General features: G+C 39.0%; 5 protein-coding genes, 1 long non-coding RNA gene, 2 other non-coding genes and 2 pseudogenes across 17 annotated transcripts in view; 6 read left to right on the plus strand and 4 right to left on the minus strand.

Annotated features, from left to right (window-relative positions):
- Positions 1 to 36,213: 36,213 nt before the first annotated feature.
- Positions 36,214 to 59,475, minus strand: Tmem167a (transmembrane protein 167A). 3 transcript variants are annotated; one of them, XM_028854145.2, is made up of 4 exons: positions 59,236 to 59,343; positions 47,731 to 47,840; positions 45,025 to 45,059; positions 36,214 to 39,696 (listed from the first exon to the last, which is right to left on the minus strand). In XM_028854145.2, the coding sequence occupies exons 1-4, from the start codon at positions 59,236 to 59,238 to the stop codon at positions 39,626 to 39,628; spliced, it is 219 nt and encodes a 72-aa protein (XP_028709978.1). In that variant the 5' UTR covers positions 59,239 to 59,343; the 3' UTR covers positions 36,214 to 39,625. The 3 variants fall into 3 exon arrangements, with proteins under 3 accessions (XP_028709978.1, XP_037065426.1, XP_037065424.1); XM_037209531.1 differs by lacking the exon at positions 59,236 to 59,343 and adding an exon at positions 58,596 to 58,676; XM_037209529.1 differs by lacking the exon at positions 47,731 to 47,840 and having other exon boundaries at positions 59,236 to 59,475.
- LOC114680973 lies at positions 47,094 to 47,228 on the minus strand. Its single transcript, XR_003732853.1, has one exon. It is a non-coding gene; the product is annotated as a small nucleolar RNA U109 (small nucleolar RNA).
- Xrcc4 (X-ray repair cross complementing 4) lies at positions 59,449 to 299,015 on the plus strand. Of its 4 annotated transcripts, none has more exons than XM_028854139.2 (8): positions 59,449 to 59,531; positions 71,844 to 71,992; positions 116,355 to 116,530; positions 165,450 to 165,616; positions 172,115 to 172,267; positions 173,927 to 174,018; positions 220,073 to 220,220; positions 298,448 to 299,015. In XM_028854139.2, exons 2-8 carry the CDS (start codon positions 71,854 to 71,856, stop codon positions 298,551 to 298,553), a joined length of 981 nt encoding a protein of 326 aa, XP_028709972.1. In that variant the 5' UTR covers positions 59,449 to 59,531; positions 71,844 to 71,853; the 3' UTR covers positions 298,554 to 299,015. The 4 variants fall into 4 exon arrangements, with proteins under 4 accessions (XP_028709972.1, XP_028709974.1, XP_028709975.1 ...); XM_028854141.2 differs by lacking the exon at positions 59,449 to 59,531 and adding an exon at positions 59,780 to 60,041; XM_028854142.2 differs by lacking the exon at positions 59,449 to 59,531 and adding an exon at positions 69,694 to 69,954.
- On the plus strand, positions 61,844 to 63,177 carry LOC119088739 (annotated as a pseudogene).
- LOC114680963 (sentrin-specific protease 2-like) lies at positions 104,253 to 107,387 on the minus strand. Its single transcript, XM_037209528.1, has one exon. It carries the CDS (start codon positions 106,890 to 106,892, stop codon positions 105,390 to 105,392), a length of 1,503 nt encoding a protein of 500 aa, XP_037065423.1. The 5' UTR covers positions 106,893 to 107,387; the 3' UTR covers positions 104,253 to 105,389.
- Positions 235,575 to 235,682, plus strand: LOC114680972. Its single transcript, XR_003732852.1, has one exon. It is a non-coding gene; the product is annotated as a U6 spliceosomal RNA (small nuclear RNA).
- On the plus strand, positions 248,300 to 251,583 carry LOC114680965 (annotated as a pseudogene).
- Positions 299,016 to 309,162: 10,147 nt separating the features above from the next.
- On the plus strand, positions 309,163 to 312,872 carry LOC119088760. The gene is made up of 2 exons (XR_005092480.1): positions 309,163 to 309,399; positions 312,597 to 312,872. It is a non-coding gene; the product is annotated as an uncharacterized LOC119088760 (long non-coding RNA).
- Positions 312,873 to 378,161: 65,289 nt separating this feature from the next.
- Vcan (versican) lies at positions 378,162 to 481,410 on the plus strand. 3 transcript variants are annotated; one of them, XM_028854149.2, is made up of 15 exons: positions 378,168 to 378,450; positions 389,060 to 389,135; positions 395,326 to 395,700; positions 398,954 to 399,128; positions 399,208 to 399,335; positions 413,438 to 413,731; positions 419,910 to 422,819; positions 437,005 to 442,242; positions 444,994 to 445,107; positions 445,673 to 445,786; positions 451,511 to 451,669; positions 452,888 to 452,970; positions 473,073 to 473,217; positions 478,246 to 478,428; positions 478,570 to 481,410. In XM_028854149.2, exons 2-15 carry the CDS (start codon positions 389,066 to 389,068, stop codon positions 478,695 to 478,697), a joined length of 10,116 nt encoding a protein of 3,371 aa, XP_028709982.1. In that variant the 5' UTR covers positions 378,168 to 378,450; positions 389,060 to 389,065; the 3' UTR covers positions 478,698 to 481,410. The 3 variants fall into 3 exon arrangements, with proteins under 3 accessions (XP_028709985.1, XP_028709982.1, XP_028709984.1); XM_028854152.2 differs by lacking the exon at positions 437,005 to 442,242 and having other exon boundaries at positions 378,162 to 378,450; XM_028854151.2 differs by lacking the exon at positions 419,910 to 422,819 and having other exon boundaries at positions 378,185 to 378,450.
- A 41,130-nt stretch (positions 481,411 to 522,540) lies between these two features.
- The window catches only part of Hapln1 (hyaluronan and proteoglycan link protein 1), a 69,950-nt gene continuing 62,490 nt past the window's right edge, over positions 522,541 to 530,000 (minus strand). For all 3 annotated transcript variants that reach the window (XM_028854148.2, XM_028854147.2, XM_028854146.2), the window contains exons 4-5: positions 528,932 to 529,234; positions 522,541 to 526,453 (exon numbers count right to left, since the gene is read on the minus strand). In XM_028854148.2, coding sequence (XP_028709981.1) covers positions 526,164 to 526,453; positions 528,932 to 529,234 — 593 coding nt within the window. In that variant the 3' untranslated portion in view covers positions 522,541 to 526,163. The remainder of the gene's footprint in view (positions 526,454 to 528,931; positions 529,235 to 530,000) is intronic.

Here is a 530,000-nt window from a genome sequence, read left to right on the forward strand (position 1 = left end):
TATTAATGTGTGGGGTTTTATATGTGGTTTAAGCTTTAGTAATGTTTCTTTTACATATGTGGGTGCCCTTGTGTTTGGGGCATAAATGTTCAGAATTGAAACTTCATCTCGGTGGATCTTTCCTGTGATGAATATGTAATGTCCTTCTTTATCTCTTTTGATTGATTTTAGTTTGAAGTCTATATTTTGTTGGATATCAGTATGGCTACCCCTGCTTGTTTCTTAAGACCATTTTGATTGGAAAGTCTTTTCCCAGCCTTTTATTCTTATAGGTAGTGTCTGTCTTTGAATTTGAAGATGTTTTCTTGTATGCAGCAGAAAGTTGGGTTCTGCTTTCGTATCCATTCTGTAAGTCCTATGTCTTTTTATAGGTGAATTAAGTCCGTTGATATTAAGGGATATTAACGACCAGTGATTGTTCATATCCCTGTCATTTTTGGTGGTAGTGTGTGTGTACTTCCCTTCTTTGGGTTTACTGTTGTGCTTTATCTATTGCCTGTGTTTTCGAGTGTGTATCTGACTTCCTTCGGTTGGAATTTTCCTTCTAGTGCTTTCTGTAGGGCTGGGTTTGTGGATAGGTATTGTTTAAATCTGGCTTTGTCTTCGAATGTCTTGTTCTTTCCGTCTATGATGATGAAAAGTTTTGCTGGGTATATTAGTCTGGGCTGACATCCATGGTTTCTTAGTGTCTGCATTACATCTGTCCAGGTCCTTCTGGCTTTCAAAGTCTCCATTGAGAAATCGGGTGTTATTCTGATGGGTTACCTTTATAGGTCACTTGGCCTTTTTCCTTGGCTGCTCTTAATATTCTTTCTTTATTCTGTACATTTAGTTGTTTAATTATTATGTGTCGAGGGGACTTTTTTTGGGGGTCTAGTCTGTTTGGTGTTCTATAGGCTTCTTGTATCTTCATAGGCATTTTCTTCTTTAAGTGGGAAAGTTTTCTTCTATAATTTTGTTGAATATATTTTCTGTGCCTTTGAGTTGGTATTCTTCACCTTCTTCTATCCCTATAATTCGTAGGTTTGGTCTTTTTCATGGTGTCCCAGATTTCTTGGACATTTTGGTTCATGACTTTGTTGGCTTTAGTGTTTCTTCGACTGATGAAACTATTTCTTCTACTGTATCTTCAATGCCAGAAATCCTCTCTTCCACCTCTTGCATTCTGTTGGTTATACTTGCATCCGAAGTTCCTGATCTTTTACTCAGGCTTTCTATTTCCAGCATTCCTCTGTTTGTGTCTTCTTTATTTTTTCAATTTCTTTTTCAGTTCTTGGACTGTTTCCTTTGTTTGTTTCATTGCTTTTTCATGATTTTCTTTCAGTGCTTTATTGTTTTCTTCCAGGACTTTAATGTTTTCTTTCAGGACTTTATTATTTTCTTGAGGCTTTATTGTTTTCTTCTAATTTGTTTGCTCTTTCCTCTAGTTGTTTATAGCGTTCTTTCCAATTTCCTTGTCTTTTCCTCTACACAAGCCTCTACCTTCTTCATGAAGTTACTCATAAGGCTACTTTCTTCTGCTTCTTCCAATTTTTGGTGTTCAGGTCTAGATGTTGGAGGCGGGCTAGGTTCTGGTGATGCTGTATTGCTCTCATTTTGCTGTATGTACTTCTGCCTTGACATCTGCCCATCTCCTTGTGGTTCCTTCTTCGTCTTATCAGTGTACTTGTTTCAGAAAGAGCTGACAGATTCAGGAAGACTCTCTCTTTTGTCCAAAAGGAGTTCTCTTGTCCAACTCTCTGGTCCAGAAGGGAAGTCCGGGTGGGCTCTGGTCCAGAATGGCAATCGGGGGCAGGCTGGGAGCTGGGGGCCGGTCTCTAAGTCTCAGGAAGTGGCTGGAGTCGCGGGCAGATGGGCGTGGGGGCAGGGCGCGGAGATTGCAGGGGCTGCCGGGGGGCTTGGAAAAGGGGATCCCTCCCGATGGGGCTAGAAGGGGAGCTGTCCGGTGGCCAGAACCTGGTGCCAAGTTGGGCAGGTCTTCCCGGAGTGGCTGGTGTCCAGGGATGGGGTCCGGGTTGGATCCGGGTACTCACCTCTGGACCAGAAGGGAAGTCTGGGCTTCTGCAACTTTTTTAAAGTCAACTTCTGAGATTGAATTTGGGCATCATGGGGGTCGGCTTCTTCTGTACCTTCTCCAGGACAAAAATGTATTCTTGACATTTCCATAATGAGATTGAGTGGGTGTTGGATAAATGCATCACTGTGGATCCCATTTGCCAATGCCTAGACGATGGATCACCTCTTTTCAAGGAAAACAATTGGGGTACTCCTCAGCCTCCAACAGTTCCCTTATTGGTGACATGTCCTGTGTGTGTGTGTGTGTGTGTGTGTGTGTGTGTGTGTGTGTGTGCATGTGTGTTTATGTGTTTTATAACTCTATCTTATAGCCCAAGTGGTCTGGGAATTGTTTGCTGACACGGAACTACAGAACCACTTTATTAAAGCATTTCAAGTCAGCCAGGTCTGGTTGTGCACACCTTTGATCCCAGCACTCAGGAGGCAGAGACAAGTGGATCTCTGAGTCTGAGTCCAGCCTGGAACTTACAGAGCAAGTTCCAGGACAGCCAGGGCTACACAGAGAGACCTGTCTCCAAACCCAAAAATGGGTTGGGGGTGGCATTTCAAAAAACAACTTTAAAGACATAACAGAAAAAAAGATGACTTCTATCTTAAAAAATCTGCTCCTGATACCAGGAATACATTACAGGTGACAGAAAATGCATGAAAGATGTTCTCCGCCTAGAACCACCACAGCTTCCTGCTTCAACAGTGTTTGAATGCGGCTGTCAGCTGACGACGGCTCCAAGCCAGAGCCCTCTACCACCTTGTCATGGCCTTGACCACCAAGTCACTCCTGAAGGTGAGCCAGAACTCCGCCATGGCACAGAGGCTGCCATGGACCTCCAGATCAACCTGGAGCTGTATGCCTCCAATGTCTATCTGTCCAGGATGGTGTGGCTTTGAAGAACTTTGCCAAATCATTCTGATCTCACGAGGAGAGGGAAACTGGGGAACTGATGAGGCTACAGTACTGAGGAGGTGGCCACTTTTGCTGCAGGACATCAAGACCTGATGACTAGAAGTATGGACTAAACACAATGGAGTATGCAACTGCATGTGGAAAAGACTGTGAATCAGTCGTGACTGGAACTTCACACACCCCCTCACCCCACTTACATAACTTTGTGGATACTCATTACCTGAATAGGTGGAATCCATCAGAGAACTGGGTGACCACATAACCAACCTGGGCAAGATAGGAGCTTCTGAAAAGCACACCCTGAGACACAGTGAAAATAAAAACTAAGAACCATAAACCCCAGAACCACGGGTGGCTTCCCTGGTCATGGAAGCAACTCATGCATGCCTGGCTACTTTTACCTTTTCTAGAAGTCACATCCAACTTCCACTTAAGTTCTTTAGTTTGTGCCATTCCTTCAAATAAGGAAATTTGGTTAAAAAAAAAAAAGGATGGAAGGATGGAAGGATGGATGGATGGATGGATGGATGGATGGATGGGCCAACTCCACATATCATTCAGACTGCAGCACAATTCTTACAGGTTTTAAAGGCAATAGAATTTCACTTTTAAATTGAGCATGTGCAAAACTAGGATTATATTTCTGAAGTTTAAAGCTACGAACTGAAATCCCCAGGCCCTCAAAAAAAAAAAAAAAAAAAAGAAAAGAAAAGAAAAAAGCCACACCTATGTTAAATATCACCCAAGGATGATTGACAAATGAGAACTTCTATGATGAGACTAGAGAAGTAGTTTAGGAAGGGTTACGGCTCTGCAGAGAACCCATCACCCATGTCAGGTGGCTTACAACTTCCAGTTCTAGGAGGTCAGGCACCATGTTCTGAACTCCACAATCACCTGCACTCACATCTGCATACCCGCCCCCGGCCTGCGCGCGTGCACGCACGCACACACACACACACACACACACACACACACACACACACAATTAAAAATGAAAGAGTGGACTGGAGAAATTATTCAGTGGTGGTTTTTGCTGGGAGCTGGGTTTGTAAACCTTTGAGACCCAATGGCGCTCACAACTGTGTGCAACTCCAGTTCCAGAGGATAATGATGGATGCTTTGCAGTAGTATCCTCTGCTCACCTGACTGGAATTTCTAGCCACTCCCCCATGACCACACATGCACTGGGGAGACACGTCGTCATTCCCGGGGGCCTTACGTCCTACGTAATCTGTGCACTGCAGTCACATAATCTATGCACACGTGTGGCGTAGCTATGTAAACCCTATGCGAATGTGCAGGGGAATCCATAAGAAGCAGGTCACACAACCCTCCCTTCTCCCTCCCTGCACAGTCTAAGCACATCCCCTCAGTTCTCCTTCCCCTAATCAACTCTTACAGTGGGTTTTGTTGTGCCTCTTGGCTTTTCTTGCATGGTAAACAGCGCTGCTTAATGAATAACACAGTGCTACATAATAACTAAACCCACCAAGGCATTTTTCTTTGTTTGTTTTATTAATGAATTAATTTATTTTAAACAGTAAAATATTTTTCTATAGAAAATAGTATAAATGATAACATTTTCCAATAAGCCCTTTTAAGCCAAATGATAGCTGAATTATACATATAAATATTGATTAGATTCTGTGATACAGAAGAGACCTATCTTAATCTGTTCAGAGAGGTATGTTTTATTTAAGTTGTGTATGTGAGATTCCTATTCATCTTTTCCCTCACTGTTTGATTTATGGCAGACGTTTTTCTATAGGTGAATCCACAATCTAAAAAGATTTTAGCCTCCCCTCCTGAATGTACGGCCAGCATTTTTTTTCATCAGCTTGATACAGTACAAATTCTTATCCTAATAGTGAAATGTTTCAGTAAAGCTTTCCCACTGATTGGGTAAAGCCAAAACTTATTCTAAGCCACAGTCATTCTAGGGTCCCCCCACCCCTGCTATATAGTCCCCCTGGTTCTGTGGGTTGCAGTCTGATTGTCCTTTGCTTTATATCTAGTATCTACTTATGAGTGAGTACATACCATGTTTGTCCTTCTGGGTTTGGGTTACCTCACTCAGGATGATATTTTCTAGTTCCATCAATTTGCCTGCAAATTCATGATGTCATTGTTTTTCTCTGCTGAGTAGTACTCCATTGTGTATTTTCTTTATCCATTCTTCAGTTGACAGGCATCTAGGTTGTTTCCAGGTTCTGGCTCTTACGAATAATGCTGCTATGAACATAGTTGAGCATGTATCTTTGTGGTATGATTGAGCACAGAGATACATGCTCAACTACGTTCATAGCAGCATTAATTTTTATTTTTTAACTAGTCATGTGGTGTGTGTGTGTGTGTGTGTGTGTGTGTGTGTGTGTGTGCTGTCTATCTGTGTGAGGAGGGTATGTGCACATGAGTACTGGTACCCAAGGATTCTCCTGAAGCTGGAGTTACAGACCGATATGAGTCACCTGATGTGAGCCTTTGGAAGTGTGTATGGTTCACCAGAGAGCAACATCTCCAGTTTGTCCACCGATGTATTTTAAAGTGCCTTGAGTTATGATTTTTTTGTTGCCCTGTTGAAATAAACACTTCGTGAAACTGGTACCAGTTAGAATATACTATTTGGAATAACAGGAATCTGTGTTCCTGGACCGTGGTCACTCACATTTAGCTTCTTCGAGGTGAGAGCTATGTGTTTCCATCAACAAAGCTCATCTACTTACTTCAAATGTACTGTTAAAAAAATCAAGACACTAGAAATGAGATTTTTTTCCCCTTGTCCAGAGAGAGAGAGATAAAACCAAGAAAAAGAGGGGAACTCTGCATAGTGCTTACTTGGATTTGCAATAGACAAACACGTCACAACATCCAGCCCCCGGCTCCTCTCACCTGCTTCGAATGCTCGCAGTTTTTCTCTGTGCCATTTTGTGGTTGTGACTTGGTTTGGTTCCAGCTTGTGAGACAGTGTCTAATGTGGACCAGGCTACCTTCAAACTCCCCAGATAGCTGGGATAACCTTGAGCTTCTCATCCTAATTCCATCCTAATTCTCAAAGTGCTGAACCACAGGCATGAGCAACCAAGTCCAGTTTGTGCAGAGCTTTCAGCTTGCTGGGCAAGAACTCCAAGCTCCAGCCCAGCCACTCTGTGGCTTTTTGTAATGTAAATTTTCATTCAGTCTTATCAGAAGAACTCTCTGTCTCTCTCTCTCTCTCTCCTCTCTCATACCTATCTACCTACCTATCTATCTATCTATCTATCTATCTATCTATCTATCTATCTATCTCACACACACACACACACACACACACACACACACACACACACACACACGCCACTCATGTTCAGACACAGTAGTGGGGAAGAAGGAACTACATTTTGTTCATGGGCCAACTACTATGAAAACACCTTCACTCAAAATTTAGTTCACAGTCTAAAAGATCTCTCTCTCTGTCTCTCTGTCTCTGTCTCTGTCTCTGTCTCTGTCTCTCTCTCTCTCTCTCTCTCTCTCTCTCGTGTGTGTGTGTGTGTGTGTGTGTGTGTGTGTGTGTGTGTGTGTGATGAGTGTGTGAGAGTGTGAAGTTTTTCATTGTAGTTAGTTGTCAACCTATAGCCTGATAGTTCACACCTGTAATCACACCACTCGGGGAAGCTGAGGAAGGAGCGGGTAAGTCTCTGGTCTGGTGGAGCTATATTGCAAGATCCTGCCTCAAAACCCAAACAGGGCTGGGCATGGTGGCTCGCACCTTTAACCCCAGCACTCAAGAGGAAGAGATTGGTGGATCTCTCTGAGATCAAGGTCAGACTGGTCTACTTAGAAAGTTCCAGACCCACCTAGGCTACATAAAGAGACCCTGTCTTAAAACAAAACAAACAATAACCATTGCTGAAGATAACACCCACACATCTCATTGAACATGGAGAGGTCGAGCTGTTGCCTACCCAGAACCTCACCCCATGTTACAGTGTCTTTGACATGGGAAGGTCCTCTTCAGGATACCAAAAGAGAAGTCAACACCAACCCATCAGTGACATCTTTGACCTACAATCTGTCCTGTCTGCAAAATATCTAGGGCAATGGGGGCACAAGCCTTGTGGGAGTAACCAACCGGTGTCTGGTTTGACATAAGGCACACTCCATGAGAGGGAACCCATATGGAACACTGCTTGTGTGACCAAGAATCAGAGACTAGATAGCCCGCAGGGTAAAACTGCATACTACTGGTCTTTAAAAAAAGTAACAATAAAATGACTCCTAATGATGTTCTTCTATACCCAGAGATGGGTGCATTATTCAACCACCATCAGAGAGGCTTCCTCCTGCAGCAGATGGGAACAAATACAGAGACCCATAGCCAGACCTTACACAGAAAGAGAGACCTTGGAACCACATCTGTGAATGGGATAGCTCCATCAAATCTCTCCCCTCAGCTCTCAGGGAAAGATTTTCAGAAGAGGAGGCAGGAGCGGTAGAGACAGAAGGCTGGAGGACACCAGGAGAACCAGGTCCTCTAACACAAACGAGCAAAGTTCCTATGAACTCAGAGACTGAAGCGCATGCACAGGGCTGCACCAGCCCTCTGCATATTATACACCACAGCTTTCCGTTCCGGACTTTCATGGGATTCCTGAATGTGTCAACGTGTGGGTCTCTGATTCTTGGGCCTTCTCTTGGGGTTCGTTACTTTTCTGTTGGGTTGCCTTGTCCAACTGCAATATGATAGTTTTTTTTTATCTTATTATATTCAATTTTGTTTTTATCTCTTAGTAGCCTGTTCTTTTCTAATGAGAGACAAAAAGGAGGTGGATCCAGATGGGAGAGGAGGTGAGGAGGAACTGGGAGGAATACAGGGAGGGGAAATGGTATTCAGCTTATATTGTATGAGAAAAGCATCTATGTTTAATAAAGGGAGGGCTCTTCTTGCTGGTGAGGTGGCAACACCTTTAATCCTGCACTCAGAGGCACAGGTAGATGATCTCTGTATATACATAGAGAGTTCCAGGCCAGCCAGAGCTGCCTAGTGAGACTCTGTTTCAAAAATAAATAAATAAATAAATAAATAAATAAATAAATAAATAAATAAATAAATAACTTTTAAAATACATTTATTTATTTGTTTGTTTATTACATATACAGTGTTCCACCTGCATGTATGTCTGCAGGCCAGAAGAGGGCGCCAGATCTCATTACAGATGGTTGTGAGCCACCATGTGGTTGCTGGGAATTGAACTCAGGACCTCTGCAAGAGCAGCTGTGGAGTCCACAATAACTCGAAAGCCTTAGCCACCTACACCTGCTTCTTCTGCTGCATGACCCTTGTTCCATATTCTCTGCACTTATGAAAAGAACAGTGTTAAACATAAGACCCCAGCTGTGTCAAGATAACCACAGACTTGTGTAAACGTGCTTTTACAAACCCCCTGTTAAGCCTGTGCAAACACCTTGCTATCGTAAATCGTACTACTAGTTGTAAAATGTTATCACAAGTCATATATTCCCATAATGTACCGTCACCCAAGACTTAACCTCAAATTGTAAAAATCCTTTCTTATATCCCCTGACCTCCCCCCCTCCACTTGTGGCTTTTGCTTTAAAAAGGGGCTACTCCCTCTGTTCAGGGTCCCAGCATCAGAACTGTGGCCAGTGGCCCTAACTAGTTAGAAATTCTGGTGCACCATGGTGATGGAATAAAGTTGCTTCTGCTCATCTAACTTTGGTGGCCCTGTCCTCAATGTCTGTGTGACTCCCAGACCAACACAGTCAGGGCTCTTAACCACTAAGACATCTCTCCAGCCCCAATAAATACATAATTTTAAATTAAATAAGTTAAAAATACCTTCTTTCTTCTGGACTTAAACAAACAAAAACCTCAGAAGTCACCTCCTAAAGGAAAAGTGGGTGCCTGCTTTCCACTGTGCTGTATGTACTTGAGTCTCAAGTTGGTCATTTCTGGTGTAGCTCACTAATCACGCTTTTCTACCAATGTCCTGCGCTATTTACACTGTATTCTCATTGGTTCTAGAATCCCAGTAAGCTTCTCCATCAGGCTCTACTGCCGGCCTTTGTAAATAAAGTTTTATTGGAGCGGAGCCATTTTCGCTTATTTATACATTGTCTGTGGCTGTTTTCACAGCCACAAAACCTAAAATAAAACCTAAATATCCTCCATAGTAAAGATTTGTCACTACTTGTCTTCGGTGGTTCCTTAAAAGGATTTTGAGATCTTAGCTCAGTGTTTGACACCCAATCGACACTCAGTAAAGCTTCCTTCAATTATCTGGAAAGACACAGATATGCAGGTTCAAGAATAAGAGAGAAAAGAGCCGAGAGATGGCTCAGTCGGTAAAGCGTCTTCTGGGTAAGTGTGAGGACCTGGGTTTGGATCTGCAGCACCCATGCAGAAGGCTGGGCCCACGCGGAAGGCTGGGCATGGAACATCGCTGTGCACTGGGAGCACCCAGACAGCGGCTCCATGAAGCCGTCAGCCTTGTCAGCCTCGCCAAGTTGGTGAGTTCCAGGTCCAGTGAGAAAGTGTCTCAAAAGTGAAAAGTGGAAAGTGATCAAGGAAACACACCCAATATCTGTTTTCCACGTGCGTGTTCACACGCACACAAAACCCATATCAACAAGTACATACACCACACACAAACATAAAGAATCAAAAGAGGGGGAGGAAGAGGAGAAGGAAAGGCCATGAACAAAAGGCATGTCTAAGGGCAGATGAGAAGGTTGGGTGGGTAGAGGGACCCACGCCACCAAGCCTGGGGACAGGACTTCTGAAGAGAGAACAGACTCCTGCAAGTTGTCCTCTGACCTCCATAGAAGTGCTACGGCTCACACAGACACACACATACACACACACACACACACAGAGACACATAGATACACACATACACACAGACAGACACATACACACACAGAGAGAGAGACACACACATACACACACACACAGAGACACACACATACACACACACACACACACAGACACCACACAGACACATAGATACACCCATACACAGAGACAGACACAAGCACACACATACACACACAGAGACACACACATACACAGACACACACACACACACATAGACACATAGATACACACATACACACAGACAGACACATACACACACAGAGAGACACAGACACAGAGAGAGACACATACACACAAATAAAGTAATAAAAAATCAAAAGGATAAAGCCAAACATATGGATATTAACATAATTCATTTCCTAGTACCATCAAAAGAAAAAACCATTAACCCCAAAGCACGGGGAAAACAAGGAGGAGGGGACTCCATGTGTGTAAAGGGTTATTGTCAGAGAAACAGTCATGTGTGTTTTGAAACGAGTGAACACAAAGATTTTTTTTCCTTCCACACTGGGATCCACCTTGGTCCTGAGCATCTCTGCCACCGAGCCCCCTTTCCAGCTCTGAAATGACTCTCTAAGTCTACATATGGAAGATTGCATTCAAAGTGTCTGTGTGTGTGTGTGTGTGCGTGTGTGTGTGTGTGTGCTCGTGTGTGTGTGTGTGTGTGTGTGTGTGTGTGTGTTTTAGAGAGAGGCGTCACTTTATTAGCGTTGAGTATCTAGAGCTCTGCAGATGTGAGTAGACATATACGCCGGGTGTCACTTCAGTTGCGTGAGGTTTATGAATGAACTAAAATGGACCCTCAGAGCCCTTGAGCTCCCCGACTCAGGTCTCTCCGTAGCACAGCCTGAGTCCCCAGCGTGTGTAAGGAGAGGGCAGGTGGAGCTGGCAACGGTGACGTTATTTTTCTATTGAATGTTTAAAAACCTTGAAAATTACATTAACGAAATATTTTATGTGAACCTAATAATTCAGCCGAGCACACTCAAAGTCTTTGCAGTTGCTTTACACACTAAAGTGAATTGTGTCTGCATGTAGAGTGGACTGGAAAGAGATTTCTGCTGTTTAATAAACAGGACAAAATGTGAGTTGACTTTACATAGTGCCAATGAGTAGAGCATATGACCTTATTAAAACTTAGAAACTATAACTTATTCCCGTTAATAAACCTTTTTTACTATGACTTTTTAAACGGGAGTGTTTTATTTCAGTGTGTGTGTGTGTGTGTGTGTGTGTGTGTGTGTGTGTGTGTGTGTGTGCGTGTGTACGTCGCCTGCTCATGAAGGTCAGAGGACAACTCGTGGGAGTCTGCTCTCTTTTCCACTGTGTGGTCTCAGGGATTGAATGCAGGCCTCAGGCTTGCTGGCAGGTCCCTGTACCCAATGAGCTGCCTCACCAGCCCTTTGACCCTTCCCCTCCTCCCCCTCTTCTCATAAAGGTTTATTTTTTACATGTATGAATACGTATGTGCACCATGTCCATGCCTGTGGAAGTTGGAAGAGGGCGTCCAATCCCTGGAACTAGAGTTAGGATGTGGGTGCTGGTAACTGAATCCAGTTCTTCTGCCAGAGCATCAAATGCTCTAAACCACTGACCTATCTCTCTAGGCCCCTGACATTTTTTTATTGGAGGTCTCTCCAATAAAAGCAGAGGAAGAGGAGGGTTGGTGCCAGAAAGGGTCATTTCACAACATTGCATTTGCCACAGAACTAAACAGAGTCACTACTGTGGATAGAGGTTGCAGTATGGAACTAAGTAGGAACAAGTAGGGGTGTCTATAGTTGACTCAGTGACCCCCCCAAACTGGATATCTGGCACAGGTGGGTGGGGTGTGGGGGTTAGCCTGTTTTAACTCAAGAATCACAAGATCAAAAGTGGTTTGTGGGGCTGGAGAGGCATTCTGAGAAGTTGGATCACCTAGGCTACTTGAATTCATTGTTGATTGGTCCTTTTTTTCTTTCTGAAAACATACAAACTTTTAAAGGTACAATTATACACACAACACACACACACACACACACACACACACACACACATATATATATATATATGCATTAACACAAGTATAGAATGAGCAGTATGCACAATCCAGTTAAAATGACTTTTGTTCTATGTTTGAGCAGGTAAAAACATTTGTCAATATTAAAAGTCCATCTGGCCGGGCGGTGGTGGTGCACGCCTTTAATCCCAGCACTCGGGAGGCAGAGCCAGGCAGATCTCTGTGAGTTCGAGGCCAGCCTGGGCTACCAAGTGAGTTCCAGGAAAGGTGCAAAGCTACACAGAGAAACCCTGTCTGGAAAAACCAAAAAAAAAAAAAAAAAAGTCCATCTGGACTGTATAACCAAACTTCCCTCCATGCCATATGAAAGGATGGCATGTAATAATAATGATAATAATAATAATAATAATAATAATAATGTCACGAGGACGGTAGGCAATAAGATTTACATGGCTCATCCAGTCTCAGAGCTGTGCCCAGGAGAGGGGTCAGCACACATGGCCCCTGTCCTGTAGTCTTCCTTGGCTCCTTTCTTCAGGTCCGTAGCCAAGATTTTCAGGAGGTCTCCTCCAATCAAAGCTGATCTTTATTAATTTTGAAGAGAATCATAACTTTGTGTTTTTGGTGGAAACAAAGTCATAACCTCTCCCAGAACACAACATATTTTCTGAATTCCATTTTGAAGTTAAGACATTTTTAAAAAATATGTAGGTTGGTTTAATTTAGCAGTTTCCATAATCCAATGCCTATTGATTTTTGTACATTAGTATTTAAAAAATTCAAATTCAACCAAGCACCATACAGGATCCAGACACCCTGTGTATTTCCCATCTTTATGTGGCTTATTGTTTTTATATTACTTTATTCTCTCCTTAAAGACTTTATTATTTTTAAATGCTTTTTTTTCATGACTGCCTATACCCATTTTCTTTTCTTTCTTCTGCATCTAAGCATATTTTAAAATATACTGTACCTTTAGAGGTCTTCTGTGTCTGGACCTGGATTTACTAGGTGTCTGCAGCGTTCTCTGACTGTGTGAGACAAATCTTAAACTGCCATGTCAGCCCCTGTGCAGCTCAGATTGGTGCATGGCATGGCGCTGGCAGCTGGCTCCAGCCCGCAGGAAGCACTGGGTGTTCAGGAATGGCACCGCACCCTGGGTCCTGTGACCTGTGTGGCTCACAGTCGATTTCGTCTGTGTCAGCACAGCGGCCCTGTTCCTTCTGGTCACAGTGTGCACAGAGCACCTGGTCCTCACACATGCATGCTCCATCTTTGGACCTTTGCTCACCAAAGTGAGAGAGAGAGAGAGAGAGAGAGAGAGAGAGGAGACAGACAGAAAGAGACAGAGACACAGAGAGACAGAGTGCGAGCGAGCATGCACTCATCACCGAGGAGGCATTTGCTGTGACCTCCATTAACCTTACAGCCTTTGTCTCTCATTTCCTGATTATCGTCTTTTGATTTTTTAGTGAAGAAATGCTTGAGTTTCTCTCTCTTCTCTGCATAATTCTAGTTTTTTCTGTGTCATCATGGAGATTGCGCTGAAAATACTAGAAACCCCAGCACTCCTCTGTGAACTCAGGCCTCTTACTAACAGGCAGAACGCTGCTCTCAACCCTGCCCGACTGCGCCAGGGACTGGTGTCACAAGAGACGTCTCTGTGCACTTGAGTCTCATCACTGCTGTTTGGGGGCTTGTGACATGACGTCTCTCACAGTTCGGAGGAAACAGAGTTCATCCTTTCTGACCCTGGGTGGAGTCGCCTGTACGGAAGTTCTTTATTTCTTCTTGAGGTTCTGAATTCCTGGGTCATCTCATTGAAATCCCTTCACTCAGTGTTCATCTCTGGGAGCTTCTTACTGTCCTCCTCATTTCTGAAGGAATGTTTTGCCAGAGAATCGTTCATAAAGTGTGCTTGCTTTCATTTCATACTGCATATGCTGACCCATTTTCTTCTGACCTCTCAGTGTGTGTGTGTGTGTGTGTGTGTGTGTGTGTGTGTGTGTGTGTGTGTAACATGCATTTGTCCTACCATGTGTGTGGAGATTAGAGGACATTTTTGCCGGTCCTTACCTTCCCCTTGTTTGAAGCAAGGGCTGTGACTTGATAGCACAGGGATTTCAGATGAGATGACCCAGGTTACCCGGCCCACAAGCCCCCAGGCATTTTCCTATCTCCACTATTTCCTTTCCCACTTCTAGGGGGTTCTGACTTTTCAGGTGTGTGCTGCTGTGTCCAGCCTTCACATGGGCTCTGGGAATTCACACTGAGGTCCTCACACTCTGTGGGGCAAATGTTCTAACCACTGACCTATCTCCAAGATCCACCCAAGATCTTATTGTATTTTTGCTTTGTTTGGGGTTTTAGATTTTGCTTATTTTTTTTTTTTTCCGAGACAGGGTTTCTCTGTGTAGCTTTGAGCCTTTCCTGGAACTCACTTGGTAGCCCAGGCTGGCCTCGAACTCACAGAGATCCGCCTGCCTCTGCCTCCCGAGTGCTGGGATTAAAGGCATGGGCCACCACTGCCCAGCCGGCACTTAATTTTTTTTTTCTCTCTCTCAAGTAAATAGAAGTATATTTCTTTGACTATAGAAATGACCTATGGAGTTAATAAAATGCACACACACACACACACACACACACACACACACACACACACACAGTAATAATAAAAAAAATCCTCAGAATAAGCAGTGTTATGGCCTCAAGGTAATGGATTTCAGTGGCTCTCCAACAAAGCCCCTTAGTCCTTCAGAGTTCACTGGTAAGTTATTGGATAGGTTGTGATCCTTGTGATCCTAACTGATGACTAATTCTCTTGATTTAAAAACTGGAATCATATCTTAGGGATTTTGAATCAGAAGAAACTCTGAAAACCCACATATTATCTGGAGGATATCAGGTTCTATAGGGTACTTTAAGAGATTTATGACTCAAGAAAATGTGAAGTTCTTAACTGAGTATAGAAGTTTTTCTTTTTAAAAAATAATATGTAATTTATTATCAAGTAACGATGTGTCCACTTTTTCTCTAAGGCAGCAGGCTAATCTACCAGTTGATGCTTTTTGTATACAGTCAGCCGGTGCTGTGGGACAATTTCCACAGTTGGTCATTTCAGTGCATTTCATGAATGGAATTAGAAACCTGGTAAACACAGGGCAGAATTTTGTCTAACTTGCCCCTGAATTCCCAGGTCAATTACTTTATTATAGTGAAAGAATAAAGTGAAAATCTTTATTGCCGCTTTTCATTATTATCTTGCTGTTAATTGAATGGGGAAAAGTTGCATAAAATCCTGTGTTTTAGAAGTAAAAATGGCATTTCTGGTCCATAACATTTCAAATATCAAAGTATATAGTAATCATACAAATAAGAATTCAATGTACCTCCTATGTACATTATATTATTTGAAATCATAAAATAAGCTTGTAAAGTACACCTAACCAGTGAGTCAAAAGATACCTGTGTATGACTCACCAACACTCTCCCCAGAAGAACTAAATAGTAACATACGAATCAATTAAATAATGCAATCCAAAAATACCTCTGAAAAATCTTTATTCTTTATAAGTCAACATTAATTCTTAATAAATTTCTCTTGTATATGTAAAATATACTAAAGGCCATTTATCACTTTTTAGGCTTTTTCTGATACATCATTAAGGTATGCAGGGTAATAATTTCTAATGTTCATGAACTGAGGTTGGAAATGTGCATTGCATTGTGTGGTGAGCTAGTAATCTGGAAAGCCTATGGTGACATATGCACCATATGGAAAACATTGTTCAAGATCCAAATTGTACCTTTCAAGTGTCTTACACATCTCAACCCGGCTTTGTTTTTCTAACACAAACAGGTCAGATCACTGGTGTTTGGTGGCTTTTGCTTCAGTTTGACGTCCTGCTGTATCAAGTCTGCTTTTGTTTTCTTTCATGCTTTTCCCAGCATTAGCCTACTCTTGTCTCTACCACCTCCCTAACCTAAAGTGTTCTCTGTACACCCTTTCTGACCAGAATTCCAAAAAAAAGAAACAAGAAAGTGGAGGCCTGCACTGTTGTGGAAAATGCAAACTAGCCTGGAAATTATGAAGAAAACAACACTCTACTGCTTCTATAAGCAATCACATGGAACCATAAGGTGAGTGTCCCTCATCCAAAAGGCTTGTAGTCAGAAATCTTTCAGAATTCTGGTATTTTCATTTTGGGATAGTTGTGTACACATGCTTCCAAGTCTACACATGGGATGTACTTCTGTCTTGTATATACCTTCTACACACAGCCTGAAGTTAATTGTATGCAATGGTTTTATGGGTATGCGTTGGATTGTGATCCATCACATGAGGTCAGGTGAACATTTTTCAACTTGTAGCTTCAAATAGCACTTTTTAAAAGTATCAAGTTTGGAGTGTTTAAAATCATGGATGTTCAGATCAGTGATGTTCAAAGGAGAGTAACAAGAAATCCCCAAATTTTTCCTATAATTTGAAAATAAAAGGAGAATTGAACATTTCAAATTTATGGAAAGTATTCAAAAATAATGAAACTGTCTGCTGAGCTGCTGACCACAACTGACCACAAGTGATGACACCCCCACCCCCACCCCTGCTTTTTGCAACTCTTCTTGTGGAAAAGGCTACAAGTTGTTAACATTAAAACTGAAGAAGGAAAGAAAGGAGTTGTCAAGGCCTCTTTATAGAGCTGTGTCTCCCTGATTTCAACATTAACAGAATTCAGGTGTGGTTTTCTTTTGTTAGTAGCATTTCATGTGTCTGGCCTATAAACTTGAATAGGACACGTAAAGTTTTGATGTGAGTGTCAAGATATTCTGTTCCCAACCTGGAGCTAGCACTGCCTACCACCCTGACTAATGAGTCAAGTTTGTGATGCTTTGGTTTATTTAGTTGTGAAATTATGATGAGAATGTTATCTACCTCATAAACTATTGTAATGTTTTAATAACAACATAAACAAAAAGTTGGCAATACTGTGGTGGTTTGAATGTAACTTCCCCCTCCCTGTAAGTTCATAGGGAATAGCACTATTAGGAGGTATGACTTTGTTGGAATGGGTATGGCCCTGTTGGAGAAAATGTGTCAATATGCAGGTGGGCTTTGAGGTCTTATATAGGCTCCAGCTACTCCCAGTATTAAGACCACTTTCTATTGCCTGTTCGTCAAGTTGTAGGACTCTCACCTACATCTCTAGCATATTTTGGTGGAAAATGTAGCTGCTTTTTCCCTTGCCCAAAAAGTCTGCCTGAGGCAAAAGTGAAGAGTTTGGGATTAATTCCATTGGCAGAGGAAATACCAAAACAGCCTAGTGTAGACTCTGTCGTGTAGTTACTAGTGTTATATCTGATGAAGATTTATAATGAGAAGGAGCAAGCTGAGCAAGAAAAAATAGAAAAGGTACAACTTTCAGATCTTGAACTATTTTATTCATTTTCTTTCACTGTTTATTTTCATAGTTTTCTTGAAGAGATTTATTCATTTCCTTTTTAAAGACCTCTATCATATTCATGAAGGCTATTTTAAGGTCCTTGCCTTGTGTTTCATCTATGTTTGCATTTCTTAGGACCTACTGTAGTTAGGTTACTGGGTTCTAATGGAGATATATTATCCTGGCCATTATTGATTGTGTTTTTACTCTGGTATCTAGGCATCTGGGTTTGGGATGATTGTTATTCTAAATATGGATATTTGGTCTGGTCTTTATTGTGCGGTTGTCTTGTTCCTTGGTTTCTGTTGCCCCCTCTGGATCTTAGGACGGTGTGGTAGCTGTGTGTTACTTGGCAGGAAATTCTTCTGGGCTCTTATCGGGTTTGGCCACTGAGGTTCTGGTTAGAATGTATTTCTAGGTATTGGGAGCTGTGCTGTGGGATGTTCTGTATGTCAAATGTGTTGCTCTGATTGGTTAAAATAAAACACTGATTGGCCAGTAGCCAGGCAGGAAGTATAGATGGGACTAACAGAGAGGAGAATTGAGAGAACAGGAAGGCAGAGAGGGAGACACTGCCAGCCGCCACCATGACAAGGAAGATATAAGGTACCAGTAAGCCATAAGCCACATGGCAAAGTGTAGATTAATAGAAATGGGTTAATTTAAGATATAAGAACAGTTAACAAGAAGCCTGAGCCATTAGGCCAAACAGTTTAAATAATATAAGCATCTGTGTGTTTATTTTATAAGTGGGCTGTCGGACTGTGGGGCTTGGCGGAACCCGGGAAGAAAACTCTTTAACTACAGAGCTGACACTTGCAAATGAAGATGGGCTGGGGGAGATGCTGAAGAGGTCCACAGAAGGAGTAAATTGGGGTGTTCCACCATGATCTTCTTGGTCCCCAGGAAATGGAGTTAGTTAGTTAGTTGGTAGAGGCCATAACAGGCAGTCTGCCACAGAGCTTGGGATGAGACTAGGGATTGGATTTGGAAGAGAAGAGGCATAGTGAATATCTGAAGTGACCTACCTGCTTGGCTGGCCTATTTGCTTCTGTGGCAGGCTTGGCTGGTAGATTCCCATGGAATGCTTGCTGGAGTTGGGGGCAGGGATGAGTAGGGAGGAAGTTTGGAGATCTGTGTGATAAGCTGAAGATGGAGACAAAGGAGGGGGTAGAGCAGGTGGCCTGCTACAGAGCTGGAGATCAGACTGGGGGACTGAATTTGGAGGAGAGGAGAGAGATGTAAAGATATACAGTTAGTTCATAGCACTAAGTATCCAATTCTAAAAATTAGAGAAATCTAATACCGGTAATATCACTGCACATCTGAAAGTTCTAGAACAAAAAGAAGAAATCACACCCAAAAGGAGTAGAGGGGAAAAATAGTCAAAGTCAGGCTAAAGAAAAAATCAATAAAATAGAAACAAAAAGTGACAAAGATTAATGAAGCAAAGAGCTGGTTCTTTGAGAAAATAAAATCAACAAACCCTTAGCCAAATAACCTAAAAGGTGGAGAGAGAAGATCCAAATAAACAAAATTAGAGATGAAAGGAGGATGTAACAACAGGCATGAGAAAATCAAGAGAATCATAAGGAGATACTTAAAAAAAAACATACTATATTACATTGGAAAATCTAAAAGAAATGGATAATTTTTGACAGACTCCCACCAGTGCCAATTGGACTAAGAAGTGAGTCTTTTTTTCTCATGGCCAAACACCCCAGCCTCTAGCCTTGGGCCCAGGGGCATAAACCTGAGCTCCCACACCACCACCCACTGCAGTTCCAGTTTCAGGCCAACAGGCAGGTATTCTGCAGGCAGGTTGGACTACCACCATCTACCACCAGACCCTGTAACCCACAAGCCCTACCTCTCCTAAATCTATCACTCTCCAAAACTGTAACTGCTCCCTGAGACAGAGCCCATCAGTTCTGATTAGACTAAGAGTTGCTCCCTGAGACACAAAATGCATCAGCACCAATTAGGCCAAGACCCCCAATTAGACCAAGAGCTCCCATTGGAATAAGAATATAAATCCAACCAAGAGAGGCTCCCTCAGACATAGACACAGCTTGTGCTGAGTGGAGGAAGAGAAGGGTAGATGCTAGTGCAAAAATACAGTCAATAACAAAAAGACCAATATGGCACCATCAGAACCTAGTGGTTCTACATCAGCAAGACCTGAACATCTCCAGGTAGAAGAAGCAGAAGAAATAAAACTTAAAAATGACTTTAAGAAAAATGATAGAGGCCTTTAAAGAGGAAATGAAAATTTTCTTTAAAGAAATTGAGGAAAAAACAAATAAAAAAAATGGAAGAAATCAATAAATCCCTTAAAGAAAGGCAAGAAGAAGCAATTAAACAGGTGAAGGAAACAGTACAACATTTGAAAACTAAAATGAGGCAATGAAGAAGACACAAACTGAGGGAATTCTGGAAATGGAAAATCTGAGTAAATGAACAGGAACTACAGATGCAAGCATAACCAAGAGTCTGCAAGAGAGGGAAGAGAGAATCTCTGGTGTGGAGTATACAATAGAGGAAATAGATTCGTCAGTTAAAGAAAACACTCAAGCCAACAAAGTTATAAGACAAAACATTCAGGAAATTTGGGACACCATGAAAAGACCAAACCTAAAAATAACAGGGATAGAAGAACACCAGCTGAAAGGCACAGAAAATATATTCAACAACATCATAGAAGAAAACTTTTCCAACCTAAAGAAGGAAATGCCTATGAAGCTGCAACTTACAGAACACCAAATAGACTGGATCCAAAAGTCCGCTCGCCACATAATAATCAAACAACTAAACATACAGAATAAAGAAAAAATATTAAGAACTGCAAAGGAAAGAGGCCAAGTAATATATAAAGGCAGACCCATCAGAATAACACCTGACTTCTCAATGGAGACTCTGAAAGCCAGAAGGTCCTGGATAGACCATGGATGCCAAACCAGATTATTATATCCAGCAAAACTCCCAATCACCGTAGACAGAGTAAACAAAATATTCCATGATAAAACCAGATTTAAACAATACCTATCCACAAATCTAGCCCTACAGAAAGCACTAGAAGGAAAACTCCAACCTAAGGAAGTTAGATATGCCCATGAAAACACAGGCAACAGATAATCCCATACCAACAAATACCAAAGAAGGGTAACACACAACACTACCACCAAAAAAGAACAGGAATTAACAATCACTGGTGATTAATATCCATTAATAGCAATAGTCTCAATTTGGCTATAAAAAGACACATGCTAACAGAATGGATACAAAAACAGGATCCATCCTTCTGCTGCATACAAGAAACTATGCCTCAACTTCAAAGACTGATACTACCTCAGAATTAAAGGCTGGGAAAAGACTTTCCAATCAAATAGTCTTAAGAAGCACACTGGTGTAGCTATTCTAATACCTAATAAAATAGACTACAAACTGAAATCAATCAAAAGAGATTGGGAAGGACATTAAATATTTTCAGGGAAAATCCATCAAGATGAAGTCTAAATTCTGAACATTTATGCCCCAAATACAAGGCCACCCACATTTGTAAAATAAACATTACTAAAGCTTAAATCGCACATCTAAACCCTCACACTAATAGTGGGAGACTTCAACACCCCACTCCCATCAATGGACAGATCTGCCAGACAGAAACTTAACAGAAAAATAAGGGAACTAACAGATATTATGACTCAAATGGACTTACTAGATATCTACAGAACATTCCACCCTAACACAAAAGAATATACCGTCTTCTCAGTGCCCATGGAACCTTCTCTAAAAATGACCATATGCTGAGTCACAAAGCAAATCTCAACAGATATAAAAAAATTGGAATAACCTCCTGTATTTTATCAGCCCACCATGGCTTAAAGTTAATTTTCAACAAAACAACAAAAACAAAAATTACAGAAAGCCTACAGTCTCATGGAAACTGAATCGTGCCCAACTGAATCACCAATGGGTCAAGGAAGAAACAAATAAAGAAATTAAAGATTTCCTAGAATTCAATGAATATGAATGTACAACATACCCAGACTTGTGGGACACTATGAAAGCAGTGCTAACAGGAAAATTCATAGCACTAAATGCCCACATAAAGAAGTTCTAGAAATATCACACTAGTGACTTAACAGCACAACTGAAAGCTCTAGAACAAAAAGAAGCAAACTCACCCAGGAGAAATGGACACCAGGAAAAAATCAAATTGAGGGCTGAAATCAATTAAATACAAACAAAGAGAACAATACAAAGAATGAATGAAACAAAGAGTTGGTTCTTTGAGAAAATCAACAAGACAGATAAGCCCTTATCCAAATTACCCAAAAGGCAGTGAGAGAGCATCCAAATAAACAAAATCAGAAATGAAAAAGGAGACATAACAACAAACAATGAGGAAATCCAGAGAATCATCAGGTTATACTTCAAAAACCTGTACTCCACAAAATCGGAAAATCTGGAAGAAATGGACAGTTTTCTGGATAGGTAACACATACCAACGTTAAATCAAGACCAGATAAATTGTTTAAATAGATCAATAACCCCTAAGGAAATGGAAACAATCATTAAAAGTCTCTCTGCCAAATAAAGCAAGGACCAGATGGTTTCAGCACAGAATTCTACCAGATTTTCAAAGAAGAGACAATACTCTTCAAATTGTTCCACACAACAGAAACAGAAGGAACATTACCAAACTCTTTTTATGAGGCTACAATTATCCTGATATCCAAACTGCACAAAGATGCAACAAAGAAAGAAAATTACACACCAATCTCCCTCATGAACATTGATGCAAAAATACTCAATAAAATATTGGCAAACTGAATCCAAGAACACATCAAAAAAATCTAACACGACCAAGTGGGTTTCATCCGAGGGATGCAAGGTTGGTTCAACATATAAAAACCTGCTAATGTAATATACCATATAAACAAATTGAAAGAAAAAAAAGCCATATGGTCATCTCATTAAATGCTGAAAAAGCCTTTGACAAAATCCAACACCTCTTCATGAAAAAGGTCCTAGAAAAATCAGGAATACAAGGAACATACCTAAACATAATAAAGGCAATTAACAGCAAGCCAACAGCCAACATCAAATTAAATGGAGAGAAACTCAAAGTGATTTCACTAAAATCAGGAACAAGACTAGGTTGTCCACTCTCCCCATGTTTATTCAATATAGTACTTGAAGTTCTAGCTAGAGCAACAAGACAACAAAAGCAGATCAAGGGGATACAAATTGGACAGAAAGAAGTCAAACTTTCACTTTTTTTTGCAGACAATATGATAGTATACATAAGTGACCCCAAAACTTCTATCAGGGAACTCCTCCAGTTGCTAAACTCCTTCAGTAATGTAGCAGGATACAAGATTAACTACAAAAAATCAACCCACAGCTCCAGGGAGGACCCTAGGAAGGACGCATGGATTGCCCAGTGATGGAGAAATGGAGATCTACATGAGCAAACTGGTGGATGAGAGGAATAATGGAGGGCAAGGGATGGGGGATGAGTGCTTAGGGGAGGAGGAGGTTCGAACTGGAAAGAGAACAGAGTGGGAGAGCAAGGAAAGAGATACCATGATAAATGAAGCTACTATGGGAATAGGGAGAAACAGAGTACTGGAGGTGGTGGGGGTTCCCAGGAATCCACAGGGATGACTCCACCATAGACTGCTGGCAGTGGTCAAAAGGGTGCCTGAGCAGGCGTACTCTAGTGATTGGATGGCTGAATACCCTGACTGTCATCATGGAGCCCTCATCCAGTAACTGTTGGAGACAGATGCAGAGATCCACAGCCAGGTCCCAGGTGGAACTCCAGGAGTCCAGTTGATGAGAGAGAGGAGTGATGCTGTGAGGAAGGGATATTGAGACCATGACTGGAAAGGGTGCAGAGACCACTGGCCAAAGTGGTGAAAATGCATGAACTGTGGACCAAAAGCAGAGGAGCCCCCATGGTACTGGACTGGGCCCTCTGGAAAGGCAAGACAGTTGTTTGGCTTGAACTGTATAGGGCGCCACCCAGGCAGTGGAACTGGGGAACTGTCCCTAGTGCATGAGCTGGTTTTTTGGAACCTAGTACCTATGGTGGGACACTTTGCACAGCCTTGGTGCAGGAAGGAGGGGCTTGGACCTGCCTCAACTGAATGTATCAGGCTCTGCTGACTCCCCATGGGAGACCTTGCCTTGGAGGAGGTGGGAATGGGGGTGGGTTGGGGGAGGAGGCTGGGGAGCAGGAGGAGGGAGGACAGGGGAATCTGTGTTTGGTATGTAAAATGAGTAGAAAATCTCTTAATAAAAAATAATTTAAAATAAAGTTGTGTACCTAATTTACTTTCTATCCTAACTTGTATTACCAACCCAAAATGATCTTTTTAGACCTCAAAACATTTTCTTAGATGAATAATTTAAGCTTTTATGTTTCTCAACCTTATATTTATATGTAAGTTTCCTTTCTAAACTTGGTAACAAGGCAAATTATAACCATCCTTTCTTAAACTCTATTAGAGACCCAAGAAGGATAGAATATTTCCTGAGTAAACAGGAAGTAAAGAGCAAGCACCTTACAAAACTATAGAAATGACAAAGAAATCTGGTTTTCTGGCAGTCATCCAAGGTTCCTCTGCAACATTGGGGAAGTCATACATCCTACAGGCCTAGAATATCTGACAGACTTTTCTACGAAGCAGGAATTTTGAAGGATTATCCCACCTCATCTTGGCAAAGTTTGGCATTTTTTCCTTTGTGTCTTACCTGTCTGTCCAGTTTGTACAATGCACTGTCAGCAATCAAAGCAAGGGCAGTTTCTTGCTTAATTGACTAGCTTTTCCACAGTGAAAGCAAACTTCATATGTAAGTTCTTTGATGCCCATTATTCTTTTATGAAGTAGATTGGTGCTGACAGGAGCAGACGTGTGTCACTGTCATGAAAAACCTTAGGTTATTAAACATTTTTAAAGCCATATTCTGTAGGTCTCCAAAGCATTTGAATATCTATCTAAAATATATCTGTTTAACTTTGAAAACATACCTAACATGACTTCAAGGTTGATTATTATAGGTAACTAACTACTAACCTGCATTTTTTAATTATCCTAAACAGTCAGTAATAATAGCTTTCATGGATTAGAACTTTACATTATATTTTAAAGTAAGCATCATATGTACAATACCTTAAACAAGAGTAGAAACATATAAATTATAACAAAAATAACCTTAAATTTGTATCCATATACAAAAATCCATACCAATATAAAATATTTGAGATGAATAGTTTTCTTTTAATTCCATATTTCTATAGCCACACTAAATGATGACAAACACCCATAACCTACTGAATGACAAAAACCACCCACCCCACTTCTTGTTTATGTGGGTGTTATGTACTCTAGACTGTTTCCTGTTGTCTGGGCGTGACAGCATCCCCAGGAGGCCCTGAGAAATTTGTGATAATGGTCAAGTCCTAGGAAAACCAGCTCTAACATTTGTTGTCCAGTCACAGTGTAATGGGAAAGCACAAGGGTTATCTGAAATTCTGCCTAGAATAGTCTGTGAGGCTGGACCATCTCAGCTGGCAGAGCTGAAGTTGTTCTGAATGCAGAACACCGAGGAAAATTGCAACAGAGGCACTCTGAAAGGCTGGATCACCTGGGTCACCCCATTTTCTTTCATTGGTGTCTGGCCCCATTGCTCTTAAAACACACAAATTTACAAAGGTAGCATATACATACACACACATATATATAATACATATACATATACATACATACATATATATATATATATATATATATATATACACACACACACACAAATATAGACTGTGTGTTGTACACAAGTCAGCCAAAGGTTTTTTTATTTTTTTAGTTTTATGTTTGTGCAGATAAAAGACATCTGTCAATTTTATATGTTTGTTTGGACTGTATAACCAAACCTCTAGCCACGGCATATGAAAGGATGGCATGTAATAAATAGTTATGAGGCCTCTGTAACCAACAAGATTTACCATGTCTCATCCAGTCTCAGAGTGGTTCCTGTGTCAAGGAATCAGCATATACATCACCTTCTCGTGTTTTTTTTTTTATGTTTATTTCTTTATATCTATAGACAATGTTTTCAGGGAGTCTCCCCCAATTAAATCTGTCTCTATTAATTTTAAAGGAATCTACAGCCTTTCATTTTCCATGGAAACAAAAGCATAATCTGTCCCCCAACACAACACATTTTCTGAATTCCATTTTAAAGTTAAGATATCCCTAATGTATCGAGGTTGATTTAATTCAACAATCCCTTTTACAATCCCCTGTCTCTCAGTAGCTGCTGTTCACTCATCAACATTCAAAAAATTCAAGTCAATATAGTGCCATATAGGGTCCAGACTCCCTGTGTACATTCCCTCTTTACATGGCTGATTCTTTTTTTAATTATTATTATTTTACTCTTTCATTAAAGACTTTATTTAATTATGTTAAAATTATGCTGAGAGAATTAGTTGTTTCTTTTTTTTTTTTTTTTTTTTTTTTTTTTTTTTTTTTTCGAGACAGGGTTTCTCTGTGTAGCTTTGTGCCTTTCCTGGGACTCACTTGGTAGCCCAGGCTGGCCTTGAACTCACAGAGATCCGCCTGGCTCTGCCTCCCGAGTGCTGGGATTAAAGGCGCGCGCCACCACCACCCGGCTAATTATTTAATTTTTGCTATGCCCGTCTATACCCGTTTTCTTTTCTTTAAGTACCCACACACACCATAACCTGTTTAAAGTGTTTCTAGTCTGGACCTGTTTTACTGTGAACCTGTAGTGTCTCTGTCCATGTGAGCCAAACCTTAAACGGCCAAGTGGCAACTAGGTCCTCCACCTTGTAGCTCTTGAAGTTGGCTCTACCCTTACCTCAGGTCCATTACATCTGAGCCTTAAGCCCATAGGCCTGGCTGAGAGCTGTGTTAAACTGGGAGCTGCATTTATGTGCCTCAGCTACAGAAAGTTGGTGCCCACACTGTGGCAGGCATTTTTACTCAGCTTGTTGATTCTAAGTGTGCTGTCTGCTCAAGTGCTCTGCTGTACAACAGTGGCTCTTAAGGAGCCATATCTTGTTTTTGTTGTTGTTTTTCTGTTTTATTTTCTCCTTTTAAAATTTTTTTGAGCTTTCTTATGCTCTATGTGGAAATTCAGGCCCACACTGGGTGCCATTTGTAGTTGGCATTTGATGGAGTTTTCTTGCTGTTTCTTGTACACATGCAAAGAACTGTATAGATTCTATTCAGTTTATATACTTTTTTTTTTTTTTAGTAAATCTGGGGTAGTAGAACATGACAGTAGCATATTGATTCAAGGTTCTTTGTAGAGCTAGGGAAAGTATCTTAAATATTTTACAGGTATGAACATCTCATAATTTCTTACAGAAAAAAATGTTATTTTGCTTCCCTTTCTCTATTCTATAGGCAAAGTTTTCAAATGTTTTTAATTTGGATTTTAAGTATATAACTTACTTTCCACCCAAACTCACTAAAGGGAACTAGAAGCATAATGACTAGGCCCTTTGATACAAACTTGTGGGTTGCTGTTCAGTACTTGGCTCCCTTTCTTGGTTGAAGACAGAGTTGTTTATCTCCTGTTTCTATAGGAGATAAAGTGAACCACTCCTCTCCCCTCAGTGGTAGGCAGGCAGAGCACTATTATAAGATATGAACTTCACTATTGCCCTGGAATAAATAAGAATAATAGCCCCCATCCTGTGTCTAGGACTTCAGCTATATGACTTTCCAGCTTCATTAATCAGGAATGACATCTTTTATGTACTATTCTATGTTGTCCTATTACTTTTTTTTGGCAATGGAATGTTAAAAGTTATGATGTTGTAGAGGTTGGAAATGCATTCAACACAGGTTGGCCTGTCATCTTGAATTATTGTCACCATAACGAAAATGACAGGTAATTCACTGATTCAATAAAATGAGACAAAGTTAGAGAGAACCCACTCTGAGTTTGGAAGTAAGCACATATATGCACAGGTCAGAATCACTAGTCCCCAGTTAGTAAAACAGAGATGAGTAAATTATTAAAATTCACCAACTCTGGAGTTATTTTGGCATGTAACATGATTATGGTGACAACTGTCAGATACTCTTGATTCTGGGACTTTTATTCTGCAGTCTTGATGCAGAAGAACAGAGACGAAGTAGAATTCTTCCATCCATAGAGATTTCATGTTCAGGGACACGCGATGGAGTGCTAGTGACAGAGTCCAGAGTCAGTCCAGTGGCTCAGTGTAATGGCTTGGATGAGATTTCTACTGTTCAGTTTTTATAGGATTTTCCAGCTAACACTGTTCCAAATGAATTTATTTTCTGCTTAATTGGGCCGGAGTCAGTGTGTGTTATTTTCAAATCAGAGACATCCCAATCAGCTTTTCTGATTCATTGGAATTACTGGACAGGGAAAAGCTAAGAATGGAACTGGCTGAAAATAAAGAAATCAGGGACATGGTTCCACAATCCCATGACAGTGTGTCAAGGGCAATTTCTCTATGCTGCAGGCAGGATTCTCATTTTATGTCTTTGAGAACTATCAGTTCTTCAACTATCACACAGAACATCTGAGCAACAGAGTAGTTGAGATTAATGTGATTCAAGAGGAATAAATATAAAAAATATTTTAAAATATTAAGTGGTGTCATCATAATGCAAGAATGAATGAATTATGACACATTGACATTTCTGCCCATTTTCTAACTGTGGATACTTAGACATTCTTCTGAAGTGCCAAGAACTCCAACTAAGTAAAGATGAAGAAATCAAGGCTAAAAGAGTATTTCCTCTGATAGGCACACATTCTATATAACACAGTTCTTAAACATGACATCTAGTTACAGTTTTAGTAACTGACATGATTATAAAAAATGATATGCAAAAGCAAACTTAATTACTATAAAATTATTCATTCATTCTTTTTCCTCTTTTTTCTTCCTTCCTTCCTTCCTTCCTTCCTTCCTTCCTTCCTTCCTTCCTTCCTTCCTTCCTTCCTTCCTCCCCCCCTCCCTCCCTCCCTCCCTCCCTCCCTCCCTTCCTTCCTATCTTTTTTTCCTTTTTGTACTGGTTTATTTTTTTGCCTGGTTCTTGGAAATGTTCCCGTTTTCGAAAGTCTCAGAGGGTACATAATTGAATGGCATAATAAATACCAGATTGGCCAGTATTTTATAAGGTATGTAAAAAGCATGGAGACAGTTTCCCATTATTGCTATAAACCAGAAAAATCAGAGAAATTTATAAAGTTGCAAGTTTTGTGCCATGCAATCACAGATAGATGACTTTCATTTCATTCAAGATAGAATCATTCAAAAAATAATATCATTTATTTGGCATTAATTTTCTATTTAGTACAAGGCATTTAGTTCTAGAAACTGGATGACACTCTGTTATATGCATATAACCTTCCTTGACTAGTATATACATTTTAAGTTTATTATCATTTGTCTTTATACAAAGCCCTTGGCAGACTACTCTTAATGCATATATTTTAGAGACAACTGAGTCTGTTTCTTGTCAGTCCTAAATGTAAATGATTTTCTTTTCCTGATGGTTGAAAATGTTTGAAGTCAAGGCATTAGAGGATAAATTCAGTCCATCTGCCTTTCTCCAAAGAATTAAGAATTTACATGACAGATAGAAGTTTACTTAATAGTGTTCATTCTGTATTTCCAAGAGCAAATGAGTTGGCCACCCTAAAAAGACTTTCAATTCAGATGAAACATTGAGTTGTAGGAGTAAGTGTGGGAGAACAGAGGCAAAAGAATAGAAGGGAGAGAGAGAGAGAGAGAGAGAGAGAGAGAGAGAGGGAGGGAGGGAGGGAGGGAGGGAGGGAGGGAGGGAGGGAGGGAGGGAGGGAGGGAGAGAGAGAGAGAGAGAGAGAGAGAGAGAGAGAGAGAGAGAGAGAGAGAGAGAGAGAGAGAACAAAGATTTAGAGAGGAAGTAACAAGACTTTCCACCTCTTCCTGAGAACAAACAAAGGAAAGGGACTGGAGAGATGCTCAGAGGCTAAGAGTGCTCACTGCTGCTTCAGAGGGCTGGCTACTCTTCCAAGGATAGGAATTCAGTTCCCAGCACCCCTGTCTTTAGGCAGCTCACAACTGCTTGTTACTCTAGCTGCTGCGGGTCCAGTGCCCCTTTCTGTCTTCTGTGGACACCCACACACATGACATTCACGCACAGACACAGAATCATACAAACAAAAAAGAGTAATAATCAAAAGAACAAAACCCACAAGGAAAGAATCGGATGGTCAGTCAGAAAATAGCAAACGTATAAAATTACAACATGAAATTCAAATGTATCTACTTGACATTAATCTTACCATGTTTTTCCTGCAAAAGCATGTCTCACAAAAGTTAAAGAAATATACTCATTGATACTGTCCCCTCCTAGGTAAAATCATTAACATGCTGGCATATGTTTTTGCAGTTATTTTGACTGTGTGTGGTAGGCTGCATATTCTCGTATACATTAAGTTTTTCTCTGAGGACCATATTCCAAAGTCAATCAATCAATCAATCAAACAATCAAGATTATCAACCAATATTCTTTTATGTCAAAACTTTCATATTTAATGGTCATACAAATACTGCACCCTATAGATTTAAAAGGGTGACTTCAATCCAAATTTTCAGTAAATACACCCCCCCACACACATTATTTAAATGGAGATTCAGCCCCTTTGCACCATGAATGTGTAAGGCTGTTAAGACATGAGCGTCAACTGCCATTCAGGCTGTTGCTCACACAGAATATTCCATCACAGTCCAACTCTGCTTACCGATGAAGCTCTGATGTCTGCTATTCTGTCTCCATCTGTTTCCAAATTTCTAGTGGCTTTTGTTCATCCCGGGGCTCGTCCATTTCCTGCTAAGAGCTTCATAGACTGAGGAACTTCTACCCTGTCCAATGTCCTGCAATGTTCAAAAGTGGGTTCTAATATGCTACTGTACTACTGAGTCCCTCTCCTAACACATGTAGTACATCACACAGAGACTCATAATGACGTGAGGGAATTATTTAAAATGTACTGTCCCCTATTCTATTGAAAGTTTATGAAATATAAATATTAAGCATGTTTCTAAAATGTGTGGTTACAAGTTACAGGTAGGGTGAAGTGTAGTTTTCCAACTAACTCTGAGATATGGGAGGAAATCAGTCAACACTCTTGCTGACATGTGGAAACAGGGTCCCATTTTTTTTTAACTTAAGTACATGCATGAAATAAATTAACCTTGAAGATATTGGTGTGATTTGAGCCATGCTATCTTTTACATATGTCATTTACAGAGTGGAAACAATTTGTATGTAATGAAATTGTTGTGTAAATAAATTGCAAGCTATAGTGGAATGCTCTGTAATTATTTGTATATGGTATATAACTTAAGTAGCAAATTTCTTTAAGTTGTGTAAATGTTTTTGAAATTGTTAAATGGAAGTCAGAATGCTCCATTTCATTTCATTTGGTGAAAATAAAATTTAAAAATATTTGCACATATCTTTCCATAATTATTAGTATACTATACTGCTACTAGAAATCTTTTTCTTTGTGTATATATTTTATACATCTCTGTAATTCATAGGCTTTGATTTTTTAATGATAAGAAAATCATGCTACAGAGGTTTTGTCATGCGATCCTAAAGGGGGCTATTTATCCATTTCTTGAGCACAGGGTTGGAGATTCTGAGGAAAGCAGGAACCAGCTTTTACTTAGTGATTCATGCTATTCTAGGGCAATCATGGGGGCAGCAATGTGAGTATGTATGTGGCCTTGGCTCACAGCTAATAAAAATACAGAAGGCTGAAAGAAAATATAATCCAATAAAGACCTAGCTACTGTTGTCCTCACTTTTCTTCTTCTAGTTTGTTGTCGATATCCATGAACGGTATAGCCAACAGGTAAGTTCATTCTTACTGATACTCCTAAAGAAGAAGACTACACCCACCCATTTCCCTGCTGAAGTAACTGCTGCTGTAATCATGTCTTCCATGACTTCTAAGAGATCAAAATGAGCCCTCATGGAATGTTGGGAAAGATGAACTACTGGGTGCATTTTACAAACAGAAATTCCAGCTACAATGGGATTTCCAAGAATTTACCTTTGAGAAACAAATGAACAAAACCAAAATCTGTTCTTTCCTCGAGAGCTCTTTGCCCATAATTAAGAAACTGCTAGGAAATAGAGTTGAGGACCAGTGAAGAGGACACTAATCTAGAGCTTTCTGAGTTCAAGGCTGGGAAGGCTTTTGTGACCTTCTCACCCAAACCTGCTATGAGACTTGGTCCCAAATTCTACCCACCACTTGAATGGTGGCTCCCTGCTGCCGCTTTGTCTGCTCCTACATGGAAAAGCTGCATTAACCTTTCAAGGCCAAACATCTGCTCCTCACTCTCATGGCACCCACTGCCTTTGTTTTTAAGAGTTACTCACGTGCTTTATTGAAAGGTCGACTATAGGAGGAAGAAGCGGGACATCAGCTTTGGCTGGGTTATGTGGGTAAGAATATGAAATAATCTGCAAGGGATATTTGCTCTTTAAAATTATACATGGCTTAAGCTTGACTTTAAGGTTAATATTTATTCTTGGAGATTCACCTTTTTCTAGATTTCTATGACTAAAAGATTACAAATCTGGATGGAAGAGAAAAGGCCCCTATGGGATAGATTAAGGAGTGTCAGTACACTTAGAAAGAAAAGTACTGTAGAATGGGTGACACATGACCCAGGTAACTGAGATTCTGCAGCTGCTGATGGCACATGCCAGAACCAGCTCACCAGTATCTTCCAGTGACCAGTTACTTCCTTGTAACTCCACTGGGTGTGATGAGCAGCATGGCCAAGACCATCTATCACTCTGTAGGCTTTTTCATAGCCCCTCTGTTTCCTGGATGGATTATTTATGTAACATTATTCAGCATGGGAAAGGCCAGCTGTTAAAGTTTTAGAATCAGCAATAAGAACACATTTTTATTAGCTCTTTCATCTTGTCTACAGTGTTTTTCTTGGTTTAAATAATGATAGCAGCATGCGAGCTCCTTCACTGTAACTCTGTGTGCTCTTGGAGGGCAGAATGTTCTTTTCATAGTTCTGGAGTTCCAGAAGGAGACATAGCACAATAGATATCAATTCAGCATGTGGGACTGCCTAATCACCAGGGAGGTTGTATTCACACACCTGTGTGGGGAATGTAGTGCTAAAACAACAGATCTAGTTTCAGGTTGGTGATAGCACAAGGGAGACAAGAGGTTAGTATTAGATTTGAGTTAAAAGTGGTACTCTCAGTATTTTGTCATATGTCAACTTGGTTAAGCAATGTTTCTACAATTGCCTTCCCTATAAAGCTCAGGCTAGCATAGACCACAGCAAAGAGTGTGAAATGTGTTCAGCAAGATGAAGCAGTACATATATAATACCAGAGATCTGCCAACTAAACTAATTTGAGAGAGGAACCACATGAGTCTAAGAAGATTCTACCTTCCCTTTGGTAGGTAGAGTTTAGCCTGACTCATGGGAGAGATGGGGCCAGTGCTAAGATAAAGGGTGCTGGCTTCTTCTAAGAACAGCCATGGTAATAAGTTCACAATAAGAATGTAAACAGATTGTAGACAGATGAATCTCCCCCACCTGCCTGTTCCCGAATAATCAGTCAGAGGCTTAATATTAATTACAAATGTTTGGCCTATGGCTCAGGCTTATTACTAGCTAGCTCTTACATCTTAATTTAACCCATTTCTATTAATCTATGTACCTCCACATGACCAGTGGCTTACCAGTCCTTTCACAACTTGTTTCTTGGGCGGCTTGCTGGTATCTCTGGACCCTGCCCTTCATTTCCATCTTCAGTCTGAATTTACCACCTAACCTTATCCTGCCTTGCCATTGGCCAAAACAGCTTTATTTATCCACCAATGAGAGTAACATATTCACAGCATGCCGAAAGACCATTACTATGTTAAAGTTAAAACCTTCCTTTTTGATTAGACAGAAAAGGGGAAGTGCTCTGGGATATCATTCTGTACACCATGAGGATGTGTTGCTCTCATTGGTTAATAAAGATGCTTTGCCAATGGCAAGGCAGAATAAGGTTAGGTAGTACATTCAAACTAAAGAGGAAGAAGGGTAGAGTCAGAAGATATGCCAGCCAGCCACCCAAGGAGCAACAAGATACCAGCAGACCTGTAAGGCCATGGCCACATGGCAACTTATAGATTAATAGGAATGGGTTCATTTAAGATGAAAGAGCTGGCTAGCAAGAAGCCTGAGCCGTAGGCCATATAGTTTGCAATTAATATAAGCCTCTGTGTGCTCACTTGGAGGAATACCTCCAACTACACAACAGGTTCAGTTCATCCTTAGATATTTATAGCTCCAATATTCGACACAGAAACCGTACTATAGAAGCCCCTACAATTATGAAAGTTCAAATCCTTTGCATGTGTGAGCCAGCCTTTTCTAGGGTTCAAAGCCCTCTGATTCAGTCTTTTTTTCTTTTAATCTGACACACTGTTGATTGCATCACTCACTATGTTTAATTCTTTTTACTCGTTTTCTATTTCTCCATTACCTTAATTGTTAAGGTCTTTCCTAGCTCTTTTGATTATACCATTCCTTTGGTCATGATCTTTGACTGTGAGAGGTCTTAGTATACCCATCAAATCCTTCTGTGAGTAAGTAAATCATCTTTCAGGTCTCTCTGGTCTTCACTAGAGGTTGTGTATGCTTTGTGCCCTGCCTCCCTTTTTTGGTCTCAACTAAAACCTAGGTTCTTTTTAGGATTTGCTTTTTTCTACATTGACTATTTTGACCTTAGAAGTATCTGACATATTCAAGTCATCAAACACCAAGAGTTCACCTATGAATGGAATAGGAAATATAGACGGTCCTAGCTGGTGGGTTAGCAATGAGGCATCAGTTTTCCTTCTCTGGAGGAGCTGAAGATTATCCTGAACTCCACTGTTATGTTTGTTCTCTGTGACAGACCAACACAACTGCTTAGGGATTGAGGGATCATGTCAGTAATATTCGGTCACACTTCTTTCTGTTACCTGCTGACATTAACTGGACTACTAAGAAAATACCTGCAATTGAAATACTGAAAAGAAAGAGTTCTCCTACCGCGTTTGTTTAGAACCATCACCACACTTCAGGTGTTGATTTATGTAGAGGCAAGAACAATAGCCTTTTAAATAACCTGAATGTTTCCTCAACAAACCAACTTTTCAGAAAATTCACCCAGCTTTATTATTCTCTCTTTGCCTGTATACAAGTTTAATTTCACATTATAAACTTCTTAACAACCTATTTTACAAGTCATCATTATTTTATCTTCCAAAACTGAAAAAATGATTTCTATCTAGTAATCAAAAGGAGAAATACTTTCTGACTATCCTTTAAGAATGCTAACATATTTTCAGGATTTTCCTACCTTTATAATTTCCAAGATCCAATCCTTCTATGCCAATGTGGGCCCGCAGATCAGTTTTAATATTTGGATATTGCAAAGGAATCTTTTTATAGTGCTGACCATCTTGAAATCCTGTATGCCTTAAACATGTATTTCTTTTAAACAGTTTAATCTTTGCACACTACTTTCTCAGTATTTAGCCTAGGATGAGTAGTTTATCAAGTATGTTGGAAGAGGCTGACAAAGTCCAGGTTTGAGCACTTAACAATCTCTACACGTTTGTTTTAGTTCACTTACCTTGTCAAATAAAACCTGAAGAGTAGTATCTGGCTGTCACACTGCCCCATGGGTTCTCACCCCCCATATTATACGTGTATGTATAAGTATGTGTAAATAACTCAACCGAACTTCCAATACTTTACGTTTTAAAATCCTATCCCCAATTTTGTTTTGGTGAAGGACATCTATGTAAACCCTCTGAATTAAAAAAGATTTTCCTTTCCCATATATGTTAGGTTTAATGGTCTATTACAATGCCATTTTGAGTTAAGAGAAATGAGGAACTTAGTAATTGTTTTTAAACCAACTGGAAGTCATGATGCACAGTAAGGTCACACAACATACTAAGCGACTACAATACTGCTGTCACACTTGCTGTATATTTAGAATTTAAAGCCCAATTAAAGCCAACATTGCTACTCTCTGGTTAGAAAAAACATCTTTTCAGGAACAGGTGGAAAAAAGCTTGCACATGTTGATTCAACCTGGGAAGGTTACAGTAGGAAGAGCATGCTTTCTAAAGCAAAGAACATTCCTTTAGTTCTCAAAACACTGTGATTAGAGGTTTTAGACACAAACTGATAGCTACTTGCCACAATATGCTATCTGTAGGCCCTCAGTTGAGATTAATTTGAAATTGTTAGTAATCAACAACAGCTGTTTTCACAGAGAATTGGAATTCAACCACCTCTGTGACAATTCAAGACCAGATCCAAACAGTCAATCACTGTTTTGGCTTTTGAGGATGCTTATTTCCTCACTGGTGGTAATACAGAAACTTTTGGAGTTGGGGTCTGTTCTGAAGTAGGTCTCTAGAGTGCCACTGAAGGATAGAGCTTGGCCTGGTGTGTAGCTTCTGGCCTCATTCTCAGCTCCCTGCTCCACTGTGACTTTTTGAGCCTGTCATACATCCTTCCAGAAACTCCACTATGTCTAGAAGGGAAACAAGTACCTCACAAACTTTCCCTTTGCTCCTGTCTCCTGTCACGGTCACAGCACTGCAGAAGTCATTTCTTCTGATACTCAGGGTTTGTAAAGATACAGTGACGAGACTACGTGGGTAGTCCTAAACAAATCAATAAAATATCACCTCCAAACTTATCTTGCCATGTCCACACATTAATGTAGATAAGTACTCTAGTTATAATGGCCACCCTGTACGTTTTATACCCTGCTTTAAGAAAACAAAACTAGAAAGATTTTGACAATTCACTTTTTATTACATAGCAGACATATGAACTAACCAGAGTAGGGTGATTACCTCCACTTTTAAATACGATAGTTCTCTTTTCTCCAAAAGGTACTGGAATGGCATGTCAGTTTATTTCAGAATTAGTTTAGAGCAAAGGAGAAACAATATGAAGTTTTTTCTCAGAAGCTAGTCAGTTTCTAGTGAGGGTCACAGGGTCATTGCCAGCACCACTTTGAGAACATGAATTATTACTAGATGATACGAAAGTAAGAGAAGAGTGCCCCTAAGCATTTTCAGATTGCAAAGATGGAGAAACATCCCAAGGGTGTTTGTGAAGCTTAAGTTCTTGATAAGCGGGAATATTTTCTGTGCATCCAGGAAATGTAAACAGTGCACTTTGGTGTGGGTATTTGCTTTAACATCAGGGAACTACTTTTAGCAGATGGTATACAGGATTTTAAAAGTTTCTGAAAAAACTGTCTTGACTGCTTAGGTGCCTTTACAATGTTTAGAGAAATATCAAGAGAATATACTACTGAACTCCACTGTCAAACTTTTTGTTCATAGGCCAAGGGAGATTTTATTATCCCCCTGAAGGATTTGTGAGGCAGGAGGGACAAGACACAACTTCAGTTTTGAGGTAGGTAAAATACATGACTCTCCATATCACATCTGCCCACCTTATGGTTCACACCGTATTTCATCAGTGCCACAACACACTAAGGGACATATAATCCCTAACATCCAACTGTGGTTCTGCAAACCACTGCCAAGTTCAACTGATTCCATGCTCTTCTAGAAGCTCTACCTTCAATGAACCATTGATCATTTTCTTCTAGAATCTTGGGATTATCTCAATAACAAGTGCTAGCATATTATACTTCATATACATTAGTCTCATCTTTAATGTACATTATGAATAAAGAGAAAGTACTCAGATTTTCTATTTTCAACGGTCACATACCATATCAAGTGTGTAAATGTTTCCTAAAACATATTATTTACAATTATTAAATATTTTTCACAAATAGTGGCAAAGATGTGTTGGACTCTGTAACTTGGAAAGGTTAATTCATGGAAATATGTGTCATCCTATAGTATGAGACTAATTTTATTATGAAGATGGAGAAATGTATAAATTTCATATTCTTACTAACCTCAGCAGGAAACAACTTGAATGGAATCATATATGATAGTTTCTGGTAAAGGTAGAAAAGATAGTAGCAAGACACTGGACTGGAGTTTAAAAGACAAATTGGACATATATGTGGCCTTTGACTATCTTGCAAGACTACTTGGAAGTAAGACATGTCCTTGCCCTGTCAATGACACAGATGAAACTCCTCAGGAACCAAACGCTAACACAGAACATATTGTGAGACATGGATTGAAGACTCAAGCCAGCTAGGTAAGCAGGGAGAACATGTGAGGCTTGCTGGCTCTGGGTCTCAACGGCCCCCTCCCGCTCCTGCAAACTGTCTTTAGCAGAGGCCAGCTGCCTGGTGTGCTTTACTACTTCTCCACATCCCACCACAGCACAGAGCTGAATATTCTGTGGGCTTCACAACCCCTACATCACCCTGTGGCTTGGAAAATAGGAGTCAGTGTTTACACATCGACAATGCTAATTGCTCTCTTTTATAAAATCTTGTAGCTTGTATCTTTCCTACACTCCCAAGAGCTCATACTTTAAGAGCAGGATGGTAGGGTAGAAATAAGCTGCTATACACAGTTAATTGTTTTATATGTTACAAGAGACAGTGTAAGCTACCTATGTCTCTTCTCATTTCCACATACACTGTCTGAAATGTCAAATTCAACAGAGCATCTTGGACTAGATCCTTTATTCTCTCCTTTTTATGAGATGTGTTCTAACTTAGGAAAAAAGTTGACAACACTTCTGGAAAATTCAGTTGGTAGCAGAGATGCACAACAGGTGGCCACCCGGAAACCAGACCTTGAAAGGTTACTGTGCACAAATATGTTGATGAGGGAGTCCTACTTTTGGGATGTCCTGAAAATCCTTGACCTAATATGAAGCCCAAGATGCAGTTCAGAGTAGACTAATTACCATAATATGATTTCCTGTCCAAAGTAGAATACACGTTTTAACTCACTACTGACATTCTAAAGATCTTTTTGAAAACAGATAAGCCCAAGAAAACACAAAGTAAGCTTCCTCGATGTTACCCTAGACTGCAATCCATATAGCTTCAAGCAGTCTGTAAAAGCTGGTGGTCTAGTGAGCTTTGTGCCTGTTTGGGCTACAGAGTGATAAATACAAGCTGCTTTAAAGAAGGCTTCAAGTTCAGCACTTTTTGTTTCTGTAGGAATTTCATTTCTAAGAAAAAGTTTCTCTTTTACTTTTAAAGGAGCAGCCAAAACCAGTATTTAAATGATAAATGTTGTGTGTAGTAAGCATTTTCAGGTAGATTTAATTCCTCCTAGCTTTGAAACAGCACTGGATTCCCAGCTGACCCTGATGAACTGATGAACACCATCGTCTACGTGCCCTTTGATATGCACGCTTCATTGCCAGTCCTCTCACACCCATATTACAAACTGTCAAAGCTGAGCGATACTTAGACCACAGTATCCAGACTGAGCAGTATGAGATGTGTTTATCATCTACGAATGTCAGAAGTGATTCCAGTTTAAGATGACAGAAAAGAAACCAGATTTAAAGTGATGCACTAAAAACACAACAAAACCATCTTTGTGATAACTACAATGGTTGCTCTATTTGGAAGGCTTGACACTAAGAGAATGAAAACCACATGAATTATTAGTCTATCATTGTTCCACTGCTTTTTCCATTCTTAGAATGATCTTTTTCATAGGATGGCATCAATGTCTTTGACCACACTTGACCAGAAGCCTCACTCTTATGTTAAAGAAAATATTTTTACACCTGTAATAATTTGCCAAGAACAGAGGTACTCTGGTTAGCAATCAAAATGGTTTAAATATGAATGCAATCCATAGAACAGTAACAACAAAAATAGAACAATTTTTCTCAATAAAAATAGGCCAGTTGTTAGAAGGTCTCATTCTGTGAAGACATTTTCAGCCCTAGTGAAAGGAGCCTGTGGAATCCGCCAGCTCTGGGTTCTACTTCATGCCCTCAAGAACCTTATGAAAAGCAGTCCCGACAACAGAATGACGTTTGCCAGAGTGTAATACTGGATGACAGAACTGAGGTTGATCACTATAATCACATTTCTGTGTATTAAACTGTTACATCTTAATTATTTATATAGCTCATTGGTCCAAAAGCATAAAAATAGAGAACAGCATCTCAAAATTTATCTCATTTCATGTTCAGAGATAAAAGGGTTAACTATTCTTCCCGTTATTTTCTGGAGGCAAGTCCTTGTTTATAGAGTCTGATGACAATCACACACTGGTAGTTTCCAAAGCTACTGTATGAAGAGGATGCTGAAGGCCATCACTATACAGCATACGGCAACATAAGGACTCTTGCGCTCACCTGTTGAAAAAAGGAAGACGTTCACCTTAGTTGAACGAATGACTAATATGGATATGATAAGGTTACTACTGAGAGATGAGAGAACAAGGAGCCAGAGGCAACATAAAACAAGCTCAATACAAACTGTTTAACAAGGTGTTAGAACTGCAGCCCAACACAAGGCAACAAAAACCAAAACCATTCTTCTTATGTGCTGTGTCCATGTGCCTTCATGCCACACTGCATGGTGGACGTTAGAGGACAACTTTGGAGTGGGCTCTTAACTTTCTTTCCAACTGTCTATGAATTCTGGATATTGAACTCGGGTTATCAGGCACGTGCTTCTTCATGTTGAGCCATCCTGCGGGCCCATCCCAAGATTTTATTTTGTTATTATTGTTTTTGTAACTCTGTGTAGTTTGCAGGTGTGAACTATGTAGATGACAACATCACATCTCAATGTAAAAAGGCTGGACATGGCTAGCTGCTGAGCTATTTCCGAGACTTGTTCCTGAAAGTACCAAGGCTGTGCCCCTATAGAATGTAGTAGAGAGCCAAAGAAATGCTCTCCAGCAACTCAGAGCCAATGGATAGTTAGCTCTCTTTCTGGGAACAAAACAAAACAAAACAACCAAACCAAAACCCAAAAAACATAAAAAGGAATTTCTATCTTAGGAATCTAATGCACAGCATTCAGCAATATCTTCTTTATATCATGGTACCAGTTCATGACATTTGTAGAGTTTAGAAGCCACTCATATGTGAAGACCAGCAAGATTGCCAACATTATCCCATTAAAAAAAAATAGGCATAAGCTCCCCCAAAGTGATGACTACTTCTGATAGATATGGTACCGAGTCTTTTACAGTCAAACATTCTTTATTCAAAATGTTTGGGATGAGAAGGTTTTTCCATTTGGGAGATTTTTGGAATAACTGACTATATTTCATTGATTGAGTATCCCTAAAAAGCTGGAAATTCTCTCACGTCTGAGTATTTTGGGTGTCATTTCCACTCACAAAGTTTCCGAAATCTCAATATTTCAATAATTTAAAAGTAGATGTTAAACACAGTAACTTCTTGAATGAGTCAATTCCACATTCATTTAAGAGTGTCTGTATTTGAGACTTTCCTTCACCTGATCTACAGATCTGATCTGGCTTGTGAAAATGTCTTGGTAGCACACAGACCCTGTAAGGGGAAGTCACCTCACTTTAATTGTTGCTGCTCTTTTAGTAACTGTAAGCTGTGCTGATTCAGAGGACAGCAGGCATAAGAAAGAAAGCAGCAGTCACATGGAAGCATCTGGGCTCTGACTAGCCTTACGGTCTTCCATGATGTGTAGACTTCAATGCCTTATGACTAGACACCTTAGTTCACCTTAGATCCTCAATACCTGGCTCCCATGAATGCCAACCTTGACACCCTCATTTAACTAAAATTCTCAAGGTCACTGTAATGTTCAGAGCCTCTTCATTGAGCCCACACTGATTTGTTAATTTGTTTATATCTATTCAAAGCCAAAGTCACAAAAATATCACATATAGTTTAAAAAGCAGACATTTAGCCAGGGTTTTTGCCTACAATCCCCTCTTACAGGAAGATCACCCAATCAATGTGGTCCACAAATGTGTCCTCAAATCTAAACCAAACCAAACCAAAAAAATAAAACCCCAAATTAAACCATACTAAAGCAAAACAAAACCCAGATTTGGTGTTCTCAAAGTTTTTGTTTTTGCTTTTTTTAAAATTACCTTTGCCCCCTCCCCCCTCAACAGACATTTAATAAACTTCCTTCTATTACAGGAGGATCTATACTGAAAATGGGGTTTTTAGAGTAACATTAACTAAAAAAAAAATTAAAACAACACACTGGTTTACAATGCTAATTCATTAGGGCTAAAGTCCCACAAAGCACCTCACTGATCCATAAACTTTAGGTAGATGTTATAAAAGCCTGTTATTCTTTTCAGGGCTGGTATGTTCATTGCTTAGCACAGTCATAGTAAACACCCAAAGGGAGCAATTATCCCTGTAGTGAATTTTCCATCTGCTCAGTATTAATTCTTGAGGAAATTCTTTTCTTTCTCATCTCATGACTTAGAATGCTATAATTTACAGATGGGTTCCATTTTCATGTTTTTCATTTTCTTAAAAGAGATTGCCATGTGGTAGAGCTAAACATCTTTAGTTGAACTTGAGTAAGAACGTTGCTTGTCAGGTTGTTGCTTTGTGCAATGAATGGGAAACAGTTGCTGTCATGTGATATCTAGTAGTATAAGATGATCTGACTGTTCTGTTAAAATCGCATCCTTTTTGTGTAGATATAGTGTCAAGAATAGAGAGGAGCAGGTGCTTGAAAACGGTGTCTCAGCACCAGAGTTTTCAAGGCTAGTTTGCTAAAATAAAGCAAATGCTTTCATTCTTGTTAAGAAGAAACACTTTTAAGTGAGCCATTCAGAATGGGGGAGGGGCATATAAATAAATAAGCAAGCACAAAGAAAAGGAATTTATACCAAGGCAGAAAAACAGCATATTTGAGGAAAACATTAAGACAGATATATACTACATGTCTGAAGCTTTAAGCTACACCTCCTTCTAGTCATAATTATGAACAGAAAGGACACTTGGGTTGGCTATTAAACAGAACTGTCTATATGTTTAATTCCTACATAAAATGGACCTAAAATGCATCTTTATGTTTTCTTTTGGAGTTGGCAACTTTCTATGATGGAGATGAAAACTCAGCTCCTCAGTGCCATATCTCTGGTGTCTCTCTTGCAGTTAGACTTAGGTTCTTAACTACCTTGTTCTTGGTAATACTTTTGGTTATATATACTTTCTTTACCAGGGTGACTTGACTCCTAGGCAGTTTGGTTTACTTATACTTAGCGATGAGCATTAGGCACTGAGGGTGGTGATCTGCTTCTCTTCTTGGTTCTTTTTGAAGTTTTCAAGATTCCTTCTGTTATTTTTGGGTTTGTAGCCATTATTTGTGACTCAGTGGCAGACAAGTCTCTATATAAATCTCTGTAAATCTAGGTCAGGCCTTTCAAATGCTAGCATCACTATCATGTTGGACTGGATACTTTTATTGGGAATGGCCATATACACACTGAATGATGTTTAGGGAACTCAGTAACCTAAACATATTCACTCTATGTCCCAGACTCTAGTTTTGACAATAAATTGTTCACGGTATGTCTAACTTCATGCCATGGAAATACAAAACTGTTATCTACAAAACTCATGCATAAAGAGTACAATAAAGAAACGCGGAAATCTCAAAAGTTTTTTTTGGGGGTGGGCGTGGGTTGAGACAGAGTTTCTCTGTGTAGTTTTGGTGCCTGTTCTGGATCTCACTCTGTAGACCAGGCTGGTCTTGAATTCACAGAGATCTGCCTGGCTCTGCCTTTCAAGTGCTGGGGTGAAAGGTGTGCACCTGGCTAGAATCTCAAAAAGTTTCAAGTGACAGGGTTGGGCTGTAAGCTGAACACATATGCTAGAGTCCCAAATATTCCCTGAATAATAATCTCTAGTCTAGGCTACACATATTCTTTTGCAAATTTAAAGCCAATTATATTCCCCATGATAGAAAGATTCTCGTGCTTATTTCCACAGGAAAGAAGAAAACATCACAAAGAACACAGAGGAATCAAAACTTCATGTTAAAAGCACACTTATTTGTCAGGGGGATAATACTTATTTCAAAATGGCTTTGAATAAGGTATTTTTCTGTGAAATCCCTTGTTCTTATCAATTATCCAGAAGACATAGAAACTTAGGGATAATTTAGTATAAGACTGCTAATTTCTCTTAGGAACTTGCCTATCATCTAAAAGTCCAGTGGAAGAAAACCTTTTCTAAAAATTAGTTCAATGATTAACAAACAATGTCTGAACACTGAAGACCAATTTATACCTCAACTGTGCTTAGGTATGTTACACTGGTTCCCAGGTCTTTAGAAAAACGTCTAAGTATTGTTCAGCTTGGTTTGTACTGTGAAACTCAACAACTTTGTTTCCTGTTACACACCATCTTCTAAGCTTTTTATGTCTCCAAGAAGCTGGAAACAGAAAACAAACAAACAAACAAACAAAAAAAAAAACAGGAGACCCTAGGAACAAGGGACAGTTTCCCTCAGGAATGGGACTTGTATATCCTTAATCCTAATTCAAGGGTTAAGTTTGGGGAATGTGGTCTGTTGATAAACTAGCTAAAAAGACAGATGTATTTTTTACATTATGAAATTAACTGTGTTTTGACAGAAGAAAGTAGTTTCACAGAAATTAAAGGCTAATAAAATACACACTTATATGTATTATGCATATATATATGTATATATATATATATATATATATATATGTATATATATATCTCATGCAAATAATTCCAAGGAGGACAACAAATTTCATTTTCAGTCTAAGTACAAATGCTACAAAGTGTTTTTTAATTAGACATGTTAAAAATGATATAACTGATTATTAAAAACTACTAGTACTTTTGAATTGCATTTCATTTATTTACTGATCATTGAATTTATGTGAACAGTGTCAAGTGTGAGGATAAAATAAGACATTAACCCAATGTATCACAGGCATACTTAAAGTGTAAATAATCTTACTATTTCTATTAGATGTGAAGCTCACCCTTAGTTATCCAAACAGTGTCATAAGGGTAAAGGAACCTGCTACCAAGCCTGCCTCTGCAGGAACCACGTGTGGGAAGGAGTAAAGTAGCCACTACAAGCTGTGCTCTGAACTTCACATGTACAGTGCGACATGTGCACCCTCACCCTTATATATATAAAAAAACACCCCAAAACCTTAAAAAAATGTAACAAAAGCTTTAAAATTCTGATTTATAAATTATCAAAATAGCATACATGATCCAAAAGAGCATGGTATAAACATGAAACATGTACTAACAATACTGTCTAAATTTGCTGCACGTCCAGAGACACATGGGATCTGATACTTGATTTCAATATGTTAATTCATTAAACTTCAAGTTCCTTATCACTTTCAGAAGCAGAAAAGTTATATTAATTAAGTAGTAATTTTGAGAAAATGGAACATAGATAGTACTAGAAGATTTATTTCTTACAGAATATAGCTCTGTGTTTTATTATTTTTCCAACCTCCTGTTAATAAAACATTGCAAAGTCCCCAATTACATCTACTTTTAAATAGCAGAAAGAAAACTGATTGGGAGAATTCTGTAAATTCTTGCAAAAAGTGTACAGAGGACTGAGAAGCCTAAAACTGACATCTGATTGCCATGCGTATAATATAACTAAAGTGGCCAATAATTTACAGCTGAAGAAATGAATGGAGATTAGACACTTACCAATTCGGGCACACTTCCAAAATATTCCCAATAGTCTACACAGGATAAAAAAGAACAAAACATTTCCTGATTACTGGGAAAGCCAGTTCATTCCTGACAACATCACAAAGAACAATAATTCTACATACTGGATTTTAACATCTGCTTGTTGGACATGGAGCCATCATTTATATATGAAAATAGGACCGGATACACCACAAACCACCATTGGACAGAAGTCACTATTAACTGGACTTTATGTGTGTCACAGGTGAGAACTAGGGTAAGTTAATGTAAAAGTGGTGAAATTTATACAAGAACTCACTGAACTAATTCAATTAACTTCAAGTTCCTCATCACTTTCAAAAGTAGAAAAATTACTTGTTAATTTAAGTAGTAATTCTGAGAAAATGACACATGAAGATAGTTTTTAGATGAGTTTTTTGTAATATACTAGATTTATTTCATTAATCTATAATTGTATACTCTTAATGCAGTCCCTACCTGTGCTTGTCAACAAGGAAATTAACATAAATGTGTGGTTACATTTTTTTTTTTTTTTTTTGGTTTTTCGAGACAGGGTTTCTCTGTGTAGCATGTGGTTACATTTTTAATATAATGAAAATTATTAGTTTAGGTGGAAGTAAGCATGATTTTATTAAGTGTGACATTTAAAATATATATTCTAGGAATAACAAAACAAAGATGTTCTTTTTAATTCCATGAATAAAACAATTATGAATTAAATATACACACATAAAGGACATCACTTATTTGGAATACATAAAAAACAACAGCTTTGGCAAAAGCAAATGAGCCATCAACAGAGAAATTTAAAAAAACAGTACAGCTACCATTTTGCTGGTTTGAGAATAATATTATACATACCTGTAATTATATTTATCTATTTTTATAATTATGTTTATAAATGGTGTACTAATTAAGACAAATCAACCTTACTTATTCCTTATATGAAGACTGGATCAATAAAATCATAGAACTTATATTTCAGGGATATTTCTATATTTTTTCCTTCAAAGAAAGATGGTCAATGAATCATCCCATGTAAACCGCAAGCTAACAGGCAAATATAAGTCTGAAAATAATCTAAGCTACTGCCAAGGCCAGACTGTGTTTTAACTCAGCCCTACTTATTGCTGTGGGGCTGTGAGGATGCTCTTCATCTCTTTACTAACAATCTCCACGCCCGCAGCAATTTATGAGGAGTAAATGATTATATAGAGTCCGTGTTCAGGAATGTCAGGACTAAAGGATCATGGGACAGAACTCTAGGTACTACTCAGAATTGGCTTATTCTTTACCGAAGAGTAGAAAACTGAGGTCACCCATGCAAAGCCATGTGTGTTGATTCTAGGCACCTATGGGTCACAATAAACACTAAGGATCTGAAGCTACTCTGGTTGAATGAGTTGAAGGACACAGCGAGATATCTGAAGCACCTTCATGGGAAACTCAGGACCCTGAACAGTTTGAAATTACTAGACCACAAAAAGCAGGTCTTTCCAGGTCTGATATTCTAGAAACAAGGAGCATTTTTGAATCCTAACCTGGACTTAGTTCAGACCTATAAAGCATAAGTGAGTTGCTTCAGTGAGTTTCCTAAGATATGCATCTATAACATCTAGCATGCTGTTTGTTTATTTATTTTTTGAAAGGATTTTTTTGTTGCTAAAAAGCACTCCAATCAGTTACTTAATTTCTATGGCTTGAATGTATCTGCATCTGCTGATAATGCTGTTAGGGTTAGGAGAGTGGGAGGAAACTAGCTAAGAAGCAGTCTTTCAGTGCAGCCCTGTTCTAGACCATTTGAATCAGCTTTTAGAAAATGGAGTTAAATTTAAATAGTGAAGTCACCAAAAACGCATCACATCAGATATCTAGGTAACTCCACCTAACCATGGCAAATACAATGACAAATTTATTGTGAGTCTCAGAGAAAACAAGTAAAGGAAAGAGAATCTAATAATTACCTTTACAGTAAAGTAGTTCTGATCTATAAGTAAAATTGTTTCTAATCACTTTAGCTTATACTTTAAAATGTATCAACAGGAAAGCCTTTTGGGGGCCTTTAATGTAGGAGAAATATACTACTACTCAACCTGTACTGTAAGGTTGGTAGCCCTGATAACTCCTTGATCAATGTAGCATGTTATGGATACATTCCTACTCCCAAAGAAAAGAGGGGCAGATATGTCCACATGCAACTTCCCTTTGAATGAAAAATTTCATGACAGCACTAGAAAAGATAAATACTTGATTAGAATTTGAATAGTGACTACTTCATAAGAACTCCTATTTTCCTAGATCTTACTAATTATATTAGAATTCCAAATAACTGATTAACAGAATAAAACGCTAGGAGCTCAGAGAAGAGGGTGGAATGGGGAAAATCATGTTTACCAAGTTAATGGGGCATTGTGATAACAACTGATAGATACTTAACATGTTTCATCTTCAGTTAGATAAATCTTTGGTCTGCTTTTATTCAGTAGGTGAAATATCAAGTCACACTGGATCATTTTTGAAATTTACTTATTAATTTAGTAAGGTACCGCAAATATATTTCAGAGCTTTAAAACATGAAGAAAATGTAAAAAGTTACTCAAAACTAAGTTATAAACAGAATTAAACTGTCTAATGACTTTCATGGTAATTTATATCTGATGTTGGTGAGAACTGACTTGACTGATATCATTAGAAACATACCCAGTTTTATTTCTGTCCAGGAGGCTGGGTGCCAAGGATCGGATATAAGCACACGTACATATAAGCAGCAAGATTACAGTCAACAGACTCTGAAAATTGAAAATGGCAGACTATAAAGAGAGAGAGAGAGAAAAAAAACCAAATTAATATCACAAGAGAAAACTTTGTATCCAAAAAATGCCAGACAATTCCACATTACAGGCAAACAAGATGTTGTACAACATGAAAACCAGCACCATGAAGTCTTTCAAGATATTCTTTTCTTGCATTCTTTACAGTAAAGAATGCAAGAGATGCAGTAGAAAATGTCAATTCATGAACGTGAATGTCATGGATTCAAAACGTCTGAGCACAGTAGACTCAGTATATAATTAACACAGATGTTCGAGGCATGCAGTGTACTAGACAGCAAACAGTGTGGTGTCCACATGCTGCCAGTGGCTGGCTCTGTGACTCCAGGGGATCATTGTGCTCTTAGTCTTCATTTGGAATTTACAAACCTGGGCAGAGCCAGGGAGAAAGATTAAATACTGACTAAAGTTTCTTTCAGCTCAACTTTTTGCCTGGGATAAGCATAAATTATGAAATCATGTTCCAAGCCTTGACAAATATTAAGATTATTAGACATTGGTGAAAGAAAAGCACCTGCCTTTCCTTTTCAGCTATTTGTTATGTAATAGTTCCTTCCTCTATTGTAAAGTTTTAATAGGTATCTTATTATATATTTAAACAGGCAAACAGGAAACCATACATTTCAAGTGTAAATAAACTGGAGTTTGGCTCATTCTATCAATATTCAGGCTCTGTTCAGGAGCAACAAGTGCCTTAACTGCTGAGTCCTCTCTAGACTCTCAGCTCAGCTCTGTCAGGAAGTCTCCAGGAATCCAGTTGTCCTCTGTATTTCACACACAGTTCTTTTCATGGCCTAGGCCATTTTTGAACTAGAGATCCTCCTGCCTTTGCCTCTCAAGTGCTGGGATTACAGGTGAACACCCATGCTCTTCCTTAGCAATCTCTTCTCTATCCCTCACAAAGCAATTGGCTCTTCCATTATACAAGTCACACCCAAAGTGCAAACACTGTACTATCAGTCTGTCAATCTCTAACACCTGGCCACATGTCTGAAGCATAGTGCAAAGCCAAAGAAAGATGTTTCACTCCTAACACTTCTGAGAAGTTGTAATAGCATCACAGTATATGATAAAAACTCTTCCATTGCCGGGCGGTGGTGGCGCACGCCTTTAATCCCAGCACTCGGGAGGCAGAGGCAGGCGGATCTCTGTGAGTTCGAGGCCAGCCTGGTCTACCAAGTGAATTCCAGGAAAGGCGCAAAGCTACACAGAGAAACCCTGTCTCAAAAAAACCAAAAAAAAAAAAAAAAAAAAAAAAAAAAAAAAAAAAAAAAAAAAAAAAAAACCTCTTCCATTATTAGGCTCTTCCATTAGTAGGCACATAAAATACAAGAATTCCACTCAGCAGTTAACAGGATGCCTATTTAGTAAATTTAGAAGTAAAAACAGATTTCTTTTTTCTTTTTTTTGTTTCTGAAGACAGGGTTTCTTTGTGTAAAAGCTCTAGCTATCCTGGAACTTGCTTTGTAGACCAGGCTGGCCTCAAGCTCCCAGAGAACCACTGGCCTTGCCTCCGAGTGCTGAGGGTTAAAGGCGTGTGCCACCATGGCCTGGCTAGATTTCTTAAAAACCAGGAGGAATACGTCATAATTATTTTTCAAAGGTAAAATTGCTACTTGTAAATGAGCTTTACTTGAAAATCTCAGGAGCTAGTAAAAAATGCTATAAACATCAAGGGAATTAAGCAAGGTAAGAGGAGTACAGGACCAAATCGCACACATCAATAACCTTCGTAATTGTAATATTAACCAAATGAAAGATGAAACAGAAAAAAAAAAGACTATAAAGATAGGAACTAGAACAAAAGAAACATCTTAGAAGGGGGAGGAGGAAAGGACCCCCAAACCCCAACAATCACCTTAAAACACATAGAAGGCCACTGTGTAGAATTAGGATAGACCGAACGGAACGCTGTGAAGCTAACCTATAAAATGAACTTAATAACAACACATGACTTCTGAAACAGCAGCAGATTCTCAAGGTTAAATGTGAAAAAATAAGCAACGGACAGGAGAATTTTAAGAAGCCCTGTCAGGAATTACTAAAATTATTTTTACATATTTTTATAATTAAAACATTACTGAAAAAATGTAAGGATCGCACATTACCAATAGTGTTTTGTGTGTGCAATTTCATGGATTTGTACTTGCATGTGGAGACCAGAGATTGAAGCTCAGTATCTTCCTGCCACCTTCTACCTTCGTTTTTAAGGCAGGATCTCTCATGAAACTTGAACTTTGTTAATTCAGCTAACCTGGCTGGACAGCAAGTTTCTCAGTCTCCTGTCTCTGTCTTCCCAGCCATGGGATTATTGGCCCACTTTTGAAAATGTAGGCACCGGGGGTTGAATTCAGGTTCTCATGCTTGCCCATTAAGCAACCCACCTACTCAGCCATTTCCCTCGCCCCACTTACTAATATAATCAGTGACAAAAATGCTTGTATACAAATTGTAGGTATTGGCAGACATGATACAAGATCTCAATGCTAGTATAGTTTTAGCCCTGTAAACATTGAGGCAAAGTGGGAGAATGAGGATGGCTGTGGATGGATTTTATTAGTGAGTGTTAGTTTTATGGTCTGAAAAGGATGAACAAAAACATTTGTAATCGCCATTTTAATGTTTGCTTTCCTATGTAAAATATTTGTTCACGTACACAGCAAAGGTGATATTTAATATGTATTGGCTTTTAATTAAATTTGGTTTTAAGTTGGCATCTGTGAAAACAAGTGGTAACTGATAAAAAAGTAATAAATAGAAGACACTGCCAAAACGGTTGTCTTTCAAACATCATGTGACACATACACAAATACATTGATAGTCTTTTCCCCTAGGCAAACAACGATATGCATATTTAGGATACACTCTGGGAAATGAAGTTGACACTGAGGATTTAAAGTTAGAGTGCATGAATCTTTCCGTATTTTGGGCATATTAACTAACAACTATTACTGACATTCATCTGGTATTCTTCTTTTTCAAAAAATAATTCATTTTATGTGCATTGGCATGAAGGTGTCAGATCCCTTGAACTGGAGTTACAGACAGGTGAGATGCCACGTGGGTGCTGGGAATTGAGCCCAGGTCCTCTAGAAGAGCAGCCAGTACTCTTAACCACTGAGCCATCTCTCCAGTGCCCATCTGGTATTCTTTTACACTGTCATCTTCATAGCCAACACAGTTATTATTATCTTTATGTTATAGATGACACACACACAGAAATTATCCAGTTAGAAAAGGTGGATACTTTCTAAACTAAACAGTAATATATTATAGCAACTGTAAGAGATTGCTTGGAACCCTGGGGATTAAGACAGGTTTTCAAAAGGAAAAGCTTTAATAAGAAAGCAAATACATGACAATCCACAAATGATTTCATTTGGAAAGACCAAGAATATGGTAGGCTCCAGAAGAGACAACATGGCAGGCAGCATGTCTCTGTGTGGGGGTGTGGGGGGTGGGGAGGTCTGGCTAAGAAATTGTAGAAAAAATTAACAGACTTACATTTAAACAAAGGATTCCAGTGGTAAATGGCTAGTTTTACAATGTAGGTTTACTATGTTCCTAACAGGGTATCTAAATTGAGGATTTTATCATGTATCCCCCTCCCACCAATGTCTTTAAAAATATGGTTAATGGTAAGACACCCAAGCTGGTCTCTCACTGACTGTGTGTGCAGGGGAAAGTGGAGTTGCCCATGAAATGCTGAGTATGCAAAAGCTCATCTTAGCCTTCTTTTTTACCTTCCTGTGTTTGAAGGTTTTCATAATAAAAGATAAAACAACACTCACCATCATGCCTATTATTAAGTGGAATGTGTATATATACATTTGTGTGTGTACAATCATTTACAAATGAAAGCTGTTTACATGTACAAAATATATGATATATACAACTTTGCTCTGGGGTTTAAGAACTCTGTATTTTAAACAAATAATATTAAATGGTAAAGTCTTTCAGATGTACTTAGACTTAGGTCAAAAGACTGTTTTCTATGTTATGGACATCAGCCTGTCACCTGCAACATTTCTCCTAATGCTTAGCATCTGCTGTCTACTGATACAAACTTAGTCTCTGGGTTAAGAGAAACAGATGTCCTTATTTAGTAGAAAAATAAATGAGACTTTCCATATGAAAACATTAATAAGGGAAGAATAGAAGCTAAACAAAGAAAATACATGATAACAAAATAGAAAGAGGCAAATTTCATTAATGATAGGCATTACTGAGAAAAACTAATGTAGATTAGACCACTGAGGACACTATTTTGCTAATTATCCAGAAGTCCACAAACTGTTGTGAATTTATATTTACTTGTCAAAGACAGTTTGGAGAAATAAGCAAAGACAAAATATCCTGATTATGTCAAAGGCCTAGGGTGTGATGGATCAATGTAATTTTAATTTCTACCTAGTATTCACATCTATCACTACCTGCAACTCCAATGTTCTATCAGGAGCCTGACTTTGAGGGTGCTCATACCTTGAAGAGGTCGTATTGTTCTAACTCATTCTAAGACATACAATACATACATTTTCAAGAGGTTTGTATAGCTGAGTAAGTAAACTTGCTAACTGAAATCTCCAGATACTTAATTACTCTACAACTTAAAATATTAATTATAAGACATGTTAATTATCAAAAAGTTACAAATATATATGCTCTTGTGTGCTAATTTGCTAATTACTGTTTTTTTTTTTTTTTTTTACCTTTTAAAATCCATGGGTAGTACATGTAAATTTAGATAGTTACAGGTATCAAAGTAAAATACAAAACCCTTCACAGGGTTCCGACCTCTTTTCTTTCCTAGAGCAATGGTTCTCACCTTTCCTAAGGCTGCGATACTTTAATACCGTTCCTCATGTTGTGTTGACCCCCCAACCATAAAATTATTTTCATTGCAACTTCATAACTATAATTTTGCTACTGTTATGAATCGTAATGTAAATATCTGATATGCAGGATATCTGATGTAATCCACAAAGGAGTTGTGACCCACAGGTTGAGAATCACTGCCCTAGAGTAACTAGAAGATGATCATTGCTATCTTTACATATAAAGAGACTCTTAGCCGGGCGGTGGTGGCGCACACCTTTAATCCCAGCACTCGGGAGGCAGAGGCAGGCGAATCTCTGTGAGTTCGAGGCCAGCCTGGGCTACCAATTGAGTTCCAGGAAAAGGCGCAAAGCTACACAGAGAAACCCTGTCTCGAAAAACCAAAAAAAAAAAAAAAAAAAGAGACTCTAGCTCCTTTCCACACATAAACATGTATTTATGCAGATTTTGTTTTTAAGGGGATGCTGCCACAAAAGACAACTTAGAATAAACATTTCCCATGTAAGCTGTTCATTCTTTTTAGCAGTTTAGGGTAGTGCCACCTTTCCTGATCTACTTTAATTTCTTACATGCAAAAAATTAATTTAATATATAACCTTCTCTGATAGGCACACTGCCTCCAAAACTTCACTCTTCTAGTGATGTGCAACAGCCACACAAAACCACCTCTTCTAGTGATGTGCAATGGTTACACTAAACCATCTAAATGATGTGCAATGACCACCCTTAAACCATCTCTTGTAGTGATGTGCAATGGTTACACTAAAACATCTAAATGATGTGCAATGACCACACTAAACCATCTCTTCTAGTGATGTGCAATGGTTACACTAAAACATCTAAATGATGTGCAATGACCACACTAAACCATCTCTTCTAGTGATGTGCAATGGTTACACTAAAACATCTAAATGATGTGCAATGACCACACTAAAGCATCTCTTCTAGTGATATGCAATGGCCACACTAAGCCATCTCTTCTAAGTGATGTGCAATGGTTACACTAAACTATTCTTGCACAGGTGCAGGTGTTCCTTAATGGGTTGTTGGTGAGAGATGGAGAGTACTGGAAATGCTGAGTTAAAAGTAACTTATGCATCATATTCTAAGTTCTACTCACCTGCATTCTATAAAAGTTGAACAAATTTGTATTTTCTAAAATATTCATAAAAATTTAAACAGCTCACATCTCTTAGACAAATTGTCAAATATGATGAATATAAAACTTATGCCCCCAATGAAATATTAGGCTCTTACTCTGCTAAAACTACTACAAATCTGGGGTCTTAAACCAATACAAATTTATTAGTACCTTGTATTTCTAAAGTGCTTTCCAGTCCTCTGATATTTTGACACATACATCACTATTTCTGTAGCTATGACTCTACTCTTCTCATCTGTTAAATGTCCTTGTGACTATATTGTCCTCTCCACCACCCCAGAATCAACTTCCAAATGAAAATTTGGATGCAGTCTTGTCACATATGATTAGAAACATATTCGTGTGTGTGTGTGTGTGTGTGTGTGTGTGTGTGTGTGTGTGCGCGCGCAAGTATTGTTTTTTCATAGGGTACATTCTGTCTACCATATCTATAAATGTTTCTTTTTCATAAAGAAGTATCAAATGACAGTCCCTTGAATCAGGGGCATTCACTGGAAAACAATATTAAACACAACTAATAGTAACCTTAGGTTGGGACACAGAAACCCTTCCTTGACCTTAGATCACTCAGAACTGTGTTCTTAATTTTAGAACACTGTATTAGCGGCTCCTAAATTATTTTCCTCTTAAGTTCAATTATAACTCTCCACTGCAGACTTACCACCAACCATAACTAACCAGAGCTTCCAATAGCTTGGAATAACCATGTTAGTGCCCTGAGTTAAGAGAGCCAGATGAGAAGCTACTTGATAATCTTTCTGAAGAAAAGCATTGTAGCCAGAAGGTTTAATGCTGGGGGATGTCTTTCTGTATGCTGAGAATTTATGTTGTTCCCACTGGTTAATAAATACGGTGCTTTGGCCTTAGAGGCAGGCAGGAAAGGAGAGTGATAGGAAGAAAAAGGCAGAGTATGGGGAGATGCGAGCCAGCTGCCGAAGGAGCAACATGTGATGGGACATAGGTAAAGCCACAGAACACATGGCAAAACATAGATTAATAGAAATGGGTTAATTTAACATATAAGAATTAGCTAGCAAGAAGCTGGCCATAGTCCATACAGTTTGTAAATAATATTAAGCCTCTGTTCGTCTGAGCTGTGGGATCAGAGAGACCTTCCGACTACAAAGCACAATTTCTTAAATAGTGAAATAACAAAAGGGTCCACAGGCATTCTTATTTCTAGAGCCATTCCTGAATGCTAATGCTATAGCCACCAAGTTTGGATATGGGACCTTGCTCTAGAATTATAAATAACAGCTTAGACACTGTTAATAGAACTTTTAAATTAAAAAATCTTAAGAAACCATCTCTAAACATTGGAAATGTAGGGGAGGGGGTTTAGGGCCAAACAATAAATAAGTACAAAAATAAATCTTAAAAAAAAAAACCCACACAGAGAAATACATACATTAATATGGTACGCACTCTTTACCTATAATGAATGGTTATTGACAAGACTTAATTGACAGAAAGCTGTTTTAATTTACAGTATTTTCATAAGTATTAGATCACTTTGGCTCCTTGCAGATTTATTTTTATCATCAGCAAAACAAAATATTCACCTTATTTGCTGAGTAAGAGGCTTCTTTGTGTATTAGTCTTAGAGCTTCAAATATTTATTGCTCATGTTTAAAATAATTTTTTACTGGTTAATTTCCCCAGCTTAACTCAAGTATACTTTAAAATTAAGAGTTAAACTACAAGGATGATCCCAGCTAAGACTACATACCTCTGTAGTACAGAGGTATGTAGTTTGAACTGGCCATCTCCTGTGACAGGCAACACTTCCAGTAGAGGGATTGGGACACCAACCTAGCCACATAACCTTTGACCTGCAGTCTGTCCTGCCTACAGGATATGCTGAGTGGCACAGAGATTGTGGGAGTGGCCAATCAATGACTGTTCCAGCCTCTCACACATGCCACAAGAGTTAGCTCACACTGACACTGCCCGGAGTACCAGGACCCAGAGGCTGGGTGACCCAGAGAGTTACGATAGAACTAAACACAACTGGAGAGAAAAAGATATCAGTGTAATGCTGTCTAATGATATTGTGCTATACTCAAGAGATTGATGCCTAGCCCAACTGTCATCAGAGAGCCTTCATCCATCAACTGATGGAAACAGATGCAGACAGCCACAGCCACAGATTTGTCCAAGCTCAGGGAATCCTGCTGAAAAGAGAGAGGAAGAACTGTCGGAGCCAGAGGGTCAAGGACATCACAAGTAAACCCACAGAATCAACTAACCTGGGCTCACAGAGTCTGAACTGACCACCAGAGACCTTACATAGTCTCTGAGTCTTTTGGGACCCTATTCCTCATATTGGGTTGCCTTGCCCAGGCTTAAAACCAGGCAACATGCTTAGTCTTAGTGCAACTTGATATGCATGTTTTGTAAAAATGGGTCAGCATTTTATAATTTGCTAATCTAGGTCAGGTCAGCATTTTCCAACTAGATTTTATTTAGAACTTCATATGTAATGTTGTCTTTTAAAAATGGGAACCACAAAAACGGAGATAAAAATCAGCCTGCAAATACAAACACATCCTATCTACAACAGTGACACAAACTGCTGGAACACATAACCTGTCCTTCAGAATCCAGAGGCTACTGCACATCTGGATTACTTAACACATACATTGATCATTGAGTAAATCAACATTTCTGTTTCAGAAGTGCATAAAGACTCACTTCCCACTACAGAACTTTGGTGGTGAGCCAAGCTACAGTTCAGAGTTCACACATCTCTGGCCGTGTCAGTCGCTAGCTAGTCTGAAGGTGAAACTAACACTTGACTAGTTGTTTTTAAAAAAATGAATTCTCCATAGGATACCTCGATAAAATGACTGAAAAGATATTCTGAAGGGCAAAGAGCAAATCCTACTATGAAAAAATGTATTTAGAAATCAAGAAAAGACAAAATAGAGGCCGGTAAAACAGAAAAGCTGAGTACTGAGAGGCAGCCATGTATCCCTGGCTGCGCACTAGAACCAATCAAGCTTTAAAACACAACCCCCCAAATTTAGATTTAAACTATAAAGAAACTACAATCTCAGGAAACTCAGAAGTATTTCATTGGCGGTTAAGCACTCTGAGAAATCACTCCATCTACATCACATTCCTATTAACCTTGTGCAATGGCTTTCAGAGTGAAGCTCATCAACCATTCTCCTAAGGTTAAATTTATTTATATAATACTAAAGACACATGCTTTTCCACTGTCCTTTTCATTGCGAAGACAACCAAAATTATCACCTAAGCTTTTCTCCCACAAACCTGTCTTTACTCTTGGATTTCCTGTGTGATTAATGGCATCTCTGACCAGTAGAAAGGACCAGGATATATAGTGACAAATGGAGCTGCTAATAAGTTTAAGACTTACCCTCTATGCCATTTAAAATCAATATGGTCTTGGGCAATATCCTTAATGTTTTTTATGTGTTAAAATATTTATGGCCAGTAACATCTCTAATAAACATTGTATACAATTATATTTTCTTACATCCCTTAAAAAAGTAAAACTTAGAGATTAACAAAAAGTCCCATAGTTCAATAACACTATCCCACATCCTTGCATAGCCATTCTACATGTACAATATACGTACAAATACATACAGTTCACCCTCCAATGTGGGTCATGCATCCACGACTCAAGTCATGGATTAAAAAAAAAAATGGAAAAGAAAGTTGCACATGTGCACTAAACACACCAGACATTTTTCTTGTTACTATTCTGTAGGGAGACATGAAGATAAAATTTGAGGCCTGGCTTTGCTCATTAGGTATGTGAGTCTAGGCAACTCAGTCACCCTACTTTTCAGTTCCTTTACCTGTAAATATCTTAGATGTCAGGAGTTGAAAGGAAGATAATGCTTAGGAACTCCTTCTTTAAAACAGAACCTGATACACATCAAGTACTAGTAAATAGAAGCTTATGTTTTGTTATTTTTTTTTGAAAAAGTTAAATACCATCAATCTTAAACTAACTTGACTTTACATAGTATGAAGGACAGGATGAGGAACGCACCTTCTACTTGTTCTGTGAGCAAAGTAATTCTACTTCAGTTTCTTGGTAATAGGCAAGAAAGCTTTCTTCTAAATTTAGTAACAGCTTATTAAAAACAACATCCTTATGGGCAAGTGTATATTATTGTGCGGTAGGTAGCAAAAGAGGCTTCAATGGCCAATGAAATATTAACCCAGAAAACAAAAATGGTCCAATAAATGCTATCTCCTTTACCAGGTGCTAATCTTCTTTAGGAAAGAACTCCAACTTATGCATAAACATAAGTAGTTGTCAAGAAAGTAGGAAGGACTAATGGAGCTTCTGACTATGGTTCTAAAGGCTGTATACTGTAAATGATGCTGGAGCAACTTCCAGGAACTCAAATTCACTATCTCTTTACCATAGAAACCCGGGTTGGGGGTGAGGGGGCGAGGGAGGTCATGGCTGCTTTGAGATGATAACACACATATGCTTTCCCTAGCACTATGTTTATAAATGGCTTCTAAATTCACCTAAGTGGTGGTGCAGGGGAATTTGACATTTACCCTAACACTGGCAATATGCCTTCATACATAGCTTTCAGTATCCATCAGTAATTTCTACTTTATCTATGCCCTGGCCACATGGGGCTTCCCGTTCCTTGCCTTGAACTTTGTTGCTGCTCTTTTGTGATTTGCAGTGCAAACTTTTCTGAGGTCTAAACTATTAAAAAATCCACGACACATACATGAAATCCCAGTGAGGGTGGTGGTCTGCGAGGAAGGCTGTGGCCAGACAATACTATGAGGAAGCACATTAAGCTCCCACACGACAGATTCACCTTTGCAGGGAACTCAAATCACTAAAATCATCCGTTTGCAAAGGAGCACCATCAGAACTGAAAGAATGGTGTGGGAGGGGGCCTATCTCGCCTTGGATTCAACAGGTAAAACGGTGCAGGACCTAGAGTTAAGGAAGACAGCAATCCATTAATTACTACTGAAAGAAGAGGGTTGGGCGAAACACGGAACACATAAAATAAGGGGGGGAAAGAAACTGAAACTCCAGCGTTTGAGAGTCGATGTCCACAGAGATAGGTAACCGACTGGTCGAACATGCCACCGCCATTGGACTAAACAACGCAGCAAGGCGACCTCTTCTCGAGAGGCCTAACCCACCACCCGGGCTCTCGGCCTGATGCTCCAGGATGAGCATCGGGGGCCGCAGGACGCCTCGGCCCGTGCAGCCTCGGGTCCCGGAGGATCGGGCTCCCGCCGGGGCTCCCGCGCCCCACAGCGCCCGCACCATCCCCGCCGCCGCCGCCGCCGCGCGCGAGCCCGCAGCCCCTCCACGAAGCTGCACCGCGGCCCTGCAGCCTAGGTTCTTACCATAGTGAGGCCGGTGCTGGTCCAGCCACATCACCCTTCCGGGCCGGGGCGGAAGAGGATGCACGCCCGCTGCGCTTCCCGCTCTCTCCAGCCGCCCGGTTGGGCCTATCGCGGCGCCTCCGCCCAGCCTGTGCCATTCGCACTCCGTGATAGGCTCCCATGACCGGAAGAGGCGGGCCGTGGGCGGTGCCTCGCCAACCCCGGAAGGAGCGGACTGTCTCATTGGCCGCGCAGGTTTCTCGCTGGGTGCCCACGTTGTTTTTTTTTTAGGAAACCGGAAGTGGAGTCCCTGAGAGGTAGGGTCCGGAAGTGGCTGTGGCCCTTTTCCCTAAGCAATGCTTTTTACTTGCGCTTTCCTTTTATTTCTTCCCGTTTCAGCCTCCCGTGGTTCCCTGCCATTTACCGCCAGAGCTACTGAGTGCGCGGCGTCTGCCCCGCTGGTGACCTCTGAGCCTTTCGTTTGTGGACCCTAAGGGATGTCAGGGTTTCCTGAGGGGTGCACCTGTTGGGGTCCCTCCTAGTTTTTCTCTTTTTGTAGTCATTTGAATTTTCAAGAGTGAGAGGCTCGTTGGAAATGTGCTGTGTTACTGTCCGATGGACACGTGTATTCAGAAAGCAGTGTTCAGTATCCACCACCCTTCACGCCCCCAATAACTCGCCTTTCCAGGCCCCCTCCTTTTTGCATAGTCTGCATCTGGGCCTTAGACCTTCTAGGCCCTGAAGAGAGGGAAAGAACTCTATGGTAGCTACTGGAAAGTACCGGCCCCTTGCCTGGGGGAGTAATTGGCTTAGTATAATACCATTAGGTAAGACACTCTTTTACCTCAAATTTTCCTTATGAGTTTTGTAGATGTGGGGAAGGTGTGTTCAATTATATATAGTTCTTGCAATGATTTTGAAGTCAGACATTTTTTCACTCTTTCAAGTGTATCGAAATTATGGAAACCCTGTGTATCCAAATACTGACTTTTTTCCCTTAGGCAGTGTGGTTTTCATTTTTATTCAGAATGTTACCCGTTCTTTAATTAATTGGCCTAGATGATGTGTAGAAAGCATGAGTGAAGGAAACTGACGTGATACATTGATTTATGAGCGCTATTCAGCTGAATCATGAGAATGCAATACTTAGGGCAACGCATTATTTTTACTTAGTGCTATATGTGATTGTTTGTTATTGTATGGTATCTGAGATTTTGTTTGGAATTATAACTAGATTTTTAAAATAAACTATTCTCAGTTGCTGAAAGTTTGTCAAATACTCAAATTAAGGATCTTTATTATTAGTGGTATCGAGACTGCAGCAAAGGAGGAATGTTTCCTTGAGTATTTTAATGGGGGGGTAGGGAGGAGGGCAATAGGAAATGATACAGCACCTTCCACATGCTATTTAATAATTTCAAAATTGCTTGTGTTATACCTTACTATTCAAGTTGAATAAACAGGAACGTTTCAAATGTAGTTGTAGAAAATATGTTCTGCAGCTCAGTAAGTTTAGCTTCTGTAGTAGTGAAAAGTGTGGGGAGATGTTATAGATGACTTTGTTCATGTAAAGATTGCTGCGTGCTACCCTTTGACACTCCCGATTGATATTTCTGTATGAGGCTATGTTTCAGGCTCTGGTAGAGAGCATAGGAAGCTGAAGTTGTTAGAGATAGTAATTTGTTCGTTGTATTTATGGACAATTTAGGCCATAGTTTCTTACGTATCTTGAGAGTAGTAGCAAATGCAGTTTGTCAGCTGTTAAGTTATCCATAGAAGTACATACTGTGGGGAGATAAAACTGAATACATGTGTATGGTGTTTATTGTTTTCATGTAAAATAGCAAAATTAACCTAACGTACTAAGATCTGTGGGGAAGCTGCAAGGTGGTTGGGCACACGGAGACCCTGATCTTGATTTTGATTGCCAGTGATGGATTTCTTCCTCCTTTCCTTTCCTTTTCCTTTTCCTTCCCCTTCTTCCTTCCTTCCCTTCCTTCCCCTTCTCCTTTTTCCCCTTCCCTCTTCTTTCTCCTTTCCTTTCCTTTCGCTCTTTTTTTCTCTTGTCCTTCTGGTAGCTCTGCTGTAAATTTCTCATTTAGAGTCATCTTGGGTTATTTTCCTCCTAACAGCAAAACCTGACTGTGTCATTCCATTTACAGACATTATTGTCTTCTCTGCGTCTGGAAGAGTATTTTCAGTTTTCATGTCATGATGTCCACAGAGTTGTATATAAAATGATGTATCTATGGTTTTCTGCATTTAGCTTTCCTCACTGTTGTAAGGATTAAATGAGTAAATACAAGTAAGTAATTTACCTGAGTGTTTGGTACACAGTAATTGTTAAGGTGTACCCTGCATTCTCCTTCTTGGGTGGAGGGTTAATGATGGAAAAATGGTTCGTTTTCATATATTATGTTTAAAAATTAATTTGGTTTCTTATACTGCCAGACCCCTTTCTCTACATTTTCTCTTTTTTCTTGATTTCTGATATTGATAGTATTTGTGGTTTCTTTTTACTTTAGTTACTTATTTATTACTACTCATATATTACTGGGTTTTATTTTTATCTATCTATCTATCCATCCATCCATCCATCCATCTATCTATCTATTATTTATTTATTTGTTTAGTTTTGTGCTTTCTCTGATTCTCAAACAAATACATAAACTGAAGCTAAATTTCTTTGGCTTTGATTGCTGCCTTCCTGGTCTCTATGTTTCATTCTCTTCCCCCATGACTCCTAGATTATGGAAAGTTTTGTTTTAATGACTTGATATTACTCTCATCTTAAGAAATGATTCTAATTGTCTTCTGTACCATGTGAGCAGCTTTCCTGTGTTGGCCCCTCACCCCTGAAAATGTATGTCTGCTTCAAGTTCTTCTCTACCTGCTCCTGGGAGCATCTCTCAGCTGCTGACTAGGGAGCACCTCTAAGCTGCTGACTAGTCTGCTGTCTGCAGTAGAATTGAACTGACCACAGACATTGACAAATGGGGTCCTCAGCGGTTTGGCAGTCCCACATCCTCCAACCCCACTCATCCCTTGTTGCAGTTTCCAAACCAGCATCATTTCACAGAATTTTGACACAGCCGCCAAGTTCATTGGGGCTGGGGCTGCTACAGTTGGGGTGGCTGGCTCTGGGGCTGGGATTGGGACTGTCTTTGGAAGCCTCATCACTGGTTATGACAGGAACCCTTTTCTGAAGCAACAGATCTTCAGTGCGAATCTGGGTTTTGCCCCCTCAGAGGCCATGCAGCTCTTTTGCCTAATGGCAGCCTTTCTCGTCCTCTTCTGCTTTCTGAAGTCTCCACTTCTACCTCCCATAGGTCGTTCATGGCCATGCTGCCCTCTATGTTCCTTTTCCTGTATGTCCTCAGGAAGTCTGGGCAATGTGCTTAGCTCAGGATTTGATAGAACACAAATAAATACTGTATTAATAAGAAAAACTTATTCTGTTAATCTTCTTACATTTCAACCTCATTTGTTTATTTTTCCCAGAAACTACACATTTCTGTGTAGTTCTCCTTTGTCCTAGTTACTAGTGTTTGATGGTTTTATGTGTTTTCTTCAAAACAACTCCTGCTCCCATACTGTACCAAGATTCTCTTCTTAATGTCACCAGTGATCTCCAGATGTTGATGGTCTCCAGTCATGGTCATATTTGGCCTATCAGTTGTTCACTTCCTTCCCCAAGTTTTTAACTTGGTCTGTGGCCATAGTCACATGCTTTTCTTCTCCTTGGTTTTTCCTTTTAGGCTTGCTCTGCTGATCCTTCTGTTCTTTGCAAACATTTGTTGCTGAAGTGCTCTATTGCTCATTATTTTGGGCTCCTTTCTTTTCTTTGTCTCCTTTAGATGATATCAAGACTTTTAACTTAAATTATTCATATATCAATGATTTACATATTCATATTTCTTATCCCTTCTCTCTCCAATGCTATTCATCCATCTAGTTGTCTACCTGAACGCTGACATTTGTAAATTTAAAAATTTATTTAAAAATACTGTGTGTGTGTGTGTGTGTGTGTGTGTGGTGTGTGCACATATGCCTGCTCCTCTATATGTGCATTATATATATTCAGGTTCCCATGGAGGCCAGAAGAGGTTGTTAGTTTCCTTGGATCTGGAGTGAGGCAGTTGTGAGCTGCACTGTGTGAGTGCTGCCAGCCAAACCAAGGTCCCCTGCGATAGCATGTACTGTCAACCACTAGTCTTTTCTGAAGCCCCTCTTTTTGCATTTTTAAAGAATGGTGCAAACATTTCCTATTAGAGTTAGGATTTCTATTGCTGTGAAGAGATACCATGATGATGTCTCCTCTTATAAAGGAAAGCATTTAACTGGGGCTACCTTTAAGGTTCAGGGTTTAGTCCATTATCATCATGGTGGGAAGCATGGTGGAGAAGGAGTGGAGAGTTCTATATCTGGATTGGCAGGCAGCAGGAATAGAGAGAGACACTGGGCCTGGCTTGAGCATTGGAACCCAAAACCCAACCCAGTGACATACTTCCTCCAACAAGGCTGCACCTCTTAATATTACCACTTCCTGGTGATGAAACATTCAAATCTATGAGCCTATGGGGGCCATTCCTATTCAAGCCCCCACAATCTCAATGTGAGCATTTTTCCTCCCACAACTATTCTGTATATTTTCATCTTGGTTAATGGCAACAGTACGCAGCAAGTTTCTGTAAGTTAACTCTTTGAAATTTAGCTGGGTGGTGGGGGTGCACAACTTTAATCCCTGCACTTGGGAGGCAGAAGCAGGTGGATCTCTATGAGTTCCAGGCCAGCTTGTTCTACAGAGTGAGTTCCAGCACAGCCAGGACTGATACATGGAGAAACACTGACTCCTGCCTTTCTTTTATATTCTGCTAAGTCCATCACCAAATCATCTTCACTCTGTCTATGAAACATGTCTGGAACTTTCCAGTCTCCATTGCCTTTTCTGTTAGTACACTGATTGTGTCTTGCTAGGATTTCTCTTATGTTAGTCACTCTAGGATTCTAGGTTTTTTTTTTTTTTTTTTTTTTTTTTTTTGGCATAGATTACAGAATTCATGTTTTTACTGGTTCCTTTTTCTTTTTTCAGTCCTTGCCTCCTGGTATTGGTCAGACTATTGCTTTTTAAAATGTATGTCAAAATTATATTAGGTTGTAGGATTCTAAATGTACCACCACCTTATCCTGAAGATTATATCTTAAAAGACAGTAAGGCTGTCAGTGGAAAAACTGAATTCCTAGTAGAATCTGAGGTTTATTGTAATGTATCAGTGTTAGTAACATGGGATTTACTAAGCTCAAACTGTTTATACTTTTCTTCTATTAAATTTCAGCAGAGTCAGTGTCCTCTCCCATAAGGTATCATCAGTCCAACTCATATACAGTCTTTCCTATGTTAAAAATGTGACGCTCAGAACTGAAATCTAATTAGAAGCACATGTGTGGGAAGGGACTAAGACTTGCACTGCCTCCTCCAAACCTGCCCCTCACAACTGCACCCATTTGGCTGCCTGTTTGCTAATGGGAAACAAGAGAATGAGTGACATTGGGGTAAAAGAGAAATGAAAGTCAATCTTGGGGAGAAAACCCTATTCAGTATTCCAAGTTAAGTTACTTCCTACAATTGAACCAAACACACAGAAATGTAAGAATCATAGGAAACTACCAATACCTAACATTTTCGTCAACCAACAGCAATTTTTTGTGGTTTAAATAATCAGAAACTCTAATTGCTCACAAGTACATACATTCCTAATTAAATGAGTAATTATATACTTCCCTTCCAGGCAGCGATTTCAACCATATCCCTAAAGACATTCTGGATAACTCTAGGGAGAAGAAGTCCTACAACCTAAGAAAAGATTTTATTTTGTGTTCTGTTGATGATAAATGCTCAAGCTGAACAGAAGCATTGTACCTAAAACGTAATAAATCCCTGCTCTTTTTTTGCAAAAGTGTAAGTTCTAAGATCTTCTGAGTTATGCAGGCCATAGACCAACCAACCAATTAACCAACCAACCAACCAACCAACCAACCAACCAAACAAACAAACAAAAAGACATCCTCCCCCAACCCCTCCCCACAAGCAAAAGTAAATACAGGGTTTGGGAAGATGGCTCAGTTAGTAAGAGCACTGGGACTGACGCATGAAGACCCGAGTTCAAATCCACCACCATTACTAGCAAGATGTAGCCGGGTGTCCCTGTAACCCAAGCATTGTGGGTAGAGACAGGCAAACCCTAAGTATTCTTTGGCAGCAAGTCAAGCATTAGACACAGCTTCTGCTTTAGTGAGAGGCCTTTTGTGAGGCAGTAAAGCAGAGGGCAGTAGAGGAAGACACCAAAAGACCTGCTCTGGCCCCTTGGGAATGGACACACAAGTAAATGCAGCAGTGTGGTTGTGATATAAGTCTGCCTTTTTGTCTAAAAATTCTGTCTGTCCTTGCTTTTGAAATATTAAAAATATTATGAGTCTTTAAAATAAATCTGTTGTCATGTTCACAATTATATTTTCTTTTCCTTTTTTAAAAAGTAAAGTCTAACAAAATAATAGGAGCAAAAATCCAATTATAGACTATCACCAGCTGGTTCAATGTAATTTTTATTCTGAATTCCCTTTAGGTATCAGCCTACTTTTCTTGACAAGGGGCCACTTAAGTAATTGCTTCATTAGAAACATGCATTTATCCCCTCCCAGTCTGTAAGTAGAACTCCTTGGCAGAGCTTCAGGATTTGAACACCTGCAGTCCAAGCAGTGTGAAGAGGAGCCATAACTGACTATTAAGAGCCAGAAAAGAAGTCCAAGTTCAAAATGGTGTTCTCAATGATAGTGTTGTAACTAACTTGAGCTGACCTAAGCGCTGGCGTCTGCACTGCTCCTTATCAGCATCCAAAAGGGCATACAAAATGCTTTGTAAACTAATTTAAAAAGTGTCTTGTTTATTCAGAAGCAACTGTGAATGGTATTTGTTCAGACCAAGATCACATCAATTGCACACCAGCCAACAACGTATTAGTCTTCTAAGAGAGAGGCCATGTATCAAAGGCACACAGTACTGAAGATAAGCTTCTCAATTCTCAACTGTTCTGAGCTCTCAATAAAGCTACTGATGGACAAATTGGGGTGGGACCCAAGTGGCTCCACCTGCAGGCTCCTCTTAGATCCCTGGCTTTGGCTGAGAGAGGTGTTGATACGGATGTGTCCTTTAGTACTCTCAGGAAACAAAACATGGGCTCTCTTACAGCGCTAATCAGGCAGCCTCTCTGAAGAGGATTCCACCCATTTTCTCCAAAATGGGGGCAAAACACTGGCGATTTCTGTGTACAGGGCTAGTAGGAGCAAAAGTAGACTTGATTTGCTCTAGCTGACTTAAAAGAATTTCAACTCTCATCTGTTCTTGTGGTTGATTCTTGGATATTTTGTATTTGATATTTAATGAGAGGGTAGTCTCAGGAAAGGAATAAAGTATTTAAGAAACTTGTTCAAATGTATATTATCAAGACCCTAAGACTTAATTTAAACAATATATTTCTGAGGCTTCTGAGGCACAGATTACTTATAGTATACAGTGTTGTCACATGTGAGTGAGCTTATTAATATGTGTGCCACTTGACTATGGTTCACATAGCCTTGCTTCACCAGCAGGTACACTAATGTGGGAATGGAATGTTTCACAGATTCCATCCCAGTTTCAAACCAGTATTCTAAAGCAGTATTTCTTTAAAATAAAATTAGCTAATTTTATGAAGTATTGAATTGATGAGAAAATTGGAAAATAGTTAAAATGTTAACAATTCAAATATATTTCTAGAAAGGATCTGATTCTTAGCTGTCTTTTCAGTGCTAGGGAGCTTAAAGCCCTTCATTTTACTGTCAGTTGAGTGACTGACAGGCAGCTGGAATACTGACTTTCAAATAATTTGTCTCTATAGTTAGGAATTTGTTAGGGATTCTAAATATGGAATTAAAAAAGCGACAAAACAGTCTGTTTTATAATGATGTAAACTGCTGGGTTTTGTTTTCACCAAGTTAATGCAAACAATAGTCATGGCTCTGCAGGCATCTGTGAAAAGAAATAATTGTGTGTGTGTGTGTGTGTGTGTGTGTGTGTGTGTGTGTGCTGGAGCACATATCTCTGTGTCCCCTTGTGTTTATGTAAGTCTATAGAAGCAAACTATGGCATTTTAAAGTAGTTTTTGTACCGTACCCCCATCTTCCTAATTAAAGTGTTTTTGTTGATGTGAGTGTGTTGCTGTGTGTGCATATACATCTATGTGTGCATGTATGTGAAGGTGTGCAGCCAACCTTGGGTGTTTTTCTTCTGTAGCTGTCTACATCTTCGTTTTTGAGTCAAGATCTCATTGGAAACACAGACTTGCCCATTAGGCAAGTTTGGCTGGCCAGTGAGCCCCTAAAATCTGCCAGGTTTTGCCATGTTTGTGTGATAAAAACTTTATCAACTAAACTTTCTCCCTATCCCCAAATTCAGGTTTGAATCCATATGAGTTATGTGCTTCTGAGTTACAGATGTAGCTCATTCAGCAGAGTGCTTGCTAAGTACTCAAGTGCCATTGGCTTCCTTCCCTACCACCACAAAATACTGAAAATACTGGGTGTAGTGTAATCTGCTTGTGATCTCAGGACTTGGGAGGTAGAGGCAGGGAGCTCTGATCACTTCAAGGACATCCTCAGGCACATAGCAAATTCCACTTTGAGGGCAGCTAGAACTTTATGACACTCCATCTCAAAAAAAAAAAAAAGGTGCTCTTAGGAAAATTATAAACACTGAAGAAAGAAATTGAAAGAGACACTAGAAGATGGAAAGATTTTCATATTCATAAAGAAGCAGAAATGTGACCCACAGATTCAGTTCAGTCCTCAGAAAAATTACAATAACATTCTTTCACAGAAGCATAAAACATTAAATTCATATGAAAGTTCAATTGAATAAAATAAAGGATCCAGAAATTTTCCCACACAGCTACAGTCACCTGGTTTTCCACACAGATGCAAGAAATATTCACTGGAGAAAAAACCAGATCTTTAACAATGGTAATGGAAAACTGAATCAATCAATCAATCTCTCTCTCTCTCTCTCTCTCTCTCTCTCTCTCTCTCTCTCTCTCTCCCTCTCTCCCTCCCTCCCTCCCTCCCTCCCCCCCCGGAACTTACTTTGTACTAAATAGATCAAAGATTTTTAATGTAAGGCCAGAAACCCTGAAAATGTTAGGGGAAAAAATAGGGAAATATTTGAAGATGCAGCTATAGTAAGGACTTCTGAAAGTGACTCCAGTAACTCAGGACATAATCCCGAGAGCGGACAAGTGAGGCTGCAGTGAACAGAATGCCTCCGTAGAGCAAAGGAGAACATAGAGCAGTGCTTCTCAACCTTCCTGATGCTGCGACCCTTGAATGCAGCTCCTCATGTGTGCTGAGCCCAACCATCAAATCATCGTCATTGCTGCTTCATAACTGTAACTCTGCTACCGTTAGGAATCCTAATGTAAATACCTGATATGCAGGATAGCTGATAATGACTCCTATGAAAGGGCCAGTCGACCTCCAAAGGGGCTGCAACACACAGGTTGAAAAGCACTGATACAGAGTGAAGAGACAGCTCCAGATCAGGGGAAAATCTTTGAGAGCTGTACATTTGATAGATGATTAGTAGATAGACTATATAAAGAACCTAACTAAATACCCCTGAGCAAAACATCCCAAACACTGGGTTAATAATGAGATGATGAGATCTCAGAAGAGGTGTGTTGACTAGTTGATGTAAAGGTAAATATTTGTAAATCGATAAGGCATTTTGGAATTAATTACATTTATGCAAAAAAAGCACTGTATTATAGGAAATAGTTCGAACAACAGAAGTATGTTTTAGATTTAGTGATTATAATGCCAGGGGTTCAAGTTTAAATGTTTCAATTTTTACATATTTGAAGTGGGAACAATTATTATTTCATTTGATATCTTTAGGAAGAATATTACTTTTCCTACTAAACTTCAGATAGAAATTACCTTGATAATTTATCATTCTGGAGGAGTCATACATTAAATTTTAGACATTTTTAATTTTAGATATTCTCTGGGCTCTTTGTACAATTTTCTGTAGGAGAGTAAAGCTGTGACACTTTATAATTACACACTTTCTTGAACACAGAAGACAGAGGCTTATAATAATTTAGCCTTGTTTGTGAAGTGGAAGCAACATTCAAAGTTATATTGAAAATTAATAAAATTATTACTTATTTAAGATAGTATACTAGTATTAACTTGAAACTGATGATTTTATAAATTTGCAGTTGGCAAAACTTTTACTCAATGTCAGTTTACTTTTGATTTTTATAATATTTGCCTTTTTGAATATATTGCAATTTTATATCACCTTTTCTTACACAAGAGAAATGATAATATTCTTTTAGACTTTCAAGAAATGTGGGGGAATGATTTATTTTGTTTTATGAATATGGGTATTTTGTCTGTGTCTCTGTAGGTACACCGTGGGCATGCAGCACCAGAAGAGGCCAGAATAGGGCATGGCTTCCCATGGGACTAGTGTTCCCGACAGTTGCTAGCAGCCTTGTAGATGCTGGGAATCAAAACTCTGCACAAGCAGCCAGTGCGCTTAACTACTGATTTAACTCCTTCTTTTAGATTTTAAAGGATTAGCTGGAAGAGATTCATGTTATGTGATTATAGAAGAATTCTTTATAATAGTTTTTTATTGTTAAGGTTTGTACTCTATTGATTTTTACTTTTTATGATATTTTTCCTTATGTATTTTAAATTTTCATTGATTTCTTTTTGTTAGCATCTTTTGCTATTAAGCATATTTTATTCTTACTCAATTAGTACATGTGTGAGTATGGCTAATGTGTAACACGAATTTTCATAGGTCTTATAATAAAAACCTGGTGCCAGATATTGGGGTAAATGCTGAAAGATCAGAGAGAAAAAAGAACAAGGCATAGTTATCACCTCTTACCTCTAGGACTCCTCAACCTGCAAAAGCCTCTAGCTGAAAAGGACATTCTGCTGAAAACCCTTTAGTTCCTGTCTCCTCACACCTCATATCCCTATCTCCGCCCAGCCATCATTTCCTGGGATTAAAGCGAGTATGCTTCCCAAGCAAAGGCATGAGATCTCAAGTGCTGGTGTGTGCCATCACTGCCTGGCCTCTATATTTAATCTAGTGGCGTGTTCTATTCTCTGATCTTCAGGTATTTATTAGGGTACACAATGTATCACCACACTAATGTGTGTGGGTGTGCTTGTGCAATGGTGTGTGTGAAAGTTAGAGGACAGTTTGCAGGAGTCCTTTTTTGCTTTTCTCCTTTTGTCACATAGATTCCCAGGATCCAATCCAGATCATCACGATTGATGACAGGCACTCTTACCTGCTGCTGAGACATCTCATTGGCCTATTAAGCATATTTTAATGAAGCACATACAACTCAGGGATAAGCGGGTTATAGGTTAAAATATTGCTTTATTCAAACTAAATAATATGTATTTAACCTCATCCAGTATAATTCAAGAATATCCAGCCCCAGAGTGACTTACAGACCTATCACTATGAATTCATAGCCAAAGAACCTCTAAGCCTAAAAATTAAGAATACAATCACTAAGTCTCAGTTTCACTTTTAACCACCCCCACCCTGCCCCCAGAACACACACATATTGTTAGATGGAGAGTTAAGCATGTGTGACCAAGAACACTCCTGGTTGATCCTGGTAACTCCTGGATGGAGATGAGAACGGGATAGTGGAGTAGTACTGATGATTGATGTCTTGTTGGTCCTTTTACCCAGTGGCAGCTTTCAAAGGTCTATGCCTGAGCCTTTGCTGATCAACATTTTACATAAATCATTGGAACCCTTAGATAGGAGCTTTTCAAAAATTTTAGTGACAGAGTCAAATAGAGATTATAATGTATTGGATCAAGAGAACAAACCACCTAGTCAATATAATCTCAGCAACTGAAATACAAAATAAGAAATTTCACTCCTGTAAAAACACCAAGAACCAATATCAAAAACTATATATACATTGCTATATATGCTATATATACATATAGATATATAGGCTGTAGTATGGTGTTACTCAGGAAATAAAATTTGTTGAAAAATTTAGGCCAACAACAAGTTCAAATGGGAGACAGATGAGTTAGAGATCTAGATGTAAGAGGTATGATTGTAAAGCTTTTACATAACACGGGAGGACATCTATTGACCCACACTCAATGATGCCAGACTCACAATACTGACCAAAAGATACACATTTTGTTGAATTATTCAAAGAACCTGTTTCTTTTGTTAGAGGGAGGCTATTTACTCTTGAAAAAAGGGAAATATAAAATTTACTCATGTTGCTATAGTAATTTTATTTAGCCCATCAGTTTGGCCAATTATTTGCCCTAAAGGGCTTCTGTTTTTCTCATCTGTAAAATCTGCAAGTCATTATTGAACAAAACTATGACTTACTGAGTTCAACAGTTGACTCTCTTATACAGCATTTTACTTTTTTTTTGGAGTTTATATAGTTGAAAGACAAGTTTAAAAATTATCATTTGATAGTTGTAGTCTCCTTTTACATATTGATTTTGTTTTTTCATTACAGGTAGCCAGAAATGGAAAGGAAAGTGAGCAGAATTTGTCTTGCTTCTGAGCCCAACGTAACTTATTTTCTGCAAGTGTGTTGGGAGGGAACGGTAGGATCTGGTTTTGTTATTACACTGACGGATGGCCATTCAGCATGGACTGCGACAGGTAATCTTGATAGCAAACATGTTTCAAGTAAAAGTTAAATGTCCTACTCTTTAGGGACTCTTCAAGTTAACATGTTTCTTCGTGGACACAGGTAACATCAATGCTCAATTTTCCCTCTTACGCATTTCTGATTTGTACACAGGTCTGTAATATTTGATGTTATTTTCTAGACTCAACACTACTTACAGTAGCTAATTCTGCTGGCTATGTCAGCCTTACTGCTTGGACTTAGTGATAGCTTTATAACAACCTCTTTACAGAAAAGCTAAACAGCACTTTAAAATAGCTACCTCTTCTCGGGATGTGAGGAGGGTTGAGGGCAAAGGATATAGATTGGTTGGGGCCAAGAGATTCTGCTGAATTGTAGGTGTGGCATTCTCAGGCTTTGCTCTGACTTCATCTAGTTGTATAGCTTGTGTTACTTTTGAATGGATATGTACTGTGCTTCTAAGAAAACAAAACAGACCCACAGCCTAACACTGTAATGCAAGGGTTACGTTTTTATGTGGACAGACTTGCTTTTGTGACAAGTTTTTACTGATGTCTTAAGCTGTGAATGGTTCTCAAGTCTTCCATAGCATATGTCAGGGGAGCCTCGTTAGTACAGTGACAACATGTCAGTCTCAGATTATGGCAGGTATAAAGTTAAAAATTAGAATTACATTGCTTTCAAATAACAAGATTTTAATGTTTTCTTAAGTATTTTAACAAAAAACTAGTTTTGTAGTTACATAACACAATTATTTCTGGAGTTGTAAATGGTATATTAGATGAAAATTTAAGAATTCATTAATATACTATTTATATATTCTAACAAAGTTTCCCTAAGATTTATCATTATGATTACTATCTCTAAAATTAAAATCTATCATGAAATTCTGTTTAGCTCCTGAATGATACAAATCCAGAACAATCAAAATGAATTCAGACTTACAGTTTTTTCATTTGTTGTTCACAGCAAATGAGAAATGTTTACATTTCTGTTTTAGGAAAACAAAGGGATTTCAGGGATAATGTGTGTAGTACTCCGTATGTTTGTTATTTGAGATGTGAATTTCTTGGTGAGAAATATCAGCTGCTGACTGCTTCTGGTGGGGTAGCAGGGAGTTAGGTATGTTATGCTCGCACTATGGAGTGAGTATACCTATGTGACAACTCTTGTTTGAAAGAGTAGAGAGGCCGGGCGGTGGTGGCGCACGCCTTTAATCCCAGTACTCGGGAGGCAGAGCCAGGCGGATCTCTGTGAGTTCGAGGCTAGCCTGGGCTACCAAGTGAGTTCCAGGAAAGGCGCAAAGCTACACAGAGAAACCCTGTCTCAGAAAAAAAAAAAAAAAAAAAAAAAAAAAAAAGAAAGAGTAGAGAATGTGGATGGCTAAAACCATGGTAGTGGCTCTGTGTGGATCTCTGTTGCCCGAGTGGACTCAGCAGACTATTTATATATATATATATATATATATATATATATATATATATATATATATATATGCAATAATTCGAGAAGAGGGGTTTCAAGTATATCATAGTAGTTGGAAAAAAGAAAACAAACTGATCACTTCACAGTTAGTGTGTTTGTAAATGACACCTCCAGTTTCCTATTTATTTACATCGCACATTGATCACAAATTCAGTGCAGTCTTCATTTTCTTCTCTAATAAATGTAATTTAGTATCACAGAAGTGTGACAGGAGACTTCCTTCTGTCTTCCTGGTGGCATGTTGACATGTTGGCTTCCTTGAGTGACCGTATTTCAAGCATGGAATTTTGTAGTGCAGTCTGTAATGATGTATTTTCTGAACTATCCAATGAAGTTTTAGATTTTGCATATATTTTATACCGTGTATTATCCATTTATATCATCTTGTTTAAATATTAGGGCAAATGTGCAAGCAAATATTAAAATGTATCTTTGTTATTTAAGGTTTATTACATACATGTCATATGGTACTTCACAGACATTACACAATTAAGAGTATTGAAACAATTACTAAATGAAACATGAAAATGGGTTTCCTTCCTATACCTCTTCCTGTGTTTTAGTGTTCAACTGTTTGATGGCTACAACCTTCAATTAGGGATAATTTTTTCTCTTTTCATTTAAATGGAAAGGATGTGAGGTTTGTTTCATTCTCCCACACACTAAGCTTGCCCATTTCTTCCCCATTAGCAATGCTTTATCTAATGAATGTTTGGGGACCTAATTATTATGTGGCCTGTCATCAATCCCTTCTGTATTACCGAATGTTGTGTTGCAGGGTATTTCACAAAGTGGGTTAATGATTGATGATCACTATGTGCCTTGGAAAATAATTGCTTTGGCAGCAAAAAACTTCTGTCACCTATTTGTTGGTGGGTGTCTTTAAGTTTGTTGGAGATTAATTGAAGACTTACTGATGTTTTACTATCAAATATTTAGATTTGAGTATAATTTTTCTAAAACAAGTGTTTTGTGAATTATATGGAAATAACATTACAGAACTCATAGGAAGGCTTTTGTGTAAATAAGTCTCTGATATGAGGCCACCCATATTCTCAATGGCATAGGTTGATGTCTTCTGCTTTCCGACATGGCTTAGGATGAATGCATGCAATCTTCACTTACACATGGAAACAGTCTATGAATAATATCAAAACAGTGTTTTTGGAATTTCTGCTAGTCTGAGAATAGTTCCACATTTTTATGTTCTTGTTTGTCCTTTCACCTTTTGATGAAAGTCACTGAGCTTTAGTCTGGATGGATTTTATTACCATGTTTTTATTTCAGCCATTTCAAGTTTAGAGCAAGGAATGCATACAACTGTGCTGTCTTTCTTAATGTAAAAATAAGCTGGCAAACAAGTAATTTTTCCAAGATTGAGGTTTGCAGCAGACAAAGAAAATTTCATGTTCCTTTAAATAGGAAATATTTGGTCAAACTTTGAAAAAAACAGGTTCCTTTTTCACATAATTTTTTTTGTATGTTGAATTTTTAAAAATTTAATTTATATTTGTAAATCTCCTTCTAACTCCAGCTCCTCCTGTGTCTTTTCCATGCCCTCTCAAATTCATGTCCTTTGCTTTACATGTGTATTTCTCTATGTACATATAGATACAGTCTGTTGAGTCTGTTTAGTGTTGCTCATATATATGTGTTTTTAGGGCTGACCATTTCTGATTGGATAACCCATCAAGGGGCTCGTCCCTGGAGAAGACAGATTCTCCCTTTCTCAGCAGCCATAAGTTGCATCTAGGAGTAGGGACTTCGAAATTTCTTCCATCCAGACTAGATGTCACCTGGCATTGCTGTTATATAGGTTTGTCTTTAAGCAACCATAATATTGAGATTTTGTGGATGTAACTTTTCTGTGATATATAGAAGACGCTGTCTCCCAGCCAACACCAGGTTTTCTTGTTCTTAAAATCTTTCCACTCCCTCTTCCCCAATATTCCCCGAGCCTTAATAAAGGGATTGTTGTAGGTGTATCAGTTGGCATTGGTCATTCTGCAGTCAGGTGTTTTCTGATTTCTGTAATGAACTCTATCTTCTACAGAAAGAAGTTTTTTTTTTTTTTTTTTGATTAAGGGTGAGTATTGCACTTACCTGTGGGATCAGGGGGATCAGGGTAAATATTTAGTATTCAGAATGAAGTTAGAAGTTACACTGGCTTAGGAAAGTGTCAAAAGTAGATTCTCCTTTATTGTTCATGACATTACCAGATAGAAGTTCTTGACTAGGTTTACAATACTAGGTATAAATTCCTTCCTATTGAATGGGCTTTAAGGTCAATTAGACAATTGTTGGTTTCCCTCAAGATTTAAGTGTCACTATTGTACCCTTGGGAATATCTGGCCTGACTGCTCATTATTGTGGTTCATACCCATAACAGCTGGTAGGACTGCTGATTCCCTTTCTACCTTGGAAGCTTGCCTGGCACCTTCAGATTCTATAAGAGATAGTTCTCAGAGAAGATTTCCAGTTCAGTTTCTGGAAGGTTGACTTCTCCCAACCTGTATCTGAAGTGTATAGAGTCTTCAATAATGGAGTTGGTCTTACTTTCAAGTTCTGGAAGGCATTCAAGGGCAATGATAATAGCCTGTATTATTGGCAGGGGGGCGGGGGGAGAGTCTATTCAACTCCTCAGACCAACAACTTGAAAGGAGATTTCTCATGCCTGGCCCTGGAGATTTTGTTAATTGTCTACAGCTCTTGGAGGGCATTACCACCCTAAGTGATATCAGCTCATTTTGTGTGTGTGTGTGTGTGTGTGTGTGTGTGTGTGTGTGTGTGTGTGTATAAACTGGGGAGACAAAAAGACGACACACAAATATAAGTATAGATGCATGCATATATGTCTTCCTTTTGTCTCCCCAGTCAACTCCCCTTCCCATATTTTTTCTCTTTCATTCTTCATAGCACTGTGTCCTACTATCCCCATCTTTCTTGCCCCTGTGGTTCTTTATTACACACCTGGTATCTGTCCTTATTCCAGGCTATATGCTCACATTTAAAGATACAAAACGAGGCTCTAGCTCTATAAGGAAGTGTGAACTCACAACATTTGTCCTTCTGGATCCGAGTTACCTAATACAGTAAAATATTTTCTATTTCCATCTATTTACCTACAAATTTCACTGTTTATTTTCTTCACAACTGAATAGAATTATGTTGTAAATATGTACATTTTCATTTATCATTAATCAGCTCAAAGAAGTTATTTTGTTTCCATTTCCTAGCTGTTTTGAATTGAGCAACAATTGAACATGGCTGAGCAAGTATCTATAGAGTAGGATGTGAAGTCCTTTGGACATATGCCAAGGAGTGGTATAACTGGGCATGTCATAGGCATACTTTTAGATTCTTTGAGAATTCTCTGTTATGTTGGTACCAGTATATATTCCCACCCAATAGAGTGAGGCTTCTCCTTTCCCCATATCGTTTTCAACATTTGTTGTCAGTTGTTTTCTTGATCTCAGCCGTTCTGACATGTATGGGAAAGGGAAATCTTTTCAATTCAGAGGCTTTACATAGATGTCCTTCACCAAAACAAAATTGGGGGTAGGGTTAAAAAAAAGTAAAGTATTGGAAAAAAAAGTTGAGTTACTTACACCTACTATAATATGCGGCATGGGATCACGTGGGGCAGTGTAATAGCCAGGTACTACAGTTATGGTTTACTTGACAAGGGAAGTGGCCTAAAACAAACGTGTAGAGATTGTTAAATGCTCAAACCTGGGCTTTGTCAGCCTCTTCCAAAATACTGGATAAGCTACTTGTCCTAGGCTAAATACTGAGAAAGTAGTGTGCAAAGATTAAACTGTTTAAAAGAAATATATGTTTAATGTGTAAAGGATTTTGAGAAGGCCGGCACTATAAGAAGATTTCTGTGCAGTATCCAAATATTAAAACTGATCTGCAGGCCTGTGATGACATAGAAAGATTGGATCTTGGAAATTATAAAGGTATAAAAATCCTAAAAATATGTCAGCATTCTCAAAGGATAGAAAGTATTTTTTTCTCCTTTTGATTACTCGATAGAAATCATTTTTTCAGTTTTAAATAAATGTTACAAGTAAGACCTATAATAAACCTTGGAAGTTAAATAATGATGACTTGTAAAATAGGTTGTTAAGAAGTTTATAATGTGAAATTAAAGTTGTATACCACACAAATAGAGAAAAACAAAGCTGGGTGAATTTTCTGAAAAGTTTTTTGAGGAGGAAGAATTCAGGTCTTTTAAAGAGCTATTATTGCTTCTACATAAATGAACACAAGTGTGGTGATGGTTCTAAACAAATGCTGTAGGAGAACTCTTTTTCTTTTCAGTATTTCAATTGCAGGTATCTTCTTAGTAGTCCAGTTTATGTCAGCAGGTAACAGAAAGAAGTGTGACCGAATATTACTGACATGATCCCTCAATCCCTAAGCAGTTGTGTTGGCCTGTCACAGAGAACAAACATAACAGTGGAGTCCAGGATAGTCTTCAGCTCCTCCAGAGAAGGAAAACTGATGCCTCATTGTTAACCAACCAGCTAGGACCGTCTATATTTCCTATTCCATTCATAGGTGAACTCTTGGTGATTGATGACTTGAATATGCCAGATACTGCTAAGGTCAAAATACTCAATATAGAAAAAAGCAAATTCTCCTAAAAAGAACCTAGGTTTTAGTTGAGACCAAAAAGTGAGAAAGAGGAAACACAAAGCGTACACAACCTCTATGAAGAGAAAGGTATCCCATAGCACATCCCCTTTTCTGTCTAATCAAAAAGGAAGGTTTTAACTTTAACATATAATGGTCTTTCTGTATGCTGTGAATATGTGTTGCTCTCACTGGTTGGTAAATAAAGCTGTTTTGGCCAATGGCAAGGCAGGATAAGGTTAGGCGGTACATTTAAACCGAAGATGGAGATGAAGGATGGAGTAGAGATGTGCCAGCAAGCGACCAAAGAAGCAAGATGTGAAAGTACGGTAAGTCAACAGCCATGTGGAGATACATAGATTAATATAAACAGATTAATTTAAGATGTAAGAACTAGCTAGTAATAAGCCTGAGCCATAGGCCAAACATTTGTAATTAATATTAAGCCTCTGACTGATTATTCGGGAACAGGCAGGTGGGGGAGATTCATCTCGACAACCTGCTTACATTCTTGTTGTACCTTATTACCATGGCTGTTCTTAGAAGAAGCCAGCACCCTTTATCTTAGCACTGGCCCCATCTCTCCCATGAGTCAGGCTAAACTCTACCTACCAAAGGAAGGTAGAATCTTCTTAGGCTCATGTGTTTCCTCTCTCAATTTAGTTTGTTGGGAGATCTCTGGTATTATATATGTACTGCTTCATCTTGCTGAACACATTTCACACTCTTTGCTGTGGTCTATGCTAGCCTGAGCTTTATAGGGAAGGCAATTGTAGAAACATTGCTTAACCAAGTTGACATATGACAAAATACTGAGAGTACCACTTTTAACTCAAATCTAATACTAACCTCTTGTCTCCCTTGTGCTATCACCAACCTGAAACTAGATCTGTTGTTTTAGCACTACATCTCCCACGCAGGTGTGTGAATACAACCTCCCTGGTGATTAGGCAGTCCCCCATGCTGAATTGATATCTATTGTGCTATGTCTCCTTCTGGAACTCCAGAACGATGTAAAGAACATTCTGCCCTCCAAAAGCACACAGAGTTACAGTGGAGGAGCTCGCATGCTGCTATCATTATTTAAACCAAGAAAAACACTGTAGACAAAATGAAAGAGCTAATAAAAATGTGTTCTTATTGCTGATTCTAAAACTTTCACAGCTGGCCTTTCCCATGCTGAATAATGTTACATAAATAATCCATCCAGGAAACAGAGGGGCTATGAAAAAGCCTACAGAGTGATAGATGGTCTTGGCCATGCTGCTCATCACACCCAGTGGAATTACAAGGAAGTGACTGGTCACTGGAAGATACTGGTGAGCTGGTTCTGGCATGTGCCATCAGCAGCTGCAGAATCTCAGTTACCTGGGTCATGTGTCACCCATTCTACAGTACTTTTCTTTCTAAGTGTACTGACACTCCTTAATCTATCCCATAGGGGCCTTTTCTCTTCCATCCAGATTTGTAATCTTTTAGTCATAGAAATCTAGAAAAAGGTGAATCTACAAGAATAAATATTAACCTTAAAGTCAAGCTTAAGCCATGTATAATTTTAAAACAGCAAATATCCCTTGCAGATTATTTCATATTCTTACCCACATAACCCAGCCAAAGCTGATGTCCTGCTTCTTCCTCCTATAGTCTCCTTTCAATAAAGCATGTGCAGTAACTCTTAAAAACAAAGGCAGTGGGTGCCATGAGAGTGAGGAGCAGAAGTTTGGCTTTGAAAGGTAAATACAGCTCCATGTAGGAGCAGACAAAGCGGCAGCAGGGAGCCACCATTCAAGTGGTGGGTAGAATTTGGAAATAGGTCTCATAGCAGGTTTGACTGAGAAGGTCACAAAAGCCTTCCCAGACTTGAACTCAGAAAGCTCTAGATTAGTGTTCTCTTCACTGGTCCTCAACTCTATTTTCTAGCAGTTTCTTAATTATGGGCAAAGAGCTCTCGAGGAAAGAACATATTTTGGTTTTGTTCATTTGTTTCTCAAAGGTAAATTCTTGGAAATCCCATTGTAGCTGGAATTTCTATGTTTGTAAAATGCACCCAGTAGTTCATCTTTCCCAACATTCCATGAGGGCTCATTTTGATCTTTTAGAAGTCATGGAAGACGTGATTACAGCAGCGGTTACTTCAGCAGAGAAAATGGATTGTTGTAGTCTTCTTTAGGAGTATCAGTAAGAATGAACTTACCTGTTGGCTACACCATTCATGGATATCCACAACAAACTAGAAGAAAAGTGAGGACAACAGAAAAGTAGCCAGGTCTTTAATGAATTATATTTTCTATATTTTTCTCTCAGCCTTCTGTATTTTTATTAGCTGTGATCCAAGGCTACATACACACAGTGCTGCCCCCATGATTGCCCTAGAATAGCATGAATCACTAAATAAAAGCTGGCTCCTGATTTCCTCAGAATCTCCAACCCTGTGCTCAAGAAATGTTTAAAGAGCCCCCTTTAGGATCGCATGATAAAACCTCTGTAGCATGATTTTCTTATTATTAAAAAATCAAAGCCCATGGATTACAGAGATGTACAAAATATAAACACAAAGAAAAAATTTCCAGTAACAGTATAATATACTCTTAATAATTATGGAAAGATATGTGTAAATATTTTTAAATTTTACTTTCACCAAATGAAATGAAATGGAGCATTCTGACTTTAACTTTAGCCTCCTTCCATTTAACAATATCAAAAACATTTACACAACTTAAAGAAATTTGCTATTTAAGTTATATACCATATACAAATTATTACAGAGCATTCCTCTATAGCTTGCAATTTATTTACACAACAATTTGGTTACACACAAATTGTTTCCAATCTGGAAATGACATACATAAAAGATAGAATGGCTCAAATCACACCAGTGTCTTCAAGGTTAATTTATTTCATGCATGTACTTAAGTTTAAAAAAAATGGGACCCTGTTTCCACTTAGATTTGCCTGGAGATGATCCAGGATAAGCTGCACATGTCAGCAAGCATGTTGACTGATTTCTTCCTATATATCAGAGTTAGTTGGAAAACTACACTTCACCCTACCTGTAACTTGTAACCACACATTTTAGAAACATGTTTAATATCTATATTTCATAAGCTTTTAATAGAAAATGGGACAGTTCATTTTAAATAATCTCCTCACCTCATTATGAGTCTCTGTGTGATGTACTACATGTGTTAGGAGAGTGACTCAATAGTACAGTAGCATATTAGAACCCACTTCTGAACATTGCAGGACATTGGACAGGGTAGAAGTTCCTCAGTCTATGAAGCTCTTAGCAGGAAATGAACCAGCCCCAGGCTGAACAAAAGACACTAGAAATTTGGAAACAGATGGAGACAGAATAGCAGACATCAGAGCTTCATCGGTAAGCAGAGGTGGACTGTGATGGAATATTCTGTGTGAGCAACAGCCTGAATGCCAGTTGACGCTCATGTCTTAACAGCCTTACACATTCATGGTGCAAAGGGGCTGAATCTCCATTTAAATAATGTGTGTGGGGGGGATGTATTTACTGAAAATTTGGATTGAAGTCACTTCTTTAAATCTGTAGGGTGCAGTATTTGTGTGACCATTAAATATGAAGTAAATTTTGACATAGGATATTGATTGATAGTATTGATTGATTGATTGATTGACTGGAAAATGATCCTGAGAGAAAAACTTAATGTGTACGAGATTATGCAGCCCACCACACCCAGTTAAAATAACTGCAAAAACATATGCCAGCATGTTAATGATTTTCTCTAGGAGGGGGCAGTATATTTCTTTAAATTTTGTGAAACATGCTTTTGCAGGAAAAACATGGTAAGATTAATGTCAAGTAGATACATTTGAATTTCATGTTCTAATTTCTATACATTTGCTATTTTCTGACTGACCATCTGATTCTTTCCTTGTGGGTTTTGTTCTTTTGATTATTACTCTTTTTTATTTGCGTGATTCTGTGTCTGTGAGTGAATGTCATATGTGTGGGTGTCCACAGAAGACAGAAAGGGGCACTGGACCCGCCGCAGCTAGAGTAACAAGCAGTTGTGAGCTGCCTAAAGACAGGGGTGCTGGGAACTGAATTCCTATCCTTGGAAGAGTAGCCGGCCCTCTGAAGCAGCAGTGAGCACTCTTAGCCTCTGAGCATCTCTCCGGTCCCTTTCCTTTGTTTGTTCTCAGGAAGAGGTGGAAAGTCTTGTTACTTTCTCTCTAAATCTTTGCCTTGTCTCCTTTTTTTTTTTTTTTTTTTTTTTTTTTTTTTTTTTTTGCCTCTATTCTCCCACACTTACTCCTACAACTCAATGTTTCATCTGAATTGAAAGTCTTTTTAGGGTGGCCAACTCATTTGTTCTTGGAAATACAGAATGAACACTATTAAGTAAACTTCTATCTGTCGTGTAAATTCTTAATTCTTTGGAGAAAGGCAGATGGACTGAATTTATCCTCTAATGCCTTGACTTCAAGCATTTTCAAACATCAGGAAAAGAAAATCATTTACATTTAGGACTGACAAGAAACAGACTCAGTTGTCTCTAAAATATATGCATTAAGAGTAGTCTGGCAAGGACCTTGTATAAAGGCAAAAGATAATAAACTTAAAATGTATATACTAGTCAAGGAAGGTTATATGCATATAACAGAGTGTCATCCAGTTTCTAGAACTAAATGCCTTGTACTAAATAGAAAATTAATGCCAAATAAATGGTATTATTTTTTGAATGATTCTGTCTTGAATGAAATGAAAGTCATCTGTCTGTGATTGCATGGCACAAAACTTGCAACTTTATAAATTTCTCTGATTTTTCTGGTTTATAGCAATAATGGCAAACTGTCTCCATGCTTTTTACATACCTTATAAAATACTGGTCAATCTGGTATTTATTATGCCATTCGATTATGTACCCTCTGAGACTTTTGAAAACGGGAACATTTCCAAGAACCAGGCAAAAAAAGAACTAGTACAAAAAGGAAAGAAAGGAAGGAAGGAAGGAAGGAAGGAAAGGAGGAAGGAAGAAAGGAAGGAAGGAAGGAAGGAAGAAGAAAAAAGGCTGAATGAATAATTTTGTAGTATTTAAGTTTCCTTTTGTGTGGGGCATTTACCCACCAACCCCACAGCTCCCCAGACTTTTCTTGAGTGTGAGCAGCAGAAAATATTAGATAGAAGGATTTATTGTGGAGAATATTGCGGAGGTAAACAGATAGAAAATAAAGATATCCTCGAGAGAGCCTGGACCCTTTTCCAATGGGCCCCAACTGTCTCTGCCCCAGAGTTTTTATAGAGACGCCAAGGCGTGGAGCAAAAGAACTCCTCCCTCAGGACAGCCAAGTGCAGACCTTCTCAGACACCTGCATTCAGGCCCATGGTCCTAATCATCCTCAATGTGGACCTGCTGGGTAAAGCCATGAAGAACCAGAGAACGGGCTCCCACACTTTTGCCCATCATATTTTTCTATAACTATGTTAGTTACTGAAAGTGTTACTAGATGTCCTGTTGAAGAATTGTGCTATATAGAATGTGTTCCTATCAGATGAATAGAACCATTATTATTCCATGGTTTCACACTCCCATGTCAGTGTGTCAAGGGTAATTTCTCTATGCTGCAGGCAGGATTTTCATTTTATGTCTTTGAGAACTATCAATTCTTCAAGTACCACACAGAACATCTGAGCAACAGGTTAATTGATTAGTTGAGATTAATGTGATTCAAGAGGAATAAATATAAAAAATATTTTAAAGTATTAATTGTGTTTATTATAATCCAAGAATGAATGAATCTTGCCACATTGACATTTCTGCTCATTTTCTAACTGTTGATACTTAGACGTTCTTTTGAAGTGAAAAGAACTCCAATTAAGCAATGCTGAATAAATCATTAAGGCTAAAAAAGTCCCAGAATCAAGAGTATCTGACAGTTGTCACCATAATCATGTTACATGCCAAAATAACTCCAGAGTTGATGAATTATAATAATTTACTCATGTCTGTTTTACTAACTGGGGATTATGTATTCTGACATTTGCACATATGTCCTTACTTCCAAACTCAGGATGGGTTCTGTCTAACTTTGTCTCTTTTTATTGAATTACCTATCAGTTTTTCTTTTGGTGACAATAGTTCAAGATGACAAACCAACCTGTGTTGAATGCATTTCCAGCCTCTACAATATCATACCTTTTATCATTCCATTGCCAAAAATAGTCATAGGACAACACAGAATAGTACATAATAGTTGTCATTCCTAATTAATAGAGCTGGAAAGCCATCTAGCTAAAGTTCTAGACTTGGGATGGGGGACTCTTATTTTAATTTATTCCAATGACAGTAGTGAAGTTTAGATCTTATAATAGTGCTCTGCCTGCCTACCACTGAGGGGATAGGAATGGTTCATTTTCTATCTCTCTTTTTTTTTTTTTTTTTTGGTTTTTCGAGACAGGGTTTCTCTGTGTAGCTTTGCGCCTTTCCTGGGACTCACTTGGTAGCCCAGGCTGGCCTCGAACTCACAGAGATCCGCCTGGCTCTGCCTCCCGAGTGCTGGGATTAAAGGTGTGCGCCACCACCGCCCGGCCATTTTCTATCTCTTATAAAAATAGATAAACAACCCTTTCTTCAACCAAGAAAAGGAGCTGAATACTGAACAGCAATCCACAAGTTTATATCAAAGTGGCTTAGTCATTATGCTTCTAGTTCCCTTTAATGAGTTTGGGTTGAAATTAAATAAGTTACATACTTAAAATGTAAATTAAATTAGAAAAGATATTTGAAAACTTGGGCCATAGAGTAGAAAAAGGGACGTAAAATGCCACCTTTTTCTAGAAGAAATTATGAGATGTTCATACTTTAAGACACTTTCCCTAGCTCTATAAAGAACCTTGAATAAGTATGCTGTTGTCATGATCTACTTCCATATACTTACTAAAAACAAATGTATATAAACTGAATAAAAAGCATTCTTATTATGAATCTATACAATTCTTTGCATGTGTACAAGAATCAGCAAGAAAAATCCATCGAAACACATGGAAATTTACTGCCAGTTTACACTTTTGTTCTTGTAAGAATTCTGACAGTCATATTGATTTCTCCTCTGTAAGAACAAAAGCTGAAATATTTTGGAATATTTGTTTAACCATAAAAATGTGTTGCATTTGTTTAACTTTGTAAGATGTATTGCATTTGTTTATGTTGTGTTATATTTATTTAACTAATTACAGATGGGTTTCATTTGTTTATTTTGCATAACAATTGTTTAACTATGTAAAGATGTGTTGGATCTGTTTAAATATGTAAAGATGTGTTGCTGTTTTATCTTGACTGCCAAAGGCACCAGATTGGTCTAATAAAAAAGCTGAGCAGCCAATAGCGAGGAAGGAGGTGTAGTTTAAATAGGTAAAGATGTGTGCTGTTTTACCTTGCCTGCCTAAAGCTCCTGATTGGTCTAATAAAAAGCTGAACAGCGAATAGCAAGGAAGGAGGTGTAGGTAAGACTTCTGGACAGGGAGAATAAGAAAGGAGGTATTTAGGCTTGGGGAAGAAAGAAAAAGGCACCAGGGAGACACCAGGGCCAGCCCAGACAGACAGACACGAAAGAAAGCCGGAAAGTAATGCATGCAGAATGAAAGAAGGTAAAAAGCTGAGGGAAAATGGGGATGAATAGAAACATTTTAAATTAAGTTAAAAGAGCTCGTAGGACAAGCCTGAGCTTCCATAATTAATAATAAGTCTCTTTGTCTTAATTTGGGAGCTGGTTGGAGGCTCAAAGAAAATGCCAAATATAGTTGGCACCCAATGTGGGGCCTGAATCTGCACATTGAGTATGAGAAAGCTAAAAAAAAAAATAAATAAAAAATAAAAATAAAGAAGAAGAAGAAACCAAAGCAAAACAGAACATAACAAAAAACAGATATGGCTCCTTTAAGAGGCACTGTTGTATGGCAGAGCACTTGAGTAGACAGCACACTTAGTAGAATCAACAGGCTGAGTAAAAATTCTTGCCATAGTTTGGACACCATGTTTCTATAACTGAGGCAGCTAAATGCAGCTTCTAGTTAAATACAGTTTCCAGTTAAAAATACCTCTCAGCCAGGCCTATGGGCTGAAGGCTCAGCTGTATTGGACCTGAGGAAGGGGTGAAGCCAACTGCCAGAGCTACAAGGTAGTGGGCTTGGATGCTACTTGGCAGTTTAAGGTTTAGCTCACATGGACAGAGACACTACAGGAGCACAGTAAAACAGGTCCAGACTAGAAAAACCTTTCAACAGGTTACAGTGTGTGTAGGTGCTTAAGAAAGAAAAGAAAATGTGTATAGACAGTCATTGCAAAAAATAAATAATTTTAAATAATAAGTAAAGTCTTTAAAGAAAGAGTAAAGTAATAAAAAGAATAAGCCATGTAAAGAGGAGGTGTGCACAGGGAGTCTGGATCCTGTATGGTGCTATATTGACTTGAATATTTTGAATGTTGATGAGTGAACAGCAGCTACTGAAACACATGGATTGTAAAAGGAATTGGTGAATTAAACCAGCCTACATATATTAGGAATATCTTAACTTTCAAATGGAATTCAAAAAATGTATTGCATTGCAGGAGAGGTTATGCTTTTGTTTTCATGGGAAATGAAATGCTGTGGATTCCTTCAAAATTAACAGGAGACCCCTGAAAACATGGTCTACAGACATAAAGAAATAAACTTATAAAAACCATGAGGCAGGTGGTTTCCTTAACAAGGGAACCACTCTGAGACTCGATGAGACATGGTAAATCTTGTTGGTTACAGAGTCCTCATGACTTATTACATGCCATTCTTTCATATGGCATGGATAGAGGTTCGGTTATACCCCAGTGTTGCAGAGGCACTTTGGGTGACTGCCAGGCAAGCAGATTTCTTTGTCATTTCCCTAGTTTTGGAAGGTGCTTGCTCCACTTTCCTGTTTACTCAGGATATATAATTTTTTTTCTTGGGTCTGTAATGGAGTTGAAGACAGGATAGTTATAATTTTCCTTGTTACCAAATTCAGAAAGGAAACTTACATATAAATATAAGGTTGAGAAGCATAAAGGCTTAAATTGTTTATTTAAAAAAATGTTTTGAGGTCCAAAAAGTAGATTTGGGGTTAGTAATACAAGTTAGGATAGAAAGTAAGTTAGGTGCACAACTTTTGACTCACCAAAATAGGATAATGGAGTATTTTCTCTAAATTTCCCAAATACAAATGGACTGGATATTGTATTCCTACTTGATAATTCTTTTTTTTCTTTTTTTTAATTTTTATTTTTATTTTACATAATAGCCACAGATTCCCTTGTTCTCTTGCTTCCTGCCCCCCTCCCCTTCCCCACAGCCCACCCCCCATTCCCACCTCCTCCAGATCAAGGTCTCCCCTAAGGACTGGGATTGACCTGATAGACTCATTCCAGGCAGGTTCAGTTCCCGCCTCCCAGATTGAGCCAAGCATCCCTGCATAAGTCCCAGGTTTCAAACAGCTAACTCATGCAACAAGCCCAGGACCTGGTACCACTGCCTAGATGCCTCCCAAACAGATCAAGCCAATCGACTGTCTCACCTATTCAGAGGGCCTGATCCAGTTGGGGGCCCCTCAGCCTTTGGTTCATAGTTCATGTGTTTCTATTCATTTGGTTATTTTTCCCTGTGCTTTATCCAACCTTGGTTTCAACAATTCTCGCTCATATAGACCCTCCTCTTTCTCACTAATTAGACTCCCAGCGCTACACCAGGGGCCTAGCCGTGGATGTCTGCATCCAGATTCCTCAGTCCTTAGATGGGGTTTATGGCACAACTATTAGGGTGTTTGGACATCCCATCACCAGAGTAGGTCAGTCCTGGCTGTCTCTCGTCCATTGCCAGCAGTCTTTTGCGGGGGTATCTTTGTGGATCTCCGTGGGCCTCTTTAGCTCTTTGTTTCTTCCTTTTCTCATGTGGTCTTCATTTACCATGGTCTTCTATTCCTTGTTCTCCCTCTCTTTTCTTGATCCAGCTAGGATCTCCCGCTCTCTTTCCCTCGACCCTCGCCCTTCATTGCTCCCACTCATGTCCAGGACAGCTATACCACTCTTGGGCATATACCCAAGGAATGCTCAATCATACCACAAGAGCACTTGCTCTGCTATGTTCATATCTGCATTGTTTGTAATAGCCAAAACCTGGAAACAACCTAGATGCCCTTCAACTGAAGAATGGATAAATAAATTGTGGCACAGATACACAATGGAATACTACTCAGCAGAGAAAAACAATGACATGAGGTTTGCAGGCAAATGGATGGATCTAGAAAAAATCATCCTGAGTGAGGTAACCCAGACTCAGAAAGACAAATATGGTATGTACTCACTCATAGGAAGATACTAGATGTGGAACAAGGCTGACTGGACTGCTCCTCACATCACCAGTGAGGCTTCCTGGAAAACGGGACCTCAAGAAAGACACGGAGAAATGGATGAGACCTACTTGATAGTTCTTATTGTATATAGTTTTACTATGTTAAAACTAAAACCTTTCTTTTAATTTAGACAAAAAGCAGGAAATGTTGCAAAATATTTGTTTAAGTATGAAAAGATGGGTTACATTTGTTCAAATATACAAAGATGTGTTACATTTTTTATGTTGCATAACAATTGTTTAGCTATGTAAACATATGTTGCATTTGTTTAATTTGTAAAGATATGTTGCTGTTTTACCTTGCCAGCTTCGGGCACCTGATTGGCCTAATAGCCTGAACAGCCAATAGTGAGTGGGGAGGTGTAGGCAGGACTTTGGTCAAGGAGAGTAAGTTGTAAGAGGAATTTAGGCTCCAAGGAAGAAAAAACCACATGCCTTGGAGACACCAGGGATCAGCCATCCAGATGGCATGGAGAAAGGAGGAGAGTAGGACATGCAGAATGAAAGAAAGTAAAAAGCCCCGAGGAAAAATATAGATGTTTAAGGAAAAAAAAAAAGTTAAAATGGCTAATGAGACAAGCCTAAGCTAAGGCTGGCCAAACATAATTAGTACTAAGACTCTGTTCCTTTGCGTGGGAGCTGGTTAGTGGCCCAAAGAAATTGCCAGCTACACTGAAGTGTCCATGAGATGTAGCAGCAATCTTCAAAGTTCTTATTAATAAAATCAAACCCGAGGCGAGTTATTGGGGTCCATGCTGGTAGATCAGAGAGACAGAACAAACCACAGCTATCTCACTTCGCCGGATCCTCATCTGGTCTTGTCTCCTCAGACTGGAGGCCTCTGAGTCCTCATCCGGAATGGGTCTCAGCTGAACTGTGTTGCTCCATAGCCTGAAAGCTTAACCAGCCAAAATCTTCTAGCCAAATGCCTCTAGTTTCTCGTCCTCACGCCTTATATATCTTCCTGCTTTCTATCACCACTCCCTGGGATTAAAGGCTGGCTTTCTGGGATTAAAGGTGTGTGTCACCATGCTTGGCTATTTCCAATGTGGCCTTGAACTCACAGAGATCCAGAGGGATTTCTATCTCTGGAATGCTAGGATTAAAGGTGTGAGTGCCACCATTTTCTAGCCTTTGTATCTAGTGGCTGTCTGTTCTCTGACCCCAGATAAATTTATTAGAATACACAATACCACCACATTTCCTCTCTTTTTGTCTAAAATTAAAGAAAGCTTATAACTAATACAAGAAAAACTATCTTCAATAAGTATATGCAATATACAGTCAAGATTACATTAACAATGTCTAGTCCATTAACATTTGACAGATCCAGACAAAAAAAAAAAACTCCATTATATATATTAACAATGTCCAGTCCAGTAACATCTGATAAACTCAGACCAAAAAATTTTCATTACTTATCTTATTTAAAACAAGTAGTTCCTTTTTAAAAGTAGATTCCATAATCTCCCTTTTTATCTTATCATATCCATATTCTTTCTCTTTTCATAATAGATTCATTAGTCTACCTTTTGTCATTTTTATATCTTCCCCTTTTTCTTCAGTGTAGATTCAGTGATCTACCTATTTATCCTATTATTTCTTTATCTTTTTTCTCAGAGCAGATTCGATGATCTATCTCATATCTATATTCTCTTTTTCTTTTTGCTTTCTAGGGGTGAAGATATCTTTAGGGAATCTTGAAAAGAAAATTTTTGGGTTAATCGTCAAGTCCTGTATCATTTGTCCATTCTCTGCATAAAAGGAAAGTTCAGGGCTTGTTTCAAGTCCTTGTTCGAGTAGTCTGTCAGGCTGTATCATCTCAGCTAGTCCTCTCGAAATTGTTCTGACCAGTTTGTAGTCCAAAGTCAATTTTTCCATGGTGTTAATCAGCTTAATGGCTTTATCATAGTCCATGTGGAATCATCGTTGTAGGATCCTGTCATATTTTTGAAGATTTCAAAGTCACTGTTAGGCGTGGTCATAGTTTCCTGCAGACTTTTTTTTTTTTTTTTTTTTTTTGCCTCCTCTGTGGTTTGGAGCAATCATAGTCTGATAAATGTCTGTCTCTTGGAACCATGAACATTCTTCCCTAGAACAGAAAATCTTCACAACAATTTCTCCCCACCATTTGTCTTGCCAAACTTTTCCAAACTGACCTTTGCTGATGCTTTCTTGTAACACGATGGTCCTGGCAATTCTTCTCTGAACCAGCAGCAGTAAACCCTTTGTCCCAGGTAGCAGCATCACCGCAGTCACCAACATGATGAGAAGGAGCTGGCAACGTGGAGCAGTAGCCACTGCTTCCATGGTCCCACCACTGTTTGTGGTTCAGTCCTGGCCAAAGCTTCTCCCAAGCCTCCTAGGCTGGCTCAAACTCGGGATCCTCCTGCCTCTGCCTTCTCTTGACTTCTGTAACCTTTTTAGTGAGACCTCAGACACTTCCATGTTCAGACTTACTGTGAATGGTATTCAGTGAAGAAGGGAAGAGAGAGACAAGAAAGGTGGCCTGGTTACTGAGTAACACATTACTATACATCCTTAGGAGGAGCATGATTGGACCAGTGCACAGCTGTGGTTCAACAGAAGAACTGAAGGGACACTAGCCCACTCAAGCACATGGCTCTGGCAGGCATTGCCCTTCTCCCCAAGTCCCTCTGCCTTGCTAAAAACAGACTATATTCCTGGAGCTAGCCCCCAAGATCTGTTCCCTTATTTGGCCACTTCCTCCTCCTGAAGGTGACTACCCAAGTCCAGCTATCAAAATATTGAAGTCCAGCAATCAGAAGCCTTCTTTGGCTGACCTAATTAACATGCCCAATTAAAATTAAACACCTCATCCTACCAGGGGTTTTCTCCTTTACCTTTATAAACTGCCATTTTCCTATGTCCCTGTCTGTCTCCCCTCTACCCAGAGGCAGTCCTTTGTCCTTTGGTGACAGATACCCCTGCCCACTTTCCATGGTTCCCTTCTCCTTCTTCCCCTTCTTTTATCTCCTGTTTGTAGTCTTTATCCCTACCCTCTATCCATCTAAGGCAGATAAATTTGCTTTATACTGAGAACTTTTTCTTCATGTTGGTCAAATATGAGAGTTATCTATCTAATGGCAAGAGATACTTTAAATTCGGCTGGGAAACAAATGTGTTACTAGTCTATAGCAGTCACAGGAGATAGTACCTTTTCTGCACCAGGCATTGGGGGATCCAAGTTCCTATAGGAAAGTGAATCCAGACACACTACACCATCCCGCAAGACCCACCTAACCTGCAGGAGTGAATTTCTGTATTATTCTTTGAAAAATGCTTGCTAGGCTTAAAGACGGGCCATTTTCTATACTGCCACTCTAGAAAGGGGACTCATCAGAGATCTGAACTTCATAAAAAGTTGCAGTTGCTCTTGCTAATGGTGACCATATCTTCTGCTGCAGATAATAGTCTCCAAAGTGACTGTTGAAAGACACAAAGCTTTTATTATTAATTTTATGCAGTCTCTAAGTCTTAAACAGCTTCTACCTTCCTGTTAAGTCCATGCATGAGGTACCATCTTAGAAGCAAGGAAACATCCGGTTTGGCCTTGTCAAAATGCAGATGTAATTCTCCATTTTGACAAATAAATACTGCTTTGTCATAAAGAACATTTTGGTTTAATTAAATTCACCAACAAAAAAAAAATGGGATTCTACTTCTGTACTCATCTCTGGCTCTTTCATGGGCATCATATGAGTTTGAGTGTCTTAAATTTGAGTGACATAATTTTTCTGTATTACACCCTTTTAGAATACTAACATGAGTTTTTCTCTAAGAAAAACCTCACATGGTGGTCTTCATTTACCATGGTCTCCTATTCCTTGTTCTTCCTCTCTTTTCTTGATCCAGCTAGGATCTCCCACTCTCTTTCCCTAGACCGTCGCCCTTCATTGTTCCCACTCATGACCAGACTGTTCATGTAGATCTCATCCATTTCTCCGTGTCTTTTTTGGGGTACCGTTTTCCAGGTAGCCTCACTGGTGATGTGAGTAGCAGTCCAGTCATCCTTGTGGGGAGGAAGCAGAGAGCTAGGGAGGCCCACGGAGATCCACAAAGATACCCCCGCAAAAGACTGCTGGCAATGGTCGAGAGACGGCAGGAACTGACCTACTCTGGTGATGGGATGGCCAGACACCTTGATAGTTGTGCCATAAACCCCATCCAACGACTGAGGAATCTGGATGCAGACATCCACGGCTGGGCCCCTGGTGGAGCACTGGGAGTCTAATTAGTGAGAAAGAAGAGGGTTTATATGAGCGAGAATTGTTGAAGCCAAGGTTGGATAAAGCACAGGGACAAGTAACCAAATGAATGGAAGCACAGGATCTATGAACCAAAGGCTGAGGGGCCCCTAACTGGATTAGGCCCCCTGAATGGGTGAGACAGTCATTTGGCTTGATCTGTTTGGGAGGCAGCTGTGCGTTGGTGCCGGGTCCTGGGCTTGTTGCATGAGTTGGCTGTTTGAATCCTGGGACTTATGCAGGGATGCTTGGCTCGGTCTGGGAGGGGGGGACTGGACCTGCCTGGACTGAGTCTACCAGGTCGATCCCGGTCCTCGGGGAGACCTTGATCTGGAGGAGGTGGGAATGGGGGGTGGGCTGGGGGGAGGGGGAGGGGGGCGAGAGGGGGAGAACAGGGGAATCTGTGGCTATTATGTTGAACTGAATGGTGTTGTAAAATAAAAAAAAAGTCACTTTACAATTAAAAAAAAAAAAAAAAACCTCACATGGGTCTGAACCTAAAGGAATGGATGACTGTTAAGCAACAAAGGTAATAAGATTTTTCCTACAGGTATTTAAAATTCTATTTGTAGATATACTGTATGTTAGGATTAGATGCATCGATGATGAATTCTGGTAAGAGAATCATAAAAACCCTCAAAAACATTTTGCTGCAGATTTCTTACTCATTTCCTTCTTTTAATTCCCTTTCTTTCTCTTTGAATTAACTGAAATATATTCCTGTTGTCTGAAACTGTAATTGTTAAATATGCTACCTTTGCGGGAACACGAGTTGAAGATATTTAACTTTTGTAGGACCATTTACATTATACAGAATTCTTTTCTATTAACCAGAGAATCAAAGAAAGAGCTCAAGCATGCTCCACTAACCTCTTCCTAAACAAGAGCCTATGCTGAGAGTTTCCTGTCTTCTTACTAGGACAGGAAGATTAGCTCAAGTCAAACCATAGCCTAGTAATGCTTTTAAATACTAGAAAACTCCTTAATATTTGTCTACTGCTATATCTAACTTTCTTTTTTATTTTAATTTTGTATTTTACAATATAATTTAATTCTACATATCAGCCACGGATTCCCTTGTTCTCCCCTTCCCCCCCAGCGTACCCCCATTCCCTTCTCCCCCATGGCAAAGACTCCCCCGAGAATTGAAATCAACCTGGTAGACTCAGTCCAGGCAGGTCCAGTCCCCTCCTCCTAGGCTGAGCCAAGCATCCCTGCATAAGCCCAAGGTTTCAAACAGCCAGCTCATGCACTGAGCACAGGATCCGGTCCCACTGCCTGGATGCCTCCCAAACAGATCAAGCCAATCAACTGTCTCACCTATTCACTTAATCCAATTGGGGCCCCTCAGCCATTGGTTCATAGTTCATGTGTTTTCATTCATTTGTCCCTGTGCTTTATTGAACCTTGGTTTCAACAATTCTCACTCATATAAACCCTCCTCTTTCTTGCTAATTAGACTCCCGGAGCTCCACCCGGGTCCTAGCCTTGGATCCCTGCATCTAGATCCCTCAGTCGTTGGATGTGGTTTCTAGCACAACAATTAGAGTGTTTGTCCATGCTATCACCAGAGTAGGTCAGTTCGGGCTGTCTCTCGACCATTGCCAGCAGTCTATTGTGGGGGCATCTTTGTGGATTTCTGTGGGCCTCTCTAGCACTTTGCTTCTTCCTATTTTCATGTGGTCTTCCTTTACCATGGTCTCCTATTCCTTGTTCTCCCTCTCTGTTCTTGATCCAGCTGGGATCTCCAGCTCCCTTAAGCTCTCTTTCCCTTGATCTTTGCCCTTCATTACCCCCACTCATGTCCAGTTTGCTCATGTAGATCTCATCCATTTCTTTATCACTGGGTAATCCCCGTGTCTTTCATGGGGTCCTGTTTTCCAGGTAGCCTCCCTGGTGTTGTGAGTAGCAGTCCAGTCAGCCTTGTTCCACATCTAGTATCCTCCTTTGAGTGAGTGCATACCATGTTTGTCTTTCTGAGCCTGGGTTACCTCACTGAGGATGATTTTTTCTAGATCCATCCATTTGCCTGCAAACCTCATGATACCATTGTTTTTCTCTGCTGAGTAGTATTCCATTGTGTATATGTACCACATTTTATTTATCCATTCTTCAGTTGAAGGGCATCTAGGTTGTTTACAGGTTTTGGCTATTACAAACAATGCTGATATGAACATAGCTGAACAAGTGCCCTTGTGGTATGATTGAGCATTCCTTGGGTATATGCCCAAGAGTGGTATAGCTGGATCTTGGGGGAAATTGATTCCCAATTTTCTAAGAAAGCACCATATTGATTTCCAAAGTGGTTGTACAAGCTTGCATTCCCACTAGCAGTGAAGGAGAGTTCCCCTAGCTCTACATCCTCTCCAGCTTAAGGTGTCTTCAGTGTTTTTGATCTTAGCCATTCTGACAGGCATAAGGTGGTATCTCAGAGTTGTTTTGATTTGCATTTCCCTGATAAAATTAGGGATGTTGAGCAATTCCTTAAATGTCTTTCAGTCATTTGAGTTTCCTCTGTTGAGAATTCTCTGTTTAATTCTATAGTTCATTTCTTAATTGGACTGTTGGGCATTTTAATGTCTAATTTCTTGAGTTCCTTATATATTCTGGATATCAGTCCTCTGTCAGATGTGTGGTTGGCGAAGACCTTTTCCCATTCTGTAGGCTGCTTGGCCTTGTTGACCATATCCTTTGCTCTACAAAAGCTTCTCAGTTTCAAGAGGTCCCATTGATTGATTGTTTCTCTCAGTGTCTGTGCTACTGGTGTTATATTTAGGAAGTGATCTCCTATGCCAATGCGTTCAAGACTACTTCCTACTTTCTCTTCTAGCAGGTTCAGAGTAGCTGGATTTATGTTGAGGTCTTTGATCCTCTCGGACTTAGGTTTTATGCACGGTGATAGATATGGATCTATTTGCAGCCTTCTACACGTTGATATCCAGTTATGCCAGCATGATTTGTTGAAGATACTTTCTTTTTTACATTGTACACTTTTGGCTACTTTGTCAAAAATTATATGTTCATAGGTGTACGGATTAATGTCAGGGTCTTCAATTCAATTCCATTGGCCCACATGTCGGTTTTCATGCCAGTACCAAGCTGTTTTTATTACTGTAGCTCTATAGTAGAGCTTGAAGTCAGGGATAGTGATGCCTCCAGAGGTTGTTTTATTGTACAGGATTCTTTTGGCCATCCTGGGTTTTTTATTTTTCCATATGAGGTTGAGTATTATTCTTTCCAGGTCTGTGAAGAATTCTGTTGGTATTTTGATGGGGATTGCATTGAATCTGTAGATTGCTTTTGGTAAAATTTTTACTATGTTAGTCTTGCCTATCCATGAGCATGGGAGATCTTTCCATTTTCTGACATCTTCAATTTCTTTTTTCAGGGATTTAAAGTTCTTGTCATATAGGTCCTTCACTTGCCTGGTTAGTGTTATCCCAAGGTATTTTATATCATTTGTGGCTATTGTAAAGGGTGATGTATCTCTGATTTCCTTCTCAGCCTGTTTGTCAATTGTATGTAGTAGGGCTACCGATTTTTTTGAGTTGATCTTGTATCCTGCTATGTGGCCGAAGGTGTTTATAAGCTGTATCAGTTCCTTGGTTGAATCTTTGGGGTCAGTCAAGTATACTATCATGTCATCTGCAAATAGGGAAAGCTTTACTTCTTCCTTTCCAATTTGTATCCCCTTAATCTCCATATGTTGTCTTATTGCTCTGGCTAGAACTTCAAGTACTATATTGAATAAGTATGGGGAGAGCCGGCATCCTTGCCTTGTTCCTGATTTTAGTGGAATCGCTTTGAGTTTCTCTCTGTTTAATTTGATGTTGGCTGTTGGCTTGCTGTAATTGCCTTCATTATGTTTAGCTATGTTCCCTGTATTCCTGATTGCTCCAAGACCTTTATCATGAAGGGGTGTTGGATTTTGTCAAATGCCTTTTCTGCATCTAGTGAGATGATCATGTGGTTTTTTTTCTTTGAGTTTGTTTATATGGTGTATTACATTGATGGACTTTCGTATGTTGAACCACCCTTGCATCCCTGGGATAAAGACTACTTGATCATGGTGGATAATTGTTTTGATGTGTTCTTGGATTCTGTTTGCCAGTATTTTATTGAGTGTTTTTGCATCAATGTTTATGAGGGAGATCAGTCGATAGTTCTCTTTCTTTGTTGTATCCTTGTTTGGTTTAGGAATCAGGGTAATTGTAACCTCATAGAAGGAGTTTGGTAATGTTCCATCTGTTTCTGTTGTGTGGAATAATTTAAGGAGTATTGGCATTAACTTTTTTTGAAGATCTGGTAAAATTCTGTGATGAAACCATCTGGTCCTGTGCTTTTTTTGGTTGGGAGATTTTGATGACTTTTTCTCTTTCCTTAGGGTTTATTGGACTATTTAAATAGTTTATCTGGTCTTGATTTAACTTAGGTATGTGGCACCTATACAGAAAATTATCTATTTCTTTTAGATTTTTCAGTTTTGTGGAGTAGAGGTTTTTGAAGTATGACCTGATGATTCTCTGGATTTCCTCAGTGTTAGTTGTTATGTCCCCCTTTTCATTTCTGATTTTGTTAATTTGGATGCTCTCTCTCTGTCTTTTGGTTAGTTTGGATAAGGGCTTGTCTATCTTGTTGATTTTCTCAAAGAACCAACTCTTTGTTTCTTTAATTTTTTTTTATTGTTCTCTTTGTTTCTATTTTATTGATTTCAGCTCTCACTTTGATAATTTCCTGGCATCTATTCTTCCTGGGAGGCTTTGCTTCTTCTTGTTCTAGAGCTTTCAGGTGTGTTGTTAAGTCACTAGTGTGAGATTTCTCCAACTTCTTTATGTGGGCATTTAGTACTATGAATTTCCCTCTTAGCCCTGCTTTCATAGTGTCCCATAAATTTGTGTATGTGGTGTCTTCATTTTCGTTGATCTCTAGGAAGTCTTTAATTTCTTTATTTCTTCCTTAACCCATTGGTGGTTCAGTTGAGCATTATTCAGTTTCCATGAGATTGTAGGTTTTCTGTAGTTTTTGTTGTTGTTGAAGTCTAACTTTAAACCATGGTAGTCTCATAAGACACAGGAGGTTATTCCTATTGTTTTGTATCTGTTGAGATTTGCTTTATGGCCAAGTATGTGGTGGATTTTAGAGAAGGTTCTATGGGGTGCTGAGAAGAAGGTATATTCTTTTTGTTAGGATGGAATGTTCTGTAGATATCAATTAAGTCCATTTGAGTCATGACATCAGTTAAGTCCTTTGTTTCTCTGTTAAGTTTCAATTTGGGAGATCTGTCCAGTGGTGAAAGTGGGGTGTTGAAGTCTCCCTCTATTAATTTGTGGGGTTTATATGTGGTTTAAGCTTTATTAATGTTTCATTTACATACGTGGGTGCCCTTGTGTTTGGGGCATAAATGTTCAGAATTGAAACTTCATCTTGGTGGATCTTTCCCGTGATGAGTATGTAATGCACTTCTTGATCTCTTTTGATTGATTTTAGTTTGAACTCTATTTTGCTGGATATCAGGATGACTACACCTGCTTGTTTCTTTTTTTTTTTTTTTTTTTTTTTTTCTGAGACAGGGTTTCTCTGTGTAGCTTTGTGCCTTTCCTGGGACTCACTTGGTAGCCCAGGCTGGCCTCGAACTCACAGAGATCCGCCTGGCTCTGCCTCCCGAGTGCTGGGATTAAAGGCGTGCGCCACCACCGCCCGGCCACCTGCTTGTTTCTTAAGACCGTTTGATTGGAAAGTCTTTTCCCAGCCTTTTTTTCTTAGGTAGTGTCTATCTTTGAATTTGAGGTGTGTTTCTTGTATGAAGCAGAAAGATGGGTCCTGCTTTCATATCCATTCTGTAAGCCTGTGTCTTTTTATAGGTGAATTAAGTCCATTGATATTAAGGGATATTAATGACCAGTGATTGTTCATTCCTGTTATTCTTTGGTGGTAGTGTGTGTGTACTTCTCTTATTTGGGGTTTACTGCTGTGGCTTTATCTATTGCCTGTGTTTTTGAGGGTATATCTGACTTCCTTCGTTGGAATTTTTTTTCTAGTGCTTTCTGTGGGGCTGGGTTTGTGGATAAGTATTGTTTAAATCTGGCTTTGTCCTGGAATGTCTTGTTCACTCCGTCTATGATGACTGAAAGTTTTGCTGGGTACATTAGTCTAGGCTGGCATCCATGGTCCCTTAGTGTCTGTGTTACATCTGTCCAGGTCCTTCTGGCTTTCAAAGTCTCCATTGAGAAATCAGGTGTTATTCTAATGGGTTTTCCTTTATGTCACTTGGCCTTTTTTCTTTGCTGTTCTTAATATTCTTTCTTTATTCTGTACGTTTAGTTGTATAATTATTATGTGGCAAGGAGACTTTGGGGGGGGGGCTAGTCTGTTTGGTGTTCTATAGGCTTCTTGTATCTTCATAGGCATTTCCTTCTTTAAGTTGGGAAAGTTTTCTTCTATAATCTTGTTGAATATATTTTCTGTACCTTTGAGTTGGTATTCGTCTTCTTCCTTTATCCCTATTATTTGTAGGTTTGGTCTTTTCATGGTGTCCCAAATTTCTTGTACATTTTGGGTCATGACTTTGTTGTCTTTAGTGTTTTCTTTGACTGATGAATCTATTTCTTCTACTGTATCTTCAACACCAGAGATCCTCTCTTCCATCTCTTGCATTCTGTTGGTTATACTTGCATCTGAAGTTCCCGTTTATTTACTCAGATTTTCTATTTCCAGCATTCCCTTTGTTTGTGTCTTCTTCATTTTTTCTATATCCCTTTTCAGGTCTTGGACTGTTTTCTTCATCTGTTTCATTGCTTTTTCATATTTTTCTTTCAGGGATTCATTGTTTTCTTCCAGGTCTTTATTGTTTTCTTCTGCTTTATTTGTCCTTTCCTCTAGTTTTTTTATAGCATTCTTCCCCATTTTTGGCTTTTCCTCTATATAAGCCTCTACTTCTTCATGATATTATCATAAGGCTGTTTTCTTCTACTTCCAACTTTTGATGTTGGAGGAGGGCTAGGTTCTGGTGATGCTGTATTGATTTTCATTTTATTGTATGTACTTCTGCCTTAACGTCTGCCCATTTCCTTGTGGTTTGTTCTTGGTCCAATCAGCGCATTTGGTCCAGACAGAGCTGACAGATTCAGGAAGTCTCTCTCTCTTGTCCAGATGGGAGCTCTCATGTCCAGATGGGAAGTCCGGGGCAGGATGGGAGCTGGGGGCCTGTCTCTAAGTCTCAGGAAGTGGCTGGGGTCTCAGGAGATGATGGGCATGGGGGCAGGGTGTTGCTGGAGAGCTTCTCTCCAGGTTCCACCAAGCCCCACAGTCCCACAATCCACATATAAAATAATTACTCAGACACTTATTATACTTATAAACTGTATGGCCATGGCAGGCTTCTTGCTAACTGTTCTTATATCTTAAATTAACCCATTTTTATAAATCTATACCTTGCCACGTGGCTGGTGGCTTACCGGCGTCTTTACATGCTGTTTGTCCTGGCGCTGGCTGCAGTGTCTCCCATTCTTCTTCCTGTTTCCCCAATTCTCCTCTCTCTTTGTCCCGCCTATACTTCCTGCCTGGTCACTGGCCATCAGTGTTTTATTTATATAGAATGATATCCACAGCAGCAGGGCATGGAGATTGCAGGGTCTGCCGTGGGTCTTGGAGAAGGGGAGCTTTCCCCGTGGGGGTGGGGGTAGAAGGGATCATGCCCGATGGCCAGAACCTGGGGCCAAGTTGGTCAGGTCCTCCCTGGAGTGGCTGGTGCCCAGATGTGGGATCTAGGCTGAGCCCAGGCACTCACCTCTTGTCCAGATGGGAAGTCCAGGGCAGGATAGGACCTGGGGGTGGTTTCTAAGTCCCTGGAAGTGGCTGGGATCTCGGGCAATGATGTGCGTGGGGGCAGGGCTTGGAGATTGCAGGGTCTGCCGGGGGTCTCTTGTCCAGAAGGGATGTCCGGGGTAGGATGGGAGCTGGGGGCCAGTCTCCAAGTCTTAGGAAGTGGCTGGGGTCTTGGGCGGATGGGCGTGTGGGCAGGGTGTGGAGATTGCAGGGTCTGCAGGGGGTGTTGGTGAAGGGGAGCCTTCCCCGTGGGGGTGGGGGTAGAAGGGATCATGCCCAATGGCCAGAGCCTGGGGTCAAGTTGGCAGGTCTTCCCCAGAGTGGCTGGTGCCCAGGGATGGGATCTAGGCTTATATCTATCTTTCTTTGAGGCGTTATAATGTTTTTATTTGTCAGACACTTTGGTATATATTGAGGTTTCTAGGAGGACAGTTACTAGAAGATCCTTAAAGTAATCTAATGTTTTCTAGATAAGTCAGATGTCATCTTACTATCATGAGAAATAATATGTGAAGACCAAAAATCAAAGGATGCTTAGAATTTTTGCCAGCTTGCCCTGAGAATCAGTCTCCTCCTCAAATATTCTTTTGATAAAAAAAGACTGGCAGAAAACGTTTTGTTCTGCCACAACAAGTTTCATGAACTTAGTGGCCATTAAGATCACAGAAACGGTTGGCGTACCTTCTCTTTATCCATGATTCCCCAGTGCAGTACCTAGTTAGTGGATCACATAAGAGAAAAGAGGAGCGGGAAAGATTTATGTAATTTTTTGTTCGTTGCTTAACTCCAAGAATTTTAGAAAGAAATATAATTACAGTTAACATTTGAGTGTTGAGCGTTCATGCTTCTGGAAACTGTAGTAAAGATTTCCTGCTTGCTGCCATCTACTGCTCCTAGAAATGAGTAAACAAGATTGATGCTGTTATTCTTCTGTTTGCAGGAGAGTAAAGTGATACTAAATAAGTGTAGGGAGTTGCACGAGTTCCCACCATCGGAAATTGAGTGCATCAGCGTTCGTGCTGAAACCATGTGTGTTCTGAACTGTGTTCTTGACTCCAGCTCCAGTCTCCAGATATCCATGTCTGCTTATTTGCCAAATAATCATCTTCACAGCAAAAGAAAATACCTTGAGGTCACAGAAGACAGAAGGAGGCAAAGTACGGCGCTCTTCATTGAGTAAAAAGTCTTTGAAGTCGGTGTAGTACGCCAGTCTTTTTCCATTCTGTGCTGCTGTAACAGAATACCTGAGATTGCTCTTTGTTTTGCCTTGCTTTTATTTTATGGAAGCTAGATATTTTCATATAATATATGATAAAGATTTTCCCTCACTCTACTCAGTTCTTCTCTACTTTCCCTGCAATGCAGACCTAACTCCTTTCTCTCCCTCATTAGAAAAAAAAATAAAGCAGTCACAATTATCCTATACTGACAGCTAATAGCCACTTATATGTGAGTACATGCCATATTTTTCTTCTACATGTGGGTTACCTCACTCAGGATGATTTTCTTTTTGCAGTTTGATCTATTTGCCTACAAATTTCTTCATGTTATTTTTACAACTGAATAGTACTCCATTGTGTAAATGTACCATATTTTCTTTATCTATTCTTCAATTGAGGGACATCTTGGTTGTTTCCAGTTTCTGGCTATTACAAATAAAGCTGATATGAACATAGTTTTGCAAGAGTCCTTGTGATAGAATCCTTTGAGTATATGCCCAAAAGTGGTATAGCTGGATCTTGAGGTAGATCAATTCCAAATCTTCTGAGGCATCACCATGTTGATTTCTGTAGTGGCTGTACAATTTTGGACTCCCACCAGCAGTGGAGTAGTGTTCCCCTTGCTCCACATCCTTGTCTGCATGAGCTATCACTTGTGTTTTTTGATCTCAGCCACTCTGACAGGCGTAAGATGGAATCTCAGAACCATAGTGATTTGCATTTCCTCATGGCAAAGGATGTTGAACGTTTCTTTAAGTGCTTCCTAGCCATTTGAGTTTCTGCTGTTGAGAGTTGTTGTTTGGAGCTATACTCATTTTTAAAATGGGACTATTTGGTTTGTGGCATGGTATAATCCACAGATCCAAAAGCTAAGTAACAAAGAGGGGAAGGAAAAATAGGATAGACATGGCATGTTGATGGGTACAGTGGGGGATGATAACAGATGGGATCAGGTAAGGTGGAGAGCATGGAGGGAGAAAGTACTGGAAGAGAAAACTGGGTTGTTACGTACAGCTCAGGGACAAGCTGGAAACCTAGTGCAATGGATCTTCCAGGATTGCTTTATATAACCTGGGATTTTTGCATTTCTATATGAAGTTGAAAATTGCCCTTTCAAGATATGTGATGAATTGTGCCGAAATTTTGACAAGGACTGGATTGAATCTGTAGGATGCTTTTGCAGAATGACCAGTTTCACTATATTAATCCTACCAATCCATGAGCATGGGAGATCTTTCCATCTTCTGATATCTTATTCAATTTCTTTCTTCAAAGACTTGACTTGAAGGTTTTATCATAAAGGTGTTTCCTTGCTTGGTTAGAGTTGCCCCAAGATATTTTGTAATTTTTGAGGCTCTTATGAAAGGAGTTGTTTCTCTGATTTCTTTCTCAGTTCATTTGTCTTTTGAATATAAGAAGGCTACTGATTTTCCTGAGTTAAATTTATCTTCCTACTTTTCTGAAAGTATTTTTCAGCTATTGGAGTTTCCAGAGGGAATATTTAGAGTCACGTATGCATACTATCATATCATCTACAAATAAAGATACTTTCACTTCTTCCTTTCCAGTTGGGATCCCCTTGATCTCCTTCAGTCCTCTTGGTGCTCTAGCTAAGACTTCACGTACCATATTGAACAGGTATGGAGAGAGTGAACAACCTTGCCCTGTTCCTAACTTTAACGGAATTGCTTTGAGTCTCCCCCCCCCCCATTTAAGTTGATGGTGGCTATGGAATTGATTATCATAGTTTTGCCTTTATTATGTTGAGGTATGTCCCTTGTATCCCTAATCACTCCAGGATTTTAATCATGAAGAGGTGTTGGATTTTGTCAAATGCCTTTTCTGCATCTAATGAGATGATTATCTGGTTGTTGTTTTTCAGTTTCTTTGTATGGTGGATTGCATTTAACAATTTACATAGGTTAAAACATCCCTGCGCTCTGGGATGAACCCTACTTGTTCATGGTGGATGAATTTTTGGATGTGTTATTGGATTCAGTTTGCAAGTATTTTATTGAGAATTTTTGCATCAATGTTCATGAGGTAAATTTGCCTGTGATTCTCATTGTTTGTAGAGTGTTTATGTGGTTTAGGTATCAGGATAACTGTGGCCTCTTTAAAGAAATTGGGCAATGCTCTTTATGTTTCTGTTTTGTGTGATAATTTGAGAAGTATTGTCATCAACTCTTCTTGAAAAGTCTTGTAGAAGTTTATGCTAAAACCATCTGGTCCTGGTTATTTCTGTTTTGTTTTGTTTTCTTTTGTTTTGTTGGTAGACATTTAATTACTGCTTCTATTTTACTTGGGATTATAGGTCTACTTAAATTGTTTATCTAATATTGATTTAACTTTAGTAGGTGGAATATATCAAAAAATACTCATTTCTTTTTTATTGCAATATATGTTTTGAACAACTTTAAACTTTATTATATAAAAATTTATAAACACAACTGTAAGATAATGAAAAGAAAAGTTAAATACAGTTCATCACATGTATAATGGATTATTGTATAATTACCAATATCAACCCTAAATCCCCACTTCCACAGTGGAAATGGGACACAGCAATATTAATCTAATGAATTAAGTAAAAACATAACTTTAAATTGAATCAAATTTTTCAGATAATTCAATATAGCAAAGCTGAGGTTTGGATTCAACGAGACCTGGGATAATAGTGGATATTTACCATTATAGTTACTTCTAATCAACTTCCGCAAACTAAGGCAAGTCTCCTTAATTCTGGGATAGAATGTGTCTTTAAATAACTGTGATCGTTTTCTCAACTGTTCTGCGTCATATAGAAGTCCAGTAGAGTATAATTGGTTAGAAAAGTATCAGTTTGTGCAATTCATTGTCCTTTCTTTTACTCTTTTCCATCTTTAAACTATACATAAAAGAAAAAAAAAACCTCCATCTTCAATTTAACAGATACAACTCCATCATTAGAGACGCTGGTCAACACTTCTGTCTCTTCTTGCTGATGTCCCTCCTGACCATAAGCAGGGAATGACAGTGTGATGGGCATTCCTTTCAGCAATAAACAGTTCAAACAAGGAATAGAGTTGGTAACTAGAGAATATTGTAAAATGACAGCTACCAAGGTTTGTAAATGAGTTAGCGAAAACATAAACAATCATTGGTGGGGGAAGAATACAAAAAAAATTCATAAACTAAATCCAACATTAAAACAATTCAGAAACTAAATCCAACATTAAAACAATTCATAAACTAAATCCAACCTCAAAACAATTCATAAGACCAACACTAAAACAATTCATAAACTAAATCCAACATTAAAATAATTCATAAACTAAATCCAACACTAAAACAATACTTTTTGAACATGTGTTCTCGTGTGGATTGAACAGCAATTTCTAAGCTCACAGTAGTTACATGCAGCCTATAGATGGCATTAGGCAGGACTCCCTAGGTTAGGACTACATTGAAGAGAATGGGCTTCATCCATATCAGACAGCTCAGTATCTGTTTTGAATCTTTTCAACCCATCTTGCTTGAGGTATATAGAAACATCAATGGAAAAGTGCAGGGGTGCCATAGCAACCAGGTGGATGTTGTTACAGTAGGTGACTATGCAGGATTTCCCACACCATCCTCTTCCTAAAGATGGGCATGTGTTTTTGAGAAAAGGTAAGTGGTTGGTCTCTAGAAATGTAATCTGCATATTTACAAGTAAAAATTCCACAGTCACTCCCATTGAGTTGTTGAGGAATCTCCTTTGATGTCATACTGTATCTTTTCCACTCCAAAGGGTCCAGCTCAATGTTCCTTCGAGTTTTGCTCTCATTTTGTAAATATTCAAAGATGGTCTCACAAATACTTTGCCCTGTCTGTCCCATTGAATCGAGGTATATGATACTCTGTTTTCTTAGGTCGATTACTATCAGGCTCCAATGTACCTTCTGGTGAATAGGTATGAGAATAATTTCTTTTTCAAACAGTTTTATTCCTCGAGTCCATCGTTTAACAGAACAGTAGCCACCATTCTTTAGTTTAGGGTAAAAGAAAGTGCTGAACACATGAAGAGCTGGGTACCCTTTTTTGTTATTTCTCTCAACCAGAAGATTCATATAAAAATTGATGACCTCATCATTGAGCCACTCACCATTCTTTAGTGTGTGGATATCTCCTCGAGTAATATGTAATTTGAATGCACTAGTTAAGATTTCTTCCTGGGGTCCTGGACCTAGTGCATTTCTTATTTCCTTTTCCATGTCCTCTGTAACATTAAGGACTTCATCCATTCTTCTGACCTTTTCTTGGTCTACAGCAGGCTTTTTCTCTGCCATATCTACTGCCATCTTGTTGGGGAGTGACCTACTGCTGCCACTATGCAGGAAGACTTGAGCCTCTGCTCTTAGCAAGTCAGGCTCCACGTCGTGTCCCCTTCTTCCTTCAAGGTTTATGGCATCTTTCTTCCGTGTATCAGAAGAGTTCTCTGTACACATCTTCACTTTTTTGTCTGGTGAGACACATTCCTTTGTGGTAACAACAGTAGATTGTTTAGGATCACACTGAGTTGTTCTGGATCCATGACTGTGCCCTTCCACACAACCTTTGATCTTCAAGGTGTCCACCAGGGTTGTGTGAGCGCTCTGTGGGTCAGATTTCATATGATTGCTGGGTGGAAGGTGCTGTAGTAACCTTTGGTACTTTTGCCTTAGGTGGTTTTCGGCATATTCCTCCATGAGGCAAGAGGGCCTCTTGCGACCCTTGTTACCATCCCCAGACTTTCTCCCAGTTACCGCCTGCTCATGTGGACCTTTAGCCCACTCTAGGGTCTTCAGTTGACTTAGAGTTTCTCGATGGGCCTCATCCTTGTGTGGCTGTTGACTTTGAAGCCCTAGGTCTTGTTGTTCCTGATGTAGCCTCTTTGGAGTTTTGCTGGGCCCTTCAAACTCCAAATCCATTTCACCCTCATCCTGGTATTTCAGTTTTTTACCTTGTCCCAAAGCTTCAGACTCAATCTCTTTCCCATCTTTATTTTGGTATTTTCGTTTTCGACCTTGCCCAGAAGCTTCAGGTTTCATCTCCATCCCACACTGTTTAGGTTGCCACATGGACTCACTTCTGGATTGTTCTTTGCTGAGTGCTGGGTCCTCAGTATGGTATAACCTTCCTATTTCCAAGTGAATGCCACTGTCTGCCTGGCTCCGGCTGGGTATTCTTGGGCTGGTCACCCTGATATCTGATGTATTACTTATTCCAGTAATGGTATAATCTACAAGTTGGTTCAAGGTCAGAAGCTTATTAGTTCACAGGATGAAGAGCTCAGAATAACTTTTCTTTATAAACAAGAGTTGACTTTGGACATCAGGATCAATCAAGAGTATGAATCCCCTTGAGCTCTCAACGAGAACTGCTTGTTGAATTCTCAAATGTTGGCAGTTCACCTTGGTCCACTGTGAGAAACCCTGTGTAGTTCTAGGATTACTTCCTCAGGATGGTCCAGCAAGGGCTCAGTAACCAGCTAATGACCCAGAACTTTGAAAACAGAAGGATTGTCCTAGCCACTGTAAGACAACAGTCCTTAACCATGCAGCTAACACATTGGAGGCAAGCCTCACAAGTGATGCCTGATTCCGAGGTTGCCCTACCCACAGCCTTCAAGGTTCCATGGCTGATTGTGATGTTACCTAAAAGAATGTAAATACAAGTTCTTTGGAAGTTGGCTGCCTTACTCAACCCCCAAGTGGGTCCAGGAGTTCAAAGACAGGGTTACAGTGTTGCAAACTAATCATACACATTTCAGTTCCCTTCCAGAGAGCACAGGGTCACCTAGATCCTCTCAGCATAATCTTGTTTGTCCTGACTAGTGCATTTGTCTTTTAGAAAATTGTCCGTCATAGTCAATAATAGAAAACCAAATATAATTGCCATTCAAAGTGGCTTCTCACGATAATCATAGTGATTACAAAGAAAAAACAGAATTTTACAGTTATAAAACCCAGTAGCTACTGTTTTGTGACAGAACTTTAATGGGGAAATGAAACACACATGTACTCTCCCCAGATAGAGAACGCAGGACAGTTCAAAGTACAGATACCACCAAAATCTAACTTGGTCAACTAGTAAGTTTTATTGGGGTTACTTAGAGTACTATAGGTGAGAGGTTATTTACAAGAGCAGAAATGACTCAAAGACAGGTGCATCATCATAGCCTACCCTTAGCATTAGTGACAGCTCACAAAAGTTGGGAACCTGGAAACATTGTGCACCCTGCAGGCAACTCAACAGGCTGGAAAGTTTTCTTTCTAGGTGACTCAGTTTATTTAAACCTCTTTCAAACAGCTGGCTGGTTTCTGCTTCTTTAGAGGTTGGCTCTTCTGAGAGTCTTCTTGATCCTCAGCTTCCTTCCATCTGAGAGGGACTCTCAGATTTCTATTGCTTTCTGTGAAAAAGTGGTCTAGTGAATCTTGTCAGTTTCAGGAACTTTCTGAGCAATCTGTGGATTGCTTCCAGGCTAATATGGTTTGATCAGCCAAAACTCCCTGAAATGTCTCTAACGACACCATGGCCCAGATCATCCAACATCCAAAATCAGCTTCAAAGCAACTGGCTGAGACAGTCTATCCTCAAAGATGCTACAATCAAGATTTAACTATAATTCTTAATTTTCTCAGGACCTACATAAGATTACCAGTGCCCCCTGTCAGCAGGAAGTAATAGGAGAAGCTACACCCAAATTCCCAAAATATTGTTTGTAAAATATTTATTTTTATTTAAAGGGGGTTGGTTATAAATGCAATCTCTTTCTAAAGAAATGTGCATATTATATATGATAGATAATGAGTAACAACTTGTTTAAAATATTTTACATTGTTATGGATTTTAGTTTATTGATACAAATTTAAAGTTAATTTTGTCATACTGTGTATATTTCTACTCTTGTTTAAGGTATGTTTGTGCAGCTCATTTGAAATTGAAATGTATAATTAGGAAATACAGATGAATATTTAGTCATCTATGATAATCGCACTTGTCGTCATGTTGGTTAAATTTTCTACGTATACATAGATATAATTGAATTAGGTAGGTGATCTTCAAACACTTCAAAGACCTATACAATATGGCATTTAAAATGTTTTAAAATCTTAGACATTTCTGGACAGTGAGACACATGTGCTCCTGGTAGCACTCATTTACTTAAAAGAGTAAGATGGGCATTGAAGACACTCTATATGGAGTTTTTCTTCTTCTTGGCACAAAATTGCCATTTGGGCAAGAAATTTTTCTTGCCTGGACTGCTTGACAAGATGTTATATAACCTGGGCATGCAGGACCCATAGGAAGGTGACCTCTGAACTTTGCAAGGCAAGATGGTCTTTCAGTTTCCTGCTTTGCAAAAGAAACTGCCAGTCATTCTACAAGACCCAGAGAAGCACCTGAGAGACTCTAGGCCTATAGGCTGAAGGTGATGCCCCAGTGTTATAGAGGAACTTTGGGGTGACTGTCCAGGCAGCCAGCTGTCTCTGTCATTCTAGATTTTTGGAAACTGCATACAATGCTTTTCCTGTTTACTTAGGTAATATTATATCCTTCTGGGGTCTTTGATGGGTTTGAAGAAAGAGTTATGATTATAGTTTTCCTTAGTCATGATAAAAGATAAATTAGATATGAAACTTTAGACTCACAAATATAGGATACATGGAATATATTCCTTAATTTTGCCAAATGGAAATAGACTAGATATTGTAACTGTAATTCTTGCTTGATAATTGTTCTATTATATGTAATTTTACTATGTTAAAGTTAAAATCTTCCTTTTTGATCAGACAGAAAAGGGAAAATGTTGTGGGATGTTTTTATGTATGCTGTGAATATGTGTTGTCTGACTGGTTAATAAATAAGCTGATTTGGCCTATGGCAAGGCAGGTTAGAGGCAGATGGTAAATCTAAGGGGACAGACTAGAAGCAGAAAGGAGAGGCAGAGAAGGGAAGTAATTTGCCAGCCAGACACAGAGGAAGTAAGATGACAAGGAAGAACTGTGAAAAATCACCAAGCCACATGGCTAAACATTATAAGAATTATGGGTTAATTTAAGTGTAAGAGCTAGTCAGTAATAAGCCTAAGCTAATGGCCAAGCAGTTATAAATAATATTAAGCTTCTGAATGATTTTTTTTATAAGCAACGGTGGGACCATGGGACCAAGGTAGACACAAAGAAACTACTGACTACAGTTATGGGTTTATTTAAGTTGTTTTCCTCTTGTTGGTTTAACTTTGGTAATTTTCATGAATATAAAATTGCTGAGTTCCTTTAGATTTTTCTAACTTAATAGAGTATGTTTTGTAAAATATTCCCCTATGCTATTCTGAATTTCTTTGTCATGTTTCTTTGTTCATTTCTGATTCTGTTAATTTGTGTCATCTCTTTCTTTGTTTGTTTACTTGGACCAAGGGTCTGATTGTGTTTTTTTAAAAGAACAAGTTCTTAAGTTGTTTGCATTTTTATATTGTATTCTTTGTGTCTATTTCATTAATTAAGGGTTTGATTTTTCTTTCTATCTATTGGACTTGGTTTGTTTGGTTCTTGTTTTTCTAAATTCTTTAGTTGTATCAAGTCATTTATATGTATTTTTCTGATTTTAAATATGGGGACTCAGAGCTGTATTTTCCCTCTTATGGCTTATTTCAATGTGTCACAGAGGCCTTGCTGTTTTGGACTTTCATTGTCTTGTAATTCCTGGCACTTTTAACATTTCTATCTTGATTTCATATATCACCGCTTTATCATTCAGTAATGAATTGTTTAACTTTGTAATTACTAGGATTTATTTTCTGTTGATTTTAAACTTTATTTCATTATGGTCAGATAGGAACCATGAAGTTAAGTTTTCCTTAATTTTTAAGATTTGTTTACTTATTTATTAGTTTTAGATAATATTTTTATTAATTTGTTGAGAATTTTACACAATACTTTTTGGTAATTTTTATGCCTTTCCCCCAACTTCTGTGAAAGTTGATCTAACTTGATCTCCTTACCCATCCAACACTGTTATTTTTCTTTTTATCCTTCTTTTTTATAAACTATATAGTCCCTTTTATGTTGGCCAACTGCTCTTGGGAATGGGTCCTATTTTCCATCCATCTATCTATCTATCTATCTGTCTGTCTGTCTGTCTGTCTGTCTATCTATCTATCTATCATCTATCTATCTATCTGGTGTTTTCAACACATCCCAATTGCATTTTCCCCTCCTTCCACTCCTCTTCCCTTCCCCCTTACCGGACCACTCCTCCTTTGTTTTCCTTCACAAAACATGGCTTACCAAGATGCAATGAAACTAGGCACAAACCCTCACATCAAGTATGGGAGACACAACCCAGTAATAGGAAGTAAAGGGTTCCAAGAGCAGACTAAAGAGTCAGAGATAATTTCCACTTCCACTGTTAGGAGTCCCATAAAACACCAAGCTAATAACTATAACTTGTATACAGAAAACCTGCTACAGTCTGGTGTAGACTCTGTGATTGCTGTTGAGTCTCTGTGAGCTCCTATGAGCCCTGCTTAGTTAAAGTCTGTGGGCTGTGTTATCCTTGTGTCCTTGACCTCTCTGGCTCCTACAGACATTCCTCCCTTCTTCCATGAAATTCCCTAAGCTCCACGGAGAGGGACCAAATAGAGAGTTTCAGTTTGGGCTCTCTTTCCATCCAATATTAGGCTGTGGGTCTCTGCATGTCTTCCCATTAGCTGTTGGCTTTAGTGGCACCAATCTGAGTATAGCAGAATATTGATGGAATCATTTCATTGACTTATTTTTTTAATTATAGATCGCGACCTAGATGAAACACCCATGGTCACATGATTAAAGAAAACCTACTCCTTTTGAGCAGCCATCATAAGCCAAGGGTGGGATTACATGGTCACCTCCCAAGTGTTTATATAAGTTTTAAAGAAGTGTAAAGAGAAGGATTCTGTCTTTCTTTTTTCTCTCAAAAGTTAAGTTTTTCCTGTTATGTACAGAATTCACAGGACACTGTACGTAGGAAATTATTAGATGAGATTGAGAGCATTATCTCATATGTGAACACTTGAAGGTGAATTCCATATGGTCAGCAATTTTTTTTGTATGTTTGTTTAATCTTTGTGTTCATGTATAGAATAATCTGTTACATGGTATTTGTTCCTTAAGCAATTTTTAATACATGAATTAATAAAATATATCAAATATTTTAAGATAGATATACTTTTTAATGAAATTTACCATACTTTTAAATTTTTCAATTTTTTTATTGGCATATTACTTGTACCAAAATCTTTATCATGGCATTTTCATACATGTGTACAATGAACTTTGATTCTATATGCCTTCATTTTCTTATTTTTTTCCCTTTCTGATGTTTCTGTTTTCCCTCTTCCTCCCAAAACATTTTAAAAAAAGATTTTACATATGAATGAATGCATGCAGTTCTGAGTTTAGCCTATTTCTCTTTATTGTTTGCTCTCCTGTTTTATTAATTTTACTCTGTTATGTATATTTACCATATTCCATTTACCTACTGATTCATTGATAGGCAGTTAGGCTGATTCTTGTGGCTATTGTGAATAGTAACTACAGGATATGAAGGTATTCCTATTTTATACAGACTGTGTTTGTGTATTTATCTAAGAGTGCTATAAAATGATCTGTTCTATTTGGAGTTTTGGGGGAAGTTTTTTACTGAATTCCAGAGGGGACTCATTAATTTACAGTCCTTCCAACACATTTAAAGATTTCTTTCTTTCTTTTTTTATTTTAATCAATGTTTTTGAAAATTTTATAACTTATAAGTGTGTTTTGATAATTCATTTTCCCAACTACCTCTGTCCAAATTTGAATGGTAATCTATAGCCCAATACCCTCTCCTCTTATGGCCTTTTTTATTATCATTATCAAGAATTTCCTGAGTCTAGTTCCATTTGCTGCATCTCCACCAACTTTTGTTTTTGTTTTCTTGATGCTAGCCATTCTGACTATGGGGTAGAAATTAATGGTAGTTTTGATTTTAATTATCTTTATGAATAAGGATTGAGCATTTTCTCTCACTAGTTTACATGAGTACTGTCTAGCTCATTTGCACATTGATTAGGTTATTATTTCAGTGTTGATTTTTCTTAGTTCATTATCTTTTCTGGATACTATTTCTCTGTGAGATGAATTGCTTGCAAAACTTTCTCTCAGTCTCCCAAATTTTCTCACCATTTCTTTTCTATGTAGCTTTGTAATTTTGTGTACTTCCTCCCAATTCTTGCAGTTGTGTCTCGAGCCATTGGAGCCCTATTTTTCAAGCCTCTATTTTGAAGTGTTTTCTCTATGCATTCCTCTAGCAGTTTCATTGTTTTAATTCCATTTTGAATATATCTTTGTTGTTGGGGGAGAGAGAGAGGAATCTAGTTTCACATTTATACCTCTGAATGTCAGGTTTCCTAAGCACTATTTGATGAGATGACAATCCTTGGAATATCTTTAACTTGATATGTTTTGCTGCATGGTTTTTATTTTTCTCCCTTACGTTTTCATGTAATCGTATTAAACATAGCAAGTTCCACTGGCTCTCAATCCTAGACGAAGAACTACAGGCAACTAAGGAATGATGAGAGCAGGAGAAATCCGCTCCTCAAGGTATATCACTGCATTTGGCTACCTAATATTGAGTAGCCAGCCCTAAAATCATTTACATGCAAATAACACTATACAGACTGAAGAGCTTGTATTTATATATTTAAAAGTGCTCGCATGTGCGTTCGTGTGTGTGTGTGTGTGTGTGTGTGTGTGTGTGTGTGTGTGACAGCAATTAAAGAAAACAAGGCTATGAATGTGAGAGAAGGGGGTATGTGGGAGGTGTTGGAGAGAGGAAAGGGAAGGAGGTGCATAATGTAATTGTATTTTAACTTCAAAATATATTAATTAAAACATTACAACAGATTGAAGGTATATTGGCACACAGATTTATTTCTTGCATTTATAAGGCTAAGGAAGTTTCCAAATGGATACTTGCTTATACACATGCACACACACAAATAAAAATAAATCTTGAAAAAGAATATCAGAACTAGGCATAAATGTGACTGTAATTATGATTCCTGAGTGGGCAGAAGTTGAGTCTCCAGGACTCTTAAGTCACTAGAATTATACCAGGCATTATGAGAAACAACTGAAAGTATTTTTCTGTTAATGAAACTTGTTGCATAAATTCTAATTGGTCTTATAATAAAAACCCAGAGCCAGATATTGTGGTAAATGCTGAAAGATCAGCGGAAACAAGCCACAGCCACTTCTCACCTCACTTACTCCTCAGCTGAAAGGGGAAGATCCTGTTTCCATGAATCCTCAGACTGAATGCCCCTGAGTCCTCAGCCAAAAAGACTGAGTTTCTGTCTCCTTCCGCCTTAATATGCCTTTCTCTGTCCAACCATATCATTTCCTGTCTCAGTTTTCCTAGTGATGGGATTAATGGTATGTGTGCTTCAAATACTGGAAGCAAAGGCATGAGATCACAAATGCTGGGATTAAGGGTGTGTACCACCACTGCCTGGCTCTGTTTCTCTTTTAAACTGGATTAATCTCATGTAGTCCAGCGTGGCTTTGAAATCACAGAGATCTAGACAGATCTCTGCCTTCTGAGTGCTAGAATTAAAGGTATGTGCCACCACTGCCTGACCTCTATGTTTAATTTAGTGGCTGGCTCTGTCCTCTGATCTTCAGGCAAATTTTATTTGTTAGAGTACACAAAAAAAGATATCATCAAGGAAACCGTTTAAAACACACTTTCCTCAGCCCTGGGACCTGCATCAACAGGTAATGTGCCTGTAAGTGCCTGTTGCTTACTCATGAGGATTTGAGGCATGGGCCTTATCACCCATGTGGAAAATCCATGTGTAGCCTCACACATCTGTAACCCCAATACTCGGGGATAGACAGGAGGATTTTTTGTGAGTCAGGCCTAAATGATGAGCTATAGGTTCCATGATAGAGCCTGTCTGAGAGATTAGCTGGAGAATGATGAGGAGGACAGCGGGTGTGCCCGGTGGCCTCACACGTGCATAGGGCACCTGTACCTGCACAGAATGAATGGGTTGTTGAAGTTTACATCTCTAACCTTGTTTTCTTTATAGACGATGGCTGAAAATTTAGCTCTTAATTATATATAAAAAAAGCATATAAAGAAACAATGTAAAAGTAACTCCAGAACTGGTAAATCCTACAGGGACTCCAAAAAGGCAAGCGTCAGTCTTAAGCCTGATTCTGCCCAGAGTACAGTTAGTGTGGTCATTGTTTAGATTTTATTTAGGCCGCCATATTTTTGTCTGGAAGGTCTTCTCATAGCAGATGTCCCAGTATCCGTTCTCTCAGTCTCTTCTCCTTTCATTCTTGGCGTTTCCTTCTGTAGATGAACCACTTGGGGCTGAGGACCCTGAAGACACTCATGCTTTGCAGCGTTGCTAGTTGTGGATCTTTGTAGTAGCCTCTGTTCACTGCAAAACCAAGCTTCTTTGGTGGGGGCTGAGAACTGTACTCATCTTTGGGAATAAGAAAAGGCATTTCATGGACAGTTAGAAGCTATGTTGATTTAGGAAAACAGTAGTGGTTGGTCCTACCCTAGGGCTTGTGTCTTTGCCAGGCATTAATAGTTGGCAATTTTACAGTACCAGGCATCAGTTCCTTCCTACTGAGTACAGCTTAAATCTAATTAGATGGCTGTTGGTTATCCCCAAGATAAAAATGGCACTGTTGCACCTTTGGGGATATCTTGGCAGGTCAATTATTGTTTTGCTTTGCAGGCTTTTTAGTTGTGTAGAACTATTGATGACATTTGTCTGTTGTCATTGTGCATGGCACTTTCTGATACCATGAGTGCTAATCACAGAGGGGAAGCTTCAAGGTCAGTACTGGGCCAATTCCTCCAGGTCTGTGTTGGAAGTGTATGCTATCTTAGAAATAACATCTTCCTCTGAAGTTGTAGAGGTGTAGCCAAGGCCAATGGAAGGATCTCATATTGTTTGGTGGCTCTCTAGGACCATTGTCCAACAGCTTGTATGTTTCTCTTGCCTGGTACATTGGTTAAGTAATCTATGGTTCCTTCAGGGAGCATTATCACCCACATAGCATGCATCCATTAAACACACACACACACACACACACACACACACACACACACACACACAGTTCCTAGTGCTGGATACTTGGATTTGAGTATCTAGTCTGGCATAACTACAGAAGTTGGGAAACTATAGGGTGTAATGATGGGAGAGGAAGACAAAGAGCTTAGGAGATGAGATTGAAGGACATGAGTGCTTCCCCAGGGCCAAGGGGAAATGCAGAGCTGGTTCACTAGGGAAGTGAGAGAATGAGGGACAGGAGAGAGAGGAAAGGGGTGAATAGCACTAGAGGGACTTAAAAAAGCTACAGGGGAACATTTTGACTTTATTATTATTTTTTTCAAATTTCTGTTATATTTGATAAAGTAGTAGTAACAGCTAAACACATATTTTCTAATACAAACTTTCTTTTCATCACTTTTATTAATCTTTCACATAGTTTCTGAATCGGACATTTCCCAAGAAGCTGATGACATGGCTATGGAGAAAGAAAAATATGTTGGGGAACTGAGAAAAGCATTGATGTCAGGATCAGGAACAGCAGACACATACAGGTTCATCTTTTCTAAGGAGTCCTGCCATTTCTCCCTTGAGAAAGAACTGAAAGATGTCTCAGTAAGTAAACCCTTCCACAAATTTGTTTTTATTGATGTTTTTATTGAATTTTGTTTTACATTTAAGTAGCAGGGCTATGATTCTTGGAGCACTTCTCAAATAAATACCAAGAAATTATTTAGTATCCTCGTTAGTATACTTCAATTAAAAAAAAAAGAAATCATATATGTAAAATGTGTTTCTGTGTGTGTGATTTCTATATGTGTGCATGCATCTGTGTGTGCATGAGTGCATATGTGTACAGAGTGTGTGTGTATGTGTGTTTGTGTGCATGTGAGTACATGAGTGTCCGTGTGTGTCCGTGTGTGTGTCCGTGTGTCCGTGTGTGTGTCCGTGTGTGTGTGTGTGTGTGTGTGTGCATATGTGTGCATGAGTGTGTGTTTCTCGGTGTGTGTATGTACTGCATTACACATGTGAGGGTCAGAGGACAGCTTTCAGGAGTCAGTTCTCTCCTCTCACAAGGCTCTGGGGATGAACTCAGGCCTCGGCTTTGTTAGCAAGGACTTTTACCCACTGCGCCATCTCAGCAGCTCCCAAGCTTCAGACTTCAAGTTTATGACATTGTTCTTCTACTACACAGGAAAGGAAATATCAGGGAACGCATTTACTCTTCAATGTTTAAATCATTTTAAATGAACAGTTTTGAAATACTGAGATAAAGAGTTTTAGACCATTGCAACCTTGTTTGCTCAAAATAAATATGGGAAATATAGAATTTTAGAAAGAAAGCAATGAATTTACCTTTGGCTATTTAATAACTGATTTGTTTTCTTAGAGTATAATTGAAAATTTATTTTATTATTATTGTTTTAATGCTTTTTAATTTTTTATTTTATGTGTCTTGGTGCTTTGCCTGCATGCGTGTCTGTGTGAGGGTTTCAGATGCCTTGGAACTGGAATTATAGACAATTGCGAGCTGCCACGTGGGTGCTGGGAATTGAACCTGAGTCCTCTGGAAGAGCAGCCAGTACTTTTAATCACTGAGTCATCTCTTCAGACCCTTATATTTGAAATTTTAAAACAACATAGTTAGGTGTTATAATACACATATATATATATGTGTGTGTGTGTGTGTGTGTGTGTGTATACACACATATATAATTAATAACTAAGGAAACATTATCTATATTGTCATACTTAAAAATAATGAAGTAGAGGTAACTATGTGTCCATAATTTCCAGAGATCACATGCTCTCTAGACACATGCATCTGCTAGTTGGCTCATTTTCTGCACTAGTTCTGACTAAGGTTCTGGCTACTTTGTTAAAGGCTGTGCTTACTATCTTTACATTTTACCCAAATTAATTAGACATTGAATTTGCTGTCACCGTTGGTTTATTAATCATATGAGATCTTAAGAAAGGGGAAACTTACTTCATTAGGTTCATTGATAGTACTGAAGAATTTTTTTTTTTTTTTAAGCTAAATCTAATTTTTTTTTCACTTTGAGGGTGGTAAAAATTTATTCACGGCAGCATCTAAGAACAAACTCATTAATTAAATCTAATTTTTAAATACTTGTAAAGCAACGTTTTAAACTCAGAAGAGTAAAGGAGATTTTTATCAATCTGAGAACTATCTGAAGAAATAAATAAAATTATTATTTTCAATATGTGTTATTGTGGGGAATAATGTAGAATGACTGGCTTCAGTTTAGAAGATACACATTCACATTAGCTGTCAATTCATATTTTTCATTATGTTACAGTTATTAAAATAATAACAAAAATAGGTGAAGGAGATCTGAACTGACAGCAACAGTTTTATTAATTGTGTTTTTTTTCCTGTGGTTCAAGCTCAGTCAGATGATTCTAAACATATTAAAACTGCTGCCTGTTTCTTCTTGTGTTATGAAGTGGAATAGAGCAAATTAAGAGGAATAATGCTTTCTCTTCAGCAGGCATTTGTTTTAAACACATAGTGCTATTCTGTGGTGATGTATGCCGAGCTTGTGAGAAGCTTTTGGTACCTGTGCTGAGGTGAAAGGCTGGGGTTCAGCAAATGCCGAGCTGGAGGACTTGCCCTGGCTGCTTGGTAGTGAATCAGGTTTTGCTGATTCTCTCAAGTAAAGCCTTTCATTCCTCATGACTTTTGTCATTTACTGTTTGCTTGCTGTGTATAAGGATTGTAGACAGCAGTAATCTGAAAAATGCCTTGTTTTCCATCCTGAAATTAATCACTCTTTATCAAAACCAAGGCCTTGAGCACTATCTTTTCAACTGATGTTTTGTTTGCTTTGTTTTTGTTTTTGTTTTTGTTTTTGTTTTTTCAAAACAGGGTTTCTCTGTGTAACATCCCTGGCTGTCCTGGAACTCACTCTGTAGTCCAGGCTGGCCTTAAACTCATCGAGAACCACCTGCTTCTGCCTCCTGAGTGCTGGGATTAAAGGTGAGCACCACCATGCCTGGCTTCAGCTGATTTTTACTAGTGATTAAACAGCATAAAAATGCCCAGGAATTCAGAAGATTGTTGAGTTCCTCGACAAACTGCCTTCAACTTCAAAAATTACAGTTTAAATGGCTGCCCTGTTATTTATTCATTGTTTATTTGTCCATACATTTATTCATGCCTGGCTTGCTTGAGAGAGATTTTTGGATATTGAAATGAGGTAAAAACTTTCTGTGTTAAGGTCAGCTAAGGATGCAGCTTGAAACACTGACAAGCTTATTCAGGCAAACCTCCTTGGGAATCTTCTAGTATGCCATGTGTTTCTGCAAACTGATTTCAGAGTGATACTGTCTTATAAATTCATCTGCTGGCCAAACTGTGCTGACAGTTGCCCACATGGTGGAACACTCTAAGGCTCATTGCACTGGGATGACCTACACACTGTAAAGGAGTTTGTAATGGTTTCCTCAATGACACAGAGAACTGACAATTGCCAAAAAAAAAAAAAAAAAAAAAAAAAAACCTCCTTGACTTAGAAGAATGGGAAAGAATGTACAGATTCAATTCAGAAAGCTGTACTCAATTCTGTTGTGTTTTCACATAATCCTGTTCCCATGGCAAAGGGACCTTCGTGAGTCCCAAGTGCATTGGCTTCCAGACTGCCCCTCTGGCAGTCACAGTTTGAGGCATTTCTTGCCATCATTCAAAAGTTTCATGTGCCAAATGGTGTTTTTTAGAATCTTTGTACAACTGGATAATTTGGAATATATGAATTATGTAAAGGATGTATGAAATTTATATTTCTACTTCCCCCTTTAAAAATAGGAAAATACTATTAATATTTCCATCTAAAAGGACCCTTTTAAAGAAAGATTTACTCATATTTTTTCCTGAGTATTAGAATTTTCAATTCCCAGTGTAGTAAGGAGATACTTAGATACATAATTTGTTTGGTGATGTTTGGGTTTTAGGAAAGAATGGGTTCACAGTTTTTATGAGATTAGCTTTGAATTTATAAGTAATTCCTTAAATATGGGTATATTCAGATTATGTTTTCTTAAAAAGTAAGTATTTTCATTTAACTTTAATACTCTCTGGAATAAATATTACTTGATCAGCTAGACACTAATAGCATTTCTCCATAGTATGAACCTTACCACTAAGAACTCTATAACAGCAAGCTGATGTGCACTCTGGTGTCAGCATTGGGAGTTGATCATGCTGTTATCTTTACAAAACCTGCCTCTTCCAGATTATTCCTTCAACTTTTCACACTTCATGCTGATTTTGTGGTAGACACTGGGTCATTTTGACATTGTATTTTTATACTGTAACTCTTACTTTGCTTTGAGTAGATTTTGCGGGGGGGGGGGAGAAATAAATCACAACTAAATGTATTTTTAAATAATTCCTCTCTCATACAGTACATCCCAATAGCAGTTTCCTCTCCATTACTCTCGAATCCTAGTCCCCACCCCCATCTCCCCTTATTCCCAGATCCACTCCTCCTCTGTTCCCCTTCAGAAAAGCGCAGACCTCGGGTTATCAACTGTTACAGTAAGACTTGGCACAAACCTTCATGTCAAGACCAGATGAGGCAACCCAGTAGGAGGTCAAGGATCCCAAGAGCAGGCAAAAGAGTGAGAGACACCCCACTTCCTACTGTTAGGAGGCCCACAAGAACACCAGGCTAACAACCATGACATAAATGCTGAAGACGTAGTACAGACTCATGCGGGCTCTCTGATTGCTGCTTTAGTCCTGTGAGCCCCTGTGGACCTTGCTTAGTTGATTCTGTGGGCCTTGTTCTTATGGTGTTCTTAACCCCTCTTGTTCCCACTGTTCTTCCTCCCCCTCTTCTGTGGGGTTCCTGTGCTCCACCTAATGTTTGGCCATCAGATTCTGCATCTGCTCTCATCCATTGCTGGATGAATCCTCTCTGATGACAATTGGGCAAGGCACCAGTCTATGAGTCTAGCACATTACGAATCATTTCCTTGATTTTTTTTTTTTTTTTTTTTTTTTTTTTGCCAGTCTTGTTTGGTTCTAGTCTAGGTCTGTGGGCCACCCAGCCTTTAGCACCTGGCCATCATTGGTTGGCCACTCTCATAGTTGTGCACAACCATTGCCTCAGCATAGCTTGCAGGCAGGACAAATTGTAGGTCAAAAGTTTTGTGGCTGGGTTGATGTGTCCCAGACCCACTACTAGAAGTCTTGCCTGGTTACAGGAGATGGCTGCTTCAGATTCTGTAGTCTCCATTATTAGGAGTCCTTTCTAGGATCACCCTCATAATTTCCTGGTAGTTTCTACTGTACTAGGTTTACACATCGACTCTCAAATGCTCTCCAACCTCAGTCATTTCTCACCTTATTTTTTCTCTCCACCTATACCCTCACCTGATTGCATTCCCTGTTCCCATTTCTACCAACCCCAAAGTCCACCAGCAAAATCTATTCTACTTCTCCTTCCTAGGGATCCATGTGTCCTGCCTTGAGCCCTTCTTGTTACTTAGCCTCTCTGGGTCCGTGGATCGTAGACTGATTATTCTTTACTTAACAGCTAATATCTACCTCTAAGTGAGTACATACCATGTTTGTCTTTCTGGGTCTGGGCTAACTCACTCAGTATTTTTTTTCTAATTCTATTCATTTTCCTGCTAATTTTATGATGTCATTTTTTTTTAACAATTGAATAATACTCTGTTGTATAAATGTACCACACTTTCTTTATTAATTTTTCAGTTGAGAGCCATCTAGGTTGTTTCCAGTTTCTGGAATAAATGAATTCCAGCCATTATGAACATAATTGAGCAATTGTCCTTGTGGTAGGATGGAACATCCTATGGGCATATGCCTAAGAGTGGTATAGTTGTATTTTGAGGTAGATCAATTTCTAGTTTTCTGAGGAACCACGATAATGATTTCTATAGTGACTCTACAAGTTTGCATTCCCACCACCAATGGAGGAATGTTCCTCTTGCTCCACATCCTTGCCAGCATGAGCTGGCACTTATGTTTTTGATCTTAGCCATTCTGACAGTTGTAAGATGGAATCTCAAAATAGTTTTCCTTTCCATTTCCTTGATTGCTAAGGATGTTGAACATTTCTTTAAGTGTTTCTCAGCCATTTGAGATTCCTCTTTAAATCTGTTGAGAAGTCTCTGTTTAGATCTGTACCCCATTTTTTAAATTGGATTACCTGGTTTGTTAATGTATAATTTCTTGAGTTTTTTTAAAATATAGTTTGGATATTAGCTCTCTGTCAGACATGAAGTTGATGAGGATCTTTTCCCATTCTGTAGGCTGCTATTTGTCCTATTGACAGTGTCCTTTGACTTACAGAAGCTTTTCAATTTCATGAGGTCCCATTTGTTAATTGTTGATCTTGGTGCCTTTGCTATTAGTATTCTGTTCAGGAAGTTGTCTCCTGTGCCAATGTGTCAGGCTATTCCACATTTTCTCTTCTTTTATCTTCAGTGTATCTGATTTTATGTTGAGATCTTTGATCCACTTGGATTTAAGTTTTTTGCAGGGTGATAGATATGGATCTCTTTGCAATATTCTACATGCTGACATCCAGTTAAACTAGCACCATTTGTTGAAGATGCTTTCTCTTTTTCATTGCGTGTTTCTGCCTTCATTATCAAAAATCAGGTATCCATAGGTGTATAGATTTATATTTGGGTCTTCAATTCAATTCCATTGATCAACATATCTGTTCTTATGCCAAAACAATGTTGTTTTTATTTCTATAGCTCTGTAGTACAGCTTGAAATAGGGATGGTAATACCCTCTGCAGTTAGAACAGGATTATTTTAGCTACCCTTATTCATTCATTCCTTCCTTCCTTCCTTCCTTCCTTCCTTCCTTCCTTCCTTCCTTCCTTCCTTCCTTCCTTCTTTCCTTCCTTCCTTCCTTCCCCCTCCCTCCCTCCGTCTCTCTCTCCGTTTTGTTTTTTCATATGAAGTTGAGTATTGTTCTTTGAACATCTGTAAAGAATGGTATTGGAATTTTGATGGGGATTGTATGGTATCTGTAAATTACTTTTGGTGAGATGGCCATTATTACTAAGTTAATCCTACTGATCTATGAGCAGGTGAGATCTTTCCATCTTCTGATGTCACCTTCAATTTTTTTGCTTCAAAGATTTGAAGTTTTTGTCACACAAGCCTTTTACTTTCTTGGTTAGGGTTACTCCAAGCCATTTTATATTGTTTGTGTCAATTGTGAAGGGTATTATTTTTCCTTCTCAATCTGTTTGTCCTTTGTGTATAGGAGGGCTACTGAATGTCTTTTCAGTTAATCTTGTATCTAGCTACTCCACTGAATGTGTTTATCAGCTGTAGGAGTTCCATGGTATAGTTTTTGGGATTGCTATATATACTATAATATCCTCTACAAATAATGGTACTTTGATGTCACCTTGGTGGATTTTTCCTTTAATGAGTATGAAGTGTCCTTCCTGTCTTTTTTGATTAATTTTGATTTTAAGTCTATATTGTTAGATATGAAAATGGCTTGCTTCTTAGTTCGATTTGCTTAGGAAACCTTTTTCTAACCCTTTATTCTGAGGTAATATCTATCATTGATATTGAGGTGTGTTTCTTGTGTGCAGCAGAAGGATGGATCCTGTTTTCATATCCATTTTGTTAGTCTGTGTGTTTTTATTAGGAATTGAGTCCATTGACATTGAGAGATATCAATGACCAATGATAGTGAATTCCTATTATTTTGCTGTTGTTGTTTGCTGCTGCTGCTGGTGGTGGTAGTGGTGGTAGCCTGTGTGTGTGTGTGTGTGTGTGTGTGTGTGTGTGTGTGTGTGTGTGTGTACTCCCTTTCTTTTGGTTTTGCTGGTGTGGGATTATTTGTTTTCTGTGTTTTCCTGGATGTGGTTAATCTCCCTGGGTTGGGGTTTTTCTTCTAGTATTTTGTATAGGGCTGAATTTGTAGATAGTTATTGTTTAAATTTAAATTTATCATGGTATATTTTGTTTTCTCTGCCTATGGTGATTGGATGTTTTGCTGGGCATAGTAGTCTGGGCTGACACCTCTGCTCCCTTAGAGTGTGCAAGACATCTGTCTAAGCCCATCTGACTTGTAGATTCTCCATCTGTCTCAGCCTGTCTGACTTGTAGATTCTCCATTGAGAAGTCAGATGTAATTCTAATAAGTCTGTTTTTATATTTAACTTGTTCTTTTTCCCCTGCAACTTTTAATATTCTTTCATTGTTCTGTATGTTCAGTGTTTTGATTATTATGTGGCAAGGGGACTTTCTTTTCTGGTCCAATCTATTTGTTGTTCTATATCCTTCTTATACCTTTATAGGCAGCTCCTTTTTTTAGGTTAGGGAAGTTTTTTGGTATGACTTTGTTGAAAATATTTTCTGGGCCTTTGAGCTGAGTTTCTTCTCCTTTTCCCATTCCTGTTATTCTTAGGTTTGGCCTTTTCATAGTTTCCCAGATTTCCTGGATGTATTGTATCAGGAATTTTTTAGATTTAACATTCTCTTTTTTGTATCTTTCAGCTCTTGAATTCCATTGATGAAGTTTTCCTCTATAGTTCTTGTTCACATTCCTAGGTTTTTCAATCCCAGAATTCCCTCTCTTTGTGCTTCCTTTAATGCTTTTATTTACATTTTAGGTTGTGAACAGTTTTATTCACTTCCTTCAACTGTTTGTTTTTCTTTTCTTTTGTGGCTTTCTTTAAGTAATTTTTTCATTAATTCCATTTTTTTTGTTTGCCTTTTTCTCACTTTCTTTAAGGGGTTTATTTACTTACTCTTTAAGGACCTCTACAATCTTCATAAGTTTGGTTTTAAGGTCTATTTCTCATGCTTCAGCTGCATTGGAATATTCAGGGTTATTTGTAGTAGGATAGCTGGGCTCTGGTGGTGACATATTACCCTGACTATTGTTGATTTTGTTCTTATGCTGGAATTTAGGCATCAGGGTTGTGTGATTATAGGTCTAGGTGCTGATTTCTGAGTTTGTCTTTGTTGCATGGGTGTTTTGTTGCTTGGGTTCTGTTTCCTCTCTGATCTTCTGATATGTGTGGCCTGTAGTTGAGCAGGGGTTCTCTGCCTGGGTTTGGAGCTGGACTTCTTCCAGGCAGCATGGCCTCTTGTGAAGTAGGGAGCAGGGAGTCTCCATTAAGTTGGGGACTGGGACATGTTGATAGGGAGGGGTACTGGGGATAGGGACATGGAGACACCAAGAGAGTGTGTGTTGGGGGTCTGTGTAACGTGGACCTATCTGGAGTTCTGGTGACTAGTTTGGCCTCTGGTCCAGCAGTGAGTCTCCACCTGAGTTCGTCTACCTGCTCTTGTGGCTTGTGTGACGTGTACTTGCACAGGGGATGTCCTCCGTAGTTGGGGGCTGCGGTCAAGGAGATCGAGTATGGATGGTGGAGGAGGGATGGCATAGGATTGGGTCTGTGGTAATCAAGGGAGTAGGGAAGTCCCGTGGGCAGGTGGCTTTCCTGTTCTTATGGCTGTCTTGACCTGCACTTGAGCAGGAGATCACCACTGGAGTTGTGGGCTTGGACACAGCAATGGGGGTGAGTAGGTGGAGGTGGGGGGGAAGGAGTGGTGGTTTGGGTCTGTGGGGACAGAACTGAGTAAATAGGCGATGTCTGAGGGTAAGTGGGCTGGTGTGGCCTGCCTTTAGTTGATTTTTTTTTTTTAAAGCTCTATTGCGTTTATGATATTCTACCCATAAAATGAGAAGGGCCTTAGGTAAATGAGTGACAGTCCATGGAAACCATAGTGGAAGAGAACTTGAGCTTATATATGTACTCAACATGCCATTGGGGGCCAGTCTCTGTCTTTGAAGTATTCTTAGAGTCAACCTCTTTTCTTTTAAGGAAAGTATCATTTTGTTCTTATCAATAAAATGAACTTATTCTGTAGACTGCAAATGTATGGATGACATCTCAATTTCTATTGTGAATTGTTTGAAAACACTGATTTTTAAATTGCTGTTCAGATTCCATATGTGATCTTATTTTTATTTTCTAAGTTGTAGCAGTCTCTGCAACCTTCACAGGCAAAAACAACCTTAGAAGATCTTTAGGATAATGATTATTAATCCCGAGTAACATGCCATTGTTACCTGCCAATTATTATCAGTGTGGAAGAAATAATAAACCTGCGTTTTTAATGGCACAGTGATTTCTGTAAGCTCTGGGACAGTAAGTTATTTAAGATGTGTCCTTATCAAGTCTATAATTTACTTTAGATAAAGAGTTACAGATCATTACAGAGAATTCTGACATTATACCATTATTTTGTTGAGATGTAATTCCAATAGATGATGATGAGGAAGGAAGGATAAGTAACTGATAAGGAAGTACAGGATTAATTTAAGGAGCTACTGCCTTAGCAGCAGCATTATTTAATAAACTAGTAACTTACTCCTTTTTGGCTGTTATATTTCTTACAAAGTTTCACTGATAGTCTCCAGAAAGTAAATTAAAGAGCAGAGCTAAATCTTTAGTAGTAATAGATATGTAGGACATAGCCACCTGACATGGCCCTATTTTTTTGTTTTGTTTTTTTGTTTGTTTGTTTTGTTTTGTTTTGTTTTTAAGGAAGTGAAAGTACATTGTTTGGGAAGTTTTGCACAGAGTGGATGATGGTAAATTTGTTGTTGAGTAATAATATATTCTATCTAATTATATGGTGATTACTTTTGTATTTTATCCAGAACTATACTTAGATTTTGCCCCTTTAGTTAAATACTCATTTAAGTATTCGTTAGATGGGTAGGAGAAGAAAATGTCATCCATATAATGAAAGACCAAAAATTTGGTAAATTTAGTCAGAACTGGATTAAGTGCTTTGTGTATATAATATTGACATATAATGATAGAACTTTCCGTTGATATCGAGTCATTTGCTGTTGATTGTTTAAAGAAGGAACAGAGAATGTAAAATGTTCCTTATCATCAATATTTAAAGGGATAGAGAAAAAGCCATCTTTTAAGTCAAGTATAATAATGAAATGTGCTTGAGGAATCATAGTAGGAGCAGAGGGAGGCCTGGCTGATGGGCTTGTTTTCACAGTAGCATTTATGCTCCTGACATCATGCAACTGTTGAAATTTATTCTTTTTTTTTTTTTTTTTCATTTTGTGTTGGTCATCTACTGCTGGGAATGTTGCCTATTCTTTTTTTTAATTTAATTTATTTTATTTTACAATACCATTCAGTTCTACATATCAGCCACGGGTTCCCCTATTCTCCCCCCTCCCATCCCCTCCCCTTACCCCCAGCCCACCCCACATTCCCACCTCCTCCAGGGCAAATCCTCCCCCCGAGGACTGTGATCAACCTGATAGACTCAGTCCAGGCAGGTCCAGTTCCTTCCTCCCAGACTGAGCCAAGTGTCCCTGCATAAGCTCCAGAAATTTATTCTTTGCCTTCTGTCAATTACAAAAATATAGGAATTCCAAGGACTGGCTTCTAACTAGGACATATAGTCTTGTATGAGGATTTGGACCTGTTTTAATTCTTCCCCATTCAGGCGTTGTCAGATTTCCCTTGCAGTTGTAAATTCTGTTTAAAATGCCCTTAATGACCCACATTAGGGGCTGGTCATGCTCTCTTGCATTATAATTATCAGGCGATTTGTCAGGAGCAGGAGTAAGTACTTCTTCCATTTGTTGTAATACATCTCTTCCTCACAGATTATGGTGAGTCCTGAGATAATATAAGGCTGCACAGTGCCACAAGAAGTATCTCAATCAGTTCAATTTAAGACATTAGCATTTTTAAAGCATCCTGTTGGCCTCCAACACCTTGTAAGGGAGTTGGGGGGAGGGAGGCTCCTCTAGACATTGCCCAGTGTGGGTGCTGTTGTTCTTGACTAGTAACTGACTGCTCTGCCTCAGTTTCTAGAATGCCTCTAAAGGAGTAGTTTTCAGTATATAGGGTCACATTGGGCAGAAAACAATTTTTGCATTCCTTCCCTTGAAGGAACAACCCTGTGTGCTTAATATTCCAAGATCCTCTCTAGTGCATGTCTGTGAGAACAAAGACCTCTACGCCCCGCCCCCTCACCCCACACTAAGTGCTAGATGAAAAGGTTGACATTATGAAATTTCCCTTAGAGAAATTGTTGGCTTAATTATTTTAACAAATCCTTGGTTAGTGTAAATATTTCTCCATGAGTTTGCCTGCCAAATTGGACTTTCTATGCTCAATTGTAGTAGTATTGTGTTCCCCAAAAAATTGTGCATGCTAATGAACTTATCTGGGGTCAGAGAAGAGAAAAGCCACTATATTAAACATAGAGGATAGGCAGTGGTAGCACATGCCTTTAATCCCAACATTCCATAGGCAGAAATCCCTCTGGATCTTTGTGAGTTCAAGGCTACATTTAAAACAGCCAGGCATGGTGACACAGGCCTTTAATCCCAAGAAGTGAGCCTTTAATCCCAGGGAGTGATGGCAGAAAGCAAAAAGATATATAAGGCGTGAAGACCAGAAACTAGTAGCATTTGGCTGGTTAAGCTTTTAGGCTTTTGAGTAACAGTTCAGCTGAGACCCATTCTGGATGAGGACTCAGAGGCTTCCATTCTGAGGAAACTGGATCAGCTGAGGAACTAGTGAGGTGAGGTAGCTGTGGCTTGGTCTGGTTCTCTGATCTTCCAGCATTCACCCCAATACCTGGCTCCAGGTTTGTTCTTATGAATAAGATCATTTAAGATTCCTGCTACACAGAATGTCACTTGAAGTATAGATTCAGATAGTTTCCAGTGACAGAATACTTTTTTAATTGTGTGTGATTTCTTTCACTTTGTTCTAGAGCATTCATGCATGCTGTTAAGTTAATATGAAATATCTTATTTTTTTAGGGTAGACACTTTGTGCTATGAACTTGCTACTTAGAACTGCCTTTATTGTGTTCCATGAGTTTGAGTGTGTTGTGTATTCATTTTTATTCAATTCTAGAAATTCTTTTATTTATTTCTTAGTTCCTATGATGACCCATATTTTACTTAGTAGAGACTTGTTCATTTTCCATGAGTTTGTGAGCTTTCTGTTGTTTTTGTTATTGATATCCAGCTTTAATCCATGATGGTCAGATAGGTTACTCAGTGTTATTTCAATCTTCTTGTATCTGTTGAGGCTTTTTTTTGTCTGCGTATGTGTTCAGTTTTTGTGGTATGTTCCATGTCCTGCTGAGAAGAAGGTATATTCTTTTGTGTTTGGGTGAAATGTTCTGTAAATATTTGTTATGAGTTTTTTTTCTTTGATGTAAGTATGTACTGTCCTTTCCTATCTCTTCTGATTAGTTTTGGTTTGAAGTCTATTTTGACAGACATTAAAATGGCTACACAAGCTTGCTTCTTGGGACCATTACTTGAAACATCTAGGCATCTGGGTTTGAGATGTTTGTACTTCTACCTCATATGTGGTCCCCTTGGTTTCTGCTGTCCTCTCTGTTTCTTAGAAGAGTCTCTTGGTTGTATATTTCCTGGTAGAGAATGCTTCTGAGATCCTGCCAGGTGTGGCTGGCTACTTGGGGGTCCTGGGTATAAAGTGTTAGTAGGTATTGGAGCTGATACTAAGGAATGGGTTTGGCTTGAGGGGTGCTGGTGGGTGGTGGTTGAGAGTCTCTGCAGTATGGAGGAATGCTGTGTGTGTCACCATGATCTGCATAGACGCTTGGGAATGGAAGCAGAAAGGAAGGAAAGGCCCCAGCAAGTGGTCTGTTACAAAGATGGGGGTAAGGTTAAGGGACTGGAATTAGAAGACAGAAGGGAGAGAGATGATCCCTACCAGACTCCCTGGCTGGCTTGGTGGGCTGGTTCCCCGGGAGTTCCTGTGGAAGTTGGCAGTTGAACCAGAGGGAAGGGGTAGTTCATGAAGGCTGATTCTCTAGCCAGTATGGCAGATGGACTTCCCAAGAGTGCCTGATTCCTTGCTAGCTGGAAGGATGGATTCCCAGTGAATGCCATATTATCATTTCTTAACAGTTCTATCAGCTATGGGCATGTTTGGATCAATCCATTGATAGTTCTTTGTGATAGATCTTGAAATAAGAAAAGTTTCTTCTTTATATCGCATTTTCATAGATAACCAAGTTTAGAATGCTTTTTTTCAAATGACTGAAGTATAATGAAGTGTGCCATTTTAATTTCTGGCATGCTGTGGATAATTGCTTTGTATAAATAAAATGCTGATTGGCCAGTAGCCAGGCAAGAGGTATAGGCAGGACAAGCAGAGAAGAGAATTCTGGGAAGTGGAAGGCTGAGTCGGAGAGACACTGCCAGCCACCGCCTTGACAAGGAAGATGTAAGGTACCAGTAAGCCACGAGCCATGTGGGAAAGTATAGATTAATAGAAATGGGTTAATTTAAGGTATAAGAAGTAGATAACAAGAAGCCTGCCACGGCCATACAGTTTGTAAATAATTAAGTTAATGTGTTTATTTTATAATTGGGCTGTTGGACTGCCGGGGCTTTACAGGACCCAGAGAGAAAACTCTCTAGCTACACTGGCATATAATAATTTTTTTAAATTTAGGAAATATATGTAAAGATATGTCATTACATGCTATTTTTATTCCTTGTTATAATTTAATATTAACATAATAACTGTAGTTATCATTAAAGCAAATATATAATTCAACCCAATAAAGATCCAAATATTACTAACATTTTATTGTAGTTATTGGTCTCCTCTCCATCTTTTGAAGCAGTGATCAAAGAAGATTCTATGTTTTGAAACATTTATTTCCAATTTAAAATCATATTTGCTACACAGATGCTGTTGTGAGAATAAAGATATGGCTTTGTAAATGTATGGTTTCACTGACTCTCCACACTGCTCTCTAGCTCTAGCACCTTGTAGGTTTCCATGTGACAGCCCTTTCTTTAAGGGTTTGGCCTAGTGAGAAGGGGCACATTGTTTTTTTTTACTATTTCAGTAACAATTTGTTTGGTATACTGTGCTTCAAGCCAGCTGTGACATCAGAATGGACCACCCACAGAGAGGGGTGAGGGATTAGTGAGGTCTGGATAAATGGCTGCCACCTAAACAAATATTGCCCACTCTGTGATTTAATGCCTGGCCTAAGTGGCTACTTAGGAGTGAATCTTTTTAAGTGCTTGAGCTACTGAGAAAGAACAAGTAATAAACACTGAAAGTAACTCGATGCAAATTTGAAGTCTGATCATTAAATTTTTGAATAATGGTCACATAATATTTACTTTGATTTTTGTATCATATGTTCTTGTAATTATTTTGAACAACATTTAAATATATTTTCATACAATTTACTCATTCGTAAGACATTTTATTTTTATTATTTGTCTTTATAGTTTGGGTTTAGTAGAATTTGACAATATAAAAAAAGCAGTTACAATCTTCTTGGATATTCTTAAATTGTAAATATTCCTGACACTCAAAATAAAGTTTCTTGGTGTTTAAACCTTCCTAAACATGACTTGGAAGGTCAGGATTTGAATGATAATGTATTTGTGAGGTCTGGTGATAGATTGTTATAATAGCAGAGGTCTCTGAGTGCAGTGTGTTTCCTCCGTAATAAGATGAAATGTTCAGTTAAGGGAAAATTCCTGTTCACAGGTGAAATAATGATTCAATTGTTATAGAAAATTCGGTGAAGTAAGACTGCATTGCATGGATATTAACTTCCTATGGCATTGACTGTTTGCTCATATACACACATATGAACACACAAATACACACACATACACATGCACACATATAAACACAGACACATACATACCCACTTACATACACTAGCACCTACACTTATATACAGAAACACATGCACACTCACATATATATACTTACACACATACACAAGCACAAACATATACATAAAGAAACACAAGCATACACACACATGCATATAAAAACATACATTCACATACACATAAACACTCACATGTACACATACATATATATTCATATGTACATATGAACATAAATATACACAAATACAAATTTATGCATACACATGTACATATGCAAACATACACATATCTGTCTGTCCATTCATATACATGCATATACACATTCATAAACATTCACATGTATATCAATATACACACATGTGCATATACACATTCTTGCATTAGTGGAATATAGTTAACAAAAAATGTTATTTGTATTCACTTCAAGATGTATTTTAACAAAAAATATATCCTAAAGTTTGGAGAACTTTTTGTTCTTTCTTACAGCTATGAGTGAGTGCAAAGGATTTCTTTAGTTTACTAAGTCTGGAATTGCTCTCAACATAATAAAGATTACTAACTATTCAGAAGGGTCCATGTTTGTATAGTTTATAGTCTTCTGGCCAAGAGGAATTTGTAGTGTTGTGCTATTTATCTTATTAGATATAGATCTTTAAGATAACAAATTTCAGCACAAGATTTATTTAAAATTCAAATTAGTCTTAATTAACATTCTTATAAAATATAAGCACACTGCATCTTTCAAATGGTTTCCTTGTCTGTGGTCCTCAAATTGGTGAGCTAAGTGTTATGTTACAATTTTATTAAAGTTACTATCAGAAATAGTCTCCCAATATTTTGTTTGTTTATATTTAATTCCAGAATGAAGATTTTTTTTTTTTAAAGACAGGGTTTCTCTGTGTAGTTTTGCACCTTTCCTGGAACTCACTCTATAGCCCAGGTTGGCCTAGAACTCACAGAGATCCACCTGCCTCCACCTCCCAAGTGTTGGGATTAAAGGCGTACGCCACCACCGCCTAGCAAGATTCATTGTTGAGTGGCCTATACCAGAGTGATTTAAAATCGAAACCAGGGGCAATTCCCCAAGTGATCTTAGTTTGTTTTGTTTTTTTCTAACATGTCAAAACATACACATAGAACACTGTAAAAACTATAAGAATAGACATGATTGAAATATAACTACCAGTTATTTCAACATGTAGACTATTTAGAAACATTTATACAGTTTTCATCTGATATTCATTTCAGTAACAGAAATTATGTTGTTTTAAAAAGATCATAAATTTAAAAATCACTTTAATAAGATATTTTCTAGGATACTTTATTTTAACTCATTTTTTTACCTGTTTTTCTATAGATTTACACACATAATAAGAACCAGATCTTAGTGAATTAAAAATACAAGTGTATAAAATGTAGTAAATGATAAGGTAGTTGTGAAATGAATATATATGTATATGTGTATATATATACATATATATACATATATATATATATACACACACACATAACTTTCATTTTGAGGTTTGTAGATGGTCACTTCAAAAGGAAATATAACATTTTGTTGGAAATGAGGTCTTGATAAATCATCCATTTACAGATACAGATTCATAGAATCTAATGGGAATATACCATACATTTTTACCTTTTGAATAGCAAACATCATTGACAATACCCGACATTAATCAAAGTGATTTCTCTGCCAACACAAGTCTGATCCCTGTGGGATTTCCCTCTGTGCTTTGTCTGGACCAGTTTTCTGATGTAGGGATGCGGCTGCTGTCTGTGCATCCTAGGGACACTGCTTCATCCCTTCGTAGGCTTCGCTTCAGAAAGTGTTTCTTTGTGTTGAGACCTACGTCTTAACTGTGGCTGTGTGCCTTCAGATTTCTCTTAGTCATTCTCTTTGCTTCTATAATTGTTCTTGTCTTAATGCCAAATTGATCATTTAATAGTGTATGAAGAAAACGTTCTCAGAAGAACTGTTTATATACTGTGTGTCCAACTAAGGAGGTGTTTTATCCATGCTTTCAGAAGAGCTATAGGTTAGTAACAGCAGATATCATGTTATTTTTAAGTTTTTCATCTTTTGTGATCACAAAGTAAGAGTTATTTTTTAATTATTTGAAAACAATACTCATTCTTTTCTTGTTTTGAAGCATATGATCATGCAGGAGAAAGTGATTATAGAAGAATAAATAAGTTTCCTGGTGAAAGTAATGTGCAGTGCTGCTTAATTTCATATGTAATGAGAAACAATATTATTACTGTATTATATATAATTTTGCAGTGATGTTATACATTTGTGAAGTTGCCATATAAAGTAAGAAATATGTTTTATGAGAATAACAAATTAAAACATCTCGCTGGGCGGTGGTGGCGCACGCCTTAATCCCAGCACTCGGGAGGCAGAGCCAGGTGGATCTCTGTGAGTTCGAGGTCAGCCTGGGCTACCAAGTGAGTCCCAGGAAAAGCGCAAAGCTACACAGAAAAACCCTGTCTCGAAAAAACCAAAAAAAAAAAAAAAAAAATCTCATAATTGAATGGATAATTATGTACAAAATATCTCAGCCTAGTTGCTGCATATTTTGGATAGAGCTATGTTAATTTATTCCCAATGTCATTAAATTACATTTATAATATAAATTCAAAAATATAAATGTGTGGCATATACTGAATCATTTCTCTGAAGACACAAATTGAAACTCTATATTCCACAAGGGATCTTCTGAATGGTTGTCATTTACCAAGTGAAAGATCAAAGTAGAAAATTTTGTATTCTCAAGACAGCTTTTTATAACTCATTGTGTTCGTACACAAACTATCATAGAATGATGAAATCATTTTGAAGTTAGCTATCTAAAGGAAAGCAAAAATGTTTGTGTTAGAGATGAGCCAGCATTTAGAAACAGCATAAAAATGTAAAGGCTTTTGAAATTAGTTGGACCAAACACCAACCATCATTTTTACTATTGTGCAGTACCTCAAAAATTACATCATGTGTTTATTTCAAATGTATAGTATTGCTGTAGAGTGTAAGCTGGCTATTACTTCGGTCATAATCAGAACTTTAAAGTCTGCATTCAGTGAGTATTTTTTCTGCATTTGACAGTGACAGTGATAACCTGTCCTATGGATCACAATGCTTAAGTACTGAGGTTACTGCAAATTCATTTTATGATATGAATATGCACTTGATAACTATAGCTTTTCTTATAATTAAATAAATATTGCATATATTTACATGTCACAATCAATAGTTAAGCCAATTTTTCAAAACCATAAGTAAAATGCCATATTTCTTCTTTGATTGTGTATATCATCTTTGAATTCAAGAAGAGAGGGTGGAAGGAAGGAGAGAGGAGATATGGTGGGGAGAGGGGGAGAATGAGAACTCACTATAAAGAAAATTGGTGTAACACATGTTGGCACAGATGATAAGAATTTTAAAATCTACAATTAAAAGGGAAAGAATATTATTTTATTTTTAAATTTCAGAAAATTAAGTTAATGTCAGTTCTTTATTTTTTTTCCATTCAATTCTCCTTTTGACTGAAGTCCTTACAAACTGGGTATATTTAATATGAACCATCACAAATGCCTGGTTTTTAAAAGATTGCTTCTGGTGCTTTAATAGTTTTTTGGAGTTTTCTGTTGACATGACAGAAAGTCACTATAAATACAGAAAGGTAAGAATAGTAGAGGATGCTTATAACTCAGTACATCCTCTAGAAAACTGGTTCCGGTGCTCTTAGGAAGGATAGTAGAGGATGCTTATAACTCAGTAAGTCCTGTGGAAAACTGGTCCTGGTGCTCTTAGGTGCAAATTGATCTCCAAGCAGGAAGCCTCAGGAGTTGATGGAACAGTTAACCTCTAAAAGTGAGAAGTACAAACTGGAACCGAAACTATAAAGGTTTGTTAAGGTCTCATGAGGAACTCTTAGAGCAACTAGGCATCCATAATATTTTTTCCTCTGCTCTCCTTGTCAAAAATCTAAAATGTCAATAGCTTACACTAAACAAAACAGTTGAAGATTGAGGACCTGTAAAAAACCATGAGGATCAAATGACAGACCTCATAATTAACAATGGAAACCAGTCCCTTCCTTTGTTCAGTTGTAAGGCAATTTTTATAAATCTCAATTGCAAGAAAGCTATTCAAAAAAGAAAAGAAAGAAAGAAAGAAAGAAAGAAAGAAAGAAAGAAAGAAAGAAAGAGAAAGAAAAAGACTTTGATATTGTTGCATGGTGGAGTATTTCTCTGAATGCAGTGATTCTGAATGGTCATAGTATACCAAGCCTTGTGTATATATTTGACATTCAGATTTATTCTTCAATATAAGTACATAACCACATATTACCAGACATCAAGGAAGTCCTGTCATATAAATACAATGATCTATCTAGATTTTGCAAAAGTGTATAGTAGGTTTGTGTAAAAAGAAATCCCAAGAGACAAAATAACTTATTGATAACCTCTAATTAACACATTCAGTTGAATTAGATAAATTTTCACCAGTGAAACAAAAAAATAGGATACACACTATTAAAAATAGCTATCAAAGAAAGGATATCTCTCTTACAACTGCAATAAATTAAAAGTATTAGAGTGGTAAAAGATTAAGGGAAGTAAAGTTTTAGGAAGTAAAATTAAGGGAAAATAAGAGATGAGCAGCATGAGTGGACATAATAAGAAAATCTGATCAGTCCAGGAACTTCGTATCCAATAGGTATTTAAGAAAAAATAAAGAAGCAAATAATAAAGATTTTAATTTTTTACACACAAACACACACACAAACATTAGCAGCAAAAACTATTGTGTGAGAAAATAAACATTAAAAAATTTGGGTTATTCAATTATTTAAAATATTTACTCTTTATTTGCAATTAGTTATATATTCTATATAGTTATTTACCAGAATCTACCTATAGGTAGATAGCACATTATCCAGCTAATGCTTATTCAAATGTAATTTGAAAGTGGTTATACACACGGATAACCTGTTCCATGATGGTTTCATTTTCATACCTCACACTTGAAGTGTTGTTTGAGGTTTTCTTTGTTCATTTCTAGTTCATCTTTTTTACTATTATGTCTTATATTTTGAGATTAATCACTTCTCTGTTCCCTCTCTCCACTCCAGTATTAACTGTTGCTGATACAGACTTTGGAGATTAGTAAACAGAGGGCTTCTGGGAAAATAGAAAAGTGATGAACATACAGTAAAGTAAGAAAACATTCCATAACTTTAAAAAGTACTGAAACTTTCTACAATTTCCTAATTCAAGTAATGGATTGCTATTTTACTTTCAAACTTATTTGTAAGACCTAGTTTCCTTCCTTTAATGTTTGATTGAAGTGGGACTGTCAGTCTGTCTGGTTTGATAGAGATCATGAATGAAGTTTGAGGGTGATGGGAATGATTGACAGAATCCTTACAAAGAACTAAGAAAGCACTAACTGTTTAGTTCTACTGTCTCCACTGAAACATTGTACATAATGGAAAACAAAAAGAAAGATTTGGACTTAGGAAATTTGATGAAATTATAATGGTATAGTTATGTGTTGCCAACACACATGTAAAATGTAGAGAAGACATGTTCTCATGGTGAGTGAGGCAACATTTTACTTGCATGGGTTGAATGCTTTCTTTTTTGTACTAATGTCTTCCTCCAGGGAAAATATGGAAGTTATTTTTAGTCATGAATACAGGGGGTGGGTAGGATGTATATAGAGTAGAAACTCATTAAAATTGATAAATGAGCCTGTTGGCACAGGGTTGTGATCCCAGGAGGTTGAGGTAGGAGGATTGCAAGGTCAAGCCCCACGTGGACTACAGAGTGCTATTAAGGCAGCGTGTGAGCAACTTTGTGGGAGTCTGTCTCAAAACACAAGGAAGGCTGAGGTATAGCTCAGTAGAAAGACTTGCCCAACATGGAGAAGGTTCTATGTTCAAATAAGAACTTAGGACTAAAAATATATGATGACAATCCCAAATCTTAATGTGCTGAAACTGTAATGGTAACCAAATTCACATTTGTAAAATATCTAAGGTACTGTGATATCAGCTCCTGTAAGATTCTGCTTACATTTCTAGGAGAACCTCTGACAGGCAGAGAGGATGTATTTTCATCGTACTACTTACAAAATTTGAGTCTTATCACTAGATTAGATCTCCTACATAAGCTCTGAATATTTTCAGATCTTTTGTCATTTTATTATTAATGTAAATTCATAGAATTTTATAATAAAGTTAAAATTTTATACTAGAATAATTTGCTAAATATAAAGTAGTAAATATACTAATTTTCATATCCTTTAAATATTTCTTCATTTAAAAATACATCATGTGCTAAAAATTAAAAATATAAACACTACTGTTTAAAACTAAAATTACAAATTAAATTTATCAAATTGCTTTTCTGAGATACTGCAGATTGATAGCATTTAATGGTAGGCTGTATTGTTAAATTGTGTTAGCCAGGGAACATTAAATTATTTGAGGGCACACAAATAGAAAAAAAATCTTGGGAATCCTATGTACTACTCTAAAATAATTAGATTTCAAATTTACAATCAAACATTGATCATGTTGGGTAATGCTTTATGCATCCATAATTAAATACACTTGATTATGTATGTGTAGTCCAAATGAAATTTTCTATATGCGTATTCCAAGGATGCCTTTGTACAGGGTGCCATGACCACTCTTTATATTATAACTTAAAATTCTTTATTCTTACCCCAGAAAGTGGCTTTTCAGAATTGTCATCAGGTGGCGTTTTCATGTAGGAAGTTAGTTCTAATTGTCTTTGAGTGAAGTTCCTGAGTTTCTTCCAAATGGTTTTTCATGTGATAGCTTTTGGTAGTCTGGATTGAGCACTGCAGTGTCAGAGGAGGTGTCTTTAAGGAGAGCATGTGTGGGCTGGGGGTGATTCTGTGGGGGGTCAGGTGAGCGTAGCTAGGGTGGGGTGATCCTGAGGGGTTCTTTCTTACTTCTCTCACTTAAGAAAAAGGTTAAAGTAAAATTTGGTTGCTTGAAAATCATTATTTTTTAAATTTATCATGATACTCTAAATCTGTCACTTTTAGGCACATCAAAAGCCGGTTCTAACTGCTTTGCGAGTAGACGCTTATTTGATGTGTCAATTGTGTGAAAGTGGATCCTCTTATCATCCCCACCTTACAGGCAGGTAGTGAATGCAGAGGGTAGTATATACATATAGCTATACATGGTGACTGTGTATTTAGCGTGGCTTTATTGAGTCTGATAGGATAGATATCTGCATTTGCTTTTACTTTAAAGAGAGACCTTTGTGATTGCAAATATTACATTGAAATAGAGAAGAGGATAAAATCATGCCTGATTGATAAAGTCTAGAGGACTAGTAATTACTAACATAGACAATATCTACTTTTTAAAGTTCAGATCAGTTGGATATAGCTAGTCTAGAGCCTCAGTAGACTTAATGTAAACAGATGACACGTTTGCCACAGTTTCCTCATGAAATAGTTTTCTTTCCTTCATTTTGTTCATGTCTTGTTTATTAGAAGTATAATTATTGTCAATAAATAAACCACATTTTATTCCTGTCCTTGAATCTACATACATTTGGTGCAGTGAACTGTTGTTTTGCTGACTGCAGCAATTTGAATGCACTATTATCTTAAATTGTGGTTTGGCCTATACCTTTTATATAGCTATTGAATTCTAGTGGTTACATGAAGTTTAAGTTCACTTATTTTTTCGTAACATATTTATAGTTAGGCTGAGATGCCCAACTGTCTTTTGTCATCTTTTTACTAAACCACTATGATTTCCTTGAATGCCACTGAACTATTCATTAGTGAGTCATGGCAGGGAAATAAAGTTAAAGAAATTGTATTTTCTTATTTCATTTTTAGAGTCTTGTTTTAATAATTGTCAAAATGTAATAGAAACATGTGAAATTTACCAGCCTCAGTTAACTCCTGACCATTTTTCAGCTATTTCGGTTTTTTGTTGAAGTAATAAATGTATTTAGACGGCATTTTATTAATGCTTATTGTGTATCTACTAAAATGTGTTACAGCGCTGGGTCAGTACCCCACTTTCTCCATTGTGTTTACCATACTTTTTTCTCTATACATTTTGAAGTTATTTTGTTTCTAGAAACATAAATAAAGAACAGATGGCTGTTCACACCTCAGTAGGAATACCAGGGGACAGAGGACTTTCATCATGTCCCTGTGGTCCCGTGCTGGCTCTCATGTGGTGGACATCTGTGTCTGTTTGGAATAGTTCCTGCTGCTGTTTGGAGCCTCCTGGGGCTGCTGTCAGCCCTCCTTCCCTGATTTGAAGGCAGCTAGGTTTTCTCAGTCATTTATTACTTGGAAGACAAGCCCAAAATATATCAGAACAAGAGTCTTAAACACACCAAGTATGCCACTCTTGTTTTAGAATGTCCTGAATTTCTATACAAACTTTCCTCACTCATAGTTAATATGTTTTAGTAGGCATCTTTTCTATAATACTAAGCCTCCTGACAGACCATACAAAACAATATAGAGCAAATGTGACTTGGGTAAGTTCAGGAAAGAACCAAATGTAACCGTTGGAATCATGGGATAAATGAACACAATTCTAGTATTTGGCTTTAATATCCAAATGGTGTGCAACTGCAGAAGAGTTTAGACTAGGGAATGGTCTCAATTTTATATAGTAGTGAATTTCAACTTCACACCACAAGTGTGAGAGCTTAAGTGTGGGAGAGCTACCTGTTCTGTTGTCACACGTGAGACTGAGTTCTCTTCTTGTCATAGCATTCATATTTCAAATGGTGAAATCATGTGTCCTTTTGGAGAAAGATTCAGGCAAGAAAGAACATTTTAGGGAGTATTAAACAGTCCTGTTATGATCAGTTGGATATAGCTAGTCTAGAGCCTCAGTAGACTTAATGCAAACAGATGGAGAGAACTGACTCCCACAGGTTGTCCTTTGACCTCTACATGCGTGAAAGACACACATGTGCCCTGTCCTACCAAGATAAGTAGGCAAAAACCTAAAAAAAAAGTAATTGAAAGGCAATAAAATAATATTCATATAAGGAAAATGGGAAACAATTCTGTTAAGTAGTTTTTTTTCAGGATGCATTGTGTTGCACACCTGTGTTCCTAGAACTCTAGAGTTGGAGAGGTGGGTTTCCAGTCTAGGCTGGGACCTACTAGACATCACGTCTTTTTTTTTTTTTTTTTGGTTTTTCGAGACAGGGTTTCTCTGCATAGTTTTGCGCCTTTCCTGGAGCTCACTTGGTAGCCCAGGCTGGCCTCGAACTCACAAAGATCCGCCTGGCTCTGCCTCCCGAGTGCTGGGATTAAAGGCGTGCGCCACCACCGCCCGGCCTAGACATCACGTCTTAAGAACAAGAACAAAACCAACTACAGCAAAATAAGCAGCAAAAAACTCATTTTAGTTTAAAGATCTCACAGCGTTGTGACCCTTGTTAGTAATTTCATAGTATATACTTAAAGTCTACTCTCAGGGTGAGCTCTAAGTCCCTCACCCCTTACAATGTGGTGGCTATGTGTGATGATAAATACACTAATAGTGTCACTGTAGAAGTCTTTTCACAGTGAGTATGTGTGTCAAAACATGTATCACACCTGAAATGGTTAAAATGTTGGTTGACTATTATAACTCAATAAAATGGGAAAAAGAAAAATAATTAAATTTCTTTGGATAAAATTTTTGAAGTGTTAATAGATTTATTTTAGTCTTATAATTACCAGATAAAATAAAATATGCTTAGTTAATCACATTTGATTTCATTCTGCAAAACACCTAAGTATAAATTATAATTAATAATTATAAATGAGAGCATATAAAATACTTAGAAAAGTTCATTAACTTTATGGATACTACAATAATTCTGAAAGTTTTGATAGATATGCTTATTTTCTTTAATGTTAAATTAAAATTTTGTCCTTACGCTCTTGAAGAAATGATCATTGGATTAGGTAAGCAATTAAGCTAATTTCATTGTAAAATAGCATACCGTGAGTTATGCTGGAGTTATGTCTCAGCAGTTGAACAGCATTGATGCTCTTCCAGAGGACTCAGGTTCAGTTCCAAGCACTGACATGGCTGCTCCCAATGGCCTGTCACTACAGCTCCTGAGGAGCGTGTGTCCCCTTCTGGCTCCATGAGCAATGTATACGAAAGGTACACAGACATACATGCAGACAAAATACCCATACACATATAAGAAAAGTAAATAAATCTTTTTAAAAAAATAAATAAAATCAGTATCTGGGACCTCCACCATTTTGATCAGATATGGTTTAATAATTATTTTTTTGATTGTAAAGGAAAAATTACAAATTTTATAGTTCAAGACATTATGAAACAACCCTTTTATTTACATCTACTTCATCTCTCTTAATAAAAATGCTAATTCTAGGGCTAAAGAGATGGTTCACTGGATAAGAGTATTCTCTGCTCTCTCAGAGGTCCCAGGTTTAGTTCAACACCCACAGGTGGCTCATAACTATCTGTAACTCCAGGTGTAGAGGATCTATTACCCTCTTCTGGAATCTGCAGGCACCATGTATGTGCACAATACACATTTATATGTACACATATATATGCAGGCAAAAACATTCATATATATAAAATGAATAAGTCTAAAAAAATGCTAATTATAATTTTATGCTATTCACAACAAATATATAAAAGTATAGGAATCAGAAATTCTGGAAATAGATACAAATAATATAGCAGAAAATATTTATTTAAATATAACTAATGAGGTATCATAACTTCATACAAATTATACAGTTAAATGCAATAAGTGTTGACAATAATAGAGAAGACCAAATAACAATAAAAATAAAAATAATGTGGAGAGTCTGTATTTACCTTGTATACAACCTCAAAATATATATTTAAAAAAACAATGGAATTGATTACAAGCTCAAATTTGAAATTCCAAAATCATCTTCAAAGATCTTCAAGCACTTCATTCAAAAACAATTTATCATGCAAATGAGAAAGTAGATTTTCACAGTTCAACTTAACAAGGTTATTCTGATGGAGGATAGCGAAGATCCTTTTCTTAAGATTAGAGAGTGAACAGTTCCTTTTAAGCGTACTAAAACACGAGAAAACTTAACCATGTAATAGATCACAGAGCAATTGTCTGAGAACAGTAGAGTACAATTTCCTGTAATAACTTAATTTCAAAAAGAATTTCTCCACTAATTATAACACATATACAAAAGTTTGTATGCCAGAAATAAAGAAGAATTCTGAAATTTGTAGAGCTGAACAGCTGCCAATATTCTTCATATTAGAACTTTCATCTAAGGACTTGGTGGGGCTGTAGAGGCTCGCTTTTGCAAAACCTGAAGCACGTACAGTTTCTCTAAGAAAGTACACAGAAGACAGAGGGACATCTAGCACTAGTAAACGTATTGTCTTTGGGACCCCAGTTGCTCCTGGAGTGGGTGCTGAGGGCTGTTTGGAGGACTGCGAGGACTACGTGCAGGGGCTCTGGTACGGTCTGTATGATGTCTCAATGTTTTGAGTTGGAGTTTATATGTTTGAGACATTTTCCTCAGTCTTATTTATCTTCTGCTTAATTTCTTAAAGGAACATATTTTAGATTTATTTTCTCTCACTTTATTTATTGTGCTAAAAGGCAATTCAATTTTATGATTTCATAGAGTCCATCATTCTCCCAATTTATCTCTTCCCTTGTAAAGTATAGGTTACCTCACTTCTCACCACACATTTAATGAGGCATTTTTCTTCAATTAAATTGTGTGCCGATTGTACAACTCTGACCCGTACATTCTATTGCATCAGCAAATGATTACTCTGGAACTTTATTTAGGGTAGACTCCCACCTTTAATCAGGAGAGAGAATTTTTTTTTTTCTCTAGATGGGGTTTCTCTGTGCGGCCCTGGCTGCCCTGAAAGTCACTCTAGACCAGGCTGGCCTTGAACTCATGGAGATCAACCAGCCTCTGCCTTCCAAGTACAGAAATTAAAGGCATGTGCCACCCCTGCCAGGGGGAGCGAAGGTTTTTAAATTCTTTATTTAAGGGTTTTTTTTTTTGGGGGGGGGTGTTGGATTGGGAACTGAAGCACAAAGAGAGCTCTGTGCTACTAACAGAAAATACAAAATGGGTGTTAGGATCCTGGCCACTGTACTCAAGAGAAGAGGGCTCTGGGAATCGCCGCTCCTTCTCTGAAGCTGGAACAGCTGGGTTTGACAGCTTCCCTTTTCACATCTAAAGACTGGATAATGTTCATATTGGATCTTGCTTGTCCCAAACATTTGGTCCCCTGGGTTCTTTTTGGCTTAGAAACTTGGTTAGAGTGCAGTATGAGTTTTAGGAAGAAAAAAACCTGTCATTTCAGGGAGCAGTGTTTAACATACACAAGCTGTGTATTTATCGCCGTGGATGCCAGACAGTGAGATGACCATAAGCAGAACGATGTCAGTAGGCAGGGTGAGGAAGTGCATCAGGACTGCGCCATTTGTAAGTTTAGTTCTTCTGTAATTATTGAAGTGCTTTAGGAACTAATTTTGTGATTGGTATGTTAATCTTTTGCCATGCATCTATCATTTTCATTTTAGATTTTTAGTAGAAACTTACTCATTTTTACTGTACGCCAGTTCATTGCTACAGCTTTGTAAAGCTGTGAAATCTGCAGGGATGCTCTGCAATGCTGTCTGTGTAGCTCTCAGGTAGTGCTGAAATGCTTAGTGACCTGTCTTGGGAGCCTGCAGCATCTGTTTCTTCTGTAGTCTTTGCACATATGTAGCCTCTGGACACCTATGAGTAGCTTTTGAGCCTAGTGGTTCTCAACTGTGGATCTCAAACCCCCTTGACAGGCATCACCTATGAGCATTGGAAAACACAGATATTTATATTAAGATTTATAACAGTAGCAAAGTTAAAGTTATGAAGTATCAACAAAAATAATTTATGATTGGGTGTCACCACAACATGAGGAACTGTATTAAAGGGTCACAGCATTAGGAAGTTTGAGAACCAGTGTTCTAACCCATTTGGTTTTGTGTAACTCAAGTAGTTATTTCTCTCTGTAGTGAATTACTTTGTATTCACTATAAGATTTGATTAAAACTTGATGCCACTAAAGTTTATACAAAATAAGTTGAACTTGACTCTCATTCATGGCAGTTTAATCCAACAGCTAATTTTGAATTAGGGTATATTCATTTTTCACAATCAATTTCATGAAAATGCTTTCATTCATGTTTATCACCTATTTTGACATATTCACATTCATTCCCCACTTCCTGCTCTTCTCCCCCTCTACTCTCTTTCCCTTCCCCAGAGAGTCTCTTTTCTTTTCATGCAAAATTGTACATATTTATGGAAAATCTAGGATCCATATATAAGAAGAAAGATGAGATCATTCTGAGCCTGTCCTTGTTCGTGTAAGATGGAGGTCTTCAGTTGCATCTCTATTCTGCAAACAGTATAATTCCATTCTTCTTCATGACTGAGTAAAGGTCCATTGTATATCTATGCTACATTTTCTTAATTCATTCACCTGCTGGTGGCCATTTAGTCTGGTTGTGTATCTTAACAACTGTGAATAGTGCTGTAATAAGCATAGATGCACAAATATTTCTCTGATACACTCCTTTGGGTGTTCTCAAAGGTATAATTGGATCATATATCAATTCTATTTTCAGCTTTTAGAGAAACCTCCACATTGATTTCTGTGGTGGCTAGATTAATTTATATTGACATTAGCCTGGTGTAAAGTTACCTGAATCCTAGCAATCTCACCAGCATTTGTTATTTTTTTTAAATGATGGCCATTCTTAAATACAAACTAGCATTGATTTGTATTCTCCTGATGGCTTTATATGCTTATTGGCCATTTTGATTTTATCCTTTGAAGAAACACCTGTCTTTTGTGTCCATTTTCTAAAGGTCAGAAGTCTAGGCAGAGCAAAGCTGATTATTTATATATTTATTTGTTTATTTATTTACTCTGGATCTCATACAGTGAAAATCAGAGTACCAACTTGAAGAGAATCTTTTTCTGTCTCACCAGTGAGCTCCAGAATAATGACATAGAGATTAATTATGAAAGCTTGGCTTCAGCTTAGGTTTTCTTTTAAACTAGGTCTTACAACTTAAATTAATCAATTTCTATTAATCTACATTCTGTCCCATACCACCATCCAGCTTCCTCTGTGCCTGTTCTTCCTTTTTCTCTCTGGAAATCCCACCTATACCTCCTGCCTAGCTATTGGCTGTTGAGCTTTTTATTACACACATAGTACACAACTCTCCCATAATTCCAGCAAAGCTGGAATTAAGCTTCACAGATTCTTGTGGTGGGCATCATTCTTGTCAGTTTTTGCTTACTGTTAGCTCATGGAAGCTCTCAGGTTCTAGACACTATCTTCTGGGCATCCTTTGCCATCAAGGCCAGCCACAGAAATATTTGCTCAATTCTTATTTCTCCTTTCTCTGAAGGCCTACTTTATTTGATCTGTCTTAATTGCAGTATCTTCCTTTCTATAGTCAGTATTGCTCTAATGTTGCCTAGTTATAAACTCTTACATACAAATAAATGGAGAAAATATAGAGAGAGCATGCATATCAGAGAGTCGGAATCCAGAGAGCCATCTTTGAATTCTCTCCATCACTTAGCTAATAGGAATTAGCGTTATGTATTTCTGCACTTTGCTTTGGCCATCTTCAAATATATCTGTATCTTTTACACCTCCATGGGAGAGAGGGAAAGAGGGAGGGAGGGAGAGAGGGACAGAGGGAGGGAGAGGGAGAGAGGTACATTTGTGGGGGGGGGGGCGGCAGCGACTCAGTTTTTTTTGGGTCTTCAGTTTTCACTCTCCTGCTGCTCCCCTCAAGTAGCTAAGTGTCTGCTCCTCAGTTCTTTTCCTGCAGGTGAGTCTGGTTGTACATTGAGATTGCTCAGGTTTAAATACAAAATTGTTTTCCTTTTTGCTAACACTTTTTTTGTATCTAGTGGTTCCTCTCTCACCTGACTGTCACCAGAGGGCATGCGTAAAATACAAAAATAATCATGTGTATATCCAATTTGAAATAATTGGAAAATCCATTTTATTTTAAGAAAGGAGCCAATGTGGCTTTTAGGCATGTTACATGTTGTCCTTATGTGTAGAAGAAAATTAAACAAGTTCTTAAATTATAAGTTTATACTGAAAATCATCTAGATTTTCTGACTTGAAAAACTAGGCATTTGTGTATACAGCCCCGCAGCTCTGCATGTTAGCACTTCCCACCACTACTTTATGGCTGCCTCTGTGGATGGGGAATGTTCTCTCTCTGGTTTGCCCTTCCATCAACTTTACTCATTCATGTTATTGACCTGACTCACAGGTATTTGATGTTAAAATCCATGGCTCAGTGCCATTCACTCTTTCAAAGCTGGTTGCTTTGCTCTATTTCAGTGTCTTTCTGCCAGATCATGATTCCTGTAATGACAAAGTATGCTTTCTTTATACCTCACTTTTAGGCTGCTAGCACAATTCTTAATATGCACCAGAAACGAAGTGAGAATGGTTTGAATATTCCTGATTGTACTTTTGCATTGACATACATTAGTTTATATACTGTGGGCCTCAGATATATACAAGTTTTTCCTTCACAGGTTCAACCAATTGCAGATTGAGTATATCTTTTAAAAGTTATATCTTTTCAGAATACATGCAGATATATTTCCTTTATCATTGTTCCATAAATATACAGTACTGCATACGATACAGCAAATAAAACTTTCATTATATTAAGTACTATTAGTGATTGAAAGATAGTTTGAAGTATATAGGAAGATGTACCTGTATCAGGATACAGATTCTACACAATTTGACCCAAGGAACTGAGCATCTGTCTGTTGGCATCTTACATGAGGTGCTGGACCAATCCCTGGTTGATACTAAGAGTTTGTTGTGATATTTCAAAAGCCAACAGAGAACCGAGTGTATATTAACTCTATAGCTTTTTAAAAAATCTGGAAATAAAATTTTATTTTCTCATGAAAATTCTGTAGCAAGTCAATTTTGAGTTGCAAAGGATCATCTTTAGAAGTGCTATGATGAATGGTGGTTTAATAAGTTAATAAGTTAATAAATAACTCTTTAATGTTAGAGTTCTCAGAGCCTCAGTGCTTTTATGGAAGGGTAGGAATTGTGACTTTCTTACAGTGTTACACGTTTTGTCTGCTTGAGTATGCTGAGATAAAATAGAACTTCCATTAGTGGTAGATTGACTGTAAAATACCAACAGGCATTTTATTTGTTCTTGTGTTTTAATCAATACATATTCATTTCTTTCCTGAATGGGCCTTCTGACAATTGCTAATCAGTAAAAAGCATTCTAAACTAATTTTTTAAAGTATTTGAGAATGATGGAATTAGTTATTGGTATATTTAATATACATGATTAATAGAATTTCTCCTTTAGTCTTTATTTCTTATGGTTTAATTAACATGAAATGTAAATGCAATTATTAAACTATAAATCTATAAGGAAAACCACATTGCACTTGTTTACTTACATTTTCCTAATAGTGTTTGAGCATGGCATTTTCTCTATAGACCTGAGTTTTGTTTTTTGGAAATGCCATGTTGAATTGTTAATTATATATATATATATTTTTGTCAGTATCCAAGGAAAACAGTTTGTGAATGAAAGTAGAGTAGCTAGTAATGTTAAAAAAGTATCATAGAATGCTTTGGCAGTGAGCAGAAGAGGATGTTTAATCCAAGGCTGGGTGGGTCCTCTGGTTACTCACTGATGAAAAACAATGGGAAAATCTGCATCATCACTCTTCATTCTCTACTAAATTACGAGCCAGTTCATTTATGATCTTGTTTCTCTGAGGTATCGCATAGGATGAGACATTCTGGCTGGTCCTGTGCCAGTGGTGGTTCGGTGCTGTGACACAGGTGTCTACAAGACCATGGTTTCTGCTTTGCTTTGCTTTGCTTTTTTTCTTTCCGAGACGGGATTTCTCTGTGTAGCTTTGGTGCCTGTCCTGGATCTCACTCTGTAGACCAGGCTGGCCTTGAACTCACAGAGATTCGCCTGGCTCTGCTTTCCGAGTGCTGGGATTAAAGGTGTGCACCACCACCACCCGGCTGGTTTCTACTTTTCATCCACAAGCCACCTGTTTTGATGTTCTCTGTCGTTAGATGTTATTAAAGCATACGTGCATTTTGTTATAAGGAATGTGCAATCAACATTCATGAAAAACAAATGATAAATTGCATAGAAGTTACTTCACTTTCTCCTGTTGAAAATGACCAGTAATAGATGTCTTTTTTGTATGTATCTGTAAACTCTATAAGGCTGAAATACAGTCTTGATATTGGGAATCTGACTATTGTCTATATCTTGACACCTATTGTTTTCTTTATTAAGAATTTTTTTATTCATTTTACATACTAATCACACATCTCCCTCTCATCCCATGCTTCCCGCTCCTCCACAGCTTTCCGCCCCCCCATCCCCTTCTCTGAAAACGCAAGACCTCCCATGGGGAGTCACCAAACCTGATACATTCAGTTGCGGCAGGGCCAAGCCCCACAAAAATGTGTGTATCTCTTTTGAGATTAGTTTACTTGTTAAGAATAGTTGATACTGCATCAATTAGCACTCTTTTATATTATATAATTCTCATAAAATGTTACTTCTTCATACATCATTTTGCATGTTGAGTGTTACTACATAGGAGTAGGGGTATCGTTTTTGGTATTTGCTTTTGAGGTAGCTAGTGCAGGGGTTCAATCTCAAAATATTTGTCATTTTTTAATTAATTAGATATTTTTTGAGATGGGGTCTCATGTGGCTAACACAGGCATCAAACTAGCTGTGGCGCCTGCATTGCCTTTTGCTGTTCTTCCTATGTTCTCCTCTCAGTGTTGGGTCATAGGAGTGATGACTGTACTTGGTCACAGTGTGCTCCTAGGGTGTAGTGTCATTTTGACCAGTTCTGTTTATAGAGTTACAAAGATATCTACAGACCTTGAAAGATGAAAGTGTGTTAGAAATATCTGCAAGTGGGAGTATGTTATTCAAGGGAAGTTAGAGGCAGAAAGGAACATAGACTCTTTGGGCCCAGTCATGCCTGCCTTATGGCTTCTGTTAGGAAGATATATGATGAATTAGAATATAAGGTCTTTCCAGGGGAAGATGACAACCTGATCTCATAGGAACTGCCTTAAGTTTTCTGAAGTCTTGATAATTCCAAGTGATGCTGAAATAACAATACCACGTACTTAGTTTTTAGAATCGCTTTGAAAGAATTCTATCTAGTCACCTCAGAGGCAGTCAGCCATCACTGCCCTCAGTCCTTTTTATGATTTCCTTCAGCTAATGCTTTGATCCAGTTATCAGTACTTGGGTGTCCAGTTTGAATTTCAAAGCATGAACTTGTAAAAATCTGCCTTGATTTTATAGATATTTAAAATGAGTCAACAATGCAAGCTATATTTTTTTTTCTAAATTGGGACATACATGTGACAGGCATACCATGTACTATGAATGCTTTTGTTCATTTATGACCAAATGTTAATTTATATCTTTATGATAATATATATTCATGGTTGTATGAATTCCTTTAGTAGAGGATGAACTTTTCTTCCTGACTATATTACACATGGGACTTTGTTACAAAAACATATCTCTAAACCTTTGACCCTACCTTTGAGTGATTCCAAACAGTCAAACTTACCAGACATTATGCTGTATCTAACATTGTTAGTTTTTCTGTTGATCTGACCTTCCCTATAAACAAAAGTAGTCTTATTGTAATTGTGTTTGCAGATGCCATCCTGCTTTTATGCCTTCCTTCAGTTAAGTCTTGGAATTCATTTCTAGCCGCTCCTTGAATGAATGGTGATCACTACGTTGTGAAAATATAATGGCTGCTATACTATTTGAACAGTTTTTTTGGTAATGAGGAGTGTTCTCATTTGACATTGCTTCATAAAAACACAGTCCACAGAAGTGGAATGATAGTATGCCAAAACAGTTGATTTCTTTTGGATGTCACTGAAACTGAGTTTCTGGTTTTAATATTGGCTAACAGTGAGAAGCTGTTCTATGTAAAATGACTTATTTACATAGTTACCATGCAACACTTGGTATTTCATACAGTAGGGACATTATTTCATTGCAAACACTGACTTTAGTGTTGCAATATTTTAATATTTTGTCTGGCTACATTTATACTTGAGCTTTTGAAATTTGAAAATTCAGGATAGATGTATAATAGTCATGGTTTGTAATAGTTTTCTGAAATGAATTTACTAACATTATAGGCCATGAAAAATATTGCTGCTCTCAATTCACTTATATGAAGCAGATATTCTGTCTGACTCATCCTTCCATTCTATTGGTTGCCATGTTCATATATACAGAAAGAACTAAAGAAAGTGTGTGTAATTAAATTTCAAGTTTCCAAGCAGGATTCTATAGAAACTTACCAACTACATAGCATGCATTCTCTGTACTGATTTAGTGTTAGAATGAGAATTCCAAAATGGAATTAATTACTGTAACCTCTTGCAGATATCTCTCTGTAAAGACACCTCTTCAGAAATATTCCATGAATAGTGATACTAGTACAAAGTTTTGTAGATTTCTTTTTCCTATTTCTTCCCTCATTCTCCTTCTTAGATTCATACTTAATGAGACTGAAATGATAGACTTTACTCTCCTTCTGTAATAAAAATATTTTTAAAAGTGTATATCCATATATACATGTATGTTTTATAAATGAAGTATTAATGAATTTCACAAATATATAAATATTGCTAATTCATAAATATTACTAATTGAAATTAAACTAATGGTATCACCACAGCTCCTTGTTAGTTGATTAGTCTTAATTATAGTCTGTGTTAATCATTTTAAATGTCTGACCATGACTAAGTATAATTCATTGAACTTTTACTCAACCAATAAATGCATTCTGGTATTAAAAGTACATTGATGCCGGGCGGTGGTGGCACACGCCTTTAATCCCAGCACTCGGGAGGCAGAGGCAGGCGGATCTCTGTGAGTTTGAGGCCAGCCTGAGCTACCAAGTGAGTTCCAGGAAAGGCGCAAAGCTACACAGAGAAACCCTGTCTCGAAAAACCAAAAAAAAAGTACATTGATATAGAACTTAGACATCTGTCATGGGACTTTCTATTTGTAAAACAAAAGAAAAGGGAAAACAAAAGAGAAAACCAACAGACAAACCAAAGAAGACTTTGCTGTGGTGGGGTCTGGCACCTGGCCAGGGAAAGCAAAGAAGGAAGAAGAAGTCATTAGCCTTTGACATCAGGCAGGTGACAGAAGGAATGTACGTGATCTCTACCACATCTTTGCATCCTACAGTGATGCCTTTGTCCTTGTCGCTGATCTTTCTGGAGTAACGGTGGAGTGACGGTAAAGGCTGACTGAGCATGCTGTCCCCATCTTTTCTGATGGCACATACAAGAGGGGTCGTCCTGGTTGCTGTGTGTGAACAGGATTATTATTGTAATCTTAGATTATTTTCCCATAGTAAATTACTTCATGTAAGAAAAGGAAAAAGAAAGCAAGATAATTGATATAGTGCAGCATGGGGGTTATTGAAGGTTTCTCTGAAGTTTCCCAAGTGGAACCCACTGTTAATAGATGTTTTAGGGTTTTTTTGTTTTTGTTTTTTATTGTTTTTTTTTTGTTTGTTTGTTTGTTTTTCGAGACAGGATTTCTCTGTGTAGCTTTGTGCCTTTCCTGGAACTCACTTGGTAGCCCAGGCTGGCCTCGAACTCACAGAGATCCACCTGGCTCTGCCTCCTGTGTGCTGGGATTAAAGGCGTGCACCACCACCGCCCGGCTGATGTTTTAGTTTTATGTGGTGCCTTCATTACTTGGTCTAATTTGTAAAGATGCATATGTTTATAAGTGATTTTTTAAGAGACAGTACGCACTTAAAATATTCCAAAGTGTTCCTTGGTATCAAAATTAATATAATGGCAATGTAGCCTAGTTCTAAGCAAATCTCATTCAAACTCTGATTTGTTTAATATTACTAATTTCAGTGTGGTATAGTAGATATGATAAGCTTATAATAAGAACAGTTTTACTCCAGAAAATTATTCCAGCCTTGTTTCTAATGCTGTTTCCAAAAAAACAGGGGTTGGGATTATATGGTAAATCTGCAAGTATTTCTGCTTTAATGTGAGTCGATCGTTGTCCTCTTCCTGTAAAGAGTGTTTGAGGAAGTTTTAGCGAATGCGCAGAGAGCCTGGACAAACACAGTGATGCACAAAAGCCAAAAGCCGTGCCTGCAGAAGAAGTGGGTACAGAAGTAAAGAAGAGAAACAGTTCTGCCTCCTCAGAAATGCTTTGTCTAGCAAAGCGTGAACCTTAATTTCTATATATTTGCTTCTTTGAGGAAGGATAATTTATTACACAGCTCTCAAGTCTATTAGATAGTAAAGCAGTAAGTTATCAGCATTTGTTACAATCCTTTATTCATTGATTTTTGGTTCATAGAAGTTATTGATCATGTCTCACTGTATGAAGGACACTGGACAACATAATGAACAATATTTTGTACAGCGTTAGTGGAGCAGTCCCTACAGATGGTTTTTCTTTATATTGAGACTCATCAAAATTCCAAAACAAAAATAATTGCAGAAGGGTCAGAGAACTGTCCTATAATTAAGTGTTCAATAGGCAAATCTCTCCTATACAGAGGAGTGAGAGAAATTCTGAATACATGGAGGCATGCAGATGAGGACTGCAGATATTTTAGAAAAGTTATTGTAAGAGATCAAGCAAGATAAGCAACAGCCATGAAAGCTTCACCTTTTAGGCAGGAAATGGGCATTAGACTCTCCTGCTTGGATTACCAATCAGATTAGAAGTTTTAGAGACCACACGGTAAAAGTGGACATGGACACACAGGGCTGGCAGTGGCATGAGGTGTAGTTGGAAGGCTGTCACACTCATCCAAATGGCATGCAATAGAACTAGCCCTGAGAGAGGCCGCTGGGATAGAGGGAAGCAGACAGACTGCAAGTAGTTAGGATGTAGAACTGACAACAATTTGTAATTGAAAGGATGGGGTAAATGAGAGCAGAAGCAGGGAGTAGTCAATAGACTAATTTGGGTTCCTAGTTGGGAAGAGAATTTGGTTAGTTGAAGTGAAGCAGATTTGTCAGGTAATGGGCAGTTTAATTTTAGCTGTCAGTTTGTGTATGTTGTGGGTCATAAATGAAGACACTCAATAGAAAACTGGGAATTGGAACCTCATGAAACAGACTTGACTGATAACAGCATGCTGCCAGTAGGACAAACCTCAAGAGTGCTTAAGATCACTCAGAGGGAGAAGAGGACAAGGAAGAGGGGTTGAGAACAAGAATGCAAGCAGCCAGGAAAGAACTGGTCCAAAACTAGGAATCTGCCAAGGGCACTGGTGAGACGCCATGCAGGATAACAGTAGGCCAATCAGGTGTCCCTGAAACCAAGACCGTGCACAGAAAATCAAAATTGTGGCACGTCCTCTGCCTTTACACATTAAAGGTTCCCGATGTGCTTTCCTGAGAGTATTTCAGTGGAGAATGTAGAGGGTGGGAAGGAATGGAGTGATAGTAGAGTTGAAGGTTTCTTTTTTAATGCAGACATTTACACAAACGTAAAACAAAACAAAAATGAAGTTTGCCAATGCTGGAGAAAGGATGGTTGGCTGCCGAGTTTGGATGGGCTTTCCTGTCCTAGCCTTTGATTGCTTCCTGAGGTGTGTCTCATTCTTCTTCCTCTGTCAGTCTTTATTTCACATCCACATTGTGATGAGAGGTTCCGATGTGCCATGACTTGGTCACCCTGGGTCTTTGTATCTGCTCTTTCTGCTTAGTGTATTCCGGTGCTTTACTGCCTTCCATAACTAGCTATTCCGTAGTCTGCAGTGTCTGCTGGATGCCAGTTTCTGCCAAAAGGATAAGCCTCCCTCCGAGCAGTACACCACGTTATTACTTAGTCTTTCCCTCTCATGGCAATCATCATGCTTCCATGTAATTGCTGATTTAATTATCCCCCGCTCCTTCTACATGATATGTTATGACCATAGAAAGCACGTTTACCTGTTTCAAATTGCCCCAAATTCCTGGTTTAAAATGTCTAGCACACACCATCTCCTCAGAGTGTGTATTGAGGGAGCATGTGAGAGATGTGCTGTGAAGTAACTGAGTCCTCGAGGAGACAGAACTCAGATGGAAGGGTTATTCTTATAATGCAGTATGCACCCCTCTTTCCCTGAAATATGCAGCAAGGATGTGAAGAAAAATAGAAACCTTAACTTATCTTGAAAATATTAGGGGTGGGGTATGCTAAGACAGAATCTTTTAGAGGCACAGGTTAGCAGAGAACCCTGTGGGGTTAAGGATGGAATTTACATTGGTTACATGTTTACTATATTTCTTTTTTAAGCATAAATTGAAGTTATTGCTTCTGTTAATAGCCAGACTTTGTTTCATGAGTGAGAGGGAAAAAGCCTTCTGTCAATCCAACTCTATAGGAACTCACCCGAACCCTGCATTGACTGTCTTCCAGTTAACATTGTTCATAGAGAGCACCAGAGACTGAAGCCATCAGTAATTGGCCCTGTAAGAACCAGAGTGGTCTAATACTATCCACTGAGTTCTGGTAAGGGGATTTGTGAGATGTAAATAGAGAGCTTAGACTGGTGATGGGTTATCTAAGAAAAGAAGTTGGAAAGGGAAAGCATAATGACAGTCTTCCGTGAGTAGATTGCAGGTAGGAGTCTGCATATCAGAAATTTGAGGGGATTATTGTATGCTCTGGAAACTGGAAGGCAAGGTCTTTTTGTTAATGTTAAAAGGATGAGGAGGGTGGAGAAGGCTTGGGATTTTTGAAGTAAAACAGGCTTTTCAGTACCACAAGATTTGTCCCAGAGAAGCTGATGATGGTGATGGCACATTTTTACCATTTCCCCAGCAGCCTGTTCACTCATTTAGAGAAATCTGAAGTCTACCATTTATATTGATTAAGAATGGAAAGAATTGTTGGTAAAGTCATTGTGAAGAGTGTGGTTGTAATTTGCCCAGTTGCCAGACTAAAGACAAGTGACATTGGGTTCAGGAAAATAGACTGTGCCAGCCAGTTCCACACTTGTGAAGTAAATGTGGAGGATCGATAATGAACTAAGCAAGAACCAGCACAGTCCACAGTGACTGAACACACAGTATCCTCCTGTGCATACCAGAACCCATAGGAAATGGCACATACAACTTCATCCTCCAACAGGAAACAAGAGGCAACTGTTTTTTCCTCAGTGAAAATGAACTCATGTTCACTTCCACATGAAACAGCACAGTATTCAACTCTTCATTCATTTTTTTTATGTTTTTTAAAGGAATATGCAAAAACAATTAATGTGACACCCACTTATCATATAATCCTCGCCCTAAATTATAAAACTGCCACTAACAGTTATTATCATAAAACAGTACAAGGAACTGAAGTTGGTTAATAAAAGAAGTCAGTTGATGCATGCAAACTAACCATCATTTTGAAGATTCATTATTTTTTATTTTATACTGAATTTCATGTTGCTTTGACTTTGCATTTCTGTGATGTAAATGCAATTCTTTTGTCTTATTTTACATGTTAATTTTTGATCACTAATATAGTAAACCAGATCTAAATTATTATGTCTTCATGAATGGGATTAATACCTTTCACAAAGGAGCGTGAGGGTCCTAAGTAGTTAACTGCCTTGTCCCCATTTGAGGATGCAGCTCAAAGGTATCATCTGTGAGGAAAAGCCCTTTACTAGACACTGACTGGTTCCTAGAATTATGAGCAGTACATTTCTGTTGCTTATAACTTATCTAGTTTGAAGCATCTTGTTACTGTAGCCTAAATAAACTAAGACAAGTGTCTTGCCTTGTCACAATTCAAAATATTCTCAAATAGCTTCTTGTCAGAATATGTCTTGTTCATTTTGGAAAAATCAATTTACTGCTTTCTAGTTTCCATCCTTGCAACAGAAATCAAGTGTCATAATCCTGATCCTTCATGTGTAACCTTTTCATTTCTTTGGGAGTTCTTAGAAGCCTCCTTTTATCCCAGCTGTTCTGAAATTTAGTGATTATATTTACATGAATGTTCTTCTAATACCATCACTTTGGCTTTACAGTATTCTTTTAAGATTAAAATTTGAAATATTCAGCCCATTCATATTTTTACAACTACTTTTAAAATTCCATGTCTTCTCTTTTGTTTTGGTTTTTTTGCTTTGGCTGACCGCATCATGTGAATTTAAAACCCTCTATAGGAACTCTCAATTTGTATTGAGGTCCCTCAAGTTTTCTTTATGATGATCCATGAAGACATAGCGATTTAAGCCTTATCACCTCCTCACAGCCCTGCCTCTCAATAGAATCATCCCTCTTTTGCATTTCTTGCTATCATTTGTGTATTTGTGTGTCTCTCTCTGTTTCTATGGCAATGTGTGTTGCTGTATGTCTGTACACTCTATTCTCTGGCTCTTGCAGCCAAGAAGTAATATTTCAACTTGAGATCTAGCATTCTCTTTGTGCACTGTCCTGCGCCCTGTGGGGAAAAGCTGCGTAAACATGGATGTCACCCTGTTTGAATGACTTTCAGTTGCTATTTTTATTCCTTACTCAGCACTGCAAACAGGCATTTGGATGTTGGTTTTGTTTTGCTTTTCCTTAGTCCCAGAGTTTCTAGTTCCAGCAGGAGAGCTAGTTAAGTTCAGTTTAGCATTGCCTGCACTGGAGTACTGAGGTGCTAACCATTAACAAGATATTTTTGGCAGAAAATTCAGATAAATGCATGGTCACCTTTTGTTATTCTCCCCATTTTTCCTCAACCTCGTCCAAAGGAAGGTGTTTGTTGAAATGTCTGTGTCTTCCAGGCTGCTCATTTGTTTTCATTTGTCACTGGGTAAAGTAGGATGTCAGAGTAAACAGTTCTAGTCTTTAGACTGCCCTGAGAATCGGTCTAATCAGTGATGAGTGACTTTTTGTGTTTATGATATAGTAGCATCATTGGTTAGTGATGCCGGGATAATTCCAAGGTGGCAGGAAGTCAGAGAACTTTGTTTCCTATAGATCTCTGATCAGATTATAATGAATGAAGTCCTTTCTTGAGCATGGTATTAAGTATTTTAATGCAAAGTATTGGTAGCTTTTACAATCAGTAGTTTGAAAATAGTTAATCTTTGTTCTTTCTTAGCAATAAATTAAAAAATTAAGCACACAAGTAGCTTTTAAAAATCAATCCTATATTTTACTATTTTGTTTAGAGACTTAGGGATACTTTCCATTTTTACAACTTTTAAGGATCTCAGCTTTGAGTTTAGTAGTTTCTGATAACTTATAATGGAGTTGTAGTAATTATAATGTAAATACTTTGTTTCTCAAATGTTTGCAATATCTGTGCAATGGCTTCTAATAATTATGTGCTTTCATCAATTAAAAGTAGTTCAAAGCCTGTTTGGAGCATGGAAGGGTTGATGGAAGTGCACTGTAATTTCCGATAGGGAGGAGCCAAATTTTTATAGTAAATGTGTGGTTGTGTGTGTGTGTGTGTGTGTGTGTGTGTCTGTCTGTCTGTCTGTGTCTGTGTGTCTGTGTCTGTGTGTGTCTGTGTACTTTACTATTCAAATCTTTCTAGAGAATGTTATGAATACGCTGATAAGTTGTTCTTTAACAAAGTAAACTAATTTCAGAGAAAAATGATCATTGGCATTTTATGCTCTGAACTGTCAAGTTAGTCTTGAAGTATCTCTTAGTTTGGTGTTTAAGCCACTATGTAACTTTTGCTGTCTCACCATTTCTGTGAGCAACACATACTGTATACCAGAAGTCTTTATTTTATCCCCTTCCATTCCTAGTAGATTTTTCTCTGGCATTGTCACTCTGGAAAATGCTGCTGTGTAAAGTAATTAACCGTATTCAAAAGGTGTATCAAATTCTGACTAAGGAGAGTGAGTACAGGTGGTGTGTGTGTGTGTGTGTGTGTGTGTGTGTGTGTGTGTGTTGTGTGTTATTATTGTTGTTGTTATTGTTAAGTTCTTGTTCCTTTGTAACCTATTTACAAAATAATTAGCAATCTTTGACAGTGTTCATGAATCTCCAGTGTTACACACCTGTTCCATGTTTAGAGCACAGAGATTGCAATTGATTACTCAGGACTCCACCCCAAATAGTTGTCAGCATTGACTTTCTAAAGTAGAGAATTTTACATTTGCCATACAATATATAATCATTTTTGTATGACCATCATACTAAGAATGAATAGATACTTTTGCTGTGGATGTCTTTCTGTATGCTGTGAATATGTGTTGCTCTGATTGGCTGATAAATAAAATGCTGATTGGCCAGTAGCCAGGCAGGAGCTATAGGTGGGACAAGCAGAGAGAAGAATTGTGGGAAGAGGAAGGCTGAATCAGGAAATGTGAGCCCGCCATCCAGGGCACAGCATGTAATGGCACACAGGTAAAGCCACGGAATATGTGGTAACATATAGATTAACAGAAATGGGCTGAGTTTATGTATAAGAACTAGTCAGTAGTTAGCCTGAGCTAATGGCCAAGGAGTTTTAGTTAATATAAGCCTCTGTGTGTTTATTTGGGTCTGAGCAGCTGTGGGACCTGGGTGGGACCGGAGAAAACTCCAGCTATATGCTTTCATTCATGTTTCTTATAAATCTTCTGATAGTGTTGTACCATTTGTAGGACAGAATTATTCAGAAATAGGCAATGGCAAATTTAATTAAAGGAAATAAAAATAACTGTTGGAATAAGGGTCTTACTTTGCTAGTCCAAGCTGGCCTGAATTTACTCTGTAGATAAAGATGGCCTTGAACTCATTAAAAATTCAACAGTTTTCTCTCCTCAGCCTCCCATGTGCTGGCTTTATAGTTATGAGCCTAAATTGATGATATTATAGTTTGAATTTGAAATACAGGCCACACAGGATGGCTTGATTGTTAGTTAATAGGCTTTTGGAAAATGATGCATTCATTCTGAGGACTCTGGTCTACTCAGTGATCAGTGACTTTATGGGTTTATGATATAGCGTCATTATTGGTCAATTGTAGGAAGTAGGAGGTAGGGCCTGGTAGGAGGAAGTAGGTCACTGACGTGTGCCCTGGAAGATGGATCTTTCTCTGTGTCTCCTCTCTGCCTCCCGTCCATTCTGAGCTGAGCTATTGTTCTGTCCATGCTTGGCACCATGATGAGCTCTTTCACCATTGACCAAGAAGCAGTGGAGTGGAATGACCATAGGCTCAAACCTCTGACTGTGAGCCAAAGTAAATCGTTGCTCCTTTACAATGTTTGTCATGGGAACTTGTGATTTTCATAAGAAAGTGAATAACATATAAAAAATAATGGCTCAGAATGGAGGAAATCAATTTTATAGCCCTCTATATCCATGAAGAAAATAAAGCCTTCCTAAATGAGGTGGCTTCTTTTCAGATATTTGGTCACTGTGGCAAGAAAAGTAACTATTACACCCGTGTGTGTACTTTCTTTGCTGTCTTTTTAATATCTCATTTTGCTTACTCCTTGAAACTCATGGGAGACTGCTTATTGTTGCCATCTGGCCACACGTTTGACTGGCTCAGGTATCGAAGGAGCTGATTGCTGTATCTTACTTCTCTCTCTCCATTCTCCTCTGTTATTAACTTGGGGCCTCCCGCCCAGCCAGTGGGTTACCTACTTCAGGGTGAGTCCTCTTTCCTTAGCTAATCATCTCTGGGAGCATCTTCATGTATGTGCCCATACATGGGCCTCACTAATGACCAGACATTCTTTTAATCCAATCAAAATGATACTGGACTTTAACCATCACAGTGGTTGGGGTAGATGGATTTCTGCTTGTATGGATTCCCGCAATTAAGAACTAAAAAAAAATTGGGAAAAAAAATTCCATCTGAACTGAAACTTAACTGACTTTATCTTCTCTACATAATATAGTATACTATCTCCTTCCATTCCTTTTATATTTTATATTTTGATAAGTATTATAACAATTGCAATTTTAAGTATGCAGAAGGATATATGCATATACAAACACAAACACACCCTTCATATAGGTCATGTGATCATATGCTGCTTGGTATCTCAGAGTAGTCCTGGAACCATGGAAACTGAGGAGGTGACTTTAGTTTGTAATTCACGTTGTAAATTACTCTTCATTATAGTATGATTTCAAAATTAATGAATCTCAAAATAAACCATATTCTTAGCACTTTAAACTACTCACTTTATTAACCATGATGGCATAAAAAAGCAGTACATGTTGCAGGCATAGAACCTAGTGGGTAGGGAGATGAGCAGCTTCATGTGGAGCCAACTTGGTGTATTTTATTTTATTTTTTGGTAGTTACTGTAGTTGATTTTTATTTTGTGTTTTTCTAACAAGTAAAAAATGTCTTGGTGACATGCTTATCAAAACTCAGTAGTAAAACAACAACAACAACAAAAATTGTTTTCTTTTTAAAAATTTATTATTTGAATTTTTTCATGCAATATATTTTGATCCTGTTTTTTTCTCTTAGCCTTACTTTCTCCAGATTTTCCCCATCTCCCTGTTTCTGTACTTCATGTTATTTCTCTGTCTAAATAAAAAAAAAAAACAAAGCAAAAAGCACACAAAAGACATGGAATCTATTATGGTTGGCCAGCTACTCCTGGGCATGGGTTATGTCTCAGCATGTGGTAGGTATGGCCAGTTTCACTCCATTGGAGAAAACTGATTTTCCTTTTCTTAGCTGGCATCAATTGTAAGTGACTTCTTAGTAAGGGATATTTGTTGTCGTTACAGGTATGTGCTTTAGTGCCTAATTGATGTTTTATATTTTTTTTTCCTTTGGCATTTCATACTTGTAAGCAGTATATTTTGTTGTTGCTATGTTTTGTTTTGTTTTTCTGAGAGAAGGACTCAGTAGGAAGACCAAACTATTCTGGAGCTCACTATGTAGACCAGGCCTACCTTGAACTTACAGAGATCCTTCTGCCCTGGCTTCTAGGATTAAAGGCATGCACCATGCCTGGCCCTAAACAGTGATTTGATCTTATCCACATCCTCATCCCCCATTCCATCTTCTCTCATGTCATCCTCCCAACTTCATGCCTTTTAGTGTTTGTAACACACTGAGTCTGTACCACCCTGTGGCAGCATGTTCCTATATGATGTGATGAAGAGGTGGCAACAGGAAGATCATAAGTTTGAGGCCAGCTTGGGCTATACCAGCTAAAGAATTTTAAATTGGTGCAACAATATAATATAGCTTTTGTGTGGACTTCTTATTTTTAAATGGTACTAGGTCCCCAGTTTTCCTGTGCTCGCGGGGCAATGTGAGCTTCATGTAGAGCTAGACCATGGGAATGTTTTCCTCTCAGGCTCCAGAGGAGGAGACTCTTAAGAAATCTCATCCCTGCACCTTTGGCTGGAGAAGAGCTCTTCTTGCCCTGGCTCTGAGCTCAGTGTATAGGGAGACCAAACTTTCCCATTGAGAAGTCAAACAGTGATTAAAATGGATACTCCAAGGAAATCTGATCTATGGGTTTCATGCCCAGATACTTGTCTTTTATTACATTTTATTCCTGGGGATAACTGATGTTCATACCTTTCAAAGAACCAGAAACGATGAAGGCAATCCATGGCCAGAAATTGTTTTCTCCGAAGGAGAAGTGATACTTTCAGTTTATTTTCAACATTATAATTAAAGAATAAATTAAGATTTTTTTTTTTGTTATTTGAAAAAGAGAACATGAAGTTGAGGCAGGCTTTATGGGTTTATCTGGGAGAAGTTAGGAATGAGGGGTGAATATAAAAAACACTATATTCATATATGATAACATTTTAAAAATATTTTTAGTATTTGAGAAATGTTTTGACAAATGTTGATTTAGAATTTTTTTCTCTTAAGACATAATGTATCATTATGTTTTTGTCTCTACATTAATACTTTATAGATTGCTTTATTCACATCAAAGTGTGGGCACATTCTCTGTACACTTGCCATTTTGAAAGTCTCCCAATGATGAAAACCTTTCTTCTCTAAAATGCACACGTTTCTCAACACAGTGACAACTGTACTATGAAGAAGATGCCAAGTCCCTTGTGGATGTGTGTTCTGTTGACAGTGTCCTGTGTTGTTGAAAATGAAAGTAAACTTAGCTTTTCTCTTGCCTTATATAATCTCATAGGGTCATATTGCAGAGATGACCTTTAACTTTCAGTGTGTTTACACTCAGAGAAGCTTCAAAAGGAACGTGTTCAAATTTACTTCCAATTCATATGTTCTTCATGTCATTAAAGTTGTCTTTTTTAAACTTTTACCCTTGTTACATGGACTCATCTTTCATTACATGAAAAATTTCAAATGCTTTTGACCATTTGATTAAAAGTTTAAAATAAATAATTAGATCAGATACAGCAGTCTCAAATAATTTAGATCTCTACTCTTTCCAAATGTGTTTTTGTTAAATGTTTCTTAAATTGTTTAACTTAATCCAAGCAAATGAGTTCCTTTCAAATGGGGACACTCATTGAAATAAAGGAAATTCTTTTGTTCATCTGATACCATTTTAACTTTTTAAAGAGCCAGTAAAAGATGAGATAAAACAGAGGAGTAAGTGAATATTATGAACAGGTCAGGCTTAAAAATCGTAATTAAGCCGGGTGGTGGTGGCGCACGCCTTTAATCCCAGCACTTGGGAGGCAGAGGCAGGCGGATCTCTGTGAGTTCGAGGCCAGGCTGGGTTACCAAGTGAGCTCCAGGAAAGGCGCAAAGCTACGCAGAGAAACCCTGTCTCGAAAAACCAAAAAAAAAAAAGTAATTAATATATATTATCTTATATATAATAAATATATATATAACCATATTTTGTGGTTAGTAATATAATACTTAATCCTCTAACTTGTGTTTATAATCTCAGAGTCTATAAATATTTCTTTTAGTTTTATTTTCTGTTGCTGTTACAAAATGCCCTGACAAAGAAACTTAGAGGAGAAAGTTTATTTCAGTTCACAATTCTGGGTGACAGTCTGTTGTAGTGGAAAACCACCACAGTGCCAGTCACTTGAGAGAGCTGGCTGATCTCTGTCCACAGTCACTAGGAGGAAGAGTAGTGCACACATACTGTGCTCTCTTTATCAGTTGTTTTACTAGCCATGAATCCCTCCCTGCTCAGGCACCACTGCAGTGCATGACCCCATAGACATATCTGCCAGCCAGCCTGATCTAACCGGCCATGAGACGCTCTTCTCAAGTGCTTCTGGACTGTGTCATGTTGACAGTTAAAAGCAAACATCACAATAGTGATGTTTCTTTATTTATTAAATGAGTATAAGTGTTTCTCAACATCTAAGATTCATGTTTTAAACTTTTTGTCATAGTTTCCATGATGTTAAACTGTCTTCTAACCGTATGTTCTGTCTGAACACTTAAATTAGAAAACATTTATCTAGAAAAGTTCACCTTTTGGAGTTATATATCCAAGTGATAGTACATTAAAGGAAGTTACTGAAGTTATTGGTTGCCATATAGATTATAGGCTTTGGATTTCTGTATTAATGACTTCTAACTGGGTTATTTTTGTTTTATAAATTGTATGATATGCTTTTGTCTCAATTCTCAACTTGAAAAGATGTATTTTCAATGTATTTTCATTAAATACATAAAATACTAGAAAGTAGTGATCTAGGAGCAACAAAATCGAACAGGAAACATATAGATAACTAGCCTGTGTGTTCATTTATAACTAACACTTGCATTATAATAATTATTCTGAAGTTCCCTCCTAATGCGAGTTTAAGATTCTCACCTTTTACATAAGTATTCAAGTTGTCATTTGAAGTGTGAATATAATTAGTCTTATCAATAAAAACTAGGAGTCAGATATTGGGGTAGTTACCTGAACGATCAGAGAAGCAGAGCAGCAGCCACCAGTGACTTCTTACCTCTCAGATCCTCCAACCAAAAGGGGCCAATAGCCTGTCTCTGCCCCCCCCCCAGTGCTGGGATTAAAGGCCTGAGCCACCCCCCCCTGGCCTCTATGGTTAACTAGTGGCTAGCTCCACCCTCTTGATCTCCAGCAAGCATTTGTCAGAACACAAACAAAATGTCACACAACTGTCATTTAGTATTACTATTGTAAGCAAATCATAGTCTTTAAATAAAAAGGTAATTCCTTTGTAGTTTTCCCAGGTTATCTGTTTCTTGAAATTCTATTTTTCTTTTTACTATTACCAATTGGATATTTAACCATTTAATTTTTAACTATTACCAATACTAGATATTTCTTCAGTAGTACCTTATATATGAATCATTTCAATAGTTGTAGTACAAATATGTCCATTTATTTTAATAATATGTGGGTTAAAAATTGTTATGTGTAACATGTTCCCTGATGCTGAGCAGAGTAAGATAAACTTGTGCTTTGTAAACAGATGGTGAGGCATGTCTAAGAGCAGATATATTGCTTTTTTTCTGATAGGAAGTAAGAGACATTATTTTTAGGCTACTTGTTGATGCGTATGATCAATGCAATAGGAAGCTAGCGGTTGACCCGGTTTCATGTGGACTGTGTTGTATGTGGTAAATAAGTACAGTTTCCAGCTCATGCATTTTTCACCTTACAAGAGAGAATGTCAAAAACTGGACTGTTCATTTCTTCAATCTCAACAGTACTCTCAAACTGACTGTGTTTTCCTTTTCTTTCTTTCTTTCTTTTTTTAAAGTTTAGACTTGGTTCCTTCAACCTAGACAAAGTTCCAAACTCAACTGAAGTCATTAGAGAACTCATTTGTTACTGCCTGGACACCATTGCAGAAAAACAAGCCAGAAACGAGCACCTGCAGAAAGAAAATGAAAGGCTCCTGAGAGATTGGAACGATGTTCAAGGCCGGTATGTACACAGTGTGCTTGCACCAGGAAAACACTGAGCTCTTTCATTCCTGTAGACGTACACTAATGATAGATAAATTTACAACATATGTAGAACAGGCATTTTATAAAATCCCTCCGTAATTATTCCTTTACTCCATTTTATTCAACCACGTTATTAGTGGCTGTTTTGTACAGCAGGAGAGTATTAACCATTTCAGCTCTCTTGTTGCTTGGTAGAATCAACAAACAAGAAAGTAAGAAGTAACCGCAGATCAAGTGTCACAGCCCATTACTATATCATTAATAAAAACGTTAGTCCCAGTATGGTGCCTGCTGAAAGAATATATGCTTAGTGTACACGTGGCCTGATAGAGTCACCAGCACTTGAAAAGACTAGCGGTATTTATAAGGGAAAAATTACTGTAGCTTAATTTATAGGATTAATAATTAACAAAAGGAGAGGTGAAATATAAATAAATACAGTTGACTTTTGGTTTGGAATTAGTGAATAATAACTATTTCAAATGATGTGTGTTTTGGCTCTACTAGAGACATTTCCCTGACTGAAAATTCATGCTGCAGTCATTTTTAAAAGATGAAGTAATTGTGGCTACTGAATAAGACATTAAAAAGTCTTTCATTTTCCTGGATTTGCCTCTTTTTTTAAATGATGAATAAGAATGATATATTTGTTTTCAATTATTACATTTTTATGTAAATCATAATATATTCTCACCCAGTAAATTAATTTGTGTCACTCTGTTACACAAAAGGTGTTTGAACTATGTTATGAACACTTATATGTTCACAGAAACAAATGTGATATGTATATGTTTGTGTGTATAGCAGTGCTTGGAGTAATTACATGGTGTATATACATAATGATGTTACAAATTGTGCTATATAGTAGGTTGTAAAAATCTCTCATTCAAGGTAAAGTGCATCCCATTTAAAAGTACTTGTGAACTTTTAGGGCAACTATTGTGATTGCTATATGTGGACATTAATAAGACCTTGGAGAAGTACATATTAAAGAGTTTGATAGTTATCCACATATGTATATGAGAATGAGAGTAACTAGAAGAAGTTCTTAACAGTTAATCAAATCAATTATGGTAGCCTATATAAAATTAAATAACTGGTACCCAGTTATCTTTGACTTTCACATTTTATATTAAAGGAATACTTGTATTCTCTTTTAGAACAAAATTATTTTTATATCCAGATATAGAAACTAAATATATTGATTATATATTATAATATATATTATATTTTTAGAATTATTTAGTTTATATGTTAGAAACTATATAGAAAATTAATTCTTCTCTTAAACTTTTGTTTTTTTTTCATTTAATATGAATCTGTATCAAGTATCTGCTACAAAGCATTATTTGGAATAATATCCATAGTCTGATTATATTTTTATATTTTGTATATGAAATAAATCCAATTAGAGGAAATGAACTGTGCTTTGATAAGCTACTGTATCTTTATATTTAAAATTCTAAATATCCTCAGTGACAGGAAATTTGATCTATAAGTTGCCCACAAAAATGCAGACTGGGTGCTCTGCTCTTCTACCAATTGCTTCACAATGTCTGCTAATAACTGAAGAAGGCTGTCTCATTGGTATTCAGTTCCCCTTGCTTGAGCTGCAAGCGCAGGGAATGAAGCTGAGCCTGGAGACAGCAGCCTGTGCAGTGCAAGCAGTGTGAGCAGGGCCTAGTCCTGGGCAAGTGCTTGATTTGTTGTCTGGGCTCTTGCATGCCAGCAACAAGGCATTTCCTCTAATCTGTCTTTTAGGATTGCTCCAGCTCTCTTTTCTGCTTTCATTCCTGGGTCTGGTGTCTTCTGTGTGGCCTAACAATGTGTTGCCAGTGGATTAACCTACCAATTGAGAGAAAGGAATCCTCTTCAGAGAATTCTAGGCTCTTGTCTGTATACCTTCTTTGAGATTAGTGAATTTACATATTTCCCAAATTTGCTTTTCTTCCTTTTGAGAAGCCAATGTGATGACTCTGATGCTCTCTCCGTATGGTGGTCTTGCCACAGCAGTAGTTCCTCAGGGTTCTCTTCCTACCAGTTCAGAATCCTGGAAAGTGAGCAGAACACTGAGCACACTGGCTGCCCTATGGCATGAGTATCTACTAAGACATGGCTTTCAAGAGATTAGAAACAGGACATAAATGTACTGAGTCCAGAAACTGGGGACATACAGGATAGAGACTCATCAGAAACTAGGCCCGGTTAGGAGTCCCTGTCACAGTTCACTCATCCACATAGTTTCTGATTGTGATGTGTCCATTGATGACCTGATCATTTCTTCCCACCCCACCCTATCTGTAATGCGGATAAAGGAAAGAAAGGTAGAGAGAAGGGCACACCAGGCAGCAGAAATTGCTTCAGAAAGTATGGGAGATGCATCGGAAATGTATTGAAATTGAGTAGGAAATAATATGAGCAAACTCAATAATGTCATTGTATGCTTAAAAATCCCAAACTGTTTATGCTCTATTCCAGGAGATTTGTATACTACCAATTTGTTTACAAAATTTGTTTATATTTCCATTTTAAAGGGAAATTAATAGAATATTGTAGATATATTTTTAATTAAAATATATATCAATGTTGTGATCAAAAGCAAATATGAATTTCTTTTGCTTTAGCATGGTAGGAATAAACAAGACTTGAAAGAAGAGTAAGGAATTACAGGATGGATAGAAAGTATGAACTTTAATGCACAGGCCTTAGCATCTTCTTGCTATTACTGTTTAATTATCATTCAATAATTGTGCTCTTTGCTCCCCTTTGAGCAAGTTTCATTACAGGGTTGGTTTTGGACATTTCAAATAAAAGGAAAATATTAGAAATTTGTATGTGAATCCAGAGGTTATTAACTGTATTTATATACTGGATTTCTTACTTAATTTCAAACAATAAGTCTCAAGTTCCAGAACATGTTACTGAATAGGTCTTTTGTTTGCAGGCAGACCTCAGTTTAGAAACTCTCTGGATTTCTTGTGAGTTATAGTTATTAAACCCATAATGAGTGGCAGTCTTTGTGAACTGAGTGGACTGAATTAGCAAGCCCTGAAAGCGCTTTCTCTTTGTCCTTGTGCCTTCAAGGTAGAATCACATTATCTACAGATGAATCCAGTCTGATTTTTAAAGACCTCAGGGGATATCTTTATGTCTCCATAGCAGCCTATTAGCTTGTTTAAGAACAGTTACAGGAAACCTTTTCCTTCAGAAAGCCCAAGAGACAGTGTGGCCATCCTCTTCCTGGCTTGAGGTCTGTTCAGTCTGTGGTGTCGCTCTCTTCTCCACTTCTCAGCCTTCCTGAGCCATTCTGTGCTGCTCAGATTCTCTTTGATTTTACAGCCGTGAGCTGCAGTGATCTGGGCCAGAACTCACTGTTAGTGCAATGATCCCTATACTGTTTCTGTACTATACATGCGTGTGCCTCTTATTTGTTCTGGACTGTCAGGCTCTTATTTTATTTGGAATGTCTTTGTGTGAAGTTTCCTTGTTTTGCTCTCTGTCTTTTTGTTTGCATACTGTTCTTACATTGTTTTGCTACTCAGAAATATTTTCTTTTGAAGCATCAATACTTCGTGCATTTAATATTTATTTATTTATTTGTCACTTTTTAAAATTACTGTATTCTGGTCTAACTTCCCAAGTCCCTGATTACTGAGGTTAATGATGAAGCTTAGCATTATTGATCTATGTCACGGTCAGTTTTGAAAGGACAAATGTCATTAAGCCTTTTCTTCTTGATGCTACTTATGGTGTCATTCGTTTGAGCCTGGCCTCAGAAAAGATCCTTGGAGTAGTTGTAACTTGCTTCAGTGGTCTGTGGGTTTGTTTTATTGTCCGTAGGTTAGCAATGAGTCTCGTGTGTCTCCTAGATCAATGGTCTCACCTAGTAATTCTTGCCCAATTATTCACCAAGTAATATGTAAGGCATAGCAGATTATAACGTTACAGATGATTGATTTTAAAAATAATGTAGGCCATAAGCTATGCTTGTCTTAATTCCTAAATACTGAAAAAAAAGGTAATATTCTCTGAGTCTGTTGAGAACGTAATAACTGAGTGTAAATTTGTGTTCTATGATTGTTGATAATCATATGCTATATTATACAACTCAGCCTTTTCTAGGAGGTGTTGTCCAGTTTGATGACCAGTTGATTGCAATAAAGATGTTAAAACAGGGAAGGTTAACCTACATGATGCACAACTTTTTTCCCTGTAACAGAAAAGATGTGACCTTTGCCAGTATAGTTGTGGTATGGTTATTCAAGTTAGTACTACTTTTATGAAAATTATATAAGTTTCATTTTGATACCTTTTCAGATTTTTATGTGTTAGGGAAATGATAGTTTTCATAAAGTTGTAGGAATTACCTTGATAGTTTTGATAGTTAATGTATGTGCATAATCTTTCAGTCAAGAACTTCAGGAAGGTTTATGTGAAAATTAAATGTGGAATTAAATCTAATAGATTCTGAATTTGTTGCTATTTTTAAATTTCTCTATAAAAATTGTGATATGCATGAAATTTATTGTATTGTACATATTTATTTTTATGTGTCTAAAGTGCTTTTTTTTATATATACTGAGATTGTTTAGATATGTATGTATGTACATATATATATTCTATTCATTTGTATTTCTTATGGCATTACATTAGAAAATATAATATGAAAATAAGAGAATGCTCACATAACAGTTTGCATCTGAAATTGTAGATATAATAACATAACCCTGCATAATATGAACAATGAATGTTAGCTATATCTTTGGAAATTTGAAAGACTAAAGGGAAGGAGACATTCCTAAGAGGAGCCACAGGCCATTGGTGTCTCTCACATCCAGTGAGGCAAAACAAGTCCATCAAGCCACCTTTTGCCAGTGTGAAGGGCCTAAAGGGATACATGTTCTATCTCATGCTCTTTAGAAAGTCCTCAGCCCCTTGCAGGGACACAGTGCTGCTAAAGATTTCAGATTAGTCTCTTGACTGGTAGACCAGTAGTACACAAATGGAAGGCTAGGCTGAGAAAGGGACATCTTTAAGGAAGAGAACTTCAAAGTGTTATGTTGCTTCTTAAAACAATGTAATTAATGCCTGACTGGTTGGCATCTTGGAAGACGGGCTCAGAGAGGGTATAGAAGGGTGTGTTGAAAAGCACAAGTTCACTCTTGGGGACATGTAAAACTCATCAATCGAGCTGGGAAAAAAACCTGTCCCATTGAACTCACTTTATCTCGTTAATGTGTACTGAACATCTCTGCTAGGCACTGAGAGTAAAGCACTGGGTATAATACACATGTTCTGTGTTCTAATGGAATGACAACCTCAACAATTCATGCTAAAAGAATCTGCACTGAATAGTTCCAGAATAGCATTGTTAGATGATCCTTTTCATCTCAGAATACATTCTCTGTATTGTTAAATAGGTGGATTGTGGGACATTAAGGGCCTATCTGAAAAGTATCCCATTTTGACAATTTCATTTCTAAGAATTTTATTGTAAGATATGCTTTATATAAATGTACATATTTAATTATTGGGAAACATGGAATGCATATAAAATACTTTTAGAAACATAGAATAAACAGTGTTATAAAGATAAAAGCAGGCAGAACTTGACTATATTTAAAAGAATACTTTCAGTGAACTAATTTGTGTATAAATTTGTAAAATAGGAATTTATTCAAGACATGTTTACGTACACACCAGGTATATACAACTTTTACTAGTTTGCCTTCTCTCTATATCTTGGGGTATTAAGACAAATGAAATCCCTTGGTAATTAAAGCATTCCAGGAAGAATTTGAAATACAGAGACTTTTATCCTTTTTTCTTACATATCTGAAACTGAAGATATATTCTTCTTGACAAATTTATCATTTCTGTATTGTCTTCTTGCAAATATCAAGTGGTATAATTGAGTTCATAACATATGTGTTTCTATTTTTGTTTGGGTGTGTGCATGCATATGTGGTGGGTTATAAAGACACAAATTGATAAATTATGTTCTTGTGGAACAAGTCATAGTCTGAAGACAACAAATTGGCTGTATTGCTTTAATATAAAATATGCTAGTGGCTTCTATTACGGTAATATTAATGTACTAAGGAAACCGTACATTTGCTTGTTTGAAGTTCTCATGAAAATATTATTTTTTAAATAAACTACATATGATTAAATTATTATGTTTGAACATTTAGTTTAAAAAGCTTTATTTCTATTTTCATTCTTTGTTTTAGAACATAAATTAAAAATATTAATAATTATATCTTCTAATTTGTTCATTTCTCTCCTTAAAACATTTAAGTTTTTGAAAGCATGTATAAAATGACCTTAGTTATTTTTGCTTTCAAGTTTTCTTGAAATCATGAGAATGAGATTGAGATTGAATATTAATGATATAAAATTAATATTGAATATTAATGATATAAAATCTACTTGACTTACAGTTTGTTCACTTGTTTGATTTTTTTTTCTTTAGATTTGAGAAATGTGTGAGTGCCAAAGAAGCCTTGGAGGCTGATCTGTATCAGAGATTTATCTTGGTGCTGAATGAGAAGAAAACAAAGATCCGAAGCTTGCATAAGTTGTTAAATGAAATCCAGCAGCTGGAACAGAATATGAAACCTGAAAGGTACATCCTTTTTGCTCCCCAACATCAGGTGTAAACCTAGGGAGAATGTCTTTACAAGCTGTTGGCAAGGTAGATACCAACTTTTAGAATATGGGTTTTGTTTGTTTGTTTTGTTTGGGGGGTTTTTTGGTCTTTGGTTTTTTTTTTTTGTTTTTTGTGTTGTTTTTGTTTTTGTAGTCTGGGTTTAGACATTCTAGCACAGGCGAGTGCATTCTCCACAAAATTTCTCCATGATTTCCATGGTATTATTTAAAGTACAACATACAATCATAGCCTATAAAGCTGGCATGGGGTTTGTGGTGGTTTGAAAGAAAACGGCCCTCGAAGGGAGTGGCATTATTAGGAAATGTGGCTTTGTTGGAGGAAGTGTGTCACTGTGGAGATGGGCTTTTAGGGTTCATATATGTTCAAGCCATGTCCAGTGAGACAGTCTACATCCTATTGCTTCTGATCAAGATGTAGCCAGCATTATGTCTGCCTGCAGACCTCTATGTTCCCCACCATGATGGTAATGGACTAAACCTGTGAAACTGTAAGTAAGCCACCCCAATTAAATGTTTTCCTTATAAGAGTGGCTGTGGTCATGGTGTCTCTTCACAGCAATAAAAACCCTAACTAAGACAGGATTTAATTTATTTAATTCTTTTTTTTTTTTTTTTTTTTTTTTTTTTTTTTTTTTTTGGTTTTTCGAGACAGGGTTTCTCTTGTGTAGCTTTGCGCCTTTCCTGGAACTCACTTGGTAGCCCAGGCTGGCCTCGAATTCACAGAGATCCGCCTGGCTCTGCCTCCCGAGTGCTGGGATTAAAGGCGTGCGCCACCACCGCCCGGCTAATTTATTTAATTCTTAGACATTATGAACTAAGAAATATATCAGTTAAGAAAACCTTGCACCTCCTCCAAGGCTGCAAGTTGGTTACATATCTGTAATCTTTACATCTAAGCAGTGCTAACTTTAGATCCAGCTAATGAATGCTAAATACCATGGGGCATTCATGTTGTCTGATCAAAGTATGTTATTTTATTCTATTATTATCAAGTTTTTTTTTTTTTTTTTGTTTCTGTAACTATCTGTATACTTGATTCTTAAGGGAAACATCATAGATTACAAGTGGCTAGTATAGGTTTGGACAATTTTAAGTGTTTTTAGTTATTAATTCACTTAGATTAGATTCAGCTGCCTTGAACCTGAAATGAAGCATAGGGTTTCAAATGCCATAGTATAAAGAAGGTAGCAGTTAATTTTAGCCTTTCCTAAGTCAGATCCTGTTCTGGCATTGAGGGCTATTTACATATGGTACCGAACAATCATATAAGCCCTCTGTTCTTCATTTTGGGGACAATTTAGTGAAATGTAGAACTGCTTTCAGATTTTTTACAATGCTAATGACTGGCCCACAGAGATTAGAAGAATAAAATGTGGTAAGATAATTAAGTAATTAATAATAGTAAACATTAAACAGCCATTTATAATTAAAATAAAACCTCTTTTATGGGACTTATCTCTAAGTAATTTTATCTAAATCACATAATTCTCTCAATATTTCTATCTGAGAAGAACCTTTTTTCCAGGAACATTTGTTTGTATTTGCTTACTGGTAATGTAAACAGTTAGCCACAGGTGAACTGATGATTTCCAGTTCTGCCTTTCTCTGTTTCCAGGGAAACTACATGTTCTGAAAAACCAACTGACCAAGATGCAATTTATGATGAAAGTACTGATGAAGAAAGCGGAGCTTCTGAGCCGCCTGCAGGTGAGAGGGTCATCCTTACCTTGTTTAAGTTGTCACTTGGGCTTACTACTATAAATAGAAACCAAAGTAAAAAAATATGATAAAAGGTTTTCTGTAAAATTGATCAAATATTTTTAGCCTAGAACTTTCAGAACATAACATTAATGTTCACCCTAGACTGTAGCAGTTAGCCACAGCCAGGCAAAGCAAGCAAGCATACATCCATACACTAGGGCTGTCTATTCACTGTTAAGGGAAGATGCATAATGAGAAGGCAGGACATCATCATGTTCAGTATCACCAGTGCGGAACTGGTTCCTTTCATCTCTGAGATCTTATGGAGCTGGGACTCTGGGTAGAGTTGGGTGAAGTTGAAGTCTTTCTTTCTGCTATTTCGTGGAAAGGATTAAAATGGACGGAAATAAAAGATATCTAGTTGGGCATTTTTCCAGCATTTTTTATCTTCATGGTCTTTCGCTTGTATATTATGGTTTCAGGTTTTGTGATTTTTCTGGGTTTCCTTTCTGTTTGTATGCGTGTCTGTGTAGGTGTGTTTTTGTGCTTCTTTGTTTTCTTTTGTTGTTGTTCTGGTTTATTTGCCTGTTTTTTTACCAAAGGGATAATAAAGGATGCAGTTGAATGAGTGGACAGATAGGGAGGATATGAGAGGAGATCGAGAAGGAAAAACCTGCTCAGAATATATTGCATAAAAATTATTTTCAATTTAAACAAGTCCAAAAAGAACACATACAAGGAGGAAGGCATCTTGGTTTTCAATTTATAAGATTTATAAGCCTTATTCAGTCCTGTGACTCACAGTCCCAGCAGGTATTTAATCCTATCAGTTATTTTGTAGTTACATAGATTTCGCGGGCAGTAGACGTAGGGAACTCCTGTAACACTAACAAAGTTTTGACCTAAACCCAATATAAATCCATCTTTAGAAAAGATGTATATTTTAAAATATAATCTTTTTATTCTTTGAGAATTTCATGTATCCTTACAATGTGTTTTGATAGTATTGAGCCTCTGCTCCTTGTCCTAACTGTTCCAGATCCACTCACTGCTCCTCCCCCAACTTAATGTCTTGTGGTTGGTTGGTTTTTATCAACCCACCAAGTCCAATTTGGGTATGTATGTATGTATGTATGTGTATATATATGTGTGTGTGTGTGTGTGTGTGTGTGTGTGTGTGTGTGTGTGTGTTTCATGGATGTGGGGCTACCCACTGGTTCCTGGTCAACTTACTCACGGCCCTATACTTGAGGAAAACTGACTCCTTCTACAAGCCATTGTCAGCAGTTCCTTATCTAGGAGTAGGGTTCCTCCACACTGGAGTATTGGCTGGCCTCCTCTTATATAGGCAGTTCCAGCTGCTGTGAGTTTGTGAGCACAGTGCTCCTGTGTGGGGCGTTTACCCACCAACCCCACAGCTCCCCAGAGTTTTCTTGAGTGTGAGCAGCAGGAAATATTAGATAGAAGGATTTATTGTGGAGAATCTTGAGGAGATAAACAGATAGAAAATAAAGGATAGCCTCGAGAGGGCCTGGAACCTATTCCAACGGGCCCCGACTCTCTCTGCCCCAGGGTTTTTATAGAGACGCCAAGGGGTGGAGCAAAAGAAAGACCTCCTCCCCCAGCACAGCCAAGTGCAGACCATGTCAGACACCTGTACTCAGGCCCGTGGTCCTGATCATCCTCCATGTGGACCTGCTGGGTAAAGCCACAAGGAACCCGAGAACGGGCTCCCACACTCCCGTAATCTAGGAGACACTGTACTGCTCCATTCCTTCCCAACCTCTGGCTCTTAAAATCCTTCAGTTTCCTTTTTCTTTAGTGATCCCTGAGCCTTTAAGGAGGGGTTCTGATAGATAGGTTCCACATGTGACTAGGTAACACACAGACACTTTATTCTCTGCACTTTGACCAGTTGTGGGAACCTCGATGTAACATGTCAGTGAAATGGATGGAATAATGTGGGATAGGAGTTAAGGGAATCACAGATGAGACCACAGACATGAAGAAGCCTAAATTTCAAAGGAAAAGGAGATAGACTAGCAACTGGAGGGAGAAGTAAAGAAAGGGAGAAGAAAAATATGTTTGTGTACTGATAGGCGACAAAGAGTTTGTGAATTGGGTTGTCTAGGACACGGAAGGTTTGCACAGTGATGGTGAGTGGGGGAAGTGAGTGAACGAATCTCTAGAAAAGTGGAGATTACAGGAAGGTTATTAAACTAGCTAATTGATAAGTCAAATTTTATTTAGTTCGCATTATAACACAAATGCACTTTCAAACATGAGAGTTTTTATCATTTAAAGGAAATAGTTCCTTTACATTTTCCCTACTTCAACAATTTTATATAGTTTAATCAAAATGTAATTATTTAATTTTCCTCCTTCCCTTTCCTCTCTCTGTGCCTTCCCATGTCCTCCTCTAACTTTTTCATGCTGCTCTCACACTCAGATTCATAGCCTCTTTTTCCCCAGTTAGTTTTGCATCTGCCTATCCATTATATGTTTATATGTATGCACAAATATATAAATACAACCTTCTGAGTTTGTTTTTGTTTTATATATATATATATATATATATATATATATATATAGTTTTAAAACTATTTCAGTAGTAATTAAAATTCAAAAAAGAAAATCTATGTTCTTTCCACCTTTAACTTTTCAGAATTTTTAATAATTTCAGTGGACTTTGATTTTATTCTTAAATCTAAATAGCATATCTCACCCACACATATAGAGGATAAAAATTATTGATGAGGCCGGGCGGTGGTGGCGCATGCCTTTAATCCCAGCACTCGGGAGGCAGAGCCAGGAGGATCTCTGTGAGTTCAAGGCCAGCCTGGGCTACCAAGTGAGTTCCAGGAAAGGCACAAAAGCTACACAAAGAAACCCTGTCTCGAAAAACAAAAAAAAAAAAAAAATTATTGATGAGAAATATATCATTTAATTTGTATACATGAGATTAGGAACTTTTATGTGTTAAACCTATTCTTAGCAAAGCTTGAGTATAATTGTACTATTTAAAATTTGGTAAGATTTCTCTTTTATCTTAGTTTATTTCGTATTTTTCTTTCATTTTATGTGTCATTTATATAGATCCCACTTAACTATATATTTAACATGTAAGTCTGTGGTTTTTTGTTTGTTTGTTTGTTTGTTTTTGAGGCAGAATTTCTATGTGTAGCTTTGGAGCCTTTCCTAGAACTCACTCTGTAGCCCAGGCTAGCCTCAAACTCACAGAGATCCGCCTGCCTCTGCCTCCTGAATGCTGGGATTAAAGGTCTGCGCCACCACTGCCCAGCTATTTTTTAATTATTTAGTCTTAATAAAAATGAATCACAGATCTGAAACTGTTGATGTTGAACCACAAGCTTGATTCCACAGATCCGAGAGGAAGCCTTCTATGTTAGCTAACAGATGGGCTTCTGTAGGTTACCAGCTTCTACAATGGGGTGTTCTGCAGCCTGTAATACAGCGTATCCCATGGGGTATGCCACAGTCGTTTCACTGCAGGTCTCATGTTCCCTGTATTATGACTGTGAGCTCAGTCTGAATTGACTCTTCTTGAACTTCTTCAAGCACTTTAGTGGCGAACCAAGCTTCCCTGCAATCTAAGTAAACACATGGCTCTGTTGTCAATACTAGTGTTTCAGGTTTGCCTGTCTTCCCTCCAGTAAAACAAGTGGGAGACGAGTCAGGGAGGAGTGCTAGATTTACTCTGTCTTTCAGAAAGCCATTTCTAAAAGTGTGTGAATGTATAGTTTGGTAGTAATTTTATTGTGTGACTTTTGTTATTAGTTACTAAAATTCCTACAGTCCTCATGAGTTGTTTACAGGATTGCCCTGGTCCTTTGCGATGACTAAAGTTCACTGAGGTGCTGATCTTTCACTGATTCAACCATATTTATTTCAAGAGAAAGATATATTTAATTCTTTTTTTTTTAAGGTGGAGTATCTCTATAAAAATTTATCTTTCCTAGAACTCACTATGTAGACCAGGCTGACTTCAAATTCACAGAAATCCTTCTCCCTCTGCTTCCTTAGTGCTGAGATTAAAGGTGTTTGTTAACACACCCTGCAAGACCAGTTTACTTTTATGAATTTATCCAGAAGTAGGATCTGGATATTGTAGTTTGAAAGAAACGTGTGTGCAATCGTTTTATGGATAAAAAAATAATTTTCTTGCCTAGAGTTTAAAATTTTCTTTGTCAATAGGGCTGATTTCATTATCCATTAAAGACTAACTCCTGAGAAGTAGTGTAGTCTCATAAACTGTATTGTGCTTATATAGCATGAAATTATATAGCATAAAAATTTCTTAAAATGCTAGAGATAGAACTCAGTGGTAGGGCCGGGCGGTGGTGGCGCATGCCTTTAATCCCAGCACCCGGGAGGCAAAGGCAGGTGGATCTCTGTGAGTTCGAGGCCAGCCTGGTCTACCAAGTGAGTTCCAGGAAAGGTGCAAAGCTACACAGAGAAACCCTGTCTTGAAAAACCAAACAAACAAACAAAAAAAGAACTCAGTGGTAGAGTGTGTCCCAGCATGTATATGGCCTGGAGTTCAATTCCCAACATCACATAAAATAAATGGATCTTAATGTTCTTGGGAATAGCTTATTACCTAAGAGATTTCCAAGTGTCTCAGTTAGAGTTTCTATTGCTGTGAAGAGACCCCATGAATGAGCACAGCAACTTTTATAAAGGAAAATATTTAACTGGTATGCTTACAGTTTCAGAAGTTAAGTCCATTGTCATCATGGCAGGACATGGCAGCATGCAGGCAAACATGGTGCTGGCTACCTTTTGATCAAAAAAGAAACAGGAAGTGGTCTGAGACACTGGGTGTGGCTTGGACATATATGAGACCTCAAAGACCACCCCTACAGTGACACACTTCCTCCAAAAAGGCCACACATACCCCAGCAAACCCCATCTTAATAGTGCCACTCCTTATAAGCTTTGGAAGCCAATTACGTTGAAACTACCACACCAAGTATCCATAAATATAATAGGCAATACAATTCATATTTTTCTATAGCAAAGTTGACTTCCCAAGATGTTGATGTCCAGAATTTTGAGACAGCTTGAAATAGCATTCATGACTTCATTGCTAAAATTATTACTGCATGCTGTAGCCCTAAGGTTGGTAGAGTTTTTGTTTTGTTTTAGATTAAGGTCATAATAGCTAAAATAGGTGAAATCACTACAGTGAAGCCTTGGATTACAGAGAGAACTGGACCACATTCATTCCTATATAACTGATTCTAATGTCTCATTGACTTTAAGAATTTTCTAGGTATTCTTCGTTTCCCCTGCCCCAAATTGTTTTTTTGTTTTGTTTTTCAATTAGAACCTGAAGCATTATTATAAATACTGTGAACCATCCTTATGTATAGGAAAGTGTGTTTTTGTATCCAAATTGAGAACACTTCTTAGTTTATTTTAATGAATAATAGAATCTCACAAAGCAATAGTAAGTTATAAGTGCCCAAGTATCAGATATATTGTAATGACCAGTGTTTTTTTTCATTCTGAACTCTTTTAATTCAGAACTGTATTGGCACTGAAACAGTAGAGCTATATATCATAATAAATTTAATTATATATGAACACTCTAAGAATTTTAATCAGTTCAAACCATTTCAGGTCTTAGTATGGTATAAAAAACAAACAAATTTGCTAGAAAGCTAGATTAATTTCATAGAGATTGGCTTTTTCTTTTGAAACATTTTGATCATATGTTTAATCACTGTTAACTAGCCATCACATAAAGAAGAATATGTAAGATTATTTAGTTTTAATAAACAATTAGTGTATTTGAATAATCATCACTTTACTCATGGAAATGGGCATTATTTCTTACCATTGCATACTAATTGACTTAGCCTTACTAAAAGATCAAATACAAAAATACTTTTCTACTATGTTTTGCCTTTCTTTCAGTGCAGATTAAAACACACAAATATTAAAAACAAATAAAGAAGCTTTCTGTCTCTGCATAATTATTCTCTGCATAATTATTTGCTCAAGATTTAGCACATTAGTTTAATTAATCCTGCTTCTTAGCCAACAGGAAGGTCCCTGTATAATTTCTGTCAGTCATTTGGGTTTCTACTTAGTTGCTAGGCTTCCTGGAAGGAAGTGTGGTTATAAAATAGCCTTTTTGAAAATAAATGAATGGCCATGCCAAACAGTGGATGAATACTGATACAGTTGCTTTTAAAAATAGAGCAGAATCTAAAATTTCTAAGTATCAAAGGGCTTGTTGGTTTGAACAGTGAATCTCCACTCACACAGGGTAGAGCAATGTGTACTGCCAAGGAGATTATCCAGAATCCTAACCCTGGAACCATAAATATGCTCTTAATCTTATCCAGCATCCTTATCATAGATATATTTATTTAAGAATTCTAAATGGAAAGCTCAGTTTATCAAAACCTATCTCTGTGCTGAGAAGACAATTTGGGTTGTTTCATAGCAGGAGTGGGGTTTTATATGTAAGTATCACTGCCAGGAACTGCCTCATACATATTATTTCAGAGGGACTGGAGTCCTAGGAAGGTCAGTACATTACCCTTGGCCACATAGAAGAATTTTTATAATTGCCTTCTAAAACAATAAATTAGCTACATTTGTAACATATGGTTGAAATATAAAACACTTGGAATTTCCTAACAGTGAAAACTGAGCCATTGACAGGATGGTATTGAGGACACTCAGTTCCTGGAGAGATCCTGTGTGTAGGTATTTGCTTGAGAGACCGTCTTCATCATAAGTGGAACAAGTCAGACTTCATGCAGCTTGTAGAGAAAACTTAGATGGACATGTTTCTAATGACATCCTTGCTCTGCTGGGTAATTTCTTCATATTACTTTTTAAATATCTTTCAATATATGTACACTTGTATTTACATCACTTCTGCACTTCTTTCAGCCAAATTCATGGCCTTCTTTTTTTACAATTACTGTTGTCATACATATATGTCTGTTTGTTCATATTATGGTATATAAAATATATATAAATGAATGAATATATAAATATAATCTGGTGAGCCTATTTATTGTTGTTTATCTTTATTTTTAGAGATGACCACTTGGTATTGTCAATTAAGAGTCTGTCCCCCCTTTTGGGGAGGAGAATGGCTGGCCCTCTCTAGCATTCATTAATTGTCTGTAGCTCTTCATCTAGAAGCCAAGAGAGAGACAATCATGACCACTCACCACCGGTGAGATTTCCCTGTCGACATTGGCATGGCAACTGGTGTTATAATTTATGTCTTGTTAAGCAGACAAACTGTTTTGACACCCAGGGTGCAGCTTCTCTGTCGTATGTAGACTACACAATCTGCTAACAAACGTGTTTGTCCCTTGGCCCTCACAGTGTTTCTGCCCTGCTTCCATGATGTTCTCTGAGCCTTAGATACAAGATTGTGTTATAGGTATATGACTTCCTGGACAAGTATTTTCACTTTTTTGTGTGTCCTGAAGAAACACAGAAATTATGTTTGAATTGTCTCTGAGTATAGATAGTAAGAACTGCTGGCATCTTTCTTTTCAAAGCAAGAGGCCATCAGAAATTGATGAAACAAACCAACAGAACCATGTCAGAACACCCATGAAGGGCAGGCAGGAACATGAGACCTCCTTAGACTTCAAGGCTAAAACAGTTTGAATAGTAACTGGCAGTGGGTTGCATTTTTATCCAGGACTGCCATTCTTGCTCTGTGCCCCTTTTGTGAACTTGGTGTGGGCATTCTCTTGGGACCTGGCAGACCAGAAGAATTGGCACTAATTTGCATGGGACCAAAAAGGCTTAATTGATCTTCCCAGAGGTTGAGGTCCACATGTGGTGGCATTTCTTGCTGGAAGTAATGATCTTGGCAGTGGTGAATAAATGAGTTTCAGCAAAAGCAGACATGCAGAGAGACAGGAAACCAGGATCCATACCCAGTTGGGGAGAGTGAGCAAAGAGGGAATAGAAGCTTCAGATTTTCCCCAGATGTGGAATATAGTAGAAAAAGACTTCAAAGCACAATTCAAATATTTGAAGAAAACATGCTTAAAGAATTAAAAGCGAGTATGATAATATGTTAACATGGAAAGATTCTTAACAAGGAGTTCGAAGTTATTATTTAACAGGTACAGAATGGGAATTTTCCATGAGAGTGGTTCAACAGGTGCCTCAGGACGGCAGAAGGAGAATCAGTGGACTTGAGGTTGATGAATAGAGTGTGTAATCTACGAGAACGATGAATTAAAAAAAAACCAAAGAAAAGATTCTCAGAGGCCTGGAGGATATGCTCCAGTGTGCTGATAAAAGTCCATATAAATGCATGAAGAGAAAAATGTGAAAGCTAGGAAAATGCTTGAAGAAATAATAGCCAGATCTTATCAAAAATAGTAAGTATTCAAAATATCTAAGCCCTAAGTAGCATAAGTCCAGAGATTCATACTGAGACATATAATCATAGCCTGAAAGTCAGGGCCAGAGAGAAGGAGATTATCCTGATAGCCACTGTCCTTCCAGTGCCTGTGACCTGCACAGGCCTCAGGTGTTGTTAGCTCGTCATCCGGAGCCTGGTACAGATAGAGGCCAGAATAAAAGTGAATGACATTAATGCAGTTAGTCTGAAAGTATAGAGAAAACTGAATCCATAATTTTATATTCAGTAAAGTGTCTTTCCAAATGAAGAGAAAGTAAAACCATACTTATTTTCAGTTTCTTAGGCTTAACCCACACTTACTCCCACTTACACAGATGCATATGTATACCACACACTAGGATCCACATGAGCACAAACACATGGTTCTTATCGTTCTGGGTCAAGCTTATTGTAATCCTTTCCAGCTCCACCCACTTTGTGTACATTATAAAATTTCATTTTTATAGTTGAGTAAAATTCCAGTGTGTGTATGTAACATTATAATAAAGATGAGAACAAAACAGGGATGTTCAGATATTGTGGAACAGTACAAAAGAAACTCCAGACAGGAAAGCAGAAAAGAGACCAAGAAATATGCAAGCATGGGCAGGAAAGGAGTGAGGGAAGGAAGGCTGAGGAGAAGGAGAATCCACTAGAAAACATTATGTGAACATGCTGTCACTATATATGTGTATATGACATTGTATATGCCAATTTTCAATTAAATAATATGAAATGAGACAGTCAGTGGCAAACTATCTTATCAGGAACACTAAGAGAAATCCTTCAGGCTGAGATAAAATAATCACAAATTTTAGTAGGAATTACAGAAAGAAATTAAATCACCAAAGCATGAAATATATGAAATAGTAAATACAATATATATCTAGAGAATATAATACTTAATCTCTTGATGTCCTTGACTTAAGATTGGACAATAAAGTTAATGTAATACTATGAGTGAGCTTAAAACAGAGATACAACAAACAGCAATAACAGAGTAAACCTGCAGTAGAACAATAGAACAGTGATTCCATATTTTACTAGCAGTCTAGAGTACATCAATAGATAAAATTATGCAGTTTGTAATTTAAAATATTTCCACAAAAATTTCTGGGCTCTGGTGGCATCCTAGTAGTTTCAAAGTTTAACTATTTAAATAAGTTGTAACAATCTCTGAAAAATTGTTTCAGAAAATAGAGAGGTTAATACTTCCAAATCATTCTGTGAGGCTGATATTAGCATAATGTAAAAGTCACAAGTAATAGAAGAAATTATAGAGTAATATCTTTCATAACCAATGATACAGAAACTCTAATCAAAATATTAGCAAAGTGAAAACAGAAACAGTAATTATATATCATGCACAACTGATTTTTATCTTTCTGATGACAAAAGAGTTTGCGTCTTAAAATTCATCAATTTACCTTACATTGATAATACACTAATGCACACACAAAAATGAGATTTCAATGTACAAACCGCCCCTCCAAAAAAAAAAAAAAAGCACCTGGACTTTTCCACACATGTTACTGGAACATTCGACAAAATGGGAATATAAAGGAGCTTCCCCAGCCTGATGAAAGCATTTGTCAGAAGCTCACAACTTAATCATAGTTAATGGTGAGCTCCTGGCTAATACCACCCCAATATCTGGAAAAAGAGAATGTCTGCTTTCATCACCTCATCACTTTTGTCAACTTTGTATTGCAAATTCCAGCCCAAACAGTTACTTGAGAGAATAAATAAAAGACACCTCGACAGGCTAATAGTGAGAACTATCACTTTATTGCCATGATGCTATCAGCCAAGAAACTGAATTAAAGTAGAGCAAGTCAATGAGTATACCTGGCGTCAATGTGTGATAACAATGCATAAAACTCAACTGTAGTTCAATAAATTTTCAATGAGCAAATCAAAAGAAATCAAGAAAACAGAGAGTAACCTCAAGAAGGATAGAGTTGAGAATACATCCCTACTGATGAGCATTTTTTTTTAGCATGAGGGAGGTCCTTGATCCAATCCCAGCTCTGTAAAGATAGTGATAATAATAAGTTCTGAAGACTAAGTTAAGCAACAAGCAAACAAAAAAATCAAGAACGTGTATACTGAAAACCACAAAACATGAAAAAAAGGAAATGAATAAGTGGGAAAGCATCTGAATTTATTGACTGGAAATTTTTATTTTGCTTAGTTAAAGTCAGCCCATTATATCAGATTTTAGTTTCCACACATCCATAACAAAAATCACAGCTGGTATTTTGGCAAAAATTGGCATGCCCATCTTAAAATTTAAACTGAAATGGAATAATTAAAATATTCCCAAAAGCAAGAACCAGAACTTTAAGAGTTACTACAGAGATGGAGAAATTAAGACATTGTAATTTTACTATACGGATGGCCATTACATAAATTGAACAGAATTGTCAGAGGACAGAATGTCATGGTTCTGTCCAACTGATCCTTAGCAAAGTTACCAAGACAACAGAGGAAGGGTAGTTTGATGTTTTGTTTTGTTTTTTTCTATTTTGGTTGGACATCTATTATCTATTTGAAAAACAAATTAACTTAAATATTTGCTCAACATGTTTCCAGAACTAGCTCAAGTAGATCATAGGCATAAATAAAGAAAAATCTTAGTTCGTATCTATAATATCAAAGGTAAAATACACCGGGTTGTGGTGGCATACGCCTTCAATCCCAGCACATGGGAGGCAGAGCAGGCAGATCTCTGTGAGTTCAAGACCAGCCTGGTCTATAGAGTGAGATCCAGGACAGGGACGAAAACTACACAGAGAAACCCTGTCTTTGAAAAAAAAAATTAAAACATGTACTAGACAGAAATGGACTGTATTTTATCATAAAAACTTTTGTAGCTCATAAGGACACCATTAAGTAAATGCTATAATTTAGGAGAAAGCATTTGCAAGTCCTGTGTCTGACAAGGGACTTGTTTCCTAAATAAAGAACCCTGTAACTAAATAAAAAGAAAAGAAGCAACCTAATTAATGTTAACAAAAGACTTGAATTGGCAGTTCATTGAAGATGATATAATACTCACTAATCGCTAATAACCAAATGGAAATCTGTCAAACAATATTAGTCATTAGGGAAATATAAATTTCCCAAAATAAAATCCAATACTACTTCACAGAGATACAGATTAAATCAAGTACTGGGAAAGATGTAGAGGAAATTGACCTGTTACACATTGCTGATGAAAAGGAAAAATGTTCCAAACACTTGAGAAAAGCATCTTGCAGTATCTGTTTTTCTTTTAAAAAATTATTTCATGTGTATGAATGTCTGCCTGTGTGTATGAGTGTATATGTACTGCATGCATGAAGAGCCCATTGAGGACAAAGTGAGTGAGTATGAGTACAACCCCTAGGACTATAACTAAGGGTGCTTGTGAGTGGCAGAGTGGGTGCCGGGAAACCAAACTTTGGTTCTCTGCCTAAGCAGTAAGTGCTCTTAACCATTCAGTCATCTCCAGCCCCAGGTTTAGCATGTTTTTTTTTTTTTTTTTTTTTTTGTATTGGCTTCTCCTGTTTTTTTTTAATAGAGAAAAATTTATGCTCTAGTATTTTCATGAATCAGAAACGTAGGCATGGGCTGCCTGCATCTTAGTCATGAGGCACAGAGCAAAACTCAAAGAGCTAAGTGAGCTCTACTTGAATCTGGACCGTGGAATCTTCAGTGATTGTTGGCAGAGTCTGATCTGTGATTGTCTGGAGCCAAGGGCAGTTATCAGATGATAAAGATCTTGTCATTAGGCACACTATAGGACCTTCTGATCTCTATAAATTCAGGAGGATTTGTAGATTGACTTTGTTGTTTGACAGTTCATTCATATAAACAATGTTTTTATTACTCTTTTTACACATCCTCTTACCTCCCCACATCCAGATCAGTGTTCCCATCCCATCCCAACAAGTCCCAGAACCATAACTTGGGGGTTTGTTTCATTTTGTAACTCATTCAATTTAACCTGGCCCTTTGCGTAACTATTAGACTGACAATGTCCTTCTGATTTGGGTGTGGTCACCAGTGGGTGTATAACTGAAGCAAAGATTCCTCCCCCCCCCTCCGCCCCCTCTGAAATCTGTCTGGAGCTAGTAGTTCAGCAGTGAGTAGCAAGGCCTCAGGAGCCTTGCCTTTATCCATGTCTGACTGTTGAGATGGCTCATTTTCACACAGATCCAGTGCATGGAGCCACAAGTGCTGAGTGTTCTGACTCAGAGGCTGTGTCTGCATTGGAAGATGACCTTTTTTCAGCCTCTCTCCCTGTTTACTAGCTCTTACATTGTGTACCATTTCAAACTCAAAAGATCTGTCAACACTTTTCCGTGAACGTTAGTTTTAGAAGAAACCTATGTGAGAAACACTGTCCCTGATGGCTTCAAATCCTGAGTACTAGCGTGAAAATGAGGAAGTCTCTAAATGGGATGAATATTTCCCAAGGGCAGAGTTGCTGTATTCCTATGAGAAGAAGATGTGTACTGAATATGAGAGGGGGATCTTGAGATAATATATTTTCAAAGTATAGAATGAACCCATTAGAATATTAAACTTGAGAATACACAGAGACCTTTAGGAATTTGGAAGGCAGTTAAATATGTTGTTTTGCCATTATAATAAGAGGAATGCACTGGAATTGGCTTAAGGAAAATGTTAGTTGATAGAATGAATAGACATGAATTGTAGAAACACTACACAAATTCTCTTTTATTAATATCAGATTGATTACCAATTTGTAATTCCGAAGTTTTTAGAGGATAAGTCTTTATTTGGGGTTATGTGTAAAATAATGCATGTATTTGCATGTATTATTTAGCTACAACTGCTCACTGTAACAAGCTGGGTGTTGAAAAATAGAAATATATTTGCTCATGGTTATGGGGGCCATAGATCTAAACACAAGATATTTGCAGAGTAGTTCTTCCTGAGGGCTCTGAAAATAGGATCTGCTCCAGGCCTTCCTGATGGCCTGACCTATAGGCTACTATCTTGCCGGTGTTTAAGCAATCATGTCATCTTCTTACCTCTGTCTCTATCAAAGACACCTTTAAAACAATACCAGCCATATTGAAGTATGACCCACAATATTATTATCTATATAAATACCATATCTTAAGGTTACATTCTTATGTACAGACTTTAGAACTCTTAAATGCTTTTGCTTTCTTTTAGGTTTAATTGTGTATGTGTGTACACAAACCCCTCATCCTTGGTCTCTTCATATGGAGGTTAGAGGAAGATAACTTCTCTTTTTGCAAATGTGGGTGTCTGGCATTGTACTCGGGTGTACAGGCTAGACAGCAAGTGTTTTTTCTCACTGAGCCGTCTTTCTGAATTGTGAATTGTTTGTTTTTGTTTTGCATGTGTGTTTTTTTATAGAGGAAAAGTAAGAGTTAAAGTTCAACCAATAGCAATAAAAACGACCATTTTTTTGGAGCAAGGATCCAAATTTTGTTCAGTTTTTTAAAAAGGACTCAGGATTATATTAACCTACAAATTAGTGTTTAATCTAGAAAGACTGGATTAGGATACTGCATGAAAACTAAAGCTTGGAGTGGATGTTTTGTTGAGATAAGAAGTGGAGTAGAGCCCAGGACCTGGTACCACTGCCTAGATGCCTCCCAAACAGATCAAGCCAATTGACTATCTCACCTATTCAGAGGGCCTGATCCAGTTGGGGGCCCCTCAGTCTTTGGTTCTTAGTTCATGTGTTTCCATTCGTTTGGTTATTTGTCCCTGTGCTTTATCCAACCTTGGTTTCAACAATTCTCATATAAACCCTCCTCTTTCTCACTAATTAGACTTCCAGCACTCCACCCGGGGCCTACCCGTGGATGTCTGCATCCAGATTCCTCTGTCCTTGGATGGGGTTTCTGGCACAACTATTACGGTGTTTGGGGCTCATTGCATGAGTTAGCTGTTTGAAACCTGGGACTTATGCAGGGACGCTTGGCTCAATCTGCAAGGAGGGGACTGGACCTGCCTGGACTGAGTCTATCAGGTCGATCCCAGTCCTCGGGGGAGACCTTGATCTGGAGAAGGTGGGAATGGGGGGTGGGCTGGGGGGAACGGGAGGGGGGCAGAAAGAGAGAGAACAAGGGAATCTGTGGCTGTTATGTAGAAGTGAATAGTATTGTAAAATAAAATAAAATTTAAAAAAAGATTACCTTTCAAGATAAGTAAAAAAAAAAAAAAGAAGTGGAGTAGAAACGTTCAAGCAGAAAGCTGAATTTCTTCCTTTCTATTCATTTACCTAGAGATCTGGCTAGAATTTTATTATTCAGTAAGGTAGCACCTAGCCATGTGGGACTATTGAGGATGAAATTGCGGGTTTGTACAAATTGCGATATACTGTAACTATACTACATTATTTCAAAATCTCTTAGTGTAACTTATTATTAAAAAATAGTAGAATATGCTTCCTTAGTGCATTTTTATATTATATGTTAGAATACTATTTTGAATCTATTTAGGTATATTAAATATTATCTTCTTTGTAATGCAGGTCTTTTTTCCACCCAGAAAATGTTTTAGCACTAAACTACAAATTCAGTTTTCTTTTTATTTTAAAAGTGTGCCTATTACAAAGTTAATATTTTCATCCTTTGTATTTAGCCACATTGTAAAAATCAAAGACTCATATTTTTTCCTTTCAACATACTTATCATGATGTCTGTGCTAAATGTCCCATTTTATGCTTATTCTGTTGTTATAGAATAGATTTGTGTTATCATGATAAAGAAAACAAATTGAACTACCAAGTTTTGTGAAGCTTTTAACTTAAGTGAATATTTAGTCCCTTAGTTCTAAGGACTCGTGTTTAAACCTGACTGTAGACATCACTGCATATACTTAAATATATAAACCAATTAGTTGTAGTAAAAACAACTTAAGGATGCCCACATCCAGAGCTGCAGTTCAGTGGTTGACTCCCCCTGGATGAGGCCTGGGTTCAGATCACAATACTAAGGGAAGAAAACAAAGTCTGAATCACTTATGAGTTATCCTAGGAAATGGAAGCTTCACATCTACACTGATCCTTTAAATCAGACCATAACTGAGTTGAAACAAAAGCTGGTGTGAACATAGCAGCAATCTCGAAATCAGCTGAAGCGCAATAATGCCATATATAGACTTCTCACCTTCTGTTACTGTGACAGGGAGCTCTACCACAAGCAGCACATCTGGTCCCTTAAGCCAATTCATCACTGTCACTTCTAAGCCATATTTGAGATCAAAAGGATAGAAAAGGTTACCATGCTGAAGTGTTGGAGTGCTGCCAGCCCACCAGCATTGATGCAATGCTGACTGCAGCTTCACTCTGAGAGCCTGGGATGTGGGAAGGATGGATATCAGCAGGCTCGCCAGACAGAGCCGAACGTGTGGTGTGTGGATGAGAAGGGTCCCAAGTAGGGTGGCCAGATGAAAGTCACAATGTGAGACCCAAGCGCCAAAGTTAAGCTTGTGGTAAAACTGAGGGATGGGGGAGCAGAGTAACGCTACTGAGAGCTGGGACTTTATAAGGAGATAGATACAAGATGTTTTGTAGAGTGTCAAAACAGGAAAGAGCTTAGGGTACTGTTATTCTGTGATTTAAATGAATGAACCAGATAAAATTAAATGTTATAAATGGATGATTCCTTTTATGAAGTAAGCTGTATATTCTGGTTTTCCTTTGGTGTTAAGTTTTTCTAGTAATGTTGTATATAAATGCCTTGAAAGAAGGCACTGACACTGTAATAGGACCTCAACAATTCCTTATGTCTTATGCATGGTTCACATTCTCCATCGCTGTCATTTGTGTGGCTTCTTCTTTTCCCCCCAGTGCTGAGAACCAAACCCCGGGCCTTGTGCCTGCTAGACAAGCACTCTACCACTGATTTAAATCCCCACCACCTGTGTTGCTTTTTAAAGTGCATCTCTGTGACTCTTGGAAGAAGATGATGTCTATGATGGGTGACAGTGTGTCTCTGTCCCTTTGTATCTACAGGGGATTATATCCAGTGTCTCCTGTAGAGGCCAAACTCTGTGATGTTCAAGTCCCTTATATAACATGTATTGTATACACACATCACCTGCTCATAGCCTCCTGTATGTTCAGTTGCTGTTTGCTGGCCAGTTTCCTTACCTACACACTCAACCAACTTCACATCAACAGTATTGTTTTAAAATTGTCTAGCAAAACAACAACTATTTATACAAGATTTATACTACATTAGGTATTTTACGTAGTCCAGAGGTGATTTATATCATAAAGCTGAATGTATTTGATTATATTAAAATATTACACTATCTTGTATAAAGGAATTGATCATTGGATGATTTTTTTTTTTTTGAGATAGGATTTATTTGTGTATCCCTGGTTGCCCTGGAACATGCTGTATAGTTACTACAGGTCAAACCATTCACATCCTTAGAATTTTTGCAACTGAGAATCTGTGTATCACTAGAGATCAAACTTTAATAGTATCATGTCTGCCAGTCTAATTTTTATATTCCCTATGGTACACAGAAACAGAGACCAGCTCATTTGGACATTTAATTGACATATTATCAACACAACTTAAGTGCACCAAGAGGCAATTTGAGGAAACAGAAAGATCCTCTGGAACACAGAAACTATATGTAGTGTGCTCTTTTTGTCAGTCATGATGTAAAATTCTGTTACCTATCGCTGGAGGTTTTTAAAAGGATTAGAAGGGAAATGGAAATTTGGTCCTCGCATGAATAGAAACAAAGAATTTCCCTGTATGAGCTAGACTGGCATTACGAGGCCCTGGCACATGTGGTGATCTCTCAGACACTGTTTGGATTGATAGTGTAATGGCTACAATATGCATTAAGAAAGGGTATTAAGTGAGCCTGGATGTTTTCTTCAGTATGGCATCTTGGTGACGTTACTGTTGCTGGACCCAGTGGACATGACAACGATGACAGAAGATCCAGTGTGCTTCAGGGTCATTCACTGAAAAGACCACTGATGGCTTGTGAATAAAGAGTTACCTGTCCTTCTTATGAATGCTATTCTAGTGGTTTTGTTTGAGTGGGAAAAGTTAAAATTAAATAGCAGCAGGAAGATAATTTTGGATGAGAGGAATATAAAAAATTTCTTCATTCCACTATAATTACTTAAGTACTTTTTTGTTAAAGATAGGTTTTATAACCAAAGAAATTTCAAAAACAATGAGTTAATAAAAATTGAAGTTTCTTTTACTTATAAATCACTAACTTTAATGTGGTTATTAAAAGCAGTTTCATTAAATCAGGAATGCAGATAGCATGCATCATTTTCTTTATTTCAATATTTGCATTGTTAAAAAGTTAATTACTTTCCAACTGATCATAAGAATGAAAATTTAAAGAGAGTAACTAGTTATTTTTTACTTTGAAATCTGTCCTTTTACCATACAATTGCCTTTTTTAATATTACGTCTGTAATGAATAATGTATGCTCGAGTAAAGGCTTCTTTACTTTTAACTACTCATTTGTCTTTTTATGAGTTTTCATATCCTAACTGGTTCCATTGTGATACTTCTAGCATTTATAGTCAGGAGTTGTAAAATTATGAAATGTCTCTTATAGTTTTTAATACTTTTTGTGATATTTCTTTCTAGCATTATTTGGAAGGTATCAACATTATATTTTTAAAAACAAATATTTAATAGTGTTAACTTTGGGAAGCTTACAGACATTAGTTTACTTTTTCCTGAGAAGCTGTTGTCACTCATTTAGAAAATAATATATAAGGTTTATTAATGTGACTTTACCTTTTGAATTTTTTCAAAGTTTTTAAAATTATATTTTCTTATTTTTTTTTAATACATCCCAACTTCAGTTTCCTCTCCTTCCACTCCTGCCAGTCTCTCCCTTACCCCCACCGCTCCCCCCCCCTCCAGATCTACTGCTCCTCTGTTTCCCATCAGAAAAGAGCAGGCCTTCAGGGATATCAGCCAAACAGTCTTAACAGTATACACTAAAACTAGGCACAAACCCTTAAGGCTGGACAAGATAACCCAGTAGGAGGAAAAGGGTCCCAAGAACAGGCAAAAGAGTCAGAAGCACCCCCACTCCCACTGTTAGGAGTCCCACAGAAACACCTCACTAACAACTGTAACATATTGCAGAGGACCTAGCACAGACCCATACAGGCTCAGTGATTGGCACTCATTCTCTTTGAGCCTCAATGAGCCCTGCTTTGTTGATTCTTAAGGATTCTTTTTGGGACTTTTCAAAGGAATAGCAAGCCTACTCTTGAACTCTTACTTTGCAGTAGTATCATATAGCTTCCCAATGTGAAGTAAAATTGGACTTTTTTTAACCATTGGAAAAAGCATTCTTAAGGGCAGTTGTTTTGATGATTTTACACCTCTCCCTCTCCCTCTCTCAGTGCATTGTTAATATATACACACACGCCCCCGCTGACCCTTGAGTATCTTCTTTCCTTCCCCTCTGAACCCTTCTTTCTACCAGAGTCGCTACACCATTAAAGAAAAAATGGTTTCCACTTCCTCTACCATACATGCACCAGAAAGGGATGGGGCCTTGCGGGTACCTCCCGTATTTATGAAGCAAGTCAGTCTTGGGCAGGTATCCATTACTGCTATGTGTTGACAGTTGCAGTGACAGTACAGTCTAGACAGGCTTTCCTGACACTTCCTCTGCTCCAGCTCTTGATTTCTTTCAACCATCTCTTCTGCAAAGATAACTGTACCTTAGGGAGGAAGACAGTGATGCAGATATTCCATTTAAGGATGAGCACTCTCAAGTGTTTAATGAAAATGTATTTAATCACAATGTGTATTAACTGCCATTTCTTTATTTCATATCTATTACAAAGGAAATCAGGATTAATTAAAACATTCTTTTTAAATTTCTTTTTTTAAGTGACATTCTCTCTTTTATACTTCTTAGCCCTGAAAGAAACCAAACACTTCCATATTTTTTGTTGGCTTACCAAATATTAGTTGGCCATATGATTTCTTCATTCACCCTTCATTATCCATGTATCCATTGGTGAACAATAGGCTTATTCCAGTGATAACCTTCATGGCTAAATAATGCTACATGTAATAGCCATCACTTATTAAACAAAAATCACAGGGCCCGGTGTGGAATATCCCCTCATGACTTGTTTGTAGGGGAGGTCCCAAAGGCTTCCCAAACAATACAAGACTGTTCATTACTCTTGGTTGCCCATTAGAATGAGTTGATAAGAACCTGTTGCTAAAGAAACCACACACTGTGGTGTATGATGCGGAGAAATTCAGCTTGAAAGGAGCTGGGAGTTTTCTCTCTGCTGTCTAGCTTCCCTAGACCCAGAAGCTTCAATACGGATGGCCAAGGGAGAACAGGCATCGGTGGTCTTACCCCGCTGAGGACCTGTGAACTGCAGCATGAAGCTGCCAGGAAAGGGGTGCCTACTGGTAAAATAGCAGTGCAAATGTCATAAGGAGAACCCAACATTCTCTGCTTTGCATGGGCACCCATTTCACAAGAGGAAATTCATTACTGGTACTGTAAATTCAGCCAAAAACCCATGAGCGAAGTTGTGTTATGCCTGAGGGGGTGATCTTAGTATTGGTGTTTAACTAAATTGGCATAGCACCAAAATATCTTCTGAATATTCCTTTTGATACCTATATACAGATGGTCAGTTTTAATCAGGAAACTTGCCTTCACAGGGAATAGTGCTGAATGCAGAGACACAGGGCTGTTTATGGTGCTAGGAATAAGTAACAATCAACCCTAAACAGGACATTCATTGCACCCTCCCTTAGGCTCAGGGGAAAATGCAGAACAAAGTTACAGGAACGGGAAATGTAGGAGCTCTAGGATTCAGAGGGCTATGAAATGTCATCTTATGAGTGTGTGATCATGATCCTGTATTATTAGTGGGTGCCAGAAATGGACCTGCACAACACGGGGCCTGTAAATAGTCTGTCATAGATCAGGGAGGATCAAGGTGGCCTTCTCACTGATGCACTATTGGCTACTGATGGATTCTGGAGGAAGAGCAGACATTCTCCTCTGATAAACCCACCACACTCTGGTGGATAGTTCCAAATCATAGTCATACATAGCCCTCATTAAACTAAGTGCATCACAAAACAGCAACAAAAGACAAAAATGTGGGAAATGGGCTCATGCAGAGGAAGTGGGCCATGATGAGGTGGGATTGGAGTGAGAGTAAGAGAGGGTGTCTTACTTAGGGTTTTTATTGCTGGGAAGAGACACCAGGACCACGGCAACTCAAAGAAAGAAGACATTTAATTGGCGTGGCTCAATTACAGTTTCAGAGATTCAGTCCATTATCATCATCATGGGAGCATGGCTATGTGCAGGCAGAGGTGGTACAGAAGTAATAGCTGAGAATCCTATGTCTTTCAGACAAGAGGAAGTTGACTGAGACACTGGGTGGTATCCTGAGCATAGGAAATCTCAAAGCCCACCCCCACAGGGACACACTTCCTTCAACATAGCCAAACCCACTCTAACAATGCCACACCTTCTAATAGTGCCAATCCCATGAGATTATGGGGGCCAATCACATTCAAACTACCAGAGAGGGTGAGAGTGCAGTAATCTCAGTGTACTGTATACATATATGTATGGCATTAAAGAACTTATTTAATGAAAGATTTAAGAATTTAAGAAGAAAAATGGAATAGCATCTACTAGTTACTCAAACAGCGTTCTATAAACACATGGTCAGAAAATCTTTTACTCAAAGCCAAGTTTTTATAACTTATATCACAAAGTGTGATTGGCAGTTTTATGCTAGAATATGAAAAGCATTGATTTGAGAACCAAGGATGCAGGGGCCACTATTTTATTAGTGGTTTTCTATTGCTTATCTTCATGTTCAGAGACCAAAGAGTTAAAATTAAATCATGAGCTGTAAGAGTCTAAGAACTTACTAATGTATTCAGTTATCTTTTGGAGGGAAAAGTAAGATATTTCTTGAACCAGCAGTTCCTAGTGAGTCTAAAGACTTCTTGCTATTCTGCTGTAAGAACACATTTTGCTTTGGTGAGGTTCCTTGCCTGAAGTTGTTCCACCTTCCTGCTTAAATAGCACATACATTACAGTAACCCATGTACTTTAGATGGCACTGCATTTTCATATAAATGATTATCCTGTTTTCTTTGTGTATATGCGTATGTATGCATGTATCTGCATCTGGTACCTTGGAGCTGAGTGACAAGCACTTATGAGTCAACTGACATGGGTGCTGGGATGTGAATTCTGGTCCCCATGATAATCAGCACATGCGTGCTCTTAGCCAGGAGCCATCTCTCCAAAGCCCTAATTCTGTTCTCTTGCTGCACTGACAGCAGTGATGAAAATGGAAAAGGCATGTGTGTGAGGAGATGCAGGATAGCTCACTTTAATGGAAATCATCTGAACTCTGAGCTGAGACCTCATGTCTGTTCTTCTCTTTGAAACTGTCAGTAGTTAAGAAGACCTCTCTGACACACATATACCAGGCACAGATTCTGAAAGTCATACATATGTACAGGAACTTGTAGTTTGTAGAACACAGACTACTGTTATTCTTAGGAGTTTTATTCTTGTAAGCAAGAGTTTGTAAGTTGGAAAATAAATTTGACTCCCTTTTCTTTGTTCTTCTACTCTCTGCTTCTTTACTATTTCCAAAAGACGCATGAGCTAATATGTGTTTTCCCACACCACCCTTCTTTTTCTTGCTGACAGTAGCATTTTTAACATTTTATAAGTTGTGACCAAGTTCTTTGTAGCGTGATTGAATATATTTGAGACAAACACAATAAATGAACTTTAATCCAATTATTTTTTAAATAGCCTACCTGCTGAGTTGTTTTAATGCCCTTTGTAAATTGTTGACATATTTGGACTCTTATTGTTATCTAGCATACTATGAAGACAGACTAATAGTTTATTTGAACACAATTACATAGCTAAACAAAACCAGCATTCAGTTCTTTAATTTGGCACAATTAAATCCTCCTAAGTGTTTCAGGAGGATAAAGTACGGTTTTTACCAGTTGTTTTTCTCCAAGCCTTATGACATTTCCTTAACATTGTGTTATACCCAAATTAGCCTGAAAGACACCATTCTTCCTCTGCTCTTTGGCTAGTGTGCCACTTACTCACACATGCACAAGGATAAATTATAAACTGCCTGGGAGAACCACTTCCCTGCATTTGTCATTTATTGTAGCTCAAGTGAGTCACAATTCCTTTGGCTGTTGGGCTTTGCAGCATTCAGTGAGGTGCCTTTAGTGACTTACCACACTGTGTGCTTCTTTTAATAGCAGTTCACCCGAGTTTAATCTAGCTGTTGGATACCACTCCTAGGAACAGTCACATCCCTTATTATCCCTTTCTTTCCATGAAACTATCCTGGGATATTGTTTAAAGGCCTATGTGCAGACTGTGTCTCCATAAAATATTTCCATAATAATAGATAGCTACAATGTCCTGCCAGCCTTACATCAGTCAGCTTTTACAAATGTCTTTCTGCAGTCATGATGTTTAGCAGTGCTGTTTTAGTTAATCGTATGCTTGCCTGAGTTTGAACTCTTAAGAAAATAGTGAACCATGGTTTACCATCCCAGCCTTGGTGTAGGAGTTTACATTTACCAAGGACTGCGCAGATTTTATCAAATTGAAGCATCCAGTACTTCCATAGGACTTCTGTAAGAAAATTTTGGTATGAGTGTTCCATAGAGATTTAAACAGCACTATTACCTAACGCTAAAATATCTAGGATGGTAACAGAACTCTCACACCATTCCCAGGCATGTGTATGATATGACTCATTACAGCACTGGGATTTCTGCTTAAAGATGACTTTTAATTTTGCTGTAAAAATTGAATGTTGTAGGGTTTTGTCCCAATCTGTCTATGCAATTCTTTGCTCCCTTTCCAAACAAAATCTCAATTAGGCTGACTAGAATTACTTCAATTATCTCTGGTTCAAAAGGTCATTTAGACTTGGAAGTTGTTGGTCAAATAGAATGATGGGCAACTGAGTCAAGATTAATTTGATGTGTTCTTTGTAGACTATGGTGCAGCTAGGTGCTTTCTATAATTTATCTTTTTTCATCTTGACTACAATCAATATCAGGCCTTATAGCTCTCATTTAAGGAAGGTTACATAATCTATCCAAGGACATACAGTGACTAAGTGGAAAGGACAGATTCTTAACACACAGATGCCCATTTGCCTCTCCCTACACTATGCTGGAATAGAGGCATATGCCATCATGTCCAGCTGAACTCTTATTTAAATACCATGAAAGCACAGGCTCTTTCATAGCTCAGTGTTTGAAGGTCTTTCCATTATAGTTAATAACTATATTTTATTGTTAAAATAAATGGTGACTATTTTACATGAACTTATAATATTTAAAGTAGAGTAAACATAAGAGCCAAGTTTTTGGTTTTTTATTTGTTTCCTTTATTTTTTGTTTTAATCAGGATGACTGGGACATGACTTAAAAGTCAGTTGAATACAAAGACTTGATTATTTGTGAAGAACTTTTAAAACTTTTAATAAATTTGATGTCATTATAATTCCTACTGAATTAGATCACCTCATATATCTGCTAGAGTTCGGAGAATGGTGCATTTTAGATAGATAATAGTGAACTTTTACCTCCCTGGACATTTAAAAAATGTAGACAAAGGTGCTGTCCTGTAATAATTCTGAGGGATTATCGCAGTCAGTACATGTTATTAAGTTCTTAGGATGATCTTTCTGAATAAAGGCTCTAATCTACAACCAAATATGAAACAAAACAAAGAAGAAAAAGTGAGATAGAAAGCATACAGTATACACTAATAAGTAATTTCTGTACAAACTTTGACTTTGTGTATATATGAGGAAAAATCAATTGGTTTTACATAGGGATGGATGTTGCTGATATCAAAATAAGTTTGATATATCTTAATTAGAGTTTCTATTGCTACAAAGAGACCCCATGATCACAGCGACACTTGTAAAGGAAAACATTTATCTGGGACTGACTAGCAATTTCAGAGGTTTAGTTCATTATCATTATGGCAGGAAGTGAGGCAGTGTGCAGGCAGACATGGTGCTGGAAAGGTAGCTGAGAGATATACATCTTGACCCTGAGGCAACAGGAAGTGAAATGGGTCCTACATTGGTTATAGTTTGAGCATATGAGACCTCAAAGCCTATCCCTAAAGTGACACACTTCCTTTAACAAGACCGCACCTATTCCAACAGTTAGTCCATGCCTTGACTCTAAAGCTAGAATCATGTGGCTGAGTTCTGTTGCCAAGTTCTATTGCTTGCTGGGGCTAGAACATCACCCTTTGTTCATTTACTTCTTCATTAGCTTCCTGTTTTCAATGCTTTCCTTGGTTGTTCTGGAACTCATTCTGTAGACCAAAGTAGCCGTGAACTTAGAGATGCACCAGTCTCTGCCTCTGGAGTGCTTGAAATAAAGGCATGTACCACCACACCTGGCTCTGAGCTTTTCTTTAACCCCTTTTCACAAGTTGGATGATTAGCTGACTGGGATCTTGCCTTGAGATCACTACTCCCTTTATTACATTTCTTAATCTGCTTATCTCCTTGAATACAAGACTTAGCTCCATTTTACTTCCTAATACCCCTTTTTCTCCTCAAATTGTACATTTTATACCTTTCCTTGCTAAGCTTGTTCCTTTTCACTATGAATCTTCATTAGAGTTGACAGTAGTAACCACACAATAGAGTCTATACTAGACTGTTTTGAGATTTCCTCTGCCAGTGGAATTAATCAAAAACTCTTCACTTTAGCCTCAGGCAGATTCTGCAGACAAGGGCAAAAAGCATCCACATTCTTCACTAAAATACCACAAGGACAATCTCTAGGCAACATAGTAAAATTCTCCTCTGAAACCTCTTGACCCAGTCTCCCACAGTTCAAATCACATTCAACACCACTGTCTTCCATGCTCCTAATACTATGGCCCATTAAGTAATGCTTCAAGCATCCCACTGCTTTTCTAACTCAAAGTATCAAAGTCCAAATTCCTCCAAATAGAAGCATGATCAGGCCTATCACAGCAATACCCTAGTCCCTGGTATCCACTTCTGCCTTAGTTAGTTTTCTGTTGCTATGAAGGGACAACATGATCACAACAACACTTGTAAAGGAAAACATTCATTGGGACTGGCTAACAGTTTCAGAGGTTTACTTGATTATCATCATGGCAGGAAGCAAGGCAGCAGACAACGCAGCAGGCAGGCAGACATGGTACTAGACAGGTACCTGAGAATTTTATATCTTGATCCCGCAGGCAACAGGAAGTGAAATGGTTCCCACTGGGCATAGCTTGAGCATATGAGACCTCAAAGCCCTTCCCCATAGTGACAGACTCCCTTCAACAAAGCCATACCTACTTCAACAAGGCCACACTGCTTAATAGCAACACTCCTTATGGGCCAATCATTCAAACACATGAACATATGGGGACCATGCCTATTCAAACCACCACAATCCCTGTTCATAAGGCCTTTTATTTTTTATAAAAATCTAAAAGCAAGCTTGGGTTCTAATGCAATTAACTACAGGGACTTTTGATTCATGAGGAACAAAACAAGAAAAGAACACACAGTACCAGAAAGTATAAAGGTGGCTGAGATACAGAAGTTTTGGAGTATAAAGAAATCAGCAAAATATTTCTTTTATTTAAAATTAAAAATGAAATATTTTGATAACTGCTAGGGAATTGTAATCCATTGCTATGCGTTTCAAGTTTTAGGCAATTCTAATTGATCTCTCTCATTTTACTTTCTCTATATAAACATATATATATATAATATTTCTAAATTAAATGCTATATATGTGTGTGTATGTATATATCTCCCTTTTCCTCTCTGCTCCACCTCTTAAAATAAAACCTCATCTTTTCTCATGGTATGCTGTTTATATTCATGTTTTACATACATAGAACATATATATGTGTATATATATATATATACACACACACACACACACACACACATACACAGTTTTTGTATATGTGAGAAAGCACGAGGCATTTGTTTTTCTGATGAGGATTATTTCTCTTAACACTATGATTATAATTACATCGCTTTTCAACAAGTATTAAGATTTCATTTTCTTAATGGCTGAATAAAATTTCATCACGTGTATTTATCAAAGTTCCTTATATAAACTTATTAATAAAAGTTGGTTTGGTTTCTTAGCTCTTGTATATGGTCAGCAATGAGTTGTATGTATAAATATATCTATGGCATTCTGTCTTAGAATCCTTTGGGTATATATTCAGGAGTGATATAGTTGGGTCATATGATACTTCTATTTTTAGTTATATGAGAAGTCTGCTCTTTGATTTGCATAGTGGCTATATCTGTTCACATCCCCAGGGATGATTAGAAATGGTATTTATTCCTGTTCACATTAAACTATGTCATTAATGCCTAATGATTCTATACTCACAGAATTTTAATTAATTGTTAGAGAAGGTAGAAATAATTGGAAGATAGAAGAAAAGTGTGTTAGCATTAAACTAATTCATTTACTCCAATATTTGTTAAGTGGGTAATAGGTATTAGACCTGAAGTCTAGCTCAGGGGTGCCATGTTAAATAAAACATTCCTTCTCCTTTTAGCCTCACCTTCTAGGGGAAGAGGAAAACAAACAATTGCAATATGAAATAGCAAGTACAAGCAGAATACTTTGACAATAGACAGTGCTCTGCATATATTAAATTAATCAGTGATACAGTAGGACACACTTGTTTGAAATGCTATATATCAGATTCTAGAAAGATAAAAGAAAATTGTCCTCAACCTGTGGTTTACAATGAACAAAATCTTTGAATTGTATATGGAAAAAAAGTAAGAGAGCTGAAGAAGTGTGAGCAGGCTGAGGAGAAAGCACAGAACACTCAGAGAAAATAACTTCATACACAAAGCCATGAAAGTGTTGAATGAGCCAATAGGAGATAGTCAAGAAAGGGAAAGAAGATATGGACTGCATGCCTTGAGTGTGTCTAGCATAGTGGTGAGAAAAGGCTGGGTAGAGTGTGTGGAAGAAATGTGAGGTGACTTTTAGAAGATAGCTGATTAGAATGTCTAAAGGTGGATCGCAGGAGTAGGGGTGGTATTGGACCAAAAGGCAGAGCTGAGTGGATATAGAATTGAAATGAGAGAAAAAAATGGCTCAGACTAAGCATTGTTTCTAGCACTAGAGTGGAGAATGACTTAGAGCTGGTGTGACACCAACCCACTGGCAGCACTTAACGACTTAGGGAATAATCTAGCTTTTAGATGTGGAGTTTGTGCTTGGGGAACCTCAGATTTTGTTTGAAGTAAGTTTTCAGGAAGCAGACTAGTTCTGTATTCAGGGCTGTGCAAGCACACAGGGTGGGCACTCTGCCTTTGTGACAGCTGAAGGAGGTCATGTGGCAGCTGAGCTCCCCAGTGGGCAAGAGCCAGCACGATCTACTCAATTCCTGAGACCTACATGCAAGAGTGCTGTGAGAACAACGAAGATTATTTGAGGCATTTTTTAAGTGACTCAAATTAGCTAACATGGGCATAGGAAAGCCAGTGGTTAGATTTAGTGAACACTAACTGAATGTCCCAACAGTGATTCATTCACATGTGAACAGTTCGAAACAGAAACTAAACAAAATAAGAAAGTAAAGCAATTGTGTTGTAAGACTTCATGTAAAAGCACTAATTTAATAATTACAACTTCATATTTATATTATTCTTGATTTATCTATCTGTTGTAGTAAAGCATGTCATGTTTTGCTGGTCTGTAATTTGTAAGCATTCTTTGCAGAATTTTGTCTTTGAATGTTTTAATATTACTTGACAGTTTCATATATGTATGAATTTTCACTATCTTCATACCCCCCACTCTATCTCATACCCTTCTTGCCACTCTTCTCAACAAACTACTTCCTTTTTTAAAATTAATTAATTTATTCATCTATTTATTTATTTGTTGTTTATTTGTTTATGTATGCATCGCTATGCTTAATTCTGATGTTTACCGAGCATGAGAAGATGTGACTTATTGAAACACAGGCAGCTTGTCAGTGGCCGCACCACTGAAGACAGGTGTGCCCCTTCTCCCAGTGCCTATTAGCTGCCTGTTTTTTCTCAGCGAGAGAGTAGTGCATAGAAAATGAAAGTGACCCTGTGAGTGTCAATCTCCGGCCCCTGTCTGTCCCTTAAGGTTTGAACTCTTGTTCTGTGTTCACTTACTACTATAAATACATTAGATGGGAGTGGGTATGAATGCAAACTCCAGGTACAGTGGAGAACCAAGTGGTCAGTTTCAGCTTTAAAAGATTTAATTTATTTTAAACTTATGTGTCTGCAGCACGAGCATGAATCCAGATGAAGGCATCAGATCCCCTGGATGTGGGTGATTTAATTCTCATGCCGGCAATTTTTGGTTGCCACATTAACTCGGTAAAGATCAATAAAGTCTGGTTCTCTTGGCAAAAAAGAAAGAAAGAAAGAAAATGAAAGTGGATTGTTGAAGTCTTTCCCTCTTCAAACTCTCTGATCCCTTTTATCTCCCTGCAGAAGTCTATTAAAATAAGGAAACCACTATATTCCAATAAGACTTAAGTGTTCCCTGGGACCTCTAATAATATATTGTGCTTCCTTGGTGGGTGTACACGTGTATGTAGAGCTGATATAAATGTTGCATGAATCACTACTTAGCCTTGCTTTGTTATATACTCTGGTAATATTTTCTAAATATTGGTTACTACTCATTTTGTTTTATAACTCACTCATGGGTCTTGTCCTGCTCTTTGAAAACCTCTATTCAGAGATTTTTATACCTCCACAATTTATTTCAGTGTATTGTTTCACTGAATAATAATAATTCTGCTTATTATCTTCAGTAGGTATTTGAGATTATAAACTTGGAATTCCTTGAAATGTAATGTAATGAAAAATTTTAATTCCCTTTAAAACAAAGGATTTAAAACTCCTCTCTTGAAACTTGCTTGGCTAATTTTAAAATTACTACCCAATGTGTCCTCCATTATTAATCTTCAGTTTCTTTATAATTTCTTTATAAATTTATAATTTATAATCAACTCTCTGAGTTGAGGTCTAGAAAGGACCTCCATGTTCAAAGACAAAGTAGTCCTTTGGCTCTGCTCTCTTACCTCCTCTTAGGAAGCAGAGCCATACCCAGACTGTACGCTATTGGAAACAAGCTGTTTATTATTGAGAAATTGGAAATATCTTCATGTTAGTTCCATATAAATATAAATGCATATTTTGTGCCTCTTGTAATGATAAATTTTATCTTATTCTCATAGTAATATTGTTGTTGAGGAAGTTAAACCTACATATATATTAGCAGTTTGTTAAAGATGAATAAGAGCAGTTTGCAACCTTAATGTTATCTCCTTTATGGACACCCTGTCCCCAGGAAGAGCAGCTGGTGAAAAGATCTGAGAGTGGCCATCATGAAAGCTTGTTTTCTTTGCCTAAATATGTCCTTGACTGAGAAATTCAGCATTTGACCCTCACCGACTCTAGACAGCAAGGGAACCTGCATGGGACCGACCTAGGCCCTCTGCATGCGGGTGACAGTTGTGTGGCTTGATCTGTCTGTGGGGACCCTAGCAGTGAGACCAGAATCTGTCCCTGGCACCTGAGCTGGCTTTTTGGAACCTGTTCCCTATGGTGGGCTGCCTCGCTCAGCCTTGATGCAGTGGGGGAGCTTGGTCCTGCCTCTACTTGGTGTGCCAGGCTTTGTTGACTCCCATGGGAGGCCCGACCATTTCTGAGGAGTGGATGGGGGGGGGGCAGGAAGAATGTGGGGGGAGGGAACAGAGGAGAGAAGGCTGATACATGAAATAAACTTAAACAAAAGAAAGTCAACATTCTTTAATTAAAATATGTTTGGAACAAGCAGCAGGTGCTTTCCTAATTTGAAAAAAAAAAATGGACTCAGGGCTTGCCTGTTCGTCTTCCCTGTTCTCTTGGTTATAATTCCCAAAACAAAACAATTTGAAGTTTATCTGATAGGCTGTAAAGTAGGACAAAGCAGGTCCAGAAGTGGGTTGCATAATCTGCCTGCTCTTTGGACTTGCCGTGGTTAGTGCTATTATGTAGAGTTAGAAGATTTTATAATAGTTCATTATCACCAGATAAAATATCAGAAGGCTCAATCTGCTAGAAACGAGAAACTTCCATTTCATTATCACTATGAGAATAGCATAACTGCTCAAGAATGAATAAATAAGGAGAAATTAAATTAAAAATACTGCTGTGAATAATTACCTCAGGTTTTGCTGAAAGTTCAGAGACATTAAAATTTTCCAGTTTATTCAGAGTTTAATGAAAATGTCCACTTGATTTTTATATTTAAAAGGAATTTTTCATTCACCAAAACCCCCACACAGCTATTACAGTAAATGAAAGACAATAGACAACATTCCGTTTGATAAAACATGAAGCAAAGCAGACATTTGTTTGTGAAAGGTTCTGTAGACACTTGTCATTCAGTCTCAGGATGTCCTGAACTCTGTCTTTCCCTTTCAATCCCCTGCATCCTTCTCTTTTCTACAATCAGGAACTCCAAAGGGTGGTGATTGACTATCGATGGTTCATTCCTGAAGGCCACTGTTGCTTTTCCTCTCCTCTGGTAGTGTCATATCTATGTCTGTATATCTGTCTTACCAATAACAGGAGCTGACATTCTCGTCTTCTGCTTTTCCACTGTGCCGGGCTAACGTCCCCTGTGTGACTCTGTTCATCGCCTGAGATAGTTGGCAGTGACTGTATACAAATAATGTCCTTCTTTGTAAGCCTTTTTCTCTGCAGTCGAATTTTGAATGCAGGCTTTTCTTTAATATGTTATGAATTCAGTATTAGTATTATAATGAAAATTACAGATTTATCTTTTTAGAAGTCATATTTATGGATAAAGTAACCAATTAGACTTTTACTTTGTTGTTTTGCTAAAGTCTGTGTTCAATTAGAAAAACCTTGCTATATTTTAGATTCTATTTATAAATCTATAGTACTTTGTGTGGTGCTATTTTCTTTCCTCAGCAATATTTTCAGGCAGCTATTATGCACTGGGCAAAATGATAAGTCATTTTTCTAAATATCAGTTTATTATGAAGACATTATAAATATCAAAAATATGTTCATCTATTAGTAGACCTTATTTTTCTTTTTCCATTTTATACCAAAAGGTATTATTTAAAAAATGAGTCATTTCTGATAGTAACCAGATATCCATCTTAGTTTATGATAAAATTAGTTTAAATGAATTTTGACCAAAGGCTGAAAGTCCACACTTTAGAACTAGTAAGATAGATAACTATGAGTTCTGTCATGATCTTGTGTTCTCAGTTCTAGCTTCAAGACTGTTACACAGTAAGAGATTGAAATTTGTACTTTCAAACCATGATAGTCTGAAGTCATACACGTATGTACATACAAATATAGTTTTAAATCTCTTTGTATTTTTATTTAAATTTACATAAAGGAGAGAAAAATTAGTTTTTCAGCAGATATACTGATTACTTGTAGTCTCATTAGCACTCACAATATCGGCCTACAAAGTAATAGATTTAACCAGACTAACTGAACTTTTTCCACTTGTATAAATTTATATACATTTATGAATACTTTATATAGTTCTATTAGAAGGAACGGATAATAGTTTAGGTAGCCAAGCAAGTTACATATAGCTGTAAAGAAGATAATGGGAAATGTATTTGGGGTGATAGAGAAATCTTCCTGAGGATGCATCACAGAAGGTAGTCCATCTTCTACAGAAGATATGCATGGTGGCATGAAGCTAGCAGGTTCAGTCTTTCTACACTGATAATGTATTTGGAATATTGAAATCCTTGACAATTTTTCTTTGAGGATATTGTTTCTCTGTAAAATTATATCCTGTGTGTATTCACTGTATATCTGTGCATGTATACCACACCAAGTTATATGGTAACAGTACGTGTTACTATTCTTATGTAATGAGCAATTTTCCATAAAGCTTTGATTGTAATTTTGTTTGCTTGTTGGTTTGCCTTGTGTATGCTGGTATACCTGCTACTCAGTAGAGAAAATGTGAGTGTTTTTCATCAATTTTCTCAGTCAGATTATAGCTCTTGCTTCCTGACCTTTTACCCCTTCCTCTATACTACAATAATAACTATGGTACTCCCTGGGGCATAGAGGGCAGATACTAAGTCGACATTTCTGGAACTGGGAGAGCTATCCTGGTACAAGTGATAACCTTAAGGACATGTCAAGAGTGACTGAGAGCCAGGTAGAACTCTCTCTTCTGGCCGAAGATACCATGAGTAAAGCCCAGGTATGAAGAGGGAGGAAAGACCATCAGACAAAATCCAGTATATCTATAGATGTAAGCTGAATCACAAAAGTAGAATTTAAAAATACATTAAAGAGTTATGTCATTGTCATAATGATAACAGAAAAGAAGGAATGATCAAATTTGCATTTTTGAATTATCTTGCTTTGACTGTATATAACCTATAGTAGTTATTTTGATGAAATATTACAGAAGTGTTGATAATTTGGAATTAGCATTTATATTCCTTATTAGATATTAATTAGATATCCAAAATGAAGTATTGAAAATAATCAAGATGGATCCCAAATTTAGAATGATTTTTCTGAACACACTAGTGAGGTTGCACCTTGTTAGTAATGATGACTAAATGTGGGTTTCTGCCATCTTATTAAATATAAATGCTAATGGAGAGTAAAATCAGATGTCCAAAATAAATACTTTTCTCATGTATCTATTTTATCAATTAATACTCAAAATAATTTTTACTTTTGTCTGCTTTTGAATGCACATGACAAAAATAAACTATTCAGTTTTCAAGATAAAAACTACACTTTTTTGTAAAATGAAGTTATTGATAACAGTAAATACCATAAGAGAAAAAATACCATACTAATATTTAGGAAAGAAAAACTTTCAACTTGTGCAAGACATTTCTTCTAATAATAACTTCAGCATTACTAGATAGTCTGAGATTTCATTTACTTTGTCTTAGCAAGTTTAAGTAATACAAGGTCATCACTTGTTTGAAAGAATAATTAGGTAACTTGTATCCATTTATATTCACAGTAACTATTTGATCTAATGTCTTACTATATTTTAAATATATTTTATTAAATCTTTGAGAATTTCATATATGCATGCAATACATTTTGATCAATTCACCCCATGCTCCTTCCCTAGCAACTCCCAGATACAGCTGCTACCCAAACTATAAACAGTGTTGGCTCTAGAGAAGGCCAGTGTGGAAAGATCAGACCAGCTCTTCCTGAAGCTTTCCTTAAGATACAGTTATCTTGTGTTGTGATTGTTAGAGCTCCTGGTTTATGGTACTAAGCAATAATGGAATGTGATGCTCTTTGTTCTGTATTCTGTCTTGAATAAAATCACATGATATTAAAACTTCCTGCCATTGCTAAAAGCTTATGAAAGTCTAAGAGCCCCTTTGTTCTGGGAATTGCTCTGTGAATCCCTCTGAAAATCCTTCTCTATCCCCCTCTACCCATACCTCTAATGTGATTATCTCATCCTCCCTCAATATCTCTCTTTTTATTATTTATTAATTGAAAATTTCATACAGGCATACAACATATCTTGATCATATCCAGTGTCTTAGTTAGGGTTTCAATTGCTGCAAAGAGACACCATGACCATAGCAACTTTTATAAAGGAAAACATTTAATTTGGGTGGGTTACAGTCTCAGAGGTTTAGTCCATGATCCTCATGACAGGAACCATGATGGCATGTAGGCAGGCATAGTACTGGAGAAGGAGCTGAGAGTTTTACATCTTGATCCTCAGGCAACAGGAAGCGAACTGTGTATCACACTGAGCATAACTTAAACAAAGGAGACCTCACAGCCATCCCCACAGTGACACACTTCTTCCTACCAGGCCACACCCACTCCAACAAAGACACACCTCCTTATAGTGCCATTGTCTTGCAAACCACCATATCCAGCCATTACAGCCCACTTCCAACTACTCCCAGAATTTCCTATCACATCTCTCCCCAAGTTCATGTCCTCCTTTAACATTTTTTGTTTATTAAGTTTTTTAAAGCCTGCGTCCAATATGTGCTGCCCATACACGTATTAGTGTGGGCTCCTCTAAGGAGGCGTGAGGAACCTACTGGCGACCACATTCCTAAAGAAGAGTTACTGTCCCTCTCCCCCAGCCATCACATGTCAGTAGCTCCTCCTCTAGGGGCCTCAGGAGCCCTTCCCTCACCATGATTGAACATTTAACTGCCTTCATCTCTTTGAGTCCTATGTCACTAACCACAGCTGCATGAATTCAGCAGCCAAGTCGGGCCCAGAGGATAGCATTTCACAGCACTCTACCGTTTTCCTCCTCTTAGATTCTTTCATCCCTCTTCAACGGTGTTCCCTGAATCTTTGGGGCCTGGGTTGATGTCAATGCTCCATCTATGGCTCAGCACCCAAAATGGATTATTCTCTGCACTTTGAACAGTAATACATCTATACATTAAGCATCACCCACTGTAACAGAAGCTTTTCCCAACAAAGCTAGGAGAAACAGAAATCTATGGATAGAAATATAAATATTTAATAGGTAGTTTGACAATGTGACAATTTGGAAAGGCATGAATAGTTTTCCCTCTAGGGCCTGTGGCTCCTCTAGCTATGGATTTGACTATGTTTACAGTACCACATGAGATGGTTCAGTGGTTTAAGTTGCTGGTTGCCAAACCTGATGACCTTAGTCATTATGTTAAAAGTGCCTTGTGAGATGGTTAGCATTACAAAATAGTAATTTCATTGTTCAGAGCCACTCCATGCTTTCAAGGAATGTCGGAAATTGGCCGTTCTTGCCTCTCCCAAGAACCATTAGCAACTTTGTATCACCAAGACATCCATGTTAATGAAGAGAGGGTCAAAGCAGTGCTTTATAAATGTATCAAATTGGTTCAGACTTTCAGAGATTAAGCGGGGATGGGAAAAGGAAGTGAATGTTTTGTCCCGCATCCTCAGCCACACCCATCTTCCTGATGCTAGTCCTCAGCAGAGAGAGTTTGTAGCTCTGTGACTGAGGCCCAGTCATGAGACCCGATCATCCTTCAGGAGGTACAGCCTTTACCCCAACCGCTTTTACCAGATTGTGATTTTGAGTTGTTAGTCAGGCTGCTGCTCATTTTCTGGTTCTAACCCGATAACGCTGAGTTACTTTAGAGTATATTCTGGTGATACATTTAAGAAAGGTAAGCTCAAAGAATCCCTGTGTCTCATTAGAATGGTTTCTGGTTTGTGTATCTATTTGTTTTTCATTTCACTGGAATACTCCACAAGCTTTATAAAGACTTATATTTCATTCAAAGTTCATCAAGAGAAAAAAACCTAAAAATCATAGAAATCTCTATGAACAAACGCGTATGAACAAACACATGCAAAGTTTTGCTGTTGACTGAAGTCCACTCCTGACACAGGAACAATGCGCTCTGTGTTGGCTCAAGCATTGCAGACATGGGGAGCTGTTGGAAGCTGAGAAATTATAGTTTTGTTTTGTGGAAACTTATTAACTAGTAAAAGTACTTTCCAAGGTTTGTTATTTTAACAGTAAAATTATATAAACTGAATCCTTAATGGGGTTCTTTCGTAAACTGCTTTTCCTGGGTAGCACTATTTTTTTAATGCTAACTAGATTGGTGGCAGCACACGTAATCAACAGTGTAATATTTCACATAAACATAAGCTAATTTGAGGAATTACTTGTTTTAACCTGATTACTATTTAAAATTTATGGCAGTTAATCAATGAGTGTGTATTAGGGAATTATTCTGTTTTATACATTGTGCTAATACTAGCAGCACATAGGACAATTCCAGCCCAGTTTTATGCTTCTTGTAAGTATCAAATTAATTATTTTAGGAGTGATGAAATCAACTAAAGATGTTGGGGAGCTAGCCAAAGAACTCGAGAAGATCATAGGTAATTTTAATTCACGTTTGTTATGTGAGTTTCTCTAGGATATTCTCTAGGGTTTAAGATGTAGCTCAGTGGCAGGATGCTTACTCAGCAAGCAACTAGTCCTGGGCCTGATACTCAGCACCATACAAAACCAATCGCACTGAAATAAAATCTTAATCCCTAGCCTTTCTTACATCAACATCCTCAGAAGTAAGATAGACTTTTAACTTCCTCTTGGGAAATTGCTTTCCATACCATCAGACAACAACTACATATTCAAAAGACGTGTCTGTAAATAAGGAAAGCGTTATAAGAAATCAAAATGTAATAGATCTTTGGCAAAAGAAACAGCTAATGTGGAGTTCCACAGATTAATTACAAAAATATAATGCTGGGAGGTAGAGGTTTAAAACTGTGAGTTCTTTTTTAAACTTTATGTTATAATTTCCTCCATATGGCTTCTTGGAAATAGTTGCATTCTCCTGTCCTACTTGGCTGTAAACCTTGTGAACATCTTCTAGATAGTACCCGATGTAGAAAAACTTCAATAGTTATTAGATATTGAAGGAATAATGTATCCCTGTTGTATGAAGAATAGAGTTTCATTACTAGCCATTTCATTTAGAGGACTAGATTTCTAAAATGACCTCTTATGCTACCCCAATTTGGTAAATATTTGTTGTCAAGTGTGCTGGCCAGAGAGAAGCCTGACTTTTACCAGTGTGTTTGAACCTGGAGGTGTGTCTACATGCACACAGATGATTTCTGTGTTGTATGCTGTATAATCATTTTATTTAGTGATTGCTGATGAATAGGCTGAACTGTTGACCTTTTGTTTGAGATGGTCATCAGTTATTCAGGAGATCATAGAAACAGGATGAGAAGAGATTAGAGTTTTAAAGGGGCCTATGTGATGACTGATGAAGGAAAATAATGTTCACTTGCTCTATCAGATTACTAAGTTACTACCTCCGATAGATTACTTAAGATACTGGTTTTTGAGTGTGGTGTGACCTACCTTATCTTAGCTTCATTTCCTGATTATCTGGGTTCTTGTCACTAAGACATACCACAGAAGCACAAGGTAGCCTCAGGCCTTATGGTGTTTGCTCTCTCTGTGGAAAAAAGAATATGTTTTCTGAAGTTTCAGATTATGGATTGACTTTTTCCCCCTTACTGTTTTATATCTTTGGAAATAAAAGAATGCATACACCTTATTGATCATAAATACTTAATCAATTCTTGCAAAATGAATAATTGAATTAAGTAGCCCAACAGTCTGAGCATTCATATAGCTGTCTTCATAATTAGATGGAGATTTTCTGACAGTTGGGTTATTTTGCCCTGTTAATTTATGAAAAGATCTAGAAGTTGTCCTAAAAATTTATTCTTCAAATTCATTCAATATGAACCTCAGTTTTTTTTTCCTGTAAGATCACAAGTATTCTTAATACTGCAATTATGACATGTATATTTATATGTTTTGACTTAAAATAATTTGTACATGTATAAAGTGATATCTAATTTACAGTTGATTGGTTTTTAATATATCAAAATTCAGAATGAGTATACATCTTTTCAGCTGAGGAGTTTGGAGATTCCATGATTTGCCCCCAGTAAGTGGCAGAACTGGAGATCCACACACCTGTGCTCTCCTTCCATTTGCCCTGCTCTGTCTTGGGTTCCTGAGTAAGTCCGACTGTGAAAATAAGAGCTTGATATTCCAAATTCTCATCTATAAAACTGCAATATTTCCATGTGTAAGATATAAGTTATCACTAATATTCATAACTATAACTGGAGAGAGATGGTTGTATGGAAAGAAAATTGCAGCAATACAAGATAGGAGCGGTAAAATGAGTAGCTGAAATGATGAACGCAGGAAAAGAGGAAGATTTCTGTGGGTTGTCACTACTAGAGGTGATGAATATGAGTCAGTGCTGAAGGGGGAATGTAAGTGGGCATTCAGAACAGAAAGCAAAGGACAAATGTGAATGTTAGTAACACTGAAGACCTTAATATCATGTGGAAGACATTTTCTGGAGGGTATGGTCAGCAAAGCAATTTGGGTTCATATTTAAATGCTAGGATCTTAATACTTTGTTATGAGTCTGGGAAGCAAGTGGTGGCTTTTTGTTTATTCATGACCTTTCCAAGCAACACATATTTATTGTATTAATCATCAGAGATTAAAGATCAGTACCTCCTTAATTCTACAGTTTAATCTGAGAACCACATTGCCAATACCATGAGTAATAAATAATGTTCCTCAGGACACTTGGGCCAGGGAAAGCACATGGGGGATTAGCAGTAAATGTGTGTGGCCTGGGAAGAAGAGATATGACTCTCTCCATTAGAATATAACAAGCTGTGCATCATAATGAAAATCTCTACAAAGTGATAGGATGAGAACCTGATAAATTATGAACCTGGAAATAAATTTCTGGTTTTGGTTTTATTTTATTTATTGAAAATAGATTCTTCCTTATACAATACATTCCCACATCCCCACCACCATTTCCCCTCCTTCCATTCCTCTTAGCTCCCCCCATATCCCCTCTACCCTAGATCTACACCCTCTCTGTTTCCTCTTCAGAAAAGAGCAGCCTCCAAGAGTCAATAGCCGACCAAATAGATCAAAAGATACCATAAGGCAAGGAGAAAGCTCTTACATCGAGCCTGGACAAGGCAACACAGTAGGAAGGAGAGTCCCAAGAGCAGGTTAAAGAGTCAGAGATACACCCGTTCCCTCTGTTAGGAGTCCCATAAAAACACCAAAGTAAAAGACACAACATATACAAATATACCTGGTGCAGACCCATGCAGGCTCTGTGATTGCCACTTCAGTCTTCTGTGAGCTCCTATGAGCCCTGCTTAGTTGATTCCGTGGGCCATGTTCTCCTGGTGTCCTCAACTCCTCTAGTTTCTACAGTCATTCCTCCCCCTCTTCTGTGGGCTTCCTTGATCTCCCAGGGGTGGGACCTGATGGAGACCTCCAATTTAGACTTTCTCTAAGTATAATGTCTGCCTGTGGGTCTCTGCACACACTCCCATCTGCTGCAGGAGGAAGTCTCTCTGATGATTACTGGACAAGGCAAGATATATGAATGTACAAGAATATTATTAGGAATCATTTCGGGGTGTGTGTGTGTGTGTGTGTGTGTGTGTGTGTGTGTGTGTGTGTTTGACAAAAAGAAAAAAAATCTAAAACTGTTAAGACTTAAGAGTTTATTGGTCAGAAACTGAAATGTACCAGGTAGTTTTTCTCATGGGACTTTTCCAAATTCCTGGCAGTTTAGCCAAGGGTCATTTAATTTGACATTGAGAATACCCAGGGAAGCCAACACTCTCCTCATGTCTTCTCTCTGCTGCCAAGGTCCTGCAGTTCTGCTGTCAGATGAGAAGTGGGGTTTTGTGAGCCACCTTTTATAATAGCAGGGATTGTGTAAAGGTCCCTCATTTCCAGAGCAGCGAATCTGATGAGAACTTGAGATTCATCCCACAGCCTCGCCAGTCAGTGCTTCAGGGTTAGTGCGCCGGTTAGCAATGGCCTTTTCCTTCACTTTCCTTGTTTAGAAGTTACTGGAAATATGGAAAGATACTTTGTGATGACAGAGAATGGATGATAGTTTTTAAAACTGGGAATTCTAGAAGTACAGTTATAGGGAATTCAGCTTCCAATCAGTTGGAAGTCTTACTGTTCCATCTCAATTTGAAAGGTGGTAAATTTATTACTTATGTATCTCCTTTACCCTTTTTTCCTTTGTAATCAACACTTAACCTATTTTGTTCTTTTTTTCTCTCTATTTTTCTCGTATTGAAAATAGATTATTTTCATACAATATGTTCTGATTATCCCCCAAACTCCTCCCAGATCCTTCCCACCTCCCCTCCTATCTCAGTCTACACCCTATACGCCTCTCCTTAGAAAATAAATAAACATCTAAAAAATATATCAGAATAAAGCAAAAACAAACAAACATAAAACTGGAACAGGACAAAAGAAAAAGCAAACAGAAGAGAGAGAACCAAAGAAGATTGAAAGGAAAAGATGCAGAGACACACACATTCATACACACAAGAACCCCATTAAAAAACACACACACACACACAAAATGGGAAGCCATTATGTATAAGCAAAGGATCTGTTAGGTTAAAAAAATTCCTGACAGACATGAGACAAAAACCCTCCAAAGGTGCCCCTATGTTCATTTCCTGTTGGTCATCTAAAGTTGGGCATCAGACCTGCCCTTAGGAGTGGTTTCTATCCCCGATGAGATGCCTTTGGAAAGAACTAATTTTCATTTGCAAATGGTTACCAATTGGAGATAGCTTCTAGGTCAGGTATGGGGGTTTGTGACCACTTACCCCTCAGCCCTGCCACGCCACCTGGCTCAGACCCCTGTAGGCCTTCTGTCTGCGGCCGTATGTGACTGGTCCTCCTGTGTCTCAAAGACCTGTTTTCTTTGGTGTCCTCCATCCCCACTGTCTCTTACAGTTTTTCTGCCTCCTGTTCCATAGGGCTTTCTGAGCCATGAGAAGAGGAATTTGATGGAAACAACCCATTTAGGACTGAGTTGTCCAAGTTTTCTCATTCTCTGCATATTGTCCAGCTGTGGATCTCTGTATTTGTTTCACATTTACTGCAGGAGGAAGCATCTATGATGATGACTGAGCAGGGAACAGATCTATAAGTATAGCACAGTGTCATTAGGATCATTTTTAGGGTTATATTCCTTTAGCAGAACATAAGAATTTGGTTTTCCTCTAGGTCCCTGGCATATCTGTTCTCAAGATCCTTGCCAACTGAGCAGTATATGGGATGAGGTCCATCTCGTAGAGTGGGCTTTAAATCCGATCAGATATTGTTGGTTAGTCTCACATGATGTTTGCCACCATTTCACCAGCATTTCATGAAGATAGGTCATCATTATAGATCAATGGTGTTTACCTTTCTCCTTTGGTAGCATGCAGAGTAACTTCCAGTACTATGAACACTAGTCATTAGTGAATGAAGGCCCTAGTTAGGCACCAGATCAACTTCCCCATGTGCAGTGAGTTGTGTGGGTATTGTCTTCAGAAATAGGTACTTAACATCTGTTTTTAGAGCCCAATCAATAGCCCTGACAATACTCATTTCTTATCTGTTTTTATAGTTTATTATGAGCATGATTCCATTCAGGCCATGCACTTCCTCATTGTTTTTTACTAGTATCCTTTCTTTTCCAACTCTGTTCAAGTTTCCCTTGTGTCTATAATAAATATCAAGAATGAAGTGATAGCTTAGCAGTTAAAAGCAATTGTTACTTTTGAAGATGACTGTCTTAGTTAAGTTTTTTATTGCTGTGAAGAGACACCATGACCATGGCAACTCTTATAAAGGAAAACATTTAATTGGGGTGGCTCACTTACAGTTTCAGAGGTTCAGCCCATTATCATCATGGTGGGGAGCATGGTGGCATGCAGGCAGATGTCATGCTAGCTGCATCTTGGCTTGAAGGGAACAGAAAGTCAGCTGCCACACAGAGCAGTATCCTGAGCTTAGGAGCCTCAAAGCCCGCCCCCACAGTGACACTCTTCCTCCAGCAAGACCATACATACTCCAACAAAATCACACCTCCTAATAGTGCCACTCCCTATGAGCATATAGGGGCCAGTTACATTCATACTACCACAATGACCCAGGTTCTATTTCCATATCTGATGTTCTCTTCTGACTTCTTCAGGCATCAGGCATGGGCATGGTGCATATATAAACATTTAGGCAAAACATTCACATATATAAAATAAATCTAAAAATTGAATAGAATATGTAATTTATAACATACTTAATGTTTACTTTAAAATGAGGTGCATGAATGGAAAGTGAAGACTTGAGTTGTTTACTTAAAAATATCTACACAGAAGAGGAGGCAGACGATTGTAAGAGCCAGAGGTGGTGGGTGGCTTCAAGGAAACAGCATTTTCTAGACACAAAGGGCTGGTGCACATATGAATTTATAGACACCATGACAGTATGTGCATGACCTGCGCAAGTTCAAGGCAAACAAAACTTCAGAAAAGAAAAGGGAGGGCATGTGGTCACAAACTCCTACCCTTAGCGAAGAAACTGTAGTTGACCCCTGCTAGGAGAGGGAAAATCAGTTTTCTACAATGGAGTATCACTGATTGTATAAACTACACTCCACTAACCACCATTATCAGACACCATGGTTTTTATGTCTTGTTTTTTTGTTCTTTGTTTTGTTGGATGGGTTATTTTGGTTTTAGTATATACATATACACACATATACATACATATTTATATATACTGTTTTTTAAGAGAGAGAAAGAACATGAAATTGTATAGGTAGGGAGAAGAACAGATCTTGGAGGAGAGAAATTTTGGAAAAGAAAAAATATGATCAAGATATGTTGTATAATTTTTTAAATAAATAATTTAAAAGAGAGACTGGGAATCAAGAAAACAACAAAAAAATAACAAAAATATAATCACATTCAAATGTTCATGGGAGCTACTAAAGTTCTTAGATATTTAAGTCACTTTCATAATGTGACTGACTGTGCAGTTGAGCTACACATCCACCAGAGTGTATTTATTATGCCCAATAACATTTAGGCACTGCTTAGTAATTATTATGCTACATTTTTCAGAAAGGATTGAGAAAGAATACATGTGCACATGTTTGTTACCAAGACAAATGTTGAAAATGCATTTGCTCTTTGGGTGTTTGAATCCCTAGATGCAGAATCCATCCCAATACATTACTACTTATTAGTATTAAAAAATTCAGCTTGGCGGTGGTGGCGCACGCCTTTAATCCCAGCACTTGGGAGGCAGAAGCAGGCGGATCTCTGTGAGTTCGAGGCCAGCCTGGGCTACCAAGTGAGTTCCAGGAAAGGCGCAAAACTACACAGAGAAACCCTGTCTCGAAAAACCAAAAAAAAAAAAAAAAAAGAAAAACTTTAAAGATTTTGGGCTGGAGAGATGGCTCAGAGGTTAAGAGCACCGACTGCTCTTCCAGAGGTCCTGAGTTCAATTCCCAGCACCCACATGGTGGCTCACAACCATCTGTAATGAGATCTGGCACCCTCTTCTTTATAAATAATAAATAAATAAATCTTTAAAAAAAATTCAGCATGGTATAGGCATTTTGGAAGTTCTAATTCTTTGTTTACTTCTTCTCAGTATGATTCAGTTCCCTGTTTTACTTGAAACAGTTTAGAAATATAGTATGCACCAGCCAAATCTGAGGGACTGAGAAAACCAAACAACTAGCTGGCACCAAGATGCATTCATGTGAAAATTCTGGAAATCAGTAATGTAAGAATTAGGAACAATGTGTCTTTTCTGTTTTCTGGAATTACCAAGTGAAGTGGGAAGAATGTAACATGGTGTTTTGCCATTTATTACAGGGGTGGTAGATGTTAAAAATCTCATTTTAATCAATACCTGGAGGGAATGCATCATCACAGCACAGTTGACATACACGTTCCTGAAACAGTGCAGGGAGAGCAGCAGAGAGCACTGTGGTGATAATTGCTTGTCCTCTAATAAAGCTTGCCTGAAGATCAGAGGAGAGGACTAACCATAGAATTAGCCATAGAAGTCAGGCAGTGGTGGCGCACACCTTTAATCCTAGCACTCAGGAGGCAGAGATCTGTCTGGATCTCTGTGAGTTCAAGGCCACCCTCAACTACATGAGATTAATCCAGTCTAAAGAAACAGAACCAGGCAGTAATGACACACACCTTTAATCCCAGCACTTGAGATCTCATCAGCAGTAGGAGGTAGGATGGTTGAGACAGGAAGTTGATATGGCTGGGCAGAGAAAGGCATATAAGGTGTGAGGAGAGGCCCTTTTGGCTGAGGACTCAGAGGCCTTCAGTCTGAGGATTCCTGGAGACAGGATCTTCTCATTTCAGCTCAGGAGTTGGCAAGGTGAGAAGTGGCCGTGGCTTGTTTCCTCTGATCTTTCAGCATTCACCCCAATATCTGGCTCCGGGTTTTTATTGTAATACCATTTAGGATTCGTACAATAACTGTTTCTCCAGTTGTGTTTACAAACAATATCTATACGATGTAGATCGATCCATTAAATGGTAGTTAGACTATACAGCTGGCCTTTTTCCTCACACCACTTTTATAGAAAGATTCTGTTCTAATCATCCACAGAAATGAATCATAGTGTTTCAGTTAACTGTCCAGAAATACTGGTCATGCACAGCTCTTTGTGGTGAATGATGGTTCCCAATAACTTGGAAGTATGAGAAGATTACAATATATATCAGAACTATTCATTTAAGAAAATTAACACTAAAATTAGTAGTGTTTGCTTGGGAAGTCAGCTAAGATGTGGACATAAGTTCAGACTCTCTACAATTCTGTCATTGTTTTGTTGATCTGTATTTACAACACTAGTAAAAGTCCTGGCTCCATTAGATCTCAAGCAACACATGAGCCCATCATCATAATCAGCTGACTTGCATCACACCTCCTTTAAACCGGAAGTTAAGGGCTGTGAATGCATTGGTTTCCCATACTTTATTCAAATTGACTATTGAGCCAAGTATAGTGGTGAGTAACTTCAATCTTAGGACTGGGAAGGCAGAGGCAGACCGATCTCTGTGCATCTGAGGCCAGACTGGTTCTGCATAGCAAGTTCAAGACTAGCTATGGCTACATAGTGAGACCCTGTCTCAAAAATAAATAAACATTTAAAAATTCAATTAAGGATTCAGGTAAGATGCTTTTACACCTTCCTCAGCACCGTGTTCACCTTAGGAGAAAGTTACCTTTTGAAAACCTCCTATTGACCCCTTGTCTTCACTGAATCTGCTGCTGTTTATGATAAAGGACTGGGCCTTCCCAGTACTTCCAACTATCTACATCCTCTCATTTCAGTGTCTGTATAGCGTCTAAGCTTCTGCTTTAATTGTGGAACACAACTTTTTTTTCTGATAAGATTAAATGAGACCCGAGGACATGTATCTATACCAAGAGGACACAATAAAAGCTCAAATCTTTTTGATATCATTGTTGTAAGCCCACAAATACCGCCTTTTTTTATAAAAACATGGAACTTGGTAGAACAATTTGTGTATCGGCTAACAAGCAGGTATTGTTAGTACCCTTAAGCTGTTTGGAAGGAGATTAATAAAAAATCCAGGAATGTAAACCAAGCATGTTTCCACTGTTGCCTGTGCCTCACAAGTACAGGTCACCTTGAAGCTTTAGCCTCTTTAAATTCCTCTTTCACTGAGGTCCTTTGATTCTCAAGCCTGTAATTTTCTGTAACTAACAAATTCCCACACTCACATTATCACTGTTCTAAGTTGCTTCATGCCATCCCTCTACTACATTTCTTATGCTCTGTTGAAGTCCTGTTTGTCTCAGATGGACAGAGACTGTTAACCAGATTTTCAGTAGACACTGTTGACAATTCTCACATTGGTAGTGAACCACTGCACACCATCTGCCTGCTTCACACAAGCAAGTGTGCATAAAGGTTTGAGGAAGTAGTTTTGCTAGATTTTCACGGTGCTACTTACGTCATTGTTGAGGAGCAATTTAATACTTAATATGAGTTACATGCATAATCTGACTGCATTGCATTTTATTCTATTTTAGCCACTCATTGTAAAGATGATTCCTTATTTTCAAGTCCCGATGTCACTGATATTGCGCCAAGTAGGAAGAGGAGACATCAAATGCTGAGGAATCTTGGGACAGAACCTAAAATGACTCCGCCGGAGCCGCAGCTGCAGGAGAAGGAAAGGTGAGTGTCTTGCCTGACGCAGACTGCATCCTTGGAAAGGACAGCCCAAAACATTAGAGCTCAAACGGTAATGCTATGAGATCACAGAAAGTGATTCAGAAAATATATTTTCTCTGGTATTTGGTTAATTCCTTTTAATATTTAAGGCAGAAATCCCAAAAATATACGCAGTTTTCTTTATACTTTTCACAGTTTGATAGAAATAGCATGTAAGCTTGTGTTCAGTAAAGCATTTCAATCTAATTTATTGCTTAAAGGACACCCAGACCACATTCAAATTAGCCCCTCTGTCAGGTTATGCTCTTTTTTCCCCCTCTGATAAATTACCTCTTTCTAGTCATCTGTTTATTTATATCAGACTTTGCAATTATGTTCTTTTATTTTTCCTCTTGGTTTCAAACATGAATTAATATTCTAATTTAATTGTGATGAATTTAAAGAAAAAAATTCATTTTAACAAAACAATGGATATTTATATAGTATTATTACTTCAGTTTTAAATGAATGTGTGACGTGTGTGTGTGTCTGTCTGTGTGTATGTATATATTGAGGATTTCTTTTCTTATAAGTTGTAGTTGATTTAGCAGATGGTGTTGTTTGTTAGATCTCTGCAGAATGTAGGAAGAGAACACCTGGGGCTCTCAAGGCTCTTCCTTGGGGCTCCATATGTTCCTCACTTCTTGAAATCCTCACCTGTGTGAAGCTGGGTTTTCTTTACATCCTCATTAAAATAATATGTCATAGTTGATAAAATGCAGAAGCAAATGAAAATTGAACTGTTTTCCATCAAGCCAGCCACCAAACAGATTTACAGATGTACAAAACAATGTTGTCACAAGCTGTTCCTTGTTAGTTTAGAAAAGACACTGAAGTTTTATAAAGAGTATGTTATTCCAGTTAGTGTAAAAGGACCATGAATTTGAAGGAGAGTGGGAAGGGTGCATGGATGGGTTAGAGGGAGGAGAAGAAGGGAGAAGTGCTGTAATTATATTATAATCTCAAAATTTTAAAAAAAACGTTCAAAAGTATATATTATTCATGTTGTCAGCAAGATTGGTGTAATCTTGAAATAATTAATGAATATTTTAGTGTTAATTTTCAAGATGTCATCTATAGTCCACATTAACAAAAATGTGGAACTAACACTCTTGAGATGCTCAAAAAGTTAAAAAGTATAAAATGATCCTGATACCAAAACTTTTTAGAATTCTATAAACAATGAGGATACAAAGGGAGGCATAAGTCATGTCTCAGGAGTCTGTCAAGATGACAGCAGGATTTTTGGGTTTTTTTTTTTTTTTTTTTTTTTTGGTTTTTCGAGACACGGTTTTTTTAAAGTTTCTACCATAAATAAGTATTGCTTATGTATGTAACTGCTCTCCTAGTCTATAATCCTGGCACTCTTATGGCTGGTGATGGTGGATTGTGCAAATTCAAAGCCAGCCTTCCTCTAATAGTTAGTTCAAGGCCAAATACCTATAGAGTGAGATCCTGCCCCCGAAACAAAACAAAAACATATAGATAAAAATGGGATTAATTGGGATATTCATTATTTCTTTCTGCAGTTGACCTGATCTCTTTGTCCATTGCATATAGTTGTGTGTCCAGACAACATATGTAGAAAACCAGTGTGCACTCAACTCCTGCTCTTTCCTGTTCATCGTCTGAGTTTCTTCCTCAGCTCTTAACCAGCTGAAAGAGCTTGTGTAATTCAAAGCCTATTGTTCTTTTACAGAGTACGGAAAAGTTATTCCTAAATTATATTAGGCTTACCAATCTATTTATATAAATAGTTATTACCAAGAATAAATTACTAGCAACCCAGAAAAACTAGGAGAATCCCCCGTCCCCGATTTAGCCAGTCAGCAAAATGTAATTCATTGGTATCACTTATGTATCAGGCATGATAGGAAATATTAAGGATCCAGAAAAGTCAAAAACAGAAATAATTAACCAATATCTCTTACAATTTTTGGTCTGGTTGTTTTATCTAATGAAAATCTTAGGCTGTAAGAAGGAAATGTGTTGGATTATGTGGTAGAATAGCATTTACATCTTTCCAGTGCATTTGTTAACAAAGTTTAAAGTTTCAAGATTACAAACATTCCCTATATACACATTGTTGCTAAAACAGGCTTGTGATATATGTATGGTAGATAAGTGAAAGAATTTTTTCTCTGAGTCATTACTATTTTTATGAAGCTTTTAAATAAATGTAATATGCTTTTCTTTCTAAAAAATCCACATTATAATGTTTCTTTATTCTTTGAAATGATTGTGACAGTTTTCCCGTATATTTTCAGCATTTTTAAAGTTGTCATAAACCATACTACCTCTTGTGAGTTGTATGCCAATTCTTGTAGGACCATCTGTCAAGGCTATCCCTATGTAGAACTGAAAAGCATATATAAAAATTCTGAGGACTAAACACAGTTTAGTTTAGCACGTGTCAATCAGGGGTTGAGTCTCTGACACCCTGCTTTAAGATTCCTTTTTCATCATCCAACTGAAGTAAGATATTAATGTATAAATTTTGTTTTACTTTTTTGTAGTTTAGAATGTCTTTTTCATTTTGAATATATAAGGCTGAAATTTTAGAGCACTTACAAAGTTTAAATACTTGTTCTACATTTCCAATTATTTCTCTAGAAAAAGAAGCTTTTGAAAAACAAAAATACATTTTTAGCAGGAAATGAAACAAAAAGCAACAATAACAAGGAAAAAAGTGGGATAAGATGTCACTAAGGGGGAGTTGTGGCAGGTAAAGAAGACATGGCTAAATATTGATGATTACTGTGGTGATATTTTATTTGTGCTGAAATGTGGTGATATTTTATTTGTGCTGAAATGTGGTGATATTTTATTTGTGCTTTAATAAATAAAGCTTGTCTGGAGATCAGAGGAAAAAGGCCAACCATTATAAGTAAACAAAGAAGTCAGGCAGTGGTAGCATATGCCCTTAACCCTATCACTTAGCAAACAGGATCTCTGTGTGTTCAAGGCCACACTGGAAACAGAGCCAAGCGTGGTGACACACGCCTTAATTCCAAAACTAGTTAACCATGAAGGTCTAGAGTTTTGTTCAGACAGACAGAAAGTAACAGAGCTGTGTAAGAAAAGGAAGTGATGTAGCTGGACAGAGAACACATCCGATGGCAGAGCAGCAAGGCATGTATGTGTGGGTAGAAAGGAAGTAGCTCACTTTGGAAGCTGCAGAGTTGGTGAGGTAAGGATGACTGGTGGCTTTCCCTATTTCCCTGATCTGTCTAAGGCTTTCACCCCTATATTTGGCTCCTTGCCTTTTATTTAATAAGACCATTTAGAAATTCATCTACAATTGGTGGCCAACATGGCAAGAATTCAGATCATCCAACATCTAGAACAACTTCAAGGCAACTAGCTCAGAGAATACAGCCTCACAGACTATTCCAGTCAGGACTTGACCATAATTCATAATTTTCTCAGGATCCCCATAAGAATACAGCACCCTTTATCAGCAGGAAGTAGCCTAGAAAACTATGCCCACATTCCCAAAAAATAGATTATGAATATGTGTCTTTGTTTAGGTTGTATGTTACAAATTGTTATTGGTCATAGTCAATATTTTTCTAAAAGAAGAAGGGGAATATGACATAAAATATAGGATATAGATATGATAGGATAAAAGGGTGGATTGTTGAACCTACTTTTAAAGAGCAAAGTTTAAACTGTTTAAAATGTTTTACAATGGTATAGATTTTAGTTTATTGATACAAATTTAAAGTTAATTTTGTTATACTATATGTATACTTCTACTCTTGTAGATATTTAATATTTAAGATATGTTTGTGCAGCTCATTTAAATTATAATGAATAATTTAAAAATACAGATTAATAATTAGTCTTCTATGATAGTCAAACTTATACTCATGTTAAGTTTTCTAGGTATACATAGATATAATTCAGTTAGGTAGATAATTTTCAAACACTTCAAAGACCCACAGAATATGGTATTTAAAATGTTTTAAAATGTAGACTTTTCTGGACAGTGACATACGTCTGCTCCTGGCAGCACCAATTACTTCAAGGAAGATGATGGGCACTGAAGACACTTCATGTGGAGTTCTTCTTCTTCTTCTTCTTCTTCTTCTTCTTCTTCTTCTTCTTCTTCTTCTTCTTCTTCTTCTTCTTCTTCTTCTTCTTCTCTTCTCTTCCTCCTTCTCCTTCTTTTCTTCTGCTTCCTCCTCCTCCTTCTTCTTTCTTCCTCCTCCTTCTTCTTTCTTCTTTTTGTTCTTGTTCTTTTTCTTCTTGTTCTTCTTGTTCTTCTTCTTCTTCTTGTTCTTCTTCTTCTTCTTCTTTTCTTCTCCTCCTCCTTCTCCTTCTTTTCTTCTGCTTCCTCCTCCTCCTTCTTTCTTCCTCCTCCTCCTCCTTCTTCTTTCTTCTTCTTCCTTCTTCTTCTTTCTTGAAAAAAATAGTCATTTGGGCCAGAAACTGTTCTTGCCTAGACTACTTGACAAAATGTTGTATCGACTGGACATGTAGGACCCATAGGAAGATGACCACTGAACTTTGCAAGGAAAAATGGTCCTTCAGGTTCCTGCTTTGCAGAAGAAACTGCCAGACGTTCTACAGCACACAGAGAAAAGTGACTGAGAGAGAAGAACTTTGGGTAACTGTCCAGGTAGCCAGCTGTCTCTGTCATTCTAGATTTTTGGAAGTTGCTTACAATGTTCTTCCTGTTTACTTAGGTAATATTATATCCTTCTTAGGTCTTTGATGTAATTGAAGACTAGATAGTTTTAATTATGGTTTTCCTCGGTTATGATAATAGATAAGGTAGATATGAAACCTTAGACTCACAAATATAGGATAGATAGGATATCTTCTTTAATTTTGCCAAATACAAATAGACTAGATATTATAACTCTAATTCTTGCTTGATAACTGTTTTGCTATATGTAATTTTACTATGTTAAAGTTCAAACCTTCCTTTTTGATTAGACAGAAAAAGGGAAGTGCTGTGGGATATCATTCTGTATGCTGTAAATGTGTGTTGCTCTGATTGGTTAATAAATAAAATGCTGATTGGCCAGTACCCAGGCAGGAAGTATAGGCAGGGTAAGCAGATGAGGAGAATGCTGGGAAGAGGAAGGGCAGAGTCAGGAGTTGCCAGCCAGACACAGAGGAAGCAAGGTGACAAGGCAGAACTGAGAAAAGGTACCAAGCCTCATGGCTAAACAAAAATAAGAATTATGAGTTAATTTAAGTGTAAGAGCTAGTCAGTAATAAGCCTGAGCTAATGGCCATACAGCTGTTATAATTAATATAAGCTTCTCAGTGATTACTTTATAAGTGGGCCACAGGACTGCAGGGACCTGGCCAGACTGGAGAAAACTTCCTACTACAGATTACCCTTTTTTTTTAAATAAAAACTTCCATATGTTATACTTATTCTTAAACAGTTTTTTCTAACCAATTCTTCTTAACACTGTATACATGATTTAGGTTATTATCATCAACTTTAGCTTTCCAAGCAAATGAACTGTTTATTTTATAAAGCATTTCATTGTTAGTACAACATTAATGGGTCACTGTTTTATGTAATTGTTTATATGATGGTTTGCTTTTGTTTAATTGTTCTAATGGAGGTATAATCTTTTTGTAAAGTTTACTAAAATATATGAAATGTTTCTTTTGGTATATTTTTAAGTATAGTCAGTAGAAATATCTCTTAGAATTGAATATAGTTCTGTTTTTGTCGAGTGCTTATCTAGCATGCCCAAAACTCTGGGTTCAATCATCAGCACTTTGGTATGGTCATATATCCTTATAATCATACCCTTTGGAGTTGGAAGCAAGAGAATCAGAAATTCAAGTACATCCTCTTTGTAGGCTGCATAGTGAGCTCAATGCCTATCTGGCCTAAATGCCATACTCTCTCAAAGATGAGGAAAGAGAGAAAAAGAACATTAGTTTTAACCCATGTGGAATTTTAAGTATTTGATTCAGTTGCTTACAAGATGACTTCCTCTATGTCTCCCATGATGGCCTCAGCCTCAGTAGCTGGCATTTACTATATGGTGGCCATCTAACTGTACATTGACTACGGAAATACACAGTGGGCATTTATGGGGATTTTTTCTATGACTTCCCGTACATTGCTATGCAAAGTAGTCACCTTACTTCATTTCATATAACATAGTTTGTATGACAGGATGCAATTAGATAATTAACCTAGATTTGAAGACCTTCAGGATGTATCAGAAACACCACAGAGTATTCAGCTTGAAGAATCCATCATTTGATCTATAACCCGAAGGGATAGGAGGTGTAGAACAGTGAGGTGGAGTGGAAATAAGTATTCAATCGTGGTCTAGGCTGGAAGGACATGCTCAGAGGTGTACATGTGATAGAGAGCAAGGCTGATAGTGTTAGATACTGGTGGGTGCTACTCTGAGGGCAGACCATGGTGAGCACGTACCCTTATTATGAACTCTACCTTTCCTCTAATATAAGAGCATCCCCAATATTATAGAGCAAGTCTCCCTTCAGTGTTTTCTGCCTGGTGACACTGCTTTGTAACTCTTTTTAAGATGCATCAAATTATTCCAGACCCTTGGTACCTAGCATCGTGTTACATGCCAAGGCCCCCCTAGGTCTTCCCCATTTCAGGCCTTTGTTCTATCTCATCTCTATTCCTTTGTGACTGGGAGGAGCCACAGAACCACAGTGTACCAAGGGTCCAATACTGCCCTACTAGGCTGGGACTCTGGGAGGGAACCTTTCTGTTCCTTTCTGTCCTGGTTTCTAGTCTCTCGACTTAACTCCTAGGCCTGCTGCATCCCCCCAGCAGGTGCCCCTCCTCCCACACCACTTTCATTTCCTAGGATCTTGGACCACTTGGTACAGATCCAGGGACCCCTAATTTTTCCATGTGGACCCTTTCTGCATTTCCTTCTAGTCCAGCTTCACCCCTTTACTCTTTCTTCATAAATTGATGGTAAATCCCTATTTCTAAAGACATAACTTGCTTATGCTATCCAACATGGAAAAAGCAAACTGTTGACTAATCTAAGGCTTCACCCTTACTTACCCTTCATGGTTTTGGAAGGAGCTTAGCATTGCTACCAGAGGAGAAAATTAATCATCAATATCTCCCAGCTACAATACCAATGATGAACAGCAATGACCTACCTATATACAAGATATACTGGTACAAGAGAGACATAAATGTCATGGAAGTAGCCAACCATTTTTAAATTGGGTGTAAGGCCCATTCCATGAAATGGAACTCATACCTGAAACTGCTAAAATGGCCTAGAACCTGAGACTAGATAGATCATGGACCCTTGTGAAAAACCTATTACTGTTATTCCACTAAATGAACATAGCAACAAAATGACTCCTAACGGCCATTGCTATACCAAGAGATGAGGGCACCACTCAGCCCTCACCAGAGAATGTTCTTCTTGGAGCAGATGGAAGGTGACACAGAGATCCAAAGCTGACAAAATGCATCTTGGGAGATGTTAGAGCACTGAGCTCTAAATAGATGTCTGTATCAAACCCTTCCCCTTGAGGCTCTATTCAGAAGAGCAGGCTTTCAGGAAGATTGTAAGATCCAGATGTGATAGATGACTCCAAGGAAACAGTGTCTTACAGACATAACCGGAGTGATACACATACGAACTCAGAGAAACTGTGCCACGTTCACGAGACCTGCCCAGGTTAAAAACAGACAAATCTAAGCCCTGGGCAGGGAAGCTGGCATAAAGCACCCTGGCTAAGAAGCTATTTGCAATTGACACCATCTGGGAAAGGGAAAATCAGGGCAGGCCCCATGCCCAGGAGAATTTGGACAACGCAAAACAGACTCCTTTTTTTATTTTTTACTCTTTGTCTTGTTTTCGTAATTTTTGTCTCATTAGATTTTATTTTAGCTTGTTTGTTTTGATTTTCATTTTTGTTTGTTGAGTTTTTGTTGTTTGAGAGAGAGAGAGCATGAGGTTTGATGAGTAAGGGAAGTTAAGAGGTTCTTTAGAGTTGAGGGAGGGAAAAGAATGGGATCAAACTATATGAAAATATTTTAATAAAAAATCTTTTAAAAATCTTATCAAACTATCAGATTGGGCAGAAAATTCTGATATGTGGGCCACTGTTACATTGTTGATATCTATGATTTAAATATGTCTGAAGTTATTGTATTTTTCTCTGTCTTGTCTTAAGCTTCTTGTATTGTGATCTTGAATTCACAATGATGCAGCTTTCGTTTTTTGAAACACAAGAAAATAAAAAATTGAAAACATACTGAAGGTACTAGATGCTTACAAGAATAAAAGCTTAATTTAGCATGAATTAGCAGTCCAGAGCTGCAGACTTATACTGTCATTTTGCTTCTTTCTAATGACTATAAATGCCTTTACTTAGGAATATTTTTAGATTGCTAGTGATGTACTGCTTCTAGTATTATTCTGAAATCCTCCAGTCTGGTGTATATTGATAAATATTTATTGAGAACTTAGTGTGACTAATGCAGACAGTGTGGCTGTGCTTCAGGGGCATCATCCTTCACTGTCAGTCAGCCTCAGCGCTCAGTTACTATTCAGGGTAACCATGTGCTGTGCATCCCTTGCTCTCTACTACACTGCACCACGCAAAGCTGTGATTGTAGACTTGCTCGCCTTCTCACTCAGCCAGTGCCAGAGTCTACAGAAGTTGTGAAAATACTGCCAAATCTATATACTTCAAGAATGCCACCAGGGTCAAAACTGAGACCATACAAGAGCATTGTAAAATTACTTTCTATGAAATTTTTGCTGGCAAAGTAAGTAAATGAAATAACATTGTATTCCAGCTTTATTTGGTGTCCATCTTTCAAGGTTTTTTTTTTTTTTTTTTTTTTACTTTTAATTTTTTAAATTTCACTTATTTTGAATGTTTGCCTACATTTATGAATGCATGTCTACTACACATATGTGCCTAGTGGCTATGAAAGTCAAAAGAGGACATTAGATCCCCTGGAACTGGAGGGTCACATGGTTGTGAGCCACCATGGGGTCTGGGAACCAAAACCAAATCCTCTGTAAGAGCAGTAAGTACTCTTAACCACTAACCCATCACTCTAGCTGCTCATCTTAAAATCTTAATGAAGCCTTACTATATATTATATAGCAAAATATCTAAGAAAGAATTTTTCTACATAAATCTTTTTAAATTAAGAAATTTTTATTTCTTCCAAAATCCTAAAAAAGCTAATGTATGTATATACAACTCTGTTCAGAGAAGCAAGTAGAAGTCTATTCATAGCACACTGTTGGTGCACCCTGAAGTGAATTCTGGCTAGACTTTTTAAAGAAACTGATGAATGTTCATTATTTAGCTAAATTGGGGCAATTTCCCTGTCTGATTAGGATTCTCAGCCAAATAATAAAACCAGAAAACAATACTGTAAATGGTATATGTAACACAAATTGCTAAATGGTCTTATTTTAAAAAAAAACAAAAACAAAACAAAACAAAAAAAAAACTGGAGCCAGATTTTGGGGTTAAAACCGAGAGATCAGAAAATTCCCAGCCACGTTCTCACCACTTGGAGATCCTCAGCCAAAGAGAGCTACTTCCTGTATACCCACTCCTGTATGCATTTCTGTTCCGCCATCTCATTTCCTTTCTCTGCCCAGCTACATCACTTCCTCTTCCTACCCAACTTTGTCATTTCCTGTTTGTACAGACGTCCAGACCTTTACGGTTTAACTACTGTTGGAATTTAAGGCGTATGCTACCACACCTGACTCTGTTCCTAGTGTGGCCTTGAGCTCACAGAGATCCAGATGGATCTCTGCCTCCTGAGTGATAGGATTAAAGGCATGTGCTACCACTGCCTGACCTCTGTGTTTAATATAGTAGCTGGCTTTTTCCTGTGATCCTCAGATAAACTTTATTGGGAGACACAGATAAAATATCACCACAGGTATAATTAATGCCTTTCGGATGTTTCTCCCCTTTTACTATGTAGAAATTCTGCGTTCCTCCTTTAATATTTCTGCTTCTCACCCCCTTACAAATCTGATTTATCTAAAGAGATTGGGTTACATATTAACAAAGGCTGGGTCATTTATTCATAAAAACCTTTAAATGAAAACTGTTTTCTCTTAAAATAGTTTTTCTGAGAAAAATGGAGAGGACTCTAAGAGTAGATCCACATCAAGTTGTTGCCAGACTAGTATTAATGGCAACCAAGTTGGGAAATCAAACGTGGAAATATGTGAATTCCATAAGCCCTTATCAACAGTGTTATTAAGAGTCTCCTCTGGCCAAGAGAATCCTAGTAGATATGAACCAAGAGCCTCCATGTGAGATACAGAAAAGTACAAGCATTGACTGGAGTTTGGTGGTGACGCATTCCTATGACACCATTCATTTTAGAGACAGGAATGAAAGGTTATGCTCCAGCAAGGGTTCTGCTACCTCCAAATTATGTTGGAAAGTGATGTGAATCATCACCATTATCCCTTTGTACTCCCATCTCCATAACTTAGATATTTACACATTAAATTTTCTGAGAACCGCCACAGTAAATAATTTATTTGACTGAGTTTCCAAATGTTCTTAAGCTCAGCATTATAAACAATTCATCTCCATTACACTCTCCAAAATGGAGACATACAGAACAAGTAAAAACCCAAGGAATAGTATTCTCTCTAGTACTGATTTTATAATACAAAGAAATTTCAAACATAATTATAGTGCTAGGCATTAAAATGAATTATAAGAGAACACTCTAGTATGTCTGTGGGATCTCCTTACATTCTCTGTACAATCCTGCTTAGGAGGTTGTTTGCTTACCGCATTGATGGCCTTTGCTGGGAGTAATAAGGTCATTTTCTGAGTGATAGGACACATGTGAAAACATTCAGCACCACCTCATTTGCAGTTGCAGGACAAATCCATTAAAGCACCAAGCCAAAGTATAAACAAATTCTTGCATAGCCTTTAGAAACTTCTAGAGACTGTTTTTGTTTCTACAGGCTACAAATAAAATATGTCTAGGTTCCTGTATTTTAAGCAGAATTTCATGGGGAATGATTTAGTTTTCTGTGTGGTAGATGTCTTCCAAAAAAGTTCAAACATGTTTTCCAAAATAATAATAAAAAAAAAATTAAAACTTCACAGATGTTGCTCCTCAAACTGTACCAGAGGAGTTTGAGCTGTGTTCTGAGTTACCCTCACTTAAGTGTTCCATTAAAGATGTGTGGAAGCTGTTGTAGTTCAGGTGCATAGTGAATGGTAAAGGGAACACTCTGAAATAAGACTGGAATTGGGTCTCACCACGAACCTGGGAGTCTCAGGGTCTCTTCTTCCCCACTGTGTGCCAGGGTAACTGGTCTGCAAGCTTCTGGACATGCTTCTGTCTCTGCCTCCCACATCTCTGTAGGCACCCTTGGATTACAGACACATGCTTCCACATCTGGATATACATGTGTTCTGGGGATCTCCACTCAGGTCAGGACACTTACGTAGCAAGCTCTTCACCCATAGAGCCATCAGGGTTAGACATATTTTTTTTAAAAAAAAAATTAAGGGTCTGGTTGCTAAAAATACAAGGGAGAAAGTTACTATTAATCCATTTGTTTTTAGTGAAATGAGCTTTATTTTATTAGTTTTCTAATTATAGAAGGGGTAAATGGTCATTCGAAAATAATCAGAAAATAGAGGCAGCAAGGATGGAGCAGTGTAGCTCACAGTCTCTTCCACATGAAGATGAGCAGCACTAACTGTAGTAGATCTGTATCCTGTTTGCTCTCCTTCATCTGCATTTAGTTTACAAAACTAGGCACCCAGCATGAATGATACAACCTATTCTTAAATACAAATACGTGTAAATTTTTCACCTGAATAGATTATTCAATGGAATTTGACATTCCACTCTGTAAATTTTTTAACATTTCTTTAACCAATCTTCCATTGGAATCTGTGTCTTTTTGCATTTTTGGAAAAAGCATTGTGTTTATGTTAATAGAATATGTAGTGTAATTTTTAAAAATTGGTTATTTTCTTAGGGAGGGTCCCAAAAATAAAATTACTAGAACATCAGAGAAATAATGTCTTATGTCTTCTTTGTCAGGATTCCTCAAAGACTCTTAACTATTTTGACTTCAGGAGTAGTATATGCTTTGTCCTTTTCATAATCTTCTCATTTTGGTTATAGCCAAATCATTTTAATAGACAGATATTATCCCATTATTTAAACTTTTTCTGTTTAACCACTAGAGAGCTAATTTGTATGTATGCATACTTGTGTATGCATGTATGGATGCAAGTGTGCATGAGTGCGTGCATGCGTGCGTGCGTGTGTGTATTGTGGAAGTATCTCTGTGTGTTATCCAGGTTGACTTTGATCTTCCTGAGTCACTTTCCCCATATTTCATGTGGGTCATGATTTGCTTTCTCAGATCCTTTTTGGAATTTTGTCATTTATCTTTATCCCTTCATAACTTCAGCTCTTTTCAGTAAGCCATATTTGTTTCCTATTGCTTTAGTGCTCCTAAAATCCTAAATATTAATCTTGTTTCTCCAGCTTGCCATCGAAATTTTAATTTCTGTAAATGATGCAGAAGTTATTAAATTTAATCATTTTAATGTTTTCATATCTTTAAGCATAGTACTAAATGGTATACAGATATAAATAGATAAATGATTCATATGTATGTTATATTATTTACCTTTACACATTGCATAGATCAGAAAACTCAGCTCTAGATAAATTAGATTATTTGCTCTTAAACTAAGTAATTTTCTGGCTCTTTGTTTTAGGATTCATCCTATTCCAAGGACTGTATTTTTAGCTACTGTTATATGTAGATGGATTTGGGGCGATGCCAGCTCACAAAAAATGACACGGAGACTTATTAATTATGAAAGCTCTTACCTTGACCCTCTACTGCCCATCCTGCTTTTTCTGCGCCTTCCTTCCTTCCTGTCTCTCAGCTCCCAAGTAACCACATGGAGACCTCTTATTAATTATGAAAGCTTGGCCTTAGCTTAGGCTTGTTCCTAACTAATTCTTATAACTTAAATGAACCTGTATTTTTTAACTTGTGTTCTTTTACGTGACTCAGTTAACTTTACTCTGTACTGTCCAATGTGTTTTTCTGCACCTGCCTGGCAACTCCCCCTTCCTTTCTCCAGCACTCTCTCTGTCTGGCAGTCCCACCTATACCTCCTGCCTAGCTATTGGCTGGTTAGCTTTTTCTTAAATTAATCACAATGACACATCTTCACACAGTGTAAAGGAATATTCTACAACAGTTATACCACCATATTAATTTTGGATTGATTCCTGTGTGCCAAGTCATACTATATTAAACATCTTTTTTTGTTTGTTTGTTTTGTTTTGTTTTTCAAGACGGGGTTTCTCTGTGTAGCTTTGTGCCTTTTCTGGAACTCACTCTGTAGCCCAGGCTGGCCTCGAACTCACAGAGATCTGCCTGCCTCTGCCTCCCGAGTGCTGGGATTAAAGGCATGCACCACCACCACCCGGCTATATTAAACATCTTAATTGAACATCTTCAATGTATTTAATTTTCATTGCAACTCTATTAATTGGAGCTACATTTTTATACATATTCATAAAATAACTGAATAAAGTTGAACTTCAATGAGGTTCAATTTCTTGCTTCAAACCACTGTATTAACACAATAGAGACATAATTGCAAGACCTGTGAGTTCAGAGATCGGGTTAATAACAGCTTTGTGTCTTTAGGAGAGGTGAAGATAGAAAGTACTAGCACATCTAAGATTGTACCGGACTTCATCATTGAAAACACTATCTTCCTAGGTCTGTTAGCTAAATCATGTACATCTTTTCCCGCAAGGCAAGGGTAATTATGAATTGTTTAGACCTAGAATAATTCCTTTTTTTCTATTTCCTGTGGAAATGAGAATTCTTTATGCCTCTTTTCTGTTAACTCAGAAAATATTTTCCTTCTCTTTACTAATGAGTGAAGTATAATGTCAGATGAAGGCAACATGTTTTGAAAGCCATATTTAAAAAATTGATAAAATTTGCTCTACATAGGCACACATATACATTATATATGAAGAGAGAGGGGAAATTGCATATTCCAAATGTTCCACCTACTTCTGTATTTTTATTTGATTCCTAAATTTGTTAATAATGTATTGCTTTTTGAAGTTGAAACTCAACTATTTGAAATATTTGCATATATATTTATCTATATGGAGAATGTCATACAGAAATAGCTAATTCTTACAGTGTGGCATATCTGAATTTTAAACTTCTTTATTGTCAAATTCAGAACCTAGAATCGAATTGCTATATATTTTCTTAGGTCATCAAAACAAACTTCTTTTATTATACAACTTTAATTTTATCATAATGTTTATGTTACTTGGAAAAGTAAACACAGTGGTGGTTTTAAAACAAGGTAGTTTTTATTAGCTTTCCGTGTGTTTACCTAGCTGTTGAGGCTGTGGCTCTCGCTTTCCCTGGTGCATGTTTTGATTAATGACCTGCTGGCCTTGTTCCCGAGCACACTGACTATGGTCAGGTCACTTCAGTGATGATTTATTAATTGTGCTTGCAGCTCCAAAAGTAAGATTGGTCATATGTATTACTATGCATTTGCCAATAGCATCAGGAATTATAATTTAAAATAAAGTTTGCCTGGGGGGGGTGGTTAAGCATTTTAAGTGTTCAGGAAGGATGAAGTATTCATTTATTTTAAATTGTATGCAGTATTAACCATAGTCTTGTGGCCTTTGAAAGCATGCCTATAAAATTATAAGGATATTAGTCTTATAAGTAAATGTGTTTTAATTTCTATTTTAATGAAACCTGAAGATTATATACTTCAATAGAGCTTCCAAGAGTATTTTAAAATATATTTTTAATGATCATAACTCCCTCTGGGAACAACCCCTACTAACACCTCCCATGTTAATGCATAAGTTCACATTGAAAAGCACTGGCAGGTTTGGATATATTGTAAAATAAATTTAATAAGGATCTATGCTCCTCCATCTGAGTTTCAAGTAAAAGGTCTTATTGTATATATGTTTCTATCATTTGAACAACTTTTATACCTATATCTCTAAGCAATACATTAGCTGGAGAAACACTACTGATTGGCATTGACAAAAAGAAGATGCTGTAGTAGGAATCCAAGAAAAATTTAAATAGAAGGAATGTAAATGTGATTTGATTATAAATGAACAGAAACAGAGAGATACTTAACATTATTGTCTCCCTACAACCCAAGACAGATGAAGCATCACCTGCTTTTGAAAGTAATTTGATAGACATAATCTTCCCAAAGCAAATTGTCTTTTTCCGTTTAGAAATCCACCTAAAAGTGCTCACTCTAGCAGCATATGTACTAAAATAGGAATGATAAAAAATAAGATTATCATGGCCTTTATATAAGGATGGCATGCAAATTTATGAAGCAGTCTATGTTTTTATACAAGGAATAAATAATCACAGAAAATTAACCAAAAGAGGAGAAAGAAACCCACCACAACAAGAAAGTAACAGGAATGAATAAACCCAGTTCAAGAATAACTTTTATTATTAATGATTCCTATTCCAAAGAAAAAGATACAGACTAACAGGTTGGATTGAAAACAGGATCCATTTTTCCAATGCATCAAAACTAAGCAAACCAACAACAAAGCAAAGCCACACTTCTCCAGCAAGGACAAACATCAGCATAGGTTAAGAATGGAGAAAGGCATTCCAAACAAATGGAACTAGGAAGGAACTGTTATAATAGCTGACAAATAGACTCCAAACCAAAACTAATCAGAAGAGATAGGGAAGGACAGTACAAATTCATAAAAAAAATTAACCAAGAGAATATTACAATTCTAAACATGTATACACCTATCAGAATGTCAACCAATTTTATAAATGTTCCTAAAACAGTGACAGTGGGTGACTTCAATATCTAGCTCTCACTGACAGGTCATCAATATAAAAACTAACCAGAGAAATAAATACTAGACTTAAAAAAAATATCATAAATCTAAAACCTCTAACAGACATCTACAGAACATTCCATCCCAATACTAATATATATATTTTTTTCTTGGCATCCCATGGAACATTCTACAAACTTAGCATATTCAGACACAAAACAAGCCTCAGCATATGCAGAAAATTGAAATAATACCTTGGGTCCTATCTGACCTCCATGGGTATCAACAACAATAGAAATGTCAAAAATTATTGATCTTGGCTACTCTAACTAGTATGAGATACAAATCACTAAGTAGTTTTAATTTGCATTTCCCTGATAGCTATCAATGAATATTTCTTTAAGTGTTTCTCATCCATTTATGTTTCCTCTTTTAAGAATTCCCTGCTTAGTTCTGTACTCCATTTTTAATTGGGTGGTTTTTGTTCAGGTGATTCTTTGGGGGGGGGGATATTTGTTCGTTGTAGTTTTTATATATTTTAGACGCCTTCTACCAGGTGTAAAGTTGGTAAAGGTCTTTTCCTATTCAGTAGGTCGCCCCTTTGCCAGAACGACTCTCTGCTTTGACATATAGAAGTCTTGTGAGCTTCGTGAGGTTCTGTTATTAATTGTTACTCTCGGTGCCTGTTCCGTCGGTGTCTTGTTCAGCAAGTCCTTTCCTGTGCTGGTGAGGTCAAGCCTGGTCCCCATTTTCACTTCTCTCAGATTCAGGGTATCTTGTCACATCCAGCTCAGAGGCCTCTGTGATGTGTTTCTGAAGTTCATGATATCTTTAGCAGTAGAAACGTGTCTTCCACCTGTAGTGGGTAACCAAGAATAATAGCAATAGGCTATGTTTTCAGAGTATCTTAGACAGCCCTGACCAACAGCTCAAAAGAGAGTGTCTCATGCCTGCTCTTGGGACTTTGTTGAGTGCTCCTTGACTCTTAGAGGGAGTGCAGTCAGCCCAGAAGAGAAAAGTTCATCAGAACTATTATGTGTATGTATATACTTAATTACAAGCATTATGATTTGGGGGGTAAATACTTCATCATATTATCATTATTATTCTTAGTCTAAGATGATTTCTACAGATGTTTGTCCCCAATTATGTTACAAGATCTTTCAACTCTTTCTACACCCTATTTTATGCCAGTAATATTCAATACCTTTTGCCATTTTATATCATTCTATTATAAATAGTAATGTTTTTATTAATGGAACATTAGGAAGTCCCATATTTGAAACAGGATTCTTTGAAGAAGATAATTTTTCTAATAGAAAATGTATTCAGCAAACATCTGAAAACCTAATGCTCATGAATAGAATAGTGAATTGGTTACTTTTCTTACTGCTGTCACAAAATACAAGGACATGAACAAGGAAAGAGTTTTATTTTGGGTCACAGTTTGAGAGATACAATCTTTCACGGAGAAGGCATGGTGGGATTTGTATGAGCTGCTCACATTGCTTCCTCAGACAGAAAGCAAAAAGAGAAATGAATGCTGGTGCTCAGCTGGCTGTCTCCATTTCTTTTGTTCTACTTAGTTGTCCCATAGGATAGCAAATGGGGTAATGTCATTCACTGTTAGGGTGTGTCTTATCTCCTCAGTTCAGTTGTATAGCTGTGGAGACAACCTCATTGACAATTAAGATTACCCTTCACAAGTTCAACCCTTGTCAAACACATCACTTAAATCATAACATCCTACTCTTGGCCTCTGAAGTCCTTTGTATTCAAAATTCACTTAGTGCAACTTCAAAAGTCCCTGTAGTCTAAATAATCTCAATGCTGTTCAAAAGCCCGTAGTTTTCTGAGACTCAGGGCAGTCTTGTAACGATGAGCCCTGGGAAAATCAAACATTAAGTTATATACTTCTACCATACAAGGACACAGATTAGGCATTCTTATTCCTAATGGTAAGGATAAGGATATAGCAAGGAAAAATAAGCAAGAATTGCAGCAAGGCAAACAGCAAATGTCGAAGCTCTGTGTCCAGCACCTAAGGTTATGATTGGCATCATCTGTGTCTTACTGAGCTTTGGTTACCCCATCTCCCTAGCTCTCTTGAGCCAGATTCACTCCATGCCTGCAGTTTCCTAGGCAGGTATGTCAGATCTCATTGTCCTACTATCTCCAAAATTCTGGTTTCTCTATTAGAACTTATAGTGAAGCTTCACAGATTCACACCATGGCCTCTCAGAGGCTGTGTGAAGGGAATCTGACCCAGAAAAATGCTGCCAGTCCTCAGCAGTTTCTGCCGGTGTGGTGCAAGCCTTTATGACTTCATCTTTCATTTTCAATGCCTGTGAAATGGGCACCATAGCAACAACAGAGCCAAGTTATATTTCCAATTTAAGATGTCTGGCCTCCTCTAACACAGCTGTTGTGCTTACTGAACTTTGAAAACAAAACAAAACACTTCACTCAGGTGTTTGCTTTTCAAACAGGGAACCTCTTTGGGGACATTCTAAGCTCAGTCACTCTTCTTTCAGATGAATTTTCACTTTTAAAAGCTGATGCCTTCTTTGATGAGTGGGAGGATATTGTCCCAGTACACATGTCCAGGTTTTTCTTTAATAACACTAGTCACTTTGACAATTATATCTGTTTTTTCTATGCTCAGCTTGCCTACAACGCTAAGCTCATACTCCTTTCTGTACCAAACGGCAAATTTGATTTCTCTCATGCAATGTAGTGGTTTATCTTCATTATCAGCTGGTTTTAGAATCACCATGGAAACACACTTCTGGTTATACATGTCAGTGTGTTTCCAGAAATGTTTACGTGAAGTGGGAACACTCACCCAGAGTTTGAATGGCAACTTTCTTTGGGCCCGGTTGCTGAGCTGGATACAAAAAGGAGAAGATGAGCTGAATACCAGCTCATCTGTCCCGGTCTCCTGACTACAGACATGATGTAACTAGCCACCTCAGGTCTCTGTTGCCACACCTTCCCCACTCCAACTTTTCCCTCAAACTGTAAGCTAAAGTCAACCTACCCTTCCTTAAGGTGCCTTTGGCAGGTGTTGTCTTGCAGCAACAAGTGAAATAAAAGTGTAAGACACTGTAGCTCTGACTAAAAGAAGTGTGCAGTAAACCATGCCATAACCTGGATATTATGACATGACACTTAAAAATTGTTTTTAGATTCACTTCACTCAAATTATCAAGGCATCAGCAGAAAGTTGGGAGTGATGATAGCAAATAGTCTATCCAGTAGTCCAGTAAAAGTCGTTTGTCACCTCTGCTGTTTGGAGAAGTTTTGGGGAGTTCCTAGATCCTGGACTATTTCAGCAGGAATTTGTCAGGTCTTGCTTGCTCCCAGGAGTCATGATGGGGAAGAAAGGGAATCAAGGGCATTCCTGTTTGGGTGAATAATATGCTTTAATACATAGAAATATAGATCTGTTGTATTAGTCAAGGTTCTCTAAAGGAACAGAACTAATAGACTATATATCTATATATTAAAAGGTGATTGATTGAAGTGGCTTACAGGTGGTGGTCCAGCTAGTCCAACTATGTGTCTAATCCTATGGAAAGGCCAATAATTCAGTATTTGTTCAAAGTGCAAGGCTGGATGTCTCAGCAGCCTCTGTCTGGAGCTGAGTCCTTGAGGAAGAGAGATGAGATAGTTTTCACTCTACATTGGAATCACAAAGAGGTAGGATATAATACCAGAAAAGGAATGCTCAGCAGTGGGATGGATGAACTTGTCAGTGAGAGTAAGGGCAAACAGGCAAAAGCAAAAGACTCCTTCCATTTCCTGGGCAACCACTAAAAGTTAGCACTCAGATTTAGAGTAGGACTTCCTACCTTAAATTATCCACTCAGAAAATTCCTCATAATGTGTCTTGCTGCTTCGGTTTTAGTTATTTGTATGTGTAGTTAATTTGAAAACCAAGATTAGCCATCAACTATCAAAGAACAAAGATTTGATGGTTTAATTACATTAAGTTAAGGAGACAACTGAGACCAATCATGAAAACAGATGTTAATGTATATGAGCCTGAATTTTCTGGGAGAAAAGAGAACTGAAGCAAAAGGTTTAGCAGCCCTAAGCATTTGAGATTTGTAACAAATAATCCTTAAAGTGAGTGAGAACAGGCAGCATCCCTAAGTGTTCCCCTCTTCAACAACAGGAGTGATTCCAAAGTTGAATTTTAAACAGCAAATACAAGAAAAGCAGAGAAGAACTGTGGTGCCAAAGCTCCATGCTTCATCCTTTACTGGGTCATAACATCTGTAGAATAATGAAATCAACCAGATCTTGGATGCCTGTTGTGAAATATACTGGGTTTAATACCTGTGTGGTTCCTTTCTGGTTCCTCAATGTGCCTGGGCTATTTTATTATCTGTCTCTGACAACTTTTATATCATCTCAGAACTAGATTTAAATGTAGAGTAACAGACAGTTAAATGGAGTTTGAAGAGAAAATTCCTAAGCAGATTTTGTTTGCTTGATTGTTTGTTTATATTGATTGACTTCCGATCTCACTCTATATCCTACGCTGGCCTCAAACTTTCAACAGTCCTCTTGCCTCAGGCTCCCAAGAACTGGTGTCAGAGGCGACCCACTGTACCTGACTTTTTTTTTTTTTAATATTTATTTATTATGTTGTTTATAGTGTTCTGCTTGCATGTATCCCTGCAGGCCAGAAGAGGGCACCAGATCTCATTACTGATGGTTGTGAGCCACCATGTGATTGCTGGTAATTGAACTCAGGACCTCTAGAAGAACAGTCAGTGCTCTTAACCTCTGAGCCATCTCTCCAGCCCTTCTGAGCCATCTCTCCAACCCTCGTACCTGACTTGACTAAAATCAGATCTTAAATTAAGGTCTTTATGGACACTGAATGAATCAAAAACAAAATTTTGGGTAGAAACTTTAGCCATGGTATCTGACTCAATCTAGTCAAATAGAGAAAACAAAGATACATGAGATAAAATCGGTCCATTATATGGGCATTGTGATAGTCATTAGCTCTTGTCACCAATAGTAAGCAGACCTCTCTCTGCCTTCTGTGAACATGGATAAGTTGCACTTTGTAGCTGTAGCTGAATGAGACTATTAGAGCCATTCTTGACAAGTTTTGATTAAAAGTGGTACCTGAGCTGGGCAGTGGTGGTGCATGCCTTTAATCCCAGCACTTGGGAGGCAGAGCCAGGCGGATCTGTGTGAGTTTGAGGCCAGCCTGGTCTCCAAAGTGAGCTCCAGGAAAGTCGCAAAGCTACACAGAGAACCCTGTCTCAAAAAAACAAAAACAAAACAAAAAAAAAAAAGTGGTACCTGTAAGGTAAAAGCCAGAAAACTTGCCTTAGTGACTGACAGTCTTGGTATCTGTCCATTCAATTTAAGAAATGAGGACAGCAGAGTCTAAAGTTACCCCATGCCCCAGGCCATATCTAGTGAGTGAAGAATAATTGAGAAGTTCTATCTTGCTTATATCAGAGCACTTTGGTGTTAGATGTTATTTCATGTAACTGACTGGTATGATGCAGGGACTTATCTAATTAAAGTATATTTTTACCACCTTCATGTTCCTATGTCCTCTTAAAAACAAAAAGCATTAGAAGCCTTGGATAAAGTTTGTTACCACTGTCCTTGAGGGAATATTGACTTTAAGCAGAGTAGAGGGTTGGAAGAAAGGATGGCTTAGCTGTGTTATTATAAATATACAATTATGAAACTTATTTCCATATGTGATAATTGACAATTTTCTTTACTCTTGAATAAGTATAATTGCATGGTATAGAAACTTTACAACAAATAAAATATTTTCAATTATCTTATTAAAAATTAGCATTTTACTTAAAAAGAAAAATGCAACATTTTTAGCTTTTTTAAAAAGCAGGCAGTAGGAATTGATTTCATTATCCACAGACCTGTTTAAGAAATGCTCTTTTATAATCTTGTCTTGTGCCAGTTGGGCAAATAGAATCAGGCTCCTAACTGAAAGGTTAAGAGAAAAAACACTCAGAGGTTTGACATCACCTCGCCCCACCTAATGACTTCACTTTCCATTTGATTTACTGTTGTCTGGTGCTTAAAAGAAAATGTAGTTATCCAAAGGAAAGCTGCTGTCTTTGCTTCCTCTAAATATGCAGTTTAACCACAGTGCAGATGGTCCAGGGAACTTGTAAAGTGACTGATTTTTTAGTCATAGCATTTGTGAGGTGTGACCAGAGTGAGTAGTACTTTCTGTTCCCTTCCTACATATGTAATGATATCTGTTTTAGCCCATTCATAGGTTACACCAAAATGCAATGTAGTGGGTAAGTTATATGTTATAGATGTTTATTTCTCACAGTTCTCTGTCTGTAAAGTCCATGATCAAGGTACAGTCTAAGATTCAGTGTCCAGTGAGGGCTTTCTTGCTACATTGTCACCTGGCGTGCTGGTTAGTTTTGTGTCAACATAATATAATCTAGAGTCATCAGCAAAGTAGGAACCTCATTTGAGAAAATGCCTCCATAACATTGTGCTGTAGGCAAGCCTGTAGGGCATTTTCTAAATCAGGGATTGATGAAGGAGGGCTCAGCCCATTGTGGGTGGTTCCATCCCTAGGATGATGGTCCCAGGTTCTACAAGAAAGCCCGCCGATCAATCCATGAGGAACAAGCCAGTAAGCAACACCCACCCATGGCTTCTGCATCAGCTCCTGCCTCGGGGCTCCTGCCCTGACTTCCTTTGATGATGAACAGGAATATGGAAGCATAAGGCCCTTGCTTGCCCAAGTTGTTCTGGTCATGGTGTATCAACACAGCAGTAGTAACCCTGGGACACCTGGGAAAAGAGACCAGTGCTGTATCCTGGGATGGCAGAAGATGCAACAGTGAAAAGAGGCCTAAGGAATTCCGTCCTGTTTTTCCATAAGGCACCCATCTGTTCATAAAAGCAGACCTCTAGATGTGTGTCCTTCCTCACAAGGCTCCACATCTCCCTGAACCCAAATGGAAACTTTCAACATGAATTTTGAAGAGCAACATCAGTCAAGGCATTGTCATATGTCAATCTTTTGATTAGTTGTAAATTGCATAGAAAATTGCCCTAATGAAGCAGGGATTGAGGGACCTTATTCAGCATTGCAATGACTGTCATCATAATCTTTGTTTATGCTTCTTAGAGGTTAGTTTAGTATCTCTAAAGTAGCCTGCACTGCCTGAGTTTTTGTGTTTGGAAAGAATCATCCAGGCACCCTATGCATTACACAATATATCATCTCTTTAAAAAGGCATCTTTGGCTTGGCTCCAAGGTACACCTCTGTAATCACAAGTTTGAAGCCACCCTGAGCTATACGGTAAAACCCTGGCTCAAAATAAATAAATACATACATAAGGCAGAAAACATCAAAATACTAGGGTAGATATAAAAATATCTAGAAAGGTAGGAGACCAGCCTTCAAGTTTACCTTGTGTTGAAAACTAACCTCATGCCTTGTTTAACTTCTTTCAGATTGGTGTTTTTCCGTGCACATCACTGCTTTGTGGAACCCCTTCTTGTGCACCTCCTTTCCAGACTTCCAGTACTGCAGCCTGAGCACATTGTCTGGGATGTTAGTTCCTAATCTCTTAATGAGTCTTGTGGATTTCAAGAAAGTTCAAAGCCCTTAGCCTAACACACAGAGCCTTTCTTTTGTGAGCTTGGCTTTGCTTCATTCTAACTCCGAAGTTACAAAGTGGTAGACCGTTTCAGAATTCAGTCACATCTGCATTTGGCCTTCTTTCCTTGTGTTTTCTTTAAAAGTTGGCATTGACATTTTAACTTAAGAGGGAGAGATTTCTGACTTCTTTTGAAATTAGAACATTGTTGCCACATACAATGGCAAATGGCTTTTCCAACTGTTTTCTTTAGAGAGTATATTCACTCTTTAGTTTTCTTTTTTAGATTAAGTCACTAATTGTATTATAGGAGTGTGCATATGGATGTGGGTGGGCACATGCCACAGTATGAATGTGTGTGTCAGAGGCCAACTAAAGAGAACCAGTTTACTCCGCTCACCACGTGCATCCTGAGGATCAAACCCAGGCTATCAGATCTGGGCACAACTCAGTAAGCATTATTGCTGCTCCTCATTCTTTAATTTTCTGTAACCTTCACTCACAAAATTCATCGTTTTTGTTAAGTCTGGCCATTTGGTTGCTTCTCTCTCTAGTCTCTTCCCCAATCACTTTTGAAGTCTTCATCATCTGAAGTGCTGTACTGCACCAAGTTCCTTTCGAGTTGATGATCATTCCTGTTTGGGATGGCCTCTTGCCTTTCCAGGTCTGTGTCCCACTGGCCCTGGACTCCCTCCAACTACAGGAAAGCAAGCACATTCTCCAGAGAACTCCCCAACCTCCCCTGTCTGCTGGCCTCAGAATGAATTACGTTTGCCACACGTCTTCAGTAGCGTTTGTGTGTGTGTTTGTTTTCCTGTCCTTGTGGTTGGTACACTTTTTTAAAGCAACACACTATGCATGCAGTGTCTCTTTCCATCAGAGAACAGTAACTGACTTAACTTCCCAGCTTCTAATGATAAGCTTTGGCACTTCTAAATTGTGACCTGCTAAAAGTTAGGAAATTTTTCCAGCTGATATTGCAAGCTATAGAGAGCAGTGAACAGTCTATTCTTCTCACCTTACATGAAGGTCTGACAACCAGCAGTCTGTTAGCATACTGAGGCTAGACCTGGAATCTTTGATTTTCTGTGCTTGTTCTAGCCTCTCAATTGTATATTAGGTTTTCATAATTCTTTCTTCTTCCACTTATGTGTCTACCTACTTGGAACATCCATCATAATTTCTTTTTTTCTTAATTAAAATATTGATGTTTTTTGGAGTGCCAGTGACCAAAAGTTCTCTATTTAGAAAGATCAGCACAAATTGGGGCATTAAAATATGTTTAAAGACTGCTGTATGACTCAGTTTTCTGATTTATTTGATTACTTTTTCCTAATCTATTTTATTTCACTAATTCAATAAACACGTAAATCCACTCAGGTTTGTCATTTGAATGAACTAAATTGACCCAAGCATTCATATTTGCCTACACTTTGTCATCAGAAAGGAAGACATGAGATACATGTTCCATGCGTCCACCCTCCTTCACAGACAGGAGTGAGATTGTGAAGCACTCTGTCCCGTACTTTAGGATCTTAGCTCATCGCCGCTTCTCCTTCTTTTCCCTAGTATAAGTCAAAGCTTTCCCATGGTTCTTTTTTAATGTTAATATTGAGATATGAAAACTGGCATTCACTTTCACTTGAAGAATCAGAAGAAAAGATGAGGTGATATGTTTCAAATGTAGGCAAAGAAAGAAGAACCATCAGTCATTCCTGCAAGGCCCTCTGCTGAACTCCACTCCCCCTCCAGAGACTTTCTAGTCCTTAATGCAGGGCAGTCAAGCACACACCAACATCTTTAAGACAGAAGTGATACAGTTAACCACTAAGGATTTCTTTCATGAAAAAGCTTGGAAAAGAAGGTGTCATAGATCATTTTATTTGACATTTAATTATTATGGTAAAAAGGGAAATCAATAATGCCTAGTTAAAGATATGTAACAAACTTTATCATAATACATCCTAACTTACAGACTAAAGTATTTTTCCATTCTCCACTGAAAATCTTAATGACATTATGTACTGAGGTGGAAAATACTTGGTCTTGTATCATAGAGAACACAGTACCTGAAAGTATTACCATTTAATTTGCCTAACTTGTTCCTCCAGATATCACATGTAAGAGATTCAGGTTTAATTTTTTTCATGTTAAAATGTCTTAGAGTCACATTGTCTTTCCTGATTTTTTAAGTTTGAATTTTAATAGTTTTATTGTTTTAGGATTTTATCTCTGCATATGTGTTTTGATCAAATCCACACCTAGAGCCTTTCCCTCCAGCTCCTCTACTTTTCCTTCCCAACTTCAGGTGCTGTTTTTTCTAGATCCGCTAGGCCTGCATTTACATGGATAGAGGACCATCTAGAGAGCATAGGTGGCCCATCAGAGGCTGCAGCCCGGAAGCAAACAAACTTGCCCTCCCCAGGCAGCCATCAATTGGCAATAGCTCCTTAGCCAGGAGTGAGACTTTCTGACTCCATGCAGGTATTTGGGGTGGCTTGATCGTGTGCAATCTTACACATATAATCCTAGCTGCTATGAGTTCATGGGTCCAACAGCCTGGTCATGTCCCTCACAGGGCTGTTGCTCATTAGCCCTTAAAATCCAGCAAAGACTCTTTTATATGTAAAAATAGTGTTAGGTACATTCAGTAATGGGACTCTAAAAGCAAATATATTTTCTTATGAATTAAAATTCAGAAATGCACAGGTAGACTCTGGCATAACTATGCTAGGGAGGAGTAGGTAGGGTAAATGAAGAAGTCACGGCTTTTGTGAAGAAGCAAAAAAAAAGCATGGGTCATTGTACTGTTTTTGGAGTCTCTCTGTCGTGTTTTTCATGACTTGCTGTATTGTATAAACAAAGGAGTTGAAAATAAGCCTCTTTCCAGAACAATTCTGATTTGGTTGTAGTTTTGGAAAATACCCAGCCAAAAAAATAAAATGGCTATAGTACAGAATTGTGCAACAAATTAATAACAATCAAAGGGAGAGTTGTTGGTTTCATTACAATAGCCTTGATAAATTAAAAGTAATAAATTCAGTTGCAAACCACTAGTCTGTTCTTACAAATCTGAGTGGTAATTTTTTTTTTCTGTTCCCAGTGGTATTTCCTCTGGGGTTTATTCACAGGGGTGGAGGCATGGTCTGTGACCCCCCCCCCTCTCTGTCACTCCACCCTCATGCAGTGTGGCAACTAACTTCCAAAAGCTGAAAACATGACGTTTCACAGGAGCTTGTTATTCATTTTCCAAAGTTCACTTGACATTAGCCTAAGATATCCACGTCCCTGGCATGTGTTCATTTAGGAAAGTTAGACCAGTGAGCACTCAATTCCTGGTTAGTAAGATAATATCCGCAGCTGGGTGAGGTCTCGGGGAAGGAATAATTTGGTGAATCTCTGGCTGAAATCTAAGTGGCTCTCTTGGGACCAGTGGACTAGGAATTGGTCTGTCTGCATGAATTTCAGTTTCCTGTCTCAACTCATCAACTTCTGTCAGAGAATCTCTGAAGGAAGCTCCCTGTCAGGCTTCTTGTTGACTTTGCTGCCTTACAGATTGGAGTTTCTGTCTGACTGCTTGTCATGTTCTTTTTGTAACCAGCGCCGTTAGCAGTGGTCTCCCCTTGTTTAGTGCTTTCTGACATGAGTGTCTGGTAGGTACATTTTAGTTATACTTACTCATTTTCTTTTTCTTTTTCTTTTTCTTTTTCTTTTTTTTTAGGTGCTTCAAGACAGTGTTTCTTTGTATAGACTTGATTGTCCTGGAATTTGCTCTATAGACCAGGCTGGTCTCAAACCTTAAGATATCCCTGCCTCTGCCTACCAAGTGCTGGGATTAAAACTGTGTGCCATAATACCTGGCCAAGATGCACAGTTTATGAAGCACAGAAGACTCTCTATATTTGTCATAACAAATATAATGATAGCAATTAATACAGTCACTATTTAGTTAGCACTTGCTGGGTTTTCATCATGATAACACACAAACTCTTCAATCTGTATAATAAGCTTACAGCTTACTCTTATCGACACCAAACACACAAACTGATACTGGGAAGTAAGTAAAGCTCAAGAGTATATATAGCTGTGAAAAAAGCATTCAGTCTCCTGGAAGAAAAACTTACCTGATGGTAATCTTACTCTACATTGAAAACAAATGAGGAGAGGCCAGTGATAAGTATATGTGTTGCTGTCAAACTTAGCTCTGCCATCCTTTTCTTCTCAGTGGTTTTATTTGCAATAAACCAAGCAGATATTGGTCAAATTACTGAAGGATTGTTGATAAGAGTTTTCCTGCTTTAGAAGTCTAGATTAAATTTTCAGGTATTGACGTTATTATGATATTTTTTTCATATAACTGTTTTACCCTAGACGCGGTTCTGAAAAGTTGAGTACTACTGACCTCTGTCACCAGTTGTAAAGAGATGTAACCGAGATGTAAAGGACTGCTCCAATACATGCGTTGACCCTGAGTGTTCAGGATCAGCCCTTGATAGAGTAGGCAGACCTAGCATTCGTCATGCATACTGCCAAGAAGTAATGACAGAGATGTTTCATGACTGTTTCCCCATTCTCCTGACCTTGCTTAGCCCACATTTTCACATAAGTCTAGTTAATATAGTCTTATGTAGATAGACTGGAAAAGGATGAGTGTTGACAGAGAAGGTCTTGGAGTCTGATTGGTGTGTGTCCCATTCATAAGTTTTCAGGGGTAGTATGAAAGAAAAGGAGACATTTTGTTCAGTACAGTATCATTGGCTTATGCATATACATGTATATGCAAATATGTGTGTACACATACACACATACTTTTTTTTGAGTTAGAATTACTTGTGTTCTAGGCTAGCCTCAAACTCACTGTGTAGCCAGGGGTGAGTAGAACATCTAATCCTCCTGCCAATGCCTCCCAAACACTGGAATTCCAAGTGTGTACCTCCATGCCCAGTTTATACTGTACTGGGGACTAAAGAACTCCTGTCTTTCTCCATACCTCAGCTACATTGGCAGCCCACAGACTATCCATACTGTCTTGCAGACAGTGGACAACCCAAGATCCTAGGACACAAACAAAAGGATAGCAGCTCTCTATATCGTACTCATAAATTCCAATTGAAAGAGGAAAAATAAGGACAAGTTAAATTATATTAATGTTGATGTTTGACTCTTCCAACTTGGCAGTTTACATAACATTTTATAATTCAGAGCAGTTTTCTTGATTCATGATGTCAATTACACAGGAAATGCAGACAGGCATCTACTAATGCAATCATGAAATCTTCTTGAGTATTTCTTCCATACACTAGCTCTACTAGTTCAGTTACTTCATTGGGTCAGTAAACATTGGTTTTCAATTTATTCAGCTTTTTCTTTCAAGAATAATCCGAGATTTCTTTACATTGCAGAAGGAAAATATACTGAACGGTACATCTTGCTCATATATTAACCTGTGTATAGCTTGATGTTTTAATTCCATAACTAGCATTTTATTTATATTTTTATAACAGAAGATATAAAAACAGAGTTTCAGCCAGGCGTTGGTGGCAATCCCAGCACTCGGGAGGCAGAGGCAGGCAGATCTCTGTGAGTTCGAGGCCAGCCTGGGCTACCAAGTGAGCTCCAGGAGAGGCGCAAAGCTACACAGAGAAACCCTGTCTTGAAAAAAAAAAAAAAAAAAAAAAAAAAAAACAGAGTTTCATGTTATATACAAAGGAGTTTGTAGCTGGAAGTTTTCCTGTGTCCTGCCTGGTCCTGCACCTGCTCAGACCCAGATGAACACACAGAGGCTTATATCAACTACAAATTTCACAGCCCATGACTCAGTTTTCTTGCTAGTTAGCTCTTATAACTAAACCCAGCCTATTTCTATTAACCTGTATATCTTCATGTGTTCCATGGCTTTACCTGTATGCTATTACATACTGCTCCCTGGACGGTGGGATGGTGTCTCCCCTACCTTTCCTTTCTCCTTTCACTATCTCCCTTGGATTTTCCCACCTGGCTACATCCTCCCTGCCATAGGCCAAACAGCTTTATTTATCAATCAATCAGAACAACACATATTCACAGCATACATGCCACAGCACTTCCCCTTTTCTGTCTAATCAAAAAGGAAGGTTTTTAATTTAACATAGTAAAATTACATATAGCAAAACAGTTATCAAGCAAGAATTATAGTTTCAATATCTAGTCTATTTGTATTTGGCAAAGTTAAAGAAAATATTGTAACTATCCTATATTTGTGAGTCTAAGGTTTCATATCTTTTATCATAACCAAGGAAAACAATAACTATTTAATCTTCAACTATATCAAAGACCCCAGAAGGATATAATATTACCTAAGTAAACAGGAAGAGCATTGTAAGCAACTTCCAAAAATCTAAAATGACAGACACATCCGGCTGCTTGGACCCAAAGTCCAGGCTGTCATTGTGAGAAAGTCTCGGGATGGTGGCAAGGGTCGCAAGTGGCCCTGGTGTGTCATAGAGGAATATGGTGAAAACCACCAAAGGCAAAAGTACCAAAGGTTACTGCAGCATCTTCCACCCAGTGATCACATGAAATCTGACCCACAGAGCGCTCACACAACCCTGGTGGATACCTTGAAGATCAAAGGTTGTGTGGAAGGGCACAGTCACGGATCCAGAACAACTCAGTGTGATCCTAAACAATCTACTGTTGTTACCACAAAGGACTGTGTCTCACCAGACAAAAAAGTGAAGATGTGTACAGAGAACTCTTCTGATACACGGAAGAATGATGCAGTAAACCTTGAAGGAAGAAGAGGACACGACGTGGAGCCTGACTTGCTAAGAGCAGAGGCTCAAGTCTTCCTGCATAGTGGCAGCAGTAGGTCACTCCCCAACAAGATGCCAGTAGTTATGGCAGAACAGGAAAAGGGGAGAGGAACAGATGAAATCTTTGATGTTACAGAGGACATGGAAAAGGAAATAAAAAATGCACTAGGTCCAGGACCCCAGGAGGAAATCTTAACTAGTGCATTCAAATTGCATATTACTTGAGGAGATATCCACACACTAGAGAATGGTGAGTGGCTCAATGATGAGGTCATCAATTTTTACATGAATCTTCTGGTTGAGAGAAATAACAAAAAAGGGTACCCAGCTCTTCACGTGTTCAGCACTTTCTTTCATCCTAAACTAAAGCATGGTGGCTACTGTTCTGTTAAACGATGGACTTGAAGAATAAAACTGTTTGAAATAGAAATTATTCTTGTGCCTATTCACCAGAAGGTACATTGGAGCCTGATAGTAATCGACCTAAGAAAACAGAGTATCATATACCTCGATTCAATGGACAGACAGGGCAGAGTATTTGTGAGACCATCTTTGAATATTTACAAAATGAGAGCAAAACTCGAAGGAACATTGAGCTGGACCCTTTGGAGTGGAAAAGATACAGTATGACATCAAAGGAGATTCCTCAACAACTCAATGGGAGTGACTGTGGAATTTTCACTTAATATGCAGATTACATTTCTAGAGACCAACCACTTACCTTTTCTCAACAACACATGCCCATCTTTAGGAAGAGGATGGTGTGGGAAATCCTGCATAGTCACTTTCTGTAACAACATCCACCTGGTTGCTATGGCACCCTGCACTTTCCATCGATGTTTCTATATACCTCAAACAAGATGGGTTGAAAAGATTCAAAACAGATTCTGAGCTGCCTGACATGATGAAGCCCACTCTCTTCAATGTAGTCCTGACCTGGGGAGTCCTGCCCAATGCCATCTATAGGCTGCATGTAACTACTATGAGCTTAGAAACCGCTCGCTGTTCAACCCACACAAGAACACATGTTCAAACAATACTGTTTTAATGTTGGATTTAGTTTATGAATTATTTTAATGTTGAATTTATTTTATCAATTGTTTTAATACTGGATTTAGTTTATGAGTTGTTTCAATGTTGGATTTAGTTTATGAATTGTTTTAATGTTGGATTTAGTTTATGATTTTTTTGTCTTCTTCCCCCACCAATGATTGTTTATGTTTTCACTTACTCATTTGCAAACCTTGGCAGTTTCCATGTTATAATATTCTCTAATTGGCAACTCTATTCCTTGTTTGAACTGTTTATTCCTGAAAAGAATGCCCGTCACAATGTCATTCTTGCTTAAGATCAGGAGGGACATCAGCAAGAAGAGGGAGGAAGTGTTTACTAGCATCTCTAATGATGGAGTTGTATCTGTTAAATTGAAGCTGGAGGTATTTTTTTAATGTATTTTTTAAAGCTTGAAAATAGTACAAGAAAGGACAATGAACTGCACAGACTGATGCTTTCCTGACCCATCACACTCTACTGGACTTGCATAGGATGCAGAACTGTTGAGAAAAGCATCATGCTTATTTAAAGACACGTTCTTTCACAGAATTAAGGAAACTTGCCTTAGTTTTTGGAAGTTGATTAGAAGTAATTATAATGGTAAATATCCATATTATTATATTGAATCCAAACCTCAGCTTAGCTAGGACTATATTGAATTATTTGAAAAGTTTGATTCCATTTAATGTTATGTTTTTTACTTAATTCATTAGGTTAATAATGCTGTATCCTATTCCCACTGTGGAAGTGGGGATTTAGGGTTGATATTGCTAATTATATACAATAATCCATTTTACATGTGATGAACTGTATTTAACTTTTCTTTTCATTATCTTACAGTTATGTTTACAAAGTTTAAAGTTGTTTAAAACATATATAGCAATAAAAAGGAAATGAATAATTTTTATATATTCCACCTACTAAAGTTAAATCAATATTAGATAAACAATTTAAGCAGACCTGTAATCCCAAGTAAAATAGAAGCAGTAATTAAATGTCTACTAATAAAAGAAAAGAGAAGAAAAATAACCAAGATGAGATGGTTTTAGCATAGAAGTCTACAAGGCTTTTCACAAAGAGTTGAAGACAATACTCCTCGAATTATCCCACAAAATAGAAACATAAAGAGCACTGCCCAATTTTTTAAGAGGCCACAGTTATCCTGATACCTAAACCACATAAACACTGTACAAATAATGAGAATCACAGGCAAATTTACCTCATGAACATTGATGAAAAAATTCTCAATATAATGCATGCAAACTGAATCCAATAATACATCCAAAAGATCATCCACCACGAACAAGTAGGCTTCATCCCAGAGTGCAGGGATTTTTTCATCCTATGTAAATTTATAAATGCAATCCACCATATAAACAAACTGAAAGGCAAAAACCAGATACTCATCTCATTAGATGCAGAATAGGCATTTGACAAATTGTACCACCTCTTCATGATTAAAGTCCTGGAGTGATTAGGGATACAAGAAACATACCTCAACATGATAAAGGCAACACTCTGATAATCAATTCCGTAGCCAGCATTAACTTAAATGGGGGGGGGGTGACTCAAAGCAATTCCACTAAAATTAGGAACAAGGCAAGGTTGTTCACTCTCTCCATAATTAATCAATATAGTATGTGAAGTCTTAGCTAGAGCCCCAAGAGGACTGAAGGAGATCAAAGGGATCCAAACTGGAAAGGAAGAAGTGAAAGTATCTTTATTTGCAGATGATATGATAGTATACATAAATGACTCTAAATGTTCCCTCTAGAAACTCCAATAGCTGCCAAACACTTTCAGAAAAGTGGGAGGATAAAAAAAAAATTAACTCAGGAAAATCAGTAGACTTCCTATATTCAAAAGACAAATGGACTGAGAAAGAAATCAGAGAAACAGCTCCTTGCACAAGAACCTCAAAAATTATAAAATATCTTGGGGCAACTCTAACCAAGCAAGTGAATGACTTTTATGATAAAATCTGCAAGTCAAGTCTTTGAAGAAAGAAATTGAACAAGATATCAGAAAATGGGAAATTGAACAAGATATCAGAAGATGGAGAGATCTCCCATGCTCATGGATTGGTAGGATTAATATAGTAAAACTGGTCATCCCACCAGAAGCAACCTACAGATTCAATGCAATCCCTATCAAAATTCCAACACAATTCTTCACATATCTTGAAAGGGCAATTTTCAACTTTATATAGAAACACAAAAATCCCAGGATATCTAAAACAATCCTGAAGTTTCCATTGCACTAGGTTTCTAGCTTGTCCCTGACCTGTACCCCGCAATCCAGTTTTCTCTTATGGTACTCTCTCCCTCCATCCTCTCCACCACACCTGATGCCTTCTGTTCCCATTCCTCCACTGCACCCACCCACCTGCCATGTCTATTCTATTTCCTCTTCCCCTCCTTGTTACTTAGCTTCTCTGGGTCTGTAGATTATAGCATCCAACAAACCAAATAATCCTGAGAAAATTAAGAATTATGGTCAAATCCTGACTGGAATAGTCTGTGAGGCTGCATTGTCTGAGCCAGTTGCCTTGAAGCTTTTCTGGATGTTAGTTCATCTGGGCCATGGCGTCACCGGAGACCTTTTAGAGGGTCTTGACTGTTCAAACCTTATGAGCCTGGAAGCAATCCACAGGTTCTCATCTTCTGTGGAAGCAAAAGGAGAACCTCTTTTTTTTCCAAAGCAACATATCCTTAGGCATAAATTTTGAAGTCAAGATACCTTTAAAATATTGATTTAACTCAGCAACCTTTACAATCAAATATCTTTCTGCACTTAAAAATCCCAAAGACAACACAATGCAGATTCTCTCTGTAATATCCATATTTATGTGGTTTATCTTTTATATTCTTATTGTCCCTTTAAATATTTTATTTTTTAATACTATTTTTATATAACTTTATATACTCCTTTTCCCCTCTCTTCCAAGTCTACATACATTTTTTTACACACATTATAAACTGTTCAGAGATTTATTTTATCTGAATCTGTTTTATTGTGAATGTATGATCCTTCTCTGACCAGGATAGATTTTAAACTGCTAAACTGTGTTTTTAGGACTGAAGCAGTAGACTTGGCTGCTGACTCCTCCCATTTCAGCTTTTCAGCATGGTGGAGGTAATTCACCTCCAGCTCTGGGAGCCATGCTCTCTGCCAACTCTGGGAGACAGTAAGTTCATGCCTCCATTCAGCAGCATGTAGCCCAGAAACCTTTTGTGTGTGTGTCTGTACTAGGAAAAGCTAAATCCACCACACAGCATACTGCACAGCTTGGAAATGCCTCTGTGTACCGCAGCAGGAATCTGCCATGCTTCAGGTCAAGACCACATGCCACAAACCTACCGTACTGTAGCTCAAGACCACAGGCCAAGGCTTGCTTGAGAAGACAAAACTAGGAAGCTGTTTATAGCTCCATTTTATAATCTTTTTTCAAAGCTTTGTCAGGTTTTGGGTGAAAATTCTTATCTATGTTTAACCGTGTGGCTTGGTACCTTTTCTCAGTTCTGCCTTCTGACCTTGCTTCCTCTGTGTCTGGCTGTGGTTCCTGACTCTGCCATTATTCTTCCTGTCTCTCTTCTGGATTTCCTGCCTGGCTATAATCTTTCTTGCCATAGGCCAGAGCAGCTTCTTTATTAACCAATCATAGCAACATGTATTCACAGCATACAGAAAGATATCCCACAGCAGGTGTTTTTATTATATTTTTAAATTTTTTAAATATGTGCATCACTCATACTGTATGTGTTTTATTAGCACTATATCATAAGCACCCTGCTTATATTCTGTATCATGTGTTTTTGTAAGGATCATCTGCTAAAAATCAATGTACATTACTCTGGTGCTTTGTAGAGCATTTTATTAAGGCTCACATGGCAGTTTCTTATCTGAAAAGAAAATCAAAATAGTTGGATTCACTTTATTACATAGATTAATGGAATTTTCCCATTGAGACTTCTTATAATTTATCAATTTAGAGAGCTCAGATATTCTAAATCTGATAAATTAGTACAAAAAAATCTTAGGTTGTCCACAATTTTCTTTAATATAAATAAATTATTCTTTATCCCTTTTTAATATTCATATCACAGGAATTTACAAATTGCTACCAAATTACCCCTCCTAATGAATATTAGTAGATAAAATACATTGATTCTTTCACAACATAATGTGTCGTCTTTGAAGTGGAAATGTAAATAAGAGGATTGCTTTATTGTGTTTTGTATTTTATTTACTTTAGAAGGTTTGATTCCTGGATAAAATATAAATAAATTAGAAAATAAGATGAACTCTGCTGATAGCTTTTAAATTCTTTAAACATCTAAGTAAGTAAAACACAAACCAATACACTAAATTTATACATCTTATTGATGGGGGAATTGATAGACTCAGAAGCGAAACAAGCATGTGAGAGACACATGGTCAGGTCAAGGCTTAAGATCCAGAGTGTGAGAACTTGGGTTGTGTACCTTTGTCATACCACATGTGTAGACGGTTTGGGATTTGCTTATCATCCTTTCCCCTTTTGAATTTTCATTCATAAATGAGAATATTAAGGGACTACACAGGTAGGTCAATGGTTAAGAGCACTTACAACTCTTGCAGGGGAACCAAGTTCAGCCCCTCATCCATGTCAGATTGCTCACAACCACCAGTGACTGCAGCTCCAGGAGATCTGAAACCCTTTCCGGCTTCTTAAGGTCCACGTGTGGTATACATTTATACAGACACACATAACACATGCATTAAAAAAATAAAAAGGTTGGTTGAAGTAATTATTAACATAAGACAGTTATTAATATGTTTACATTTATGCATGTGCCAAGGCAGAGGTCAGAGGTTAACTTCTGCCATGTGGGTTCCAGGGATGGAACTCAGGTCATCAGGCTTGGTTACAAGCACCTTTTCCAACTAAGACATCTCACAAACCCATTTGTAGACTTTTTAGTGGCTCCATTTCTGATTGAAATGGCTGTTTCTCTTTGATATCTTTCTTAATTAGGAGTTGGGAAGGCTAGAACAATAAAAATGTAAAGATGTCTCCCTAGGAAGACTGCAGTGTTTTTTCCTATATCAGTGTTTATCACTGGCGTGGCACAGCTGAGCGGGCAAGAGGTTATATAGAGGAGTTGTTGGGCAAATAGAGGGAAGAATGTTGTCACTTAGGAATCCACTCTTCTTGTGTCACAATCAGATAGTCATTGTCCAGCTTAGAGAAGCAAAGCTGTACCTTAAAAGATCTCTATGATGCCGGGCGTTGGTGGCGCACGCCTTTAATCCCAGCACTCGGGAGGCAGAGGCAGGCGGATCTCTGTGAGTTCGAGGCCAGCCTGGGCTACCAAGTGAGCTCCAGGAAAGGCGCAAAAGCTACACAAAGAAACCCTGTCTCAAAAAACCAAAAAAAAAAAAAAAAAAGATCTCTATGTACTGGTCCAGTTAGATGTCTCAGTGGCTTCAGGGGCTTGAAGCCGAGCCTCATCCTGAGGTCAGCCCTTAGAACCTACAGGATGCCAGCAAAGATCAACAAACTCACTCCTGCAAACAGTCCTGTGACACCCACACATGTGCCATGGTACGTGTGTGTGTGTGTGTGTGTGTGTGTGCATGTGCGTGCGCACACATACACACACATCCTAAATAAATAGTATATTTTTTTAAATCCAAGCCTGTGTGTGTGTGTGTGTGCATGTGCGTGCGCACACATACACACACATCCTAAATAAATAGTATATTTTTTTAAATCCAAGCCTATCTAATTACCTGCCTATCAAAACATTATGATTTCTTTTAGGTGCTTTTCTTTTGTGACAGCTGATTTGTATGTTAAACCTTTTGGGAAAGAAGATGGACGTAAACAACTACGTCTTGAGTCAGTTTCAAGAAGAGCATGTGTTTAAATATATGTGTGTCAGATAGGTAGGTAAGGTAGATAGACAAACATAGATGTGCACAATTGCTTTCTTTTCATCTGTATGTATTGTAACATGAAGAACTCATGGGTATTCTGTGAGTGAGATACAAAAAAAAAAAGATTCAGCAATACCACAAGTTTTCTAAAGAGAAGTGCAGTTTCCATAATTTCTCATAGAATAGACTCTCATGTAGAGTTGACTCCTTGAACTGATAAATAAAGAAGGACTTGGCAAGTACTGTGTTCCCCATCCCATACTTTTGGGAAACTCTGAAGGAAAGAGAACTGGCCTGGGGTTCAGAACACACACTAGCATGTTAACTTTATTGAATCAATACTTCCCAAATGTGCTTGAATTTAAAATCTTTTTAAATGGAGTATTTTGTGGGATTTTATAAAAACACTGGCTCAGAGCATATTCTCATTAAAATTATTACAATTTGTACTTAATGTCCTCAGAAAAACTAGGATTGACTAAGTGTTTCTTTGCTGAAGAATTCAGAGGGTTTTATGGTATTCTTTACCCGCAAAATGAAATACAATTTAAAAGCAAATATTTAAATATGCTTTTGACGTCTCATTGTTTGCCTTATGGTAATGAAATGTAAATACTGTATCTAAATGACATTTTGAATGTTTTTGTATTTCCAAAATCAATTCAGTTTTATAATTCCTTTCTGAAGATGATGTTAGTTTACAATTCTACAAGTTAACCAAGAATACTTCCCTCTCACTCCAAGCTAGCTGGCATCCCAAAGCCCTGCTCATGGGACACTTAGGACGCTTTGATTTGCTCTCCATTCCCTCGCCTTCCCTCCTTTCTTCATTCATTTTTGATTGGTTTGGTCATCTAGAATAGTAAACATTTTTATAAACCCACAATTAAATCAAATGTGTTCTGTTATTTATTTCCTGAGCTAGATGATAAAAAGTATTTTTGATTTCTGTTCACAAGGAAAGAGAGTTTTCTGTAGCTCACCATAGATATAATGGCAGGAAAATGTCATCTTTTTAAGTCAATATATGGTAATTGGGCAGGATTAGTCACAATTGTCATAAACAATAAGAATAACAATGAGATTTATTATAAGCCTGTTTCTTGCTCAATGTAATTGTATTTAACAATTATGAGTTGAAATGTGAATGAGGATGTGGAACTTTGTGTTGGCCTGCTGACTCAGCTCTTTCTTCCAGGGATTCATTCCCAGGCCACCACACTGGAGACTCTGTGTCTCTAGTAATTGAACCTCTCTTTCTTATTTCTAACCAATTCGTTTCTTTCTTCCCAAAGGAAATTGCAATCCTTTCTCTGACAAAAATCTCAATGACCCTAACTCTTTTAATTGAAGATAGATTTTTTATTACAGTCTATGTTGATTATTTTCCCCTCCCCCAACTCCTCCAAAATTCTCCTTACTTCCCAGCCACATAAATCAGCATCCTTTATTTCTCTCTCTCATTAGGAAACAAACAGAAAATTTAATAATAATGATGATGATGTTGATGATGATAAAATAATAATAAAATTAGAAAAAATAAAAACAAACCAGAATAGTACAAAACAAACAGAAGAAAAGGAGCCAAAAAAAAAAAAAAAAAAAAAAAACTTAAGAAACACACAGGAACACACACAGGTCCCATAAAAACCACAAAACTAAAAACCATAATATTAAAAGGAAAAAAATCATTCTAAAACAAAGACCATCAGAAATGCATTGAGTTCATTTTGTGTTGGTGTTGGCCATCTACTAGGTAGTGGTTGTGCTACCTATCCTTAAGAGTGTTTTTTGTGCCCAGTGACATTCCGTTGGAGAAAACTAATTACTCATTTGGGAGTACTTACTAATTGGAGATAGCTTCTGAATTAGGCATGTGGACTTGTGTCCCTGTCCCCGCTCAGCACAGGGATCTCAGCGGGTCCTATCCTGTGTAAGCCCTGTGTGTGCTGCCATAGTCTCTGTGAATTCATATGTGTATCAGTCCTGCTGTGTTTAGAAGGCCTTGTTTCCCTGTGTCCTCTGCCCCCTCAGGCTCTTACATTCTGCCTGCCTCCTCTTTGACAGGATTCCCTGAGCCTGAGGGGACAGGTTTGATGGAGGAATCCCATTTGGGACTTAGTGCTTCAAGGAATTACTCTTTGCACACTGCCCTGCTATGGGTCTCTGTATCTGTTCCCTTCTACTTCAGGAAGAAGCTTCTCTGATGATGTCTGAGCAAGATACTGACCTGGGAGTGTAGCTGAATGCCATTAGGAATCATTTCATTGCTACTTTCCTTTAGCAGAGGAGTAGAACGTGTTTTCCCCTAGGTCTCTGGCCTCTGTGCTGTCAGGTTCTTGTCCGTGTAAGTAGTGTCAGGGATGGGGTCCATGTCGTGGGGTGGGCCTGAAGTCCGATCAGGTATTTGTAGGTCACTCCAGGAAGTTGTGTCACTGTCTGACGAGATTATCTAGTAGGCATGTCATGTCACCAGTATAGCTGGGTTGGGGTTTACCTTTCTCCTTTGGTAGCTTGCAGAAAATACCAGTCAGGAGCAGGTGAGGGCTCTAGGTAGACACCAGCTTGACATCTCCATGGTCAGTGAATTCTGTAGATATTGTATTAAGCAACTGGGACTTGCTGTCTGTTTGTGGAGAGCAACCAATAATCTTGGCAATAACCTACATTGTTTGGGAGTTCCCATGGGGCCCCTTTGGTCAACAAATCAATTAGATATAATCCATTCCTAGAATTAGAGGCCGTATTTGGTAACTAGAGATGTCCAGCAGGGGCTCTGTTTCCCACATTATTTGGCAATTCCATTTAGATCACCTTCATATATATTATAAGAAACTTCAACTATATCTGATTTCCATATGACCTCTCATTTGGCCTTTAGTTTTAACTCTCCCTCCCCATAATCCCTCCCTCAATCCCTTCATTCTCCCTACTTTAATCCTGCCATTCTAGCCACCACTATTCACCCATAACCATCTGTTCTATTTCCCCTTCCTAGAGTGATCCAACCCTCCCATCTAGTCCCTTATTCTGTACCTGTTATATCAGATTACCTAAGAAAAAATTAGGCATTGTAAATACACAAGTATTTATGATGTTAAACAAAGAAGATTTTTAAAGTATCCTTATCTTACTTTTCTATTACTCTGAAGAGACACCATGACCAAGTCAACTTATAAAAGAAAGTATTTCATTGCTGGCTTGCTTATAGTTTCAGAGGGTAAATCCGTGACCACCATGGTGAGCATGACAGCAGGCAGACAGGCATGGGGTGGGAGCGCTAGTGTGAGCTCACATCTGGTGGGGGTTTTTTGTTTGTTTGTTTTTTGTTTTTTGAGACAGGGTTTCTCTGTGTAGTTTTTTTGGTGCCTGTCCTGGATCTCACTCTGTAGTCCAACTCACAGAGATCCGTCCGCCTCTGCCTCCCCAGTGCTGGGATTAAAGGCGTGCGCCACTGCTGCCCTGCTGTAAGCTCACATGTTATCTGTTACCTGGAGACAGAGAGAGGAGGGAGAGGGGAGAAGGGGCGGGGAGAGAGAGAGAGACAGAGACAGAGACAGAGAGACACACAGAGAGAAACAGAGAGAGAGACAGACAGAGAGAGAGACAGACAGAGAGAGAGAGACAGAGACAGAGACAGAGACAGAGAATGGAAAGAACGTATGTACACTTGGGCCTTGGCCATGGCCTAGGCCTGGAATGGGTCTTTGGAAAACTCGTAGCCCCTCCCCAGTAGCACACCCATCAACAAGATCACACCTCCTAATCCTTCCCTAAATTGTCCACCAAATAGGGAGCAGGCATTCCACTATGAACCTTTGTAGGCCATTGTCATTCAAACCACCACAGACCTTTAAATTAACACTACAAAAATAATCAATATATAGATATTTAAGGTGCATTTTATAAAAAATATGTATATGGCATTGATATCTAATTCTTCTGGATTGTTTTTGAATTTCTTTTGGAACTGTTCAAGGATATTTTATTTGGAGCACATTCTTTTAATCATATATAGCTAAATACCAAATTTTGTAGACTCGAGAACAAAAGCAGATTATGAGATGAAGAAGACGTGATTGACATTTAATATCATTTGAAAGCAACCACACACTTGAGCTCCAGCTGATGGCATGGAGATACTCATGCTCCTACATGCATAGGAAGAACATTGGGCAAGTGTTTTGTGCCCAAATCATATAGTTAAAGGATAGTGAGGTAGATCAAAAGGAAAGATTTGGTGTTGTTGCATTTCTACAGATGTAAAGTGATATTTTGAAGTAGTCACAGCAGCAGAAATTTATCTTCATTATACTGTGCTATTAGAAGTCTCACACTCCCAAGAGCTCTCATGATTCTCAGCACAGCTGCTAAACAGCTACACAAAATATTTTAGGAGCGATAGATATCAAATAAATGTGGCTTATCAAAGACACAAGGAAAATTGTCATTGCAGCATGTTCTATTAGGACAGCTTTTGAAGAATAAGATTCCTAGTCATCTTATTAGTTCCCAAACAATTCAAAGAAGCTGGTACAGTATTACATGTGCCTATGGAGGCTTGGCAAGGTTTTAAGTGATTATGTTATTTGATTTATATCGTTAGAAAATCAGTTTTTCTTCTATATGTGATTGAAAGTGGCAAGAATAGAACTCTCAATGATGAGTCAGGAGGCTGCTGTGGTCCAGATGAGACAGAACTTGAAGCTTGATACTTTTTAGCATCAGAGAGGAGGGAGGAAGCATGGCCTTGATATCCCATCCAACAAAAGAACTGAAAGTTAGCAGTGTTTCATGTGAGAATTGTAAGTTGATACATTAAAATCTAATTTAATTTACTATGTTTTATAGGCCATACAAATCCACATGCACTACAGCAATCTATACGTCGACCTAAATTTATGTATTTATAAATTATTAATGATTTCTTATAAGTTCAAAGAAATCCTTTCACTTTAGTAATAATTTTCTTCTAGCTGCCACATTTTCTCTGTTCATTATTTCATAGAACAAGAAGACTACTATGTTTCTAAGTCCTGTGTGACATCATGGTAAAATCCTTTTAATACATTGAATAGATAAATAGGAAACCAACAGTCAAGTTGTTCTTCCCTGGAGCTGTAGAATATCATTTCTCGAACCTTTTTTTTTTTAAGGTTGAATCCTAGTATCTCTGGAGATTAATAAACATGTAACAAAGGAGAAGGAGATGAACATGTACAATGTTAGAAATAAACAGAGTTAAGTAAAAATAAAAGTTTCTTCCCCGAAGAGTTTCTACTGTGCCCCCTGGCCTCTCAAAAGGGACATAACGTAGCCCCAAAGACTTTATCTGACTGTGGAATCTTTGTTATTAAAATCATATGCCAGCACAGAACATGTTTTCTAAGGCCAACCTACTGTTCTTAACCAGAAAATGGGCATGTTTAATAATCTACATTGAACTTCTTTCGTTAAAATGAACACAAATACCATCAGAGGAAAAGAGGCATGCTTTGTGGTCATCTTGACGCTTAGGTGATGAAAGATCAACCTTGGGAGTGTGCTGACAGTCACTTTGAATTTGTGTGCATTGATAGATGTTGAGAGAAGCAAATGAGGAAATTGAAACAGAGAATCATAGAAGGAAACTACCTCAGATAAAAATGTGACCAGGAAGGCCTCTTGGAATATTTAAGCTGCATATAAACAACAAACAGGAATGTTTTTTAGGTGAGATAGTCGATTGAGAACCTGTGCAAAGGCTGTGTAGGAACTGGCAAGTAGTGGTCATTATTCACAGATACATACACTGGATATCTGCATCTCTCTTCTCCATCCCTCCTTCACTCCCTCCTTCTCTCCCCATCCCTCCTTGCCTTCCTGTGTTAGCATGGAGAGGTAAAACTATCTAGATCACACAGATGCTAAATGCCTGAGTTCAGAGGCTTGGATTTTATTCAATGTGCCTGGGGTGGGGTGGGGGTCCTTTGGCAAAATTTTAAGTAATTATGTTATTTGATTTATATTGTAGAAAATCAGTTTTTCTTCTGTATGTGATTGAAAGGGGCCAGAATGGAACTCTGAGAGGCGAGTTAGGAGGCTATTTGATTTGCTATTTGCCACCCAGGCAAAAAATAGGTTTACAAACTGTATTTCCTTAAATCTCAGTGCTTAAGTTTGTTTTTTTGACCTTTCTATGGTTATGGTGTGTGTGTGTGTGTGTGTGTGTGTGTGTGTGTGTGTGTGTGTGTGTGTGTGTGTACATTCTTATGTAATATATAGGAAATTTAAATAATTATTCATTTCAGTTCACAAAAATACATTTTTGCTTTAGATTGCTGGCTGTAAAGAAGCGTATCTAACACTAATGTATTTTATATGTTGGCAGTACTAAAGAGTAGGAATGTAGAATGCTTTAAATGTCTCCTATGTGTATGAATGTATGTAAAGCTGTATATGTAGTCAATGGTATATCAAATTGATACTAAGATTCTGTTTCTTTTTCTTAAGTCATAAAGATCTTTACCTTAAAGGCTGGTTTTTAAGTGTCTGTTTTTAAAGAATTTAAAACTATATCCTACAGTATTCTTGTTCACCCAAGGGTTTTACACTAATGTCCACATATTTTTAGTAAGCCTAGCTGTGATTGCTTTTCTTCAGGGAGGAGTTATTACATTTCTTGTGAGTGTGACTATATAGGTGAAAGTGTTTTCTTTTGATCTGAGCAAGCTTTGTATTTCCCGTCCTGCTTATGGTCATTTATTTCTGACCGTATGCCTGCTTTTACATATCTGTCTTCTATAATAGTCTTTACTTCCTACAAAAATTGCCATTCTACAGCATGCCATTTCCCCGTGAACTCACTCAGACTACGTACAAGCTTTTCCTATTAGTGCAAGGCACTTTCATGCCTTGTCTCTGTAGAGTGCAAGCATTCCCGTACTCCATCGCCCTTTGAAGTTTAGGAGACTGAACTCAGAAAGGAGAATGACTTTCGAGGAACCGGAAGATAGGAATATGATAGAGAATTTGGTTGACATTGTATGAATTTGAACGTTGAACTTTTCTGAAAGCTGTGAGATGGAACTATAAATGTTCTAGCAGTACTGGGGAGACAGGTCTGCCATGTGTTAGTGGGTCAGATTTGTAAATCGCGCTATATATCTGTCCCAGCTAAAGGTCATTTTCTTCTGTTCAGTGAAAAGAGATGTGTTACAAATTCCTCTGTGTCTAGAAATGTGCCTGGGGCTTTACAGTGCTCAGACTGAAGCTGTGTTGTTAGATAAAGGAGTTTTCCTGGAGAACAGAGGTGCTGTTTATTATAAACTAGCTCTGATTATTTCTTACAGCACTGTTTTATGTGGTGTTAATGTGAACACAGAATTGTCTTTTGTTAGGGTTTGTGGGGTATGGGTGTATTCCAGTCCTAATTTTTTTTTACCTTTATATATAAGCTCACATTTTTGTCTCTTTAGATGTACGGCATTTAAGTTGTTTTGTTTTGCTTAATTCTGATAGATTGTATCTTTTGCTGATATGTGGGGGAAGGGCTGCTTCTCTTCTTTCACTGGATCTACAATCAAACATACTGTCTTAACTTTGCATGATATAAAGCCAATCAAGTACCCCACACACACTCCTTCAGACAGCACTGTTTTATTCACTGGGAAAGGTTTTCTGGCGTGCACATTTAAACAATGATGCACTGTTACATTCAGAAACCCAATAGAAGGTTTTCATTTGAATGTTTTCACCACGATGTTAAATAACGCATACATGTATCAAAATGTCACCTGGTAGCCTATAAATACTTTTGTATGTTTTGATGTACAAATTATTTCTGTGACCATAATAAATAATGGGTATTTTATTATAGTTAGTTGGCACATTTGGAAAACACTGTTGTCCCATTCCCATGTACATGTTACCTATGGCTAAAGTAACCACAAGTTACATGATACTCATTTTTCTTGAGAATTCTTAGAATTCTGTTATCAAGGTGTTTTCTATACTTTGTTTCTGATACCTGGGAAAATTTTATAGTACTATAATTTTGGAAAATTAAATATAGTCTAGCAAAAATCCTACAAATAATATAAGAACAAATCCTGTTAAAGAGACAAAGAGCGATGCTTAGCCTACATATTGTTAATGATTTATGAAGAAAACTGAGAGTGAAATAAATAAAATAATGATTCAAGTGAGACTAATTTCCTGGTTTAAATGTTGCAAACACAATGAAAAAAACTTGGATAATATTGTAAATGATGCATGGAAAATAAGGAAAGAGTTGAACATTAGTAAAATCCATTTATTTGAATTCAGCCACAGTCAACTTAATTGTATGGCAAGAGTGATGAGGAATAGATAGAAAGGAAATCACAGATTACCCAGAATAGTCGCTAATGTAGATCTGTTAAACTAATAAAAATGGCAGCCAGTTAAGTTATTCTTGATCTTGTATTTCAGAACTCAGTGTATAGATATTATCCCAAAATGGAGCCAGATCTCATAAATCATTGTCCAAACACTCTGGGCTTAGTAAAGATCACTGAATTTATAAGACTTGAATCAAGTGCTACTATTATACCTCATAGAAAATTAAGAAGGCTAACACCTCTATTTATTAATGTTCATTAACTTCAAGAAGTAGGAAAATTAGTAGCTATTGAAAACTAGAACTTTTCATCATATTAAAGTTTATTCATGATTAAGTTGTATGTTCATCTTACTTTAAACATGAAAAGAAAAAGACTTCAGTTCATGAGATCAAATCAATATTAATTTCCCATATTATGCAATCTAGTCACATTTCAACACAGGGCTAAACTTAATAAAAACATCAAGTGATTGGTAAATCTGTTACAGTTGTGTCCTCTTCTCTTAAGAATGATTTTTAAAATATCAAATTATTATCAGTTTTAGGTTAGTAGGAATAGTTTCTTAATCAAACAGAAAGTATTGGTACCAAAGAAATGGTATAATACAGTGTTCACCCTTGTAGCTTGATAGTTTGCAGGATTGATGACTTCTCCAATTGAGTCAGCAGTACATGGTCCTGGTGGGAAGTGGGTGACGTGCGCAGAGCCGCAGACAGCACTCTCCCACCCTGACTCCAGTGAGAGGATGATTAGGCAACAGGAGCCTGCCCTGCTGAAGTGCTGCAGCTTGGCAGGCGTGAGCATTAGAGATGCTGGAAATTCTGAGTCACCCTTTTGGGGTTTCTTTTCTTGCATGAAGCCCGCAATAAACCAGAACATAGACCAGAACCGAAAAGGGAAATGAGGAAACAGAAAGGGAAATGTCATAACTATAAGAGATATCAGGAGTCAGCCCTTTGATCTCTCTCTTTGCTGTGGGAGTAAGGATTCAGGGATAATTGCATTTGGCTTTCAGTGTCCTTGCTATGAAAGAGGAAATTTAACTTCTTCTCCTCTTTCCTATTACATAGTGCAGGATCATTCTGACCAAATGATGCAAAGAATTTAGTTTTTCCTGTAGTACTTTAGTCTGATATACTCGTTCATGGAAGAATACTAGAAGGCTCCAAGAACTCGAATGGAATTTTTAATTTCATTATTTCAAGCCAGCAATTTTAGTTATTTGTTCTACTGTCTAGACAGTGGCTATACATTGTTTCTGCTAATTGCTTAGGTCCTGGAGTGAGAATAAATACAGAGTATGGGCAGTATTCCATTTATGAGCATCCTGTAAGTGCTTTTGACAGCTTTGATGCATATTTGACACTGAGGGCCGCCTGGCTTTCTAATATAATATAATCTAGCTAAAGGATACACAATAATAGAAAACACTTTTTAAAAAGACAAAGTAGGACTCATGTTTTAAGAAAACTATAAAGAGTACATTTAGCTACTTTAAGAAAGTCGTAAACTACATATCATCGACTGGGGACATAGTATCAACTTAGTTGTGGCTATCAAGAAGTTTAATCAAATGGTTCAGTGCTGGGTTTAGAAATGTTATAGGTAAGGCAAAAATCTCATGAAAGATTCAGAAACATGGAAATGGAAAAAGAAATACGTGTAAGGAACAAGAAATAGGTTAATTTATAGCTGAAATGAAGGACATAATAGTAAGGGTAAGAGAGATGAAATCCAAGAGGCATCTATGTGTTCATGTATATACTACATGCACAGGCTGGAGAAGATTGGCCTAATAGAGCCATAGAAATAGCTATATATTGTAATAGAATAGCATAGAGTTAACACTGAATGTTAAAATTCGTGCTTCACTTTTGTGAAAAAGCCTTTGAAAAGTACATGATATATTCTGCGTCTTACTAAGCATATTGTACATTCTTTTTTCTATAACTGTCTCATGAATCCTTAAATATCTCTCAAATATTCTTGAAGGGCCAAGAAATTTGTTGGTAAATCAAAGGATCTTAGTGATATCTCCTCTTCCTTTATTCTCAACTCAGTTCAACTTTTTACCATTTTGCTGATTAGAAAACCTTCACTTGAAAAACAATATTCTAACAATGAAATCTTTGAATCTAGTAAGGAAGTTTGTGTGCTGTCCACTAAGATAGTATTTGCTCAGTCTGAGCATTCTATTTCTTTTAATATATGGACACAAACTATCTGGATTGAGGGATGGATTGAAACAGAAACACATGGATTTATAGAACTAGTAAAGCAGTGTGTAGCTGTTTGAACGAAAAGCTATAGATATAGGAATAAGATAATACCTGTTACAAAACGGTTTGCTTTTAACCATTTATATCTTGAAGAAAACAGTAATCTTTGTTAATACATAGATTCACATGTTTGCAAACTAATTTCCTGGTTTGTTGGAAAAATTAATACTGAAAGTTTTCTATACATTACAATATTATTTTTATACTTTTAAGCCTTAAGACTAAAAGGCCTTTGAAAATACTGCCCTGTTAGGTCTATGAAAGTATAAGTACTTATAATATGTCATGTTCTTTATAAGAAAAGACTCATATTAAATGTATTTCAACTGATCTTCAAGTACAGAAAATATCATCCTCTGGGTTTTTAAAATTAAATGGTGCAAACTAAAATTTATTCATATAATCTACAAACCACTCATTAAAATTTGTATTATATAATTATATAATTTTGTTCAGTTTAATCTTAATTCATAATTATTTCTGTTAGCTAATATTATCAATATACTCCCAAAATTTTATTTGCTTGTCTATATTTCCACATGTGTGAACTCATAAGAACCACATTTTCCACTTTTTTGCACATGGGGCAGATCTTTACATAATACTACCCTTAGAAATATATTTAGAAAGTTCCAGCAGGCTGTTCATGGCACTCCATTAATTTATTAAGCAAAATTATCAAATCTTAAAGTTACCTTGGTCCCCATAAGGCACTCATTATTTGCAACATGTGACTTTCACATTGCTTTTGAACAAAAGTAGTCTTCTAGAAAATAGATTGAGGTTTTAGTTAGAAAGGAGGGAATTTTTCACAGCACACAGTGATCAAAATCATTTCTATCATTGACTAGCTATGTGAGAGAACAGCAAGTTATTACAAAATTTGAAACCAATTTTATGTTATAGGTCTCTTAGAGAAAAAATAGGTATTCTTTTAAACTCAGTCATATGTATCTTCTCTTCATATCCTCTGTAATGTGTAGCCCCTGTGAATGAAAAGTAAAATGGTATTTTAAATATTATGGTGATAAAAGCAATAGATCATGGATCCCCCAAAGCCTTAAAGCTGAAGTCATCTTGGCTACTTTCTGGAGTGGGAGAACATCTGTTTGATTTCTTGGCTACTTTCCGGAGTGGGAGAACGTCTGTTTGATTTGCACTGGGAAGAGATGAAGGGAGACGATCCCACAGAACATGTGAGCCAAATTGGGATTTCCTCTGGGAGTTTGTAGCTCTCTAGACTTGATTTCCTAGTAGGAGCTGAATAGAAGGGAGAGGTGTGATTTAGAAAAGACGTAAAGGAAATTTTCCCTTGAGCAACACTTACATTTTCACATTTATTCTGTGTGCCTTTGTACATTTCTGCATTACAGAGTAATGCTTCCTGCTGTCCCTCAAAAAAAAAAAAATGTCAAAACCCAATTGCCTGGAGTCTGTGAAAATGTGGAAGTGTGGTGACAAAAGGTGGTTTGCAAAGATCAACATGACAGTCATTGGAACTTGTGATTGTTACCTTATAGGACAAACTAGATTTTCAGCAATAAATAACTTAAGATCCCATGGTGCAGAGAATCAGGATGACCCTACATGAACTCTCTGTGTGTCTGTGTTGGAGGGAGGAAAAGAAATTTTCAGATGGATGAGAAAGAGCCCATAGGCTAGAGAAAACAGAAGATGATGAGCTGCTGCCTTTGAACATTTAGAGAGGTGGCTTGAGAAAAACCATGCAAGAATTGAAACTCTACGCAATAGAAAAGCCAAGAAAACTGGTTATCCCACAGAACCACTGGTTAAAACATAATCCTGTCAGCACCTTGATTTTAACTGTGTGAGAGTCATTTCAGATGTGACTTTCAGAACTGTATGGAACATTTTCTGTTTATGAAATTCTCAACTTTGTGGTCATTTATCCATAGCAATCCAATAGCCATCAGGGATTAAGTTCCCACAGTCATAGGGAAGACTGGACTAGGCTCTAATTGCTGTAGAAATGATCCATTTAGTCTGCCAGTAGAACATGAGAAGCTGTAGTTTAAGCTAGAGAGTCCCTCTGTATGACAGCTTGACAATTTGTGAATGGCCATCAGAGCATATAGTCTGTCCACCATCTCTCCACATACAGAACTTATCACTATTGCAAAGACAATATGGTAATAGCACAAACACTCATAGACTAATGGAAGGGAATAGAATGGATGACCCAGAAAAACAAACAAGCAAAAGAGCTTTTCTAAAAGTCTACAATATATAAAAGACTACAAAAATTAAACAGTAAAGAAAAGTATATTCAAATCCTCCAGTCAATAAATAAGCTGTTGAACTGTATTCAAAACAAGTAACATAAATGGCTAGTTGTGGTGGTATTGTGTTCCCCAAAATATTGTGCACCCTAATAAACTTATCTGGGGTCAGAGAACGGAACAGCCACTAGATACAGAGGCCAGAAAATGGTTGGCACTCATGCCTTTATCCTAGCCTTCTAGAGGCATGGATCTCTGTGAGTTCAAGGCCACACTGGAAATAGCCAGGCATGGTGACTCATGCCTTAAATCCCAGGGAGTGATGGCAGAAAGCAAAAAGATATAAGGCAAGAGACCAGAAACTAGAAGCATTTGGCTGGTTAAGCTTTTAGGCTTCTAGCAACAGTTCAGCTGAGATTCATTCTGGATGAGGACTGAGAGACTTCTAGTCTGAGGAAACAAGACTAGCTGAGGAATTGGCTAGGTGAGGTAGCTGTGGCTTGTTCTGCTTCTCTGATCTTCCAGCTTTCACCCCAATAACTGGCCTCAGGTTTGATTTTATTAATAAGACCTTCTAAGGTTTCTGCTACAGCTAGTAACTATTTGAAAAATCATTCAGTGTCTTTAGTCATCAGGAAAATGCAAATGAAGTGTTCTGGGACTCCATCTCACCCCAGTCAGAATGGCTAACATCAAGAAGACAGCAAGAATTAGCAAGTATTTGGGAAAAGAGAAATACTTATTAACTGATGGTGGGAATTAATCTATGTAGCTACTGTGAAAATCAGTATGAAGACTTGTTTACAAACTACAAACAGGGACTGGAGAGATGCCTCAGCAGTTCAGAGCACTGGCAACTCTTTCTGAGAACCTGGATTCCATCCCCAGCACCCACATGACAGCACAGAACGTAACTGTCTAGAACTCCAGTCCCGGGAGATCGGACACCCTCTTCTTGTCTCCATGAGCCCTGCAAGTATATGATGCACAGTCATGCATGCAGGCAAGACATATATTCACATGAAATTAAAAAAAAAATAAAGCTTAAAAAACGTAAAAGTAGAACTACCTCATGACCCAGCTCTAGCCCTTCTGCATATGTTCCCAAAGGACTGTTAAGTCCATCTAAAACATCCTTTACACATGTATGTTTACTGCTACCCTAAAAATAATAAGTGGGACCCACATAATTGCCTGCAAGCAGACCAGGCTGATGTCGTACATGTGGCTCTTATTCTTGGGATTCTAAAGTACAAATAATAGAGGTAGTTTTAAAAGCCCACAATACAGGAAATACCAAGTGAGAAATAAGTTACTCTTCACTGAACCTTCCTCTGAACCTTTATCTAAATGTTTCTACTGAACTTGCTTCTGTTATCTCTATTAAAGTGTCTTTCCAATTGAAGACACTGTGAGTTAATTTGCTAAAGTGGGGTCAGGAACTACTCAATGGTGCTGACCCTTTCCCCTGAGATATTTTAATACACAAAAATTTCAATTTTCATGACAACAAAATATCTTGTATGGATTTCCCACGACACGGGATATTTGTGTCTGTTCTTTTCTTTATTTTTCCTAGTTGTTCCTATGTGCCCTCCATACCACTCAGAATTTACCTGAGAGCCCTCACCCCCTTGCTTCCTCTGCGTACCTGCAACCACCTGCAGCGTGTTCTTTAACCGGATCACCTGCAGACTGGCCTTTACCAAGCATCCCTTTGCCTAGAGTGCTCCTCTGGTCGACACTCGCCATCTCCTTGTCACATCTCGGACCCCACTTCACGCTCCCCGTGAAACCGCCTTGCCCATAGTAATATTGTAACCTATCCCATTCCAAGGACTGCGTTTCTTACCTTTAATTTTTTCCTCTCTGACCATACCAGTTTCTAAAATACTGTGTTCTAATTTATGTGATGTACCTTCCCCACAATATATGTTATGTAAAGACAATAAGTTGTGTATACAATTTATTGCTGATAGCGATCTGAGTAAAGAATTTCCAGACACATTATGCCCAACTGAGATCATAATCTTAACTGAAACATTCCCCATTAATGTTACTTAACCATTATTTGATGATCATTCTTCTTCCACATACATCCTTCTTATTCTCAAATATTGTAGACTTTTCCTTTAGCAAATGTCAGCTGAATATACTGTTGCTGGAGGGCTTCTCTCCAGGTTCCACCAAGCCCCACAGTCCCACCATCCACTTATAAAATTATCACTCAGACGCTTATATCACTTATAAACTGTATGGCCATGGCAGGCTTCTTGCTAACTGTTCTTTTATCTTAAATTAACCCATTTTTATAAATCTATACCTTGCCACGTGGCTGGTGGCTTACCAGAGTCTTCACATGCTGCTTCTCCTGGCGGTGGCTGCAGCGTCTCTCTCCTCAGCCTTCCGCTTCCCAGAATTCTCCTCTCTCCTTGTCCCACCTACTTCCTGCCTGATCACTGGCCATCAGTGTTTTATTTATATAGAATGATATCCACAGCATTTCCCCTTTTTTCTTTTTTTAAAAAGTAAGGTTTTAACTTTAACATGGTAAAATTACATATAACAAAACAATTATCGAGCAAGAATTACAGTTACAATATTAAAGATGTCCTATCTATATTATATTTGTGAATTTAAGGTTTTATATCTAACTTATCTTTTATCATAACTGAGGAAATTACAACTATCTAGTTTTCAACCACATCAAAGACCTGAGAAGGAACATAATGGTACCTGAGAAATGGTAGATGGATGCAAGCAACTTTCGGGAATCTTGCAAAAGTAGACCAAGACAGCTGGCAGCCTGGACAGTCACCTAATGTTTCTCAGCATTGTTGGTGCATATAAATTGGCTACAGGCCTAGAGTATCTGACAGACCATTTTAGAAGCAGGAATTCTGAGAGACCATCTTACTCTGTCTTGGCAGAGTACAGTGGTCGCTTTCCTTGTGTCCCGCTTGTCCAGAAAGGACAGCATTGCATTTGTACTGTCAGCCGTCAAGGCAAGGGCAGTTCTTTGCCCAGTAGGCCATTTTGTGCCAAAAAGACAAACTTCCAAATGGAAATGTCTTAGAAGCCCAACATTCTCTCGGGATCAATTGGTGCAGCCAGGAGCAATTGTGTCTCGCGTCAACAGAATTCTAAGTTTTTTAAATGCCATATTCTCTAGGTCTATGAAGTGTTTGAAGATTACCTATCTATCTGAAATATATCTATGTATACCTATAAGACTTAACTAACATGGCTACAGATATGATTATCATAGATGACTAATTATTAATCTATTTTTTAATTATCCATTACAATTTTAAATGGGTTACATAAACATAATACCTCAAACAAGAACAGAAATATATATGTACAGTATAACAAAATTAACTTCAAGTTTGTATCAACAAACTAAAATTTATACCAATGTAAAACATTTTAAACATAAACTAAAATCTATACCAATGTAAAACATTTTAAACAAGTTGTTCTTTAAAAGTAGGTTCATTAATCTACCCTTTTATCTTATCATCTCTATATCCTCCTATATATCTATATCATATCCCCTTTTCTTTTTTAGAAAGAGATCACATTTATAATCAACCTGTTTTAAATAAAAATATTGGTTTTTCTCTGTCCCACACCAGAGGGCTCTTCTGATTTGGGACACAAGAATCTCTTAACCATTTTTTTTAAAGCAATATGTCTGGGTTTAGAGGGGGAGTGAGCCAATTCCACCTCTAAAGCCAGCTTGGTATATTTGGGAATTTGGGCGTAGTACCTCTTACTACTTCCTGCTGGAGGGGGGCGCTGTGTCTTATGGGGACGCAAAGAAAATTTTAGGCCTATGGGGTAGTCCGTGAGGCTGTATTATGTGAACCAGTTGCCTTGAAACCGCTCTGGATGTTGGATCATCTGGGCCATGGTGTCATCAGAGACCTTTCAGGGGGTCTTGGCTGGTGAAACCTGATGTATCTTAATCTGGAACAAATCCACAGCCTCTGGCTTTCTGTGGAAACAAAAGCAGAACTTCTTTTCCAAAGTAACATATCCTTATATCCAAATTTTGAAGTCAAGGTACCTTTAAAATATACATTTTGGCATAACTCAACAGCTTTTGCAATCAAATGTTTTTCTTCAGTTACGAATATCAAAGACAACATAATCCAGATTCTCTGTGTGGTAGCCATCTTTACGTGGCTTATTTTTTATATTACCTTATTTTTTATATTACCTATTGCTTTAAACTGCACCATTCTAAGACTGAAAAGGCGCTGTGGTTGATGGCTCCGCCCACTTCAGCTTCCCAACATGGCAGTGGTACGTTTTCCGCCAGCTCTGGGAGTCATCAAGTCTCAGAAATAGTGGGTCTAAGCTTTTATCAAAGCAGCGTGTTGCCCAGAAACCTTTTTTTTTTTTTTAATAGTAGTAAAGACTAAATCTACCACACAGCTTAATGTGCCGCTGGCAGACGCCTCATTCCTGCCATAGTGCCAGTCAAACGCACACTCCAGGAACCCGCCAGTGTTCAAACCTGCGTTTTGCGGCGTCTAGCTGCCCGTATGAGACAAGAAGCAGGAACCTGGTTTTGGCTCTGTTTAGAATTGGTTATTAAATATTCTCAGGTTTAAGGTGGAAACTCGAGCCATTGGGCACCATTTGTTGCTGGAGGGCTTCTCTCCAGGTTCCACCAAGCCCCACAGTCCCACCATCCACTTATAAAATTATCACTCAGACGCTTATATCACTTATAAACTGTATGGCCATGGCAGGCTTCTTGCTAACTGTTCTTTTATCTTAAATTAACCCATTTTTATAAATCTATACCTTGCCACGTGGCTGGTGGCTTACCAGAGTCTTCACATGCTGCTTCTCCTGGCGGTGGCTGCAGCGTCTCTCTCCTCAGCCTTCCGCTTCCCAGAATTCTCCTCTCTCCTTGTCCCACCTACTTCCTGCCTGATCACTGGCCATCAGTGTTTTATTTATATAGAATGATATCCACAGCAATATACATTTCTTTAAATATCATAATCATAGTAAAGGCATGAAGCACTTTAAAAACCTGTGCTACTCAAGTAAGTAAGAACCCTAACTCTAAAAATAGATAATATGGTATCCTCTAATTTAGCTTTGAGTTAATCACAGCTTAGTAAAAGAAAGTCACTTATTATGTAAGAAAATATTCCAATTTTATGTGAAATTGATGTGTGTTATAGTCTAGATTGTCTATATTCATAATAAAAAGAAACAGTGTTGACTACTTAAATTTCAGTATAAATGGTATGGGTGATAACAGATTTTAATGGACACTCTTAATGGCTGTAGTACACTATTAGTTTCACTTCATTTTTCAGAATTGCAAAATTTACCACAAGTTTCATCAAAAATTTTGTAATGACACAAAAAGTACATCAAAAAATGTACTCAATGTAAAAATACAGCTGAGTCTGTATCTCAATGGTAGCAGTGCAAGGCCTTGGGTTTAATCCCCAGAACTGGAAAAAAAAAAGATAAATGAATAAAAGTGACATATAAAACCGTGGAGCCAGCAAGATAGCCCAGCAGGTACAGGTGCTGGGCAGAAAACCCTGACAGCGAGTCGCAATCACTAGAACCCCCTTCAGGGCCAAAGGAGAGAACCGACTCCACAAGGCTGTCTGATGGCTTCACGTGCCCAGTACACATCACATCATCAAACATACACATCCCGCATCATTCACAGACACCACAAAAGCCTCTAGTCAGGTTTCTCACTTGTTACTATCTGATAAATAAATACTGTAAGCCCATAGCTTTCTATGAGTTTGCCTCTATAAACCTTGGTTTTGTTTTAGATGTCTCAGGGAAATTTTGAAGACATTTGTTTGATAATTTTATGGCACCTACCTTATGCTAGATAATCTAAGGACCAAAGGTCTGGCGTGAAAAGGAAATCTCTCCTCCTTGACTTGATGGCTTTTGCTATATATGACAGACTTTGAAGCTGTGGTCAAAGAATGAATTTTGAGATTTTCCTTGAATTATATTGGAATCTCATTGTGGAGCAAGTGCAGTGACGTGTGTCTTGTGGTAGGGGAAGAGAGGGATGATACTGAGAAGAAAACACCAGTGTAATTAAGTGGGCAGTGGTGAAGCTCCAAGCCAGGAAATGCCGCCACTCCCGAAGCCCAGAGCTGGAAGAACAGCTTGTCTCCTTGTGGACACAGCGAGAGCAAGCGCAGCCTCTTCATTTGGCAGCTTTATTTTGTTCAAGAAGAGGAACTTTAGGTTTTTGGAATACAGAACTATGATAGAGTAAACCTGTGTTGTTTGTGCTAGTTTTCTACACTATTCATAAACATCAGATAGAATGACTTTAATGACAGACACAGATAGAAATACTACCAGTTTGAGTGAAATGAGTGTGTGATTGAGACGTGGGGAAGAAACACCCAGTACAGGAGTATGGCCTAAGTCTGGTAGTCTGAGTTAAATGAAACTACTTAGAAAGTCTAAACTTCTAAACTTCATAGCAGAAGTAAGAGTTTCCTAAGCAAGCATTAGAAATTGCAGAATTAAAACCAAATCCGGTTAGTTTAATACTACAAACTACATTTTCCATGTTTATTGTAAATAAGAAAAAGACCTAAGCCATATTCATCAATTTTTAAACTTTGATTAGTCATATTCATCAATAGTATAAACTGTTTGTTTGAAAAGTAATATCACATATGGTAAAAGAATATTCCAGTGTTACCCCAGAGATGACCACCATTTCACGTGGTTGACAGTTTCCTAGGATGTTAGAGAAGCAGCTTCATGGAAATGTCAAGTGAGCTTCTCAAAGGCACCATATTTTAATCAGTCAAAGGAATCAAGACTTTTTTTCTGTCTGTGAACATCACTAAATCCTGAAATCCTAATAAAATTTTGGCAATGGTGCTAATAAAAATATTTCTCATTTCTCCTTTTGTTCACTGAGAATTTTTGCCTGATAATTTTTAACAAAGTGAAAAGTAGGAAGAAGTCACTTTCCTGGGTTCTTTTATCAAAGTAGTAGCAAAGATAAGTGGAGAAACCTGGTGTACTGCAGTCTGTGATGTCACACAGCACTCCAGTGAGATGGGAAACATGGGTCTTCAATGTGAATTTGAGCAAATTAGAGGATAGGTGAGAAAAGACACCATAAGAAAATGAAGATGGACTGTGATGTGAAGTCTTTAGTGGTTTGGCTGTGAAAACAAAGAGGAAAAGACAAATAAATTATGTAAAGGACAATTAGATTTCATCCAGTGATAATGAAGGAAGTAAAAAGACAGCTGTTAATTTTCTCTTAGAAAGTCTAAACTGATCTCATAGCAGAAGTAAGAGTTTCCTAAGCAATCATGAGAAATTGCAGAATTAAAACCAAATCTGGTTAGTTTAATACTACAAACTACATTTTCCATGTTTATTGTAAATAAGAAAAAGAGCCAAGCAACAGAGTCAGCTGATCAATAAATCTGCAAAGCTCATTCCCACATCATAGCACTAGATGTTATGCAACTTTTCAATTTTGTAGGGAAAGAAGCCAGATACTTCCAGATATTTCCCAAACTACTAGAAAATAAACATTAAAAGTGATGTTTTATCCATATGAACCAGTGTCCTGTGGAAGCCCAACACTTGCTCTCTTTCTGAAAATGCCCAGCTTACCTGAGAGCCTTGGAGCACACAAGACCATCCCAGGCTCCCCTGGCTAACAGCCCAAACCGTTAGTAAATTAAGCTGTGTCTACATCCCAGTTACACACGGGTTTGCAAGCTCAGCCCATCGGGGAGGCCTCCCTTCATGTTTTATTCTGGCAGAGGGTTTTCAGGGATAATTGCTTCCATCACAGGCTAAATAAGTTGGCTATTAATGCAAATGAACATAGACCTACAAAGGAGATTATAATTCATGTAGACAGATGGCAATTTCCTGTTTGCTTCTGTGTTTGCTTGCTTGCTTTTATGAACTGTCTAAGAAAACTCTCTTATTGATAAAATTCTGTAAACGTTTTATTTATATGCACAGCAATTTTGCTAGTGCAGAGTGAGAATTTACCCCTCTTGTTTCCCTCTGAGCATTCTTCCCTTTTTTCCCCTGGAATATATCACTTGGGCTTTCTAAATAAATAAATAAATAAATAAATAAATAAATAAATAAATAAATAAATAAATAAATAAAAAAGTAGGAGAATGTTCTCACATACCCACCAGTAGGAAAAACATATATGCTGATATTTGCTTGTAGAAAGATTTACTTTAAATATTTTACAGTTGCTACTATTCATACAAGAATCCTATAAATTCTAAAATATATTCCTAGTTGTAGCAGGAATCTTAAAGAGTCTTTATTAATAAAACAAACCCGGAGCCAAGTATTGGGGTAAACAGTGGAAGATCAGAGAGACAGAACAAGCCACAGCCAACCTCACCTGGCCAACTTCTCAGCTGATCTTGTTTCCTCAGACTGGAAGCCTCTGTGTCCTCATATCCGAATGGCTCTCAGCTGAACTGTGCTGCTCAAAACCAAAAGCTTAACCAACCAAATGCTTCTAGTTTCTGTTCCTCGCACCTTATCTACCTTTCTGTTTTCTACCACCACTCCCTGGAATTAAAGGCTCGATTTCTGGGATTAAAGGCATGTGTCACCATGCCTGGCTGTTTCCAATGTGGCCTTGAACTCACAGAGATCCCCGATGGATTTCTGCCTCTGGAGTGCTAGGATTAAAGGTGTGAGTGCCACCATTTTTTTACCCTTTGTATCTAGTGGCTGTTCTGTCTCTGACCCCAGATAAGTTTATTAGGGTGCACAATATTTTGGGGAACACAATACCACCACACCTAGTATACTCATTTGTAGGAAGAATACCTATGCTAATATTTGCTTATTGAAAGATGTACTTATATATTTTTAAAATCTTTACTTCTTGTTTTATTGTAAAATAAGATTCCTATAACTATCCTAAGATACTTTTAACTTTTAGTTTCAAAGTTATGTGTCCAAGTATTTTGTTACTTTTTATTTAAACAGATTGATACATTTCTATTAGTTTTCCAAATAAGATGTACCATAGGCCATTTTAATTTTTTAATGGGTTAACTTGTCTCTATCTTAATTCAACCTCTACCACCCTAAGCACAGAAATTTAAATCATTCTTAAACTACTTATTCTGCAGATCTCCACTACACAAAAAATTATTTCTAACTTCACCATTCAGGCTATGACAAAACTAATATACTTTAAATATACCAGCTTAATCAGCTAGTATACCAGTGTCAAATTTGCAGAAATAACAATTGAGCTTCAGCAACTGTTTAAATTCATTTAGTGTTTGTTTCTTTGGAGAGGTTGAAGGTCTACGTCCCTGGTAGAATGCTTACCTAGAAAATGTGAAGCCCTGGGTTCAGTCCTCAGCCCATAAATAAAATTTTTCAGTAAAGATACAGGGAAAATTAAAATACATACATCAGTATCTTTCTTATTACATTAGATGAAATTGACTTTTGAAATAATCATGAATGTTAGTATCTGGAAGTGGAAAATCCAGTATATATTTAGAAGGGCAAAGATGCCCTTGAATTCCATGTATTGATGCCAGTGGCCTATGACTGTGAGTGCCTTTGTTTCTTCCGAAGATGGAATTGGGGGTTAGGGTTGTGGCCTTTTGTTTTGGATAGTCATCTTAGGGGTGCAGGATGTGTTGATTTTTGAAGACAGTCTTACTCTGTAACCTAGTCTTCATAGAATTTACTGTGTCATTTTGCCTGCCTCAGATTCACTGAAATCCTCCTGCCTCGGGCTCTCAAGTGCTAAGATAAAAGGCATGAACCATCATATCCTCGTGAAAGTATTTTGATAGAGTCAGTTTATTTGTTGTTACCATCTAAATTTAACAGAAAAAAAAGGTCTGTTCCATAGAGGCAGCATAAAAATAATTTACAGATAGAATTATTGAAGACTTGTAGGTTGATGGAAATGACAGCTGATCTTGTAGGAGCAGCTCCCCCCCACTGGCTGCTTTCATAGGTGAAGTGGGGACCCTGCAAGTCATTCTTTTAAGAAGATACTACTCAAATAACATAGTTGAGAGCCACCCTCCTTAGCTCGTTGATGTTTCCTGGTCTTTCTGTTGTAAGCCACAGCCAGCCTCTCCCTCCTACAGTGACTCTGGATCTGTGGTTTCAGGAGCTATGGCCTCCCTTATTGTCAGCTTGATTCTTTTATTCCTGCAAGCTGTTCTCTGAAGCGTCCATTGTATGTGTTCTCTGTAGTAGACCTTGTCTCCCTTCCTGAGGTCTTTCTAACAAGCCATTTTACATGGAAAGGTCTGGATAGGAGGTCCACTTAGGATCTGTGTATTATATTGTCATCACAATTTCCACTCTTTCCTTCTGGACTGGAACATAGTGCTCTCCTTGATGTTCTGCTGTGACAGTTGTAATTTTGTGATTGTATAACATGACCTTTGATTTCTTTGGATAACAGTGCTTTTGCTGTTCTACAACTAGTTCTTATCAGTAAGGAGCTTTTAGTCTGATTCTTAAACAGTGAAAAGTAATAGAAAGCCTAAAGACACATATTTAGTGTCCCTGGTAATCTGACAGTAATAACAACCCTTCCTCTTTTAAATTGCTTTTCTCCATTTCCAGAGAGTTGATGAGGGATCCCTACTGCTGTTTCATGGGAATGTTCTTCACAATTAACAATATGCTGTTTTTGATGTCAGCAGATTCTTAAAATCATTGGTGGCATAAATCTGCATGTTAATCAGGAATAAGCTCATTATGGGTATCGAATTGTTTGAAAATGCTCTTGTTTGCTTTGTTTATCAAGATATAATTAATATAAAGTGGAGCCTGTGCGTCTTAAGTGTGCGGTTTTATGGGCTGTAGCACCTTAGCCGACAGGGGAATTTCCATCACCACAGACATGTGCCACCTGCTCTTTTGGAGTCAGTCAGTCCTGCTTGATCCACAGCCCTGGCAACCACTGGCCTGACTTCATGACAGTACTTCTGCCTTCTCCAGAATGCTACATAGAAGCATAAATTCGTAGTCCTCCTCAGTGTGACTTCGTTTGTGTAGTGCAGTCCCTTTGGAGTCATTCCAGAGGGAATTGTATCAGCATTTCATTGTTCTTGGTAACAAGAACTCCATGTGAACATGCTGTATTCATTTATGCATTAATACTGTGAATTTCACTAATAAAGTCATTATTATTACAGAGTTCTTGCTTTGTGCCAGGTACTGTTGTAAATGTTTTAAATTAGTTAAATGAACTAATGCTATAAGTTGCAGCCTGACATTCGACTCTAGTATTACACTTTTAAGACTGAATGCTGTCTCCTCTATTTATCATTTTATGGACTTGAGATACCAGTGTCTTCTACATTTCAGCACGGTGATGGCAATGCTATCAGAATTACTTCCTGGTGCTATGGTGTTGGTTTTTTTTACTACTCTTTTTTTTTTTTCTTTTTGTCTCTTTTTAACATGCTAGCTCTGGGCAGCAACACAGCCACAGCCACAGCTCCGTGCCCTGCCATGAGGCTGGTATGGGCAGGACTCAAGCAGGTACCACCCGGGGCCTTTGGCACCCAGCAGTCAGACACCATAGTGGTAGAGGATGGGAAGGTGGGAGAGGGAGAGCGGTGGAGCAGGGGAGAGAGGTGGATCTGAAGCGGTGAAGGTGGTGAGGAACAGACTGATGTGAATGACCTGCTTACCCCAGAGTCCAAGATGTAGGGTCTGGGCTATTGCCAAGGGCCAGTCTTGGTCCAAGGCTATGAAGCATCTGAGGGGACATGAGTTGATGCCTGTGGATCCTGCTGCCACTAGGGCCATGCAGAGGCCTGTGGTCTGGGCCGCCACCTGGGGCCAGGTTCGTATCCAAGGACCATGCTGCCCCAGGAGCCATGCCAATCTGAGTCTCCTGAACTGCCACCTGGGGCCATGGTGACACTCAGGCCCCAGCTGCTGCCAAGGACCACGTCAGGGGTCCGTGGTCCTACCACAGCCAGGGTCTGTGTTGTTGTCCAGTGGCCCATAGTGCCACCAAAGGCCAAATGGCTGCCTTTGATCTAGGCCACAAGCTATCACCATGTTGGTGTCTGAGGGCTGTTGCACTGCCAGGGCCATGCTGAGTTGAGTGGCCAGCACTGTCACCTGAGGCCATGCCGTCATTCAGGCCAGGGCTGCTTCTAAGGGCCATGCCTGGGTCCATGGCCCTACAGCAGCATGGGTCTGAATTGATTTCCATAGCTCCTTATACCATGGAAGGCCATTCCGATGCCAGGGGTCTGGGCTACCACCTAGGGCAATGTTGGTGTCCAAGCGCCACTCCTCCACAGGGGCCAAGCCATACTAGATGGCTTGAGCTACCACCTAGGGCCATGGTGACATCTGAGCCTGGGCTGTAGCCTAGCACCATGCCTGGGTCCATCACCCGGCCAAAACTGGGGTCTATATTAGTGTCTATGGCCATGTTGCCACCAAAGGTAACATGCATGCATGGGGTCTAGGCCACAAGCTGTGGTCATGTGGGTGTCCAGGGGCCTAGTTGATGTCCATGGCCCCTGTTACTGCTGAGGGCCTTATGATGCTGGATTCTGGTCAGTCACCTGGGACCATGTTAGTGTCCTTGGACCATGCTGCTGCCAGGGCCATACTGCTCTCGGCGGCCATGCTGTCACCAGGGCCATGGTGATGCCCTGGCCTGGGCTGCTTCCAAGGACCATGTCTAGGTCTATGGTCCTGCTGCAGCTAGGGTCTGTGTTGATGTCCATGACCTGTGTTGCCACCGGGGTCATAGGAACCAAGCCTATTGAATCTGATGGCTGGGCTGGGCTGGCCCCGCCCCTCACTGGCCCTGGGATTGCTGGTCCTGCCCTTCACTGAACACTGTAGCATGAGAGCTGGTACCCCCCCACCCCACTCCCATAACACACATACACAATCAGGAAAGATGCCCCCACTCCTCACTATAGGTGTGTACCTCACCTGGTCAGGACACTACCAATCTAGAGAGAGGGCACTGCCCCTTGCCTGCACAAGACAGTAGAGCTGGCCCTGGTGTAGTGAGTGTGGGTGAGCTGGGCCTGAGGGCCTGAGAGCAGGAGAACTGGCCCAGCTCCTTGCTGTAGGCTGCATTGGGTGGGCTGGTGTAGGCAGTGTAGGAGAGCTCACCCAGGGTAGTGACAATAAGGGAAAGTTGGTGGCCTGACCAACCCACTGTGACCCAGGCCCAGAACCCGGGCTATGAGTTGACCTGCCTCAACATCCACCTCATCTATGAACTGGTGAAAGGGACAGACCTACAGATCCAAAGCTGCAGGATCCCCATGACCCATGACAACCACAGAAAATCCAAGGGGAGCCCCAGTGAGAGCCCATTATCAAGAGTGCAGCGGAAGCCAGACCAATGACTGTAGCAATGAACACTTGCAAGTGAAGATGAGTGGACTAAAGGGCCCACTGTGTGCCTCAGTGGGCCACACCACAGCTTCCAGGATGGGATTCTTCTCCCTTTTGTGTTGCTCTTTGTTTTGTTTGTTGTTTTGGCTTGGTTTTTTGTTTTTGTTAATTTGGCTTTGTTTTGTTTGGCTTTTGGTTTTCCTTTCCAATTTTGTTTTGTTTTGAGGGGGAGGTTACAAGGGCAGAGGGCAGATGCAGTGGGTGGGAAGGGTGATGGGTGGAATCAGAATGCATGATGTGAAATCCACAAAGAATCAACAAAAGTTTAAAAAACAAAACAAAACAAAAAAGTTTTCTTACTGTCAAATGTTAGTAAAGAATTGGACAATTGGAACCTTTTTTTTTTTTTCTGTTTTGAAACAGGATTTCTCTGTGTAGTTTTGGTGCCTGTCCTGGATCTCACTCTGTAGACCAGGCTGGCTTCGAGATCTGCCTGGCCCAAGTGCTGGGATTAAAGGCATGCGCCACCACTATCTAGCAACAACTAGAACATTTATGCAGCAATAATGATGGTGGAAATTAACTAATTATAACAATTTGACATAATTTTGTAAAAATAACAAAAAATTAAACATTAACATGTACTATGACCCAAAGATTCATGCCATAAAAAGAAGAATCCTGATATATGTGTTTCAAAGTATACCTAAAATTCTAATAGCAGTGTTGGTGTAACAAATGTAATAAAAGTAAATTATATAAATCCATGCTACAATATTAGGAAACATCACAGCTAAGTGAGATGAGCCCTTTTTATTTACTAATGTTGAATGAAATAACAAGTCACAGAACATTAGCCATAATGTAATTCTGTTTTTATGATGGTAAAAAGGAAAACAGCCTTTACACAAAAGATTTAGGAATGAATTTAGACATAAGAAACTTTCCATTTTTAAAGTACAGGAATGTTTAACACAAACAAGCATGGATAAGTTTGCACCTCTGTGTTCTCTGAGTATGCAAGAAAACATATGGATGTAGCTCCAGTGCTCACCTGGATTCTCAATTTAAATGGAAACATTTTAGCAGTTTGATGTATTATTCCTTTGCATGTCATATGTGTCCTGTGTCAAATATTGCACAAAATAATTTTAAATATTAGAAATGATTGAAGAGTGACTAGCGTTTTCTCTTTCTTAATTAAAATCAATTTAATTTCATCTTTAGTTTGTTTTTAATTTAACAAAATGAATCTTTTATGTTTAAAAGTTTCATGGTTATATCCCTTGTAAGTAGTATTGTGTTTCATAAGGACATTTTCATACAGTTATATACTGTACATTGAGAATGTCCACTATCATATCTACTCTGTTCTCTCATTAGTTCTCTCTCTCTCTCTCTCTCTCTCTCTCTCTCTCTCTCTCTCTCTCTCTCTCTCTCTCTTTCTCTCTCTCTCTCTCTTGACTTGTTGAGAATTCTGTACAATGTTTTTTAATCATATGCCACCCTCCAACCCTTCCCAGATCCATCCCCTTTCAATATACAATGATATCCCACCAACTTTCTGGCCTTTTGTTTTAACCCTTCAACAACAATTTGTGCTATGCAAAGTGTAGTAGTACTTTCTCATCAGTACCACCAGCCCAGAAATAATGATACGGAGACTCTTAGATTAGGCTGGTTCCTAACTAGTTCTAATAACTTAAATTAATCCATTTTTTTTAATCTATGTTCTTCCATGTGAGTCATTCCTCATCTCTGTACTGCCCATCCTATGCCCTCCACATCTGGCTGGTGACTCCATTTTTCTTCTCTCTCTGCCTGGAAGTCTGCCTGTTCTCTCCTGCCTAGCTATTGACCATTCAGCTCTTTATTAAACCAATCACAGTGACACATGTTTACACAGACTAAAGAAATATTCCACAGCATTTCCCCCATTTTGTCTAAATGGCAAGGAAAGGTTTTAACTCTAACACAGTAAAACTTTCTATAATAAAAAAAAATTTATCAGATAACAATTGCATTCACAGTGTATTTTGATGTGCTGCTTTTCTTTGTTTTAAATATTCTCTTTGAAACACAAAATTGAATTCTTAAAAGACTTTTCCACTAAATAGATAATTTTATTTATCACATGGTACTCTTAACACATAAAGGAAGCAAATTGCTATATAAATAGGCAAAGAGGTTTATTAAACACAGACCAGTAGTTCTTAATGCTCTAAGGGCTGATACTATAAAGGGTGAGTGTTTCCTAGCAAGATTTAGCAAACATGTGTTTGTTTATTTTCAGTAACTCAGCATATATATGTTTATTTATTTATTTATTTATTTATTTATTTATTTATTTATTACGGATAAATTACGTTATATATATATATATATATATATATATATATATATATATAGTTAACATTTCAACTATATACAGAAGTAAAATACCTGTAATAGTCAGTACCATGCTGATAATCTGAGATATTAAAAAATAATTTTTTGCCTTAACTCTCATTAATTATGTAGGTGAGAGTTTTGTGAGCACTAACTGTTTTCATTGTGTTCAAAATAAGGTAATATACTTTATCGGTATAACATTTACTAATGAGATGGCAACACGTGCCTACCTCAAAGATACTTTATTGAAACATAAAAACATAATCACGTACCTTGTCACAAATAGAACAAAGCAAAACAGCACAAGCAGAGTTGCTGTTTGAACATCTCTAAGTAGCAACTTTAAAATTTTCTATGACTTCTTGGTGAATTGTACCATATGGCTTTGTCATAAGTCGACCTGTTGCTAATAAAGTAGGACTGATGTGTAATTAGGTTTTCAGTGATTCATCTGTGAAACACGCTGGATTATTTTACATGGACGCATCTGGTACACATGTGTACAGTGGTTGTTCTGTAGTGATTGACAACGGTATTCTTCTCATAAAGCCCTAGATGCACAGATGTGAACTCTTGATTTCTTAGAGAGACAAAATGTTGCATTCATAAAGCTTGTACCTTAGTGATTGTTGAATGTAAAATTTATTCTTATACATGCATTCGCACACAACACAAAATTTGCACTGTTCCTGAAATTTAATGTAAACATTTCATGAAATGTTTTTCTATCGCTGAGCAGACTCAGTGAAAGCACCTTGATCTTTTGGTATTCATTCATAGCATGACATCTGTTTTGGATTGTAAGCTCAAAGAAGGCAGTGACCATGTCAGTTTTATATTATGCAGACAACATCCAGTAATGCATAATTCTCCTTTGAATGTTTGCTAAGTATTTGTCAGTCAAGATGGAGATGTTAATGACTTTTAAAAATAGCATTTATAATCTGGCTGTAAGCACCTTTTGCATTAAAGGGGCATTAGCAATATAAATGGTCCTGGTTTGAATTTCATACATTATAGTTAGCAAGATAACACATAGCCATGTTGTTTTCAGTAAAAATGAGTTTACAATATGTAAAAATAGTTATATAGTGTACATTGTACATTGTACATGTACTAAGGTACATAAAGGATGTAACATTTTTAGCTGACATTTCCTAGGTAGAATTTGAACCTATAATAACAGGACGGAACATTGAAGCCAAGAGGAAAATAGAGAAGGAAGCAATGGTTAAGATCATGAGGGAGCAGAAGGGCCTAGAGTCAACCTCTGCCTTGGCCACTTTTCAAGTTGTGAGGCCTTGGTGAATCACTATTGTGTCTATGGTTTTATTTTCATCTGGATAATAGAGACTGTAAGAACATGAGGTTATTGGTTATGTAAGGAGCTTGGCATAAGATTGCTAAATACTTTACATTGAGTTTTCATAATATTTTAAGTACTGCATGAAACAATACAACCAAACCAGCCAAACAAAAAGAAATTTGTGGGAGGAAGCTTCCGGCTGTACATAAGCATCTGAATCATCTTCTCATTTACACAGACAAAGGTCGAAAATGATTTCTGTTGTGAGCGTTATTTCAGTTATACGTGTTCTCTGAGTGATGTCAAGCTATTATCGTACATTTTTTAGCTTAAATATCTCTATGATAAATACAAAGAATAGGTTACATTTATTTTTTAGCTCATCTATTCATCTCTCTATTAAGCTCAAAAGCCTGTTGTAGATACTAAGCTATGGAAGAAAACTTGTCTTATTTCAAAGTTAATAATAACCATTTATTTCATGTGTAAGAAAGAAAATTTGCCCCTGTACAAGTGTAAATAGATAACAACAACAAAAAAAAAACCCCACCTATGACTGGTAAGATGGCCTACTTTATGTTTTCCAGGAAAAAATAAGTAAAAGTTACCTGGGGATCTGGATCTGTAGGCTATGTAGTATAATGCCCAAAGTCCTGGGTTTGATCCCCATCACCGCAAAACCAAGTATGGTGGTACACATCTATAAAGAGGTGGAGGTAGGGGGGCAGAAGCTCAAAGTCATCCTGCAGTACCTAGTGAGTTCAAGGCAGCATAGGTCTAATCAGACCCTGTCCCAGAAATAAAATTTTAAAAATGAATAAAGCTCTCGCTCTGGAGTGATGTTTATAGGATCTACAGAACATGGTTCTGACTCTGAATTAGGAGACATGGTGGGGAAAGAACAGGAGTCTTCAAAGAGAAACTGAAAGGTTGTTTTATTCAGCCTCTGTTTTAGTAATGTGTGGCATTTGACTAAGTACTATCTCCACTCCCCAGGATTTATTATTTCTTTCCAGGTTGTAGTATCAACTTCTTTACAGCTTTGTGCAACTCACATTGTTCTATGGTGATCATATCAAAATAGAACTGTGTTAAAAAAATAATAATAAAATTTCCAGGCTTTAAAAAATTATCTCAGCCGGGCGGTGGTAGTGCACGCCTTTAATCCCAGCACTCGGGAGGCAGAGCCAGGCGGATCTCTGTGAGTTCGAGGCCAGCCTGGGCTACCAAGTGAGCTCCAGGAAAGGCGCAAAGCTACACAGAGAAACCCTGTCTCGAAAAACCAAAAAAAAAAAAATTATCTCCGAAACCCTGTCATGATAGAATTCTCATCCAGTGACTGGTGGAAGCAGATGCAGAGAGCCACGGCCAAGCCCCAGGTGGAGCTCCAGGAGTCCAATCAGTGAGAGAGAGGAGGGATTATATGAGACCATGATTGGGAAAAGCACAGTGACAAATAGTCAAACTAGTGGAAACACATGAACTGTGAACCAGTTGCTGAGGAGCCCCCATGGAACTGGATCAGGCCCTCTGGATAAGTGAGACAGTTGATTAGCTTGAACTCCTTAGGAGGTCCCCAGACAGTGGGACCAGGACCTGTCCTTGGTGTATGAGCTGACTTTTTGGAACCTAGGGCCTAAGCTGAGACACTTTGCTCAGCCTTGGTGCAGGGAGGAGGGGACCGGACCTGCCTCAGCTGAATCTACCAGGCTGAGCTGAATCCCCAGGAGAGACCTTGCCTTGGAGGAGGTGGGAATGGGGGGTGGATTGGTGGGGCAGGCTGGGGGATGGGAGGAGGAAGGACAGGGGAATTCATGGCTGATACGTAAGATTAAATTAATTATAAAATAAAAATATAAAAAAAAAACTGCCAGGAGAGTGCACCATAATGGAACATGTAATGATTTCTTTTAATAAATTTTGGAAATGAGATCTTAAAGAAATTTATCTATGGTATTTTCATGAGCTGTACTTCTTCTGTAGCATTCTAGGAGTAAGAACTTTTAGAAATACAGAGTTGCCTGGTTACAAATGTATCCAGAAGAAAAATATTTTTAATCTGTGACAGATCTGTATCACCCACGTAGTTTATAGATAGAAAAGGGGGCAGTTATCTAAATGTTGAAAGTTAATTTCTAATGCTAGACCACCTTCTAAAAACTCGTGCTGTAGTATTGAGTGAAAACATCTTAAATCAGCATAGACAATGTGATAATGTATTTTAAAACAGTGTATGTACAGGGAAAAGACTGGACAGACTGTGCACCAACTGTAAGCGATGATAACTTCTGGGTAACAGAATTACCAGAAGTTTTATCCCATTCTGTTTTTTTTTTTTTTTTTTGTAATACAATCAGTATGTAATACTTTTGTAATGTAAAATCAATAAAGGTCATATAAGGAAAAAAAAAAAAAAGAAATACAGAGTTGCATTCAACTTTTCTAGTTCTAGATAGACTTTTGTATCAAGGGATAGCATGATGCCTGAGACTTAAAAAATGCTGAAGTATGGAATGTATGAAGAACATGTTCTGATGGTTTGGGTTGATTATTCAGTTCTTGTGATTACTACTTTCTAATAACTTGTGTGTATCATAGACCAAGAAGTCTTTGTATGTGTTATTTATATCATTTTTGAAAAATATATCTTGAGTTTAAAACAAACCTTAAAAAGCATTTCTTGAGTTGAAAGTTTTCTACCTATAAAAAACCACTTACAGAATGAATTCGTGCTTCCTGCTGTAGAAAGATTCCTGCTATTACAGTGGTTCTTTAAGGTGTTTCTTGTAGTTAGTTACAATTGTCCAGCCATAGAGAAGTATTCAAGGTATAATGGGAAATATCAAACCTAAACATCCTTTTTCTTTTGTAGTGACAAACAAACCTCTATTATGAAAAAACAAAAAGTGTACTTCAGATGGTCCCTTAAAGGAATTAAGATTTTTTTCTGTAGAATAATAGTTGGGGAAGAATTTGAAGTTACATACATATTTGAAGGTAATTATGATCAGACTAAAGAACCCAGATGATAGTTCCCATGGGTGGTTATAACTTCTTCAGTTTTGGTGGAGTAAATATGCTTGTGAATTTCCTAATTCCAGGCAAGTGTTATATTTTCTTGCTTGAATATTTTAATTTTTGCTGGTTGATTCTCTTTCTTGATTGATTATTGAGAAAAAGAGCTGGTAATCCCCCCTTGAGAAGAACCAGATTTATGCAGCAGATTTTATTTCATCCTTGACTTGTTTTTCAGTAGCCAACTAGAAGACATTTATGTTTACTGACACTCCAAAAAGATTAACAGTAATAATGAACAATAACTTAATGAGTCATATAAAAAGAAAATTCAGGGTTATAGGTTCTTCAGTTGATTGGTTTCTGAGGATGTGTGTGCCTAAGAATTTTCCAGCATTTCCTATTGAGACCACAACCACGAAGATTGAAAGACCATTCATTTAACACAACTTGCCTCTTTCAAACATGCCAATAAAATGGGCTGAAAGTACTAATGTGAACTTTAAGCATATAAATGTATAAACTCCAGAACTACTTAGAAAAGTCATTGTGTGAGCTCCTAATTTAAAGTTAAAAAAAATCTGGCTAGCCTGTGTCAATGATTCTGGTTCCATTAATCTCTAGTGAAGACCCAACATGTATCTTGTATGATGTTTTGGGTCGTCTTACATGAATCTGTCAGATGCCTTTCCAAATCATCTCCCAACCAGTCCAAGGGCTTCTTTAGCTCTGAGCTTTACATAGCATGTTCTTATGCCTCCTGCTCTAATCAGTTTTCCTGAAAAGTATTTATCTTGGTCAGTTGGAGCAACAATTGAGCCCTAACAAAATGAATGATGGAATGATGGAATGATGGCAGAATAATACTCCAAAAATGACCACATTTGTAATCCCTGGACACTGAGAATGTATTTGACCACATGGAAGCAAAAATTTGAGTTTTCAAGTGAACTGAGGTTGTAAATAAGCTGGCTTTCTAATAACACAAATGTAATATTAGGTTATCCAGGTGGGTCCAGTGTAATCACTATGTGGTCGAGTCAGGAGGGGAAAGTGAGAGAAAATAAAAAAATCAGCAGCATAAACGTGATGGTTATGTGAGGATGTTACAGCTACCCACATTGAAAGTGGGAGAGTTCAAGGATATGAAAAGTGTAGGAAGCAGTCTTCTCCACCAGTGCCTCCAAAGGAGAGCACCAGCCAGCCAACACCTTAATTTTTAACTCAGGCTTCTAACTACAGGATGATAGAGTGTCGTAAGGCGCCACATTATGTGAGTTGTAGCACCAGTCGTAGGCATTACAGCAGCTTCTTCTATACTGTGGGAAGCCATCCTTGGTCCTACGGTCTTGAGAAATCACTACCCTCTATGGCTCAGAAGACCGTTCTCCACTGCTCCAGCACTAGACTTGCCTAACCCTGGAGTTCATTTTCTATATTTCCATTTCCTTTCATTAGACTACTAAATTCTGGAGTCCAAGTCAATAGATTGTATCCTCAGGGGGCAAGTGAATGTTGACTGTTCAGAGAACACTGATCTCCTGGAATGTTGATGGTTGAGAGATGGTGAGAAAAGAGCATCCAGTGCCAGAGTCATTTGGAAACACTGGTAAACAAGCTTCCTTTTTTTCTTAAAACACTTTTTAAAATACAGTGTGTGTGTGTGTGTGTGTGTGTGTGTGTGTGTGTGTGTGTGTGTGTGTACGTACGTACATACTGGCAGTTAAGGAGACTATCTAGTATAAGTTATCACAGTTTCCCAATCAAACATATACCATCTCTGTCCATAGCACTTCCAAGACTGTTCTAGACACACAGGCACATATGTTCGTGCACTTCTGTACACATTTCTATAAATACATATATATGATCTAGTTTTCTGCATATACTATTCTGTACTTAGCACTCACTTTACTTAAAAATGTTATTGTGGGAGGATTTCTATGCTTTCTGTTGTGGACTGTTCCCATGAAACAGTAGAGGAGTTAGTGAAGGAAAATAGTCTCCTAACATTTACACCAAAGGTCTCCTTCCCTTCCCGAGAACACCTCACAGGACAACTTTAAGACATGCCATGTTCACATTCATGCCGCCCTCCTGAGAACAGGAGCATCCCCTGGAGGAAACACACAAATTCATAGTCTCCATTAGTAAGTGTGGCATAGGTCCTGTTGACTTTGGAGTGAGGAAAGCCTCGGCTAACACCCTGACTTTGCTTCCTGACTGCTTACTACCGCGTTCACTGTTGTATGCTGGGTGGATCCTGTGACTTTATTGAGTCTTCTCCTCCATACTGTCTACCTCATTTGTTTAGTCATTTGTCGTTGTTAATTCTTGCAATCACTGGAACATTTGTGTGCCAAATACAGTGCCAGGTAAAATAAAGCAGAGCCCTCCCAAGAAGGTTCCATGAGTAGTGTACCAAGCAGCAATAGCAAACATCACCTGTGCCAATTCAACCCAGTAAATACACAGAGTGGAGCTGAAGATACTCAAAACTGGTTTTTAAAGCTTGTGTGAACTAGTCTACCGATTATGTGGCTTGTTGCCACAATAATTCATTTATCCAAATACATTTAGCAAGTGTTCAATTTATTGTGATGAAATTTCTATCTGAGTGCTTCCCTTCTTACAGATTGTGGATCTGTTTATCTAATGGCTGTTTTCTTTTTTTTTTTTTTTTCATTTTTCTTTTTTACAAAATTTTCTACTCACTCTACATAATACCCACAGATCCCAACTCCTCCCTCTTCCGACCCCCCAGCCCTCCCTCCCAGGCCACCCCACATCCCCTAAATCAAGGTCTCCCATGGGGAATCAACAGAGACTGGCACACCGAGCCTAGGCAAGTCCAAGCCCCAATGATTGGTTTTAAAACTGAACTTGGAGGATAACTTTGTGGAGTCGACCTTTATGATGGGTTCTAGGGATCAAACCCGGGACATCATTCTTCTGTGGCAACAATTTTTACATGCTGAGCCATCTCATTCATCCATAATCTTCTTTTCAAATCTATTCTAGATACTTTTACAGGACATTTTTAGAATTATCCTTTTACAATGTCTATAAATCATTAAATGCATTATAGGACTAAATATGACTACTTTTTGTTTTTCTTCTTTTCTTGTTTTATTCATGTAACATATTCCAAAGGGCATTTCTGTGTTCTTCTTGCTCATGTTTGAACAGCGGGTTCATGTGTATTAGAAGTTAGCTGTGAATTTAATTGAAACTAATGAATGCAGTTGCTCTTGCTTGCCACTTGGGCTGCCAGGAGAGTCTGCTTCTTTTCTTTCACTTTCTCAGGCCAATGAAATGATGTCTAGACTTGTGAATTCCAGACTGTATGAGTCTCTGCTTTTACTGGGTCCTGGTGGCTTCAGTCCGTTAGTTTGTTTAGGAGAAGCCTTGGTTTTTATAAGGTCAGATAGAAATCGGTCAGCTACTCTTCCTGTCCTAACACTCAATATATCTCTAAGTACTAATTTCTAATTTAAAAATAAACTAGTGACATTGGTGGCATCTAATCTTTAAGTTCATTATTTAATATTTTATTTGAATGGTAGTCATGTCGTTGAGTGTGGGAGTTCGTAAGTTTCCGGTAAAATGCATGATAGGAACTCTGTTCAAAGTCAGTATGATTGTGGTCTGCTTGCTTCATCTCGGTAGGGCCTTATCTTTTGATTCAGTTTTGTTGTTGTTGTCTTGTGGGTTTCTTTTTTTCCCCCTTTGGGTTTTGTGGGATTTTTCTTAGTCTTTCTCATGAAAACTTGACACATCCAAAGTCAAACCATTGGATAGTTGGCTTCTTTTTTCGAGGGGGGGGAGTGGGGAGCTTTTAGAGATCAGCTTTTGATTTGTGAGCTACAAGCTAGCCCAGGCTCACGTCAAACATGAAATCCTACTGCCTCAACTTCCCATGTACTAGGAATACTGACATACCCCAGCAATTCTTGGCCACATCGACTTTTTCAAGATGCATTTTCTGTATTTGTGTGTATGCTGTGTGTGTGCTTACAGGCAGATGCTCATGTGCCACCACTCAAGCCCCAGGGCAAAGAGAGAGTAAAGCCAAGTTTAACTGCGTAGACTGTTTTTAGCATCAGCAGAACAGTGGCTTCCTGCTGTCCTGCTGAGGTGCCTGGGTGATGATGGTTCTGCACTTCAATGTGGGAGGGCTGCGATCTGGGAGTTTAATACTTCTTCCTTCCTGAGAAAACACTGCCTGTCCTTCCATGATAAATCTTAAGCTTTACAGTGTCCTTCCAGATTATTCTTCTCAGCACCAGATAATTAATAATGAGTGAAATAATTTACCTAAAGTGGGAGCTTCAACAGTCAACCTTACAGTGAGAGCCAGACCTGGGCAAGCTGCAGCAGCTCGAGCTGTTAGTCCTGTCTCGAGTCCTGGCTCTGTCTCCTTTTGCTCACTTCTCTGTCTGTCTCCTCAGTGTTAATCTCCACTGTCCATATCGATGCATTTTCTCTTTGATGGCCCTCCTCTGGGTATCTCTTCCCCTTCCCCTTTGCTGTAGTGACCAGTGATGAGGCCCTGACAGTCATGTCTGCCCTCCCCTGAAGAGGCCTGAGCTCTGTTCCCGTGTAATCACTCCCCTCCCACACCCCCCCACCAAGGAGATAGATAACCTGCTGCTGTTTCAGATCCCTTCACTTCCAAACCAAGCTCTCGAAGCTGGCACTGAATCTCCTCTTCTTCTCTATGAACATCCCCACCACAGCCAAAGCCACAAGGTCTGAGAAAATTGACCCAGAAATGACATCTCGTGGAAGAGCAGATACAGAAGAGCACCCACAGGTGCACAGATAAATACAGTATACACACACGTGTGTGCACACAACACATTCACACATATGCCACTGTTCAAAGATCAGTATTGCTTAGTTTTGTGATTTTGACTTTTAGGTAGAGCCATGCGGTACTGTGCATTCTTTTGTGCCTTGATCAACATTTCATTGAGATTTGTGCATGTGTGTAGCTGTATAGTATTCTATTATGTGAAAATTCAGAAATAGGTATGCCATTTTCCTATTGAAAGACATTTGTTTAGTTTTTCACTATTAAAAAGGACCTCTATGATTATATATATGTATGTGTGCATGTACATATTTCCTGAGTGTCTACCTAGTGGTGAATTCCTGAGCCACAGGTAGAAACATTTTCTTATCTTTGGCAGATATTGACAAGTTTTCTGTAGTAATTTCAGATGTTAAATATCTTACCAACAATATTTTATCTACTTATTTGACATCCCCTGGAAGACTTGATATTATTACACATTTATTTTTGTTAACCTGCCATTGAACCTCTACCTGAATCCTAAATATATTGTAAAGATGTAAAATAGGAAAATTTTGTTTTAGTTTTTCTGTCTTGTGTAACTTACAGAACATCTCTGAAATAGTTGTCGCTTGTGAAAATTTACGTTTTCTTTGTGTGGACGGAATTCTGAACTTTCTCTGTTGACTCACTGTGGATGTGAGGACTGAGAATTGCACACTCCTGTCCGTCGCCATTCTTGCTGCACCTATCAGGGCTCAGGACTAACAAGGCTGAAGTCGGTCCCTTAAGCACCAGGCTCTAGACAGACAGCAGGTGTAAGTGTAGGACTGGGAATCTCTTTCTGTCTGTCCCTTCAGGGTAATCCTTTCATCCTCTGCTGATATTTCAAAACAGAATTGATAGACTTTTGTTTTCTAGGGGTACGGTGTCTAGACAGTGAACAAAATTGCAGAGGCCTTTCCAAGTCTGACTTACAATTGACATAACTCAGTCCTCTATTTTACCCAAGAGAGTTAAAGCAACTAAGACATCTCAGACTGGGGAAAAAAATGTGTGTGTGCATTTGTATGTGTGTGTACTTGTGTGAAAACATGTATGTGTGTGTAAACGTGTGTGTGAGATGATGAACTGCTATGTATATAGTATCCTTTTTTTTCCCTCTTATGAAGTACATTTTTAGATACTTAGTTACATGCTATGATAGTTACATCTGCATTTCCCATTAATTCCCAAGGGTTGTACTTGTCATTTTGACACTGTATTAATACCTAGCACCTTGACCCAATCAGGTTATCTACCCTTGGCTTACTTGGGGTAAAAACGACACATCCCAGGTTGAGGGTAGCGAGTCATGATTAATTCTGCATAGTCAAGAGACCAAGTAGGACTGGATGGTAAATTCATTTTTAATAATCTGTGCAACTAATTGTAGGTACAAGGATTTTAAAGTAATCATACATAGCTGATATTTCTGGATTTTAGTTGGTTACTCCTTTATTCTGCTACTACCAGATCTTAATACTTTATTCAGTATTTAGCACTGATAATTAACAGTTTATGCATGTCTTGTGGGAATATACAAGCATTTTCCTTTGCATCACCTAATTTAATCTTCCCATCACTATTAGGTATATGTTAACCTCAGTTTTACAGGAAAGAGAGCTGAAGTCCCATTGGATGAATTGGCTTGCCTAAAGCCACACCGCTGGTTCACACCCATGGGTTCCAACTTCAGCCTTGTACTCTTTCAGCTATAGTAAGTTAGCCATGGCTTTGAAGCTGGAAATATGGAGATATCTATTTAATGGATTGATTTGATCTAATCACATCTATCCCTGAAGCCATCTCTAGTTAATATTGAGTAATGCTTCCTTGGGCTGAGCTCTGTGATCCTCCAGCCCAGTCTGCTGGGCCACAGTGGTCATGAAGTGAACAAGGCTGTTGTCTGGGTTTCACAAACTGCGTTTACGTATAGACATCAAATCCAGCGAAGTCTAAATAGAATTTGGTTTACTATGCAATTATATGTAGACCCAATAAATGAGGTTGGACCAGCACATTTTACCCCATCTACTGTGGATATGGAGTCATTATTAATTACACACAAGTAATCAATTGATCAGCTGACTATTAGAGGAAACTCATGTGATCAGAGAGTACAGTTACTGAGGGACAACGTGGATATTAATGGGTAAAACAAATACAGAGACCCATGGCCAGACAATAGGCAAAGAGTGAGAGAACTGGGAAGGCTCCACCCTAACAAGATGACTCCATCAAATCCCTCCCCTCAGGGCTCAGCCCTGCAGAAGAGGAGATGGAGAGACTGTGAGAGCCACGGGGGATGGAAGACCCCAAGGAAACAAGGCCCTCTAGATCAGCCTGATGGAAGCACAGATGAACTCAGAGACTGGAGCAGCGTGCTCAGGTCTGCATGGGTCTGCACCAGCTGGGGTCCTAGAGCTGAACTGAGAAGGGGACGCATGCCCACCCCTGACCCAGAAACCATGTCTAACTGAAAGCTACTTGCAAATGAAAATTTATTTTTCACCATGGAGTCTCAGTGGGTATACAAACTACTCTTGAGGGTCGGCTGCATGCACTGCAGTAGACAGCCAAGAGAAAACGGGAAGTTCAAGTTATTTTTGTTGTTGCTTAATTTTATCTGTTTTTGTTTTGTTGAACTTTATTTTTCTCGCCTTTTATCCTACAGGTCCTTTGTGTGTATATATATAATGGCTTCCAGTTTAGTGTTTTTATGAGATTCCTGAGTGTGAAAATGAGTGGGTCTCTGTTTCTTGTGCCTTCTCTTGGGCTCTTTTCCTTGTGTTTGTCTGTTTTGCCCTAACCCGGTGTGTTAGTTTTCATTGTATCTTATTATATTTATTATTATCCTTCAGAAGCCTGTTTGGTTTCTGATGAGAGACAGAAAAACAGTATATCTGGATGAGAAAGGAGTTGGGGAGAAACTGGGAGGGGTAGAGGGAGAGGAAACTAATTAGAATAGATTATGTGCAATTTAAAAAATAAAATAAAAATTAGAAATTAAAAAAAAAACTAAACATAACTATCCTGGTTTTCTTTTTACTCTAGGCTTGCCTCTTCACTGCCTCAAACCTTGAAAGAGGAGCACGCTTCTGCTGAAAACATGTCTTTAGAAACCCTGAGAAACAGCAGCCCAGAAGATATCTTTGATTAGATACAAATCCTAGAACCTGACTTTGGTGTTCATTAAAGTACCTTCTTTATCCAGTTCTTGCAAATGAAAAGAGAGGCTTTCAACTTAGCAGCAATGGTTACTACGTTGCAGCTTCATCATACACACACAGTGGATTCCACAAGTGCATGACAGTCTGATTGGATGACAGAGGGACACTTTTCTCTACCATTCGTGTTGCCTATTAAATCTGAGTTTTGTTCCCAAGGGCACATTTATCATATTCCTTCACGTATTATTGTAACTCTCTAATGATTCTTGGAAGATTTGGGGAATAGGGCAAAAAAAATCTTTAAATGATTCTTTTTGAATTGCACTTTAAACAACATGTTTGAAAAGTTTAACTTATGAGGTGACACATATAAAATATATCTTTAAGTTGTGTGTAAACAATCTGGAAATCTGATAGTTAATAAAAGTTTGTGTTCTTAAAGAAACTATTAACTGCACGTTTTCCTTATTGTAGTAAATTGTCTTTCTGAAGTACTGACTAGTGGACATCTCATGTCCCAGTGATGGCCCACACCCATGTGCACATGGGCAGCACCAGTTGGCCTTAGCGGATTATTTTTTAAAAAGACATGAAGTTGGGGAGGGAACATATTGAAGAGTTGTGGAAGGACTTGGAGGGGAGAAATAGGGAACAAATTTATCACATTTTACTCAAGAATAAAGAAAGTAATATAAGTGCTTACATATGTAAATATAACCATTTGGGGACCAAAACAAAATAAACAACAAAAAAATAACCTTTTTTCAGCACTTCTTGAAGGCAAAGACCATGGCATATCTGTCATCAGTCAAACTGGGTACATTTCTTCCTACTCTTCACCAACCTGCTTCCTAACAGCATTTTGTCGTCATTTCTTTCCAGCTGAGCATCCGGTCTCTCCTGTCAAAGTTACACTGCACAGCATGTTGTCAAATCAGTACGGGTCCACTCTGTGTCTGTCACCTGCACTGTTGATAAAGCCCATCACTTCTGCTCTCTGCTCTTGGCTTTTGGAACAGCATATATTCTGGGCAGCTCTCCTTTTTTCTGCCACCTACTATTTAGGCTTCTCGGCTGATTCTTCTCTGCGCAGTAGCTAAAAGCTTTATTACTCTAGGTTTAGTCTTCAACACTCTGCTCTTCACTATCTATATCACTACTTTAAGTTTCTTATGATTTTAAATATTACCTATATATTTTTACCTCTAAAGTTAATAGGCAAAGTTATAAAGAGACTTACGTGTGTGTATGTGTATATATACATATATAAATATATATATACATATATTTTTTGTTTATTTTATTTTGGTCTCCAAAATGGATGGTTACATTACATACATAAGCACTCACATTTCTTCATTTATTCTTGAATTTCATACATGTGTGCAATGAAATGTGTGTGTGTGTGTGTGTGTAGAGAGAGAGAGAGATTTTCCTACATTTTGCCACATATGGCTTATGCCTATAACCCCATGACTCAGGAGGCTAAAGGTGGAGAATTTGCCATTGTTTCAAGACCAGCCTGGATTACCTACTGAGTTCCAAGCTAGCTGGGCTACAGAAAAATATGTTTAAAAGAAATTTTACCACATTTTAATTTTTTGATGACTTACATAAGAAAAGTCTATATATTTATAAATTATCAATTATAAATATAATTCTAAAATACAAACCTATGTAGTCACCCAGGAATGTTACTATACTGGTGAGTCTTCAATAACCTTAGATATATATGTACTTTAGATCTTTCCAAGGTACTTTTAAAAGTCAAATGGTATGCAGCTAATTAAAAGTACTCAACCAGTATGCATAGAGTAAAAGAGAGTAATCTTAGTGACAATAACATCCATAAAGTTCATCAGATTTTGAAAGTTTTGTTCAAATATGAGCCAAGGATAGTCTGGATAGTATTGTATCTTTGTAAACAATGGATATGTTCATCCATTGCTCTGTCACATTGACTGAGTTGGTTACAACAGGGTGCATACAGCCTATAACCACAGGTTATTCATGCCTTGTGGAGACATGAAAGGCAGGGCATTCTGTTTCATGCACACTGTAGACAGCTCTCCAAGGTGGTCAGATCCTGCCATGCTAAGTCGTGTTTATGCTCATGATTTCCACTGTCTCTGCTTTAAAATGAAGTGTTCTGAAGACCACTGACTGACTTGTAAGGCACAGAACTAAGTTGGAATACATCATGACTCTTTGAATGTTAGTATCCTCATTCTAAGACAAGTGGATTTCAGTTCTAGAGGGTGCTTCAGCATAAAATTTATAAGTTGGGGGTTGACATCAGATATGGTTCAGGATTCATTAGGGAAAGAAGAAAAAGTGTCTTTATTATATGGTTTTAAAAGGTCAGAGATCTACTTTCAAAAAGATTTGCTTCATGACCTATAATTCAAATTTATAAAATACAGGACTTGGTGTCTTTGAGCTAAACAACTCTTTATTGGGTGTTCAGTTCAACAAATGTTTACCAAAGAAAGGTTATACACAAAGTACAGAACTGGGCCATCTGGAGAAATTTTACAAACAGTTGCTGAACACTTGTGCTAGATTTTGTTCTTGGCATGGGATGTGATACTGAGCAACACAGGTAAGCACTCTGATGCCATAGAGCTCACACTGTAGTAAATGAAGCCTGGAACCCTCAAAACAGGACCATATATTGAGAAGCTGAAACTACTCTGCAATTAAATATGAATCCATGGGGCTCTTTTAGGATATTAAGAATAAGAAAAGAAAAGAAAAAGAAAACTGCTGGTCAATGAGACCTTTGCTAGACATGGCCCAGAAAAATCAACCTTCATCATTTCACATCTCTCTCATCCCTATACTCAGTATCATTGATAGGGTCCGTCACAAATATCTGTCATCTGCATTCAAAGTAAGCCCCCTCAATTTACCTCTGAGTTAATAATCCCCGAAAACACATAGTCACATTTCTGCCTCATCTTAACGATATTGTAAGGGGAAAGGATGACACCCATGAGACCTTCCCTACACGTTTATGGCTGTTGTCTGGATTTAAGTTTCTCACCAGGGTTCTGACAATTTCTAGCAAATGCTTTTCAGATGAGATTTCACTGTAGATGTTCTCTGTGTTAACCTAAACTGATTTTCTCTGTATTCTAATTGTAAAGGGTGCTTTGAAATGATTGTTCACTTTCTTTCTGACCAGTAACTCTCTTATCTCCTTGGTATACAATACTATCCAGACTATGCTTGGCACATATTTTCCCTGCCCCTTTACCCTTTTCATTTATCCATGATTTCTAATTTTCCTCACCCATGTTTGAGTGAAATTCGACATGAATTTTATTGCTTGCCTATTGATTTTTTTTCTTCCCATCCTTTAAGGATTTCATCTGATATTCACATCCCACAATCTCACAGAGAATAGACTTTCACACAAAGGTCTCATTGCCACTAAAGACTCTTGATTCTGTGGGAGAGAGACATCCCTATCTCCATATTGATAGGGGATTATTTTTCCTGAAAAGCAGCAGAGATTTTGGTGGTCAAAGTTCCAGTTGAAGGAATATGGATGAGTCTTGAACCATTTGCTTTGTTTATAGAGACTTTGCAACTTAATGTTGATCTTGAATATACTTAGCCAGTAAAACCTGGGTAGATCAAACAATGATGGGGGGACCTGCTTATACAAGACCCTCCGGTAAACTCTTTGCCTCTGAGCTGTGCTTTTTGCCCAAAGCTGTGATTGAGATGAGAGCTTTATTAAGGTAGTATTCTTAGGGATAAAATCCAGACATCAAGGAAGTGTGACATGGGGTAAAGCAGGAAGGAGAAGGCACTGCAGAGATGTCCTATCAAGGTGGCTACCACGTGGGCATTATGTGTCCCCACAAGGATCTTGGAAGAAACCCTTTAGGTGTTTTTTCAGAACTATGCATGGGGGAGTGCAAAAAGAAACAATTATTTATTCGTTGCTTTTTTCTGTTATTGGTGGCCTGGATGCCTTGATCCCTCATATTTCAATTCTTGCTGATGACCCATGTGGCAACTACGGAGAAGCCCTAGGGTCAAAAGCAGAATGCACCTACTGAAGGACGTCAAATCTTAACCACAATTGATAGTGACTTTGATGATTTTGAGCCACAGCTCAATGGCTAACCAATATGGTACACATTGTTTTATGCCATCTCGTGCTGCCTCGTTTCACAACCTTCGTCAAGCTGATAAGACTGGGAGGTCAAGGAATAAATGACCTGGCTGAGTAGGGTTCATGACTTGTCTGAATGGATTTTCTGGAGAAGTCAATCCATAAGTTATGGGGAAACTAAAGGGGAAAAAACCCAGTTAGGACTCTAAGGACTAATGACGAAGGAAAGCAATGCCTGTCGTGCCCGACACCTGTGCTTTTCAGAGCTCGTTCTAACGTGAGTATTCTGCTAAACACTAATGCTTCCCTTTCTGTAGGTTTCTTAGTTGAATGCCTCTTTAAAGGGAGGGGGAATTAAACTAGCTAGGAAATGTAATTCATTTTCCAAAGATTTCAAGTAACAATTCCCCAGGAAGTTGCTGTCCCCCATGTCTGGCCTCTGCTGACTGGCAGAGCCCAGTCCACTTCATTGAGACTTTCTGGAAAGCTGTTCTGTGAAGCCACTGCAGACAGGCTGGGCTATAGGACTATAGTCCAATATCCTACTGTCAAAGAGGAGTGACCACTTGCTATGTGGTGTGTGTGTATAAGTGTGAGCTTGTGCGTGCTACAGCTCACATGGAGAGGTCATAGGACAATTCGGGGCAGGCGGTTCTCTCCTCCCACCAGGGGTTCTAGAGAACGAACTCAGGTTGTTAGGTTTCATGTCAAGCATTCTTACCCTCCAAGTGAGCTATCTTACCAGCCTGGTCAAAGGTCATTCATTTTGATAAGATCTTCCTATTCTGCCAGAGTTATGATAGAAGAAAGAGAAGACAGTACCAAAAATAGTGTTTTCTTCACAAATTCTATATAAAACATTGCTACTTTTCCCTTTGTGTGTGTGTGTGTGTGTGTGTGTGTGTGTGTGTGTGTGTGTGTGTGTGTTGGGGGTGTTGCATGAATGCAGGTCCCTGTAGAGGCCACAAGAAAGCATTGGAGCTGGAATTAGAGGTGGTTTGGAGCCACCTGATGTGAGCGCTGAGAACTCTTAACCACTGAGCCATCTCTCCAGCCCCTAAATATTGCCATTTCTGATGTTCCTTTCTCCATTACAAACCTAGAATATTATTATACTCTCATTTCTGTGAGAGAAACTTCAGGGAGAAGAGATTGGAGACCAAGGAAATGCAAGGAGGTAAGTGAAGTTTTTGAACTTCCTTCCAAGTTTGCCTGAGCAGCAGTCTGTGCTCTTTCAGGCACAGAGGAATGTATGTACCATGACCAGTACTCTGTAGTCAGAAGGAATCATGGGTTGAGGTGGTAGGAGAGTCTACCAACTAAGAATCTTGAATTTGTTACTAAGAGTAAAGCTATTAATGTGAATGGAAGGCTCTAGAAGATTCTCAAGGGAAGTAGGGGGGTGACTTGATTGGATCTGTTCTCTGAATGAAAATTTGAAAGGTCATGTGAGGGCAGGCACAACCATATACACTCAAAGGGTTCGGTTTTCCTGTAGGCTGTGCGATTCCTACATGCTGTTTCTAGCTTGTGTGGGACATCATCAAACTGTGCTTCATACCCAGGAACATTCACAGATGGAACAATCTGACAGAGGAACTCTTCACCCATCCCTATTAAGAGGCTCTCTGTCTGGAGCTTGGGTCACACCTTCAGGGATGATGTTAGCAGTGTTTTTAGGCTCTGATAGATTAATTTCCTTTTTTAACTGTTCCCAATCCTGCATTGACTCTTCGTTTCCTACAAAAGGCTACTTGTGTGCACCTTTGAAATGATTGCTGCTGTTGTTATTATTAATTCACTTCCCTAGGAACCTCTTTCTGGAGGGAGGCAGAGGCGGAACTGTGATCTTGGAAGCAATAATCATTTGCTTCTTAAGGCAGCTCGTGCAAGGGTAGCAACTCAGTGTCTATGACAGCATCATTGTCGTCTGCAGAAGAACAGTGGAGGAGTCAGCTCCACACACTGCTGTCATTCAAGGGATGCTCAATGATAAAAAGGATTGCGAAGAAGGCCCTTAAAGCCTGGCAGGAAATATTATGAGCTAACACTTTTGTTCCCTGGGATTTTGATCCCACATTGGTTAGAAGGTACAGAGTATCTTTCCCCCAAGCCAACAATGGCATAAATAGCACTCGTTTAAAAATATCAAATTATACTGTTTCTAATTTAAACAGAGAGCTTGAGACAATTTTTGTCGTCATTTTTGAGCAGGGGTCAAAAGCCAGCCCCTGTACTCCACAGACTTTATTAGCAAGTGTGTGAGAAGACACTTTTTCTACTTCTTGAATGATTTTTGCAGTAACTTTTATTTTTGCTTTCTTTTATTTTGGGGACTATAATATAATTATACCATTTCTCCCCTACCCTTCCTCCCTCCAAACCCTCCTAGACACATCTCCTTGTTCTCTTTCAAATTCATGAGCTCTCTTGTAGTTAATTGTTCTTACACACATATAAGCAGCCCATTCTGTATGATGCTACTTGCATGTATGATTTTAGGGCTGACCATTTTGTACCGGATGGCCAGTTGATGTGCTCTTCCCTGGGGAAGACGGTTCCTCACTTTCCACATTCCTTCACTGCTTGTAGGTCTTAGCGTAGGTTGAGGCCTTGCTGTCTTCCCGCTGCCTACTTTGGTGTGTCTGTTTGTTTTTGTCCTTCTTCAGGTCATGTTTAGACAAACTTTATGGATTTAGCTTCTGATATAAGGTTATTTAAAAATCTTCTGTGAGTACGGTCATCCAGTGTTTTGAAATCAATTAGACTTTCTATCAATATCCTTCTAGTAATTAACAGAGAAGCATTTGCAACCAAGTCCTCTCTAATGTCACTTAAAAGCATAATAGAACCATTGATAATGTCTTAAATAAAACAACTGCCAGCATCCTGGCAGCCTAGACACAGGTGCCAGCTTTGGCCCTCAGAGTCATCCATCAGTCCTGCTAATAGAACGACTCCAACAGAATGGCCTCATAAAGAAATGTGAGTTTAGTTCTTATTTTATTCTACTCAATTAGAGAATCACTGCAGACTCTGTCCTGCATTCTCGACACATGTTTCCAATTAGTGTGGCAGTGCAGGCCCCTGACTTGATAAAAGCATTGACGTGTACCTTCAGTGCCTGGACAATGTACTCTTTCATTTTACAAGGTGGCCAAAGTGCAGTTTTAAATATCTTTTTAAAATGTTAACAAAAACCCAGAGGTATAAGCTTAGAGAAAGGTGAAGAAAGCAGAATGCAATGTTGTTTGAATTGCCTGCGATAGATTTCTAGAACCGTGTGTGCCTAGGGGTACTTATTTGCCAAAGTCTGCACTGAGCATTTGCAAGCTTGTGTGCAAAAAGCATTACAGCTCCTGGGAATTGCACTCCAAGACCATTAGATGGGAACTTGGTTACCTCAGGAAATACAACTTACTGTACAGTAAATTTGTTTCAAACGACCACTCTGCTCAAAAGGCAATAGAACTCCCCATTCAAGTAAATTGTTTCTGAGCCTGCTGCAAGCTGATGGGGTACTTGCCTGCACCAGGGCTCTGCCGAGTAACTGCTGGAAGCCTGGTGTGGTTTAAAGTGGCAAAATAAAGTGAGCGCCCCAGAATCCGGAAATTCGGTGTAGGCATGCTTCATTTAGGCCATTGGACTCTACTTTCTGTAAAAAATAAAGGAAACGTACAAGAGGAAAAATTAAGATAAATAAAATATGTTATGACTCTATTGGATGTTGTGTACCCTCCACAGGTCCAGGAACACTGGGATGATTTTCCACTCTGGGTCATGGGAAATCATGATGTCTTCTGTCTCAGAAGGGTGATAACCTAACCCTTTGTGTGATCAGTTCCTGCATAAAGCAACGAACAAAGCTCTCAGTGTCTGGCTTTTACGTTTCCAGATACCGCTCAGCTTTGTGCCATAATGCTCAAACTCAAACAAGAGTGTCCATCAAGGGCAAAGCACTCTGCCCCCTAGACACACTGCAGAAGTCTGGAATGCACTCACTAGTGCAAAGCGAAACCAAAGAACTGAAGAAATAAAACTGAGTAAGTGGGGATGCTTTTGTTTGTTGGTTGGTTGGTTTTTGTTTTTGTTTTCTAATTTTAACTAGAGAAAGGGTAATTGAGATGGACTTTCTGGGAGCTTCAGTGTCAGGCTCTGTGACAAAAGTCGCCGGTGTCCTGTTTAGGTCTCTTGACTATACAATAGTTCTCCATTTCTGTATGAGGGCACCACAAAGTAATGGACAGAAAGCCAGCAGACCTACCTTCCATTTCTTTCCCTCCCCCTCTGATTACCCTCTCTATTGACATCTGAAGTGTATCCTCAAAAACATAACTGGAGAGAAGTAGACCATCTCCATTGGCTCTCTTCACCACTCCACTGACTCTTACTAGGTTGACTTAATTACAGAAGTGATTATTCTCCATCTTTAGTGAATAACTCAGGATTTAGACTATTGTTAACTTTCTAGAACACTGTGTCGTACAAGCCATGCTGGAGGCTTACATCCCATGATCTGTTGAATCCCATTGCAATGGGGCCATCATTTCTACCATAGCACCAAAGAGTTTTTCATGTCCCCATGATATTCACATTGCTAAATTCAGTGGCCATTCCTAAGTCTCATCTGAGTCATATTACAACATTGACGATCAAAATGCTCCACGTTTACAAACTGTTGCCTTAGCCTTCATCTCACTAGCTCACAATACCCCATTTTGGCTCTTTTTACTCCCTTCTAAGTTTGATAAGGCTTGTGAAAGGCTCTCTAGTTGGACACAGTCTCTTCTTTTGCACATTGGCCCTCATTGTGGACTAAATTGTGTTCCACCTAAAATTTACATGTTGAAGCCTCTACCCACCCCTGTGACAGTGCGGTCTTCAGAGGGATAATTGGTGTAAATATCTAAGGTCAAGACAATAGAGTTCCTGTAATGAACTTCGCACCCTTATAAGAAGAAACTAAAATATGGATGTGATGGCACAGCCCTGTAATCTCAGCATTTGAAAGGCAAAGTCAGGATTACTGCAAGTGTGAGGCTAGTCAGAGTTAATCAACGATATTCTTTCTGTCTCAAGGGAGAAACCCTTTCAAACACTGCTTTGAACCGGTCTTTCCCATTTTATAAACAATTCCATTTCTCCTCTCCTCTTTGATTCATCATTTTCCCCTACCATCTACACCTAATTTACAGCAGAAGGCATCCAGAATATTTATTTTTTTAGTAATGTCACAGCTATGTGAATTCAGCATCTCATTCACTTGAATGATTGCAGGAACCTCCTAGCCACTCTCCCTGGGCCTCGACACATAGTAACAAGTAACTAAAATGTCACATGGCACCCTTTCTCTCCTCAAGACTCCACAGGACTCCTCTAGCCTTCAAATTGAAGTTACAGTTCCTGCCATGACTTACAAAGATCTGGGAGTAAGCAGCCTGTACCACCTCACTGACTTCATCTCCATCATCTGCCTGGTCCTCTGCGCCCACTTTCTACTCCAAGCACACTCAAGCAATCACTGTTCCCGCTGTCTTTGTGTGTACTGTGCCTTCTAGTAGGGGTGCAGGAATGTTCCTTCCCTCAGATAATACCTAATTTTCTATTTTTTTATGTTGCTGTTCAACTTCAAAGTTCATGTCATCTGAGGCATTCCCTCACCACCCTATGTAGAATGTCCCCTCCTCTCTGCATAGCACTAGTACTATTCTCATTGCCCTGATTAGGGTTTTTTTTCACACTATGTATCAGAACCTGGCATTCCAAATGGTGTATTTATTTGTTTTTAATCACCTTTCCCCACCACACTATAAACATAGTTAGAACAGGAGTCTATTCTGGTTTATTCTCCCCTACAGCCTATGTCTAGAGCAACATATAATAGGGGCTCAATGAATATTTTATCTAACTATGTATCATTATAACTATACAAAAGATTAATACATAAAAAGGCCTGTGAGATGGTTGATTTATCTCAATGAAATGTCCCAGAATAAACCATTTACCCTATATAAAATCAAACATGAAAGGTTGAGCAAAAGGACAGAATCAGACTCTTAACATTGACATTATGTTCATGTTACACATCTGTGTGCCCATCTCATGTAAAAGCCCCAGGTGAAATCACTAAATTTAAAATTTCAAAACAAAGACCTCACCCGTCAGCCCGTGTGAATGTTGGATTCTTCCCTCTACAAATCCATCGTGGTCATTGTTTATCATTTCAGACAAACCATCTGGCTGGGGTCTTAGGTTTCTGTCCCTCTCTAGACTTACTTCTCTGTCATCTTAGATCATGTGATCTTGAATAGTGGCACCAAAAAAATTTTTCATGCCCCAAATGGGCCTCAAGACTTCTCTCGGCCCATGCTATGATAAAAGCCCAGCTGAGACAAGGATGTCCGTAAGTTCCCATCTGTTCTCCAACAGCCTCTGTATCGCTAAGTCCACTGGCCAGCCCATCGTCTTCATTGTACTTCTACTGTGATGGTGATTGTGTGAAAACTCAAAAGGTTAGCAATAATGCAAAAGAAGTACCGAAAATTCAGGAAGTGACCATAGTCAGACTTCTGGAGAGTTACGAGAAACAGGGGGTATGTTACAAAAGCCACACATTACGTATGTCACAGCATAAGGACATGCATGCCCGCCAATGGAGTATCTTAACATACCTGCTCTCCCAGCTCAGGAGTCTTCAGACTACAGGGGTAAGAAAATAGGTTCACTTCTCCTAAAACTTGCTTTCTGGGCCTTTACTATATAACCCTGCCATTCATTGTCTCTTATTCTGGAATACCCCTGAATAACAAGACAAATAATTAATTGGTTTTTTTTAATGGTGCTTTTGAGGTCATTGATATTAAGCTGCTGCACTGTCTTCTCATGTGAGCACTTCAGCAGGTCTGAGTTGATTGAATTCAGAGTTACTGACATAATTAATAATCCAGCTGGATTATTATTGAGTTGACAATTTGGAGGCTCTAACAGCACAGACATTTCTATATGTGCGGTCACGTGCTGTACTGAGAGGTACAGGACTTTCTTGATGCAGCAGTTTCCCACAGTTTTAAAAACATGTCTCTTGGCCCCTGAGAGTAAGCTCGTCACGGAATGTCAACAGACAAAACAGAGAGAGGAGATACTGTGCCTGGGGTGGGACGCTCCAGTTCTTCTTACTTTGGGGACAGAATTTGGAAGGCATTGGTGCGATCATTATGAGAGCAGACTCAAGAGCCAAGCTCTGTTCAAAACTCAATTCTGGTTGACCCTTGGAAAATGTCTTTTGCTTCCAAACTCCGGCTGTGTCACCTCTGAAATGCAGCCAAGAATTCCAGGTGGTTCTGAGGACCAAGTGAGATAACATGAACAGTGATTTTCCTTGTGCCTGTGCTCAAGAATCTCTGGGAAATGGCAGGGGTTGGGGGTTGGAGCTTGATCTGCTGGCACATTCACCTGAGTCTGAAACTGTCCTGGGGGAAGGATGGATGCAATGTAATGCCCCAGGCAGCAAAGCCTGGTGCTAGTGACTAACCACATCCCTGAGGGTAGTAGAACAATCACTTTTTTGTGAGCAGAGTTAAGTCCCTCCCTGCTGTGACTAACCATGACTAACACAGAGAAGGGAATTGGCCCCCCTCTTATAGGACACTGTTGGGAAATTGACCGTGATTTCTTACAGAAATTTCACCATAGATAACGTCTGATCCTTGTAGCTGCTATATATTTCACAAGCTGGAAGAAATTTACTCATTTTCAAGAAACAAAGGGCAACCATAAGATACACTAAATGCAAAATTTCTAGAAATTAGTTTTGAATTCCTAAAGTAAAATTCATTTCTTAATGGTGTGGTAATAGCCTTTTGTTAAGGCAGGTTGTGTTCTTGAATACATTGGCATGGACAGAGATGTAGACCTTGATAAATGATGGTGAGTGGGGATGTGAACGGAAAATGAATATCAATTACAGAAAAAATAGTCCATATTGGTATTGTTTTGAAATTATCTCTCTCAAAGCACTGTGGAGCTTTTCCCTGAGGTCTATCAGAAGTGTCACTGATAGTGGTTAAGTATGTAGCAATGTCTTGAAAGTGGCTTCAATACAGTTCCTTCTTTCTTAGAAAACCCCCACCTTTTGTAACCTATTGCTCCACACCATCCCCAAAGCAATGATCTTGCAAAAACGTGACTTGTGCTGCAAGTGGTATGTGCCATAAAATACAAAAGGAGGAACAAACCAAGCGAGATGGAAAAGCCATTGTGTTTCTTCCCTGATATTTTTTAATTTTATTTTATAATTTAATTTAATTTTACATATCAGCCACGGATTCCCTTGTCCTCCCCCCATCCCTGCCTCCCCCCCAGCACACCCCCCATTCCCATCTCCGCCATGGCAAAGACTCCTCTGATGATTGAGTTCAACTTGGTAGATTCAGTCTAGGCAGGTCCAGTCTCCTCCTCCCAGGCTGAGCAAAGTGTCCCTGCATAAGCCCCAGGTTCCAAACAGCCAACTCATGCACTGAGCACAGGACCCGGTCACACTGCCTGGATGCCTCCCAAACAGATCAAGCTAATCAACTGTCTCACTTATCCAGAGGGCCTGATCCAGTTCCATGGGGGCTCCTCCGATATTGGTTCATAGTTCATATGTTTCCATTCGTTTGGCTATTTGTCCCTGTGTTTTTTCCAACCTTGGTCTCAACAATTCTCGCTCATACAAACCCTCCTCTTCCTCACCAATTGGACTACTAGAGCTCCACCTGGGGCCTGGCCGTGGATCTCTGCATTTGGTTCCCTCAGTCATTGGGTGAGGTTTCTAGCGTGACAATTAGGGTGTTTGGCCATCCTATCACCAGAGTAGGTCAGTTCGGGCTGTCTCTCGACCATTGCCAGTAGTCTATTGTGGAGGAATGCAAGCTTGTACAACCACTTTGGAAATCAATATGGCATTTTCTTAGAAAATTGGGAATCAATCTCCCCCAAGATCCAGCTATACCACTCTTGGGCATATACCCAAGGAATGCTCAATCATACCACAAGGGCACTTGCTCAGCTATGTTCATATCAGTATCGTTTGTAATAGCCAGAACCTGGAAACAACCTAGATGCCCTTCAACTGAAGAATAGATAAAGAAAATGTGGTATATATACACAATGGAATACTACTCAGCAGGGAAAAACAATGACATCATGAGGTTTGCAAGCAAATGGATGGATCTAGAAAAAATCATCCTGAGTGAGGTAACCCAGACTCAGAAAGACAAACATGATATGTACTCACTCATAGGAGGATACTAGATGTAAAACAAAGATGACTAGACTGCTACTCACAACTCCAGGGAGGCTACCTGGAAAACAGGACCCCAAGAAAGACACAGGGATCGCCCAATGACAGAGAAATGGATGAGATCTACATGAACAACCTGGACGTGAGAGGAGGTAATGAAGGGCAAGGGTCGAGGGAAAGAGAGCTTAGGGGAGCGGGAGGTCCCAGCTGGATCAAGAACAGAGAGGGAGAACAAGGAATAAGAGACCATGATAAATAAAGACCCCATGAGAATAGGAAGAAGCAAAGTGCTAGAGAGGCCCACAGAAATCTTCCCTGATATTTTATATGTCTGCACTCTCTTTAAAACTGTGTGTGACTTACAGACCCCAGACCTGATAATGTTGCACAGCCCTTGGCAGGATGCTGAGCAAGTGAAATCCCCTGACTATTATGTGAAACTATTCTGAGGCTTCTTTTACTTCTCCAAACTTTCCTTGGCCACTCTGATGACCAGGGTCACTCACAGCATGGTGACAAAGACAAAACAAAGTCACGTGACCTCGGGTACTATATGTGTGATTCTTTTTTTTATTTACTTATTTAACATTTGTGCTCTATATTTGCTTATTCTTTTGACAGTGCCAAGGTTCAAATCCAGGACCTTATGCATGTAAGCAAGTTCTCTGCCGCTGAAGAATTACCTCTAGCCCTACAGATGTGGTTCTTGTCACAGAATCTTTGACATCTCAATATCAAGAGCTATGAATCCAGAGCTGTGGTTTCTACCTACTCTTGGAAGCATTCTGCCCAGAGAGAAAGGAGGTTTCCCCAGAACCACAACATTCCCACTCCTCTTATCTTGTATTGTGGGTCACTCAGACATGCTCTCTAATAAAGCTCCTAGGAACACACAAATCCTTTTTACTTCTTTATTCTGCTGCCTGTCTCCAGACAGCTGCCTCTCTGAGTGTGTTTGCTTTTGGAAAGTGCCAATAATCTAAGACTGAATCCGCAATCTCCTTTCCACTGTTAGCCATGCCACATTCCCACTTGAGTACTTTCCAGTGGGCTGAATGGCATCACCATGCTGGTGGCTGCCCTAGTTATAAACTGCTACGACCAGGCATTATACCTACTTCTGAAAAGTCTTCCATTTCTTCATTTCTTACCATGTAGCACTTAATTCAATTATCCCTTCCCTCCTTTCTCCCTCCCTCCTTTCACTAACACCACTGCTGTGATGTCCACATCACCGCCATCACCAGCACCAACAACCCATAATCGTGTTGCTGGACCGAGAGAACTGACTGCTGCCCAGGGAAACTCCATTACCCACCACACAGATGCCGTATGACAGCCACACTACATAGGATTGATGCGACGGCCACCAGCAACTCTTTATCTACCTTTGCCACATCCCCAGCCCTTGTGTGAAATGTTAACAGCCATGCTCCTTGTGACATCTCCACTCCATTAAGAAGTCTAACCTTGAATTATCACACAAGGACTGTTGTGGCACCATGCTGCCTCACGGCAGTGGCGCTTTTCCCGTTTTCTGTTCTCCCCTTTAGTGACACTCCTCTCAAGCTCCCCAACTTCGCATATGTGACTGGTAAGTTCTCTCTCCATTTCTCTCTGTCTCTGTCCGTCTGTCTCTCTCTGTGTCTCTCTATCTCTTTCTCTTCTTCTCTCTCTCTCTGTCTCTCTCTGTCTTTATCTGTCTCTCTTTATCTCTCTCCATCTCTCTGTCTCTCTCTCCCCTTCCCTCTCTCTCTGTCTCTGTCTGTCTCCCTGGCTTTGTCTTTCTCTTCCACTTTCTCCCTCTCCCTTTGACTCTGTCTCTCTGTCTCTGTCTCTGTCTGTCTCTCTCTCCCTCTCTCTCTTCTCCCTCTCTCTCCTTCTCCCTATCTCTGTCTCTGTCTGTCTCTCTTTGTCTCTCTTTGTCTCTGTGTGTGTGTGTGTGTGTGTGTGTGTCCCTCACTTTTCTCTGACCCTGAGCCCATTATGTCGATCTACTGCCTTCATCTTGTACAGCACAGTGACTTCACAGTCCTGCCCTGCCCGCTGGCTGACTCCCATTCATCTGACAAGTATCTCTGATGAAGTGTCACGGTCCTCAGGAAGTTTCCCTTGACTTTTCCAATCTTAAGTAGGTTTTTCTCTTAAGTGCGCTCTCAAAACTGTATTGTGTCAGCCATCACACTCACTCTGCTACAGCCACACGCTCACTTCTCTAATTATCTCACTCTTTCAGCTCATGAATTCAAGCAGCCTCAGCCTCCCTTTTCCTGTGTGCCATCCTGCACATGAGCAAGTCTTCCTGAATAAATGAATTAGCCTCTCATGGAAATAAAACTAAGGGAGCATTTGAAGAAAGATAGATCAATATATACACACTACTGTAAGAGTTGGTGAAGGAGAAGCAACAGGATCCCTCCAGAACCAGAACCACATGACTTAGGTTTATGGCAAGAAGATTTTCAGTGGCATCATGGGGCTGGAAACCAAAGTGCAGTTCATTGAAACTGGTTGTGACATGAGAATGTGTAGGAACCAAAGGTGAGCAAACTCACTGAAAAGTTGTTCCATGATTTAAAAAAAAAAAAAAAAGAAGATATTGTTGGTACAAAAAGTGGAGAGACATATATACAGATACATACATGAAAGATTTTTTTTTAAAGTCACTTGTGGCAAAAAAAAAAAAAAATCAAAACTGTCCCTAGCATTAACCAAAAGGAGACAATAAAAATGGGGGAGGAGAAAGCACCATTGGGTAAATGTATACACTCACATTTTGAATCACAAGCTTTGACAAAAGTCTGCTGAGAGAAATAGAAATTCCCGAAGGCACTAGAAAGGGAGTTCACAGTGCTACTTGGCTATGCATTGTGTAGCGTTAGTGTCTTTCTTGGTAGGCATCGTTGCTGTGTTATGTAGCGTTAGTATCTTCGTTGGTAGGCATTGTTGCTGTGCATTGTGTAGCGTTAGTGTCTTTCTTGGTAGGCATTGTTGCTGTGTTGTGTAGCATTAGTGTCTTTGTTGGTAGACATTGTTGCTGTGTTGGAACCATGATGTAAAGGAAAACAGAACAGAGATGTGGGGAATCTTTCACCTTAATTTATTAAATTTTTTTTTTCAGAAAAGTCTAGTGACTCGTGCAATAAACAAGCATATATTCACCTCCCAACTTAAAGTACTATCATGCACATTTGAAGACCTGGTGGATCCTGAAGCAAAAATCATTTTTCTCCTGAAAAATAAATCTCCCTCCAAGGTGCACTTCATTTCTTGCATGAGAAATGTTTCTGCTGTAGAAAGTCATAACTAACTTGTTGAAGTTTACACAGCAACATTTCCAGTAAACACAGCAGAGTGAGGCGTTTCAAGGAGGCTGTGTGAGGGCTGCGAGGATGAAAGCCATGGAAGACTAGCAGATGTGCCCCAGGCCCTCCTCATTGTCATCAATCATAAGCCTGTCCTGTTCCCGTGGTTCTCAAGCAGTAGGTCTCGGACCCCTGAGGGTAGCAGAATTTATTGTGAGGGGGTCTGTAAATCCACATACACATTCAGTCTGGGCAGACTAAATAAATAATATGTCATGAGCATACATTACTATTTTTAACATGTCTATAGAAGAGGTGATGGGAAAGCGCAGTTTTGTTCACTTGGATGCAGTAACAGCCATGCTTGGCCCTTGGGTCTTCTCAGTCTACAAATATTGAAAGCTCCATTGATACATCCTCATAGTCAAAAACAGTTGAGTGAGTATTGCCATTTGCAGAAAGGCTCTATGAAGCTATTGGGGGGGGGGGTGTCATAACATGTGGAAGTCAGAGAACAATTGTGGGAGTCGGTTCTTCCCCTTATGTTCTGGGGCCTAATTCAGATCACCAAGCTTTGTAACAAGAGCCTTTGCTAGTGAGTCATCTCAACAGGCTTTGGTGTGTGTGGGGGCATGGGTTCTTAGATGCAGTTGTACTTCTCATCCTCCTGCATCCGCCTTCCTGTGCTAGAATTACACCTGTGCACTACCGTGACTGGTTTCTTTGGTCCTGGTGTTCATAAGAAGGGCTGCATGCATGCTCGGCAAGCGCTCTACCAACTGAAGACATCCTGAATGCATTACACTGAGTTTTTAAAGCTTTTCATGCATTATTAAAATTCTGTAAAACGGTATAACATGCTCAAGGAATAAGCTTGTTTTATTCAATGGTTATTCCTGTAGACTGCATTTGTGCTAAAGCCAGTGTTAATCCACACTGAAAACATTAGCATGGCTTGAAAATGAAACCTAGCATCCAGAACAAAATTTGTAATCTGACAGGCAGGGTTTCTCTTTTGAATTTTGATAGTATTCACCAAGGTAGGAAAAGGGGAAAATCCTGCCCTCCTTCTACTTGCTTTCTGCCTGGAAGGATCATCCTTTGTATTTTATTCCTTTTTTCCTCTATGTCATGGTGTCTCAGGGACTACTCAAGTAAGAGAGTAAAGATTACTTTTGGAATGCAGGCAGGGTTGTCTCAAGTGCCTTACTCAATTCAGGTCAGACGTCACTGCTATCGTTTTAAAAGCCAGTGGGTATAAAACTCGCTGTTCCTTTCTATCTGTGAGATAATCCTGGCTCTCCCTCTCTCTCCATGATGCTATTGCCAAAAAGAATGAATCCCACACCTACCTCACTCACAGTGATCTCTGAAACAAGAGGAGCGGGTGTTTCTTACAGCTAAGTGAAAATATTTCCCTTCAAAGACTGTAAATAGCACAAATGCCTACTCCAGTTGATGGATAATCCTCACAATACTTTTTTTCCAATACAGCATTTTAGAGACAGCATCACAATTAGGATAAATGGGCTGAAGTCACTAACCAATGTTCTAATCCTAGATCTCCTTGCTTAACTCTCAATTCTCAAACTAGACTCTTGACCTCTTTCTGGAAGCCAGCTTCCTTGAAAACGTATCTTGATTATCCAAATTTTCCATCTAAGTAACAGACAGGGGCTGATGCTGCAGAGGCAGTGGAGTGATGCACACACACAAAACTCTTCCCAGAAGACATTTCCTTAAGATTCCTTAAGTCCATATGCCGCCAATGTCAAGAGATTGACAGACAGGAGGCCCCTCCTGTATTCAAGACCTCCCGATTTCCTTACTCGTAACCACTTACAGTGTACCTCAATGTGTTTATAAAACAAGCAGCACCATTTTTCTTTGTAGTTGTGTCTTATTAATTATCATCTAAATTGTTAATCTTTTTTATTTATTTCAGACAGTGTATATATATATATATATATATATATATATATATACTTGAAAATATATATACCTTTATATCTCAGATACATGGTTTTTAATGAAATGAGAGTGTTACTCGTTACATACCAAATATGCTTTGCGTTTTAACTTTATTTAGAATGTAGAGACAGAGCTCTTGTATCTACTTGGGCTGAGACTACATAGTAAAACTTGATCCTGTAAACACATAAAAAATGGTGTTGCTTTTTAATTCACACTGCCACTGTGAAAAAAAGACTGAATTGAGTTAAAATAGGAGATTTATGAGTCAGAAAGAACAGTGAGAAAAAGCAGACTCTACTAAGAAATGTCATGACAGACATTTTCATGTCACATTCAAAATACAAAATAAACACTTGTCATAGAAAAAATATTCTATGATTATGACATTTATGAAAAATATAATTTAAAACATATGTTTATAGCTCTGTTCAGTTTGGTACTTGAGACATTATTAACACTTCACCTTTCATTATCTTCCTAAGTTCTATCCCAAATTCATACAAAGGAAATGCAAGAAGAGGTATGATGTCCCTGTCTAGTGTCTGAGCGTGTCAGAATATCTTCTATTGTAGCTGAAAAAGACTGAGAGACAAATGTCAACATTGGCTTAAAATAAAAATAAGAGTAAAAATAGGGGCAAAGTAGAAGTGGTCTCTGGTATGAAGGATTAGTTAAGAGTAACAGCTGCTCTCCGGGAGCATCCAGGTTCAATTCAAACACCCTACTAATAAGGAACAACCATTCCAGTTTCAAAAGATCCAGTGCCTTCTTTGAGCTTCCACAGGCAAAGTGTGTGTGTAGACAAACATAAGGGTAAAACACGCATATAAATAAGATGAAATGAACCTTTAGAAGTGGTCTATTGTATGGATTCATTCAGTTGTGTGTTTGAACCAAGTAGAAAGCAGAGGTGTCCATCATTTCAGAACATGGAATTACACTTCGTTTGCTTCTGTTGGGCATTTTATACATGATACTCGAGGGCACTGTAAGGGTAACTGGCTTACCACAATTAAAACCATAGCATGTGGGGAAAGTTTTAGTCATACTACATGATTCCCAAGTCTCATCTTTGGTAAGGGATCAAGAAGACTCAAGTCAAATTCCTTCAGACATAAATTGAAGCATACAGTTACAGGATTTTTTTTATAGTTCTTATGATAATGAGAATGTTATTTTGTAAAATAATTTGAGAATTCTATTTTGATTCTGTAGTTTAAGGGAATCAGTAATAAATAATAAGATAAAAATGATGTGTGTGGAAATGTGGCAAATAAAGTAAGGGAAATTCCAGGGGCATTTTTTCCATAAATCAGTTGGCCTAAGCTTTTCATCATTTTTGGCTTTTAATTTCTCATTAGAAATAGTCTTTAATAATGTATGCATTGTACTTCTATGATTTGTCCGTATTTCTTTTTTGGAAGCTGAGCAAACCACTTCTAGTGATTACTCTACTTGAATCGTCTGTCTGCTGAACTGCCTTTGTTTCCCTCTGACTGTGATTTGAGGCTGAATGTTCTCCAACAGGAAGTAGCATTGGCATGGATCCCAACTTGGCAAAATTATTGAGCTCCACCTCAACAAGTCACCAAAACATTTGGGTTTAGTCAGAACACTAATTCGTCACTCCATAAAACTAAAAGTGGCTCTCCATTCCACAGTAACCTGTTCATTGACCACAGAGAAAGTGAGATCTGTGAATAAATTCATTGATGATAAAGCCAAACTCTCTCCGATGTCGAAAGAGATCTAAGGGTGCTCCATTTTTTCAGTCTCCTTAAATAATGGGGGAAGGCACGGAAAGAAAGGTTGGGACAAAAAGAGAGAGAAACATCTTCACTCTTTAACATTGTGCTGTGAATATATAAAATTAAATAGCAGCACTGAGAGAAAAGATCATGCAGTCCAATCCAGGGCTTTCTGAATATAAGGCCTAGCTGTATTGATTTCCCCAAGATGCTAACTCTCCCAGTCATAGACTCTCCTCAGCACTGGGTAGAAACTTCTGGTACCACTTAGCATCATTTTAGAGATAAGAAAGATGTCAAGTAATGCAAGCAAGGTCTATTAGAGAAAAGCAACGTGGTAATGAAAAAGGGCACCGTCTCTGCAGGTGGAAGAAGCGAGGTGTTAGGACATCTTGAGTGTGTAGATGACCATGTTAATTAACAAATGATGAAAACTGAGAGCGTAATTGCAAAGCCACTATAAAAGGCCATGAATCACAGTCAATCAAGACTTCAAACTGATACATCTATGTGATTCCCATAAGGGATACAGTCAGGTTGGTTCCATGCAGTGAAGAGAAGACAACATGTCACTTTTAGATATTCCTTATATCCTGCCCTGTTTCAGTCCTAAATATGGAAATCTGTGAAGAAACAACTTTTTCTGATTGGGCATTAATCTTGAGAGAAGAGGTAGTTAATTGTGACTCAGTCTTTTGTGAGACATACTCTTTTCTGAGTAATGCTCCAAGTATTTGGATCTCAGTAATGGCTTTCTTTTCTGGGAAGAATTTTACTTTTCTAGAGAGCCAGAAAAATCCCTCACCGTTAGCCATCAGAACAACCTCCCGGAAAGCTATTTTTTTATATCTCCTGTTGTTGAGAGTCTGAACTCCTGGGTAACTTATCAGCCATTTTGAACCCAAACTTAGAAAATTTCTATTGGTTTTCTGTCCTCATAGATCTTTTCCAGCTGTTGAAAACAAAAGTATGAGATGTTCTGAGCCAAGAGAACTTGTATTTTTTTTTTAAGAAAAAAAAATCAGATTCCCATGTAAAGATAGATGCACTGATAATGTCAGCATCAACCCTGTGCTGTGCAGATGTCAGAGTATGGACACCATCTGCTGTTAGTGGAAATGAAATATGACACAGAGGTTTTGGCATTATACACCAAAATCCTCAAGACATATACATTTTTTAGTTCATGATGACAGACTGGCCATATACATTGACCTCCCATTTCTTCCAAGAACCCATTAAACTAAAAGAATAGATAATATAGAATACCCCTTGTATCTATGTCTTTCAGAACACAGTAAGAAAAGTCAAGTCAAATAGTTTTAGAGGAAAACATTCAGTATATACCACCATTTACCAAAGTACGGGGTGATGTAAAAAGTCATAAAAGTAAGCAACATCAGATGCTATTGGCAGCACTGTGGCTGGAGGGGCCCAGGGACAAGACATGGTTAGCAGATCCCAGAATCAAGGACTGCCAGGCAGGAACTGGAATCACAAGTTAAGGGCTATGTAGGTTCAGAGGGCACGGAGTTGCAGGAAGTAAAAGAAGTGCTAGCCATTGTAGAGAGGCTGCCCAAGGCATCCTCGAGTGGAGATACGCTGACCTTCTCTGTTTTCCCCTATTCCCAATATCTCCCCGGTACTTCGTACTGGTTAAACCTGGATGAAGACTGCTTGGCAATTGGTAGCAGAGTATCACTGTCTGGGGTCAGTTCCCTGTGACTGAAAAAAGTGAGGCTCAGGGGACAGAGAACAAGAGCACAAAGGAAACTGCTCAGCACAATAGGAGAGACAAGGCCTGTGCGTTCCTGAAGGCCAAATTGCTAATTAACGCCTGGAACATAAGTGAAGAAAAGAGCATTTGACATGAAAAGACTGAGTAGTCCACAGCCCGCAATAGAGATCCATGTAGAAAGAGGGCAGCAGGCCTGCCTTTGGTACCCCAGAGAACTCTGGGTACAAAATCAGTTGACAAAAGTTAGGCGGAAGGTAAAATATGAAGCTAAAAACAGATTACTTGAGGCTGAATATGACGGTTCGAGCCAGGCAGTCCCTCTTCACCAACATGTACACGAGGCACAGACAGAGAGGCAGCATTTTGTCCCAGGGGAGACATCTGAGAAACTTTTTCTGAAGAAGCCAAACAAATCCAGAAAAGTAAAACTTCTAAAAGGTACGTAAGAAAAAAAACATCATCTCTGGATTGTTTATGAACCATTAACCTAGCAGGCAGCTCCCCTCGTTCCCCCTGAAGAACTTACGAGTCAACACTGTCTGACCCATCCCAGGAAGACATTCCAATAGATACAGGAGAAACTTCGTAAGGAACATATCTTCATCTCTTCCAGCGTCTTCCTTAATAAGAGACAGAAGTCATTCGCACATGAGGAAAACAGTTGAAATTAAAAGAGAAGCTCCAAAGCTTTGAAAACGGAAAAGTCACCTTAGAGGAAGCTAAACTAGTTGAGGAAATAAAAACAAACATTTAAAACATTCTTAAAAGCATCCTGAATGCCGGGCAGTGGTGGCACAAGCCTTTAATCCCAGCAATTGGGAGGCAGAGCCAGGAGTATCTCTGTGAGTTTGAGGCCAGCCTGGGCTACAGAGTGAGTTCCAGGAAAGGCACAAAGCTACACAGAGAAACCCTGTCTCGAAAAATCAAAAAGAAAAGAAAAGAAAAGAAAAGAAAAGAAAAGAAAAGAAAAGAAAAGAAAAGCATCCTGAAAATACATCCAACCAAAGAAACAGAGCAATGAGAAACTGAGATTTAATTATGACTGCCAAATTTAAAAACATCGAACAGAGGCCAGAAAATCATATAAATCCACCAAAAGATAAAAGTACAAATGAAAAGGATGGTAAGATAAGGAACAAACTGAGCAGGCCAACATCCAACTAATAAAAACCCTAAAAAGAAGGAAAGAGAGAGAAACATGCTAACATTGTGCAAACGAGTAATAAAAAGATGTGCACTGGAGCTAAAGGAAGATGAAAAGCCTCGGCTCAAATCATCCCACCCAAGGCCAAATCTAGTGATCGAACAAAATTCCTATCTAACCACTCTGTGACATTTCTGAACAGACTGAGAAGGTTGCACTCATGTATTTAGGGATGTATATATCCATGTTTGTGACAACAATTAAGGAAAAGGGGGCACTGTATTTGAAAGAGAGTAAGGATGTGTATGTGGGAAGGTTTGGAGGCAGGGAAGGGCAAAATAATGCAATGATAATCTCCAAAAATAATAATCAAAAATGTTAACAAGAAGATGCCAAGTTACAGAGGAAAAAAAGTCAGACTAATGAAGTTAGTGTTCCTGGTAAAATTATTCCCTATCTAGAGAGCTAAAAGCATAGTGTCAAGGACATGGGCCCTAGTACTTGAATCACCTCGTGTGAAGCCGCTTCAGGGTACTTCCGTTGAGGATGCTATAAACCAGTGAAAGGATGTCCAAGGGTGGTAGACATATGGAACATCCAGTTTTAGAATATCCAAGGGGTGATAAACATATGGAACATCCAGTCCTAGAATGTCCAAGGAGCAGTAGACATATGGAACATTCAATTCTAGAATGTCCAAGGGGTGATAGACATATGCAACATCCAGTTCTAGAATGTCCAAGGGGCGGTAGTCATATGAAGCATCCAATTCTAGAGTGGTTTGGACAATCAGACCCAAAATACAGGCTCTAAGGATAAATCTGAGTTTCCAGTACCATGTGAATACTTGGTTATGGTGGCATGTGTTTGTAATCCTAGTGCTTAGAGGTGGAGACAGATAGATCCCTGGAACTCACTGGCCAACCAGTTGCAGCAAATAGATGGACCCAGGCTTTTAGAAACACCCTTTCGTGAGCAAACACAATGTTGAGAACAATGGAGGAAGTCACTCGGCATATATCTTCGGCCTCCACATGTGTCTGCACTCTCACCTCCCAATCTTGCTTTCCACTAGTCTTTTAAAAACAGAAACAAACGAGTGTTGTTGAGGCCCAAGGAAACTGGAATATTTTTGCATAGCTGGTGAAGATGTACAATGGTGTGACCATTATGGAAAATGACATTGTGTTTTTTTTTTTTTTTCAAGTTAAAAGTAGCATTGTCTTATGATCCAGATTTTGGTGGCTATTTCTGTTGCTGTAATGAAGCATCATGACCAAAAGCACATTGGGGAAGAAAGGGTTTCTTTCATCTTATAGCTTATCATCATTTATCTGGAAATCAGGATAGGAACTCAAGGAAGGAACCTAGAGGCAGGAGCTGCAGCATAAGCCATGGAGGGATGATGCTTAGTAGCTTGCTTCTTTTGGCTTGCTCAACTTGCTGTCTTATACCAGCCAGGACCATTTGCCCAGGAACAACATCATCAACAGAGAGTGGGGCCCATTGAAATGACACACTGCTCATGAAAACACCCCACGATAGCCAACATTATGGAGGCATCTTCTTGGTTAATATCCCCTCTTCCTGTATATGTCTAAGTCTGTTGTCAAGTTGACAAAAACCAAACCAGCACATCTAATAATTCACCTGTAAAGTTATGAGTTTAGCAGTTTCCTCTGATGTTAAAACATTCCACCCTACAGGGAAGCACCTTAAGATGGGAAGCAACTCAAATAGCTTCAGGAAGTCCATGAAGCTGACCAGATTCATCAGGCCCCTCCCTCCCCTAGAGAAAAACAGGAAACACTGCTGAGATTCACTCTCAAGCAAGCCAAGCTGCAAAAAAAAAAAAAAACACTCAGAGGAGCAAAGCTGCCCAGATACAGAGGCCAAACAGTAGAAACCAACAGATCTACCTGGAAGAGGCTTACAGCAATTGAGGGACCTGGAAAGGACAGCCTGTTAAGCTGCCCACAGGTTGTGTAATATGCTCCATGTTTCCAGCTTTTATGAGTGGCCACCCATGCTGGCATGAGGTTTAGTGATGCAGTTGCCTTTCAAGCAACTCCTTACATGTATTCCTGCAAGTAACCCCCCTCCAAAAAATCGTTGGCTCACCAAGTTGAACTTTGGTGGTATTTGTACTTTAGTCTGTTGTGGGCTCTATACCTGGGATAGGTAGACTAGTGTGTGTTGTATCTCCCCAGGAAACATCTGTCACACAATACTATATTTCAGAGAATTGCAAGCAGGGTCCAAACCTATTTCTGTACATCCATACAGTCAGCACCATTATGTCATACAGTAGTCAGGAGGTAGAAGCAACCTAAATATCCACCAGCAGGTGAATGGACTAACCGAACTGGGATGTTTTCACAATGGAATATTATTTTGCTTTAAAAAGGGAGCAATCCTGTCACATTATCCACCAAGTATGACATGCTAATGAAATAAGCCTGTCACAAAATGACAAAGGGTAAGGTATATAAAGGACAAGCCACCTAAAGTAGTCAAAACTTTAGTAAATGCAATAGTGGTTAGTGGACTGTGTAAATGGATGTTGTTTAATATATATTGAACTTCAGTTCCACAAGAAGAAAATGCTCTGGAGATCAATCTCAGACTGATGCAAACAAAGGACTTCAACAGAACTGTACATCTAAAATTCAGATGGTGGGAGCTGGGCATGTGGTTCCATGGTAAAGCACTTGCTTAGCATTCGAGACACGTGGGTTCAATTAGCCAGCACATTCCTTAAATTGGAATGGTATATATTTTTACCATATTGTTAAATAGACTGTGTGCTTTGGTTAACAACTTTGTGTGTATGTTTAAATGCACATTAAAATTTGTAGAAAAACAGATAACAAAATGCTTGCTGAATGCCATTCAAGCTACAATTAAACCCCACTTGACTTTCTAGACTTGCTGACATCTGTATGGTAGGCACAAAGTATTTTATAATGATGAAATTTTCAACAATAAATGAATGGAGCAAAAAGAAAACAACTGGAGTTTTTTTGCAAGTGAATGACCCTGACTCTAGAAACCTGTGTGTGATAAAGAAGCAATTACAGTCTCTGGAGAAGTTCAAAGCATTGGGGTCCTTCAGGGGCCTGTGTGTGGTGTTTAGACCTTTACGGACTGCTGCTGCTTCTGTCTAGTTTTGGAGAAAAGAACTTAAAGTGAGATGGTCCTTCAGCAGATGAATTAGAAAACTTCTATTTGAGACCATCTTTGTGGGGTTCAAAAATAATTAATGCTTTTCAAATTTCTTACCTGAGTACTGTATTTACATCAGTTCCACTCATCTCTTCCCCAACCAACTACTTCTGTGTTCCCTCCATTCCTGTTAAATTCATGACTTCTTCTTCTTCTTCTTCTTCTTCTTCTTCTTCTTCTTCTTCTTCTTCTTCTTCTTCTTCTTCTTCTTCTTCTTTGTTACAAAGCGCGCGCGCGCGCGCGCACACACACACATACACACACACACACACACACACATACACACGGGTGGAGGGGGGAGAGAACCTGCTGGGTCCATTATGTGTTGTTCAAATGTATATGTGTTCAGGGCTGCCCATTAGGAATTGGATGACCAATCAGAAGGGCTGCCCCTGGAGAAGACTGACACACCCTCTTTCGGTAACTATTAGTGCCTATAGTTTTTCATGTAGGAGTGAGACCTTCTGAGAGTTTCCCCTTCTACGTTGGCATGCCAACCAGGTTGCCATTTTGCAGGTCTCACTTCCCTATTGTTGGGACTTTATGGCTGCAGATTCCCTGCCAAAGAAGATGCTATCTTGCAGTAGAAGTCTGGTCCTCAGGTTCTCACAGTCCTTTTACTTTCTTTCCTAATGGTCTCTGAGCCTTAGGTGCAGGGGTTGTGTTGTAAATAGATCCTCCGGGGTTGGACACCCAACAGTCAGTTGTATGAGAGCATTTTGACCCCTTGAGTTTCTGTGGTAGTCTCCATACACTTTGATGAGGGGTGAGAGCTATAGTTTTCTCAGGTGATAAGGAAACATGTTTAGACTGAAGTCAGAAAATATACTGGTTTAGAATAATAGTACATTCTCCTCTAGCTTCTGTGACCTCAGCAGCCATGGGTAGTTGGATAGGTTTACAGTACTAGGCACAAATTCCCTCCTATTAAGTGGGCCTGAAATCCACTTATATAGCTGTTGGTTACCCAAACATAAAAGTATTATTATTATGTCTTTGACAGGCTGGTTGTTGTTGTGGTTCATAGGCTTTACAGCTAAATAGCACTAATGATTGCTTTTTTAAAATTTATTTATTTATTTATTTATTTATTTATTTATTTATTTGCAGTGTGCACAGCATCTTTGTTTACTATGAGAGCTAGTTGTCAGGGAGGAGATCTCCAAGTCAGTTCCAGATCGATTTCTCCAAGGCCTGTGTCCAAGTGTGTTGTTGCTGTACCTTCAGCAATAGAGTCTTAACTTCAATGTCTAAGAAACTAAAATTGCTCAGATGCTCAGAAAAAAAAACTAAACACATATAAATAGTGCAGATCTTTTCACTCAATGTAAAACTATTTCCTCTAAATAACAGAGATAAACTGTTGGTACTGAATTTAAAATGCAATTTTCAAGACAAAAAAAAGTCACAGAGAGAAAATAAACACATTTTCTTATTTTATTCAGGATAATTTGGATCACAAACTACCCCCAAAAAAAATGTTTTCTCTGGAACATATGCTGATTTAGAAAACATTTGCAATATCTAGGTCTTAAAAATGATGCCTTGCCCATAGCAGATCAAGAAAAAGAGCTATCTGCAGATGTTTGTTGGCTTTTCTTTAGTTTACATACAGCCAGCTGGTTTCTGACCTCTTTATGTAAATATTCAGCTTTCCACACAATCAGATTTCATACTACCTTGTTATGATAGCATTCTGGGCAGGCTTTCACTCTTCACTAACTTTTGCAAACCATACACAAGAACTTAAAAATGTATAAGATCGCTGCTGATTCAGTAAATACAACTCCTAATATTACACACACATATATATATATATATATGTATATACTTATACATATGTACTTCTTATTCACATATGTAATTGGCAGTGTGACACTAGTGCCCCAGAGAAGTTAGCAGTATACTTAAAGGTATATGCTAGTTGTGTCTATAGTATAGCACTTCCACACATGTTTTGCATATCTCTGGTAAAATAGACGTATAACATAACCTCTCTTTTGTGGAACCATACAACTAGTATTTTTTAATTCATATTTTTAAAGTAGTTGAATCGAAATGTGATTTAGAGACTCTGTTGTGTATTTTTTCCACATGGATGAAAAAAAAGATAGAGAATTGAGCTCTATTTTTTTTTTTCAAAGTCCAGGGGCCAGAATGGAAAAGCCACAATGATCTTAATATCCTGAAGAACGGGAGGCTTATTTAGTATCTGATCAAGACAAATGACCCAGGCAGCTGTAAAAAGAATTCCCACCAGCTACCGACCCGCAAACGCTGGAGTCCTTTTACATTTTTAGAGAAGTATCAAAATAAACTTAAAATAACACCAATTATTTAGGGTTATAATGAAATATCCTAACCTAAACTTCAAAGAGTATAATGTTTAACTGTTATTTTTCTGAAGTTTAAAAATGTTAAACATTCAAGTTTCTACAGAATTTAGTGATTGCTAAACATGGATCTTTTTTTTTTCTACAGACTTGCTGGTTTTCCAGATGCGTACAATAGTGTATGACACAAGCTCTGTAAATATTGTTAAATAAGATGTTCGTGATACATAACTTATGTGAAGATATAAGTACTGAGTGGGATCATATGCACAAAAATTATACAAAACAAATAGACACGTAGCAGTAAAAAAATGTTTATTCACTGGTTTTGTGTGTGCCTCCAAGTGTGTGTGTGTGTGTGTGTGTGTGTGTGTGTGTGTCTGTGTGTCTGTGTGTCTGTGTGTCTGTGTCTGTGTCTGTGTATGCATACAGGAGTATCTGTGTACATGTGTATACCTGCATTATTATCTATGCATATATGTGTGTGTGTGGATGCAGTTTATAATCATGTGTATGACTGAGTGTACATGTGTATGTGTTTAGTCCAGGGCCAGAGATCAATCTTGGATGTCATTCTTCAGGAGCTATCCATGCCACACATACCCCATCTTGGTCTTTGAGAGCGTATCTCATTGAGACCTGGGGCTCACTGATTAGACTCGGCTGGCTGGCCAGCAAGCCCTGGGAGGTGCCTGGCTCTGTTTTTCCAGTGCTACAAATGGAATTAAAACTGTGTGCCACCATCAGGGGATAGATAGAACAGAGGCACATCACAATGCTTGTCATTGTGCAAGGGATAGTTAAACCATATTAAGTTTAATTATGATCTGCTTATTATTTTCATTTGGAAATTAAGCACGACATAAAGAAATATGGTGGTGTGTCAAATTGACAAGGGCTGAACTTGTGATGGCTATTCTTGGTTATCAACTTGACTACCCCTGGAATTAACTAACACCCAAATGGCTGGGTACAACTGTGAGGAACTTTACTTAAATGTTTTGAAGTGGGAAGACCCATTTCTGATCCAGCTCTTTTAGGTGGAAAGAAACATCTTTCTTCCAGACCTTTGAAGGTGGGAAGAGTCACCTTTAATCTTGGCCACACCTTCTGCTGGCAGCCTATGTAAAGGACATGGAAGAAGGAAGCTTGTTCTCTTTGCCTGTTAGGTCTCACTCTCAAAGTCAAGTCCATTCTTTCATTGGCATTGGAACCCACTTCTTTGGGATTTTGACATATACTGAAGACCAGCAGAGACATCCAGTTTCATGAACTGAGCAGCTACTAGATTCTTGGAACTCCCATTGACAGCCATTGTTGGACCACAACCTGTAAGCCATTCTAATAAATCTAACAAGTATGTAGAGAATATGTGTGTGTGTGTGTGTGTGTGTGTGTGTGTGTGTGTGTATTCATTCTATAAGTTCTGTTCCTATAGAGAACCCTGGCCAATATACCAACATAAGGAAAAAATACTGCACTGTTGCCTTGTTTGGTTAAAAAAATTTTTTTGCTTTGCCATTGAAGATATATTTGGACACAAATCTTCATTTAATATTTAAATATCTGATACTCATTAATTGATAATTAAATACATCAATGATTTAGCTTATAAATGAAAACAAGTAGCTATTGATTTGTGCTAAAGCTTTCCAAAGTAGGCACACGTGATTTCCTTTTCTTCTGTAAGCAATGAGGGCAATACAGACAGGTTGGGCAAATCAGCTTTTTGGTCATCCAGGACTGGCAATTTCTCTGTTGTTACCATACTACCTTTAGGCTCCTGCTTGATTTCTGGTCATACCTCATTTGTTCCTTTTAAGAACACGTTAACTGTTAATTGGATTTTGAGATGGATAGAAATAGAGTTGATAAACTCTGGCCAATAATTACATTCCTACCTTCATGAGAGAGGCTGGCTGACACCATGATGGAGTGTCTAATGAAAAATAAAGGTCAAAAATAGCCTTTGAACATTCATTTGTTGTCAACAATTGCCAAGAGATTTGAAAAGGAAAATATCAAGAATATTTTGTGTAGAAATTCATTGCAAGTGCCCCATTCTAGCTTATTTTAAATCACCTAATCCTTATAACCATGCTGAAATGTGCACTCTTGATTTTACTGTTATAATCCAACCTCATCTGAAAGATGTGCTAGTCTGGGTAGCCTTGGACACTAGGAAAGTAAGCCTAAGACTTGAGTATTGTAAATGCCATTCAGCTGCAGAGAAAGAAACACATAGCAGATACATGACTGCTTTCCAGTATTGCCTTGTGAGAGCTAGAGCTCTTTATCTTCAAAAGTCTGATAGATTATCAAAAGCAGCTTCTTTTGAAAACAAAAAGAATACCACCTTGACATTTTGAATTGTTAAAGAGTAAGCTTTGTTGTTGACTTCAGCATCCCTAGATGATAAAGAAAAAGCAGGCAAGGTCTTTAGCTAGAAAAAAAGGGAAGAGTTTGAAGTCACTGTTCCAGTCACTTGAAGGAGAATCACAAATGTCATATAATAAAAATGTTTGGTGTAACAGTGGCGATTGACCATGTGCCAAATGCAAGACATTTGTTCTAAATTGCTAAAGTCTATATTATATGCTATTTCCTGATATGAGTGATATAAATAATATGCACAGAAATTATAATCAAGCTTTAAACCCAGCTACTAAGGGTAGTAGACAATGTATGAGCTCAGATAGTAATGCCCAGAACCCACCGCCTGACTCTGAGTGGCTCTGAGTCTGTGAGATGGTTGAAGTGGGGACAGGAGGTACCGTTACCAGGTTCCAGTGCAGTCAGTGGTGAGAACCAGCCTGTCTGGGTCATCGGCTCCATGGAGTAATCACTGGGAGAAGTCACTGTTTTTAACAAGATCAGCCTGGCTTTTGCAGCCAACATTGTGTGTGCAAATAATACACTATTTGTTCAGACAATGTTTATGGCATAGCTATTCTGTGCTGATACTCGGGCCATGCCACATACTTTCCGTGTCTTAAGCAATGTTCGCTACCTCTCTGAGCTTGATGTTCTTATACTAGTAATGAAAATGCTAGTATGTGCCTCCAGACTGGTTTGAAGAACGCATCAAAGCATTTCTGTAAAACATGTGTACTGTCCTGCTGTAATTGTAAGCACATAATCATTTTTCTTACAAAATTTAATATGAAAGGGCTTTTTTTCCTGAGGTGCTTATTCTGTATGCTTTTTCAATGTATATATCCTATATTGTTACAAATATGGTAAAGTAAAATAGAATCAACAGTTTGAAAAAAAATTATTTAAAAAAGAAATACAATGCAATACAGTGGTATGAAGAAAGAGACTAAAACAGAAATAAGACAGAAACACTACCTCATGGGTACTGTAGCATTTGGTTTCAGATAGACAGACCTACATGTCTAGGAGTATTGGTTGTGGATAAGATGTATTTCTTACTGAGGGCTGGAGGCAAAGTTGGAGAGATTTTTGATAGAATATGATCAATACTTTGTGGATACTGCCACTTATCCAGAAATCAGAATATCGCTTGTGTTCCTGGTGAAGTTCTTTCAGGGAAATATTTCTCCTATGTGATTTTAAAATCAATCAATACAGAGCTCTGGTGAAGAGAGCAAAAATTGCATAAAAATGAGACGCTGCAGTTGCTGACAGATCACACTTCTCTCTGCTGCTTCTGCTTATTGTCATCCTTCTGGAAAAGAAATTGTTTGTGGTGAAGCTCCGCGCTATAGATCTCTTTGAATCACCCTGTGTTAAATGTTTCCTCTAAGGTAAGGCAAACATCCAGTCCTCTGTAGTTTTTATTGTACACAGTGGCATGGAATAAAGGGTAGAGAGCTGTCAGCATTGGCCCGGAAACCCCATGAATAATTGCCATCTTCTCAGGAGAGTCCTTTGCCCTAAAAGCCTTCAGTTCCAGATCATCCGTCTTTGGAGCTGTGCGACACACCGGCCTCCTGTCTCTTTCTTCAAATTAAGGGTACTCGGCAGAGCCGCCACTCTGGGCACTAATGACTTCTCTGAGAGTAATCTACACAGAAATGAGAACAGGATTCTGTCACTCACTCTCTCAGGAGGTAACAGTTCACACACCGTTACATCACCCTATTAAAATAACTTATTAGCTGCCGTGCTTGTCTGCTTCTGTTCATTAAGAAGGTGTGACCAGAGACATGCATTTGAACAAATTATGCAATTTGATTTGCATTGTTCTCCATTTTATCTTCATGGCTGAATGCACACACGTTTCAAACAAATTCCAGCATTTTATAGAGGCACTAATTACCTTCCAGAAATCTCAATAAGATTATGACTTTTACTGACTAGATGAAAAAAAAAATGTTTGTGATAATCCACATCCTGTTTGGTTCTGAAGAAGCTTTTACTCTATTCTCAGCATTTCTGACTCCTGGAAATATCTGGTTTCATAAAGGGCTTCCAGCGCTGAATTATTGTTGGGAATTATTGCTGCTGAATTATTTGGGGAACTATGTTGGAGAGGGAATTTAGGCAGAGTACCCAGGAGTTGGGGATATGTTTCTCAAATCCTGTGAATTCCATAAGCACGTATTCTGTTTACTTCTGTCAGCAGAGTGCCACAAGACAGCCTTGAGTTTTAACCGATGGAGATTGGGTCATGGTTGGCTTTTCCTTTTTCAAAGCTGTGCGGTTTAGGGGCAACTATTTTTATACTTCTTTACTTCGTTTGCAGAATGAAAGCAAAAAAAAATGCTTTCATACACTGCAGTTATTGGAAGTACAAAAGGTGTTTAAGCAGTGTTTGTCATGGGTAAATTCTGAGAAATTATCTATTGTTATCATCATAATCCTATTACCATTAAATTTTCCTCAAAGAAAATGTAAGGACAAAGTTACATATATATATATATATATATATATATATATATATAATATATAATATATATAGATATTAAAGAAAACATTTTCTTATTTGCTTTTCATGGAACTGTTTGGAAACTGGAAGCATACAGCCTAGCTTTAAAAAGACTGAAAATCAGTTTGGGTCCTTTGTTAAGCTTCGGTAGTGAGCTTGTATGCCGTCCAGGCCTCCATCAACCTTCACCGAGGTAGAGTGCTGCCCTCCTGGTGCTACTAGGTATGAAAGCGGTGATGCTGAGCAAGTTTCTTTAACTCTAAGGCTTCACTTTCTTCATCTTTGTGAAAGGAATATAATTCTATTGTTGTAGAAACTGGTGCATGAAAGGCTATAAGATGTTTAGCATGATTGGGTACTCATCAGGCTGTCATTATTATTATTGCTCATGATAGATACTGATCCACCAACTCAAGACCCTGCTCTGGATCATTTCCTCATAGGTGCTTATGGACTTCCCTGTTTCAGGTTCATTCATTTCTTTTTTTTTCAAGTTGCCTTTTTTCTTTCTGATTTTCTTTCAATTTTTATTTGTTTTATAATTAATTTAATTTTACATATCAGCCACGGATTCCCCTGTTCTCCCTCCTCCCACCCCTTAACCTCCCTCCCCAATCCACCCTCCATTCCCACCTCCTCCAAGACAAGGTCTCCCATGGGGATTCAGCTCAGCCTGGTAGATTCAGTTGAGGCAGGTCCAGTCCCCTCCTCCCTGCACCAAGGCTGAGCAAAATGTCTCAGCATAGGCCCTAGGTTCCAAAAAGCCAGCTCATGTACTAAGGACAGGTCCCGGTCCCATTGCCTGGGGGCCTCCTAAACAGTTCAAGCTAATCAACTGTCTCACTTATCCAGAGGGCCTGATCCAGTTCCATGGGGGCTCCTAGCTATTGGTTCACAGTTCATGTGTTTCCACTAGTTTGGCTATTTGTCACTGTGCTTTTTCCAAGCATGGTCTCAATATCTCTTGCTCATATAATCCCTCCTCTCTCTCACCGATTGGACTCCCAGAGCTCTACCTGGGGCCTGGCTGTGGATCTCTGCATCTGCTTCCATCAATCACTGGATGAGAGTTCTATCATGACAGTTAGGGTGTTTGGCCATCCAATCACCAGAGCAGGTCAGTCTATGTCCTCAAGAGTCCACATTCCCCAGGGAGCTGCTGGGATTAGACTAGTTCCAGAACAGAGCTTTTCAAACCAGACCACATCATACTTCAATAGAATTTACAATGTTGGCATTAGCTCAGATTTTAGTAAGCTAGGTGAAGTAGCCTATAGTAATGTCCTATTTATTTTATTCTTAAATCATTAATGATTAAGTACTATTAAAATAAACATTTAAATAAGACTTGGATTCATTTTATTAGTGAATAGCATAAATGACTCAAAGCTTTTCAAAACTATTGAAATTAGAATAATATTCCAAAAATAACAGCCACATAGGCACATTGTTCCCTAGTAGGTAAAAGAACAGATTGCAAATCAATTTATATTTTTTCACAGCCAATAAATTCATGAATAACTGACAGTATGTGCATGAAATAACAATTAATTTAAAAGAGGCCATGAATTTGAAAGAGAGCAAAGGAGAAGAAGGTATATGGGAAGGCTGGGAGGGAGGAAGGGGCAAGAAATGTTGTGACTGTATTGTAATCTCAAAAATTAAAAAAAAAAATCTCCCCTGGGAATTGCAATGTATTTTAGTAATAGAATCTTTGTCTCACATGCACAAAACACTGAGTTCAGTTCTGAGCACCATGTAAACTAAGTGTGGTGACACACACCTGTAGCTCCATCACTCAGGAAATAAAAGCAGGAGGATCTGTAATTCAAGGTTACAGGTTATCCTTAGCCGTACAGTGAGTTTGTGGTAGGCCTGGACTACACACAATCCTGTCTCAAAACCAAAACAACAGCTTACCCATATGCTGTTTCAACAAGGGGGTGGTTTTTTGCATTTGGGGCTTGGGGCAACTGTAACGCCAAGTTTCATAAGCATAGGAGGCACACCAAATTAGCTGATTGATTCCCATCAGTTTTGTGAAATTTGTCTCTCCAGGTGATGGTCAGCACAAATCTTACTTTTCTGACAGGTTGTTTGCTGAACAGGAGATTCAGTAAAACTCTTGAAATATATACATATGAAATGAAGAGGTATTTTCTTGCCTAAAATATCCCCAGCAAGTAGTTCACTACTCCAAGTAGGGAAGAAATGGTGACTGTAATAGGATATTCAGATATTCCCCACTGTCTCGTTTACATGGGATGTGTGATCATCAATCTCACTGGACAGCTTGACAGGATTAGAGCCATCAAGGGAACTCACCTCTGAGTGTCTAGAAGGGTGTTTTCAGAAAGCTTCGGTTGAGGATGGAAGACTCTGAGGACAGGAGGAGCAGTCCATGTGCTGGGGTCGTGGACTGAACAGAAAGAAGTGAGTGTCCTGAGTGGAAAGGCACGTCCCCACTGCCTGCAGCCCACGATTTATCACCTTAGCTACATCTTATCACTTATGTGCCTTTATCTGTTGGAACCATCACGTGTGAAATACAAGTATCCGTAAGTTCTGTGTTTCTTCAGTTTCTTCCAGTAGTATCTTAGGTGTGTTCATATTGTATATGCAGGTGTATTTATTGCTGTAGAATATGTGAAGGATATTTAACTTAACATCTTATATGTGTTCATATTGTATATGTGAGTATCTCTCTCTGTGTATGTCTGTGTATATGTGTTTCTGTGTGTGAGTGTGTGTCTATGTGTTTATGTCTCTGTGTGTATATGTTTGTCTGTCTGTGAGTGTGTATGTCTGTGTGTGCACACACATTAGCATATCCGTGTATATGCAGGCATTAGTGGCATTTGGAAGAGGGTGTGGGATACCTTGGAGGTGGAGGTACAGCTGTTTGTGAGTAGCCAGATGTGGCTTCTGGGAACTAAACTAGGATCTGCAAGAGAAGCAAGTGCTCTTAACCACTGGGGTGTCTCCCATCCCCCTCATTCCTGCCTTTTTTCTCAGGAAGCCGTGAAGTGACAATTTGGAAACTACAGCCCACCAGGCAAGCCTGGACTGTAGCCCACTTTTGCATGGGCTGTACCCTAAGAATGTATCTTAAATGCTGTTTGTTATGAGAAGGAAAAAGACAGAGAAAATGTATTACAGAGACCATATGTAGGCCATAACAGCCCAAATGCCCACTCTCTGGCCTCTTACAGGAAAAGTTTGCCAACACTCAAGCTAGGTTGTGTTTCTGTGCTGAGATAGCAACCATCACACACACACACACACACACACACACACACACACACACACACACACACACTGTGGCAATTTTGTACAACAAAAGCTTATTTCTTGCCAACCATGCCCATCATAGGTTACGAGGATTCCCTGCTTATCAGAACCAATCCGAAACCCAGCTTGGAGAAAATTTCAGGTCAATATATGTTTGACAGTCACCATAGTAATGAGGATGATCTGAGCTGAACACTGGCTCCTGGAATTTCCACCTGTGTGTGAAATGCACCCCATCTGCTTACATCCCACTGACCAAGGAAGTCACATTTCTTCATTTAACTTCAAAAGAGATGTGATGCTACCTCATGCCTGGAAAAAACACAACTGATTTAATGGTGAGTGACAGTATTAATGTAGGCTACACATATCTGAGGGCAAATGCTTGTTTGTGCCTATAAAACTTGTTCAAGAAGAGAACAGGAAGAATCCATATTCTGTGACACCTCATTTGTTGACTCTTCTATCTTTATGTCTGTAAATATAGATATGCAGATATTAATGTTTCTGTTATACATATTAAATCCCAAACCTATAGATACATCTGTAAATATTACATACTGAATTCAAATACAAAAGTACAAAATTAGAATTATTCCTATAGCTATATATTACTCACTTATAATATTACATGTAATTAATACTATATAATAGAGACCTCACTACATCTATTTAGCTGCAGAGATCTCTTTTATATATACTGATATATGGACTTTGATATTGAATGTATAATAAATATGCTTAAAGGATAAAAATTCAAAATATATAATAGAAAAATCAGATTTTATGGGATATTGATTTTAAGTTTGATGTGTATATATTTGCCTGTGTGTATATTCTGTATTAGTGGTATTGTTCATGAACCATTTCTATGTTTCTTTGACACATATGTCTATATAGAGAAATATGTATTGTATACATAGTCAGACCTCTGTCATCTATAAATTACGAGATGACTAAGAAAATAAAAATCAATTTAAATTTTATTTTAAATGCATCTGGTTTCAAGATATACAACTGTATGCATCGTACATTGATATGAATTCTTCAAAGTTGTCTGAAATTTTAATGTTACATTTTTGACTTCCAAGCTTTAATTTTAAAAAGGAAGGAGGGAGTAGGGAAGGGAGGAAAGGAAAGCTTTTTCCTTCTAGTTTTGTGAATCATTGACTCTTAGTCAAAGCTGGAAATTTGGAGTAGTGAATTTTCTTAAATTAGAGGGGCCTCAAGCTTTTCAAACAAGTACCAATGTGTGAAGAATCATGAGAGGATAGACACTGGCACTGGAAGAAGCATAGAGTTGATTCTGGTTTAACTTCCATATGATTAAGATAAGAATGTGAGCAGAGATCCAAGGACCAAGTTCTCAGGAATTTCCATTTCGGGGCGATCTCTGAACTACGTACTTTTTGTTCTATGGAGAACCTCTTCTAAGTAAAAGCATTGTATTATTTGAGAATCACACTCAGTAGAATTTTATAATGTTTCATACTGGCAATTGTTGTGATAAGGTGAAGTCCATCGCCCCTTGAAAAGGAACAGTCCACTTCACTTTCAAAAGCACTGGGGAGTCAGTGGTTTTATACCCCAAGACCAAGGACAAACTGTCCTCTCAAATTTCCCCAACATTCCACTGAGAATGTTGGCCACACCTTTCTTAGCTCATTGGCAACACAAAAAATTATGAATGATGAATAATTAAGTGAATAACTTTTCTTTCCCACGGGTGCATCCTGGTGAATCCCAGGTGGCAGTTTCTTTTTAACCCTGCATCACTAAAGGGCTAAGACTCCCCAAATGGTAAGATTCACAAATAACCATTCTTAGTGGTGGTGAGTAAGTGGAGAGCAAGGAAGGGAGATCCCTGAAAGGGAAAATTTCTTTCCAGAAGAACAAATCAAAATATTTAAAGGGCAGAGATCTTGTGAAATAGTCAAGAGTGGAAGAGTCCAAGCCTGTCTTCCATCTGTGTTTGGGGAATCGTTAACAGCAATGTGTGGGAAGTCAAACAAAAATGGAGAGCAGAGATTTCTTTGCTTTTTAAAACAAGGATGTTTGTTTTAAGGAAAATGTGTGTGGAGCCAGGAAGGGAGAAAGCAAGGCTCCTGTGAGAGAAAGGGGGCATGGAGAGAAACACACCAGCCATTCAAAGGACTTTTGTGTGCTCCTGAGAGCAAATAAGCCAGAGTCAATTTTCATAGGGAGAAAGAAACAAAAAATGAAAGAGAAAGAGAGAAAGAAGGAAAGAAAAAGAATAAAAGGAGAATGTTGACTCATTATACAGGCAACAGTGCGACTTTAGTGTTGTTTCTTGGATACTAAACTCATCAGCCCGGGCTTGACCCTTAAGCATTACTGAGCTCTGTCTCAGTTGGCTTTTCTGGATTTTTCCATCTTTCCTCTGAAAGTCTTTGTATTGCCATGGAATTTCTTCTTGAAATAACCTGTGTCACTGAAAAAATTTGATTAAACTGTTTTAAAGGGGTAAGGGGGCACAGAAAGGGAGGGACTGGGGTTGGGGATTTAGCTCAGTAGTAGAGCTTTTGCCTAGCAAGTGCAAGGCCCTGGGCTCGGTCCTCAGCTCTGAAAAAAAAAAGGGAGGGACTGAGGAGGAGGTTAAGAAAGATTAAGGATGTACAAAGAAACTTTATGAAAACATAGTATTTTGTAAGCTCATTAAAAATAAAGAGTTTGACAGAGATACCTTTCAAAGATGCACAAAGCTGCTCCCCAGATACATGGATTATTAAATGAAAATCTTAGTTATCTCTTTATATATAATTGGTCAGGGGAGCCCCCAGAAGTATCCAAAAATAACATAGGCTATTGTCATTGTTCCTGGCTGCCACTGTAACTAAACAGTAAAACTCTTTTGCTAAAGACACTAAACACCTTGGCTACAAGACGTAGAGACATCAATCTTGAACTGACAGGCAACCTCATCCCTGCTGATGAGCTGGAATGTAGCATGAGTCTGTGGTAATACCCAGCAGTACCAGCGTGCTGGACAATATGACTCTGCTGCTGCAGTAGTGGCATGGCTGTTACTGGATGTGAGGCCTGCTCCACAGAGGGGAATTCAAGTCTAGAATTGTGCACTTGGGCCAAATCCCCTAAGTGGACACGTCATAGGGGAACCTGCTGTTGCTTTGCTAAATGGCCATGTTGTCACACAGTCTTCTATCTGTTTATGTTCAGATCCAGATTTGTGTTGCTCTTTGTCTTGCTCAGAGACGCTTCTTTTCCCAGTGAGTAGTATTCAATAACATGGACTTATCATTGGTCGAAGTTTGGAGAAAAAGTGACAGTGAGTGTTCATCCATGGGTTCGACATCTGTATCAACATTTGTCTTCCCAGGTTCAGGAGCATCATGGGAAATAAGGCAGAAAGGATATACGAGCCTGACAATGGTGAGGAATGTTACGTGAGGCCGTCTTTGGGGCGTGACACAGCGGTTACGTTCATGAACTCACAGCAGCAGTGGTTACCTGCACGAGGTCAAGTCAGTGAAAATTTCATCATGGATGAAGGAGGGTCTCACAGAGCCCTACCTCTAGCAGAGAGAGCTGACTTATTGATTCATCAATAGAAATTCTTTAAGAAAAGCCAGCAATTGCTTTAGTATCTCATTATTCCCAAAGAGAACCAAATTTAATAATAGCAGCTTTTCATCAATTAAAGGACAGGTTGTCTCGTTTCCTGTGAAGTTATGAAAATAATAACATTTGTCTTAAAAAATATTACCATCACATAGTTAAGTATTTCTTATTTGTGTGAATGTAAGTAAATTCATGAATTAAAAAGATGAGTTTGGGGAGTTAAATCTCCTTCAAAGACATTATTATCCCTGTAATGTGTAAAGTTTCAGGAAATAAAAATCTTCAAGATTCATATCTTATAAAAGTAAAATAATGTTGGATCATATTCAACCACCAAAAGTGGTTAACATTCCATACTTACTAAAATTTGAAACAAATAGGTCAATAAGCTACATCTAGGTGAAGGTGCCAAGGAAGCCAATAATTCACTTCTCTAAATAACGAATTTCTAATTCTGAAACATTAGTGGAGCCACCCAGCACGGAGTCCTGTGACGTTTGCTCATTTATCTAAGACATTCTTCTTGAACTTATGAATATTTATCAGCCACAGAGTTCAATCCAGCATTATGAGAAGTGAGAGGCAGTGTCTTCTGGATGCAAAGGGCACTTTTCATGCTGCTGCTTCTCCACATACTCACTGGCATCTTGTCACGCTTGAATAAGCCATTCAACACAGAACTGCCAGCTAATCCAAGTACCTGAAGTGCAGAGATGAGAAGAAGCCTAATGAAGCATGTGTCGTCCATTCAGCTGGCGACGCAGACTCTTAGTGAAGCACAATTAAATCAGTGCAGGAGAGGCACCTAGTCATCAGGTCCACCACCTTCTGCTTTACAGTCAGGAAACCTAGGAGCTCAATTAATGCCTAGATTGTAAAATGGTACATGAAGCAATCAGTGAATTCAGGATAATCTCTCTCTTTTTTCTTTCTCTCTCTCCTATACACACAGGTTCTGTGTGTGTGTTTGTGTGTGTGTGTCTATAATCAATAGTTTACCACACATAAAACATTGTCTTCAGTGCTGGTAAGGTATATTACGATTAATGAAAATGGCCCCATTATTTATAGGAAACAACATCCTCCATCAGACACCAACAGGCAAGTCTTTTTAAAGGTTGTTAGGCAGACCAAGATTGCAAAAGGTTCAGGCATTGGAATTTAGTGAAAAAGCAACTATTGTGGTCCAGTGGAAACACACACACACACACACACACACACACACAAATACATATATACACACATATAACAAATGCACATATACACACACACATACAAACCCCTATACACACACACACTAACTATTTTGTGATAAAGAAGTTTCTCTTCATAAATAGCTACATTGAATTTCTCAATCTTATGGGTGTATCTGTGTGGTGGCATGGGCTTGAAAGTCTGTAGCTTAGTCACCATGAGGAAGGAAGCAGAAAAACTTATGGGAGGATTAGTAAGAATTAAAGTCACCCCTTCCCCCCATTACTAATTAATTCTGCAGGAACCAAGAAGTTCAAGAGCATGCTACTCATTCACTTATTTATCATTTTAAACAATATTGTGTATATATTTGCATATATTTATATACACATATATATAGCACCCTAGATGTGGGCTACAAAATACAGAGTATGAACACATTTGAAGAAATCCTGCATTTCTGTAGTTTATACTAGTAAATAATGGATGGCTGCTGATGCCAGAAGGCTGTGTTATCTACCACTTCTCCTTGCTCTACTACTCAGGATCCGGTTTAGGATCTCGTTGTGTTTAATTTATTGGGTCTCGTTAGCCTGCTTTGGTTTAGGACAATTCTCTGATCTTTTGTTTTCTTGGTTTTGATTCTGAAAGATACAGATCTATCATTATATAATGTCCCTCCACTTTGATGTCCAATGTTTCCTTACAATTATAATGAGATCATGCTTTTAGTGGGGGGTGCCATAGCAGAGACAACAGGACCTTCCCAGGATATTACAACAGGGAGACACATCACAGTTTGAAACAATATCCATGGCTATAGTTTACCATTTATAATTCTCTATTATTTTATACTTTCACTCAGTTTTTTCCATCTCTAGAGTTCACATATGCATCTTACTCACACTTGCCCAGTCTGAACATGCTCTCTCGATCATAGAGCTAGAAATTCAAATGCTTTCCTGACAGGTCTCCTTAGACTCACAGACACTCAAAATCCAAGCTAAAATCCCCAATCTTCCACCATGATGGATTCCTCCTTCTACAGTGTCTCCTCTCTCCATTGGGCAAGCTAGGGTTTTAAAAGCAATTGTTAATGTTTTATTTCTCCTTGACTCCAAATCAATATACAATCAAGTCTTCCCAATTTTACCCACTAAATGTTTTGTATACTAGTTCTTGCCTCTCATTCTTCACTGACAGCATTTTGGTTTAAAAAAAAATGGCTACTTTCACCACAATCTACTAAGTTGCCTTAATGAACCCATATTGCTCTCTTCCAGCTTTATTCTACACTTCAAACAGGTTGATTTTTTAATTATCTTTTAGTTTTTCAGATTATAATATAATTAAATCATTCCCCCCACCCTTTCTTTACTCTAAATCTTCCCATATATCTGTTCTTAATGTAATTTTGACCAGGTCACATGTTAATTGCCCTACCTCAACGTTGCCTAAATTCTCTAGTAAATTTACATTGCTCTTAGAATAAAAATTAAAGTGTTGGTAAGCTCAATACTGTTCCAATAATCCTAAGAAATAATGTGCACTTACAAAGAGAGATATGAATTCTGCATATGAGGAATGTGTTTTACAAATGCATGTAACAGAATGTCTCAACCAAGACAGACAATGTCAAGAATCTGTTATCCAAAGGATGAAAAGATTGGCTGAATGAGTGGAGGATGTTTAAGCAGATGAAGGGAACAGTATGCACAAATACAGAATGGTTCAAGAGCTGCTTTAGGAGGTTCAAATAGCTAATGTAATTAGTGGGGAGAGAAAGGCTAGGAGCTTGAGATGAAGTTGAGAGCAGACATGGGCCTAACCACACAGAGCAGAGCACTTCCTTCTGGAAATTGTTGTGATTATTGCAGTAATATCAACCTTCCTCCGCATAGTGAAAAGACTACCAAGGTAGGGATTAGGTTTTTTTTTTTTTTTTTTTTTTCCCCGAGACAGGGTTTCTCTGTGTAGCTTTGCGCCTTTCCTGGATCTTGCTCTGTAGACCAGGCTGGCCTCGAACTCACAAAGATCCGCCTGGCTCTGCCTCCCGAGTGTTGGGATTAAAGGCGTGCGCCACCACTGCCCGGCGGCATTAGGTTTTATTTGGCTCAATTTTCTATGATAGCATCATAGCACCTAGCACAGCACCTAGCTTCTGGGAGGTGGTTTATAAATATCTGTTGAAAGATTGAGTAACATCAGCTCTACAGATCTGCTTTATAATTAATGGAATAGACCATGTATTGTACATGAACTACAATTATCTATTACTGCTAAACCTCTGCTTAAAGATAGCGACGTCCCTTTAGAACATCGTTTCCGAGGCTGAAGTACTTGTTAGCTCACACTATCACACAATGAAAAACTTCCTCCTTGGAATCTTCAGGAAAAGTTTCCTGAAACATTCTAAACATATTATTCATTTGAATTTCTCGGGGGGGGGGGGAGTTCTCTTTGATTTTATGAAATGGCTATCACATTAATTCATAAATCAACTTTTAAATTATTAACAGTGATGAATGATACAATGATAAAATTTTTATGCCCACAATTGTTTTGAGTAAGTCAACAGTGCTCCATTATCTCAATATCAATCAAAACCATTTCTACACCAACCATACATTCTGATGGAATTAACCTTCACAGATTCTCTCAACAAAGCATCCATTAAGCATACGACTTAACCTGATTATAATCTTCTTTCAACCAAACTGTGTTTCTTTTATCTATGTAGATCTGCAGTTGTATTTTTGCTACAATTGTTTGACTATATTGAAATTTTGCCATCTAAGATTAGCCTTAGGGTAAAGGCTTGCTGGAAGGAGAGAAAAGAAATGCTATTTCATGCTGTTTTAAAGTTTTCAGGACATCATTGATTTAATTTGAAGACACTGTTTATCGTAACAGTGTGCTGAAATGAATATTTCATTTCTATCTCAAGCCACATACACAGTCATGTTAAAAATAAATCTCAGTGGCTGGAGAGATGGATCAGCAGTTAGGAGCACTTGTTGCTCTTACAGAGGACCCCAGGTTTGATTTCCAGCTTACAAACATTTGTAACTCCATTTCCAGGGGATTTGACAACTCCTCTGATTTTTACAGGCACCAGGCATGCAAGTGGTGAACAAGCACATTGGGGTGGGGGGGACAAAACACTCAAACACATGAAATAAATCTAAAAATAGTTATTAAAGTCATTCTCAGTGAGTCTGATTATTTTTGAATTTACAAAACATATTTGCTATTTGAATAATACTACAGCAAACTTTCACATGTTATATACCTGTAGGGCATGATTAAGAGAAATTTTTAGATGTATGCACCTCATATTTATTCAACTTTTATATAATTTGAGTCTGAACAATGAATGTGTAGTGTTTAACAAAAAGTTAATAAAAACGTCTTTAACTGACCTAATGAGCATGCTCATTTGGAATGCTGAAGGCTTGAGTCAGAGCAGGTGAATGTGAGAAGGTCCTGAGCATCTCCAGGCCATCCTTGAGAGCAAGGCAGCATCTGCTGCAGGCTGAGAGTAGGGTGGCAGAGTAAATAACCTTTCATGAACTCAGAGCCTTCAAGGAATATGTCATCTCAGGCCTCCAAACTCTGGAGTCCAAAACCGTTGGGAATATAGGAATGCAATAACCACACTAGAGAGAACAAAAGACTTTTTAAGAGGCTGCTGGATATGCTACACACCGCTAAAGAGACATCTTCTGTATTCAGAGAACTGGAGGCCAGGCAACTATCACAGAGATATTAGTGGTTCCGTGAATGTGCAGACCTCAAGTTCTGCAAAAGGCAAAGTCTGGGTTTCACCACCAAATCATCTAGATACAGTATTGAGCTGAACTGCGTGGTATGACAGGTGTGTGCTGTACTCCAGGTATACAGGTAATGCTGGTCTCCACTGACAGTTTGTATATATCACTGGACATATAGTGTGAAAATGTGAGTCAAGATTACTTCTATGATTTCCTCCAGAGTCAAAAAGAGAAACAATGAATGGACTCAGTAAGACTGTTGGTAATTTGTATTTGTCTTTCTCAGCTCTCCCACAATCATCTCTAGTTCACTCCTCTCTGGAATCTGTCCCATGAATTCTAACTTCTGTGACTCCCCCTCACTTTCATCACTATTTCCTTTATTTGGTGAAACCAAAGTGGGTTTCAAATTTCCCTTTCCTCCTTTCTCTGTAAACCACTTCTAGTTATCAACTCAACTCCCTTGTTTTGCTTTTTGTTTTGGCTAGTGGAGGGCAGTATTCTTCTAAAGCTTATTGGCTAATGTCTGAGAATTATTTGTAATTGAACGTTTCCCGTCCTCACTACCTGTTCCCAAGTACCTGGCAGCCGCTTCCCAAATTACCACACAGAGGCTTATATTAATTATAAATACTTCGCTGATGGCTCAGACTTTCTACTAACTAGCTCTTACACTTAAATTAACCTATATTCTTATCTATGCTTTGCCACATGGCTTGGTACCTTTTCTCAATATGGCATTCTCACCTTGCTTCTCTGTGTTTGCCAGAGACTCTCTGACTCCACCCTTCCTCTTCCCATAATTCTCCTAGTCTGGCTCTCACACTCAATCTCTCGCTGCCCAGCTACCAGCCAATCAGCTTTTTATTAGCAACTGAGAGTAATACATATTCATAGTGTAGAAAAAGATTTTCTACATTTCCACAGCATTTACTATTTCACAAAATGTTAATTTTTTTACATTTGTTTATTGTCTGTGTCTGTGTGTTTGCATTCATGCATGTATACATACACATGCATGCTATGGCACACAGGCCAGAGATGGTTTTCCCATATACCATGTGGGGCCTGTGGATCAAACTCAAGTTGTCAGGCTTGGCAGCAAAAGATTTTAGCCACTGAACTATCTGGTTAACTCCCACTTCACATATTTTGCCACCTTTTCTAATCGTTTGAGATGAAAAAGTTTATCAGGTTTTTGTTAGTCATTCCAGCCAAAATCAAAATGTACTATTGTTCTTCACAAATAAATCTGAAGCATGCTGGTGAATGAGCAGATACATAATACAGAGAGTGCTGTGGGATGTTTTTCTGTATGCTGCAAATATGTATTGGTCTCACTGGTTGATAAATAAAGCTGTTTGGCCAATGGAGAGGCAGGATAAAGTTAGGTGGTACATTCCAACTGAAGATGGAGACAAAAAAGGGTGGAGTCAGGAGAGATGCCAGCCAGCTGCCCAAGGAGCAACAAGATGCCTGCAGACCGGTAACACCACGGCCATGTGGCAACATACAGATGAATAGAAATGGGATAATTTAAGATGAAAGAGTTAGCCAGCAGGAAGCCTGAGACATAGGCCATACAATTTGTAATTAATATAAGTCCCTGTGTGTTTGCAGGACCAGGCAGGACAGAGGAAAACTTCCTCCTACAAGAGAGTGATATGCTGCAATCTCATCCTTCAGTGGTGATTAAATGGAGCCTGAAGCTTGTGATCCCTCACTCGCTTGGAAGCATCTATTAGCAGCAAAGTGAATCAAGCATCCTTAACACAAACACACCTGCAGCATGCCCTCCCGTTTCCTTTCAGCTAAAGCAGAAGTTAAGCTTCATGGTGCAAACTGAGTGTGTCCAGGTGTGTTCTTGTGTGCCATTGAACCCTTTTTACAGACTCTCTATGAACTTTGGCTGAGCACATAGCCGGGCATGTGTCTCCTAGTGTTTTTTCTCAAACTATGGCCCTAAACTGAGCATGCTCAATAATACCCATTTTAATCTGAATGTGCCTTGGAATGTGTCCTCCCTCAAAGTGATTTCCTATGTAACAAATGCAGGATCTGTAATAACATTGCCATAATGCTTTGTTGGAGAGGGTACTATTTTGGAATATCCCTGGTATCCTCTATACATGCTACTAGTGGTGAGCATTTCTCTGTTCTTTAATCATCTGGTGTGCTTCCTTGCTTTGTCCTTATGACAAGAAGGATGAGAAGGACCCACTGTGTTCAGTGACACACCTACCTCACCACCGTGTTGTGTCCAACATCCCTAAAGACTCAAACACTCCAATATACCGCTATAGCCAACTGTTCTCAGTAACAACATGTCACAATGATGCACATGCTGCGGAACTGCCATATGGATGAGAGAACTCAGAACCTGGCTTTATTCTCCACGGGTTATCAAGAAGGTCGATTTTGATGATGGAAAAGCAGGTATGTATAAGTGGCAAAAAAAAACAAGTGTTGCTGCTGGAACCGTAAAATCTAACCAGAGGCGAAAATGACTCACTTAGACTTTTTAAGTAAGTAGGTGAAATACACCTTTGAGATGGAATAATTACGTGATAAGTGTGTACAAGAGAAGGGGCCTATATCCTGTCTTGGGTTTATATCTGTGCCAGGCAAACTTGGGAGACAGCAACCAAATAGTTGTGGTGATATTTTATTTGTGCCAAAATGTGATATTTTATTTGTGTGCTAATAAATAGAGTTTGCCTAGAGATCAGAGGACATAGCCAGCCATAAACAAAAGTCAGGCAGCACACGCCCTTAATCCCGATCAGATGGCAAGCAGAGTCTCTTTGTGTTCAAGGACACAGCCAATCATGGTGAACACGCCCTTACTCCCAGTACCAACCATAGAGACCTGGAGGTCTGTACAGACAGGCAGTGACAAGGAAGTGAGGTAGCTGGGCTAAGAGCCAATGCGAAGGCAGAACAGTGAGGCAATGAAGGTGCAGGTTAGACAGGAAGAAGCTTGCTCTCTCTCGGGAAGCTATGGCAGCGTGGTGAGCTAAGGGTAGCTGGTGGCTCTCACTACTTCTCTGATCTCTAAGGCTTTCACCCCTGTATTTGTCTCTGTGTTTCTTATTTAATAAGACTATTTAGAAATTCATCTACAAACAGGGAACCTGGAACCTGGATCTCTTGGAGCTAGGACAAAGCCCATGAATAATGGAATGTACTCTCTTTCATGTCACCTTCACATTTACCAAAGCATCCACTTCTGTCTCCTGACTAATTTGCACCTTTTTGGAATAAAATAATAAGGTACTAAAGAATATATAGTACCTTATAATTACTTAGCTATGAATAAGTGTTAAGCAAATTGACAGCAGAAGAAATTTTGATCTATGTGTCCTGACTTCCACAAAAGTTAAATAAAGGCAGTTTTATAGAGTTGATTTTTTGTTTGTTTGTTTGTTTGTTTTGTGACAGCAGAACTCTTTAAAGGTCAGTGTTGAGGATTAAGCCTTGCCTTTTGTTATTATAAATACATAATATAATGTATTTTAAATGTTTCAGAGTTTTCTTAAATACAAATGCTTTGGTCAAGAAAAATTTCTTCATAGTGCTTTGATTCTTCCAGGCTTTATTTCATTATCATGAATATTTAACCTATGAAATCCACTCCCTTGCTTTCTAAGAACTATTAGATGGGCAAGAAGCCTCTGAGCCTAATAATAGTTCATTCTTTGAAACAGGAAGCAAAATTTTGCCAAGATTAAACAAGCCCAAACACCAAAGGTTCAAGGTCAGGTTGAAACAGAAACCACAAATTCTGATTTGATCTAAACTTGGCAGGGTAACCCTCACATGGATTGTTTCTACTATTGAATGAAGGAGATAAATAGTCACAGTTGAACAAAGAAGCAGGCAGACCAGTTTGAACTAGCAGGGTGCTCAGGAAAGGATTAAAAACTCAGGTTTGTTCTAGTGAACATGAACCTGAAGACCTGTGCTCACATCCCATTACCAGCGCACCTGGAGAAAGTTAGCAGGAGGTTGACTGCCTTCAGAGAGATAAGCTAAATTTTCTGAGGCAAATGAGCAGCACAAACATGCAAATATACCAAGTGCATATTAATTCACAGAAGGAATGTTCAAGATTGACAACTGAGAGGTCCAAGATTACGTTTAGATTTAAAAAAAAAATGCCAGCTTGAATTACCATTTACTTAACTTACACCATGTAGTTTATGTGGCCAAAGTTTCTCCATCTGCATATCAGAAATCTAAGGAGAAAAGGGGTATGTGTAAAATGTTTTCAAGTCACTAGCGTGCACACACACACACACACACACACACACTGATTTCTTTCTTTCTTTCTTTCTTCCTCTCTTTCCTTCTTTCTTTCTTTCTTTCTTCCTTTCTTTTTTTGGGGGGGTTTTCAAGACAGAGTTTCTATGTGTAATAGCCCTGGTTGTCCTGGAACTTGCTCTATAGACTAGGCTGGCCTTGAACTCACAGAGACCTGCCTACCTCTGCCTTCCCAGTTCTGTAATTAAAGGCATGTGCCACCACCCAGCTACTGATTTCTTATAAATCACTGTTTGACAGGGGACATTGACTTCATGGTGTCAGTGAATGCCATGGAGCACAGACTGGGTTTGCTAAGTCTAGACATTATGTTTCCTGAGGGAACTTACAGAAGTGGAGTCCAGAACATTTTCTAAAACTTTTACTTTGGGGCTCTGGAGAGCAAAGCAGAATATATGTATAAAACCTAAACATACTGAATTATTATTTCCCAAAACCCACACGGCTATCATATGGGCCAAGAACCAAGGTCATGTCAGTAATTCATAAACCCTTCCCCAGGGTCAACAATTATAAACCCTATCTTCCAAACTTAATGTTCCACTTAAGTGGCATAAACCAACTTTATCTGAATGATTCTGACAAAGGAATCCTTTAAAGCCAGGATTGATGTTCCTTTATAGTGAAGCATTCCAGGCAGAAATAGAATCGCCTCCAATAGAGGCTCAGCTTTCTCCATTGGTGCCTTGAATGATGCTATACTGCTCAGTTCTGAGAGCCACCCAAAGGAGGATCCACTGCCTCTCTGGAGTCTGAATTTGTATAGGAGGGGATGTGGCATCCAGTGTCTAAAATAAGAGCCTCACAGATGGTTTCCTCTGGGTACTTGTTTCCTTTCCTACCGGTGTTAAACGTTCAGTGAGAGAGCACCATAGCCAAATACAATTGTCAGATAAGTGAACTCAGTATCTCTCTTTAGCTTTATTAGGAATGAGTGAGTGAGTGAGTGAGTGAGTGAGTGAGTGAGTGAGTGAGAGAGTGATTCCACTATGTCCTCCATTAATGGGTTCTTGGATACACATATCTTGAAAATACCCCTCTTGCCAGTGAGGTATGTTGGAAACTCTCTGACCAGGATAAACTGAACTCCAAACCAGATTTCTATATCCTGGCTTGGTTAACTGATCAGTCACTGCCCAGCTTCTCTATTGTAGGAAACAAAAATGAAATGTGCTGTCGTTTTTGTTAAAGGGTTAAATGAGACAAAGAAGATTTTATCTTTTAAGAAATTATAAAGATGCCATTTGACAGCAATCCCTCCTGAGTCGGCATATTTTCTAAAAATCAAAATATATGCTTGGGTTTCATTCGCCCTAGCAACTGCAATCACCAATCACCACAAACATGAGGCTGAGATCTGGCCACTCAGAGTCAGGCTCAGAACCCATTGCAGTCAGTTTTAAAAGACCCAGGGGATCCTGCTGAGTGTGTTAGGTTGCTTGATTTAACAAGGCTAAGCACCCTTTTGCAAAGTAAAACCTTGTGTTTTGCTGTACTTTGGATTGTGTGGCCATGTTCCTGGGACCCCGGTTCCATTCCTAGCAGTTACCCAGGAATGATTTCATGCCAAGCCTGACGCTGGAGATCTTTGGCTTTGTCAGCTTGTGGGACTCAGAGGTGAATCCAGGAGCAAGCCTGCTTATTGCACAGCCTCAGTCTTCACTTACCTTTTCCACTTGAAAGACCCACTGGCTCTTCCTATGTAGCTTTTACCCTGTGTGATCCCTGGGCAGCTTCTGAACTCACTCCTCTCCTAAGCACACAGCCTTGCCTCACTCTCTCCCAGGACCTGCCCTGACGTTGCTCTGTTCTGGGCCCCAGTTAGACATCATCACAGGTCGGTGTCTGGTGCCTCGCCCTTCTTGTCTGTTACCTGCTCTTTCCAACTCTGTCAGATGGTCTGATTCTACAGAGGTCTCGTCCTACATCCTCAGCCACCAGCTTTGTGCTCGGAGCTTGACATGAACACAATACAGTTTGACTGGACATGGTTGCTGTTTTGAGTCTTGTTTGGTTGATTTGATTTGTTGATTCTGGAATCGAACTTGTACCCCTTGGTCATGCTTTGCAAGCCCTATAATTAAGTTGCACTCATAAAAACTCTTAGCATAGATAGGATAAGTGAGGTGGCAGAGTGGCTAATACTGGTTCCCAGGGTTGTTACATCTTAGTTATCGGTGTCTTCATCAGGAACACAAGGCTGCAATGATCTTTAATATTGCTCTCAGTTCCCTACATCATCTCTGCTTCAAATTCACACTAGACTATGAATTCTCCTGAAGTGATTGGATTCTGTTTTCTCGTGAAAAGAAAGATGTTTATTGTTCTCACTACTGCTAAAAATTGTGACTTAAAAATACCATTTTTTTTTAGAGTAAGTGATTTATATTTGCTTTTTCACCATTTGCCAAAATGCTTCTCACTGATGGGGGTTTTGTAATTACAAAAAGCAATCTAAGAGATAAAACGCCACCTGGTGGACATGTTCTCAGGCAGGTCTAGGCCCTGCAAAGAACAAGAGAGCTTTGTTCTCTGGCCAAGAAATCGCACCATACTTTCGCCTTCCTATACTCAAATCTCAACTCTGTAATTGCCTCTGCTTTCTATGAATCACACAAAAATTTTATTTGTTAAAAGAAAATCTATTGATTTGGACCATGTTTCTTTGATTTGTATCTGCTTGCTTCACATTTACAATGTGGTAGGCACTTTGAGGGGGAAAAAGATAACTCCAGCAAGCTACGCCTGGGTGTCTTTAGTCTCTTATCAATTTGGTTGGAAAACAATCCTTGAGCATTCAGAGACGCCTTGGCTAGACAGACAGACAAGGGATAGAAGAGTTCACACGTCTTGGAACAGAACGTACAGTAGAGCCCACCCTTTTCTCCGGTGCCTGGCACTGGCTCCGTAGTTTACAATTTGCCTTGTTTCAAAGGAAAAACATTTAGAGGGTAATCTGGGGCTCTGGATTAGCAGAGTTATTTCAGTGTGAAGTGGAATCTTTGTCTGGATAATGTTTTCACTAAGTTGAAGGAAATCTAAATGACCTCCACTTAAAAGGAGCTAAAGGACACGATTATGCTGGTTTCTTTCTCCACTTCAGAAAAAATATCCATCTACAATGTCCACTAAGGTTCAAAGACGCTTAGGAGAAGGTGGTCATGGTTAATTAATGAAACATCAAGAGGATGGCTACCAGCCTCCAGTCCTGCTTGTGATGCCTCTAAGGTACTTTACTTAATTTTCACAGCAGAAACTCGTTCATTTAACCAAAGCTAATGATTCTTTCCAGCAGCCCCAGGTCAGCCAGCTATTCATATTGTAATTGCATCACTGTCATTCGGTATTTCAGCCGCTCACAAACACATTTTTTTTTCCCTTTTCATTAGTTTTTTCTCTGCCCTAATTGCCATCAGTCAGCTTAGGACATTATGATATTTCAATTTCTGTTTCCTATATCCACAAACCTCTAATGCAAAATATATTTGTTTCTTTGCACATTTTTCACTGGATTTTTCCTTTTCAGACACTTCTTAGGATTCTCAAAAATGTTGAAATCTCTATGAACCTGAAAAATAATTCCTTTATTGGAATAAGCACTCGTGTTGAAATTGCCTCCCTTTCTCCTTCTTCACAGCTGGGCTCTAAGCACAAGCTCCTTGAGCTCTGTAAACACAGACATTTCTATACAGCCTTTGTCCCGAGACCCTCAAAAGAGTCCATAAAAATTTCTTGCTAATATTCTTCTGTTCTGTTCTTGAAAAGGTTTAATAAACTGGCTCTTCTTACATGTACCTTGAAAAGAGGGCTTGTAGGTCAATCCAAATAATGTAAAGGAAAACTCCAGGGGAAATGTGGAGAAATTGCAACCTTGGTCACACACCCTCCCCCCATTCTTTATCCCCAAGGTACATTACATTGTCATGAAAAACTGTCTTTAGTCCTATAAAATATTTCATACCCTTAGGAAAATCCCTACGGAGGCCATTCATAAATACTAATTTCAACATCATTTGTATCAATAAACAAGCATGAAGTAAGTATCTACCTATAAGTGTTAATGTATCTTAGGTATTGAGTACAAAATAGGAATAAATACAAGGCACAATTTTACATTCTAAGGATTCATACTGTTATTGGAATTGCAGAACTGATTTCAAATCAAATTCTGACTCAGACTCTAACGCTGACTGTAGGTGGAAGTTTCCATTCCACAAGCCACTCCCAAGTAACCACACAGAGGCTTAATATTAGTTATAAATGCTCAGTCGATAGCTTGGGGTTGTTACTAGCTAACTCTTACATTTAAATTAACCCATACTTCTTATCTATGCCACGTGGCTTGGTACCTTTTCTCAGTATGCCATGCCCATCTTGCTTCTCTCTGTGTCTTGTGGTGACTCTTCTAACTCTGCCCTTCTTTTTCCCAGAAATCTCGTAGTCTGGCTCTCCTGCCCAATCTCTCCTGCCCAACTATAGGCCAGTCAGCTCTCTATTAACCAGTGAGAGCAATACATCTTTACAGTGTACAAAGATTGTTCCACACTTTATAGAACCAATTGTAAACAACATGCAAAATGGTACAAATGTAAAACGATACTAGAGCACAAACAGGGAGACAGTACAGCTGGTGGAATAGTAGTTTGTCTGAAACTATATCCACATAATCACCACTGGAACTTCTTAATGTGTCCTCATTTGGGGGAAAGAAAGCCCTCACAAATATAACTGAGGAGCTGAAGATGAGGTCATTCTAGGTTACCTGGGCAGACACTAAGTCCTAGGGCAAGGGTCTTTATTAGAGACACAGAGAAGGTACAGATGCAGAGGAGAAAATCCTGTGAAGGTAGAGGCACATATTCAAATTCTGCAGCCACCAACCATGTAATTCCTGTACTGTTCTGAAATTAGAAGTGTCAGCGAGGCTTCTCTCTCCCATAGAGTATTTGAAAGGCAGGTGGCCCCGTCAACCCCTGCATTTCAGGACTTTAGACAACAGCTGGAAGAGGATACATTTTCTGTTGTTTTACACTACTAAGGTGGTGACACTTTATTACAGCAAGTATAGGATTCTAATATACATGCTGTTAGTTCATTTGATGACTGCAACAAACTATTATAGATGAAATGTTTTACAATGGGGTTTGTTTATCAGAGTTCCAGAGACTGGAAAGGCAAAATCCTGGTGCTAGTCGTCATGGCGTGAGCTCAGGTTCATCTCTACTTACAAGACAGCACCTTGCTGCTGTGTCCTTCAAAAGCATGGATGCTGTGTCCTCCCATGCTGTGTTCTAGTGTCTAGGACTACTAGAAGGCCAAATGGGCTGGTTGTTTCCCTCTAGCCTTTGTATCAGGCCATTAATCACATTAGTGAGAGCAGAGTCCACATGTCCTAATCACTCCCAAGTGCCTGGTGCTAGTTAACACCACTGTCTTCCACCACTGCCCTCCGCCATTTTCTGCCCTGCACCATTTTCTGGCTTCCACCATTGCCTGTCTTCTATCACTGCTTTCTACCATTGCCTGAGGGGTTATATTCGCACACCTGGATTTTGAAAACCTTGATACCACAGAACCTGGTAAACAAATAAAACCCTTTCAGGAGGCTGGGTCTACTTTCAACAATTTCTTCTTTACCTCAACTGTAATGATGTAGAAATTTGAAAGACAGCCTGATAGAAAAATAAACCTAATAATGTCTATGCAGAGTATGGTGACATCTTTGAAGAGAGCTCAAGGTTAAAAGTGTTAATGAGATGTAGCAAGTGTGTTTACTTACCGTCACCTTTTCCCTCTTACAACGATTCTAGGTAACACAGACATTAGACAATCTCTTGCTTTCAAAGCAATGTCCGGCCAAGTTCTTGATGTACATCTACTCGAAATTTTTGTTGTTTTTCTCATATGTAGCACAGTTGAGTAAACAACATCACAGATCTTTAAAATCTTCCAACAGATCCTTTTAAGTACTTTGATCTTCTGCAGTTTTACTTCATTACTTTGGAATCCTTAAAGCTGAGTTTAGACTGGAAGACTAAAGCAACCATGCATTGTTGAAATTTGATTCTGAAAATAGATAATCAAAAGCATTTGTATCTTCCTCCTAAGACTGACTCTTCATTAGATAGCAATTGTTTGAATCATTATTTTTCCTTATTAGTCATCTTAAGAGAAATTTTGAAACATAAGCATGAAGTCAGTTTAATTCTTAAACAATGCCCATCACATCAAAGGCACTCAACAAATATTTGTTTAATGAATGAAATTGATTCACAACCTTATGTAGTTCTTTGCTTGTGGTGAGTACAATTTAAATAAGCCTACTGAAGTTGAAGATGTCTACAGAAAAGTTGAAGGTAGCTATGTGTTAAAGGCCATATGATTCCCTTATACAAAGCTACAGCTTCCTGTGGGTACTGAAAGAGCAAAGGTAACCTGGAGTTGAGAAGGCGAGGGATTGGGCTTCCCTGGAGGCTGGTGGGCTGTATTGAAAGAGTAATCACTACTCCACAGCAGCCAGTAGAAATATGTCACGTAGAAATATGAGGCCAATGTTGCTACTTGTCTCATTTTCAAGAAACCCAGAACATTTGACATTTTAAAGGTTTTCAATGACAAAATCTGTGTGTCAGGGGTGAGGTGGGGTAGGGGTATTCACTCTGTGATGATCAAACCAAACACATCAGCTTCCAGAGAGGCCCAGGTCCCACAAATCTAGACCTAGCCATCCTAGCATCTTTAATTTGCCTCCAATTGCCTTGAATTTCTTTCTAATTCATCTTTGTTTCTTCCCCTCTTCAGAAGTGGCACCTGCAGCAATGGGATTCAGGAGAGAATCCTTAAAATCTCAGTCAAGTTCTGAACTCCACAGTAAGGCTCCCCTTGAACAAACCAGAATGTAGGCTGGAAGAAAGTGAACCTGAGCACAAACTGCCCTGCATGATGACTCTTCTGAAGAAGATCGGCCAGCAAAACATCTTCCAGAGCTTTCCAGTAGTTGTCTAAGTTTCTGAAAATAAGTTATATATTATAATACAGAAGGTAAACTTTAACCGCTTGTTAGACACCAGCCTCATCTATTGGCTCAGATACCAAAATGTAACATAAAACCATGGCACTTTTTGAATTAAACATTTTAAACTAAAGGATAATAGGAAGCTTTTGTCCAGAGTAATTTAACTTTGTTTGCTATCAGTGGCTTTCTATTTTAGTTTGAGATGCTATTATGCTTGAATGCTGAGTATAGTGATATAGTTTTATATTTGGTCCTTTGCTGTAACCAGCTCTTTGCTCTATCTTTATGTCCATGGCCCATATTTCCAACCTTTATTCTTAATTAACAAACACTAATTTAGGCTAAATGTTCTTCACCTGACATTCTTGAGATCAGTAGAGATTCAGATTTTGGATTTTTTTTTTCTTTTTTGGATTTTGGGATGTTTTCATATACTTAACGAGATATACTAGATGGAACCTAAGTCTAAGCAGGAAATTCATTTGTATTTCTTTTACACTTTAGATACATGTGTTAAAGAAAATTCTGTATAATCCTTTTAATGCCCCTGATTTTTAGCCATCACCTTTCATGAGGTTAGGCATGGAACTTTCCACTTATGGAATCATGTCTCATGTTTCAAAGAAATTCAGATTTTGGAGATTTTGGCTTGGGATGCTCTACTTATAGTCCTGATCAAGGACAATGTATAGATAAATAAAACTCTGCAGAGATCAGATTGGGGAATCACATGAGTAAGTTGAAATTGTCTGTGTTCATTCCCAATACCACTACACAGACAGACAGACAGACAGACAGACAGACACACACACACACACACACACACACACACACACACACACAATCTAGGACAAAAAACAGCATAATTGAAGAAATCGTCCAGAGTAGAAGTATTTAAACTAGGAAATTGGGAAATACTTGAAATTAGGAATACCCTTCTAGCCCTGAGAAGTAATTGCTAAACAGCAGCCAGCTCTCATTATGTCTGTGCTGTTATTAACCCCAAGGGAGTTCCTGCCGTTCATCACGTGCGACTGGAACTTTCCTTTTGCTTACACCAGTGAGGAAATGATCAGTTTGAGTAAGTTCAACTTGCCAAATGTTAAGAAAAGGAAACATCAAAAAAGACAAGTTTGCGAATCTCATCTGTTGTATGCAAAGGGGATGCTTCTCCCCATCTTGACTCCGGCCCTATAGCCCTCTTCTTATCATTATAATACCACTAAGGGGTAAGGAAGGGGTAAGACAAGGAATCCCCAAGAACGCTAATGAAATGTTTTTATTCATCTTTAGTTTATTCTCTGTGAATTGGCTTTTGTTTAGATTCAAGTTATTTGTGTACCCAGAGATATTTTGGTTTTAAAATTGGTATTTCAAGAATATAGTGACAAAACATTGATGTCATATCATGTAAAGGGTCTTGACCGTTACTCATTGAGTTTCCTTTTTCCCATCACCCTTTACTTTTGGATTTGTTTGCCTTACTGAGGGTCTTTGACATCCAGAAAGTTAATGTCTCAAGCTCTTGTGAAGTAGTTATATTTACTTACAGGACTTTTATGCAGCGAGGATGTTTTACTTAATAGTTCCTCCTGCAGTCTGGACCTGCATTAGTGAGATTTACTACAAGTGAACTCGCTGTAGTGGAGGTCCGCTCTGCCGCAGAACACTTGTCCATTTGGGAGGGGCTGCCCCAGGAGTTGCCCAGGCTTCTGTGAGCTGTTTCACTTCCCTGAAAGTCCCCCACTCTCCACCCCCAATACCTCAATTGCGTACTTGCCAACTGTTTCACCAACTGGAGGGTAATTTTCTCATCTAAGTTGACTTTCATTTACAGTGTAAAGATGGGAGGCAGACGTGGAGAGTGGGCACTAATTAGTACACACTCGGAGCTAGACGCTCTCTGATCTAAGGCTTCCTGAAAGGGGTAGGCAGTGCTTCCCATCAAAGAGTTTCATGGGATGGTCTGAGTTTGGGGCCTGGGCCTCAGGCAGCTGTTTTTTGTTTTTTGTTGTTGTTTTGCTGTTTTATTATTATTATTATTATTATTATTATTATTATTATTATTATTATTATTTTGCTTGCACTGATTCCATGAGACCCTTAACAGATGAAGCACCCACTGACATCAAAAAAGATGAACAGTGTAGCATGGTATGTGTTAATCATCCCCAGAGTGCCCAGGGCGAGCGGGTCTTTACAAACCTACTTAATGAGAGAGTTGCTTGGTGAATCTCATCAGAGGAGAAGTGGAATAAAGTGGAAAATACTTCTAAGTATTCCTTGTGCTCGGTTCCTGTGTAATTGGGTGTCTACCAAGCTATTCAAACCGGATCGACAGTTTTCGTTTATTAAGTTCTTATTGAGTGTGCCCAGCGCTAAGCAACTTTATTGCCGTAGTCCTCCTGGTGCTGACGGAAGTGATATAAAATCAACTAGCTGGGCATGGAAAGATGATCTTTTCTGCTTTTCTTTTCTCTAAGTTAACAGTTGAAAAGTTGCAGTTTATTAATTTCTAATCCACAATAGAGAAATAAGTGTTTAAGTGTAGCAAACACAAATAATGGGCTGGCTATTTGATGCTCATTGCAAGATGTGATATATTTGCAAACATAACATATGTGTGCTATTTCAGTTCATGATTACATGTTTATTGGTTTAACTGATAAATTTAACTGTTCACAACACAAAAATGAAGACACAGAAGACATACATCTGACTGAGATGGAATGTAAGGGCCTACCTCTATCCTCTGAGCAGAAACACTAAGAAATGGATGAAATGTCTTGGAAACAGTTTAATGTGATTTTTGCGGGGTTTTTCTTGTTTGTTTTGTTTTTGTTGTTGGTAAAACTACCCTTTCTATCTGATAGAGATTTTCTAATCTCATGTATCAAGAGAGAGAAAACATGTTCCTGTAAGAAGATTGTGAATGAATGTTCACAGCATCTTTATTTGTAATTAACAAATGAATGGGAACAATGCAAATGAGCATTCATAGTGAATGGATAAACACGCTGTGATCCATATAGTATAGTATGAGTAGTATCATATAGTATAGTATACTATAAAATACTACCTAGCCCCCCCACCACCACCTAAAAAATAAGTAAGGGAATGTTCTTTTGCTAAAGCAACATGCATAAACTTAGGAAGACAGATGAGAGAGAGGCAGCAGCCCCCCCCCCCGCCAAAAAAACAGAATAAGTGTGGATTCACTGACAAATGTTCTAGAAATACGTACTAGTTTGTAGGGACAGATTAGTGGTTGAAGGTAGGAGCTTGGGTGGTGTGAGGGCGGCAGATGGGTAAAGGCCTGAAGCAAAGGGACGCATTGCATCTTTTGAAGATAATATGCTCATAGTATTTTTGTGGATGGTAATACGAGTGCATACATGCACAGCGTGGTCAAAATAATACGCACTTTTCGCATGTGGCATTCCATTTAAAATATTGTCTAAAATTTGTAAATTATGCTTATTATAAATTCATTTTTAAATATCGTGTGTGTGTGTGTGTGTGTGTGTGTGTGTGTGTGTGTGTGTGTGTGTGTGTGATGGGTAGAAGCCAAAGAACCACTTTCTGGAGTTCATTCTGTGTTTCTACTATGTAGATTTCAGGAACAAAAACTCCAGTCAGTGGAGTTGGGTGAAAGTTGCCTTTACCCTCTGGACCATTTCACTAGCCATTATTTCAGTTTTTTTTTTTTTTTTAAAGGTTGAATTTCAGTGGAATTAACTATTTCTAGTTTGTTGTGCAGACATAATCACCATCTGTCTTTAGAGAATTTCAGGCTTATTAAAACTAAATGTAGTTGCTATAGTTAACAAACTATAAATGAATTTAGCACCTAATTAGATGATGAGGCATGTGATGCGGTATACCTATCTTATAAAGATGAAGCTGCAAAAAGATATTTCCCTCTGATTAAAAATATAAAAGCAAGCTCTTAAGACCAGTCTGATAACCAATTATTTATGAGAGTTGCTACTAAGTACTGGGTTTAGGACAGAATTCTGTATGTCATTAAATCCTTCGACTTTCAGGAGAACTCTCTGTGGTGTATAATATGGTAACCACTGCCTCACAGACGAGTAGGCCCAAGATTCTTTTAGGAGGAAGGAGAATCAAGTAACTATTTAAAGTATATTCACCCAGTGATATTATGAAGCCAGAGTTTAATCCAGAGGCTAACTGAAGAAATCTAGGGATAATTTTCAAGTGCCAAAAAATTAAATGGGAATTAATTAATTAATTAAATTAAATTAATTAATTCCCATTAATTAATTTAATTTAATTAATTTAATTAATTAATTAAAATCAAATGGGAAGTATCCCTGACTTCGAAAAACCTAGGTGTGTGTGTGTGTGTGTGTGTGTGTGTGTGTGTGTGTTTGTGACTTGATGGTGACATTCTCAGATGACCCTGGACATCCAATGCTGCTCCAACAGTTTGGTACACAAGAAGAAAAACCTGCCCACAACGACCCAGCCAACAACTTAGAGCTGGGTGCTTGCTCTCAGAGTTCCACATAGTCCATAGGTTGTAGCCGTCAGGAGTGAGCCAGCAATGGAAGCGGCTTCTTGTTAGAGACAGTAGCGGGGGAGCGGAAGGGCCTCAGGAAGTGGCATTAGGGTCCATGGAAGAAAACTACATCAAATATTAATAAACGTTTAACTCGGGTCTGGAAATTTGGAGTCCATTTATTTTTCTGGCCGAGTGAAGAAAAGGAAAGCTCACAGACTACAGAAACTGTACAAAGGCAAGGAGAAGGCTCCCTTTAAAGAAGCCACATGTTCTGGAGCATAGAAATCACCTCAACTTTTAGGTTAACTTGTTTAAAAAATCATTATATTATATATTTGAGTTGGAAATTTCTGGAATGTGAAAAGTATTCCTTGAAATAATATAATTTCCATGAGTATTTAAACATAAAAATCATTTTCCTTTGTGGCTTCGGGTAACAAAAACAGACACATAATTTTAATGTGTGACCCAGGATCCTATGGGGCTCTGAGTGCTGAACGAATAAACGGATAGTGCTCTGAGTCTGGACTAGCTTTTAGTGGTAAGAAAGTTTACATGCCAAAAGAGCACCTTGGAGTTCCCTTACTAAAAGGTGGAGGTTCAGAAACGCGCTTTGCAAGGTTCGCACGTGTGCCAACATGCCGCCGGACTACTTTCCTAGCTCTCCGACTCTTTACAAATGCGGAGAACTTCAAATACAAAACCTTGAACGCTGATTCCCCTTAAGGTGTCTCATTCTTACCAAAACATTCGCAAGATTTAAGCCTCTAATATCTATCCCCATATTTACAGGTTTCTTAGCTATCCTCTTAATCGATCCCTGGTTTCACCTTTATAGGTCATTGACCCAATTTCTAAAGATCGCATTAACTCTGGAGAAACTCCCACAGACTGCTTTTGTTGGGCTTTGGCATTGGAGGGCAGAACTTCCTGAAGATTTTGAAGTTGCACTTTGTGTTTATTATGACTACCTCTAGCGTCGATAAGAGTCTGAGAACTTGGGCAAAGTTCTTACACAAAGTCCTACTGTGCTTACTTCAAGAACACTTCTATCTGTGGAGAGCGATTCCAAGGCTGGGCCTATCACGCTGTATTACTTTGAAGCGTATTGGGGTGGGGGTGGGGGTGTAAAAAGCAGCATTTGATTGAGTAAGAGCCACGGAACAAGACAGCAGGCATTTTTTTTTTTTTTTAAACATTCGTACATATAACTGAATGGCATAGGAGCCAAATTATCAAAATCCAAACAACATCTTCCCGGAACAATGTTTATCAGAGTGTCCTGGATGGAAGGACTTACAAGGCACTCGAGCAGGCTGAGGCCACTTGAATGTGATAAGTCGTTAGGCCACCAACTGCCCTTTTTCCTTTTTTTAAAAGTGGGATAGAGCAGAGTTATCTGGTCTGGTCTACTTCACTCCAGAGAAGAAAGCTGAGGACGTGACACCCCATGAAAACAGTAACAGCTTTCCTTTATTCTGAAGACTTGGTTGTGACCTTTTCCTTGGGAAACATCCAGTGCTTTCATCCAGAGGGCATCCCTGTTCTGAGGTTGGGGGAGAGCATGTTAATTCTATCCTGTTATTTTTTTTCCCACAACATAGATGAAATTGCTTGCTATAATCTCACTTCTGCTCTCCCTACTCCTAACCCCTTCCTCCTAACTTCGCTTAAAACATGTAAATGCACATAGTCATATAAGGAATATAGGGCAGTAGTCCAATCTCACATGATGGAGGTACTTCCTTCCCAGTCTCAATTTCAATTACTCCCCTGTAAAACCAGGACAATAATATCCACTACCATTTCAATATTATCGTGAAGATTATGCATGGCTTGTGTTAAGTGTTCAACAGTCCAGAGCTATTAGTCATGTTTTTATTGTTACTGTTTTCATTGCTATCATAATCACGTTTGGAAAATGAATGCAATTTGGAGCTCGTCTGAGATAGGAGCATCTTTTGTAACTTTTGGACAAGCATGACCCCGAAAATAAAATATTTTGGTTTTGATAAGAAGGAGATAATGTGATGAGCTGATAGACCCAAAACAGAAGCTAGAAATCAATGTCAGTCTTGTATGTTTACATTAGCCAATCAGAACATCCTTTTTAAAACACTAATGGCAGCTGCCGTATTCAATTTCAAAACTAGGACCGGCAGCAAACATTTTAGCATTTTAGGTCATAGCTGTCATCAAATCATCATTGCACTGTGGTTACAATTATTTCCCCATGCTGACCCCTAGCAGTGACCTTGGCATGTCCCAGGGCATCTACCCAAGCACACAGTCTTTCAGCTGCTCTGCCAGCTCCTGGAAGTATGGGTCGTCTTAAACTTATTAGTGCAGAGCTACTCCAAGCATATTACGTACTTGACAGCCCAGCCACCCAACATGCGATGTAGTGACAGAGAGGTTTGTCTGTGGGAATGGAGTCATTATTCACGAGTAGAGAAATTGAATGGGTTTAAAAAACAAAACCAACAAAACCCTTGCTTTTTAAGAGCATTACAATTCCTGTGGAATATCTTTTCACAAATGGAAAACTATTTAACTGTTTGAAGTTAGAGAAAATGTTTTCACTTAAACTATGAACCCAGGGTACGTTGAGAGAAGTTTTTCTTGGGTCTGTGGAAGCTAAAAGCCAACTTCGAGATTGCTCTTACTAAGCAAGCCCCTGTGTTGGCACAACTGGAACCAAAGTTCAGGGCACTGTCAACCTTCTTCTAAGACTAAAATTTCGACACTTTCGAAAAACAGCAAGGTGATAGGATAACCTTGCTGATTAAACACACACACACACACACACACACACACACACACACACACTTCCAACTTGTTTTCTCAAGCAGAAAATTATTTTGATGTTCACTCAAGATATCTACCAACTAAAGTATATTTTTTTTTGTAGAAAATAAAATCAGACCTTCAAAATCAATGGATCTTCAAATACCAAATATTTAAAGTCTTCACTCTTTTTTTGTCAAAATTGGACCTCCCCCATAGAGTGACAATGTAACAATTTCTATCTCCAAACCACACATGTGGTTCACAAATCAAGTAATTACGATTAGAAACTGATCTTAGTGCAATCACTGTGCTGTCTCACACACATGTGAAATGCACGTGTTCAGTTTCCATTGTAATGCATGCAAATGAGTGGCTCTCCACGCATAGCTCTTACACTTGCCCTTCGACAAAGCTTTTCGCGTTGGTCCCTGAGTATGCTGAAGACCTTTCAACGTGAGAATTGTTTCCAATTTTATGTTTGTTTACCGTTTTTTACTTTTGTTTCTGACAAATACTTATTTTTTATCTTTTCCATAAGAATATTGAGATATTACTTTTATTTCATTATATAATGAAGGGAGTGTATTGTAATCTTTTGAGCCTATCATCAAGTGAGTGACACCTCTTTGAGATGTCTGTCCAGTTCTGAGACATGGAAATGATCCAAGGCCGTGCACCTACAGAAGTCACAAACTGAGCAGTCTGAGAACTACCTGGATAGCACAACTATATGAAGTAACTTAACCCATTCATTAGACTCCAGATTCAACCACTGCAAACCAGAGGAATTCACCCATTGCGAATCCTGCTGTGGATATTGTTCTATATAAATAAAACACTGATGGCCAATGACCAGGCAGGAGGTAGGTGGGACAAGGAGAGAGGAGAATTCTGGGAAGCGGAAGGCTGAGAGACAGACACTGCAGCCACCGCCAGGACAAGCAGCATGTAGAGACGCCGGTAAGCCACCAGCCACGTGGCAAGGTATAGATTTATAGAAATGGGTTAATTTAAGATAAAAGAACAGTTAGCAAGAAGCCTGCCATGGCCATACAGTTTATAAGTGATATAAGCATCTGAGTGATTATTTTATAAGTGGATTGTGGGACTGCGGGGCTTGGGGAACCTGGAGAGAAGCCCTCCAGCTACAGAATCCCTTTACTCTCGTGGAATGACTTAATAGTTGCATGCGAACAGATTAAATTGACATGGATGACTCATGGCATCAGGGACCTGGGAGTCTTCTCTTTCCTTTTATACCATTCATAAAGTGCCCTCACAAAGAGGATTCAAGCCACATCCATGAATCACAGGCAACAGAACGGATGACAGACAGAGGAGGCCATGCTGTCGTTCTGACCTGCCTGCCACATTCCTCAGAATTTGCTCAAATTGTCGGATTATAAGAAGACACTCTCGAGAATGTTTTCCTAGGAACTATGACCCCAGTGTGGGATAAAGGAGTCTCTGCCAGAGGTGAGGAGAGCCTCTTCCATAGGGAGAAATGCTCCTTGCCTCATATAGGGCTATCCTGGGAAACTCATGGTAAGTTAAAGGTATTTAAAAGAGAAAATGTGCTGAGTACACCTAGCCTCCTGAGCACTCCAGCCACACAGTACCTTAAGCATCCCCACATGAAAGCTGAAAGACAGTGTCTTGCACCTGGCTATCCTCAGTAACGCCAAGAAAAGGATTCATTTTTACTCAAACCATTTTTTAGCGCTGTGTTTCACGAACTCTCCCTGTAGCTGGGGAAAATTATAGCAGAAAGTACAATAGATATTCAGTGTGACTCGCTTGTTGAATAAACTAGCTGTTGGTTGGCCAGTGTCATACAGGTAAGAATGAGTCCTGGGCTACAGAAATCACTCAGTGATCGAAGGACTTGCTGTTGAAGTATCAGGACTGAACTGGGATTTGGATCCCCAGTACTTAGTAAATGCCAGGCCAGTGTGGTAGAATACCTACAGTTCCGATGCTGGGAGGCCGGTCTGTGGATCCCTGGAGCAGGTAGCCCGCTTAGTTGAATTGGCCAACTTGCCTTCAAGTGGGAGACCTTAAAACTTAAGGGAGAGAGGGATGGGAGAAGAAACCAACATCAACCTCTGACCTTCCTATGCATAAGCATACCTGTGCATGCACATCCACATGTGCAATGAAACATGAAGCAACATGCATGCAAGCATATACACACTACACAACACACACACAAAATGACTTCTGTGAACTTACGGATGTTGACTATAGTATAGCTTATTCACAGATATTCTGATTTACTAGGACTAGAGACGGGTTTGATACCCACAATTTTAACAGGTATCCCGGGTCATTTTTCAAAAGTATTGTAGTGGGTAGCCATTCCAGCTTGGATCTGGAAGTTCCAACCCCCACTGAGACTCTGGCAACTGTCACGCCTATGAGGCGGGGCTAGGGGAGGCGCTGGAAACCAGAGAGCTGGATGGGCCAGCGCTCTCTCTGTGCGCGCTTTCTGTGCCTGGACCCTGGATGGTAGAGGTTGACTGTGCAGAGCTCCAGAGAACACTGCTGGATTGCGATACACCTTCCCCAGACCCCCGCAACCTATCTATTCCTTCATTTGTAAGTCACCCACTAAATAAATCTTCCTTTTAACTACGTGGAGTGGCCTTTATAATTTTCCCCAATATCTGGTGCCCAACGTGGGGCTCGAACCCACGACCCTGAGATTAAGAGTCTCATGCTCTACCGACTGAGCTAGCCATTTTCTGGTAATACACCATTAAGCAATGAAATTCACGTACCATACAGTTTATCGTTTAAATTATACAACTAGATGACTTTTAGTAAATTCACAGACCTAAGCCACCACCATTGATGCTAATACACAGAATCTGTTCATTACCACACGGTGAAGCCGCATGCCCATTAAGGATCGTCGCTCTGGCTTGTCCTTTGTCTCCCAGCATGAGCCAGCCACTTTCTGTTTGCAGTGGCATGCTTGTTGTCTTATAAATGAAATCATTCAAGCCGTGGTCTTTTGTAACTGGTTTCTTTCCCCTGCTGTATTTTCAAGGTCTGCCAGTGATATCGAGAGTACTATCACTTCATTTCCTTTTAACACTAACTACTATTCTGTTGTCAAGATATATTACATCTTATTTATCCATTCATCAGTTGATGGCTTTGATTTGTTTCCAGTTTTTGTTTATTATGAGTGATGTTGCTACAAACTTTTGTGATCCGGTTTTTATGTTTTCATTTCTTTGGGGTAAAACAGTCACTCCTACATTTAACTTTCCAAGAAACGGCCCTATTGCTTCCCAAATTGGCTACAAATTTACACTCCAACTGGGGCCCCTTTAAAATCAGGATTATTTGTCTTTGCATTATTGAGTTGTAAAATTCCTTTTATGTTCTGGGTATACATTTCTTATCATGTATATGATTTGCAAAACTTTCTTACTTCCCATAGATACCTTTGGAATTTCTTAAAGCTTCCCTTTGAAGTGCAAGAGACTGGTTGTAGAAAGAGAGAGGGGAAGGGGAAGATTTCATTATGGAATAACATAATCCCTATGTTAATTCTCTGATGTAGCTAGGAAGGTCTTCATCAAGCTGATGGCATTAATCCCCCCAACTCACAGAACTATGAAATGAATAAATCTCTTGTTTATAAGACCTTAGCCATAGAGCTTCTATCAATAAAACAGAAAGAATACTGATGAAACAAATAGACAAATCCAATAAGATCAAAGCATCCAGAATCAACATAAAAGCATCACTTATGGGCTAGAGGGATAGGTCATTGGGAAAAGTGATTATTTGCAAGCACCAGGACTTCAGTTGAATTCCTAGAACCCATATTAAAACAAAAGTCTTGGTGTGTGTGGAGTTGGTGCTTGTAGTCCAGAGCTGGGGAAGTGGAGACAGCACTGGAGGTATACCTGGATACCTCTAGGCCAGTGAGGGACCGTTTAAAACAATAGGTGAGGGGCCCCTGAGTAATGGCACCTGACTTTGTCCTTTAGCCTTTGGACACACACATACATGCGCTGGCACAACTGCACAGACATGTGGACCCATACATATGTGCACCTGCACACCTATAAACATTCACACTCACACATACAGCCCAAATACACAAAATCACTTAAATATGGTAAATAGATTAACAACAAATTATTGCCTCTAGAGTTAATGCAATATGTCAAAATTCCATTTGTGTCAACCTGCTTTCCACTGTTAAATAGGCTCCTTAGCTGGGTAATATTTCTATTAGCTCAGAGTTTCGTGACTTTTGTAGCCTCTGCTGACAGCCTTTCGGCTATACCTCACTATGACAAGATCCCGTGTTGAGACTACGAGCAGGAGATATTCAGGAGGCAGCCTTGGTCTTTCCTAACCAGCTGCCTTTGATGGAGCTGTGCTAGATTGCAAGAATTACATTGATCCTTCTAAAGGTGATCTCCCCCAATGACGTCATTCCTATCCACTAGGCTCCAGCTTCCCCCACAGAAGCACACTGAGAATTCAGTATATGAGCTGTTGGGGACACATTCAAACTATTCAGATCATTGTTGTCTTCACAGAACTCCGAAAAAAAAATCTGTGAAATTCCTGTGAAACTATAATAGCTATGAAGTTCCTGTAAACAAAATGGGAAGAACCACATTTTCTTATTTCGAATTATTTTATAAAACTATAATATTCAAAATAGCATGATACTTCATGAAAACAGGCACACAGAAACAATGAAAAACGTGGAAGGTACAGAAGGTAGTGTATTTACACACAGTGAAGTAATCTTTGGTCAAGTACATGAAAAAAAAAAATAGATCATGAGAAAAGGAGAGTTTCTCCAGCAAATGGTGTTAGAAAACTAACCACATGCAGAAGAAATGAGACTGGAACCTTATGCTATACACAAAATCCACTAAAAAGTTTTTAGTGATTTAAACATAGGATCAGAAACTGTGAGAGACTTCTAGAGAAAAACAAGAGAAATGCTCTTTGTTGCGAGCTTTTTTTATCGAGCTCTCTTTGGACCGCCAGCCCAAAAATAATGACCTGGAAACTTATTTTTGATTCTGGAAGCTTGTTATTAGCTTAGATTTTTCCCCAACTAGCTCTTAATTAACCCATATTTTTAAATGTATGTTCTGCTGTGTTGCTCGATTACCTCTTCTTAGTAAAGCGCATCTGACTTGCTCCAAGTCTGCTGATAAAATCACATGCCTAGGTTCCTCCTCCCAGTTTCTCTCTCTCTCTCTCTGCCCAGAAGTCCTACCTATTCTCTCCAGCCTAGCTATTGGACATTTAGTTCTTTATTAAGCCAATCAGAAGACTCCGTAGACAGAGACATATCTTTACAGTGTAAACAAATATTTCACAACAGTTTGTGGCAATGATTCTTTTTGTTGTAACACCAATCAGACAACACAACAAAAACAAACAAATTATATCAAATGAAGAAGTTTCTGTCTAGCAAAGGAAACAATCAGTAAAAAAGATGTCAGTGAACTTAAAAGATTGATATCCAAAAGACCTGAATGAAAATAGACAAATGACTTTAGTAGACAGTTTTTTCAAGGATGCCATAGAAATGGGCAATAGACATAAGAAAAAGTGCTCCACATCACAATTCATCAGGGAATGAAAATCAAAATGGTGACATCATTTCACACTTGTCAAGATGGTCAATATAAAGATATCAAACAGAGGACATGGGGCCTGAAAAGGTGACTCAGCAGTTATGGGCACTGTTGCTGTTGCAGAGGACCTTAGTTCAGGTCCCAGCATCCACATGATGGCTCACACTCTCTATAACTCCAGTTTCAGAGACTCCAGTGCCCTTTTCTGATATCCACTGGCACTAGGGTGCACACACATGCATGCAGGCGAAACATTCATCTACACCAGATAAAATTAAAAAAAAAACTAAAATAAAATAATTTTGAAAGAAAACATGTAGGAAAAATAGAACATTTCATACATCATTATGAAAATACAAATTTGTGGATCCATCAGGGAAACAGTATGGAGTTTCTTCAAAAAAAAATAAGAGTAGCATTGCCATATGACCCAACAATTCCACTTTCAGACACATGCTTTCCAAAAATGAAAGCAGATGTCAAAGAGCCAACCACACATCAGTATTTATGATAGCATTGGTCACAAAAAACCAAAATAAAGAACCAGTGTGTCAAGTGATAAATAGATGAATGGAGGAGTATCCACACACCTGCACATAGATACAAATTTATAAATCGTGCCATTTCTAATGACACAGATGAACCTACAGGATTTTACACCAACCGGAATTGGCCGCCAGGAAGGCAAATGCACCATGCTCTTATACACATGAAGTCTACAGAAGTTGAATTCAGAGAAGTAGAGAGGTGAAGGGCTGTTAGCTGGAGTCACAGGGTAAGAGACATGGACAAGGGGTGCAGAATCTTAACTTTCTGAGGAATGTGTTCCAGAAGCCAATTTAGAGCATGGCAATGATAGCTCTAACAATTTGCTAAGTGAATAGATGGTACTCAAAGGAGTGTATTCACTGGTTTGATTTCGATAATAATGTAGTAACCTACATCAAAGAATAATGTCTCTTTGGAATATCTAAAAAATTTTATTTGCCAATTACTGTCCATAAAGGAAATAGGAGACTGAGAGCAAGAGCGAGAGAACCAAGAGCAGCCCACAATGGTTGCAGCTCCTCTCTATGGAAGAAGAGGAGAAAGGGGAAAAATAAGACAGAGCCAGCTAGCGTCCCTTGTCTTCTGCTTCATGTTCCCGGAGCAATAAACATGGAAGCTTCAGAGAGAAAAAGCCTTGACTAGCACTTGGTGTTGTCTTTTTAAACTATGTAAAGACCAAATTTATTAGTTAAAAGTACACAAAGAGTTCTGGAATCTAACCCAAGGTTAAGGACACATAATCTCTTGTGAGGAGGGGGCATCCAAGAAGTTAGTTCAGTCAGTGACTAGAAACAATGTCATTTCCGGGTTCTCACTGGGTAGTTTGTTAGACAACCTGGTTTTAAGCAACACAATCTTATACCCATCTTTGTTCTTTCCTATTCCACCCACTGCTTCGTCTGTCTCCAGGTTAACCCTGTCCTCTCTCAGTTTCTGCATTTGACATGCGTATTTTCAGTCTTGATGAGACATCTCTGGGTATTTCAAGAAACAGTGTCTAGTTATAAGTAACTTCCTGGCTTATTCTCCAGGTTCATGTAGTCTTCAAATCTATTTTTTCTACTTCTTTCCCTATAAAAGTATAATTATATTTCCCAGAGTATATCAAGTTTTTCTGTTTGTTTGTTTTATTTACACCATAATGTGGCAGTCTCTATTTATCATGATTGGGAAATTGTTCCTTTAGTTCTGGGAATATAGTCTTCAAGATATAAAATCCTGAAAAGCCTATTGCTTAAGTCTGTACATGAGAAGTGCGGAGTTAGCAGTATTACTATTGAACACTCCCTCAGAGAAATACAACCTCGAATGCTACTCGGCTGCCACAGAACTGGCCTCCCCACTGCAAGGGTTTTTTGACGACCAGAGTAAGAAAGAGCTCAAGTAAAACAGAGCTGCTGGTAGCAAAGGCTGAGGTTATGTGACCCCAAGAGAGGGAACTGGACAGGGCTGGGGCATCTGCCTTTTGTTGTCTCGTTAGGAATGATGATGCATTGGCGTCTTCTCTAGATTGAACTCCTCTCTCTGAATGTGTGTGTGTGTGTGTGTGTGTGTGTGTGTGTGTGTCTGTCTGTCTGTCTGTCTGTCTCTTTCTCTGTCTCTGTCTCTCTCACTATCTCTCTGCTTCTTCTCCTTTCCAAACATCTGTGGAACATACTCTCCTCTTGGAGATAAAGATGTTTACTGATAAGGAAAAAAGATGGAGACTAATAAAAGGAGAGCATGAACGAGGGGAATAAAATGACTCCCTGCTCTTTGTCTTCCCATCACTTGTCCCTGGATCATTCAAATTTGGGATTGTGTCCTGCCATTTCTTAGGTAGGTGTTGTCCCACAGCTTTATTTGATTTGATTAATGTTTTAAGATCTTAAAAGCCTGGGACAAGCGCTCCTCTTATCGACAGCATGCACTACAAAGCTTACCACACTCCTCATGGTTCTCTGTTTTACTTTTCTTCCTTCTTCCTTCTTTTAGATTAACTGTGTAGCCTCAGTTAGGTATTGGAGTCTGTAGCCCTTCTCAAGGCAGAAAGCATGTTTTATTCCTATCATCATCTCTGTTATCTAAAAAATGTCATGTGGCATAGAGTACCCTCAATTGGTGTAGCATTTCTTCACACACACACACACACACACACACAGAGAGAGAGAGAGAGAGAGAGAGAGAGAGAGAGAGAGAGAGAGAGAGAGAGAGAGAGAGAGAGAATAGAGGTGATTCTTTGGACTGTGTATGATACCACGCTATAGGCTGAGGTTCTGACTAAGATGGAAAAGGGAGAAAGTCAGCCTCCATTGACATCTTCTCTTTCTGCTTCAAACCAACCAGAAGATGTGGCAGCTAGCTCTCACCACACACTTCTGCAGTAGCAATGTGCTGTGCAGGAGACAATACATACCCACTGTTATAACCTAGGTGCTATACTTAAGAAGCATGTTTACAATTGGACATCATAGTATAAAAGACCTGATTAGGGGCACTTACAGTCCTTCCTGCTTTTGCTTTTATGAATTTAAGATTCACTGATCTTTTCCAGGGTCCTTCTCACGTGGCAGCTGAGTTGTTTTCCAGAATTGAGACATCTGAGTGTCAAAGAAGACCTTGGTATGGGTTGGAGGCGGGGAGGATTGGCAGGGACTCAGGAGGAAGTGTTTGTCAATGATGCCTGGGTATGAGAATGGTAGCTGGAGAGAACATTCTGGAGTAGGACAATGGCTTTGGTTATGGGGAAGCAGCTGATGGAAGGATTTCCCTTCGTATCTATCTGATTATGAGAAAGCAACTGATGGATTTCCCTTCCTATCTATCTGTCCTAGGACCTGCTCCCACTGAGTAAGAAACTCATTGTTGCTAGTTCCGCAACCTGGTAGTGATATTGAGAGAGAGAGAGAGAGAGAGAGAGAGAGAGAGAGAGAGAGAGAGAATTATAGAGAATATAATTCACTCTACTCACAGACCTTCACCCTCATGATTCTCTACATGCATCAGCCTGCTTTCCCACTGCAGCTCAGCATCTTCCTGCCTAGAGCACTGCCTAGTCCTTTTCCCTGTGGAAATAAAACCACAGCCCAGAAAACCTGCCCTCAAGGCAGAGGTAGTGCAGGATTAACACCCCTTGGAGAAGCTTTTAACCAAGTATACAAATGCTTTAGGAGCCCCCCCTCCCCCCCACACCCCTTAGGCAATGTCTCTGAGTCATCATCCCCTAAGGAGTATATGCCTGTTGCCTGTAATAAAAACTGGCTTGAGATGCCTCCTCTCCCTTTCCTTCCCAGCCGCCATACTTTCTTATCAATGTTGGGTGACCTCACCACCTCGGCTCCAGATTTTCTGTGTGGGAATCCAGAATGAGATAGTGGTCATCTTGTCGGAAGATGCGGAAGGAAGAGGCAGCTTCAGGCTCCTAGGGATGGAGACAAAGGATCCCAAAATATTTGTGGAAATAGGGGGATGGGAAGGGTCATAGCACATTCTCAATTGGATTTGTTTTGTTTTCTTTTGAAAGAAGCTTTTGAAATGGACTTTTTTTTTTTAAAAGAATCACACTATTTTAATTGCTTGATAGTGAGAAACATTTTTCCAGCAAGTTTCTTTTTCTTTCTTTCTTTGTTGTCTTTAATTCCTACCTGTGCCTAGCAGCCCAGAGGCCCTTCCTGTGTTTTCGTTCTCTGGCCTTCTTTTCCTGTTAGCATGATATTTAATGCTTTTCTTTCACTCTGTCTTTTTCTGCATGCTACAGCTGTTGTAGCATGTTGATAAAAGTGTTCAATTTATCGACTGTGGGAGATGTTCAGAAGTTCAAATGAAGCTTGAAGCTGTGGCGTTTTCATTGTGTGGATGTAAAAAACATGGCTCATGCAAGACAGTTTTCAGTAAGGGACATCGTCGTCTTCGGCAGCCATTCTTCTCTACCACATGTGTAGTCAATGGAGTGCTATCTATCTATCTATCTATCTATCTGTCTGTCTGTCTGTCTGTCTGTCTGTCTGTCTATCTATCTATCTACCTATCTATCTATCTATCTATCTATCTATCTATCTATCTATCTATCTATCCATCTATCTATCTACCTATCTATTTATGTGCCTCTGACTTAACCGCATAATACAAATAAGAAAACTGTATTTTTTTAGTGCAAAACTGCATTAAGAGTGGTAAATGATTTGTCAAACTGAACAAATAAAAGAGCATTATGAATAGTCTGTGACAAATGTTTGCTGAGTCTTTATACAACCTCGGCTGTTTGCTTGAATTTTCATAACAAATATTGGACTTTCATTTATTTGTGTGTTAGAACGTGACTGTTCATATTTTGGGACAAGAACCTAAAGTCCATGGCATTCAACACATTCTTAGAATTCTGCTGATCAATGGATTAAAAATAGGGTACCTATCTTTCACTTCTCTGTTCTGGTGGCCACACTGGTGTTCTCCAAAGGTCCCTCTCACTCTATAGAAATGTCTCCTGCTTTACCTCCTGATTTGCTAACCGCGGACACACTAACAGGCTCTTGTGGCATTCTCAGTTCAGTGGCGTTCACTAAACTCCCTGTTTCTGTGTCCCTCTGTGGTCTAATAAAATAACTGGAGACTGCTAGCCATGGAAAACAAACAGCAATTGCCCAAGTTTTGCCTCTCAGGAAACATCTGCATTGTTCTCTGCCTGCCTCATAGATGCTAAAATCTACCGCATCCCGGTGTTCAGAAACCAACCCTTCATCTCTTGGTTCAGTCGGGAAAATCTTTTACAGAAACTGACCCATGTTTTTCAGAGGACTGGGGAGGAAGGGAGAGAGTTTGAGGAAGTGAGGAAGGAGGGGAGGAAGATGGAGGCTAGCTGTGATTTCATTCAGTTGGACTGCTTTCTTAGGGTCTGATCTTTTTCTTTATAGCAAGGATAGTGGTTTTGATGCTTTGCCTGGGCCGGCCTCCCTGGGTGAGTGCAGATGCGCCGAGCCATTTGGCTGCTGTGTGGACAGACTCAGAGTCTCTCTTCTCTCTAATGAAGTCATCTCTGCCTGCAGTCCAGCCTCTCCCATCAGGCCATGCTGGAACTTGGCTTTGGCCTGCATAGTTCTCTTGTGATGTAGATGGCCTTCCAGTTAAGTTCTAGAGAAATCTACCCAGCCTTGCACAGAGAGTAAGAAAATAACTTTTATATTTTAGTTACTTCTAAAAGTTAACATATGAAAGTGACTGGTTTCATTATGACTTTGATGTATGTACGCTATTTAAAGTGGTGTGGGGAGGGCCAATTAAAGAGCAAAATTATCTATTGAAAGAAATATTTTACTGAAACATTTTGGTTTAGGAGCTTGAGGAGACAAGGCTCAGTATCTTGTTTTGTTGTTGTTTTCGAAAAAATGTTTTCATGTAGCTGTTCCTTTCTCAGTATATTTGCTTGTGCTAAGTATATCTGAGTTTTACACACACACACACACACACACACACACACACACACACACACACACACACATTTTATTATGCACTCCTGTAAAACTTTTAAAAGGTTAAAAGTACAAATGTTGTTCTTTAATGTCCTTTCTTTCTAAAATTTCTGACAGTCTTAAAGAACTGCCTTTCTTCTTGGAATTAAGAAAAAGATCATCGAGGTGCATTTATAATCTGTAGCTTTCTTTAAGGATCCAAGTACAGTAGACTTGGTCGAGTTGTGTCTGAGATCAGCAGATCGGTGCACAGAAACATGAACTCTTTATTTTTTTCAATTTGAATAGGACGGCCTCATCCAGAGCCCAGCAACAGATACTGTCATGTCTAGAAGCCCTTCGTCCAATCAACAACAAGAGAACACTGAAATGTGATCCTGTGGGACCTTGGCAAGAAGTGTGGATGAAGACAGTGGAATTCCCCGAGGGCACACATGCCACCTACGACTTTCTTCTGCTTCAAGACCCTGGACGGTCGCCCCCAAGCTCAACCAAGTTCCTTAAGACCAGATCAAGGCAAGGCAATGAGGCATAGTGTGGTGAGCTTTTAATTTCTTGTAGACCACCAACAATGTGAATGAATATCTTGCTTTATCTGCCTGAGATCCTGGAGTTTATATACCCAGCATTTCCTGTACAAAGGCATGATCTCAAGGGGCACTGTAATGACATAATCTGTAGCTTTCTTTAATGATCCTAAGTACTTAGGGGCTGGGGAGATGGCTGAAACAGTGAAGTGCTCTCTGTACAAGCAAGAGGACCCGAATTCATATATCTGGCGCTGACCTAAAAAAGCAGGGGCACTATGGCTCACAACTGTAACCCCAGTAGTTGGGTACCCTGTATCTATCTGTCTGTCTGTCTGTCTGTCTGTCTGTCTATCTATCTGGATCTATATGGAATGATTTAGGGAGATGCCAGGGTTAAGGTTTAGAGTCCACTTACACACATGCACACAGGGAAACACAAGCACACATATTGACCACACACACACACACACACACACACACACACACACACACACAGAGAGACAGAGACAGAGAGACAGAGAGAGAGACAGAGACAGAGACAGAGAGACAGAGACAGAGGCAGAGACAGGCAGACAGATAGACACATGCAGAAAGAAGTCACAAAGTTTAATATTTTATAGACTATCCCAAATATACCTTGGGGTCTTTTTTTTTCTTTTATTTTTAAATGTTTATTTAGATAGCCAGAGCAGGAGATCTGTCCCCAGAGAAAGACAGTAGATATTAAGATATGGACCATTTTATTTTAGTTATTTGACAGCATAGTTTTCTGAATAATAATGTTGGGAGTCAAGGAAGTGGCAAGACCCACAGCATGAAGCTTCTCAGCCTTGTTCATACCTTGGTAGGCTGACACAGCCTGGGGAAGTGCCTTTGCCCTGTAGACCAGGGTCAGTAGATGATACGAGGGACTATAAATGTTGACCAGCTAAAGAAACACATTTAACAAGAGAAAATGAAACATCTTATGTTAAAACGTATCCAACCAACAACTTTTTATGATGACACATCAAGTGTGTTTGTATTGTATTTGTAGACAGTGCTTGTAGTGAGTCCTGCTCATTAGCATGTCTGGGAAATGGATAGCAATGGATTACCAGTTCCTTGCTTCTGCTTTACATCGTCATAGAATTGTTTATTCAACTGTATTAGGAAGGGAGAGTAGGGTGACAGAGAGATGATAAGGTTTTAGGCCAACAATCTGTCACAGAGTACCCTCAGGCAAACCATTTAAACTCTGTAAAACTCAAACTATGCTCCCTTAAACTTAAGAAATAGACTAATGATACACATCTTGAAGCATTTCAGAAAAAAAAATCTACCCCAATGCCTGGAATATAAATTCCAGTGAGAACTTTATTTTTCTTTGTTCTGAATGAATTCATGTTGACTCCCGAGTTGTGTTCTGATAACATCTCTGGTTTCACTGTGTAACCTTGGGTAAGTCACTTTCTGTAACTGATTGTGCTTGAGTGTTAATGCAATGCTAAAGTCTGATTCCAAGCTGTGGACTTCCATTCTAAACGATAAATGGGATGAAATTTCAAATTTAGTAACGGTAATATAATCATTGCCTGAAGGGTAACTAGTTCACTGCAAGCCAAACTGACTTCCAAGTGGTCCATAGGATAGTTATGCCACTCTGCTGTGAGTGACATAATAATTAAAGGAGATATGAAAAACACACATTTGAGGGTGAAATCACACTGATAAATCTGCCACATGTTTATCACTTAAAATCTATGGTCATATTGAATTTATAAACTGTCAAAAAGGAATCCACATTCTGAGGAGTCTAGGTTACAAATTTAGAACTGTGAGTTGCAGCTAATCTAATTAAAGAAATCCAGTAAAGACAAACTTTCTGTGTTAATCACTACTGTTTCTGGCGTCCTGTGCTTGAGGTCATTTTCTAAGCAAAACATCCAGAGCCAATAATTACAAGGCTATTTCCATATTGGTGTAGGAGGGAAAGTTTAATTGCTTCAGTACCCCTAGAGTTACTTCTTCGATGTGTCTTGCGAACTTATTTTGTCCCCGCTGCATAAAATCATACTAGACTTCAAAGTAACGGAAAATTCAAAGTCCTTCTCTGAGGGGCAGAAATCCTTTGTGTTAACTGGTTGACCCTTTGCTCTTTAAGGTCCCAAATGGAAGTCTTTTGTGACTCAGTGAAGGGTGCGCTTCCCTATATTGATGTTGTTTACGTCTCCGGGTAAGCCTGAGAAGAAGAAGAAGAAGAAGAAAAAAATACAAGCATGAAAGAGTCCATTTCCTGACAACATGGAAGGACTGATAAGTCCAAGGAATCTGTGTTGGGCAGAAAATTCTCCAAGGGGTCCTGTAAAAGGAAGAAGGAAGAAAGCGGAGGACATTTAAGTAAAGATGCGGATTTATGTCAGAGAAAGGACTCTCTTTGAATGGGACAAGGGATTGCCTGGGGGATTTCCTGTCCAGCCCTTTATTGCCAGGGTCTTTGTGTATGGCCTGATGCCGCGGGCTCCCCATTGGGTAGTTCCCTAGGGAGAGCAGCAGCGAACGCTTACAGTCTCTCTGGAGCTCAGGAGCTCACTTTTCTCAGTATCTCTTTCAGGTTGGCAGGAGCCTGGAGCCTGACACCTCTTCAGATGGGACAGGCAAGCCCTGCGGGCGCATAAACACATTATAAGCAAGTTCTTGGCTGATTTTTATAGAGTCCTGTCCGCTCCTGGGAACTGACCATACTTAATTGCTCCGTGCTTGCCTGCCCTACCAGAGCTGGGGGACTCCTTTCCCCTAATTCAGAAGTAGCAGCACAGGGCGGGGAAGGGGGTGGGGGTGGGGACGGTGGGAAGGCAGTTAGTTGTTTGAGAGCGCACAGCGAGATGGCACAGCGTCGCTGAATGAGGAGCGAGGCTTTCCCCCCAGCCGATTGGTACTCCTTGTCAGGAAGAACCGCTGAGAGGTGGGAGTGCCTGGCGAGGGAGGCAGGCGGTCCCCACTGCGGGCGCTGGGAGCTCCTTTCCGCCCCTCCGCCTGTTTCCAAGCCTGGCTCTTTGGAGTGGCTGAAGCTGCGGAGCGCTTCTGGAGCCTGTGAATGAACCCTCCTCCTCTCCCTCCTCCTTCTCGCTGAGTCTCCTCCTCGGCGCTGACGGTACAGTGATATAATGACGATGGGTGTCACAACCCGCATTTGAACTTGCAGGCGAGCTGCCCCGAGCCTTTCTGGGGGAAGAACTCAAGGCGCGCGGGCGCAGCAGCCAGGAGCATTGGGTGCTGTGGACAGGCGCTGGGACCGGGATCCGCGGCGAGCGGCGCATCCTCCCTCACCTCCAGCTCCGTCCCGCACTCGCCCCATCCTTCCCCAGGCCACCGCGCTTCCTATGTGATCTGCCGGGGCAACGCGGAGCCCATCCTCACAGCTCAGCAGTGAGTTCCCCCACAAACTGCAGCAAGCCGCCTTTCAAGGTAATCACGTTTCTTTTGTTCCCCATTTAAAAGAAAGGGGGTAAAACTTGTTGGGAAAAGAAAACCCGCCGAGCTCAGTGGGAGGGAAAAAGAGGTACATTGCAATTGGAAGAGGGCTTTAATTAAAGCCAAAAGGACTAGCAGTAAGGCGAAGTTAAGAAAATGTGCGCACTTTAAAACATGCAGGTAACTTTGAAGAGGCTTGTTGGAGAGGAATTCAGACAGACCTTGGTGCTGAAAAAAGATCTAGACAAAGAAGCTCGGGGTGGGGTAGAGGAAAAGGATGAACGGAATAGGGGGACGGGATTTTGTAGAGAAATCCTAGAAAAGTCATGCTATCTTGAGTTGGAAGAATGGGAGGGACTCCTCACACCTTGATTTTTTTTTGTTGTTGTTGTTGTCTTTAAACTGATTGAGGCAAAAGTTTGAATGGGGAGTCCCCAAACTTGCCCAAATACAGGTCCCTGAAACCACCTTAGGGCAGACCACCTGGTTTCCTGGCTCCTGGTGTGTGGTCAGTATCTCTGGTTCCTGGAAAGCCACCCCTAGGCAGCTGCCGACCAGGCAGCGGGGTACTTTAGCTACCCAGGACCTGCGCGGACATGACCCCCCCCCCCCAAGCCCCCGCGCAGGCAATATGGAAAGCTTTCTGGCAGGGCTTGGGCAGGGTACTGGGGTTACATTTCTTTGATGACTCGGGGGCTGTCAAAGCTCCCTCACGTTGCCCCTGTGTTCTTTTGTCCTGTGTGTGGTGAGCCCGAGCCAGTGGTTGGGGGTGGGGTTGTTGGAACACCGTAGAGGTCTGGGAGGCTCCTGGGCGGGAAAGCTTCTCCCGAACCGGAGAGATGTGCTGTATTTTTCGCCCTCGCCCTGGAAAGCGAAATGGGGACTTGTCGCCCTCATCTTTCGCAGCAAACCAGGACCCGGAGCGCTCTCCAGACAAAGGTGGCGCTGAGACCCGAGTTAGGAACCAACTGGTCCAGACTTCTTGTCTGGATTACAGAAGTCCTCTGTTCCCTTCGGTATCTTCACCCGCTCTCATTTCTCCACTTCACTTGGGCAACTTTACCGGCTGGTAGAGTGGTTGCGGACCGAGAGCGCGTGCCGGGAGTCCCCGGGGACGCCCCGGCCGACGGAGTCCCCCTCGCCCCGAGTAGGCGTGGGCATTGCAGAGACTTCTCTGGTGCCTGCAGACCCGGGACATCCCGGTTGTCCCGGCTTGTTCTCTGTGTCAATGGGCGTGGAGCGGGCAGAGGGTTAGACAGAAGAAACAGGGGTAAGAAAATAATGTCATAGCCTGAACTATTTACTCTCGGATCCAACTACGGACGCCTCCGCACGTCCTGCGTGCTCTTGGGATCCTGCGGAAAGGGGAAGAAATGCACCCCACCCCCCGCCAGGCTACAGTGCTGCTGTACCGCCTCGAGGACAGCCTGCAGTGGAGTCTCGCTATCTGTGTCCCCTCATCTTTGTGTCTCCTCCTCTGTCTCCATCTTCTCTGCCTCCTCTCGCCCCTTTCGGCCTCCTCTCCGCTCTTGCGTCCCCTCCCCCATGGCTGACAAATGAATGGCTGGTGTGAAGTCCCTTCCTTCTCGGTCCGAGGAGGCAGGCCCAGAGGGAGGAGCAAGGGGGGCGGTGCGCTCTTTAAGATCTGCTTGCCGTTGGGTGTTTCGGACTAGCAGAACCCAGATGTCTAGGAATGGGGAGTTTTGTAGTAGGCGTGAGCTCCCCCTGCCGGAGAAATTCAGCATAAGGGGAGAAAAAGAAGGCCAGTAAACCGCTTTCCCATCCTTGGGTTCAAACAGAGAAGGACCCGGAGTTTAATGGTCAGTTTTCCACTTCAGAATCTGGGACGTGAATCTTGGGGTTTGGAGGAGATGGAGAGAAAGGAAATTGGCCGTCCGGAGAGCAGGGACTCCTTTTCTTTAGTCCTCCTGGCTTCCCGCGGCGCTCTGGGCGGCGCCTGCAGCTGGGTGGACTAACACACAAGTCTGGCAACCGAGCCAGCTTTGAGGTTTCTTGACATGCAATTTACTCATCTTTGAGAAAAGTGATAGAGGTACTTGCTTTGGCAAATTTAGCTAAGGTCCTTGAACACAGTGCTAGGACCCTGTTCCTTAGGCTATTGCAAAAGAATGCCCCCTCATCCAGCTTAACTTCCTCCACACCGGGGCACGCGTTGCACGTGGAAACTGGGGAGGAGGCTGCGCCCAGGAGCAAAGGAAAGGGGTGGAAAAGATGGGGAAGGATTGGGGACAATGAAACAGATGAATGCAAATAGCCAGGAGCCGGAAGGACTTGTTTCGAAATATTGACCTCAATTTCGTGCCCATTATGTTCAGAGGCGATAACCAGCGCGTCTCTGCCTGGTGCTGGCCTGGGAAGGAACTACCTAAAGCAGAGGTGGTCCCGCCCCGCCTACCCGAGCTCATCTTGCTTTTGGGGAGGGACCCTGCTAGGCACTCCCTTCTGCGGCGGCGGGGGGGTTCGCCATCCGCCACGTGGGCTGGAGCTTCGGCTAAGGGCGCGAGACGGGTGTGACTTCCTGGGCTCCGAGACAGCTGCACAGCTGCTCCGGCGATCGGCTCAGCCTAGGTCTCCAGCGGCTGCGGCCAACTGGGGCGGGACTGGGCTGGCCCCGGGTGGGGCCTTGGCTGGCCTGCCTCGCAGAGCTCCTAAGGCTCGCTGAAGCTGGAGCGGACCCAGCTTCTACTCAGATGGCACTAAACGCTTCTAAATAAAAGCCTTTAAAATACCATTTTTCTCCTGCTTCCTGGGAGTGATATGCACGGTTCAGGGTTTTTGCTTTAAAAGGAGAAATGAAGGTTTACTCGTAGTCAACTCTTGGCACGAAAATGAGACAAGTTTGTGATTGCTCCTTGCACTCGTTTTTAAATACATTCATATTTGCCTAAAGACCACGTTTCGCCAGTGACAAAATTAATGCTGGTGTAATTGGGTATTAACCAGGACCCTCAGAGTGGGCGGGGGTAGGTGTCTCCCACAAGTTGGCCAAATGGCTGATAAAAGATCTAGGGCGGGGGAGGGGGTGTGGTGGGTGTGGCGATGTAGACTGGACTACTGAGATTCTCACTTTAATTTCTCCAGCTTCTAATTAGGAAGAGCTAGGATTTAATGGTCCCCCCTCTCACCTTAAATTCTGTTTATAATTGGTCCATTATCGGTTTTGTTCCTCTTTAAAAGCTATGGCCGAATTTGTGTTCAGTACTGCTTGGCAACTGTGTTGAACTCAGGAAATATTCACATAAAACCCTAAAACGGAATATTTTGAATTTAATAGGAAAACAATGGGAGCATCAGATAGTTTTCTGAGGTAGAGTAGGATCCCATTGTACGAGCAGTGTAGCGGGGGTGGGGGTGGGGTCTCAAAGGATCTGAGATCTAGTTCTGAGCACAAAGTAAGAAAGGGATGTTTGACAGATTGCATCTGCATGTCCCCACTAATGCTGCAAAGGTTTCCATTGGATTCCGAAGCAATTGAGCAATTACTTCCTCCAGCAGGAAGTCCATAGTCCTTAATCTTCTTCTGGGCTGTGGAAAGAGGGATAGGATTCAAGACCATCACTTAGAATTTATGTAAGAGTTCAAAGTTTGGTTTTTCTTGGTGGTTTAAAATTAAGCCTCTTCATAATTCTTATTTCTTTCTTAAAAAAAAAAAAGGAAAAGAATTTCCTTGGGTTTATGGGTGTTTGTAATCAGGTGCCTCCCTCCTTTTGTAGATTGCAGGGGATCCCTGTGCTATTCCAAGCTGCCTCCATCTATTTCGGAGTAACTTTCTGTTTGGAAAGGATATAAAAAGCTAACTCAAAGCTGAATATGATTAATGTGGGTGATGCACTCATTGTTCCATCTCTCCTTACAGGACCATGTTTAAACACTCTCAGGTTAATGATTGGTCTGTAATGGGGCATCCTGGAGCCCCTGAAAGGACAAAAACCAGCTGACTCTTCCACAATCATATACTTAATCTGGTTCTTTTTCCTGGTGGAGTTTAAACATTTTTGTTGACTTTACTCTTGGACAAACACCCATAATCTCTACATTTCAGATGGGCTATAGCTCTGTAAGGGTCAGAACTTCTTAGGGCTTTGTGGCAAAAGAATGAGCACCTATAGTAGGTGGATTTTTAAAAAATTTCCCCACCCACCCAGAGAAATCAGTGAGGAGACAGACAAACACCATTGTTGGAGGTTACTTGCCCTGGTGTGGAAAAATGTGCTGCTCATTGCATATGTTTGGAGTCAGAACAAGGGAGAGTAAAGACATGGCTTGACCAAGTTCCATTTGGATTAGTGAAGGTTTGTCGGTTTCTTCTTATAATCTAGACGTAAAAAAATCCATAAATGCATCTAGGACACAAAGTCAAATCTGATGTAAAGTTCTTAGAACTGGATGTGACAGGGTGGTTTTCTTTGAGGGGTCGGTACATAGGAACTTTGTTAAAAGTGTGTTAATTACATACCTAGCCCCGTTTGATCGACCTGTTATATATAGAAGGGCACAGATATATACTGCTTGCCAGAAATTGCCTATTTTCAGCGCCTGAGGGATCCTCAGTGGTGAAGTCTGTGCAGCAGTGTGCACTTTTCTAGCAGAGGACTGGAGTGGGGTTTCCTGTCAGGCTGCTCACAATCACGTTATACTCCAGATGCAGAGAGAGCTGACACCTCTGGCCTCTCAAGGCACCTGCACGCATGCACTCACACGCGCACACACGGGCACACAGGCATGCATGCACATACACTTTAAAAATAAAATAAATACTTTAAAAAAGAAATTACCCATTTTGTAGTGAACACAGAAGCACTAAGTCATAAATTACAGTCTGTTTACCATTTCTGTTTGCCATTAAGTTATTGATTGCTTCGACCTGGCCTGGAACAGAGTGGAGTGGCCGCTGGACTTGGAAATTAGAAGTTTGTGTTGGGGGCTCCAACTGGGAAACCAAGTTAAATGGAACTGCTGGACCTTCAGTATCATAATGTATTAAATGGATGTAGTTATAACATTTAAAAGACCAAATACCTGTGAAAAAGATTTGAGAGACAGAAAACTACATAGATAAGAGATACTAATATACTATGCCTAGTAAAACAAATAATGAATCTAGCAAAAATTGGGCAAAATTGCAGACTGGTAGTGTTGCAGAAAAACCAACATTTTTAAATCCTGTGAGACAATTTGTTCAACTTCATTCATAGTTGTAAAAAAATAGTCATAAGGGGCTGGGGAAGTGGCTCAGTGATTAAGGGCACTCATTCTTGTAGAAGACCTTGGTTCAGTTCCCAGAGACCACATAGTGGTTCACAACTATCTGTAAGTCAAGTTTCAGGGTATCAGATGTTCTCTTTTGGCCTCCATGAGCACCAGCCATATACATGATACACATATATACATGCAGACAAAACACTCATATACATAAAAGAAAGTAAATAAATTCCTTTAAAAAATCATTAAAATAGCAACAGTACACTGCGTCATTTTTTCTTTTTCTTTTTTTCTTTCTGGAGCTGAGGACCGAACCCAGGGCCTTGCGCTTGGTAGGCAAGCGCTCTACCACTGAGCTAAATCCCCAACCCCATTTTTTCATCAGTCAGACAAGGAAAACAGTTTGGGGATTGTGTGTTGGTTGAGTTGTAAAGAACCAAAGTTATAAATTATTATAGGAACTTCAATAAGTTCATTTTCTTTAGAAAACAATTCAGCAAACTTTTTTTTTTTCATTTAACAGCAAAAGATATTGAAAAGTGTGTATGTTCTTTCACCTGGAAATTCTACTTTCAGATATTATGTAGATAATGGTTGAAATACCACTCATGGTAGATGCCCCAGGATTTTCCCTTGCAGTGTTTTATTGATAGATTGGTCTATTGTAGGGCAGGGTCTGGATGTGTAGCAAGGCAAGTCTGAGATTCCTTCTGGACTCTAGTTCTCTCCTTACCCTTTTAATCCTTCTGTTCATTCAGCTTGTCCAGTGCTGGAATTACAGGTGTGCCTTACTACATATGGATTGAAACATATTTTTTTTTTTTTTGTATTTTCAAGACAGAGTTTCTCTGTATAACAACCCTAGTTGTTCTGGAACTTACTCAGTAGACCATGCTGGCTTTGAACTCACAGAAATCCTCCTGCCTCTGCCTCCCGAGTGCTAGGATCAAAGGTGTGCCTGACCACACCTGGTTTAAAGCATAATTTCTTAACAGTAAAAGCTTAGAGCCATTCTAAAGATTCATCCCAGCGAACTTGCTGAGTAAACATTTTTACTTTACCCATAGAAAATTGTATTTGCTGATTGGAAATGTGTAGTTTAAGCAAAGACAGTAAAAGGGAAAGGTGTACAGAGAATTTATTTAATGACATAAAGTAAGGACGTATTCATCATTTTAAAGCAAACAGTTACTGAACATCCTGGGTACTATAGAACTAGAAGTGAAGAAAATATTAGAGGTTTTCTCTTAAGGCTTCTGTGTCGGCTAAAAGAGGACGATAATTCCTAAATATGTAAGCAAAGTAGTGTCATGTGCTGCAGTGGAAACAGAGCATGGAGGAGATGGATAATGAAACAAGAGCTCACTGCTGAGAACAGAGTGCTAAAGGACATCACTAAAAAGTCTAACTGAGTCTGGGTTCAGGAATCTAGGTATAGGCCGTGACAAATTCCTGGGGTACAGTTAATACTGTGAAGTCTGAGCCATGAGGCATCTCTCAGACATTCTTCCTGAGATAATGAACTAAGTACTATAGACTAACATGGAATGCTTACTATATCTAATTAGTAGCTGAGGTATCCAAGACAAGCAGGGGTCCAGAACAACTGATTGGCAGGACAGTAGACAAACCATAGGTCCCCCTCACCCCTCTAGGCTTCCCCAAGAATGAGGGAGAATACTAAATATCTGGTTAATAGAACCCTGGCGGTCTATCCCTGGTGTGAGGTGCCCCTCTTCTCTGAAGAGAGACAGAAGTTCCATTGACCTTGTCTTTTGTTTCCCAGGCAACTACACAGCTGCAGTCAGCTGGGCCTTGATGGTTCGATACCTTTTTCCTATTTTTGACTTTACTGAAGTATATGGCTAAATATAGAGGCTGCTGGCTGGCTTATCTCTTCAGTCTTTCCATGTATAGTGATTTGTTATCACTGACCAACCAACCACACTTCAAGACAGACATTGTGCAGCAGAAGAGTAGAAATGGGGGTTAGAGCATGCTGGGAGCAAGGAAGGAGTCAATTTTCTCATTGACTAGGCTCAGGTGCAGAAGAAAAGTGGTGTAGCTTCATTAAAGACACAGGTGTAGGTTTCCCAAAACTGAAAAAGGAAAGGGACATGTATGTTCACACACTGATGATGGGACTATCAGAATGCAGATTGGAGACACCCGATATCAGGAACAGCTCTTGGACATGGCTGCCAAAGCCATGACTGAGAATCCTTCGGTCGGAGTGTAGAACGTGCTGACAGGGCAGGCCTGTGTGGAAGAGATAGAGAAGAGGCTAGCTGGAGCACCCGTGACCTCCAGCACAAAGTCCCAGGTCCGGAGGCCGCTGTGTGGTCCCCACTGGTGACGGGACAATCAGAATACAGCCCTATCACTGCATCTTCTGGTTCATTCCCTAGTGAAGTTGGAGATCTGGAATTTAGTTTGAGAGCACTCGTATTCACTCAGGAGTAATTTATTCAATCAATTTTTGTAATTTATATCAGTGCATCCCAAATGTATTGCATCTCTATGTTTTTAATGCACTGATTTCATTCTTTTAGTTTAGGCTTAGTGGAAGTCTCTGGGCAGGTGAGAATACTACAGGTGGGCTGTAGAGATGAAGACAGATTTTTCTCTTTAATTTAGAAAAAATGAAGATGTGTTTATATGGATTAAACATGGTATGTAAAGAGTTAGGTTTTTGAACATTTGTCCTGGGCAGGAAATTAGAATACAAAAGATATGTTCCAGAGTCAGGCTCATATAATTTCTCTTTTGTTTTATAAGATTTGACTGTCTGAATACTAATGTGCCCATATTATTACTAGGTAATAATAATATTCAACTAGACAGTTGCATATCTCCCTTAGCGCTACATACATGCTCACATTCATAAGGAATTACTGGTACTTAAAAGTGGAAGTATTGACTACACATTTGGCTACTAACTCTCTCCAAGGGGTATTGAACATAGCACTGTAGACTATTGTGAGAATTAGTAAGTAACTCTTCCTTCTAGAAGCCTACTGTTTTATAGTGGATATAAAACATAATTTATTACATTTATGTATTGTTTATTGATGTTTGTAAATGTTCTGCAGTGAGCATGTAGAAGTCAGAGGACAATTGGAAGAGTCAGTTCTTTCCTACCTAGTAGTTCCTGGGAACCAAATTCAGGTCATCAGGCTAAACAGTGGGTGCCTTTATCCACTGAGCCACCTTTATGGCCAGCAAATAGATTTCAAAGTAATAATTAAAACCAATGATAAGTGACGGGAGTTTACTAGAAACATAAAGTTAAATATACTGCTACTATAGAGGTAACCCAAAGTATGATTTAGGGCTTCAAATTCTTTTATTATCATTGATCTGAAACAATTTGAGCATCTATAAAAAGTTACTAATTTTAATAACAATCACTATGTACTGACTATATTAGATATGAATGAGCATATTTCATGTGCAATATTTTCAGGTATTTCAATCATTTCTATAATGCATATTAATTTATTTTGCATTAATTAATTAATTCATCCTTAAATAACTAGAAAAATACATTTTAGAGAAGCATATCCATTTACTTATAATCTGAGAGTTTAAGTAGAAAATGCAGAATTTGAATCCAAGACTGATTAACAGTGGAGCCCAAACATTAAAAAATACTTTATAAAGGTTTCCTGAAGAAAAAGGAAGACAACTAAAAATGAAAGCAATTTTTCTTTATAGAAACAAAAAAAAGTATTTAGAAGTATGACTAAAAGAAGGTTTTCTACCTGGATTAAGTTAACATTCATGGGCTGCATATTTAATATGATTTTATGACCTAATTACTCATCTTGCCTATGAAATTAATATCTCTTATTTCTAAAACACTGTCAAGCCATCAAGACACAGGTAAAGCCATAAATCCATAAGTTAAGCATTTTACAGTTTTGTTATAGTTTGGTTGTAGCATGTTTTTAGATTTATAAAACAAGACCCAATGCAGAATATTTAAAAACAAATGAGTAGCCGTCATGGAATATTTAAATATATTTGAGTACAAACTGCCCTTGGATTCTGTCATCATTTACTCATTCCAGGCCAGGTTTCCTAGGTAATACAGAATGTGTTTTCTAAGGAAGGCAAAGGGAGTTCAATAGGGTACCAACTTACAGATGAGCCAGGGAAGATGCTGCAAGTAACAAACTGTTCTTGAATATATTCAAACAATAAAATGCCTGTGACTCTGCTTCCAAGACTGTAGCAAAAAGCCTAGACGATCAACTTATACATAGAGAGAGGTTTCTTTTGCGTCACAGTTTTGGAAGATGAAGTGCATGATTGATGGACCTTGTTTGCTGGCCTGTGGCCAGGCGGCATGTCATGCCTGGAAGCATGTAGTGGAATGGACTGCTCATATGAAGCCAGAGGGAAAGCAAACAGAGAGGAAGAGATCCACAGTCCACATTCCCTTTGAGGACACAGCATTGATGGCCTGAGAACTCCCACTGGGCACCAGCTCCAGCAAGGCCAAGTTCAGGCCCAAGCCTCCAAAATGTGGGCCTTTGAGAGATATTTAAATAGGAACACTAACAACCCTCAACCCTGGTGCTTGTCCTTACTAGGCTGGTTTCTATAAATTCAGACTTGGAAGGGCCCATTTTGTGACTCAGACTGTTAAAGGTCTTTCCCAAAGCACACAGTAAATTAGCAGCTCAGCGAAGGTCAGTGTTTCTTGACTTTCAGTGAAGAACATCTTCTCTCATTGTTGACGCTCGAGACTTAAAAGCTGCTGAGAGCACTTTGAAACTGGTCATTTTTGCAATTAGCAGCTCTTTGGGATGCATTTATTTTGTTTGTTCAGCCAGCTAGACAGTCTGTGGTGTTTGTGTTTCCACTACAACAAAAACCTTCCAAAGGCCTTATTCTTGCTGGTGATAGCATCGGCCAGAGCCACGGGTCAGTTCCTTCTCACTGCAAACTTGATGTGAAGTTTGTGTTTTCAGCATCTCTTTTGCGTCATCTTCGGGCATTTTCTTATTCTGTCCCCATTCACTCTCTTCGTTCTAATTAGATTCTGAGGGTACCATATCCTTTCTGTGCCCGCTCCTTACCTTATTTATATAGGCTGTCATCTCCAGCGTTCTTCCTATGGCCTGTCTAGTTGTGGCCATCATGGTGTTCTAAGTCCCCACACTGGGGCTTGGAGTTATTTGGTAACTAATGTCTCAAGTGTTATTCAAATGAATGATTACAATGTTGTGATATGGTCTATTATGAACCTCCTGGTTTTAGAGTCCACAGAGAACTGCCTCTTTTATTGCCCCCAGTACCTTATTAACATGTGATTTATGGCCAGCCACCACCATAAATACTTGTAGTATACTTTGTTTTTCTTCATTTCTAGGACAAGATGTTGCTAAATATGAAAAGCATCTTATGGATGTGCTCAATCTTATTAGTAACCCACGCACTACATAAAGGTAAGTAGAGTAACACTTTTGCTATTAATATGTGAAAAAACACTGGGGAATGGAATTATAATATGGGATCACTACGACGAAGAATCATTTTTAAAAAATCTATGCATTGTTTAAGATTTTCACTTAAAGTATTACTGAATGTTGTGTATTTTGATAAGTCAAACAGACCAAACTAACAAACTTGTGAGTGAACCTTTCACTAACTTCTTCGATCACTTGTTTTTGTTTGTTCCTATGTTTGTTTTTGTTGTTTTGTTTCTTTTGAGACAGTGTCTCATTATGTAGTCCAGCTAGCCTGAAACTGGTAGTTTTCCTCCCCAAACCTTACAAATGCTAGGTTACTAATATTTGTTACCATGTCTGGCCCCCGAGTTGAACAATGTAAAAAGGCTCTCTTAGAGGACTGAGAATATTTAGAATTCTAATTTCTTCTGAACTACTTTTTAAAGACTTTCTTATATGAAAAAGAAAATTAAATCTGGGAGTCTAGAATTTGAATTTAGGGAAGTTAAAAAATGTTGCCAGCAAGCATTTGTCAGCATCTCCCTTTGTCTTTGTTTCTGAACAGGTAATGGCAAGTAGGTGCGCATGTGCTGCCTTTCCTAGCTCTACCTTTCATACGTATTCAGTGCGGTGCGCACGCGCTGTCTTTCCTAGCTCTACCTTTCATACGTATTCAGTGCGGTGCGCACGCGCTGCCTTTCCTAGCTCTACCTTTCATACGTATTCAGTGCGGTGCGCATGCGCTGCCTTTCCTAGCTCTACCTTTCACGCGTATTCAGTGCGGATTCTATCATTTTACCTTTAGTGCAATCAGAGAGACACAATGAGGAATTTGACGAGTCTATGTCAAGCTTCACTGACTGATGTGTTTCAGTGCTTTGTGTGCTCGGCATGCCTGGCTCCTACTTCTGCACACCCATGCTCCAGACTTTCTGAGATAGTCTGTCCACCCACAAAAAACTTTTGTCTTTCCTCCTTCCCATATGTGATTCCTATTGCTTGCCACTTCCTCTGTGGGGTTCTCTTTAGTTATATTTTAATTCATTCTTCAGGACTGAAGGTTTAAGCATCTCTCCATCTGTCCGTTTATCCATCCATCCCCCATGCCCCTTACCCATCCACCCATCTATCTACCCATCCATCCATCCGTCCGTCCATCCATCCATTTACCAATCCATCCTTCCATCCGCTGACATTCTTTTTGAATTCCTTCTTTGTATCAGGTATTATTCTAGGTGTCCGGGGATATATCAGTGGATATTGTGGATTTTGTTTTCATTAAACAAACTTAAAATTTATATGAGCTGGAAATAAACAAACAAGTAATCATCCTAGATTTTTTCTGATGATGAAAATAAAGTAGAATGGCATCCTAGAGAATGGCTTCGGCTCAGGGAAGTAGGTCAGGTCTCTTTGAGAAAGTAACATGTGAGCTGAAATAAGAATGAAAAGTCTCCAGCCTGCTAAGATCTGCCCTTAAGTTAAAAAGATAAACTTGTGTGAGCAACAGGAAACTCACTCTTGTTGGACAGTAGTGATCAAAAGCAAAGTAGGAGATATAGGCAGAGAGATAAGCAGAGATCAGCTTATATAAATAGAAACAGCACCAGTCACGTAGACAGGATTCACTGGGAGCTGGAAGCTATTTTAAGGCTTAACATTGGTTAACCAAAACATCCATTACCCATGTGCTATAAAGAGGAAACTGAAGTGCCAGGAAGAACAATTGCTTCCCACATCCAGTAAGTATCAGAGGGAGGGGATGAAGGAGGCAAGCCATGAAGAAATAGCCCTCACCATTCTCTTAACTACTCATCTATCTGGGGCAGTACAGGTTTTCAGAAGACAAGATTTTATTCTGTGTGCACTAACACACACTAAAGAGTTTCAGTCCACAGAGGACACGTAGCATTAAGTTCTTTAAACCCTTTGTTGTTCTGTAAAGACTGGATTATAGGAGTACAGAAGTGGCGGCATGGAATTAATTTGGATGATTATTGTGGCAGTCTGGACACTGATCTCCTAACTTACTTCAAGTGGTGGCCATGAGGATGGGAGTCCAGGGTCCAGTATCTGTTAATTCACCCCAAACCATCTTCTTAGATGTTTCCAGGAAGTAGATCAAGAGACTGGAGAGGAAAGACTAACAGTACCCAGTGAAGACAGGGGGTGTAGAGAGGATCGGGACAAGTTTGGGTGGCTAATAATGGAAGAGGAAACACAGTGACAGTCACAAGACGTCCCTCATTTGACATAGAGACTCACAGAGGGAAAACAAAACAATGAGTGGTTTATTTCCTCCATAGAATTAGCAATCATTAACAGCTAACGACACCATACAATCACTGCATTTGAGGCCCCATTCTTTATAATACACATTTTAGCTAACTTAGGGGATATTTAGTTCTTTCCTAGGAGGGGCAAGAGCAAAAAGTGTAAAAGTTTAAGATCCAGATAAAACACATTTCCCCAGCACATCGTGGGACAGGCAGCAGTAACTTGCTGAGCCAACAGGGGTATCTATGTCTGCCCTGGTAGGACACAGGTCCTAAAGGCCAGTGGCTCAGGTTAAGGAGCACCATGTCATACTGATTTGTTGGCTTTGGCACTTTTCTTTAACAATGCCTATTGCATTGGAAACCATCTTAGTTACTGAAAATTTACCCACTTTAATATTCCTCTAATAATACAAACTAGAGTACGGGGTTGTGAGGTCATGAATTGAACAAGAACATAATGAATCCCACCTTCTCAATCTGATGTTTGTCTGGTGCCCTTTCTCTCTGCACAGACAGAATTTACACCCTTCTTATTGTGCAAAGTCTGTGCACAGAATGAGGAGTCACGGATCATTCATTACATAGTGCTTTCTCCCTTACGGTGCTCATGTAGACCACAAACCATCTGTGGGAACAGTAAACACTGATTTTGTCAGGATACATTTTTATTAGATTCAGACAAGTTCCTGCAGGTAGCAGATTTTTTTTAAATGTGCATACTTTATCTACATTATACTTCAGACTACGAAGATAACTCTCAAAATATTTAGATGTAATTAAGTTGGTTCTTGTGACCCAGTGAATTAATACCCAAGTCTTAATACTCAAAAGTTTTGACCACACATCTTTTTGTTAATCTTATTCTAAAGATTCAATTCGATGTAATCTTATATTCATTTTTGAGCAAAGGTTTTAATATCTGTGTGTTTAGCCAGAACAGTACATAGCCCTTGGAACAGTGCCTTTTGTCTGAATGTGCCCTTCATTATAGCAGTAGCAATCAACCCAGATTCTATATAGTCCATATTTCAGGAAGTTCTCTACGTCATAGGGTGGCTGAACCCTATGTCTTCCCCTATGCTTTTATAATTGCAAAAAAATGTAATTTAGAAATAGATATTAAGGAATTAGAGATCATCTGCCCTACACTATTGTAAAATTATTTGTTTTTCTATTAAAAACAAACCCCAGTAATGTTACTATATTTTATTTGTGTTAAGTGGTTCTTTAGGCTGCAAAATGTGAACTCCTAGAACATGCAATAAGTGTAAATTAAATTTTTAGACACAGAATTCACAAGTCTTAGAATCCCTGCTCTTGACAGATAAATAAATAACAAATAAAACAGAAATGCTTCATCCCTTTAGGTGATTCTAAATTGAGGGAATGTGAACCAGTAGCGGTCACTTTTAGCATGTCTCCTACAGACTTGATGGATTTATGAACGAGACCATGAAACTACTAAAAGGTCTCAGTTCTGGCAGCGACAAAAGCAGGTGTCTAGAGAGTGAAACAAAATGAAGGCTGCTTGTGTGAATGAAGTTAGGGGCAGGGGAGGAAGTTAATAAATGCCAATGCTAAAAATTGTTTGGTTAGATATTATAAGGTCCGTGCTCCAGCTCAGGTGAGTTGACAGCCAGCCAGGGGCTTGCCACTTCCTCTCAAGGGGCATCTTCACCAAGAAATTGGGTTCATTTCAAAGAGTGAACGCTAAGTTAGAGGCTTTATTTTCTAAGCTATGAAAATGAGACTGTTGCCTTGCTATTACATTGCAAAAAAAAAAAACAAAAACAAAAAACAAACAAAACAAAACAAAACAAAACAAAACCAAAACCTAAGGAGTATCTTAAAGAGTAACTTAGTGCAGCCAATAGGTCATCTCATTTTTAATTAATTTTGTTAAGTATCCTGTGAACAAGCCATTCATATATATGAATAGAATTTGAACTAGTCCTGAAAGTAACAATCATTATAATTTTGGAATAAATGAGTGATTTTATCATAAATACACCAGACATAGTACTGTATTAATCATATTTGGGGAGGAGGAGACAGAGTGTCCCTGTGCAGCCCAGACAAGCCTGGAATTTTCTATGTAGCACAGGCTAGTCAGCAGCTAATGGAGAGTCACCTACCCTGATGCCTTAAATCCTGGGATTGTCAGCGTGAGCTGCTGTACCCACTTCAGGCCCATCTTCTTTAAAAAAAAAAAATTTTTTTTGGCGATAGAATTTCCTTTTTTTAAAGGGAATAATATCTTCCTGTAATTTTGAAAATGATCCAGCTGACTGATAAGGGTCCAATGGGCTGTATCATTGCTGGTGTGTGTCTACCTGGGGACACATATTTCTCTGATGACTGGCATGATGCTAAAAAACAAAACCAAGCAGGGCAGTGGTGGCACACGCCTTTAATCCCAGCACTCGGGAGGCAGAGCCAGGCGGATCTCTGTGAGTTCGAGGCCAGCCTGGGCTACCAAGTGAGTTCCAGGAAAGGCGCAAAGCTACACAGAGAAACCCTGTCTCGAAAAACCAAAAAAAAAAAAAAAAAAAAAAAAAAAAAAAAAAAAAAAAAAACCAACAACATCCTTTTAGTAGCTACAAGTCACAGTGTCACTTGATTTGGGGGCAGCTCTTTACTTTTGGCTGTCATTTCATGAAGTGAGCATTGCTTTGCAAGAACAAGAATTTGTATCCTTTCTAACACCTGGCTTAGCTTTGGGAGTGGAAGCCGGGAAGGGAAGGAGGCTTGGGGTGAGGGGGATGGATTCCAGGAAGGGCTAAAGGATGTTTTCTTTTGCATGCAGTGGTGTTAAATTGTAACCAGTGTACCCTCTGTCACTAAATGTTTAAGAGCTTAAACAGAAATGAGTATGTTAGGCGGGCTAGGTGAACAGAAGCTGGTCTTCCGGCCCAGGGATAATGAAAGGCGGTGTGTCTCTGCAAAGTGATTGCAGCTGGAGTCAGAAGGCACGAGCCTCTGCCTGAAGGAGGGCCCAAGGAGGGCTCTTCAGACGTTAGGCTTGCTCTCGCTCATCTCAGGAAGTACTGTGTGGAATTCTTCTTTCATTTTTTTTTTTTTTTTTAATTTTCTCTAAGGTAATGTGGTAGTTACCTTAAATGATTCTCATCTCTGACCTGTTAGTGGAACAAGTTCAGGCTGGCCTTGGAAATTTGCCTGCCTCAATTGCTGGGCTGAAGAGGGCTCTTAAAATAGGAGCCTTGCCCTTTCTCGAGTCTTCTCAAGTACCATTTGAAAATTCTCACTTTGTCTTCAAATGTTAATTTTTTCATTATATTTTCCCAAAGTAATATATTTGGCAGTTATCTGAAATGGTTTTTCTCCTCTGATCTATAAAAGAAAGTGTTTCCCCCTTTCAACTGCTTTTCTTAACACTAGTCTTGCTTTTTTGAGAGAAAGAAGGGGGAAAGGGAGGGAGAGAGGGAGGATCGATTTTTTTCATTGTGGTCTAGACTAGACTGGAACTTAGAGTAATGCCCCTGTCTCATTTTCCTGAGTACTAGGATTATAGGCACAAGTACCCACCGCCCTAGCTTGATCTCACAGTCTGTGGTGCTGTGTTCTAGCCTGCCCTGTTCTTTTCTGCCCTTAATTTTTCGCTTGTGCTTGCCTTATTCTTCCTTTTTCTCATGTTAAATACCGAGTGACAAATGCTTTCAAACAAGCCCTGTGTTTCAGTGTGCAAAGGTGAACATCATTAATCCGCATCATTGTTATAAAGCATTATCGAAGTTCCGTGCCATTTTCTTTATATAAATCATTCTCAGGTTTCCGCACACTCAAGACGTAATGAAAGCTCTCTAACTGTTGCCTGTCCATTCACACATTCAATAGACTAGGTTTCAGCTTTTCAGGACTACTCATCTGATATTTTGTCTTTCCTCTAGCAAAAACGGAAGAAGGCCCCCCTGTGAAAGGCTCTCTGTCTGGAAGAGTGAGCTTACCTTGTCATTTTTCCACCATGCCCACCTTGCCGCCCAATTACAACACGAGTGAATTCCTCAGAATCAAATGGTCCAAGATGGAAGTGGACAAAAACGGAAAAGACCTAAAGGAGACTACTGTCCTGGTGGCCCAAGATGGCAATATCAAGATCGGTCAGGACTACAAAGGGCGAGTGTCAGTGCTCACGCACCCTGAGGACGTGGGTGATGCCTCCCTCACCATGGTCAAACTCCGTGCCAGTGATGCAGGCGTCTACCGCTGTGATGTCATGTATGGGATTGAAGACACTCAGGACACCATGCCACTGACTGTGGATGGTAAGGCTTTCAGATTTGTAAGAAAGTTGTAGCGTGAGACCCAGGAAAGAAGTGTGGGCCAGTACTCAAGGATGTCTGTTATTCAGGATATGAACAAGTAGAAAACACATCAATCCAAGAATCTTTGCTTTTCCCCGAAACCAAACTTACTCATTAAGAAAAGGTACCTTTTTGTGAAGCAGCTTTATTGATTGAGTCTAGTAATGTACAATATACTGGAAATAATGAAAACCTCAAGATATAGTACATAGTTCTTCAATTATTATTTTAGTGCTGAGACCTACCGGTGATTGCATCAGAATACTATAAAAACTATTCTACTTTTAATTTTGGTGTTATATATGTTGTCTTAGTTACTTTTCTATTGCCATGACAAAAACACCTTGACCAAGGCAACTTAAAAAAAGACAATGTTTGATTTAGGGCTCACAGTTAGTTACAAAGGGTTATGACCATAAGGGCAAAGACCACAGGCCAACAGGCCAGCAGCATGGTGCTGGAACTAAAGCTGAGAGCTTACCTCCTTATCTTTAAGCAGGAGGCAGGGAGCTAACTGGGAATGGCGTGGGCTTTAGAAAGTCAAAGCCCTCCCCCAGAGACACACCTCCTCCAACAGGGCCACACCTCCTGGTCCTTCTCAAACAGGTCTACAAACTAGGCACCAAGACTTCAAACATATGAACCTCTAGGGGACATTCTCATTCCAAGTACCACATATGTCTACACATAGATATGTACATATAAAACGTTTCCCTTTTTGGTCTTAATTCTATTAGTGTGATTTTGGGGGGTGCTGAAGTTCAAATGCAAGTTCTTGTGCGTGCTAGGCAAGTGCTCAATCACTAAACTAGAACCTCAGCCTCCTTTCTTTGATCATGAATGAGTGCTGGTGAGTTGGCTCAGCAGAAAGATACTTGCTACCAAGCCTGACAAGCTTAGTTTGATTCCTGGAATCCACACAGTAGAAGGGCATGCGTTTACCCATGCCTCCGTGCATGTGCACACACAGACACACAAAATAAATGCAAAAAAAGCCTTTGAGTTTAATTTCAAGAAGTATCATTTAAAAGTTACATTGAAAACCTAACCATGATTTATATCATAATGTCTTACAAAGGCAATCAATATTTGAATTTTCAGTTGGTTCAGAGCAAGAAATCAGAGTAAAAAAATGTAATTTTAACACTAGCTGCTATCCATTAAGTTTGTAATGATACATTTTACCTTCATCCTCCCTGTAATGGTGGGTCATATGTCACTTGAGCTTAAGTTAGAAGACAAAGCAAAGAGAAATTGCTTTAATTGGGCACACACATAATGCCGCAGCTCTTGGAAGCAGACTGTGTTGGCAAGTTATTAAGCAAAACTCTAATACCCAGACATGATGGAACAGATTTTCCTCCAGCTCCCAATTTCCCTATAAAATATTTACCTTTTAGAAATACATAAAAGGAGTTTTATTAAAAACTCTTTCTTGTTTAGCCAAAAGGAAATGATTGGAATTTTGGGTGCAACAAACAAATTCCCTGAGCATCCTTTATCATTAAATTCATCTGTTTCCTGTTGCCCATGTATCCACTAAATCCCTGAGCTCTTCTGATCCCTGAGTTCATCATTGATTTTAGTTTACCTATGATTGTAGCTTCACATACATGTATATGCATAGCTGTATATCACATACATTCACGCTCTAAAATTCTCAGTTTCACAGCTTCTTACATTTTTTTTCATCATTAAAGACAGTAATTGGTTTGCCTCTTGCTGCTCAGAAACAATATCTTCCACCTAATCTTCTTAGCCCCGTGATGTCCTCAGGTGATTCCAACAGCTGCAGACACTTACATATGGATTGAATGTTCCTGCCTGAGGCAAGGAGGCCCTCTGCTCTGTCCCCTCTTAGTACCAATATTTAGCACATGTGGAAGGTTTATAATTCCGAAGATTACTTAAAACTTTAACCACTATAATCCAATTAAAACCCATTCAAGTTCTTATTTAAAGCTTAAAAGTTATTTTAGGGTATTTCTCATGCTTACTAGATGCATGTTGTCTATGTTCTCCCAGACAGTTTTAGAGAGGTCACATGAAGGTAGATTGGCATTTGATGACATTCTGAGACATGAGAGATCAGAAACAGGAAAAGGAATGCTCCTTGCCAGTCAGTCCATCTATGAGTTGTTATCCAGCTCCCTTTGTGTGGACACTGATAACAGACTTTATCTGCAAGACAGTCATTCTAGTCCTGCACAGTTCTTTCCTGGCTTGTCTGGAGACAGAGTCACAATATGAAGAATAACATGACAGAGAGGGTCTGATAGCCAGTCTGACTGTGGGAGACAAATCTGTCAACCCCAGGAAATGACTAGGACTCAAGGGGAGTGATTGACAGATAACTTAGAAACCACAATTCATTTCAAACAACAACAAAAAGTGGTCTTGAATACTATGAGTTGATCAAATTTTACTTACAAAATCGGGATGCCCCCATCTGTATTTTGTGATGACTTCCTTGGCATATCAGTTAGATTCATTTTGAGGAATCAGATTTCCTCCAGTTAAAAATGGATAGCATGTAGAAGCAGGAAGAAAGGATCAAAAGTTCCACCCCTCAACTGCTCTTTCTTCATTCTTTGACACTCTCTTGAGACCTAGAGCACAGTTTCTAACGATTTCCTTAGCAATACATAAAATACAACAAAGTGGAACCTGAAGCAAGCATGCCTTGCTTTTGGGGAGTGTAGAGAACTTTATTTCAGTCCTCTGTTGGCATGAAAACTGTATATTTGTATTAGTCATACCAGATAAAAAAAATAACACTAGCCAGGTAGTGGGTATGGTGCATATTTGGACAGTGCTTTGTAATCTACCCAACCTTCAGATCAAATAAATGTTAGATCTACTGGATAAGACAGGAGATTAAGGTTCAGAGAGTGGGACTAGTTTATGAGTAGGGAGCAAAGTGATGATGGAAATAGGCATTGTCAGGAAGACAGCCTGGTGTTTTTCTCTACCTTATCACACTATCTGTGAAAGTAAAGGTAATAATGCTGCATGATTCAAGGACGTAGCATGAGGAGCAGGACCCCTGGATAAGTGGCATTTTTAAGTGCCATCAATCTATAAAAGTTTTGCATCGTAAAAATAAGTAACCGTGATAATATTATTAGTTGGCATATTATTTCATTCTGAAGCTTTGCACAATCCAGCGGGGGCTTTAAGCATTGAAACAGTCTGCGGTTTGCTGTCTTTGCAGGAGTCGTATTCCACTACAGGGCAGCCACCAGCAGATACACTCTGAACTTCGCGATGGCTCAACAGGCTTGCTTGGACATTGGGGCAGTGATAGCAACGCCAGAGCAGCTCTTCGCTGCCTATGAAGATGGATTTGAGCAGTGTGATGCAGGATGGCTGTCCGATCAAACTGTGAGGTAAGAGACCCGGGCCCCAAAGCTTGTAAGTATTAATTTGCTAGTGACAGTGCCACTTACCTCTCCTTTGCCTCCTCAGATATCCCATAAGGGCTCCCAGAGAAGGCTGTTATGGAGACATGATGGGGAAGGAAGGGGTCAGGACCTATGGATTCCGCTCTCCCCACGAAACCTATGATGTGTATTGTTATGTGGACCATCTGGATGGTAAGACATTTAACCTTCTGTAGCTTCATATGAATTGAGAAAATTAAGAGAAAACCAGAACCCAGAGCATGGACCAAGTCTTCAGGCTTGTTTGCATTCCACACAGCAGTATGTTATTTCCATGACTGTATGATTTTGTGGTAAGATAAGCCAAAATTACAGTGGAAAGAGAGGGAGGGGTGTGTAAATGGTTATGCAGGATGGAAATACCTTGGCCAGTGGCAGATTCTTCACAGCCATGCTGCCTTTTTAGAGTGTTCAGAATAGAAAACTGTAAGGGTGGCACCTATTCTAGGGAGAGCCAGGTAGAAACCCTGTGGTGACAAGCTGCTGTGACTCCAAGTGAAGGTAAACACAACTCCCAACCAAGCAAAACACTATAAATTGGCAAATGAGGTGGTATCAGATTTCTTCCCACATCTCTTTTGTCACATGGATTTCTCCAAAGAGTCATTCATCCAACCAATCCACACATTCAACATGACATAAAGACACCTACTGTTGTAGGTAGCCTGCTAGTTACCAGGGATGTGAAAGCCAGCTTAGATAAAGCCTTTTCTCATCAAGATGGTATAGTCTGATTCATTCTAGCTCTGCCATTTCTTTCTGCCTGAGTAAAGAGTATTTACATTCACCAGGGAAAGAGTCTAAAGAGTACCAAGTAGTTTTCCAATAAAAGGCTCAAGGGATGGTATTTACCACTCTAGCGGCGGTGGGACCTTGGAGAATGGAGCCAATAGATGAGGTGGACTAAAGTCTCATGCAATAGTCAGCTTTATTCAGAGCATCAGACATTTTATACTCTGAGGGTTAAGAGGAGCCACATGGGTACAATCACAAAGTGGGCGAGTTGCATGTGGCAAAAACGTATTTTTTCAGAGAGGCATATCAACAAATAACAATAGCCAGTGGTAACAAATAATCTGAAGTAAAGTCATTCCTATCTGATACACCCGGGAGGTGCCCACAAACACATTCCAAAACAATTTCATGTTTTTGAAAAAACTGAAGTCACAAGACTCTTGTCTTGTTTTCTTGGAGTTTTTTCACAAGCACTCAGAATTCTCCTCATACAACTCCATTCTTGGATCGTGTTCCAACAGGATAGAAGTTTCTATGACTTTTGAAATGGATTTTCATTTATAGTGACAGGTATCTTAGAAGCACAAGTATTTAAATAGGTGATATTAAATTGACTTATTCTTGTAATTTTGACTGATATACATCGTTTTATGTGTAAAATGAGGTTAGAGGAGATAGTCCCTCCCAGCATTAAAATTCTGTGATTCTGTTTGTTTGATGTTTTCATTGTTTCTTTGATCTTTTGAGTTTGGCTATGTTGGCCAGGCTAATCTCATACTGGCGGACTCAAAAGCTCATGCTCTTTGGCCTCTCACATAGCTGGGGGTCAGGTGTGTGTCACTTTGCCAGGCTTTGATTATACAATTCTGTTCACTGAACGAGTAGTTACAAGATGTGAGAACTAACATATAAGCAGCCCACATTTTCCTTATGCATTGATTAAATGTGCCTTCAAGGGTGCTTTAGCATTCTTGTCAAATGATTTGATACCAGTAAGTATGTTTTCTGAGAATCCGATGCCATGGCCAACAGCTCCTGTTTTTGTGTTTGGGCAAAGTGAGACAGAGATATTAGCAAAGCTACTATTGATGCATATAAAATTAGAAGCTTTCTCTTCCTTTTATTTTAACTGCTTTAAATATCCTTAAAATAGTTTTTAATAACAGTTTTTTTTTTAATTGGAAATGATTAATTGGAAGATGTCACTCCAGTAAATAGATTTCCTATTGCTACCTCAGTAGGGTGGAGATTTGTATCAAGGTTTTAGCTTAGACTAAAATCTCTCAGGACCATAATGCATCTATATCTATATGTCTATGTCTATGTCTATGTCTATATCTATATCTATGTCATCTATCTATCTATCTATCTATCTATCTATCTATCTATCTATCTATCTATCTATCATCTATCTCTTCTCCAGAGCCAGAGATAGCTTATGAAAGATATTTGTAAGATTCAATCTCTTGGAAAGAACTTTATCAAATCTTATTGATATAGTGAACATTCAAACACAAATCTTAAGCCAGACTTCTTGATGAAAAGTCAGTCTTGTGCACTCAGGGATCCTGAGTTGTTGGTCTAGTCTCCAATGTCCCTTAAAGGAACTGCCTGAGTCCTACTTTCTAAGACTGTTGATGTTTTGAAAGCCTGGATGGTAGACATCTTCCAGGGATCTCTTAGCCACACTGTACCAGTTGGGAGTTGCCTCTCACCATCTGCAAGTGTCATTTTGGTGTTCGGGAATTAAATTCTGTCAGAGAATAACTCCTGGTGTATTTATCAAACTTACCCCAAGGAAATATTTATTAGTCTATTCTTTTTTCTTTTTCTTGTTTTCTTTTCTTTCGTTCTTAAGAAAAAAAAAACAAAAAAACAAAAAAAAAAAACCAAACAAACAAACAAACAAAAAAAAACAGGCTATATAGCCCGCATTGGCCTTAAACTCACAATCCTTCTGCTTTAGCCTTCCCAGTGCTGGGCTTACAGGCCTGGGTTTGCTATTCTTCATAGGAGTCTCTTCCTCCCTCTGTAATCACTTAGTTCCAAGGCAGGTGTTCTATGTGAAGTTTGAGCCTGTCTCAACGTAATCCAACTCTATTGTGTAATGTTACTTGGGATAAATATTTCACGTGTTTGATGACGCCAAACTTGTCATGTGGAATGTAGCATGGCAAAATCAACAGACTTTGAACCATGTTGTTGTGGTACATGAAAGATGAAAGAGAAAGAGAAGAAAATCAACACAAACAGTATGTCAAACACTGGTTAAAATCTGTGTCAACAGAGCAACAACGCTTTTGTTTCATAGACGTTTGGTGATTCTGGGGACACCCAGCATGTTTAGAATGACATTGCTTCAGAAGCCTATTCTCCCTTGTGCATTGCCCATAAGAGATTGGGAAAATCCTCAGACACTGCTCTTTTCTCTCACTTTGAAATTGGAGTGGGATAAAGGTTAAATAAACTTTTGTGGCTGGTGATGTAGCGGAAGGTCACAATCATTCTTCTAAAGTTTCTCTCGTTCCTTTGCTAAAGTTCTGGCCTTTAGCTGAATTGAATTGACAAAAATTCATGTGAAAAGTTGATAGCACAAAATTAATTCTTTTTTTCAATTGCTGTTCTAAAAAACGGTAATTTGAAAGTTTGCTATTATGCTCATGAAACATATCTCTATTGCTGCATTCATGGATTTAATCATTTCCACTCATTTTTAATTGTGTTCAGGGAAGCCAAATATATGAGAAAGAGTGAAGGCAGTGAAAATTGTAGATCCTGACACTAATTTTTCTCTAAATTTAGTTATTTATCATGAAAGATATTACATTAACAGAATGTTAAACATTTTTTTCTTTCTTAATTTAGAATGTCATATGTACATTGACATTTTTCTTAAAAGTTAGCTCATTATATGCATTCCAACCAGTCAAGTTTCTGACTTTTCTAAAGTGGTATTTATAGCATAGTTTAGCATATGACTATAATATTCAGTTTTGTTTTGAAAAATAACTGAGAAACTATAAAAGGGCATATGTATCAGCTATACCCACTCCACTACCCACTAGTGAGTACTTCAACATTAGCTTGTCTTATTAGAAATGTCCTAGACCTTATGATGCTTTGTTAGATATGATTTAGGACAAGAATAATGTTATTAAAAATCAATGGGAACTAGGGTTTAAAATAGGAATGCAGATGTTAACATTCATGAAATAATCATTATTATATGTAATCTCCAGTTTCCTATCAGCTGAATTTTAAAGATGTTGAGATGCCCTTGATGTAGAGCTGAAATGACAAAATGATTCAGAAAAATAGATAAAAGCTTGAGACTCCAGAGGGCCTGGATTTGTGATGAGGTTACACCCCAACAAAGAGATTATAAATTGAATATGCATTTAATATGTAGCCTACGAGGCATTATCACTTAGCAACATCAACTTGAAGAGTACCAGTTGTTGCTCTTCTCGGAGAGAATGGCTGACTGGAAGCTCTGGCTTAATGCTGGCACCAACAGGGTAAGAAACTAAGCTGCATATTATTGGTTCCAGAATATGTTAAAACTCACAGTTCATATTATGATTTTACGGAATATATGTTACTTTTATGTCCCTGGAAGTCTGATAATCATAACTCAAGCCCTGGCCTATGGGGGACCACCAGTACTTAGTAAGGGTGAAGACCATGCTGAAATGAAGGCAGACTCACGAGGCAGCTCACTTCTTCAGCATCAAGAAAAGAAAGGTCAAGCTAGCCATGAGGCTGTCTGCCTTTGATCTCAGCACATAGAGGCAGAGACAGGAAGAGCTCTGGGAGCTTACGGCCAGTCTGGTCTACAGTGTGAGTTCCAGACCAGGCAGGGGTATGTATTAAGAACACTAAAAAAAGAAAATCAATAAACAAAGTATCTTTGGAGAAATCCCAATATTGAAGGGGAGGTGAGCACGAAATTCCACCCCTAGCTGAGGCACTATTCACATTTGATACCTGCTTTGAGAGGGAGAGTCAGAGCTCCCACATTCCAGGGTAGGCCCCACTTTGAAGAGCAACTAGACAATTCAAACTGTACTCATGGGGGTAGATACGGGAAGAGCTGGGAGGAGAATTAATGTAATTAAAAATATGTTGTACAAAAGTTTTAAGGAATTAATTAAATACCATTTAAAAAGAAATATCTGGTGCTGTCCTATGCTGCCATTCACCACTTGTCAGGGCATGGGCAAATTTTGCGTCTTTAGGCTTTAAACGGTTACTTTGCAATTTAGAGTATTTACTTTTGAAGCACGGTCCAGAGACTGAATGAGATAATATGTGTAGCTTTTACTACATCGTATGGCACAAAGTTAGTGATTAATAAATCGTAGCTGCTGTATCACTTATGGGGACGAGAGGTTCTCTATTCCCACGGCAGTCAGAGAAGAAAAGCATTTGAAGCCACACCTTCGTCTATCAGCTTCTACAGGAGGTGAATGTTTCTAGCTGTAAAGATTGTTAAATGTTGAAGAAGTCTTTGGAAACTATGAAGTTCCATCCCTAGCGATTTCTTAAAAATAGACTTGCTGTACAGTGTTAAGAGTGCAGCGCTCTGTCAAAGGCAGCTTGAGTCATGGTACTTTGAAGGACAGAGGGATCAACCGGAAACAGAGCATCATGAAGACAGGATCCTATTGAATGTGATTAACTTAATACTGGAACATTATTGAATAATTAAAAGATAACACTGCGGCAAATAAATTGTTTTCTATTATCCCTCCGAATTTGTTTGAAATGAATCTACTCTGATTAGATAGTGTCTGCCTGTATCACAGCATTCAGGATCATTCTGGCCTCTCCTTCTCCACAGAGCCATGTACCCACAGACACATGGTGGTGGGCTTGCCCTTTGGGGGTCTAAATCTTCCTGAAGGTGCTTTGTGAGTTACTGTATTCTCTGCTGAGGCTGGCAGACGGTTAGAAGGTGTGCGTGCCCAGCGGCGGTTATGGCAGGAAACAATTCCCAGATGAGATAGCCAAGAATAAGCTGAAAAGAGTACAATGTGAATATTTCAGCTAAAAATACCTCAAACTTAAAAAAAAAAATCAATCCTTTTTAAATGAAAATATTTGTTAGCATTTCTAATGGTAGCAAGTGCCTGTCAGAAAATAGTTGGCTTTTTTTTTTTTAAAAGGCTTTGTATTTTCTCTGCAGATAAATGGGAGTGTGATGAATGAGGTCAGAGAGCCTCCCTTCCTGGCTGACCCATTAAGTTCCCTTGCAAATGAATCAGTCCTAGACTTGCCTCCTGACGTGACTGATTGCCCCAGAGTTCCTTCTCTTCTAACTGTGGAGACCTGTGTCCTGTCTGCTCATGGCCTGTGTTTTCTAGGCAGCCCTGCCTTTAGGTTTTAACCTCAGCTCCATGAGCTGGCTGCCATTCTGGCTCTCTGGCTTTCACAAAGGCTCCCAGTGTGCTGAGAGACCTCCCCTGAGGACCTTCTCTTTTATCTGTTGTCTCTTTCCTTTATCACCCAGGAACCTTGAATGGATGATGGTGATCACTGTCTGAAAATATTTGCCTTCATTTCTTTCTCTTGCTAGTCTGTGGGTTCTGGGAGGGGAAACACCCATACAAATTCATCTTTCTATCCCTAATATGTTATAGTCACACAGTAGATGTTGGACAAATAAGCAAAGTGAACAATTTAATTTCTTATTGTCTCTATGTAAACTGTAATTTACATGCTCTGTGGGATGAATGGAGCCCCAAAATATTTTATAAAAACAAAAGACTAAACAATGAAATGTTAATTTTTAAATTTGCATGTGTAGCCATAAACGTCTTCCTCGTTTCATAACTGTCTTAGTGCTCTATCGCTGTGAAGAGACCCCATGACCATGGCAACTCTTTCAAAGGAAAGCATTTACTTGGGGCTTGCTCACAGTTTCAGAGGTTTAGTCCATTGTTATCATGGTGGGAAGCATGGCAGCATGCAGGCAGACCTGGTGCTGGAGGAGCTGAGAGTGCTACATCTGAATCCACAGGTAGCAGGAAGAGACACCTGGACTGGGCTTGAGATTTGAACCCCCAAATTCCACCCCCAGTGACACACTTCCTCCAACAAAGCCACACTTGCTCCAACAAAGCCATACCTCCTAATCCCTCTCAAGTAATACCACCCCTTAATGACCACACACTTAAGTATAAGAGCCTGGGGGAGGGGGAGGGCATTCCTATTCAAACCATCACATACACTAACATTTCCTATTTGTGAATCATTTTGTCATTCACTTTTGGTTTTGCTGCTCACAAACAGTGCCCTCTACAGTTCTTTAGCAGACCTGTTTTATAACCACAAATGCACATTCACCACTCTGACCCTGCCCTTTTTCCTACCAAACATTGTGCTTCATGGGTTTTTCCACAAGCACAGACTCTGCCTGGTCTTCTAAGCCTCAACAACCTAGGCTGCTGCAGCCTGCTTAGTCTGACTTTTCTTTCTCTACTGTGACTCTGAGTGCATCCCAAGCACCTGGCCCTGGCCCTCTGCAGAGCTTGTGTATGACACCACACACACACACACACACACACACACGCTGTGGTGCACTGATTAGCAAAGAGAACACTCCCCCAGCCTGTCTTTCCAACATTATCTATTACTGGCATTCAAAAGCTAGTGCTTCCAGAATTTCTTGATTGGCTCTTCTGGCTCACACTGGGATTTCTTGTAAAATAAACAAACAAACAAACAAACATTCTGCTTTAAAGTTGGTTTCATGACCTTTGTGTTTGTTTTGATTTCTTTTTTTTTCTTCAAATATGATGTTACCAGATTTATTTCTGAAAAAATACTTTAAGCTCTCAGTTTGAGAAAAGGCAAAAAGACCACAAGTTTCTGTATTTTATTTCTGAGCCAACATCAAGGGATTGTCGTAGGCATGGACACACATAATAGTTAACCAAGAAATTCTTGATAGAAATTGTAGATTTTCTTTAAACTTTATCTTTTTTTCTCTCTCTCTTTAAATTGCTGGTCATTACTTTGCATATTGCTTGAAAATACTTCCCCAAGTCTGTGAGATGTCATTTAAGTTTTTTTCTGGGACCCTTTGAAGTTAAGAAGTTTTTAATTTTAACCAAATCTAGTCCATCCATTACTATGTTCTTTTGGTGTCAACACTAAGGAAATATTGCCAAATCTCCAGTCATAAAACTTTCCACTTGGTTTTCTTCAAAGAATTCCATGACATTTTGATTGTTGTTGTTTTTGGTTTTTGAGACAGAGTTCTCTGTGTAGCCCTGGCTGCGCTGGAACTCACTCTGTAGCCCAGGCTGGCCTTGAACTCACATAGATCTGCCTGCCTCTGCCTCCCGAGTGCTGGGATTAAAGTATGTGCCACCATGCTCTGCTGAATTTCATTACTTTTAATTCTCTTACTTTTATTTTGATTCATTTTGAGTTACTTTTTATATATAACATGAGATATAGGTTCAAAGTCATTCTATTGCCCGGCACAATTTCTCATAAGGTGTATTTTTTTTCCATTTAATGAGTTTTTCACCCTCTTGAAAACAAACCAAGCAGACACATATTTATTTTTGGACTCTCAATTCTATCATATTAATCTACTTGCCCATCTTTATACCTCTAGTATGTTGTTGTTGTTGTGATTTTTGATTTTTGAGTTAGAAGAATCGTTTGTAATACAGGCTGGCCACAAAATTTCTGTGTAGTTAAGGCTGGCCTTGCCTCCTGATCTTCCTGTCTCTACCTCCACATGAAGGGGGTTATAGATGTATATCTTAATTCTTGACTTACAGTACAGTATTGCCTTATTGCTATAGCTTTATAGAAAAGTTTGAAATTGGAACACATGAGACCTCTTCTGTTCTTCTTTCCCAGTGTAGATGCTATTCTGAGTCTCTTGGGTTCCTAAATTAATTTTAGAATCAGCTTGCCAGTATCTACAAGGAAGTCAGCTAGGATTCAGTAGAGATTACATTAAGTCTCCAGATCAAGTGAGAGTATTTGGCCATCATAGCAATCGTAAGTCTTCTGGTTCACAAACATGGGATGCTTTTCTGGGGGGTTTAAATATTTGATTTCATGCAGGAATGCTTTTAGTTTCCAGAGTATAAAATTTACAAAATTTTGTATAATTTATTCTTAGTATTATATTTTTGATGTGAATGTAAATGGATTTTTCTTAATTTCTTTTTCTAATTATCTACTTCTGGTGGTCAGAAATCAATTGATTTTCATGCATTCCTCTGTACTAATAGACTGGTACATAACTGTACCAGTCTATTAGTGCTAATTTGTAGTTTTGCCTCAACCTCAGCCTAGAACAAGTAAGAAATTTGGAAAGCACATATGCACCTTTCTAGGGTCTTTACTCCCAAGTGAGAAGCACTGGCAGCCCAGTGCTGACCCTGGGTTCTGAGCTTCACTGAGGTGATTCTGCCAGCCCAGAGCATCCCTGTCACGGCTTGCAGAAGACTGACTTTTTTGCAGGTCATAAGATCCAATCTTAGTGGAACTGACATATATTTGCAGTATATATAAATAGTGGCTCTTCCCCCCTTCCTTTTTTTTTATTATTAAGAAATTTTCTGTTCATTTTACATACCAACCACAGGTGCCCCTCTCCTCCCTCCTCCTGCCCCCCAGCCTTCCTCCCCAACCCATCCCCCATTCCCATGTCCTCTAAGGCAAGGTCTCCCATGGGGAGTCAGCAGAGCCTGGCACATTGGCTGAGGCAGGTCCAAGCCCCTTCCCAGAACCAAGGTTGTGCAAGGTGTCCCACCATAGGCATTGGGCTCCAAAAAGCCCACTCATGCACCAGGGGACAGATCCTGCTCCCACTGCCAGGGGGTACCCCAAACAGTTCAAGCTAAACAACTCATGCTTATGCAGAGGGCCTAGTCCCGTCCCTTGGAGGCTCCACAGCTATTGGTCCATGGTTCATGAGTTCCCTAAATAGTGGCTCTTTAAGGAGGCAGTGAACAGTGTTTATGAGATGCTATGCCAAACACGTATAGTTAATTGATTTGTGACCCAGAGGAAAATAAATATTCATTTATTCATTTTTAACATTATTCATTTTAAAATACATGTATATGTATTTTAGTCAAAATATGACAGAGAAAGAGTGAAAGAGAAATCCTTTGAAACAGTTTGTCAATACTTTGAAGCCAATGATTATATTGAATTGCTGTTAACACCATGTGCTCTGGCATATTTGGCAAGTGGTTTTGACTCACGGGTACCTAGATGCTGGTCTTCTTTGGTTACTTCCAATTTACTCATTTCAGCCAGCGATACGCGGCTCACATGTAAGTTTTACCCAACTAACAAGGTTATTTATCACATAAATTTCATAGTGAAACTAAAAGCAAAGGCAGGGATTTTGCTACTTTACCGAACCGATATTCACAGCATATAGTTTAGTACAACAGAACCAATAAGCACATGTGGAAAAAAAGAAACTTAAAATTTTTGATGCTGCCCAGCAAATTCCCTGGTTCAAAAAACCATGGTGAGGCCGCAGCTTTGACCACAGAGAACAGCCATCAGCTTTATTTAGTATCCTAGGATTGCTCTGGACTTGAGCTTCTTAACAGTTCTGCTGGGTCTCCTGGGAAGAAGTGTTAACATTTGCACACCAGGGATCATTTTTCATGCTTTAATTTGTTTCGCCATTTCTTGCTGTTTCAGTATGTGTCACCTTTTAGTCTGCCAAGAAGCCTCTTTCCCATCAGGCACTCAGAGCATGGAAAAAGCACATGGCATGCTTTCAAGGAGTCTTGCAGTAGCTACTGGTCAAATTAAAGTAATTTTCCTTAATATTTCTGATGATGTTAATTCCCCTGATTAAGAAAGTTCTAGTTTGTGCAGTGTCAACAGATACTAAAATCTAAATGAAGTGTCTTCTAGTTCCTTCTAGACCAGTGGTTTTCAACCTTTGCAATGCTGTGACCTTATAATACAACTCCTCCTGTGGTGTTGACCCCCAACCATAAAATTATTTTCATTCCTATTTCATAACTGTATTTTGCTACTTTCACGCATCATAATGTAAATATCTGATATGCAGGATATCTGATATGAGACCCCTGTTAAAGGGTCATTCAACCACCAAGGGGTAGTGACCCACAGATTGAGAACTACTACTCTAGACCATCCCTGGAGAGGTAATCAAAAGGAATAGGTTAAAGCTTGAAGCAGTTAGCTTGAAAATGTGTGATAATGTTTATATGCATTTTCTATCTGAATAGGCAAATTATCTTGTATAAAATCCCCTGTTCTTCATTATAGTCTATGTGAACAGTAACATGACTATATATGTATAAACTTTAAAAAAATCCACATAGCTGTTTTGATGAAACCACTCCTATGAATGTTATGGTGGATTTCTTGTCAAAGTCGAAGAAGTCATTGTCCACCTAGGAGGCAGCTGTCTGCTAAATCTAAAATGACCTTGGTTGCTCAGGTACGTGTGTGGATGAGAAGCGACAGAGCAGAGTTGTCCTTTGCTAGTCAACTTTCAGTTTCCTCCCCGAGGGCTCTGCACCTGCCTCCTAAACTGTGAAGATGGTGCTGGGATAGTAGCATGAGCACATTTTCCTTATTTGCTGAAAGTCATGCCCTGTGATATTAAAGAGATGACCTCCTCCATTTGGTTTAAATTGCTGTCTTAGATACATGGCCAAGGCACCCTGCTCTGGTCCCCTTCTTCTTCACTTCCTGTCCTTGATACAACTGTGGGAGGCAACTGACTACATACTCGGATTTGTTCTCTCTTGCTTTGGTTCTGTCTGGTAACCTGATTCACTTTTTCAGTGTCTACAAAGAGGCTTCCTAGTAGCTACCAGAATTTTAAGATATGTTTACTATAAATCACTTGTGAATTCTTTACTTCGTTGAAATACGTGTCTTTAGAGCAAAAATTTCCAGAGTATTTCAAGAGATGAACTCATCAATAGATGTCCAGCTCCAGGGAATCTGACATCTTCTGGCATCTGAGGGAACTGGCATGTGTATGAGTATACACACAGAGAGACACATATACATACATATAAATAGAATAAAAATAAATATAAAATCCAAAGTAAATGAAATTAAATCTTTCCAAGGTTGGAAAGGTTCTTACACATAAATGCAATGGAAATTAATCAGTCTTGGGATACAGAAGTTCAACTAGTAAAATCATTCTTCTGTGGATATCACAGATATTGAAAGGAAATCATATCTTTCAAGTGAGCTAAATCATTGATATAAGGTTAGATTTGATGATAATTCCTACATGGAAAGTTTACTAAGTAGCTCTTCATTGGTGAATGAAAATGACATTTCCCTTTATAACCATTTTGGCAATAACTAAATCTTTATTCATTTTAATACCCAGCTGTGTTTGCCCTTTAAAACTGGGATCCTGTTATCCTGGGGCCATTGTTCCTTATTAGCCATTTCTCTGGTTTCGTCTGTAGAAGCAGAATTTTCCATAATTAGTGAGATTCTTTGCTTCGGTCTGGTTGGCAGGTCACTCGTGATAGTCTCTGGGAAGAGTAGTTTTCTTTTAGAACAGAGTGTCTAACAATGCAGGAAGCTGAGATAGCCAGAGTGATGTCATCTGTGACAACAAACCCATGAGTTGTGCCTTTGAGGGCTAGAAATAGGCATGCTTGCCTCCCTAAATGTGCATCCATTTCAGGCCCAAGCCAGGTGTGATACCAAGGAGAGTGAGGTTGCTCAGGCTGACACCTCCCTCCAGTCCTTTCCAAGTTGCTTTGTGCCAAGTCCATAGACGAAAATTCAGGGATTCTTCCAGGTAGTGCCAGAGTTAATTTTATTTAATGTGTTGCCTGAAGAGCATGGGGGAAAAAAACACGATTTCTAACAAGAACTAGAAATGACATTGTGAACACGTATTCTTGAATGCACACTGTGTAACTGGTAGAGGGACTCTGAGGCCTTTAAACTTTATGTGGGTGGGGGTTGACATTGCAGGGGTAGGGAGGGGAAGGTGTTCTTTGTGTGCATATTTGGATTTAGGATTATGGTTGTTGTCGCTGTTCACCAGTCTAGGTGATATAGTATATAAAACCATTCTTAACCCCCTGGTAAAAATAATGTTCTTTATCTAGCAGCTCTTAGTGGGGATTTGCTTTATTTTTCCTGGTACAAATTTTGGGTTTATAGTAAGAAAAGCTGATCTGTATATGTTGACTTTTTTTTTCCTATGACTAATTTTCTTTTTTCTCATAAAACTATCACACACTCAGACTAATGGCACCATTTATTTAAGCAGTTGGCTTGTTCCATCTGGCTTGGGTCTATGGTAGATCATAGATCGACATCCTGAGAACTCTGTGTCCTTATTGTCTCAAATATCATAGAGCTAGAAATCATCTCTGAGTTACAGAAACAGAACTCCGACTTCTGCCATACTGGCCTGTTAAAATTTTAGCTTCCTCTCCATCTCAGTTGTTCTCTTTCCTGTTCAAGTTATATTTATTTAGGTGTTTTTAGTGTTTTGTCTGACTTTTAGCCATTTGTGATCATATCCTAAAAGCATCATTTAATTTTAGTTTATTTTAGCAAAATTGTTAACACTGGTTGCCCAAATAAAATACAGGTTTAACGACTGAGTCTTCCAGAATTTTATTTTAATACAAGTTCATGAAAATGAGCAGTCGTCTCTGCTAATTGGATCTAGTGATGAGCGCAGCGAGTGTTCAGGATTTGCTTGTTAATCGATCAGCAGGTATGATAGTCTATTGATCTTGCTTAGAACCCCTGCTGACATTTCTGGTGACCTTGGGAAAATTAGAACACGTGTCTTCTTCTCTGGGTAGAGCAAGAAGGAAAAAAAATGAGCAGGGAAGGGGTTTCCTCCATAGAAGCTAGGGTCCCTTAAGCTGTTCAGTGGGAGCTGATGTCAGCCCTCAGACACCCTTAGCCTTGCACTGCTGTGTGGCTGTGGCCTACAGAACCTTCACAGCAACCCTGAGCCAGGGAGACAGGTGGAATGAAGAACCCTTTCATTCCTGTGGCTTCCATCCTTTCCCAAATCAGATTCCTGGGCACTTTTTTATCTTGTAGTTTGATCAAGAAACTTAATCTGTTTGGGCCATAGTAATATGAAGGAAGGACTACTGTTTGATTTTAGGGTTCTCTGGACAGGATGTTGAAGAATCACTTAGAAAGATTTCTTTTTTTTTTTTAAAGTGGTTTATCAAATGTTATTAGCAAATGAATGCTTTTTGGAAGGAAATACATGTATATATACATACACATATATACTCATGCACATGCACACATACACAAACACTTGTGTAGAATTAAACTTGTGTGGTGTATTGTTTTTATTTTATGGTAGTAACAGTTTTATCAAAGTAACCATGTTGGTACTTGCTTTATCCCATAAGAAGCTGCCTCCTTACTGTACAAAGTATCAACATATCCTGTCTGCATTTATCAAAACAGGAAGAGAATCAATAGTAAACCTAAGGCTTTTTTTTTTCCTCTTCTTATTCCAGGTGATGTGTTTCACATCACTGCTCCCAATAAATTCACCTTTGAGGAGGCCGAAGAAGAGTGTGAAAATCACGATGCTAGGCTGGCGACTGTCGGGGAGCTTCATGCAGCTTGGAGGAACGGCTTTGACCAATGCGATTACGGGTGGCTGTCGGATGCCAGTGTGCGGCACCCTGTGACTGTGGCCAGGGCCCAGTGTGGAGGTGGTCTACTTGGGGTGAGAACCCTGTATCGTTTTGAGAACCAGACATGCTTCCCTCTCCCTGATAGCAGATTTGATGCCTACTGCTTTAAACGTAAGTGTTTGATATCTTTCTGAAAACTAGAGATTTTAAAAGCTGCAGCAAAGATATTCACTGAGGTTCAAGTAGAGGTTGGGATGGATTCTGCATCCTGCACGGTGTGCATGGAACAGAGACAGTTCGGTGACTTAGATGCAGCAGACTTAACACTACATAATGGTTAAAAGAAGGTAGGGAGCTGGGCAAGTGGGTTTTCTTGAAGGGGATGGGAATGTCAGATTAGAGTCTTAGGCTCACTCTGCTACCCAAATTCACAGAACACACCCTGAATTGTCATTTCCTGTTAATTGGAGCCTTTAAATGCAGTTTCACTGTTGGCATGTCAACGTGCAGCCAACAGCAGTTGAGTTAAATGTTTGAATCCTGTTTACGTTTTCTTTGATGTCATTCTTATGGTAAAAAGTGGACAGTTATAAATTTAAGTCACTACAGGTGAGTATTTGTGCTGAAATTGATAATGATTATGTTCAATTCCCACCTAAAAGGAACCATACTATCAAATAATCAATATAATTCACATATCTCATTTTGTTTCAAGTAATAGAATATGTGCCTTTTGGTGATTAATTTGCTTTGAGTTAGTGAAAGTACAATATGGCCTCTTTGAAACATGTAACATGAGTGAATTAGCTATCTTTACCTCATAAAATTAATTTTAAGTAGCACTCACACTATACATATTTTAAAATTTCAGACATCCTTAAATTATTTTTAAACATTAGCCACATTATATAGTATGGTAATTATAGACTGCTTAACTAAACAATAACTAGTCAAAATTTTGTGGTAGTATTTACTCTAGGATCTGTATTATGTTTGCTAAATAACAAATGATTAGCTATTTTAATGACTTGGTCTAAGTCTGACAGTGACTAATATAATAATTAAATATCAATATAACACAGGAAGTGTATTGAACTAGCTTTCTAATTCTTCTTGTTAGAGCAATAGGTAATTAAAGTAACTAGACAATTATTAATTGGTTTCTAGAGTGAAATATGCAGGCATTTTTCAGTGAGAAAAAAGACAGAGCTATAAACTTAAGCAGTGTGTCGGAAAAGATATTGGATCTGTGAGCTGATAGAAACGTGGAAAGGTTTCATTTCACAGTCTTCTGTCTCCCTGCTAGGCTGCCTCTGCCCAAATCTCCCCTTTAGACTTGCTTTTCTGTTATAGCCATATGTTGTTTATTAGCTTAATTCAAGCTGGCTGATCCACAAAAGGCCTAGCAAATGCTACCTTTTCTTCTCAGGCCTCAAAACAACGAAATCTTCCACGATATTTTTCAGAAAAACAACAATAATAATGAAAAAATCTTATCCTAAATATAGTAATATATACATGTATGTATATATGACATTCATATTCATTTATGCCAAATTCTCTTGTTAATGATATTTATGTAAAATAGGTATAAAATGTCTTTCACATTAAGTTTCTGATGTGATGAAGGGACAGGCTTAGGCTGATGGTTAGAAGGGGATGGGACCAGAAAAGTTATAAGGGGCCAATCAAGTGGCTGGCCTAACCATCCCCTCTAAATTCTCCTGCACTGTATAAAATTAACAACAGGAGAAAAAAAATAACACATTTTCTCTTTGAGGGTAAAATGGAAACCAAAGCTTATCTGTAGCCATAGAGATTATTATTAAATAATTGCTCCTGGCAGATTTTAAATTGCTTATTTAAATGAATTTACATGGATGCATAAAAAGCAAGGTCCTTAAACTTAAGTAGATCGACCATATTAAATTTAACTTACATTAAGTGCAAAAGTCATTGGTATTTATTATTTTTCTATTCATTTAAGTGTATAGAGTTTTGGAATAACGTGCATACCATCCTTCCCCCTATGTTACCTGCGGTCCTGATTCTTGTGTATTTCTTCCATCCTTAGACTGTCATTCCTAGCTCACTGAGCACAGTAGAGGTTGGAATGCTTCAGTGCCAACAGCCTCCTCCAGCTCCTAGTGCCTTTTGCAAAGTTTCTTTTAGTATGTGTACATTTAAAGATTTGCAATGAGTTCCAAATGATTTGACTGATGTCCAGTTTTGCCATGTAGTCCAGTGGTGACTAGGCATGCCCTCAGCTGCAGTCCGCAAAGTGATGTCTGTGGTGTGCAGTTGTCTTGATAAGTTGAACAAGAGATGCGTGCATGCTGTAAATCATTTGGTTTTGTCAAACATAAAAAAGTGGGTTTTTAGGCGACATAGTGAATAAGCATTCCAAATCTGAATTTGTTCTAATGTCCCCTTCCTTATAAAAGCAGTTAATAATACACATACAATATCAGATAATGTGCATGGATAGGATAATCTGGTCTAATAGATTTGAAAAACAGACAACTAAATGCCTTTTAAAAATAACCTTCCTGACTATATTCCTGTGATGAAATCTGTCTGCTTCCTAGTTTTCTTTGGCTTCAGGATTAAAAACATTCTGTGAAAGAATTCAGTTCAGGGTTTTGAAAGTCCATGTGAAATATCTTCAAATTCAAATGAATGAAAATAATTGAAGACTTTTGAAAATTTCATGATACGTGTCATAATACATAATACATGTCACTAAGGATCGCCAGGAGAGGGGAAATGACATGATTCCTAAAAAACTTCATTCTAATATTCTTTAGCCCTCACTCTTAGTTTGTTTCTTAATCCAAGTTTGAACGTTAGAATTTGAACTGCTCTCTTAAGTTGTTGATCAAGTTCAAATAGCAGCATTTCTATTGAACATAGTTTCTTGATTGTCTCTATGTCTCCCCCACCTGGAACAATTCCATAAATGACAGTTTTAATGACTAAACTAGTTCCCATTTGATCTGGGGTGGAACCTCCTTGTTTCTCCGTCCCTCTTTCTCTCATTAGGTTTGGAACTAGAGTCTAGAGCAGGCTCAGTTGGTTCCCAACACTTCATATACTTTCGTATATATTTGTTCATGTTTATAATTAGGCTATTCTAATCTATGATCACTTCATTGACTTTTCTGTGCCCTAAACAATTATGTGCCATTAGGTACCAAATATAATAACTCCTTACTTTGTATTTCAAAATGTTTCCTGTTTATTGAATGGGACTTAATTACCATCTGATCACTCATGGAAGTTTAAAATGGCATTAAAATTTGAATCCTACTGTGTCAATATGAATGCGCTCCTCAGATGTGACCCTCAAGTCGACTGTGGGGCACCCGCTACTTCAATTCTTCCCATGTTTACACTCACGCATATTTCACATATAATATGAAAGAGTTGGTTTAAAATCAGGCATTTCTCCAAAATTTAGATAGTGTAGGAGTGAAACTGGCCATTCTGCTGATGATACAGGTTTTATATTTTGTTAGGAAAATCTGCCTCATGTCTCATGACAGAAGCATGGAGAAGATAGTCCATAGGATGTAAAACACCATAAGCATGTTGATGTAAAACATCTGTGTAGCAGACAGCTGCAAAGATTGGAAGGGAGTATTTGTGGGAAAAAAAAAAAAGCATGCTGGTTTTTGTTGGCTTCCTCAATAATGGCATTGAAAAAGCAATAGCAGTATTTCCAAATCCAAGTGTCCAATGTGAATGAAACTATGGGAGGGGTACTATCACAATACTCTAGAACTGTATTCTCCTCTTTATAATAATCGTCAGCAAAGCTATACAATGGTGGTTTTTATTCTTAGGCTATTTCTTTGTAGATGATGTTTTCAAAGATCGTTTCCGTTTCTGGAATGGCTGGAACAAATGGCACACATTATCAGATACACTGAGTTCTGATGGCGGTCAGCTGTTAGGTTGATGAGAAAAGCCACCCCACCCCAAAAGGAAGTCTGAGGTTTTCCATTCCAAGTCATAGAATTAATTAACTTAATTGTAAGCAGACTTTCTTAAACAGGGCTCTAAAATTATTAAACCTCTCCTTTTTCCCTGCAAGCAAAGTCACATAAATCCTGGCTTTGTAAGACAGACTTCCCAAGACTTCCTGCTATATCACCTTACTCTACAGCAAGGCTAGAGGAGAGCAACAGAGAATCAGAGTCATAATTGACAATGACATGTGCTTATTGAATTTTTAAAGTCTGAGTCCATTTTTAAAACACTGTAAAAATATTTCCATAGGATTATATAGAGTTACTAGGCTGAACAGGAGGACCTGATCCGCAGCCTTTCACTTGGCTCCAATGCAATGTCACCTTCTTCTAAATTAATTTCATTGGCCATGAAAAATGCTCTGAGGGAAAAAGTAAAATTACCATTCTGCCATTATTAATAATAATATGATTAAATTTTCTCTAATACAAAGGTGTCTAAGCGTTTGTATTATGTTTCCATGGGAACATTCTCCATACATCTTTTTTACTGTTTCCCTAAAGAATGCAGTTATAAGACAAACATAAAATCTGGCAGTTAAGTGAGGTAACGGTGATGGAATTTCAGAGGATAGAGAATTGAATTAAAAGAAAAATAGTCAGACACATTTTAGGTCTTTAAGTTGTTCATGTCAATCAAAATTGACCAATGTTTGTGCCAGGAAAAAAGTACAGAAACAGCTCATTTTTTTTTTTTTTTTTTTTTTTTTTTTTTTTTTTTTTTTTTAGACAAGAGGAGAAAAAGTTTGTTTAACACACTTTTCAAGGTCCCAGTATTCTTTTGGGTTAATTTCTTTTTAAATATAAAAGGATAAGTAGTAATGAATTTTTAAAGAACTTATATTAGTGTAAATGAACACCACATGTTCATTAGAACACTGATGCTTTTGGACTTTTAAAATGGTTTGGAGAATATCAACCGCTAATAACAAATGCCAGTCCCCCCTCATTAGAATTTATTATCACCTTGTTCAGATTTAGGATAAAATCATATTATCTTATCATGAAGTTCTGACAGAACCGATGAAGCCAAAAAGCACCCAATTTTGGTTTTCAGTGAGTTTTTTTGGGGGGAGGGGGAAGGTACAAAGTTTTTGGAGTCTACTGATGCAACAATTTCTAATAGCAAAGACCAGCATTGCTCATAGAGCTATTTTACATCATATGCAATGTAACAAGATGGTGGATGTGGGTTCCTCACAGCTCTTCCTTGTGCATTCATGGGCAACTAATTTTTTTTTGATTTTAGAAAGTGCTGATTCTTTGGGAAAATGCAATCATTGTATGCTAGCCTGCTGCATTTCCTCTGTGTTGAGAAGGACTTTTACGTATAATATTGTCACCTCTATACAGCTTAAATGTCCTGAAGTCAGCCATTCTCCATAAACCCGGAGTCATTATAACGTAGTATTTTATGGTGACAAGCCTACTTTATGGAGTACCATGTGCTCCCTCTGTGATGATCAAGGATGCCCCAGGAATGTGTAGTTCCAGGCTGAAGATTATCACATAGGTGCTTTACTTCCAATGCATTTGTGTTTCATGCTAAAGTAAGACTGAAAACCAAGACCTGGGATAAGTACAAACACTGTGTAGATTGTTCAGCACATGGTAGGACTACAGGAAATGCCAACCAGCCTCTGCCAGACATGTTGTAGGATCTGCTGGCAACACGCTCTCCAGAGTCGAAAGGAAGATGAAGACAAATGTCCAACACCTGGAATCAAACGAAGAGCGGGTATTAAAAGTTCAATATCCTGTTTTTATGAAAGGCTGCGCGTTATGGACAATGTCATGGTTTATGTGTGACTTGGTTCCATTTGATGTGGCTTTTTGTTGTTTTGCAGTCTGAAACACTCCCTCTCCCCTGAGACACTATGCAGCTTGAAAAGAAGGCAATATTTGGAGAAAGCTAGCAGCAGGGGACGTCCATCTCCAGATAACAAAGCCACGCTCTCCTTCTAAGTTTCATGACATCACTGTTGTTCATTACAGATAACCATTTATGAAAATTCTGTGTTAATAACTTTTGGGCATCTACTTATCTTAAGACACATGATGTTCGTTTTTTTTGTGTGTGAGAATAATTGTGTATGCAATCAAGTACAATAACACTTACAATACAGAGCAACTTATCAGTTTGTGACTATTAAGTGATCACTTATCTTCCTTTGCATTAATTTCAAGTTTAGATTTTAGACTCCTTTGTATCACAGATCACTTGGTCCACTGAAAAATACAGAGCAACACTTAAACACTGGTCATGCAACCCCTTATTAGTGACGTATCTAATTAATTCTTTGAAATTATTTTTCTAGCTAAACAGAATATATCAGAGACAACCACCATCGAAATGAATATCCTCGCAGAAACTGCATCACCCAGTTTATCCAAAGAACCATACATGATACCTGACAGAGCTACACCCATGATTCCATTAGTCACCGAATTACCTATCATTACCACACACTTCCCTCCTGCAGGAAATATTGTCAATTTTGAACAGAAATCTGTAGTCCAGTCTCAGGCTATCACAGACAGATTAGCCACAGAATCACCTACACCTGCCAGCACCAAGAACCATTGGGATGTGGATGACTACTTACCTTTGGGGTCAGGACCACTTGGAATGCCAGATACATCTGAAATTAAGGAGGAAGAACTCTATAGTACAACTGTCATCTCCCAACATGCTACTGGCTCATGGGATGGAATTACAGAGGATATGCAAACACTTGAATCAGTTACACAGATTGAACAAATAGAAGTGGGCCCCTTAGTAACATCCACGGAAATCACAAAGCACATTCCTTCCAAGGAATTGCCAGCAACTGAAACAACATTTGAATCCATGGAAGTAACCCCAGAACACAAAACAGAAATGCCAACAGTAAGCACCAGTCCTGAACTGGAGACCACAAGTCACTATGGATTCACCTTGAGAGAAGATGAAGACAGAGCCCTGACAGTTAGATCTGGTCAGAGCACCCAGGTCTTCAGCCAAATACCTGAAGTCATCACAGTATCAAAGACATCAGAAGACACTACCCACTCCCAGCCAGGGGACCTAGAGTCCATTTCAATGTCAACAGTTGTTTCACCTATAACTATGCTTGACATGGATGGATCACTCCTAGATAAAGAGAAAGAACAAAAAGCCAATGGTAAAATGACTGAAGAGCCTTTTGGTCAATCACAGCCTACAACCCCCTTTCCATCAGAGCATCTTACAGAAGTAGATTTGCTTCCCTATTCTGGTGACATCATATCAGTAGAGGGAATATCCACAGCTATTTATCCCCCATTACAAACAGAAGTGACGCAAGGAAGAGAAAGAACAGAAACACTAAGACCAGAGTTGGAAAAAGATACTTACACAGTTGATGAGATACAAGAGAAGAGCACTAAAGATCCATTTACAGGTATAATAGAAGAAGGCTTCTCAGGAATGAAGCCCTCTACATCTTCATCAGAGCAAATTCATTTTACAGAGCCTTCAGTTGAAGAATCTGTTTCCCCAGCATTGACAACTGGAAAGTTAAGTGTGAAGCCAACAGATGCAAGAGATGCAGAAGAAATGGCGACTCTGACTAGATTGGAAACAGATGTTACAAAGTACCACAAAGATGTTACAACAGCCCATTTGACCCACAGTACTCTAAATGTGGAAGTGGTCACAGTATCAAAATGGTCATGGGATGAAGATAATTCAACTTCCAGGCCTTCTGCCTCAACAGAAGTTGCCCGCTCTACAAAATTACCCCCTGTCTTACTTAGCACTACAGGAACAAATGGGAAGGATAAAGAAACCCCAAGTTTCACAGATGTAGGAGACCAATATACTCTTTTCCCAGATAGTACTAAAAAACCATTAGAAAAGGTTTCGGAGGCAGATTTAACATCCGGAGAATTTACAGTCACCTTTCAGCCAGCTACATCAGTTGCCAGTGCTGAAAAGTCAACTTTGAGAGAGTCTACAACTGAAGACAGAGTTCTGCCCACCATAAGCACAGAACCCCAAGTCATTACCGCAACTGTGGAAGGAAGTGCTTCAGGTGAAGATATGGATGCCTCCAAACCAGTCTTTACTGTCCCCCCATTTGCACACACCTCCGATGCGGAAGGATTGGCATTTGTTAATCATAGTAGCACCCAGGAGCCCACCACTTATGTAGACATGTCCCACACTAGTCCTCTTTCTGTAATTCCCAAGACAGAATGGGGTGTGTTGGAATCCTCCGTTCCCCTGGAATCTGAGGTGCTAGGCAAACCTGATCAAGACGTCATTGAACAGACTCACCTAGAAGCAACCATGTCTCCCGAAGCTTTGAGAACAACAGAAATCATACAGGGAGAAACCCCGGCAGAACCTCAAACCACAAGTTCTACTGCACTAATGGCCAAGGAGACAACAGCATTAACAGACGAGGGGGAGGGGTCAGCATACACCACTGTCTCTGAAGACAGGTGGGGGACCACAGGGTCTGAGAGAGTCCCGCTTTTAGAAACAACTGTAGTGGGAACAACTGAGCATGGTACCTCTTCTCCACCCGGTGCTATAACGCAGCACGAAGTGGAAGTGGAGACCTTGGTAACTCTAACATCAACCGCTAGGCCAAAAGGTGTTCTAAGTACAGAGCCAGAATTAAATTATGAAGCAGAAGGTAGTAGTCTAACAGAATTCGCATCGACTTTGAGGCCCTTCAGGACTCACGTCACACAGCTTATGGAGGAAGCTACTGAGGAAGGAAAGAAGCCAACCCCAGACTATACAGAGTTAGGCTCAGGATTATTTGAAAGGCTCGGAACCACTGAACTCCCAGAATCTCCAGTAGTTCCAAGTGATATCAGTGCCTTCACGTCCATAGACAGCCTTCACAGAACTCCACCATTCAGGCCCTCGTCTGCATTCACCAAAGAACCACCTGTCACTGAGAGGGAGCCCAGTGACAGAACAGCAGGTGACATTACACTTCCTGGGGAATTTGTAACACAGCACCCTTCCGCAACTCCCATTGATATCACAGCTAAGGCAACGGAAACTGATATTGCTCAGGAGTCTCACATGACCTCAAGGCCTCCTGTAACACAGCCAACAAGACCATCTACTGTGGCAAGAGAAACGACCTCCAAACCTCAGGCATTATCTACTCCACCACCCCCATCAGGGACAAAATCCCAGCCTGATATAAATGTTTATATTATTGAGGTCAGAGAAAACAAGACAGGTAAGTCTTTGCTTTCAAGGCAATCAGCATTTTATCTTGAAAGTTAAAATAACCAGCGTATGAAATGCTGCCCTTAGATGATAACTGGAGTGTCAAAAATATGTTAGCCTCATGCATCTGTACAAGAATTGGAAGGATATGTTAAACAGTTGGGAAGAATGTTAGCTACAGTTTTATTTTAAAAGTCATAAGAAGCCCTGCTTTGCCATCTAATCCAACCACTTCATCACTGTTACATCACTTCAGAACGTGCAGAACAAAGTGTTTTAATTCCAGTGTCTTTCCATACATTACTACTCAAGTGTAGCACTAGACTGTGTTAACATTCCATTGGTCTGCAACCATTAACCTCAAGCACTCACAATGTAGACAGCTAAATGAATTTGCATATCCCTAGGTTTGACAAAAATATATCTAAAGATTTGTTTTTTTTCTCTTCCAGGATTTTGCAGGTTTATCACATAAGTTGTGGAATGGGTAATAGGTCTATTTTAATTTAAATCTAACATTTTCAAGATATCGACTGTTTTTAGTATGTTTTCAGAATGTAGATTGAACTGTTTAGAACCAACACAATCTAGCTAAGTTCTAGGAACTGCTTGGAATCATTAACAAATATAACTTTAGAAGGTGGACTTGTAAATATTACCTGTTTTCCCCTAAAGCTTAGGTCATGATGTTTTTATTGTGATTTCACTGTCTCCTCTAAGAGCTGTTGATTTGCATTGGTTGATACTTGCGGTTGTCGTTATCAAACATGTCTTGTTCTTACCTGGACGTGAGAATTACTTAATTCACGTTAGATTTGGAAAGCTGAGTTGAGACTATGTAGCACAGACAGTCTGATGGACTGTTTCTTGTTTGTTTGGATCCTTTAAATTTAGAGCTTAAGTCTACAAGCTCTCTTAAATTGTTTGGTTCAAATTTGAATATAAGTATTAAATGAATGAATGTTCACTTTTCTGTGGCTTGGCTCAGAGAAGCCGCATGGGAAGGATGCCTGTTTTTCAGTTTCTTTCTTGGTAATTGGGATACGCCCTGTTGAGTATCATGCAGAAGAGAGATGACATTTTCATTATGGTGATCAGGAGTACACCTGTTGAAAATGAACAGGTGTCTGTACCCTTGATTTAGTTGGTACCTAAATCAAGTTGTGTTGTAGATAAAAACTTCATGACTTCTACTAGTTCCTGTTTTTCAGAATTTTCTTGATGTGAAAATATTTGCATGGTGCGAATATTAGATTACACAGCTCTGCATTATTAACTCCTCTGTTCCCAGCAGAGCTTTGTACAGGCCAGGAATGAAACATGCTTTTTTGCTTTTGTTACTAGTACAGTATTTTGTGAATCATAAATAATTTCCTGTCTTCTACATTATTTCTACATCTCTCAGAACTGGAGTTGAAAACAGAAGTGTTACCAAGTAGGAGTTAGGATTGCTGTTAGTAGAATTAAAAGGAACACAAAACTGTAACCATGGGGGGAAAATAGAGGCTAGAGAAGATTGATATCAACCTTTAATTTCAGAATGCAAAAAGGACCTATCAAATAAGTACATATCTCCTCAATTCATCTTACTTTATTGGTAGTGACATACTAAGTTGTATCAAATGTATGAAACAGTACGGAATTGTATCAAATATTATGAAAACAGAAAACATATGGCGCCTAACAAGTCTTCTGAATGGGAAGTTGTACATTCAGGTTAGGGCATTCGAACTACAAAATGGAAAAAAAGGTTGAAACTTGAACTCACCCTCCACTCTCCCTCACCAAGAAATGGCAATTAGTAGGGAAAACCAAAAATGCTAACTTTATAAGTAGCAGTTCAAGTGGAGGGGCTGGCTGGTCTAACACTGTTAACAGTTTATGAAGAGGTGTGCCTTTATATGTGCCTCGTGGTCTCCATTCAGCCGGACCTGGGTACTTGTTTCCTTTCCTACACTTCTAAATCCTAGGGCTATGTTGACAGTACATTCTGAGAAAATTGTGAAATATCTGGCCATTTCCACTAGGCAGGAGAATTACAGTATGCACATGTTGGGATGGAGCATGGCACACTGTGGCAGTCTATCATCTGGTTTTATGTGTTCTAGACTTTCATTCTTCTTAAGAATAATAGCACGGCTTGTTATTTTCAGAAGGCAGTGAGATTTGCTTAGCCCCAACTACTCAGGTTTTCTAACAATAATTTAATTTTCCCAGTATTTTGAACTTTGCTCATGAAAACCTTCACCCAGATGTTCAGTTAAACTCTAAGGCAGGTGTGTTAATGAGGGAAGCCTGGAAAGCCAACGTTTTTATATTTCCAGGCTGGAAAATCCTCGGTGTATATGTGCCATTGTATAAACCTCTTCACCAGAGTAAAACTGACCTTCACATACTCTGTGCATCCAAGTAAGTAGAAATGCCACCCAAGCTACACCAAACCAAGGCATTTATAATTTTTGCTGCACTCAGAGAGTGATATAAAGCTTGACTTTTATGAAATACCATGAAACAAAACATGCTGCTCAATGCATGCTTACATCATATACTCAGATGGATGTTAATGGCAGTGTAGGCCCTGCTGCTGGAGGGCAACTGTGGTTAACAGTTTAAAAATCTGAAGGAACTTCACAGCCTGTAAAGGTTTTATGAGCTGAAAAACGCTGTGGGGTGTGGTTAACAGCAGAGCATGAGTGCCCAAAACTTGACTCGTCTGTTTCAGGAGTAATTTGCACACCTGCACTTGGGAGAAGTATTAAAAGGCCTTCTTTGTGAACCTTTATGAAGGCTACAGGATTTGAAAGTCTGGGAAGAGTTTCTTCAGCGATGTCTGGGTTTTTTGTTGTTTTGTTTTGTGGTTTGTAAAGAGGACTCTGGCAAATTACCTGAAATGTTACATGTTACCGTAACAGAACTGCAGATGTTAAACCAACAAAAACAAACAAACAAAACCCAAATGTAGCCGTATCTTTAAAGTTAGAGAATAATTTGGAAATGTGCAGATTTTAAACACCAACATCATGTCAGTACTCATAGGCCAAACCTCCAGATATAGGCCTATATATGCCCCCATGTGTCAGTCCTGCCTAATCTTGCTAGGCATTCTTTTTAAATGATTTTTACTGGTTTTTTGTCATCCTAAGTGTAAAAGTATAAGACAGGTGTAAAACTAAATATGAGACAGAAATTACATAAATATAAGATACTGATGAAATTTTTAATGTGCATATATGTAGATGCATATGTATATGTGCATCAGTCAGATTTTGACAAAGGACGGTATTTTGGCCTCTACATTACAATTCATTTGCTCAGGTTCCTTGTGCAGGATTACTGCCCCTTATTGGTAACATCATTTAGAAATAGCTCCCATCGGCTCTATTTCTTCTACTGTTTTTAAATATGAAACATAAACATAAAGCCATGGTCTTGCTTTTGAGAACTGTGGCCTTGTTGGGCAGATGAACAATGAGGTGCAGTAATTCCAACGAGGAGTCTGGACAAACACTAAGAATCACTGGACACCGCTTACCTCTTACTTAAGGTGATTATATAAGAAAGTCGTACATAATTTTTACTGTATTTTTTTGCTTTAATTCTGGACAAAAATTATTTTTCTTTTAAAATTGTATTTACTTTTAATTGAGAATTTTTTCACACAATATATTTTTATATTATTTTTTTAAAAATCACATTTTATGTTTATGGAATTTTGTAAACAAATGTAAAGTACTTTACTTTTTTTAAAATAGAGGACCAGATTTCATTCGTCAAGCAGTATCTTCTGGGGGCTTCCATGTGTTATAAAATGGTGGCTAGGTTGATTAATGTTTGGGTGAATGAGCTAGCCTCTAGGATGCTGTGTTCCTCCGACCCAGAAGAAAAGGGAATTGCAGATATAACTGAAAACAGGACAGAAACACACATTTCTGAATGAGATAAATGTTTAAAGGGAAAACACATTTTCTTCTTAAAAATTAATTTTATCTTATTATTTTCCATCTATGGTTGTTTTGCCTACACTTGTGTGTGTGTGAATCACTTGCACTCCTGGAACTGCCTATAGGGGGCAGAAGAGGGTGTCAGATCCCCCGGAACTAGAGTGACAGATGTGGGTGAGCTATTATATGGGTGCTGGGAATAGAACCTAGGTCATCTAGAAGAGCAGCCAGTGCTCTTAACTACTGGATCATTGTTCCAGCCCCCCAAAATATATTTTCAGTAAGACCGATTATGACTGCCTTTCACTCACATAATGATATACATCTATCCATCTATCTATCTATCTATCTATCTATCTATCTATCTATCTATCTATCTAGGCTTTTTGAGACAGGGTGTCTCTGTGTAACCCTGGCTGTCCTGGAGCTCCCATTGTAGATCAGGCTGGTCCTGAACTCAGAGGTCCACCTGCTTCTGCCTCCTGAGAGTGGAGATTAAAGGTGTACGCCACCACCGCCCAGCAAGATAGACATTTATTTATAGGTGCCTTTGTTGTCTCTATTCATTATGCTAGCGAAGCCAGTTCAGCCAACGTTGCTTCAGGCTTGTGGACATCTCTGTGTTACTTATCATGCAAGGAACCAAGTGGAGCTACAATTTTGTATGTTCTTGTATGTTAAAGAGCATATTAAAATTCTAGTCCCCATGGTGCCTGTTGGTTTATAGTTGTGCCACTTGTATACAAAGAGTATAACTTTGCAGGAGCTACAGCTCCCCTATAATTTTACTGTAGTATTGATTCCGTAGGGCCTGTGAGCAAAACCCAGCAGCTTTAAGCTCTTCTATGTGCATGAAAACAGAGCTGACAATAGCTCCTTTTTAAATTATTTATTTATTTATTAAGTGTACAGTGTTCCGCCTGCATGTATACCTGCATGACAGAAGAGGGCACCAGATCTCATTACAGATGGTTGTGAGCCACCATGGGGTTGCTGGGAATTGAACTCAGGACCTCTGGAAGAGCAGCCAGTGCTTTTAACCTCTGAGCCATTTCTCCAGTCCGCGACTTTAATTCTTTTCTCAACAATGGTCCTTTAACAAATTATTTTAAATGTTCCCAAGCATTGGCCTAACCTCTCCTTATGTTTTCATAAAGTATGGGGTACTGGCCAATATTGTTTGGGTGCTGTGAGGGAAACCCCAGCTCTCTACACAGGGCTTGCTTCTTTCTGCTTTAACAGCTTGGGTGTCTTTCATTTGTGCAATGATTTCAGGAAACACACGCAGGAGTCCAGATAGTATTCAGAACATTTTCAGCAAGGGGCTAGCTAAGGGAAGAGATGTGAATGGAAAGAACCGGAAGGGAAAGAAAAGCAAAATTCTCTGGAGTGTCATTTTAAAGCCGAAATGTTTATATTTTAAAGGAAATTTGCCGGTTTTGGTCATTTTAGAAATGCATAGAATTACTTCTCTGTGAAGCCAGTTTTCCATATATACATATAATTGTTTAATGAAGTGACCTCATTTGCAGATCGATTCCAAGAATAGTGATGGTGATTAGTGGGGTGTGGAACTGGTCGTGGTAAAAGTAAAAGCTGTTTTAGTAAAAGCTGATATATTCATGTTTTCAGGTACATTGAGCTATTATGATTTTTCCCAAAACAGTTGATGTGAGAAGAAATATATCCCTTTGTACGAGGGCATCCAATGAAGGACTGAGACTCCAGCTATCTTATTTTAAAAGAGTATCCCTTGGAGAGATGGTACTAATAATCTTGAGTATGAATCAGGGGAGAAACAGACTTAGTAGCAAGAAGAAGATTTAAATACTTGTTAAAATAGATTTGATCTGTGGAAGGGGGGAAATTAAATCAATACAACCTATATTCCCTTTGAATGATCAGGGCCATGTGTAGTACTTCTCCCATATGTCATATAAATGACATAACGTTTAAATAGAAGATTTTAAAATATAAAGCCTCCCTGTGGTAAGAGAGAAACTTTCAAATTCTCTGTGAAAATGTAGAGTCACATCGGTTAGACACCCTGAACGTTTCTGTACACACATATAATTAGTGCACAGTAAGTGTGTGGGCGGGCTCCTACAGAGTCAGTGTTTTCACATAGCAGGAGAGTATCCCCAGTGTCTCACAGAAAGTGCAACTTAGTTACTGTAGCCACATGTTCTGAAGGTGTTTGTATTGTTAAAATGAGGAACGAAGTCAATATACTAGTGTATGTTTCTAGGAACATACAGGAACACAGTATGATTCTCATGTTTACTCTCAATAGCTCTCGTTTCTTGGCTTCCTAGGGAGCCTGTGTTACTATCTGCAGATAAAAATTCTCTGTTCACCTTTTCTTGCTACCTCCCATAGACATTCGTTCGATCCAGCCATTGTGTAGCTAGGGGATTAAAGCAATATGATTTACAGTTTAGTTAGTTGGACAACTTAATTACTCAGTAAATGAGGATGTTAGAAAGAGAATGGCATGCTTTAATGAGCACATTAAGGAGCAATCTGAAGTAGGTCAGAAGTGTCTGTACTAGACAAAGCCTCAGAACTCACCTCAGAGAAAACTGTGATGTCCACCCTATCCTTGAGCATCGTTCAGGTTTCCTGGGGGCCCACAACCAAACCAACCTGAGGTACCAGCAGGTGATCCACTAAGATGCTGCTGCCTGACACAGTCTGATGGACAGAGGGAAATATCCCAGTGCATCATTTACCCACACTGCTTCTGCATTTGGCTGTAGATCAGAAACCCTCAGAGAAAGTAGTCACAGCTTGAACCACCCAGACAACTGATCTGAATTGCTAATGGGAGGTATAAGCATCATTATTTATTTCCTTTCTGAAATCTGCTTGAGATATTGTTCATATTTGGCACCTGTAGTCTTAAATGTATACCAAATAGTTTTGCTAGGCAGAGCACTGAACATCTAATAGTATGAAAGCTCCGGACTCCCCAGCCTGCTGAGACACAGCAGCTGCCTCAGCCTTGTGCTCCCGTGGAGAGGCTGTCTCCAGCCTTTGTCAGGTGAAGCTGTACTTGATGTTCTGAGGGTGAGGGATTTGTCTGATTTAAACTTTCTTCACTGAGACTGTAGTCACTGGCCAGATGTTAGCAAGTGTAGTGTTTATCACAAGTCTTACTACACGTTGATATCTGTAAATGAGGAGGAATAAAATGGAATGAAATATCTATGACTCACATGTACTTTCAAAGCAGTAGGAATAATTATTGCCAAATCCAAAGCTGTGGTTATGAACAGGCAGCACGTTTTTAGTTTCTTAGAACTGCTGCATAACTCATTTTGCTACATCCTTGTTTACTTCTGTCTGAAAACACAGGAACTAATGGTGATGCCTTAACAACACAATAATTCTTTTTTTTTTTTGTCCTGATCAAATAAGTTTGTTCAATTCATTTATGTTTGAAGAATAAAAAAAAGAACTAGTATTCACTGCCTTCATAGAAGCCTACATAGATTGGTACAGACAGTGCATAATTAAAAAAATATTGAGACTATGGCTGCACATTCAGACTAGATTTTCAAAACCCCAAATTCTCTACTATCTGAGGTGTTTTTGTTGTTGTTGTTGTTTGTTTTATTTTGTTTTTGTTTTTGTTTTTGGTATGATTCATTAGTTGTGTCTCAGTTGTAGCTGGAGGGCTTCTCTCCAGGTTCCCCAAGCCCCTTAGTCCCACAATCCACTTATAAAATAATCACTCAGACGCTTATATCACTTATAAACTGTATGGCCATGGCAGGCTTCCTGCTAACTGTTCTTTTATCTTAAATTAACCCATTTCTATAAATCTATACCTTGCCACGTGGCTGGTGGCTTACCAGAGTCTCTACATGCTGCTTCTCCTGGCGGTGGCTACAGTGTCTCTCTTTCAGCCTTCTGCTTCCCAGAATTCTCCTCTCTCCTTGTCCCACCTACCTCCTGCCTGGTCATTGGCCATCAGTGTTTTATTTATGGCGGAATGGCGGAGATGGCGGAAATCGGAGCTAGCACTCTCCTGCCTCTTTCGCTGGTCTGGGGCTAAGCTAGGGAATTGAGATAGGACTAGCTGCTCCCTTTTTCGGGAATGGAACCGTGTAGGTGTTCCCTGGTTATATGGAACTTTGCAGGCGGGTTTAGGTACCCGCCAGCTAGGGAGGAGACGGTGGGAGCCTCCCAGGCCTTTGGAGTTTGCCCCACGTGAGCGCCAGATATTGGAGAAATTATTTTGGCCACTCCACGTAGTTAAAAGGATATTTATTTAATGGCGAAACTCACAAATTAAGTAATGGGTAGGTCGCAGGGTCTGGGGAAGGTGTAATGCAGTCCAACGGTGTTCTCCGGAGCTCTACACAGTCAATCTGCACTGGTCAGCGTCCCGGCACGAGAGAGCGCCCAGAGCGAGCGCTCGCCCATCCAGCTCTCGGGTCCCCAGGCGCCTCCCCTCGCCCCGCCTCGTAGGCGCGACAGTTGCCAGAGTCTCAATGGGGGTTGGAACTTCCAGAACCAAGTTGGAATGGCTACCCACTACACTCAGTCTTTGAGCTGTAGTTACCTTCAAAGACTATTTTTTTTTTAATTTGGACATATAAATCTTCAAAGGAACTTTAGCACAATGACAGTCTTTTGATTCTTGATGATAAGTTACTAGAAAGATGATCTTCCAACTCAACTCTCAAAAGGAGGACTAAATGGATAGAATATTAGGTGTTTACAGGGTATCACCATATTCGTATAGGATCACTTTATGCTGAAAAATAGAAATGAGAAGAGTGAGGTGAGAAAATGAAGTTCATGTGATAGCACAAGCCTGTAATGCCAGCACTTGGGAAGCTGAGGCAGGAGGATGACAGAAACAAATTAATTTATACTAACCAACAATTTAATGTAAGTCCTGTGCCCCACACATAGAAGTCCAGCCATTTTTATGTGTGAGAATATCACCTTATCATCTGTCCATCTGAACTGAGACTTCATAAATTGATGGACACTGTTAAGTGGGGGAAATGAAGATGCTGTCTTTTTTTTTTAAACACATCTGGAGCAGGAATGAGGGAGGTAGTGAAATAGGACTCTGGACTTGCTGGCCCCTGATGTGCAGGTGCAGAGAATGCCAATGAAGAATGGAAGGGGTGGAATGATTGTGTACCAGGTCTTGGGACTGTTTGAATGTCCATTTGACAGAGTCAGGTTGAAGAGATGGCTGGAGGCAAGGCTAGATTTTGACAGAGGAATGGCAAAACAGAGTTGCGTTTGTACACTGTAACTTGATGGATATAATTCTAGGATCTGAAGAGAAACTCTACAACCTACTTATCAGAGTCTTTTGCTTTATAGAAGCCAAAAATTTACTTACTTTTAAGTTCTTTATTCTGGCTCTGGTATTAAAATATTCGATAATATCTGTCTATGTGTCTAAATCTCAAACTCTATTTGTCAAAGGACTTGAGTACTAGAAAACTAAAGGAGAAAAAAAGAGAATAATGTTCCACTTTATGGTTGGACTTTATTTGCTCTATTAAAAAATTATGACTTTTTTGTGAATGTATGTCTGCATACCATGTGCATGCCTTGTACTCATAGAGGCCAGAGAGGGTGTTGGATCCCTTGAGACTGAAGTTATAGTCAGCTTTTGAGAGGGTATGTAGGTATTGGCAATCTAACTCAGATCCTATGGAAGAGCAACCCGTGTTCTAAACTGTTGAATGATCTCTCCAATCCCTATTTGATGTATTTAAATTAAATTTTTTTTGAGAATTTCACAGAATATATTTTGATTATACTCACCCCAACTCTTCCCAGATCCACTTCCACCAAGAAATTTGCCCAAATTCATATCATTTTGTATTTTTTAAAGACCTATCTGGTTAAGTTTGTGCTCTCAAATGCTCTTTGAGTGTGCGGCTATATCCGGGACCGTGATCAGCCTACTGGAGAATTGTTTTGGGAAGCATTTTGAAGCCTAAATTTCGTCTTTTTCATGTATCACTTTCTTACTATTTAGAAATTTCTCAAATGTCTCTGATTGCTTGTAAATGCTGTGTAAGAAACCTCTTGCTCTTTTAAAATGAGAATAGAATCCCTTAGGGCCCTTTTGAAGGAAGAAGAGCCTATAATTGATGATGTCTCTATAAGTGTACTCAGGCCAGATGATTGTATCTAAATTTAGCCTTTGTACTTGAAGAAACTTCAAGGACTATTGGAAGCTGAGAAAAGATGTGATGCCTGTTTCCCATTGGTGTAACATGCCTGCCTCTTCAAAGTGAGGCCATCAGAAGCAGCCTCATTGTTTACATGTGTGTACGACCCTTTTGGGGTGTGAAATTTGTGAACGGAGAAATAGGTGCACTGTGCTAGGCACACCAGGGCTGTGAGGGTGAGACAACATGCTTGAGTAGCCCTCTAAGTAGACTGAGGCTAGCTAAGCCATTAGGAGACAAGGGTCACAGAACACAGGGATCTCCTGATCTTTGACCCTGTTGACCTCTCTGGTGTTGGGAGGACTGTATTGATAGGAGCATCACATGCTACCTAAGCATTGAAGGAATGAAGGAAGGAGCAAAAGCACCTAACAACGTTTGGGAGGGTATTTGTATCTTGTTGTTTAGAATATCAAGCTAGGACAATCTATAATGTTCCAAATTAAAAAAAAATATTGCAGATTCAGGATATCTTAAGCAATTTGATTGAAAAATCAAAATTTTTTCCCTTACAGTGCAACTTATCATTTTATTTCAATTAGTAACTGGGGGAAGGTGAGTGAAATGAAACATTTATTTCTGTCTGGTATTTGGGTCTACAGATATACATGATTGAAAATTTAATATTGTGAGGAATTTCAAGATTCTTCACTTTAAAATCTGCATGCACTTTCAAGCCCCTACAGTATGGCTATTTTATTTTTGGAATAAGGAAATCTGATATTTTTATTATATATTAGAGCAAATTCCATTTTAAAGGAAATGCAGTCTTACATATTTCTGCTGAGTAGATTGCAATAGCTTACATTTAATTAAAGACTCTTAAACTGAAGTTATAAAATTCCCTGAAGAGAATCTGATCTTTGACCAGTGGCCTATGCATCGCAGCAACTATGTTTTGTGTCTGGTTACAGAAGAACTGCAAGACTTGTGCTATGTCTGCAAAATTCTGCTGAGAAGTACTTAAAAATACTCAGTGAATAGTTGAAGGTCAGTTAGCCATAAAGCCTTGTGTGAAATGTCATTAAAAAACCCATTAACCACGGTACTAGTATATTCAAGTCAAGCTGTTAAAATACACTCATATAAACATAGAAAAGATTATACATGCAGCCTACAGAGTTCTGTGGTTTGACTCTTGAAATCTAAATAAAAGTTATATTATCCTTAGAGTAAAATTCTGAAATAAAACAGTCTTCAATAAGGGCTCATTCTTCTAAGAACCTGGAGTGTCAGTCTCTCTGTGAAGTCATTCTTGTTAGTGTGAAATAGAGCAGATCTGCATTTTGCAAGGAGACAGGACTTTGACAATAGCACAGGTGTCCCCTCCCCTACCAAATGCCACAAAGAAACTTTTCTGGTTTGCCGTAATTATAGCTCTTACAATTCTCTAATAATATGTGTGGTGGGTGGGGGTGGTGCCTGCAAAGGGGATGGAGGAGTCATTTTGGAGAATGAATAAACAAAGAAGACCAAGTAGGGCTTGGTGAATTGTAAGGAATTATTGATGGCAGTGCAGGCCATGTGACAGGGAAGAATTCACCCGTTTATGCATAGTGTAGATAGATTTTATATAAACTTTGCCCTTATTCATGAAATGTTGAAAGCATGGGAACAAACCAGATATATACTGATAGAATAAAAATGTGAAAAACATGCTACTTCAAAACCCCAAGTAGTTAACATTTTCCCATCCTCAAACCAATGTTAAGAAATCCAAGGACACTATTTGTAAATCAACACAGCCTGAGCAGTGATCATTTGTCAACCTGTGAGGACCTTCCTTTCAGAAAAAGGGAACAATTAATTTGACTCTCATTCTGCATTTTTGTTTTAGTTAAGTCTTATTGAGTAGGGAAATTTCTAGGAATCCATATAACATGAAGACTGGGGTTAACATATTTTATTAGGGATTTTAGGTGCTCTTGTTATGAAGAAACCCACATGGCTGGTTTGCTTTCTTGTGCTAACCACTCTACCATCCATAAATACACAGTAAAACTAAAATATATCCAGTGACTTCAGTTGGCAATAAAAAATTACAGTAATTATCAAATGAGCATATTATATATTAATGAAGCAACACAAAATAAAACTCATGAAAGTGAAAGCCATTTATGATAGGTACTTTTTGAACCTTTACTTAAATTTCCATGAATGTATGCTGGAGTGATAACTTAATCTGTTTCTTATTTAACTATATTCAAATAGTATTGATAAGAAAGTATTTGTTTTAGTGATTAGTTATTGACATTTTATTTAAAGAGACTCACATGCAAAGGCATTTAAATGTCTCTTTGATATGCTTTGAACATTGTCTTTACATTTCCCTTCTCATAGGACAGAGTGTGTCTTCATTCAAACTCTCTGAAGTTTTTATTGTATCTACTTTTACTATAAGATCATAGGGACAACTAAAATTAGACAGACATCATTTGAATGATGCTTTGATGAAAGGCTAGGCATTGAATTGTTTTCCTCAAGTTGGTGTAAAAGATTAATTGCAACATCTGTGCCAGATAAAGCCTGTAATTGTTTTAAGCTTTTATATTCACCAGAATTAGGCATGGATCTAATAATAATAAATATTATTAATAAGTCTTGTCATTTGAATACCCATATGCCTTAGCTTGAATAAATACAATCTGAGTGTATAGGTTAGGGTAAATGGAGATATAAGAGAAATGTTAACACGCATCCATAGAGTTTGCCTTAGTAGTTCAGTCAGCCTTGCGCTGATGCATAGTGGGACTGGGTCTGGCAAAAAAAAGATCATTTTGATTGTCCCCAACTATATTTTTCTCTTTTCTTATTGGATGTTGAATATTGATGCCTCCCAACATGGAAGGAAGCAGCTTATAAGAGGAGCAATCCAGCAGAAAGGAATGTTTTTCTCTTTTACAGATGGATTTGTAGGGGCAGTGTTGGCTCCGTCATACTTGTCTCTTCTGTATGCTTCTCAAGCTTGTCCTAAGCCTGTGTGTGAGGGAAAGCATTCCCCTGGGCAGGTGGGAAGGCCTGGTGTAGTCTGTGTATCTTCCATGTGCCTCCATAAGCACCATGTTCACCTTAATGACACTATAAATAGGGCAGCTGCAGTAGCCGGACTCTATCACACATGGCTGAATAGCATTCTGGTATGGGTGAACCCTCAAATTCTCTCTTTTCCTAGAACCCTAGACTGGGAGTTCTGTACTTCTGGCAGCAGAAAAGTCAGCTGGGTTAAGTGTTTGGTGCTGTGTGGCATTCAGTCCAAAGAATGGTTTGATATGTAGGACTTGAAATATGTAATTAGAATGTTTACATACAACATCAGGATTATCCTTGGTGAAAATGTCAATAGAAAGGAATAAGATGAGTCTGATCCTGGCACATATTATAAAGATGATTATGTACAGAGGTAAAAGGCTCCTTCTGGTCTTTTCATAGACAAACCTGGACCAGTCCCTCCCATCTAGGGAGGCCTGGTTTTGATGTACCCAGGATATTCTCTCACTGCTTCACTGAATACACGTGACCATTGCATTATAAATGATATAGGAACAAATTTTACTTTTTTAAAAATAGACACTTGAGGCAGAGAATGAAGAGGCCAGAAGGAATCCTTTCTCATTCCTTCCCGAATAGAGACTAATCTTTTTTTTAAATGTAGGGACCAGTTGTTTTTTATATATGGTCTGGTGAAATGGTGTTAATTTCAACTTTGTTTGGCAGCTCACAGAGTCCTCAATTGTGCGTTTTGGGACCAAATGTCTATGTAATTTCTGTTTTCCTTTTGAGAACTCTGTTGTCATCTTATGCATATTGAAGTGTTTTGATTATTTGCTCCTACGCTCTTAAAATGGAATTTTTCTTCTTATTGTAATTGCACCACAGCAAATTTGAAGAGCAAGACCCACTTGCCGCAAGGTGATTGCACTTAACTCGTAGAGCTCCAGAGCCCTTCTCTTTCATGTGTATGAGTGTGAGCAGCCTGTCTTCTGTCACACCCTGCCAAATCTTCCATTTAAGTATTGTGAAAACTCTCTGTTTTTTTCAGGTCGAATGAGTGATATGGTTGTGAATGGTCATCCAATAGATTCAGAGCCTAAAGAAGATGAGCCATGCAGTGAAGAAACAGACCCACTGCATGATCTGTTTGCTGAAATTTTACCTGAATTACCAGATTCCTTTGAAATAGACATATACCACACTGATGAAGATGAAGAAGAAGAGGAGGAGGACTGTGCAAATGCAACCGATGTCACAACTACCCCCTCAGTGCAGTACATCAATGGGAAGCAACTCGTCACCACGGTGCCAAAGGACCCAGAGGCTGCAGAAGCTCGGCGTGGCCAATATGAAAGTGTTGCACCTTCTCATAATTTCTCAGACAGTTCTGCAAGTGACACCCATCAGTTTATAATAGCAGAAACGGAATTGTCCACTGCCATGCAATTTAACCAATCTGAAGAAGCCACCGAATTGTTAGAAATCACATGGAAACCTGAGACTTACTCTGAAACACCAGAACACTTTTCAAGCGGTGAGCCTGATCTTTTTCCTACAATCTCATCCCATGATGATAAAACCACCAAATGGGCAGAGTCCATCACAGAGAGCACTCCAAACCTTGGAAATCCAGAGCACCAGCAGCCCAAGCCTATACCTCTGTCTCCTGAAGAGTCTTCAGGAGAGGGTGCCATTGACCAAGTATCTCAAAAAACAGTCTTCTCTGGGGCTACAGAAGTAGCATTTGGCAAAGAGGCGAAAGAAAGTCCTACCATAACTACCTCTAATATACTTTCAAGTTCTGTGTCAGTAAATGTCTTGGAAGAAGAACCAATTACCCTAACAGGAACCCCACAGACTGATGACTCCTTGTCTGCTGTGGACAGCTGGGTAGAGATGACATCTAGGCAAACTATAGAGTTCTCAGGGAGTTTTCCAGCCCCGATTATGGAAGGGTCTGGGGAAGTGGAAGAATACGAAAATAAAATCTTCACCATGGTAACTGATTTACCACAGGGAAGTCCTCCAGATACACTCATCCCTTTGGATATGAGCACGATAACGATCACAGATGGCCATTTCCACAGTCCTGAAACCAGCACTCCTTTGGAGTTAGAGCTCCCCTCTACAGGTGGAAAACCTTCACAGTCTGTAATTCCAACAGATGCTTCAGAGTGGGTTTCCGGTACATCTTTTGAAGAAAGGACAAGGCAAGAAGACAAAGAGGAAACTATAAAGTCGGCCCCTGTCATTGAAGCCCAATCACCAACACAGAAGTCGAATCACTTCATTTTACCTCCGGGATTCGAAAGCTCAAATGGAGCTGCATCAAGTGATTCAACTCCCTGGGAAAGTTTCACACCAGAGACAACACCCACGGGGGCTGAACAGGAAATGGCAAAGTCTACTCCTCCTGCTTTTAAAGAAACAAATGATTGGGTCAGTTTGGAGGCACGGACCTTTAAGCACAGTAGTAGCAGTCAGCCCCTGGTCCAGGAAGTGCGGCCCACTCTCTCAGGATGGCCCCCCTCTCTTTCTATGGAACAGGGCTCGGGAGATGCTGGTGCTGATCCAGAATCCACGGCTGCTTCATTTTTATTAACTTTAGAGTCTGAAACCCCAGTCAAAAAAGAATTACCCAGTACTCTGTCTCCCAGTGTGGAAGCTTCATTCCCCTCCGAACCAACAGGATTAGCTCTGAGTACTGCACAGGATAGAGGAGTTGCTGAAGTTATGAACCAGGCATCTGAGGAAACACTGACTTCAGGAGTAGCAGGAAAGCCAACTCCCCAGGCAGAAGGAAAGAATTTTTCTACAGCCTTTCCTTTGGGAGAAGATTTTAGCGGTGAGTTTAGTGAAGATTCAACAGTGTCTTATCCAATAACGGAAGAGGCGAGACTGGGGACGGGAGGCTCTGAGAAAGACCGAGTTAGGGATGTGCAGACTTCATCATCTATACCACCTACCTCAGATGACATCAACCTAGTGCCTGCCTCCAAAGGGCTTGGCAGTACCACAGCCAGCATCTCAGCCTTCCCCTGGGAAGAGTTCATCGCCTCAGCTGAGGGCTCCGGCGAGCAGCTGGCCTCAGTCAGCAGCTCTGTTGACCCAGGGCTTCCCCTTGCTGTGGACACTTTTTCTGGTACAGAGTCTCCGTATTTTGATGAAGGGTTTCAAGAAGTGGGTGCCGTGACAGAAGCAGATGAAAGATCCACTGCTTTGCCAACAGCAGAAACTGGAAATACTGTCGATGCGACAGAAAATGGGGACATACAGGTAAAAGGCGCAACTTCAGTGGACTTTCCCCAAACCATGGAGCCAGCCAAATTATGGTCTAAACAGGAAGTCAATCCTGTAAAACAAGCAACTGAAACTGAAACAGCATCCGAGGACAAAGCTCCAGAGCAAATGACTTTTGACTCTCTCCACAGTTCTCTTGCACCAGAACAAAGAATTTTGGAATCCCAAACACTTCCTGAAGCTAGACTCCAAACTTCAGATTACTCCATGCTAACGACAAAGACAACATACAACACTAATGAGGAAATGGGGGAGGAAGGCATGGCCATAGCTCATCAGTCTACTCCACATCCAGGGACCAAAGGCTCGGAATCATATACTCCTCCTTCTGAAGCTACTGGGAAGCCACATTCTTTCCCAGCTACCACTTTAGTGACTGAATCTACAGCCAGAAGTGTAGTCATGGATACCTCAACCCAAAAGGAAGAAAGTCTACAACTCTTCGAAAAGGTTATGAAACCAATAATTAAAGAGTCAAACACTGATCTCTCATTCTCTGGACTGGGATCAGGGGAGGCCTTGCCCCCTCTACCTACAACACCAGTGAGTTTGACTGAAATGGAGCAGATCCTTAGCACATTGTATCCTGAGACATCTCACATGGATAGTTTAGGAACAAACATTTTAAGTGATAGAGTGGAAGATGATGAAAGAATAGAAAATGAGACAGATGAAGTTAGAACACTCATTTCCAAAACAGGCAATGTCTCTCAAGATAGTAAGGAAGTGCCCAACACAACTTTGAGTGATAGAGGAACAGAAGGACCCACTACTTCACCTCTGCCTTTCACCAAGCACATGGACATGGAGCATTCTCCAAATCAGACCCTCAGGTGGGAAGAGGAAACGCAGACACCCAGACCACAAACCATGACTGAACAGATCTCTACTGAGAATTCTTCAACATCTGAAACTGAAGCAGCAGCGACCTCTTCCACGGTTTTTCTAGATCGAACTTACAGTATGGAAATGACCAAAGCATTTGCTGCATCGGCATCAAAACAAGCTGATTTCTTTGATGTAAATTCCGGAGAAGGGTCTGGAGAAGTGGATGCTCTTGGTTTAATGTACACCTCTGGACCTACTCAGGCAACCAATCACAGAGACAGTACGTTTGCTTCTGATGGGTTTCTGGAAAAGCATCCAGAGATGTCAAGGAATGAGGCTGGAGCTACTGATGGACCAACAGCATCAGCAATGCTACCGCATCCCTCAGAGTACAATGAGAATTCCCTGCATTCAACTAGCACACCGCCAAGCACAGTGCTGTATGAGAGTCCCACAGAAGGTATTGTAGGTGGTTTGCAAGACCACATCAGATTTGAAGGTTTTACCTTGAAACCTAACAGAAGAAAACCAACTGAAAACATTATTATAGATCTAGACAAAGAGGATAGTAAGGATTTAGGATTGACAATTACTGAGAGTGCTATTGTTGAAATTCTACCTGAGTTGACATCAGATAAAAACATTATTATAGACATTGATCACACTAAACCTGTATATGAGTACATCCCTGGAATACAAACAGACCTAGATCCAGAGATGCCATTGGGATCACAGAGCAGTAATGAAGAAACCCTTCAAGTTCAAGAGAAGTACGAGACAGCTGTTAACCTTTCTACAACTGAGGAAGCCTTTGAGGGCTCTGGCGCCCTTTTTGCTGGCTACAGGCAAGCAATGTACAATGAGTCTGTAAGTTCTGAGGATATAAAGCAGCCAGAGCACACAAGCTTTAACTTTGCAACTGGGGTCCCAGTTCCCAGCATAGAAACAGAATTAGATACTTTCCTTCCCACAGTGTCAACCCTGCACACCCCTAGTAAGCTAACCACAGTTGGTCCAGAGATTGAAAGCCCCAAAATAGAAACAGTGTCTCTGGATGATATATTTGAATCCAGCACCTTGTCGGATGGCCAAGCTATTGCAGACCAAAGTGAAGTAATATCAACACTGGGTCATTTGGAAAGGACACAGGAAGAATATGAAGAGAAGAAATACGGAGGCCCTTCTTTCCAGCCTGAATTCTTTTCAGGAGCGGGGGAGGCATTGACAGGTCCCCCTGCTTATGTAAGTATTGGTAGTACCCACATTGTGGCTCAGCATTGGACAGAGATCCCTCATGTGACAGGAGGATCTGACTTGGCACCTTACACGGAAGGAACACCTGCGGTTTTCTCTCTGGCAGAGCTCTCACCCCAGACACCACGGTCCCCCTTCCCTGTCTATGTAAATAGTGGAGTCTCTGAATACCCAGAGGTTCCCCACACAAGTGCTCACCTGGGTCCTGGTGCTGTTGCATCACAAAGACCTGTGGATGGTTCTTTTAAGGAAGTCCGTGCTAATGTTGAAGCAACCATCAAGCCATCTGGTGAAAAAGATATCCACAGAACTGAGCCTCTGTTCATGTCTCCTGAACCTACATCAGGTATTTCAGAAGATGAAAGTAAGCCTAACCTACTAGAAGAACTGGAAACTGCTCCCACAGAACTAACTGTTGAAGAAGAAACGGAGACCTCCCAAGATTCCCCAAACAAAGCCAATGATCCAGGAGAAACAATTGGAATGTCCCCCAGTGTCAGAACACTGGAGAGTGGACCCGGCCTTACAGCTGCAGATGACATTGAGTTAGTAGGTGCTACACAGCGGCCACATCCTACTTCTCCTTCTGTGGCTTTCAGGGTTGAGACAGGTGTGGTACCTCAGCCCATCCCACAGAAGCCTGAGGAGCCCACCTTTCCTTCCTTGGAAATTAATCAGGAAACATACACATCTTTAATTGGAGAAGATTCCATAACAACAGCATCTGAAAAGCAAGTGTCAAAAAGAATTCTTGCTCACAATAACCAGGCAACAATCAGCACTCTGGATCTAAATACTGACCATTCCATACCACCATTTTCCATTCTGGACAATTCTAATGAAACTGCTTTCCTGATTGGCATTAATGAAGAGTCCGTGGAAGGCACAGCAGTTTATCTACCAGGTAAGATGTCAACACTGATACATCTGTTTCCAAGGCTTGGATCAGTCCCTTGGTTCTAACCTATACATGTATATAGGTTCTGTGTAATGTAAAATTCATAGAGACTTTTATATTGTTCAGGCTAACCAAGCCACAGTAGTGAGTCATAACTTGATGCAATGAATTTAAGTATGGACATTTCTGTACTTTACAGACATACATTTTTTTTTCTGCGTCTTACAGACAACATAGTTTGTAGATAAAGTGAAATAATGGTGCAAAACTCAATGTGTTTTCATATACAGCTGAAATATTGCCTTGTCCTGTGTTACAATTATTCATCATAGCTGTAAAACTGGAGGAAATCAGACTTTTCTTTTAAAGTCCCTTCCCTTTAATAGATGCTATTATAAGCTGTCAGGCCTTTGACATTTGAGAATAGTAACTATTCTTACAGATGCTTGTGGTTGGTGCAATCAATTACAGTTTGTATTCTAGTGTGATTTCCTTCCTTAGAAAAAACACTTTACACAATTCTAACTTAGCTCTTAGTCATAGTGTATTTAGTGTATGTTTACATTCTACCTACCTCTTGAGAAATTAATTCCTATTTATATACTGACTATAAAAAGCATAAATTTGACACTACTTCATATAGACCATTTCATTTAATCTTCACAAAATGCCTTAAAACTCATCCTTTTACATGAGCTCCATGTAAAAGGATAAGACAGAGGTATTCAGAAAGGGTCAGTAATTTGCCCAAGGATACAAAGCCACACCATGGCAAAAGTGGGGTTGACAAAACAATCCTACTCTCATGTCCATGGTCTTTTTACTGCCCTTTTACTGGTTTTCAATATAGCACAAAATTAACAACTGATATTTAATAATATGTAAACCAGAAAACTTGGAATATTTGCTTAACAGAAGTGATCTTTTTTAAAATCTAGCCTAATAATGTTGAAAAGTCATCTTATTGTCTGTTCCTAGAATGTTAATATTTAAATAGGAATAATAATGAAACCCACAAATAACCACCATCACCTACCTAGAAAGAAATCAAGAAAGGAAGAGATGGAGGGAGGGAACAGGGAGGAAGAAGAAACAGGATTTTAAGGGCTGTGTTGATTGAAAATATGTCTCGTATTAAATACTGTATTTAGGTCATGGCTATTAGAATTATTCTTCTAGTAATGTTAATATTACTGTAACAAATGTTACTGTGATTTTACCTTGAGAATCAGAAGAATACATTTATTAGAAGGTTATGATTTTAGTAAAAGGCTGATAGAGTATTTTGTGAATATAATTTATTCAAGGTAGTTGACACTGAGTGTACTTTGGAGAATCATTATATTAAACATATAATGATATGTGTACCTCAGTGTGCCATCTGGTGTCTATGATGGGACTGAAAGCATGTCACAGTGCCACAAGCATGGCCACCACCTAAGTGTCAGTTGGATTCTGTTCAGTAGGTGTGTCATGGACTACAACTTTGTCCCCTAGGCAGAGTTCTTTAGTATGTGGCAAACCAAGACTGTAGGGAGATTTTAAAAAATCTTTGGATATACAAAAGAAAGTATTTTAGAAAAATCAAGGCAGATTTTAGAGAAATTGAGTAAGCATATGATTTTTAATATGAATAAATGAATGTGTAGACTCATCAGGTTCCTGTAGTTGTCCAGATTTTACGTAATGCTAAGGAAGGTTGAGTTTGAACTTCTCATCTGGGAATGGATTATGTTCTTTCTATAGCCAGTGTTTCATCAGAACTTAGACATCTTTTCATATGCAGTTATTTCAGGATTTGGGGGAGGTAAGATTTTTGAAAACACAGTTGTATACATATAGCATCTATTTTATTTCAATTGTTTGGTAAAACTTTTGAATTTTAGTTGGATCCTTGGACATTCTGAGAACTAAGCAATTCTGAAATAATATTAAATTTCATAATAAAAATACATATATCCACACTATATAACAAAATAATATATGTGCTTCAGAGGTATAAAGTATTTATATTTAGAAAATATATCTTAACTATTACATTTAACTGAAAATTTGTGGTTTGGACTTTTCATCCATCTCCTAGAAGGATTAGTTTTATTAAGAAAATTGTAATAAAATTTGGGGCTTCATTTTAAGTGAGCATTTTGAATTTGAGGTTGTTTTACACAGCAGAGTTTAATCCATGTGTTGCTTTTCTTCAAGTATAGTTTAAAGGAGTACATTGGAACGTGTTTTTGGAAAAGGCATGTTAATGTAGCAGAAGAAACTTCAGTGCACACTTTCGAAGACAGTTTCAGAGCATTAATTGGTAAAAGGCAATAGTAATTCAAATACTGGTAACAAGCCAATCTGCTAAAAGAATGCATGTTCTGTGTTCCCAGCCATTTCACATGAACTAACATCGTTTAAAAGAATACATTTCCATTCACTGTGCACATATGTGTAATCATTTTTAACTAAAATCAATGCCATTATCATGCCAACTAAATCTGCCATAGAATATATTAGTGGACAGATGGGTCATAATGTATTGTTTACAAGTAATAATGATTGAATCCTAGAAATGACTAGATGGGATTTTTAATAATTAATTTTAATGCCAAGAAACACTCCAGAGTAATGTTAACTTTGTATGCAGTATCTCTGAACTGCTATGGTAAAGCTTATGCCATGGTAGTAGTAAGTGACATTTTGTGCTAAAATACATTTAAACCCAGGAGGAGAGGCTAAGTGTTCTTATCTTCCTGAACGTGATAGGACCTGATCACTGCAAAACGAATCCATGCCTCAATGGAGGCACCTGTTATCCCACGGAGACTTCCTATGTGTGCACCTGCATACCTGGATTCAGCGGGGACCAGTGTGAACTGGGTAAGACGCTCTTGGCCGAAGAGCTATGGCACTCTTCTAGCAGCTGTCATGGGAGAAAAGGTGTACTGTAGGATCGATCAGCAATTTCAGAGAAACCTGTGTATACACAAACTGTATATTAAATGGGTTAATTAAACAGGTTTTTGATGGTTCTGCCAATAAAATCCATACCCACCAAGGCTTCACAAGGCCATCCTGTCTTTTTGTAAACCTCTGAAGTAACTGAAGCTTTACTACCAGACAAGAGATTCTTTATTAGTTCCTGGGCTCTTTGGATTCACCAATTAGCAATGGAAACACTTTACTCTGAATATTTTTGAAAGTGTTTTAGGGTTTCCAGTTTAAACAAAGAAACATTCATGAAAGATAATTTCAGATTTAAAAAATTGAAATTTTTTTTGGTGTGTATAACATTGACCAAAATAAAACAGATAATGTACTTATACAAATTACTTTAATAAAATCTGCAATTTTTATTTAGCTGTCATCATGTGTCTTATCTAGCAACCTCTCACTTACTAGAACATTTTTGCCCCCTTTGTTCACATTTACAATTTTATTTTAGATTTTGATGAATGTCATTCTAACCCTTGTCGAAATGGAGCCACGTGTGTGGATGGTTTTAACACATTTAGGTGCCTCTGCCTTCCAAGTTATGTTGGTGCCCTGTGTGAACAAGGTAAGAGCTATTATAGCATTTTGTGTGTGTGTGATGAACATTAATGATGTTAATGTTGTGACTTGCTCTATATGCTTTGTATTGGGAAAGTTCATAGGTTACATTAGGGTTCCTTGTATGTGAATAGCCCCAAACATGTAAACTCTAGAGAGGACTTCACTGTGTTTGTTTTGCTGATATGCTGGGATCATAATGGGCACACTGCGGTGAATTTAAAGACATCTGGTAAAAAAAAAAAAAAAGAAATACAGTTTTAAATATTATTTCTGGGAACACAACGGTCATTTATCATCTCATGACCTGTATGTGTACCAGGACTAATGAATTGCCTTAATTTATCCCCATAAACATTAGAGATTCTGGGGCTTATGCTCATGGTCAGCCATATCTAGGGAAGGCCTTGACGCATGGTCATAGTGCATTAGCTGTGGCTCACCACACACTTTGTGGAAGAGGTTGCGTAATTGCTCCCAGGAAGCTATTCTGTTAAAGAAGCACCTAGGTTTTCTGAATGAAAGAAAGGCCCCAAATCTCACAATCCTTGTGATTTGCCCTTTATGGCCAAACTCACAGTGTGGTCCAGGTGGTTAGTGGTAATATTGCTTATTTCATCGTTCAGAAACAGACAGTAGGCTCAGCACACTGAGCTTCCGAATGCCCGGTTCCTCTATGGAAAGCCACGCAGTGGTTTGGCTTCGGTAAGAATGCTCTGTGTCAGTCTTCCATTCCACACAACAGAATGAAAAGGTACACTCGGATGCATCAGCCTATTCTCCCATTTTGTGCCATTAATCCAGATGTTCACTACAAACATGAAAGCAAGGGGAAACCCATAGTCACATGGACCAAAGTTACTGTTGTAGGGGATGGCTAATAGCTACATTTTAAAGATGTTTTTTCTCTTTTAAAATTGCACAAAATAAGTCAGTTTCAGATTTTACAAATGAAAACAGACCAAGCTCATACCCTTTTTAAAATATTTTTGGGGGGTTGAGGATTTAGCTCACTGGCAGAGTGCTTGCCTAGCAAGCACAAGGCCCTGGGTTCGTTCCTCAGCCCCAGAAAAAAAAATTCACATTTACTTATTATTTTGTGCCATGCCATACATGTGGAGGAGGACATCTCTTTGTTATTGTTTGTTTGGTTTGGTTTTTAGAAACAGAGTTTCTCTGTGTATCCCTGACTGTCCTAGAATTCACTCTGTAGACTAGGCTGGCCAGGAATTCACAGAGATCCATCCACCTGCCTCTGCCTCCCAAGTGGCTAGGACTAAAGTCCTTTACCACCACCACCTGGTCCAAACTCGTATTCTTAAAGTAAGAGTAAGAAACATATTACCTCATGAACACAAAAAGGGAAGGCACTTAAGCACTCCAATGCATTGGAATGATTATTAATGTGAAGTTTCCAGTCCAGGGAGCTACTCAAACAAACAATAATTTGTCTGAATATTTGTTGAGCACCTACTGTTGTCCTGACACTAAAACACTAAAGATAAATTTTCAACCAGGACCAACTTACTGATCTTGGTAAATCAGGGAGAACCGTTGCTTGGATGCATCACGGTTTTCCAAGTGCTAACAACTTTTCGATGTGTTAGGAACTAAGGTTTAGGGAAGACCAGTAATGCATTTAAGGTGACATACAAGTCACATGATCCCGAGCAGCATGCTTCTAAAGTCCAAGGTTTTCCACCATCTTCCCACTCTCTAGGGCAGAGATCTCACTTGATGAGCATCTGATGGATTAAGTGAGAAAGGAGTCTCTGAAGGGACTCTGGACCTGGTTACCTCTCCTCTCAACTTTGAAACGAGACCGATTGCTTCTTTATTACTGGTGCCGCCTAACTTTCAGGAGCCTCTGTTTTCTCTCCAGCAAGCCTAACCTTCCTGTGCTTTATTTGCTTCCGACTGTCTACCCGGCTGTTTACCCAGCACAGCTGCGCTCCTCTCATTCATGTCCCGGGCACAGGAAGATCTTTCTCTCTTCTTTTCAGGTTGCCTAAGAACAAATGTTTTCTTCATTAACAGCAGCACTGTTGTCTGTCAGCTTTCTGTCCAAAGTTCCTATGACTGTGTGTCATTGTTCCTGACCTTTGCCCTGCATGAGTAACTGCTGAAGTCTCAGTGACTTTGAACAGGGGACGTATTTTGGCGAATAATCACAAACTCTAGAAAGGGCTTTTGGAACAGGAAAGAAACAGGTGCAGACAGATTGCTGCTGTGAAGGCAATGAATGATACAGCTTGCTGGGGCCAGGGGTCGAGGTGTCGACAATATCTTTAAGGCTTAGCAGCTCTGTGTCGGAAGTGCAGAAAATGTCACCTACACAGCCCAGGACAGATTTTTTATAGAGTAGTTTGAAGAGAGACTGTTCAGCTTCTGCAGTCATGAACAGGAGTATCCAGGTCTTTGTGTTGTGACTTCTGTGCTGTAAGGACCCTGAGACATATGATGCCTGAGTACAATGATGAGTGATTTTTCAGAATGTATCATTTACGGGGGCCTGTAACAGAGCTCAGAGGTAGAATGCTTACCCAGCATGTACAAAGCTCTGGATTTAGTCCCAAATATTGAAGATGGAGGCGGAGTGGGGGGGGAGACGGGGAGCTAAAAATACTTCAAAGTGTTGCCTTGAAAGAATAAAGCAAGCAAGTAAACAAAAAAAACCCAAAAGCAACAAAATACTGAGATTCACACTATTTTTAGATAAAGTCGGAAAACACCAAGAGCAATTTGTTTGTTTTTCAAGATAGAGTTTCTTTATATAGCAGCTCTGGCTGTCCTGCAACTTGCTCTGTAGAACAGGCTGCCATTGAACTCATAGAGATCCGCCTGCCTCTGCCCCCATGTGCTGGGATTAAAGGTGTGTGCCACCTACACTGGGCCCAGGAGCAATTCTTATGTTCCCTGGAAATAATACGCTGGGAGATGCTCCTCGATTATGTCCTCCTGTCACACAGCTGTTAAATTCATGAATACTAGAAATTAAAGAGACAAAAATGAATTCTGACTTTACAAAAAACAAAAAAGTGCCTTAATTCCACTAAGTGGTCATCATACGGATATTTACAGCTCTAAGACAGCTATGGTCTGGCAAGGATTTGTGGGACAGAGTTATAATCCCATCTACTTGTGAAGCTGAGATTGAACAGGAGGATTTCAAGTTCAAGGGCTACTTGGCCAATCTAATGAGATGCTATTTCAGGAAAAAAGGACATAAAGGAAGGATTAAGGCTATAGGTCAGTGGTAGAGTACTTGCCTAGCATGCATGTGGCCCAACGTTCAATTCCTAGCTCTCCAATTTTTGAAAAGGGCTCTGTTTCACTTAGATAGTACAGGTGGTAAACTCTCCTATCTTGGTCTTAATGCACACGTGGCTCCTTGGTATCTGGGCCCATGTTCTTATAAGACTCTGTGCACTTATGAGCTAAGGAAGGCCTTTGTCTGTTTTGGTGTGCTGTAACAGACTCCCTGATGCTAACTGCTTAATGAAGGGAAGGGTTATTTAATTTCCAATCGTGCAGGCTGAAAGTTCAAGACAGGGTAACTCCATCTATTTGGTCTCTGATGGGGCTGACCTGCCATACCATGACAGGAAGGAGAAGCAGAACACAAACCAATCTCCTGCAGAGGTGAGAGGTCAAAAGAGAGGCAGACTGGAGACCTAAGAGGGCAGCCTTGCTCTTCTCATAAGCACCTATGTTAAGACCTGAAAAAGCATTAGCGTCACAGCACCCCTTCACCTAATTACCTTCCATTCAGGCTCATCTCTTGTTCTGCCACCTCTTGATACCCCAGTACCAGGGACTGGTCTCCAGCAAATGGACCTCTAGAGGATAAGCCATAACCAAGCTGTAAAGGATGTGGTCAAGCTCTTGAATTTTATGGTTTTGCTTTTGTGGAAAAGAAAAGCAGAGTTATTGACAATCCATCTTAATGACAAAAGACAGGAAAAGAAAGCAAAACTGACATCATTCCATTTTTAGAAGATAAGAAAGTATGCCCAGATGTATTTCCTGTTGTAGTAATCAGAAATTTGGGTCCTAACGCTGTATGCCTTATCATCTTAATATAAACGGTGAATTGCAGGGTTAAGACAAGCTGTGCAGTTACAATCTTGCAGTATCGATTTTGGCAGGAAACGTGTTCTAAGAGGTTTCCAACTCTTCCAGTCCAGGGAAGCTCATACATGGAATTTGATTTCTTCCCTGACTTCCCTCGCCCCCCCCCCCATTACTTAATACTTGCAAGCGAACTTTTCCCAAAGGCAAACTAACATCCAGCTGACCAACACTGGCTTCCTTTGGGGTTCTGCCAGACACTTCCCACTGAATCACATAGCTGTGTCATATGTCCCTCCTTTGAGAATTGGTGAGGTCCAAACAGTATCACAAGGCAACCTTCCAGGGCACGTTATCCAAAGCAGTAAGTCAGCAGCTGCCTGCATCCAAACAGCAGACTAAACTGGACCTGTGACTGTTTGCAGAGATGAGCCACATCCGTTGCAAATTGTGACTGGAAACACTGAAGTCAGGGGGAAAAAATCAAATCTCTCAGGATGAAAAATCTCAAAACTATGCATAGAGGAATCAATTAGACCGAAGTCAGGGCTTTGAGTTCCATGGGTAGCATATCCAACAAGCACTGGAATTTGATTTGTTTTTGTTTTTGTTTTTTTTTGTTTTGTTTTTTGAGACAGGGTTTCTCTGTGTAGCTTTGCGCCTTTCCTGGGACTCACTTGGTAGTCCAGGCTGGCCTCGAACTCACAGAGATCCACCTGGCTCTGCCTCCCGAGTGCTGGGATTAAAGGCGTGCGCCACCACCGCCCGGCAGAATTTGATTTTTTTTAAATCTATGAATTGGTAAAATCTATGAATTGGTAAAAAAAGGGAAAGTAAATTTTATTTGGAGATCAGGAAGGTCCTTGTTGGTTTATAAAATTCCATTAATGCTGCAGTTTTGTTTGTTTTTACATAGAACTGTTTCAATGTACTTGTGAGATATATTTTCCAAAGATCAAAATTATTTCAGCATAGGTAATTGAAAGACTTGGTAGTCTGACTTTTAATTAACTCCAAAACTTGGTGCCTTTGCATTGGAACTTCCCACTTGTTTTTTTTTTTTTTTGCGGGGGGGGGGGGGGGGGGGGAGAAAGCACACACTCCAAACGATGTCCCCAAAGCTGCCTGCCCAGGATAGTTATTCCTTTCATAAATCTTACATGACAAGAGCCGTGGCCTCCCAGAGAGCTCACCGGGGAGTGAACTCTTCCAGAACTTTCGAAGTCATTGTACAAATATAGTGTTCATGACCCTGTTAGTGGGAATCTTTGTCCCATCACTAGTGAATGATCAGCTTAGAAAAGGTGTGTTGAAAAGAAATTAGTGGCAACTATTTCACACGTAAGTCAGCCGCTCTGCAGCCTGAGAGGCTTTAAGCTGGTTGCTCTGCTGGTTTTGTCTCCTTTGAAACTGTCTTTAATTAAGGAAATTGCAATTAGTGCCTTTCCAGTCCAAAGATGTGTATTTGCCCACTTGACCAGGATCCGATAGAATTACTTTACAATGATGTCTTTGTCACTGTGACCAAAACTTAAGAATCATTTTACTTCAGGGACATTGCATAGATACTAGTTTGGGTGTCCTATCAACACAGGAACTGAGGAGCCAAGTTCGAATGACGTAGGTAAGTCTAATAAATCTTGGCCTTGTTTCTTCACAGACACTGAGACTTGTGATTACGGCTGGCACAAATTCCAAGGGCAGTGCTACAAATACTTTGCTCATCGCCGCACGTGGGATGCCGCTGAAAGGGAGTGTCGTCTGCAGGGCGCCCACCTCACCAGCATCCTGTCTCACGAGGAACAAATGTTTGTGAATCGTACGTACCGGACGTGAACTGTTTGGGACTTCACTCATCCTTCCAGTATCTTAGCTTCTTGTGGATCCCAGTTAAAGTAGTTCTCTGTGCCTTCGTTCAGTTTATGAAGTCTCTCACCTGTGAACTATATAAGATAACCCACGTTATGTCTCCACTTCAGAATACCTTCAGATATGGTACAAGAAGTCATTACTTAGCATTCCGGCAGTGACAGGTGGAACAGTAGCGTATAGGTTGAATCATGAGTAATTGCTATTTGATCTTTATTTTCCCCTTCACATGAAGGGTTATCTCCTGTTGCTCAATATAGTAATTATCATGGTCAGTTATCACCACCATTTCTATGTTAACTATTTTTATGTGTTGTCAAAGTGAAGCATAAAGTTGATTTGAGTTTTTTTTTTTTTTTTCCTGCAAATTACAGTAGAGTTGTGAATAGCACCCTAATTGTAACTCTGTATGCACTGGTTTTCCTCCAATGGTCTCCTAACTTTAGAAAGTGAGCTGCCCATCAAGATCACAGAGAGGTGAAGATTGAAAGCTCATAAAACCAAGTACTGGGACTGTCTCCTAACATCTTAACTCATAGGAAAGAGGGGGCAGCTAGTTTTTATATAGCACATGAGTAGAACTACTTTGCTCATGGATGTTCAATTAAATGTATCCTCATGATGCCTTCTATTCTTCTGAAATAGTTTTGTTAATTTGTGATTTGGGTAGAGTTCACTGAACTTTATTGCATGATATTTTAGTTAGCGATTTATGTCATGGAAAATACCTTTGAAAGTAATTTTTCAGACCTACTTGGCCTTCATGTTTATTGTTTTGAGCAAAGTTGTATTTTTTTCCAAGAGAAGGGAGAATGTATAATAAAATCTAGTGTATTTCAGTGGTCTACTAAATCTTTGAAAATGGCATAGATTAACAAGAAAAGTAAGTGATTACTTTCTATCTAGTAAAGATAGAAAAGTATTTAGCTACTGTTAATTTCCAAGGAAATGACTGCCTCTGATATTATTAATTTTTTCATAGTGTTTGAAAACGTGCTTGTTAATTTAGTGCTCATTGGTGGAAGAAGGATAAACTGGGAAAGATTTTATTCTTATGAACAACTGAGAAAAAAAACCAGAGAAGAGGACACATAACTCACTCTGAAAGTATTTTTCCTTGAAGTGGTGCTTTGGAACAGTGGTAAAACATCTGCCTTCTGTCCCTTAGGTTTGGGTCATGATTACCAGTGGATAGGCCTCAATGACAAGATGTTTGAACACGACTTCCGCTGGACTGATGGCAGCGCCCTGGTAAGATGCTGAGGAGAATGAAAGCATTAGGGTACCAGGCACGGGTTTTATGTTAGAGAGAGCAATGGGCTGGCTAGCATCACTCTGTGAAGCAAGTAAGGAGTATGGGGCCTCATCCAGCCACCAGGGCCCTCTCCCAGAGCTGTGGCACTCTTAAAGGACAGTAGAGCAGACTCTGCAGAAAGGGACAGCTAGACAATAAAAGCTGTGCTGCCCCATCCTTCCAGATGGTTAGCTTTGCTTTTTTAGCTTTGAAGCAAAAAGGGAAAGAATAAATGTGAGAGAGGCAAGACAGTCTTTTACAAGTACTTTTTTCTTCTTACACAATTGCAGTGAAATCCCACTAAAAAGCAGGGCTCATTTTTACGTAGGAAAAGGGTTCGATTTTTAATGTAAGGAAGTTTACAGTGTTGTAAATCTCCTTCCATTTCAGTACTGCTGAAGAGTCTTGATTTATGTCTTATTTATTTCTGTTTCTTAACGTAAGAAATATGACTTGGAAATTCTGGCTACAACTCTGCTTAAACTGTACCTGTTTTGTTTTGTTTTTGTTTGCTTTTTCTTTTTTTGTTTGTTTTGGTTTTTAGGAAGGGGTTCACTATGTAGGCCAGACTGGCCTGCCGCTCAGTATGTAGTGCAGTAAGTTCTTAAACTGAATGGACAAGAGACCCAGTGTTTTAATACTCACCCAGCTGTGATTTGCTACACTGGACGCACTTGGTGCCACTGTTCATAACAGTCACTTGGGGAGAATAATTAAACACCTTTTCCCAGGCCTCAGTCCAGATGTATTCTAGCAAAACCTCCAGCAGCTGTGGTTCTGGGGCAATTCCCCAGTGTTCATGAAATGCCATCAGCATTGAGATCCACTCAGGTGGACAGTAAGTGTAAATTAAGTTCTAAAATTGATAACAGGAAAAACTATAGGTAATTTTTAAGTCTTAGGTTTAAGCTCTTGTATATGAGTTACTTAAATGATTAAATTTTATTTACTACCTGCCAGTCACCTGGATTTGTGTTTGGCAAAAGGAGGGGGGTCATTGTGGATTCAGTCCCGAACTCTTGTCTACTTCTGGAAGATCTGCTCTTCTCTGGACTCTTAGGCTCCCCACACATCCGGGTCTAGATATCCAATGAGTTCAGCAGTTAGTTGAGTTCTTTGTCCAGAGTCCCCAAACTGCTGTTATGAGGCCTGTACCTGATCTCAGGACTGTGTCCACAGTGAATGTTTCTTCCGGCTCGTCCCTTCTGGGTGTGCTTAAACAGCGTAATTTATTATGATTTTTATTTGAGTAAAATAAAGCTCAGCTGGCTCCCTCTCTGTCATCACTGTGTCTGGGAAATTAGCACTACTTGTCATTGAAGATCATAAGGAGGCTTTTGGCAAGATAATTTGGTTTCCCTGAGATGGAAATACATGATAGAAATAACTTCAGGGAGGGAAGATTTCTTGTACTGTGCAAGGAGGGCAATATAGAATAGCTGATAATGGACGGAGCTTGATGGGTCCTTACAACATGGCAGCTGAGGAAGCAGAGAGTGACTGGACTCAGGAACCAGGCAATCAATAGCCTTCCAAGTCCCACCTCTAAACATCCACTCTGCCAGGTAGGTCCCACTTCCTAGAGGCTCCCCAACTCCATCCAGATAATAACACTGCTGACTAGCAAGCAGTCAAACCATGGGCTGCTGAGGGACATTTCTGAACCAAGTCATAACAAGATGAGCTGGAACAGGCATCAGGCTTTTACTGCTTCCCCTTATTGAAATCTGGTACAATAACCAGAGTCCTACAATAGTTTCTGCTCAAGTCTAACTACTGCGAGTCTTCCCTTCTCACACTTTAGGGAGAGGTGTAGTTCCTTGTGAGCTGCTCTTTAGAACAGAAACCGAATGCTCATGGCTCAATTGGTCAAGTTGGCTTGGTACTACATGTGTCTTGTAGATCTGGGCCCCTACTTCCCTCCCCATCCCCGTTTTGATTTCCTGTCACATCTAGAATAAAGCCTATATCACTGAGCCCTGTAAGCTTAGCTCAATAAGACCAGATTGACCTTTTTCTGGCAACTATATGGAGTATTAAAAATACCTTAGGGAATGTACCTTCTCTGACATATGTGTGACATACAGGTGAGCTTGTGATACCATTTTTTCCTACTCCACAAGAAAGCAAATCAAGTCACTTTTGTTTGTGTTGGTTATTTTTGTATTTATTAGACGTCCTTTGACAGTTTCATATATGTATGTAAAGCTGTAGTGCATTCTCATCAGTCTTACTCTCATCCTTTCTTCTCTCCCTCTCTTTCTCTTGTCATCTTCTCTCCTCTCTACAAACCCCTTTCCCACATTCACACCTTTTTGTCCTGTTTTGTGTCCCATTGAGTTTCACTAGAGTGGCCTGTGTGACCTTGGGTTTAGAGCTATACATTGGAACCTGATGTGATCACCATTGGGTACACATCTGAAGACAATGACTATGTCTTCCCCTGAAGCCATCAGTGGCCAACTGTTCAGCAGGGAGGGATAGAGCCTGGAGTCCCTCCTGAATGTACGCGTGCCCGTTGACAGGCCCAGTCTTGTGAAGGTCCAGTGTAGGCAAACATAGCTGCTGTGAGATCATATTTTCGATGGCTGTGCCATGCTAAGAAGATAACAGTTTGCAACTGTCTTCCTTTCTTCTCTCTCTGGTGATCCTTCTGCCCCGTCTGTGACCTTGCATTTTTCATGTAGGCAGAAACATCTTGTAAAGTTAATCTAATTATCATTTCTACACTCAAGATTGACTTTAAATTTAGCAAAATAGTGAGCAATGCACTTTTTTCAAGGGAGAAATATCTGTTTGGGATATTTTTAAGGGAAGACAGAATAATGTAACACAATAACCACAGAACATCAACTGGAGCTATAGTCTCAATAATTCACACATATTATTAAAGTCTTAGGACCAAGCCTTGACTAAAATAAACCATGTAAACAAGCAAGGTTTATCAAAGAAATGACAAAAGTACATCCAGAACAAACTGATAAACCCGTGGTTTCTTCTTAATCCAGTCTCTGTGTCAAACAAATAAAAACATGTTAAGGAGTGTCCCCTAACTTTGAACTTCTGGGAACAGAAGAACACAGCCGCCCACCAGCCTGTCCACATTTGACTGATCTCTGGCCCACTTTTCTCCTTCAGATCCACCCTTCCCTCTGTCCTCATCCTTTCTGAGACAGCCTAGGTGTCTCCTGAACTCCGTCCTAGATCTCTGCATAGTCCCCATCTCCATGCAGGCACTTGCTAAAAGAGCTTCCCTTTGTTTCACTGTTTATTCCAAGGCTTTCTGCTTTTGAACATGTCCCTTTTAGTGCCCAAATCTTCATCTGAAAAAACAGTACCTGTTTACACTTGGGGAAAGGGAATTGGCCATATGTAATTTCAGGGACCTCGTTTCTGTATTAGACTGCTTTCTCTCCTCTTCCACTCCCTCACAATTTTCTTGTTTGACTGTTATTAGAGTTATCCATCTTGGGAGGTAGAGTGGTAGCAAAAGGAACAGAAAAATATTTGCTATTTACCTGATGCTATCTTTTGCTATTCGGTATCTGAGAATAATCAATATAATCCATGGGGGAAAAAGCTTTAATTAGATCTCAGTGTCAGTGATTTCATTTATTGAAGTAACTAAACTTTGTTTCCAATAAATTCATAGTATAATCGTATCATATTTAACATGATTGTACTTCATAGTTAGACTAATTCAATTCATGGGCCTGTGCTAAATTAGTGATGCCATTTGGCTAAGTCATCAGAATTGCCTGTATTCCTCAGATTTTGATTAATCTTTACAATTTATTGGCCTCTGTAATAAAATGTTAATAATATTGATAAAAAGCCAAACTCTTGGTTATGTTACAGTTGAGAAATCTTTTCATTATTTTTGGGGGTATTTGCCCAATGAATTTCACAAAGTATAGTTCTGAATACAATAGTATCCAACCATCTCTTGCAATTTATGTTTTTGTCATTATTTTTCTCAACACATTTCGGCTTTCCTCTTGTTTCTTGGCTTTCTCCTGGTCAGTTGCTCTTCACCTTCAGTACGTCTGACAACACCCAGTGTTCTATCAGAAATACTGACTTGGGCTATGAATCCCTTTCCTGGTCACCTTAGTTATGTGTTCAAAGCCACTAAGTTAAATTCTCCAAGTTAAGCATGCATTAAAGCCTGAGAATGTAGACAAACTTTTCTTATTAGGCATTTATGCTGTTAGCTGACTTTGAGGTTGTTCCTTGCACCAATTGTTAAATGAATGGTTTGTCTCAAGTGTTTTCTCTGCTGCCACTGACATTCCCTCTCCCTGGACATTGAACTCTTTTTATACCTCTTTTTCTTTCTTTTTCCCCCTTTCATTGAAGATAGATTTTTTTCCTTACCTAGTGTATTCTGATTACAGCTTCCTCTCCCTCTACTCCTCCCAGTTCCTCCCCACGTCCCCTCCCATCCAGAGCCAGCCCCCTTTCTGTCTTTCATTAGAAAACAAACAGGCTTCTATAGGATAATAACAATAAAGTACAATATAAGATAGAATGAAAACTAACACATTGGGTTAGGACAAAACAAACAAACAAAAGGAAAAGAGCCCAAGAGAAGGCACAAGAAACAGAGACCCAGTAATTTTCACACTCAGGAATCTCGTAAAAATACTAAATTGGAAGCTATAATAGATACGCAAAGGACTTGTAGGGTAAGAAGAGAGAAGAAAAAGAAAAATAATAAGAAATTTAAACAACACCAATGAGAGAGAGAGAGAGAGAGAGAAGGAAGGAAGGAAGGAAGGAAGGAAGGAAGGAAGAGGAGGAGGAGGAGGAGGAGGAGGAGGAGGAGGAGGAGGAGAAGGAGTCCTGACATGATATTATGAGACAAAGAACCTCCAAAGATGCTGTTGGGTTTATTTTCTGTTGACCGTCTACTGCTGGGCATGCGGCCTGCCCTTAAGAGCAGTTTGTTTCCCAGCAAGACTCCCTGGGAGCAAACTAAATTTCCATTCTCAAGTAGTTTTCAATAGGATATAGCTTCTGTGTTAGGGATGGAGCATGTGTCCATTTCTCCTTTTAGCTCTAGGACCCCATCTAGTGAAGACCCATTCAGTTCCTATGCATGCTGCCTCAGTCTCTCTATGAGTTCATACATGTCCTGATCATGTTTATTTAGAAGGCTTTGTTCTCTTGGTGTCCTCCATCCCCTATGGCCCTTATACTTTTTCCATCTCCTCTTCTGTGGGGTGCCCTGGACCCTGAGGTGAGCAGTTTGATGGAGTTACCCTGTTTAGAGCTATTATTCCTTTCTTAAGATTCTTCATTCGGTGTCTTCCCTTTGCTTTCACTATAAAATTCTATCAGCACTGCAGACAAAGCACACTACTTCCATTTGCTATATTTTAAGATACAATCTGTTGATTTCATAGATTTGAGGAGAAAGACCACCGAGAATAAATCCATGGCCAAACTGATTAAAGCAAGCTTATTTATTCATGCACATGGGCTGCCTCTCACTAAGGCAGAGTTCGAGAGATCAGCACTGGACATGTGAAGATAAGGCTTTTTATAACTCAGGAGTAGGGGCTTTCCAAATAGGGGACTTGGCAGGCAAAAAGTGGAGTTGCAGAAGCAGAACGTAAGCACAAGTTGGTCATAACAACCTCCTGAAACAGGCATGGCTGCAAGGTGGTCATAACAAGGTGGCCATCATAACTTTTGGAAACAACAGCATGATTGTCCATTCCTGAAACAGGCAGTACAGAATCATTTGTAGTTAAGGTTACAGGTGAGGCACAGCCCAGTCCTTGAGAAACTAAGATTTAATCACAAACAAAATAAACCTAGTTTGTTTTTGGTAAAAGATAACTTCTCAGTCGAAGATGGAGGCAGACAGGTTTATCAAATCTTTTAGTAAATCATGACCTCTCATTATTGTGATTTCCATACATTTGCCCCGATGCTAAGCATGTTCTCAACTCTTGCTCTAAGTTCATCTCAATACATTGGAATATCTTGCACACTTCATTTAATGCTCCCCTCAACAAGGGGTTGAGAATTAAGCCATGGGCCTTAGATTTAAAGCTGCGTCCATATTTATTTATTTCTCTTTGACCCCCCCCCCAGAAATAATATTCTTATAAGGGAAGGGGACTCCCCATGGCATGCGTTGACCTCACTGTGGTTAGCCTGCTCCCAACCCCAGTAATGTCTACATTCATGTATCAGAGACATGGAAGGAACTACTTCAAAAGACATGGCACTTTGAATGGATGTCCAGAAATTAAGGAAGGGAAATTCACTGTCCTACAATAGCTAGGAAGCTTTTAGAAGATTTGATTTAAAAAAAAAAATTCTCTGGTTTCATTCTTTGGCAATTTCTACATGCTTTCACATGTTTACGTCTGTCAGTCCTGCTTTGTCAGTAGTCTCTGTGGAGCCCTCAGAGGCTGTTGGCTTCTGAAGTACAAGCCATCCTAGATCTCTCCCTTCACTGTCCAGTCAACTGCAGGGATGTTATGGAGTCTTCCTCAAATCTGTGTGTTTCTCAGTAAGTTCTAGAATAAGTTTACTGAATCATAGGACTATAAATGTCATATTTCTAATTCTAACCATCTTAGCTTGCACCTAATAGTTGTGTTGTAGACTAAAATAGGTTAACTAATGATATAGTAAATTTTAATTGCCATTTTATGGAAAATCCACTTAAAGTACTTCTGAGCAATGACTGAATCTCCTTCCCCATTTTAGTAAGTGTAATTAATATTGTCATGCTAACATGAATTCTGATGAATCTGCTCCCTTTTTCACCAACCTGTTACTAGAGTTGTGACACATAAAAAGCCACATCGGTGTGGGCTTGCCTTTGCGTTTAGAGATCCTTTCCCTTTTTTCATAAAATAGACATATAAGTCTGACAAACAGTGCATTGTGGGGAAAATAGCTTTGAAATGAATAGATATAATACAAAAATAGTCTATAACCTAGAGAGACATCCTAAAGGAACAGAGAAAGGTGGTAAGAAATCACAGACAATAAACCATTACCCTTTCTTCCGCAGTAATGTGCCATTACTGTCCTGTCACAAACACCAAAGGTTCTGTCCTTTGTCTCCTGCATGTCATGGGCAACAAAAGGGAACTGGGAATGCCAGCTAATTCAGAGATGTTTGCTGGACTTGTTCATAGGTTTCTAACCACAAGAAACGGTTGTATATGATTTGACAGAAGATGATCCCAAATAAAATCCTCATATATACATATATATGTTTTTAAAATAATATCTATAAGTTTTAATTATATATATATATATATATATAAGTTTTTCAAACAATATTTTTCAAAGTAACAAGTAGAGAGAATTTTGAGTTTTCCCACAAAGAGATAATAAATGTTTGAGGTGATCAGGTACTCTAATGGGATTATTTCATGTTGTTTCCATATATTGAAATATTATACTGTATGTTAAAACATATGTTATTGTGTGTCAGTGAAATCTAAAAATATTTTTAAAATTCTGTTCTCCTACAAAAGAATCTTTGAGTTTGATATATTCAACTAGGAAGCTTTAGAAGACTTTTAAAAAAGATATTTGTGCATGCTTCATCTGTGATGTGGTTTTAGCTCCAAGCCAAATGCCACATCTTTGTGAACAAGTCACACTGCATGTCAATATTAATTTAATTATGTTAAACTTTGCAGGCTTCATTATATTAACCCAAAAGCCAAGAAAAACATATGCTCTCTCTTCAGCCTTTAACGTATTAGTCATGAGTAGAAGACTGTAGATTTCTTTCTACCAAAGACCACGACATTGTTAATGAAAAATTTTACTTCTGTTGTGGTTTAATTTGATTTGAATCAACAGATGTTTCTTCTGAACTTACATGCAGGATATTATGAGTCATAGTGTGGTTCTAGGGCATAGAACTCATGTCTATACCTTTTGTTCTTGGTGCTCAGATGTTTAATGATGGTTTAAATCGCTGAAATCCAGGGTTTGCCACCACTGGAAAATCAACTTGTAATTGACAAGTTTGTCCGGCAAGTGAAGAAAACTTAATGAATGCAGGCATCCCCTTTCCAGCACGGCCACAGGAAACTTTGGAATCACACGCACATGTTTAAATTTAACTGCTAATTACTTTAAGGCAATGCATAACCATGGAAAAAGCAAAGAGAAAGAAGCTGAGTGGCTTTGGCACTTTCTCCGGCATTTAATTCCTTAGCATTTCATGACTGACGACTTGTGCAAACAAGCTTGAGCGGAGGAGGAGCCCCCTGGCACAGTGCTTTGCATGGATTAAGTGCATGTTGCTCCATGGGCTCTGCCTGGGGCCCCTGTCTCACAGTGGTCTCACCGTGGGAGTCACTTACATCCCTCTGGAAATGCTGTGGATAATTGCTGCTTTGTCAGGCAGTGAACTCACACATTTCGCAAGATTAGTGCTGTACTCAAGAGGGGCCAGATTGTCTCTCCTGCACGGAACTTCGCCAGCTAGGAAAAGAATGGGCACATTGCCACTTTAACAGCTATCTGGAGACCCCAAGTTAATTTTCCTTCCCTTCAGCGTATTCAGTTTGGTGGAATCCAACTGCAGGCTTCCAGTGGGTAGCAACACCCAGACAAATGCCTCTTTCTGCTCCGAAACAAAGCTGCTCTTTTCTTTTTCAGTTGTGGGTTCAACTAAATGATAACAGAAAAACCATAACCCCCAGTGAAACATAAATAAATCATGACCCAGACCAGAGTGCATGGATCAAAAGAGGGTATACCTACCTTGTAGGGAAGGCATTTGCCTCCTTCAAGCAGAACAGTTAAATGTGACCCCTGCAGACTACAAACAAATGCCTATTGTGTACCAGAGCTATCCAGGAGGGAAGGCATTTGAATGGTACCAAATGTTTTGATTTTTGTAACAGGAGGTCCCTGTGCCTTTTTCTCAGATAACCATTTGCCTTGTGTTCAGAAAGACCGACATTGACTCTAAAGGTTACCTAGTGAAAAGCTAACTACTTATCAGTGTGTGTGCATCTACGTGAGTGTGTGAGTGTGTGTGTGTTGTAAGTAGGTACCCAGCCTCTTACAAAAGTGATATGTATGTTCATGCATGTGTGCGTGTGCGTGTGCGTGTGCGTGTGTGTGTGTGTGTGTGAGAGAGAGAGAGAGAGAGAGAGAGAGAGAGAGAGAGAGTTGTAGGTAAGTACCCACCCTCTTCAAAAAGTGTTTTATATACAGAATTTGCTTGTATTTTTTGGTAATAATCTGCTTGTCCTTGGTGGTATGGGTTATATTTGGATTTTGTTTGTAGCTCTCAGAGTTCAGTAGTGATATAGTGGGTCCCAGGCAGAGAGAATTCAGCTTGTAGTACAGGTATGATATTTTCAGAACATGTTTTCAGATTCACACAGCAGGTGTTTCATTTTTGTGCATTGGTGCATTTATCAGTCCTTCTGTAAAGATGTTTGGTGGATAGATTATATGTGACCTTACTTCTGAATAAATTTTACCATTGCTGTAAATCATCAGCTATTAATTATTAATAGGAACACAGAAAAAAAAAAAGGAGCTTTTGTAGGCACTTCTTTTAGGCAGAAAATTCTTAAGGCAGATATAATAGTAAATAACAGAACAACATGGGATTAGAAGTTACTGTTTAGCCAAAGTCTTTCTTGTACTGAGAGCTTTCACAAAAACTAGGAGAACATGCCACAGATGAACCTTTATTTATTTTTTTTCTCCATGCGGAGTTAATAATTGTGATTCTAAATGCTGGCAAAAAAAAAGTATGACCTTGATGAGCGGTCTATGTCACCACCTAGTGGTCACATTATGCTTTGTATTTCAAAATGAATGCCACTACAATATGCAAGAATGTTGCTTAGGTCTCTATAGCCTTGAAATGTACAATATTGTAAACTCTATAGTTAAATGCAAAATGAGATAATTTTCAAGCACATCAGGAAGCTACCAGGCAGTCATATGCTTGGAAGTTTAGTAAATTTCCCCCCAAATTATCCCTGGAAATTTGTCAAGATTACTTTTGTCAATAGGGTGTGTAAGGGATTTAAATGTTTTTAGCATTATCAAAATAGTTCCAAAACATATTCCTTAATTACTCTAGGAAATCCAAAGTATAGTGAATTTTAAAGTAGAAAACACAATGACATGTAAGCTGAAGAATTATAGCTAAATATTTGGGTGGATACAGAGAGAGATATAATGAGGTCTTTGCAGTCACAGATTCAGGACTTCCGATGCCAGTGATATCTGAGATAACCAGCAGCACAAATTTCATCTGTCTGTAATGGAAAGTCAGCATTTACCAAGTGTCCATTAGCTTTCAAGTCTGCATGATAGGCAGTTCCGACTTCCCTCTCACAGGGAATGTTTCTGTCTACTCCTCTGGCTATTGTGGGTCTCCTCTAATACATGTCAGCAGAAATTCATCTGCTACACAAGTCTGTATGCATAATGACACCCTCAAATTCTTCCACACACCCCCTAGGTGCCAATGATTACTAGGGCTCTATGAGTAGACCCTTGTGCAAGCTTGTGTGCACAGGCATGTGTTTGTGTGTGCATATGAAACAAAGATACATCTCAAAGCTATGGCCCACTTGCAGATGAAATGTAATATCATTTCATGTCTATGACAACTCTGTTTCCTTTTCTTTTCCACATTGTACTGGCCAGGAGCCAGCAGAAGAGACTGCCACAGTCTCTAGAGAGAGATTCATTGGGAAAACCAGGGCTTATTGATTTTCACTGTGGTTATCGACCAAGTTAAGTAAGGTCAAGTGGAAAGAATCTGAAGGGCACTAGCTACTGCTCAGATTCTTTTTAAAGTTTTTATTTATTCTTCTCTCATCTATTACGTCCCCACAACAATGTTCCCTCCCTTACTCCCCTTCTCTCCCAGATCCACTCCACCTTCTCCAGTTCCCTTCAGAAAAGAGCAGGCCTCCCAGGAATATCCACCCAACATGGCATATCATATTGCATTAAGACTAGGCACATCCCTTCATATCAAGGCTGGGTGAGACAACCCACTAGGAAGGAAAAGGGTCCCAAAAGCAGGCAAGAGAGTCAGAGACACTCCCTGCTCCCACTGTTAGGAGTCCCACAAGAATACTAAGCTACACAAATATAACATATATGCAGAGGACCTGGCTTAGACCCTTGCAGGCTCCCTGATCGTCACTTTGATCTCTGTGAGCTCTGTCTAGCGTCTGTCTGTGGGTTCTATCCGTTACTGGATGAAAGAAGCCTCTCTGACGATCATTTGGCTAGGCTCTGGTCTACTAGAAGTGTAGCAGAATATCATTAGAAATCATTTCATTGACTTTTTTTTTTTTTTTTTTTTTTGGCCAGTCATGTTTGGTTCTTTCCTAGGTTTCTGGGCTGACAGCTTCTGGTCCCTGGCCCTCTAGCAGTGTGAGGGGTAGGCTCTCTCTCTCTTGGCAATGGCCTCTAGTTACTTAAAAGGTCTTAGTTTTTGTTTGCTTAAAGTTTCATTTATTTATTTTATGTATGAGTACACTATCTTCATGTACGCCTTTATTCCAGAAGAGGGTATCAGATCCTGATGGTGGACCACTATGTAGTTACTGGGCATTGAACTTGATCTCTAAAAGAGCAGCCAGTGCTCTTAACCACTGAGCCATCTCTGTAGCCCAAAAGGTCTTAGTTTTAAGGCGATGATAAAAGAGATCTAAACCAGGTATTTTTAAAAGTTTTCTTTTAGATTTATTTTTGTGTGTATTAATGTTTTGTCTGCTTGTATGTATGTGCACCACATGCATCTGCAGAGTTCAGAAGAGAATGACAAAAGATGTGATGTCTGACCTCTAGCTTACCATGTGGGTACTGGGACTCTGTACCAAGTGCTCTTCACCACTGAGCCATCTCCAGCCCCTTACTAGATATTTTAGTATTCTATGAATTCCTTTACTTGTGTCCTAAAGATTTTGATCTTTAAATTGAAATGTACTTTTCAAGACGGACTTTTAGATTACTTATTGCCATATTATTAATGCTTTGAGAGTTTTGTACAATGTGTTTTGATCACCCCACCCCCACTCCTCTACTCAAGTCACTTGAAAATATTATTCTGTATTCTTTGGTAATTTCATAAGTGGAGGTGGTATATGTAGATCATATCCACTCTCTCTCCAACTCCTCCCAGACACTACCACCCCCACCCCACCCCTCTTCCTGCTTCTCCTCTCAAGATTTCTTTCAAAAATCCTAGTATAGACAAAAACAACAACAAAAGAAAAACCAAATGTTATTTTGGAGTGGTGCATGGGGGAAAAGAGTGTATCAGTTTATACTTAAGAACCTTTTGTAGCTGGAAGTTTTTCTGTGTCTTACTTGGTCTGCAGCCTCTCAGAAGCTCATTTTATTTAAAACTGCTCAACCATTAGCTCAGGCCTACCACTGACTAGCTCTTACACTTAAACTCAGCCCATTTCTGTTCATCTATATGTTGCCACGTGTTCTGTGGCTTTACCTGTGTGCCATTACATTACATGCTGCTTCCTGGACAGCAGGCTGGCGTCTTTCCCTGCCTTCTTCCTGTCTCTCTCTTTGAATTTCCCACCTGCCTCTAAGCTGCCTTGCCATAGGCCAAACAGCTTTATTTATCAACCAATCAGAACAACACATATTCGCAGCATTCAGAAAGACATTCCCCTATCAACCTTTCTTACACCTGTCTGTGGTCCTCGCTACCCAGATGTTCACATACTTCCTCAGAGTTTAACTCGTCTTTGTTTGTGTCAACTAAAGAATAATCCGATATGCCAATTACCACAGCGGCAGCTAATGCCTGAAAACCTTGTTTTCTTTTGTCCAATGGAAGCAGTGCTTAAAGCTGAACCCACGCCTGCTCCCTCTGCCCCCACTTCTTTTTAAGGACTAGAGGAAACTTCCTGTTTATTTCTAAGTCTTACATAGATCTAGAAAAAGAAAGCTTTTAATAACCCTTTGTAGAAGGGCAGGTATGCATTTCTGTATATGGAAGGGTGAATGGGGTACATTGTATCATACCAGTTTGTTAGTTGTCCTTGTGACATTGATTATTTACCCAGATTTTGGTACCATTGATCACAGTCATGTGTTAAATATTTTAAAAGATAGAACATCACCTACTGTGTATGAATAGGTATTCTGACTTGCTAGACTCCATATTATCAGAGATTCTCCTTGTAGTCCATTATTGAAAACTGCCAAAAGCAGACTCCGCTTCAGGTGGGGGAGCACTGGAGAGTCTGGGAAGAGAAGTAGCTGCACCCATTCCAAGAAGAAGCCATTCAGTTGCTTTGGAACCTGAGGTCCTTCCCTGGGGGTTAGCATGCTGCCAGGCTGGGAGGTCATGTGGGCTGCAGAGACCCTGCAGGATAATTTTGACAGGAAAGACTATTTTTAACAAATAACTAGGCATTTATGATTTTGTAGCCTAAGATGAACAACTTTGGTCTGCTCTGAGTTTTCCCAGCAACATTAGGGTTGGTTTGAAACAACTTTTCTGTATATGGAGACAAGATTTGTGTAATGGGACCATAGTTATTGGGTGTTGGAGTTCATCCAGGGTTTTTTTTTTTTTTCAGCCATCTTATTATTTTGGCAGGGTATATATTTGAATTCAATTTAGGAGGGACAGCTGAAAAAGAACTGAATTTAATTTAATTGAAATGCTTGCCATTTGAGAACTGGTTTTGCAGGTATGGAGAGCTAGCTATTTAATTGGAACTCCCAGAGTAATTTTGTCATATGATACAAAGCATTAAGCAATTTCATACTAGGTCAAACAATTATCTCTTAATAAAACAGAAGAAAATTTACATCTGAGTTGACATTCCTCCACTTCAATCCTTTGAGTTTTAGGTCATGGTTTTTCTTTGTCATCAGAGCAGAATGAAAGAACAAAACAATTTTAGCATTCTCTCTGAAAGCAATGTGAGTTCAGGGTTTGTAGTCAGAAACTCAAGTCTCAGAGGCATAACCAGGTAGACATATGGCCAGCACTTATTCTTGTTCAACATTTTGAAAGGAATCTTCTCGACCCACACTGGCTCTATAGAATAACTCCTACTTAGCCAGTTCTATTCTAGCAGTGGGCTGAGTCAGGTCAGTTCACAAGAGATCATCCAAAACCACAAAGCAAGTCTGAAGTTGGCCTGGGCTACCTGGAGAGAGCTTATTAAAAAAAACAAAACAAAACAAAACAAAAAAACAAGCAAACATCAACACCCAAGATGCTTGTTCATCACTCCCAGTGAAGGAAAGGATCTCACATGGTAGGTGGGTTTTTCTCTATTAGTTTGAAGAACCCTTATTTTGCTGCTAGAGTTAGAGAAGATAAGAAGCTTACTTTATTGTAACTGGATTGATTTCCTCAGGAAGGGCTTCTTCCTAATACTTAATGTTTATGAAAAATACATTATTGACTCTACAGTCATATTTCATTTATTTATTTATTTTTGTTTATTTCATTCATTTGCCATAAAAGTTAAATAAGTCGATAAAAGGATTAAGGAGGAAGCAGCAAACTGTCATTTCCTTTGCTGAGTCACTTTGGCAATTACAGGAACAAATGTGAAGCATCCTTGCCAAGACATGTGGCACAGTTGAGTTTTCAGGAGGCAACAGTGTGACATGCCTGTAGGCATTAGACATTCTTATGCAAACCATACTACTAAGACTTGGTCCTACACAATTAAGCCAGGGCTCTGGCACACAACAACAGAGGCACACATTTGGGGACATTGCTAGGTGCCAACTGCCATTCTCCGCAAAGACTATTATATACCATTTGTCAGTTTAAGCCCCAAGAAACAGTTCACTGGCATAGAACTTGAATTCATCTCAGTGTGAAAACGGCACAGGTGCTGTTCAGACCAGTAGGAAATGTCAGCTAAAGAGCACAAAGCTGTCGAGTGTCTTTGGGAATGTGGAGTGGCATCTGCTGAGGTTAGCTTAAACCAGCTTAGCTAGACTATCTGTGACTATTTCTGATAAATGCATAGGTAATTTCATAACATTTACTTTCACTGGTTAGGAACATAACTGTGCTTACTCTGTGGAATTTATAAAGTATGTAAAAATATGGTAAGCTTGTGTCATAGTACTATAAGACAAATTGCTAAATGGTCTTATTAATAAAAAAAACCCAGAGCCAGATATTGGGGTGGAAACGGAGAGATTAGAGAAATAGGACAAGCCACAGCCAACCTCACCTTGCCAGCTCCTCAGCCTCCAGATAGAGCTACTTCCTATATATGCATGCCTATATGCCTTTCTGTTCCCTGCCCTCTTACTTCCTCTCCCCGCTGGGCTATATCACTTTCCTCTTTCTACCCAGCTCTATCACTTCCTGTCTGTCTGTACAGACCTCCAGACCTCTATGGTTAACTAGTGCTGGGATTAAAGGCATGTGCCACCATGCCTGGCTCTGTTCCCAGTATGGCCTTGAACTCACAGAGATCTGGATGAATCTCTGCCTCCAGAATGCTAGGATTAAAGGCGTGTGCTACCACTGCCTGACCTCTATGTTTAATATAGTGGCTGGCTTTTCTCTCTGATCTTCAGATAAACTTTATTTATTAGAGCACAAATAAAATATCACCACATATTACTCGTGTTATAACATTTTTACTGGATTTTTCTTTTGGTTTTATAGACACATCAAATGACACCTGAAATGATGTGTGAATTTGGTATTATATATCTAAATTGGTATTCCCATTTCTTTGAATAGTCTTCAAGAATAAAATATTTTGTGGTTATATAATATTCCATTTTTCTGGCCACATCAAAATTTATTCAAAATGTGGTCTTCCTATATAATGGCTCCCATTTCACTTTCCTATAAAGAGTATTTATCATAAACATTGTTCCTGTCTTTGCTTTTGTTTTTTTAGAATAGAATATTAGGAGCAGAATTATGGATCTAATAGAAGGAACTTTTTGAGGTTCTTGATATACACTGTCAAGAATTTTCAGACAGTTTATTTCTACTAGCTAAATTATTGCTACAATCTCCCCTATTCTTCGCTATGAGCAAGGGACATCTCTGGTAGGATAGTAAATTGGATTGTTAAGAAATGTTCAGTATAGTTCATTATTTCTAAATATCAAACTACTTAAACCACACATACTCCATATTTAACTCCAATCCCTCAGGATGAAGTAGTAAAGAAAATAAGCCAATAACCAGTTCTCATGGAACATATTTTATTACATAGAAGAAAGATAACAAATGGGTAAGTTATGTAGTGTCTTAGAGTACAGTGACAGTTAGAATAAATCTACTGCAGATGAGCAGCATGGCAGAGAAGGCTGAGGAAAGAGTGCACCCACTGAGTACAAGCTGTGCTGCCGTAAGTGACCATGTACATGGATGAGGGGCCATCGACTAGTGCATAGTCATTCTGCCCCACCCGAGATTGTACCCCTAAAGAAAACTGACCCCCCCACACTCCCACACACTTAGCAACCATCGACTGTAAATACCTTCTCAGTAGAGATGGGGGCTCATGTGCCTCCCTGATGGAATGTTGGGGGCTTGATCTTGTCCAGATATTTTGCAGGAAACCACAGCTGCTGTGAGTTGATGAGAGAATGTTCTATCATGTCCAGAGATGCTACCATCTCTCCAACTTCTGAATCCAAGGATCTTTCAGCCTCACACTGATTCATTCATTTCAAAACCCTCAGTTACTTACTTATATCAGCAGCATGAACATGAATTTCCTACCTCTGCTTTGTTGCTTATGAAAGTAGAATCTCAAACAGACAAGGCTTGGTGATGGAGGGTGAGGGATGACAGATGGAAGTGGCGGGAAATACACAAAGAACAGGAAAAGAGAAACCTAAAAACCCATGTCAGAGCATGTGTTGGCTCCTGGCTGCAAGGAAACCCACCGGTCCTAGCGCTTTAGGGGGTGGGTCTCCTAAGCACCTACGCAGGGCTCTGGAGGATGGCAGGAGCAGCGTTTAAATTCATCTCAATCCTGAAAGTAGGTTTTCCCCAGAGAACTAAGAACTCACTTTTGTTCTCTTTGGAGGAGAAGCAGGTTTATTAAGCTCCGTGGCTCCGCACAGCTCTATTACCCTTCGAAGATTTTTCACGTTGCAGGAAAGTCATCTCCCATCTTAGTTTGGCATTATGGAAGAGATTCAAATAAAGCGAAGCTAAGAGGCTGAAAGAAACACAGGTCTTAAAACTTTGGGCCACTTTACTTACAAATTACTTTCTCAAAACTGCAGAAGTTGACAATTTTTAAAAGTTCTTAAAATCATTTTTTCTTTTGTGAGAAGAAAAATTATAGTCCTTCTCTGTCATAGTAGCAAAACTTCCACTGTTTTTAGTGTAGGGCTTTTTGGTACTCAAAATTATCTCATAAGTAAAGAAATATTTCCTGGAAGATTCTCTAACTAAAACTAATGCTTTCTGAAGATTAAAAACTAAAAAGAAACATTTGATTAAAAAAACACTATAAGCATCCAAACCAAAAAAATTGACATTTGAAAGTAAAATAGGTCTGAAATATGCATGTTTATGGTAATAAAAACAGCTACTGGTGGGATTAAGTAAAGGAAAGATTTTGTCATATACTCTAAATTCAGAATGATGGTTTGTATTCTTCCATTTTGTTCTGACTATGTTTCCTAAGTAAAAATCTTTACTCAATTTCAAACCAAAGATGCATTTAAAACTGACTTCAGGGAAAGACTGAAAGATGTGTGTGTGGCCAGCTGTCGTCGTCTGGTTGTTCTGTGTATCAGAGCCTGCACTTGCTACCATGTTCTGGGGCTTCTTAGCACTGCCCTTACACTGCTACACATGGATGAATCTTACTGCCGAGTCACATAGTAAGACCCTTCAGTAGGTAAAGCTCAGCACAGGCTGCAGGGAGGGAGCAATACTCAAGCTGAGCCAGAAAGACAGGAAAGAAGAACTCATAACACATTCATATTAAGAAAACCCAAGGTCTAGGAAATGGCCTTTTAATTATAGTCCGGCAGTCATGAGGAGTGCTTTTCTTTTTTTCTTTATATTTCTTTAAAATGTATTTATTTTTACTAGTTTAAGTTAAGTATAGGTGTAGGTCTGTCTGTCTCTGCATATGCGTAGGTGAGAGCAGGTGCCTCAGGAGGCCGGCAGCAGCTCCCGTGGAGCTGGAATTACAGGAGACTGTCAGCTGCCTGATGTGGGTGTGGGAACTGAACTCGGGTCCTCTGTGGACATCTTCCTACCTCCTCTTTACATTTCTTCACTTAGTATGTATGTTCATGTGCCCGTGTGTAGACAGCGGCATACTTGTGGAAGATGGAGAACAACCTAGCGGAGTCAATTCTTTCTTTCTACAGTGTGCGTTCTGAGGATCAAATACAGGCCATCAGCCTAGGTAGGAAGCACCTTTATCCAATGAATCACTTCACCAGCACCCCATTTTTCCCAACAATACCTACACACTTTCAGTTTTACATCATCCACAAATAAATTTTATTCTCTACCCATTTTTCTTTATATTGCCTTTTAAAAATTGTAATAAATTTAAAGAGAAATAAAAATGATGGAATACTGGCAAAATCATGGGTTTGGTATGCCATTTGTATTATTATTTAAACACACAATTAGTACAATTGTGTACAAAATACCAGTCCTTGGGCAAAAACTCATATCCCTTAAGTGCCACTTCAATCAAAATCTGGGAAAGTTGGCAACCTGCTCATTTCAAAGATGGGGAATTCAAACTTTGCTATATTGTAGGGCAAGCCAGGAACACAGCCAGGACTGGGACCCAGACACCTTCTCCTGTGGAAGGCTGGAATCCTGAATTTTTCATGGCATGGTTATCTTCTCTGTCTCTCTCCCCCCTCCTTCTTTCTCCCTCCTCTCCCTCTTCTCTCTCTCTCTCTCTCTCTCTCTCTCTCTCTCTCTCTCTCTCTCTCTCTCTGCAGGCATGTATGTGTGTTTCATATAATTGTTCACTTCCATGGAGGCAACATTTTAAGGTAGGAAAGGAACTTATTTCAGGGATTTCTGAGGCTCTCGTTATCAACTGTCTCAAATTATTATAAGAAGTAATCAGTATCAAGTATCTAGAAATCTTTATCCAGTATTGATGTTAAATAAATGGTATATAACACTATGATAGAGGGATAAAGTACCTTGCGCGTGCCTATGCGTGTGCGTGCACGTGCGTGCGTGCGTGCGTGCGTGTGTGTGTGTGTGTGTGTGTGTGTGTGTGTGTGTAGAGAAAGAGATCAGCAACAGATATTATTAAAAACATAAATGCAAAGGTAGCAGAAAACCATTCAAATAAATATTTGAACACTTTGAACAAGTAACATATTTATAATTTGATGCATTTTGAAAACATATCACTAATGTTAATATGCATACATTTAATAAATGTTCCTAGTAAAAGATTAGGACAGAAAGCAAAACTTGACTGTTTGGTCTAAATAAGAACAATAAACTAAACACAGTCACAGTGATTCTGGAATGTTGAAAAAAAATCATGAACACAGGCATATCAGATAAACACAAATAAATTGCAAATTTTGCAAACTCAACTAGTGGATGTGGATAAAAGCATTTGCATTAAATGAAAAACTTTTTTATAGTTAGAAAATAAGGAAAAACCTATTTCTATTGCATTAAAAAATTACAACTACACAAGAACGTATATGCGCACAGTCTAAAAAACAATTAAGAGAGATATTGTGAAAATTTTGTCTATTTCCTTTATACTGTTAGTACATTTAATAATAAAATGATGAAATTTATTAAATGAGGGCACATAGCATGTTTAGGAATCTGGTTTAACTAGACCAAAAATTTTCAAGGACATTTTATTGACAAAAAAAAAAATAGCTATTTTTTTAAACCAAGTCTTTGAGATATATGTATTTCCCATAAGGGTTTGAAAGTATTCACAATGAAAATAGTATCAGTTCTGTGGTTGAACAGCAATTATTGAGTCCATTCCAATCAGATAGCCACTGGAGAGCTCATGTTACCCTCTGACTGTGGAGTGTTGATCTTCTCTCTCAACTTTCACAGCAATATGAGAACTGGAGACCCAACCAGCCAGACAGTTTCTTTTCCTCGGGAGAAGACTGTGTTGTGATCATTTGGCATGAGAAAGGCCAGTGGAATGATGTTCCCTGCAATTACCATCTCACCTACACCTGCAAGAAGGGAACAGGTAAGGACTGCTACTGCAGGGTACTACATCTGCATCTTAACCAGCTGCAGATGTCAGGGAGGGAGGGTTTCACCCTTGGGGGTGCAAATTAGACGTGGTCTGTCCTTTCTTGTTGCCTAAGGAGATCTTGCTGCATCAATAGAATTAAAATGTTTGTTTTCAGTACCATCCTCACTTTAGATTTCAGGTGCTTAAGATAAAAAGGTGTCATTTATACAGGAAACCTGCTGGCCAAGAGCCTGTAGATATTTTATTCTGGTGAAGAGAATATTAAAGACATTACCAGCAATACTATTCAATGTATCACGGAAGAGTCACTATTGTCTTTATAAGAGGATCTGATGCACTTGGCTCTTGTTCAAGTTTTTCATGGGTTGAGGATGCAGAACTGAGAAAATGCCCCCAGAGAGAGATGCAGGCTCGTATTCACTACAGTCTTCAACCAAAAATATTCATTGTTTCTACTAACTATTTGGTCTTTATGGGCATTTTGTAATATGTGAATTTTTAAGCATTCTCTTAGAGGTTAATTTTCTACTTGTAATCCATGGAACAAAACGACTAGCTCTACCATTGTAATTAAATACCGTCAACACTCAAGAAACATTAAAGGCATCCGTAAAGGAAGTTCCAGAATGAGAACTGCTTGGTTAATGTTAAGCAGGGCAAAACAAATTATCAAGAAAGCTGAACTTTCAGTTTATGTTGTGTTTGTCATTGATGAGTATGTTTCAGTGTCTGTAGCATGGAGTATAGCTGTATAGGACCTTCCTGAAGCAAGGGGATAGTTAATGGAAGAATTTCAACACTGATTGTGATAGTGATTTTAAAGTATGAATATCTGCTTCCTAGGCCAACCAAGACCCACCTCAAGAATGAGTACAAACTACCAATGCAAAAAGGAGAACTCATTTGGTTTCTTTGATTTAAAAATAATAGAACACACACACACACACACACACACACACACACACACACACATCCGTACAATAAACCTGCTAGGCAATACTTTAACACCTATAACAAGCTGTATTAGGAGAAAGAACATTACCATACACACAGTCCCAGTCTTAGAGGAAGCTCAACTGCTGTGCATGACTTCTCTGCTGTTCTCTCACCCAAGGGAGAACTTACCCCCAAAGCACTACCTCCGTAAGAAGCTTTCCTGCCTGTGCATTTCCTCAGCACTTCTACATGGAACTGGTAAAAATAGCAAATCGGATGTTTGCTGTTTTCCTTTTTCCAGGATAATGAGTCTTTAATAAACTGTTTGTCTTTCTCCCAATGTCATGTTTGCCTTCTGTGACCTCCAAATGGTCCCAGTGTCGTGCTTTCTTCATTTGTGGTCTCACCATGCTGTCTCCCAAGCTAGTTTGTTCTATAGTAGTTTCTCCACAGCAGCACTGGTGACATTTTGAACAGGGTATTATCTTTATGGCAACAGACTGTCCAGGAATCCAGAATACTTATCATCCTCCTGGCCTGCTGTGTGCTGAATGCCAGTGGTTCTCTGGCCTCCATACTCCCTGCCCCTGAGCCAACCAAAAGTCTCTACACATGGTCCTATTCTCTGGGGTGGGTACAGTTGAGACAGAAAGGAAAATTTGCTCCAGGTTGAGAACTTTACTTCTAGAGCCAAGAAAGATTCACATGCATAATACAATTATATTTGAAATTTCTCAATGGGGAACGAGTTTTGAAAGATGCTAACTATACTTCATTAGAAAATGGATTCCTTTTCACAGCTCTAGAAGAGCTTTATAATGTCAATGTTGACAGGTTTTTTTAAAACATAGTCTCTTAGATACTTCATACACCTTTAAGCCTCCCTGTCTAAGTAGTTCTTCTAATTATTAACTACAGTTAAGAACAGATGCTTACTATATAGGAAAGTGGTACTTTTAAAAGAATGTCTTTGCTTCATGCTGTCTTTGGACCATCTTGTTGTTATTTCCTCATCAAAATTCCTGCGAGAGATAATGACTTGGTTCCCTTGCCTTTTCCTGTAATATCCCAGAACAACAGGTTATTTGTTTGCATTTTTTTGAAACTTATATAAGAAAAATTATATTATATGTAGTCTAACCCTTGCTTTTTTTACTAATCTGTCTTGTTGAGATTTGCGCATGTGGATGTATGTAGTTGCATATCCTTGCCTTTGTTATGTAAGTGGCTTATTATATGCAACTACATTTTATTGATGTGTTCTCTTGCCAGGGACCATCTGTGTTGCAGTCAGTGTTTTTACTGTTATAAATGATATTCCTATCAATATCCCTAAACTTGCTCTTGGTAGACTTTCATGACTTTCTGTAAGACATATTTCCAGGAGTGAAGACGCTGAGTCATAAGACCTATGTGCCATCAGATTTACTAGCAAACGGCAAATTACATCCCAAACTTGTAGCAACTCACAGTCCCACCAGCCATGTGTGAGAGGTCCTGTCATGGCACCTTTTCTCCAGCAGTTGATATTTATTGAATTTGGGAAATTTGGGGCCAGTCTGGTGGGTATGAAATATTATCCTTTGTGATTTAATTTACATTTTCTTGGATATTTATTGAATATATTTTTCATATTTTTATTGGTTATATGTGGATCTTCTTTAGTTAATTTTTTAATTCATGCCACTTCTTTATTTTTAGGAATTGGTTCCTTTCTCCTGTTTTGATTTGTAGGGGTTCTGATTACATTCTTATTTTTAATCTCTTGATAGTTACATAATTTGTAAATATCTTCTCCTAGTTTGTGGTTTTCTTTCTTCTCATATTATATTTTTTGATGAAGATAATTCATAATTTTTTAATGTTTCTTTATTATTTCAACTTTTCTGTGTTTTAGAAAGTCTTTATGAACTCTAAAATCATAAAGATAATTGGTATTGTTTGCTGAATGTTTTATAACTTTGCATTTATGTTTGTGTGTTTAAGCTACCTGTAACTGACTTTCCATGTGTTCCATGAGGTAGGGAAGCCAATCTATTTTGCCATATGAATACCTGATCATCTATGTTTGAAGACTGCCTTTCTTCCTGCTCTGCCATGTTCTTGTCAAATATCAAGTTTTTATGTTTGGATCTAATTCCAGACTACTTTCTTAACCTTGCCACTATCAAATTCAACTGGATTATTTTAGATTTTTTATGACCTTTACATATGGTTTTGAGGAAATCATGTAATTATTTCCTAAAAATGAAAAAATAAATTCAGCTTCTAATTTGTCAACAGAATACAGGGTCACATACAATCAACTACCTAGTTGATTATTTTAATCTTCTGTATCACGGTAGCCTCAGTCTACCTGATCCTGGCCATTATCTGGGACCTATTATAACTTTTAATATTATAGTAAATGCAGGGTGCAGGTGCAAGTTGGATAAAGCAGAAGGAAATTGGAAGAACTAATTATTAAATTAAACCTGAATTTGTCATTGAAAAACAATGTACTTATAAACAGCCTTCTAGTATGTAAACAAATTTAATAATTATAAACTTTTAATATATTAAGATTTTGAAGTTTAGCACCCAATTTCTGGTTATCCTTTTCCCACTGAAGAGTCATATTATTTTATGAGGTGTCACAGTATATGTTATTAGCACATGGTGTTGAACCTGTTAAAGTGGAGTCAGAAATATTATTTAGGAAGAATTATACTTGTTATACCTCTACTAGGGATAGATAGCAAAATATAATAGTTGTTAGCACTTTAAAATAGTTAAAATAGGGGCCGGAGAGATGGCAGCTGTTAAGACCACTGGCTGCTCTATCAAAGGACCCTGGTTCGGTTCCCAGCACCCACATGGCAGTGTACAACTGTAACTCCAGTTCCAGGGCATCCCACACCCTCACACAGACACACATGCAGGAAAAACACTGATGCACATAAAACAAACAAATAAATCTTTAAAAAGTAGTTTAAATAATTGTACTCATGCCAAATAAACCTGAGTGAATACAAATTCAGTTGACTGATTTTCTCATCTTCTTGGATTTACACATAGTGAGATGTCTTACATCTACTTCTTATCATTCCCACTTATTGTTTACTCTGTCAGCAGTTAAAGTTTTCCACTGTGAATTAAAATACAGCACAGTATTTTAAGCTTCACTCTTATTACCTTTCACAAGAATTTAAATACGTATGTTAAGCTAATTAAGAAACCAAGGCCTGAGGGTCTGGGGATGCAGCAGAAAGAGCGCTTACTTAATGGGCAGGAAGCGGAAGTGCAGCCCCCCCACAACTGCACAGACCATGCGCAGACCCGTGTGGTTGTCATGACAACGTGGGAAGCAGAGGCAGAATGATCAGGGATTCAATGTTATCCTTAACTACATAGTGAATTCAGGGTCAACCTGGGCTACATGACATCCTGTCTCAAACAACAAACAAACGGACAGAGAAACAAACCCAAAGCAAGAACCCTGTTCATTCACCCTTCCCTGTTTCAGTCTAGACTAGGTGGGAACAGACATTTTATTTATACATTTTATTTATACACATATAGTGTGTGTCTATATGTCAAATTACTGGGTTAAAGATTGTCCTTCTTCTTCCAGGGGAGGGTACTTAACTTTTGCAAACATATCATTACCCCAACTCAAGATGGTTGATAAAAGATGAGAGATCAGAAGAAAGTCAGAAAAAAAAAAAAAAAAAAAAAGAAAGACAGAGCCAGCAGGCTACTCACTGGTGTCAGACGGGTGCTTTTTAATTGGGAAATAGTTCAGAAAGGTGGTTTTGTAGATGGATAGATAACCATATAGCCATTGAATGATATTGCATTGTAATGAAAACACAACTCAAAATGACGTGATCTGAGATAAATCTACATCCAGAGCCTCAACCTAAACATTTTAAATTGTTTCAAATGTTTACATTCTATATAAATGCCTTTTTGCAAAGGAATATGATTGAGGTTTGTGGGGTATTGCAGTGGAGAAACATAGAAGCGAGATTGATTCTGATGCTTACTCTAATTGAAATACTTAGATTACTTGGAAATAACACCATTTGCCTTTTTTCTTAGTTGCTTGCGGCCAGCCCCCTGTCGTAGAAAATGCCAAGACCTTTGGAAAGATGAAACCACGTTATGAAATCAACTCCTTGATTAGATATCACTGCAAAGATGGTTTCATTCAGCGTCACCTTCCAACTATCCGGTGTCTAGGAAATGGGAGATGGGCTATGCCTAAAATAACCTGCATGAACCGTAAGTGGTCCTTTAGAAAGAACGGACAACCGTGCTTTAACAGATACTAGGCACACTCATTTTGTGGCGGTGGTATCGGTAGTGTAGGGTATGGAGCAAGTAATACTGTTGTGTTTTCTTTGTGTGTTTTCTTCCATGTAGCATCTGCATACCAAAGGACTTATTCTAAGAAATACTTTAAAAATTCCTCATCTGCAAAGGACAATTCCATAAACACTTCAAAACATGAGCATCGCTGGAGCCGGACGTGGCAGGAATCGAGGCGCTGATCCTCAAAAATGGCGAACACGTGCTTCATCATTTCAGCCAAAGTCCTGACTTTCCGTGCCTTTCCTAGCACCTCAAGAAGTATTAGCAGTTGGTTTGGATTTGGGGACTGCCGTCCGGTCATTTGGGGTTGCTGTGCTCTTAAAGCATTTTCAATGAAACATGGAATTAAAAGAAAAAAAAAAGTGAATAAAATGAAAGCGAATGAGTGAAGAAAGTACCCATTTCCAGCCTATCTAATTTCTTTAGTTCTCTCTCTGCCTCAGGGCAGACCGTTGCCTGTATGCCAGCCTACTGTACTATTTAAAAAAACAATGCAATTTCAGCACCGATGGCCGTGTAAATAAGATGATTTAATGTTGATTTTAATCCTGTATATAAAAATAAAACATCACACTGAGTTCAGGCGTATTTAATGATGATTACGGAGCTTTCTAGGTCTTTAATCATTGGTTTGGCTGCTTTGCTATAGTTTGTTTAGGCTGGAAATGGTTTTGTCTGCCCATTGACTGTGGGCAAGTTTGAGGACGGCTTTCCTGGACAGCCAGCAGTCTTCTGGGTCTCTGCATCCATGTCAGGAGCCGAGCTTGTCCAAGCTGATGCTGGCAGATGGGAGACTGAAGAAACTCAAAGCTCCGGGGTGTGACCCTGCTTTGCCACGTCCCTTTTTCTTCACTCACAAGAAGGGCCCGAATGGAGGACTTTTCTATGACCTGGAACTTTTTATAGGGGTCAAAGTGCTAATTATTAACTCAATCAGGTTTCCTTTATAATGGCTTTCTTAACACTAACGCTGGTAAGGTAACAGATTAAGGCATTTGGAACAGATGTAGACCAAGGGTTTATACCTTGTTGTGGAGGGTGGGGGGGTTCTTAAAAAACAACACTCCTGAAAAAAAAAAGAAAGAAAAAAACCCTCCATTTTGTACATATAACCATTTTAATCCTTTATAAAATTTTTGAATGTTCATGTATGAATGCTGCAGCTGTGAAGCACACGTGAATAAATGAAGTAAGCCATACGGATTTAATTTATTGGATGTTATTTTCCCCAAGACCTGAAATCAATAGAGTACGCTAGTCATTTTTCAGCATTAGCTTTTATACTTTCTTCACAGTTTGAAACCTTATAATATAGGTACCCTGTTCCTGATTCAATCACGTGATGAATAGAATGCTTCAAGTGTTTGTACCAGAGAATGGAAAAGCATTTAGCTTTCAGTAAGTGGTGTTTGCCCATTCCAAGACAGAGTGTAAGTGTAGAAACAGTGTGGGTATTTCTTCCAGTTAAGTGGAGTGTATGTGTTAAAGTTTTTGCTCCTCTCTGCCCACCCCATTTGTCCCCTGCATTTGGATAGTGGTCACTGAAGACGACGACATTGAATCATTACCCAGATATTTTAGGTTCAAAGATCAAATTGGAAAGAGGGCATTTAAGGCTTTTTCACAAAGTTCATTTAGGGCAACTTTAAGAAAAATGACAAAATGTGAACAGAAACCAAACTTTAAAATTACATAATATATACAAGCATGGAACCATCATAGGGTGTCCCATAAATATAGACAAATTTTATGATTTACACATGAGATCAAAGTAATTTTTCAATAATGAAAAGAATGGAAAAAGATCACACTGGGGTGGCCCTATGTTGATAGTTTCTCATGAAACCGCCTTTGGCTTCGAAGAAATAACTGTGCTCACAAGCATACAGTGTCTTAAGCAAGATCCTGGGTCTCTGCAGTAAGTGTAGCCCATCCTTATGTGTTCTAGAGCACAGGAAACCACTGTGTTGACTTATTAGAACTTTTTTCTTTTTCATTACAATGCACATAATCCTTCCCTGTATTTATATTATAACATGTATAGTGTAAAATGTGAATGACTTTTTTGTGAATGAAAATCTAAAATCTTTGTAACTTTTTATATCTGCTTTTGTTTCACCAAAGAAACCTAAAAATCCTTCTTTTACTATATTGTGACTTGTCTGTTTATTTCCAACTTTAAACCCTAATACACACCAAACTTTTTATGTTCTGGTTTCATCACAGGGGACACTTATTCCCTGGGTGGATTACTTTTTTGTTTATTAGAGAGATGGCTACAGAGTCTAGCAATGTGCTTATGTCCACACTATGCATGAATCTCCGATATGGAAGAGCTATGATTAGAAAGTGACAGCTTAAGTTAGAGACGACTTTCTCGTGAACCAGCCAGCTGGTCATATGGATGACCTCACAATAGGCCAGGGATGACCACCATGACATTTGGAAGGAGAATCGGGCATTGAGAGGTGAAGTTCTTTGTACAAAGTTACAAAGTGTGTAGTGAAGGGAAATAATCTATAGACCCTGTGAAATAAACTCAAGAGAAACTTAAAATGTACTGTTCCTGACTACTATATACCTAGAAGTTTAATTTAGAGACTAAGTGATCATATCCAATTATCAGATGATGCAAACCAGCAAGTTTTCATACATTGAGCTATCCATAGTGATTCCTTCAAGGTTTATTCCTTCAGTTCTTGTTAAGCACTACTGTGTAGCAGGCATGGTCACAGTCTCTGAAGATTCAGCAGAGAATAAGTTTGACATCTGTGCCTATATAAAAGTTTTTATATTGGATACAGCCCGTGGGCTCATTTTACTCAGCACCTTTTTTGACACTATGGAAAATAATCAATTATACTCACATTTAATAAAAATATCATACAGCCACAGTGTGTCAAGTTATTTTAAGATCTTTCTCCTGGGATATCCCAACTACACACGAAATTGGACTTGCACAGGACAGATGAGATTCTCAAACCAAGCATGATGGCAATTCCAGGACTTAGGAGGCCAAGACAGGAGGATTGCCATGAGTTGGAGGCCAGCCTTTGCTGCAGAGTGAGATGCTGTCTGAAAAATAACATGAACAAAACAAAGGAAAGAGAAACAAAGACTGCTTTTCGTTTTGAGTTTGTGGCATTAGTGTATGGTCTGTACTTTCTTTAACATAACTCTAAGTGGAAATTATCCTATGTTTACAACAGCTTATTTATTTAGTGAGCTAGGCTCTAATAACTAAATTGGTGGGATGTTCTATACTGGGAGAAAGGACCACATTTGCACCATTCAAAGTCAGCATTAGGTGGTCCTCTAAATTTTTAAAGGCTAAGTGTCCCATCAGTTGATAACATGGACCTTGACCACAGGGACTGCATAAGGGAGATGGAAATCTAGGGTAGCAGAAACAGAACGAAGTACAAGAAACTGTAGAAGAAGGGCTATGTCCTTGTAGTGTGGCAGTAAAGAGATCTTTGTTGCTCCAAAGTGAATCACCTGGAGCACAATAAGTAAGAGATGGACCAGCATGTTTTGTCTGCTCAGAAATTATATATTGGGTACAATGAATTTAGGAATTTACCTTTCATTTGAATTTTAATTTATTTTGTGTTTATGTGGGGGCATGCATGTGCAATGGGGGTCAGGGGATGACTGCTTCTCTCCTAAGTATTTGGGACCTGGTGATAAAACTCAGGCCATCGAGCTTACCTTCTGAGCCATCTCACTGGATCAGACTTAAGAAGTTTTGAAATGAATACATGAAAATAAAATGGATTGCAAAAGATTCAAGTTAATTTAGTGTGTGTGCTGTGCAGAACCATTTCCCAAGAGAAAAATCTATGAAAGAGATTTCCAGAGAAAGACAAACAGTGTTATCGCGTAGTAGAAGACTTAGTAATGCCTATTTTTGGTGTATTTCTTTTTAATTCTGTCTAACATTAGAAGGGCAGAGACAGTGTTTTTGAAGCAATGGATCCACAGTGTGGTGTTAGCACTGAAATTTGGGCCCCATTCTTTCCTCTGTGCTGCAACTCATATTTGCTAAACAAACCAGGACAATCCACTCAGTTTACTCTTTTCTAAAACAAACTCAAACAGAAAGTTTATAAAGGACCTTGAATGAGTCATTTGAGACTGTGTAATCTTTCCCCATTATCACTCACTCCAATATGTTTGCATCCCAGCCGGACAAGAAAGAGCAAATGCCAGACGAGAACAAGAATGGGTCTGTTGGGGTGTTTACCCAACAAGCAAAGTCTGGGCTTTAGTTGGAATTTAATTCAGAGCTTGTGTGAGTCCATCAAATGATCCCTGGCAAAGTTCAAAACTACACTGCTGTGGGAAGTTACTATTAAGTGATTTTTGATAATGCACATTCTAAAATAAAGTGTAAAGGTAGGTATTCCACAGACTTCTAGTCTCAAGAGTTTTAGCACGATAAAATTTAAAAAAATATATAAATGGATGCTGCTTTGTAATATTTTCAATATTACACTTCTGAAATAAATATCACATCATTTGTGAAATAAATATCACATAAAATGTGTGTGTATGTGTGTGTGTAGATGGTGATGTATGTATGTATGTATGTATGTATGTATGTATGTATGTTTACGTGGACATGTGCACATATACTTGAGGAGGCCAGGGGCTGACAGCAAGCGTCTTCCTCAATTGCTTTCCACTGTATTTGAGACAAGGTCTTGCACTGCATATAGAGCTCATCTATTGGCGGAAATATTAAGGCAACTCCAAGTAGTTAAAAGGGAGGTTTATTTTGGGGATAACTTACAAGTAAAGGGATAGGTTACAGGGTCCGGGAGAGGTGAAGTGCAGTCCAGTGGTGTTCTCTGGAGAACTCTGCTCCGTCTACATCTAGGAACCAAGAGACCGGCACACCATGATCTCGTGTCTTAAGGGTTCCCCTCTCGGCCCCACCTTGTAGGCGTGACAGTTACTGGGAGCCTCAATGGGGGCAGTACTTCCAGGTCAAAGCTGGAACAGCTGCCCGCACTCATCAGTTTGGTAGGTGGTCTGGCTAATGAGCTCCAGGGATCCACCTGTCTTTGCATACCCTACCATGCCCAGCAATGTGGTCAAAGATGTGTGGCACCATGCCCGGCTGTGTTGTGGTGCCAAGAGCGGAACAGTAGCTGTCATGCTTGCAAGGCAGGCCCTTTGCTCACACAGCTTCTCAAAACCCCAGCATGGCTCTTCAAATGTCCAGTGAGTAGACTCCAGCTAGAGCATTTGAATATGCATGGACTACCACCCTTCAACATTTTCACGCTCATTTATTTGCTCATGGAATGTGTATGTGTGTCTTGCCTGTGTCTGTGGAGGTCAGAAGAGAGGGTAAGATCCTCTGGAACTGGATTACAGACAGTTGGGAGCCACCACGTGAGTGCTGGGAACCAAACCCAGGTCCTCAGCAAGTGATCTTACACTGAGTCAGCTTGGCAACTCCACTACCATCATTTATAAAATGTGAGGAAAAATTGTGTTTTTAGCATCCAGAAATTTCATATTTTTCTTTTCTCAATTGTGGATTCATTCTTCATTTTAGTTCCACCATGAATTTTATACAATATTAAACACATTAAACATGTGTGTTTTTGAAAGCTTACCATTGATTAAGCTATGAAGCACATATGCATTAAAAGTTGTCATTGACATTTGAAATTTAATTTTTTTTCTTATGACAAAATGAAGTTATAAAAGTGAATAACTTACCCGAATGGATCATCATTGTAATTCACTGATCTGTATTTGATCAGAACGATGTAAAGCTCTTATAAAATTTAAAAGTTAATTATGTAAGTTACAAAATTCTAATAGGAAAAAACTGAATGAGATTTGAGTTTTTTTTCCAGAATTTTTTTTTATGAGTAAATAATCTTTAAAACTAGAACAAGTCATGCTTAGCACATTGTCCCCCTATTTGGTTTAATAGAATTCCTAGTATTCTTAAATTCTAGGAAAATGTGTTGAGATGAATAAATACATGGGTACTCTTGTTTTATTAGACTGTGCTACCCAATTCGTGATGCTCCTTTTGCCACCGTTAACGCTCAGGATTGACATCTCACTGCCTTTCTGCTGATGTTGCAGTGGGGTTCTCCTGCTCTTTTTGTCATGAGCCCCTGACTTGAAAAAGATCTGTCACGCTGTCATCAAAATCACTCATCTTGGAACTATAACTCAGTGGCAAACAGTCTACCATGCACATGGCCCTGGGTTTGTTTGTGAACCTGAAGCTTGGGAAGTTGCTTGGCTCTGTGCGCCCATCTATCCCTTGTAGCACTGTGGGGTACTCTGAGGGTAGGTAGGCCTGCTTTGGTGACCACTGAGCTGTACAGGCTTTCCAGGAGTTTCAGGTTTCCTATGGACCACACTGTGGCACATGTCTATCCACCACAAAGTGGCTACACTTTCCAGTCTTTGAATAAGCCTGTGGCTTCCCAAGAAAGACATTCATTGCTGAGAAAGTTGAACAAGGCAGTATGATGAAAGTCATTACTTCTGAAAGATCTGAGGCAAACTTTCAAAGGCAGAAAGTAGGGTGGATTTAAAAGTTGAAAAGGAAGCAGAGAAGATGCAGCTCTGCAGCACCCACTATCTGGGAGAAGGAAGTTCACATGTCCAGGTGAGTGAGATGAGGCTTTTAGGTGGGAGATTGTTTTGTCATGACTTGATCTCAAATTTTCCCCAGTTCCTAGGTCAAGCCACCTTCTCTAGTTTAGTCAATTTAGTCAGATTGACCTGAAGATCAATAATCAATAATTTCAATAGTCGACAATCTTAAGTACTTCCCACAGTCTAGGCTCTGTGAAAATAAGGACACTGTTGCAAATGGACTGTTAGAGTGTCTGTCCTTATGGATGGAGTTACGGAGGTGATTAGGCTTACGGAGATGATTAAAATGCCACAGTGGGAAGAGAAAAGACTTCTCAGATGTTCTGAAAGCCTTTATTCCTGGCCATTTCCTTGTTCTTTTTTCATCTCTGCTTGACATTGTTCATAACCACAGCTTAAATATTCCTTGTTCCAGATGGTTGAATTTCACAGAAATATTAAACTTTTGCTTCAGAATAAATTACTATCTAGCCATGTCCTTAGCCAATTCTCTGATCATTTATCTTGTTACATAACTGATAATTATGGACTGGGCATCTAATAGAGGGTTGTTCGCTCATGGTTCCAAAGGCTGAGATGTCCACCATCCCGGACCTGAGGTCTTCTTATAGTCTGGTGGTGAGCATCAGTTACATTATAAGAGAGAGTAAGCTTCCTAGCTTGAGTCTGCCTCCCTGTGTAAAGCCACTAATCGCAACAGGAGGAGCCCACCCTCCTAAGCTCACTAGTCCTAAAGACCTTCCAATGATTCCACCTCTTCACACTGACACAACAGCAATTGTTTCTCAGTTAAGGTTTCAGAGGAGGCAAACGTTCAAGCCATGGCGCTACCTATCCATTTTCAAGACCTGTATGCTGAGTTATTCTCACAACCAATCGCTAAACTATTTTAATCTTCAGCAGTTTCTGCTGAATGATTTCTTTTTAAAGAGCTGTGTGTGTGTGTGTGTGTGTGTGTGTGTGTGTGTGTGTGTGTGTGTGTGTGTGTGTTTTATGTGGTGTGTGTACACATGAGGAGAGGCATATGGAGACCAGAAGAGGACATCAGGTACTCTCCTCTACCACTCTTTGCCATGTTCCTTTGAGACAGGTCTCCCACTGAACCAGGGGTTCCACATTTTGGTTAGAGAGGCTGGCCAACATACCACATACCACAGTGACCTTCTTCTCTTTATCAAAGAGCTCAGAGATCTTTGGTTTATGTCTTCAGGAAGACTATGGCACTAACTTAGCTCCTACCCATCAAAGGATGGGCAAACTGCATTGCTTTGGAGGTCTCCACACTTGTCCCCTCAGGTTCCTCCCCTAGCAGCTTGTTGTATGCTTTTAGGAAGTTATGACTTTATTTTTTTTTTCTGAGAGTTTCATATCTATAAATAGTGAACTTTGATCATTGTAACCCTCTCCCATTATTATTCTATCTTCCTTCCCCTCCTCTCCTCCAGGTAGTCTCCTTTGTAGCCGTGTGGTTATGAAAGCTGTAAGCCATTTTTCTGCCCCAGCCGTGTGTAATTATCGGACTAGCTAGTCCCAGTTCTGTGTCCTCGGGTTTAAAATTAATAAATAAAACGTAATTCTCCTCAGCTGGAGACCACAGCCAAGCTCAGTTTTCAATGTTTGTTTTCTAACTGGGAGCAGAGAAAAGAACAGGAAAATTACATTATGCACATAACAAGTTTTTCTGAGACGACGTCCCCGTATTTTTGAAATTTTATGGATGCTCCTGATGCAAGCAGAACAGGGGATGAAGTGGCCACTTTAAACAGTTAGAGGGAGGCTTTGTCTTCCCGAAAGGACTGGTGTCTTATGTTTGGGGAAGCCGTTTGGAATCCCAGGGGCCTCCAGGCTTGCCATGCTTCGGAGCAAGTCCACAGGTGGAAAGAACTAGAGAAACGGGAATCCCGGCTCCTCTGCATTGTGCGCGTCCTGGAGGTGGATGTGGGGAGACCCTGGCTCTTCTGCATTGTGCGTGTCCTGGAGGTGGATGTGGGGAGACCCTGGCTCCTCTGCATTGTGCGCGTCCTGGAGGTGGATGAGGGGAGACCCTGGCTCCTCTGCATTGTGCGTGTCCTGGAGGTGGATGAGGGGAGACCCTGGCTCCTCTGCATTGTGCGCATCCTTGAGGTGGATGGGGGGAGACCCTGGCCCTGTTTGCTGATGTTGTTCCCTTCTTGTTGTTTGTGAAGTAAGGTGTCCTTTGTAACCTAGGCTGGTTTCAAACGCAGCCTTCCTATCTCAGTCTCCCAAGTGCTGGGATTGAAAGTGTGACCATCGCACTAAGTTAGATGTTTTAACCTCACAGAGCTTGTCGTCCCTTTGATTTAAACTTGTACATCAGAACATTTTCTGTTTGTTCTCTATGGAGCATTGAAACCAGAGAATGGAAAGTTATTGTCAGGTCTTTCCATGTTGACGAGTGAAGACAGTTATAGTAACATCGTGCAGATGGGCTGAAATCATGACAGCCATCTAGGAGATACTTGGGGAGGGGTCAAGGGCTCTGAATCTAGTCTAACGAATTGTGTAGTTTTAAGTATTTGTGTATTTAGTTGTATTTGAACTCATCATGTTTCCTCAGTACCTAGGATGGTTTTGTTAATTCTTAACTGCATCATATTTTTCAGCATTAAAAGATGGATCATACCCTCATGTCAGTGTGTGGAGAGCTGGAAAGTTTACTACAGGCATTTCATTAAACCACCCCTAATTTCTTACCTTCCAATCCCCCCACCCCCCACCCCGCTCTTTCTTCACATCACTTCCTTCCCAGCTCCCTGTGTTCTTTTTATTTTAAAACCGCGGGGTCCATGTGATGCCACCTGTATGTGCATGAATACAGGACCAACCTTTGGAGCATGTGTGGTGTTGCAGGGGCCACACCCCTGAAGAAAACATACCCCCTCCCACGGTAGCCATTAATTGTCATGCCTGCTTTTTAAAGGCATATTTCAGCTCAGCCTAAGCTAGCAGTCCCTAGAATCCCAGAGATTATTCTTTTCTCAAAACTATGATGTTGTTCTATTAGTCTCATTATAAGAATGCATGGAAACTATAAGCATGTATGAAATTCCCTGATAAAAATAAGACAAAAATGACTTTTTTTTTTTAAAAAGCAGGCAATGGGATTTAGTACTACTCTGTAAAAGGAGAAGAAATCATTAAGTATGATGTCTATTATACAATGGTTGGAAAAATGAAGATATCATAGAGTGTGTAAATAATACAGCTTATGTAGAAAAGCAAAGGACAAGGAATGCCAATGTACTTCGGTAGTACGGTGTGCACTCGGTACTTGCAAAGCCGTAAAGTCAATCCTTAGCACACTACAAAGACAAATAACCAAGGAGCGCTAGAAGCCTGTTACCAATAGAGCAAATCTCATAGGGGTTTGGGAGTATCTGAGTATAGAAGTGATAAATAAAATTAGGATCCTTTTTATTAAATGAGGATTCAAAAACAAAAAAAAGTGGACCTGCCTTTCTACATGGGAAGAGGTTCAGAACAGAGACCGGACCAAAAGCACAAGAGAAATACCGGAGAATGAATAGGCTAGTGTGTGGGCGCTGGAAAGTCTGTATCTACGCCGAAAACACTGTAGGCAAATAATGTTTATGGAATGGGTTCCTAACTCATGACTCCCCTGCTTGACACCGTGAAACAGTGTTAGATGTATATTGAGTTACGTCATTGCTCTTTTGTCGCTGTTTGAATTTATAGCCCAGGTAATATCTATTCATTGTAAACTTCTAGAAAAATTACAGTGCAAATTGGAATGCACACATTCAAGAGAAGATTTGTTTGTATTCAATGACTACATATAGCCCTAGCTCTAGCCTGGGCTGAATAAGTATGTGTAGAAGGAACTATTTACTGAGTGCCAGCCCTTCTCCTGAGTGTGCCGCAGTCTGTTTCTCGTCACAAGAACATGTCGCCTGTGAGCACAGGACCTCTTCTGTTCTGTATGTCACCAGGTCCCTAACACCTGCAATGGTGCATGGCATGTAGCAGACACTCAATCAATACTTCTCGCACAATTTACTAAATCACTTCTCCTAATGCTAACACCAGTGGGACTGTCACATCTCCTTACCTGTAAGGAAACAGGCTAAAGGGGATCTTGCTGATGCTCCAAAGCTGTGTAGCATCCAAGAAACCCGGATGCACAGTTGGAAAGCAGCCATACTGCTCATGAAAATATTCAGTTATAACTCCTTCAGTAATGGGAGAACCTGTAGGCATTTACATTAATGGGATGGTGTTACATATAATACTGAAAGCACAAAAAGCATTGCTTACCTCTTTGTGACAGACAGTAGAAAATAGTATGCATTATTTCCTGAACAGCTCTATTTACCGTCAGCATCAGCAATGAAGGACGATCTTACCTGTCTCATGTCATTCCTGTCCTGGAATATGCCGCCATATTTGTTGGTCACCTAAGTAAGTGAGAAGCTGAATGGTTTAGCAAACAAGAATGAGAGTATTGGGGTTTCTGAAATATCTTTTGGGGAAAAAATGTTCAGAAAAATACAGGTACATCAACATCTGTCTAAACTGCAAAAAAATTGTCATTCATCTCATGCTGGATGTCAGAACATCATGCCTTTCACAGTTTTCCAGTGTAACAAAGTAAATATATGGACACAGAATAGAATTAAAGGTTGTTTTCCAGCAAGATATGGACAAATCTCCATGTGTCCATTAAAACATGACCTAGAGGTTGAGAGATAAATACACAGAATTTTAAAATATAGTCCACATTGTAGTATCCAAAGTAAAAATTGGTGTGTTTATCTTGTGCATTCTAGTACTATCCAAAATAATATATGGGTATATGATGTTTTGAAATAAATAGATTTTGCATAAAAGAACCTAAGATTTACTTTCGGAGAAAATCCAGTAAAGATTTATAGACTATGTAAGCCTTTAGAATACTTCGGCAGCTATTTAGATTTATGTTTATGAAACAATAACATAAACTCCATGCTTCATTCCCTCAGATTTTTATGTAACTTGAATTGCTAAACAGTCTTACTAATTAAAAAAACAACCTGAGCCAGACATTGGGGTGAAAGCTGAAAGATTAGAGAAGCAGAACAAGCCACAGCCAGCCTCACCTCACCAGCTTCTCAGCTGATCCTGTTTCTGCAGATTGAAAGCCTCTGAGTCCTCCCCAGAAAGGGTCTTAGCTGAACTGCTGCTGCCATTAGCTTACCTCCAGGAAATCTTCAGTCTCAAGAGAGACTGTTTCCTCACGCCTTATATACCCTTCTGTGTCCTGCCATCTTACTTCCTGGGATTAAAGGGGTGTGTGCTTCTCAAGCAAATGCATGAGATCTCAAGTATTGGGATTAAAGGTGTGTGGCACCACTGCCTGGCTCTGTTCCCAGTGTGGCCTTGAACTCACAGAGATCCACGCAGATCTCTGTCTCCCGAGTGATAGGATTAAGGGTGTGTGCCACCCCTGTCTGGTCTCTATGTCTAATCTAATGGCTGGCTCTGTCCTCTGATCCCCGGATAAGTTTTACTGGGGTGCACAATATATCCATTCTACAGATGTCTTTTGAGTGAAGACCACAGTTCAGAAATTGACTTATTTTGTTCCTTAGATTCATTTCCCATTTTATTACATTACCTTGACAATAGGACAGCCTGGGTTCTAGTAATGCCCCTGAAATGTCAACATTTTCAGCCACTCAGAAATGCCATGACCAGAGCCATCATGATCTCTTCTGACACAATGCATACATGTACTCGCTGTCTCAGGGTTAAAGACATTTAAAGGAAGGCAAGCTTTCTTGGAAACTAGAAATTGATTGTGAGTTCAAGTTAGACGTAAGTGGACAGAAAAGAAGACCTGCCTTCAAACAAGATGTCCAAATAAGGACTTCTGGAAATATTTTTCAAAGTCTTGTCATCTGTCGCGTCCGCCTCGACCAGCAAGGAAGACGCAACACCCGGCTCTTCTCCAAGCAGTTTATTCAGGAACCTTGAAACAATCTTCTGACTTCTGACCCTGGGGAATGCCAACCCACAACCTAAATAGCTTCTGGGCAGCCAACCCCAATCTGCCACGTGGCTACTGCGGATAGGTCCAGGTGCTCGGAAGCAAGCCAAATCCTTAGCCTTAGCCAAATAAGGAGTTGTTTATCACAGAGAGCGCTCGAGGCGCGGCTGCACGCAGCTCTCTACAGTCATCTGTTATCTTTGATGTAGATGTACAACATAAAGACGTGGTACAAACAGCAGTTTCTGTGGACGTCTGTTTTCACACGCTCCTGTTTCTGCTTAGACATTGAGACTGTGCGCTCCTTTCCTGTACATCGTGAGCATCAATTGCCAGGGATGCAAGAGAAGACACCTTTGCTAGCCTGCAGGTTAAAGGGCAGCGAGCTGTGGTTGACACCAGAAGACCTGAATGAAATCGGAAAAACACAGGACCAGTCCCTCATATGACCATCTAATAGCTAAGGGACTTCCTGAGACATAGCCCAGAAGAGACATTTTTTCTTACATAAGGCAGTCATAGTTTATCATTGCCTAATAGACCAGAAAGAGATGATTTTCAGAAATCATTTTCTGTGGATTAACTTCAGTGGTAGTTAAAACCAAAGGGAAGTTTATCCTTTTTTTTGTTATTTGATGCTTGATGATGTGTGAGGAGGCAGAGATGTAACCCCTGTACATCAGTTCAGGACAGAGATGAAAAAACCATTAGAATGAAACCAAAGCTTATTCAGTGTTCTGCTCTAGGGAAAACAGGACAAAACATGACCCAGAGTCAAACAGGAAGAGGCAAAGAAAATGGACGGACTCTGACTCTTTGATGGTGGATGGAAACTGAGCAGAGCATTGTGGGAATGTCTAGACACCCAGGAAGAACCAGGGGACTTTTTAGGAGTCAGGGGTTCTATGAAGTCCTCTGCGGAGCTGTAAACAGCAATCAGACTTGTTTCTGTGATCGCAATGAGACTGTGCCGGAGCAGAGAGCAGCTGATGAGGCTAAAGGTGTTTCAAACATTTTACCTGATATCAATACAGCCGCCTTTCCTTAAAGCCTCTTACAAACACTGTAAAAAAAAAAAAAAATTCAAAATAGCACTCCTACGCTGACACGAGAAGTGAGAGGCACTGCTCAGCTTACCAAACGTGTATTTTTAATACAGTTCCTCTAAGTGCTTCCAGTCGGAAGACAAGTTTGCCCCAGAGTGGCGCACCCCAACTGTGCAACCCAGTCACCCCGGGATCTTGTTAAAATGCAGATTCTGATGCAGAAGGTCAGGCATGGTCTGAGGTTCCTCAGATTTAACAAGCTCCCAGGTGGTGCTCATGCTGTTGGTAGGTAAAAGGCACATTAAACATAGCGGAGTACTGGTCTTCACTTAACGTTTCCCTCAGGTACTTATTAGCTTTTCTAGTGCCGGTTCCCACAGCTTCTGAATCTGTGGACTCTGATTGCATGCCGTTCTGATATACTCATGGGTAACTCAACTGGACATGGTCGTGTCAGGCAGTGGTCTACAACATGGCACACTTGGCAAAACTACAGCATATTCTCATGCTAGACACTGCCCTTCTTCCTCCGGATTCCAGTGTTGCTTCTCACAGAGTCTAAATTGTAGCCCTTTGAGTGATCCTAACACACAACAGGTTTGAGAACCATTCCAATAAAGCCTCTGAGGTCACAGAGGTCTTCATATTCTAGTCTATATAAAATACTAGGCCTGGCTTTTGAAAGCAATTTCTGTCTGGATCAAAAGTGATTCAAAGCAAGTTATGGATGGAATCCTCTTACCTGAGATTCAAGCCTTCTATCTGGACAGGCAACATTTGTTCTTTCTCTGTTGCACATGAGGGAGCCTCAGAAAGGTTACACAGAAATTTCATTAATTCTTGTAGAGAAATATGCTAAAAGACACACATTGGATAATTTTGAAATCTACTCATGCCAAACTGGCTGTGTAGGTTTTTTTCTTCATTTTTTTCAAGTCATTTTAATAAAGTGATGGCCTTTTAGTATTTTTTTTCCCCATTTTTCTTTATTAAGAAAATTTCTATTCACTCTACATACGGTTGTTTGGCTCGAACTGTTTGGGGGAACACCCAGGCAGGGGGATCGGGATCCATCCCTGGTGCATGGGCAGGCTTTTGGGAATCCGGTGCCTGTGGTGTGGTGCCTTGTGCAGCCTTGGTACAGTGGGAAGGGGCTTGGACCTGTCTAGGCTCAGTGTGCCTGGCTCTGCTGACTGGTTGTGTAGTTGTATTCCAAGTTTTCATTAACTTGAATCTGTTCCATTGTGGCTTTTAAGGCAGAAGCTAATTACTGGGAGCCTGTAATTTGAAGTGACAGGTAATTGGGCTCTCCGTGAATATCTGCGTAATGTATAATACAATATTAAACAGTAATTATTTAAAACACAAATGAAGCTGATTAAAGTCAGTTCCAGCAGTTGGTGGTTCACATTAAAACTGAAACTCAATAATTAACTAGAGTATCAAAAAAAAAAAAAAAGACCATTTCAGTTTAGTTGTAAAAATGATTTTTTTGTCATTTGGTGTTAATTGTGACATGCTAATATCTCTAATTTTATTTGGTCCATGTACATTAGCCTCATGTACTCAGGGTGAAAATCTGAATGGGAGTTCTACATCCAAGACGGGAAGAAAATCATTTGTCTCACACTTGTATTAATATTTAACCTCCCTCCATCACTGAATTAATACTGTGAAATTGCCAGTGCAGTCCTCAGTGGAAATGGTGATTCCTGAAAGGATATGAAATTGGACTGTTGAGTTAGGTAGGGCATTATTATTTTATAAGATTTGATTACATTTTTGAAAGTGAAAAAATGTCTCAATAGAACAATGGGTAGATGTCACCAATAGTTCATACCCACACAACATACTGTACTAAATACATACTCTATAATTAGAGTTTATTACATTATAATATAGGACAGATTGAATATTATGGCATAAATATGTGAGTATTCATATACATATGTGCATATAAATATTTAAATACATAGGCTCTGTTTCTCAGACTTTGATTTTAAGCTTATCCACTGGATTTTTATTTTAACTTGTCCATCTGAAGCTTGGAATCCTGTAGGAGTATTACTTACAGTGATACTAACTAACTAAAAAGGTTAAAGGTGCAGCTGTCTGGAGGTGTTGGTAAAACATCCTCTGTAATTTGCAACAATGTTCGCTGAATTTTGTGGTTTGCACTTCTGAGTTCTAAAACACCTTACTGCTATGCAAATAGCCTGTCAGTCAACCATCTGCAACTTGGGGAGTGAAATTAATTTCTAACTTATTAGAATCCTGATGGGGGTAGCAGATCATAACCTCCAGTACTTAGTTTTATTCAAGAGCAAGCATTTTTCAGATCAAATTTTCTTGTATGAAAATAAAGTTACATAGGTATGAATTGAATTTAAAAATCTTTTTAAAGATTTACTTATTTATGTGTATGGGTGTATTGCCTAGATTTATGACTGTGCACTACATGTGTGGCTGGTTACTAAGGATGGAAGAAGAGAGCATCAGTTCCCTAGGACTTGAACTACAATACTGCAATTCCATCTTACACCTGTCAGAATGGTAAGATCAAAAACACAAATGACAGCTCATGCTGGCATGGATGTGGAACAAGCAGAAAACTCCTCCACTGAGAAACATAGTGGTTTTTTAGAAAACTGAGAAAGGGAATAGGAGGGATCAGTGTGAGGAAGATGGAGGGAGGGAGGGAAGGAAGGAAAGAGGGAGGGAGGGAGGGAAGGAGGGAGAGAGAGAGACAGAGAGAGAGAGAGAGAGAGAGAGAGAGAGAGAGAGAGAGAGAGAGAGAGAGAGAGAGAGTACTGGGAGAGACAACTGGAATCTGGGTCATCTCTTGGTGAAATGGAAACTCTCAGGAATCTATGAGGGTGACCCTAGCTAAGATGTCTAGCAAAGGGGGATATATAGAGCCTGAACTGGCCATCTCCTGTCACCAGGCAAGACTTCCAGTGGAGGGAGTGGGACACCAATCCAGCCACAAAACCTTTGACCTACTAGTTTTTCCTACCTACAAGACGTGTTGGGATAAAGGTCAAAATTATGTGAAGAAGTAACAGTGTGGGGGGGGGGGAAGGTGAATGTATGCTAGATGAAGTGTGAAGTTTACCCTAAGGTAACGTTTAATCAGGAAGGTATAAAAGACAAGAAGCCACTAAACAGTTAAGCCTTGAAGACAGAGTAGTATACTTCTAGGAAAGAAAACAATCTGATAGGAAAACATGAGTAAGTGACAGAAAACAGAATATTGGAGAAACGAAAGGAAAGCCATTGTGATGAAGGTGAAGATGGCCAGATCCTGAAGGTTCTGTCGTGTCGTATGATGGCAAAGAGCTTGAGCTCTTGAGCCCAAATCGATGGATCAAATTTGTACTTCATCTCTTAACACAATGTGATGTATGACAAGTTGCTGAACTATTCTTTTCTTTATTTTCTCATCTCTAAAATGGAGATGATCAATGTCTACCTGTTTTATAGTTGTACTATTAAATGAGCCATTGTTTATCAATTATTTAAAAGAGTATCTGTCAGGTAATGATTTAGTCTATTTGTGTTACTGTAGGAAAAATAACACAAACTGAGTGGCTTATGAATGATAGAAATTTGTGTTTATGTCATGTGACTTTTCCTTTACAGGAAAACAAATATCTATTTCTTACAGAAAAGAGTGGACTTTAGCTCAGGCTGAAGACATACCATCTTTTCTTCCATTAAGAGGAAATCCAGCCGGGCGTTGGTGGCGCACGCCTTTAATCCCAGCACTCGGGAGGCAGAGCCAGGCGGATCTCTGTGAGTTCGAGGCCAGCCTGGGCTACCAAGTGAGCTCCAGGAAAGGCGCAAAGCTACACAGAGAAACCCTGTCTCGTAAAACCAAAAAAAAAAAAAAAAAAAAAAAAAAAAGAGGAAATCCAGTTGGTCATTTGGTCAGCAAATAGAGGGATCCATTCTACTGAAGGTGGGTTCACCTTAGGACATACTAAAGAAATGGAGGAATAATTATCCCTCTAATAAGACAATGAACTTTTCCTTCTCAGAATTCCCACTCCCTAGTCCAGCTACTTATGGAATCTCAGCCATGCAGCTTCATAAGGCTGCCTACTTTCCTGAATGATTCACAGAACTATTTTTAAAGGGGGGAATTTTTTCCTTTTCCCCTTTAAAAAATCCCTTTTCTAAACATGCTTTTCCAACATCTTGGACTTCACTGATTCTCCAAGATCTCCTCCCTGCCATGTGGCTGCTGATTCCTATGATGGTCTAACTCCAGAGGTTGCTGACTCCCATGATGGTCTAACTCCAGTGGCTGCTGACTCCCATGATGGTCTAACTCTAGCAGCATGGCTTTTTTCTTACTTCCTCTTCTCTAACCTCCTCCTCCAGGCAGCTGCTGAGATTGACAGCTTGTGGCATTAGTTCTAAACTATAATAAATTTACCTTTGAGCTTCTTTCAGAGGCTGCTTTTAAATTCTTCTGTAAATGAGACTAAAAACCTCAATAGGGACCCCAGTTTCCTCAGTGACATGTGACAATTCTGCTAGGATCCACCAGAATCTCTAAAAGCATATTTACCCTAGACAAGACACTGACAACAGAAGAAAGAAATGATTCCATAGAAGTCAAGCTTGGAAAAATATTGAGTTCACTGGGGTTATTTACAAGAGCATGAGTAAGGGTTACTTATGGGAGTACTGATGACTCAAAAGTAGCTGAAAAACACTCATCTCACCATGGGTGATGGCTTGCTAAAGTTGTATCCCTTCTGCTCTCTGAAGAACTTGTCGGCAACTCCCAGATCAGAGAATCTCCCCAGACAAATTCATGGTCTAAAATTTCTTTCTTACCAATAGTCTTTACTACTATAACCTTGGAGAGAAATTACGGATTTTGTAAATTTGGGCAGACTTCCTGAGATTTGTGAATTGTTTTCTTCCTGAGTCTTAAATAGCATCCCACCAGGATAGGTTGTTTCAATTTGAAGAAAATTGCTACATAAAGTTCTTATAGTTTTGCAGGCTGGGAATTCTAAGACCAAGCACCAAATGACTCAGTGCCTGTTGAAGACTTGTTTACTAGCTTCTACATGGCATCATCACTTAGAGTCCTCATGTGATAGAAGGTACAACCTAATTGTCTGGAATTTTTTCATAAAAATGCGTCATTCATCAGAGTTATGTTCTCAGACCTAATCACCACCACATGGTCTCACTACCTAATACCATCATAATCTTTTATTTTCTGTGATTAAATATCATGACCAAAAGTCACTTGAAAAGGAAAATGTTTCTATTGCTTACACTCCCATATTACAGTTCATCATGAAAAAAATCAAGGGCAGAAACTTAAGCAGAGCAGGAACCTAGAAGTAGGAGCTGATGAAGAAACTGTAGATGGGTGCTGGTTACTAGCTTGTTCCTCATGTATTGTTCAGCCTGCTTTCTTATATAACTCAGGACCCCTAGCTTAGGGGTGGCCCCACCCACAATGAGCTGGGCCCTCCCACACCAATCACTAATTAAGAAAACGTCCTGCATGATTGCCTTCAGCCTGATATTATGGAGGCATTGTCTCAACTGAGGTTCCCTCTTCTCAGATGACTCTAACCTGTGTTAAGTATAAGTAAAACTAGCCAGCACAATCATCATGAGGGTAGGACTTAAAATATCAGTTTTGTCATGACACAAACATGAAGACGAACATTGACAGCAATATTTATTTTAAAATAAACTTAAATATGTGCCCTTGGGGGCTGGAGAGATGGCTCAGTGGTTAAGGGCACTGAATGTTCTTCCAGAAGACCCAGGTTCAATTCCCAGCACCCACATGGCAGCTCACACCTGTCTGTAACTCCAATTCTAGGGTTTCTGACACCTTCACACAGACATACACAGGCAAAACACCAATGCACATAAAATTAAAAAAAAAGTGCCCTCAATCTCATCACTTGTTACAATATCTAGAGCTAACCCATGTTATTTTGGTCTCTCTCTATTCATTCATCGCCAAATGTAATTTATCCTTCCCATTACAATCAACTGAATTATTTTATTTACTTTGTGTATGTGTGTGCTGGCATGCACAAGCTCTGTGTGTGGGATATGCATGTGGTATATGGAGGTACAGATGCTTGTCCATGAACACAAGGAGGCAAGAGGTCAACTTCAGGTGTCCCCATTTTTTGAGATAGGCTCTGTCATTAGTTAATCTTTCTTTCTTTAAAATCCTGGTGTGATCAGACACCGGACGACTTGGGAATTGAACCCGGGTCCTCTAGAGCATTAGTCAGTGCTCTTAACCACTGAGCCATCTCTCTTCTTCATTGGTTAATCTAAGTTCAAATCAACTGGATAGAGACTTGCTAATGAGAGACCTCTTGTCTCTACTTCCCACAACTGGGATTACAGGCATGGTTCTCTGTTCCCACCTTTTTCCCTTTTTCCTTAAGTGCTGAGGATCTGAATTCAATCCCTCATACTTGTACAGCAAGAACTTTACCCACTGAGCCACATCACCATGCAAGGTGAACTATTTTAAAAAGAATGTTAATCGTTTAGTCGACCTATTCAAGGCCTTCTTCTATATTGTACTCAATGCATTTGTAATAAAATACTAAGCCTTTTCCATAGCCTCTGATGTCCTATATTATTTAGTCCTTGTTGGGGACTTTCAAAACATTGGCTGACAACTTCCCTTAATGCATTGTGCTTTTCTACCATGACTAAATCCCATTCATTGCCGATAAATGTAATGCTCCTGTCTCTGGGTTTGGAGTGTTCTTGCCCTAATATTCTTTTCTTTGATTATCAAGATTCTGCTCAAATGTCTTCTAGAAATGACTTCAATGAACATCTCATCTAAATGGGCATCTCCCTTGTCATCCAACCTTCAAGTCAACTACATGCCACTTTATATTTACATTTTACTCTTATTCATCCAAAACTATACTAAAGTTTCATTGCTTCTTCTTTTTTAGCTTATTTTTTTCACTGGATCCAAATTTTTCTAATTGTGACTGAGATGGCCAGGCAAATATCATGACAGCCTACCCTAATAACTCAGTTAGGAACTAGGCTTCAGACCCTACTTTTTGGAACCGAGCAAGCAGTTTCTGAAAGAGCCACAAGCAAAGGACAATCAATCTCCAACCCACCCTTACTGCCATACCTCCCACCCCACCCCCCTACAGCAAGTACAAGGAAGCCTGGTACATGTAGTACTAGGCCAGGCAAGGCCTGAGCCAATCCCCACAGTTAGGACATTCTAGGCCAGCCAGCCTCCATAGCAGCTCAAGGACAGGGCCTGGAACTTGTCCAGGCCTGCCCCAAAATGGGAAACTGTAGCTGTGACCATCCCCTTACTAGCCCTGGCCAATTAGAATGTACGAATATGATTGTTGTTTGCTTAAGCCAACCATATCTAAAATGACCTAACTGCCCTAGGAACTCCCCTTCAGCTGTGCTTAAAAGGAGCCCACAGGTCCCTCTGGGGTCTTTGCCATTTTGACTTTATGTGAAATAGCAGGCCCCAGCATGCTGCAATAAAAATGTTCTTGCTGATTGCATACATGGATGGTGGTCTTTTGTGGGACTTCTCTAGGACCCTAACATTTGGTGTGTTGGCCTGGGAATTCCCCATAGGACTTCTATCCAGTTGAGCATCTGATAACCTGGCCTGTGAGTGAGCACTCTTTTTGTGTTGGTCTGTGATCTGAGTGTTGTGATGTTGCTGTTCTGTTTCATGTGTTTATGTCTATGAGAAGCTTGAGCTGATAAGGTCTAGGCCCCAATGCTAAGTGGATACACTAATACCATTTGCACCTATGTGGGTTGGGAGACATCTTTGACTGCACTATGGGAGGGACTTTGGGGCTTCATTGATTGAACTAAGTAGATCTCTTCTGCCAGGTGGTGCTTGCATACCGCAAGAGGGGCTGTCTAATAGATGGGGCTCACTTAACAGCCAATGAGGCCATCATTTCAGGGCTGGTGTACTGGTACTTGGTTGTCTGTGTCATTGTTACTTGTTTCTGTCTACTAACCTCCTTAATTTTCCTTAAAGAGAAAAAGAAAGAGACATGGCAAGGGCCACCTCTCCATCACTCCCTTGTCCTCTGACCCACAGTGAGGGCCTGGGGTACTAGGGAGGCCCACAGTCAGCTATGGCTTTGCAGGGGGCAGGGGTAGGGTTGTGGAGAACCCCACAGTACAGGTGTGGCTTTCTTGCTTTCTTGGTTTGCAAGAGAGACTTGCAACCAAGCAGTGGCTCTTGCAAAGGGTGTGGGGTGCTCAGTACAGGTGGACAGGTATGGGGCTATAGGGAATTACCATCTGCATTTGATAACCTGTAGGAATGCCCAATAGAGAAGCAGTTAACAGTCTTTTTACAGAACTGCCAAAGGCACTCTGTGCCCACTGTTTCCCCTCCTTTCCTTCCTAAGCTAAGTTCTTCATTCACTGTGGTACAATTTATGGGGGTTTTGATAATGTCAAGATCCAGTCTTGGCTGCTAGCCAGCTATGTTCCCTCTGATACTGTCTGAGAAACTGTTGAATTGAACTAGCCTATATACTTTAGAAGCTCTGACTTTAGGATAAAAGTCAAAGATACATTATATTTTGGAAAAATTATGCTTTTGTTTCCAAAGGAAAAGAAAAAAAAATACATGGGTTTTGGTCATTTGGATTCAATGGGTTGCAAGTACTTGTCACCATTTATGGAAATTGGTTACAAATTATTATTGATTAGGATAAGAAAACTACTGCTAGTCTCAAATGTTTCACATTGTTACATGTTTTTATATATTGATATTATATATACTATAATTACTGTTCCTGTAATGTCTATGGATAGGGAAAATGCTTATGAAAGAGAAAAAACAGAACCTGAGAGGTTCATTTGACAAATATATCTACATGTTAAAATGATGGCCTGGTTGTTGTTACCCAACTTAGATATATTTTCAAGATTAAGCCTTGGTTTATTTAGCTCAGATATCTTTTGTAGATAATAGTCCTCAAACCTGTCAAAGATCTGATGAATATGGTGTTTAAATTATTTGATAAAAGATTACTATGGCACATAGAGTCTCCCAGCTCCTAGCAGTGACTTCCAAGGTCTTCAAAGAGGAAATTAAACAATATCATGACAATGCCACCTGGATTGTTGATAACACTGACCACTGGGCAAGATGCCCCAATGCAACACCTGCTGCCAGGACCCGGCCCAGACTGTGCACAAGCAAGACACTGACAAAATAAGATCAGTCTTCCCCAAGTTCCCCCTCCACAGGGAGAAACACTCACATTATAGGTCTGGCAGCCTAAGACTGATGCTGTCCTGATACTTTTGCTTCCAATGTTATGAAGACCAGAGGAGCCTGGAATGCAGTGGTTTGGCTAATGGGTAATCTCTGTTATTTTTAAAATAGATTTGGAAGTTGTTTGGTCTGCACTTCTGCTCACTCAGGTAGAATTTATCCTTTCTCAGATCTCTGATGGTATCGACAAGAAGGCTAGCTATAACGTTGTCAGCTTAGCAACAACAAACAACCAGAGTTTTCCACAGGACTTCAGCCACCTTTTTAGTTCATTGATCAATGCATTAATAAGTTAAAGCTCCTAAGTTTCTTGATAAGAAAAGGCATACAGGTTTGCCTTACTCACAGGCTTCATATTTAGAGATAAACAGGTTTCAAACTTAACTGTTCTTATTGATAACTGCTTATGCCTATGATAAATAATTAAATAAAAATATTGAAGTCTATACAAGTTTTGAGGATATAAAAAATGTTCTAAGATATTACAATTTAAATAAGTCATGAAGGTTTAAATATGGGTCTGAGAAAATAATTTAAGAAAGGTCTGAATATATCAATGCAAGTTTCAGAGGTCAAAGAGGATGGTTTAAAAATATGGATGCAATTTATGGGGATATAAAAATGGCTTAAATATATAAAAGATATTATCAGATTTCTTTCCTTTGCCATACTATCTTTGCATTGAAATGTCAAAAGTTCAAAGTTTAATGTTAATAGAATTCTGACAAACTAATAGAGCAATGACTGCTTACTGTTTGAGTCACAAGCTCAAGATTTTAGATTTCTTTTTATTGTCTTCTGAATATAGACTTATAGATGTTTTTCATCTGTCCAAAGACATTTCTGCTCAATCTATATGTGGCTCTCTGGACAAAAGGAAAATGCACATTTTTTAAAACCCAAATCTGTAGATTTTGCTAGGACTTCAAGGTATGAGTCTTCCTCTGCTGTTTTAGAGATACCTATTACCTGCTTTTTCTACACTAAGGATTTCAATACAGATTGAGAATGCTAATATATCTGAAACTTTTATGTCTTTTCATGAAATGGAAATTCATATAGACTTCAGAAAATCTAGAAAGTCATAAAACAGGGATCCACTTCTCACAGGTCAAGAGGATTCTGGATAAATGCAGCCTGCATTTCCCTACCTGTCTATTCCTGACAATGGTATTCTTTTCTCCTGGTCTGGGAACTCCTCCCCTTCCTCAATTACTAAGACTATGCATCTAAAAGTACCAAATAAGTTCATAAATTTTAACTTCTGTTCCTAGTTTGTGTCTGTCTCAACAGGTTTCCACTTGGTTGACAGACATATCCAAGCATCAGTTGCTGACTACAACCTGCTCCAAATGACTGCTAGCCCTGAACTTACTGGAACTGGTATGGACCAATCCAGCCAATATAAATGCCATCTCTTCAGCTGGTCAATGAACCAGATGCTTCTAAATTCTCTCCTTGCCTTTGACAAACATTCTAGCTTTGCAGGGCCCTGGAAACATTGTCTTAATGTCAGCAGGAAGTAATTACAGAAGCAAATATGTCATCCTTGTTCCCCTACTCTTAGAATGTTAGATCAAGCCGGGCGGTGGTGGCCCACGCCTTTAATCCCAGCACTCGGGAGGCAGAGCCAGGGGGATCTCTGTGAGTTCGAGGCCAGCCTAGGCTACCAAGTAAGTTCCAGGAAAGGCGCAAAGCTACACAGAGAAACCCTGTCTCAAAACAACAACAACAACAACAACAACAACAAAAGAATGTTAGATCAAAAGTGAATTTCTTGTCATAAGGAACCTGAGATAAGATAATAACTGGTCCCCATTCTCATTTCCAAGTTCCGTCTAAATAAGGAACTCTATCAGCCATCACAGGGTTTTTGACCCTTCTACTTCTGCAAAATGTTGTTGGCTTTTGCATCATTGATACCTTAACTAAATGGTAACTCCTGTCTGGATACCACTAAGCTGGTGATGATAAAATCCCAAGATCAGCCCCTGGACTGAACCCATGACACACTTGCAGATGGCAATAACCAAATAAGAGGAGCTCACTTTGCTGTTGATAACAGAAATCAGTTTCTATTTGGAACAACCTCTGCATGCTATTCTAACCTCTATAGTCTCACTCAGAATCCAATGGAAGTCAGCTTCTTCATCCCACTGGATGGTACCTGATGGGTATATGCCTCTGGCTTAACCCCTTAGGTTAATATTCAGGTTTAAATCAGATAAAAGATTTCTGTGTCCTGGTCCAGTTAGTTCTCAGAACAGTCTACTACCCTGATGATAAAATCTTTTACCAATTAGAAACATCTCCAAGATTTGAGATGATGCACTATGCAAGGGGGGATTCAGAGAGCACAGCAAATATTACAACAGCCTTCCCTAATAAGTCATTTAAGAACTAGGCCTTGGTCCCTACTTTTTGCAACTGAGCAAGCAGTTTCTGAAAGAGTCATGGACAAAGGACAATCAATTTCCAACACCTCCCGCCCTGACAGCAAGGACAAGGAGGCCTGGTACCCATGCAGCACTAGGCCAGGCAAGGCCTTAGCCAGTCTCCACCATTACCATGTACTAGGCCAGCCAGCCTCCATAGTAGTTAAAGGACAGGGTCTGAGATTTGTCCAGACCTGCCCCAAAATGGAAAACTGTAGCCCCAAACATCCACTAACTAGCCCTGGCCAATATGATTGCCACTTGCTTAAGCCAATTATCTAAAACTTCCCTAAGAATTCCCTTTCAGCTGTGCTTAAAAGCAGCCCACATGTCCCTCTAGGGTCTTTGCCATTTTGCCTGTATGTGGGATGGCAGGCCCCAGCATGCTGGAATAAAAACTCTCTAGTTGATTGCATACCTGGATGGTTGTCTTTTGTTGAACTTCTCCAGGACTCTAACTGAAACATGTGGTGTTCAAGTATTTCTTGAATGAAAGGATGCTTTTATGTATTCAGAAAAATGAATGGAAAACCATTAAATATGTGTCCTGGGAAGTTGTGAGATATTTCCTCTTTGCACTTGCCTCCTTTGCTTCTTTTCTCTCGACCACTGTCCATTGCTGCCTCTTTGTCACTGTCTGAAACCTATTGTTTTATGTTTTTCTGTGTTTTGTTGTGTGAGTTGAGTCATTTAAAACAAAGTAGACATCACCCTTATCACTTTCCCCTGTGGGAACAATATAGCTTCATGTATACTACATTCATAAGTAAAAGCGGCCTGTGTATATGGATTATTGTCTTCTGGCAAATGTGGTATTTCTCATAGAGGCAATTAATGATAATTATTGGGTTCTAAATTGGTATGCCACTGCTTTGGGAAGTGGGGTATGATAGACAAAATACATGTATACCCATTTAGAAGTGCTGACACAGTATTTCATTTATTTTCTTTTCCTACAACTTATTTTTGTTATTTTAGACTTTCTATTTTTAACAAATAGTAGAATCAGCCAGATTTTGTGGGAGTGCCAAAGTCTTAGATGTGACCTCATGTGGCATAGTGTTTGTATTGTATAGTTAATTAGTATTAGTATTTGTATAGTTAATCCTCATTTACTTTTATACATTTTGAATCTGAATTCTAAAAACTGATAAGCATGAATTAAATATCTGCAGGGATGTGTTATTTCTAATAGTTAACATGATATCCATTGTGCTATCTCCCTCTTTCTCACTGAAAATACACTTCAATACTAAAATTGAATTGATGTGAAACTTTATTCAATAGATCTATATTTGCAAATAGAAATATAGCTGAAAACAATAAGAAACATTTTCTGCAGAAAAATCATCTTTCTGTGACATTGATTTCTGGGCAGAACATTTTAACTTAAATATCTCACTATTTCTTTTCTGCAAGCAAGAAATAGATAATTAGATATGAATTCATTTATTAACACTTATGCTTCCTATTTTCATTTTGAACAAAACAATTTTCTCCATCAGTTAAAATGCTGAAAATGGATGATTTTATTGTAGAAAAGAAAATTCTTTGTTATCCAATCCTTTGTGTAATGAGAGGGAAACACAAAATAAACCTTGAAAAAAGACTCTTCTCTTGGTAATTGCTCTGGTATGTGCTGCCAGTCCTGCATTCAGGCCTAATACAAAGCCAAGAAGCTGTCTATGGATACTTTTGATGTAGATTTTGTATTTTTAGCAGTACAGAATGATTGAACAATATAATGATATCCTAGGAGCGGCAGTGAAATTAACTTAGGATAAAAAACAGTTCCAGTATGTAGGGCATACCAACTAATGATTTCACTTCACTCAAACTTAAGTTTCAGATACAGACAGAACATTAAAAGGTATTGTTCATTGTTTTTAGATTAACCCTATGGTCTATAGATGGCTTAGCTTTGGGGCACTAACTTGATTTAAAAGTTATTGCTGAAGTATTTTGGTTAAAGTGCTAGTTAGAAGAGTTCACCTGTGAAAATCTTGTTTTCTAAAACTCTCTGAAGATTGCCTGGATAGGAAAGGAAGGAGAGCTGCAAAAACTGAAGAATAAGAGTTATTCTCAGTCCAACTTCTGTGGAAACGTACCAAAATGAAAGGTTCAAGTTGCTCTAAAACATTTCTGGTACCCTGTAACAAATATGGAAATGTGCACATTCAGTCAAGAAACAATGCGCAATGATCAGTAATTTTAAGTTAATCTTCAAACATGTTAGAAAAAATAATATGCAAAAATAAAAATCCCTTAACTCCTGCCCCTCCCTCTGCAGTTTATATTAAATTCTTGTCATGATTTCTGATGTCTCTTCACTTTAGTGGAACCTCCAGTAAGCATCTGGCTCCTCTGTACTGCACAATGCTGTAGTCTGTGGTCAGCTCTTCGGCATTCAGTAGTCCTGGTTCTTGTAGAGTCTCCCCACTCTACTGTACAGCTTTGGACGTGGTCCAGTGATTGGTAGGGAATACCTGTGTCTAATGATATTCTATATTATTCTCCTTACTCTTTTTCCGAGTTTCTATCTGCTATTTGCTATTTTTCCTTTACTTTGGCTTACTCTCTACACTTTATCAAATCAACTCATTTAAGACTGCAAGTTGGACTAGCATAGATTCTTCTCTGGAAAATACAGAACAGAAAGCATAGCCACAGCAGAGGAGACTGCCTGGTCCCACTGCATGTGGACAGCAAGTGGAGCATGACTAGAAATGGGGGTCAGACGATAAAGCATCACGGCGCTCCCCCACTCCATCCAGTAGTACTTCAGCTTCTAAAGGTCTGTAGCCTTCTGAAACAGCATCACCGAGTCTTTAAATACAGCCTATTGAGACACTTCACATTCAAACCAAAACCTTGAGTGACACTGAGGATATGCTTTGCACCAGGCATGATGTGAAGTCATTGTTCCATTTTATCCCCTTTAATCTTCACAACTCTTCCAGACAGAAGTCTAAAAAGCATAAGGTTTCTAACCTCCACTCTAAGATTCTCATCATTTTTCTCTAGTGTGTGACTGACTGTGTTTGATTTATACAATGTGATACTTAATTTTACATGCCAACTTGTCTTGATCATGGGATGCCTAAGTGTCTGAGGCTAAAAAAGAATGACCAAGACAAGACATTTTATAAAGAACAGAAACTTCACAACTTCTAAGCAAGGAAATCCACAAGCCATGGCTGGCAGGTTTGAGTGTTTATTAGTGCTCAGTCTGTACTTCTACGATAGTGCCTTGAGCACTAGAAGGGATGCTGTTTCTCATATAGCAAAGAAAGAAGTGGGAACCCATTCCCAAATGCCTTTTAATTGAAACACGAATCCATTCATGAAGGGAGATTCCCCAGGACTGACAACACCCACTAGGCCCCATCTTTCAATATTTTGGCACTGGAGACTGTTTCCAAGACACAAGATCTGGAAGGGAGAAAAGTCTTGACACCACAAATCTAGCCATCATTGTGTGATGATGTCTGATGATGACAAGACTTGGTCTGTGCTACAGTTGGACTGGAACTTCAGCCATCCGTGTCTGGGCTTTTATGAATGTACATGCTGCAGGTTAGCAGCTGTAGAACTTCTTCACCTCCACAACTGCAGGAACCAATTCCTCTTCTCCTGGTTCTACAGGTTCTCACGATCCTAAACAGCACAGCATTTTGATATGAAAAAGCAAGCCCAGGTTTCTCCCAACCCTTTGGCTCTGAAAGCCAATTTTACTTTCTACAGCCGGGTTCACGTGACTCCTCTTAGCAGCTCTTCATTTCAAGATGAATAGTGGGAGCTTGGATTGGCCTTGGCTCACCTCTGGCACAGTTTTATTTTTATAACTCATTTGCAATGCTGACAAAGAAACCAAGCCATGCCTAAATCTTGCATTTCCTTTTCAGTATTTTCTCCTCTGAATCATGTCTGAGTTTCCCTTGGCAATCATTAAGTCTTCCTCCCTGGCCCCACCTACCCCCATCTCTACTTAATCCAGTCATCTGTGGCTTTAGCACTTCATGACTGTGTTAGTCAGGGCTCTCTAGAGCAACAGATCCCATAGGATGAAATATGGACTGAAATACATATTTTAAGAATACATATATTTTTAAAATACATATATTTAAAATACCAATAAGAGTTGTCTTACATCTAAGACTGAGAACCTAAGAGTTGCTCAATCTTTGAGGCAGAGTATATCAGCAGTCAAAGTAGTTCCATAATGGCTGACTTCTGCTAGAGAAGTTGACATCCCAGTCACCGTTCAGCCCAGAAGGATGTATGCTGTAGCAGTCACAATATATGTTCTAGACCTGGGAGGTTCCTGAGAAACTGATGCCCTCTAGTTGATAATGGATGCCTGAGAAGACTGTGTGGTTTCCCTAATGAGAAATGCTCCCTTTAATCTCAGGCATTTGAACACCTGATCCCCAGAGAGTGATATTGTGTTAAGAGGTTATGGGGAGGTACAGCCTTGCTGGAGGAAGTATGTCACTGGGTCAGGCTTGAGGAATTGAAAGCCTTACTTACCCCACTTCCAGTACCCTTTCTGCTCTGTACTTACTGTTAATGATGAGGACGCCCAGCTTTCGACTCCTGCCACCAAGCAAGTCTTCTGCTGGTCCCTCTGCCTCCACCCTGCCGTCATGGCCCCTCAGCCCTCTGGAACTGTAAGCCAAAATATACTCTCTCTTCCTTAAGTCCCCTTCGGTCCTGGAGTTCCCTGTCCTTAGGTAACTCTTGCTTGTGTCCAGTTGACAAACAAACAAATAATAACAAACAACCATCAGGACACCCAGTTTGTGCTTATTTGCTATGACAGCCTTAGAAAACAAGTAAAAATTAATATTAAAAATAACATTCTTTTTTCTAATTCAGCATAATGTTTGTTTTGTGGTCCAGTTCTTTTAGGGAGGTAGAGGGCACATCGAACCAATCTGCTCTCCTTTCCTCCTCCAGCATTTCTCTGAAATGCTTGTTCTCATTTGATTAACTGCATAATTTGGGAACACCGCATGGCCTATCCTGATTTGATGTATCCAACAGCCTCCTAGCTCCTGCAGCGTACAAGATTCTTACACAAGCAGCTTACAGTTCCCTGCAGCCAGCTGCAGTCACAGAGCCCTGCAAGCGCTCCTTTCCCATGATAGCCTGGACTAGGAAAAAAGGTAGAAACTCTGCAATGATTAATCCTCATTTTTCACTTGATGAGATTTAGAATGACCACGGAAACAAGTGTTTAGGCATGTCTGTGCCTGCCTATGTAGGTTAGGTTAATTGAAATGGAGAGAGCCATCCTAAATGTGGCTAGTAGCCCAGACTCATTGAGCTAGTAGCCCAGACTCAATTATAAGGGAGAAGTGTCTGAGCACGCCTATTCATTATTCTGTTTCTTGACTATGGACACAGGATGACCAGCTGTCTCCTGCCACCATGATGTATGGTATCATCTTGAACTAAGTCAAAAGAAATCTTTCTGTCCTTAAGTTGCTTTTGTAAAAATATTTTGTCACCGCAATGAATAGTTAATAAGCCTCTTTCCAAGACTGTGCTTTCTCTCTATCTCTGACATCATGGAAAAATAGTTAGACCTAGTTCCCCAAACCCTATCTCATAAAATCCTTCCTATACTTTATATCCAAGCCCCGGATCCTAGAATTTCTTAATTTAACCATTGAAACACAAAACCCACACTAGTTAGTAATTTCTCCATCATTTTCAGTTTATTTACACGCCTCCTCTAATGGAAAGATCCCAGAATATGTGCTGCAGAGTGTGATGGTAAGGAAAGTACTGATAAAAACAAACCTCAACAGCTAACTAAAAAGAAGTAGCATATGGATACTAGCAATATGGAGGGAAAGACAGGGCAGATGCCAGAGAGACATGAACTCAGATGCCAACTGTGTAATTCTTCTACCTGCAGAATTATCCAAATTGTGTTTAGTCTCCGGAGACTTCGTATTTTCACTTCCACAAAGAGATGGAGCAGGAGGCTTCCCTGGAGTTGATTTGAGGACTAAATCTAATGAGATAATTTATGCAAAGTAAGAGCACTTAAACCCCAAAAGGGTAGCAACTAGTCAGGCTGACTCCAGAAATGCCTAAAGACTGGGTTGATACCTATACTCTTTCCCAAGAAACAATATTTAGAAAAAGCAGCTATTCAGCTTGAAGATTCTTTCTTAAAATTATTTTATTTAATTTTTTTTCATGTTACATACCAACCACTATTCTCCCTCCTTGCCCTTCTGCCGTCCCTCCCACTTCTTCCCCATCCCACTCCCCATCTACTCCTCACAGGGGGTAAGCCCTCACTTGGGTAGTCAACACAGGCTGGCATAACAAGTCAGGGCAGGACTAAGCCCCTCTTCCTGCGTCAAGGTTGAGTAAGGCATCCCACCATAGGGAATGGGCATTAAAGAGCCAGTTGATGTACTGGGAATAGGTCCTGTTGCCATTACTAGTGGCCTCATATATAGATCAAGCCACACAACTGTCACTCACATTCAGAGGGTCTGGTTCAGTCTCATGCAGGCTCCTTATCAGTCCAGAGTCCATGAACTCCCACTAGCTTGGGTCAGCTGTCTCTGGGTTTTTCCCCATGATGATCTTGACCTTACTTGCTCCTATGATCCCTTCTCCCTCTCTTCAACTGACGTCTAGGACCTCAGCCCAGTGCTTGGCTGTGGATCACTGCATCTGCTTCCATCAGTCACTGGATGTAGGTTCTACGATGACAATTAGGGTCATCACCAATGTGACTCCAGGGGAAGGCTAGTTAAGGCACCCTCTCCACCATCAGTAGCTGTTTTAGCTGGAGACATCCTTGTGGGTTCCTGGAGATTTCTCTAGCACCATGTTTCTCCCTAACCCCCTACTGGCTCACTCTGCCAAGATATCTCTTTCATTGCTCTCCCTCTCCTTGCCTCCCCATACTCTGCCATTTTGATCTCTCATGTTCCCACTCCCCTTCTCCTCCCCTCTACTTTCCCCCTCCCAGTTTACCCAGGAGATCTCGACCCTTTCTCCTTTCTGGAGGAATCTCTGCATGCCCTGCTTAGGGTCCTCCTCTTTACTTAGCTTCTCTGGGGTTGTGGATTATAGCCTGGGTATTCATTGCTTTGTGTCTAATATACACTTATGAGTGAGTACATACTATGTTTGTTTTTCTGAATCTGGGTTACCTCATCAGGATGTTTTTTTTTCTAGTTCCATCCATTTGCCTGCAAATTTTACAATGTCATTTTGTTTTGTTTGTTTTGTTTTTTTGCTTTTTTTCTCTGCTGAGTAATACTCCATTGTGCAAATGTACCACATTTTCTTGATCCATTCTTCAGCTGAAGGGCATCTAGGTTGTTGCCAGGTTCTGGCTATTAAGAATAATGCTGCTATAAACGTAGTTAAGCAAATGTTTTTGTGATGTTGCTGAACATCTTTTGGGTATATGCCCATTAGTGGTATTGCTGGGTCTTGAAGTTGGTGGAGTCCCAGTTTTCTGAGATACTTCCATACTGATTTCTAGAGTGGCCATACAAGATTACACTCCCACCAGCAGTGTAGGATGGCAATGAGGATGGTGGCAGGCTGAGGCAGGAGGAAGGTGGAAAGTTCTAGGCCAACATGAACTACACGCTGAGTTAGAGGTCAACCTGGGCTACAAGAGACCCAGTCTATCTCAAAAAAAATCACCCCTGCTGTATTAGTCATAGTTCTCTAGAGGGACAGAACCAATAGATGGATATATATATATGGTTTTATTAGAGTGCCTTACAGGCTGCAGCCCAGATACTCCAACAATGGTTGTCTCCTGACAGAAAGGCCAATAATCCAGTAGTTGACTGTACATCTCAGCTGGTATTCAGTCTGCTCCAGAATCCTGAAGAAGTAGGTTCTAATGCGATGAAAGTAATGCCTTAGCATCAGGATAAATGACCTTGCCAACAAAAGTGAGGACAAGTAGGCAAAAAGGAAAACTTTCCTTCTTCCGTGCCCTTTTATGTGGGCTGCCAGCAGCTATTCTCTGATCTCCACGCAGACTGTGGCTATGTGACCCCCACGGCAAATCACGTACACACAAATAAGTTCAATTCGGTTCAGACCAGATCAGACAGGTTCAGACTGGTTCAATCTGGTTAAGACTGGTTCAGACCGGGTTAATCTAGCTCAGACCAGTTCAATCTGGGTTCAGACCTGTTCAATCCGGTCTAGACCAGTTCAGACGGCTCAAACCAGTTTAGACCGGTTCAGACCGGCTCAGGCCAGTTCAGGCAAGTTCAATCCAGTTTAGACCATTGCAGACCAGTTCAATCTTGTTTAGACAGGTTCAGACCAGTTCTATCTGGTTCAGACTAGTTCAGAAATAGGGTTTTAAGAATAAGGCAAAAAATCTCAGCTACTTTGAAGATGTCATTGGTTGCTGAGCTATGATTTTTTTTCCCTGTGGGAATGTTCCAGTATGTCCCCCTTAACAGTGCTAGCTGCCAAACTTTGCTTGCTCCATGTTTCAGTTTTCAGATACTTCTGACATTGTTCTCAGGATCTGATGTATAGAGGAAATAAAAAGGTTACTTATTAGCTTGACAGCTAAACTGAATCCAAGAAGCCTTGGGCAAAGAACACAAATGTCTGGTTATTCCAAAATGTGTTATAACCTGCAACCCTCCTCATTTTCAGTCTTACATTCTTGGGTGTGTAGACTTTGCCTTTAGTCCTACATTTACTGGTAAAGTTACCATGCTGTCCTATTTGCTAAGGCACTATAAAGATGTGCTCAGAATAAAGTAATAATACCAAGTTATTTGTTACAATGTAAAGGAGTTATGCAAGAACCACTGACTCATAAATAGTTTCTGTGTTTGACCATTAGCAGTAAATAATGAAGTTTCATTTGGTACATAAATGCAGGACTATCTCCTAGGTACTTTGAGGTATTAAATTTTGTATTATAGGAGAATGGTCCCTTACTGAAAAAAAACATTTCCTACTCAACTTTATGTTCTTTTTTGTTTGTTTGTTTTGTTTTTCGAGATGGGGTAGTTTTCTGTGTAGTTTTGGTGCCTCTCCTGGATCTCGCTCTGTAGACCAGGCTGGACTCAAACTCACAGAGATCCACCTGGCTCTGCCTCCTGAGTACTGGGATTAAAGGCATGTGCCATCACTGCCCAGTTCAGCTTTATGTTCTGTACCTGGCTGCGAGCACCCTCATAAACTGGTCTGCTGTATCATCTCCAAGTCCTGGTGGAACCTGTTTGTCAAGCTCCTCTCCTACATCTTCTTCAAGACACACTGCCTTTCCTCCTTGAGAAGCCCAGCACTTTCCTGTCCCGGTTATGTAAAGCTCAAGTCCAGCCATTGACCTGACTTTCATCTGGAAAGATATTCTGTTTGATTCCAGCCATCTGGAAAGGCAGCATTATCTGTAACATCTGGCAAAACACTAGCCTTCTTCCAAGGAAGTGGGGATAACTTCTTGAAGGGCAGCACTTCATGCCATCAAGCTGAAGTCTCCAGCTCCCATGATTTCACCATAGAAGCCCAGACCAACGGACATATCCTCTATAGTTTTGTTACTTTTCTCTGTCGGACGCCAGATATTTCTGCCTTTGTTATTTTGTAGCTCTCACATAAATAGAATCATAGAGCATGATTTTTTCCCAACATTTTATTGTGGTAAAATAAACACGAAATTCATCTTCTGTCTTAGTTTCTTTTCTTGTTGTTGTGATTAAAGTACTCTGACAAAAATAAGCTTATGAGAGCAAGAGATTATTTTATCTCACAGTTCAAGTTATAGTTTACCCTGGCAGGGAAATCATAGGGCAGGAATCCAAGGCAGATAGTCACACAGAATTCATTGGCAAGAAGCAGAGAGCAGCCAAAGTTTGCAATCAACTTCCCCTCTCCCTTGCCCAGTCCATGAAATGGTGCCTCCTACATAAGGGTAGGCCTTCCAATCTTAATAACCCAATTAAATAAATAACCCCCAGGCATGTCCCAAGGGTCAATCGCTCATCGAGACTCCATTTCCAAGTTATTCCAAATCCTGCCACATTGACCACTGACCATAACCACCACACCAGTGTAACCATTTTAAATGAACAGTTTAGAGGATGTCAAACTACCCTCAGCAACTCTCTCGAGAATCATTCATCTTGTATAGTTGTAGTTTTATATCTAGTGAACATTTTCTGCTTCCTCCCATTAACTCTTTTTATTTCATTCATGGTAAGGTCGGCCACTTCCAGGGCTTCTCATAAGAAGAAACACATGGTATGTGTCTCCTTAGTAACTGGCCATCTTACTTCATTTTGTGCTTATATAACAGATTATCTGATACCAGAAAATTCATAAACAGTGAAAATATGTTCTTGCAGTTGTAGAGATAGGCAAGTACAAACCCAAGGTATTAACAGTTTCGTCTGATAAAGCCTACCACCCCTTTCAAAACGGTACCTTGAATATTGTATCTTCTAGATAAGAGAGGTGCTGCTTGTCACATGACATATGAGGAGGAGGAGGAGGAGGAAGAAAATTATTCCCAAATATATTTTTATTAGAACATTCATCCATTCATAATAGAGAATTCAGGATCCCAAAATGTTCCATCAAACCTGACCTCCCAACATGACTGAACTGAGCACTAAGTTTACAACACATGAATGGAGTATAGGTTAGTAGGAGACAAACAACCAGACCTCAGTGCTGACTTATTTCACTTAACATGGGTCCTGAAAGGTTGTGGCATATGCCACATTTTCCCTCGTTATAAGGTTGAATAATGTGCCATTGCATGGAATAGTTAGATCAGCCATTTCCTTGTAGACATACCTTGGTTTACTTCAGTGTTTTAGCTATTTGAATTGATACCAAATGAAAAATGGATGCATAACTATCTCTTCAATATGGTGCTTTGGATTTTGACAATAGACACACAGAAGTACCAATATACCGTAAGGTAATTCCAATTTGAACTTTTCCAGGAATTACCATGCTCTTCTCCAGGACAGGAACATTTCAAACACCTGTCACCATTCTTCGGAGTTCCAGTGTCTGTATCATTGCAAAACTTCTGGGTTTTGGTAGGAGCCACTCCAGTGAGTATGGGTAGACGCTACCTTCTGTGTTTTGAAAGTGGCCGCTGCAGTGAGTCCACACTCATTTATACTATCTCATATACTATTCTCAGCGTCAGACTAGCTACCCCTTAAGTTCCTTGGTCCCACAAATTCTTGAATCTCCCAAATCATTTTGTTGTTATGTGCCTCTCACATCACACTTTTTCAACCCTTAAGACTTGACTCCAGTCTCATATTTGCATAATATAGAAAAAACAGTAACTTCTTTACACCCCATGGCTCATGGCTTGTAACCACCACATGAAAGAAAAATTAGCAAGAGAAACCACAAATTTTTACTCAAAATTTCATTCTACTCAGGAGTTTTGAAAAACTGAAGCCCCGAAAACCTGGGGAAATAATAGTTTTTACTTAGTTTGATGAAGAATTAACATTTGTGTATAAGTTTTTTCTTCTGTAGAAAAGTGATATTTTTTAAATGAAAGAAGCATTGTTCAATGACAATGAATTTGGGGAAAATTATTAAGACCTGGTTCTGTTTGTTTTGTTTTGTTTTTTTGTTTTTCTGTTTTCCTGGGTAGCCATCCTTCCCTCTAGACATAAGACAGGACACTGAAGTTTCCATGGAAAGAGTGGGAGATGATCACACACATCTTTCATCTAAGTACTTATCTCAAATTCATTCAGCCTACTGGGGTCAGTATTCTAAGGTGACATATTTGAGGTGAGGTTTTCCTGGGCTCCACTACTTAGAAACAGTGAGAGATAGCAGCGGCTGGCTGGGAAGAGTCAACTTGCCCTGGCAGCATGGGCCTCTTAGGTCAGGCCATTTGAGGTTTCTAAGCAAGCAAGACATACCTCATCAAACAAGAGTGGAGTGGCTATATTTCTGAAAAAGGAGGTCTTTTAGGGAGTGGGTTTGGGATATTCTGCATTATCCTTATATGTACCGAGAATCACTGATTTAATTGTAATTGTAACTGTGGTTATTGTATTATTTTGATGAATTTAATTTATGTCATCATTATTTAAAAAGTGTTTAAGCCTTGGGAGCCACACAGCACCTGCCTAATTCATCCTTTTGACTGACATTGATGGGGTTGTTTATCTTTAGGGGATAGCATTCCTGTGGTTGCCAGTGAGCTTTTCTACACTAGATATTTTGCTCATGATAAATTTGGTTAGAGAGGTGAAATATATGAATAATATCCTATTATTTTTGATAACTAGGCTTATATCTAGAAATAATTTTATCCTCACAAAAAATATAAGCTGTGATTTCATACTATTTAAATAAGACAAATATTTATAGAGAATTAATTTACTTACTAATGAATTTATGGGCACAATGTTTTCAGCTAGCAAAGTACATATAAGGAGTACAGGAAGACCAGGAATAAAGATACAGCATGTGCATCCAAATAAATCAGTTGTAACAAGATGTAGAGTTGGTCTAATCACTTACTTCTAAATAATGGATTTCTAAATGGTAGAATATAAATACTTTAAGCCCCCATGTAAAATTGTTTTTTTAAATAATCCAGACAGATGATAATGGGTTGAACCTCTGAAACTGTAAGTGAACCACCCCAATTACACGTTTTCTTTTGCCATGGTCATGGTGTCTCTTCCCAGCAATAGAAACCCTAACTAAGATACCTCCTAACTCTTCTTAAGCTGTCCATTAACTGGGAACCAAACAATCAAATATATGAGCTTATGGGGGCCATTCTCATTCAACCCACCACAGCAACTGACTCAGCACAGAGGAACAACACCTCAAATATTTGGGACATAGCTCTAATTCACTTTAATGAAAAAAATTATAGACTATAAACTTTGAGAGTCCTGGTGAAAATGATCATACAAATACTGTATATGAATTGTGTGTGTATCCTGAGATGCCCTTTGTGAGTTTGGGTGTTTCTACTTTATCAAATCACAGATTTGGAGCAAGTCATCCTCAAACAAAGGTCTTAGGTAGGAGATTGGGCTAGGGCAAGTCCTGAAAGCATGAATGATATAAGTTGATGGATCTGCCAACCGGGAGGGAGCACCCATTTTCTATACATTGGTACCTCAGATTCAAACAGCATTTGTGTCCAATTTACTAAGAAAGAAATTACTTGTGTGTTTTGTGGATAATAATGCCTAAAACAGAAGGAAGTGGACAGTAATATTACAGCCTCATTTAAGAACAGTCCTCAATCATTAAGGAAGTGGAATTTTTCCATTGGGTAGAAATCACAGTCTTCTGTGTATTTGGTATTGCTTTCCCTTGGAAAGTGGCATAATAAGACATGGCAATATACACTGTTTTGTGGATAGGGGCGGCAAACAAGGCCAAAGGGTCAGAGACTAAATATCCCTGGTAAAATGGGAGTCGTGAAATGCACATGGAAATCTCATCAAAATCAACTCATTGCAGAGGGGGCTGTTGATAGTGAGGTGGGTAAGATGGCGGCTCCTTGTGTTCAGGTTATCTAGGATTTTCAGGCTACTGTTCTCATCTCTCAAGCCTGAGAGAATTAAACCAGGAGACAATGATGGCATGGTTATGTGTTGTACATGGGCACCATAGTGATAAAATTCCTTTATCAATTTTAATCTGGCTAACATCACATGAATGGAGGCTAGGCAAGAGAGAAAATGGTCCCTGAGCTTTTGAACTGGAACTGAACTCCAGTAGAACTGGATAGCTTTCTGGTTCCAGTGAGAAGTGAAACTATGGGGAAAAACATTTTCCAATTCTTTGGATTTTTCTGGTGGCAAGCACCACTAGGAAACACTGAAAAGCAGTATTTCAGTGTAGAGTCATTGATTTACAGGAATTTTGAGGGGATATGGGAGTTCAGTGTTTTTCTTCTCAGGTTATCACAGCTATAACATCATCTTTAATATTTAGCATATAATATTGTTTCAGTCACATGCTTGTCAGATTTGATTGTATTTGTAAAGAAAATTAAACCCAAATTTTGCTATATTATATGAATTCCAAAGTAGGTGATTTTCAACTAGTAACTGAATTTATCAGATTCTGAGTATTCCCCCTCTCCCCATCCCCCTCCCCCCTCCCCCCCCCCCCCCCCCCCCGGAGCTGAGGACCAAACCCAGGGCCTTGAGCTTGCTAGGCAAGCGCTCTACCACTGAGCTAAATCACCAACCCCTAGGTTCTGAGTCTTTCTTTTGGAATGTAGGTACCATACTTTTATTGTTTGCTAACAGAATGTGTACAAAGAGACAGAGAATTTAAGAAGGGATTGTGGTCCCTCGTATTTCTGATTCTGTATAAGTTATTCAGAGAAGGGGCTTTCCTTCTTCGGCAACTACACATTTCTTTCCTTCTGGATATATCGGGTAATAGGATTAGAAGCCTCTCAAGGTATAGACCAGTGGGTGGGTGATGGACAGACACAGGTTTGGATGCTCACCAATGGTGCTCCAGGTAGGATATAAATTCTGTGCTTACTCAGGAACAGCACATTGTTGTGCACAGATGGCTTCTGCTTGCATAAGTTCACTCATTCTTTCTCATCTGCTGTCTTTATCGCAGCTCCCATCCTCTTTTTTCTTACCTACTGCATCATTTTCTGCTTTTGGAGAGCAGTGATGTCTTTTTGGAAACATGTATCTCAAGCTTTTTTAGACTATACGGATGTGAAAGAGTTATGTATGTTAGCTTTAATTTTCAGCCTCCATATGGGTGACTTTTGAGTCTGCCCTTGGGTTTGTGGGGGAGATGAAAACTTGTAAGAGTGTGAATGAATACATTCTGTATTTGATAAGAAACACAAACATATACTTCACAATATTATTGGACTACATCATGAATCTCTACATTGTATGGCTGTGTTTTGTTTTTGTTTTTGTGTGTGAAATGGCAGAAAATAGTTTGAGAACTTCAGAAAGATGCACCTGACAAGAGCAATCAAAAACTATATGAACCAAATCTGGAAGTTGGTAGTTTTTAAGTATTTGTGGGCTCTCAGCATTTCCAGTAGGACAGATTACATACTCAACAGCCATTTTTTAGCAGAGTGGAGATCGCCAGCAGGTTTGGAAGTCTTGTGATCCATAATTTCCTCCCACATTGACCAAGACTGACTCACATCAAATCACTTGATGAAACACTAGCAAGTGTCAGTACCATTTTCTCCATACACAGCTTGCTTACCTTTGCAGGCTTTGAAGAGGAAAAACTCAATTATTTTAAGATAAAAAGTTACATTATGTGGAACTCTGCATATTTGCCAGCCATCTGGTTCAGCAACAAACTCACCAGGGATCTTGAACATCTTTATAACTGAAAATACTTTGAACTTGAATGACTTTTAAATTGGGACATAAAATAGTAACAGACTATTCAGAGTTGCTTAACAAGGGCTAATGAATAGATATCTTTTGAGCCCATGCTCCATGATATTTTATTTTTCCTGGGGGAGGGGAAGTAGAAAGATGCAGATTATTGTTAGTAATTGACTGAGAACTCTTTCATCGACACTAAGCCATACCTGTAAAACAGATTTTAACTTAGTCTGATAATGTCATGTGGCTAACTTCCATTGGTAGAACTGTATTCATATCCTACTGAAAGGACCACATGTTCTGCTAGAACTGTTGAAGGAGGTGGATGGCCCTTATCTAAGCTCTTATGTGTTTCTATGTCATGGACCAGAACCCAAGGGACTGGGTCCTATGTCAGAACACAGTTGACCTTCAGTTTGTAAGAATTCAGCAGATAACAAATTCAGACCTAAAAGCATGAATAAATAAGTCCAGTTTTCACAATTAATAAAAAATACTTCTATTAACGCACACCAACACAGGCTCTGGGCTGCGTCACAGAATCTCTTGAAGATAGTGCAAACTGCAGAACATGGTGACCCACACCTTTTATCCCCACACTGGCAAGCAGAGGCAGGTGGGTCTCTATGAGTTTAAGACCCTCCTGGTCTACATATTGTTCCAGACCAGCTGGTACTGCGTGGCGAGATCCTGTTTCAAAAAAAAAAAAAGTATGAGGCTGATAGTGAAGAATTTTAAGATATTGGCTCTAACTTTGAAGACTAGAGAGAAGCTCTCTGATCAGCGAAGATTTCACTGGCCATGGAGAGATTTGCTAAGCCGGAACAGACTATGTTTGGTCCAAGTGTCATTGGTCTTATGCTTTAAGAAATGTCAACTAGTCTTCTCAATGCACACACTTCTAAAGGAACATATGTGTCATAACTACACTGTATTTGGTTTTTCAACAAATGTTGGTAAATGTATATTTGTGAATAATTTTAGTAATTTTTTTTGAAAACTACATTGTCAGGAACAGATTGCTTTTGTTAGTGGGAGTATGACTATCACAAAGATTCAGATTCTGACTATTTGACAAGAACTGTTTGGACTTCTGTTAAGCAGCACCACATTGAAAAGAGGATAAGTTATTGTGAGGAACATGTTTGATAGTACACTACAGAGAGTTCATAATATGCCTCCATAATTGGCTTCTAACATACCATGATGGCTAAATATGTTAGTCATTGTTCTATTGCTGTGAAGAGACACCACGACCAAGACAACTCTTACAAGAGAAAACATATAATTGGGGGTTGCTTACAGTTTCGGAGATTTAATCTGTTATCGTCATGGTTGGGAGCATGGAAGCACCTATGGCAGTCATGGTGATGGAGAAGTAGCTGAGAGCTCTACTCCCTGATCTGCAGGCAGCAAGAAGAGAGAGAGAGTGGCCTGACATGGGCTTTTGAAACCTCAAAGCCCACCCCAGTGATACACTTCTCCAATAAGGCCACACCTTCTAATCCTTCTTCTAATCCTTTCCATGCCCTGATGACCAAGTATTCAGATATGTGGGGGTCATTCCTATGCACACTAAAATTCTTTAATTATTTTATAATGCACTTTTGTTGTAGTGGAAGCCCTAGACAAAGTAAAATGTTAATGTTCTGAACATGTTGATTTGATTTCTTCCAGACTTATTACTTAAGTGGTTGCACTGAGATCATAATGACAAAATACATTTTAAATTGGTATTTTTATTATCTGCATAAAGAAAGAATGGAAATATTTTCTGCATACGCTGGCCGTTTATCAGCAGTAATAGTAGTGCATATCTTTGAGTACCTAAGGAATTAAGAAAGTCCTATTTACAGATTGCTGCCTGACCGTTGTCTTCAGTTATGGACACAAGTGATTCTCAAATGCTGGGCACAAGACACTGAACTGAAAAAACAAGTTACTTAGTGGCACTGAGTATTGAACACAGGGCCTCAGACATGTTAAGTTTGTGCTCTTCCACTGCACTGTATACCCATCCAAGAAAGAGTTTTCGAAAATTCTATTAGAAGAACAGAACTCATTATTCAGCCATTTGAAATTGGCACCCATCACAGAGGCAAGCTTCTTCTAATAAAGTAAGGATGTCTCGCTTGGCAGAACACAAGCACAAAGGGAACCACTAAGGACTGTCTGTCCCTGAGTGTGGAAGGGTGTCAGAAGGTGTGCTTTTTTATCAGAATAACAAATGATGATAAGTGAGTGTTTCTGTAGCTCTGCTTTTAGATTCGCACACAAGATTCTCACTATCTTCGAAGGCAGGGCTTTCATAGTATGTGAGCCCTCAAACGTACTTGCTTTAAAAATCTTTTTCTGTTCTCTAAATGTAGGCATTTTGGCAAAAATTTCCATTGATGGGAACTCTAAGAGACTTTTTTTTAAAAGAAGAAAATATTTTTCAGTGGAATAAAGACATGGTTTCTATGTTCTTTCCTTGGATAGAAATGCATTGGGATTAATATTGTCACAAACTATTATCATCCAATGTTTTAATTACTAGACAGAGGAGAAGTTGAGCATTGTCTTCACCTTGAGGATACTCTCCCAAATCAACAGTGATGGTATAATCAGGTATCTACTATGTGAAAGAGCTGACTTTTAATAGCTGAAGTTTGAGCAGTGTGGACAACCTCAGAGGGTAAGAGTAGTAGAGATAGTTGGAAGGAAGGAAAGTTTTATGACTTTATGAACCATTGACTTCCACCCTGACCTGCCAACATGTTCAGAAGGTGAGTGGTTATGGGGGTAACAACTTACTGGTCTGAAAACTGGATATAAAAAAATCATTGAGACAAATTTGAAGATTGTTGCTTGTAGAAAAATAACATGTGCAAGGAAATTTTTCCCATAAGTTTGGAACATGAATCAAATAAAATACTCTCTCTCTCTCTCTCTCTCTCTCTATATATATATATATATATATATATATATATATATATATATCAGCTACTGAGAAGTAAGGCTACAGAGCCTTTAAAGATTGGAAATGAAGAGACTGAAGAATTGAAGTAGAAGGCAGCAGTATGTCAGTTTCTTCTTAAATTCAGTAGGCTACATGCCAGTCAATAATCCCTCCCTCTTATTAGCCTCCTTATATATCTGGTTGTAGTATTAAGCCATCCTCTTGGTAGGGAAGTAACACATCACACTTGAATGGTTTAACTACTTTTATTTGGGGACTAAGGACCTCCATAGGATCTTTCACCCTGCCTCACAGACTTTGTTTATAACAAGATTAAAAATATATGAAAAACAATGACAGAATGAAAACGATACCCCTCATTTTAAAAGATTTTACACACTAAAAGGAGATTTGATTGACCTCTCTTTTAGAAATTGTTTTTCTTCAAGGCTGTTTAATGTATTCCAGATAAGTATGGGAAGTTCTGAAGTATTCTTTAATGCTCCAATATCAAAGCTCTAACTTACTGGTGTGCTTTCAGTCAAAGCATTGCATCAGCAACAGACCATTTCATGATATATATACCAGGTTTAACCCAAAGAAAAATGGCTGAGTCTATTTGAGTCAGAAGAATCAAATAATACTGTAGTGAAGCAAAATTGACTTTTAATGTTTGTTACCAGTTCATTTTATCTTACAGAAAATGAAAACAGTCTTTTTGTAGTACAGATTGGTTCTCCTCAGACTTGCACTTTGTAGCTACTGAACGCATTTAAATATTGACTTTTCTTCTAATTGGGTGGCTTAATGATTTCTGTATTATTTATAACTTTTTTTGTATAGTCCTGTTCTGGCAGTCATGAGCTATGACACCGCTAACTTCTCAAAAAAATTGTCAGCTGTCAATTGATTTTTCTCTAAGTATTCTATGCAAAACCAAAATGACACAAATAAAAGAAAAAAAAAAACCAAGTTAAACCAAACCTGATGACTGATTCCCTTCTAATCCTCCCTTTCTGTAGTGGTCAGCTACTCCATGACAAAAGTGTGTTTCTAGGAGTACTGAAGTCAAGAAACCCAGTATGGCTGCCAGCAACCAAATTGGAATCTTATTTGAGTCTACTAATTGCCACAATAGCAAGCAACCATCATACTGCATAACACAACACTAACAGGTGCCGGCCCCCTATGTGAAAGAAATTTTAAATTTACAAATACTACATTTGGCTAAAAGTTGTTGTGACAAAATATGGCAGCAGTCATTAAAAGATGGCTTCCAGTGTTAATATGACGACTTGTCTTCATCCCTGTATTGTATTTTTATGTGAATTGGTTCTTTTTGGCTTAGAGTTTTCAAATGGAAGGAGGGAATCTCAGTAAAATATGTAGATATAATTTGTTCTTTATATGGGCCATAAGATAAAATATGATGGAAACATTTTGTAATCTATCATCTTCCTTTGATACTCTGGGAACCTTGAAATCTACAAAGTAATTTCTAAATTAGACAGTGTTATGTCAGCTTTCTGCTAGGAATTGTGCTAAGACATTTTTTTTTTCTCTTGAAAACATTCATAATGAGATACGAAGTATGAAAATAGATATTTGGTGGAATAAAACAGTGAGATGAGAACATTAAAAGACCCCTTTTCAATGAGGAGTTCAGAGGGCACAGGATTCTGGTCCTTTGTGTGAGATCAGAAGTTAAAAACTCTGCCCAGCAGTGTTCATTCGAGGATTTTTTTCAAGAACGGACAATGATAAGCAGTTGGTATAGATGTAAGTCAGCTAACAGTCACTTTGGAGATTTTGATCAGCACCGTTTCCTATACTAAGTATTCAAAAGTTAAGAAATGCTACTGTGCTTAAATGTTTAGTTCTATAATGCTAACTGAAAGGAATACACCCACTTCACCATAAAATTTTCCTACTTGCATTTCAGACAAAATTCTTAAAATATAGGTAATGATTGTTCAAGTATGGTCTTCCTCCAAAGAGCTTAGCCCTGACCATGAGCTGGTCAGAGTCTCCTTCTTAAATAATATATTCATTATATTCTAGACCATTCGGTATCTTTAACTTGTGTTTAGCTTAGAAGTCTGAGTTCAATCAGCAGTGTTGGCCTGAAGTCTCCTCATCTCTTTGGATTTATAGTCTTGTGTAATTTGCATATCCTAACTTAAAACTGTATCCTCATGCTCTAAGGCTAAAGCATCTGAAAGAAAGGAGCTAGTTTTACTTACAGTATTTTATCTAGATACTATATCATGATAGTTATGGTTCCATGGACTTCCGACTGCTCTATACCTTCCATACACATGCCTCTATATTTATAGAGCAAATTTATTACAGTTATTACAGAGCTTTAAATGCAACCACGGTCAATTCAGGAAACAGATTTATTTACTCATGTTCGTGGGGGGAGGGAATCTACATTGAAAACATTGACGACAGCACACCAGCTGTGCTTGCACTTGGATTGTTATACTAAGGTCCACTCACCAGAATTCACTGTGAAACAAGGGGAAATCGGAAAATTACTTGAATACAAATCTTGGTCCCTGTGAGGTCTCAGCAGTCATAAAAAGAAAGCTTTGTTTAAGATTGGAGTTGCTAATACTGAAAGTCATTGTTCTGAGTTTGGACTTAACTGTTCACTTAAAGCTTGAAGGTGTAAAGTCTTCAGTGTGAGTGCCAGCATTTTGTTTCTGCCAAATGAGAACCAGAAAGGAAACTGACAGTGACTATATTTTCTATTGGAGAGCCTTTTTTTTTTTTTAAATTTTCCCTCCTAAACACAGGTCCTATTTGAGGTTTGTATTATGTATACAAACAAGAACACAATTTTGGAAGTTGAATCTTGATTTCTTAGTTAAAGAAGTGTAGAGTTATTCATTCATTGGATGATTTTCATTATGGAATGTAAATAAGAAAGAAATATTAAATAGGTTAAAGTTATTTTTATAGGACAATAATGTTTCATAAGCTAACATAAAATCAAGCTGCTACATTTTTATATGTTTTCTGTCCAGCAGTTTATCTTTTTAACTGCCCTGAGTAAATTCTAAATACCGCTTAGCAAAGATCCCTTAGAATTTAAATATAACTCAGTGAAGCTACTCAAAAATGATAGAACAATTCTTTCTGATAGGTAATCTTAATTAGAAGGTAGCAATCTCTCATTGGTAAAATATTATCTGTGTATGTAAGTCTATATACTTCATGTAAATGGGTTGTCCTAGGAGTTCTAACTGCGGTTTTATTATTATGTATCTGAGTCTATATGGTTTTCTTTTTAGTCAAAAAGGTAGAATTTTAAATAGTAAACTATTTTTTATACTGGAGACTTGGAGTATTAACTTTTAGAAAAAGTGTCCATTGTTCCCTTGTGAAACTGAGGGTTTTTTTTTTTTAACCTCCCAGAATCCCAGTTTCTGTAAAGAGGCCTATAATTCAAATTTGTTGTTCTAATTTGTTCAGCGAAATGCATTTCAAAGTTGTAGAAATATGTAAAATTTGTGCTTGTGGAAGTCGCTGCTGATTTTCCCTAACACAATCCTGGTTATCCTCAGCCTACTGCATGCCCCGTTCATGAAATGGCATTTTATTGGGATGATGTAGCATACGTAACACAGGCCCTGACGCCCGTTTTTTAGCTTCCCTTATACTTATATTAATTTATAATATACATTGACTGATAGCTTTACAAAACAAATGACTGATCTGGCCTTATAAAAACGACACTTTACAGTAAGTGGAAAAGGGTTATCACAGTTTTGGTAACTTGCATGAGTTCATATTAAAAACAAGAACAAAAACAAAAGACCTTTCACGCGTTCCCTCTGACTCGAGAACCGACTCTTTCTAGGGCACCATCAGTTGTATGCTCTGAAGCAATAGACCCCGTACAGCTTATGCTTTTTATCCGGGAAGCCCGCGAAGCGCACTGCAGCCTCTGTAGGACTGCAGCGCCTTCTTGGCCGAGAAATAGGGTAGCGGACGCTGCCATCGGCCAGCCAGCCAGCATCACAGCGGTCATAGCCCAGAAGCTTCCAGGCAGCAAATATCTGGCCCACTTTTGCAATCTGAGCACCGTCATTGAGACAAGCTTGCACCGCCTCGTCGTAAGTGAGCTTGGTGGGGTGGATCAGGTAGTAAAATCGGCCTGTGGAGAGAAGGAGAGAGAGAGTCAGTCAGCCTGTGACAGAACCACGGAGAAGGAAGGAGCCAAGGCCAAGTGCTTCTCAATGACAGGAGATGCCGAGCAACGTCTCAAATTTGGAGAACATAGCATTGCCATCTAAATGTCATATTAATAGGTCACTCTAGATAAAATAAATTCACTTCCCCCTTGCTTCTTGGCGTGTGCGCCCACATGCCCTTGTACAGCATTAAAAAGAAAAGTCCAATGGCAGATGCAGTTTCTGTTAGCTAATTAGAGACTAAAAGAGCCCTTCTGTAGTTCTAGGGAAGACAGAATACCACGCTGAAAGAAGGGCTATTTAAATTCTACTTGTTGCAAGACTGAACCCCAGTACAAGTTTCTAGAGAGGCAAAATTTGAATGTGAAAGGATCAAAAAGCATTCCTGACATAAAAGTCCATTTAAGAAAATCAAAAGCCCTCAAGTTCTTTTCATTACAGGTATCAATAAGACCTTATTCTCAACCAAAGCCTACCGCATAAAAATGCATCAAACACAGGAAGTCATTCGCCATCAATGATACTCTCACTGAATGCAAACTCGGCCTGTACTCCCTTACTAGGTTTGTTGATGTTTTAAAACTTCCATCATTTGAAGCCTGACATCATGCTGCTTCTTCATTGCATAGGGACTCTGCTGCTTTCAACCATTTACTGCAGTATTAGTTACTGAGATCCCATTAGCATGACGAAATATGATAACATGTACAAAATGTATCCCCAACTGACTGAAGCGGCACACACTGAAGATTCTCTCAGCCATGCTAGTTTCAAGTATAATATTGTATTTTCTTATCAGACACATCATATAGTGTAATGCCTATTGGCCTTCATTTAGCATGATGCGTGTGTGTGTGTGTGTGTGTGTGTGTGTGTGTGTGTGTGTATACATGCGTGTGCTCATTTGTTTATGGTTTTGATTGCATGTATGTGGCCGCACAACCCTGGTGTCATACTCAGAAATGTGGTCTACATCTTTTGATATGGGGCCTCTCATTACACTAGCCTAGCTGTCCAGTGAGTCCCAAGGATCCGCTTGTTTATGATTTGCCATTACTGGGGTTGTAAGTACAGCCCAGCCGCACATCTGGATTTTAGTGTGAGTTCTCAGGACTGAACACAGTTCTTTCTGTTTGGGAGGCAAGTGCTTCCCAACTGAGATGTCTCCCCATTCCTAAACGGGTAGTCAAAGCCTACACTAATGCTACCAGTTCTTTCTACCCTAAGCTAATGAGAACTGGAATAAGCAGAGAAGCCACAGCAACCTTCATTAACTGGAGAGTTAAGTCTGCCAGCTGTGCAAATCAGCAAACCACAGTGCATCAGTTCAAGTCTGACCTCTACATGTGTGAGAATGCAGTTTGCCTGGGACACATATCCATCTGTTCAGCACCATGAATGGCTTCAGTACTGCGATGGCTAGAGCTACAACATTCAAAACTCTGCTGTGCAACAGTAACCATGTGGTCAGCAAAATAAAATGGCTTCCCATCTGTTTTCTCTCTTTGTTTCTTTTTTTTTTTTTTAACAGAGATAGCATAGTGACCACCCATTTCTTTTTGTTTCCCCCTGAATCTGTTTCCAAGGACCCTAAATGCAAAACTCTGGGCTCAGAGCTTGATTCACAGGCATGTGACTTGTGCATTTGTTCTGGCTAAATAGAAGGTCTTATGTCTGTCTTAATGCTCCGTAGTCTTACAATGCTTTTGGTGTTTTTTTGGTTTTACCCTTGTTTATTTGAGACAGTTTCACTAAATAGCTCAGGCTAGCCTTGAATTTACAATCCTCCTGCCTCAGCCTACCAAATGATAGGATTACAGGCTTGTGCTATTATTAATAAATTTTGGACAAAGGCTCCTACATTTTCATTTTGTGATAGGTCTCGAAGACAGCACACCCAAAGGGCGGGGAGTGGGAAGAATGCAAAAGTCAGTCACCATGCTGTGGAACCTTCCCCCACCTTTCTCTTCCAATGCTGACAGGGCTTCCTTTGTCTCACTCAGTTCCTCCTTTGGCCTGAACTTTGCTGATCGTAATATTGTGACTGGGCAAGGGAGGCCATGTATGGCAGGAAAGCTCCTCCCTTCAGCCTAGAGTAATGGTGCAGGGATAGCATCCTGAGGCAATGTGAAATGTGTACCACGTGACAGCTTCAAGTGCTTCATAATAAACAGGATGGGGAAAGTGTAGGAGGACCAGAGGTAGGCCATTGTTTTGTTTTGTTTTGTTTTGTTTTGATTTATGTAGGCAGTTTAAAAATGATGACATTCAAGAACATTTTATCTATCCTTTTAAAATATAATAATACCTTAAATGGTTGGTTTTTATTATTGTTGTTTTGTTTTGTGTTTTGAAGTTATCATCCAAATCCAAACAGTGTTTTAAGACAACTTGTTCTTTGGAATAGAAAGGAAGGCAGCGTAGCTACCATCTCATCTTACCATTGAAGTTGGATGTAAAACAGAAAACATCGTATCTGCTTTTATCTTTGTCCCAAAACCCGTAGTTCCTGACGCCAGGCACTGTGTTCTGGCCCCCACAGGGCTCGCGGGGTTTGGTGATAGGGTACTGCACAGATCCGTCACTGAGCCAACCAGCATTGCACCAGTCCAGACCACCCCGCCAGGCATCGTACAGCTGGTCGAAGGACGCGATCACAGCATCCTGGTCCAAACAAGCCTGCCGCGCCTCGTGAAAGTTGAGGTTGTAGCGTCCCAGCCGTGGAAAGTAAGGGAACACGACACCTGTCCACAGAAGAGAAGGGAAAGGTCATCAGTGAGAGAACCCTGAGCACATCCATGTGCCGACGTGTGTGAGGGAAAAGCGGGGTTTCCAGATGAGCCAGGTTTTGGTCAGCTTTCAGTCGTCTCTCACAGCCCATTTCCACGGCACACACTTTGTCCCAAGCATCACACAATGTGCTGTTTGTTATTTGGATTGATAACTTCAGTGACTTGCTTCCACTGCCAAGAGGTCAACTGATGCAAAATTTCTCCTTTCTGACAGAGAGGCAGCCATGGGTTATAGTGTCTAAATAGTGTCTTGAAAACATGTCTCCTGCTACTGGTTACAAAACCTAGCACAGACACCGTGGAACTTTGCTGGGAAAGAAAAAGTCAGTGCTAATAGTACAGGTGGTGGGGGAATGTAGCACTTGGGCACATGGTATTTTTTAAAAATTCACAATGTTTTTCAGCCATTACTATTATGGAGTTAGCAAGTAGTTTCACATAATCTTCGACACATAGAGACATGTGGTGAATGCTTCGAATATGAGTGAATATCTACTTTCACCATGTGCCCCTAAAACCATCCAAACAAGTGACTGTCTCCTTGGGATTATTATGTGGAGAAACTTGAAGTGCATATCTAACAAAAGCCTCACTAGCCTTATTTCATATTAATAAGGCAATTCTGTGCTAGTGAGGCACACCCCATGCAAAGTATTATAACTCTTTTTCCAACTTTCAATGCATTCCTTAACTGTTGTTCCCTGCCCTTGAAACAGCG

Source organism: Peromyscus leucopus, chromosome 11 (assembly GCF_004664715.2).
Source record: "Peromyscus leucopus breed LL Stock chromosome 11, UCI_PerLeu_2.1, whole genome shotgun sequence".
In the NCBI taxonomy this organism is placed as follows: Eukaryota; Metazoa; Chordata; class Mammalia; order Rodentia; family Cricetidae; genus Peromyscus; species Peromyscus leucopus.

Excerpts from the sequence above, each read along its gene's own strand:
- Tmem167a (XM_037209529.1), bottom strand. The coding sequence starts at position 59,458 with ATGAGACAGTCCGCTCCTTCCGGGGTTGGCGAGGCACCGCCCACGGCC. Across the intron at positions 45,060-59,235 it reads CCAGCACCGGCCTCACTATG|ACTATTGGGAATATTTTGGA; the intron begins GTAAGAACCTAG and ends TATCCTGTGTAG. Across the intron at positions 39,697-45,024 it reads TTGGAAGTGTGCCCGAATTG|GTGAGCGCAAGAGTCCTTAT; the intron begins GTAAGTGTCTAA and ends TTTTTTCAACAG.
- Xrcc4 (XM_028854139.2), top strand. The coding sequence starts at position 71,854 with ATGGAAAGGAAAGTGAGCAGAATTTGTCTTGCTTCTGAGCCCAACGTA. Across the intron at positions 116,531-165,449 it reads AAGAACTGAAAGATGTCTCA|TTTAGACTTGGTTCCTTCAA; the intron begins GTAAGTAAACCC and ends CTTTTTTTAAAG. Across the intron at positions 174,019-220,072 it reads AGCTTCTGAGCCGCCTGCAG|CCACTCATTGTAAAGATGAT; the intron begins GTGAGAGGGTCA and ends ATTCTATTTTAG.
- LOC114680963 (XM_037209528.1), bottom strand. The coding sequence starts at position 106,892 with ATGTGGCAACCTAAACAGTGTGGGATGGAGATGAAACCTGAAGCTTCT.
- Vcan (XM_028854149.2), top strand. The coding sequence starts at position 389,066 with ATGTTGCTAAATATGAAAAGCATCTTATGGATGTGCTCAATCTTATTA. Across the intron at positions 399,336-413,437 it reads TTATGTGGACCATCTGGATG|GTGATGTGTTTCACATCACT; the intron begins GTAAGACATTTA and ends TTCTTATTCCAG. Across the intron at positions 452,971-473,072 it reads GGACTGATGGCAGCGCCCTG|CAATATGAGAACTGGAGACC; the intron begins GTAAGATGCTGA and ends CAACTTTCACAG.